Source organism: Chiloscyllium punctatum, chromosome 25 (genome assembly GCF_047496795.1).
Source record: "Chiloscyllium punctatum isolate Juve2018m chromosome 25, sChiPun1.3, whole genome shotgun sequence".
In the NCBI taxonomy this organism is placed as follows: Eukaryota; Metazoa; Chordata; class Chondrichthyes; order Orectolobiformes; family Hemiscylliidae; genus Chiloscyllium; species Chiloscyllium punctatum.
This window is the reverse complement of record NC_092763.1, coordinates 62779680-63356395: the sequence shown is the minus strand read 5'-3', so window position 1 is coordinate 63356395 and position 576716 is coordinate 62779680. Positions and strand designations below refer to the sequence as shown.

Here is a 576716-nt window from a genome sequence, read left to right as displayed (position 1 = left end):
TATAGAGGAGGCCACATCGGGTACATTGGGTGCAGCGGATGCAGTAAATTATGTATGTGGAGGTGCAGGTGAATTTGTGGTGGATATGGAAGGATCCCTTGGGGCCTTGGAGGGAAGTAAGGGGGGAGGTGTGGGCGCAAGTAAGAAATGCCCCTCCCCCAAGTCCCTCCTCCCTACCTTTTATCTTAGCCTGCTTGGCACACTCTCCTCATTCCTGAAGAAGGGCTTATGCCCGAAACGTCGATTCTCCTGTTCCTTGGATGCTGCCTGACCTGCTGCGCTTTTCCAGCAACACATTTTCAGCTCTGATCTCCAGCATCTGCAGTCCTCACTTTCTCCTATGATCCTACTCAACCAGCTACCTGACGACAGAGCAGCGCCCCAAACGATAGTGTTTCCAAATAAACTTGGACGATAACCTGGTGTCGTGTAATTTTTAACTTTGTCCATCCCAGTCCAACACCGGCACCTCCAACATCATAGTTTGAAAGAGTCAAACATTTAGATAGCAGGCTATTGTTAGTTTCTTTGTGTAGCAGGACCCAGTGTCTTCCTGTCAGAACTCTCCTTTGTTTAGTGGATAAGTTAATGGGGGTGTCTCTCCAGAAAAGCTGTTACCTTCTACATTATGCTAATATCGTTAGCACCTGGCTGCTATGTTTGCAGTGCGTCTGGTGTGTATGGGTTTTGTGATTTCAGAGTTTTACTTGACCAATGTACCCAGCATCCCTTGCTGCTTGACCAAGTTAACAATCTACCTGTGTTTTAGCAGCCAGGAGGCTGCTACATACTCCCTGTCATAAACCAGCATAGTAAAAACGATTTTGCAGACTGAATTATGTCACAGTTCCAGAAGGACTATCTGAGCTAATTTTTTTAAACCTTTTAGAAAAGTAATAAATTCCACATGCTATAATTTTAAAATCCAAACTCTAAAAATTATATGTATATTTATAAACCAAACATCCTCCTCCCTGCAATAATCAAGCCTAGATGGAACAAAGGTTTAGCAACAGAGGAGCTGAAGCAGGCACACAATAAGATAATGTTATGGAGGTGCAAATAGGTGGCCTTATGTGTACATGCATGATTGGAAGCCTCAGCACATGGTGAAATACAATGCCAATGTTGTGAACTCTCTTGTTCAGTCTTAGCCAGTTATCAGAGAAAGGAATAGAATCTGAAATAAAAACAAAGATTGCTGGAGGAACTCAGCATGTCTGGCAGAATCTGTTCAGAGAAAGCAGAGTTATCACTTCAGGTCCAGTGACTCTTTTTCAGAATCATTGATTTTGCTTTCACAGCACAGTTTCTGCCAGACCTGCTGAGTTTCTCCAGCAATTTTACCATTCAATGAGATTGTGGCTAATCTAATCATCCTTGACTCCAACTTCCTACCTTTTCCTTCTAATCTCTGACCCCTTACTGATTAAAAATCTGTCTATCTCAGCCTTGAATATATTTAATGTCTCAGCCTTGACAACCTTCTGTGTTGGAGAATCCCACAGGTTCATTACTTTCTGAGAGGAGAAATTTCTCCTCATCTATTTTAAATGGGCAACCCCTTAATCTGAGATTATGCTGTCTGGTGCTGGAATCTTCCACAAAGGGAAACAACATCTCTGCACTGACCTTCTAAAAATCTTATATGTTTAAATAATATTGCCTCTCATTCATCTAAACTCCACTGAATACAAGCCCAATTTACAAAACCTCTCATAAAAATAAATCCCTCAGCGCCGAATCAGCTGAGTGAACCTTCTCATTGTCAATGACCAGGTGAGATGGGTAAGGCATTTCAATCTCACGCCAGGTGCTCCTTCCTCTGAGGGAGGCCCAGAGAAGAGGAGTGACTCTCAAGGCCGGAAGAAGCGTCTTCTCAAGACGCTCCTCCTCAGCCCTGCACCTCTGATCCGAAAGTCTACAGCAGCTCGAGGCAAAGAGGGCGAGTTCGTGTCGGCTGGGCAGATTTCAGCAACTCCAGCCCTTTAGACCCAAAGGCAGCAAGGGATAACCATCGAATCATTGCAGGGCAACGGAACGCATTGTAGAGGGCATGAAGCTCACTCAACCACACTTACAAAGGTCAAGAATGTACCTAGACAAACTCGGAATGTGAAGAAGAAGGCATATTGAGGCACATATCTAACAGGGTTTTGATTTAATTTGAATTCTTTATTATCACATATTTGGTTACAAAATACAGTGAAAAGTGTTGCAAAGTGCCACCACTCTCCGGAGCCATCTTAAAACACAGAAAATAAGTCAAAACATAGGATATAAAGGTAGAAGAGTAAAGAAATAAAGAAACAGTGTGCAACTTTACAGCCCTTCTTGTAAAGTGCTTCATCATGGGCCGTGGGCCTGGTGTCCAGGCACAAGTTTCTTTCGCCACCCTGCTGCTGCTGGAACGAAAGTCACCACTTTTGCATGCCACCTCGTCTCCGCCGACACCCTCGCCTCGATGAGTTGTTGCTGGACTTCGCCAATGCAGATGCCACCGATGCTGCCAGGTACTGCTCCAGCCCAAGCTCAACACCGCCATTGCCATGAGTCCACTTTGGGCCCACTTCACCAATACAGCCACTGCCAGTGCCGCCAGGTCTTGTACTGGGCCTAAACTTACCTCCGCTGTTATTAGATTAGATCAGATTAGATTCCCTACAGTGTGTAAACAGACCCTTCGGCCAAACAATTCCACGCTGACCCTCCAAAGAGTAACCCACCCAGACCCATTTCCCTCTGACTAATGCACTTAACACTATGGCAATTTAGCTTGGCCAATTCACCTAACCTGCACATTTTCTCCATGAGTCATAGAATCCCTACAGTGTGGAAACAGGCCCCTCAGCCCAACAAGTCCACACCAACCTTCCAAAGAGTATCCTACCCACATCCAATCCCCTGCCCAATTACTCTACATTTACCCCTAAATAACACATCCCTGAACTCTATGGGCAATTTAGAATGGCCAATTCACCTCAGTTGCACATCTTTATGGGAGGAAACTAGAGCATCCAGAGGCAACCCACCCAGGGGAGAATGTGCAAACTCCACACAAACAGTCGCCTGAGCCTGGATTTGAACTTGGGTCCCTGGTGCTGTGGGGCAACAGTGCTAACCACTGAGCCACCATGCCACCCCAAATCTGTGCCAGAGGTAGAATCTGCTGGGAATACAAAATCACTTCTGCTGCAGAAGCTGTTGTATGACTATATTTTCACTTGCATTGTTACAAGGTCTGTTGCAGTATTATTTTTGTTATGGGAGCTGGTTAAAAAAATCCATGTTCAAAATGGGGAGACTCTCTGTAGACCCCAAGGACACAAAACATTGTCATGGCCACATTTTGCTCATAAGCAAGAGAGTTTTTAAATGCAGATAGCCTCACCCATCAGAAATCCTTCAAACATAACTGTGCAAACTGCAGCCAATGTGTGTGTTAATGTGATCATCACTGAGACCAAACACTGTCCAGGGAAAGTGTCCACATCATTCAACACCCAATGAGGAAGAATATGGAGTCAGTGGTGATTTCACACGTAGAACATTTGCCGACCAAGTTGATAGGGTTTTTAAGAAGGCGTATGGTGTGTTGGCTTTCATTAGCGGGGGGTTGAGTTTAAGAACCACGAGGTTATGCTGCAGCTCTATAAAGCCCTGGTTATACCACATTTGGATTATTGCATTCAGTTCTGGTCGCCTCATTATAGGAAGAACATGTGAAGCTTTAGAGACTGTGCTGACGTGATTTACCAGGATGCTGCCTGGACTGGAGGGGATGTCTTATGAAGAAAGGTTGAGGGAGCGAGGGCTTTTCTCATTGGAGCAAAAAAGGATGAGAGGTGACTTGATAGAGGTGTACAAGATGATGAGAAGCATAGATAGAGTGAATACCAGAGGTGGAAATGGCTATCACAAAGGGGCATAATTTTGCCCCCCGACACCACGAGCCAGCATCTCAGTCAAGGAATGTTGCTCCTATGTTTGTACCTTTCAAGGGAGTGCAGTGACATTCAAGGATGGGAGATGTTCAATGAGCAGCTCATGTGTCCACAATCTCTTATAGAGCAGCAGACTGCTGCAAAGATCTTCATAAAGCACCTCTCACAGTTTAAACACAACATCAGAGCATGTTCAAACAGATCAAGATAACTTAACAGTCTGTGAAGCATTGAAGGGACACAGGTGAAGAAAAGAGCTTCCCCACTCACCACCCCTTTGACTTTCACATGTTACCATAACTTCAAGTGCACGTGCTGTGTTTACTGTATACGCTGCTGGCACGTGCTGCAGCTCTGACCTTGGTGTAGTGTCAGGCTGTACTGAATCATGACCACTTCCTGTCTGACTGAGATGTTCACTTTTCAGTGCTTTCAACTATCACAAGCTGCCTGCCTCCCCTTGTTCACTAAAAAGCGAGTTCAATTACTTAAGATGTCTGCTTCGAAGTAAGTGCTAAAAACCTTGTACTAAAAAGCAGAGGTTGCCTGTCTCCATGTTAGCACTAAAAATCCTGTATGTGATGGATGTCCCTCAGCCATAAACCAACCCCACAGAGGCATGTAAACCATGGCTGCCTTCAGATTCAAAGTCAATGCATGAAGCCCTGAATTGGTGCTAACTTGGTCTGACAGCAGGCGTAATGATGTTTGTTGAGCTGGTACTTTGCCAATGCCAAGATGAATGGATGAAAGATCCAGGAAGGATGTGTCCATTGACTCTGGAGAGACCTTGTGCAGTAGAAACTGTTCCTTGTAAAGAGAAGCAAGGTAGCCAGAACAGGCATTACACAAGCTGAATGGATGCTGACGAGACAACTCACAAGATCCTTATTCTGTATTACCTGTCAATTTTTGTATTGTCTGGTTTGTCAAAGTGGAGGCAAATGTTAGAAGTGCATGTGCTAAAATGGTAGGAAGGGATATTAATGAGATGGAAATACGTGGAATTGGGTTTGCTGCCACTTGAGGTCAAAATTCTGAACTTGCTGTTAACATGCACTGATATGAGGATGTAATCGGTCAATATTTTCTTGGTGTCAAGTTTTTCATCTTACTCACTCAATTAAATCAAGTTGCTCATCATTAATCTCAATATAACAGGGAGAGGAATAGTCCATCCCTGGTCTTTGACACTGTGTCTATGAGTAAAGGACCACATTCCAGGTGCTGACTTCCTGACTTGCAGCCTGAGTGTTCACAAAAGTTGACCTTTTTCTCCTTTCCATATGGAGAACTTCAGTTTTCTGCAGGCTTTGCAACATGAAACATAATCTTCAGGGATACCTCAGAGAACCAGGAGGTGAGGGCAGCTGTCCCACATTGAGACTCCCATTACTTTTTCTGTCTGGACAATTGTCAAATGGAGGGCTTCCTGATGAAAGGCTCCTGCCTGAAGCATCGATTTTCCTGCTTCTCGGATGCTGTCTCTCCTGCTGTGCGTTGCCAGCACCACTCTAATCATTGTCAAATGGAGCCATTCTGTCCCTTACCTGGTCCCTTTCAATCCTGACACTTCAAAGGTCAGGTGTGGTTTGTCAACATACTTGCCTGTCCCCAGTTGGTCAGGAGGGTGAGAAATGCAATGCTGATGAAGTAACTAAGCCATGACCAAACATGTTCCACCACCTTTTGGGTTTCCCTCCCACTGCTCGCCTCCACAAAACTGCAAGCAAATCCAAAAATTAAACTTCAGCCCATTAAGTCAGGCAATAGAAGTATAGGAAAATGCTACTTAAAAGCCGCACTGCTATTTACATTCTGCACTAAGTCCATATTATTTAATTTGGATACTTCCACATGTGATTTCTCTCAGCATAGCCACTAAAATTCATTATTCATTTTTAGAGAACTCAGGGGAGTGAATTGAACACATTATCTTGCGGAAGAAAGCTAAAGTGCTAATTGTGGCCTGAGCAGTGATATTGAATTTTTAATATGTACTTTCTTAATATAAAGGATTCTACTGTTTGTCACTGTCACAGACATAATCAATGAATGAGCGGAGGTAGCTACATTTAATCAATAATTTAAATCACTAGATTTTGAGTGTGTTGCTAGATTTATAACTTAATCTCATTCAACTTCCCCATGACCATTTACAATCTTGCGCTGTCAGATTGTTTGTCAAACATCCACTTCTGGCTAAGAAGAAATTTGCACCTGTTAGTTATCGGGAATATCAAAACCACCGTCTTTGGCCTCCGTCGCATATTCTGTGCCAATGCCACAAACGTTATTTTTATCTTTGGCTGTTGTTTCAGTCTGAACAAAATGTTCACAACCTTGATGCCTAAATTGATTTGGAGCTGAGCTCATAAAACCACATACTGTCCATCACAAAGATTTCCCATAACCAGGACTACAATATTACCTGCCACTGCCCACGCTTAAGCCCATTTTTCACTAGAAACCACATCCATGCCTTTGTCACCTCTGGATTTGACTACCCCAGTATTCTCCTGGTTGGTAACTCTTGTTCCACCCTCCTCTAACCTCAGCTTATTTAATACTGAAGCCCATGAGCAATAATACACCAAGTGCACCCCTTGCTGAACTCTTGTGGTTCTCTAATATTGGCTTCTTCTTCCTGCCCAATTTTTATTGCTCCACCTTTGATGAGTTTTCTCACCTCATTAACTACCTATTCCACCCCTATGGCATCTCTCAAGTCCAATTCCAGCATAGTCCACATGTTAATTGCAGATTAACTCACCACTCACTGAATATCCATCGTAACATGGACAAGTCTAGTGCCTGTGCCATCTTTCAAAGGTTGCTGTGTACCCGAATGAGCTGACAATTTAAAGCTGCCCTGTTCAGACAAGGTTTTTCCAGAAGATGTCGGAGAAGACGAAGATGACACCATGATTCTCCAACATGGGACTTTGAGGTCCTGGTTGAGGGGATGATGCAAAGGAGAGGAGTCCTCTTTCCAAAGAGCTGGCAGAGGACATAATGACCCCTCACCTAAGGTTGATGTTCAAAACTGTGCTATCTTCACAGGAGTGGAGGAATTGCCAGATGCCCCTTCTCTGCTGCACTGGGATAAGTATCATATTTTTCTGTCTGTCACCCCACCCCTTCTCTAACTCTATTATTGTACCCATTTCCCATCAAGACTCATACTCTACCACTCTCATTATAGACTGCAACATCTTCCCTCAGTTTCTCTCACTCATGCCAGCTTCCCACACCACTAGCCCTGCATGCCCTCTGTTCAACCTACTAAATCACTGGGCACACCTCACTGACCTTTGCCCCCTTGCACCAAAACTAATAGGCTTGGCACCCCTAGAAAACATTGTCTTCATTACACTCTAAATCTCACATTAACCCTGCTGGCAGTGTCATCCATTGCACACCACTAGACATGATAGTTCTGCAGGTACTGTCAGTATGTCCTCCACCTCCACAGTGAAACAGCCAGCTGCCCCAGAAGCCACCTCCTAGACTCAGAGGAAGCATCAGCAAGACTGTCTCCTGCACCCACCCCAAACTCAGATTCTTATACCTCAGGGGTAATGTTAATTTTGGAAAGTATGGGAGAACAAACTGCTGAGTGTGACATCTTCACAGCTGGTTGAGGAAGAAACATTCCAGTGGAATGACAAGGGGTGGTGGTTGGATTGTCTCTTATTCGTGATAGGCATTGCCTGCCATTTGCGTGGTGCGAATGTTACTTGCCAATTGTCAGCCCAAGCCTGCATATTGTACAGATCATATTGCACTTGGATATGAACTGCTTCAGTATCTGAAGATACTCTAAGATGAGAGACTTCAACAATCAAGGTTTTTTTCAATGTATAATTTCAGCTACATCACACTGTAAACTTTTGCTATAAATTCTGTGTCTTGCAATTGTGTACTCCATAACCACTGGATGAAGGAGTAATGTTCCGAAAGCTAGTGCTTCCAATTAAACCTGTTGGACTATAACTTGGTGTTGTGTGATTTTTAACTTTGTACACCCCAGTCCAACGCCAGCATCTAATCATCCCATAAGTTAGTAATTCATATTTTTTGCTTCTCAGTTAAAGACAATTTGTTCATAATAAGTCATTTTCTTCTGGTTAAGTGTACAAACCTAGTGACACCTATTCTTTTGAGTTTGTTAATCTGGTAAATTGGATTGTTTTACAAAAATCTTTTCACATTCATGACAACCCCTGGAATAATGATTTCCAGCTCATCACTCCAGTGGGTGGTAACAATAAATGTAATCATAAAGAGTCGGGTCTGTTGTCTCATTAGAGTTGAAAAATGTGATGCTGGAAAAACACATCAGGCCAGGCAGCATCCGAGGAGCAGGAGAATCGACGTTTAGGGCATAAGCCCTTCTTCAGCTCGTTCCTGAAGAAGGGCTTATGCCCGAAACATCAATTCTCATGTTCCTCAGATGCTGCCTGGCCTGCTGTGTTTTTCCAGCATCACATTTTTCAACCCTGGTCTCCAGCATCTGCAGTCCTCACTTTCTCCTGTTGTCTCATCACCCATGTACCATGGTGTCAGAAAGCCATCTGCACTAGTTTCACCCTTCAGAGGCTCAGGAACCACAAGCTGCAGCTGTGACCTCAAGAGCTCAGGGGCCCGAGAGGTCATCATGAGCCAAGAGCATCTCAACAGTCTTGACATCATTCACAGCAGCCTGTTATCACCAGGAGCAGTTTATAGATCTGAAACATTGAGTAAACCTTTTACAGAAATCACTGTGTCTTGATTGATAGATTTATGATTTGTAGTTGAATGCATATTAAAAATTTTCAGCATTTTGGCGCTTTGGTCTACTGTGCGTTTGTGGAGTAGTTTAAGATTTTGCCTCATCACGAGTTCATCAATGTGAAAATTGGCAGAACGATTTCAATGTTGGGAAATGCAGAATTAACAGAGTGGTGACTGAAGTTTCCAGGGCTGTTTGTACAGAGCAGCATTCTTGTCCCTTGCTACATTCTCTCTGAAAGCCTGTTGCTGCCTTTCTTCTCCATGTTTTAGCCTCTCTCTCGGACAGCAGTTAGTCATCAGTTGAAGAGTCCTGTAGCTGCAATCCTCGCTGTTTAGCTACATGGGTATATTGCAGCTGTGCTGGGGACTCCTGGTTGCTGGGTGAGTGAGGGTTCAGCATGGGACCCAACATGGGCATTGTCGGCGTTGGCAGGATGGGTCTGGTGACAAAGAGATGGTCCCCTAAAGAGTGGCAACTCCTATATTAGTAGTATCAGCACAGGCAGCAGCGGAGGGGATAGAAGCGCAGATGTTGTTGGTGAGCTGGCTCAGGCCTCAGGATTCTTGGCAGAGATGGCAGAGCAAAGATAGATTCTCTTTCAGCAATATCTTTTTATTCTTAAACTATTCAAAATGATGTTGGATTATGGCAACAGTTGAAGCATTTTACTGTATTTTACTGAATTGTTCACTGTACAATGCAAGTGACAATCAATTATTCCATTCAATTCAATATTGCTGAGGGCCTCAACTAATTGTCAGCCTCTCAGCAGTGTATATTGCCGCAAGCTGTAAAACTCAAGAAGGAATCTAAAGTTTTGCTTTTGAAGCTTGGTAGCATAGCTCTGGACCTTGTTAGGTCTTGTGGGATTGTGATGGACCCCATTGGCCAAGTTAGCAAGAGATGCAGAAAGAGGAAGTCTGCATGGTAGCCTTTTTCATATAGAACATAGATCATAGAACATTACAGCGCAGTGCAGGCCCTTCGGCCCTCGATGTTGTGCCGCCCTGTCATACTAACCCCAAGTCCATCCCACCTACACAATTCCATGTACTTCCATTTGCCTGTCCAATGACGACTTAAATGCACTTAAACTTGGCGAATCTACTACCGATGCAGGCAAAGCATTCCATACCCTTACTACTCTCTGAGTAAAGAAACTACCTCTGACATCTGTCTTATACCTATCTCCCCTCACTTTAAAGTTGTGTCCCCTCGTGTTTGCCGTCCCCATACTTGGAAAAAGGGTCTCCCTGTCCACCCTATCTAACCCTCTGATTATCTTGTATGTCTCTATTAAGTCACCTCTCAACCTTCTTCTCTCTAACAAGAACAGCCTCAAGGCTTTCCTCGTAAGACATTCCTTCTGTGGATAGTGAGGAGGGCTGTTGTCGGCTGCAAAGGGACTTAGATATGATGCAGAGCTGGGCTGAAGAGTAGCAGATGGAGTTCAACCCTGTCAAGTGTGAGGTTGTCCACTTTGGAAGGACAAATAAGAATGCGGAATACAGGGTTAACGGTAGGGTTCTTAGTAAGGTGGAGGAGCAGAGGGATCTTGGGGTCTATGCTCATAGATCTTTGAAAGTTGCCACTCAGGTGGATAGAGCTTGTAAGAAGGCCTATGGTGTATTAGCATTCATTGGCAGAGGGATTGAATTCAAGAGTCATGAGGTGATGTTGCAGCTGTACAGGACCTTGGTTAGGCCACATTTGGAGTACTGTGTGCAATTCTGGTTGCCTCATTTTAGGAAAGATGTGGAAGCTTTGGAGAGGGTGCAGAGGAGATTTACCGGGATGTTGCCTGGAATGGAGAATAGGTCGTACGAGGATAGGTTGAGAGTGCTATGCCTTTTCTCATTGGAACGGAGAAGGATGAGGGGTGACTTAATAGAGGTTTATAAGATGATCAGGGGAATAGATAGAGTAGACAGTCAGATGCTTTTTCCCGGGTACAACAGAGTGTTACAAGGGGACATAAATTTAAGGTGAAGGGTGGAAGGGAGAGGGGAGATGTCAGGGGTAGGTTCTTTACCCAGAGTGGTGGGGGCATGGAATGCGCTGTCTGTGGGAGTGGCAGAGTCAGAATCATTGGTGACCTTTAAGTGGCAATTGGATAGGTACATGGATAGGTGCTTAAGCTCGGACAAATGTTCGGCACAACATCTTGGGCCGAAGGGCCTATTCTGTGCTGTATTGTTCTATGTTCTATGTTCTATGTTCTGTACCAGGCAACATCCTAGTAAATCTCCTCTGCACCCTTTCCAAAGCTTCCACATCCTTCTTATAATGCGGAGACCAGAACTGTACACAATACTCCAAGTGTGGCCATACCAGAGCTTTGTACAGCGCAGCATAACCTCCTGGTTCCGGAACTCAGTCCCTCTATTAATAAAGGCCAAAACACTGTATGCCCTCTTAACAACCCTGTCAATCTGGGTGGCAGCTTTCAGGGATCTGTGTACATGGACACTGAGATCTCTTTGCTCATCTACACTCCCAAGAATTCTATCATTAGCCCAGTACTTTGCATTCCGATTACTCCGGCCAAAGTGTATCACCTCACACTTGTCCACATTAACATCCATTTGCCACCTCTCAGCCCAGTTCTGCATCCTATTTATGTCTCTCTGCAACCTACTACATCCTTCGTCACTATCCACAACTCCACCAACCTTAGTGTCGTCCGCAAATCTACTAACCCACCCTTCTAAGCCCTCATCCAGATCATTTATAAAAATGACGAACAGCAGTGGACCCAACACCGACCCTTGCGGTACGCCACTAGTAAATGGACACCAAGATGAACATGTTCCATCAACTACAACCCTTTGTTTTCTTTCAGCAAGCCAATTACTGATCCAAACTGCTATGTCTCCCACAATCCCATTCCTCCGCATTTTGTATAATATCACCTAGTAACCATTTTCATCTCATAACCATCCCGTCAATAAGGTGTCATGGACCAGGCCAGAGCCCCTTAAAACATTTCAAGAAAGTAGCCCGGACCCTAACTTTGCTGGTCGTTTTAAACAGGTGTAGAGTGGATATTCTAGGAGTGATGCAGTTGGTCAAACTTTGTTTAAAACAAAACAGATTTTATTTGCAAGACTACTGAATGAAACACAAACAAAAGAGAACTGAATATAGAGTAACTTAACCTATCTGAAAACCCAACAGACTATCCCAACGTAATGATGCTGTTCCAAATACTTGCGACAATCCCCATTAATGCCCTTGGTTAAAATAAAAGGTAAAATCAAATCAGGAGAGGTGTCAGAGAGAGAGGATCAGCATGGACCTGCTCCTTTGTGTCCAGCAGCTTCACAACTGACTGCTTGCTAAAACCAAACCAAATTTCCTTTTGCCTGAGGCAATACCTGTTAGCTATAATCAAATTGGCCTTAAAACCCCTCAAACCTAGATGTCCCAGAGTCTCTGTGGTTTACGACTCCTCCGAACAAAAACCAAGGACATCACAGCCTTGTTAAAGGAGCAGCATCATCACAAAGGGAACTAAAACTGTTCGCAATATTCCAGCTATGGTCTGACTAGAGGCTTGTATCGTTTTAGCAAGACCTCCCTATTTATACAGAAACAAAGAACTGTGGATGCTGGAAATCTGAAACAAAAACTGAAAATGCTGGAGAAGCTCAGCAGGTCCAGCAGCATCTGTAGAGACAGAGTTAACATTTCAAAATCCAGTGACCCTTGATCAGACAAAGGGTGACGAAGGATCACAGGATTTGAGCATTAACATTGCTGTTCTACTTCTCCAGCACTTTCTACTTTTGCTCCCTATTTTTACACTAAGTTCTCTTTGAAATAAAAGCTATTTGCCTTCCCTAAACCCATGAACTTAGATGCTAGTTCTTTGTGATTCATGCACGATGACCTCCAAATCTTTCAGTACTGTTGTTTTCTGCTGTCTTTCCCCATTCAAGTAATAATCCACTCGTCTATTCTTCTTGCCAAAGTGCATAACCTCACATTTTCCCACATTATATCCTCATCTGCCAAGTTTTGGTTCATTAGTCAACTGTGTATTTCCCTCTGCAGACATTTTGTGTCATTGTCAAGACTTGCCTTTCTATCTATAAACTGTATGTGTCATCTTTAATTATTAATATATATTGTAAATAACTTTTACCCCAACACTGATCCCTGTGGCTCTCCACTAGTTACAAGCACCATCCTGACATTAAATCCTTCAGCCCAACACTCTTTCTTCTATTAGTTAGCCAATCATCTATCAATGCTAACATGTTATCCTCAAATTCATGGGCTCTTACCTTATTAAGTAGCCTAATGGGTGATACTTTATCGAATGCCTTATGGAAATCCAAATATATCACATCTACTGATTCCCATTTATTCATCCTCAAAGAATTAGAATTTTCCCTTCATGAATTAATGCCTGTTCTACTTGATTATATTATGTATTTCTGAATTAGAATCCAGAATTAAATCAATGAATTCCAGTTACTATGATAACTGACTTACCTATAAGGTTACCTGTGAAGGTTGCTGGAGCTTATGGTGGATATTGCTGTTGGTGCCCTATTCTTTGTGCAGGAAAGGAGAAAGGAGAACAATAGCAGCAGCCAAAGGTTGCATGGTAGCACGACAACCACTCCATCACGTTGGGGAGGCAGGAACACTGGCACAAGAGGGTGAGCAACCTCATGAAGGGGTAGAAGGGCTCTAAGGGCTAGAGTCTTAGGGAAGTGTGAGAGATGATGTTCCTTAGTCTTCCACTGTACATGCATTGATCTAAACACCAGCCTTCAGGCAAGATACAGGCAAGGTTTGGCAAAATCCCTGAAATTATACTCTATTGTGAGTCAGTGTCTTCAGAAAGGGATTCTGTCAACCTTCAATATGTTTCTCTTGTGTGAACACATACATTGTGTGCTAGCAGGAGATTCAGAGCTCTTGCAGTCAAATCTGATCCTGTGGTCACCCATGCACATATTTCGTCAGAAAGCTATGGTTAGGAAGAGAAACCCTGAAATGAATGACATCTCCCTTTACAGACACTCCAGCTGAAGAATACTAATTCCACAATGATGGAGGGAATCAAACAGGGGCCTCACAAATAGTGAGGCCTGTATCTAACATTACAAACCATGTGTAAATAAAGTCATTGAAGTGATTGCTATTGTGGATCGACAAGTATGCTGAGTGCCAACAACCACTGTTACCATGAAAGCAAAAGCAAACCTCATAAATCCTCATAAAACAACAAAGAAATGGCCGGAATAAAGTTGTCATCAAATAATTTCAAGGCAGAATTTTGATCATGAATCAAAACAATCAATAAAAGAAAAGAAGGTTTTTGAAACTTATCATATTTTCTGAGTCCTACAACTAATTTATAGCATTGTGATCACCCCTGGTATTATATCTTTCTATATCTCCATACCTCTTTTTAGCAAAACTGTTCTAACCCAAGTCCTTTTAAACTGTACTACTGTTTTCAAAATATACCAACCTTTTATTTCCCTATATTGCAGCATAATTTATGTACATTCACCTCCATGCTCTGAGTTTTCGCCATCTCTGCAATATCACATTACCTTCTGGTTTGACTGTTAATTTGTCTTTTTTCACTTGTCTTTGACTATCAGTGACAATAAGATTAATCCAGTCAAATGCATTCATGTTCTGACAGATCACATTTTCATTGTTGGCTCTAAATCGCTCTATGACCAGAGAACAATGAGTTTCATGTGTACTACATTTTATTTTATAGTAATAATTATATTTTATTGTCAGAAGCCAACTGGATAGAGCATGTGATGACCTTGTGGTATTATCCTGAGCCATTTATCCAGAGAAGCTGATAATGTTCTGGTGACCCGGGTTCGAATCCTACCATGTTGAATTTAAATTCAATAAATGTCTGAAATCATTCGTCTAATAATGACCATGCAACCATTGTCAATTGATGAGGGAAAAACCCAAGTGGTTCACTAATGTCCTTTCCTAGTCTGGCCTGTTTGTGACTCCAGACCCATAGCAATGTGGTTGATACTGAACTGCCCTCTGGGCAAATAGGGATGGGTAATAAATGCTGGCCCAGCCAGTGATGCCTACATCCTGTGAATGACTGAAAAAACAATGCCTTAACATTCAAGATGGCGGAGGCGACAATGTAGGACGTGTTCAGACTCCCGGGCCAATCCATTCCCTTTCCCATGCACAGCCAAGACCTTTTATTTAACTTTTATTTTCTTCATTAAACCTTTGAATGAAATTCATGTTTTCATCCTTCTGTAGCTGCGCTGGTGGAGGGAACTATTGAGCAGTGGAATCGGTCCATTCCTCTTTGCCATGGCAGTTGCAGCTTGAGCAGCGTCGATGAATTGGGGTCTTTATTTCCCTCTGAAGTTTTGGCAGTGTCTGCAATGGTGGTGGAGTGAATGATCTCTCCGTCCTCGGGAGTTAATTTGGATGGTCATTCGGCTCTCAGAAGTCGAGTTGGGCCCCGGTCCTCAAGAGTTGGGACAATCTCCTGGCCATAGCAGCAGCTGGAGTATTGGTGGTGATGAGGCGGCCTTGGCAGAGTGGCATACTGGGTCCAGTCAGGGGCAGTGAGGGCTGCTTCAGGGAGTTTCCTCATTGGTGTTGCAGCCTCAGGGTCAGCTTTGGCGTCTGCAGAGTGTGATAGCATCCTGTAGCCACTTAGGAAATCAAGAAGCCATGGATGGAACAAACAAAATGAAATTTGACCTGACTTTGTATGGTTTATTCCTTTTTATAATTTACATAATTAAAATGGTGCCAGATTATGGCGACTAGCACATATTTTACTTTATTTTAATAAATACATGTGACTCTAAATTACTATCCTATACTGTGCAGTAAGATAAGACTCTGATCAAGAATATTGGGTTCACTAAATCAGCCCAGTTGTACTTCTAAAGAATGATGATATTCTATCTATGTGCAAATACTGCATGTAGGCCTGGAGCAAGGTAATCATGAAGATCAGTCTGATACTGGGAAGTACTGATGAATTTTCCCTTTCTCAGGCCCCATCTAGAGCAAAGGAATTCCACTACCTATACTATTAATTGGACCTCAAGCATACTAGCAACATTCGTTTAATTGTATGTAGTGCCATGGTACCTAGACTCAGCAGTTAAAGTATTCATCACTTTTTAGTGAACAGCCCAATAATCTGTCCCAGCATGAAATTCAGGTTATTTCATTGTCAAACTGACCAGCATTTTGTGGAGCCTTTCAAACTTTCAGACTAAATTTCACGGGGTGGGGAGGGGGAGGTTGGTGCAAGGGACATCCAGAGCCCTGGCAGACGTATCACTGTCGCAATGAGATAGCAACGTTTTGTTGTAAGATTCTTCATAGATGACTTGAGACTGGACTGGATCCTCACAACAAAGAACATTTATTAAACAGTATGCAATATTGTTATAGAGTCATAGAGCATGGAAACAGATCCTTCAGTCCAACCCGTCCATGCCGATCAGATATCCCAACACAATCTAGTCCCACCTGCCAGCACCCGGCCCATATCCCTCCAAACCCTTCCTATTCATATACCCATCCAGATGCCTCTTAAATGTTGCAATTGTACCAGCCTCCACCACATCCTCTGGCAGCTCATTCCATACACGTACCACCCTCTGTGTGAAAAAGTTGTCCTTTAGGTCTCTTTTATATCTATCCCCTCTCACCCTAAATCTATGGCCTCTAGTTCTGGACTCCCCGACCCCAGGGAAAAGACTTTGCCTATTTATCCTATCCATGCCCCGCGTAAGTTTGTAAACCTCTATAAGGTCACCCCTTAGCCTCCGACGCTCCAGGGAAAACAGCCCCAGCCTGTTCAGCCTCTCCCTGTAGCATACATCCTCCAACCCTGGCAACATCCTTGTAAATCTTTTCTGAACCCTTTCAAGTTTCACAACATCTTTCTGATAGGAAAGAGACCAGCGTTGCACGCAATATTCCAACAGTGGCCCAACCAATGACCTGTACAGGCACAACATGACATCCCAACTCCTGTACTCAATACTCTGACCAATTAAGGAAAGCATACCAAACGCCTTCTTCACTATCCTATCTACCTGCGACTCCACTTTCAAGGAGCTATGAACCTGCACTCCAAGGTCTCTTTGTTCAGCAACACTCCCTAGGACCTTACCATTAAGTGTACAAGTCCTGCTAAGAATTGCTTTCCCAAAATGCAGCACCTCCCATTTACCTGAATTAAACTCCATCTGCCACTTCTCAGCCCATTGGCCCATCTGGTCCAGATTCTGTTGCAATCTAAGGTAACCCTCTTCGCTGTCCACTACACCTCCAATTTTGGTGTCATCTGCAAACTTACTAACTGTACCTCTATTGCTCGCATCCAAATCATTTATGTAAATGACAAAAAGTAAAGGACGCAGCACCGATCCTTGTGGCACTCCACTGGTCACAGGCCTCCAGTCTGAAAAACAACCCTCCATCACCACCCTCTGTCTTCTACCTTTGAGCCAGTTCTGTATCCAAATGGTTGTTGAGGTCGGAGAGAGCATTGTTACAAGCCTGCATGCTCAGTCCTAGTTGTCCGTGCCCTCTACATCAGTGGCCATCACACATTCAATTCATTAGCATAATGGGACTTAGCATTATCTGACACCTCTCCACTTGTCTTTTGTTCCACCAATTTAGTAATTACTATTTAACAATTAACATTTCCCTTAGTTCCACGCTTCCCTTCAAAGTCTCTTTCTGCCATTGTTGTTTGCCAGTGTTGAGGAAGGGTGGACATCACTGGTTCACCTTCTGCACCTTCGAAGGTAGAATCCCGAGCAAGCTGAACATGCAATCTAATCCATGTTCTCTGTACTGTGCCAGACCTAAATGCTGTAGTCCAAGCCCTCTCCTTATTTTTCACTGGAATCTAATGGGAAACATTAACCATGGCTTTGAGGTACAGAGAATTTGCAAGTCCTAAATTCTGACTCATCAGGGGCAGCACGGTGGCTCAGTGGTTAGCACTGTTGCCACACAGCGCCAGGAACCTGGGTTCAATTCCACCCTCGGGCGACTGTCTGTGTGGAGTTTGCACATTCTCCTCGTGTCTGCGTGGGTTTCCTCCGGGCGCTCAGATTTCCTCCCACAGTCCAAAGATGTGCAGGTTAGGTGAATTGGCAATGCTATATTGCCCATAGTGTTAGGTACATTAGTCAGAGGGAAAATGGGTGTCGGTGAGTTACTCTTCGGAGGGTCAGTGTGGACTTGTTGGGCTGAAGAGCCTGTTTCCATACTGTAGGGAATATAAAATTTTTTAAAAATTATGGGGAAAGAATTGATTCCCTCTGGGGTCAGAAAAGGGAACTCTATCATGGGAATCTTGAGATGGATGCGTCAGTTACTGAAGGTAACATTTTCTACATTCAGGAGATTGAGACTAGTCTAGAATAGAGGATGATCTCTCAGATAAAGCATAGGAATTTCTCTTTGCCTTGACAATCATAAGAGTGTGAAGCGTTCATCAACTAGATGGGACATGAACAATACTGGATCCTTAGGAAGTCAACAGTGTGAGGACTGCTAAATCCAAGATTGCACTTCAATGGATAATGGAGTTCCTGGAATGTCAGGAAAAAGTGAGGTCACACTCTTGAGACTGTGGACGATTGCCACAAAGTGGTTTGTCTGGGAGAATATCACCAGGATCTGACGAAAGTGAAATATCTATGAGCTCCTCAGTTGGAGCATGAGCTGGCTGTATGGAACACTTTTGCAGTTTCCCAAGATACAAACTGAGATAGCACTGAGCACAAAGCACCACTGCAATATCTTGAGGTCTTGGCACACTTGAAGTCAAAAGAAATCCAGGACATATAGAATAAAAAGCTTTGACAGGCTATTCAAAGGATTTCAACAAGACAATAGGATAATGGGCTTTTCCTCAGTACAAAGGGATGTTAGCAGACTTACTTGAAGATTGGATAATAACAGGGCACTTAAGTTGCTGCTCACTTCCCTGCTAGTTTTGCTTTATGTTTTAACCTCTGCATGTTTTTTGTCACATTTCCTTCTAATTCTTTCTTTAAAAGATCCTTTTCATTCTGTTAAAAATCACACAACACCAGTTTATAGTCCAACAGGTTAATTTGGAAGCGCTGCTCCTTCATCAAACACCTGATGAAGGAGCGGTGCTCTGAAAGCTAGTGCTTCCAAATAAACCTGTTGGACTATAACCTGGTGTTGTGTGATTTTTAATTTTGTACACCCCAGTCCAACACGGGCACCTCCAAGTCATGATTACCATTCTGTCGTCAATCTCTAACATTAGTAATGGCTTGTTTTTCCAGGATATCATTCCGCAAACTGAAAGAAAATCTCTCTTTTATGTAAATTTATAAGTTTTCATGCAGCACCATCAGTAACAATTCATACCAATCATCTACCTTCAAATTTTTCAGTAGAAGATAATTTTTCATTCTTACAGAATGTCCGTCTTCCGTCAATTTCTACAGAGCCATAGCTGTCCCCATACGAACCTGTAATTTTTTCTTCTGTCATCAGTTTTCAATTGTTATTTCCTGCTTTTCTCTAATCATTTTCCTGCAGCTTGTGGGTGACAACGTGGCTCATTGGTCAGCATTGCTGACTCACAGCACCAGGGATCTGGGTTCAAATCCACCCATGGTGGCTGTGTGGAGTTTGCACATTCTTCCCCATGTCTGTGTGGGTTTCCTCCAGACTGGCCCCCACAAACTGTCTGTAGTGACCAGGGATGTGCAGGCTCTGTGGGTTAGCTGGGGGAAATGCAAGGTAATGGGGATAGTCTGGGTGGGATGCTTTTCAGAGGTTCGGTGTAGACCCGATAGATTGAATGACCTCTTCCACACTGTAGGGATATTATGGTAATATCTCTTCCTGGCCTTAAAGCAGCTGCGTTTATTTGCATTTAGTCCCTAAGGTTCCATTTTTGGATCACATTCCAACTGCACATACTAAAAATCCTGCCATTTTGCCAAAAAGGTTGGTTTCTCCAATTGGACATTTGAGTTAGGAGCAAGAGTAAGCCATTTGGTCCCTTGTGCCTGCATCACCATTGAATAAGATCTGATAGTAACCTCAAATCCCCACCTATCCAGATAACCTTTCACTGTCCCCTGCCCACCCACCTCCGTTTGCTTACCAAGAATGTCTTATAAATATTTAAATCCTCCGTTGCCTTTAAGGAGGCGAGTTGCAAATATACCATCTGAGAGAAAAACATTCTCCTTCTTTCCGTTGTAAATGGGTGATCATTTATATTTAAATAGTGACCCCCTCATTCTAGATCCGTCCACAAGGAGAAACATTTTTTCATATCCATCCAATCAAGCTCCCTCAGGATCTACATATATCCATCAAGATTATGTAGATATATATCCCTTCTTACCTTTCCAAACTCAAATTGACAGCCATGTTTGTTTAGATTTTCGACCCATTAATTCTAGTTATTAGTCTAGTAATCCTTCTCTACTGTTTCCAATATATTTGTCTCCTTCTTTATATAAAGAAGGGTTCATCAGGTGGTTGTGGAGTATAAGATCGTAAGGCACAGAATTTATAGCAAGAGGGGTGGCACGGTGGCTCAGTGGTTAGCACTGCTGCCTCACAGAACCAGGGACCCGGGTTTGATTCCAGTCTTGGGCGACTGTCTGTGTGGAGTTTGGACATTCTCCCTGTGTCTGCGTGGGTTTCCTCCCACAGTCCAAAGATGTACAGGTCAGGTGGATTGGCCATGCTAAATTACCCATAGAGTTAGGTGCATTAGTCAGAGGGAAATGGGTCTGGGTGGGTTACAATTTGGCGGGCTGGTGTGGACTTGTTACATCGAAGGGCCTGTTTCGACACTGTAGGGAACCTAATCTAATCAAAAGTTTACAGTGTGATGTAACTGAAATTATATATTGAAAAAGACGTGGATTGTTTGTTAAATCTCTCATCTTTTAGGTAAAAACAATGACTGCAGATGCTGGAAACCAGATTTTGGATTAGTGGTACTGGAAGAGCACAGCAGTTCAGGCAGCATCCAAGTAGCTCATCTTTTAGAATGACCATGTTGGTTTCAGTTCTGTATCTAGGGATAAAGGAGTCTTTTTTCAGCATGGTAGCTGGTGGCTACTGGAGTTCCGCAGGGCTCCATACTGGGACCACAGCTATTCCCATTATACATTAATGATCTGGATGCAGGAACTGAGGACAATGTTGCTATGTCTTGATGACACAAAGGTAGATGGAGGGACAAAGAGTGTTGAGGAAGCCAGGAGGCTGAAGAGGACCTGGACAAGCCAGGAGAGTAAGCAAGATTGTGGCAGATGGAATGCAATGTGCAAAAGTGTGAGGTTCTGCACTTTGTACTTGGAAATGGGAAAGGCTTCAGAAATTTGAAGCACAAAGGGACTTGAGATTCCTAGTGAAGATTATCCTCATGTTAACATGCAGGTTCAGTTGGCAGTTAGGAAGGTGAATGAAATTGTCAAATTCATACAATACTGTACAAGAGTCGAGATGTACTGCTGGGGCAGTATAAGGCACTGGCCAGACCACATTTGGAATATTGTGAGCAGTTTTGAGCCACATACCTAAGGAAGGATGTGCTGGCATTGGAGAGGAGCCCCAAGGAGTTTCTCAAGAATGATTCTGGGGATGCAGGGCTTATCACAAGCGGAGCTGTTGAGGACTCTAGGTCTGGACTTGGGCTCCAGAAGGTTGAAAGAGAATCTGATTTAACCTTACAGAATACTGAGAGGTCAAGATAGAGTGGATGCGGATAAGAAATTTCCACTAGTAGGAAAGACTAGAACCCGAGGCCACGTGAAGGGATGACCCTTTAGAACTGCGACGAGGAGGAATTTCTTCAGTAGAGAGTGGTGAATCTGTGAAGCTCATTGCTACAGAGGCCTGTGGAGGCTATGTCACTGAGTGTATTTAAGACAGAGATAGATAGTTTCTTGATTAGTAAAGGGGTTAAGGGTTACAGGGAGAAGGCAGGAAAATGGGGTTGCGAAACATATCAACCATAATTGAATAACAGGGTGGACTTACTGGGCCAAATAGTCTAATTCTGCTCCAATGTCTTCTGGTCTAATGCTTGGTACTACAAAATGAGGTCCAAATTGATTGAGAGAAAAAGTGAGTCTAAGAATGAGAGGCTGTAATAGACAACTTTGGAACTTCACATTATGTGAGGGAAGTGTGTGCGGGGGTCGGTGGGGTGGGGGAGGTGGAGGTGGCTATGATTGTGTATGTCATATCTCGGTTTATCTTGGTTATATTAACAGTTTAATATTAAACTTATTTCTTTATTGAAAGCACTTTGGTCTGGCTTGTATTCAATAAAGGTTGCAAAAAGTGAAATCTTGTTGGTGTTTTCTTCATTTGAAAGACTATTGGTATGATTCAGTAAGTTTGATTGTTTGTGGCTTGCTGGAAATGGAACAGTGAAAAATATTTCCTAAAGCTAAAGCAAAGCTTTTATATCAAAATTTAATTTATCAGAATTAGTATCTGGCTTGCATCAAGGTTATAGCTTCTGGACAGAAAATTGGTAGCATGGACTACCAACATTTCCCATGGAGTTGCTGAAATAAAATTGACTGGTGACCTACTTTCTTTCACTCTCCCTTGTGCCAAATATTAAAAACCAAATATCTGATGGAAACTAATTGGACCCAATCTGCCTGGATAACAAATTTTGGAAAAACTTCTGGAAAAAAAAATGGCCATGTTGAACCAAGTTAATAATAGGGTTTGATCACTGACCAAGAGGGTATGACTTTCAAAGAAAATTATAAGAAAGACAATTGTTTAGTCTGAAAGAGTAGTGTAGTTTACATTGGCTATGATTTTCAGAACCTGAGTGATCCCACATTTTTCCTCGTTTTCTATGCAAAGTTTGTGTTCTGTAGTTCAAAATCTTGCTTTATTTGCCATTCATGTGACACTGTTTAACAAATGTTTTGACATACAGAAACCCTTAGCTGCATTGATAAATAAAAGATAGTGTTTAAGTTTTGTTGCTATTATAACAAGAATAGGTTTTAGAAATGTTTATTGTTTTACCAGCAGCAATAACATCAAGCATAATATGCACTGCACTTCAGTGATTAAGATAAAACAGTTTATTATCAAGAGGAGTATTTGCATGTTAGCTGTCCAGCTCCACCCATTGAGCAATTCCAGCTCTCGCCTGCTCACGCTTCACGTTCTGGACTTTAAAAATGGTCAAAAATAATACTTGAATACAGAGGTAAAAGAATATTTATACAAACAATGCAGAGAGCAGATCCAGTCAGGGAGAAAGGTTAAGAAAAGGATTGCCAAAAGGACAATTAGACATTGTGATGAAAGTGGTATCGATAGTCTGTGGGACTGGCTGAAGTACTTTGAGTAAAGATCTCAGTCTTATGAACCTTTAAATAAGTTCCCAAATGTAAAGTACTACAGATGTTGGAAATCTGAAAGAAAAACATATTTACAGCCTTCCCAGAGCAGCATTGAGTCCAACAATTACAGGTCGCACCGACTAGACACTTTTATGCAGAAGCTGGTGATGGTTCTGCTACTTCTATTTACTCTTTCAGTTTCTTCTTTTAGTTTCTTGACTTGCCACATTACAAACTCATTTTGCCTTGTATTATCACCCCTTTATATATTTCATCTCTCCTGCCTTCTACTTCACATTGACCTTTGTTTCTTTTCCACCCTCCCCACCATTCCATTTACTTGCCTCTCGATTTGTTGAATACATGTTGGCTATTCTTGTCTCTTGAACCTTTCATGTATCAACCCTCTGGTCCAGTTTGTACCTTTACCATCCCAATATTTATCTCTTTGCTTTCTTTTCCCTGATGAAAAACAGTAATTCCTTTAATTCTACACCTCCTGTAATTTCAATAAATATCATTACAGGAATTCTATTCCGCCTGGATTATTGTGTACCATTCAGGAATCCACATTATAGGAGGGATGTGATTGCACTAGATAGGCTGCAGAGGAGATTTACCAGGATGTGAACTGGGCTGGAGAGTTTTAGTTGTGTAGAGAGATTTGGTAGACTGGAGTTGTTTTCCTTGGAGCGGAGAGAACTGAGGGGGACCAAGATTGAGATGAATAATATTATGAGGGGCATAGATGGAGGAGATGGGAATAAATTTTGCCCTTGGTGAAAGGTTTTCATTTTTCACACAGAGGATGGTGGGGATCCAGAACTCAGTGTTTGTCGGTGTGGTAGAGGCAGAAATCCCCATAATACTTAAGTATCATTGAGATGTACACTTGCAATGCCAAGGGCACACGAAGCAATGAGCCAAGTGGAGGAAAATAGGATTAAAAAACTTAGGTTGTTGTTTTTGACCAGCACAGACTCAATGGGCTGAAGGGGCTTTTTCTGGTCTGTTGACCTCAATGGCTCTATTATGCCATGCCTTTTGCTGTTTTATGTTCATATGTGGGACTTCATGCAATGAGGCCTCTGGGAGGTTTTATTCTTGATGGATATATCTTACCCGCTAAATACTTATTAAATATTATGGGGTTGTTGACTCCATCTGGAAACATTTCCAGGTCGTGCAATCCCAGACCTCAGCCAAGCAGTACAAAATGAGGTGGAAGCACCATCCAGTGACTTGGCAAGTTCTTTATTAATCTTATATTCCTTTGTGATTGCAGTAGCTTAACAATTAGAATTGCATATTTTAACAATGTGCCTCTGACTTCAATTGACCTCCTGTCTGAGTGGCACATCCTCAAAGAGAGGAAAATAAAAATCAAGAAAGCAAATACATCCATGTCTTTCTCATATAAACCTTAGATGTTAGCTGTGAAGTGTATTTGATCGAGCCCTTGGAACAGATGGAAACAATGTTTAACTTAGTTAGAGAATAGCTGATGAAAATGTCTCATATCAATCGAAGAAGTAGTGGAACCTCAATTTACACCTTCCCCACCATCTTCCTGATTGGAAATATCTCTAGTGACTGGGGCGAGGGTATTAACAAATAGCAGGGAATGAACAAAACAAACATCTTAAAGAAGAGTGGTGACTCAAACATACTTAAGAAAATGAAAGTCCACGTAAAAGAATGAGGAAAATATATTCGGGAGTTAAGGTCAAGAAGCACTTAAGCTTGAAGTCTAAGGGCTTTATAAATCTCACATACAGGTGAGTTACGTCAACATATCCCATTATTTCTACCATTTTATTTATTTATACAAATTAACTCTGTGGTAGCAAAAATTTAGAAATGTAGATAGCAGTAAATTAATAATATAAAAAAAGGTCACGAAGTATGAATTCTGCTGACCTGCATCATCAGTGATATTCAGAGACAGGAGGTAATGCACTTATTATAATCATGACTTGGAGATGCTGGTGTTGGACTGGGGTGTACAAAGTTAAAAATCACACAACACCAGGTTATAGTCCAACAGGTTTGTTTGGAAGCATTAGCTTTCGGAGCGCTGCTCCTTCATCAGGTGGTTGTGGAGTATAAGATCATGAGACACAAGATTTATAGCAAAAATTTAAAGTGTGATGTAACTGAAATTATGTATTGAAAAAACACTTGGATTGTTTGTTAAGTCTCTCATCTTTTAGAATGAACATGTTGGTTTCAGCCTTTTCATATGTAAGTCACAGAACTTATTTTCAAAGTTACATTCTCAAGTGAACTTTAACAATTGAAGGTGTGAGGTGCCCTGTGTGAGACTATCTGTGTCACAATGTTCAGACTGATTCTAATCTAAACAACGGATTTACAGAATCTTACATGGATACGTGCAGATTTTGAGCAAAATAAAATGTAATTCTGCAAGTACAAATTTACCCCACAAATTTATATGTGTGTGTGTGTGTGTGTGTGTGTGTGAGGGGGAGTTATGAGTATCTGTGAGAGAGTGTGTGTATGTGTGTGTGTGCGTGTGAGTGTAAAAGGGTATAAGTCTATAAGAAGGTGCATGTGTGCGTGTGAGTGTGGAAGTGTATGTGTGTGCATATGAGAGACAGCTTATATATGAGAGAGGGTCTGCGTGAGTGTATGGGTCTGTAGGAGTGCGTGTGTGTCTGCCTGTCTGTCTATGTGTGTGTTTGCGTGTCTGTCTCTGTGTGTTTGTCTGTAAGTGTGCGTCAGTGTGTGCGTGTCTGTGTGTGTGTGTATAGTGCAGTCGTGTGATATGAACCCAAGGTCCCGACATCACACCAATTGTTAAAGTTCACTTCAGAATGTAACATTTTTTAAAAGTTTGACTTACATATGAAAGAGCTGAAACCAACATGTTCATTCTAAAAGATGAGAGACTTAACAAACAATCCAGGCCTTTTTCAATATATAATTTCAGTTACATCACACTGTAAATGGTTGCTATAAATTCTGTGCCTTATGTTCTTATACTCCACAGCCACCTGATGAAGGAGTAGCGCTTCGAAATCTAGTGCTTCCAATTAAACCTATTGGACTATAACCTGTTGTTGTCTAATTATAATTCATCAGCTAGATAGACCTTCCTGAACAGTGCCATATTCAACAAGAAACAATCCAGCATTTTAGATTTTATTAAACCATGCAAAGACTAGTTCAAAAATAATTTAGACCCAAGATGCATTACTTTTCATATAAGCCAGCTCCCCCAGTGAGAAGAATTTGCAGGCCACATTTATTTTATTACTTTATTGCTGTAACCATTCACAGGCTCACAAGTTTGCCAGTTTTATACTAGTGCTACAGGTTACGTCTCCCCTGAAGTTAAGTCTGGATAGAGCAGGCAGGAAAACAGATGTAACTAAGTGATACAGCTCAGCACACGTTCAATTAGGTAATAGTGCCTTATGAACATATATGTTTAATTTGGATATCAATTTCAAAGACTGAGTTAATTTATTTATTTTCTTCATGAGAAACTATGCTGAATAGTTCCATCTGCTTTGTAAAAATTAAGAGGTAATTTCTAAAATCCACAATTTTAAACTAAATTGCTTTCAGCTGGATCAAAATGAATACAGAAAAATGAGGACTTTTTTTTGTAACCTCACATTTCACACATCACTTGTTGAAGGTTGCACAATGTGGTTTCTAAGGGAAAAATATAAAGAGGCAATTGATACCTGCCACCATTCCCTATTTTACGAAGAAATTCGTAATATCTCCACCTGTTTCCTGAACTTAGTTCCTAAATTAAGAAAAAATCTGGCACAATACCATTAAAAGGATGACTTGAAGCAATCAAACTTGGAGTTTCCTGTGCAAAATTTTCAAATGTTGGCAATTATTGGGATAAATCTGAAAATGCGTCCCAATGGGAAAATGTATAAGAAAACCTTGGTACAAGTAAAATATCCTAATAATCCAAAAAGTAGGAATAACACTGACCACAGCAACTCATTTTTTATTCAACTGATCCAATCTCTGTTGGAAGACAATGACTGACCCCATTCATCTGAACAAGGGGGCAAACAGCAGGTGAAGACCATGAGGTGAAATGTCTCTTAATTTTGGTGAAGGGGTGATGAAGAAAACTTTTTTTAAAAGCATCAAATACAAAGGAATTGAATCATTTATGGGGCAACCTTTTCTTTGAGACAGTTTCATTTATGAGGTAATGAAAAATAATTGCAAACTATTAAAAAATTCTTGGAGTGAACCATTTCAACCAGATGCGCCGAAATGAAAGAAGACAACAGAAGAGGAATTGCAGGTTGATGTCAGATAGGTGGGAGTTTTCCCTCTGGAGAGCTATCTCATCAGTGTGGAATGTGATTTTCAAACTTTTGCTTAGCGATGGCAGTGTGAGAGTAATTCAGATATTTACATCTACGGAGAAAGAAATGATGATCCATTTACTATGAGGAAATAGTCCAATTTTATAATAGCTGGATTGACAAGAAGTTTCAAATTTTTCCCATGAATATGTACATTTATCCATTTGATTTACTGTTTTCTCTTTTTATGTATTGTAGTTTCCTTGTAGGTGCACCTGCACCTTTTAAAGCTGGAAGCAAGACACAGAGTCCTCCATCCAAGTTTTCTGCCAATTAGAAGATGCTAAGACGTTGCTTAGAACTGCCAGCGGTAATTGCTCTCCAGATGTTCTACTCATTCATAACTGATGTTGGCTGTGCCTCCAGCAGATTATTTTATCTGATGCAGCAGTACTATGTTAACCTTCACAACATAAGAAACACATTATCTAGCAATAGATAATGTGGTTTTTGAAGAATCCAATGGACATTTATTCTAACTCTCTAATTTTTACGCGTTACATTTACAGCTTCATCAGTGATGCATCTAGTGATACTAACAAGTTACTGCCTGAGACTTTTATCCCCTCAGATCGTGATACAGTGATGGCATAATAAGCGTGTGTCTTAAACATATACTGTCACACTGACCATGAGATCCAATGGACAATACCCCCTTCATAATAAGTGATACATCATTTAGAAAGTTCACCACAAAATGTAACACATCTGTTGGGCGTCCACAGGTACTTAGTGAATGCTATAATATGTATGGTGTGATACCACCAATTTGATTGAAAGAAATTGCTTTTCAGTAGCATGTAACTATTTGTCCAATCCTGTAGTTCAGTTGGTTGCCTCTGAGTCATAAAGTCTGTGTTCATGTCACATGCCAAAGCATGAGCACAAAAATGAATGCAGTAAAAATCAATTCCAATACAGTAATGAGGGGAACTGCCTTGTTGGAGTTGCTGCTTTTATGTGGGACTTCAGAGATAGTAATCTCAGGACGGCTACCAGTGCCACGTGCAAGTCAGAGCAGAAATGAAAGAAGAGGCAGGATGAACGTGTGGCTTGAGAGATGGTGCAGGAGGGAGGGCTTCACATTTTTGGGACATTGAGACCAGTTTTGGGGGAGGTGAGACTATTACAAATTGGATGCTCTACACCTGGGCCAGACTAGAAGCAAAGTCCTCAAGGGTGCTTTTGCTAACACTGTTGGGGAGGGTTTAAGCTAACGTGGCAGGGGATGGGAACCAAATGAGGAGGTTAGGTGACAGTAAGGAGGTAGTAACTAAAGCCTGTAAGGAACTAGATCATAAAGTCAGTATGACTAAGGGGAAGAGTGGGCAGGGAGCAAATGATGAAAGCAAAGGAAACAGGTGCATTTGTTTTAATGTAAGAAGTGTAGTAGGTAAGGCAGATTAATTTAGGGCTTGGATTAGTACTTGGAGTATGATGTTATTGCTATTACTGAGACTTGGTTGAGGGAAGGACTTGGCAACTAAATATTCCTGCATATAGATGCTTCAGGCGGGATAGAGAGGGAGGTCAAAGGGGTGGAGGAGTTGTATTAGTGGTCAGAGAGGATATCACTGCTGTGTTGAAGGAGGGCACTATGGAGGACTTGAGCAGGGAGACAATATAGGCAGAGCTCAGAAATAGGAAGGTGCAGTAACAATGTTGGGGCTGTATTACAGGCCTCCCAACAGCAAGCAAGAGATAGAACTACAAATATATAAATACATTATGGAAAGATGTAGGAACAACATTGGTGATTGGAAATTTTAATTTTTCCAACATTGACTGGGATCCACTTAGTGTTCGAGGTCAAGATGGAAAAGAATTTGCAGGGAGAATCCAGGAGGGCTTTATAGAACAGTATGTAAATAGTCCAACTTGGGAAGAGGCCATATTGGACCTGGTGTTGGGGAGTGAGCCTGGCCAGGTGGTTAAAGTTTCAGCCAAGGATTACTTTGGGAATAGTGATCATAATTCCGTAAGTTTTAGAATACTCATGGACAAAAACGAGAGGATCCTAAAGGAAGAATGCTAAATTGAGGGAAGGCCAACTACAGTGAAATTCAGCAGGAGCTGGAGAATGTGGATTGGGAGCAGCTGTTTGAAGGTAAATCTATATTTGAAACGTGGGGAGCTTTTAAAGAGAGGTTGATTAGAATGCAGGACAGACATGTTCCTGTGAAAGTGAGGGTTAGAAATGGCAAGATTAGGGAACCATGGATGACAGGTGAAATTGTGAGACTAGCTAAGAGGAAAAAGGAAGCATACATAAGGTCTTGGTGACTGAAGACAGACAAAGTTTTGGAAGAATATCGGAAAAGTAGGACCAATTTGAAACAAGGAATTAAGAGGGCTAACAGGGGTCATAAAATATCTTCAGCAAACAGGGTTAAGGAAATCCCAAAGTCTTTTATTTGCATATAAGGAGTAAGAGGGTAACTAGAGAAAGGGTTGGCCCACTCAAGGACAAAGGAGGAAAGTTATGCGTGGAGTCAGACAAAATGGGTGAGATTCTTAATGAGTACTTTGCATCTGTATTCACCAAGGAGAGGGTCATGATGGATGCTAAGGTTAGGGATAGATATTTGATTACTCTAGGTCAAGTCGGCATCAGGAGGAAGGAAGTGTTGGCTATTCTACAAGGCATTAAAGTGAACAAGTCACCAGGTTCAGATGGGATCTATCCCGGGTTACTGAGGGAAGCGAGAGAGGAAATAGCTGGGGCCTTAACAGATATCTTTGCAGCATCCTTGAACACAGGTGAGGTGCCGGAGGACTGGAGAATTGCTAATGTTGTCCCCTTGTTTACAAGGGATAGCAAGGATAATCCAGGTAATTATAGACTGGTGAGACTGATATCAGTGGTAGGGAAACTGCTAGAGAAGATACTATGGATAGAATCTATTTACATGTGGAAGAAAATGGGCATATCAGTGATAGACCACATGGTTTTGTACAGGGAAGGTCATGTCTTACCAACTTAATACAATTCTTTGAGGAAGTGACAAAGTTGATTGATGAACGAAGGACTGTAGATATCATATACATGGACTTCAGTAAGGCATTTGATAAATATCCCCGTGGTAGAATGATGGAGAAAATGAAGTTGCATGGGGTCCAGTGTGTTCTAGCTAGATGGATAGAGAACTGGCTGGGCAACAGGAAACGGAGAGTTGTAGTGGAAGGGAGTTTCTCAAAATGGAGAACTGTGACCAGTGGTGTTCCATAGAGATCCATATTGGGACCACTGTTGTTTATGATATACATAAATGATCTGTAGGAAGATATAGGTGATCTGATTAGCAAGTTTGCAGATAACACTAAGATTGGTGGAGTAGCAGATAGTGAAGGGGACTGTCAGAGAATGCAGCAGAATATAGTTAGATAAGAGATTTGGGCAGAGAAATGGCAGATGGAGTTCAACTGGGCAAATGCAAGGTGATGCATTTTGGAAGATCCAATTCAAGACCAAACTATACAGTAAATGGAAAAGCCCTGGGGAATATTGATGTACAAAGAAATCTACATGTTCAGGTCCATTGTTCCCTGAAGGTGGCAACGCAGGTCAATGGAATGGTCAATAAGGCATACGGCTTGATTTCCTTCATCGGACAGGGTATTGAGTACAAGAGTTGGCACTTTAATGCCTTTTAGAATGTTACAGTTGTAGAGGACTTTGGTTCTGCCACATTTGGAATACTGTGTACAGTTCTGGTCGCCACATTACCAAAAGGATGTGGATGCTTTGGAGAGGATGCAGAGGAGGTTCACCAGGATGTTACCTGGTATGGAGGGTGCTAGCTATGAAGTGAGGATGAGTAGATTAGGATTATTTTCATTAGAAAGACAAAGGTTGAAGGGGACCTGATTGATGTCTGCAAAATCATGAGAAGTATAGGCAGGGAGGATAGAAGATTTTTTTCCCCAGAGTGCAGAACTCAATTACTAGGGGTCATGAGTTCAAGGTGAGAGGGAAAATTTTAAGGGAGATATGCGTGGAAAGTTCTTTACACAGAGGGTGGCGGGTGCCTGGAATGCATGACCAGTGGTGGAGGGCATGATAGCATCATTTAAGATGCAAGTAGACAGATACATGAATGGGCAGGGAGCAGAGGGATACAGATCCTTAGAAAATAGACAACAGATTTAGATAGAGGATCTGGATCGGTGCAGGCTTGGAGGGCCAAAGGGCCTGTTCTGTGCTGTAGTTTTCTTTGTCCTTCCTTCTTTGCATGTGCTATTAAGCCTGGATTCCCCCCATCTTCCTGCTTGTGGCGATGTAAAAGATCCCAGAGTATTTCTTTGAAACTCCAACACCTTTAACCCTATATCCGCTCTGTGTCACCTACTTCTCACTCAGGACACCTCCCCACTTGCTCCAACAGTAATAGTGCATCATCCACTTTCATCTTGCAAAATACCTGCCACTTGCTCATTCAATGAGGAAAACAGCCCTCAATAGGGCAGAAAGAGTAAAGGTAAATGGTGGAATGCCCAACCAGCCCACCTCCCGACTCACCATTGACTCCGTATCCATTTGAGTAGAGAATCCTGACTCTGGCAACCCAAGCAGGCCCTGGACTGGTATTGGAGATTGGCTTTGACTTACTGCGCTGGCACCCCCTGAGCGAAGGCTATCACCATGACTTGACTGAGGCCTGCTGATAACCATAACAAGTATAACAACTACCACAAGGTTTCCTATCTGTGCTAAATGGCAGAGCAAGACAATGGTACAATGAGCCTGGTATTAGTGGCTGAAGGGTAAACTGTAAAAAGGCAAGGCAAGGCAATGCACAGCTGTCTGCATCCAGATCGGCTCCAAGTGAGTGAGCACTGTGAGAGGGAGTGAAGGACACAGAGATGCAGGCTGGTCCACCCCTGAGCTGGGTGTGTATCTCTAAGCACACAGTGTCCTTGCTGCAGTATAACTGTGAGTGTTGCCAGGGCAGCCCGAGGAAAAGTATTGGTCCGGGTGTCCCCGAGGTGTTCCCCTATCAGCGTTCCGAAAAACCACTCCCTCCGTGACTCCCTCATCAGGTCCACACCCCCCCACCAACCCCAACCGGCACCTTCCCCTGCAACCGCAAGAAATGCAAAACTTGCGCCCACACCTCCCTCCTTACTTCCCTCCAAGGCCCCAAGGGATCTTTCCATATCCGCCACAAATTCACCTGCACCTCCATACACATCATTTACTGCATCTGCTGCACCCGATGTGGCCTCCTCTATATTGGGGAGACAGGCCGCCTACTTGCGGAACGTTTCAGAGAACACCTCTCGGACACCCGGACCAACCAACCCAACCACCCCATGGCTCAACACTTCAACTCCCCCTCCCACTCCACCAAGGACATGCAGGTCCTTGGACTCCTCCATCACCAGAGCATAGCAACACAACGGCTGGAGGAAGAGCGCCTCATCTTCCGCCTAGGAACCCTCCAACCACAAGGGATGAACTCAGATTTCTCCAGTTTCCTCATTTCCCCTCCCCCCACTTTGTCTCAGTCCCAACCCTCGAACTCAGCACCACCTTCCTAACCTGCAATCTTCTTCCTGACCTCCCCGACCCCACCCCCACTCCAACTTATCACCCTCACCTTATCACCCTCACCTTTACCTCCTTCCACTTATCACATTTCCAACGCCCCTCCCCCAAGTCCCTCCTCCCTACCTTTTATCTTAGCCTGCTTGGCACACTTTCCTCATTCCTGAAGAAGGGCTCATGCCCGAAACGTCGATCCTCCTGCTCCTCGGATGCTGCCTGCCCTGCTGCGCTTTTCCAGCAACACATTTTCAGCTCATTCTTCGAGGATAGCACGTATCAGCTGGCAATGTCTGTGGAGGTGGGTTGTGTGTGGTTGGTGCCCATGGAGTGTTCCCTGTGATGTTGGTGCCCAGTTTCCAACATGGAGGTCATTCACAGCAAGTAGTGAGGTAAGAGCACCAAAGACGCACTCTGGTTTCCGTGTTGATTTTGCCCAATGTCAAACATGTTTGCGAGTTTTGAAAGTTGTGAGATTGAATGCTAATGAGGTGAGTTCAGCTGTTAACAAGGCATTCAACAAGCAGTAATCGCCAATGATTGACAGTTCCACTCTGCTAATGAGAATCACACCACACTACTTGTGAAAAGCATGAAGGGTTTGGCAAGTTGCTCCCGACATCAAGATAGACTTCATCACCGCTATTCAATCCTACCACATACCTCACCATAGCTGAGGTGCTCAGGCCCCTACAAGATTCTGCCCATTATTAAAATAAGCTTCCCAATTTAAATCCTAAGTATTTAGTGAATTTTGGTACTTGCAAAGGTGTGGACTGAGTGTGAAGGAATGGTGCACATTTTCACTTAATATATTTTGAAATGTCAACATCTATTAGTCCCAGATCAAGTGTATCAAGTGTTACTTGGCCTAATGTTATGCTTCCTCTGCACTGCACTCTCAGAAGAGTGCTCTCAAGGAAATATTGCTTCAGTGTGTATTTGCTGCTCCCACTGCACCCATTGTTATTCCATCTGAGTGTGAGATCGATCATTTGTTCCGAATTATGGGCGGCTTGTGCCATGGATCTGTGCTTCCCAGACATTGTATTTAAAGTGATCACACTAATTTCATGTAGAAGCTTACAGCCAGCAGTGAGGAGTGCTGTTTAATCCATTAGTCTGAATCGATTGAAATCCCAGTCCCAGAAGTGAAGTACAAGATGATAATCCATTCCCTTACAGATGGCTGAGATCAAAGTTTCGGAGCAGCGCTCCAACAGCTAGTGCTTCCAGTTAAACCTGTTGGACTATAGCCTGGTGTTGTGTGATTTTTAGCCTTATACTTTCTAGGTGAAAGGGCAGGCAGAAGAGGTGGTGTGGCATACTTCATTTGGGTGTGCCCTGTTCCTGCTTGGGCAATCAATGATGTTACTCCCCACTTTGTGATTAACTCCCATTCCACTTGCTAAATCCTGCCCACCTTTCCCTGGGGGTTTCTGTGCCTTCCCCAGCCAAGAATCCTCTAATTCCAGTTACCCTTTTCCTTCTTCTGAGGATTCCCTGTATTTGTGCTCAAGTATACCTGGAATGGAAATGGATTAAAGCCATAACCAACGTTCAAAAGCATGACATACCAACAAGTCCTCTAATAGATTCTCCCCAATTTCAATCTCAAATAAGCAGCAGATCAACATCACCGTGGAAATAATACTCACAATTTGGAATGTCATATTGGTCAATAATTTGGGATAACCATTCCAGCACCGTGTCCTTCCCTTTCCTAAGATGAAATGTTGTTCTAATAAACATAGTATCAGCCTCTGGCAATGCTGAGGTCATTAAAAGCCCAGCTGTTCACAGACTTATTATAATAGGGAAGTATAGTATAGTATTAGTCAACCCATCTGGTTTGTGCCAGCTCTCTGAATGGGCAATGCACCTTGAACCTGGAATCATAGAGGTAGACAGCATGAAAAGAGGTCCTTTGGCCCAACTTGTCCATGCCGACAAAGTTTCCAAGAATCCTTTCCAGATTTCATTCTGATTTGCACCAATCCCCTCTCAACCATCAGCCTCCTGTTTGCTCACTTACCTTGGTCCCCAGTGAAATAGTGCCTCAATTTGAAACTCTCATCATTATTTTCAGTTGACTTGGTGCCTGCCACCCCCAGCCTGCATCTTTATGGATGATAGACATGGAAAATGGAACGTGTGACAGGACCACCACCTTCCTGCCCACTCCTGAGCTGTCCTCATAATAACTTACCTTCTTTTACAGATGCTCTTAACTGACCAGTCAATGGCCAGTTAAAGTCCTGTTTCCCATTCTGCTAAAACAATATGTGCAGCCGGGCAAGATGTAATGGAAGATAACTGCCTTGTACTTTTGATTCGGAGATGCTGGTTTTGGACTGGGGTGTACAAAGTTAAAAGTCACGCAACACCAGGTTATAGTCCAACAGGTTTAATTGGAAGCACTAGCTTTCAGAGCGCTGCTCCTTCATCAGGTGGTTGTGAAGGACACAATTGTAAGACAATTCTGTGCCCTACAATTGTGTCCTCCACAACCACTTGATGAGGGAGCAGCGCTCCGAAAGCTAGTGCTTCCAATTAAACCTGTTGGACTATATTCTGGATTAGTGGTGCTGGAAGAGCAGTTGGACTATAACCTGGTATTGTGTGATTTTTAGTCTTATACTTTCTAGGTGAAAGGGCAGGCAGAAGAGGTGGTGTGGCATACTTCATTTGGGTGTGCCCTGTTCCTGCTTGGGCAATCAACGATGTTACTCCCCACTTTGTGATTAACTCCCATTCCACTTGCTAAATCCTGCCCACCTTTCTCTGGGGGTTTCTGTGCCTTCCCCAGCCAAGAATCCTCTAAGTCCAGTTACCCTTTTCTTTCTTCTGAGGATTCCCTGTATTTCCTGGTAACAGCTGATTTCTAGCAGCTCTCTCAGAGAGAACCTCTCTTGCCTGAGGGTAGAAGTCCATCATTACCCTACTAAGGCCATCGCAGAGTAAGATCGATGTGGGGTAGCCTTGTTTGCAGTCAATCGGCTTGGCACCAACTTTCCTATCGAAGAAGAAGCAATTCCTCTAGGGGAAAGTGAGGATTGCAGATGCTGGAGATCAGAGTCAAAAGGTGTGGTGCTGGAAAAGCACAGCTGGTCAGGCAGCATCCGAGGAGCAGGAGAGTTGATGCTTTGAGCATAAGCTCTTCATCATTCTTGATGAAAAGCTTACACTTGTAACGTCAACTCTCCTGCTCCTTGGATGCTGTCTGATCAGCTCTGCTTTTCCAGCACCACACTTGTTGACTCAATATGTCCTCTAGTAAAATCCAGCCCTCAATCAAAAGTTTACTGAGTTATGAGGAACATGGATAAGGTGGATTGTCAGAGTCTTTTTCCCAGGTTAGAAATGTCAATTACTAGGGGACATAGGTTTAAGGTGAGAGGGGGGAAGTTTAAAGGAGATGGGTGATGCAGGTTTTTTACACAGAGGGTGGTAAGACCTGGATTGCACTGCCAGAGGAAGTGGTCGAAGTAGATGTAACAGATGCATATATAGGCAGGTATTAGAGGGATGTGGACCATGTAGAGACAAAAAGGTTTTAATTTGGAAAAGCATCATGCATTGGCACACCTTGATGGGCCAATGGGCCTGTTCCTGTGCTGTACTGTTCTTTGTTTATTGTTCTTTAATCTCTGAAATTTTCACCAATCCCACACCCTCTGAGGTCTCTGTGTTCCTCTTATCCTGGCTCCTTGAGCATCCCTGATTGGAATGATTCTACTGCTGGTGGCTGTCCCCTCACCTGTCAATGCCCTAAACGCTGGAATTCCTGCCACAGCCCTCACTATGTCTCTTTCCTCCATTTAGATGCTCCTTAAAACCCCTGCTTTTACTAAGCTTTTCATCATCTGCTTAAATATCACTGTCTGAATAATGCTCAAGTATTTATGTGACATACGTCAGAGAAATTTACTGCATTTAAAGCTGTCCCATAAATACAACTTGATGTTGCTTAATTCAAGCCTTAATTGCAGAATGTCTAATGTTCCCTTGGTAACCTGGAAGGATCTGGAAGCTAAATTCTATCTCATTTTCTATCTCATAGGTATTGAATATGTTCACGAATTGTTTCTGAAAACAATGGATTTCAGGATATTCAGGGAATTAAAGGTGTGGGGTAATGTGGAAAAGTGATGTTGAGGTGATAGATCAGTCATACCCGATTACTGTGGTGAAACTGGTTTCAGAGACCATATCATCTCCTCCAGTTCCAACCAACCTGAAATGTAAACTAGCTTTCTCTCTCCATAGAATTGCTGTGCATTTCCCATGTTTTCCATTTTTGGTTTCAGATTTCCAGCATATGTAGTATTTTGCTTTCGCAGTGCTGTGAGTGGGCGGTTTCCAGGCATCATATATCTGATTTCTGTCACGTTTATGCAGAAAAAATAAAACAGATTCTAGATTGGACTAATCCTGTGTTCTTAAAACGTTTTATTTTTTTCTCTCATTTGTAATGACCATTTTGCTTTACTGTTTATTTAGTTTACCCTGATCAGAAATGACAGTAAATTACTTTTATAATGCAGTTTTAACAATTTAAAAAATCTCAAGCTTATTTTTAAGCAAAATGTAGCACCGAATTATTAAAAGAAGATATGAAGAGAAATGCCCAGAAGTTTGGTCAAACAAATAAGTTTAAAGAAATGTCGTAAAGGGGAAAAAAGAGAGATAGATAGATGTAGTGAAATAATTCAGAACTTAGGGCTGAGGCAACTGAAGGTATATCCACCAGTGGTGGAACAATGTAAATTTAGGATAATTAAGAACCAGAATTAGACAAACTGGGTGATCTCAAGAAGTTTATGTGCCTGAAGGACTTTACAGAGGTAGGGAGGGTGAAGACTGGGCTTTGAAAACATGAATGAGAATTTTTAGATCATGGTGATGCAAAAGCAGAGTGAATAGAGATTAATAAACATAGGTATATACGCATCTTGGGCTTATAATTGTTAGCACAGAGAAAGATTTTGAATGATCCTAAGTTTACAGACTCTAGAAAATAGTATGAAACACAAAACAAGTATTGCAGGTGCTGGAAATGCTGGAATAAGATGGAAAAGCCTGGAAATGCATAATTGGTCTACAGCACCTGTAGAGAGAGAACCGGAGTTAGCATTTTGGATATGTCGCCTTTCTGAACTGGGAAAAGTGAGAAATGTAATCCATTTTGAGCAAATGAAAGGAGTTTGAGTCAGGAATGAAGCCCTATGATAGGACAGAGGGCAAGGCGGAGAAAACAAGAAAACATTTACGATGAAAATGTCAAAGGAAATATTAATGGGACAAATAAGATAATAAAACATATGCATCTAGAGGAGGTGTGAATGGCAGGATCCAGAATAAACATCATTCAAAAATATAAAAATAAGAGAGAAAAATACAAATCAGCAAAGAAAGATTAATCAAAATGAGGGGTCGAAAAACTGAAAAACTGACGGATCCAGTGTTGAATCTATCATGTTATAAAGTGCCTGCAAGAAAGGTGAGATGCTATCTTTCAAGTCTATGTTGAAAATGAGAGGCTGGCCAGTTTAAAGACAATTCGACATGGAGGGAAGGAGATTGTGGAGGTGGTGTCCCTAACTCTGGAACAGAAGCTGTGACCCATTCTAGGACTAGTTGCACATGAAGGTGTGCTTTAATTATAGCCAAATTTGTTGATTTTCAACCTGCAAAATCTTCCAATACACTTGATGGGTGGTGAGGACATGAGTGTTTCCTGGCTGGACAATTCTGCAGAAGGTGTTAGCAAATCACTGCAGTACATTACCGATAGATGTATGCTGTTGGTTTCATTGGAAGTCCATGGCTGGCCTAACCCTCAGAAAGAAGTACAGGAGCAAAGTTAGACAGAAAATGGAGGGTAAATTCCTCAATCTGATGAGTTTACACACAGTTAAGATTACACACAATGTTGCATGTGGTGAGTAACTCACAATCTGAATGTACAATATTTTAATGTACTGTGGATAATTTGGAGGCAGATGCTTAATGCATTTGTATCACATAGCTCTGAAACGACGTCAACATCTTTTGTGAGTAAATGGATTAACATCTGCATGACAATGGTAAGTTAAAGTGTGTGATAAGAATTTGTTAACAAGCAATTTCTGATTTTTCATTTGTTAGTCAGAATTAGAATTAGGTTTTAGTGTTATGTGTACTCAAGTACAGAAGTATAGTACGGTGAAAAGTGTACAAAGGCGCCAAAGTGGGAGACATTGCAAAAACGTTAAAGAGATGGGAAAAGCAGAGTTGATAAATGATGCATCAATCTTTCCATCCTTATACATATTCCATTAATGCTGTAACAAAAACAGAAATAGCTAGAGAAACACAGCAGGTCCGGCAGTAACTGTGGAGAGAAAGCAGAGTTAATGTTTCGGGTCCAGTATCCCTTCTTCAGAATTCATTAATGCTGTACCTACTGAGGAACAAGGTCATGTATATTTAAGAAGTGCTTTTTGAATTCTTGGAGTTTGCTTCTTACAGGGTTGATTGGTATCGCACCTTTGTTTACAGTTTGAATTTTCACACAGCAAGTTTCCATAAACAGCTCTCTGCTTTAATGGCATTAGTTGAAGGGTAAATATTGACTGAGACCCCTTGGTCAGCTCGCTTGACTTTTCTTTGAAATATGATACACTGAAACCAAGCATTAACAGCCTCTTTTCATGACACTTCAGGTTTATGTGGAAATCTTGAGGGTAGTTCAGGCTATTTCACAATCCTATTGCAGAGTTTTTGAGGATGGAGTAACTTGCCCAAGTGACCATCAAAACAGACACCCGTGTACATGCAAACAGGCTTAGTTACATCGGTTAAAAGCAAATTACTACGGATGCTGGAATCTGAAACCAAAAGAGAAAATGCTGGAAAATCTCAGCAGGTCTGGCAGCATCTGTAAGGAGAGAAAAGAGCTGACGTTTCAAGTCTAACTGACCCTTTGTTAAAGCTTTGCCGTCTGGGGCAGAGCATTCCACACACCCACCACTCTCTGGGTGAAGAAGTTTCTCCTCATCTCTGTCCTAAATGGTCTACCCCGTATTTTTAAGCTGTGTCCTCTGGTTCGGCACTCACCCATCAGCGGAAACATGTTTCCTGCCTCCAGACTAACCAATCCTTTAATAATCTTATATGTCTCAATCATATCCCCTCTCAGTCTTCTAAACTCAAGGGCATACAAGCCCAGTCGCTCCAGTCTTTCAGTGTAAGGTAATCCCGCCATTCCAGGAATTGACCTCGTGAACCTACGCTGCACTCCCTCAATAGCCAGAATGTCTTTCCTCAAATTTGGATACCAGAACTGCACACAGTACTCCAGGTGTGGTCTCACCAGGGCCCTGTACAGCTGCAGAAGCACCTCTTTGCTTCTATACTCAATCCCTCTTATTATGAAGACCAGCATGCTATTAGCCTTCTTCACTACCTGCTGCACCTGCATGCTTGCCTTCATTGACTGGTGTACAAGAATACCCAGATCTCTCTGTATTGCCCCTTTACCTAAATTGATTCCATTTAGGTAGTAACCTGCCTTCCTGTTCTTGCCACCAAAGTAGGTAACCATACATTTATCCACATTAAACTGCATCTGCCATGCATCTGCCCACTCACCTAACTTGTCCAGGTCACCCTGTAATCTCCTAACATCCTCATCACATTTCACCCTGCCACCCAGCTTAGTATCATCAGCAAATTTGCTAATGTTATTACTAATACCATCTTCTATATCATTAACATATATTGTAAAAAGCTGTACTGATCCCTGCGGTGCCCCACTGGTCACTGCCTGCCATTCCGAAATGGAGCCGTTAATCACTACTCTTTGTTTCCCATCAGCCAACCAATTTTCAATGCAAGTTAGTACTTTGCCCCCAATACCATGTGCCCTAATTTTGCTCACTAACCTCCTATGTGGGACTTTATCAAAAGCTTTCTGAAAGTCCAGGTACACTACATCTACTGGATCTCCCTCGTCCATCTTCAGAGTTACATCCTCAAATAATTCCAGAAGATTAGTCAAGCATGATTTCCCCTTCATAAATCCATGCTGACTCTGACCTATCCTGTTACTACTATCCAGATGTGTCGTAATTTCATCTTTTATAATAGACTCCAGCATCTTTCCCACCACTGAGGTCAGACTAACTGGTCTATAATTTCCTGCTCTCTCTCCCACCTTTCTTAAAAAGTGGTACAACATTAGCCACCCTCCAATCCGCAGGAACTGATCCCGAATCTATACAGGGCTGCCTTAGGGGTTTTTGGAACCTTAGGCAATCTACGTCTTTGTTCTTCACATCCATATTCAATATAAAGAGAATTGAGAAGTCTAGAATAAAATTTTATCGTTATTTACTTGCCAAAGTAAAGTCTAATTTGGTGCCTCTGAAATGCTGGTGCCATAGGTGTCTAGTTAGCTTGCCTACATGGTTGAGTTGGCCCTAAATGTATCTGTTACAAGTTAAAGTTAGCAACCATGAACTTTTACAATTAAGGTTATGCCACACATGAACATTTAGGGAACAATTCTGCCTTGTATCCTTGAGTTAAATTGAAGGATAATTAGCTCTTAGTCTTCAGCCTCTGCATCTCTATGGTAGATTGGTGTGGGTTGAAACTCCACTGGAAAGGTTTTAGTACATCTATTGGTCTGATACCTCAGTGCTGTACTGACAGTCTCACTGCATTTTAGATGAGGTGTTAACTTTGGCCCTGACAAATATCTGTGATATGTATTACAAGATTATTGAAGATGTAGAGGTGCCGGTGTTGGATTGGGGTGGGCAAAGTCAAAAATCACACAACACCAGGTTATAGTCAAAAGGTGTGGCGCTGGAAAAGCACAGCAGGTCAGGCAGCGTCTGAAGAGCAGGAGAGCCGATGTTTTGAGCATAAGCCCTTTATCAGGAATGTTCTGCTGTGCTTTTCCAGTGCCACACATTTTGATTCTGATCTCCAGCATGTCCTCCAGCATGTCCTCCAGCATGGAGAAAGTCCTCACTTTCTCCAACACCAGGTTATGGTCCCACAGGTTTATTTGGAAGTACAAGCTTTTGGAGCGCTGCTCCTTCATCAGGTAACTAGTGGAGTAGGATAAGTGAACACAGAATTTATAGTAAAAGATCATTGTGTCATACACTGATGCAATATATTGAACAAACCTAGATTATTCAAATAAGAGCATTGGAGTTCCTTGAGTGTCCTATCCATCAGTTTATCCCTCAATGAATATCACAGAATAGATTAGCTCTTCATCTTTCACAACGTTGTCCGTCAGATTTACCTGTGTGACAACAATGGCCATAGCCAGGATGTTTTCAGACTCGCACGAGAATCTGGAGGAATGAAACCTGTGACCTATGACAAAGAGAAAGACAATCAGAAAGCAAATCTTAGCAGGATTTATACACTTAATGGTAAGGTCCTAGGGAGTGTTGCTGAACAAAGAGACCTTGGAGTGCAGGTTCATAGCTCCTTGAAAGTGGAGTCGCAGGTAGATAAGATAGTGAAGAAGGTGTTTGGTATGCTTTCCTTTATTGGTCAGAGTATTGAGTACAGGAGTTGGGAGGTCATATTGCGGCTGCACAGGACATTGGCTAGGCCACTGTTGGAATATTGCATGCAATTCTGGTCTCCTTTCTATCAGAAAGATGTTGTGAAACTTAAAAAAATTTAGAAAAGATTTCCAAGATTTACAATTCAACAAGGATGTTGCCAGGGTTGGAGGATCTGAGCTACAGGGAGAGGCTGAACACGCTGAGGCTGTTTTCCCTGGAGCGTCAGAGGCTGAGGGGTGACCTTATAGAGGTTTACAAAATTATGAGGGACATGGATAGGATAAATAGGCAAAGTCTTTTCCCTGGGGTCAGGGAGTCCAGAACTAGAGACCATAGGTTTAGGGTGAGAGGGGAAAGATATAAAAGAGACTTAAGGGCAACTTTTTCATGCAGCGGGTGGTACGTGTATGGAATGAGCTGCCAGAGGATGTGGTGGAGGCTGGTACAATTACAACATTTAAGAGGCATTTGGATGGGTATGTGAATAGGAAGGGTTTGGAGGGATATGGGCCGGGTGCTGGCAGATGGGACTAGATTGGGTTGGGATATCTGGTCGGAATGGACAGTTTGGACCAAAGGGTCTGTTTCCATGCTGTTCAGCTCTATGACTCTATGACAACCAGACATTCTGACATCCTTCCTACCCTCGGTCCAGTCCCTTGACTGTAAACAAATTAGCATGAACTGAGGAATCCTGTCCATACCCTCCTTACCAGTGGTTACCAATCAGATGGGCCTCCTCCTTCTCATACAACCTGGATCTGAAATAATGGAAAAGAGGCCCTTAAATGATCACTAAATGATTGCAAACTGGCCTCATTTGGTAGAGAGGTAGACGATGGAGCTAGGTCCTTTCTATCCACAATTTAGTCCAGACAAAGCTGGATATAATCAGGGATCCAGTTGTACCATCGTCCATCCTAAATAAGTTCACCACTTCCAGACCCTGAAGATTCCAGCCTATATTTCAGATGCACCTCGCTTAATCATCCGTAAGGCACACTGTATAGTTCAGAGGATCGGAATGCTGCTGTACAAATGTCTGTTTTTGTCTTTCTTTCCATTTCATTTTAATTAAACATCAAATGTAAGCACAGACTTATTTTGACAAGTTTTATATGTAAGTTAATTACATTTGATGACAAGTTTACTTTATATATGGCACCTCTTAACAACATTTGGTTAGATTTGAAAAATAAATTCTTCATGTCAATGACAACAGAATTTTCACTAAGTCACTCAAAAGAATCTTTAATGGCCACAGCCTGACTAGCACAACATATCAAGTTAGCCTGAGGCTCTAAATTTTACCTTATTAAAATTCTTCAAAGACATTTTTTCAAAGTTATTGTTTTATTCCTTTGGGCAAGGAAAATAATCCAGCTGTTTCTTTGCATTCATTCTAAACTTTTTTTTTTAAGTTACAATCCATAACTTCCCTTTTGTATCTGAGAGGAAACCTTTAGGCTTTGCTATTTAAGGTTTGCCATCCTTAACCAACTAACAATGTGAATGACGTAAATGGAAACAGTTCCCTGTTGACTCACTGGGTCACTATATTATGTGATGTGATACTGAGTCATTTGAATCAAGAGGGTTGTAAGTTTGATCACAGCATTTGCTGGAGGTTATTATGAGCAGAGGTGCTTTCAGAATCAGGGTAGGGCTGCGTAAATCAGCACACGAGAACATAAGAGACTGGAACAGGAATAGACCTTTTGGGCTCATCTGCCTGTTCCAATAGCAATATTTTTGATCTAAAGTCACATGACACCAAGTTACAGTCCAAACAAGTTTATTTGAAATCGCAAGCTTCCAGAGTGCTGCCCCTTTGTCAGGTTGGAAAGATTGTGATTTCAAATTAACCTGTTGGTCTATAGCCTGGTGTTGTGTGACTTTTGACCTTGTCCATCCCAGTCGAACACAGCACCTTCACATCATCATTTTTGATGTTCTAACCAAATTCCGTCCTCTCATATTTTCTCTATATCCCTCAAATCCCCCAAAAACGTTATCAAACTTGTGTGAAAATGCTCACCAACTCTGCACTCACAGGTCTCCGCAAAATAGAATTCAAACAGAGCACAATGTCTTCTTCATCTAAATTCTTAAGTTGCTGGTCCATTATTCTGAGACAGCAAGCTCATGTTTGAGATTTCCCAACTGGGGAAACAGCTTCCCTTTTGCCATTTTTATATGTTTCAATTTTCATTCTTTTAAATGTTGAGTATTCTAGACCTAGTTTACTCAATCTCTCCTCATAGGATAATTCAAATCAATCAAGTGAACTCTTAGTGCCCTTCCTCAAGTGCAAGTATTGCCTTCCTCAGTTAAGAAGGAGACCTGCAAACTGCAAAGAGTTGTGGCTTTACTAATATCCTATGTAACTGCAGTAAGATATTTTTATTCTTGTCCTGTAATTCCTTTGTAAGCAATGCTAATACATCATTTGCCTTCTTAATTACTCTCTGGATCTGCTTGTTAACTTCATAACCAAATTCCTCAACTCTTACTATTCAAGAATAATTTTTTAAATATTCCTGCCACAAGGCCTAACTTCACTACATTGTATTCCATTTTCTATTTCTTGGCGCCTCAGCCAACCTGTCTAAAACACATCATCCTCCGTCATTTCCACCAGCTACAAACAGACCCACCATCAGAGATATATTTCCCTCCTCACCCCTATCTCCGTTCTGCAGAGACCATTCCCTCTGCAACTCCCTTTTAGGTTCACAACCCTCCCCCACAAACCACTCCACCCTTCACTCCCGGCACCTTCCCATGGCACGGCAAGAGGTGTAAAACTGCGCCCCACACCTCCCCCCTCACCTCCATCCAAGGCCCCAAAGGATCCTTCCACATCCAGCAGAGATTTCCCTGCACCTCCATACACATCATCTACTGTGTCAGTTGCTCTCAATGTGGTCTCATCTACAGGATGCCAACTTGCGGAATATTTCAGAGAACATGTCTGGGAGACACACACTAAACAACCCCACCACCCTTAAGGCCGAACACTTCAACTCCCCTTCCCACTGCGCCAAGGACATGCAAGTCCTGGGCCTCCTCCGCCACTAAATCCTAGTCAACCCATGCCTGGAGGAAGAGCGCTTCATCTTCCGCCTTGGGACCATCCAACCACACGGGATCAATTTCAATTTCACCAGTTTCCTCATCTGCCGTCCCCCCACCTTAACCCCGATCCAACCCTCCAACTTGACACCGCCGTCTTGAACTGTCCTACCTGTCCATCTTCCTTCCCACCCATCTGCTTCACCCTCTGCTCCAAGCTATCACCATCACCCCCCACCTTCTTCTACCTACCACATTCCCAGCTACCTTCCCCCCAGCCCCATCTCCTCTCATTTATCTCACAGCCCCCTTGGGCCTCCCCACATTCCTGATGAAGAGCTTATGCTCGAAATTATCGACTTTCCTGCTCCTTGGATGCTGCCTGACTGGCTGTGCTTTTCCAGTGCCACAATTTTTGACTCTGTCTATTACCTTCCTCAACTTCTTTACATCCTCCTCACTATCAAGCAAGTCTGTCCTTCTAACTACTAGCTGATGTAGTTGTCTGGTTCACACATGAAGAATGACAAATGAATATGAGACCAGAGGTAGGCTGGCGCTTGATCCTGTGTGAGACTGTACTTTGAATCAACTGCATGAGAGGAGATAGTGATGATTGTGAATGAGATAAAAATGAAGAGAACATGAAAGATGGACAGTCCTTAAACTAGAAATGTCACTCACTCTGGATAGGATAATTATAATGAGGGAAATAAGACTAGAAATTACAAAGGCCGACTACACTTTTGCTAACCCTTTGGAATATGGGCCGATGCTGGAGAACTGCAAAGGGTAACAAAGAGGGGGGCAACTACATAAATGTAGCCTGTCATCAATGGTGTGAAGATCTTTAGAGATAATCAGAACAGAATCAATTGAGAGTTGGAAATGTAGCTCATAAATAAAAGTCAGAGCAGATTTAATAAAGAAAAATCCTGTTTCACTAATTTGATTTCATTCTTTCATGAAATATTGTTGAGGGTTGGTGAGGACAACAAAGTCTACAATGTAGATTTTCATGCTGTTCAATGCATGATAGCTCAATGTTTATAGTACACTCAAGTGATACACTTTGATAGGAAGAATGAGGTGTTACATTTTACAGGGTATAACATTAGAGATGCTTGTGGGTGTACATATATATATCTTTGAAAGTAGTAGGATAAGTTGAGATGGCTGTTAAAAAAGCAAGAAATTTAGGCTGACTGAAAACAGAAAATGTTAGAAATAGTCAACAGGTCAGGTCATATCTGTCGAAATGGAAACAGAGTTAATGGGCTGTAATATCCCATATTTTGCCAAAATAGTTTCTCGAGTAAGATTCATGATGCCCTGTCTGTCATGGGCCTGTGGAAACTTTGCTCACAAACTTTCTGCTGTTTGTCTCACTAATTATGCTTCTTGGCTCCAGAGTAGGGCTTTCACAGACTACATTTAAACCCCAGCTCCACAGCACCTCAGACACTGCACAGCAGGAACTGTCTATCACACTGTGGTCACATAGTGCTATCCCAAGGAAATGGCCTAGAAAGTTGTTAGCTACTCAGTGCAACGATAGGGACCTTGAGGTGTTGGTGGACAGGCTGGTGGACAGGAGGACAATGTTGTACCTTGCTCTCACCAAGTGTCATGATCCTCACTATTCTCACTATAGTGTGCAACATGTCCACTCAATGTTTTTCATCCACCTCATCCTCCCAAACTACCAGCCCTCCCTGCCTTGCGCACATCCTACTCACTCACTGGGGACACCTCGCCACATTTCCTGCTCCTGCACCGCCACACACTGCCCTTCCACCCACTGTAATACACAGGCCCTCACCTTGTCTCACTGCAGATAAAAATGGCCAATGGTGTTTGGTATGCTTGCCTTTATTGGTCAGTGCATTGAGTGCAGGAGTTGGGTGGTCATATTGCAGCTGTTTAGGACATTAGTTAGGCCACTTACGGAATACTGCATTCAGTTCTGGTCTCCCTGTTATAGGAAGGATGTTGTGAAACTTGAAAGGGTTCAGAAAAGATTCACAAGAATGTTTCCAGGTTTGGAGGGTTTGAAATTAGAATTAGAATTAGAATCCCTACAGTGTGGAAACAGTGTGGCTTCAGCCCAACAAGTCCACACCGACTCTCCGAAGAGTATCCCACCCAAATGTTTCCCCCGTTACTCTACATTTATCCCTGACTAATTCACCTAAACTATACATCCCTGAACACTTTGGCAATTTAGCATGGCCAATTCAACTAACCTGCACATCTTTGGATTGTGGGACAAACCTGAGCACCCAGAGGAAACCCACACAGACATGGGGAGAACATGCAAACTCCACACAGACAGTCACCAGAGGCTGGAATCAAACCCAGGTCCCTGGCACTCCAGAGCAGCAGTGCTAACCACTGAGTCACCATGCTGCTCATAGCATATAGGGAGAAGCTGAGTAGGCTGAAGTTGTTTTCCCTGGAGCTTCGGAGGTTGAGGTTTATGGAGGTTTATAAAATCTTGAGGAGTGTGGATAACATAAATAAACATGGTCTTTTCCCTGGAGTGGGGGAGTCCAAAACCAGAGGGCATAGGTTTAAGGTGAGAAAGGAAAGATTTAAAAGGCATCTAATGGGAACTTTTCACTCAGATGGTGGTGCATGCATGGAATGGAGGCTGGTGTAATTACAACATTTAAGAGACATCTGGATGGTTTTATGAATAGGAAAGGTTTGAAGGGATATGGGCCAAATGCTGGCAAATGGGACTAGATTTATGTAAGATATCTGGTTGGCATGGACGAATTGGACTGAAGGTCTGTTTCTGTGCTCTACAACTCTGCACAGGACAGATATTGCCATGATAACCCACCTGATGAATCTGTAATCCCAGACTAGTTGCACTTGATCTGCAGGACTGACCATGGTCCAGTCCCAGGATTGCCAGACTACTGTGCCTAAACTGGACTGAATCAGACAATCCCCCAGACTGAATGTGGAGCTATACCTTCACTGACCACAGACCTCCTTGATCCTACTAAGGACTAGAATCACAGAATCCATCCAGTATGGAAGGAGGCCATTCAGCCCAGCAAGTTCACACTGATCCTGTGAAGAGCATCCCACCTAGACCCACCACATCCCCGTAACCCTGCATTTCCCATGGCCTAGCTTGCACATCTTTGGTCTGTGGGAGGAAACCAGAACATCCAGAGGAAGCCCACAGAGGCCCGGGAAAAATGTTCAAACTCTACACAGGCATTCACCCGAGGGTGGAATTGAACCCAGGTCCCTGGCACTGTGAGGCAACAGTGCTAAACGCTGAACCACCATGCCACCAACACAAACCCTCTTTGACACTAACATATGGCTTGAAGCCCATGCAATGCATTTGCTGTGTAAGCTGCTGGTGCCTGGTATAAATGTGACATTACCATACAGTGACATATCCCCTCGGTGAATGTTCAGTGCTCCAAACTATGACAAGCTGCCACCTATTCCTATGCAGTGAAAAATCATGCAAGTCACAAGAAACATAAAGTGAGTTAGCGCCAATAAATAAAGGTGACAGCCATAAGGTGCATTCTGTGCAGATGCCTGTGATGTATGTGTGTGTGCACGCAGAACCATGAAAATCATAGGTGTCCCTGAGCTCCAAAGTGAAGTCTTAAATGGCTGAAGTGGTGTGCGAGTTTGTCCGATGCCAACTTCAGTGAACAAAAGATAGAGGAGGACAATGTCCATGGGGCATGCAGGGACATTCTGATGAAGACAGAGTTGGATGAAGGCCTGAACAACTGAGAGGCATTATGCTGTTGCCAGGTAACCATTTTGACTTGCATGACAGGAATTGTCACCATTTGGTTTCTGCTAGGTTCCAGTAAATATTCAAGTTTGAGGGAATACCTTACTCAGTAAGTGTTGACATTGCATGGATTAATATGGTACTTAATGATCACTGAGATTAGGAGCAGTCAAATTTCATAACTATTACATTCAGATGCAGAGGAGAAGGGTGGGAGCAGGTATCTGGTTGTTAATGATGAAAGGAAGATTATTTACACGCATCTACCCAGGAGTGGAGGCTGCATCGACCATTCTTCCAGTTAACTAGAGCACAGTACAGTAGGCCTATGTTAATAACAGTGCCACCTGGTGTAAAATCTTAGGCAGCCAAATTTAATTAATAATTCAAGACAAATTGATAATTTAAAACCGAAAGAACTGCAGATGCTGTAAATCAGAAACAAAAACAGATGTTGCTGCAAAAGCTCAGCAGGTCTAACGCATCTGTGAAAAGAAATCTGGGTTAATGTTTCAGGTCCAGTTCTTCACTGATGCTGCCAGACCTGCTGAGCTTTTGCAGCAACGTCTGTTTTTGTTACAATTGGTCATTCATCTGGGCTTGGTTAATTAATCCTTAATTCCATCTACCCTTCTAGATTTCATAATTTTTAAAACCTTTACCCAGCAAGGATTTTCAATTAATCCAGCCTTGACAGCTTTTTGATGAAACAGTTACAGATTTCCACCATTGAAATTTTCCTGACATCACCCTTGAACAATCTAACGGCAACTTTAACATTGTGCGTCCTGCTTTACCTATTTATCCCATCAAAGCTTTAACCATTTTGAACATCAGAATTTAATTATACTGAAGCGACTATATGCCTAGCGTGTGCAATCAGTCGTTTTTTTTGTGCTTTAATCACCTTTTATTGTCTATCATACCCTCGATGCCAACTTATGCTCCTCTACCTTTTGGTTTTGGAACTGATGGTTCAATGAGTTTTGAGAAGATTTGTAGCTCAGGTTGAGATTCTGGATGTAGGTTTGCTCGCTGAGCTGGAAGGTTCATGCTTAGATGTTTCGTCACCCTACTAGGTAACATCTTTAGTGAACCTCCAGACGAAGCATTGCTGATGGTTCCTGTTTTGTATTTATATGTTTGGTTTTCTTTGGGTTGGTGATGCCATTTCCGATGGTGGTGTCATTTCCTATTCTCTTTCTCAGGGGATGGCAAATCGGGTCCAAGTCAATGTGTTTACTGATAGAGTTCCAGTTGGAATGTCATGCTTCTAGGAATTGTCATGCGTGTATCTGTTTGGCTTGTCCTAGGATTGATGATGTGCTGTCTCAGTCGAAGTGGTGTCCTTCCACATCTGTATGTATGGAAATTAGGTTCAACGTTTATATTCAGAGACCTCAGAGTTCAGTTAAGTGGAAGCAAGCGTATGGTTCATTTCAGGGAAACCAGTCACCTCATGGGGGGAAAAATTTCTAGTCTGTGGAATTTCCAAGCCAGAGCTTGTATAGGAGTCTTCACATTGTCAAACTGAGCAAGTTTAGGCCTTCAGAATTGTGAAAGTTTCATGCCAGCTGTTATGGAAAGGAATTGTAAAAACATGGTCTCAATTGTCCAAGGGAAAGAAACCTAAGAGCATCAGTTAAGTAAAACTTCAAAAAGCAAAGGAGTGATATTTCTCTGGGATAGATTCTCTGTAATGGATGGTGTTGAACAGCAGGTTGAAACCTTTGATTTGATGTTTGGTAAAGATCTTTCTAACTGTTGTATATACATATGTTCGATTTTTTTCTTGCCTTGTGTAATAAACTTATGCGCTGTTTTTAAAGAATATCTGTAGCCTTGTGCGAACATTTTCCAGTGACTAACCATATTAACAAATTACAAAAATTAACTATATGATTTAGCAAGCCATAGTTCATTTTAGGGCCTGACTTGTCAAATATTACTGTTAGTTGAGGGTCAGAGAGATTTTACTGTTCCAAAAAACAACTTTATAAAACACTCAAACTGTGCACTTCTTGTATTAATTATTCAATGTTGGTTTGATCAATGTTTCAGGGACTGATTGAACCAGTTGGTCATGTGAATGAGTTTCCCTGCACAAAAATAATTTAAAAAATCACACAACACCAGGTTATTGTCCAACAGGTTTAATTGGAAGCACTCTAGCTTTTGGAGTGTCGCTCCTTCATCAGGTGGAGGAGTCACACTCCGAAAGCTAGTGCTTCCAATTAAACCTGTTGGACTATAACCTGGTGTTGTGTGATTTTTAACTTTGTACACCCCAGTCCGACACTGGCATCTTCAAATCAAAAATAATTTGTTTTGCAAAAAGCAGCTCTCAGTTACAGATTTCTTTTCTTTGTATTAGCGGACTACGGTAAATTTTAGTTTCACATCCTTGTCAATCTCCCTTTAAACCTCACCAAGTGGATAGCTTACTGGACTTTTTGTTGAAGTAATATTGTTACAAAAAGTGTTTGCTACTTTCACGATAGATGTAAATTTGACAACAACACCTATTTGAAATAAAGACAATTTTTTTTTGAATGGTCAAGTCTAAAATCAAACAGCATTATAGTGATATAATTTTTAAAAGTTTTCATCTTTTATTGGCTTCTTTAAAAAACTGATACACTTAAACACATTACACTGAATGATATTAACAGGAACAAAAAATAACAATTGTAAATGGTTTTACCATTCATATTCTGCCCTTACAATGGTGGTGGAAGTTAGGATTTTATAAAGAACAAAATCAGACAGACGCAAGACTTGGCTCAATCAAAAATAGTTTTATGAGAATAAATCTCCTAATTTTCTGATGCAGAGCTTTCATGTTTAGTCTAAATGATACCTTGATTGGTTTTTCTGATTTAAATCCATCCACAATTTATCCTCAGCTCTCGCTCAAACGTCTCCACAATGTATTAAGAAAATGCATTTTTTGGAAAGCCACTGGCAAAAACCTCACATTTCTGCCCAAACCCTACTTAATTCAGCCCCAAACTGCTTGGATTTGGTTGTTATCCTTAGTTTACCTGAAGCTCAAAGCTCCAATGTTCCTCAGATTGAGCTGATTTTTTTTTTATTTCAAAAATATACTTTATTCATAAAATGATTTTATGGTCTGTACATTTGATCATGCCATACATATGTCCATATTTACAAACACAGATTCGACTTTATCCTTGTCATTTACAATCCTGTGCATTTTTCAATCTTGTACATATACATATATTTGGCTGAGGCATCAGCAGAGCCCAAAAAAAAACGTCCGCATGGGCCCCCTGTTCTTCTTTAGGCAGGCCGATCTTACACGGTGGTCTTTCCCCACCGCGCCTTGGCGGCAGCTGCCCCAAGCTTCAGCGCGTCCCTCAGCACGTAGTCTTGGACCTTGGAATGTGCCAGTCTGCAACACTCGGTCGGGGTCAGCTCCTTCAGCTGGAAGATCAACAGGTTTCGGACCGCCCAGAGAGCGTCCTTCACCGAGTTGATGATCCTCCAGGCGCAGTTAATGTTCGTCTCGGTGTGAGTCCCGGGGAACAGGCCGTAGAGCACGGAGTCCCGCGTCACGGCGCTGCTCGGGACGAACCTCGACAAGGCACCACTGCATTCCTCTCCAGACTTCCTCTGCATAGGCACATTCCAGAAGGAGGTGTGTGACAGTCTCGTCCCCCCCGCAGCCACTTCGAGGGCAGCGTGCGGTGCGGCAGAGAGTCCGGGCGTGCATAAAGGATCTCACAGGCAGAGCCCTTCTCACCACCAGCCAAGCCACGTCTTGGTGCTTGTTGGAAAGTTCTGGCGATGAGGCATTCTGCCAAATGGCTTTGACAGTCTGCTCAGGGAACCGCTCGACGGGATCCGCCCTCTCCTTTTCCCGAAGGGTCTCAAGGACGCTACGTGCTGACCACTTCCTGATGGACTTGTGGTCAAAGGTGTTTTTCCTCATAAATTTCTCCACGAAGGACAGGTGATACGGAACGGTCCAACTACTCGGAGCGTTCCGCGGCAGCGAGGCCAGGCCCATCCTTCGCAACACCGGGGACAGGTAGAACCTCAGTACGTAGTGACACTTGGTGTTTGCGTACTGGGGATCCACGCACAGCTTGATGCAGCCACACACAAAGGTGGCCATCAGGGTGAGGGTGGCATTGGGCGTGTTTTTTCCCCCATTGCACCGGTCTTTGTACATAGAGTCTCTTCGGAGCCGGTCCATCTTTGATCTCCAAATGAATTGGAAGATGGCCCGGGTGACTGCAGCGGCACAGGTCCTGGGGATAGGCCAGACCTGTGCCACATATAGCAATACTGAGAGTACCTCACACCTGATGACCAGGTTTTTTCCCGCGATGGAGAGCGACCGTTGCCCCCATCTGCCTAGTTTCTGTCTCATCTTCCTGATCCGCTCCTCCCAGGTCTTGGCGCACGCCCCAGCCCCCCCGAACCAAATACCCAGCACCTTCAGGTGGTCAGTCCTGACGGTGAAGGGGATAGAGGATTGGTCGGCCCAGTTCCCGAAGAGCATGGCCTCGCTCTTGCCTCGGTTTACTTTGGCCCCCGAGGCCCGTTCGAACTGGTCACAGATGCACACGAGTCTGTGCACGGACAGCGGATCCGAGCAGAAAACAGCGACGTCATCCATGTACAGGGAGGCCTTAACCTGCAGGCCCCCGCTGCCAGGAATAGTCACCCCTCTCAGGCTCGCATCCTTCCTGATGGATTCGGCAAATGGCTCTATGCAACACACAAACAAGGCGGGTGAGAGGGGGCATCCCTGCCTGACTCCAGATCTTACAGGGAAGCTATCTGATTCCCACCCATTGATTGAGACTGCACTGACAATGTTGGTGTAGAGCAGTCTGATCCAATTTCCGATTCCCTCCCCAAAGCCCATTTTGGAGAGGACATCCTTCATATATGTATGCGATATCCTGTCAAAGGCTTTCTCCTGGTCCAGGCTGATGAGGCAGGTGTCCACCCCCCTGTCCTGCACGTAGGCGATCGTATCCCTGAGGAGTGCGAGACTCTCAGAGATCTTCCTGCCCGGTACAGCACAGGTTTGGTCCGGGTGGATCACCGATCCCAGAGCAGACCTGACCCGGTTGGCGATGACCTTTGACAAGATTTTGTAGTCTGCATTTAACAGTGAGATTGGTCTCCAATTTCTAATTTCCTCCCTCTCCCCCTTCCGCTTGTAGACGAGGGTGTTGATGCCTTTCCTCATGGATTCACTCATGGTACCTGCCCGAAGCATACTGACATACACCCCCAGCAGGTCCTGGCCGATCAAGTCCCAAAGAGCGGAATAAACCTCGACCGGTAAGCCGTCGCTTCCGGGAGTTTTATTCTTTTCGAAGGACTCGAGGGCCTTGGTCAGTTCATCCAGAGATAGCGGCTGGTCCAGCCTCTCTCGTGTTCCGTCATCTAGGACTTCCGTGATAGAGGACAGGAACGACTGGGAGGCCGCGCTGTCGGTTGGCTTCGAGTCATACAGGCTGGCGTAGAAGGATTTGCTGATCCTCATGACGTCAGCCTGAGATGACGTTACCGAGCCATCTTCTTTCTTCAGGCTGCTGAGCACGGAGCTCTCTTTGTGCACCTTCTGGAAGAAAAAATGTGAGCACGTCTCGTCCTGCTCCACCGAGCGGACCCTGGACCGGAAGATTATCCTGGAGGCCTCCGAGCTTACAATCTTCTACACAGTTGTTCCTTCCAGTGAGAACTATACATCCATGAGCCAAGTCAACGTCCTGACTCTGCTTCCTCAAGGTCAGGTTCACTCTGATTTGGATGGAACACTTCTAATCTTCAACATGGCTGCTCCATCCAGCATTGATTGTAGGTCTGAACTAACCTGACCCTTCTTCCAACTGCAGCAACGTTGTTTCAGTTTTGCCCCACAACCACATCAGATATGTTGACTAGGATGGCTGCAAGCTTATCCTCATTGAGTATATCACACATAGTCCAGTTGATTGGGATCACAGAAACAATTCAGCTTTTCTCCATGAAAAACCACATGCCAGCCAACATGATTAGTTCACAATCTCTCCTGCTGTTTGGAGATGATATGGCAACAACACCTAGCCCCTAGATGGACAACAGTTTGAATTTCCCTCCTCAAAAAGGGAACTCACCTTGGTGGCTATGGCCAGGTTTCATTACTGTTGTATTCGGTGATTGCTGGAAAAGCACAGCAGGTCAGGCAGCATCTGAGGAGCAGGAGAATCGACATTTTGGGCATCAGCCCTTCATCAGGAATTAAGCTTGTGGACGAGGTGGGGGGCTGAGCGATAAATGGGAGGAGGGGCGTGGGGCTGGGAGGAAGGTAGCTGGGAATGTGACAGGTAGATGAAGGTGCGGGTGGAGGTGATACGTCAGAGGGGAGCGTGGAGCTGATGGGTGGGAAGGAAGGAAGATGGACAGGTCAGACCAGTCAAGGAGGCGGTGCGGAGTTGGAGGCTTGGGACTGGGATAAAGTTGAAACATTGATTCTCCTGCTCTTGGATGCTGCCTGACCTGCTGTGCTTTTCCAGCACCACACTCTCGACTCTGACCTCCAGCATCTGCCATCCTCACTTTCTCCTATTAGGTGATTGCATCAAAAAGTGGCAGATATTGGCATTTCCTTGGAGCATTGTCCCATTTTGAGCAATCAGACAATGTTGAATCTTTTATGCTGAGCAACAGTTGGAGGGTTAGCTTTTATTTGCAGCACTGTGTCCATGGCTTTTGAAGTTCTTTTTCATATTTCATAAAGTCCAGTTACAGGGTATTACAATCCTGCACATTAATATTCCTACTGGAGAGACAAGAAAACATACACTTCATAAGGTGTGGAAGCAGGCCATTCAGCCCATCGAGATCACACCCACACTCCAGACCCAACTCCTAACCATCCCTGTAACCCTGTATTTCCCATGGCTAATCCACCGAGCTTACACACCTCTGGACAGCATGGGCAATTTAGCACGGACAATCCATCTAACCTGCACATTTTTAGACTGTGGGAGGAAACTCAAGCAATCACAGGAAGAATGTACATGCTCCACACAGTCACCTGCAGGAAGAACCAAACACAGTTCCCTGGCACTGTGAGGCAGCAGTGTTAACCACTGAGCCACCATGCCACCACGAATAATGTCAAAGTATAACTGATTCAGAATCATTGATTGGAGAGAAAATTATGTTGTAAGGATTTCAGTTCTTAAGATGCAGTGCATATATAATCTATAGTTATTTTTATATCTTAGATTAGAAATTGAGACAAAGACTTACAGTATAGGATGTCATCAAAGTTTAAATGAGATGGACAAGTGTGCTCCCAATTGTTCGGCAGGTGATACAGAATAAGAAGGTACTGGCTTCAATCACGCTCTACCTGAGTCAGCCTCAATGACAATAGACTCTGGGGCTTTAGCTTAGAGAAGGAGAAATCAACAGTACCTTCACCCATAGACGCTGCTTGAGCTCTTGACGCATTGGCATTTAGTGAGAACAGGAGCAGTCTTTGTTGAGCTGTCACAGCATGTGTGAATATCTGGGCCAGGAGCCTCCCCAGCAGAAGGAGTCTAGTCCAGTCTGGAAATCCACGCCACCAGCAGCACACCACAGCTCTCCCTCTCTTCAACTTGATCTTGGGATCGGGAAGGTGGGGTTGGAGGGGTGGAGTAGAGTCAGAGGTGCTGACCCATATGGAAACTGAGGGAGTTGAGTTGAGTCCAAGTATATCAGGTATAGGAGCTGAATTAGGCCATTCAGTAAATTTATTCTGCTCCACCATTCAATCCTGGCGAAAAGGTTTCTTAATTCTGGATTAGTGGTGCTGGAAGAGCACAGCAGTTCAGGCAGCATCCAACGAGCAGCGAAATCGACGTTTCAGGCAAAAGGCCTTCATCAGGAATAAAGGCAGTGAGCCTGAAGCGTGGAGAGATAAAGCCCATTCTTCTGCCTTGTCTTTGTAACCCTTGTTTCCCCTCACTAATCAAGAACATATCTATCTCTGTCTTAAATACACTCAATGCATTGGCCTCCACAGTCCTCTAAGGCAATGAGTTTCACAGATTTACCACTGTCTGTCACCAAGTTGGAACCAAGAGACCTTGTGATGGCAGCTGAGCTCTTGGTCAAATAGGATATGGAAGTTGTGAACAGTCAGTTTTGATCTGTGATGTGGAGATGCCGGTGTTGGACTGGGCTGGACAAAATTTAAAAATCACACAACACCAAGTTATGGGCCATCAGGTTTATTTGGAAGTACTAGCTTTTCGACCGCTACTTCTTCATCAAGTAACTACCTGACAAAGGAGCAGCATTCTGAAAGTTTGTATCTCCAAATAAACTTGTGGGACTATAACCTGGTGTTGTGTGAGTTATAATTTTGATCTGATTGCAGCTGTTAAAATTCTGCCAAAGTTCCGCAATGGCCATTGTTCACGACACCAACATTTCAACTTGCAAATCCATATGGGGTCCCAAGACCCTGTTTTTCTGTTTAGTTCTGCTTCCTAACTGAGGTGTTTGCTTTATGTTCTGCAGCTTGGTGTTTTTTAATGCTCATTTTTCTCAATTACTCATCTAATTATCAATTCAAACAAAATAAAAACAGAAATTGCTGGCAGCATCTGAAGAGAGAATGCAGAGTTAATGTTGTGAGTCCAGTGACCCTTCTTTGGAAGTTTTATCTTATTGCTTTCGAACATTTGGAAAAAAAAGGTTGTTTACGCTTGTGCCAAACCACATTTTTCTGGAATTTGCTTATCAACCAACCTCCCCCCGTCCCCAAGTAAGGAAAAAATTCAATTGCTCCCCACCCCCCACCCCACCAGAAAGATTGAACAGCCCCATTTTGATGGGAATACGAAGAGATAAATGCTTTTCTTCCTTTCTATTCACAAACTGCTCGGCTCATGAACAGAGTGGTGATAAACCTGAATCAATTTTCTGTTACAATGTTTGCTGCTGCGTTGTGCAAATTCTGAATACCTGAGAGTAACTTTGCAATGATCTATCAAGTGCTTCAAAAGTATATCACGGGACAAGGGAACAATGTGTAAGCCATTCACAGCTGCTGTCTGAAACTCAGCTACAGATTACAGCACTGAAATTATTTCTCTCCCTCTGAAATTTTGAACATATTTTGCAGTTTTATGTAAAGAGTGTTAAATTGACCTTAATTTGCCTTGGTGCCAACAGCAGCTGTCTGTCTGATTGAGAGCTGTCAACACCTTTGAGGTCCTTGCAATATAAGGAACCTCCCCCAATCCCAGCCAAAATGTGCAAAACCTGAGTTCCAAGCAAATTGCTGGTAAATTTGCAATTTTCAAATTGTATGCTTCTGAAATATATGGCATAACATTTTAGGTGGAACCTTATATCAGAATGTTCTAGATCCTTGATATTCACAAAAGAGAGCTTGATGCATTTTCTACATTCATCTACAGTGATATCCAGGTAAGTCTAATATTTATTATATGTATGGAATATATATATAATATACACACACATAGTGACTGAAGCAATCACTAGCAAACTATATTTTATGTTTATCAGCTTAATATGAGTTTCTTGATGCCAGCTGCTTCATCAATGACCTTCCCTCCATCATAAGGTCAGAAGGGGGATGTTTGCTGATGATTGCATCATGTTCAGCACCATTCACAATTCTTCAGAAACTGAATTAGTCTATGTTTGAATGGAGCAAGACCTGGACAATACCCAGGCTTGGGCTGAAAAATGACAAGTAACATTTGTGCCACACAAATGCCAGGCAATGATATTCATTAAGAGACAATCAACTCACTGTTCCTTGACATTCAATGGCATTACCATCACTGAATACCCTACTATCAACATCCTGGGAGTTACCATTGAGCAGAAACTCAATTAGATTTGCCACATAAACACAGTGGTTACAAGAGCAGATCGGGCTGGAGGGGAGTACTGTGATAAGTAACTCACCTACTGACTCCCCAAAACCCATCCACCATCGACAAGGCACAAGTCAGAGGTATGATAGAATACCCTTCAATTGCCTGGATGAGTGCAGCTCCAACAACACTGAAAAAACCTGACACTATCCAGGACAAAGCATTGCACTTGATTGGCACACCCTCCACCACCAATGCTCGGTAGCAGTAGTGTGCACTCTCTACAAAATGCACTGCAGAAATCTACCGTAGATTCTCAGACAGCACCTTCCAAACCCATGAACACTTCCATCGAGAAGGACAATATATGGGCACAACACCACCTGCAGGGTTCCTCTCCAAGACACTCACCATCCTGACTTGGAAATATATCCCAGTTCCTTCATTGTTACTGGGTCAAAATCTGGAATTCCCTCCCAAAGGGCATGGTGGATCACTGGACTTCAGCGATTCATAAAAGCAGCTTGTCAGCACCTTAAGGGCAACTAGGGACAGGGAATAAATGCTGGACAGCCAGCAAACAGGATATCCCATGACTGAATATAATAAAGGAATCTCAAGATAGAGAAACCCTGTGAAAAACTGCAAACAAAAGTAAACTTTGGCAAAGACTAAACAACTTCAGCAGAGACTCAGACCTGATACTATTAGTTGGGTGCCACCAGACTATCTCCGCCAGAGAAAAAGGGTGAGAGTCCAACAGGATTTATTCATGGGGAAATGACAGACTGAACTAGACAATGGAATGAGGACATGCCACAACCCAAAGGACTAGCCACGTTAACATACATCAAGAACATTTCTGAACTGACAGCCAGACTACTACAACCACTAGGACTCATAACAGCACACAAACCAACAGCCACTCTCAGACAACAACTCACCAGGACGAAGGACCCGATACCCAGCATGAGCAAAACCAACGTGGTGTACAAAATCCCTTGCAAGGACTGCACAAAACACTACATAGGACAAACAGGAAGACAGCTAACGATCCGTATCCATGAACACCAATAGCCACGAAACGACACGACCAGCTATCCTTAGTAGCCACACACGCAGATGACAAGCAACATGAGTTCAACTGGGACAACACTACTATAATAGGACAAGCCAAAAAGAGAACAGCCAGGGAATTCCTAGAGGCATGGCACTCATCCACAGATTCAATCAACAAACACAACCGGAAGCGGCAGATACAAATCACTACAAATGCCGGAGGAAACATCACAGAAGCGTTTCACAAGAGGCTCCCAAGCACTGAGGATGTCACCGAGACAGGGGACGAAACGTCTGCAACACAAATTCCCAGCTCGGTGAACAGAACCACAACAGACTGAACTAGAATTGTTAACAGATGTAAGTTGGTGTGACTTTATCTCATTTACATTTAGTAGACACTTTTAAACTCCTTTTAGAGGTAGGTGGTAAAAAATAAAGTCTGCTTCAAATACAAAGTCTAGAGCCAAGAAAAGCAATTAGTTGTACAAAATTGCAAGAGTTTCACTAATTAAAACACATAGTCTCACTAGACCATAGGACTGACCTCTCATTAGACTGCTGGTAGTTTAACCTGAGGGTCAACATGACTCAGTAAAGGGGAGAAGTTGAGAACACAACTACTCCATGATTACCTCAGCAGGTTACCACTCTGTTGTCATCACCCTGCATCACAAACCAGCTGTCCAGCCAAACCAGCTAACCAATCCCCTGAGATCTATTCAAAGATGCATGGTGGACTCATCCAGTCTATGTAAACCTAACTTGCAAAGCCAGTGGCCAAAACAACCATCTTGTTATGTCTTAAGCACGTTTGGAGAGTACTACCATCACATGTGAAATCTACTCCTGGGTGATTCAAATGGAGTTTCAAAAAGAAAGGAATGGGGTCTATGGAAGGAATGAGCTTGATGGGCCAACTAGCTTTTTGCTTTTTATTATCTTAATGTGGTTAGTAACACTGAACTAAAAATTGTTCCCAATAGCAAGCATCTGTCAGCACATCACGTTGCCAAGCATATGTAGGAAATTGCTGATTTCAATATGCAGAGACTGAGTGAAGGTTGAATTAGGACCTAGCTGTACAGTTATGATTCCCGCAGGCAGCAAGACATCAAAATCTGAAATTGCAAGAAGAAACTTACATTTAATTGATAATGTATGAAAAGCCTAAAGGATTCTGGCAAAACATTTATCATATGATAAATTCAAAATTTACTTGAATTCCCTTGAATTGTTTGAGATTGTGAAGTGTTGACTACAACCAGGAAAATAAATGGATGGTTTTGACATCTGAGTTTGCACATCTGAATCTGGTTTGAAGACCTTTCTACTTATTCTTTCGCGGAATATGGACATTGCTTGCAAGGCCAACGTTTGTTGCCCATGAACTGAATGGCTTGCTAGACCATTTCAGAGGACAGTTAGGAGTCAGCCACATTATTGTGGGTCTGGAATCACATGTGGGCCAGACCAGTTGAGGATGGCAGATTTCCTTCCCTAAAGAATATTAGTGAACTGGATGAGTTTTTATGATAAGTGAAGTTACATTGTTAACATGAGGCCAGTTTCTTTGTTAAGTGACATGATCTGCTAAATGTTGGAAGGTGGCCTAAAAGGATTTTCTCTAGACCACATCTTCAAGTTACTTTTTTGGAGTCATCACTCTCGAGTTATATTTCAGAAAAATATTAGGGTAGCTTAAAGAGTCATGCTTATATCAAGACTGCGTCTTAGCATGTTACCTCAGTGTATAAAAGACTCACAATTCATTTTATCTCAGGCCTCTTGAAGCATGACACATGTCATTGCTGCAACGTGAAAGAATCATAGTCTTACAGCACAGAAAAAGACCCTTCGGTCAAGCCAGTCCATGCCAGACATAATCCCAAACTAAACCAGCCCCACTTGCCTGCCCTTGGCCCATTTCCCTCCAAACCTTTCCTATTCATGTATCCATCCAAATGTCTTTTAAATGCTGTAATTGTATTCACGTCCACCACTTCCTCAGGAAGATCATTCCACACTCAATCCACCCCAAATCACAAGCAGAGCCTGAGGTGTAGTACAAAAGTGCTGCCGAAGTAGCCTGTAAGTGGTAGCATGCTTGTTTCTTATAAGATAATAGCTTGTCACTAGCCCAGACATTTATATGCCTCCTGCTTGTACATAGTAGTTTGTTATAATAAATGTCTGTTGGATTCTTCAATACACAATAGCCACGTCCGGTTTCTCTGTTATGGGAGATAACACCAACATTGCCATATCAGGCCGAACCTCTTTCTGGAGATAAATTCAGACCGTTTACAAAATTCTTTATTAAGGCTATTATTTATGAGTTGTTTGTGTTCAAAATGGTAGACTCATGGTTGCTAAGGAGATTGAAATATAATTGGGAGCATTCAAGAATAAATAGTTGAGGTTAAAATCAGATCAACCATGGTTTTCTTGAATGGCAGACCAGGCTGTAAAGGCTGCATGGCCTACTTTTGTCCCCTATTCCTATTATCTATTTGGAAATGGTCGTGCCACATGCAATTTCCCTTGATATCAAATGGCAATAAAGTGAAAAATAAAATCAGAAATTGACAGACAGTGTCTGACATCAAGCAATATGACAAGGAGTTTACTATATTGGTTAAATTATTGTTCTTGGTTACATAGACAAAAATGACTAAACACTTTGGGATAGACACGATGGTGCTGCTCCATTATGTCAGACCTACATTGGCATTCACACTTATTAAAAACTAGTTCTATGCAGAATTTTCAAACTCAGGATTTTTATTCTCTCACAATTAATTGATACAGCACTCCTCTCAGATTGCAATCTTGAAAACATTCTTGTCAATAGGTAGAGGAAAGTCTGGCGTTTCCAAATTCTTTTCCACTGTGACCTCATTTTGAGGCTTGAAGATTGTCATAATTGCACAGTGAGAGCTCAGAGACAGGTTGTGGGGTGTGGAGAGACCTACGAAAGCAGGGGGTGGGGTAGAGTAAACCTGGGAGAGTGAGGGACAGAGGCGTAGATCTACAGGGCAGCCATTGCTGTCTCTGAGCTCACAACTCCACTTGGAGACTCACCCCCACTTTGTGAAGCCCTGGCCATTCACACATTGAAGGAAACGTAGAGGAGAGTCACCTGGCTGAGTCAAAAGTCTGAGATATGAAGAAAATCTGTTAAGGTTTGGATTTTAGGCCTGTGCTCAGGCTTCATCCTAGAAAGAGGCCATCTGAGAAGTTATCTGGCAGACAGTTATAAGACAGGTAAAAGGATTAAAAATAGGTCACTTCTCCAATCCACCTACAGACTGCTTCTGCACTTCAAAGCTGCCCTGGCAACCATCATTGTAATATAGGAGCAAGGACGGTGTGTGCTCAGGAACACACCCAGCTCATAGACTGGACTGGCTATATCTCAGGACTGTGACTTGAAAGAAGTTCTGGGATTTACATATTAATTAATTGAAATTTGCATCCCCATTCTAAGTGATTAAAGACTTAACAGCAGTCTAGGTTTGTTCAATACATTGCATCAGTTCTATGACAGTTTGATCTTTTACTATACATTCTGTGTCCTATAATCCTGCCCCACTAGTTACCTGATGAAGGAGCAGTGCTCCGAAAGCTTGTATTTCCAAATAAACCTTTTGGACTATAACCTGGTGTCATGTGATTTTTAACTTCATTAACATTCATTCACTCTGAGCCTACCCAACATCCCTGTTTTGTATTGTATTGCCCTGTCTTGCCTTTTATGCTTTGCCCCTTCAGCCAGAGATACCAGATTCATATTCCTGATATCTTACATTAGCACACACAAAGGCAAGAAGTTTTCAATAGGCCACAGTCAAGTTAAAAGAGATAGCCTTTGCTCAGGGGTTCCCTGCTTCTGAGGACAGGCAGGTCCTAGGCCTCCTCCACCGTCCCTCCCTCATCACCCGACGCCTGGAGGAAGAACGCCTCATCTTCTGCCTTTGAACATTTCATCAGTTTCCTCATTTCCCCTCCCTCACCTTACCCCAGTTCCAACCTTACAGCTTAACACTGTCCTCACGACCTGTCCTACCTGCCAACCTCCCTTCCCACCGATCCACTCAACCCTCCCCTCTGACCTATCACCTCCATCCCCTACCCCCATTCACCTATTGTACTCTTTGCTACCTTCTCCCCAGCCCCACATCCCCCCCTCCCATTTATCTCTCCACCTTGGAGGCTTCCTGCCTCTATTCCTGATGAAGGGCTTTTGCCCAAAACGTCGATTTTCCTACTCCACGGATGCTGCCTGACCTGCTGTGTTTTTCCAGCACCACTCTAATCTAGACTCTTGCTTCTGATGCCAGTCCAGATCTTACTCAGGGCAGTTCGAGTCAGGATCCTCACTTCGTAAGGGGTGAGGAACAGAATGACAGGCATCATACCAGTCATCTTGATTCTTTCTGCCATATTGTGAGCTGTTTTCTACATGGAATGAGAAAGAGGCAGGTACTTCAGGAGATGTTACTGGGTGGCACAGCTGTTATTGTTGGTGCAGGTGGGAAGGTGTCTGGGATGAGTGGGTAGGCAGTGAAGGGGCATGCAGGGTTAGTGCACTGGGGATTGGTGTGGGTAACAGCAAATGAGGGAAGATGTTGCAGACAATAGTGAGAGTGGCAGAGCATGAGCCTTGGTAGAAGGAGGGTGCAGCAGCAGAGATAGGTAAGTGTGAGGTGTTGGAGAGAAGATGGTGGAATTCACCCTGGTGGACAAGTGAAGGATCATTACTTTCTTCCTTCTGATACCAGCCGGGAGGTATGATAGCTCAGTGTGGTGGATCCAGGTTTAATTCTTGCCTCAGGCAATTAGCCAAAGTATGCACATTCTCCCTGTGTCTACGTTCCCCCTGTGTTCCTCCGAGTGTTCCAGTTTCTTCCCACTGTCCAAAGACGTTCAGGCTAGGGGGATTAGCCATGGGAAATGCAGGATCGCAGGGATAGGGTGGGTGTGGGGGTCTGGATCGGATGCTGTTTTGAATGTCAGTGTGGACTCGATGGGCTGAATGGCCCGCTTCCGCACTGTAGGGATTCTAAGATTCTAGACAGCTGAGATTGCTTTAACCCAGGTGGCAACTTATTTCAGGCTGGCATGGACTGGGCTCAAGGCCTCCAATGCTGGTCCTGGGGCTGGGCTCAAGGCCTCCAATGCTGGTCCTGGGGCAAGAGGAAACTCCATGTCACACCTCCCCATCCATCAAGACTTCCAGAAGTTTGCCTGCAAAACAGGGCAATAATTCCCTCCTATCGTGCCTGGGGCAAATGTCAGCAATCATGCAGGGCAGCTCCAGACTTCCTGTTCTTGTCTGGGTCCCCAATGGCATTTTAAAGATGGTGAAGATAACTTTAATTATTACAACGGTGGGATATCCATTGAGTGTCAAGTTGTCTTGGGAATAATGCATGGTAAGATAGGATGGAAATTGGGCATGAGGGGGTGCCATGGGATGGGGTAGATAAGTAATGAGGCGGGTATGGTAAAGTACAGGGAGAAACTTTACATGTTCTTGTGGCAAGAAACCCCCCAAAAATCTCAAAGCAACTCAGACTCAGCCAAAAAATGTGAGATTCAGCCCTTGAATGTATAAAATTTAAATTTATGTCCACAATAAATAAAAGAATGCAACCAAAGTGGAGAACATATTGACTCCAAGCACTGTAACCCAAATTTAAATGTGTTATCACATACAAACTGAAAGATGAGGGAAATAACATTATCCCCCATAAAATCCTACACACACATTTACCTACTTCTTTTCATTAAACACAAGGAAAATGAATATTTTTTTTCATCAGCAGACCTCTGCGTCATGCTGTTTGATAGTTCACCAAACTCTCTGTAGTCCTGAGCTCATAGAAAAACTATACAGTCTTTTCCATCTCCCTGACATGCAGGCATCCTAAAGACAACAGTGTAATGAGTGTAAAAATGTGACAAATTTTAGGCTATGTTTAACATGTGGAGTTTAGGTTAAATATCCAATATCTCACAGAGAATCTGGAGATAGATATAATCAGTAGCTAATCAGGCCTGTGATGTTTCAAATTTCATAGCTGAACTCATAGTTTAATGTCTAGGGAATACCAGGCACTGGGAATTTTAACATAGGCAGTCTCATCTACCCCCATTTGCAATGGGAAGCTATGTTTCTAAGTTCCCTTTCTAATGTTGAAAAAAATTCTGTCCAGGCTAATGCTATCAAACTCGAAGTACATTTTTTGCACAAGTAATATTTTATTTTCATGTAGTGAAATACTTAATCTGCTTACAACTGCTTGTGCCAAAATGATATCAGAGTCTCTTTCTCAAATGACAGTCAAAGGTTGTCATATTCCCAGATGAGCAATCATTCTGCCGGGAAGTCTAAGATTAATGTTCTTATTCACCCTGATGCAACAATGCTTTATTATTGATGCCACATGATATTTATCTTTTTCCAAAGTCTTCTACATTTACAGTTTAGACACTTAAACCACAATGACAAGTGTTTAATGTAGGCAAAAGGTCTTATTGATTTAATGGTCTTTAAGAGGAACAAAAATCCTTACAACACCCTTGAAAAGTTCAATAGCTTTGGTTCCAGTTATTATAAAGAGACTTGTTATAGATTTGGTTCTCATCTATTACAAATAATCTCACACACCGAATTATCAGCGGATGTGAAATTGGGATGGAATCAGTGATTTTTGCGATGAATGGAGGAACGAATATGAGTTGCCATTTGAACAGTTGTCTTAGAGTCACAGAGGGTCATTGAGACCCATCAGTCCAACTCGTCCATGCCAATCAGATATCCTAAATTAATCTAGTCCCATTTGCCAGCACCCCGCCCATATCCCTCGAAGCCCTTCCTGTTCAGATACCCATCCAAATGCCTTTTGAATGTTGTAATAATTGTATCAACCTCCACCACTTCCTCTGACAGCTCATTCCATACATGTACCACCTTTTGCATGAAAAAGTTACGTCTTAGGTCCCTTTTATATCTTTCCCCTGTCACCTTAAACCTATGCCCTCTAGTTCTGGATCCCTAAACCAAGGGTAAAGATGTTATAAGCCTCTATAAGGTCACCCCTCAGCCTCCAATGCTCCAGGAAAAACAGCCTCAGCCTATTCAGCCTCTCGCTATAGCTCAAATCGTCCAACTCTGGCAACATTCTTGTAAATTTTTTCTGAACCCTTTCAAGTTTCACAACATCCTTCCAACAGGTGGGAGACTAGAATTGCATGCAATATTCCAAAAGTGGCCTAACCAATTCCTGTACAGCCACAACATGATCTCTCAACTCCTATATTCAATGCTCTGACCAATAAAGGAAAGCTTCCTAAATGCCTTCTTCACTATCCTACCTACCTGAGACTCCACTTTCAAGGAACTATGAACTTGCACTCCAAGATCTCGTTGTTTAGCAACTCACCCCAGGACCTGACTATTAAGTGTATAAGCCCTGCCCTGATTTGCCTTTCCAAAATTTAGCACCTCACATTTGTCTAACCTAAACTCTATCTACCACTCCTTAGCCCACTGGCCCATCTGATCAAGATCAAGATTCTGACATAACTTTCTTCATTGCCCACTACACCTCCAATTTTGGTGTAATCTGTAAACTTATTAACTATACCTCCTATGTTCACATCCAAATCATTTATATAAATGACAAAAAGTAGTGGACCCAGCACCGATCCTGTTGGCACACCACTGCACGGGCCTCCAGTCTGAAAAACAAACCCTCCACCACCACCCTCTGTCTTCTAGCTTTGAGCCAGTTCTGTATCCAAATGGCTAGTTCTCTCTATATTTCATGTGATCTAACCTTGCTAACCAGTCTACCAATGAGGAACCTTGTCGAATGCCTTACAGAAGCCCATCTAGATAAAGCCTACCATTTTGCCCTCATCAATCCTCTTCATTAATTCTACAAAAAATTCAGTCAAGTTAGTGAGACATGATTTCCCACACACAAAGCCATGTTGACTATCCCTAAACAGTCCTTGCCTACCCAAGTACATGTAAATCCTGTCCCTCAGGATTCCCTCCAAAAATTTGCCCACCACTAATGTCAGGCTTACCAGTTTATAGTTCCCTGGCCTGTCTTTACTACCTTTCTTAAATTGTGGTACCACGTTAGCCAAACTCCAGTCTTCTAACACCTCACTTGTGACAATCGATTATACAAATATCTCAGCAAGGGGCCCAGCAATCATTTCCCTAGCTTCCCACAGAGTTCTAGGGAACACCTGATCAGGCCCTGGGGATTTATTCACCTTTATCCATTTCAAGCTTTATCCCCCATAAATGAATATCGAGCACCTCCTCCTTTGTCATATGGACATTTTCAAGATGTCAGTCGAGAGTGTGGTGCTAGAAAAGCACAGCAGGTCAGGAAGCATCCAAGGAGCAGGAGAATCGATGTTTCGGGTACAAGCCCTCCATCAGGAATAAGGCTTGTGGGCCAGGATGCTGAGAGATAAATGGGAGGGGGGGTGGGGCTGGGAGGAAGGTAGCTGGGAATGTGATAAGTAGATGAAGGGAGAGGTGGAAGTGATAGGTCGGAGAGGAGGGTGAAGCAGATAGGTAAGAAGGAAGATGGACAGGTAGGACTCGTCAATATGGCGGTGTCAAGTTGGAAACTTGGGACTGGGATAAGGTTGGGGGAGGGAAATGAGGAAACTGGTGAAATCCACATTGATCCTATGTGGTTGCAGGGTCCCAAGGAAGAAGATGAGGCATTCTTTCTCCTGGCATCGGATGGTTAGGATTTGGCGATGGAGGAGGCCCAGGACCTGCGTGTCCTTCATGGAGTGAGAGGAGGAGTTAAAGTGTTCAGCCATGAGACAGTGGTGTTGGTTGGTGCAGATGTCCCAGAGATGTTCTCTAAAACAATCCACAAGATGTCACCATCTATTTCCCCACATTCTGAATCTCCCATTTACTTCTCCACAGTAAACACTGATGCAAAATATTCATTTAGTATCTCTCCCATCTCTTGTGGTTTCATACATAGTCTGCCTTGCTGATCATTGAGGAGTCCTATTCTTTCCCTAATTACCCTTTTGTCATTAATATATTTATAGAATCTCTTTTGATTCTCCTTAACTCTATTTGCCAAAGCTATCTCCTGTCCCCTTATTGCCCTCCTGATTTATCTCTTAAGTATACTTCTACTGTCTTCATACTCTTCTAAGGATTCATTCAATCTTTGCTGTCTATACCTGACATATGCTTCCTTCTTTTTCTTGACCAAAACCTCAATTTCTTCAGTCATCCAACATTCCTTGCACCAACCAGCCTTGCCTTCCACCCTTACAGTGATGTACTTTCTCTGGACTCTCATTATCTCATTTCTGAAGGCTTCCCATTTTCCAGCCATCCCTTTACCTGCGAACATCTGCACCCAATCAACTTTTGAAAGTCCATGCCGAATACCGTCAAAATTGGCCTTTAACTTTAACTTTTAGATCCAGTCTATCCTTTTCCATCACTAATTAAAACTAATCGAATTATGGTCACTGGCTCCAAAGTGCTCCTCCACTGACAACTCAGTCATTTTTCTCGAATACTCTGGTGGGTGCCCTGCCCCTGGTTTCTATTTTTATCGTCAGATCCTAACCAAAAGGGAAACTGCAACTTCAGGTTTCTGGGGAAACTAAAACACAACTGAAAACAAAAACAGCAGCTGGATCTGAAGTTGGTGGCAACTAGGTACAAAAACACAGGGCCACCTGAGCTCAGATGATCCTGGATAGCAGGCAGGCTGAGGAACACAACGGCTTGAATTGAAAACCCAGATAAAGGAAAATAAGATTACTGCTGCCGCTTCAGTCATTTTAAGGGACTGACCAGTACCGGTTGTACAATGCAGGTTTAGCTTAGTTAGCTGTTCTGTGATGCAGTGTCCACTGGCTGAGGTTACCATGAAGGTCCTATATTCTCTACTTCCTCTCTTGCCTGAGGGGTGCTGACCCTCAGATTAAATCATCACTAGGCATCCCTCTCTCCAATAGGAAAGCAGACTATGTTGATTTCTTACTATTTGGTATTGAGGTGTTTATGTGAATTCACACTATCAAGACTATAAGACCATAAGACCATAAGACATAGGAGTGGAAGTAAGGCCATTCGGCCCATCGAGTCCACTCCGCCATTCAATCATGGCTGATGCGCATTTCAGCTCCACTTGCCAGCGTTCTCCCCGTAGCCCTTAATTCCTCTAGACAACAAGAACCTATCAATCTCGGCCTTGAAGACATTTAGCGTCCTGGCTTCCACTGCACTCCGTGGCAATGAATTCCACAGGCCCACCACTCTCTGGCTGAAGAAATGTCTCCGCATTTCCGTTCTGAAATGACCCCCTCTAATTCTAAGGCTGTGTCCACGGGTCCTAGTCTCCTCGCCTAACGGAAACAGTTTTCTAGCATCCACCTTTTCAAAGCCATGTATTATTTTGTACGTCTCTATTAGATCTCCCCTTAATCTTCTAAACTCCAACGAATACAATCCCAGTATCCTCAGCCGTTCCTCATATGCTAGACCTGTCATTCCAGGGATCATCCGTGTGAATCTCCGCTGGACACGTTCCAGTGCCAGTATGTCCTTCCTGAGGTGTGGGGACCAAAACTGGACACAGTACTCCAAATGGGGCCTAACCAGAGCTTTATAAAGTCTTAGTAGTACATCTCTGCTTTTATATTCCAACCCTCTTGAGATAAGAGACAACATTGCATTCGCTTTCTTAATCACAGACTCAACCTGCATGTTTACCTTTAGAGAATCCTCGACTAGCACTCCCAGATCCCTTTGTGCTTTGGCTTTATTAAGTTTCTCACCATTTAGAAAGTAGTCCATTCCTATATTCTTTTTGCCAAAGTGCAAGACCTCGCACTTGCTCACGTTAAATTCCATCAGCCATTTCCTGGACCACTCTCCCAACCTGTCTAGATCCTTCTGTAGCCTCCCCACTTCCTCAGTACTACCTGCCTGTCTACCTAACTTTGTATCATCGGCAAACTTCGCTAGAATGCCCCCGGTTCCCTCATCCAAATCATTAATATATAATGCGAACAGCTGTGGCCCCAGCACCGAACCCTGCGGGACACCGCTCGTCACCGGCTGCCATTCTGAAAAAGAACCTTTTATCCCAACTCTCTGCCTTCTGTTAGATAGCCAATCCTCAATCCATCCCAGCAGCTCACCTCGAACACCATGGGCCCTCACCTTGCTCAGCAGTCTCCCGTGTGGCACCTTATCAAAGGCCTTTTGAAAGTCCAGATAGACCACATCCACTGGGTTCCCCTGGTCTAACCTACTTGTTACCTCTTCAAAAAATTCCAACAGGTTTGTCAGGCATGACCTCCCTTTACTAAATCCATGTTGACTTGTTCTAATCAGACTCTGCTCTTCCAAGAATTTAGAAACCTCATCCTTAATGATGGATTCTAGAATTTTACCAACAACCGAGGTTAAGCTGATTGGCCTATAATTTTCCATCTTTTGCCTTGATCCTTTCTTGAACAAGGGGGTTACTACAGCCATCTTCCAATCGTCCGGGACCTTTCCTGACTCCAGTGACTCTTGAAAGATCTCAACCAATGCCTCTGCTATTTCCTCAGCAACCTCTCTCAGAACTCTAGGGTGTATCCCATCGGGGCCAGGAGATTTATCAATTTTAAGACTTTTTAACTTTTCTAGCACTATCTCTTTCGTAATGGCAACCATACTCAATTCAGCCTCGTGACACCCTTTAATTTTTGGGATATTACTCCTGTCTTCCACTGTGAAAACTGACGCAAAGTACTTGTTAAGTTCTCCTGCTATTTCCTTATCTCCCATCACTAGGCTCCCTGCATCAGTTTGAAGTGGCCCAATGTCTACTTTTGCCTGTCGTTTGTTTCTTATGTACTGAAAGAAACTTTTACTATTATTTCTAATATTACTGGCTAGCCTACCTTCATATTTGATCCTCTCATTTCTTATTACACTCTTTGTTATCCTCTGTTTGCTTTTGTATCCTTCCCAATCTTCTGATTTCCCACTGTTCTTAGCCACTTTATAGGATCTCTCTTTTTCTTTAATACATTTCCTGACTTCCTTTGTCAGCCAAGGTTGTCTAATCCCTCCCCGGTTAATCTTTCTTTTCTTGGGAATGAACCTCTGTACAGTGTCCTCAATTATACCTACAAACTCCTGCCATTTTTGCTCTAGTGTCTTCCCGGTTAGCCTCTGCTTCCAGTCTATTTTAGTCAGTTCCTCTCTCATGCCCTCATAATTACCTTTATTCAACTGTAACACCATTACATCAGATTTCGCCTTCTCCCTTTCAAACTCCAGACTGAACTCTACCATATTATGGTCGCTACTTCCTAAGGGTTCCCTTACTTTAAGATCTTTTATAGAGTCTGGTTCATTGCAAAGCACTAGGTCCAGAATAGCCTGCTCTCTTGTGGGCTCCATGACTAGCTGTTCCAAAAAGCCATCCTGTAAGCATTCCATGAATTCCCTTTCTTTAGATCCACTAGCAATAAAGCTGAGAAGGTTTTGAAAAGTGCATCACTGTGGTAAAGAGATGGACCTCGGGTTGCTCTGAACTGAAGCCGAAGGAAAGGAATTGGAACATCACCAGTTCTGAGTTTTGAAGGACGGTGCACCATATGTTATTACTTCAACTATTTTCCTCATAAACCTGTTCAAAGATGTTATTAAACACCTCTGGAGCAGATGGAGCTTGAACCCAGGCCTCCTAGTCCAGGGGTAGAGACACAACCACTGAACCACAGGAGGGCTCCAATATTACGTCATATATGCTTAGTGGACTGTCGAGTTGCAGTTGTTATTTAATGGGTAATTTAACATTTATGTCGACCACAATCTGCGTGTTAATTTATATTCAATTTATGTTGATTTTGGTTTGATTTTTAAAGTAAAAATTATAAAAAGTGTAACCTTGTTAATTGCTTCATTCAGGCTCATTCAGTAAAATCAGTTCTTTATGTTTTCTGGTCTCCATGGGGTTCATTACAATATAGTCATAGAGGAACTGAGTTGTACAGCACGGAAACAGATCCTTTGGTCCAACTCGTCCATGCTGATCAGATATCCTAAGTTAATCTGGTCCCGTTTGCCGGCATTTGGCCTATATCCCTGTAAACCCTTCCTACTAAGTTATCCATCGAGCTGCCTTTTAAATGTTGTAATTGTACCAGGCTCCACCACTTCCATTGGCAGCTCATTCCATGCATGCACCACACTCTGTGTGAAAAAGTTGCACAAAATATTAGACTAAATACAGAGGCATGTGTAAGTTTCTTTGCACTTTCGCAGCTCCAATATGTGCAAAGCGACACAATACAGTGAAGTCATTGGACCAATAACAATAGTCAATCCCAGTTACCTCCTCAGTAACTTCTCATTAACAGGAGCACAGAGAAAAGTGGCTTGTACATATCCTCCAACAAAAAGACAAAAAGCATAGATCTCTCTGTTGCTTTTGGAATTTTTCAATACATCATATCAATTGTATGACACTTTGATCTCTTACTATAAATTCTGTGTCCAATGATCCTGCCCCATTAGCTACCTGACAAAGGAGCAGTGCTCTAAAAGCTTGTACTTCCAAATAAACCTGTTGGACGATGACCTGGTGGTGTGCGATTTTTAACTTTGCAATGCAAGTAACTCCACAAGGACCAAATGAACTGTTCACATCTGCAATTTACGTGGGCTATATAATCACCAAACAGACTGCTTTTTGATCACTAAAGGAATGAAGAGATATGGGAATAAAGAATGTCACTATAATGATAAATTATGGACTTTCGTTTTTAAAATTCCTTCAACTGATTTTAACAGCTGGGACTTTCATGGACTGAAGTTGTTTCGGAAAGGGGAAACACTGACTTAAATTAATCACAGCAATCAAGCTGACCGAACAGGTCAGCCAAGCTTTGTGAAAACAACATGGGATACATAAAGTCGTCTGAACTGAAATTAACACTTCCGTCAAAAGGCATTTAAACTAGTCAACCCAGTTAGGACCTCATCTCTTGTTTTGAATTGAAAATGTTTGATCAGTTTCACATATTTCAGGTGAAAGCTATCACCTGCAATTATCGAGTTTGTAAACAATGAACTCAGACACTGACATACACAAACCAGTTTGTATTTCAGGGAGCTGCTTTTGGCCAAGTGAGGTGAGGAATGTAAGTGGAAACAGCTAGAGATAGTGCACACTCTTGGGCTCCCAAAAATGACAGAAGTTATTAAAAAGAAACACAAGAATACTGAGAAACAAGCAACTAAATTATTTGCTCGTGCTAATGGTACAAACATCAATTAAATAGCTGTGGTCTCAAATTAAAACTGTACCACTCAGGAAAACTGTAAACTCTGAACTATATATTCCTTTCATCATCTTTTTGTACTTGGCATTACCCCTTTTTCATTGTGTGCCTGAGTATATATTTAACATTTCACATTTATTAGTTATCTCAGGCTTCTCAGATAATAAAATTGCACCTTCTTTCACTCAAAAAAAATCTTATATTTGGCTCCTTACTGGTACAATAGACATTGGGTAACAATGATTTTACCAGGAAGAGGTATAGTCTCATGCTAAAAAGAACATAAAGTCTTTGTGCCTACTAACAAATGGGGGTTGAAAAGAGAGGAACCAAACTACTCCTCTTCATCTAATCATAATGAGGCAAAAGTGGACTTTTAACTTGAAGATTAGGCATGATTTAATTGAATGGCAGAAGCAGAGTTTAGAACTGCATATTTTGGTCCTGCTTCAAGTTCATGCCCTAGACTAATACTGGTCAATGTAATACCAGGGTGTTGATTACAGGGGATTCAGTGATGCCAATTATTGTCAATGGGAGATGTTTAATTCACTCTTGTTGTTCGTGGTAATTGTCTAGTGCTTATGCAGCATATTATAGTAGTTAGTTACTGCTTAACAAAGTCTAGATGATATCTAGGTCTTGCTGCATACATAGAGAGAAAGTGAGGACTGCAGATGCCGGAGAGTCAGAATCGAAATCCGTGGTGCTGGAAAAGCACAGCAGGTCAGACAGCATCCAAGGAATAGGACAGTTGATGTTTCGGGCTCCTCAGATGCTGCCTGACCTGCTCTGCTTTACCAGCACTACAAATTTCGACACTTGTTGCATATAGACTACTTGACCGTCCAAGGAGCCTCAATGATGCCCTCCCGTAGGCATGCATAGAGTCCTGTGTTGTATCTTCACCAGGTTGACATCTCATTTTTAGACTTGGCTGGTGCTGCTGCTGACTTGCCCTAATGACTTTTCACTAAAACAGGGATTGGTGTTAATGGTGGAGAAAGGGATATGCCAGGCCATCAGATTACACATTGTGGTTGAATACATGTTTGCTACTACTGATGCCCGCAGAACCTCACAGCAGCCCGGTTATGAGTTTATAGAACCCCTTCAGCCCATCAAGTTCACACTAACCCTCCAAAAAGCATCCTACCCAGACCTACCCCCATCCCTGTAACCATGCATTTCCCATGGCTAATCCACCTAGCCTGCACATGCCTAGACACTATGGGCAACTTAGTACGGCCAATTCACCTAACCTGCACATTTTTGGACTGTGGAAGGTAACTAGAGCACCCAAAGGAAACCCACGAAGACATAGGCAGAATGTGCAAAGACACAGTCAGTCACTTTAGGATGGAATCAAACCTGGCTCCCAGGTGCTAACCATTGAGTTATTAGATCTGCCCCTTGAGTTATTAGATCTGTTTCTGACTATTACATTTAACACGCTGGATAGCATTCACACAACACAATGAAGTATATGAAAATTGAAAGAATTGCAGGTTCTGTAAATCAGAAATAAAAACAGAAATTGCTGGAAAAGCTCAGCGGGTCTGGTAGCAACTGTGAAAAAAAATCAGAGTTAATGTTTCGGGTTGAGTGACCCTTCCTCAGGATTGCTGGTGTGTTGACAATGAAGTATATGTTCAGTATGAAAGCAGGACTTCACCTTCACAAGGACAAGGTGAATTGAGTGAACCTGAGGTTTTTTTTGCCATGAACTAACATACATTAAAAATCCAATGGAGACTTTCCAAACGTCTTTCCCATAACTGCCTTACAGTTATGAGAAAAACAGGACTTTCTTCCCATTCATCAGGATTTGTTTGAACTCAAAGTGAAAAGACTGTACACTGTCTACATAGACCATAAAGACACATACTATGCAGTCCCTAAACACTGTTGAGATTTTATACATTATTAAATATTTGTTTCTCTTTGTACATTAGATTATAGTTCCTGCCCTTGCAATCAAATTCTGTAGTATTTGTTTCCCACCCATATTACAGGCCAATTCTGTTGAACTTATTTTCAGTATTCTATTATCTGGCTCCTGTCCATGCTGCTAGTTTGTACTGGCTTTCTTAACTTATTCCCGTAACAAACTAGCCTCTCTGTTTCCCAAAAGTCTGTTGTGAACAAGTCCAAGATTGTTCGTCAACAACTTGTTCATGGTTATTCCCGCCCTCTGCTCAATCACTCTTTTTATTATTTCAGCACTCTTACCACAATTAAACTTCTTCCTGGTGGCCAGCTTATGAACAAAAGATGGCACCAAAAATCCCAGTGATCATCAACCATACTGTCAAAGCTACTGCTGGTGGCTGGGTGAGGCTTCCTAATGATCTCCTTGGAGTGGGAATTCTGTTTTTGTTGAAACACAATGGCACAAACCTCAACAATTAGGAACAGGAATAAGTCATTTGGCCTCCTTCTGAGCCTGCTCTGTTTTTCAATAAGATCTTGCCTGAAGTGAAGTGGTCACTTCCCCACCAACCCCCCCCCCCCCCCCCCCAACCCTCCCAACACCCTGCCTAAAACCTTTGACACTATTGTCAAAACTCTTGAATGTATCTCACAACACCAGATTATAGTCCAACAGATTTATTTAGAAGCACTAGCTTTTGTAGCGCTGCTGATGAAAGAGCAAGATGTCAAGGGCTGTCACTCTCCCCTCATCTGTGTGATTTTTAACTTTGTCCAACCCAGTCCATCACCGGCTCCTCCACATCTTCAATATATCTAAACAACGCGGCCTCCATAACTCTCTGTGGAAGAGAATTCCAAAAGAATCAACCCACTGATGAAACTCCCCCACAAGGGGACACATGTTCACCGGATCCGTCCTGTCTAATCTTCTCATGTGCTTCAATCAGATCATTTCTGACCCTTCCAAACTCTTATGAATACATGCTCCAACTTTCCTCATAAGATAACTCACTTATTCTAGGAACCAGTTGAGTGGATCTTTTGCGTGCTGTTTCTGATGCAATTATGTCTTTCTTATATAAGTACACCAAAACTGTACTCTAGATATAGTCTTATTAATGTTCCATACAACAGCAAAGCATCCCTATTTTTATATTCCATTCCCTTAGCAATAAATGAGAGAGGCTGAACAGGCTGGGGCTGTTTTCCCTGGAGCATCGGAGGCTGAGGGTGACCTCATAGAGGTTTACAAAATTATGAGGAGCGTGGATAGGGTAAATAGACAAAGTCTTTTCCCTAGGGTCGGGGAGTCCAGAACTAGAGGGTATAGGTTTAGGGTGAGAGGGGAAAGATATAAAAGAGACCTAAGGGACAACTTTTTCACACAGAGGGTGGCACGTTTATGGAATGAACTGCCAGAGGAAGTGGTGGAGGCTGGTACAATTGCAACATTTAAGAGGCATTTGGATGGGTATATGAATTGGAAGGGTTTGGAGGGATATGGGCTGGGTGCTGGCAGGTGGGACTAGATTGGGTTGGGATATCTGGTTGGCATGGATGGGTTGGACCAAAGGGTCTGTTTCCATGCTGTACATCTCTATGACTCTATGACTCTAAATGCAAAAACTTCCAATTGTCACTTGCTATATCTGCATATCAACTTGCTGTGATTCATACATCAAGACACTCAGATCTCTCAGTTCTGCAGAGTTCTGCAGTCTCTCTTCATTTTAAGAATATGCTGGCTTTCTATTCTTCCTAACAAAGCAAAGTTCACATTCTCCACCTGCCCACGTACTAACCTTTATAAATCCCTTTATAGATACATTACATTCTCTTCTCAACTTACTTTTCTTCCTATTTTTGTGTCATCAGCAAATGTAGTTACCATGCATTCATTCCCTTCATCTAGTCATTGATTTAGATCATAAGGAGTTGAGCGTTTAGCATGGTTCCCTATGTTATCCCACTAATAATACCAAAAATGATTTTTTTTTGTTCCATTCTTAGCATGTTTGCAAACCAATGTTCTATTTATGTTAATATCCTATGCCTTACATTATGGGCTCTTATTTTGTGGTTGTTGAATGTATTTTGGAAATCCCTGTGCACCACCAGGTTTCCCCTTTAACCTTGCTTGCTACTTCCTCAAAGAGCCTTGATAAATGACTCAAACATGCAATAGAGGGGTCAAGGTACAAAGTTCACTTCCCAGTAATACTGTAGGAGGACCTGCACGTGATAGAATGCATCAGTTGAAGACAATGGCTCATCACCACCTTCTCCAACATGTGGGCAACCACATCCTTGTTAAAATGTATTTATTCATTTTGTAGGATGTGGGCATTGCTGACTGGTCCATAGTTGCCCTTGAGAAGGTGGTGGTGAGCTGCCTTCCTGAACCGCTGTAGTCCACCTACTGTGGGTTGACCCACAATGCCATTCGGGAGGGAATTCCAGGATTTTACCCCAATGACAGTGAAGGAATGGCAATATATTTCCAAGTTGGGTTGGTGAGTGGCTTGGAGGGGAACTCGAAGGTGGTAGTGTTCCCATTTATCTGCTGCCCTTGTCCTTCTAAATGGAAGTGTTTGTGGGTTTGGAAGGTGTTGCCTGAGGCTCTTTGGTGAATTTCTGCAGTGCAACTTGTAGTTAGTACACAATGCTGCTTCTGAGCATCAGTGGTGGAGCGAGTGGATGCTTGTGGACACACTGCCAATCAAGTGGGTTGCTTTATCCTGAATGATGTCAAGTTTCTTGAGTGTTGTTTGGGCTGGACTCATCCAGTCAAGTGGGGATTATTTCATCACACTCCTGACTTGTGCCTTATAGATGATGGACAGGTTTTAGGGAGTCAAAAAGTGAGTTACTTGCTGCAGTACTCCTAGCCAGGTTGGATTTGTCCTGCATTTTATGTACAAGACATTCTTTGGCAATTATCCACATTGTCGGGTAGATGCCACTGTTATAACTGTACTGGAACAGTTTGGCTAGGGGACTGGCAAGTTCTGGAGCACAAGTCTTCAATACTATTGCCAGAATGTTGTCAGGGCCTATAGCCTTTGCAGTATCCAGTGCCTCCAATTGTTTCTTGATATCACATGGAATGAATCGAATTGGTTGAAGACTGATATCTGTAAAGATAGAAACTACTAGAGGAGGCTGAGATGGATCATCCACTTGGCACTTCTGGCTGATGATCACTGTGAAAGCTTCAGCCGTATTTTTTGCACTGATGAGCTGGGCGCATCCATCATTAAGTATTGCAATAATTGTTGGAGTCTCCTCCCTCAATGAGTTGTTTAATTGTCCACTACTATTCATGGCTGAATGTGGCATGACAGCAGAGTTTAGATTTGATCTATTGATTGTGGGATCACTTAGCTCTATCACTTGCTGATTATGTTGTTTGGCTTGCACAGGCTTCACCAGGTTTCATTTTCCTATGAAATAATATTAAAAAAGAGATATTGAAAATGGAAATAACAATTGGTATTCATCTCAGTTTAAGAGTAAGGCACATTTCTCAAGTACAGCAAGGGAAGGTTTTTCTCTACCCTCTAGAGTACTGAAAGCAAGTTGCTTTCAGATGTCATTCTTTCAGATAAGCCATTAAACCAAGGTCCAATTTGTCCACTACTGTTGGTGGGAAAAAAGTCCATGGGACTCGTTCAGAGAAAAGCTGAGAGTTCTTCCAAACGTCTTAACCAGTTATATAATCTAAAATAGAATAACCTAAAAACCACGTGATGAAGGAACAGTGCTCCGAAAGCTACTGATTCCAAATGAACATGTTGTACTATAGCCTGCTGTTGTGTGATTTTAACTAAAAATAGATTGTCACTTTGTTGTTTGTGGGACCTTTTAGTGCACAAATTGAGTTTCCAATGGTAAAATTTATTCAATTTAAAAGCATAATTCATTGAAAGTGTTTTGGAACATGCTGGATACATAAAAAAGGTAACAAGTAGAGCAAATGAATAAATGGCTGGAAAGATGGTAGAAGGTGGAGGCCTTTAGGAGGAGTAGCGCTCCAAAAGCTTGTGATTTCAACCTGTTGGACTATAATCTGGTGTCATGTGACTTCTAATCTTACCCACCCCAGTCCAGTACCTGTACAGCATCTGCTTGGTCAGAGTTAAGAAAAAAAAGAAGCAAAGTGACCAACATCATGTTATAAAGTAAGGGACACTTTGACCAGAGTATGAAGTGTTAGGGTTTAGGTGTGAGTTGGTGGTGCTTGTACCTATGAGAGTGGGCAGGTTCAACATGAAAGGGGTTAGGGTGGGGATGATCTTGCAACCATATTAGCTGGGATGGGTCATGGGAGTGGATTGAGGTTAAAATCAACTAATACAGGCAACTTTTGTTTTAGAGTCATGACATCTCTCTGTTGACAGACTCACTTACTCACACTCCGACTTACTTTACAGACCGTCCTAGAAATATAGGACAATGGTATCCCTGAATGAAAATAGTTAAACAAAGGGTCAATCCCCTAAAATAACAAACAGTTGGTCATCTAGCAGGGTGCCAATCCCTAGTTTGGGAAGCCCTGAGAAAGGTCACCAAATTCTGGGAAAGAATCATCCATTCTGGTGTGCTCTGTCCAAAAGGCAGCTGATTGTCAGCTGGTAATTAATTCTGAGCAGTTCCCTGTGGTGGTTTATTTCCCTGTGGTGGTCTGCCATTGACTCTCAGGAACAGGGTGAGGTGAGCAAGTCCCAAGTCGACCTTGACTGGAAATGGATTCAAATTCAGAACAGTCTAAGGATATGGGATACTGGATTAGTGGTGCTGGAAGAGCACAGCAGTTCAGGCAGCATCCAACGAGCAGCGAAATCAACGTTTCGGGCAAAAGCCCTTCATCAGGATTCCTGATGAAGGGCTTTTGCCCGAAACGTTGATTTCACTGCTCGTTGGATGCTGCCTGAACTGCTGTGCTCTTCCAGCACCACTAATCCAGTATTTGATTTTCAGCATCTGCAGTCATTGATTTTACCTAAGGATATGGGATGGTCATTTTGGACTGAGATGAGGAGAAATCTTGTCACCCAGAGAATGGTGAACCAGTGGAATTTTCTACCACAGAAAATGGTTCAAACCAAAAGATTAAATGTTTTCAAGAAGTAATTATATATAGTATTTAGGGCTAAAGGAATCAAAGGCTGTGTGAAGAAAGTGGTAACAGGTTACTGAGTTGAATAATCAACCATGATCATGTTGAATGGCATAGCAGGCTTGAAGGGCTGAATGGTCCTGTTCTTATTTTTTACATTTCATGTTTCTAACTAGACAATTACGTTATCAAAAAATCTGGAATATGGATTTGCCTGATGATACAAATTTGGATGGGAAAGAAAGCACTAAGGAGGATGCACAGAGGTTAAGGAAGGTTATAGTCATGTTGGCTGAGATGCCAATGTTTGGAGAATAGAATACAATAGGTTAGTCTTTCTGGCATGACTCTTCTTCAGAACTTCAAAAAGAGGAAGAGAAGAAAGATATTTTGAAGAACAGACATACCAGACTCAAAACATTAAATCTGTTTGTCTCTCCACAGATTTTGCCAGAGTTTCTCTCCCATTAGAATCATATCTGCTTCAAAGAAAACCATCTCTCACTGTCAGCCCAATTCTGAATGTTCTCCAAGGCTTGCTGCTTTTCGACATGAACTGTTTCAACATCTGAAGGGTTGCAAATGGTACAGAACATAATGTGACTATCAGTTAGCATCCCCACTCTAAACATATGATGGAAAAAAAGTCATTGATGAAACAACTGAAGACCTGAGGAACTTCAGCAGAGATGTCCTGGATGTCTGACGTGTAATGAAGATAACTGCCTTCCTTTGTGCCAGATATGACTCTAACCAATGCAGAACGTCCCACCGATTCTAACGTCCCTCTGTAGTTCAACTCTTTTGTGGGTAATAAGGTCAGGTGCTAAGTGGGCCTGACATGGGGAATATCATCGCTGGGTCAAAATTCTGGAACCTGTTACTGAACGACATTTTAGTGTAGTTACTCCCACAAGGACTGCAATCATTCAAGAAGGTGATTCACTGCTACCTTCTCAGGGGCAGTTAGAAATGGGCAATAAAGCTTGCTGTCACCACTAAAGCTCACATTCCATGAACAAATTTTTATTTATCAAAGAAACATGTGACCTCAGAGTGCTTGATGTTTCAATAGTGAATATTTGCAGTATTAAAATGCTCTCTTAACAAGTGAAAGAAAATTAACTAAAATAAGAAAAATGTTTATAGCCATGACAATTTGGAATAATTTCTTTTAGCACACTGAAGACCTAGCAGAGACAATGGGAGACTTGTAAGTACTCATTCTTCCTAATGCCAAACCATAGATGCGAAAGGCTGAATTACGTGAAACAAAATTCCGTCATCAAACCCCAAAGCCATTATGACAAGATCATATGTCAAACCAAATTATGTGACAAATAAAGACTAAAAGAGCAAAGACACTGTATAATAAAAGAAGGGAAACCTTGAAAAGCAGGGTCTGATTATGGTACATGGGACTGGTGCCAGGGATAGATAGCATATCACCTTTAAGACAAGTACAAGATAGATTGGTGTAAAAATACATCACAAATCTCTTCAACAGCAATGCAGAAGATGATACAGAGGTAAGTTGAGACATACAGTAACACAATCACTGAATTCAAAGAATGACACACATTATCAATGTCTAAATGCCTTGATTGTGTCACTACTTGCGAACTTCCTCTAAGTCTTTCAACATAAATGTAATGTATATTTCTGGTTTTAAAATAACAAACTGATTTAGCCCTTACATTCATTACATTACCACATTATCTGGATAAGATTCCCATTTCAACAAAGCTGAACAAGTATTCACACACACACACTCACACACACAAACACAGAGGAAATAATATTTCTTTTCAGGTGGAAGATTACCTGCAAACGGCTAAAAAGTTACTTCCACCTTTCAGTCAAACTGAGTTTAGACGTGTGTATCTCATGTTTGGTGTGAAACAATCTTTAATTTAGTCAACTGGATGTCTGACACATATGTAAACCCATTGCTATGTTAACGAGTTTCAAAGTAAGTAACTTAGAAATCTAAATCCATCAAACGAGCTCTGTTTTCTCTGAAATAGAATGGAATACAAATTTAACAGTGGCCGTGGAACTGAACAATTAAGATCCTCTGCCTGGCTGGTCCTTGATGCAGGGAGCAAGATACCACTATATAACATACCTACTTTTTCATTGGAAATAGATTTCACTCTAGAAGACTTACACACAGATAAAGTTAAAAATCACACAATACCACGTTATAATCCAATAGGTTTATTTGAAATCGCTACCTTTCGAAGCGCTGCTTCTTCATCAGGTGGTTGTCAACCTGTTTCCAAATAAACCTGTTTCCAAATAAACCTGTTGGACTATAATCTGGTGTTGTGTGATTTTTAGCTTTGTCCACCCCAGTCCAACTCCAGCACCTCCAAATCATAGGCGCAGATAAGCAGAGCCAAACTTACAGACTTGCCTGTCCAGCAAGGGCCATGTTGCAATCTCTGAAGGCATTGGCTTTCAAGGTTATCTGGACTGAAATGGGAGAAATCCTGATCCCATGTCACAGGTCCACTTCTCCACATGTCATTTGTAAATGAAGCTGGCTCATATTGCTCTGAAGTACTGTGACCTGCCTGTTTCAGACATCAGATTACCATCAAAGACTTTCTTCTATAATAACAAGAGTAATTGCTGGAGAAACTTAGCAGGTCCGTCAGCATCTTAGAGACAGAAATAGATTTAACATTTCGATTGTGACATGACTCTCAAAGTATTAGACTTCAAACAGCAACTTTGTTTTGCTCTCCGCAGATGCTCCCAGACCCACTGAGAATCTGCAGCATGTTCTGATATTTTTATTTGAGGTTATAAGCACACCCAACTCACGACTGCGCACAGTATCCCTGCCTTGCAGTGCTTTGCCTTGCCTTTTTGTACTTTGCCCCCCTCAGCTAGAGATACCAGGCTCACATTTTTGTTATTGCTTTGTCTTGCCATTGAGCAAAGCCACAAAGTCGGGTTGTCAACAGATCTCAGTCATTAAGAAAGACAGCCTTCACTCTGGGGATCCCAACATATAAAACACCTCAAATACCAGTCCAGAAGCTGGGTTCTGATCAGTTAGCCACTTGGTGCTGTCAGAATCAGAATGCTCTCCACTGTTGGGTCTGGATGGTCTGCTCTTCAGAGGGTCGGTGTGGACTCAATGCTCTGAAGTGCCTCCTTCCACACAGTACGGATTCTATGATTCTATGACACAAGAGGTGAGCAGCCCAAGACCCATCTTGGCTTTTACTGTTGTATTGTGGGCCGATTTCCTCCTGAATTAAGAGAAAGCCAGGTATTAGGCATTGCAGGGAGTGTCGATGATAGCTGAAAATTATTAAGAAGTATTGATAGGCTACGACAATGGGCAAAACTGTGGCAGATAGAGTTCACTTTAAGCAATCCACTTTGAACTGTAAAAGGATCGATTAGGCTAAATTCTAGATGGTATAAAGCTAAATACAGAAACCCAAGTCTTCAGATGCATTGATCATTAAAATATCACTAATAATCAAAAAAAAATGGAATGTTGGCCCTTATATTTAGAGAAAGGAGTATAAGCATGCAGTAGTTATGCTACATCTATAATTTTAAAAACCCAGATTAGAACCCACTTGGAGTACTGTGAGTAGATCTGGGCACCACACCCTAGGAAGGATTTATTGGCCTTAAAGGGAGTACAATGCAAGTTTACCAGAGTGATACCTGGAGGATACCTTCATGGTAACCTCAGCCAGTGCAGGAATTAAACCCATACTGCATCACTCAGCTTCCCAAACCAGGCAGGCAGCCAGTCAGCAAGGCTAACCTAGACCTTAGGGTTTAGAAGATCTAAGATCATAAGAAATAAGGGCAGGACCAGGTAATTTAGTCTAACAACCTGATCTTGGCTAATCTGATTTTTGTCTTTACTTTTCTGCTTGTCTCCCTTTATCTTTAATGATCATGTTGATCAAAAAGCTGTCTAATTCAATATATATTACATATATTCAATGACTCAACTACTGTCTGAAGAAGAGAATTCGAGACACTAACAATGTTCTGAGAAAAGAAACTTCTACTCCATTTTGTCTAGAATGGGAGGATCACTATTTTATAACTGTGCCTCTCTCGTTCTAGATTCCCAACAAGAGAAATTATTCCCCAAATATACACCCTGTCCAACTCCCTCAAAATCCAATACGTTTTAATAAGGGCACTACCTCATTCTTCTAATCGCGAATGTGTATAGACCCAAATCTGCCGAAAATCTTTCATTGAACATCCACTTCACTCTCGGATTCATCGAGTGGACCTTCTCTGGACTGTTGCTATAGCAAGTAGATCACTCTTTAATTAAGGAGACAAAACCACACACTGTACTACACGTGTCATCCAGCAGTTGACTTCCCTATCTTTATACTCCATTCTGCCCCCGCCTTGCAAAAAAGCTGACATTCCATTTGTCTTCCCACTTACTTGCTGTTCCTGTAAGCTGACATTTGGTGATTCTTGCACTTTGCTCTAATATTTTATAGGCACATTGCCTTCTATTTTATTTGTTCCCAAGGCTATACGTCTCCTGCCTTGAACCGAAATCAACCACTCAAACTAGGTGGAATCAGATAAGGGGTGACTGTCCTTCAGTCCATGAGATTAGGTTTGTATTTGATTATGTACAAAACCAGAAAGCATTTTTAAAATGTAAGGAGAAATAATCCATGTCTGAAAAACAAATGGAGATGAAAGTGATACATTTCCCAAATTCATTTTGGATTCTAAAATGCTGGAAAATGAATCGACTAAATTGTTAATAATCAACATTTTCTATTAGAGAGTATATCCTCAGAGTCCTTTTAGGAAATAAATTTAGTGCTTTCAACAATTGTACTTTTTTTTTCAGAATTTCATGTTTTTAAAGTGAAGAGGAAAATCTTGTGGTGTAGTGATACTATCTACCAGTCAGAGGTTCCAGATTCAAGTCCCACTTCAGGACGTTTGGACATGGAAAGTGCACTTACAGATTGCAGAATGGAACAGCAAAACACTGTAATACTTTTCCAAGTATAATCATGGACCAACATAGGTCCAGTGGAGGTACATGGTCATCAATACCCTCCTCGGGCAAGGTACCTGAAAAGACAGGGAAAGTGAAGCAATATTGGTATGCCTATTTTTCAAGTTCCTGTGATGGTTTGTCAGGATACATGGTTGGAAGATGACTACTCTTCTTAACACCTACAGAAGTAGAGGGACAAATTTTAGATTAGATTAGATTAGATTACCGACATTGTGGAAACAGGCCCTTCGGCCTAACAAGTCCACACCGACCCTCCGAAGAGTAATCCACCCATTTTCCTCTGACTAAAGCATCTAACACTATGAGCAATTTAGAATTCACCTGACCAGCACACCTTTGGACTGTGGGAGGAAACCAGAGCACCCAGAGGAAGCCCACGCAGACACGGGGAGAATGAGGGGTTGCCAATTCAAGACACAGATGATAAGAAATTTATTTTCTCAGAGGTTTAATAGTCTTTGATATTCTGCTTCATAAAGAACTGTTGAAGCTGCATCATTGTATATCGTTAGATTTTTGATCAATAAAACAATTAAGGATTATGGGGAATAAGGCAGAAAAGTGGAGTCAAAACAACTTTTACATCAGCCAGGGTCTTATTTAAGGGCTTGATGGTCTAAATGAATGACTTGGGCTCTTATTTCTTATTATTTTAGATCTTTTGTTACCTTGGAAACTAAAGATGGAAACATTATTTTGCCAACAATACTTCATGGTGTATTTGTAGCAATGAAAGGTCACAAGCTGAATCATTGATTTTTTTATGCAGCACTGGTCACCTTGTTATAGGAAAGACGTTATTAAATTAGAGAGGGTTCAGCATGTTGCTTGAACTGGAGTGCTTGAGTTATAAAAATAGACTGAGAATTGTTTCACTGAAATGTAAGAGGCGAGGGGGGTGACCTTGCAGAGGATCATAAAATCATAAAATTCACTGAAGGTGAATAGCAAGGGTCTTTTCCCTCAGCTAGGGGAATTCAAAATTAGGGTGATAATTTTAAAGTGAGAGGGGGAAGATTTAACAAGGACTTGAGGGGAAACTTTTTAACAAAGTGAGTGGTTAGTTTGTGGAATGAACTGCCAGAGGAAGAAATGGATGTGGGTATAGTTATAACATTTAAAATGAATTTGAATACGTACATGAATAGGAAAGGTTTGGAAGGATATGGGCCAAACGCAGGCAGGTGGGACTAGTTTAGTCTGGGAACCTGGTTGGCCTGGGCTTGTTGGACCAAAGGGTCTGTTTCTATGCTGTGCGATTTTATGACTCTATAAAAGTAATCTATGATCTCTGCCTCCACGCCACTGTCTCACCCATGCTTGGTACATACAGGACCCATTTACCAATGTGACTGAGGTCAGGACCTCATTACAATGAAAGAATTTAGTTCATACCGTACCACAGCAAGCAAGCAGAATGCACTGTACCACACATATTGCCAATGTTTACATAACCCAGAGATTTGGAAGCAATTTTATGGTGTGGAAACCCACGAAAATATCAACAAACTACTGTCAGCCTGTACATGCTAACCAAGAAATTTGCAAAGGGTATTATTCAATTTCAACAGAGCTGACAACTCAAAACAGTGCTAATAAAGGCAGTGACATATGACAGAAATAATTCATTTGATAACTGAATTAAAGAAAAATGTAAAATGAACGGGAAATCTCATGGAACTTGCATAGATTCAATCATTTCAGCTGTGGGCATACTTAATAATGCTTCACTTAAACTTTGTGAAAATCTAAAAAGAAAGAAAATGTTGAAGACACAAGACTTACTTTTTAAAAGTGTTCTGCCTATATGTCCTCAGCTTGAAATTGTTGATTGTACTTACATTTTAATTAGTGCATTTTCTAGCATTTGAAATTTGCCATGAACATGGGAAATGTACTCTTTTAATGTCTATTTATCATTTTGACATGAGACATTTTTCCTTGCATTTAAAAAATTCTTTTGCTGTTTCCACATAATCAAAAGCAAATTTAGTCTTCCAGGCCATTCCAGTAAAGCCAAATACTGTGGATGCTAGAAGTCTAAAATCAAATCAGAAAACACGGCAAAAACTCATCAGGTCTGACTGTATTCGTGCTGGAAGAAACAGAGGTTTCAATTCCAGTTTCACACTTCTGTAGAAATGTTAACTCTGTTTTTTACTCCAGTCGTAGCTTTAGGCAATTTGCAATAATTTTGCAAAAAGCTTACTTCCTAGTACAAACTTTTTGTTGAGACAAAAATTAACATATACATTACAAATGGCACATTCTGGTTGGTAAATATTCTTTGTTTCTTTTTTATTCCTCTGTCGTATCTAAGATCTGTACCTAGGTACATTTTACTTGAGATAGTGCCATGAGAGGCGACATTGCAAACTTTTCACTGTACTCCTGTATCCTGTTAAAAATCACACAACACCAGGTTATATGATGCTGTGTGATTTTTAACTTTGTACACCTCAGTCTAACACTGGCATCTCCAAATCATGACTCCTGTATTCTGTACTTGAGTACATGTGACAATAAAGAATATTCTATTCTAAACCCACCTAACTGGTACCTGGTGGCTGAGAAAAGAATAAAAGGTTTAGGAGAGTAAATCTGCACACACAAATCACCTTCCAATAATGGTTTTCCTTTGATAAATTAGTAATTAGATTAATGAAATGTTCAAATGAATTGCAAAAGTTTAAATGCATTTATTTAAGTATTATTGCACCATGAATGTCCTTTTGGCAATCAACACATTAAACTGTTTTATTGTCTGGTGTGAAAAATGTCTAGCAAGCAATTCAATGATTTCCAAGCCCTTTTCACTTCATCAGGTGTTGGCAGTTCAAACACATTGTGCAATCTATATGACAATGCCTTTTGTTTCAGTGTTAAAACTGCATCATTAGGTGCTAATTGCTCAAGCTTTGAAGCTCATAACATGTCCATGCTACAGTGGTGTGCAAACCCTTTACAATGCAATGTGATGGTTTTCCATGAATAGTAGCAGCCTGGCTAAGAGAAGATAAATCAAAGTGCATTGCAATTCCAAATTGGCTTAAAGTTTCCCAAAGTGAAATTACTAAACACCAATGTATTTTGCTGTGTTGAAATACAGCAGGTGCCACTACTTTTGCTGCAGTGTAATTGCAATCCAATGTTCATTCCATTGTTAACTTCTTAACAAACTTGATCTAGCATTTAAGATTAGATTCCCTACAGTGTGGAAACAGGCCCTTCCACCCAACAAGTCCACACTGACCCTCCGAAGAGTAACCCACCCAGATCCATTTCCCTCTGACTAATGCACCTAACACTATGGGCAATTTAGCATAGCCAATCTACCTGACCTGCACATCTTTGGTCTGTAGAAGGAAACCAGAGCACCTGAAAGAAGCCCACGCAGACACGGGGAGAATGTGCAAACTCCACACGGACAGTTGCCCGAGGCTGGAATTGAACCTGGGACCCTGGTGCTGTGAGGCAGCAGTGCTAACCACTGAGCCACCGTGCCACCCTAAAATGAATTTTTAAAAATTCAGTAAATGCAATTAACTGGCAAAATCATTTCTATTTAACGGATTTTCTCGATATTTTTATGTTTGTTTTGTTTTATTTTTTTCTTTGGATACTGGCACCACTGTTAAAGCCAGTATTCATTGTCCTTGCTCTTGAACTGAATGGTCTGCCATGTCATTTCACTGAGAGTCAACTGTAGTCTAATGCAGATAAGGATAAAGTTAAAAATCACACAACACCAGGTTATAGTCCAACAGGTTTAATTAGAAGTATTAGCTTTCGGAGGACTGCTCCTTCATCAGGTGGTTGTGACAATGTCCATTTAAATGTCGACCGACTTGACACTGACATTTTTTTTCCAAACCCGCCGACTCCCATAGCTACCTGGATTACACCTCTTCCCACCCTATCTCTTGCAAAAATGCCATCCCGTATTCCCAATTCCTCCGCCTCCGCCGGATCTGTTCCCAGGAGGACCAGTTCCACCACAGAACACACCAGATGGCCTCCTTCTTTAGAGACCGCAAATTCCCTTCCCACTTGGTTAAAGATGCCCTCCAACGCATCTCGTCCACATCCCGAACCTCCGCCCTCAGACCCCACCCCTCCAACCGTAACAAGGACAGAACGCCCCTGGTGCTCACCTTCCACCCTACTAACCTTCTCATAAACCAAATCATCCGCCGACATTTCCGCCACCTCCAAACAGACCCCACTACCAGGGATATATTTCCCTCCCCACCCCTTTCCGCCTTCCGCAAAGACCGTTCCCTCCGCGACTACCTGGTCAGGTCCACGCCCCCAAACAACCCACCCTCCAATCCTGGCACTTTCCCCTGCCACCGCAGGAACTGTAAAACCTGCGCCCACACCTCCTCCCTCACCTCTATCCAAGGCCCTAAAGGAGCCTTCCACATCCATCAAAGTTTTACTTGCACATCCACTAATATCATTTATTGTATCCGTTTTTCCCGATGCAGTCTCCTCTACATTGGGGAGACTGGGCGCCTCCTAGCAGAGCGCTTTAGGGAACATCTCCGGGACACCCGCACCAATCAACCAAACCGCCCCGTGGCCCAACATTTCAACTCCCCCTCCCACTCTGCCGAGGACATGGAGGTCCTGGGCCTCCTTCACCACCGCTCCCTCACCACCAGACGCCTGGAGGAACAACGCCTCATCTTCCGCCTCGGAACACTTCAACCCCAGGACATCAATGTGGACTTCAACAGTTTCCTCATTTCCCCTTCCCCCACCTCACCCTAGTTCTAAACCTCCAGCTCAGTCACTGTCCCCTTGACTTGCCCGGACTTGTCCTACCTGCCTATCTTCTTTTCCACCTATCCACTCCACCCTCTCCTCCTTGACCTATCACCTTCATCCCCTCCCCCACTCACCCATTGTACTCTATGCTACTTTCTCCCCACCCACACCCTCCTCTAGCTTATCTCTCCATGCTTCAAGCTCACTGCCTTTATTCCTGATGAAGGGCTTTTGCCCGAAATGTCGATTTCGAAGCTACTTAGATGCTGCCTGAACTGCTGTGCTCTTCCAGCACCACTAATCCAGAATCTGGTTTCCAGCATCTGCAGTCATTGTTTTTACCTTAAAGTTAGAAAGTCTACTACTGTTGCAGGCAGGGCATTCCACGCCCTTACTGCTCTCTGAATAGGGAACCTACTTCTGATACCTGTCCTATATCTATCACCCCTCAATTTAAAGCTATGTCCCCTCGTGCTCGCCATCAACATCAAGGAAAAAGGCTCTCTCACTGTCCACCCTATCTAATCCTCTGTACATCTTGTATGTCTCAATTAAGTCACTTCTCAACCTTCCTCTCTCTAACAAAAACAGTTTCAAGTCCCTCAGCCTTTCCTCATAAGATCTTCCCTCCATACGAGTCAACATCCTGGTAAATCTCCTCTGCACTCTTTCCAATACTTCCACATCCTACTTACAATGTGGCGACCAGAACTGTACACAATACTCCAACTGTGGCTGCACCTGAATTTTGTATAGCTGCGACATGACCTCATAGCTCCAAAATTCAATCCCTCTACCAGTAAAAGCTAACACACTGTATGCCTTCTTAACAACCCTAGCAACCTGGATGGCAACTTTCAGAGATCTATGTACATGGACACCGAGATCTTCTCTGCTCATCCACACTACCAAGAATCTTACCATTAGCTCAGTACTCTGTATTCCTGTTGCTCCTTCCAAAGTGAATCACCTCACACTTTTCAACACTAAATTCCATTGCCACCTCTCAGCCTTGCTCTGCAGCGTATCTATGCCCCTCTGTAACCTGCAACATCCTTCTGCACTGTCCACTACTCCTCTGACTTTACTGTCATCTGCAAATTTACTAACCTCATCCAGGTCATTTCTCAAAATGACAATCAGTAGTGGCCCAAAAACAGATCCATGCATTACACCACTAGTAACTGAACTCCAGGATGGACATTTCCCATCACCCACCACCCTCTGTCTTTTGTCAGCAAACCCATTTCTGATCCAAACCACAAATCACCCTCAATTTCATGCCTCTGTATTTTTTGCCACACCCTACCATGGGGAACATTATTAAATGCTTCACTGAAATCTATATACACTACATCAACCACTTTACCCTCATCCACCTGTTTAGTCACCTTCTCATAGAAGTCAATAAGGTTTGTGAGGCACAACCACCCTTCACAAAACCATGTTGACTATCCCTAATCAAATTATTCCTTCCTAGATGATTATAAACCCAATCTCTTATAATCCTTTCCAACACTTTACCCACAATCGAAGTTCGGCTCATTGGTCTATCATTACCAGGGTTGTCTCTACGCCCCTCCTTGAACAAGGGCACATTTGCTATCCTCCAGTCTTCTGGCACTATTCCTGTCGACAATGACAACATAAAGATCAAATCCAACGGCTCTGCAATCTCCTCCCTAGCTTCCCAGAGAATCCTGGGATAAATCCCATCTGGCCCAGGGGATGTATCTATTTTCAGACTTTCCAGATTTGCTAACACCTCCTCCTTATGAACCTCAGTCCCATCTAGTCTAATAGCCTGCAGTTCAGTATTCTCCTTAACCACATTGTCTTTTTCCTGTGTGAAGACAAAAAAATATTCACTTAGCGCCTCTCCTATCTCTTCAGACTCCACACCAACTTCCCACTAATGTCCTTTACAGGCCATAATCTTAATCTAGTCATTCTTTTATTCCTGACATACCTATAGAAAGCTTGAGGGTTTTCCTTGATCCTACCTGCCAAAGACCTCTCATGTCCCCTCCTGGCTCTTCTTAGCTCTCTGTTTAGGTCTTTCCTGGTGAACTTGTAACTCCCAAGTGCCCTAAATGAACCTCCACATCTCATCTTTACATAGTTAAAAATCACACAACACCAGGTTATAGTCCAACAGGTTTACTTGGAAGCACACTAGCTTTCGGAGTGACGCTCCTTCATCAGGTGATTGTGGAGGGCTCGATCGTAACACAGAATTTATAGCAAAAATTTGCAGTGTGATGTAACTGAAATTATACATTGAAAAATTGATTGTCTGTTAAGCCTTTCATCTGTTATAATACAGTGATAGTTTCACTTCTTTCATGTGTAAATCACAAAACCCTTTTTTTAAAACTTGCATTCTCGGGTTAGCTGTTAACAATGGTGATAGCTAGACAATATGTTGAAGGTGTTAGCCCCCTGTGTTCTCTGTCTATGACCAGATGTTTAGATTGATTCCAATCTAAAAAGTGAGATAACAGAGTTTTACATGAATTCATGCAGTTTTTGAGCTCAGAGTTCTACATGAATGTATGTAGTTTTTGAGCAAAGTGCAATGTAACTCTGCAAGTACAAAAAAATTCACCACACAAAATATATGTGTGCATGTGGGTCTTTGTCTGTCTGTGTGTGTCTGTCTGGGGTGGGGGTTGTGAGTGTGAGAAAGTGTATGTGTGTGTGTAGTGAGTGCAGAGTGTCTGAAGTCTGTGAGGGGGTGCATGTGTGGGAGTGTGTGTGTCTATAAGGGTGTATGTGGGTGTCTGTGTATACCTGTGTCCGTGTGTATGTGAGAGTGTGTGTGTGTGTGTGTGTGTGTGTGTGTGTAGTGCAATGGTAGTTGCCTGTAATGTGACATGAACCCAAGGTCCCAGTTGAGGCCTTCCCTATGGGTACAGAACTTAGCTATCAGCCTCTGCTCGGCCAGTTTCCTCTGCTGCCTGTCCCGAAGTCCACCTTGGAGGATGGTCACCCGAAGGTCCGAGGCTGAATGTCCTGGACCACTGAAGTGTTCCCCAACTGGGAGGGAACCCTCCTGTCTGTTGATTGTTGTGCGGTGCCCATTCATCCGTTGTCGTAGCCTCTGCTCGGTTTCCCCAATGTACCATGCCTCCGGGCATCCTTGCCTGCAACGTATAAGATAGACAACGTTGGCTGAATCACATGAGTACCTGCCTTGTACAAGGTGGGAGATGTTCCCATGCGTAATGGTGGTACCTATGTCCACAATCTGACACGTCTTGCAGCGTCCACCGTGACAGGGTTGTATGGAGTTGTCCTGAGAGTCGGGCAGTTTGCTACGAACAATGATCTGTTTGAGGTTTGGCGGCTGTTTAAAGGCAAGTAGTGGAGGTGTGGGGAAGGTCTTGGTGAGGTGCTCATCCTCATTGATAATGTGTTGCAAATCACGAAGAACATGGCGTAATGTTTCAGCCCCTGGGAAGTACTGAACAATGAAGGGTACCCCATCAGTTGCAGCCGTGTCTGTCTCCTGAGGAGGTCATTACGGTTCCTTGCTGTGGCATGTTGGAACTGGCGGTCGATGAGTTGAGCATCCTTCCCCATCCTACGCATCCTAAATCTTGGCTAATCGCATCATAATTGCCTTTCCTCCAGCTATAACTCTTGCCCTGCAGTATATACCTATCCCCTTCTATTGCTAAAGTAAATTTAACCGAATTGTGGTCACTATGACCAAAGTGTTCATCTACATCTGAATCTAACACCTGGTCCGATTCTTTACTCAGTACCAAATCTAATGTGGCCTCACCTCCTGTTGGTCTGTCTACATACTGTGTCAGGAAACCCTCCTGCACACTTTGGATAAAAACTGATCCATCTAACGTACTCGAACTATAGCATTTCCAGTCAATATTTGGAAAGTTAAAGACCCCTATAACAACCACCCTGTTACTTTCGCTTCTATTCAGAATCATCTTTGCAATCCTATCTTTCCTTCTCTGGAACTTTTTGGAGGTCTGTCGAAAACTCCCAACAGGTGACCTCTCCTTTCCTGTTTCTAAACCCATCCCGCAGTACTTCAGTAGACGAGTCCTCATCAAACGTCCTTTCTGCCACTGTAATAGTGTCCTTGACTAACAATGCCCCCTCTTTTACCACCTTCCCTGTTCTTACTGAAACATCTAAACCCCGGAACCTGCAACAACCATTCCGTCCCTGCTCTACCCATGTCTCTGAAATGGCAACAACATCGAAGTCCCAGGTACCAACCCATGCTGCAAGTTCAGCCACCTTGTCCTGGCATTGAAGTAGATACACTTCAAACCACCTTTCTACCTGTCAGTACACTCCTGCGACCTTGAAACCTTATTCATGACCTCAATACTCTCAACCTCCTGTACACTGGAGCTACAATTCAGGTTCCCATCCTCCTGTTGAATTAGTTTAAATCCTCCTGAGGGACATTAGCAAATCCCCCCAGGATGTTGGTACCCCTCTGGTTCAGGTGTAGACTGCCCCATTTGTAGAGGTCCCACCTACCCCCAGAAGAAAACCGACTTTATTTACTGCTCTCTCCAGCTACCTTCAATGATCTGTGTAAATATACACCCCAGTCCCTCTGCTCCTTCATGCCCTTTAGAATTGTAACCCCTACTTCATATCATTTATCAATGCTCTCCCTACCAAAGTGTGTCACCTCATATGTCTGTGCGTTAAAACTCATCTGCCACTTATCATGCTCTCCACCAACTTGTTGATGTTGTTTTGGAGTTCTGTACTGCCCTCCTCACAGTTGACAATACTTCCAAGTTTCATGTCATTTCCTTGCCAACAGGACATTCATGAACAAAATGGGTTTTTACAATAATCAATGATAGTTTCATGCTAACCATTACTGAGATTAGCATTCAGTTCCAGATTTTATTAATTGAGTTTAAATTTTACTAGCTGCCATTGCCTGAGTTTTAGCCTGGGACTCTGGTTTTACTAGTCCATCTGTTTACCACCAATGATTCGTCTAGCCGCTCCAAAGTTCACGTTTATGATCAGCGATCTGACACAGTTTGTAGCATTGACTTATAGTTTTAGAAGCATACAGACCCTGGAGGTCCTCACAGAAGAAAAATATTAGAGAGAATGTTCCTTACCAGCACGCCAACATCTCCACAAAAGTTTAAAGTTCAAAATTTAAGACATGATTGTTTTCAACAGACCAACTGGAATCTCAAGCTGGGTGTAATGGTTTGGAAATGTCAACCCAAACTCCCGTCAAATCCTCTGCTGCCTTCTCTCCATCAGTTTCTTACATGTGCTGTTGCCTCTACTCCCACCACCAATCTCATGGCCCCCCCCCCCAAATGTTTGTGCAACCATATTCTCTCCTTCCCTCAGTGTTAAGCCCAATTTCAGGGTTCTGTCTAACGCCAACTCCCCACAATTACCAACACTTCATGAATCACTGCTCCACCATCACCCAATTCCAACCTCCCACACATATCTAAAAGTCATCTCTCCATAATTGGCTGCAGTGCCTTTAGTGGCTTAGGACCCAAGTACTACAGTTATCGCAGGCTGCTCTGCCTCTCCGTCTTTATTAACTCCCTTGAGCCATTCCTTATATTCTAGCTCAGTGGCCAAGCTTGCTCATCAGGTATAAATTTAAAGGACTTGTGCCAATTTTTTTTTGGTTACACTTCTGTGAAATGCCTTTAAATATTTATTACTGCAAGGTGCTGGGTAAGTCCAAATTGTTAGTGTTATTGCTGTATGCCATGAACAGCAAGAGATGTGAAACAGGTTGTCAATTCTTCTGATATATAGCAAAACCAAAATCTGAGTAGCACCAAAGCAATGATTCAATTTTTCAAAGCTAACATCCCTTGTATACATGACCACAAAAAGTAACCAACACTGCATAAATTTCAACCAATGAACAGAATATTTTTCAGCTGTTCTTGTGGAAAGTAAATTGCAGTTGGTGCTGTCTCCGTTGGTTGAGTAAGTGACGTCATTCAGGCATGCAAACATAATTTTCAGCACTCTTCATAACAAATCACTATTTCAAGATCAAATTTATATACAACTAGCAATCCACTTTCGTACTTTGCCATAATGCAAAATATGCTCCGCTCAACAGCATGCTATAGTGAGGGTGGCATGTATAACTTTCTCATTTCCCCTATGACCTTTGCAAATCTGTACAAGATGTTGAACTAATGATTGCACCATCTGTGTAAATCAGTATGTTGACAATTCTGTTGTTAATATAGTGGAGGGATTTGGAATACAGGACAATGGATAGGCTACAGTGAAATAGAGGTAAGGAATTCAACCAAGTGTCTCTGATGACATCATAAAGTACAAGGATAAAGCTCAAGAAATTTATAAACATTCGCACAACACCAGGATTGTATTACTATCTTAAACTCACTGGCAGATTTTTATTTTTCTTTATAATTTGGTGTATATTGGTTCATTTCTTCCAGATTTCCTGGTGTTATGAGCAGCAGTATGTTGAGCAACTTTGAGATGGTGTGATGTCGGTAAAAATGCAATTAAGGTGACTGCAATGAAAATCTTGAACCCATGCCAGTGGAACCTTTTGCAATGGTGTATTACTGGAGATAAACCATACTTTATTAACTCTTTGACATTTTGTTTTATGGATTAATGTCAGACTGAACATATAAAATAATGTGTAATAATGCACAAGTCAGACAACATTGTATTGTTTCAGTCAAGTATTTATGACAACTAATTATCAGGTACAGTATGGGACTCTGATTACCAATCCATCTCACTCCAATTATTATCCTGTCCTGTTCACTGCAAAGCACATTGGCCAGATTCCACTTTCTGTACTCATCCCTACATGAAGGTGTTGAAAAAACCCAGGTGTTATTCCACTGTGGAAACAAGTCATGATACCTTGCCCAAGTAGCCTTCTTAATACATGAGCTAAGACAACAGTAATTAATAACAAGCAATGTTACATGGGCAGCATCACAATTAGAATTATTTTTGCAGCACAAAAGAAATTGAATCTTCCCATCGCATCTGTACTGACTGTTTAATTAATTAACTATCCAATTAATCCTACACACCCTCTCCTTTCCCCATGGTCCAACAATTCTTTTCCTTTGTCCAGTATATCCAATCCCTTTTAAAACTGAAGGCCAGTCCTATGCTGTGCCAGATTCTGCACATTGTGAGTCATTTTGGGGGTGAAATTGGTCTGAATGCAGCAGTACAAAACAAGCTTGTAGTGAATCAGTAGCTGAATTTTTAGTGCACCTTTTTTTTAAAATTTGCCATTGACTTGCAAAATGGCACAGAAAAATCTTTACTGCAAACCAAGTAAAAGTGACAGTGTGATTGGAAAATGAGTTTCCGAAAAAAAGATTGAACTATTGTTTGGTGAACTTCAGTAGAAAGATCAGTCCAAATAGCCGCCAGTTCGCGATGAGTCTGTTTCATTATGCTGGCATAGATTTTGTAGAATGCTGTAAACTGAGTGATAGCAAATTGGTCGCCCATTTAAATTATTCCGGCATTCAATGGAAGTGGAGTGGTTCCAAAATTACTGTCATTCATTTTATCTGATTGCACAAACTCAAAAACACCTTATGGACTTTCCGGCAGGTGCCACTGAACATGGGTCAGCAGTTTGTATCGTTAATACCCTCCTTTTCCAAGCTAAAGGAGGTGTGGTCAACTGTCATATTTTTAAGATGCTGGAATACACTTAACTGTTTATAAAGTATCTTGTTTCTATGAACTAACAGCTAATCACATTTTTATGTGACACAGAATTCTGAGCTTAAGTTCTATGACAGGTAACATTACTGTAAAGATTCAATAATTCATTGCACAATTTATAGGTTAAATTTGCAGAGTTTTTTTTTAAGTAAAGCAAAGAAACAAGGAGACTAAACCCCTGAATTTGCTGATATAGCTTTAGATCACTGCGTAATATGAAACATGCATGCCGTGTGGATTTGCCTACCCTTGAGCCAGATCAGCTTTCTGTGAGAACTAGAATTTCTCAGAGCAGTTTTTGTTTGCAATACTTGTTGAAAATTATGAATAGTTCTGTAATTCCTCCATAATTACCAACTCCATCGGGATCTCCTCTTTTCAAATCTGAAGCATTTTTCTCTTTTCTGGAACGCAAAGATAACCCTTAGTTTATTTTTGTCTATTGTAAAATCTATTTGCAAACCCTCCTCTCCTGTTCCCCCCATCTTCATATCCAACAAAAAAATGCGAAGAGTTCATGGCCTTTTTTGTGACTAAGATGGAGCTCATGCAGTCAGCTGTCCCTGTCATTGCCCTACCCTCTGCTAGCCCAATATTCTCTAAAGATCCCCTGAACTTACACCTTTCTCTAGATTCAGTCCTATCCCCGCTCATGCCTTCTCCAATCAACTTGTTTACATGATCCACCCCATGGTCTGTCAACTATGTCACTAAACTGTTGACATCCCAACTTCAACTCCTGGCCAACATGTTTTTGGATATTTTGATTAGTTCTCTTTCTGCTGTTGTTGCCCCTTTTGCTAATAACCTGCTATCATCATCCCCTCCCCTAAAAAATAAACCCTTGAACCCATCATGCTTGAAAATCACTGATCCAACTATATCCCATCCTTACCCCAAAAAGATCTCGAACATATTATCCCCTCCAAGATTCATGCTTATCTTTCTCAAAAGTCTATTTTGAACTCCTCCATCAGGTTTCTCCCACTGCCAAAGTATCAAATTTTTTAATCAAATTTGCGAATGAGCTCTATTGATCCATCTGCCTTGTCTTTGACACAGCTGACTATTCCATCCTCTTCCATTGCCTTTGCAATATACTAAAACTGAGTGGAGATGCTCACATTGATTCCATTCTAATCTATCTGATTGTATTTAAACTGTCACTTAGAATAGTTTATCTTCCTGGTCCTGAGCCATTACCTCTGGTATTCTCCAAAAATCTATCCTTGCCATCATCCCCCACTCAATGCTTATTTCTCATCAAACCTAACAAGGCACATCAGTTGATAGTGCAGCCACAGTTTTTATGTATGGTCTGGTGACACCCAGTTCTACTGCATCACTATCTCTTTCTACTCCTCCACCGTTGCTAAATTCTCAGTTAATCCAAAATCCAGGACTGGATAGGTACAACTTTCCTCCAATTCATTGTAGGGAAGACTGAAGCCTGTTTTCTGTAACCTGTCTCAAATATTCTTCTCCAGATATTCCTCCATTCCTCTCCCTGGAATTAGCCAGAAAGTAAACCAATCTTTGCAATTTTGATGTGTATCTGAGATGAGCATCCAACCAGATACTTGTGTCATCACTCAGCGCACAGACTTCCACCTATCACCCAACAAACTTGCAGCATGTCCATTCAGACATCAACATTGTGTTTGTTGACCTACGTTGACTCTTGGTTCTAATCTTACAATGCTTATCCTTGTTGTCAAATCCTTACAGGGGCTCATCCCTCCCTGTCTAAATTCCTCCAGCCTCACAAACCTTTAGAACTTTGTTCCAATATCGACAAATGAGCTGAGTGTAAGAGGTGAGGTGATGACTCTTCACATCAAAGCAGCATTTGGTTGAATATGGCTTCAAGGAGCCCTAGAAAAAAACTGAAATCAATGGAAATCAAACAAATAATTGGAGGCATATTGAGCACAAAGGAATATGGTCGTGGTTGTTGGAGATCACTTATCACAGTCCCAGGGTATCATTGCAGGACTTCCTCAGGGTAGTGTCCTCAGATCAATCATCTTCAGTTGCTTCATAAATAATCTTCCCTCCTTCATAAGATCAGAAGTGGAGATGTTCACCAATGATTTACAATGTTTAGAGCCATTTGTTACTTCTCAAACACTGAAGTATGCAAAACCTGGTCAATATTCAGATTTAGGCTGTTAAGTGGAAAATGACATTGGAAGCATAGAAATACCAGGCAATGATCATCTCCAACAAGAGAAAAATCAACCATCACCACTTGACATTCAATGACATGGCCATTATTAAATCCTCCATGAACAACATCCTGGGGTTACCATTAACTACAAACCGAACTGGACTAACCACATGCATACTGTGGCTCCAAAGGCCAGTCAGAGGTGGTAATGCTACATCAAGGAGCATACGTCCTGACTCCCCAAAGCCTGTCAACCATCTACAAGGCACAATTCAGATGTGTGATAGAATATGCTCCACTTGCCTGGATCAGTGCTGCTCCAAAAACTCTCAAGAAACTTTGCGCCATTCAAGACAAAGTAGCCTGCATGAATGTCACCTCATCCACTACCTTTAATATTCACTCCCTTCACCACTAACATACAGTTAGTGTTCAGGATGCACTGCTGCAACTCACCAAGGCTCAGACAACAGCTCCTTCCTAATCCAAAACCTCTAACACCTGGAAGGAGAAGAGCGGCAAATACATAGGACCTCAGTACCCCTTCAATACACACAACATCCTGATGTGGAACTATGTTACTGTTCCTTCACTGTCACTGGGTCAAAATCCTGGAACTCTCGCCCTGTGAGTGTACCTACTACAGTGATTCAGGAAGGCAGCTCACCAAAGGCAATTAGGGATGGCCAATAAATGCTGGTCAATGATGCTCACATCCCATGAAACAATAAATAACTTGCACTCATCTAATTCTAACATCCCCAATTTTAATTGCACCACCAGCAGTGATCATGCCTTCAGTTGTCTAGGTGACAAACTCCAGAATTCTATCCCTATACATTTATATTTCTTTTTTTTCTACTTTAAGATTCTCCTTTAAATGTGCCTGCTTATCAGAGTTATTAAAAATGCACATCTATATTTCAATATTGAATGTGGTATTGTATTTTAACAATATGTTAGCATTGTACTGAGCCTGCAGTTCTACCAGTTGCGCGATATAATTATGTTCACTACTGGCCATTCTATCAGCCTTACCTGTTCTGACATCCATGTGATTTTCGACCCACAGCAATGTTCTCTGACATGGTCTAGAGAGCCAATTATTTCAAGGACAGTTCGGGATTTTCAACAAATGCCAACCTCACTAGTGGTGTCAACAATCCATGCAAGAATAAAAATAGTTGAGTGCCACCATTGGTTTGCATTAGGCACTAACTCAGTTACTTCAAGATCATAGAGATAGTTCCTTTCCTATATTTATTTGCATCATTATATATGTTTTATTCTTTCTCATCTATACAGCCATATCCGATCTTCTTTTAAACCACCCCCAAACCTAAAGCTGAGGGAATTTTATGAACCTGTGAAAACACTACTGCCCAGTGGCCTTAACTTCGGTGGTCATGAAGTGCTTTGAAAAGCTGGTATGGCATTAATCAACTCCAGCCTCCCCATTACTCTTGACCCACTCCAATTTGCCTATTGGACGAACCGATCCACGTCAGATGCCATTTCACTTGCCTTTCACTCCTGACACCAAGAACAGCTACATAAGAATCCTACTCACTGACTACAGTTCAGCCTCCAACACTATTATCCCCTCGAGACTGATTACTAAACTTAGTGATCTCACTAAGCCCCACTCTCTGCAACTGGATCCTCAGTTCCCTGACCCACAGGCCACAATCAGTGAAGACTGGGGACAATATTTCATCCTCACTAACACTCAACACTAGAGCCCCCCCAGGGTGCTTACTCAGCCCCCTACTGTACTCACTGTATACGCATGACTGCGTTGCCAAATACCAGACTAATGTCATTTACAAATTCGCTGATGACACCACCATAGTCGGTCGAATCTCAGATGGTGACAAAACAGACTACAGACGGGAGGTGGAAGACCTGGAAGAAAGGTACACTGAGAACAACCTAGTTCTTAATGCCGACAAAACCAAGGAACTCGTTATTGACTTTCAGCGGGATGTTAATCAATGCCCCCCTACACATTAACAGCACAGAGGTGGAACGAGTGGAGAATGTCAAGCTCCTGGGAGTGGTCATCAACATTAAGCTTTCTTGGACTCTTCATGTAGACCAGTCATGTAGACGCACTGGTTACAGAGTCTCTTCTTCCTCAGGCAGCTGAGAAAATTTGGCACGATGGCGAATACCCTTGCCAACTTTTATAGGTGCGCCATCGAGAGCATTATGTCTGGATGTATCATGTATCACTACCTGGTATGGCAACTGTACTATTCAAGTTCAGAGACGGTTACAGAGAGTGGGTGAACTCTGCCCGGACAATCACAAAGGCCAACCTCCCATTTATAGAATCCATCTACCAGGCCCACTGTCAAAGAAAGGCTGCCAGCATTCTCAAAGATCCATCCCACCCTGGCAATGTTTTTCTACAACCTCTACCATCGGGGAGAAGGTACAGAAGCCTGAACACATGCACCAGCCGGTTTTGAAACAGTTTCTATCCTACTGTTGTTAGGATACTGAATGGACTCACAAACTCTGAGCATTCACCTGTACCTGTGTTTTTGTTTCTGCCGCTGTTTACCTATTATTTACTATCTATGTTACTTAACTCTGTGATCCATCTGTATTGCTCGCAAGATAAAGCTTTTCACTATGCCTCGGTATACGTGACAATAAATTCAATTCAATACTGTTCATCCTTTGCAGCTGGTGTTCCTTTCCATTGGAATCATAGGGAAGGCGATACCCCTGATATATACAAAACTTGCTTGATACTTCCAGGGCTGCATTTTGGCTGGTTCAGTAACGTGAAGACATGAATCAGCCATGATCTCATTAAACAGTGGAATTGTCTCAAACAAATGAATGGCCTAATTAATTGTTGTAGTAATATCATAATGACAAATGTTCACTGGTTGTATCTTCCTGCCTTATTATGCCTGTTTAGAGGGCTTTGTAATGTTTATTATTTTAAAGGCACTATACAAATTGGAGAACTTCCTGCACATCACTTGTGTCTCAGTGGGTAGCACATTTGCATCTAAGTTCAAGTCCCACTTCAAGGTTTGACCACCATTGACATTCCAGTACAGCATTGCACTGCTTGAGGGGTACCATCTTTAGAGTGAGATGTTAAATCAAGTTCCCTTCTGCTTGCTCAATTAATTTGTAAGATCCCATGGAAAATTATGAAGAAGAGCAGTTAGCCCTAGTGTCAATCACCATTCTGATCATTTTTACATTATTGTCTATGGGAGCTTGTTGTGAGCAAATATAGCTGCTATGTTTCCAACATTACAGCAATCACAGCATTTTAAAAAGTACATCCTTGTCGTCAGAAGAAGAGCTACAAAAGAGTAAGCTTTCATTTTATTTTGAATAATAAAGTGAAGTAAAGTAAAGTGAAAAGGTGGCAGAAATACACAACAGGTCTGGCAGCATCTTCTAGGAGGAGAAGTAGAGTTAATATATTGAGTTGAATACTTCTTCAGGGCTGAGTGCCCAGAAATCCATTAGTCTCTTGAAAATCCAGAACCCCAGCTTGATTGATAGCTTTGGCTGTCTGGTATCTGTTATCAATTTTGCAATGTTTATTTATACATTGTGAGAGATTTCAAGGGTGTTGTGGTTTCAACTATTGAAACTTTAAAGGGTCCAGATGGTTGACATCTTTATTGGTCTGCAGAGAAAAGAGTGGTAAGTTATCAATACTGGCGTTTTCAAAGCTTTTTCCCACATTCATTTGTCACTTCAGGGTTGATGACTGATAAAGATTTTGCACTGAGTAAATAGACAAAGGAAATGTTATAGTCCAGCATGGGAAATACGAGGAGCCAAGAGGTGTGTAGAAGGGCAGAACCTGTCATCGAGGGGCATCGGGATCTGAGGGAGTGAGAATGAACATGTATTGAAATGAAAAATGTGTGCAGGCTGAGGACCTCTCTGTTTTCAGTCTAACTGGGACTATGTCCCAAAGCATCGAGGCTTTTAAACAGCTTCCCTTCTCACCCCACAGCCCCGGTGGTTGCATCTGAACTTTGTCCAAGTTCAGGCAAAAGTGAGGACTGCAGATGCTGGAGATCAAAGTCAAGATTAGAATGGTGCTGGAAAAGCACGTCAGGTCAGGCAGCATCCAAGGAGCAGGAAAATCAACTGAATGAATTCCTGATGGAGGGCTTTTGCCCGAAATGTCGGTTTTCCTGCTCCTTGGATGCCTGACCTGCTGTACTTTTCCAGCACCACTCTAATCTAGACAGTTTTTCCAAGTTCAGCCTGGCCTGTACATCCAGAATATGCAGACATAGATGCCCCTTGCTTCCCCCAACCAGTATGAAGGCCCTGTTCTTGCAGTACATTCTTCCAATGCATATGCATGATGCCAGCAACTTCCCTGAAACTCTTCATATGCCTTAGCCTCAACTTCTGAAGACTATCCTCATTGCACCACTTTGCACCCAATCACATCCCCAATCATTTCTTATTCTAGCTGTCCAAGCACTTTAGGAAGATGGGATAGAGGGTTATGATGATACAGTACATTTAGATGATGAAATCTAGGATGATGTTTGAGTGGAGCTCAAACATAGGCATTGAAAAAAAAGGATTCCTCTGGAAAATCTCATTTTAATCAACTCAGGATTTATGATGCAGGCAGAGTGTTGGACAAATATGAGTCACTTAATATTGGCAGCACACTTGGGCCTCAGAGTTAGCATCAGGTTCTCCTTCAGTGACTGCTGGATTGGAACTCCAACCTAATTGACATTGGAAAGAGAAGACTCTATCCCATTATGTGACGATTCAGTCAGATTTGAACTCAGATTCCAAAACTAAAATATCAGTGCCTAGACCATTGTTTTTTCCCAACTGTGCTCTTTTATTTTCATTTGAGTAACAAATTAATTTTTCATACCATCTGTGAGAAAAGCAGCAAGAACCTGACAGTCTACAGTCCAAATGGGTCATGATAATGTTTTCTGTAGGCTACAATGCTTTCACAGCTGCAACCACAATGCCACTTTGCTAAAAGCACCCAATTTTCCTTTAGCGAATAATCTGTATACGTTCTGACACATTTGTGTAACATATTGCTTTGTCTCTTGATAATGTTGATCTTTTGGAGTTGTTTTAATGCCTCTCTAATACAATAGAGAAATTCATGTTGGGTTGGACGGTAAATAAATGTAGAGCTATGCCACAAAGTGACACTACATTGGGTACAACATTAAACACTGGAGCAGCATCATTGGTAATACTTGTCATATCAGGGTCATCGAATTCAAGCCTGAAAATATGTTTCAAAACTGTTCATCCCAGGGCAGATTAATTTCCATAACCTGCTAGCAGTTTTAATGATGTATTTATACTCTGGTTACTGATCTCAGACCAGCAGGATTCAGAATGACAGAATCATTTCGACATTGTTGAACTCCAATCTGATGAATTCTTTAAGCAAAACCAAAAGACTGGGTGATAGAAATCTGGAGTCGAGCCTAAGTTTTGGAGGAGAGGATATAGGGCTGTAACTGTTAAATGTCTGTTTCTCTCTTCACAGATGCTGCCAGACTTGCTGAGTTTCTCCAGCACTTTCTGTTTTTATTTATGGCTCTTAACTGTCCTGAAAGAGAAGGATGACTTGGACGCATACATTCACAGAGCATTCTGTTAGAAATATAAATGTTTACAGAACAAAGTGGGGAGAATCCCTGCTCATGGAATCTTTGAGATAAAGCAGATTTTGCGAACAGTCGGCGAGAGCCAGTTAAATAAAACTCGGGAGCTTTTTGCAAACGAGCTCTTCTGACATTACACGGGGTTTAACCTGCCGCGTCAAATCGAAACATTGTGAGATCATTGCCTCTGGCGAATTTCACTTTAATCAGAGCCGAGGAGCCAACTCGGGATTGACGATGCAAGCAGAGTGTGGGACAAATGTGAGTCACTTCGTATTCACAACACACATGGGTTTCAGCGTTATGTCCTGCTTTAATAATCTCCTCTAATCAAAACCTAGCAGCAACTTTCAGGCAACCTGCTTGGATTTGTATATCCAATCAAAAGACCAGAACATTCAGTTGTCTGTAACGTTTAAATACAAAGGACGGTAAAGGGGGAGGGGAACAGCCTCTTCTGAGTGAAGGCGTTCCAGGGACAAATCTTTTTGGGAGAAGCAGAAGGCTATGTATGTTTGAAAAGGATTGACACGAGCTGTTGTGAAGTGAAAGTGCCCTAAAAGGTACGACCAGTAACCCGGGCACGAAATCCTTTGCAATTAGCCCCAACCCTCAGTCAGGTTGGAAATAAGTGTCCACGGCTCTCAGTTTGGAATACAGCAACTGGCATTTGCTTCTGGAACTGCAGTCATCCATCTTGCTCAGAAAGCAACACTGGCAAGTTGAAAAATAATGTGTTCAAACAGCATTCTTGCGCAGTGAATAAATGCATTGTACAGTCAGGCACTGGAGGAATCGTTTCATGAAATCGCCTGGATCAGGACTCCCCCAGTTGGGGAATGAATGTGTGCCGATGGTAGTTACCCGCTCGGCTTCAGTAGGCGGGGCCCCGCCTATTTCATTTCGAATTAAATGTCATTCCCCTTCCTGATGGCCTTCCTGCACTAATGTGATGGCCAGGACAAGACGCATTTCCCTCATCCCTACAGTCCCACAGAGAGCTCCACCAACCAGACAAAGCTGTCAACATTAACGTTATTCAGTCAACCTCTCTATGGGGATAGTGCTGGCAGCACAGTGGGAGTGCAGTATAAGAACCATGCCTGGAAGCTTACACAATACATTCCAAATGTGCAGGAATCGCTTCGTGCTTTTCTCACAACGCTCCAATGTCAAAAACATGACTCGGGTACTTCCGGCACCAACCACCATCCTAAACTGAACATGACCCTTCAGCCTGTACTTCTGTGCTAGAGTCAGTCTCACACAGGCAAAGAGTTCAGGTTGGGGGCTGAGTGCAGATGACAAGCCCCATCACGACAAGTAGCAATGGGTAAGGTCAGTTTTGTGTGGGTTACTCTGTTGTATGTGGCTCAGGTCTGACCCATTCCCAGAACTTGTGCCTTTGCAGTCACCCAATCCATCTCCCACTTCACCTGGAGGGCACCTTGTACAAAACTCTGGATAATGGGGGTGAAGAACGGACCCAAGGCTGCCCCCATCCTGATGGCCATCTTAGTGTGTGGCTGCATCAAGCTGTGTGTAGGCCCTGTGTATGCAAATACCAGTTGTAACCACAAACTGAGGTTCTACCTGTCCTCAGTGTTGTGAATGATGGCTCTTGCCCCATTGCCCTGGAATGCTGTAAGTAGTTGGATCCTTCTGTATCATCTGTCCTTCCTCATTAGACTACTAGTCCATCAGGAAGTGTGGGAAAAGGAGAGGGTGGATTCTGTCAGTTTGTTCTCTGAGCAGACTGTCACAGTCATTTGGCAGAATACCTCATCGCCAAAAGTTTCCAACAAGCACCAAGACATTGAGTGGCTGGTAATGAGAAAGGACTACCTGTGAAATCCTTCATGTACACCCTGACTCTCTGTGCCACTGCAGACTACCCATAGTAGCTGTGGGGGAGGGGGTAGAGATTGTAGCACATCTACTGCTGTAATGTGCCTTCCTAAAGGAAGTCTGGAGAAATACTCAATGCTTTTTGGGTTCAGATTAGTCAGGAGCAGTTCAGTGACATAGCTCTCTGTGCTATATGGTCTGTTCCCCCTATGGACAATGAGTCAACCATTAACTGCCCCAGGAGATCCATCATGAAAGATACTCTTTGGTTTGCCTGAAACTTGTTGGTCTCCCAGAGCAAACAGTTGACCTGGACAGAGTATTGCAGACTGGCACCTTCCAAGGTCCAGGACTCCACACTAAAGGGTGGGGCAGCTGCTGCCAGGGTGCAGTGAGGAAAGACCACAGTCTCAGGTCTTTCTCCTGAAGTAGTGGGGGTCCCTTCAGTTATCAGACCCCAGGCCTCAAAAATATGTAACTACAATCATACATAGGTAAGAAATGCATTTGATTTGTTTGTTGGATAGAGTCAAGCTCCAATGTTTGTTTCTTCAGATACTATTGTACAGAATCAAACCGCTTTAGTGAGGCTGTATGGACAAAAAGATATTTTATGAAGAAAATATATTTTTGAAATAAAAATAAATTTTGTTAAAGTGCAATCTTTAAACGGAAGTTTGTGCATAAAACACTTGATGTGTTTGAATTGAAATTTAATTGAAATTGTTATCTTCTTCGAGTGTAATTTTGAACTGATATAGACTGGCAATGGCAATGGCTGAGATGTAGAAGAGGCTGAACTGGTGGTTAACATGGTAAGACCAGGTCCTTGATGAAACAGAGAATGTATTTCAGTTTCTTTCAGTTTAAAAGTGCCTCACTTCGAAATCTTCCTGACTGGAAAATCCATGTCCTTTACTCAGGGGCAGGAACCATTTTAGTTTCGCTCCATCCCCACCCCCCTCCATCCAATCATGATCAAGGTTCATAAAATGACAATATAAATCTGGATTTAATATCAAACTTCCAGTTCGTGGGTAAGGAATGTGAAACACATGGCAACAGGTGGCTCTGTGGAGGCAGTGTCCCAGAACAGGTAGTTTAATTATACACTGGGGAACTGTCGTAAAACCAGGATAAATGTCCAAATGTGTTTTATGTAAAATCTGTAAATCTCTCTCCTCTTCTCTCACACACATTTATATTCGGCGGATTAGACTAAATAAGAAGGCCGTTGTTTTCAGGCAGTGTGGTAAAACGAGCTGAGAGAATTCTCCCAACGCTAACGATAAACCTGTCTTTCACAACAGTAGCACTGCAATATCCCCTTTCACATGTGACACACACACACACACAGCCCTTTTTTGTACAATGCCTCAGCATAATATCAGGCTCTGCACCAATTAGTCAACACGCCAGATAGGGCAATGAACTCTATTTGGATCGCCATAGCTCGTGGTCACTGCATTTCAGAAACAAAAAAAAATGTGATCGCATTGTCGAAAGAAGGACATTGTGTATTTTCAGAATACCTTAACGTGTTACAGAAGCACAACGTGGGACTTTTGTGTGTGATTTGTCGAGAGCTTCAGATTGCACCCCCCCCTCCCCGCCCCACATACATAACCGGCAGGAACCTGAATGTGAGATCATTCCATCGCTGCCTTTAATGGCTCGGGGCCTTTAATGCTCTGGCGAAAGCGCTCAACATCTGCAAAATAATTCTGCTGCAAAAAAACATCCACTGAAAACTAATGTTTTGACAATCAAGTGGCTCGACATTTCCTGGTTTTAGGATTCTGGGAGTAGAGAGCGAAACTCTCCCAGCGTTGGCTCCACACTCTGTCCAAACTGTGGCCAAGCGCCTCTCTGTTCTCTGCAGCCTGGAGATATTGTTTATACAATTGGTAATACAGACTTGAACTCTTATTATGGTCAGTGGTGGCTCTGCATCCGAAGTCAGTTTATATTATCACTTTAGCAACCAAAGCAGGAGTTTTTAGGCTCGGGATGCCTTCCTCCAATAGAGCGGCCGACATTGCAGACATTGTCACTGGGTCCAAAAGAGAAAATGCTGGAAAATCTCAGCAGGTCTAGCAGCATCTGTAGGGAGAGAAAACAGTTGACGTTTCACGTCTAACTGACCCTTTGTTAAAGCTGTGACAAAAAGTCAGTTAGACTCGAAACGTCAGCTCTTTTCTATCCTTACAGATAATAGACAATAGGTGCAGGGGTAGGCCATTCAGCCCTTCAAGCCTGCACCACCATTCGTTATGATCATGGCTGATCATTCGTAATCAGTATCCTCTTCCTGCCTTATCTCCATAACCCTTGATTCAACTATCTTTGAGAGCTCTATCCAACTCTTTCTTAAATGAATCCAGAGACTGGGCCTCCACTGCCCTCTGGGGCAGAGCATTCCACACAGCCACCACTCTCTGGGTGAAGAAGTTTCTCCTCATCTCTGTCCTAAATGGTCTACCCCTTATTTTTAAGCTGTGTCCTCTGGTTCAGCACTCACCCATCAGCGGAAACATGTTTCCTGCTGCCAGAGTGTCCAATCCTTTCATAATCTTATATGTCTCAATTAGATCCCCTCTCAGTCTTCTAAACTCAAGGTATACAAGCCCAGTCGCTTCAGTCTTTCAGTGTAAGGTAATCCCGCCAATCCAGGAATTGACCTCGTGAACCTACGCTGCACTCCCTCAATAGCCAGAATGTCTTTCCTCAAATTTGGAGACCAGAACTGCACACAGTACTCCAGGTGTGGTCTCACCAGGGCCCTGTACAGCTGCAGAAGCACCTCTTTGCTTCTATACTCAATCCCTCTTTTTATGAAGGCCAGCATGCTATTAACCTTCTTCACTACCTGCTGTACCTGCATGCTTGCCATCATTGACTGGTGTACAAGGACACCCAGATCTCTCTGTACTGTCCCTTTACCTAAATTGATTCCATTGAGGTAGTAATCTGCCTTCCTGTTCTTGCCACCAAAGTGGATAACCATACATTTATCCACATTAAACTGCATCTGCCATGCATCTGCCCACTCACCTAACTTGTCCAGGTCACCCTGTAATCTCCTAACATCCTCATCACATTTCACCCTGCCACCCAGATTTGTATCATCAGCAAATTTGCTAATGTTATTGCTGATACCATCTTCTATATCATTAACATATATTGTAAAAAGCTGCGGTCCCAGCACGGATCCCTGCGGTACCCCACTGGTCACTGCCTGCCATTCCGAAATGGAGCTGTTTATCACTACCCTTTGTTTCCTATCAGCCAACCAATTTTCAATCCAATCTAGTACTTTGCTCCCAATACCATGTGCCCTAATTTTACTCACTAACCTCCTGTGTGGGACTTTATCAAAAGCTTTCAGAAAGTCCAGGTACACTACATCTACTGGATCTCCCTCATCCATCTTCAGAGTTACATCCTTAAAAAATTCAAGAAGATTAGTCAAGCATGATTTCCCCTTCATAAATCCATGCTGACTCTGTCCTATCCTGTTACTACTATCCAGATGTGCCATAATTTCATCCTTTATAATAGACTCCAGCATCTTTCCCGCCACTGAGGTCAGACTAACTGGTCTATAATTTCCTGCTTTCTCTCTCCCACCTTTCTTAAAAACTGGTATAACATTAGCCACCCTCCAATCCTCAGGAACCGACCCCGAATCTATCGAACTCTGGAAAATAATCACCAACGCATCCACGATTTCCCGAGCCACCTCCTTCAGTACCCTGGGATGTAGACCACCGGGCCCCAGAGACTTATCAACCTTCAGACCTAACAGTCTCTCCAACACCAAATCCTGGCAAATATAAATTCCCTTAAGTTCAGGTCCTTCAGCCACTGTTACCTCAGTTACCTTGTGTCTTCCCCAGTGAACACAGATCTGAAGTACCCATTTAATTCTTCTGCCATTTCTTTGTTCCCTAATATATTCCCCTGTTTCTGTCTTCAAGGGCCCAATTTTAGTCCTAACCATTTTTTTGCCTTGCACATACCTAAAAAAGCTTTTATTATCCTCCTTTATATTATTGGCCAGCTTATCTTCGCCAATGTTGCCAGACTGACTGAGATTTTCCAGCATCCGCAGTAATTTGCTTTTATTTTGTCACTGGGTCCTGTCATTTCACGCAAATGGGACATCTCTCCCTCCTGCAGGACCCATTTCATAACAATTCCACCAGCCTTGCCGTTCCATCCATTCTGTGGGAAGTGATCTTCAGAAATGATTCTCCCCACTTCCAGCTTGTCAGAGGCTGGGAAGAACACAGCAAGCCAGGCAGCAGCAGGAGGTGGAGGTAACTGTAGATGCTGGAATCCAAGGTAGACAAGCAGGAGGCTGGAAGAAGATTGTGAAGGTTGGCTCAGCTTAACCCTTCCAGATGGCAGGGGAATGGCGAGCAGGTGAGAGAGGCCACTCAGTTCATCTCACTGTCCATCGATAAAAAAAAACAATCCTGGCATCACATTATCTAACTGTGAGTCCACTCAAGGCCCCACTCTTCACAGAGTTACCTGCATGGCCGGGTCTCACTGTTTTATTTTCACCTTACACGGGTTTGAGCTCATGCCGCTGTACGGATACCTGGCTCACTTCAGCTAGTAGGGGGAAGATATATTTAAACCTCATAGTCCCATATTTCAGTGGGCCGTCGGCACAGCATCAGCTCACCTGCGGGACAGGTATTTTACAGCCGCGGGAAAGACATTGAAGCAGCTCCAATTAGCCGAGGTCCTCCAACCCTTGTGTCCAAAAACAGGCTCCTATCTCATGGATTTTGAACTGATGCCAAACTGAAACCACTTCACAACAGTGAGTCCAAATCTGCACACGTTACATGAAGGGAACTTGACCTCACAACTGGGTTTACTCACAAAGCAAATGCGTCCAGCAACAGAAAAAAAAAGATACTCAGATTTTCCCGTTCTCGTCTCTAACCCCACATCAAATAAAACCATTGACTTGCCCCCCCCCCCAGACACACACAAGACAATTGCTGTGAATAATCGCTTTTAATGCATTTTCCTGTAACGCCTTCCACTTTGTAGTCACAAGTACTAATTTGTATGGAGTTTTAAGTACCTACAAGATGTGTGTGTGTGTGTGTGTGTGTGTGTGTGTAGGGGGAGGGGTTCTGATCTATATAAAAAGCAGTTGCCCAATTGCTCTGCTCCGTTTTAACTAAAGTAGAAATTCAATGTACAGCTCCCAGAGAGTACACTGGGGTGGGGAGCAAGGAATTAAAAAGGTGATCAACAGCGACTTCTATCGAGCTGCTGAACCCAGGGCTAGGAGCCCCGTTCAGTCAGGACACTTCCTGCCGGCCGGCCTGGCTCAGTGGGATCAGTCCTGCTGGTGGACAGGGTTTGGGGGGGGGGGGGTGAGATGGGGGAGGCTCAGTGCTGAGGAACCCGCTCGCCTCTGGCACAGACTAACCAGCTGCTGTCAAACAGGAGAAGAGAGGGGCACGAACTAGCGGAGAGAGGTGGGAGCCTTGTACCCTCAACCAGCCCCTGCTCAGACTCCCCAGGCTTGTACAGAGAGTCTGGTACACAATTACCCCATCCCGGGGGCGGGGTGTGTGTGTGTGTGTGGTGGGGGGGGGGGGGGGAATCCGTTAAATTTCCCCTCTCTCTCTCTCTGTCACTATCTGCCATGGTATAACTGGAAACGTTTCTTAAATAAAACTCTCCCGAGCCACGTTGGCAGCTGCACCTTCTTATAGGAACCGGGAGTGTTATTATTTCTGTGAGGGAGCCGGCTGTAGTTGGGTGATTTCATCAGGAGGGATTCGAGTTGCCAACTGCTGGTATGCATCAGTGGAGTTTGCTGGGTTTTTTTCCCCTGTAGTGTGTGTGTGTGTGTGTTTTTATACAGTTAACAATGGGTTGTAGCTCTCGCAGGTCGAACCCAATGAATCTGAGAGGCGATTAGCCGTAGGGATGCCAGGCGGGGCTTATTTAAGTATCGAATATGTCAATGTGCGAGTATGTATATAAACAGCTGCTTTCATCTGATTCCCCGGGACTTCAGTAATGAAATTTAAGCGGAGATTAATGCGCCGGGATCTCTATAAACGGAGCAGTCAAAACAGAGTCGTCTCGCCTGTTATTTGACACGAGGGGCTGCATCGGGCGCGGTTCCCCAGTCAGTGAAGCTGACTGTGAGCAGAGAGTGTCACTGATCCCCCATCACCCTGATGGCCGAGGTCGGCAGCTACCTGGGAGCCCTGGACACAGACATACACGCCGTCTCTCTTGGGAATATGCCGGTGCTTGCCCAGGCGGACTCCCCCGGCTTCCTGAACGAAAGACTCGGCCAGATCGAGGGCAGGCTCCAGAGGGGAACACCCACAGACTTCGCCCACCTCAAAGGCATCCTCCGGCGGAGGCAGCTCTACTGCAGGACCGGCTTCCACTTGGAAATCTTCCCGAACGGCACGGTGCACGGTACCCGGAGGGATCATAGCCGCTTCGGTAAGGGGGGTGAGGGGTGGGCTCCCAGTATTAATAAACAAAGGGAGGGCTGGGGAGGTGGGTGAAGCCAGTCATGGCTGAGTTTCCTGACTAATGGAAGGCACAGCTCAGGGAGCTTGCTTCAGTCTGTGTGTGGACAGCTCAGTCTTTTCACTCTCACGGTGCAGCAGAAAATGGTTCCTCAACTCTCTAAAATATCCCACTTCTGTAAAACTTTCTCTCTCTCTCTCTCTCTCTGTTTCCCACACGTACAACACCAGCCGGACTACCTCAGACAGTACACGGTGACTGGGTGGAGAGTGTGTGGGGCTGGAAGAGCACAGCCAAGTCAGGCAGCATCCGAGGAGCAGGAGAATCGACGTCCCTGATGAAAGGTACAGGGATAGAAACGAACAAGCGGAGGAAGAGCCTGATGAAGGGCTGTTCCATTCTCCTGCTCCTCGGATGCTGCCTGACTTGGCTGTGCTTTTCCAGCCCCACACTCTCGACCCTGATCTCCAGCATCTGCAGTTCGCACTGTTTCCTAGTGTACGGCACTATCCTACCCACCAACACGGATGCGTTGATAAACCCGGACAGGATGTGTGATGCGGTCGGGGTTTGGAGCACGATATGTGGACAGTGTCTGTCTGTGTGTGTGTGTGTGTGTGTGTGAGAGATAGTGCCTCTGAGCGCCCCCACCGTGAAGCACAGCGACTGGACACCGGGGTAGCGGAACCTCATCTCCCTCAATTGATGTGGAGTTAGAGAGGGGGAGAGTGTAGAAACCCCGAGGAACATGCACCCATCCCGCCTGGGAAAGACTTAGCCAAGGAGAGGCGAGACACGGGGAGGAGGCACCCAGACAGCGGGAGGCAAGAGGAGAGAAAAGAGTCAAGGGGGGAGGCTTTTACACCACAGGGAACTTTACACTAACAGATAGCCAACCCAGACTGAGACACATGGACTGGGAGATACCTCCATGTAGCTGCAGAGATAGGCCGATGGAAACCAAGTGCACCCCCCCCGCAGACTGAGCGGGATGTCGAATACACGGAGTAAAAAAGGCTCTCCCTCCGCTTGGGAAAGCACGTTCGTTTCTATCCCCGTGCCTTTCTCCTCCCTCCCCCTTTTTCCACCTTCCACCTCTCCTTTCTCTCTCCACTGGCTGAAACAGGTGTCTTTTATCCACTGGAAAGAAACAGCTCCGTCCTCCGCGGACTTGCAGGCGGCTGTCCCAGAGCAAGTGCCTCTCCCCCAAACCCACCCCCCCTCCCGTTCACAGAGAGCAGCCAGGCTGTCCCAGAGCAAGTGCCTCTCCCCCAAACCCACCCCCCCTCCCGTTCACAGAGAGCAGCTAGGTTGTCTTGACCCGGCCCAAAGCAAGTGCCCCCGCACCCCCCCCCCCCCCCCCCCCAACCCCCAACCAGACAATCTTTTTTAAAAATCCCATTTTCTCAGTATTTCCACCGTCTGTCATTCGGAAGCAATGCTGCTTTTCCGAGCAGACGTTGCACGAGCTATTTGAAGGTCGATCAAATCAAAGTAAGAAATGAAACTTGAAAGAATAGCGAATTTTATAACTAGAACCAGACCCTGGGATCTGACCCTACATTTCAGTCTTAAACACGTTCGTTTTTTTAAAAAAAATATCACCGACACACTTTTTCAACGAATTGGTGACAACTACATAACTTCTGTAACACAAAGAAAGCCCTAACAGTCTTCCCTCCTGAACCCTAGTCACGCTGCTTAGTGAATTGAAGGAAGACTTGTTGGCCACTAGTTTCTCCTCTGGTCTGTTTGGCATCAGCTGTTCTGTTTGACTATTACTGGTCTGGAAAGTTGTCTCGGGTTCAGGAATGTCCAATAAAATATGCATATTACTCATTTTTACAGTGCCTTCGGGCAGAACGTACTTACAAGTTGGGTGAGTATGATCACTGACCATATCCACTGTCTGGTGTGTTGTGCAGGGATCCTGGAGTTCATAAGCCTAGCGGTGGGACTGGTCAGCATTCGTGGGGTGGACTCGGGACTTTACCTGGGGATGAACGAGAGAGGCGAACTCTATGGGTCGGTAAGTTGGACATCGTTTTCCATATCCTTTTCACACCGAGAACCAAGCAATGTTTCAGCAAGCGTTAAAGACTACAATATAAGGGGAAAAAAACTGATTCCTACTGGTTTCTGTGTCAATCAATTGGTTTGTGTGATGTGTGTGTATTATCTAACTGAAGCGCCGTACAGGAAAGTTTGCTTTGCTTGTAAGGCAAAATAAGACGATTTGTGTCCCATTTTCAATTGCCATAATGTACCTGGACTTGTGTTTCCATATCATTCGTTATTTCCCACATACCTACATTCCCACAAGTGGTTTTTATTTCCATTCTCAAAGTAACATTCTAATGATGCAATTAAATACAACCCCAGCTGGAATGTAACTGAGGATTTCCTACAGGCAAACTTCAGGAGGTACTGCTCAGCTGCTGTTCCAAGTTACCTTAGTGGTATAGTGCACTCAAACAGCTGAGCCACCCATCCCTCTGTCTCCCTGAGCCTCTTGGTCTTGCCTCAAGCTGTCCTGCAGCCAGTAATGAAAATTACGTTTGTGATTTTGAAAGAACATACAGCAGAAAAGTGCAATTGTTTCGAGTTGATGTTGTTAACTGTGGAAGTCTACTGAAGCAAATCCCATTGCATTTGCCTCTCCAATCATTTTTACGTGAGGCAGTTTTCAATTGTAAGGTGCTAGGGTTACTTAAGATAACCTGCTTAAAATGTTCATTGAAAATATTTGTTCAGTGCAGATCTACCATCTGTTGCAATGTGATCTTGCCATGGCTCCCAATACTGTGGCACATCAAGCAGAATTCTGAAGCCTGCTGTTCTTGGCTGGTCCAGACCTGTGTCTAATAGTAAACCCACTATTAAAAGCAATAACGCCCTTTGACTCAACATATCAATCAGGAACAGCAGTATAGACTTGTCCCTTCCCTTAGAAGTTGCTCATTGTTGTCAAACACCAACTGTAATGGTATTTCAGGAGAACCAAAATATATATTTCTGGTATTTTTCAGTGTCTCACAGGGCAGAATATCCCTATATTACTCACTCTTCTTGACAGACAAGGTGATTATTGCTGAAGGTTTTGCTTAAAACATTTATTTCTCTCGGATGACATGAAATTATTGTATTATTTAAGTATGTTAGCAATGGAAATTGCACCCCATTCTTGCAATCTCCCGATATTTGGTAAATTAACTCTTATGTTGTTTGGGGCTTATATTGGGCCAGGAAGCACTTTATTGTGCAGGAGTTTTGCAATACACACAAATATATAAGTAGAAAGGGAACTTGCATTCATGTAGCAGCTCTCTGAAATGATCCACTGCCAATGAAATACTATTGGCTTATTGCCAATTGGGAAATACAGCAGCCAATTTGTTGACAGCAAGATCCCACAAACAACAACTATATGTCTCAGTGATGTTGAGTAATGAGTTGTGAGTAAAATATTAGCCAAGACACCTGAAGATACCTGACTCTTCTTCAAAAGGAGCCAAGGAATCTTTTATGCCCAGAGGCAAACTGGAACTTTGATTCATCATTTCATTTGGAAAACAACACTGTGCATAGTGCAACAACCTTCAGCACCTTCACCGAAATGTTAAACTAGATTATGTGCTCAAGTCATTGGAGAGAATTGCTTTGACTCAATTGACTCGTACCATTAAGTCAAGATAAGCACCATTCAATTTTGGCCTGCATCATAGTGGCACAAAATGACTCTCAGGCATTTTGGAGCACTAACCTTTGGTTTTACTGAGTGAAGGGCAAGACTATGGAATCACAATTGCGATTCTCTGCAGTGTTAAGATGCATACTGGTAAGTTTGCTTTGCCATGATGACCATTCCTGTGGCTTCTAGCAGTGAGATTCAGAGCAATATCCAACGGTAGCATCTGGGCGAAAGTGAGGACTGCAGATGCTGGAGATCAGAGTCAAGATTAGTGTGGTGCTGGAGAAGCACAGCAGATCAGGCAGCACCCAAGGAGCAGGAAAATCATCCTCATTCCTGATGAAGGGCTCCTGCCCGAAACGTCGGTTTTCCTGCTCCTCGGATGCTACCTGACCTGCTGTGCTTTTCCAGTACCACTCTAATCTCAACGGTAGCACCTGCTCAGTCTCACACTCTGATCAATGGGTTTCATTGCACCACAGCTAAAAAAAAGAGAAAACAATGTAGTGGAAACAAGAACAAATGAATTCCTCATCTTCACACTTTCTACATTGACGTCTGCTATTCATTTAGCTGTTGAAATCTTAACATGAAAATCTGTTGGGGTACCTGAGTTGAAAATGAATATCAGTTTGGATAGGAGGTAACTCACAGTCCAGGCTTGGCTTCATTAACTGCTGCTGTAAATAAATGAGATGGGACAAATCACATTTGATTTTGATCATAATTTTCTTACACAGCAGGATCCAAGAGCAGAAGACAGTCCAGAGACAGAAATTAAACAGCTAAGAAAATCAAAGAGTGAGATTTAGGAAAGGAAATCGTGTGAATCAGGATCTAATTAGTGGCAGGGAGGAATATATAAAGATGATAAGTATTTGTCTGACACAATTCTCAACATATTTCATATTGTCTGCAAGAGTTTTTTTTAAAGAATATACTTTGTATCCCAAAAGCTAGGGAAACATTTTAGAAATAAAAGCAAAGCTACAGGTTTTAGAATTAGAATTTGTTTTTTAAAATTGTAGTAGTCTTGATTTCAGACATCCTCTTGGGATAGGTCTGGCATCCCTTTCATAGCTTGATTTCAAATACAAAGGGAGTTACAGATTTCCAGTGATCTGATTACTTCTGTAAGACAAGAATTGTTCCTACAGTGAGTGCATAGTTTTTCACTTGCACAATAGATATTCATTGAAAGAAGGACCGACTTACTACAGAGGGTTCAACAGCCATCTATCCTTCCAACTAAAACTAATCAGATGTTAGCTGGGGTTCAGCAGTGGGTTAGCATTAAATTATAAAGAATGGTATATGAAGGTGATGAAAACTTGTAAATTAGATAATTGCAATATATGTGACATTTATTATATGCTTTTAGTAACAAGTATACAGTCTTAGGGATTCTATAAGTCACCAGTCCCTTGAAATCCAATGCTGAAATGCTTTAAACAGTCCACCTCTCTCTGCTGTGCCTTTGTGGCAGCTACTCCAAGTTTTAGTGCCTCCCTTGGCATAGAGCCCTGGATCTTGGAATGGGCTAATCTGCAGTTAAAAAAAAGAGCAACTCTTTTACACTGGAAGACCAGCAAGATTCAGGTAGTTTTTTTCAGGAATTGATGATTCTCTAGGTGCAGTGGATGTTTGTCTTGGCATGCATTCCTGGGAACAACTTAGAGAGCCCAGATAGTACAGCTGCTTGTAACATCTGATCCAAAGAGATAGAGGACACAACTGATATTTTTGTTATTAGGTTTCCAGTTTAAAGAGTCTCTAATCTAATGAAGTACTACCACTGTTATAAATTCAGTGAGACTGGCAGAGGGTTACTTTTAGTCAGTCTATGAACTCCCGAGCTTACTCAAGTGGATTTTGTGTCAGGACAAGTGCTTCCATAAACCTAGCTTTGTAACAGCAGGATTTTAATAATGACATTCCTGTGTAATTATAAACATTATACAAAAATATGAATTTACTTGTTTTCAACATTTTCTTTAATTACCATCTATCATTAAAAAATACAGATTATATGTATCATTCAATGCAATGAACATAAACTTTGCCCCAACAATCATATTCGCCTCATTGGCTCAGTCCACCATATAAAATGTTTATCTGATGTTGTGCAGTTCACAGAATGATAAGGTCATTGCTCACGTTGTGGATACCTCATCAATGTACTTGTCAATTACTACTCCTCATATCAAACAGGAGGCAGTCATTTTAGATGGACATACATTTAGGTTTAGAACAGGTTTTTTTAAAAAGCTGTTTTTGACTGTTTGAAAACAACTAATTAAAAGCTTCGGTGTCAGTCTGAGACTTGAGATGGCTGTGCTTCCCAAACCCCTCCGCCTTGTGCAGTTCTCCACCGTCTGGTGTCTGTACTGCTGCTTCCTGCTCCCATCACAACAGGACGGGTCTATTGTTAATACAAGCTCAATTGTTCAAAAGGCAACAAGTTTCCACGGAATAGGACTGGTCCGACCAGTTCTTCTTTCTCCTGCTCCCCCACCACAACGATCCATCCCAGGACGGTGTACGCAGTGCTCCCTCTAGCGTGCTGTTAGTGAACCAATTGAACTCATCCAAACTGGAGCAGGCAAGTACAAATATCAAAAAACGCAAAAAAATACTGGAAACTCTCAACTAATCTGGCAGCATCTGTGGAGAGGAAAGGCAACAACCTGCGTTTTTTCAAAAAAATAACATTCCGCAGCAATTTTCTTTGTGTATTCATATTGTGGGAGTGGAAAACAAAATCTTCTGCCTGAAAATGTTTTGCTCTAGTTCTCTTAGGACACCCATGAATGCCTAGATTAGAAATATATCAGTCGTATTGTTGGACACTCTTGTTAAAGGTAACACATGCAGTCCAAACACGATCTTTGTCACATGGTCTGCTAAAACGTAGTTATCCAAAAAAAAATTTACACTCTGTCCTTAATCATAAATGTCAAATTATAACAAATAAAGGAGTTTGGAATCACCCTGATGATCCTTGCCTCTACAATTTTCCTATTCATAAAGATGAAATTAATGTTTGTCACACTCAGATCTGAATTTTCACAATGATGGTGAGGGTATCCAGGTTAGCCAAAACACTATGGGAGCACTAATTCCGGCAGTCCCATCAGGCATTTTCACCAGCAGGGGTTGGATCTGGGATGGTTTGCATTTTGCACATCCATAGCTCACAGAGGTGGAAGAACATGTTATCAGTGCCGCTGTCCTCACTTGGGCCCAACAGTCTGTCCAGTTGTCCAAAACATGACCTGTGTACTTTAGACCTTTCAGGATGAGGACGAAAGCTGCCTGAGTTCTTTGAAGAGAAAAAGGTAGCCTTTTGGACAGACCCAGTGACAATTTGGGAGAGATCAAGTGCTCTTTGGGATTGTTAGAAGTAGACATGTACATAAAAATTGGACAAACACGTTGGAATGGTCAAGCTTTTGAGAAAACTCAAGCTGCTTAATTCTCCTGACCTTTAATCTTTTGAGAAGACTGCAACATCCAACAAAAAAAACAGTGCTTACTATTTGCTGTTTGTGCTGCACTGTTTTACCCTCATTAAAGGAGTTATGCTGCCGGACCGATTTCACAAGCTATGATTACAACAGTGGGGTTCCTGTGATCCATAGTTGGATTAACAGTTCTACGTGCTCTAGTGCCACTATGAACAGAAATGTTTGTCTTTATAATGTTTTAACTAGTTGAAAGGAGTTAAATGTCATGAATGGAATTTTTAATCAACGAGGGTATAATTTCAAATAATGAATTCATCAATGCATTTAAAAAATATTCTTATTTCCCCTCAACATGGATCCTGAGCCTGGGCATGTGCCCATGGTGGATACTGGCTGAGTTGACATGGGGGATTTATTATAAGGGCAAAGTGTGGTGGTGGATGGCATGAGGGAGCACCATTGCTGTACAGGTGCTATAAAAGGTGAAGCAATAAACAGGGGCATAGGTTGGCATGGTGGGTATGAAGGGTCAAGGAAATGGGGAAGGGGAAGAGAATATGAGGGGCATGGGGCAACATAGATTGGGCATGGGGAACCTATTGTCAGGAGGCAGGGGGATGGTAGAGAGCCCCTATAGCTGCCTCTGAACACTTTCAAGGAACTGCAGGCCCACTTCCTGCTAACACCCACCCCCAGAATTAAAATCCAGTCACACTCTCCCAAATTAAGTTAGCAGAGCTGGGAATTTACTCTACTCAGTGCTGATGGCAAAATTCAGCTTACAGCCATCTGGCCATTATGAAGTATATGAAAGTTGCCAACAAGTATTAGCAAATATTCTCAAGAAGTATCATAAATGCACTTGCTCTTATTCTTGTCTGCCTTTCACATCTGCTAAATAGATAATGCTGCTGACTTTTTCCCTTCAATAGGCCTTGGTACAGTGCTCAATTGTCCTTGCTGTCAGAGACTGGGTCACTCAGAACATGTGGAATTGTACCTGTGTGTTTTAGATGTACTTTTACCAAATTGAGCTAAATATAGTGAACGCAAATGATATGTTGGCCTTCAAAGGGAGAGAATTCGAATACATGAGCAGGAATGCCTTGCTGTAATTGTACAGGGTCTTGGTCAGACCATACCTGAAATACTGTGTGTAGTTTTGGTCTCCTTATCCGTGAAAGGATGTTCTGGCTATGGAGAGAGTGCAATGAAGATTTACCAGACTGATTCCTGGGATGCGATGACTTATGTATGAAGAGAGATTTGTTCAGCTAGAACTATGTTCCACGGAGTTTAGAAGAATGGTTGTTGGTGCCAGAGGGTGGGAGAACCTCATCAAAATCTATAAAATTCTAACAGGATTAGACAGGGTAAACACAGCAAGGATGTTCTCAATGACTAGGGAGTCCAGAACCAGGCGTTACAGTTGAAGATACAAGATGTGCCATTTAGGACTGAGATGAGGAGAAATTTCTTCATCCAGAGAGTGATGAGTTTGTGGAATTCTCTGCCACAGAAAGCAGTTGAGGCCGAAACATTGAACGTTTTCAAGAAGGATGTAGTTCTTAGAGTGAAAGGAAGTCGAGGGGTACAGGGAGAAAGCAGAAACCTGATTCTGAGTTGGATGAGATGATCATATTGAATGTTGGACCGTGTTTGAAGGGCCAAATGGCCTAATTCTGCTCCCGCATCCTATGTTTCCGTGTCTCTAAAGTCTTCCCCCTCACTTTTAACTATGTGTGGTAACATACCATCCTCAACAAAGTGTAACAAAGGCAGGAGGAGTGATGATGAGCATTTACTGTCAACAGTTTTTTCACTGTTTCAACTGCGTATTGGAAATTCCATTCCATTATTTTATCAAACAAGCAAAGTGATAATTTAACAGATAGCATATTTCTAAGCGTCATCAGCAAGCCAGCCAGTGCAAGAAAGATAAAGCTTGCATGTCGATGGTGTCGTTCAAGCTTTCAGTCCTAATGCTCTTTATAAGTAGTAATATACAATTCATCTGAAAGATAGAACTTGTGACAATGCTGCACTTCCTCAGTGATTCCACAACTGGTATGGAGGACCTGTTTAGTACTGAATTCCTGATGAAGGGCTTTTGCCCGAAACGTCGATTTTCCTGCTCCTTGGATGCTGCCTGACCTGCTGTGCTTTTCCAGCATCACTCTAATCTAGAGTCTGATCTCCAGCATCTGCAGTCCTCACTTTCGCCCTGTTTGGTACTGGAGTCCATTAACCTTGAAGGGCTGGTTTGGTGAGCTGGGGGCACTTCGGTCTGATGAGCTAGACATGTCAAGGGTCTTCTGGCCAGATGCAAGAACTTCCAAGGGCCAGAGGGGCTCAGGCATGATGGAGTTGGAGGGCCCAGCCGCCTTCGCAGTGTCCAGAGAGGAGGCTGCTGAGGGGTCTTCGAGTTGTCCCTCCTCTGGGCGAATTACTCCTGGCATCTGGAGCGCATGCCAGGTTCCTAGTCCCTCCATCACCATGCCTTCTGCCTGAGGACCAATAACTGGGGCGATGGAGTGAGTGCAAGTGTATCTCTCCAACAGATCATGAGAGAGCTGGGTCTCCATGGCAACTGTCAACCTGTCCATGGAAGCAGCCTGCCTACCTGGGGCTGAATAGGTGCCCAGTCTCTGCCATGACTCCTTTTTCCCATGGCCAGATGCTGACCTCTCACACTGAGGCACTCACCAGATTGTGCTCCCACATTTTTCAGGCCTAATGCTCCTGCTCCCCCCCCACCCCAACCTCTCCCCAACCCCCCAATATCTGGGGTGATTGTTATTGCTTCCTCTGAGGCCTTGGTACCCCTCATCCTCTAGAAGTTGAGGAGTCATCTTCTAGGGGAGCTGGCTGGAGCAGGCTGTTACACAGAGAGATGGTGAAAATGCTGGTGGTACATGCATATACAAAAGAGGTATGATTATTATGGTCAGTGGTTAGAGGAGGTGTGCAATGGATGTCAGTGACAGCAGAGTTACAGTGAGTGTTGCAGGGAAATGGTCCTTAGATGGTCGACAGGACATGGATGTTTCAGCATCATTGCAGGAACTGTCCTACTCTCCTCTGGAGAGGGTTATGATTCTCTTCACAAATGACACCCTCTCTGCCCTGTTTCAGACTGTTCCCTCCTGTAATGAGAGAAGGACAGGGAATGAGTGAGTTGAAAATGGGTGGCACAGTTGTTAGTGATGGTGCAACGGTGGAAGGTGGTAATTGTTCTGAGGGTGTGAATAGGTAACACAGAGGGCATGCAGGGCAAGTAGTGTAGGTACAAAAACAGAAATTGCTGAAATAGCTCAGAGCTCTGGCAGCATCTGTGAAGAGAAATCAGAGTTAACATTTTGGATCCAGTAACCCTTGCTCAGACCCAAAGCTTTAACTCTGATTTTTCTTCACAGATGCTGCCAGATCTTTTCCAGCAATTTCTGTTTTTGTTTTTGATTTACAGCATCTGCAGTCCTTTGGGTTTTGATTTAGTGGTGTAGGTGATTGGGGTGGGACAGGGGAAAATGGGTGATGGAAGATGTTACAGATAACAGTGACAATGACAATGACAGAGTATAGGCCTTACCCACCAAAATTCACTCTAAGTTTTCTTCTTCCTCTCCTTCCTACTGCATCTTAGTATACTCCCTGATTCCATAACTGGGCTGGAGGGTGCCTGCTCTGCATGAGAACCCATCAGTCCTGGAGATTTGGTCAGATGATCCATGGACACTTGGCATGTCTGGCCTGTCCAGACATAAAAGTCTTCTTGTTCCTCCTCAGCCTTGGTGAGAAGTGGGTTCAGCAGCAGGGATGGAGTGAGTGTGACATAGCTGAGAGAAGTGTGTGACACTTACCAGAGTGCAGGAGAGAAGGTAATTTACCTTCATGTGGCACTTTTGGCCATTCCTCGGCATTCTGGAGAGGGCACAGACCCAGGTGGAAACCTCCAGTCAGGCTACCAGAGTCTGGTGTGTGGCCTCCTCTGCCAGAAGGAAGTTGGTCTCTCTGTGGATAGCTGCTGGGCGGTGAGTTGTTCTGGGACTGGCATGTTGCTAGATTAGACATGACTGACACCGTACAATGGGGAAAGCACTTAATAAGTTTGGTATGATACAGTGAAAGGTTCACAATGATCCCTCTAAAAAACCCATGCAACTCAGACTTGGCCAAAAATAACATGATTCCCTATGCTATTGAAAAGCAATGATCTCTGTGTTAGATAAAGTATAGTTCTGCTGGCATGCTTAAAGTTATAGCAGAAAATATCACTGCTATGGAATATGTAAAACAGCATGTACTTTTGCAATTTACCTGACCCTCCATTGTTTGATTGCTCTCTATTGAAGGAACCCAGTTATCTGACATCTCACTCAAATGGTAAATGTTAAAACTGAATAGTGTAAAATTAAAATGATAGGCATCTTAGGATTTCTATGAAGTCTCACCTGCCTGGAATGACTTTGGGTCTAATTTTAATTGTACAGGTAGGTAAGTTTTGAATGGGTAAGATTTTAATTCATTTTTCTAATTGCTATCAGATGTGAAGCATTTTTTAATTGACTCACGGGGCACAGGCATTACTGGGCTGGGCCGGGCCAACACTTATTGCTTATCCCTATTAGAAAAATAAGTTCAACAATTTATTAAGTTGAATAATGACAATACTTAGCATCTAAATGCAGATAATGTACATTCCAATTAATATCTTTTCTCTATTTTCAGAAAAAATTAACATCTGAATGCGTATTTCGGGAACAATTTGAAGAGAACTGGTATAATACCTATGCATCAACTTTGTATAGACACACAGATACTGGGAGACATTATTACGTGGCTTTGAATAAAGATGGTTCCCCACGGGAAGGATACAGGACTAAACGGCATCAAAAATTTACTCACTTTTTACCTAGACCCGTGGAACCTGAAAAAGTTCCAACATTATACAGAGACCTCTTGAACTATAGTTGATAAAACTCTGCTGCCTTGCATGTGTTGTACATACGCGAGAGCTTTAGCTATTCTGGGGAGCAGTGCCAACAAGGAACTTGTGGCCATTTCAAAGACGACCACTTTGGTTGAATTCGTTACCACTATTAATACTATCAAGCCTTTGTGAAGTGCACAGTCCCAGGATTTTTTTTTAAATACTCACACATCTATATTCTCCACTGAATATTGCTTCTAGATATTTGTTAAGGAGGCAAGGAACAAAAAGACTCGGAGACAATGGACACTTTTATTGTTGGAAAGAAACAAAAGGCCACAAAGTGGTGATAAACGCTGCTGCAAATAAAGAAGCTTTGAGCTAAAAGTTATATATTTATCAAAAGTTGATATATTTCCGATCTGTGGATGACACACTGCTGAAAGCAGATATTTACAATGCGACATGGAAGAGAAGAGCCAACAAGATATAAGATTCCCAGTCTTTGGAATGGGCTAAAATTATAACATGGACACTGTACAAATGGACATATTATTTATAGAAATGTCAATATTATATTTATTTTATATATTTATTTATTACATAGACTATATTTTTAATGACAATGTATAGACCAGATTGCTGTCTGGAAGGATTAGATCCTACTGAAATGTAAATGACCACTTTTAAGTTATGAAGATCTATGAATGTTGAGTTCAAAAGATTATGGACCATAAATAAAACATTTTGTTCAAAGCAAAACTTATATTGTACAATTAACATGTTGCTTGTTCACTCTTAATAAAAAGAAATCATGATTTAAATTTAACATGTAACAAATATTCAAACATGTTTCTAAATCAGTTGTTGCAAAACTCTTATTTTCCACCAAGTTAGACAAGCGGGATGTTAATATTTGTTTAAAATAATTTGCAAGTTTTCTTTATACCAGTGGTTTAACATATTTGACCAGTTACCTTTAGTTATTGCTTGTTTGCTCCTCTTTGGGCCAGTTTCAGAAATAAACTCTCTTTCCAATGTAAATGAACTCATGATGCTAAGTAAAATATTAACAAACCTTTACTCATTTCCAAAAGTGAAGGACTTACCATGTTTCCAGTAATTTTTGATGTTTTAATTTTTTGGTGCATAGCCCTGTATAATCATTCACAGGATTCAGCTATTTTTCAGATGGAGTCAAACATTAAAGTACTTTGACCCACGAAACAAGTCTTAGTTGTATAAGATTAAACAAAGAATTGCAGATGCTAGAGATCTGAAACAAACAAAAACGAAAATTGCCGGAAAGATTCAGCAGCATCTGTGGAGAGAAAATAAAGTAAATGTTTCGAGTCCATTGAAGGGTCACTGGACTCAAAACAATAACTTAAGCTTTCTGTCCACAGGTGCTGCCAGACCTGCTGAGCTTCTCCAGCAATTTCTGTCTCGGTTGTATAACACAGGCTCAGTGGGACACAAGCTTGCAATTTAAGCTGGCAAGACCCTGACCAAATTACAAATACAAATACAAATAAGAGAGGAAGGCATTTCGACACAAGAAGAAAAATCGTCAAATAACTATTTTATAATAGGAAACAAATGCACTTTCCTTTTTAAGAGATAAAAATTCTGTCTACTTAAAAATAAAAATGCAAACTCTATGTTTGTGGTAGATTTGAAAATATATTGAAAATGCACCAAGTTAATTGTTAGACTTCAAAACTACTAAGTTACCATTCCCCCTAAACCGCCCCAGGAAATATTCTGCCTCCAACACTCATAACCCCATTCGGTGTTCATGTCATTAAAGAATGAAGGAACAACGTATTCAAAGGCTTTTTGCTGAAAGGCCTTTTGGAGCGGTCAGATGTTTGGAAGTGGTTTGGTCATCTTTTGCTAATTTTCCATAATGGCATGTATGAATGCTATGCTGGTGGTTGCAATTGAAATCCATTTAATGTGGTTACATAATAGCAGAAACAGCTGAGGATGTTTACAGTAACCGACATCACCTGCCACATAGCAGCAGACCCTAAGCTACGATATTTAATAGTGCCAGCGTGTTCTATTTTTTAAAAAATTGCGCTCTCAGGTCAAAATGCAAGTTCATGTATCACAGATATATTCCAATGTTTTGTGTTAATTAGCAAAGTTTGGTTAAACTTTCAGAATAGCAGCAAGGTTTTGGAGTGGTCTTTTAGGATAAGGGCAACAGTATTTTACCAGGGAATTGAGATTTCAGACAACCCAGAATGATTTCATGCTTGTGCTTATCGGAATGAAGGGAAATGAAACACTTTCCAATTTTGCACCTGGTGGTAGCATGAAACACTCCAGAGTTCCAGGGTTCTTTACCCAGTTTGCCACTCAGTTTGCTCAAATTGTCGCCTATTTAATGGAGGCGATGGTCTTGTGGTATTATCACTGGACTGTTAATCCAGAGACCTGAGGAACCAGGCTCCAATTTGAATTCAATAAACATATGGAATTAAGAAGCTAATGACAACTATAAATCCATTGCCAAATGTCAGACAACCCTATCTGGTTCACTAATGTCCTTTAGGGAAGGAATCTGCTGTCCTTACCTGGTCTGGCCAACATGTGACTTCATACCCACAGCAATGTGGTTGACTATCAACTGGCCTCTGGGCAATTAGGGATGGCAATAAATTCTGGCCTAGCCAACAACACCCTCATCCTGTTACAGAATAAAAAAAATTAGCCAATACCGTCACCTTCATCCAACACATGGTGTCACACTGACTGACGCGCTTCCCGGTCTCCTGCAGAACTTGGTGGCACATGTGCTCAGCTGGGTAGCTCAAGAGGGGGCGAAAGTGAGTACTGCAAATGCTGGAGATTAAAGTCAAGATTAGAATGGTGCTGGAAAAGCACAGCAGGTCAGACATCATCTGAGGAGCAGGAAAATCTACGATTCGGGCTGGAGCCCTTCATTATAGAGTCATAGAGATGTACAGCATAGAAAACAGACCCTTCGGTCCAACCTGTCCATGTCGACCAGATATCCCAACCCACTCTAGTTCCACCACCAGCACCTGGCCCATATCCCTCCAAACCCTTCCTATTCATATACTCATTCAGATACCTTTTAAATGTTACAGTTGTACCAGCCTCCACCACTTCCTCTGGCAGCTCATTTCATACAAGTACCACCCTCTGAGTCAAAAGGTTGCCCCTTAGGTCTCTCATATCTTTCACCTCTCACCTTAAACCTATGCTCTCTAGTTCTGGACTCCCCACCCCAGGGAAAAGACTTTGCCTATTTACCCTATCCATGCCCCTCATGACTTTATAAACCTCTATATAAGGTCACCCCTCAACCTCCGACACTCCAGGGAAAACTTTCCTAGCCTATTCAACCTCTCCCTATAGCTCAAATCCTCCAATCCTGGCCACATCCTTGTAAATCTTTTCTGAACCCTTTCAAGTTTCACAACATCTTTCTGATATAGGAAGGAGACCGGAATTGCAAGCAATATTCCAACAGTAGCCTAACCAATGTCCTGTACAGCCGCAACATGACATCCCAACTCCTGTACTCAATACTCTGACCAATAAAGGAAAGCATACCAAACGCCTTGTTCACTATCCTATCTACCTGCGACTCCACTTTCAAGGAGCTATGAACCTGCACTCCAAGGTCTCTTTGTTCAGCAACACTCTCTAGGACTTACCATTAAGTGTATAAGTACTGCTAAAATTTGCTTTCTCAAAATGCAGCATCTCGCATTTATCTGAATTAAATTCCATCTGCCACTCCTCAGCCCATTGGCCCATCTGGTCCAGATCCTGTTGTAATCTGAGGTAACCCTCTTCGCTGTCCACTACACCTCCAATTTTGCAGTCGTCGGCAAATGTACAAACTATATCTCTTATGCTCACATCCAAATCATTTATATAAATGATGAAAGGTAGTGGACCCAGCATTGATCCTTGTGGCACTCCACTGGTCATAGGCCTCCACTCTGAAAAACAACCCTCCACCACCACCCTCTGTCTTCTCCCTTTGAGCCAGTTCTGTATCCAAATTGTGAGTTCTCCCTGTATTCCAGGAGATCTAACCTTGCTCATGAGTCTCTCATGGGGAACCTTGTCAAAAGCCTTACTGAAGTCCATATAGATCACATCTATCCCTCTGCCCTCATCAATGCTCTTTGTTACTTCTTCAAAAAACTCAATCAAGTTTGTGAGACATGATTTCCCACGCACAAAGCCATGTTGACTATTCATAATCAGTCCTTGCCTTCCCAAATATATGTACATCCTGTCCCTCAGGATTCCCTCCAACAACTTGCTCGCCACCGACGTCAGGCTCACTAACTGGTCTATAGTTCCCTGGCTTGTCCTTACCACCTTTCTTAAACAGTGGCACCACATTAGCCAACCTCCAGTCTTCCGGCACCTCACCTGTGAGGATCGATGATACAAATATCTCAGCAAGAGGCCCAGCAAATCACTTCTCTAGCTTCCCACAGAGTTCTTGGGTACACCTGATCATGTCCTGAGGATTTATCCACTTTTATGCCTGTAATATGGACAATTTTCAAGTTGTCACCATCTATTTCTCTACATTCCATATCTTCCATGTCCTTTACCACAGTAAATACTGATGTGAAATACTTGTTTAGTATCTGCCCCATCTCCTGCAGCTCCACACAAAGGCTGCCTTGCTGATCCTTGAGGGGCCCTATTCTCTCCCTAGTTACTCTTTTGTCCTTAATGTATTTGTAAAAAACCCTTTGGTTTCTCCTTAACTCTATTTGCCAAAGCTATCTCATGCCCCCTTTTTACCCTCCTGATTTCCCTCTTAAGTATACTCCTACTGCTTTTATACTCTTCAAAAGGATTGATTCCTGATGAAGGGCTTTTGCCTGAAATGTTGATTTTCTTGCTCCTGGGATGTTGCCTGCCCTGCTGTGTGTTTCCATCATCACTCTAATCTTGAGATCAAGAAGGGTCATTAGCCTGAGTGGTGAAATTGAAAAAGGCAGCGCTGGTGTGAATCAGTGTTACAATCTGTCTACTCGGCATTTCTTTTTACACCCTTGTAATCTCTCACTACTTGACACTCAAACAGGTTAGTCTAGTAGGGTATGTACATGCCAGGGACACCAGTTTGCAACCAAGACAGCATCTGAAATGCCAGGTGCTACAGGGTTGAATTTTGCAGACCATGCATTTAGTTGCTAATCCAGTTCAGAGTGGTCACAGAGAGTGAAACTGCGATTTTGAGATGTGACCTCACTAACATCCGACTACCTAACTGTTCTATGTACATGTCTGTTTGGGGGTGGGTTACCCCAGAGAGTGACCAACCTACTGGAACTCTTCAGGATTGAGGCATCCCATTACTACGGCTGCTCCGCCCACCAGCAAAGCAACTAAATGGCCAGCTTACACTTTAGAGAGTTAGAGCCCACCAGTGACAGCAACGCAGGGTATTCTTTCCTCGATGAGGTGGGGGTGGGGTGTGTTGCTCAGCGAGCAGCATAACTGCCCAATATCGGTCACCCAAAGTATTAACATCTTCTATTGGCATTGAAGGAGCAGTAAATTAAATGTTTTTGCATTTCAATGGTTCTTCTGCCAATTAATTTCAATCTCTAACTGCTGGTTACTGACCTTCCTTCCACTGAAAATAGTTGTGCCCCACCTACGTTAAACTTTAAAGATTTTGACTGTCTCTATCAAATCTCATTCTAAACTTCTCTATCTAATGGAGATTAACCCAGTTATTCACCATTCATCATAGAACTGAAATCCTTCACCTGTTGTACCATTCTAATAAATCTCCTCTGCATCCTAAGGCTTGGACATTCTTATTAAAGCATGGCTTCTAAAATTGGCCACAATGCTGTAACTGGGCACGTCCAGTGCTTTCAAAGATTTCACTCCATTGCTTTGTACTGCATACCATAATTTCTAAAGCCAAGGAAACTATTGCCCTGCCTCCTTAAAAGATTTGATACTTACATTCCAAGTGCTTTTTTGTTTCCACACCCCCTTTAAGATCATACTATTCAATTTTTTTTGTTTCTCCTTACTGATGCAAACCATTTCATACATCTTTGAGTTAAATTTCATCTGTCCTGTATCTTCATATGTCACTAATTGTCCATGTCTATGGTGTCAATGATAATTACCTAATAATCACCCACTCATCAATGAGTTGATTTAAAACAGCGAATATGACAAGTTATGAAGCAGACATTTCAGCAAACCAAGAGAATTGTGTGTGCGCAGCTTGCAGACCTAAAGCAGACTAACTCCAAGATAATGTCACAACATTGTACACATAAGACATGGAGTCCTTAAAGAGGAACTATTTAAAGAGGAACTCTCTCAAAGTCAGAGTGTATCTGTAACAACCCTAGTTCTTTCAAAAATAATTGTTACTTATTTCCAATAACAAGTGAGCCTATCAATCTAAAAGTATTGGACACATGTCCAGATATCATGATGGTGACTTTGTTTGAATGCATTATTAATTGCCTTGGTTAACAGTGATAGTCAAATTTAATGTTCCTGTTGTTAGGCTTCTTTTTCACGGACTATGACTGTTGTTTATTGTGGTGCATTGCAGCCAGACCACTGACTGTGACCATTCCATAAGCTGTTTCAAATGGGCCAACTCTGTTTTGCTCTGTAACAGTTACCAGCTCAGTTTGAAGCTTCTGGTTTCACACCTTGGATCATCTAATGCTGTCTTCCTTTCCTCTTCAAATGATAATCCTTTCAATAATAAGCCACTGACCAGTAGCAGGCCTGTCAATGAGATCAAGACTGATTAATCATTCTCAACTCTGCTTTCTTGTCTTTCCCCCTTAAGCCTCCTTTTACTGATTAAAAATCTGTCTCTCTCAGCCTTGAATATACAAAATATCAAAACCTCAATAGCCCTCTGCGATAAAGAATTCTACAGATACACCAGTGTGTATGTAAACAAATTCCTCCTCATCTTGATCTTAAATGGGCAAACTTTTATTACGAGATTATACCTTTTGGTTCCAGATGATCCCACAATGAGAAACAACCTAACCAGTCAAACCCCCTAAGAATCTTCTATGTTACAATAAAGTCATCTCTGATTCTTCTAAACTGCATCAAGTACAGGCCTAAGCTAGTCAATGGCTTCTCATAAGATATTCCTATCATACCTGGATCAGAATAGTGAACTTTCTCTGGACAGTGACAGTACATCTGGGTAAAGGGACCAATGATGTCACAGCATTACAGTGGTGTGCTGACTTGTGCCTTGTAAGTTCAGCAAGACCTCCCTATTTTTATATGCTATTGCCTTTGAAATAAAGAATCGAGAGTGTGGTGCTGGAAAAGCACAGCCGGTCAGGCAGCATCCGAGGAGCAGGAGAATCGACATTTCGGGCATAAGCCCTTCATCAGGAATGAGGCTTGTGGACTGGGGGGCTGAGAGATAAATTGGAGGGGGGTTGGGGCGAGGGTAGTTGAGAATTCAATCGGTAAATGAAGGTTAGGCAGCATCCGAGGAGCAGGAAAATTAACGTTTTGGGCAAAAGCCCTTCATCAGGAATCATCATTATTCCTGATGAAGGGCTTTTGCCCGAAACTTCACTTTGCCTGCTCCTTGGATACTGCCTGACCTGCTGTGCTTTTCAAGCACCACTCTAATCTTGACTCTAATTTCCAGTATCTGCAGTATCCACTTCTGCCATGCTAATGCTAGTCAAGCACATTGAGCTTTCATGTTAAGTAGCCTAACGTGTGATAACTTATTCAGCACTTTATATAAATCCAAATGTATTACTGTCGCTGTTTCCTCCGATTTATCCTACTTGTTACCTTCTCAAAGAATTGTAATAAACTTATCAAGAACAATTTCCCCTTTGTTAAGCTTGGACCATTTCCACTTTGTTTTAGTGGTTATTTGGATTTCTCTATATCCTGATTGTTCAGATGAAAGAACACATTATTTAAGAAACAACTATCACAAGTAATTTGCAGCTCCTTAAAGTGTGCTGTGCATTTCCACCCGTTTTCACAGTCTACACAATCATTTTCTGGAGTGTTGGTTTAAGCTCAAGACGATGTTTCAATAGCTGTTTCTGCTGTGTCTAATCACTTTTACATATGAGCTTCTCCCCAGTTTTGTGTCAACTAGGAACCTTTTCAGAGTAGCTCACCCTGCATTCCTTTCAGCTTTTTATTGAACTTTGCCAACTAAGTAGAGGCATCCTCCAAATACTTATCCTACACAAAGGTAATGTTCAAATTTGGACTTGCCCTGAGCTGGTAGTCGTTTTTCCCCCTTGAGCTTTCATTTTCCTCTCTGGGGCAGAGGGCAGAGATTTTCGTGCCTTTTTTTCAAAAGAACAGAACGTGTTCCTTTCTTTCATATTTGATTCGGCCAGTGTTTGTGAATAGTCTGCTGCTTCTCTGAAGTTGCATTGATTCCATAAATTGAACTTGATAAGACAGAGGGGAATCATTCTGGTGTTTTACAGTGGTATAAACAGATGGTATTGGGAATAGAAAGGTTTGTTTTGTGTGATCTTTCAAATCATGATATACGTAAATAGTTTGCTTTTTGCTATTCTGCTCGATTGTTAAAACCAACAGCATTGTTTGCTTGTGTTTCAGTGAAAGACCACCTTGTTAGATCAAACACCACAAAATACAATCCATCAAATCAGGTTTCAGCCAGTAATAGCAACAGTTGGGATTTTAACAATTGGGAGCCTTCGTAGGATTAGAATTTGCAGGATTTAAAAGGGATCTGCGTCTTTTTTTTAAAAAAAGCAATGGGAATGAGTAGGTTCTGGACATAAAGTGGCGATAGACTAGTGAAGTTTATTGAATGGAATTTGAAGATAGCTTTGAATGTTTCCAAGTGTTTTCTGAAAGTGGGAGACACAACAGTGGATTCTTTCCGGTCTTTGACTAAAGCTATTCAGAGAATTAGCAGTTAAATTGAAGGTCAAAGTAAAAACAGAATCTTGTGAGGATAAGGCACTTGAAGTGATTATCCCAATATTTAGAACTGGATAAAAGGAAACCTGAATTGGGATGTCACAGATGGAATGAGCCAAGTTACAGTTAAAATTGAAAAGACTCAAGTTAGAAGAAATAGGAAAACAAAGTGAAAGTGAGGAGAACAAAAGCAGAGAGTCATGAAAAGGTATGCAGAGAATTATTTTGAGACTATGCCCTCCAGTCCCAGACCTCTCCCATCCTCTCAACATTTACCCTGTCAAGTCCCTTAAGAATCTTATATGTTTCAAAGAGATCACCTCTCATTCTTAATTTGAGGCAGTAGAGCTCCCAACCTGTTTAGCCTTTGCACATATGACAATCCCTCCATACCAGGAATCATCATAGCGAACCTCTTCTGAGCAGCCTGCAGTGAAATGATATCAGCCTTAAAAAAAAAGGACCAAGATTACTCTCAGTACTCTATACGGGATCTCACCAGCAACTTGTACAGTTGAAGTAAGATTTCCATTTCTCATATTCCAACTCCCTTGAAATAAGGGCCAATGTTCCATTAATGTTCCTGATTACCTGCTGCAGGTATGTGCTAGCTTTCTGTGTTTCATGTACAAGTACCCCCAGACTTTTTGTGTTGCAGCTCTCTGCAGTTTTTTCTCCATTTAAATAATCTGTTCTTTTATTCTTGCTTCCGAAATGAATCTCACTTGCCCACATTATACTCCATTTGTCAACTTCTTGCCCATTTATTAAATCTATTGATATCTCTCTCTAAACAGTTTGTATCTCTCTCACAACTTGCCTTTCTACCCATTTTAGTCTCTTCTGCAAATTTGACTACAGTACATTCACTGCCTTCCTTGAAGTCATTTATCTTGTAAAGAGTTATGGTTCCAGCACTGATCCATGAGGAATCCCACTGGTCACAGGTCACCAACCTGAAAAAGAACTGTTACCACTTGTTACTTCCTGTCCATTAAGCAATTATCTCTTCATGCCAATATACTACCTCAGCACCATGAGCGTTATTTTATAACTCAACCTCTTGAGAGGTACCTTGACAAACACCTTCTACATATCCACACAGGTCGACTCTTTCCCTTGGGTTGAGGGGGGAAATTCTAAGTTCTAAAATAATTAGTCAGATTTGATTTCCCTATCATGAAACCATGCTGATGCTGTTTGATTAGATTATGATTTTCCAAACATTCTGCTTTTACTTCCTAAATAATTGATTCCAATACTTTTCCAAAAATAGGCATTAGGTTAATCAGCCTATAGTTACTCATTTATGCCTCTATCGCTTAAAATTAACTGTTTTCCAATCCTCTAGTACTTCAGATTCCAAGGATAATTTGGAAAATTATAACCAGTGCATTCACTATCTCTGTAGATACCTCTTTTTCGATCCTAGGATGCAAGTCATCAGGGTCAAGGGACTTATCTGCCTTTAGCCCCATCAGCTTGTCTAATACTATTACTTCAGTGATGGTGATGGGACTTAATTCCTTCCCTTGAAGATTATTAACCAAATTTCAGACGACAATGAAGAAACCTGTTCAAACGTGTCAAATTTGCAAGGGAAAAAGAATTGTGAGATCAGTGGTTTAGATCACTAAAGCTAGAGAATAAATTTGAGAATGATCATGAAAGATTTCAGATGTAGCTTTTTCGCAAATGTAAAATTTTATGTAGATAAGCATTAAGAAATCAAGATCAAAAAGAAGTAGCAGTACTACCAGATATATCATGCGTAGACAGTCAGAGGTGGAGAAATGGTCATACGGAAATCTATAGGGAAATTTGAGGAATAGAAACTCTCCAGTTGGATGAGATACTTATTTTAGGGAATAGACAGAAAGATGCCAAGGTAAAAAAGGGGTCTGGAACCACTAAGTGCCAAAGAAGTTAACATGTTCCATTATAATTAGACTAGACATATCAAAGTCAATTGCTGCAAGTTAAATCAGAGACCTATTGCTGTATTAGGGACATCTAAGGAATTTTCAGAAAACGACATCAGAAAGGGAAATGGATATTAAAACTGTAATGGCAATATAAAGAGAACATATTTAAAATGTACGACGGAGGAAGAGATAGCTCAGGACAGTGTCTCAGTTTTTTGTGGAATATGGACAAGGGAAATCTGACCACTGGATGTTGTGTGTATTTTATCTGAAATGGGGAGGATTTTACTTATGCTTTAAATCAAGAGATAAACCATGAAAGGTATTGAGAGATACTGGAGCAAGCCAGTCATTGATCCTGGCCAATGATACTATGTCTTCTAGATGGGTTAAAGGAGGAGAAAATGTCAATTGCAGGTTACAAACCAACATGAAGTTGGGTTAAAGAGTGACTTGTAAATGAAGACGCTGTAATGGAGGAGTGAAACAAGTTAAAGAACTGCCTTTATTTTGGGAAATGATGGACAAGTTGAAGAATATCAGCCTTACCAAGAATGGTGATAAAAAGAAACTAAAATGTCGCAGGAGGAATATCCTGAATTTTTCCCCTGACTGCGTTGTGACTAGATCTCAGATACAGAATTAGACAGGAAGAGGGGCTGTCTATGAAACAGGAAATGATTTCAAATTCAGTTCTCATACAATTTTTGAAAATTTAACTTAAAAAGAGGAATATAAAGAGAATAAGGCTTATGTGATTACTATTACAGAAGATGGGCTAATGTAACAACTGGATTCATAATGGAAGAATTTTACCGTACTACTCAAAATTATTCAGAAGCAATACCTAAATTTTATTACTTGAAAGCCAAGTTACTAATGAGGAAATGGAAACTATTTCCAGCTAATGAGGAATCAGCATTGGTTCATCAGAGTGTCGTCCCATCTGAATATCATTTAATAATTGTCTCATAGCATTCCATTGAAAATCACTTGGATATTAGTAAAAACCCAAGGCTAAAATAAAAAACATTTTATAGTCTAGGATTATATAAAGATACAGTCTAATATTGCGAGACATGCCATATGTGGCAGGTAGAGGGGAAAGCCCAACCAGAAACTAAACCTGTGCCTTTAATTCTGACACCAAGTTTTGAAGAGCTATTTATCAGGGTCTTAATAGATTGTGTAGGATTCTTACATAAAACCAAAGAATGGGAATTAGTACTTTTTAATGATAATCATGTTTCCACAAGATCATGTTTCCACAAGATATCCTGAGGCACCACTTTTTGGAAAAAATTACTGTAAAGCAAACGGTGTTGGAAACCTTCATGCAATTGTTTTCCTACAATTTTATTCAAGAAAGGGAATAGGGATAATCCTGGGAATTATAGAACAGTCAGTCAGTCTTACATCTGTGGTGGGCAAATTATTTGAGAGAATGCTGAGACACAGGAATTATTGCAGTTTGCTTTGGGGATGGTCAGCATGGCTTTGAGAGGGGCAGGTCATGTCTCACAAGCCTTAGTGAAATCTTTGAGGATGTAGCAAAATACCAATGAAGGTAGGGCAGTGGATGTGGTGTACATGGATTTTAGCAAGATGTTTGATAAGGTTCCCCATGGTAGACTTATTCAGAAAGTAAGGAGGCATGGGATACAGGAAAATTTAGCAGTCTAGATACAGAATTGGCTGGCCCATAGAAGACAAAGGGTGGAGTAGGTGGAAAGTATTCAGCTTGGAGCTCGGTGACCAGTGGTGTTCCACAGAGATCTGTTCTGGGACCTCTGCTCTTTGTGATTTCTATAAAGGACTTCGATGAGGAAGTGGAAGGGTGGATTGGTACGTTTGCTGATGACACGAAGGTTGGAGGAGTGGTGGACAGTGCAGAGGGCTGTTGTAGGTTGCAAAAGGACATTGACTGGATGCAGAACTGGGCTGATAAGTAGCAGATGGCGTTCAACCTGGAAAAGCATGAAGTAATTCATTTTGGAAGGTTGAATTTGAATGCAGAATACAGGGATAAAGGCAGGATTCTTGGAAGTGTGGATCTAGGTCCATAGATTGGTCAAAATTGCTACCCAAGTTAACAGGTTTGTTAAGAAAGCACATGATGTGTTGGCTTTCACGAGCAGGGGATTGAGTTTAAGAGCCGTGAGGTTATGCTGCAGCTCTATAAAGCCCTGGTTAGACCATTCTTGGAATAGTGTGTTCAGTTCTGGTTGCCTCATTATAGGAAGGATGTGGAAGCTTTAGGGAGGGTGCAGAGAATATTTACTGGAATGAGGCTTGGACTGGAAGGCATATCTTGTGAAGAAAGGTTGAGGGAACCACGGCCTTTCTCATTGGAGCGAAGGAGGTTGAGAGGTGACCTGATAGAGGTGTGCAAGATGATGAAAAGCATAGACAGAGTGAATAATCACAGACTTTTACCGAGGGCAGAAATGGCTATCACCAGAGGGCATAATTTTGCTGTGATTGGAGAAAGGTTTAGTGGAGACTTTAGAGGTTGATTCTTTACAGAGAGTGGTGAGTATGTGGAATGCACTGCCAGCAATGCAGTAGAGTCAGATACATTAGGGACATTTAAGTGGATAGATGCATGGATGACATTAAAATAAAGAGTACATAGGTTAGTTTGATCTTAGAGTAGGATAAAAGGTCGACAGAACAATACAGGGCCTTCAGCCCTGTTAATATATGGATTAAAAGTGAATTTTGATTTGATTGTATGTCACAAATATTCAAAGAAATTATGACCACCTTGGGAATAAAATGATTTACATCTTAGAGTCCCAGAGTTAGACAGCATTGAAAGAGGCCCTTTGGTCTACTAAGTCAATGTTTACCACCATACTAATCCCACTTACCTGTACTTGGTCCATTACCTAGCATGCCTCTGCATTTAAGTGCTCATCCAGATGCTTCTTAAACATTGTACTAACACCTGCCACCAGTACCACCACTCGCACAGGCAGCACATTCTACCCTTGGGAGAAAAACCTTTTTCTCAGATCTCCTTAAAATCACTTATACCTAACCTTAAACTTTAATCTTCCAGCTGTAGACACACCTGCTATGGGGACGAGATTCTCACAGTCTATCCTATCTATGCCTCTCAATTCTGTTTACCTCCACCCCCTTGCACACCATGGTCCCATTGTTCTTAAGGACCTACCATTAATTACGCATATCCTTCCCTTATTAGACCTTTAAATGCAAATGGACATGAGGCAAGAGGATGATTTAAAGAAAATCTGATTAGTCACAACTCAGATCATGCTCCCAGCTTACTTTTTTCAAAATTTCAGAGAAAAATGACCAAAACATGCGAGCTAGCTAAAAAGCATTTGAAGGGCACTTCATGGATAATGAAGCTAGAATCACAGCAGTTTGAATATGCAGACTGTAAGCTAGTGTACCAACACTGCATACACAATACATGAAAGACTTAATGTCAAATTAGTTTTAAAGCATAGCCAAATATACAATGCCCTTGTGGAATCTGTTACCATACTCTTTGCCTTATCTACCTTCCCCAGTTCAGTTGCTTTCAAGTCTTGAAACTTATGTAATCAGCTTCATTAATTTAAAATCAAAAACAGTGGTGCTTCCAACATTGATCCCTAATGGCCTACAGCTGCATAATTTCCTCAACTTGCACCCCCCACCCCCATTTTTATCTGCTTTATATATCTCTTATGTATTCTTGCAAACACTGCCCCTTTTTGGGCTGTTAAAAATACTCCAGAAAATTGATTCAAATGAAAAAGATAATGCAGAGAGATTTCAAACACATCAATATATTGAAAGGTCAAGTCTGTGACTGAATGTCTGTAGTTTTTGAAGTCCAAATCTTTTTTTCTTTTTTGACAGACCTCAAACAGAACTTTTTCTTTAAAAAGATATTTTAAATGCATAAAAATGATCACATAGATTAATCTAATTATTTTTAGATTAGATTAGATTTCCTACAGTGTGGAAACAGGCCCATTGGCCCAACAAGCCCAGACCGACTCTCTGAAGAGGAGCCCACCCAGACCCATTCCTCTACATTTACCCATGACTAATGCACCTATCACTATGGGCAATTTAGCATGGCCAATTCACCTAACCTGTACATCTTTGGACTGTGGGAGGAAACTGGGGCACCCAGAGGAAACGCACGCAGACATGCGGAGAATGTGCAAACTCCATACAGGCAGATGCCAGGGGCAGGAGTTGAACCCAGGTCCTTGGTGCTATGAGGTAGCAATGCTAACCACTGAACCACCGTACCACCCATTTTCCTGCAAAGTCATCATTTTAGGCCACAATTTTTAGCTTTTCAGCTGGTAAAAGCAGCAATTCTCAGGACTTTTTTGAAAGTATGTGCGGGAATAAATTGCTGCCTTTTATATATCCTCTGTCAACTTGCAGTATTCACTTTGACCACTACTTTGACCAAAAGATGAATCACTGAAGACCATGAAATGTCAGGTGAACAAGGCCCATGGTGTAAAAACTGCATGACAGCTGACATTTGGGAAAGCTTTAGATGCATTCCAATATTTGTGTGCAGATAAGTGTTGAAAATACCAATAAATCTAACAACTAGTTAACAGGAAAGGAGTCTTTACTGAGAATTTTTCTAAGTATTTCCCCATTACATGTTGAAAAAATATACCATAAAAGTATTCCAGTTGATAAACATCACTTTTCTCACCTCTGTGGAGACTTGTTGGCAGCAAGGCAAAGCTCAGAAGCTATCATTCACCACTCTTCCCTTGTATGCTTGCCCAGTTTTTTTTACACTTGGCAACCAAGAGTGTAACCCTACTCCTCAAAATAGTGATAATTTCATGATAATAGCCCTTTCAAGATTTTAAACTATGTCATGCAAGAATGTCAACAAATATCACACAATGTTTTATGTATTCTATATTGGATAAAACCAAATTTCTAAGACTGCTCCCATTGCCCAAATCCACTTCACTAATAAATAAATGAGTTGATTGAAAATCATCCAACCATTCCAGCCAACATTGTCGACATGTGCGAAATACAGCACCAATATTTCACCACTTTGAATTTTGGTTATTATTGTTTGGATTTTAGTTGTCCACTGTTAAGGGGCTGCCCTGGCAGCCAATATGTAGGGAGCAAAGAATGAATGAAATGTAAATAAAGTGCAGGCTTTGACACGGGGATACTTTGCCTGGAAAGATAAAAGCTGCCAATAAAACCATTCTTCTTTATTTCTGCTTTCTAAGCACTTACTACACAGTGGAGTGCATTCAGAACATTGTATAATGCTCCATTTTGTGTGTAAAGGAAACACAGCAGAATTCGAAATGCTTGCCGAGACCTTTTCTGTGCAGAACAGAACAATGTGAGACATTCATGATTCCAGCTGGACATCCACTTTGCGTGTCAGATGTATCAAAGTTACAGCTAGCATTTCAAAGTGAAATAAAAATAAAATGTACAGTATCGCCAGTTTAAACCTGTCACAAAGCAGCACACATTCTGACTTAACTGGGACTGTGGTGCAGGGTGAACAGTTTCCAAGGGAATTGAAATCACATTATTTGAAATAATTATTTGACTGAATTCACCACAACTGATCAACTTTAAAGAATAATTTTCAGAATGTGGCACCGCTGCCAAGGTTAGCATTTATTGCCTATCTAATCAGTACTGTCCATTCTTAGATTAACTGTCTAAGAAAGTGGTGGTGGTGAGTTGCCTTCTTGAAACGCTGTAACTCACAAGGAATAAATACACCTACCATGCTATTCCAGAACCTGTGTTGAGTGATAATACATTTCAAATTAATATGAAATTTGGAGGAAGGCCCCCACATGATAGTACATCCATAAGGCTGCTGCCTGGAACTTCTCGGCTGAGAAGGCACAAGTTTGGGAGATGCTGTTACCACTTGAAGCTGGTACACACCTCTTTCATATTGCACATTTTAATAGTGATGGAAGGAATGAACACAAATCTAAGGTGGCGAATGCATTCCAGATCAATTGGGCTGCTTTATTACCCTGGATGATGTTAAACTTCTGGAGTATTGCTGGAGCTAGACTCATTCAGGCAAATGGAGAGCCTTAAATCATATTCCTAACTTGTGCTTTGTAGGCGGAGGAAACATCAGTCACATTATAATCAGTCATACAGCATGGGAACAGACCCTTCTGGCCAACTAGCCCATGCTACTGAACCAAAGTAGACTCACTTGCCTGCGTTTGGATGGAAATGGGCCAAATCTTTCTTATTCTTATCCAAATGTCTTTTAAAGTTTGTAATTGCACCTGCATCCACCAGGTCCTCTGGCACTTCATTCCACACATGAACCGTGCAAAAGCAAAGTTGCCCCTCCTGTCATTTTTAAAAACTTTCTCCACTTACCTTAAAAATATGCTCCCTAGTTTTGAACCCCCACCCTAGGGAAAAGACCCTTGCGATTCCCCTTATCCATGCCTCCATGCCCCCACCAACCCCCCCCCCCCCCCCCCATGATGTGATAAACCTTGATAAAGTCCCCCTCAACCTCCTTTGCTCCAGTGGAAAATGTCCCAGCCTATCCAGCCAATTTGTTTTCCTGCATTGTATCTGACCAAAACAACAAGTGCTCTGGATGAAAGTTTGCTCACTAAGGTGGAAGGTTTGTTTACAGACGTTTTGTCATCATACTAGGTATGATCATTAAGCCTCTGGTGAAGCACTGGTGGTATGGCCCACCTTTTATTTGTGTTTAGGTTTCCTTGGGTTGGTAATGTCATTTCATGTGTGGTAAATGGGATCCAAGTCAATGTGTTTATTGATAGAGTTCCAGTTGGAAAGCTATGCTTCTAGGAATTCTCATGTGTGTCTGTTTAGTTTGTCCTAGGATGGATGTGTTGTCCCAGTCAAAGTGGTGCCCTTCCTCATCTGTATGTAAAGATACTAGTGAGAGTGGGTCATATCTTTTTGTGGCTGGTTGATGTTCATGTATCCTGGTGGCTAGTTTTCTGCCCGTTTGTCCAACGTAGTGTTTGTTATAGTTCTTGCAAGGGACTTTGTAAGATTGACTTGGATCCCATTTACCACCCATGAGAAAAAGAACAGGAAATGACATCACCAACCCAAGGAAACCTAAACACAAATAAAAAGCAGGCCATACCACCAATGCTTCACCGGAGGCTCACTGATGATGTTACCTAGTATGACGACGAAACTTCTGAAAACTGAGCAAACTTGCATCCAGAACCTCAACCTGAGCTACAAGTCTTCTCAAAACTCACTAACAGCACATCTTTTCGTATTTATTCTTAGAAAATAAGCTCCAACTGAAGCATGAGGTGACATGCATTGATGTTGAATCAGAGAACTCGTTGTCTCAACTGAGATGGGGGAAGTGGGGGTGAAATTTATCTAGACTGGTGGTTCATAGAAACCAGAACTACGCTCAAGTTCAGTCAGGTCAAATACAGCACGTTTTATGTTTGTTCCATCTGACTTTCCAACTTGTATAGGGAAAATATCTGTTAACTGAAGCCAACAATTAATGACCATTAATTAATGACTAGTCAGTCAAGTGGAAAAGATGTGTCATACCTAACTAGCCTAATTCGACTTGGAGATAATTAAAAGGAAAAAAAAAGTGTTTGACACTAACTTTTAAATTCATTTACAGGATGAGAGCATTTATTGTTCATTTCTAATTGCCCAGTGGGCAGTTCAGAGTTAACTCCATTATTGTAGGTCCAACATCATGACTAGATAAGGATGGTAGTTTCCTTCTATAAAAGGCCATGAGTGGAGCAAGTGTTTTTTTTCTGACCACCAGAAACGATTTCATGGTCATCAATTCCAGGGCCATGGCAGGATTCAAAACTGGGTTAATAGTCCAGTGAAAGTACAACCAGGCCATTAGCTCTATTTAAAGATAAGCAGTTTTAGAATGTGCATAAAGGTACACACTGGAACATAAATGGGAATATGAAAAAAGGTTAGATATGGTCCAGAAAGCAAATAGTTGATGTGGTAAGTAGATGGTGAAACCATGGATAGTACAAAATTAGAGGAAATTTTATTGCGACCATTTCTGATTTCCACTACACTTGCTATATTTTTTCTTTCCATTAGTCTTGCTTTATTTTGAATAGCTTTATTAAGAAAGAATGAGAAACCGATTGAGGGAGCATGAGTTTGAGAGTTAGATTAGGGGAGTAAGATACAGAGAGGAAGGCAAATTAAACATAACAGTGCATAACAGTTCAGGCATTGCAAACTCCTTATGGATATAATTTAGGGATTGCCACCATATAGGAGCCAAATAAAATAAGGCGTGTCAACTACAAAGGAATGAATAAAAATAAACTATAAATGCTGGAAAATTTGAAACGGAAACAGAAAATTCTGGAAATATTTAGGTTGATTGTGAAGAAGGGTGCTACCTGAAACATGAACATGAGTCTTTTCTGCCTCCAGATGTTGACACGATCAATTTCACTGACATTTCTTCCTCTTGAACCATGCACAAGAATACGAGTTTGAAGTTAGGAACTTAAGCACCCACAAAGCCACAGATTCAGAATATCAACCATAAGCCTGTGGGGAAAAAAAAATCAGGTCCCAAGGCAGGTACAATAGAAGGAAAGCAAATCTGGTTAACCATCACATATTTGCCTGGTCTCATCACTAGGGAAAGGTGGCAAATTATAGCAACTTTTAGGAAGATGATTAATATAAAATCAGCAATTAAAGATACATCAATTACATGAGAAAAAAGAAAATTATGTAGAGTTACAAATTATAATACTGAATCAGGCTTTCTAGCCAGCCTCCATTAGCATTTACCTACGGGTCAGTCATAATTCTGACAAATAAATACAGTCCCAAGGCAGTCCATTTTTCTGATGTCTCTCTGAAAAGACTTGTCAAGTCGCTGCATTCACCAACTCCTTCCCCATACTCTCGAAATATAAATCATTAATCAAATTTCCTTTTGACGCTTACAATTAAATTCAGATGGTGTATTTAAGAGTATTAACACACTGTATTTCCTTATCCCCCAATTTTCTTTTAATTAATTGCCTTAAATCTTTTGTTACTAATTCTTCTGCTACTAGAAACAGTTCCTCACTATCCAAGACATACACAATTTTTGGACACCTCTTTCAAGTTTATCCTTCACCTTACGTAATGAAATGAGAACAACTTCAACTTCAATCCAAGTAGTTATGGAGTCACAAGATATGCAGCATGGAAACAGACCTGTCACCCAACCCCTTCATGCCAACCAAAATATCCTAAATAAATCTACTCCCATTTGCTAGCATTTGGCCCATATCCCTCTAAGTCCTTCCTATTCATAAACCCATCCAGATTCCTTTCAAAGGTTGTAATCATACCAGCTTCCACACATGCACCACACCTGGAGGCTGCACAGGCGTTTAGTGGTTAGCACTGCTGCCTCACAGTGCCAGGGACCCGGGTTCTATTCCAACCTCGGGCAATTGTCTGTTTGCACATTCTCCCCATAACTGCGTGTTTTTCCTTCGGGTGCTCCTGTTTCCCCCTACAAACCAAGCAGGGGTGAATTGGCCATGCTAAAATTACCCATTAGGTTCAGGTATGTGTAGGTTACGTGCATTAGTCAGGGGTAAATATAGGGTAGGGGAATGGGTCTGGGTGGGTTAATCTTCGGAGGGTCAATGTGAATTTTTTGGGCTGAGGGCTTGTTTCCACACTTTAGGGATTCTCTGCATGAAAAGGTTGTCCCTTGGATCCTTCTCACCTGAAACCTATGCTATCTAGTTTTGGACTCCCCATCCCAGGGAAAACACCTTGTCTATTTACTCTATTCATTCCCCTCATGATTTTACAAACCCCTATAAGATCACCTCTTAGCCTCTGACGCTCCAGGCAAAATAGCCCCAGTCTAATCAGCCTCTCCCTGTAGCTCAAACACTCCAACCCTAGCAACATCCTTATAAATCTTTTCTGTGACCTCTCAGGTTTCACAATATGGGCGGCACGGTGGCACAGTGGTTAGCACTGCTGCCTCGCAGCGCCGGAGACCCGGGTTCAATTCCCGCCTCAGGCGACTGACTGTGTGGAGTTTGCACGTTCTCCCCGTGTCTGCGTGGGTTTCCTCCGGGTACTCCGGTTTCCTCCCACAGTCCAAAGATGTGCAGGTCAGGTGAATTGGCCATGCTAAATTGCCCGTAGTGTTAGGTAAGGGGTAGATGTAGATGTAGGGGTATGGGTGGGTTACGCTTCGGCGGGGCGGTGTGGACTTGTTGGGCCGAAGGGCCTGTTTCCACATTGTAAGTAATCTAATCTAATATCATCTGTTAGGAAGGAGACCAGAATTGCATGCCGTATTCCAATAGTGGCCGAACCAATATCCTGTACAGTCATAATATGACCTCCCAAATCCTATACTCAATGCACTGACCAATAAAGGCAAGCATACCTAATGCCTTCTTCACTATCCTATCTAGGTGCCTTTCAACCCCGATTCCATTCTAATTCATCCAGCCTTGTACCCAAATTTATACACAGACTTGGCCATAACATTCCAGAGCAATTCCTCTCATCATTTCAGTCTTGATCACACATTTACGAAATGGGGCAAATAAACTGCTTGAAGCACAAGTTCATTTATGCATCAGTTGCACGATTTGTATTGATGCATGTTGAATCTATGCTCCTGAAGACAGAATCCCTAGCTGCACAAGGAAAACATCAGTTGCTATAATAAAAACTCTGTCATCTCTGGGTATCAAACTATAGGTGATGAGTTATCTTCTACCTGGAACACACAAGGTGCCAGCGATATAGGTATGTTAAATATGGAACATTTAAACAGCACATTGTGAAGTAATGCTCCAAGGCATCCACGATTATTTAGACCGGCTGTGAAAGCAAAACCAGATCTCCAAGTGGCCTCATATCTTCAATGAGGAAAAAGGAGTAAGGTCTCCAACTCCACTCTGAGCTATGCAACAAGGGTTGGTCTCCTGAGCGGTTACAACTCTTCAGTGTGGGAGCACAGAAATTAAATCAGCTGTTCACACATGCCCACCCAACTATCTTCCTATATTGAATACAAACCCATTTTAAAATTGGGATACAAACAGCTATGATCAAACTGAATGATTTCTCAGTCTAAAACCAAAGGGACATGCAGAACTAGAAAATTTATTGGCTTTTTGAACAGATTTCATCTAATTAGCATAATCAATAATTTGGATATTGTCTTCATATTTCTGAATTAATCCTTTGTAAACTAAATCTGACCACATCAATATACAACTTGTTTTATAAAGCCTCTTTAAATACCTCAATTTAAAGGTAATTGCTGACAGCTTTAAATGAGTCCGTGGGTGTCCCTAAACTTCTTAATTAAATGTGCTATCAAATATGATCTGAAGTGCAAACCAGATACTTCACATTCAAAAAAGCATTAACAGCAGATAGACAAAGTTATATCAGGTTTGCTTAATATTAGTACATAAGCAACTGAGCTTGTAAAAGGGGTGTGCGTGACTTAACACATTCATCTACACTGTCTACAATCGAATCTGTCACTTCTTTGCCCTTGCTTTCACCAAGTCCTGGATTTCCCAGACTCGACAGTCAGAGATTGTATCTACTTAGAAGCATCACAAATACAAGAGGAGGTTTATTCTTAATAGTCAGATGAATCTAAAAATTTAGAATATCTATTTATCTTAGATAAATCACGTACTGAGTACACAAGACAGAACACAGAACCAGTACAGACCCTTTGATCCTCGATGGTTTTATCCTATTCTAAGATCAAACTAACCTACATACCCTTCATTTTACTATCATCCATGTACCTATCCAACAGCTGCTTAAATGTCCCTAATGTATCTGACAGGTATAAGAATGCATCAAGCAAAGTGTCAACAAAAACAAACAGGTTCAAAACATGATGGGAGTGTCTGCAGTGAATTGTACTAGTCACTCATAATATGATCTTTCAACTCAGCTAAAAGGTCAGCATTCAAATGATTTGTTTGATATTGCTAAGAATTTATTTGGTAACTTGAGGTGCGATGAGTCAGAAAAGTTAAGATATTTCATTTATGACACACCAGTCAAGTCTATTATTTAAAAAAACAATATCTACAACTTTTAGGACTATCCCCATTTACTCCTATCCCAGGGTTTGCAAGTGTGCTGGGGGAGCACAGCAATACAAATGGAGAGACTTTAGTATCTGCAATCACCTTCAGAAAGGAATATTAAATAATGATTCTGCTTGCTCTTCCGAATTTTCCATTATCACAGCTTCCAGTCATCAGCCAAATCAACTGACTCCACAATTGACCCTCAAGAAATGGCTGAGGGCGTTGGATACTGCAAGGACTATGGACTGACCATATAAATATGGCAACTACAAAGGCAGGTCAGAGGCTTCAATTATGCAGCAAGTAACTCACCTCTGACACCCCAAATCCTGTCCACCAAGTACAAGACAGGAACGCAGTGAAATCCTTTCCAGTTGCCTTGAAGGATAGTTTCTAACAATATTCAAACGCTGAAGGTAAAACATGTGATGTGGTGTATATGGATTTCAGTAAGGCATTTGATAAGGTTCCACACGATAGGCTATTGCACAAAATACTAAATTTCGTGATTGAAGATGAGTTAGTGAATTGGATCAGAAATTGGCGAGCTGAAAGACAGAGGGTGGTGGTTGATGGGAAATGTTCATCCTGGAGCTCCGTTACCAGTCGTGTGCTGCAAGGATCAGTTTTGGGGCCACTGCTGTTTGTCATTTTTATAAATAATATGGATGTGGGCATAGAAGAATGGGTCAGTAAATTTGCAGATGACACTAAGGTAGGCAGATTTGAAGATAGTGCCAAAGGATGTTGTGGGTTAGAGGGATTAGATAAAATGCACAGCTGGGCTGAGAAGTGCCAAATTGAGTTTAATACAGAAAAGTGAGAGGTAGTTCACTTCAAAAGAAATAACAGGAATGCAGAATACTGGGCTAATGGTAAAATTATTGGCAGTGCAGATGAGCAGAGAGATCTGGGTGTCCAGGTGCATAAATCCCTGAAAGTTGCCACCCAGGTTGATAGGGTTGTTAAGAAGGTATATGGTGTGTTGGTGTTTCTTGGTAGGGCAATTCAGTTTCGGAGTCACAAGGTCATGCTTCAGCTGTACAAGATACTGGTAAGGCCACAGCTGGAGTGTTGCATACAGTTCTGGTCACCGCATTATAGGAAGGATGTGGAAGCTTTGGAAAGGGTTCAGCGGAGATTGACTAGGATATTGCCTGGTATGGAAGGAAGGCCTTACGAGGAAAGGCTGAGGAAACTGATGCTGTTTTCATTGGAGAGAAATTTGAGAGGTGACTTAATTGAGACGTATAAGATAATCAGAGGGTTTTCCTCAGATGGCGAAGGTTTAACAGGAGGGAACATAGCTTTACATTGAGGGGCGATAGATTTAGGACAGATATCAGGGGTAGTTTCTTTACTCAGTGGTAGGGGCGTGCAACGGCCTGCCTGCAAAAGTAGTAGACTCGCTGACGTTAAGGGCATTTAAATGGTCATTGGACATACATAAGGATAATAATGGAACAGTTTAGGTTAGATGGGCATCAGATTAATTTCGCAGGTTGACGCAACATTGAGGGCCGAAGGATCTGTACTGTGCTGGAACGTTCTATGTTCTTCACTTGACACCCTCCAGGACAAAGTTACCCATTTGATTAGCACCATATCCACCAGATTCAACATTCATTCTCTCCACCACTGACAGTAGAAGCAAGTGTGTACCATCTACACTACGTACTGCTGTACTCTTCCAACAGTTTCTTTGGCGATTACCTTCAGACTGTCAAATGCTACTAGCAAGTTCTCTCTCAGTCTGGAAAAAGCTGACCTCTGGAGACCCTAGTTGAAATAAGATCACACATATTGTAAGCAATATGTGCGATATTTCAATCTGACCACCAGCAAAGAGCTGACCAGAGGCCAAACAGCAGATCAATGAATGTTTTCACCTAAATACCATGACGTAAGTTTTTCCGGACATACATTGTCCACAACCAACATGTCAAGGCAGAACTACAACAACTTGGAACAGATTGTAAAAACAAACTTCAGATCTTGTTTACCGACTGGAGTGGGTCAAAAATAAAACCAACTTCAGTGATGGCAAAAACAAGTGCAATGCTTAAAAGGTGCTTTATACACTAGCAGGGGCCGAGGAAGATTGTACTGTGACGGCAGATATGAAAAGGCTATTTATATACAGAAGGGGAGAAATGACCTATACTATACATGGGACTAAATTAATGCAATTGCTAGGAAGTATTTGTATTAATAAATAATCTAGGCATAATTTCAATTTTGTCATTTTTATTGAATATTAAATATTAAAATTTAAATGATTTGATACCACTTGCAAAGGTAACAACACAACAGTGTGCGTACTTATTCATCCACTACAATTTCTATCAAAACACACTGCCAGTTTATTTTACACACGATGATCCCTATGGGATGAAATTGTATCAGTTCTACGGTATTTACGGTAGTGAATAAATACAGTTGAAACAATTTCTAAAATATATAGAAAGCAAGCAAGACTGTTACATCTTCAAAGCTGTTAGAATTCAACAGCAAATAATGGTTTTTGGGCTCTCCTTTTGCTAATCAACTAGGGTACGTTTGATACAAAAACATATTACTAAGCAAAGAATGCCTTACATCCAAAATTAAGGACAATACGAGTTAGAAAATATGGTATTTACCATTTTCAGTCTTAATACAAGCTGCAACATATTTATTGGTTAAGCAACAGCAACTATGTAAATCACATCTAACTTTATAAAAATGAACAATTCGAGTGATTTAAATTTTTTTTCAACCACAACCATTATAGTCTCAAAACTATTTCCTGGTCAAATTCAGTGCTAAGTACAGCACTGTAGAATATAAACAAAAAAACCCCCAAAATTTAAAGTGAAACATAGGAGAATTCCAATTGTTGAATATCTCGTCTCAAAATTTTGACTCTGTGCATTGGCCTTATACCACTATTGTGCTACCCATGGCTTCACCTTTTGTTTTAATGAGACCAGCAAACACCTTTGATTTATACTGTTAGAATACCTGCTAAAACAATTGCTGATAATTTTTACACTGCAAGAGGTCTTGAGCAGTACTGTTTGTCACAAAATAATAATTCTAAAAGATAAAACGAAGCAAAGTGAAGGACAGCAATGGCAAATAAAAGCTATAAACTGCTGCAGCCTTGGAGTTTAAAATTCCATCCGCAGCCCTCTGTTGCTACATGGCCCCACCATCATGCCTTTACCTGAAAGACATTCAGAAACTATTTCTCCTGGGTTCTTAAACACATGGAAATCACGTTGCTATCGATTTATATTTTTAATCTTAATGCCTCTACAAGTGCACAATATTATGTTATCTTTTAATTTTGTGACATCCAATTGTAAAATGAATTTAAAACATGTTGACAAGACGTTAAATTCTAATATGAAAATAAGGTGTTATGACACAAATCAACTAAAAACATCATCCCACTGAATGAACAGTGAAGTGTCTGGTACAACAGAACTTATGCACCTTTTAAAGATCTGGACAGAAATTTGGTTGTATTAGACCATTCTTAAAATTATGAGAATGTTTGACAACTCAGCAAATCACTGCTTTGGCACAATCTTAGAAAGGCAGTGGGGAAAAATGACTGACAAGATTTCACAATGGGAAAAATAGAGTCTGTCAACTGAAATTTACTAGAAAGCAAATAACTGTTGAGCAAATGGATTTGTTTTTTAAAAAATGAGCAGTTGACGAAAAGTCTTACCTTTCAATTAGACAAACTTAAATCAAATCAATGGAAATATTTGACAGAACATTACACAACAGCAAAAAGTTAGAAACAGTTAATTTCACTGCACGTTCCAAATAAGATCATCTGAATATAGTCTTACAAGGCCTGAAGACTAGAAAACATTTATATTTCATAAATCACCCCAATATCAAAATAGCCATGAATTGCAAAGATTTTAAAATAAATGTTGAAGCCTAGAGTGCAGAATAGCTTTATTTTTGGTTTACATCAGACTGACAGTATTGGTGAAAAATAAAATGTGGATTAGCACAAAATATGGTTAACACTGTAAATCTATAAATTAAATAAAGTATATAACTACATAATATGAACAGAAACAACCTGACAGGCTTCTAAAATTTATATCATTTGTCCTCTAAGGGTTCTTTAGTCTTTAATCAGAAGTATCCACCACAAACCACAGGAGGAAGCCAAGATTCCCAGGAGGAATTCAATCCATACAGTACTTTTAACAAAATTAAGTAACAATTAGGATTTCACTGCAAGCTGGCAATTTTTTTGGGGTCAAAACTAGAAAACAAAATACTAAATTCTATAAGCAGCAACTCTCAAAAGTAGAATTAATTCTGTGCGATTCTGTTACATGGAAATGCTTCCATTCAAAAGGAGCAGATTTTCAGATATATAATGCAATGACCCTCCATACAATGAAAACCATAACATTCAATAACTTGATCCAATCTTGCCCAAACTGGATGCCCTTGCAGTCTACACAACACCTTTCAGGATACCTATGAATTTCAGGACTTACTTGATTGAAAACCAATTTTTCATTACACTAGTTGCCAGACAGTGCAACTCTGCAGATATTCCATAAAGTGACCTCAAGAACAGAAGTAGATTTGGTTGGCTTCACAGAATCTATTTTCTATCCATATGGACAATAACATAGAACACATTAAACACCTATGTGTTTTAAATGCCTAAGCAGATGCATGTCGTCTAGGTTTATAGACATAAGCTAGGTTCTCTATACATTCGTCTATTAAAATCTACTTCCGACTTAATTGGTGATGACCAAATGGTAAATCTTTCCTTGCAATTAAACTGCACAAATTCTTTAAAAGAAAGTAATTCAAGAACAGCCTAGAAATTAGCTCAGATCATGTAAAGCTGATGAACCATCAGTTTCCAGAACAGATTATTTGAAATTATATTTAAAAAGCTATGAAGTTGAATTTCCAAGCAAGCTGCAAGAGTTGCATGCTGGGTTCCCAACCTATCAGGGCCCAACAGCAGTTACCAATAAATGGTTCAACAACTGAGGTGACGGAACAAATTATTGGTGCAATTGAAATTGCTGAGTAATTCCAGGGGACAACATACATAATTATGCAATCATGTCCATCTGGTAGAATAAAAATGTTGCTGCTCTTGGATTAACAGCCACAATAACTTTAGACCAATGATGAAAAAGCTAGCAATCTTTGCTTAAACTGAGGTTACCCACTGTCTATAAAGATCACAAGGACATTTTTGTGACAAATGCATGGCGAGTTCAAGGATCAATGATGTTTCTGGTGACATCTTTACATCATACCAAATGACAGGTTCTGTCCATTTGGAACATATCCTTGAAACAGTACCTCTATGAGCGCATTTAAACAAGGACTAGAGGAAATATAGAAATTCCTGTCTTGTTACTTGTGGAATTAGAACATCCACATTTTGGATAGAAACCAACTCCAGGAAAGTAAAGAAATTCACAGGACATGGATTAAATCAAATCAACATCTAGGGAAGGCAAATAGCACTCCCATAACAGATCATCACTGGATATATACCTAAAATTGATGAAATAGATAACAAAGAGCTTCTTTGCATCCAATTATTGTCTAGCACATACGAAAAGCAACATTCAGCTCACTTAGAATTGGGCTTATATTAAGAAAAACGATTTGAATGTAATATGGAGGTTGAGAGGAAGAAATACTGTCAGTACATCAATGCATTGCAGAGGGGTTGCAGAGGATGAACCTAACTACTTTTATCAAGACTGAAGGCATAAATCCACACATTTACGAGACTGACCCTCATCACCAGATGACACCAAATAAGTCTTCCAGTCAGCATTTAATGATATTATCCACTAAGTCTACCCTTTACATTTCAGCAGTTCTGAAAATCATTTTCTTTTGGTTCAATAGATGGAGGAACTCAACTACCAAAGATTGTGGAAAAGTACTCATTTGTTAGATTGAGACATAGGAGTTATCACCAAAACAGAAATACATGAAGGTGCAACATCATTTGTTCCTTTATCAACTGGTCTTATATTTGAAGCTCATTAAGTAATGTGGCAAAGATAACATTTGTTAAATTATATTTCAATGGTCGACGAGTCCTGGATTCTCAACTTCTCATCTCCTCAAAATCTTTTTAAAATTTTCACGTACATCAGGATTAAACAAAATAATTGGCAGAACAAAAATCTTGGAAGAAAACATGTTCTCTCCCTACCAGTCACATATTTATTAAGGCTATATACAATGTTTAAAGATTCCGTGGAATCTCCTATGACAATATTACCTCTGATGATCTCAGCACGATTCTATGCACTTAAGTAGTGTCCCAACTGCAAGCTACAGTTATACATTGGTCACTTGAAGCTTTTCTTTTTCAGTTCAGCAATGTGCTTGCTACCGTAGCAAAGGCACAAAACTACATTTCTATAATCTCTTCAGCAATGACTATTTCTTTGAATTTTTTATTCCTTGTTTGAGCTGTGGGGGTCCAGGAGACTGTCCCTTCATCTGCATGGCTGCAGGTGGTGCCCGTTGCAAAGGAGGAGGTCGCATACCAGGTGGAGTTTGTGGATACATTGGTAATCCTCTTAAACCAATGTGTGGATAAGTCATCATTGAACTAGGATTTCTTGAAGACATAAATTGGTTTAAAAGTGGGTTCATTGGAAACGGTTGTTGTGCTGTCATCTGGGTGAACTGCTGCTGCCTTCGGCTCATTAATATTTGTTGCACAGACCTTATCAGCTGTGAAAGAAAAGCAGAAGTGAGAACAGAATATGTATACAGGGTTCAAGCTGACTCTAAACGTGACTCTAAATTCTTTCAGTCACAGCATTTCTCAGATCCCTACGCTAAGAAGTTCTGATCTTACCATTGTCAGAGGAAGGTGTGGAGTAGAAGCTAGATATGCTCTCAGGGGAAGAATAGGTTTAATTGAGAGAGTAGTGTGAGCTACAGAACTCGGTAAGCGTAGATAAAAGTTTACTTCCTAACCTTGTGACCTAGAATACCTAAAAAGATGTCTTCAAAAGTTAGGTTAGTGCGATATAACATCAAAACCTGAATACACTGGCCTGTTCACTTTGACTTGTTCACACATTACAGTACAAAGTAGGTGCTATCCAATTATATTAAAATTAGAATGGCTATAATCCCTAAATATTAACAGCAATGTCCAATTGGCCACACCTATATCAGTTAACACAGTTGCAGAAATCAAAGTAGCTTGCTTATCTCTATCGGTAAAGAACCACTTTAATGGTACTGAACTGTCAAATCACCACTGAAGGAATGCTTGGGAACCATTACATAAAATGTTTGTCCACCCACAAGGATGTACCCAATTTCAACTCAGATCTTCGAAAATAAAGTTGCTTAGACACTGCTAAATGAAATTCTCAAAGATGTTCAGTTTATCCAGATGTTCAATACTCATTTGGATACAAACTGTTCTAGAAGAAGCTATTCAAACAGTGATTCCTATTCCTGTGGCAAGAGGTTGATTTTGCATGTGGTACAGAAATTAAATTTCTGGATGACAGTTCCTGAATTGGAAAGGTGGATATTTCCAAGAAAAGCTAATTTGAGAAGGAAACATCAATTTGTGTAATACGTAAGTAAATAAATTGAGTTAGTGAATTAAATTGTACAATTTTCAGTAAAATGAATTATAGTTATTAAAAAGATTTGACTATTTGATAATACTGATGAAGGGCTTTTGCCCGAAACGTCGATTTTACTGCTCCTCGGATGCTGCCTGAACTGCTGTGCTTTTCCAGCACCACTCTAATCTAGACTCTGGTTTCCAGCATCTGCAGTCATTGTTTTTACCTATTTGATAATGCTGTTTTATAAAAAAAGTAAACATTTGACAATTTCCAGAAGATAATTTATAATCTTAAACAGTAACTTCAGAATTTGTAACCAGTCTTAACACAGGTCTTCATAGGAAATTAATCCCTTGATACAAGTTGTACATTTTAATGACACCATAGTAACTTGTGCAAATGTGCTCTACTAAGAAATGTAATTAATTAAGTGGCCTTGTGGAGCTCCTGAAAATTGTATTTATACCTCAAATCTCTGCTGCATGTCAGCTACATGAAGTTTTACCTATATAGCAACTAAGTGGACCACGTTACCGAAAGTTAGTCATTAATTCAGTTAACATATTTTGCATAAACAACTAGCAACTAGAATAGAAACGTGAAAATTGTATGCATCCTTTCAATCAATATTCAATATAAAAATGTAAAGTCGGTGATAAAGAATAAATATATTCAACAGGATAAGCTTGTTTATCTAATTGTTTCCAATCTAAAGGGTTTCTGTTTTTGAAATTGTGAATTGATATTTTTAAAAAACATTTTCAAACCAACCTTAGTTGAACAATGAAGAATTTTCAATTTTAATGAAGAAATTGGCAAAGGCAGCTGTACTCCAAAAACCACTCTTCTTTACCCAGTTAACTGAATAAAGATAGCAAATGTTTTTGCGATATAGACTTTTGACATCAGTGTTTATTGAAAAAAAAGGGCTACCATGACAAGTCTTTAAAAAAAAAGAGCTGTTCAGCGATGCTGGAATGGGTGGGAATGGAACCCAGGCCTTCCAGGTCAGGGGTAGGGACACCACCACTGTGTCACAGGAGGAGTATAGTTCTTACCATCTGCTGCTTTGAAAGGACATCATTGTACATGGCTTCTCTGCGTTTTATTTCAAGTTCTTGACTGGCCTGTTTGGTCAGTGATACTGCTTGAACTTGTTCCTCAGTCAGGTTGGGATTCTCTTTCCACTAAAGAAAAGAAACAACTGTTAAAATGACTACCAACCTGGAAAACAAGCAAAAAAGACTTGTGGAATTAAAAGTTAATCTCAACCTGGTTGGTTTCTTTACAAGTGGCCAGAAAATTCTGGCTGAAAACAAGTTCCGAAGTAACTTGCAGCTTACATATTTGCAAAGCACATGAACAGAGAACAAATTTATCTGAAACTAGTTCACGTTTTGTCAATAAAATTAGCGAATGCACAGAATTAGTTTTAGTCCTTATTGTTTTCCCAATTTAACAGGTTTTTGGAAATAAAAGTTGCCCAAAATCAATCTGTTCAATCATTTTCTTGATTTCTTGTCAAGTGGAGTGACCACAACTATTCAAAATCATTGTTACAGTTCGCAGATAATTCTGTTAGAAAGTAAACCAATTGCTGCAATGGGAACAAGAATTTAAAATAGACATAATGGAGTTAAGGTTACAATCAGATCAGCCATAATACAAATGGTAGATCAGGCTCAATGAGCAGAATTAGCTGTCTTCGTGTTTGTCCAATGTAGTATTTTGTGCAGTCCTTGCATGGGACTGCAAGCACAGCAGTTCAGGCAGCATCCGAGGACTACATAGGACAAACAGGAAGACAGCTAACAATCTGCATCCATGAACACCAACTAGCCACAAAACGACACAACCAGCTATCCTTAGTAGCCACACACGCAGATGACAAGCAACAAGAGTTCGACTGGGACAACACTACTATTATAGGACAAGCCAAACAGAGAACAGCCAGGGAATTCCTAGAGACATGGCGCTCATCCACAGATTCAATCAATAAGCACATCGACCTGGACCCAATATACCGACCACTGCAACAGACAGCTGGTACTGACAACCGGAAGTGGCAGAGACAAACCGCTACAAATGCCGGAGGAAGCATCACAGAAGCGCTTCACAGGAGGCTCCCAAGCAATGAGGATGCAACTAGACAGGGGACGAAACGTCTGCAACATAAATTCCCAGCTTGGCGAACAGAACCACAACATAATGGAAATCTTCAGACTTGACAGGATGAATTTTTAAACTCTGTTCTTATGCCTACTGATGTGGCTTAAACAGGGTTAATTTGTCACAATTATATATAAAGACAATTCTTTGCATTTTATGCTTTAGTCAAGGTGTTGAGATCATAAGCTATTCTAATAACTTTCAAACCAACAACAACAGAATTGGGTCTAAAGCATAATTAACTAAATAACAAAGCCGTTCAATTTTGGTTTTGATAGCAATGAAAAGACTAAGACAAGCCAGCTTTGTCTCCTTTTCATACAAAGCACTAGGTTAGCATTCTCGGCCAAACCCACACAGTGCCTCCAAATTCCCATGAAGACTTCGAAACCTAGACTAAAAGCATGGCATGAGGAGAGGCAGTAGAGGTGTCCAGCATGACAGAAGTTTCCTACAGTAGGCAAAGAACTAAACCAGAAACAGATTTTTCTGAAGAATTCTTTTGAGGAAAAAGCTTAGTTTGTCTTACAGGTGTGACAAACATTCCATCAAAAAGAGGAACAACTAACTTGCATTCCAATTGAAAGGGTTCTTAAATCGTTACTCTGCAATTTCCTCAATTTACATTTAAAAAATCTAAAAAAAAGATTTTCCATCAGAGATTGAGTGTCTTTCTTACAAGTCCTTCAGTATTCAATGAGTAATAATGATTTTTTTAAAAAACCTACAGGAATTCAGCCAAATATCTTTTATTTTGACCAAAACCATGTGTGAACAATCAGCCTGCTCTAAAATAGCCAGCACAAAAGCCAAGATTAACAGTATTAAAATGGTGAATTATTTTGTTTTTAATTAAACATTTTTATAACCTTTTCTGTGTTTAATGTTCCGAAGCACTTTCAAAAAGCTCCAACATACAGCACTTTTGAGTCTCAGATCAATGCAAAGTTATAAACCACAAAATGATGTAATGTGTTTTATGAAAAAACGGCTTTGATGGTGAGAAACTACGTACTGCTACTAAAAGATCAACTTGATAGCAGCAACAAAATGCAGATATATTTGAACAGTCTACTGCTAATTAAAATAAATTACTCTTTTTTTCCTTCAAGGGTTGCATGCTTAAATGCCTTACCACTTGTGCAATTAGGTCTTCAAGAGCCTCTGCTCTCACTCCTGCTATACTAGTACTGGCTTCAACAACCTTTTCCCTGCCTTGATTGATAAGATCCTTAAGAAAAAAGAAAAATCTCAAATGAAAAGGAGTACAGCACAGATCACATATATACAATATACTTAAATTTTACTTGCAATAACTTAATCATTATACGATCAACAAAATAAGATTGGAGCAATCCTTACAATCATGTCTTGCTCTAAGCGTGAACCAGGAGGACAGACTAATTTGGGCATTTTTTAAATTATTCGCATCAGGAAAATTGAAGTGATTTGTGAATGCTGACCAAAATATATTGCATATAGGAATTCCCTTCCTAACAGGACTGTAGGAGTGCCAATCATCCATCTCACCTTTAAAATTAAATTGTCACAGCCATCATTCATGCAACTTATACTGACCATGTAATTACTATTGAAACACAGTAAACCGGCTGTGTGCAAAATGTCAGCATTACGACTGATCAACACTGTTGAGTTTTTGGAGCAGGGAAGGAAGGAAAATCAAGTCAACCAGGAATCACACACCAAATCACAATATCTATGAATAGATTCAAACATAACTGTGAAGTTACATCTTTTTATATAGAATACTAGTTACCAAAGCAAACTTCAAAAGCAATTTAAGAAACAGCAACATCTCTGGCTTAGTTCTGTAAATGCAGTTAAGTTTATGTACTTTACAACTTGAAACAAGTGCCCTTCCACTGAGAATTAACAAACAGAGGTGTAACGCTACAATATAGTATTATATTGTATTAGAACATATTAATCTCAGAGTGCTTTTAGCCTCAAATAGCCAACCTAATTACTATTAAGGTATTGAGATCACTGGTTAAGATGTAGATCAGATTACCCACCTCCAGCTGTTGATTACTCATCGTGGACAAAGTTGCTATGTTGAACGGAAAATGTGCAGCCTGCAAGCCGAAATTGACAGCAGGGAAATTAATCCCGCTTGCAACGTTAGTCCGCAAGGAGAGACCCTGGGAGGAGATTTTTAAAAAAGTCAGGTTTTTCATTCTAAAACCCTCCAACGGCATGAAAACTTAAAAGTTTCTCTTACAGCCTGACAATATCTTCTTATTCAGATTGTAATAAAGTGAAATTTAAAACCAACTATTCATGAACAACGAAACTTCCTTCACTGTTTTCCTGTTATCTCAGTTGTTGCATTTTAATTATTCAGCTTAAACAGGAATTTAAAGATGGTCATTTCGATCATTTCCCTCTAATTACCTGACCAACTTGATAGAGACTAATTTCTGTTGTGTGCTTAAATCAGAAAGCATGAGGTCATGGCCAGACTGAATAGTATTCCAATATTATTGGCATTCATTGAGCTCTATAGGTATATGTAAGGTTTAGAATATCCTGTGGAGCTGTGAAACAGCAAACAGTTGGAACCCACATTTGAAGTTGCCCAGATTGCTGACAATTTATATCCAAACTTTCTGTACATTTCCTATGACTGCAACGGTATGAAACAATCAAGAATCTGTAGTTTTAAAGAAAACCAAAAACCCTCCCCCCATCACTGCTGTCTGACAGCCTATTTGTGCTACAAAGGTCTTCAAATTCCATTTATTTTAACGAGCTTCATGGTATCTGGATTCCTCCTTTTCTACGTTACTACTCCTTTTAGGTGGGCCTATGAGATTTTATTGAAATGATTTATTGTAACATGATCTGCATAAGTAAGTGCATTCAAGTACAAGTTTACATTTGGTAACAAAATGGTTTCCTCCATACTTTTCAATAAAGTTCCCACAAAAGCCAAGTTCCAATCATTTCAAAATAGAAAGAAAATTAACTGTTCAAGTTTAAAACTTTTGCCAATAGTAACAGTTACATTTTGTTATATGATTTTAAACTTTTTCAAGATTAATTGTGCCAATAAGCTAAATGGTTCTATACATATTAATCCAATTTTTCTATCAATGTTAGGGTGATTTCCCTCTATTCTTAAATTTGCACAGAATTGTTATTTTAGGCCAGATATATTATTCTCTATCGGAATTTAAATGTTTGACATTACATTGCAGTTAATGTTCCTTACTTTCTTTTCTGCTTCATATTCAGCCCATGCTGCTTTTCTGTCCTCCTCACTTAGCTCTTCCTCCTCCTTGTGGTCCAGGAGAGAGTCATGCTCGTGGTAGCCCACAATGAAATCTTTCTGGTTTTGAAGTATCTCTGCTAAAATGTGATCCTATTTTTAAAAAAAATGCAAACATTATAGCCGCGAAAGCAATGCTAGCAATAATTAGAATATTTTGCTTAAAATAAAACTCAATCCTGCACTTTCGGTCAATCTCAAGATCGCTACTAAAACAATAAACTACTAACATCTCATTCATGTTTTAAATTGCTCTTTATGGAAAAAGAAGAGTTCAATTCAATAATTCTGTGATCCTAGCTGAAATCAGTAGATACAGTAAGTAGTTGGCAACATGTATCAGATTTCTGAACTTTTTTTTAAAACCAGTCAGTTGATTCTTGGAGAACTGGAGCATGCTATTATCTATAATTATATTCAACATCTTTCAAATTCAGAAGTTTTTCATGAATTATCCTGAAGATTTAAGACATTGATTAAAATAATTCTAAGAGTTAACACAATAACTTACAACAACACAGGCCAGTCAGCAAGATTCAACAGTCATTTGTTAAGATAATTGTAACCAGTGGATCAGTAACCATCACAAAGTCTGGAAAACAACTCACTGTTTTAAGTCTTTTTTCCAAAAATAAAATCCATGCAGTCAAGACTGGGAGTATCAACTTTGTTCACTCACCCTTTTATGTGGTTCTCTGCCAACACTATCATAAAAGCCAAGGGGACACCAATGTGTTAGCTACATCAACCTTTTCTGTTACATATTCCAAAAATGTCACTGGATTAGTCAAACAATCTGATTTTAACAAATCCGGGCTGACTCTCCTTAATTGACATAAGCCTTTCAATAATTCTTCAAAGATGCATCAAGAATTTAAAGACATAAGTATTAGATATATGTCCATAATCAGAATAACTACCAGTTTTATACTTCTAAAGTACCAGTCACTATTACCTGTCTGCAGTACACTAATTGTCATAAACCGATTTTTGGTGAATGATGTACAGTACCGATAAATCTAAATAAAGATGCATTCTTATAAATTACTTGCAAGATCAGTCTTAGAGAAATGGGGTGTCACAGTGATCAGCACTGCTGCCTCTCAGTGCCAGGGACTTTGCTTCAATTCCAGCCTTGGGCGACTGCCTGTGTGGAGCTTGCACACTCTTCCCGCGTCTGTGGGGCTTCGGATGCTCCAGATTCCTCTCAGTCCAAAGATGTGCAGACTGGTGAACTGGTCATGGTAAGTTGCTCAGTGTCCAAGGATATGTAGGTTAGGTGAGTTAGCCATGGGAAATGCAGAGCTACAGGGATAGGGGTGACAGTCTGTGTGGGATACTCTTTAGAGAGTTGGTGTGGACTTGTTGGGCTGAATGATCTGTTTCCACACTGGAGGGATTTTATTCAATGCAGAATTTAACTGATGGACGTGTCCTAGATGATGCAGAAAACAAAAGACAACCTTTTTAAAAAAGGGTATGGTGTCTTTAATGATGGTTGTTTTCCTACCTTGCAAATGAGAATCTATTTAGTTAGAAACCATTAGCTTGTATGAATAATTTATGTTCAATTCCTGGGACTGTTACTTTTTGTAAACACAAATAAATGTAAGAGTTAATACAATTTTACAAAAACCCAAATTGCGTTCCTTGGTATATACAAGCCATATTAGTAATTCCAAATTAGTAATTCAAACTGGTGCAAATGAAAATTGCACTGAACAACAATTCTGTCCTAAAGGTGGCTGTTTGTGAAACAGGTTCAATGTATGTTCCCCAAAATTTTAAAGTAACTAACTACATGAGTGAGAAGATCACTGAAGTCACACTGTGGAAACATGGATAAGGCATCCAGCTCAAGAAGTGACTTAAATGTTTCATATTTTCAAACAAAACCAACTTCTCACCCATTAGGTGATTCAAATACATTTTTGTTGGGAAAATAAAATCACTTGCTTGTAGGGTTTGTATATGTTATAGGTAAAGCTGTGCTTTTTTTTAAACAAATAAAATGTCAAAAGTACCTTTGCAAACAATGCAAGATTATTGAATACAATGTCTTAGAATGCAATAATTATTATTCAGGCAGTAAAGTGATTGAAATTTGGTGCATATTTCATTCAATGGTCTCTATTTCCTTTTCTTTGTCTAAGCTTTATTGCTCATTTAACAGATGCAAGTGATGAAAAGTGAAAGCCCCTTCAAACAAATATAATTCTTAATTCATTTTGGAACAATAAGACTCTGAAATGCAAATTCTTCACAGCAAGAAAAGGGCTCACTGCTTACAAATCCCTTTCCACAATGCAATAATCAAAGGATGAAAACAATTCAGGTTACTGTAAAAATTATTTTTTTGATTATTTTATTCTTGATTGTGGACTGAATTGGCTAAAAGGATTGTGCTACAATAAGGAACTTAAGGAGGAATTGATCTTCCTCTAAAAAGGAAACTGAAAGACTTGCGAAACAAAAGGAACCCTGTCCATCAAATCTTAAGGACTGGTACCATTGAATGATCTCTCCACCCTCTTTCTCTCCTCTCCTCCCCCCCCCCCCCCCAGTATTTGGGTACAAGTCAAGTGGAAGCAGGTGCAGTCATGTCAGCATGCAACTATGTAACTTATCACATGAAACTACTGACAGACAACAAAGCAACAGACATTTAGTATGGTTAATTTTAATTTCAATGTTCATACAAGTATCCCCCGCTATCCAAAAGTAGAGCGTTCCTTTGAGGCTTTTCATAAGCTGAAAAGCCGCAAAGCGAAGCTGCATTAATTCATATGGAAAAAATGTCACCTTTCTCCGCAAAAGCAAAAATCCTCCTCAGATTTCTTTCAATTAGATTACCTACAGTTTGGAAACAGGCCCTTCGGCCCAACAAGTCCACACCGACCCTCCGAAGAGTAACCCACCCAGTCCCATAATTCTTAATTTTTCTAGGGAAAACAGGTACCAATGTAGGTTTTTTTTGTAAAAGTGGTGTAAAGCGAACTTTCAAAAAGCGAGGGATACCTCTATAATTAAAATCATTAGTTTCTACCTCAAGTTCTTTCAGTTTGAAATTTTTTTTAAAAAATGGGTGTAATTCAACACTCTATAAAATAGTTTCACAAGGCCAGCGATGGATTTAGCAGCAATTATGAAGTTCATACACCACTAAATAAAAACCCCTCAGTTTCATTGCATTGAGAAAGGTGCAGCTTTTTCCAAAGAACCCCCAAATTGAAGTGGCGGGGGCATCTCCTGGAGAAACAGAATCACTGAAGTCAACTTTAACATTATTGTGGGCGGTACTATGGCACAGTGGATAGCACAGCGCCAATTCCCGTCTCGGGCAACTGTGTGTAGTTTACACGTTCTTCCTGTGTCTGTGTGGGTTTCCTCTGGGTGCTCCTGTTTCCTCCCACAGTCCAAAAATGTGCAGGTTAGGTGAATTGGCCATGCTAAATGACCTGTAATGTTAGGTGAAGGGGTAAATGTAGGGGAATTGGTTTGGATGGGTTGCTTTACGGAGGGTTGGTGTGGACTTGTTGGGCTGAAGGGCCTGTTTCCACACTAAGTAATCTAATCATTATTAATCAGAGCATTTGCAGAAACTGATTGTTTCACAGGAATAAGGTGAATGCCAACAATTTCAAGACCACCACAGCATCTGGGTTGATATGCTAATAACAAATTTTCTTGAATTCTGTAAGCCAACCTAGAACACAGGTTGCAAAACTGGAGATCCATACTTCATTCACACAGCGTTTCGATAAACAGTGGACAATTTTTTTTAATCAACAACATAGTCATAGAGTTCTCCAGCGTGGAGACAGGCACCTTGGCCCTCCATACCGACTGGTCCAGTATAAGTGGAGTGATAGCACATTTAGTTCCATTTTGCATAACTGCTCAAAATTTCTGCACGGATCAAGATTTAATTTTTATTTAACTTCCTTGGCTAACATTGCTGCCAAAAAAAAAGTAAACATTACTATGCAAATGAGCATGAAGAGTGCAAAGGAAGTTTTTTTGATAACTCTCCCTCATTTCATTGAGTAGGTTAAGACTGTCTTCTAGTCCAGCCATTCTCAATAGGGGCCATATGGCCCCCTTAGGGGGCCTGGCACATTTGAAGGGGGCCACAGATAGAAAACTGAGAAAAGGGGAGCACCAAGGGTTTATGGGAGCCCTGGTAATTGAAACAATGAAATAACCAAGCAACAAACTTCATTGAACTCAATAGTTTCCCTCCTATTTATAATATCGTTCCAACACGGTTTGAATTGGGCACACCTGGTAAATTAATTGTTTAAGCTCCCCCCACACAGCCTGACTTCAGAGTCAGTCGCAAATCAGACTACACCGGCTCAATGTATTGAATCAAGGATTCTCGCATCCATTATCACCATACATCATTATCCAAAGATCAGCACGTCTTGCTAGGATTTTGTATCCTAACTCATCTGTTCGTTATTTTCTTTGTACAAAAGTACCTCATGACTATTTTTAATATTTTCAGAAATAATCCTACCCATGAGTTCCTTGGCGAAAAAGTGTCAGCAGTATTCAGTGGAATACTTATTGTATGGTTTCATTGCATCTCTGCAAAACCCATCTTTGCCCATGTATTTGAACTGCAAGACTACATTGTCAAATGAAAGCATGAAGCCAAGCAAATTGAAAAAAAATTTGGACACCGCACATCCAGATAAGGAGGATAAACCCTTAGATTTCTTCAAAAACGTTTGAGATAATTTCAAGAGAAGGCCTACAGCAAAACAAATGCTTACTCAAGCATCACAGAAAGTAGAGAAGGGTCTTGTGTTGTATCACACAAAATTAGTAAACTGATGGCTAAAAATTGAAACACTCACAACATTGATGAGTCGCTTATCCTGCCTTCAGTGTCCATAATAATATCTCATGTCATGAATTTGAATGCCAAAGCAGCAAGAGAGAGAGAGAGAGAGAGAGAGAGAGATGGGGCCTTGCAACCCGAGAAGAGCTCCTAGGAGGGTCGTGGCCAAAAAAGGGTTGAGGATCACTGTTCTAGTCCACAGTTAATGGAAACTCACCATGACTACAAAATTTCACTTTTTTATATACAATCACAGAATGTGGCTGTCACCGGTTGAACTCTCTGCATTTTAGCTTGTTCTAGCTTTATTGTTAATCAGAGCAATTGAAGAGATTTTCAGACTTGAAACAATGTGGAAAAATATTTCAAAAGCTGTTTGGAACTCATGTTTTTAAAACAAGAACCAGGACTGATCAAATTGTATTATTGTAAAACTGACTTTCAAAACAGAGCCACTAGCACAAATAATCTCGGACTTCAAGCAATCTAGGCTTTACCACCAACACTTTAGAAAATGGACTGCATTCCCAGATGGAATCCATCTGCCCGAAGGTAATTTAAAAAAAAATCATGTAAAGCTGAGACAAATGCTCTAGGTCATTCTTTTAACTTCCAGAACTGCTACTTTGAAGGGTAATACAACAGAAGACGAAGTCAGAAATGTCAATCAATTGCATTGTAATACATAGCTAATCCACTGCAAGAACGGCTAATCACAGAATCATTATGGTGCACGCGGTGGCCAGTCAGTTAAATTGTTTTTGAGCCAATTCTACTGACTACTGTTTGCTTTCTACCCCATATCCCTGAACATAATTTCTACCCAGATAATCATCCAATGCTGTATTGTAGGCCTCAAACCAGCCTTTACCACATTTCCAGGCAGTGGATTTGATACACTAACTACGGTCTGCAAACAAGTTTATTCCTCATATCTTGCTTTGTTTGCATATCATTTTAGCATAGCTCTGTACTTTTGACAAGAGGAAAATGTGCTTTTTAGTTACAATTTTCAAAGAAAGGTTAAGTAGTTAACAATGTTGACCAACCAGCCAATTGTAAATTTTCTACATTTCTCTGATAAACCTTTCTTAATGCTGATTCTATAGCAAGGGTATTTGCCCTATACAGACGTACCTTTTAATATAATCTTGAGAATTTGTGTGTTGGTTACTTATTTTTTTGAAAGGTTTTTAACAAATAACAGGGTCATTCTGTTCTTCTAGAATATTGGTCAAATACAGTATATGTTAGAGAAAGCAGGGACCCCTGAAATATTCATCTAAGATTGTTATAAACCTATCAAATAGTACTAAAACAGCGTAAACATCAAGGGCTCTTTTTAGAATAATTATGGAGGATTGATTTTAGCTTAGGAAACCCAGAGATGAAGTTTTAGAACAGCTTAAAGTCCTGATTAGGGGTCAGAAGCACAATATCTGTTCTCTCCTGGAAAGGAGTTCTGAACAGCTCTGGAAATAATTTACCTTTGCAGAAATTTTGTTTGTGAAACTTCTGGACCAGAGTTTTTGTCTATAAATCTGCAGATTATTAAAAGACTGAGAAAGTCCAGGCTTTCAGTTTTGTAAGCATGCATGCAGGAAAACTTCACAGTTCACAATAAAGAGCTGGGAAGGATCAGAGAAGTCAAACAAATATTTGAAGTAAAAGGGTAATCTCTCAATATAATTTTCTGTAAAGTGGCGCTAGAAAGTTCCGTAAAAACTGTTTTGCTAGCATTTTAAGATCTTTCTACATTTTAATGTGTATTTAGATAGCTTGTTTTGTATAATTTTTGATCCTTAACAATAAAACAGTAATTTATTGATTAAGAAAATCTACAGCCTTGCACAAGGTGTCATGAATGCTTTTTATGTTTATGAATGACCACATTAAATTAAAAATTCATTTTGCCAAATTAAATTCTGCGATCACACTTGTCCAGTAGTAATATCAGCTGGAATCATAACACGCAGTTAAAATAAATTTCATTTTAATAAAGTCTTGCAGTTTCCTCTTTAACGACAAGATACTTAGTCTGATTTCATGCTAGTCAGAGAAAGCACCTGGGATCTTGTGCATTCCTGTTTCGAATTGACCATTTGGCCTCTCAAGCCTGTTCCATCATTCAATGAGATCATGGTTGATCTGTGGCCTAACTCCATATACCTGCTTTTGGCCAATATCTCTCAATACCTTTGATTAATAAAATGGAGTTCAAATTCACAACTGATTCAGCATCCAGTGCCATTTGTACAGAGTTCCAAATATATATCACCATTTGTACATTTCCCAAAATCTCTCCTGAACAGTCTGACCTAAACTGTCAGGCTCTGACCCTTCGCTCTAGAATCCCCAGCCAGTGGAAATAATTTGTTTGTTCATCTTTATCAACCCTCTTTTCCTGTTAACACCTAGAAGACTTTAATCAGATCACCCCTTAACCTTCTAAATTCTAGAAAAAACAAGCCTAATGTGTATAATCTCTCCTCATAGCTCCTGAAATCCACCGGGTATCAATCTTGTAAGCCGATGCTGCATTTCCTCCAGCGCCAATATATCCTTCCTCAGGTACGATTCCCAGATCTGCTCACTGTATTCCAAATGGGTTCGAACCAGGGTTTCGTATAACTGAAGCATAACTTCTATAGCCTTGTACTCTCGTACACTAGATATTAGTTAATTAGTTAATTCATTAGTTCATTAATTCATTAGTTAATTCAATTATTTTCTGCACCTGTTTGTGACATTTTAAAGATCATGCACCTAAACCACCAATCCCTCAAGTTTCTTTGGACATCCCCTGCATTTAACTTCATACCATTCAGAAAGTGTCCTTTTTTTGTGCAAAATGGATAATCTCACTTTCATACACTGAACTCATTCTGCCATAGTTTTGCCTATTCACAGAGCATAAAATTATAGAGCCACTGATAACGTGTTGTCTAGTGCCATCAGCAACACAGTGGAACTCAGTTTCAATTTCCCTTGTAACTGTAATTTTCTTGAAAAGGTGGGAAGTCAATTCCTGATTTGTGGCGATTTCTGGGATCTTACACCTATCCTTCCCAGTGAAAACTAACAAAATACTTGTTCAACCTGTCTGCCACCTCTTTCTACTCCATCACTAATTCCAAGACTTTTTTTTAAAAGGACCAACAATTATTTTGTTAACCTGTCTTTTTTTTAAAATATCTGAAGAAACTTCTATCTGTTTTGAAATTTTTGGCTAATTTTCTCTTGTACTAATTTTTTTATTTTATGTAACTCTTTGCTGTTTATGTACTCTAGCCTATTTTATGATCTGCCACCTATCTTTGCAATTATATTGATCTTTTTGACATCAATGTGTCTGATAATATCTTTGTCTTTTTAGTTAATTATAAGTGGCAGCATCAGCCTTTGGAATTTTTCTTATTTAGAGTCATAGAGATGTACAGCAGGAAACAGACCCGTCGGTCCAACTCGTCCATGTCGACCAGATATCCCAACACAATCTAGCCCCAACTGCCAGCACCCAGCCCATATCCCTCCAAACCCTTCCTATTCATATACCAATCCAAATGTTGCAATTGTACTAGCCTCCACCACTTCCTCTGGCAGCTCATTCCATACCCGTACCACCCTCTGCGTGAAAAGGTTGCCCCTTAGGTCTCTTTTATACATTTCTCCTCTCACCCTAAACCTATGCCCTCTAGTTCTGGACTCCCTGACCCCAGGGAAAAGACTTTGTCTATTTATCCTATCCATGCTCATGATTTTATAAACCCCTATAAGATCACCCCTCAGCCTCCGACGCTCCAGGGAAAACAGCCCCAGCCTATTCAACCTCTCCTTATAGCTCAAATCCTCCAATGGCAACAGCCTTGTAAATCTTTTCTGAACCCTTTCAAGTTTCACAACATCTTTCTGATAGGAAGGAGATCAGAACTACATGCAATATTCCAACAGCGGCCTAACCATTGTCCTGTACAGCCGCAACATGACCTCCCAACTCCTGTTCTCAATACTCTGACCAATAAAGGAAAGCATACCAAACAGCTTTTTCACTATCCTATCTACCTGCGACTCCACTTTCAAGGAGCTACAAATCTGCACTCCAAGGTCTCTTTGTTCAGCAACACTCCCTAGGATCTTACCATTAAATGTATAAGTCCTGCTAAGACTTGCTTTCCCAAAATGCCCTACCACGTGATTACTGTTAGGAGGTCTACACACAACATCCTCAACTGACCTCTTGCCTTCATTGTTCCTCAACTCTAACCAGACTGCTTCTATGTCCTAATTTTCTGATCTTTGTCTTTTTATTTGCTGGAATGCATCGATTCTGTGCTTTCTGGAATATCCTTTAAAATATTTGCCACAATACTCTACTAATAATAATAATATCCCTTAATACTCATTGTCAGTTCACATTTACCAACTCCACTTTCATACATTTGTACTTGCCAGTGTTTAAATTCAAAATAACACACTTGGATCTGCATTTCTCTCCCTTAAACTGTCCTCAAATTTAAAACATATTATGCTTACTGCTACCCAGGTCAAAACCAGATCTAGTTCAGTCTGCTCTCTGGCTGGTGCCACAAAATTTCTAAGAAATTGTCCCAAAAACATTTTACAAATTCCTCAATTAAACTACTTTTTCCAGTGTGATTTTTCCCATCTGATTACTGATGAGAAAGGCCATCGAGAGTTATGGGGAGAAGGCAGGAGAATGGGGTTGAGAAACAGCAGCCACGAATGAGTACAGTGAAGACCTGAAGGGCCAAATCGCTTCATTCTGTTTTTGTGTATATAGGTTAGAATCCCCCACAATAATACTTGCGTCCTTTCAACAAGCTCCTATTATTTCTTCCTTGATATCCTGCCCTACCACGTATTTACTGTTAGGAGATCTACACACAACATCCATAAGTGACCTCTTGCCTTCATTGTTCTGAAACTCTAACCAGACTGCCTCCATATCCTAATCTTCTGTTTTTAGGTTGTCTTTGTCTATTATGATAATATCATCTTTAATTGACAGTCACTTCTCCATCTTTTCATAACTTCCCATCCTTTCTGAAAGTCATACACCCTTCAATATTCAGGACCCAATCTAAGTTAGCCTGCAGCCACACCTCAGAAATGGACACTAGATCATACTTATTTTCTCAATTTGGATTACTAGTTCATTTGTTTTGTTTGAAATACAGTGCTTTCAGCTGCCCTTTATCTTTTATTTTTGCAACTTGCAATCTTCGGATTTGCTTTTAAATTTGCATTTTTTTTGTTCCTTCCTTTCATTTTGTCTGTTTATCATTTCGCACAGGACTTCCCTCCTTTGTTGAGTTTTCCCTAATCTGATTCACTAGTGTTACAAATTTGGCCCATGCCTCCAATTTTCATTTAAAACCTGCTCTAACTCCTCTAATTACGTGGTTTTCAAAAACACCAACCCCAGTATTGTTCAATGTAGTCCATTCCAATGGTACAGGTTAAGAGACTTTCCCCAGTACTGGTGCCAATGCTATTCTAACTCAGAACTGACTTCTCCCACATCAGACCACTCTTCACTGCAAGCTGATTGCTGTTCATTTTTCCCAGTTTGCCGTACTGTGATTTGATGATGACACACATGGATCCTACCCAACTTCCCGATAGCACAGGTTCAATCATAATTCATGAAGTCATCAAATAACCTGGCCAATGATCTCCCACGGAAGGCTGACAATTGCCAGTAAAAAAAATTTTCAAATACAAGACATCAATTTAAATTCACAGCATGTGGCACAACTCAAAGTGTTTTTTTCTAAAAATATTTGATACTTCGAAAGTGTTTGCTTATTCATTTCATTTGTATTAGCCAAATTTTCATTTATTTTCTTTGCTGCTACTCATTAAGAAACAATACTTGTCAGGAGCTTAAGAAATCATAAGGGCAGAGAAAAGTTACTCATTAGAGATTTTGGGTGCAGCCATCAAATGAGAGACTGAACAATTGTTAATTTATGTCCATTGATTGTTATCAGGAACCTCGTAGAAACTATTCAAATTCACAAAACACCAAGCTAAAACAGGCAGATGATTGAGGAAACACCTTGCAAACTAAAAAGTTAGATGAAACACCATAGGCTGACAGTGGGGGAGAAATTTAATACTGACAAGTATAAATAGCTGCAGAGAGGAGAAAAAAGAGGCAACATAAGGATTCGATAAATATTTTAAAATAGTTAAGGGTGAATCAGAAAAGAGATCTTGATTGACAAAGCAAATGCTGTACTAGATAGTCGAAACAGTCAGAACAAATCTCTTTCTCAAACTAAGTTTGCAAACTTACTTTTACAAACAAACCTTCTCCATTAACTGCAAGCCTCATTCCAGCAATTTTTAAACTGAACTAGACTTTGCAAGCTGTTTCCAGTCCAATTCCAAGGTAAGCTTCATACCCCATATTCTCTCCATCCCAGTAATGTCTTTGTTTTGCCTCCATCGATCCTACTTCAGTTCATCCCTCATTGGAACTCCCAACATAATAGTTTTAAGAAAATGAGACAAAATCCATTTTAAGTGCCACTATGATCAATCGTCTAGGTTTCTCATGGCAGCATGTGGATTAATCTTTTATTCTTGGATAATCCAGAACATTCCTAGAAGATTGACAATTGTGCTTTCAGCTGTGGAGACACCTGGAATTCCCTCATTCCTTCTCCTCTGTTAAAGCCAAATTAAAAATCGTGCTTGGAACAAGCTTTCAGCCCTAGTCTTTCCTCCTTTTGCTCGGCATTGATTTTCCATTTGTCACTGTAGCAACAAGGGACATTTTGTCTTCATTACAACAGTGGATATACTTTATAATAATTAAATTGGTGATACAGATTCTTGGGATGTTCAGGGGTAATGAAAGGTGTGATATTAGTGCTGTTTCTTCTTTCTCTCTGCACAAGATAATTCTAGCACTGTTGTAATAACTTATTCTAGTAACTGAGACACAGATAAGGAAGCCCCAGTACAATCACAGGAAGTTATGAGTTTGATGTCCAGCATCATGGGATTGATGTACAGAAAAAAGCCAAAAGAAACTTTTTTTTTTCAGCCATGAATGATATTGGAGTACAAAATAAGGAGTTACTTTGAAACATTAATTTTAGAATTTACTTCCAATGAAACATTTTTAGAAGGCAGTGGAGGCACAGGCTAAATAGAAAAACTTAGGAATCAAGTGAGAATGTTCATCATGGACTCTGGGTACAGGAGAGGAAGCAAAAGACAAATCATTTGAGGAAAAGTATGTGATGGAATAAAACTGTGTTTCAATCTGTGTTTCAACTCAAATACCATTTTCCCTTAAGGTCCATAAATGTTATTCTCCCACAGCTGGGATCTCTCCCCAGAACCACCCAATTTGAATCCATTAATTTTGCTTCAACCCAATTTAGTAGCAAAGCACCCCAAGTTAATGATAAGCCACATTCTACAACCTTGATGGACTATCCTTACTCATGAGGCAGAACTTGATAACACCATCTTTTTTCACTGCATTGTTACTGTCAGGATCTCATCTTGACCTGTTTATTCACCACCTCGCCGACACACAGCAACATGAACCACAGAGTTATGGTATAAGTTTTGAAACATGACGATACCAATCTCTACCTTTCAACCATTTCTTCAACTGCCTCAAATGCTGTCAAAACAGGGTATTACCAACCTACAAAACTCCCAACCCATTGCTACTGATTTCTTCCCTCTTCAGGAAAATGTCAAACAGCAAAAATATTGTAATTGTGGCAGTCTGTTCAACTACAAGACTGCATTTATTTCAATGCAACCAGCCTAACAGGGAAGGCAGATGAACTCACGGCATGGTTAGAAACATGGGACCGGGATATCATAGCAATTACAGAAATGTGGCTCAGGGATGGACAGGACTGGCAGCTTAATGTTTCAGGATACAAACACTACAGGAAGGACAGAAAGGGAGGCAAGAGATGGGGGGGGGGGGAAGAGGTGGCGTTTTTGATAATGGATAGTATTACAGCTGTACCAAGGGAAGATATTCCTGGAAATACATTCAGGGAAGTTATTTAGGTGAAACTGGGAAATAAGAAAGGGATGAACAGCTGAGTGGGATTGTATTATAGACCCCCCAACAGTCAGAGGGAAATTGAGAAACAAATTTGTTAGGAGATCTCAGTTATCTGTAAGAATAATAGGGTGGTTATGGTAGGAGATTTTAACTTTCCAAACATAAACTGGGACTACCATAGTGTTAAGGATTTAGATGAAGAGGAATTTGTTAAGTGTATAAGAAAATTTTCTGATTCAATATGTGGATGTACCTACTAGAGAATGTGCAAAACTTGACCTACTTTTGGGAAACAAGGGCAGGGCAGGTGATTAAGGTGTCAGTAGGGGAGCACGTTGGGGCCTGCGACCATCATTCTATTAGTTGTAAAACAGTGATGGAAAAGGATAGACCAGATCTAAAAGTTGTTGAAGTTCTAAACTGGAGAAAGACCAATTTTGACGGTATTAGGCAAGAACTTTCAAAAGCTGAGTGGGGGCAGATGTTCGCAGGTAATGGGACGGCTGGAAAATGCGAAGTCTTCAGAAATGAGATAACGAGTGTCCAGAGACAATATATTTCTGTTACGGTGAAAGGAAAGGCTGGTAGGTATAGGGATTGCTGGACCACGAAAGAAATTGAGGGTTTGGTTAAGAAAAAGCATATGTCAGGTATAGACAGGATAGACCGAGTGAATCCTTCGAAGAGTATAAAGGCAGTAGGAGTAAACTTAAGAGGGAAATCAGGAGGGCAAAAAGGGGACAGGAGATAGCATTGGCAAGTAGAATTAAGGAAAATCCAAAGGGTTTTTACAAATATATTAAGAACAAAAGGGTAACTAGGAAGAGAAAAGGGCCCCTCAAAGATCAGCAAGGCAGCCTTTGTGTGGAGCCGCAGAAAATGGGGGAGATACTAATTGAGTATTTTGCATCAGTATTTACTGTGGAAAAGGATATGGAAGATATAGACTGTAGGGAAATAGATGGTGACATCTTGAAAAATGCCAATATTACAGAGGAGGAAGTGCTGGATGTCTTGAAATGCATAAAAGTGGATAAATCCCCAGGACACGATCAGGTGTACCCTAGAACTCTGTGGGAAGCTAAGGAAGTGATTGCTGGGTCTCTTGCTGAGGTATTTGTATCATCGATAGTCACAGGTAAGGTGCTGAAAGACTGGAGGTTGGCTAACGTGGTGCCACTATTTAAGAAGGGTGGTAAGGACAAGCCACGGAACTATAGACCAGTGACGTCGGTTGTGGGCAAGTTGTTAGAGGGAAGGCAAGGACTGATTCGGGATAGTCAACATGGCTTTGTGCGTGGGAAATAATGTCTCACAAACTTGATTGAGTTTTTTGAAGAAGTAACAAAGAAGATTGATGAGGGCAGAGCTGTATATGTGATCTAAATGGACTTTAGTGAGACGTTCAACAAGGTTCCCCATGGGAGACACGTTAGCAAGGTTAGATCTCACTGAATACAGGGAGAACTAGCCATTTGGATACAGAACTGGCTCAAAGGTAGAAGACAAGAGGGTTGTTTTTCAGACTGGAGGCCTGTGACCAGTGGAGTGTCACAAGGATCAGTGCTGGGTCCACTACTTTTCATCTTTTATGTAAGTGATTTGGATGTGAGCATAAAAGTATAGATAGAAAGTTTACAGATGACACCAAAATTGGAGGTGTAGTGGACAGTTACAACGGGACCTTGATTAGATGGGCTAGTAGGCTGAGAAGTGGCAGATGGCATTTAATTCAGATAAATGCAAGGTGCTGCATTTTGGGAAAGCAAATCTTAGCAGCACTTATACGCTTAATAGTAAGGTCCTAGGGAGTGTTGCTGAACAAAGAGACCTTGGAGTGCAGGTTCACAGCTCTTTGAAAGTGGAGTCGCAGTAGATAGGATAGTGAAGGCAGCTTTTGGTATGCTTTCCTTTAGTGGTCAGAGGAAGGTGGTCACATTGCGGTTGTATGGGACATTGGTTAGGCTGCTGTTGGAATAATGTGTGCAATTCTGGTCTCCTTCCTATCAGAAAGATGTTTTAGATTAGATTAGATTCCCTACAGTGTGGAAACAGGCCCTTCAGCCCAATGACCCTCCAAAGAGTAACCCACCCAGACCCATTCCCCTAACTAACGCACCTAACTGTATGGACAATTTAGCATGACCAATTCACCTAACCTGCACAGCTTTGGACTGTGAGAAGAAACCGGAGCACCCGGAAGAAACCCACGCAGACAGGGAGAGAATGTGCAAACTCCACACAGACAATTGCCTGAGGCTGGAATTGAACCTGGGTCCCTGGTGCTGTGAGGTAGCAGTGCTAACCACTGAGCCACCATGCCACCCCCATGTTGTGGTACTTGAAAGGGTTCAGAAAAGATTCACAAGGATGTTGCCAGGGTTGGAGGATCTGTGTTACAGGGAGAGGTTGAATAAGCTGGGGCTCTTTTCCCTGGAGTGTTGGAGGCTGAGGGGTGACCTTGGAGGTTTATAAAATCATGAGGAGCATGGATAGGATAAATAGACAAAGTCCTTTCCCTGGTTGGGGAGTCCAGAATGAGAGGACATAGGTTTAGGGTGAGAGGGGAAAGATATAAAAGAGACCTAAGGGGCAACTTTTTCAAGCAGAGGGTGGTACATGTACGGAATGAGCTGCCAGAGGAAGTCGTGGAGGCTAGTACAATTGCAACATTTAAGAGGCACCTGGATGAGTATATGAATAGGAAGGGTTTGGAGGGATATGGGCCGGGTGTTGACTAGATTGGGTTGGGATATCTGGTCGGCATGGACAAGTTGGACTGAAGGGTCTGTTTCCGTGCTGTACATCTATATGACTGTATCTGTTCCATGATATAAAAATGAATAAATCTGGCTTCAATAACAATTAATTCAGGTGCTTATGATTCTGACATTTGCAAGCAAACCTTTTTGTTCAACATGAGCTACTTTAAAACCAAAAACTGAGTTCTGAAAGCAGTAAAGGCCTACAAATATACAACAATGGTTCAAACAAACTGAACACATAATAAAGATGACTGGCTGTACAGTTAAAAAGCTGCAGATTTCTTTTCCCTTTCAGAATGGGGAATAGCATGGAGACATTTTCTTTAAAAGTAAAACTTTAACATGCAATCAACAACCTCTTTTCAATACCTAATGATTTCAATTGCCAGATAGATGCTATCAAGAACATTGAAATTTTCTTTCTGCCATCTTTTAGTTTTGGATGTACCTGTCAATCATGAAAACATTTAGTTTGAAATATTATCTTTAAGCAATTTTGCCAAACCTACAGTTTTTTTTTGATCATGACTGGGTTTTACCTCACTGACCAATCCCTCTTAACTGTAAAACCAAACTTACACATTTTGGGGTAAATGAGGTTTTAAAAGAGTTTTGTCTGAAAACGACATTTCACTTACTACCGGAATCCACCACACCTTAATGAAACTAAACCTAATAATGAGTGCATTGTTTAAGTCATCTCAATTTTAACACCAGATATAGAGGCCCTGGTCTTCCACTCACTATTGAAGAAGCAATATCTGATGCTGACTGTGACTTAATCTGTCCATTTACACTGAAGCCTTTCCACCTTCTGATGTTTGCTGCAGTAGGGATGAACTTATGTACATAGTTGGAAGGTTAATTTTCAAGTATAATTCCAGGACAGCCACATCTCCTTCTCTCATCACGATCTGAAGATAGATCTCTCAGGATCTGTCTGAGAGGATGGACACAATGTCTGATGAGTGGAGTGCTTTGACACGAGTTGATTTACTCAAGTTGCATTTGTTTTACAACTGTTATAAAAAGCTCCAAATAAATTCTTCTAAGTAAAGCACAAACGAGTTTTGGACTCTAGCCAAGTGATCACATTGCTATAGGACTGATCAATCAATGCAGTAAGGTTAAAACTAGTAATAAACTTTCCACGTACATGTCACAACCTTGCGCATTTTGGGACTTTAAGGTCCCAATGGGCACCAGTGATTTAGTTGAGTTGGAGGCCTCTGTCCATTTGGGAAGATTTAAGATTAGATTTAAATGTTGTTGTAAAAAATTGCATCTTATTCTCACTATTCCCATTGAAAATTATATTATTTTCCATATTTATGGACAAGGGCATTTATTTTCTAGCCCTACCTGCCGTCCAGAAGGTGGCAGTTAATCTGTCTACTTGCCAGTTTGTAGCGAGGTGGGAAGTGGGGTGGGTGGAGGGAGGTGTTAGGAGAGGGGAAGAGAGTTTTAAACCATTGTGTTCTTTTTGCAAGGGAGCACAGGAACCTCAGAGAATAGATATCGAATAGCATTCACAAATTGCTTCAAAAATGCTTCAGCAGAAAGATTTTTCCATTAAGGTGCAGAGTTGGGAATTTTCCCAGTATTAGAATATTTGTCTACAAATCAATTACCCTCATGAATCAATTACTCAACAAACTAATTATTAGATAGATATTTAGTAGATATTTAATGCAAGATCTAGAGGTTCACCTCTACTACAATACAATATCGAAGTAAATCGTCTGGGTCAAGCCTTAAAAGGTACGTTTGCATTTCATAACCTAAGACTAAGACATCGCAAGTACCAAGAGGTAAGTGTAAAGGAAATAACTCTTTGTAATTAGGGAAGCAAAGTCCCTAGAGAATTTCCTCATGTTGTCTTGAGCGTAATATTGCTTCTGTGATGCAGATTACTTCTCAGGAAACAAATTGTTGGATTGAACTCTCAATTACTTGCATCATTTAAAGAGAACAGTGTCAAGGGCAGGAACTTCCGTGCCATTCACATTTTTACTTGACAGATGTCACTGGTATTTTCCTACTCTTCTAATCGAAACAGGAGAACTGTAATGGCTTAAATGGCCTTCCCTTAACCTTTGAAGTGCTCTTCATTGATCCGGTAACTTAAGAGATCAGCATAAATGCATCAACCAAATCGTATCACTGACCTAACAAGAAATTTTTGATGCATAGGAAGAAGCATTCCAGTTTTGACTAATACAGAACTCATTCATGAACTTTAAATACTATACCTGCCAATATCTAAGACTGGTAAAATAAAGATCAGTGAAACAAAAAGATTACATCAAAAAGTTTATTTATCCTTTCACCAAAATGTTCCCTACTCTTTCAACTGCCACACTTCTTGCTTCCAACAGAATATTAAACAAAGCACATATAAATGTGATTTTGCTATTTTTTGTACCATTCACCAACAGGATAAATCACTGTAGTTGCACCAGGGTGAGCAGCAAAGAGGGTGCTTGCTTACAGCTTTGCTATTTGGGTGTTAATTTTCCTGCTGAGAACTCTAATGGACATGAAGTTACCAGAGGTTTTCATATGCATACTGAGAAGACAACAATTATTTACCTATTCAAGACAAGGCCACCAATTTAATATTGGGAATTTTACCCAAAAGTCAAAAAGCTTTCACTTATACTGACAATGGTTTCAAATGAGAATTTGTCAGTAATTCCAGAGCTTTGAACGTCAAAAACAAATCTACTGCAAAATCCTCAAACCACTAAGGGAAAGGTTACTGACTGATCCTCTCAGCAATTCAGAGATAACTTACAACACTGTCAAAACAAATGTTAAATGAGGTTAAAAATGAGCCATAGGATTTTGTATCAAGTGTTGGCTAAAAGAACATGGAACATCTGTTTAAGTGTTATATTGCGAGTAAACCACATGTTTTGGAGTCAGGAAATTTGAAACTATATCCAAAATATAAATTACTTTTTGGTAAGTGCTGGAGCAAATACCACAAATTATGGTTAGACAATAATCTCTTTCAGAGGTCAACTAGATCATCTGTAATTCAGCATAGTAAAAGCAAGTTAAACTAAATCAATTCTTCACTGAATAAATTTTAAAACTCTTCCATTTTTCACTTGGTTTTATGATTAGATTAAAAGACAAGTGTAGAAACAAATTAATTGAACAAAATCTCATTATGCCCCTTTCATGCTTTAATTACTGCAACGCAACAATTAAAACAAATTCCTACATTTAAGTGACTGAAGGTAATTTCACAACTTTGCCATCAATTACATAATGGAAGAAACTCAAATGGATATTGCAAAGTGGTAGATGATTCAAAAATTCCAACTTTCCATCTTGTGCATACAGTAAAACAATATCAAAAGCACAAATTAAGAGACAGACAATATAACCAGAATTAATATTTTGATTGGTTTTTGATGTTAGCAGCTTGTTTTAGACTTTTGCTTGTAAAGACATAATAGGTAACAAGCCACACATAAAGGAGGTTCCATTGTAATTAGAGTCAAGATTAATGGGCTGCTGGAAAAGCACAGCAGGTTTTGCAGCATCTGAGTGGGAGAATCGACGTTTCGGGCAAAAGCCCTTTAAAAACGTCGATTCTCCTTCTCCTCAGCTGCCACCTGACCTGCTGTGCTTTTTCAGCACCACTCTAATCTTGACTCTGATCTCCAGCATCTGCAGTACCCACTTCTCCCTATAATTAGAGACAGTCTACCGAATAAAAGTTCTTTTAACTTTATTTTGTGCTAAAAATTTAAAACAATAATCCTTAGGTTTAAAATAAAACTTGTGCTATACAAAATAAATCCAAAAGTACCATTTACAGACAAGTACCCAGTTGCTTTTCATGTTGAAATTCACATACTACAGCAGAATGCATTTTTTCTACAGGATATCCTGTGCCATTTTTCATGCCACCACTTTTGAAAGTTCCCATACGTCTTTTTGTTTGAGCTTTAACATGCCCATACATTATTCAATGGTGTGAGAAAACTGTTTGTTTGCTCTTCACGTTCTACTCAACTTCCAAAAAGGCAACTTATATTCAATATTACAAGTGTCAGATTCTTAAGTGTCTCTCAAGGTGAAATATATACAAATGAAAGGACTCCCTGCACTGGCATCAAAATGTTCCAACTTGAATTTGTGCCACAGGGTTGATAAACTTCACAAAAAAAAATCCAGTAGAGTAGCTCTAGGAGGAGAATATTTCTGCCTGACAGCAGACATTAAATGTTAAACAGGCGAGAGAATCAAAGTCTCCATATAATCATAATTGATGCACTGCATTAGAAGTAGAACTAAAGTAATTTTACTGCAGAATGATCCAGCTTTTCAAGCTGCAAAATATCCCAAAAGTTGAAAATGCTTTAATAGCTCTTGTAAAGTGCTTGGTAAATGTGCTGTAAAACATGGGAACAAATTAAGTAATTTGGAAGATTGAGAGACAAGATCGAAGACTCGTTTGAGAAATCAAATCTCCTCCTTGGGAGTCGTCAAACTTAATTCCTCAATACTTTCATTTATTCTTTCTTTACAAAGGCGCTTACTTTAGATGCAGAATTTGTTAAGTATAATGGTTCTTGAAATGAGCGACACTTAGCTGGAAATAACTTTCCTTCTTCGCAAACATTGGTTTAAAATGTGTATTTTATTATATTAGAAAAAGGAATTATGTCAAAAATAGAATTAAAAACAAACTCTACGTTTTGATCCGTACTTCAGTAAAAAGTACCTATATGTTATTTATAAACTTATCACAAATCTTGAGCTTAGCAGGTCCAATTAATACTGCATTGCACGTATACAAAATACTGCAAATGGAATTGTCATAATACACAAAATCTATTTGGGACTAGAGTCATAGAGATGTACAGCATGGAAACAGACCATTTAGTCCAACTCGTCCATGCCACCCAGATATCCTAAATTAATCTTCACATTCACAGACCCATCCTGATGAGTTTTAAATTTGTAATTGTACCAGCCTCCACCATTTCCTGTGGCATCTCATTCCATACACGCATCACATTGTGAGAGAAAAAGTTGCCCGTTAGGTCCCTTTTAAATCCTTTCCCTCTCACCCTAAACCTGTGCCCTTTATCTCTGGGCTCCCCAATCTCAGGGAAATGACCTAGTCTATTTACCCTATCCACGCCCCTAATGATTTCATAAACCTCTATCAGGTCACTCCTCAGCCTCTGACACTACAGGGTAAATAGCCTCAGCCTATTCTGCCTCTCCTTATGGCTCAAGCCCTCCAACCCTGGCAACATCCTTGTAATTCAAAGTTTGGGAGAAGATTTGTAGCTCGGGTGCTCGTTGTTGTGGTTCTGTTCACCGAGCTGGGAATTTGCGTTGCAAACGTTTCGTCCCCTGTCTAGGTGACATCCTCAGTGCTTGGGAGCCTCCTGTGAAGCGCTTCTGTGAGGTTTCCTCCGGCATTTATAGCGGTTTGTCTCTGCCGCTTCCGGTTGTCAGTTCCAGCTGTCCGCTGTAGTGGCCGGTATATTGGGTCCAGGTTGATGTGTTTGTTGATAGAATCTGTGGATGAGTGCCATGCCTCTAGGAATTCCCTGGCTGTTCTCGGTTTGGCTTGCCCTATAATAGTAGTGTTATAAACACTATGAACACTACTATTATAGGGCAAGCCAAACCGAGAACAGCCAGGGAATTCCTAGAGGCATGGCACTCATCCACAGATTCTATCAACAAACACATCAACCTGGACCCAATATACCGGCCACTACAGCGGACAGCTGGAACTGACAACCGGAAGCGGCAGAGACAAACCGCTATAAATGCCGGAGGAAACCTCACAGAAGCGCTTCACAGGAGGCTCCCAAGCACTGAGGATGTCACCTAGACAGGGGACGAAACGTTTGCAACGCAAATTCCCAGCTCGGCGAACAGAACCACAACAACATCCTTGTAAATCTTTATGAGCCCTTTCAAGTTGCCCAACATCCAACTAATGTCATAATATTTTAATTACATGCCAATGAAATCATTAGTTGCGCATTTCACATTACACAGATTTTCAAAATAATTCAAATAGTTTCTTTCAGGGTTGCCAAGCAGAACCAAAGAATGACAGCATTTTGCCATCTTGATATCTGTTAAATATAATGTAGGTGGTCTAAACAAATCAAGACCGTGAAGGACAAAGTTAAATGAAGCACAACACCTAAGTCTTTGCAGTTTTCTTACAGTTTTGGTAAACCGAAGCACTCAAAACAATATTTGAAAATCTATTTTTAAAGCTCCAATTCAGGTAAACAAACTTTACCTGAAAGTGTATGCAAATCACTGTTGAATTGCTTTGCTAAGAATGCAATTTTTAAAAAAGCTCATTTTGTTCAAGGTCACATGACTGGGATACTCAAAATATTGCATACCCATTTATCAAAGCCATTTAAAAAAGTTCGTTTATGCTCATATGGAGAAATCCAGCCTTTAACCACCCCCTTCTATGCATGCTTGCCTGGTATCAATTACAACTGCTTAAACATTCCCTTCCTCCATCTCCTAACACAACCCAATTGGCACGCTTATTAAGTAGAGTTATTGTAAAACAATGTTCAGATTATGAGTGTGATCTTGCTTCATCTTCAAATTAATAGTTCATAGGTTCCAGCTGGAAAGGCACATTATAATTACAATTTCACTACCAATGACAAAGAAGCAAATATTCAAACTAACCAGTTTTCTAATCTCTAATCCTAAATTTAAATCATTGGTTGAGATAGCTGGTTAGTATGAGCACAATGATAATGTCCAATGGATCAATTTGAATTTGTTATAATTAAAAGGGGTCTACAGTTTTGAGGCCACCAGTTGCTCTATGTTGTCGAGAAATCATACAGAAACTATGTCTTGTCACTCAAACATTGCATTGTATCTTGTGTGTAACATTTTGTTTAGTGTAAAGACTGCCTTTATTGGCAGTCAATGGTAACATAACCAAAATATGAAAAGGATAGCAATTGAGCGGTATATTAATTTTTCCCCCCAACTTTTGTACCACCAAAAAAAACCAACCTTCAGCTATGAAATATTGCAAGTGGCACAGCTCCCAAAAGAAAGCATCTGCAAATAATAAACTCTCATCCATGTTCATCGTTCATCTATTTTTGCAGATTTAACCAACACTTCTATTATTTCCTGGTGCCTCACCTTCCCCCATCCATTATTTCCATCTCAGCATCTGTTCTCAATTCTCTCAGACTTTTACATTACTGACATTTCACTATTTTCAAATTTAATGCTTTTCACTTTTTATCTGCAATCATGTGTCCCCACACCCTTATCTAACACTGTAGTGCATCAATTTCGATCTTTCCATGACTTTTTTTCCTACATCCCTAAGCTTTATTCCAATTCTCTCCAATTCCAAGCCAAATCAATCTCTCTCTCTACCATTGCTTCCTCAATTTCCACCTTCTCCACTTAGTTTTACACTTATTTTTCCTCTTCTGTTTTGGCCACTTCACAATTTCTTCTCTCCTCCAATTCATCACTGGCCCCATTGTATCATTCATCCACTTTCCAACCTTCAACTGCCTGATCTCGCCTCATTTCTGTTCCTTTCCACCTTATCTTTCACCTCACCTTCCATCTTTACCATCAATTTCTCTTTCCTTTCTTGCTTTCAAATATAAAATGCTAAAATTTCCTGGAATTATACAGAAACTGGTCTTAAAAATGAACTGAACAGAGGGGTGGCGAGGGGGAGGGATCAAAATGAGACATCACTAATGCTATTTGGTCTAAATGGCATTGCAATTGCTAATTGAAATACATCCATTTGAGACTGCAACCAATCCAAAAAAAAAAATTATTGATAAGTATAAGTGGTAAACCTTAGGCAGCAGAGGAGTATCTCTCTTCTTCTTCTTTTCAGAATTTGGATCATCCAGTTGATCTGGCTCAAAAGTGTAGAGCTCAGTTAATTCATTCATTGTAAAGTGTCGCTCAATCTGTTGTTGGTCAACTACACGGAATGATAGTGACTGCTTTGTTACTTGACGATCATAAATCTTTTCCTCCATAGTTCCCTGTATTTGAAAACAATGTAATGTTAGAATTTGTGCTTTGCCAGATGTCACCTGCCAATCCTGTCCAATCACCCACCATAATGACCAATAATTAAATTTCACAGATCATCCTTAGTGAACAATAGACCAGTTTGTTCTCTCTGGATTTATATAAGATTTCCACTGGATAATTAACTTCTGAAGTGATGTGATTATATAACTTGAACAGCAGACCAAATTGTCAAATCAATTTAATCACTGGCACAGCAATTTATAGCAGTGAACATCAAGCCTAATTTGCTGAAATGATTCCAAATATCACCACTGAATAAGTTAAGTGTTAAGTAGAAAAATGCCAGTCAGCTGAATAACTTTGAATTTGTTTCTCTATACAAATATCAAAGGATAGACAAATGCTTTTTGGAGCAGTTGCTGTTACCCGATCTCTACTGGTTACAGTGGTATTCCTACCTATGGAGTCATGTCTTGCCTGTGAGCCAGTTGCAGCTAGTTCAAAAATCACAGCTGGCTGGCAGATCAGAACTGGGTAAATCTTATACCCTTAAAAGTCTTTGATAGAACAGTTATGCTTTCAGCAGTTAATCTGAGAGACAGCGATATTTAACTCAATAACATATTTCCTAATACATGGTACCAAAAGCTACAACAGCAAGATGTTTCAGATTAAGAATCAAACTTTTAAAATTACTGCATTCCCACAAAAGCTTTAGTAAATTGTTTTACCACAAAGTGTTGACAACCATAGGACATGATATAATCTTGTATTATCCCCTCAAGGAACAGAAACTATACAAGAACTGCACTAAAATTTATGAATTTTAATTTTACAAATCAAAGAATAACCAAACATTTTTCTGTTCCCATCAGCTTATTGAGTACTTAAACAACTAATACTGAAGGTATGAAACATTCAAAGGTTACTAAAACTCACTAAACAAGGAAAAGGTTTATATTTAGTTGACATTGAAGCAGTTTAGTTAAAAAAGTGATCCACATTTACATCAATTCAGTTCCTTTACTACATATGCTTCAGTACTCTGTTGGTTATTATTTGCTTATAATCTAAAGAGAATTACCCAAAAATCAACTGCAAAACTAGATTCCTAGCAACTATCTGAATTTAAAGGAACAAATTTAGAAAACTGAACTGACATATTTTGAATATTTTCTGCTTTTAAACTTTATTGATTTTTATTAACCATTACTAAATCTTGTTGCAAATATCAAAATATTTTAATCATATGAAGCTACACAAAATATTCCAGGGATGAAAAAAATGCATATTCCAAATATTACATTAACTTGAATTGCAAGGACAGGGGACTGTAGTCCTAAAGATTTGCATAATACTTTGAACTAAAGTCAGAAAGTTGGATTGCAGTTCACCCCCCACCTTTCACTGGGAGCTAAGAATGGACAACAAATTCTAGTCAATGCTCATATCCAATGAGAAAGCAAACCAAAATTATTACCCAAATCCATTAGTGAAATCACAATATTATATTCCCCTTTTTTAAAATTCATGTTTACTTGTACAGAATGAAAACTGCATTCTTTATTAGATCTTGGAAAAAAAGTGGAGGGAATGATTCAATGACACAATGTAAAATACATGAATTCGGAACATTCCACAAGACCATAAGACATAGAAGCAGAAGTATGTCATTCAGCTAGAGTCTGAATGAGATTATGGCAGATCTGATGATCTTTAGCTTTCTGACATTCATGGACGAAGACTCCAAAATCCTTGTTTCGTAGCTTCCTGCAGTCTCTCTCTCTCACTCAAATAATATTCAGATGCTCTATGCTTCATGCCAAAGTGAATAACCTCACACTTCCTGCATTACATTCCATCTGCCAAGTTTTTGCCCACTCACCTAACCTGCCTGCATCCCTTCTCAACACCTGGCCTTCCCATTTAAAATTGTATCATATGCAAACTTGCCAATTACACATTCACTTTTCTCATCCGTGCTATTAATATATATTGTAAATAATGTGGCCATGGCACTGATCCTTGTAGCACACCACTAGTTAGCAGGTTGCTGTTCTGAAAATGCCCCCTTTTCTATTAGTTAGCCAATTCTCTATCGATACTAATATATTATCTCTAATACCATTAGCTCTCAACATATTAAGTAACCTAACATGTGGTACCAAATGAAAAGCCTTCTGAAAATCCAGATACATTACATCCAATATTTTCCTTTTAACTATACTGCTTGTTACCTCCTCAAAGAATTCTCATAAATTTGTCAGGTATAATTTCCACTTCATGAAGCCATGCCCACTCTGTTTGTTTCCAATACACATTTTTAAATGCTTTGTTGACTATTATATTTTTTATAATAACATTTGTTATTGGAAAATGTTAAGTTCTTTGCCTCCTTCCCTTTTCAAAAAAGGTGCAATCTTCGACAACTTCCCAATCTTCTGGGACTTCTCCAGAATCTAAGAATTTCAGAACATTACTACCTGTGTACCCACTATCTCTGTAGCTACTTAGTTCAGTAGCCTAGGATGTATCCTATCAGCTCCAGGATACTTATTGGCCTTCAGACACCTTAAGTTTCCCCAAGTACTTTTTCTACAGTAACTATTGTATTTAGTTCCTCTTTTCCTTTTGCCTCTTAAATATTCAATAAGTTTGGATGACATTAGTGTCTTGCGTTGTGAAGACTGCTGCAAAATATTTATTCAACTCCTCTGTCATTTCCTGGTTCCCATAATGTGGAGGTGCCAGTGTTGGACTGGGATGGACCAAGTTAAAAATCACACAATACCAGGTTATCATCCAACAGGTTTATTTGGAAGCACTAGTTTTTGTCACGAAGCAGCAGTGCTCTGAAAGTTTGTACTTCCAAATAAACCTGTTGCAGTATAACTTTGCGTTTCCTAGTTCCCCATTATTTCCCCAGCCTCATTCTCTAAGAAGCCTATGCTCACTTTGGCTTCTCTCTTCATATATAATATATATATATATTTAATGTAGCTCTTGCTATCTTGATATTATTTGCAAGTGACCCTCAGTTTATATTCACCCTCTTTTTTTTTTCTGGTCATTTTTGGTGTCTTTGCCAATCCCTTTTCTTATGACCAATTTTGGCCCCAATGTATGATTTTATTCTTTCAATTTGATGCTATCCTTAATCCCAAGGCTCACCATAGTTGGTTTATCCCATCCTGGAGCCCTTCTTCCTCACTGGAATACATGTCTTTGCTGTGAGCCATGAACAATTTTCTGGAACGTGTGCCATTCTCTCTCAACAGTCTTTGTTTCTGAACTCCTTTCTGAATCCAATGCAGCTAGCTCTGCCTTCATTCCTTTGTAATTACTCTTCTTTAAAACTTAGTACAGTTGCTTCTTACCATAGTTCTTTCTTTTCAAACCAAATACTAAATTCAAACAGGTTACGAATATTATTTCCATTTTCAGAGGAAGTCATGGTATCAGAAATGGAGGAAAACTTTAAACATTCAATGAAAAATGTGAAAATATTTAGAACTGTTCATTTTAAACTTCAAAACTGTTAAATGTTTGTGCATATGTTAGACAGGGCAAACAAAATGAAGATATTTTGTTATCACCAAAAAGAAATCTGCATCCACAGCTTTTGTGAAAAGGTAAACCAGAAGGCAAGATAAAAAAAATTTACTTCCATTCATCCATGTTTGATACATTGCGTAAGCAAAAAGGAACAACAATCAAGTGTTTTCATAGAAATTCAAGTGGAGAACATTTGTACTTCAGATAGCTTCACATCAATCTTACATATTAAATTTTTAAAAAAGGCAGAAAAAGAGCACGTATTGCATTTCAACTTTTAGTTTTTACAAAATAAGGATTGGCGAAATTTTCAAAATGGCTAGATAACTTAGCCTCTTACTTTCCCTTGAGAATTTGTGTGCTAGCATTTAAAAAAAACGCAGACATATATCTTCCAGATACAAAAGGAAGTCATCATTTTACCTGAGCCAAGAACCTGTAGACAAAGACTGGCTTCATCTGTCCAAAGCGGTAAACACGAAAGATGCTCTGGATGTCATAGGAAGGATTCCAAGAGGCATCAAAAATAATAACACGGTTGGCAGCGACCAGATTAATCCCCAGCGATCCTGCTTTGGTGGAAATAATGAACAGACGGCCTCTGTAAAGAACAAATGTCAACAATCAATAAAATTCAAGACATTAAAATTTGTAATAAAGCCAAAAATAAGGCAAACTTTTTGCATTGCTTTCACCAGGACAGTGGTTCTATTTCTTCCCCATAGTACAGTTTTGGTTGTTGTAACTTTAGAAAATTGCACTACGAAGATGGTTGAATGGATTTTGCTCAAGTTATGTCCTTAGCAAACCATACAGACTTCAAAATCTGGGCCACTGGTTAAGTTTCCAAAACTTGTTATAAAATATACTGAAAAATAGAGTACCTGTACCTGCACACATGCAGCAAATGTGGAAATCAGCAAGCTGCTAAACTGAAATTTCAGTGAGAAATTAAGCTTTCTACTATGGGAAAGTAGAGTGAATTTTGAATATTTATCCATTAGAAAGCACTGAATATATTTTAAGTTTTTAGGGCTGTCCACTCAAGTGCAAGTAAAATTTTTGACGGCATACCAGGTCTTCAATACTGCCAACTAATCAATCAGGCACTGAAATTAATTTTACAAAAGTAGAATCTTATTCCAGAGTTTACTCATCATTGGGGATTTAAAAATGCAAGAAAATATAGTTTTTAAACATTTAATGTCCAGTTAATCCTTTACATCAAATTAAATATTCAAACTAAGATTTTTAAATAGGTTCTGCATTCAGAATTCAACCTACCATTTATTCACTGCTTACTGTAAAATGTGGGCAATTTGCTGCTGTGTGCAGAGTTGTTTGGAATTTTTTATATGGTACATCTTGGAAACGTAATACCCTGTAAATCCGTAGAACTGTCCAGGCTAAACATGTTGGCCCAGACCCCTCAGTTATGTGCCATTGATTGTGAAACTCAACCTCTCCTGTAAATGGCAATAGGGACTTACATTTCTAGCTGTAGCTGGCATCCAGAACCAAACTGGTTGGAGTGGCCCAGTGGCAAATAGTCAATGAAGCCAATCCCCCTTGGATGTCAAAAGCTAAAGTCACACTTCTTGTTGTCTGTCTCTATTTTTTTTTAAAAACTTGATGTGTTTGTAACTATAGCCCCCTGACATCATCTCCTCCAATTTATGAAGTGTTGATTCCAGTGTAACAGACATGGGTGAACAAAGCCAGAGGTGTTAAAGAGAACTGAGGAAAAGTCAAGAGAAGAGGAACTGGTGGTGCCAAATTAACACTTTATTGATATAAATACCTAAACACTTTAGCTGGCTCTATACCTGCTAGGAGTAGCACTTTAAAAAAAATCCACAAAAATTGATGAAAGAACTAGGCAACCAGCCCTAGTCATGCATGGCAGATCCCTGAGGAAACATCAGCACTGGTTCATTTACGTGCAACATAACTTCCAGATTGGATTGTAAGTGGGACTCCATAGAAGCCCTCAATAACGGTGAGCCTCTTAGTATTTGCTAGTTTGAGACCACAAGATCTCAGCCATTATAAACACAGCTATTTATCTAAAATATACCGACAAGCTCAATGTTGCAACAAATCTAAAATTCAATGCATGCTAACTTCATATCTGCATTGCACAGGTTGAGTTTTCTGCAGCACCTTTGAATTAGTATGAGAATTAGCTAAAAACTGGGCATTTTCCAACCAGTTCAAATCATGCTCAAATGTATCACTATCCTAATCATCAGTTATTATAACCTGCCCCATTACTTTAGAGAACTAAAGTTTTCCCCTTTTCTATGTCATAGCGAATTTAGGTCAGTTCTGGGATTTCAGATTTTTTAAAAATAGCAAACACTTCATAACTATTTTAGTGTAAATTACCTGATATTACTCTCGTCATTGAATTCTTCAGCCCATTTTTTTCTTGTCTGCGCACTTGTAGAGCCATCCATTCGATAGTAATCTAAATTTCTGTACCATTTCCCACTACCTGCAATTTGAAATACTCATTTGTAAATGAACAATCTTTCGATAAAGGAATACATTGATAAAATTAAAATGCACTGGTTCTTCAAGAATCAAATTATCCAGAAATCCAGGTGAAATGGCAATCCAGGTGAAGTAGTGATCCAGGGATAGAATAATAGCACAATTGTTGCATTGTTATTCATCCTTGTGGAGTGGTAAACATCAGCGCTCGAGTGTGCAAATGGGGGAAAAGGGGGGCGGAGTCTAAAAAAGCTTGTCAGCAGTCACAGGCACTTTCAATTACAGTTGCTGTATTCGAACAATCAGGCAAAAGGACCTGGGTGATATGTTAAAAAAAAATCTCAATTGGGTTTACACTACCATTCAAGCTATAGATTTACCAAAGAAAACAAATTCTGACACCTGTCAAATTATATTTTCATTTTAAAGCAAGGGAGACTAGCAATTAGTAGTGCTGCTGTAACTACAGAATGCATTCATAAATATTCTTTGGAACATGAAAATAAAAAAGGGCAAAAAATAGCCCTAAACATTTAGGAAGCAATAATTGGCCACAACAGAATATGGAAATCTACAGAAAAAACACATGAAAATTTTGGCATCTAGCATGTGCAGAAAAAGAGAGTAAATATGGAATGTGCGTTATTTGAACAGCCAAAAATACAACAGGTTGAACAAGTGAAAGGGAGTACGCTAGAAAGAAAAACTAAAGGTGGTTTGTGTTTTAGATGGAGAGCAGGAGGGATCAAAATATAGAAGGAAGTTTTTATAGTGCAAGGTCAAAGGGAATATATGGGATATAAAGGAAATTTTAAAAAACGTTTGCAGAGATGTTATAAATGACAGAAGCAAATCAAGTAAATGAGACACAAAAAAAAACAATCCAATGCAGTGAGAGAAGCACCATAAGATGGGGACAAAGGCTCCAATCTAAAATTGCTCAACTTGTGAGCAATTTTTGAAAGATTTCTAGCTCAGGTTGCAAGTTTGCTCACTGAGCTGGAAGGTTTGTTTTCAGATATTTAGTCACCGTACCAGGTAACATAATCAGTGAGCCTCCAGTGAAATGCTGGTGTTATGTTCTGCTTTCTACTTATGCGTTTTGGTTTCTCGATGCAGGTGATATAATTTCCAGTTCTTTTTCTCGGGATGATAGATGGGGTCCAATCGATGTGCTTATTGATGGAGTTCTGGTGAGAATGCCAGGCCTCTAGGAATTCCTGTGTGTGTCTTTGGTTAGCTTGTCCTATGATGGATGAGGTGTCCCTGTCAAAGTCACAGGTGAGGAAGGACACCACCTTGACTAGGATCTATCTTCGGACAAGCTAAACAGAGACACGCACAGAAATTCCTGGAGGCCTGGCATTCTAACCAGAACTCTATCTACCATTCTGAGAAAAAGAACCAGAAATGATATCACCCACCTTTAGAAACCAAGACACAAATAGAAAGTGAGAAAATACCAGCACTTCATTGGAGACTCACTGATGATGCTACCAGTATGATGACGAAACATCTGAAAACAAACCTTCCAGGTCAGCGAGCAAACTTACAACCTGCTGAAGCCCAGATGTCTGAAATGGGACCAGTTGAAAGATGAGGTGCTGCTCCTTTAGTTGACCTTCAGTGGAACATTACAGGAGCCAAGGACAGCAAAATGGAAAATTGAAGTGACATAGCAGGACCTTGGGGTTATGATAATGGGCTGAACATAAGTGTTCTGCAAAGTTGTCACTCAGCCTGTGTTTGGTCTCTCACTGTTGAAGAGGCTACACCCTCAGCAGAAAATACAATATTGTAACAATAAGTGCAAAGATGCACAAAATAAATCACAACTGCACTTGGAAGGTGCGTTACAGTGAGAAGGCAGAAGGTACAAGAGCAGGTTAAATCTCCTGCAATCCAAATGAAAAAGGTGCTCTCAGAAAAGGTTGGGTTGCTGAGGGTGAACATTAGGAGACCAGAGTACACCAAAGGGAACCCTGTTCAAATGTTGAAAATGGACCGAAGGGAAACATTGCTTGGTGGTGGAAGTGATGTAAGAACATCAGTTCACAGCATGTTTTGAGAAGGTTTGTAGCTCCGGGGGAGGGGGGTGGGGGGCTGAGATTCTGGTTGTAGGTTTGCTCGCTGAGCTGGAAGATTCAGTTCCAGACATTTCGTCACCCTACAAGGTAACATCTTCAGTGGGCCTCTGGCAAAGCACTGCCGGTAAGGCCTGCTTTCTATTTATATGTTTGGGTTTCTTTGGGCTGGTGATATCATTTCTTGTTCTTTTTCACAGGGGTGGTAGATGGGGTCTAACTCAATGTGTTTGTTGACTGATCTATCAGCAAAGAGTTAGACTCCATCTACCACCCCTGTGAAAAACAGGAAGTGACTTCACCACAGGAAATGACATCACCAACTCAAAGAAACCCAAAGATTTAAATAGAAAGCAGGACTTACCAGCAGTGCTTCACCTGAGGCCCACTGAAGATGTTATCTAGTAGGCTGACAAAATGTCTGGAAATGAATCTTCCAGCTCAGTGAGCAAACCTACATCCAGAACATCAGTTCAATATTGAGATGGGTGGGGTAGAGAAAAAAAAAAGAGGACAAGAGGAAGGGAGAAACAACAGAGATAGATATGTTCTTGATTAGTAAGGGGATCAAAGGTTACAAGAAGAAACAGGAGCATGGAATTGAAAAATATAATCAGCCATGACCGAATGGTGGAGCAGACTTGACAGGCTGAATAGCCTAAGTCTACTCCTATACCGTATGGTCATATAATCGCGATGGGTCCGTGAGGGAGGGGGAAATACTAGGAGCTCTACCAGCCAGTGGGGAAAATCCTTGCTTACGGAGTAAGGAAGATGTCATGACAAGACCATAAAACAGATTGCAGTCGCCCTTATAGTAGGGAAGGTGTGAAAAATATGGTCAAGGGAGACATGAAAATACGTGGTATATTGGCTTATTACTTCCATTTTTAGAGAGGTTAAATACTCAAAGAGGAAAATAATTTGGATTAAAATTGCATGAGGGCAAGAATGGCAGAAGATGGATGTAAAGTCAATTGAATTTTCCAGGTCTGGTCAAAAGCAGGTGAAGGGAAGCAAAGATGAATTATGTGACAAGCCTGCCAGCCAACCTCGTGGAAAACTTGAAATCTTAATAGGAGCATGGATGAAGTATTAAATGAGTTCTTCACATTTGTCTTCACCAAAGGTAGATGGAACCTATGTCTTGATGACAGAGGAGAAAACTGACACAGAAAATGGGCTTAAAATTGCTATGGAAGAAGCGTTTTTAGACAGCTAGTACTTAAAAGTTGATAAGATAGCAGGACTGGATGAGACGCATCCAAGCTTATCGGGGGAAGTGAGAATGGAATTTGCAGAGGCAGCAGCTGTCCTCTTTCAGTCTTCTCTAGTCAAAGAAGAGGTACCAGAAAGGTTACAGCTCAATAAAGACAAGTAATAGCAATGTGGATGCAAAATTGGTTGAAGAGTAGGAAACAATAACAGACATTTACACTTCCTCTGGACATACTTTTTAAAAATTTGTCTTTACATCCCATATATTCCCTTTGGCCTTGCACTATAAAACCTTCCTTCTGTATTTTGATCCCTCCTGCCCTCCATCCATACACACACCTTCCCTTTTGTTTTTCTTTCTGGCCGGCTCTCTTGCACTTGTTCAATTGGTTACATTTTTGCCTTTTCCAGTAACACATTCTATGTTAACTCTTTCTTCTCCCCACGTTAGACACCACCTGATTATTTCATGTCATGTTTTTCTGTCGGTTTCTATATTCTGTTGTGACCAATTACTGCTAACTACTCTGGGCTATTTTTGCCCTTTTTTATTTTCTAGGTTTATATATACATTTATCAATGTATTCTGTAGTAGCAGCAGCACTACTAATTACTGGTCTCTCTTGCTTTAAAGTGAAGTATAATTTGACAGGTGCCAGCATAAAGGAAGGTTTGCAGTGGAGTTCCCACAGCTAGTATTGGGATCCTTACTTTTCCTGATATATACTTTAATCATCCAGATTCTATGCTTCGGGAATACTTTCAAAGCTTGCAGTGATATGAAACTTGGAAACATTGTAAACTGTAAAGGGAGAGTAAAACTTCAAAAAGGTATTGACCAGGTGGATAGATAGTAGATAAATTTCAACATTGAGCGAAAGGTGACACATTTGAGTAGGAAGTACACAAAGGCAATATAACATGAGAGGATATCATCCTAAAAATAGAGTGCAAGAGCAGAATGACATGGGTCTACATGTGCACAAGCCATTGAAGGTGGCAATATAAGTTGTGACAATACAGTATCCAAGCTTTATTAATAGGGATATAGAGTACAAGAATAAAGAAGTTAGGCTGAATGTGCATAAAATTCTTGTTTTTTTTAAATAAATATTTTTACTGAAAATTTAACATGTTTTTACATGTTTACAAAAAACTAAAATAAAAACACCCCAAGTATAAACATTGATATACAATTAAATCTTAAATAAATAATAACCAAAATCTATCAAACAGAAAAAAAAATACCAAGAGAAAAAAAGCCAAAATTCAACTAACTACTCATCTAACCTACAACTAACCAAAGTGTATGATTAAATCTCTTACATTATTCAAAAGAAAAAAAGACAACGGATAACAAAGAAATTGAGTAGTGACATACATGCTCTGAATGTGTTAACATCAGATCATAACAATACCCATATTCGTGCGGGATTCCTCTCCTAAGGGGCCCTGGACCAGCCAGGTTCACCCTCTCAATTAAGTAAAAGCCCTTGTTAGGATGACTGAGATATCTGTATTTGTGTAATTCAAGAAGGGCTGCCATATTTTATGGAGTAATTCTTTTTTTTGGTGCACCACATTTGTAACGAAGTCAGGGGGAGCATATTCCATAATTATTCTGTGCCAATTCGAAAGTCCATGAAGACCCTCAGCCACCCAGTTTACCAAAATGTTTTTCCTTGCACAGAAAGAGAGAAGAGAAAATAATCTCTTCTCTGTTGTAAGTTCAGGTGTTCTTTATCCAATAAATGTGTCTCCTATAGGAAAGCTATATCAACGCTTTCTTTTTTGAGGTTTGATAATATTTTCTTCCTTTTGATTGGTGAATTATTGCCCTTGACATTCCAGGTGCAGGATTTAATCGACTGATTAACGACAATCATCCAGGCAAGTCAGAGAACCCTCGGGAGAAGAAACCCTATCCAAAACATCCCGAGCATAGAGCATATAAAATTTACAAAAATAAAGGCTCTTTAATACACTCAGTTTTTTATTATATTGATCTATTTCTGAATAAAAAAATATAAAACATATTTAAACAGAGATCTTCCCCCTTGTTCCCAGAGGCATCACTTCCTTTCCAAAAATCCATCATAACCTCTCCCAACCAGTGCCCCACCCTTGACCCAGGCACCCCACGATAGGATAAAGAAAATTCAAATATACTACTGAGCTAGAATTAACAAGCAGTAGGAGAAAGTGAGGACTGCAGATGCTGGAGATCAGAGCTGAAAAATGTGTTGCTGGAAAAGCACAACAGGTCAGGCAGCATCGAAGGAGCAGGAGAATCGACGTTTCGGGCATAACTCCTTCAGGAAATGAGTACCCTACCCCCCACACCAACACCTGGATATATTTGGTAATGTTAATACATGTATGAACATATATAACTATAAAATTACAGTCTCAGCAAATAATAATTAAATATAGTAATACAAAATAACAGGATAAGACAACCTCTTTCCTAAGGACGGATAAAATAGGATAAGGTAACCACCCTCCCACCATCTACTAGACTCCCTGGCCTATATATAATAAAAAGGGGGTGAAGAAAATCGCTAAGAATAAATAAATAAACCCCTCTTCCCATCCCCCAGAGATAATATTAAACAGTAAGCTAATGAAAGGAAAAACAAGGGGGTAAACCAGGGTGGGGGGGGCGGCGGGCAGAACAACATCAATTAACTCTTACAATTTATCTAAGAGAGTCCAAAAGTTCCTTGGCCTTCTCCGGTGATCCGAAGTTACACACGGACCCTTCATGGCTGAAGCGTAGCATAGCTGTGTAGCACAAGGAGTACTGAATGTTTAAGTCCCTGAAATGCTTCTTCGCTTCGTCAAACACCTTCCTCTTTCTGACCAAAGCTGGGGAAAAGTCCTGAAATAACAATCTTGGATCCTTTATAAATCATGGCTTGGAAATCTTTCCCAAGATTTCTGGAAGCTTCCAAGAGCATCTGCCTCTACTTGTAGCTCTGCAGCCGGAACAGGACTGGGTGGGGACGCTGGTTCGAGCTGGGCCCACGCATTGCAACCCGGTAGGCCCATTCCACCCTTACCTGACCCGATCCAGCCTCCAGATTTAACAGCTGTGAAAGCCACTGCTCAAGGAACACTGTAAGATGGCCTTCTTCTTCCCGTTCGGGAAGGCCCAGTAAACATTGACGTCATCAATGTGATTTTCTAAGGTTCGAGAGTCCGGACCTGATCCACGGCCGATTCTGCTATGGTCTGAGGTCGCGGCCTTTAACTCTGCCCCTCCAACTCAGCGCTCTATTTCCTCGATGTCTCGGCCGTGCTTTTGTAGCGCGGCCGAGAGTGAATTCCAACGGCTTCGGGACTCTTCAATGAAGGCATCGATCTTCGCATTGAGTTCAGAGATTACTTAACGAGGCTCGCCACCGTAGGTAAGTCCCCCGGGGCAGCTGCGGACACCTCTGCTGCAGCTGGGGAGGGTGGGGCTCCTGCCTGCTGAGAACTGCGGGCTCCTTTCCCCCTAGTCATTTTTACAGGAGACCAGATCGGTTAAATTTAGTACTGAACAACTAATTACATTAAGTAAAAACTATTTTAAATGATTTGGTGAATGTGGTGGAGGCGGGTGGCCCACTTTGCCCAAGTCTTGGAAGGAGCACTATAGACTCAGACTTGCTGAGTCGCCGCCATCTTGGATCTCCCCCATAAGATCCTTGTTAAAAGCCAATTAGTGTATTGCATACAATTCTTGGCACCTCACTGTAAGAAGGATATAATCACACTGGAGTGTGTACAGAGATTTAAGAAAATGGTTTCAGGAATGAGAAACTGCAGTTATGGGAACAGATTGGAAATGCTGGGAGCATCTATGGAGAGGAGGCTAAGTGGAGAACTAATTTTCAAACTTGTGAGAGGGCTCGATTGGGTGGATAGCAAGAAGTTCTTCCCCCTTGTAAAAATATCAAGAATTAAGCGGGGGGGGGGGGAATTTAAAATGATTAGCAAAAGCAGCAACTGTGTTGCGAGAAAAGTCTTTTTCACGCGTGGTTCAGGTGTGAAGGCATGGTGGAGACAGGCTCAAGTGAAGCATTTAAAAGAGCATTGGATGATTATCTAAAAAAGAAACAACATGCAAGGGTATGGGAAAAAGAGAGCAGAATGGCACCAAGTCATGATGCTCATTTGGAGAGCTGAAGCAGATACAATTAGCCAAATGGCCCTGTTCTGCACTGTAACAACATATGACAAGAGAATATCATTTGCTCTGTCCATGTGACTTCGGCACTTATAACTGAAGCGAAGTCTCTACACAGTTCCACCCAATTAGGAATCTTGCCTTTCATTATTTGCATCAAGCATATTTCCACAGTAATCACCCTCGGACTGTCTGAAATCTAAGTTTAGTTAACTTTATACCCTGGTTTTTATCCATTTCTTTCCCTGTCCATAAAGCTACATTCATCTTAATGTAACACCTCAATTTTTGAAAAAAACACTTGCCAAACACTGAATTCATGGGACATTGGCACCAGTACTGGGGAAGAAAGGACCTGTTCAGATGGGAGAGTCTTCAACTGAACCATGCTGGGACCACAGTCCTAGCAGAATCACACAACTAGGGCTATAGACAGGACTTTAAACAGGACTTTAAACTAAATGGGGCGGGAGGAGCTCAGTTACGGGGGAAATTAGAAAACCTGAATTAAAGGTGGTAGTAAGAGTGCAGAACTCAGGAAAAGTTTTAAAATCTCCAGCACAGACACAAATAGGACAGTGTATGGAAAGAGTTAACAATCAAACTTCAAGCACACTGGACAAATGAATGACAATGAGAAGAGCGACAATTAATATAGGACTGAAGGCGTTATATCTGAATGCATGTAGTATAACAAAAGTTAAATGAGCATGTGACGCAGATCAAAATTGGTAGATATGACGTGGTAGGCAACATGGAGACGTGATGCAAGGGGATCAGAATTGGGAGCTTAATATTCAAGGATATACATGCTTTCGAAAAGATAGGCAGGTTGGCAAAGGTGGCTGGGTTGCCTTATTAGTAAGAAATGAAATTAAATAGTAATAAACGAAGTAGGGTAACATGGTGCATAATCTGTGTGGGGAGAATTGAGGAACTGTAAAAGTAAAAGAACCAAAGCTGAAGTTATGTGCAGTTCTGCAAATAGTGGTCAGGAGCTGAGGCACAAGATACACCAGGAGATAGAAAAGATGTGTAGGAAAGGAAAAGTTACAGTGATCATGGGGGATTTCAAATACAGGTGGATTGGGAAAAATCAGGTTGGTAGTGGATTGCAAGAAAAGGAATTTGCGGAATGTCTGAGATGGCTTTCTGGTGCAGCTTGCGGTCAAGACCACTGGGGAACAGGCAACACTGGATTCACTGTTGTGCAATGAAGCAGATTTGATAAGGGAGCTTAAGGTGAAGGAACCCTTCAGGAGGCAGTGATCATAATATGATTGAATTTACTCTGCAATTTGATAGGGAGAAGATAGAATCAGAGGTAACGGTATTACAGCTGAATAAAGGCAACTACAGAGGCACGACGGAGCAGGTGGAATTGACTGGGAGAGGAGCCCAACAGTAAAGAGAGTGGAACAGCAATGGCAGGAGTTTCTGGGAGTAATTCAGGAAACAGAGTTGAGATTCATCCCTAGGAAAAAGAAGCATGGTACAGGGAGGATGAGGCAACCACGGCTAACTTGAAGTCAGGGATAGCATAAAAGCAGAAAAGAAGGTATACAATGTGGTTAAGGGTAGTGGGAAACCAGAGGATTGGGAAGCTTACAAAAACCAACAGAGGGCAAAAAACAATATAAGGAGACAGAAGATTAAATAGAAGGGTAAGCTAGCCAGTAATATAAATGAAGACTGTAAGAGTTTCTTTAGATACATAAAGGGCAAAAGAGAGGTAAAAGTGGACATTGGGCTGCTAGAAAATGATGCTGGAGAGACAGTAATGGGGAACAAGGAAATGGCTTTGGAACTGAATAATTACTTCACGTTAGTCTTCACTATGGAAGACATGCTTAATATCCCAGAAATTCGAGAGAGTGAGGGGGCAGAATTGAGTATAGTGGCCATTATCAAGGAGAAGGTGCTAGAAAAACTGAATGGCCTGAAGGTGGATAAATCACCTAGACTAGATGGACTACACCTCAGAGTTCGAAGGGAGATAGCTGAAGAGATAGTGGAGGCATCGGGGTGATCTTTCAGCAATCTCTAGAATCAGGGAGGGTCCCAGAGGACTGGGAAAATATTAACATGACACCCCTACTTAAAAAAGGAGTAAGGCAAAAGATGGAAAGTTACAGACCAATTAGCCTAAACTCGGTCATGGGTAAGATCCTGGAATCCATTGTGAAGGATGAGATTTCTGAATAATTGGAAGTGTATGGCAAAATACAGAAAGTCAATATGGTTTCATCAAGGGGAGGTCATGCCTGGCAAACCTACTAGAATTCTTTGAGGAAGTAACTAGCAGGTTTGACCAAGGAGAGCTGATGGGCATTATCCACCTGGACTTCAAGACGGCTTTTGGCAAGGTGCTGCACTGCAGGCTACTGAGTAAGATAAGGACCCATGGTGTCAGAGACAAAGTGTTAGCATAGACAGAAGCTTGGCATTCTGGTGGAAAGCAGAGGGTGGGGATGAAAGGATCCTTCTCAGGATGGCAGCCGGTGACGAGTAGTGTAGCGCAAACATCAGTTTTGAGACAATTTTTCACTTTATACATTAACGATCTAGATGTAGGAATGAGGATATCCTGACTAAGTTTGCAGATGATACAAAGATAGGTAACAGGACAGGTAGCATTGAGGAAGTGGGGATGCTGCAGAAGGTTAGGAGAGTGGGATAGAACTAGTAGATGGAGTACAATGTGAGAAAGTGCGAGGTCATGCACTTTGGTGGGAAGAATATAGGCATGGACTATTTTCTGAATGGGGAAAAGATTCAGTAGTAGAAATGCAAAGAAACTTGGGAGTTCTAGTCCAGGATTCTCTCAAGGTAAACTTGCAGGTTGAGCCAGTAGTTCGGAAGGCAAATGCAATGATTGCATTTATTTTGAGAGGACTCAAATATAAAAGCATGGATGTACTCCTGAAGCTCTAAAGCTCAGGTCAAACCACATTTGGAGTATTGTGTACAGTTTTGGGCCCCATATCGCCGAAGGATGTACTGGTCCTGTAGCGTGTTCAGAGGTGGTTCATGAGAATGGTCTCAGGAATGAAAAGCTTAGCACATGAAGAATGTTTGAGCCCTCTGGGGTTATACTCTATGGAGTTTAGAAGAATGAAGGGAGATCTAAATTGAAATATACAGAATGCTAAATGGCCTGGAAAGGGTAGATATTTCCATTGGTAGAAGAGACTAGGACACAAGGGCATAATCTTAGACTAAAGGCTAAGACTTAGACTAAAGACTAAGCCTTTTAGAGATAAGGAGAAACTTATTCAGCCAGAGAGCAGTCAATCTATAAAATTCATTGCCACAGATGGCTGTGGAGGCTAGGTCATTGAGTATATTTAAGGCTGAAATAGATAGGTTCTTGGGATCAAGGTGATCAAGAGCTATGGGGAGCAGGAGAATGGGGTTGAGAAACGTATCAGCCATGATTGAATGGCAGAGCAGACTCAATGGGCTGAATGACCTAATTTCTGCACCTATATCTTATAGTTGTACTTCAGAAAGAGAAGAGATAACCCTATCGAGATCAACAGAGCTGAGGTGGAAAGGGTCAACGGCATCAAGTTCCTAGGAGTGACAATAACCAAAAATGTGTCGTGGACCTCCCATGTAGATATGATGATCAAGAAATAACAATGCCTCTTTTTCCTCAGGCAGCTGATGAAATTCTGCACGTCCATAAGGACCCTCATCAACTTTTACAGATGCACCACAGAAAACATTCTATCCAAGTACATCTGTATGTCCTTGTTTCCTATGATCTGCCTGTAATGCTTGCAAAACAAAACTTTTCACTGTACTTTCACGATAAATCAAATCAAATACAGTCTGTATTGCTGTAATGCATGTTTCTTTAGCATGAATTTGTTTTAGCGCAATTGAAGAGTTTAGACTGTTATTTGTAGAACGCGAACCGGGTCTGTTTCCATACTGTACATCTCTATGACTATGACTCTATCATGGCTATAATGCGATTCCGGCCCCATTAGTTTGAATTGCACAGCTATTGCCAGATTTTCTTAGAATGCTGGATTGCGTGAGAATATTGCTATCGTTACATCAGAACCAACTGTACTTTAAAATGTTTTACATCAGCAGAGGCCAGCCTAACTAGCCTGCCTTGATTGCAGAGTCCAGGACAAGTTACAATAATTATGGGACTTCAATTTTAGACCATACTGACAGCTCTATGTTACATCTCGTCATTCCAAAGTCATGGCATCCTGCTGAAATTCAATTGACAGGCCAGAACCTTTAAATTCAGAGAACAAATAGACAGAAAATCCTTTTGTATTTCCAACTGTTTTCATTCAATCAAATCAGCAAAGTATTCTGCAAATAGAGTGTCTCCAGCTTCAGCTCTGTTGATTTTGAGAGGGAAAATGAGGACTAAGTACCACAGAATTACAGCTTCAAATACAAATCCCTTAAGTCATACTTCAAGAGTGAATGAAGAAGCATCCCTCCTATCTACTACAAGGCTTCTTGAATGATACTGTTAGCAACCATCGAAATATCTGTTCTGCCTTTTCTGTCTCTCTACTTTTGAACTGAATTCAAATGGAGAGGTTAAGCAGTCAAATAAAAACTATATGAAGAAAGAACCTCAGCAATAATTAGTCATGTCAAATCATCAGAGCTTTTCACTAAATTAAACTCTGTAAATAGCAAGCCACAATTTGAGAAAGTGCCTAGCACATCCTTTATATCTCACAACCAGACTTCCACTAAAAGCTTTATGACTACAGTTCAAGTCATCAAATCTTAAAGTTTCATGCCCAATATTGCAATCGAAAGGGACTTAAATGGGAAAACAGGACAGAATTTTTCAAATTAGTAACTATCCTTTTATATTTGTCTTTATATAACAGCTAATTTCAAAAGAAAAAACACATTTAACCTTCCAAATTACTGCATTAACCTTATTTTTTTTATTCCTTCTATGCAATTACTGGACAACAATCTCTCAGACAAATTGCATCCCCAAAGTAATACTTTCAGGAATCAAACTTCTAAGGTCTAATCACAAAAGAACTGAAATGCAGAACAGCTGTAGTTTAATTATGCTGCGAAACAACATTTACCCAATGCCAGATGTACAAAAGGCGTACAGCTGATTGCTGGAAGGCAATGGTTCACTAACCTTTAATTCATTGGGTTAAAGTTTATTTATTCAATATGAATGCAGAATGTATTAAGTTCCTTTTGGGTGGCAAATCACCAAATTGACTATGCTGAACACAGCAGTATTTTAAAACGAAACTGCCTCCTTGAAAAACAAGAAAGAAACCAAACATGCCATCTACTTTTGCACTTCATATTCTATTTACAATGACAGTGAAAGATCACTTTGTCTTTCAAATACTATTAGTAGATTCTCTCTTTTTAGGTAAAGACCATCTTCAGCAATACAAAACCTAACCACCTCCAACTGATATTCAAAAGCATTACTAACATTGAATCCCTCAATAGCAACATATTTGAGGGTAACCACTGACCAGGACCAGTTATTTAAATACTGTAGCCTGCAAGAGCTTGGTCAAATTTGGAATTATTGGGAAAATCTTACAGTCTATTACAAAGTATGTAATAGCAGAGCATTTAGAAACATGCAAGATAAATCAAGGAGAATCAGCATGATGTCACAAAAGAAAAATCATGCCCTCCAAATCTGTGATAAGGTAAAAGCTAAGCTAAATAAAAAGGAACCGGTAGATGTAATATATTTGTTTTTCAAGAACTGCTTGACAGATACCACATGATAGGGTATTTAATAAATTTCTCCCGACACTAAAGGCCTTCATTAACTTGGATAGAGGATTGGCTAACTAATATAAAAGGCATTTTCACCTGTTACTAGTGCACTATCATAGATATCAGTGCTGGTGCTACAATTATTTACAATATACATTAAAAATGAATACATTATCGCTAAGTTTGTAGATGACAAAATAGGTAGGAAGGCAGATAGGGAGGATGACAGAATTGATGGAGAGATATAGACAAGTTAAGCAAATGGACAAAACTTAGATGGGATACAATAAAGTTATGCACTTTGGCAAAAAGAACACGAGCTGAATATTATTTGATCAGTGAAGAATTTCACAAAGCTGCAGCACAGGGAAATTTGGGGATACTGGTGCATAAAAAGCGAGTATCGAAGTTCAGCAGGTAATAGGGAAAGCAAATAGATTGTCATCTTTACTTCAAAGTGAGTTGAATATAAAAATAGCGAAGTCTTACTAAAGCTATACAAGGCACTAGTCAGAAAGTTTTGGTTCCCATTCACTAGGTTGATCCCAGATATGGAAGGATTTTCTTTTGAGGAGAGCCTAGACCTGTACTCATTGAAAAGATTAGAAGAACGATAGGTGACTGCATCCGCTGCGGCCTCCTCTATATTGGGGAGACAGGCCGCCTACTTGCGGAACGTTTCAGAGAACACCTCGGGGACACCCGGACCAACCAACCCAACCACCCCATGGTTCAACACTTCAACTCCCCCTCCCACTCCATCAAGGACATGCAGGTCCTTGGACTCCTCCATCGCCAGTCCATAGCAACACGACGGCTGGAGAAAAAGTGCCTCATCTTCTGTCATGGAACCCTCCAACCACAAGGGATGAACTCCGATTTCTCCAGTTTCCTCATTTCCCCTCCCCCCACCTTGTCTCAGTCCCAACCCTCGAACTCAGCACCACCTTCCTAACCTGCAATCTTCTTCCTGACCTCTCCGCGCCCACCCCCACTCCAGCCTATCACCCTCACTTTAACCTCCTTCCATCTATCACATTTCCAACACCCCTCCCCCAAGTTCCTCCTCCCTACCTTTTATCTTAGCTTGCTTGGCATACTTTCCTCATTCCTGAAGAAGGGCTCATGCCCGAAACGTCGATTCTCCTGCTCCTTGGATGCTGCCTGACCTGCTGCGCTTTTCCAGCAACACATTTTCAGCTCTAATCTCCAGCATCTGCAGTCCTCACTTTCTCCTGTGGAACAGCTATTTAGGTTTTGGTGCATGCTCCCAGGGCTTTGTCAAGGCAGTGGTACAGTGGTATGTCATTGGACTAGCAATCCTAAGGCTGATGCTAACGATTTGGGGAAAGATTCAAATGCTATAACAGTAAGCCCTGGAATTTAAGTCCAATAAATAAATCTGCAATTAAGAGTTCTGATAAGTGACCATAAAACTATCAATTGTTATAAAAATCATCTGGTACACTAATGCCCTTTTGGGAAGAAAAGCTCATTCTTATCTAGTCTGGCGTAGATGTAACACTGACATCTCAAAAGTGCCCTCGCAAATGGCTTAGCTATCTACTTCGCTGTACCAAACCTCTATGGAAAGTCAAAAAGGAATGACCCAGCATGAACTGAGACAACAAATAATAATGGCAAACGGAGCCCTAGCAATCCTGCAAAGTCCCAGGGGCATGTGCCAAAATTAAAACAACTACCCCACAGACCAGTCAAGCACCAGCCTGACAAAATCTAAATCACCAAATCATTTCTTAAAGACAATATCCCAGACACCCCCTATGTCTTGCCCCACTGGCATGGTAACCCCAGAGGGTGCGTGTGTACTACTGTGCCACACAGTCAGGAGATAAGTTTATTATGCAGAGGGAAACGGTCTCTGGACCCCATGAAGCCTTGTAGCACCAGATTAAACATGGGCAAGGAAACCACCCTATCCCTGCCCTCACCTCAGTTGATGGTGAACATCTCCATGTTGAACACCAAATGGAAGACGAACTGAGGGTAGAAAACACAATGTACTCTGGATGAGGGCCTTCACTGTCCATCACCAAAAGTGGCTCAACAGTACCATTACTGACCAGGTCTTGAAAGATATGGGTGCTGGATTGGGTCTGCAAGAACCAATAAAAAGTAATAAACTATATGGCTACATTTTCACCAATCTACCTGTCCAAGATGAATCTGCACTGTTATTTACTGATCATCACACAGTCATTTTGGAGATGAAGGCCACCATTTGTGGAAAACCTTCATTGAGTTAAATGGCTTAGATTTGGAGCAGATCTATCAACTCAAAACAGAGGACCAATGAGGTGCTGTGGACCATTACAAGTAACAGAATTGCAGTGAACCACAATATGTAACCACTTGCCCTAATAAGTTCCCCTCATTCAACCATTACCACCAAGTCAGGAAATCGATCCTGGTATTGTCGAAGTGCAGGAAAGAATATCAGTAACAATATCAGGCACATTAAAATGAATTAATCTGGTGAAGTAACACCATATTTTAGTAAGCGTAGGAGTTAGGGGCATGTTTATTTTGTTTTTCTCTGCTGTTGTTTTCCTAACTACTTTCACAGATTAGTAGTGGAAGGAGTAAACCAAAACCGAACAGCGGGGAGATTATTACAGGATTAGCCTAGAAGCACCAAGGAAAAGAGGGTAAATAAAAGGTGATTAAAGTTGAACCAAATGTAGTATTTTTAAGATTAAGTACAGCAAAATGTGTTTATCTGGCATCTTTTGAACTTGGCACTCTGAAACTAGCAAAAAATATATACCTCAAACACCGAAAGTTTACTGTATTATCACGATCTCTGCGACGTGCAAGTAATCAGGTGAAGGTGCAAGGAGGGAGGGTTTCTGGCCGTATAAGTTTATTTAAGGCATAGCTGCATTATTATTTAAATCATTTATGCTGTAAATCAAGTAGAAGAGTCATGTATATTCTAGAGCACGTATTTACATAGATTATGTGGGCCTCTTGATCAACCGACACATTCTTGGTCCCACAGGTGCCGGTTAATAATAAGTTTGCTACAATTCAAAAAGTCAGCAAGGAAGACAAAGCAAGTTCAAGTCATTGCAGGTGAGGTCAGCCAAGTGGGATGCTTGACCTGATAACGAGGGAAGTCATGGATCCTACTGGCATCTGAGATGACCACGCGTGCAGAAAGCACTCCTAACAGCAGAAAGAAGAGCACCAGGTTTCAAAGCTCAAGCAGTGGGTGGACACAATATGGCACATCCTCGAGACAGAGTTAGTGGATGGCATGGTTGGGGAGGTGGTTACACTGCAGGTCAAGGGATTGAAGAAACAAATGAGTGATCACCAGGTAGTTCAAGAGAATTCAGCAGGGTAATGCTGGAGACACCAGGGGTCCTGCTTATAATGCAGCTTTCTATTTTGGAAGAGGAGCGTGTCAGTTCCTAACACGAGTGCAAACAAAGCCAAGCTTCTGGACATCAAAAGCAGCCTGTATAGGAAGGAAGCAAGTAGGAGTGATAGTGAGGGAATGCACTAGTTGTTAGGAGAACAGTCAGGTATTTCTGAGGCCACAGAGAAAAAAGATGGCTTGCGACAAGAGAAAAAAAAGAAAGATGGCTTGCAAAAGAAAAAAGCTGGCATGAATTTGGGGGGGGGGGGGGGGAGAAGGCAGATTTTATCAAAGTAATACAGAATCTGGCCACAATAGACTGGCATCAGCTACTTCAGGGTAAATGCACAACAGAACAGTGGGAGGATATAAAAAGAAATTGGGAAAGAGTACAGGTCCAACTGTTCCTTTTAGGGTGAAATGTAGCAGCAACAAGCCCAGCAAACCTGTATATCGAGGAATATTCAGAACTGTATAAAAAGGAAATGAGAGGCAGATAATAAGTACAGAGGGAAGAAATTCACGAAGGCCATAGTGGAGTACAGCAGGTGCACGAAGGGACTAAAGAAAGCAATGAGAGCCAAGAAAGGGCATTAAAAAAACACTGGCAGGCAAGACTGAGGACATCCCTAATTATATAAACATGCATATCACTGGAAAGAATAACCACGGAAAGAGTAGCACCCATTAAGGACTGAGGAAGAAATGGGGGCATGGAACCAGAGGATACTGTAGAGCATTAATCAAGTACTTCACATCTGTCTTCAGTAGGAGGTGGAGGAGTAGGTAGGTACAGAATTCAGGAAGGTAGACGGAGGTTCTTGAGCAGGTCGATACTGGAAGTGAGAAGATACCAGAGATTTTGCAGACTTAAAAGTTGTCAAATCCCCTGGTCGGGATGAGTCATATCTCAGACTGTTGTGAGAGATGAGAGAGAGTATCAGACATGTCCTGACCCAAATTTTTAATTCTTCCCTGGCCACAGCAGAGGTGCCAGTGGACTGGATGACCACAAATATGATCCACTTTCCAAGTCGGGTGGTAGAGATAAACCAGGGAATAAAAGGTCAGGGAGTCTCACATCAGTGATGGAGAAACTGTTGGGAGAAAATTTTAAAGGGAGTATTAATCTTCATTTAGAGAAGTAAGGTTTAATCGGGGTAGTTAGTATGACATTGTCAGAGGGAGACAATGTCTAATAAATCTGGCTGAATTCTTCTAGCACGTAGACAAGGGTTGTGCCATGATGGGAGTTTATATGGATTTCAACAGGTTCCCTTGTGAGACCTTGTCAAGAAGGTAAAATCACCCGGGATCAAAGGCTATTTGGTAAGGTGAATCAAAAATTACCTGAGCAGAAGGAGACAGAGGGTGGCAGCAGAGCAGTGTTTGAGATTGGAAGCCAGAGATCAGTGCTGGGTTCCTTATTGTTGGTGACATATATCAACAATCTAGAAGAAAATGCACGGATGGCATAAAGGTGACTCGGTGGTTGACAATGAGGAAGATGTTTAAGGTTATAGGAGACTATAGACAGATTGGTTAGATAGGCAGATTTATAGCAGATACAATTTAACTGTGGTAAATGTGAGGTATTGAATTTTGGAAGTAACAAGACAAGGGAACATTCCAATGGCAAGACACGAGGAAGCTCAGAGAAACAGAGAAGTCCCTTAAGGCAGCAAGACAGGTTAATAGGGCAGTTAAGACAGCATACAGAACACTTGGCACACCCTCCTCATTCCTGAAGAAGGGCTCATGCCCGAAACGTCGTTTCTCCGGCTCCTTCGATGCTGCCTGACCTGCTGCGCTTTTCCAGCAACACATTTTCAGCTCTGATCTCCAGCATCTGCAGTCCTCACTTTCTCCTGAGTATACCTGTACTGTACTAGCTGCAGCAGTTCAAGACAGCAGCTCACCATCATCTTCTCAAGGGCAATATCAGATAGGCAACAAATATTCACCTAGCCAGCGATACTCACATCCCATGAAGTAGTTTAAAAAGTCTCCCACCCAACAACTGTCCAGATTTATTCTGGGTGGGAGCCAAGAAATCTGAAATAATTCCATCTGGTGGGAATGGCAGGAATTTCCCTGCATCACAGTGAAATTGGGATCAGAATGGTAGAATCCTGAGACATAGAAATCTCTTGAACACCAGTAAGATACTATTATTTCACTGAAATTGACCTGAGGAACATGCAAGATCAGAGAATTCTATGAAAACAGAGATGGTGGTGACGGTACATTACTTCGGGGTAAAAATAATGACTGCAGATGCTGGAAACCAGATTCTGGATTAGTGGTGCTGGAAGAGCACAGCAGTTCAGGCAGCATCCAAGGAGCAGCGAAATCGACGTTTCGGGCAAAAGCCCTTCATCAGGAATCCCTTCGGGGTTATGAGTTCAAGGAGGGAAGTTTGAAACATTCCTTGGGCTCCACAATTATTGAGCTGTGCTTGAAAACAAAAAGCATTCTTGTCTGCTTTCCACAGGAGTCTCATCCATGACATGAATAGCCAATGTTAAATGTTACTTTTGCCAAGAACGTAGCAGATTAGAAGCGTGATATAAGAGAAGTTCTTAACTCAGCAATTGCAATGGCACAAGAGTAAGATTATAAGCTTATAACAATACAGTTTACCAAATAGTCTCATTTCTTGCATCAGTTTTCATTTGATGTTAGATAACCAAATGGCCGAATCAAATTAATAGCCAGTATGCACAAAGAACAGAACTATCCCTATTATAGCACTAACTGAAACTTCCCAGAATGGGCACAGACGATGGAATTACCCTTCATAATGCAGGCTGTGGTCAGGCCAGAGTAGGAATGGTTTCTCTGTGCCTAATTAGCTTGACATTGGATGCCCAAAATAGAAAACATTTCTTCACAGCCAAAAGTCAATCACTTAAATGCATGTAAAAATGAGAAAAATGCGAATTGTTAGGTAAACACGCTTTCACTTTCAAACCTTTCCTCAACCATAATCTTTGCATTTCATTAGCATTACTCTAAGTAGTTCTGAACCACAACCTCCTCTTTGTTGCTTTTAGATAATTCTACAACTCACTTCAAACTTATTTCACACTTAATTCAGCCAAGAATTTGATTTTTTGCATGCTCCTACACCTGCTGTTTTATCCTTCCATATAACAGAACAAAAAAGGAACAGGAGTGGGCCATTCAGCCCTGCAAGGTTGCTCCACCATTCAATATGATCATGGCTGATCCGACATTCCTGACATCCACTTTCCTGCATTTTCTCCATAACGCTTGATTTCCCTACTGATCAACAATCTAATCCAGCTTCAAATATACACAAGAACTCTGCCCTCAGAGCTCTCTGTGGTGAGGAGTTCCAAAGATTTACAACCCTCAAGAAGAAATTCCTCATCTCAGTCTTAAATTGCCCCTCTTAAGTCTGAGACAATGCCCTCTGGTCCTAGACTCTCCCATGAGAGAAAATGGAAGAATTTGCCACGTTTCAATGAGATCACCTCTCATTCTTCTAAATTCCAATGAATAGAGTCTCAACCTATTTAATCTATGCTCATTAGACACATTTTCCATACCCAGGATCATCCTTGTGAACCTTCTTAGAATTTTCTCAAATGAAATATCTTTGAATAACTAAAAGGGACAAAAACTGCTCACAGTATTATAATAAAACAAAACTGCAGATGTTGGAGAACTGAAACAAAACAGAAAATTCCTTGAGAAACTTAGCAGGTCTGCAGCACCTGTGGGAAGAAAGCAGAGTTAAGGTTTCGAGTTCAGGGGTGAAGGGGAAAGAAACAGGGAGAAGTGAGGGGAGACGGAGGGGCAAGTCAATACAGTTTCAAAAGCAAGTAACAAGTCAGAGAATAAAGGAAAAGTCAGGAATCCTACTTCATGTACATCAGGCAATGACAAATCTGTGTGTACTAATTAAACTGAAGGAAAGAAATAATGAACATGTGAAGAAAGCATTAGTACTGAAGGACAGGTTAGAGTGTTTGGCCCAAATAAAGGAACAGAACGGTAGAAATTAAATGAACTGCAAGGACAAAATCAAATTGGAGATAACGACATCATAGCCTTTACTAAGTCTTGACTGCAGGATGATCAGTACTGGGATTTAACTAAACCAGGTTATAAAGTTACAGGATAGATAAGGAAAGTGGCACAGGAGGTGAAGTAGTTTGACTGATTAGAAACAAAATTAATTCAATGGTAAGGGAGGATATAATGAGAGGAAAGAATTCAGTGCAGACCATTTGGGTGGAACTGAGGAACAGTAAAGGATATAAAACTGTAGAAAGTATTATGTACAAGACCCCTAGTAGCAGCTCTGAAGTGCTAGATTGAATAAATGAAAAACTTAGGCAAATGTGTAGCAAAGCCAGATAGTATCAGTGGGGAATTTTAACTTTAGCAGTTGAAAATGAAAAGGATGAACCGGTTGCTAGAGTTTTAGATTTAGGTAAGACAGACACCCAACTGAGTAAATTCGCTCATAGGTAAACCAACTGAAGAACAGTGAAGGATGTTTAAAGAAACATTTAACAATATAAAACCAGTTTATACTCCAAGAGGGAAAATCTCTGCTTCACAGAAAAGAATCATTGGACAAGAAAGATATAAGGGATAGTTTAAAACTACAAGGACTTAGAAAAATGGAAAGAAATGGCACAGATCCTGTTGAATGGAAAAGATAGAAAGACCAAAGGGCCATAAAGTAGCTGATAAGAAATACTGAAAGGAATTATGAAAAGAATGTGCCTAGGAAAACGGGTAGGCAGAAGCAATTTTGGCCCACTAAAGACAGAAAGTTCCCACTGGCTATGGGGAAATAGCTGATATGGTGAATAATTACTTTGCCTCAGTATTTAAAAGTAGAAAAGCTTGTTGAAAGCCCTGAGGAAATTAGTAGTGGATCAGGAACAGGGGCTGAATCAAATTAACACAAGCAAAATGTCAGTAATGAAGAAATTAATGGAGTTGAAGGGTGACAAACCAGTTTCTATCCAAGGGCATCAGACACCCTAACTATAATCTTTCAGAATTTTCTAGACACAGGAGTTGATCTCCTGGACTGGAAAACCGCATGTGTCAGTCTTCTATTGAAGATGGCCGGAAGAGAAACTCCAGGGAATTAAGGTCAGTTAGGCTAGCATCAGTGGTGGGGATAATTGAAGTCGATAATCAAGGATGGTTTAACTGAAGACTTTGAAATTTTCTGGCTAATCAGGGAGAGCCAACGTGGATTTGTAACAGCTAGGTCATTCCTGACAAACCACACTGAAGTTTTTGAAGAGGTAACTAAGGTAGTGGACTAGGGAATGCCTAGGGATATTGTTCATATGGACTTCCGCAAGGCATTTGATAGAAGTCCCACATAACAGACAGCTAACTAAGGTAGAAGTCCACGAAATTGATGGCAAATTACTGACATGACTGGGAAATTAGATGAGTGGCAGGTGACAAAGTAATGGGTAGGTACTTAAATTAGCAGGTGACCAGTGACGTCACAGAGGGATGAGAATTAGGGGTCTGAATTATTCAGATTATACAAAGTTATTTTTCCAAAATTTGCTGATGACACAAAATTAGGTAGAATTATACCAATGTAGATAAGAGCATAAAATTACAAATTGATATTGGTAGACTCAGTGCATGAGCAAAACTGCTACAGATGTAGAAAATGTCAGCAAATAAGAGGCTATCCATTCTGGATCGAAAAAGGATGGTAAAGTACAGTGGATGCCAGAAGAAACTAGGAGGTTCAAGTGCATGGATCTTTAAAATATCTCAAATGTGCAGAAAGTAATCATGACGACTAATGGAATGCTGAGCTTTATATTTAGAGGACTGCACTAGAAGGACGCAGATATTATTGCTGCAGTTATACAAAAGCCTGGTTAGACCTCACATGGAGTACTGTGAACAAATATGACCACCACACCTGAGGAAGGATACAGTGGCCTTCGATAGAGTACAACACAGACTCATAAGAATGATACTTGGACTTCAGGGATTAAGTTATAAAGAAAGACTAGATAAATTAGGAAGCTCACTCTAGAATTTGAAAGGTTAAGGGGTGATCTGATTAAAGTCTTCAAGATATTAGTAAGAAAAGTCAGGGTTTATAAAAGATAAACTATTTCCATGGTTGGGGATTCCACAACTAGGGAGGCATAGTCCAAGAATTAGAGCCAGGCCATTCAGGAGAGATACTAGGAGGCACTTCGACACACTAAGTGGTAGATGTTTGGAAGTCTCTTCCACAAACAGCAATGGATGCAGAATCAGTTGTTGGCTTTAAATCTGAGACAGATAAAGTTTTGTTAAGCAAAAATATTTAAGGGTTATAGATCAAAGGCAGATATCTGGATTTAGGCTATAGGTTAGCCATGATCTCAGTGAGCAGTGGAACTGGCTCAAGGGACTGAATGGTCTACTCTCGTTCCTATAACTTCTAAATGCTGCTAGTAAAATTCGAAGAACTCAACACAAATTATTATCTTAATTAGAAAATTGGGGGTCACAAGAAGTAGAGATAATGGGTAAGTACTAAGTGGAAGTATGTAACGAATGGTGCTTCACTGACATCTGTGTTTAGAACTCAACTAGTTACCATATTTATCGTGGCTCAGATGATGGAATAAAAAAGTCCAAATTTGATGACGATAAGGATAAGTGGTATTGTAAGCAGTCTTGACATAACCGTAAAGCTACACAGATGTAAAAAGACCGAAAATAGACAAAGGTGGCAAATAAATTCCAACTTCGGCAGTTAGAATTTTATGCATGTTGGATATTAAAAAAAAGGAGGGAAGACTTGATGAAAAGCTAGAAATTGTGGAAGGTCCAAAAACACTTGAAGGTCCGCATGCTAATGAGCCAAAGGCATGTGGAGTTACACCACAAATCAGCCATGATTTCATTGAATAGCAGAACAGGCTCCAGGGGCTGCATAACCTACTTCTATTCCTATGTTCTTAACAGCCACAAAACAAATCAAGTTAACTGAATGCTAGCTTTGTATCTTAACATTAGTCAAGGAAGAAAAAGTCATACTTCTATTATGCAAAGTTCTAGATAGACCATACTCAGTGACCCAATTTTGGGAGGAATATCTCAGGCTAGTTATGGTTGGCCTTGGTGGGAGTATAGTATACACTTACAGGATGATTAAGACTAAATAACAGAAGACATTATAAAAACTGAGTTCACATTCCTTGGAGTTCACAGATTTCAGGGAGAATTTGAAACTGTCAAAATATTACGAAAAATCGATGATGTAATCGGGAAGAAATTAATTCCCCAGTTTCATTATCTAGAATGGAGCACTTGTCTAAAACTTGGAACTAGAAAGGTTGCAGAAATTTGGAAATTTCTTCCACTGGTACTTCTTTTTGTAAAGCAATGTTTTATTTAAACCTAGTGGTTTTGTTCAAAACCTTAGAGATATGGGCTGAAGGTACGTGGAGTTCAATCAGAGTTTGCTGACTAGTAGTTGAGAGTCTGGTGCTGGAAAAGCACAACAGGAATTCCTGATGAAGGGCTTCTACCTGACCTGCTGTGCTATTCCAGTAACACACTCTGGACTCTCATCTTCAGCATCTGCAGTCCTCACTTTCTCTTCTTTGACTAATGAACAAACTCAAGGGATTTAATCACCAATCCTATTCTTACGGTGCTAGGAAAGGCAGATCATAGCTTATACAAACTGTGGGTGAGTCTAAGAAGCATTATCCAATCAAGTTTCACCAAAGCCCTTCAAAGTGTTTTACATTACTAACTTACCACATACAATTGATAATACACAGCAGCATTATGATCTCATCTAATGTCAGTAATGGACAAAGTCAGACGCCAGACTGAAATCTGGCTTGATAATCTTTTTTTAAATACAAAATTGTTTTTCACTGAAAACAAACATACAATGCTGCAGATTTGATTTTAACAACAAAATAAAAATTGAAAAATAAAATAGAACAAATCAATTTATAACAACTGAAATTTTGAAAGAGCAAAAATACAATCCTGATACCACTTTTCAGAATCAAATACTAGACAGACTTTGCTTCTCTATCATAAGTTTAGCTTAACAGTTTCTTTCAATTCCCAGTCAGGAGAGCTTGGTAGCCTTTTCTTGGATTCATACACAACTAAGTTTAAACTTCCTCAGTTTCAAATAACCCCTTCAGGGCTCTAACCAAACAGCTCTGGTCTGAAAATTTCAAACTAAAATCTTTACACTGAGGTTGCCTGTTTGGAAGTAACTTTTTTCCCCAAAAATCTATTTTGTACATTAACTTAAAATTAGAATTTTTATGAACGAAAATAAAAGCTTTCCAAATTGTTCTGACCTCAAGCAATAGCTAAATCCTGTTACTTCGAAACAGTAAGCATTGGTGCAGTAATTTGCTTAGTCTGTCCATTCATAAATCTCTCCCACAATGGAAACAAATTCCCAAAACTACCACAAGGAGACACACACACACACACACACACATTAATTTATTAAAAGGAAGTCATGGCTTCAAAACTACAGATAGTTATTCATTAAATCCCCCCCGAATACAAATGGAAGTCGATATGACACCCAGTCAAAATTTACACTCCAGAATAAATTTATATAAGGGAACATTACAGTGCAGTGCAGGCCCTTTGCCCCTCAATGTTGCGCCAACCTGTGAAACCAATCCAAAACCCATCTAAACTACACTATTCCGTTCTTCTCCACATGCCTATCCAATTACCATTTAAATGGCCTTAAAGTTGGCGAGTCTACTATTGTTGCAGGCACTGCATTCCACACCCGTACTACTACGAGCAAAGAACCTACCTCCGACTTCTGTCCTATATTTATCACCCCTCAATTTAAAACTATGTCCCCTTGCGCTAGCCATCACCATAAAGGAAAAAGGCTCTCATTGTCCACCCTATCTAACCCTGATTATCTTGTATGTCTCAATTAAGTCACTTCTCAACTTTCTTCTAACGAAGACAGCCTCAATTCCCTCAGCCTTTTCTCGTAATTAAACTGCACACCTCACATTACTGTAACTAATGCTTGAAATTTGCCCATTCCATCATACTTAAATGGAAGCTCTCAAGCAAAAGAAGAAAATATCATGATTTGGAGATGCTGCTGTTGGACTGAAGTGTACAAAGTTAAATCACAACACCAGGTTATAGTCCAACAACCACCTGATGAAGGAGCAGCACTCCGAAAGCTAATGCTTCCAATTAAACCTGTTGGACTATAACCTGGTGTTGTGTAAGAAAATATCAAATCTCTAGGTTAAAAGCTAGTGCTTAAGGTAAGGTAAAAGGTTGTCATCGTCTTATCAGGTCACAGGACTGCACTCTTAATACAGAGGGAAGGGCAAATGATGGTGGCTTAACTCAAGGATCACAACATCTTAGGCAAGGGGAGTGGGTGAGAAGGAAAATCTTTCATGTCATGAGCAGAAACACAACAAACGAGAAAGTATAAAACATGAATCAAAGTGGATGTCAAATAAAACATTGAAGCACTGACACATGAAAGTTTAACTCAACACAATTGCCCAGAAAGTACATCTTCAATATCAGTCCCAAATGTAATCCTATGTCTTACTCTAAAGAAATAAAATTTCTCGATTAATAGTCTAATTCCACAATTCTGAATACAAAATTCAAGCCAGCCCAAAGGATTATATGCATGGCATCTAAACTCTAATTCAAGAGAACAATGAATTTAAAATTTACCTTTATAAATCTCAGATTTATCTTCTGACTTCTCTTTGTTTGCCATCTCCAGAAAGTCTTCAATTAAATCCAATGATATAAGGGATTGGCTGAATACAAGTCTGAAATTGGATACACATATGTTATGAAATTCAATAAAAATGACAACACTACTCAGTTCAATAGGAAGTTGTGACTGTATGCCATTTTTTGAGGGTACAGGATAGATGGGAAGAGAAGAAAGGAAAGCTTTAGCACAGTCTGATTTGAGTGATGCTTATGGAAACCTGCCGGTAATAATGCTTTCCTGCTCTATTTTACTGAATAGGTTTGGTACCTTAGGCAAACAGAATGTTGTATCAAGCAACATACTGTAATCTTTACTGCCACCAATAACTCATTTGTCATGACTGCTTTTAAAATCATTTCAAATAAACATGACTTGAACTTCAATTTAGACAATTAGTCATAGAGGTATACAGCAAGGAAACAGACCCTTTGGTTCAACTCGTCCATGCTGACCAGATATCCTAAACTAATCTAGTCCCAATATTTGGCCAGCAACTCTAGCTTATTCAGTCTCTCAAATAGCTCAAATCTTCCATTTCCAGCAACATCTTTTCTGAACCCTCTCAAGTTTAATAATATCTTCCCTGTAACAGGGAGACCAGAATTGAATGCAGTATTCTATAAGTGGCCTAAACAATTCCTGTACAGCCGCAACACGACAAGCCCAGTTCCTATACTCAATGCACTGCACAATGCGGGCAAGCTTGCCAGACGCCTTCTTCACCATCCTGGCTCCCTACAACTCCACTTTCAAGGAATTATGTACCTGCAGCCTTAGGTTCCTTTGCTCAGCAACACTCCTCAGGGACCTACCATTAATTATATAAGCCATGCCCTGATTTGCCATAACAAAATAGTCAAAACATTAGACAAGGCAATATGTATAATAGCTGCAATTTTACAAAGAACTCAATCTATAAACATGCATTCAATTAACCCACAGGGAAAAGCAGCATGATTTTCAACCCTAAAAGCTGGACCTAATAAATTGCAACTAAATTGATTCAAAAGGTTGGAAACTGCACAACTTAATCTTATGGCTAGGGACCTGAGGTTCAGGACAGACTGTCACTTGAGCATTGTTGCTGCTGCCCGAGAACATGCTCTGACAAAGTCTTCACCAGCTCACGAGGTATAGTGTCCCATCATCCCAAAATAATCCATCTTGGGACGTAAGGTGCTAAAATTAATAGACATCTGGTTTCTCTTAGATCATATGGAACAGCCATCAATAACCTTCATTACTTCAAGGTAGTTAAGACATTTCGATCACCAGCTCAAAGAATGGAAACTGAGGGCCATCGTACTACATTTTTAATGAATTCAGTAGGTACAAAAATGTACAAAAAATCCAGATGCACTTGGAAGACAGTAAGTAAACTGTTGCACATCTTGAAACTTGCAAAGGACTCAAAAGGTTTAATTATTGAGCTCATATTAAACCAATATGCAAAAATATAAATGTCATCATTCTGTTGAAATAAAATGGCCAAGTAAGACACTGAACAGAACTAGTCCATACATGTTTCCATTCTTGAAATTTTCAGAAAAATAGTTGACCTAATGAAGCAGACTACAAATTTTAGGTCCTTATTCTAATTGACTCTAACCTGTTAAATACTGCTGCATGATATTAGACATATCCCTATACATTTACATTGAAATATATCCTCTTTTACGGTCCCCCAGTATCCCAACTGGATATTGGTAGCGCAGTTAGAAATGCAAATTTCAGTAGGTATACACTGGACATTTTCCATTAACCTTGATGTAAACACAGTATTAAAGCAATTTTCACTGTCTTTTTGATGTTGTTGCAATTGTAGTTAAATCCTTAGATATCCCCATCCCCACTGCATCAAGTTGTTTGTTTGGCAATTTAACTTTTTCGACACAGAAATTCCTAACAAATTAACATATACAAGGTAATGTTAGAAGTAACCCTGATTAATGTAGTCTGAATTGTTAAAGATTAACTTAACTCTTTCCCAACTAAATGCACAAAAAATTTAGGAAGTGTTCAAAGTTAACATGGGTTATAAGAAATTTCATAGCTAAGTGCAGTGGCATTAAAACTAATTGCAATTAATTGATGCTTTTCTCAAAAGCAACTCAAGGCAGGCAAGATGGCAGTGCCGACATGGTAGGTAGTGATCGGGCTTGTGAGCTCGTTCACTTCAACCAGCCGCATTTTTCTCTCTCTATCCCTTTTCATTCTCTTTCTTTCCCCTCATCTTCTGATGTCAAGGGGAAGGCTTGTGGGAGGCATCAGTTGAGGTGGTGGCAGTACCTGGAGTGGGGACTCATGGCAGCAAGATTGCTGCAGCAGAGGCCAGAGCAGGGAGGACTGCGGTATGCCTGAAATGTGGACTCTTGGCTGGGTTAACATTCCTGTACCCAGGGCAGGGAATGCTTGAGACACTGCAGAAGGCCCTGGACATGCGGGGGTTTGAAGACCCTTTGTAAGAAGATGAATTCTATTCATGTAATTTTTTTTGTAATTCAAAATGGCACCAGTTTGTAGAGCCAAAATACTTTTCACTATCTTTCTAGATATATGCGACAATTAGTAACTCAAAAACCTCTCCTTTAACCAAGAAAAAAAATGTCAACTCACACTTTTTCTGCAATTGCTTCACACATGTATAGAATTTCAAACAAAAGGGCCATTTTCCCAGAATGCTGCAATATTTCTGCATCAGCATCTGTGATGAACTCTTTGTACCAATCTGCGGCTGGGCTACCTGGATTGGAACCAGTAGAAGGTTTTGCTGTCAGGAATGAGACGGGGGGGGGGGGAAAGAAACATCAGACATCGCATAGAACGGCATTAATACAGTACAAGTCATTAAACAGTACATTTATAATTACATACATTTTATTCATAACTACAACATTAACCACACTACTGGTTAGGAAACAGATCATTACATTGCAACTGTGGGGAATACTCAAGTTCCAGCTCGTTTTAAGAATATCAGTTAAAAAAAAATACAGAATGACTATAATCAGCCAGTTCTGTGGCAGTTAAAAATAAACCACATCAAAGCAACTGTAATAACAGAAATGCACTAAAAGGTGTTATGCATTAAATGTGCAAAAATGTGCACAGTATGACATTCATGTGGATTATTCAAAAATGCAAATAGAAAAATATGAACTTAAACAAGCCCAATAAAGAATTAAATTTCTACCATCATCTGCTTTTGCAGCACTGGAGTCTGTAGGTTTCTCTTCTGTACGTTTCTCTTCTGTACTTCCTTCTCCTCCACCACGCGATCTTGAATTCCAAACTTTGATAACCTCCACATCATTGTCACTGCCACTCTCCTTTGAGCTGCTTTCATCTTTCTTTCCACGCTTTTTTCTCTTTTTACTAAAATTAACAGAAGTTTAGATGTAATTTTTCTCAATGTTACAATTACTTCCTGCAACTGTTCCACTCTGTTGACAATATCTCATGTAAGCAGCCTATTCTAAGCCACCAATGGCAATACAAAAACGTAAATTAATTAAGCTGACATTAGTTATTTTGTTGCCCAACAGTTTTAAAAAAAAAGGAAATGAATGATTTAATGTCAACTCTTACCAACAGTCTTATAATGTGAGACAATTAATAAATCAAATCAAATTTAAACTATTGCATTTATTTAAAAGGCCATTTGGAGTATGATTGTCCATTCATGCAGATGGTTGCGAAACTATAATAGTATTCTATTCCATAAGTGAATCACATTAGCTCCCAACACTAATGTCACAATATGGAATAAAAGAGTACAATTCGTAGGAAAAGCCCATTCACCACTTTGTGGTGGGGAGGAATGTGCTAGAATCAATTCCTGCAATGAAGATTCATCCATTCTGATGAAGTTTTTATCTTGCACTTAAGACAATTCACATGAATGCTAATTCAAAAGGGAAAGCTAACAGTTTTACCAATACATTCACAAAGATCTCAACAGAAACTCCAAGTGTGGTTAGAATATGTAACTTGCTCCCACAATATTGACTTGAAGTGTACAGTATACAGGATTCTGAAAGGGGGAAAACAAATAAGCAAAGGCTCTTCATAACTCAGTTGGCCTTTTGCCCACCCCCCTTCTCATCCTGGCCAGCTCTCTCTCATGCAAAGGGAAAATTATACACTAAACTTTTGACTAGTGAAGGTGATTTCACAAAATGCAAATTTTATATTCAATTATTCACTGTTCAGTATTTCAGGACTAGAATAACTCCAGGAATAATGTGGAAATTAAGGTCTAACAAAATTTAATTATGACTTACAGAAGCACAAAGAGCACCTAAACATTGCCCATTGCCCCAAGTGACTTTCAAAGAGGCTGGAAACAAACAAGTGGAGTAAAAACAAATTGCTGGAGAAACTCAGCAGGTCAGGCAACATCCGTGGGAAGAAAAGTGTTAATGTTTCAAGTCTAGTGACTCTTCACAGACACTGCTGAGTTTCTGTTTTTGTTTCAGATCTCCAGTTTCCACAGTTTTTGTTTCATTAATGCAAACAAGTGGATTTTTTTCCCCCAACATATTACTAGTTGCCTCACAATTGATTTTAACAAATCTCCCAACTCAAAACCACACTCTGTTCCAAGACTGTACATAAAAGTAATGAAAAAGGATTGAAATGCCAAATCTGCATTCAGCTGATGAATGAAAACACACCATTCTTGGTGTTTCAATTACATATATCCTCAGCCTCATTTGTTATATGAGGGGGTTGAATGTTAGAATTACAACAGTAGATGATGGAAGGAGACAGAGTTATGTTGCACTACAACATTATGATGTAGTAAATCGTTGGTAAACAATTTTCCATATATTTATGTACAAGAAACAACTTTCATGTCTTTACACAATACATTATAACCCATTCTTTAAGCCAATATAGTTAAAAAAAGACAAAAACCTTTTCTCATCTTCAGAGGAAAGACTCATTGAAGTTTCGTCTGAGTCTGATGCAATGAATTCATCCATACTATCCTCATCAAAGTATCCCTAAAATGGAGAGAGATTAATAATCTACTGTTTCACATGACATTCATTTTGCTTCAAGTTATCATCACTAAAGTGTAATGCAAATAAATATAGCCATTGCATGACTTTCTAATCAACTTCAACAGGGCATGGACAATACATCTTCCCAAGGACTGCAAAAGGCCAAAAAGTGACAGGTCACCACCACCACCTCCTCCAGGCAATTCGGATGGATGATAAATGCTGGTCTAGCCAATGACACATTTATCTCTTGAAGGAGTAAAACTTTTTTCGCATTGTATAATAAAGGCTGTAGGGAGAAACCTGGAAAATATAGACCTATGAGTTTGACATCAATGATGGGTAAGTTGTTGGAGGTGATTCTGAAAGACAGGATTTACATTTATTTGGAGGGCAAGGATTGGTTAGGGATAGCCAGCATGGCCTTGTGAAAGGAAAATCACGAGTCACAAACTTGATTGAATTTTGAATGTGGTAACCAAAAAGATTGAAAGCAAATTGGTAGACATTGTTTATTTGGACTTTAGGAAAGACTTTGACAAGGTTCTACATGGCAGACTAATTATTAAAGTTCAGTCACACTGCATTCAAAGTGAACTTTCCAACTGGATATATAATTGGTCTAATGGCAAGAGACAGAGTGGTGATAGAAGTTGCTTTTCAGAGTGGAGGTCTTTCATCAATAATGTTTCACAGGGATAGATTCTAGGTCCTCTTTTGTTTATCATTTACATAAATAATTTGAATGAGAATACAGTAGAACCTTGATTATCTGAACATGATGGGCGGGCACTATTTCATTTGGTTAATCGATTAAATGCCTTTACTTGGGGGCTCAGAGATTTTAAAGTCTGCTCCCAGTTCAGGAGACTGCAGCAGCACACAGCGTGTTAGACCCTGCCCCCAACCCCATCCAACACGCCCCCACCCCCTCTCCAGGGCAACCGGACTGTACACCAACAAGACTGCTGCTGCTGCAGTTGTCTTTGTGGGTAAGTCTCCGAATAGCGCGCACATGTGCGCATACACACACAAACATCTTTTTAACAGGTTCCACCTTTGCTCTGTACAGCACAATGTTGGAGAGATTATGTGGGGGAAGGGGGGGGGGGCGGTGGTTTAGGGTACACCCCCGTGTAGAACTCCAGGGAAAGTGTGCAGAGAGAGAGGGAGAAAGAGAGAGGGCGCGGGCAGTCAGTCATTTGAAGACGGTGCGTGTTTAATCACTGTAAACAAAAGACGTGCTCACTGTTGGAATCACATCTTTGATGTAAAATTTCCATCAGGACCTCGAGATCTCTTTCAGATAATCCGATTTTCAGATAATTGGTATTTGGATAATCGAGGTTCCTCTGTATGGGGGCATGGTTAGTAAGTTTGTGGATGTCACCAAAATTGGTGGCATAGTGAACAGTAAAGAAGATTATCTAAGATTACAAAGAGACCTTGATCAATTGGACAATAGACTGAGGACTAACACATGGAGTTTAATTTGGATAAATGCGAGGCATTGCATTTTGGTAAAACAAACCAGGGCAGACCTTACACAATTAATGGCAGGTACTGGGTAGTGTTGTAGAATGGAGACACTTCTGCATTGAGGCACATAATTCTAAATGTTTGCATCTTGCTAAGATGGCATTTGGGGCCTTCTTCACTCAGACCTTTAAGCATAGAGGTTGGGACATCATGTTGATTTTGTACAGGACACTGGTAAGGCCTCTTCTGCAGTACCGTGCGCAGTTTTTGTCACTCTGCTGTAGAAAGGATATTGTTAAACTGGGAAGCGTTCAGAGAAGATTTACCAGAATGGCATCAGGAATGGAGGTTTTGTGATGTAAAAATAGACCAGAAAGACTGGGACATTTTTCATTAGAGTGAAAAATACTGAGGAGTGGCCTCATTGCAATTTATAAAATCATGAGGGGCAGAGCAAAGGTGAATGACAAGGGACTTTTCTGTGGAGTGGGGAAGATCAAAATTAAGAGTTTTGTTTAAGGCGAGAGACGTAAGATTTAAAAAGGACAAGGGGGATCTTTAACTGTCAGAGAAAGTGGTGGATGTAAGCACAGTTATGACTTTTAAACGACATTTGAATAAATTCAAGAATAAAAAGTTTGGAGGGTTATGGGCCAAACACAGGCAGGTGGGCCTAGTTTAGCTCTGGAACATGGTCAGCATGGACTGCTTGGCTCAAACGGTCTGTTTCATTGCTGCATGACTCCATGACTATGACTTCTTTAAATCAGAACTAGCTAATAGACCGAAGATTTCATTATTTAAAAAAGTAGAAATCACTTGCATTAAAGGGTTTTTTAAAGAAACAAATATAGCCTATAAATTCCAGAGATGCAACATAATGCTGAAGTTAACAAAGCATCCAATTCCTATTTGGACAAGGCACAGTTTGTAGAAAATTGGTTATTTCAAAGATACAATGTCTGGAGAGCAAAACAACAATCAAATATATCAATCATATAACCTTGCTATTTTAAATTGGAGAGAATCCAGTCTACTGACCATTCAAGGCAAAGGCCAAGACCACGAACACTGTCATATATTTTATTCCACTTAACATCCAGATTCAATTTAATGAGGTTTGGTAAAGTGTGAAGTTACTTTACATTTACAAGCCTTTTTTTGAGCAGATTTGAATTAGATGGTGAAATTCATATCTCTCAAATGATCCTGAAAGCATGACAGCCACCAGTGAAGTGAGGAGGGGAAGAAATGCAAGAAGTGCCCTTAGAACAAAATTGTTACCTGTACTATTTATCTCTCTCAGGAAAACTACAGCTTTTGACAAATCTAATCAATGAACTGGTCTGCTCCAGAGTACAGCTAAATTTTAAAATTGCAGGTGCAATGAGTGTCAAGAGCTATTCGACCACAAAACCATACAATACCGGAGCAGAATTAGGCCATTCGCCGGAGTCTGCTCCATTGTTCAATCAATTATGGCTGATAGGTTTCTCAATCCCATTTTCCTCCTCCTCCTCCTCCTCCTCCCCATAACCTTTGGTTCCCCTTACCAATCAAGGACCTATCTATTTCAGTCTTAAAGACACACAATGACTTGGCCTTCACAGTCTCCTGCAGCACTGAGTTCCATAGATTGACTACACCTTCTGGCTGAAGAAATTCTTCCTCATCTCAGTTCTGAAGGGCTGTTCCTTCACTCCGAGGCTACTCCGTTGGGTCCTAGTCTCTCCTACTAGTGGAAACTACTTCTCCACGTTGACTATATCAGGCCTCTCAGTATTCAATGAGATTGCTCCTTCCTCCCCACCCACACCCCTTCTTCTCAACTCCATCAGATATTGACCCAGGTCCTCAACTGTTCCTTGTATGACAAGCCCTTCATTCTCAGGACAGTTCTTTTTAAGCTTTTCTGGACTCCTTGCAAAGCCAGCAAATTCATTCTTAGATATAGAGCCCAAAACTGCTCTCAAAGTTCCAAACACAGTCTAATCTACAGCCTGGACAGTCCATCCCTGTTCTTGTATTCTTGTATTCTAACTCTCTCAAAATGTGCTCTTGTATTCTAGCTCTCTCAAAATGAATACTTGCATTACATTTGCCTTAACTGCCAACCAAATCTGCATGCTGACCTTGAGGATTCTGAGAACTAGGACTCCAATTTCCCTTTGTTCTTCAGATTTTCACAGCTTTTCTCCTTGTAGAAAATAATCTATATCCATATTTTTCCTAACAAAGAGCATAACCTCATGCTTTCCCATGTTATATTCCATCTCACTTTTATGCTTACTTCGTAGCTTGTCCAAGTGCATCTGCAGCCTCCCTCATTCCACAATACTATCTGCCCCTACACCAATCTTTGCATCATCTGCAAACTTAGAAACAATGCTCTCAGTTCCTTCATCCAGATTGTTAACGTGTAATGTGAATAGATGTGGCCCCAACACTGACCCTGTGAAACTCCACTAGTCACCAGCTGCCATCCTGGAAAAGACTCCTTTATCCCTACTCTTTGCCTTCTGCCAGTCAGCCTATCTTCTTATCCATGCCAGTACCTTGCCCTCAACACTACAGATTCTTACTTACAGTATCATCACTGGATTGTTAATTCTGAGACTGAGGTAATTTTCTGGGGATCCAGGTTTGAGGTCAGGCTAATGGACCCATAATATCCCATCTCTGGTCTCTTCACTTCTCAAATGAGGTTGTTACATTCGACATTTTCAAATACACTGGGCTTCTGTACAACTCCAATGATTCCTGAAAGATCAGCACCCCATGCCTCTTAAATCTCGGTAGCTATCTTCTTCAGAACCCTGGGTGTAGTCCATCCCATTTGGGTGATTCACCTACCTTCAGCTTCCCCAGCACTTTCTCCATAATGATGTTCACGACTCTCACCTTTGCCCAGTCACTCTCAAAGGTCTGGTATGCTGCTGGTGTGTTCCATGAAGACTGATGCAAAGTATGTATTTAGTTCCTGTTATTTGTTCCTCATTACTACTTCTGTAGCCTCAATTCCTAGTGGTCCAATGTCCACTCCTGTCTCTCTTACCTTTTATATATCTAAAAAAAAAACACTCTTCCAATCTTCTTTCATATTACTAAATAGCTTGTCTTCATATTTTATCTCCTCCATCACATATTGCTTTTTTAAATAAAATTGTCCTCTGCTGGTTTTTAAAGGCTTTCCACTAATCTTCATCCCATTGTTTACATTATACTGTCCTTGACCTCCCTTGTCAGCCACGATTACCTAGTCTTCCCCTTAGTATGCCTTTTTTCCCCTTACGCTGAATGCCTCCTGTACTTCTCAAATTTCTCCCCAGAAATTCCTCCAATTGTTGTTCTGTCAACTTCCCTGCTAGGCTCTCCTTCCAATCAACTGTGGCCAGCTCCTCCCTCATATCTACAGTTACCTTTAATCAATTGTAGTACCATAACATTGGATTCCAGTTTCACACTCTCAAACTGCAGGGCGAATTCTATCATATTATGGTAACTGTCCCTTTGGGGTTCCTTAACCTTAAGCTCCCAAATCAAGTCTGCCTCATAACATCACTACATCGAGAGTGGCCTGTCCCTTAGTGGGCTCTACCAGAAGCTGCTCCAAAAAAAAAAAATCTCATGGACATACCACAAATTCCTTTCCTTGGAATCTGCTACCAACTTTATTTAGCAGTCCACTTGCATATTGAAGTCCCCCATGATTATTGTAAGAGTGCCTTGCCTATCACATGAATTATTTTCTGCCCCACATCCTGACTACTGCGAGGAGGCATGCACGTAACTGCCATTAGGGAGATTTTTTCCTTTCCTATTAAACTGACATTATCTCCCAGCAGGTAGGAGTTATACTTCATACTGAAAATAATCCCTCCAACAGACCAAAATTTAACTTTCCATACATGAAGTGTTTGCAGTCTTGACAGCAAGTTACATGTTTTTAAAATAGAAACAGAAAACACTGCAAACTGATTGAATCTGTGGGGAGAAGCGTTAACGCTTCAGATCAATGACCTTTCGTCAGAAAAGTTAATGGACTTGAACCTTCAACTTGGTTTCCCCTTCACATGAGAACTTCCAGATTGGTTTTTACTGTCAACTCAGTTTTGATTATGTTGTGTTCTTCATTTACATGCTTCATTTGATTGAATACTGCTGAATGATGCAAAATTTATTAATCACCAAATGAATTAGAGGTAAAATTAAATAGCTGCAAAGGAAAAGTATTTATTTGAGAGTTTAAATTTTTTTTCTGTAAATTTGTGAATAGTTTTATTAAAACAAATTAACTTTCAGCAATAAAGATATATATTTTTAAAAATCAGTCAAAGATTTGACTTCTGGCCACTATCTTCGAAGGACATAGCTATAGCCAGACAGGACAAGCGATTCACAAGCATAAGGATTTCTAGTATTAGTGATACACATTCAGTCCATCACAGCTAGAGTCATGGTCACTGTACACCCTTATGAGATCTACAAATGGGTATTGAGAGCAAATATTCAAATTAGTCCATTCTAAGAACATGGTCAACTTACTAAATGGAGTGGGCTTCCAGTGCAATAATTTTCAAAGTACTGTAAAAGACTGCAAACTCCCTTTGCATTTGAAATTCCATTTTGTTTTACTGGTTTGAGTGATTTCAGCCAAATTTAGCTAAAGATAGTCAAAAAATAATAGCATCTCTAGGCCATTCTAAACATCATTGATGGTTTTCTGATGTTACTGTTTAAGTTACTAAACCCAAATGCTAATGAAAGCAGATAACCAACACCGGCATTTTTTCCCCCCAACACCACTTTTAAATGTCTGCTGCGAGGTAGCAAGATTAATTCCATTCAAACCAGAAAGATTCATGGGTTAACTGAAACATATAGCCACCAACTGTCTTATGTAATTGATTTGTTCTTTTTAAAAAACTTCAGCCAAAATGGTTATCCATCAGAATATTTTACATAAAATTGAAATAGTTAATATTCACTTTTCCCCCATTCATTCAAAGGATTAAGGCTTCACTCATTCCTAATTGCCTAAAGAGTTAAAAGTCAACCATATTACTGTCTGTGTCACAGGTAGGCCAGACTTGGTAAAGATGATGACTTCCTTCGTCAAAAGGACATTATGTGTGAATCACTGGAACTTTCCCTGACAAGTGGAAACATATTCGTGGTTATCATTTGGTTCTTAATTCCAGATTTTTATTGAATTCAAATTCCACATTTGCCATGGCAGGATTTGAACCCGGTTCCCCAGAACATTATCTGGGTCTCTGGATTAACAGTCCAATAATACAACTAGGCCTTTGCCTCCCTATTAATTTACAGTACCTTGTTTTCTTTGCTAATATAGTCCAACTGCAGGCACCAAGGATGGGTCCATATCCTGCTCAGCATCTGGAAATCTTGGAAGAGTCTTGTTCCTGTCTTCCCCCTTCCACCTTCATTAGTCCCCACTCCTGAAAGTAAAAGCTGTAACCTTGAGATTGAGAAATCTTGTACACTCCTTTCAAGAGGTAAGAAAGCTAGTTTACCTCAAAATTATTTCAGCTCTAGCAAAAATAACATTCCACTAAGCAGTTAGACAAAGCCTTTTGTAACATGCACATGTTAACCAATAGTGGTATTCAAGTACAAAATATTTTAAAGTAAGACTATTTTCATAAGAAAACCAACAACTCATTCAATAAGAAAAATTTAAAAAGTCCTATACTGATCTTGTATCCTGCATTTCTGTATCGCAAACTTCAGAATGAGAAAGCTGAGAAGCTAGGTATTACTCCAGAGATTTCAGTACATGACACTTTACTGTAACACTGAGGGAATGATGCTTAATAAGAGCTGCCATCTTTCAGGGAAGACAAGTGGCTCTTCTAGGCTTCAAAAGGCTAGACTTCCCATTTGATTACATGCATGTGCACTTGCCTCCTTAAGCTATGACATTTAATAAGTGTGAATGTGGGAACTCCTGAGGTAGGCAATCTGCATCTCTACCACCTCTAGAGTGGCTGGTCTTAAAAGGACAGCTGAACATTTCACTGAAAAAGCCAAATCGACACATTTGAGTCCCAACTTGAAGGGGTTAGGGAGTGAGGGTGTGCACGTGCTCAAATTAGAGCTGTCTTTAATGACAAAGTTAAAAATCACACAACACCAGTCTACAGTCCAACAGGTTTATCTGGACATAAGCTTTCACAGCATTGCTCCTTCATCAGATAGCTAGTGAGGCAGGATCATAGGACACAGAATTTATAGTAAAAGATCAAAGTATCACAAGACTCATGCAATGTATTGAACAAACCTAGATTGCTGACAAGTGTGTGGCCTGCATTTGATTTGGGACAGCATGATGGCTCATTGGTTAGCACTGTTGCCTCACAGCACCAGGATCCCAGGTTCAATTCCAGCCTCGGGCGACTGTCTGTGTGGAGTTTGCACATTGTCCCCATATCTGCGTGGATTTCCTCTGGGTGCTCCAGTTTCCTCCCACAATCCAAAAATGTGCAGGTCAGGTGGATTAGCCATGCTAAATTGCCCATCATGTTAGGTGCATGAGCCAGAGGGAAATGGGACTGGGTGGGTTACTCTTCGGAGTGTCGGTGAGGACTTGTTGGGCCGAAGGGCCTGTTTCCACACTGTAGGTAATCTAATCTGATTAATATGTAAATCCCAGAACTTCAAGTCACATTCCCAAAACAACTAAAGGTGTTGTATTAAAAAAAGTGGCATCTCCGCTCAGACAATGCAGTAAAGGTGTGAGATTAGAGTCTTGTCTGTATTCCAACCTTGAGTCAGACTGGTTCTATTTCCAAAGAAGGAATTTATAAAATGTCACATGGACTGACTGCCTACAGATTGTGAACTTTTTGAACAAAATACAATGATCTGCAAATACAAATTCACCCATAGACTTGTGCATGCGTGTGTTGGGGATGGGGGACAACTTGTGTATGAGGCAGAGGTCACGTGAGTGTAACAGTGTGATCATGTGTAAGAGTGTTATGTGTGCATACACACACACACTTACACGTGATCATACTCTCACACATACTTTCCCTCACATGCACACACACAACTCTATGGAGTGAATTTGTAGTTCAAAAAGCACATGATCCGCAGGTGTGACATTTTATACATTCCTATTTTGGAAAGAGAACCGGTCTGACTCAAAGTTGCAATACTGACAGAATCTAACCTCACATCTCTAATGCATTGAGCTGAGATACCACTTTTTAAAATATAAAACCTCAAGTTATCTTGGAACTGTGACTTGAAAGTAGTTCTGGGATTTACATATTGATGATTCGAAACCTGTAACCCATTCTAAACGATTAAAGACTGAACAGCAATCTAGGTTAGTTCAATACATCCCATCAGTTCTATGACACGTTCATCTTTTACTATAATTTCTGTGCCCTATGATGCTGCCCCACAAGCTACTTGATGAAGGAGCAGCGCTCTGAAAGCTTATACTTCCAAATAAACCTGTTGGACTATAATCGAGTATTGTGAGATTTTTAACTTTGTCCACCCCAGTCCAATATCAGTACCTCCACATCATGTCTTTAAGGAGTCAATGTTTGAAATTCAGTTCTTATTCTCTAAATTAAATCATGTTTATTGACAGCAGGGTAGCGACACAAGCCCCACTCAATAAAAATAAACGTTCTCTGCTACATTTGCTTGAGCAATTAACGGAAAAAAGGGGATTTCACAGATATTCAGCCCGAAGTTGACCCTTATAAATTCATGTATGTACCAGTGCGAGCTTGTGGATTTGCAATCAATTTAAGATCAGCTATGCTCTTTCACACATTTTACTATTTAGTTTTATCTTCATTGAATACTGAACTTAAAAACAAGTTGGATTTAAATTATTTTATACCCACTAGTTCAAAAAAAAATCGCCAGTCCTAATGTGTACCATGTTTGTGTGGAGAGACTTCTTTATTCCTTGTTCTTCTAGTGTTAATCCTTAAACTTGTGTAATTTGTTACCATTTTGCCAATCACTGGAAGCTACCTTGGACTACTTACTTCCTCAAAATGTTTAATAATTTTCAAAATTAAATGCCATTACATTTCCATGCCATGACTTTTCTAATTTGTGCAATGTAATGATTCAGAAATAACAAAGGTGATAATGACCAACAATTTGTTTTATTCATGTTGGTTGAAGAATAAATGCTGGCCAGGGCACAGGTCACAAAGTGGGGGGGGGGGGGAGATGCTAATGAAATCAGCGAGGATAGAGATAGACAGAAGCTAAATCTGAAAAAATAATTGCTGGCAAAACTCTGGCAGCACCTCTGGGAAGAAAGCAGAGATAGAGTCACCAGACTCCAAACATTAACTCTTTCTTCCCACAGATGCTGCCAGACCTGCTGAGTTTCACCAGCAAGTTCTGTTTTTGTTTCAGATCTCCAGCATTTGCAGTTCTTTGTTTTATTTTAAGCCAAAACTGAAACCTAGAAGAGCCACTCAGAACAGATCCAGCCCAGAGAAAAACAGGCCAGTCTGTCTCTTTTAAACAGAGGCAGCCCGAGCGATTACCAGAAAACTTCTCTCAGCTGGTTTGCAGACACTAAATGAAAATGACAATTCAAGATCATTCATTGTACAGCAGCTGCAGTGCAACCATGCAAATGAAGTAACCTGAATCATTGCAAACTTCAGGAGAGCAGGAGCTGAAGGGTGCCAGCAGATGCAATTCCAACTGGAATCACAAGCACACAGATTTTTAGTTTCAATAATCTCCCAAAATTTAGAACAAAACAGTATTCGTTTCGAATCATTTAAAATTAAATAACGGGACTGTACAAAGAAAACAATTTCTAAATTCTGGCATTTCCTCTCTGAAATAGCCCTAAGCAGATCAGTTAGGCCTGTATTTCTTAATTTCATGCCAAAAATGTTTGGTTTACGTTCACCATAGTGTAACCCCAGTATGTCCACAGTTATATCATAATATACTTGAATGCAAAAAAAGTTCAATCATAATTATGAAACATCACTTAAGTAAAAGTCACAGGTTGAATGCTTCATTGTTCTTTAAGATTACAAAACAGATCTTAGTGGTTACTGTCAGTGTTTGGTGAAATATTGCACAAGTTATTCTGATTAGGCAATTGTGGCCAGTGGTAAAAGTATTCACTGATTATACAAGTATAAGCTGTTGGCTAATCATTGAAAGTTTAAAATGGATTTATCACAGACAACAAAACGGCTAGATATCTACCAACATGGCAGTATTTCAGTAAGAGTTTTTTTTGCAGGAATCCAAATTTAAGTTCAAAACTAGTGATTCAGTAACACTCTAACACTTTCATATCAACTTGCAGAGTTGTGCCATCTTAGTGCACACACTTGTTACCAATTCTCCGGGAACACTATTCGAGTACTAAATACATTTCACCCTCTCTCTTCATTTCTTCAATATTGAGGCACTGCTGTGAATGAAGATTCTCTTCAGCCAGTGTTTAGCTTATATTTTTGAAAATTACTTCTCTGTCCAGCCTCCTATATAATTGATCTCAAGCACCATGAGTCACATCAGATCACACTCGCTTATCACTCATGCTGGATGACCATCCCCAGCTCATCCTTGGTTCTCAAATCACTCTAAGGCCTTGTCCTTCCATATAGCTGCCAACTATGCCACAAACCTCACGAGACAGGTTTTGCTTCAATTCTGGCCTCCTCAGCATCCCCAATCTTAATTGCTTCATCACTGGTGGCAGTGCAATCAGTTACCCAAGCTCTGAATATCCTCCCCAACTTAACCACCTTTCTACCTCACCTTGCTCCTTAAGATACTTCTTTGAACTAAATCTTTGGAAGCATTTGGTCATCTGGTCAAGGTCTCATGCAGCTCCATGTCATTTTCGTAATACAATATTCCTAAGGAACACCTTGGGTGATTTCTTATATTAATGGCCCTGCATAAATACAAATACACAAACGGTGTTCTCAGTCTTTCAGATGACATCACTTTCTCCCTCCATGTTGCAGATTTGTCTCATTGTGTCTACATATTTTCCCACGTCTCTTCACTTTTCTATTTATTCTTTTGAACAGGCTATGGACAGATCTACACCCTCACAACCAGAACTCCCACCTAAATCTGTAGGTTCTGAACTCATACCTATTGTTGCTTCAGTGCCACTCCTTTCTGCTGCCAACATTAAATACACACCCAAGCAGCTGCACCAATCCATCTTCAAAATCGGCAAGTTGCTTATAGAATCATGTTCCACCCTGGCAGTTCACCAATAATAATTATAATGAAGGCCAATGAAAATCAACCAAGTATCGCTGACTCCTTTCGGCAGTGACCAGGCACAGTCTGCACACTGTATCACACACAAAGGTCACCTCCTTGAATTTGTTTAAATTGTTTTTTTTCAAAAAAGGCTGACATATCTAAAACATTTTCAATTTTAGTATGTTTCTGCGAAATTGAGAGATGCCTTAAGACATGGTTCAAAGATACAGCTTGCAGCAAACCAATAAATCAGGGAGAAAGAACTGATAGCCAGCAACAGAAACAGAATAACTCTTGGATCTACATCCACATTCCAGTACACACTCTGCAATGTCTAGACAGCAGGAAGACCCAACTCCAAATTACCACACATTACAATGCAATTCCTCTGTCACTCTGAAAACACAGATAGGGAACCATACTGTACTTCCCAGAGATTTTTTTTTCCCTCTAGTACAACCCACTCCTTTTATAAATAACATGTGGAGATGATCAGAGTCAGCTATTTCCTACAGTTCTTAGACAATAACTAGACGAAATTACAACAGCCCTAACTAATATTAATGAATTGCAATTATCGTGCATTAAAAAAAAACTTTGTTACATACCTGTAAAATGATCAAGGTAGTACTGATAAAGTTTGCACTGAATTGGCATCATTCTCACAGAAAGAACATACTCATATTTCGGAGGCAAGAATTTTGTAAGCGCAGTGTAATCCTTTCGCTATTTGATACAAAAAAGTGTAAAATTTTATAATCAGAATTGGAGGGTTGGACACACATGTACAGGTAGAGAAAATTACCCCAAAAACTCTGAAAATAAAACCAAAGATTTAAAATTAATATAAACAAGACACAGTTATCAGGAGAAGAATTAGGACGCAAATGGCAACCCTTCGTCCCCAACCTTAGATTATTACATCTAGTTAAGAGCATTAGTGGTGGTTGAAAACCCAAGGCAAAACAGCAACAAGCAATGCAGGTTTAACTGCACAAAATAAGACGAAACAGAAGAAGAACATTAGCAGCCAAAAGTAGGAAGGTAGAGGAGCTAAAACAGAAACTGTTTCAACGACGATGGTAAATACCTGTACACAGCCTGCTAGCATTTCATACAAGATGTGAGCACGTTTCTTCATTACTCGCACGTCCACTAAAGTGGAATCAGCGCACTGGCCATTTTGAATGGGATTCATGAACCTGTTTCTGAATTCTTTAATCGAACCAAGAAGGTTTTCTTTAATGAAATTCACCATACAGTGATCTGTAGGAGAAATATTTCAAGCATTTAATCTTTTCACAACAGGACTAATTAATCTAATCCATATATATGGAAACACAATAAGACAAATAGTCTGCTCTTCCCCATGCTGTAGTAAAGAATTGAAGTGTTACTTCTATCGTATAACCAAAATTCCCTCTATTTGCATTTGTACAGTGACCAACAGGAGTAAACATACAAAACAGCAAAAGAAAAAAATCACAAGGTGACTAAAATCTTTTACGAAACTGCACGTTTCAAGAGTTTAATGAAGGGAAAGGTGTAGCAGTGGTGAAATCTCAGAAGGGGCTTTAAGAACTTAAGCTCATGGCTGTCAATGCTTGGTTGTAGAAAGTGCACAAAAGGAGGATTTTAACAGATATGCTGAAATGAGACATAACAGGTAACATAACTGAGGTGTAAATAGATCATTTGTGTAATGGAAAGGTATGAGACCATGAGCTTAGCTCATGGATAAACTGAACACTTGGGTTGCTCAGTTAAAAGACTGAGAGAATGTAATTTACAGAAAAGGCTGAAGATAATAGCCTGAGTCTTGTCTGAAGTTTAACTGAAGACTTGACCTGGAGGTGCTGGCATTGGCTTGGGGTGGACAAGGTCAGAAGTTACACAACACTAGGTTATAGTCCAACAGGTTTATTTGAAATCACATGCTTCCGGAGCACTGCTCCTTTGTTAGGTGAACTGAAGAGAAGCACACAGGCACAGAACCTATAGACAGAGGGGTCAAAAGATAGTACACATGGTGTGAATGGAGTGTCGACAGGCTGAATAACAAGTCTCTGCAGGTGACCAAAAGTGTCAGAAGGTGTGAGTAAAGTGTCAACAGCTGAATAGCAAGTGAAGGGATGACCTATGATCCAATTAATTGAGGCAGAAAGATAATTACAACAAATTAAAAACAAATGGTGGTCTAGGCAAACCAAAGACTGGAATAACACAACATGTATAAAAGAGTCATATGCCAAGGGTCTAACCAAAGTAACAAGTAATCTAAAATTGTACAAACTAATTAAGGTAAAGAGAACATAAATTATCAAGGTAACTATGTCAAAACAGGACACTAAGATTTTACAGATACAGAACGGTATAGTAGGGTTATATGTAACACAACAGGAACCCAAGATCATACCTGAGGTCGTCTTCATAGGTAGAGAACTTGGCTATCAGTTTCTGCTCAGCGACTGACCTATTGTGTCTCGAAGGCCGTCTTGGAGGATGCTAGGCTGAAAATCGGAGGCCAAATGTCCTTAACTGAAGTCTTCCCAACAGGGAGGGAATACTCCTTCCTGGCAATTATTGTGCAGCGCCCATTCATTGGCTGTCATTGTGTCTGCATGTTCGCACCAATATACCATGCCTCAGGACATCCTTGACTACAGCGTATGCGGTCGGCAACACTGGCCAAGTCACATGTATATCTGTCATGTACATAGGGTGGGTGGCGTTCCCACGTGTGATGGCAATGATCTGGTATGTCTTGCAGAGGCTACTGTCGCGGTTGCTGTTGTCCCGAAGGCTGGGCAGTTTGCTGCAAATAATGGTCTGTTTAAGGTGTGGTGGTTGTTTGAGGGCGAGAAGTGGAGGCATAGGGATGTACTTGGTGAGATGTTAGTCATTATCGATAACACATTGAAGTTCGCCAAGAACATGGCGTAGTTCCTCCATTTCAGGCAAGTACTGGACAATGAAGGTTGTGTCCCGTGTTTGTCTTTTGAGGAAGTCATTGCAGTTTTCTGCTGTGGAACATTGGAACTTGCGACTGATGAGTTCAGCATCATATCACATTCTTGTGGCACTGTAGGCGTCTGCCACGTTCCTCCTGCCTGAGCAGATCCTGTGCATACGTAGGGCTTGTTCATAGGAGATGGCTTCTTTAACATATTTAGGGTGGAAGCTGCAGAATTCCTTGGAGTGGATAAACTATGTCATATTCTTCGCAGCCTTCAATATGTCATCAATGATGATGAACATCTCGCCAAGGTCATCACGACTCCATTTATTGCCTTCAAACAACCGCCAAACCTTAAACAGACCATCATTCACAGCAAACTACCCAGTCTTCAGGACAAGTGATCAGAACACCACACAACCTTGAAAAGGTAACCTCCGCAAGACATACCAGATCATCGAAATGGATACTACCATCATGTGGGAACACCACCATCATGTACGTGGCAGGTACTCATGTGACTCGACCAATGGTGTTTACCTCATGTTGCAGACAAGGATGCCCCGTAGCAAGGTCCATTAGTGAGACAATGAAGATGCCATGACAACAGATGAAAGGACAGCGTGCAACAATCACCAGACTGGAATGTTCCCTCCCAGTCAGGGGAACACTTTAGCGGTCAAGGACATTTAGCCTTCAATCTTCGGGTAAGCATTCTTCAAGGCGCCCATGGCGATACAACAATGCGGAATTGCTGAGCAGAAACTTATTGCCAAGTTCTGTATGTATGAAGGCGACCTCAACCATAATCTTGGGTTCATGTCACACTACATGCAACCCAACCCTACTATTCTGTATTCGTAAAATTTTCCATACTGTTCTGACATCCACCACCTTGATAACTTGTTATGACCGCTCTTCCTTAATAACAAATAATCCAAAACTGTATAAACTTCGGTTAGATCCTCGGCATGCAATCCTTATACCTATCATATTATTCCAGCCTTTTGGTCTGTTTTGAGCACTACTGTATTTTAAATTTTTTTGTAATTATCTCTCTACCTCACTTAATTGGATCATTGGCCATCCCTTCACTTACTAATCAGCTGTTGACACTTTACTCACACCATTTGACACTTGATCACCTGCAGTACTGCTGCACACCTGACATCACGGGTAGTTATCGTCATCATCTTTAGTAGCCTTTTGTGCAATACCTCACCAAATGCTTTTTGGAAATCCAAAAATGTTAATCTACTGGTCCTCTTATCTATCCTGCCTGTTACTTCCTCAGAATTGGAATAAATTTATCAGGCAGGATTTCCCCTTCATGAAGACATGCTTACTTATTTGATTTATACTATGAGTTTCTAAATGTTCTATGACATCTTTTATATTAGACTCCAACATGTTCCCACTTTGTGCTTCTCCTCCTCTTGGAATGTGTGTGCTACATTGGAAGAATACTACCAGCACATTTGTGGCTAGTCTTTAAAAGTCCTGGGATGCAAGGATTCTTACCCCCATTACTTTCATAGTCATATAGGAAAATATAGCAGGAGCTGTGTGTGTCATCCTTTGGGCCTGTGTCACCATTATGATGGTGGCTCATCAACTTGCTCCCACTTGTCTCTTCATGCTGGTTGACCTCTTTAGCCCTAAGCTTTATACCCAACTCCTTCTTGAAATCATGCAAGTTTGGTCCCAACTACTTTGAGTGGTATTAAAATTACACAGGCGCATCATTCTCTGGGTGAAACAATTTCTCCTCACCTGAATCCTAAATGGCTTACCCCCTATCCTTAGGCTGTGACCTGGGTTCTGGCTTCCCTACAGAATTCTGTGGTCATCTACATAATAGCCTATCATTCAGGTGAATGTCAATGAATACAATCTTATCGCATTAAAACTCTCCTGATAAGTCAATCTGATAAGCCTTAATTGTACTCCATCCAAAGCAAGAACATTCTTCCTCATTTAAGTTAAAAGATTAAAATTGCACATAATATTCCAAATGCAGACTCATTAAGGCACTTGCAATTGCAGCAAGGCATTCTTGCTCTGGACTCAAATCCTCTTGCTATGAAGGCCAACATACCATTTGCCTTCTTTACAGCTGATGCACCTACATGCTGACTTTCAACGCCTAATGTACGAGGACACCTAGGTCTCTTTGCACAACCCCTTAATTTGTACCAGATAATAAACTTCCTGTTTTTGCTACCTAAGTGGATAAGCTCACAATCATACTTGAGAAATATACTGGAATTCTTTAAAGATGTAACTTGTAGAATACACGAAAAGGAGCCAGTGGATGTGGCTTATTTAGACTTTCAGTAAACTTTCGACGAAGTCCCACATGACAGATGATCATTTTAAAATTAATGCATGTGGAATTGAGTTGTGCATTGAAATGCACATAAAACTGGTTGGCATTCAGGAAACTTGGAGTAAGAATAAATATGAGTCTTTTTTCCAAATGACTGTTATTTGTGCTAGGATCCTAGATATTCATATACTGGATTAGTGGTGCTGGAAGAGCACAGCAGTTCAGGCAGCATCCAACGAGCAGCGAAATCAACGTTTCGGGCAAAAGCCCTTCATCAGGAATAAAAGCTGAAGGGCTTTTGCCCGAAACGTTGATTTCGCTGCTCGTTGGATGCTGCCTGAACTGCTGTGCTCTTCCAGCACCACTAATCCAGTATTTGATTTTCAGCATCTGCAGTCATTGTTTTTACCTCCTAGATATTCATAGTACATACTAATGACTTAGATTAATATCTCCAAGTTTGCAGATAGCATAAAGCTGGGTGGGAGAATGAGCTGTCAGGGGATGCAGCAATTCTTCAGTATGATTTTGGAGAAGCTGACTGAGTGGGCAACACATCGCCAATGCAGTGTAATATGGACGAGTGGCGTAACGCTTTCATACAGTCCCAGCATAACCCCACTTCCCTTAAACTCCATGCCTCAGCTAATAAAAGCAAGTCCGGTGGCTCAGTGGTTAGCACTGCTGCCTCACAGCACCAGGTTCGATTCCAGCCTTGGATAACTATGTGGAGTTTGTACATTCTCCCAGTGTCTGCGTGGGTTTCCTCCAGGTGCTCCGGTTTCCTCCCACAGTCCAAAGATGTGCAGGTCAGGTGGATTGGCCATGCCAAATTGCCCATAGTATTAGGTGCATTAGTCAAAGGGAAATGGGTCTGGGTGGGTTACTCTTCGGAGGGTCGGTGTGGACTGGTGGGCCGAAGGGCCTGTTTCCACACTGTAGGGAATCTAATCCAATCAAAAAAAAAGTATCCCACATGCCTTCTTAAATCACTTTATCTACCGGACTCCATATCTTAAGGGACTAATGTGCATGCACACGAAAGGTCTTTCTGATCCTTCATTCTTCCTTACTGCTCATCATTAGCCTTAAAAACATTCCAAATCTTCTGGTTTACCATTAATGTTTGCTGCAGTGTATGATTTCCCTCTCAATTTGTTACTCTCCTTAACTTCCTGGGTTAATCGTGGTTAGTTTTATCTCCTTCCGAGATACTAGAATCCCTCTTTCTCATTGGGATATAGCTTTACTCAGAGTCAAACTGTTTTCTTAAATCCCACAGCAATCGATGCTGGGACCAGTTATTTACAAATTATATTAATGACTTGAATGATGGAAGTCAATGTACAATTGCAAAGTTTTCAGATGACAAAAACAGTTTCTCAAATTGCTTTCCCAGTCCATCCGAGCAAACTCATCCTTTGTCCCAATTAATTTCCCCTTATTTTTCTTGTTTATGTTCAGCATAGTTGTTTCCAACTCAAGTTTCTCATTCTCAAACTGAATGTTAAATTCTACCATGTCCTTAGGGAATCTCTTACTCAGATCATTTATTAAACCTGCATCCTTATGCAAAGGATCCAAAATAGCCTAACCTCTGGTTAGATCCACAACATATTGTTTTAGGAAATTTCTGAAGACAAAGATTTGCTCCTGGCTACTTCTGCCAATTTAACCTTCACGTAGATTGGGAAAATCAATGTCAACCATGATTAGTGTATTTCTTTTGTTTGCATGCTCCCAACATCTCACGATTTCTGACCTACAAAATAGCTGCTAGGCAGCTACCCCCTGATGTCTTCTTCCGCTTGTCACTTCTCACCTCTGGTCATAGAGTCTACACCAAGTTATCCAAGAACAATTCGCGCGATCACACTTATTCCAATTTGTACAAAGGCCTGCCTACCCTTTCAAAAATTCACATATCCCTGAATAGTTAGTTCCCAACTTTTCTGCCTTTGCAATCATGTCTCCATTATAGCTATAAAGAGGATTTCCATTTGCCTCTATTTGCGACTTTAATTAATTTTGTGCTAAGGTGGTGTGATGGAGAGACATCGCAGGAAACAGCTATAACTAGATAGCTAAAAACATAAACCGACAAAGACAGTTGGACTCAGCCGAACAACAGAAGAAAGGTTGGACAGTGATGCAGTCAATGATGTAGTCTACTAAACGTAAAGCACAAGACCGGTCAAAAAGGAAGATGACAGTACATCATCCATTTTATGTGAAAGTAAAGATGGAAACCAGATCAAAGATTTAACATGAACAATGATCATAAATCTGATCCAAAAGCTTGGACTCATGCTGTTGATATTGAAATTCAAATTTCATTACAACAGCTGGAGGAATTTAATCATCAAATCTGGATTGAAAAACTTGTCTTAGTATGCTAATAAAACTACCACATGGTCTTGGAAACATATCTGGTTCCCTCATATCCTTCAGGGAGGGAAATCTACTGTCCTGACCTGATCTGGCTTGATATGAGATCAGCTTAATGTGACAGACTTTGAATTGTCACCCAAGCAATCTCACATAATCACACTGTTGCAACAACCTGCCGAGCCTAGCTGCACCACAATTAGTTGAGAAACAGCCAGAAATTACACTCAAGTTATACAATAAATACAATGTTTGAGACTCTTCCATTACTAACTCTGGGCACATTCTATCCCAATAATCAGGAGATGGCAACACAATAGTACAGAGTTGGAAAGAAATGGGCCCAGAAATCTTCAATATTGACCCTGGACCCACGAAGCTTCGTGGCATTGGTCAAACATGGGCAAAAAAGCCCACCTCAACATGTGATTCCTCCTCAGCTAACAAAACACCATCCCTGCAAGCTGACCACCACTTAGGAGAGCAATAAAAGTAGCAAAGGCACACAAAATAACCTGGGTGGAAAATTTTAACGTCCATCCCATGACTGAGCTGGTCAAGTCCTGACAGACACATCTGCCAGACTGGGACGACAACAGATGGTGGAAATACAAAAGGGGCAATTCTCATTTGAACCATTCCTCACCAATCTACCTGTCAGAGACTATCTGTCCATGACATCACTGATACGAATGACCATGCATAGTCCTCATGACAATGAAATCCAAACATTCAGAGGGTAACCCCCAACTTGTTGACAAGATGCTACCAGAATACAAGATGGAATTGATTCAGAACAAATCAGCATTTGGTGATACTTTTTCAATTTACAAGCATCCTAACCAGCACTCAGAAATCTTTACAAGGACTAAATTATAGTGGATTGCAGCATTTTTATCGAACAATCTCACTATATTGTGCATTTGGCAGTCAGATGCAATTTTGATTTCATGGTACAACCTGGCTTGGTATTTATTGCAAGACTACTTTTACTGTATTTCATCTTCACACATCATATAATGAGCTATAAATAACTACAGAAAACATGTCAACTCAAAATAGATATATTTAAGATAGAGAAAGGCTTAGAAAGCTGTGCTAAGAGGTCTGGAAGGACAGGAGACAACACTGCATAGGTCAGCCACTTGCTTCTCTGCTCTACATTACTTAAAATCAAAACAGTTAGTAATATGCCTTCATAATTCAAAGTTGATGGCAGAATCATGTGGAAGTTATACTTACATTCTACCAAGTTATTTTGTAATGGTGTTCCAGTAAGAATAATCCTCCGTTTTGTTCTAATAGAATTCATTGCCTTTGATATAGCTGAAGCTTCATTTTTAAGTACATGGCCTTCATCACACACAACAAAGTCTGGACCTACATAAGAAACAAAGTCATTGTAAAATTACAAAAAAAGAACTCAAAAACCGTAGTAAAAATCACTTTGTCCGTAAGATGTTAAAATCATAGAGTTCCAGTTTTGATAAAGTGCAAAGGTGGAATGCAAAACAACTCTGGGTAGAAATTAATCCTAATTAATTAATTAAAAAAACTCCTGACATACTTTACATATAAAATTCATTTTTTATGCATAGAATTTCCTAGTATTAATAACATACTGGTAGACAAGGTGCCCTAAAGCTAGAACAGAAGGATTAAAAAAAAATGCGTTATAGATAAATGTACTTCAATTCCATCAAATTCTTCAGCTGCTTTGACAAATGAGTGTTCAGTTTAAATATGATCTACAAGTCTAGGGTGATGTCTCATGAAAGGTTTGGCCAATTCACAAATTGCATAACCATCTACAAGTACTGCATACAAAAAGGAATGAATGGAACCATTGCCTTGATGCCATGCTTGCTTGTCCTGAAGGCACCTGACTTTGTTCTCAAAATGCTGAAGTCATTTGATGACAGATGTTTCCATTTGAATCTATTCAAAGTTGTATTTTTCCCCCTCATGCATTGGGATCCAACTTGAAAATCATATTGCGCTTGTATCTCAGTTTGGGATGTCCCATGATGCAATCCAGTGCGATAAGTATACGTCAATATTCAGGAACTCTCCATGTGAACCACATAACCATCACAATGTGAACTTGAACCTGGGCGCTGGAGATTTTGTACTGCTACCTGATTTTGTAAATAGATCTCAGACTGAGAAGATGCAGTGTCTCCAGCTACTATGTGTGCTGCCAGTGGGTTGCCCGAGTCTTGCACGCATAGAAAAGTGATGCAAGGTCCATTGCCTTGGAGACTTTGAACTTTGTTTCCCAAATATATAAATGAGCTTGCTAAATACTGAGCTTGCTATTAACAAATGATGGCTGATTTTGTTAATCAGTTACACCCCAGTCCAACACCGGCATCTCCAAATATTGGAGAGGATACACCTAAGATTGTGCAACGATCCCAGCTGATGTTATTACTGGACAAGTGAAACTTGACTGAAACCTGGCACGATAGAGGATTTTCTTTTGTTTTAACATAGCCAGGGAGGCAATGGAAGTAATGACCTTGAAAATGTGCTTCGCTAGACAAGATCATGAAGGCTGCAGACACTAGAGAATTTCATGCTGCCTCATGAAAACACATTTAATTGTACTGCACATGCCTGAAAGCAGCAGTCTAAGCAGAGGAGGATTGCAGATACTTCAGAAAAAGCCTTTTACAAGATCAGGACATTGTAAATTTAAAAGAATTGAAGAGAAGATTTTTTCCACATTTATCGTTGTTTATCAGAATCTGAATTTGTAGATATATCAAGTTACATAGAGGTTCATGTGGGACCAAGGCTACCTCAGCTGTCACGAAGCTCAGTTTAATGAACTTGGAGGCGATTCCTAGAGATTTTACTTACATGGAATGAAGCAAAGATGCTCGCATGTAGTTGCACTTTTTGGCCACTAAGCATCACTGGTGAGCACAACAATTGCCTTAGCATTCATGTTGATACAATTTTGTGAACCAGCAAACCCTCAAAATAAACCTTTTAATTGCTTTTCTTTGTCCCCAAAAGGTCCTAGAACAGGCTGCCACATTTTGTCCCACCATATTTCTTTCTCAGCTCAACCTGATTTTCAACACTCTTAAGTTGGTGCAAAATTTGTGCTGGAAAAGGATAGATCAGATCTAAAAGGTGAAGTTTTGAATTGGAGGAAAGCTAATTTTGATATTAGGCAAGGACGTTCAAAATCTGATTGGGGGCAGATGTTTGCAGGTAAAGGAACGGCTAGAAAATGGGAAGTCTTCAGAAATGAGATAATGAGAATCCAGAGAAAGTATATTCCTGTTAAGGTGAAAGGAAAGGCTGGTAGGTACAGGGAATGCTGGATGACTAAAGAAATTGAAGGTTTGGTTAAGAAAAAAGAAGCATATGTCAGGTATAGACAAGATAGATCGAATGAATCCTGAGAAGAGTATAAATGCAACAGGAGTATACTTAACAGGCAAAACAGGAGGGCAAAAAGGGGAAAATTCAAAGGGTTTTTACAAATTTATTAAGGACAAAAGGGTAACTAGGGAGAGAATAGGGCCCCTCAAAGATCAGCAAGGCTGCTTTGTACAGAGTTGCAGGAGAGGGGGAAATATTAAATGAGTATTTTGCATCAGTGTTTATTGTGGAAAAGGACATGGAAGATATAGACAGTAGGGTAGGGAACTAGATGGTGACATCTTGAAAAACGTCCATATTATAGAGGAGGAAGTGCTGCATGTCTTGAAACACAAAAGTGGATAAATCCCCTAGAAGTCTGTGGGAAGCTAGGGAAGTGATTGCTGGGTCCCTTGCTGAGATATTTGTATCATCGACAGTCACAGGTGAGGTGCCGGAAAACCTGGAGGTTGGCTAACGTGGTGCCACTGTTTAAGAAAGGTGGTAAGGACAAGCCAGGGAACTATAGACCGGTGAGCCTGACATCTATGGTGTGCATGTTGTGGAGGGAATCCTGAAGGACAGGATGTATATGTATTTGGAAAGGCAAGAACTGATTAGGGATAGTCAACATGGCTTTGTGCATGGGAAATTATGTCTCAAACTTGATTGAGTTTTCTGAAGTAGTAACAAAGAGGATTGATGAGGGCAGAGCGGTAGATGCGATCTATATGGACTTCAGTAAGGTGTTCGACAAGGTTCCCCATGGGACACTCATTAGCAAGGTTAGATCTCACTGAATACAGGGAGAACTTGCCATCTGGATATGGAACTAATTCAAAGGGAGAAGACAGAGGGTGGCGATGGAGGGTTGTTTTTCAGACTGGCGGCCTGTGACCATTGGAGCGCCACAAGGATCAGCGCTGGGTCCACTACTTATCATCATTTATATAAATGATTTAGATGTGAGCATAACAGGTATAGTTAGTAATCTTGCAGATGACACCAAAATTGAAGGTTTATTGGACAACGAAGAAGGTTACCTCCGATAACAACAGGATCTTGATCAGATGGGCCAATGAGATGAGGAATGGCAGGGCAGATGGAGTTTAATTTAGATAAACGTGAGGTGCTGCATTTTGGGAAAGCAAATCTTAGCAGGACTCATACTTAAACGGTAAGGTCCTAGGGAGTGTTGCTGAACAAAGAGACCTTGGAGTGCAAGTTCATAAGCTCCATGAATGTAGAGTCGCAGGTAGATAGGATAGTGAAGGTGGTGTTTGGTATACTTTCCTTTATTGGTCAGAGTATTGAGTACAGGAGTTGGGAGGTCATGTTGCGGCTGTACAGGACATTGGTTAGGTCAACTTTGGAATACTGCGCACAATTCTGGTCTCCTTCCTATCAGAAAGATGCCATGGAACTTAAAATGGCACAGAAAAAATTTACAATGATGTTGCCAGGGTTGGAGGATATGATCTAAAGGGAGAGGGTGTTTGCCCTGGAGCGTCGGAGGCTGAGGGGTGACCTTATATAGTGTTATAAAAATCATGAGGAGCATGGACAGGATAAATAGACAAAGTATTTTCCCTGGGGTGAGGGTGTCCAGAACTGGAGGGCATAGATTTAGGGGGAAGAGGGGAAAGATATAAGAGAGACCTAAGGGGCAACGTTTTCACACAGAGGGTGGTACGTGTATGGAATGAGCTGCCAGAGGAAGTGGTGGAGGCTGGTATAATTGCAACATTTAAAAGACATCTGGATGGGTATATGAATAGGAAGGGCTTGGAGGGATATGGGCCGACTGCTGGCAGGTGGGACTGGATTGGGTTGGGATATCTGGTCGGCATGGACAGGTTGGACAGAAGGGTCTGTTTCGTGCTGTACATCTGTATGACTCTATGACTGTAAGTTGTGCTATAATTCCCAAGACTATTCTGGAAAACATTGCACACTTATATGTCTCAATTTTAACTGTTGCCATTTGATGTACCAAAGCTGAACTTTGACCAACAGGTATCTTTTGCACCACTAAAGACAGATCACTTTATTGTTCGAAGATTGCCAAATAATACCTGTGCCCAAAGCAGATGATAAAACTACCCTGATAAAACTCATGCTTTGAATTAGAGGCGGAGTTATTCAATAATTTGCATCAAGCAATAGGCAAATAGAAACTTGGTGTCGGCTCACAATTATATGAAGCAGCAACTTTTGAATTAAGAATCGAATGTGTTGCAGAATAAGCAAATTTTACCAGAATATCTAGAAGTGTATCAATTCATGCAACACAGCATCTCCCCTTTAATACAGTTTTAATTTAAACCATTTCAGTGTTAAAAAAATCAGTTAAGTTGCCAGGGCCCTTGTTTCATCTTGAGCACAAAATATGACACCTTGGGTTCACTAATTTTGCTCTGTATACTTGTAGCAACAAAATGAAAATTTATTGCACCATCTTACTAAGTTTTCTGCAACCGTATCTAATCACTACCACTTAACTTCTTGTATTTTTGTCTACTATATGACTTGCAAATAAGTTTTCTAATTAAAATGAGTAATTTTAATAAATACATAAGTGTTTTTAAAGCTTGCAAAATAGGCTGGCTGACCAGTTTCTATCATCTGTTTAGCCTGGAATAGTATTTTTCACTTATTCACGGTAACTTTCATTTCTTTCTACAAAACTTGCTTTCGTTTTGAAAGGAACCACTGTCTTATGAATACATGCTCACCTCTTATATCAAACAGTATGCAGCTTTTCATGAATATAGTTGTACTTTTAGGCACCATAACCAGGTAAAATAAACATGCATTTCTATGTTATGCGTATAAACAAAATCACAACAAAATAAACAAGTTATAAACCATTACTGGATTCATACCACTGCCTATACAGTATTAAAACTGATTTGAGATTAATAATGACATTTTTCATAGTGTGAAAGAAATCACAGCTTTCTGCAGACAACATGCAGAAAAAAATCGCCAGAATAATGCTTGGTTGAAGCAGAATATAAGGAGAATCTTTAAAAAGGACTGAGGGAGAAAAAAAGTGCAAATGTTTCAGGAATTATTTCAACATAAGGGGCTTTGTCAATATAAGCCCCTGCCATCTATGATGGGGCAAGGGAAGCAGAAAATGCACAAAACTGTAAGATTCAGAGGGACACAATAGAGGGGAAAATGGCAAAGTTATAGTGCTGAACAAGGCTAGTTTTTAAACACAGAATGAGAATGATAAATGCAGCACCAATACAAGTCAGCAGGCACTGGGGTGATAGGTGAGGACCACTTCTAGGTACTAGATCTTTGAATGAACTAAAGTTGACAGGAGAGGCCAGTCAGGTAAACATTGGAAGAGTATAGGGGGATATAGAAACAGGAGTAGGCCATCAACTTCTCGAGCCTGTTCAGTCATTCAAATTCAACGTACCTGCCTTTGACCAATATCCCTTAATACTTACACTTAAATTTTGTTAAGTATGTCAGACTTAAAATTAACAACTGCTTCTGCATCCATTGCCATTTGTAAAAGATGACAAAAGAGTGACGTGCTTCAATGGCAAATATATTGAGATACAGAGGCAGAGGATATGGAAATGCAATGTAGGACAATCTTTGAGGTATAGATATATGCTAACAAATTCAGATCAAAGCTAGGACAAAGAGGTTACAAACTGTCTGATTCAGCCAAACAAATATTGTTGGAGGGTGTTTGTACCAACAAAAAAAGTATGAAGTTTGTGGTGAGGATGTTAGCTTTGGCTTTTCAAAATGTATCTGATGACCTTGTAGAAGACACCTGTTAGACCTCAGCTAGTGTGGGGTATACAGTTCTGGATACCACACTGTATAAAGGATGTACTGCATTGGAGATGCACAACAAGCATCATTCCAAAACTGAGAAACTGCAGTTATGAGGGGGTGTGAACAGGTTTAGAGTGTTCTCCATAGAAAGAAAGCAACTAAGAAGATACTTTACATCATAAGGAGGCTGGAAAGAGTTAATGAGAAGAAATTTTTGAATTGGTCTCCTTTTAGTCTTAAAACTTTTAGAAACAGTTCTAAAAGGTTTAAGAACAAAAGGAAACCAATTCAAAAGTGATTTGCAAAAGAAATAAATATAATGGGAGAAAATTATTTTCTTCACAAGTGGCTTGTGTTTGGAATGCCTGGAAGTAGGGCTCAATTGAGACATTCAAAAGGACAATGGGTTATTATTTAAATAGAAGCAATGTGCAAGGCAATGGGGGGGGGGGGGGGGAGAGAAAAAGAATAGTATTAAGTTATCATGCTGATTTGAAGTGGCAATGCAGATAAGATAGGCCAAATGGGGTTCATCTGTGCCACAAAAATTATGCAATTCTGGGGACAAAATTGCAGGGTTAGAACTGGATTCTCATCAGCACTTGAAAATAGTTTACATTTTTGTATGTGCTGCTTTCAAGGGAAGAAAGCATGTGAGAGGAAAGGAGGGAGTGTAAGATAAATCCTTAGATAACGCAATTTTGATTTTCTTCACTAATAACAACTACTCCGTTCATTTTAATCTGAGTAACATTCTGTCTTAGATTAAATAATTCAGCAGAGGCTACACATTAGCTCCATGTTGAGTTATTCTCTGTTAAGCTTAGCTGCAGTACTCACTGAATAAACCTGCTGAATAATTGTAGTAATCACTAGACTAGGTGCAGTGGCTCCTTATCATTTACTGAAATATAATCATATGGCTTTTTTTCTTTTCCCTTACAAGGGCTGGTTAAAATAATATTTAACATCAAGAAGTGAAGTGGGATAAAGGGTCAGACATAATGATGCAGTGAGCAACTCATACAAACAGCTAGTTGTTTGCTTTGCTGGAAGAGACGTGAGGGGTGACAGGTATAGTGTGTGTTTGAAAGGATATGGATTGGGAACATTTTTTTTAAAAACAAGTAAAATCCAAAACTACTGCTCCATTTCAAAAAATATCAGACATCTTTTATCTAACAAATAGCAGTAAAATATAGCGGAAAACAATCAAAGCAACCACATTTAACAAGACCAATTTCCTTAAAGAGTTCAAAGTTTTGGGAAAAATTTGCCTTTGTGTACAGTCAAAACTTCAAGATAAGAACCTGATCTTTCAACTTGTTGGAATTGAAGATGAAGAGGTCATTAAATTAGCTGCTGCAAGCTGGTAACTATTTGCGATTGCGAATTAATTGCTGTAAACCATCACCCTACTACCACCACTGGCAGGCCAAATAATGTTTCTTGGTCAGTATCTTGGACAGCAACATGTTTTCCAGGCTCTCAAACAACTTTCAGCACCAACTTTTCTCTTTTCATTTCTTATGGACTGAAATGAGGTCAAATAGATAGCTCCCTGATGGGTATCTGAGAAAGGTAGCAACAGCAACAAGTAAACAGATAGAGCATTCTCTTTTAACCTGCTCTAGAGAGTTCTTAGAAAGAATAGAATCTTGCGCATCATCCAAGTACCTCATATTTTAATTTTTAACTCAAAAATGACAGAACATTAAATGCAAATTTAAAACACTCTACACAACGGAATTTAGATTAGATTAGATTCCCTACAGTGTGGAAACAGGCCTTTTGGCCCAACCAGTCCACATCAACCTTCCAAAGAGTAATCCACCCAGTCCCACTTCCCTCTGGATGATGAACCTCACACTATGGGCAATTTAGCATTCACCTAACCTGCACATTTTTGGACTGTGGGAGGAAACCCACACAAACACTGGGAGAATGTGCAAACTCCACACAGACAGTTGCCTGAGGCTGGAATCAAATCTGGGACCCTGCTGCTGAGAGGCAGCAGTGTTAACCACTGAGCCACCGTGTCGCCCTATTTGATGTATGGTACAAACTATCGTGTTACAGAATTAAATTTCGATTAAATCGTCATTTCAGTTCTATGTGGAACAAGGTGTAAGTAATCATCTCTGCAAACTATTAATGAATGAAACATTCACAAAAGTAGGACCGTCAAAACTTGCTGGAACAATCAAGTGGTTTTGGGCTCCTTTTTGGTTGAGGTCAGTATGCAAATGAGGGGTACTCAGTCATGGTAAAAATGATGTTTCTTCGAAAAAATGTTCACAGAATCGAGACCCTTTTTTGCTTCCAACTTTCATCTAAACATTGTGAAAGCACCTCTTGTCAGTTCTGATGTGGTACTCAAAATAAAAATACATGTACCAGGAGTTTCAGGTACTTGATGGAAGAATGGCAGACATTTAATTCAAGTATTTATTCAATTTATCAAAATAACTTGGTCCAACTAAAGATTCCCATCTATGAGTGGGCATCAATATAAAAGTAGAATTTACAATTCAAATTGCAGAACTTTAGAGTTTTTCTTTTGAATGCTTGACCTAAAAAAAAAAGTCCTACTCTGGAGATGGACCAGAGTTGCAGGGAGAGGAAACTACAAAACTAGAAAGGCTGCCCCAGCAAAATACCTATGCATCCCATAGCAGCAATCAACTTTTCCTCTTGAATTGAGGACTCAGATTTTTCAGGACTGCTTTGATTTTCAGGTACTATATATCAATTTTCAGGAGTTTCACCAGTCACATTATAACATTTACTCCTGGATGTGTGTTGAGTTGTTGGAAGTTTTCTTTTTAAGATAACACTAAATACCAAAAGACTATGGGAGTATATTTTCAGTATTTTAATTTGGAATTTAAAAATACTTGTGTTGATACATCACAAATCTCACATACTCAGTTACTGAAATGAAACTACTAATTCTTTACACAAGGGTGACTTATTGGGAATGAATCTCTTCCATAATTGATCATTTTAAAATGATTTAATGGCAAACTGTGTTTAATTTTGTGCCAAATTCTCTTAAATTTTCAAATAGATTTTTTTCCCAGTAATATTATGGACATCATCATTTTTGGTAATTACATTTGCAATTTTCCAAAGAGTACTAAAGCCATAGGGGGAAAAAAGGGAACAGCTCACCTGGATTTACTAAAGTCTTCTGGAATAGTTCTTTCAATTTCTTACTTTTCACATTCCTGCCTTGTGCAAGATTACGGTACATCTCATAACCTAAAATCATGACACCACCGTCTTCCATCCATCTTTCAAGCATGTAGGCCCGCTCCTGAGGACGTTTAACTGTTGCTAATTCATTTACCTTTAGAACAGAAAACAACACTAACAGAACTATATTTCTGAATATTAGTCAACAAATCAACGATTAAAAAGGAGTGTAAGGCAAATTTTAAAATAGCATTTTTGAACAACAATATCCGAAAGGACATCTTTACAAATGAGCTCTGAAATACATCTTCAATTACAGAAGACTTTTTTGGATGAATGATCATTTATGCTCTAAATATCCACAAACAGCACCTTCCAAACCCATGACACTTCCATCTCGAAGGACAAGGACAAGGCAGATACATGGGAACACCACCGTTTGTAAGTTCCCCTCCAAGTCACTCATCATCCTGACTTGTAAATATATTGCCAATCATTTCCTAAAGCTGGATCAAAACCCTGGAATTCTATACCAAATGGCATTGTGGGTCAACCCACACCAGGAGGCCTGCAACAGTTCAAGAAAGTAGCTCACCACCACCTTCTCAAGGGCAACAAGAGACAGACAATAAATTCCAGCCGGTAACATCCATATCCCATGAATGAATGAATTTAAAAAAATTAAATCTATTCAACAGGCTTCCATTTTTAGAACTGCAATGTTGATAGAACCATGGTAACTACAATAGTTATTCTGTGCAGACAGACAGACTACCTGATCCATAGCAAGTGGCTTTTTTAATACTCAATATGCTCTCAAACCAATGTATTAAGTATCTAATAATTGTTTTCCATTGTCAGTGTTGATTAAGGCTGAGGAAACTGGTAGCAATAATTGTCTTGTCATACATGCAGATGGAGAGAGAAAGAACTACTGGAGCAGTTATTGGAGAGTTTTGAGCTGAAGCTAGGGGTGTAATGCCAGACAAGTACTGGAGGAAAGAAAGCTGGTAATAGACAAAAGGCTGGTTATAATTCAACTTTTAAAAATACTGATTTTGTGCTGCATGTACTAATTAGAAGTTAACAACAGCATCTGTATTACAGAGGTCTCAAAATGCAAAGATGGGTTAGGTGAATTGGCCATGCTAAATTGACCATAGTGTTAGGTAAAGGAGTAAATGTAGGGGAATGGGTGGGTTGCGCTTCGGTGGGTAGGTGTGGACTTGTTGGGCTGAAGGACCTGTTTCCACACTAAGTAATCTAATCTAAATAAATATCCCTAAGACCTGATTAAGTGCACCCTAGAGCTCTGTGGGAAGTCAGGGAAGTGACTGCTGGGCTCCTTGCTGAGATATTTGTATCATCAATAGCCACAGGTGAGGTGCCATGACTGGAGGTTAGCTAACGTGATACCACTATTTTAAAAGGTGGCAAGGAAAAGCCGGGAAACTACAGACAAGTGAGCCTGATATCAGTAATAGACCAGTTGCTCGAGGGGATCCTGAGGGACAGGATTGATATGTATTTCGAAAGGCAAGGACTGATTAGGGATAGGCAACAGGGAGGCCATGCGTGGGGGAAATCATATCTCACTATCTTGATTAACTTCTTTTGAAGTAACAAGGAGGATTGATGAAGGCAGAGCAGTGGGCACGATCTATATGGACTTCAGTAAGGCATTCGACAAGACTCCTCATGGTGGACTAGTTAGCAAGGTTAGATCATACAAAATATAGTGAGAAATTGCCATTTGGATACAGAACTGGCTCAAAAGGTAGAAAGCAGAGGGTGGTGGTGGAGGGTTGCTTTTCGGAGGCCTGTGAACAACGGTGTGCCACAAGGATCAGTGCTGGGTTCACTGCTTTTCATCATTTATATAAATGGTTTGGATGAGAACATAGAACATATAGTTAGTAAGTTAGCAGATGACACCAAAATTGGAGTAGTGAACAGCGAAGAAGGTTACAACAGGACCTTGATCAGATAGGCCAAAGGGCCGAGGAGTGGCAGCAGATGAAAGTTAATTTAGATAAATGTGAAGTGCTGCATTTTGGAAAGGCAAATCAAGGCAGGACATATGCACTCAATGCTAAGGTCATGGGGAGTGCTGCTGAACAAAGAGATTGCAGGTTCATAGTTCCTTGACAGTGGAGTTGCAGGATAGCAAAGAAAGGGTTTGGTATGTTTGCCTTTATTGGTCAGTGCATGGAGTATAGAGTTGGAAAGTCATGTTGCAGCTATGCAGGAAATTGGTAAGACCACTTTTGGAATACTGCGTTCAGTTCTGAACTCCTTGCTATAGGACGGATGTTGGGAAATTGGAAAAGGTGCAGAAAAGATTTACAAGAATGTTGTCAGGGTTAGATGGTTTGAGCTATAGGGAGAGGTTGAATTGGCTGAGGCTATTTTCCCTGGAGCATCAGAGCCTGAGGGCTGACCTTAAAGAGGTTTATAAAATCATGAGGGACACTGATACGGTGAATACCCAAGGTCATTTCCCCAGGGTGTAGGTTTAAGATGAAGGGCAAAAGATTGAGAAGGGACCTAAGGGGGCAATGGTTTCATGGAGGGTGTTGTGTGTATGAGATGAGCTGCCAGAAGAAGGGGAGGACGCTGGGACATCATGTTAAAGGCATCTGGATGGGAACAAGATATGGATCAAATGCTGGCAAAGAGGACTAGATTAAATTAGGACATCTGGTTGGCATGGACGTGTTGGACCAAAGGGTCTGTTTCTACACTGTAGAGTTCTATTAATCTATAACATTTACTTAATATTAGATCCACATTTGCTTGCTTTGCATCATAGAGTCATAGTGATGTACAGCATGGAAACAGACCCTTCGATCCAATTCATCCATGCCGACCAGGTATCCCAACCCAATCTAGTCCCACCTGCCAGCACTTGGCCAATATCCCTCCAAACCCTTCCTATTCATATACCCATCCAGATGCCTTTTAAATGTTGCAATTGTACTTGCCTCCACCACATCCTCTGGCAGCTCATCCCGTACAAGTACCACCCTCTGTGTGAAAAAGTTGCCCCTTAGGTCTCTTTTATACCTTTCCCCTCTCTCCCTAAACCTATGCCCTCTAGTTCTGGATTTCCCCACTCTAGGGAAGAGACTTTGTCTATTTATCCAATCCATGCCCCTCATGATTTTATAAACCTCCATAAGGTCACCCCTCAGCCTCCAATAGTTTGATTTTAGAAGTTTTATCCTGGTTTTTAAAACACCATAAACTTGTTTTAACCTAATTTAGCAAACTCATACCACAGCAGCCTGTATCACTATATTTCTCACTCCAAACACCATAACTTAAGCTTCTAACAGACATTACATAGGGAGATGGTGGCTTAGTGAACTAGCAATCCAGAAGCCTAGGTTTAATTTCTGGAGACATGTGCTCAAATTCTACCATAGCACAAATTCAACAAATAAATCTGGAGTTGAAAGTCAGTCAGTAATGGTGACCATTATAATTAAACGATAGATTCCAAAATGTCATCTGGTTCAACTATGTCTTTTGGGGAAAGAAATGTGCCTTACCTCGATTGGCCTACATAACCCCAGATACAAATGAGAGCAACTTTATATGGCTTCTGAAAGAGCAGTAACCAAGCAGTTCAAGGCAATTAGGAATGGGTGTCAAATGACGCCCTTGCCATAGTTCAAATAGAGAGAGATAAAAGTCTCCACTCCATTCTCAAATTTTCGTTACCTACGTTTTGCTTTTAAAAAAATTTAGACTCTCCATTCCCTTTTTGTCTTCCAACCCTGCCACAAAATAGTCTTGAAGGACTGAATGACCTGCAGCTGTACCAATATTTGGTGACAAGAACAAGAGAGAAAAGATGCAGTAGGCTAGGTAGAACATGGCTACAGCTTAAGTGATGGAGGTCAGAAGAGAATAAAACTAAACCAGGTTATTGTAGGGCTCACTATACATTTTAATTTGATGTACAGATAGAGCCTATAAACTATAACTTCAAAAACCCAAGCTTGATAGAAAAATCCAAGTATACAGTACCTCTAAACATTCATCATCGTCCAGTCCTTCCTGCCATTTGGAAAATTCATTAATCCAATTAAGAACTGTATTAAGTGGACAAACGATTAAGGCAGTACTGAAGTTCAGCTTCTCAGCCAACAACATAGTATGCAAGAAGGTCACCACCTGCAACCAAAACATATAAGTTGTATTTCAAAAAAAGTTTACTGTAGCTTTGTAATTGTTTTCCATACCAACACATAGTTTAAGTGCACAAAAAGACAACAGAACAAATTACACCAAAAGGCTCAGATTTACTAACAGGCCATTTTCGTGGATGTGGAGCAATTAGCTTTAAGGTTATGGATACTAACTTCCTAAAACGGTTGAAAAGAACTTAAAAAAATGTTCAAAAGGTATGGGTTAAGAAACCCAAAACATTAAGTAGATCTTCAAAACTTAAATTGATATGTTGAAATGGCTGTGATTAATCACATTAAGTTTCTGGTAAAGTCACAGGATACAGAACACAATTATGGAGCCGAGGGCAATGTATATTAAAGTACAAATCTATACTTACACATTCAAGTATCAGTTAATAATCTGAAGAATCACTGAACACCTTACAGTAGTACCATGAGAAACAGACTATTCAGAAAGATCAAAACAGGCAATTTGACAAGCAGCATTTCTGGAATCCCAACCAAGTACAAAGTACTTCACTGAACAGTCTAATGAACAATTCAATTAAATGCATTCTTCTGAAGAATTTTAAGACCTTCGCCATTCACTCAATGATATATTCTGGTTGTGTGCGCCACTACAATGCACCAATTTTTCAGTTTTTGTCAAGAGTGGACAAATGTGCTTCAGCAGCTCAGATCCATACAGACGGAAAAAAAAAAATCTGTCTTTCACACTTGTAATGCAAACTGATTGCAGTTAATTACCTCATACATGCCTACCCATACTATCGAAAAGTCTGGATCATAACAGCATGGCCAGACCTATTTCAACATTACTGGACAACTGATTGAGAAGTGGGTGCTGACACTAACATTCTATTTTGAATGTAGACCTGATTACATTTCAGATTCGTAAGAGTCATCAAAAAAAATCTTCCCTGTAAATTGCAATTGATTGAACTGTTCAATTCTAACATTATATCTGAACTTAATTTTTTAACGTGCGTTTTATATTAAGGTCCATCCCCCACTTTTCACAGCAAAAAGCTAACCTTATTCACAACAGATGAGCGGTTCCACATAACTAAAGCTGTTCTTTCCCCCTTCATCTGTTGCTTCAGTACACCACTTCTGTCAGGAAGCAGAAAGAAAACCACCTTTTCAATAGTGAACGGAGGTTTATTTTGAATAAATTTGGCCGATTTGCCACAAACCAAATATTTGTCTGTTTTTCAGAGGAAGACATAGTGAATATGGTATTTCAACCCCATGTCTACTATTTTACTAAAGTGCGTTTCTTGCTGCCCTTTCACTGCTCCTCTTGTGACTGACCCACTTTATTAGTATATCTAGAAATATTAAAAAAAAATTCTGATGTTTTTTGACATAAACAAAAGGAATTTTGACTTCATTCCATTTGTAACCAATATCTACCATTCTGCACTTACATGCACTGTCTGAAGAAATAAATCACTTCGTTTTATACTCAATGTTATGATTATGAACACTTTTTCACTGAAACAGCGCATACTGATTTCAACATTAGATGCCTGAACTCAATTTGATTGAGTGCATACTTCCAATATGAAACATTGCTGTGTGTTAAAGCAGATTAACTCATGTTTCATTTTTTAGCTGCAAGATAATGTTTCCCTGTGGGAATGCTACAGCAGCAAACTTCCATGTTAAAAGACATATCGCAAAACACTTAGTACGCCATGGACCCACAGCAACCTTGATAATATCAAGAATGAGATTCTTAGGAATTTTACACTTTTTGTAGGAACCAAAGAGTTTGAAAAAGTTGCAAACATGCATGATGTTTTATCAGCTTCTGTGCTGAAGTTCTTTGCAGGCTAAGCCCTCACCTGTAGTGTCTTTCCAAGTCCCATACAGTGTGCCAAAATGCACCCAGACCCATTCTCCTTCAAGGCTTTGCTCACTGATTCACAGCAACAATCCCACATGAATTGCACACCTGCAAAATAAACATGAATTTTTAATATCTACATAACTTGAAATCAAAAGTGAAAAGTTATCAAAATGTCAATTTTGGAAAATGCGCATTTTATTGGAATATGAAGTAACTGAATCTGCAGCTATTGTTAAATGTGTCTCAAAACAGAGAGAGACCATTTGTGGAACACAACAGTTTCAAGCATCAACAGAAGATGACTCAAGCACTCAATTCCAAAATTAACTACCATTGGGTCAGCAAGATGAGATTCTTTGGAAAGATCTGTGACAGTAGATTTCAGCACGTGAAGCACACCTTAGACTGCTCTCATACAGTAGAGCAAACCCAGCTGCATGCCTAGACCCATTCATGTAGCTTTAGGTCAGTCCAATTAGGTGGTCAATTGTCAAGATGTCCACTACCCTCCTACGATCCTGATAAATGTCTCAGCAACTGTCTCAAGAGCAAGCTGACAGTCAACCTGTTGGTGTCTATGTACATGGATCTAAATGTTACAGTGTCAACTGAGTCCAGTTATCCAAGAAATCCCATAGCAAACGCAGGTTGAATGAGTAAGCACAAACTGTCATGAAGGAAACGGACAGGTGTACAGAGTGTCATAATTTCAACATGCAAATAAACTATGAAACTTGATTTCGCTCTTTAAAATGTTCTTCCAATGCTGCTTGCAGAGATAAATTGTCGAGAACCTCAGACAACCGGACAGAGTAAAGAGATAATATGTTGGTGCTGAAGCTCCCACAGCTCAGTATATCATAACTATATGTGAAAGTGCTAAGCAGAAGGCATTGGTTACTGGAATTAGCTTCAGGCTGAACTGGTTGTTAAATCATAACTTCCTTCTTTTACATCTTTGTCTTCATATGGATTTGCTGCCCATTGCCCTCACCCGGATTTTGGAAACAAAGTTGTGCTGTATACAGTAGACAATTTACCTAGACCCTTTTACCTAATTTACCAACCTAGCAAGGGGCATAAACAAATCATCTATTTGTACATTATTTATCTTAATGAATTACTTCATGACAATTTAGGTTGTATAATAGATTCTTTGCACCTATGATCATTACCCTATTTATTAATGAGTTCAGGAACAAAGAGGCCTGACCCACAAGAGTGGGTCAGCACCAAATTGTATAGACAAGAATGCAGAAGAGCAGAGTGACAATTCCCCACTGCAATAGGCAATGCATAACACACCATTTGTCAGAAACCCACATGCAGACTAACTGATGTCATCTCTGCTGATTCAAATGCAGACATGTGGTGATTCCACAGACCACAAGGAGTTCTATCCAATACTTTGCACCTCCCCTGTCTTGCAGAAAAAAAATTTGTCTTCCTTTAGCATTTGCTAAGCATTTTTTTCTACCCATCAGATAATGTTTCAGCCCCACTCATTTTGTGGAAAACATTACATTCATTGATTTTGTGCAATGAATTTTATATTGGCTGATGCCTATTGTAACATGGATGGATCCAGTACTATAGAAATGCAATTGTATAATGACCTAGACAGCGATAGGAAGAGCTAGTCTTTCAGTTTATAAAATTAGGTACATGTAAAAACTATCAATTGAGGTTTTACTGCTAGACAGGATATGAATACTTGACTTACCATCGACTTGATGAGGCTTCAGCTTCCTCACCAAATTTCTATGGACCTGGACAATAGATTCATTTGTCTCCTTGTCTTCATCAAGGACTAGTTTAGTGGTTATTGGACATTGCATTGGTGACATATCTTCAGACACAACCTGCTGTAAATTTTTAATGAAATTTGGACAATTCTTAATTTTGGAGAACATACACAAATTATCATTTTGCATGCTGCTCACAATGAAAGGTCTTTGGTGAACCTGTTTGAGAATTGTGTAGCTATAATCCCAGAAGTAATATTGGGGGGCTTATGGATCATGTTATTTAATAATACACATGTAAGCAAACTGGTTAACTTTCTCCCCACAAAAGGTAAAGGGTTATATCATAGACAAACCAACTGGCCCTTCAAAGCTTTCTACAGCAGTGGCAACATTTTCATATTCCTTCACTGGATTTGGCAGGATACAAGTCTTCAGCTAACAAACATACATTACAACCAAAAAAAAAGGAAATTTTGTTTGTCAGTTATTTCAAAATAACCTCCTGGAGCAGCATTTTCAAACTGATTAAACATGGGAATTCTTGGAATTAAGGTCATGAATCCAGTATTTTTGAATGCAAATTTAAAACAGACAGTTATTACTGCTGTTTGCAATCACCTCAAGTGAATTTACTTTGCCCACTAGTTATTCAAAGATAATGAGATCCCAAACATCCACATTAAATTCAAAAGGGGATGTACAGTAATATAAGTATACCATTAATTGCAGTCAGCATGCTCAGTTGTGAGCTGCTTTACTAGAGAAAATGTTTACTCTTCGTTTTGGCAAGCAATGCTGCACACTCTTAAATCGAGTGAGCTTAATTTATTGTCAGGAAACTATTTTCACAAGTATCTTGTATTTCTATAGATGGAACTGCTATATATTCCTCAGTATTTCAACTTCACACTCATGCAGTGATCATCAAGTGTACAGCATAGTCTCCTCCATGTGCCAGTTATGATCTTGAAAGTTGGTAACTCATACATGTTAAAATCTACCTACAGGCATTAAGAGGAGTATTTGGGCAAGTCGCAGCACCCATCAGTGATGATGTTTCACTGTTGTTTCTTGGCCAAAGGGATCTCAGTATCAATATTTGTAGGAAGTCTTTCACAAAGAAAAGTTGAAAATAACACTTGCCCCATATCACTGATGACAATCTACTCTTAGCTGTCTACATCTTGGAACTACAATTTATAATTTCATACAAATAATTTCAAGACAGGCAAGTTCAATTGTGCAGTTCTTCCGCCAAAGCCACTTAGTTAACACTTGCATAACATATTTAAAATTAACTTCATTATAATCTACCATATGTCTGAAAACAGACACTTCATCTTCTATATGATTCCTCCCTATAATTGAAAAAACCAAACCACAGTACCTAGAACTAGTTTGTTACTTCATGACAATATATAGGATTAATGCTTTCAAAAAAAAGTAGATAGAAGACTAATAAATTACAACTTATTTATACAAGAAACAGTTGATTAAACTTTATTCCTTCATTTTTTTTTCTCCCCCATTTCAACCAATCAATAACTGTGAATTTTGTTTAAGAACCCAGTAATTGTTAAGCTGAATACAGCTCAATGAAATATTCACAATTAAGCATCTAATTCAAAATAGAAAAGTTTCTTCTAGATCTTGACTAACTTGTATTCCTTAAGAAGAGCATGCAGTAGTACTCTGCAATAAGATGTCTTTAATGCCTAAATTATTATTTACTTGGACTAAGTGGAAAAAACTTTGAATGCACAGCAATTTATAGCCGAAGGCAGCACAAAAACAAGAAATTAATTACAAGCAATGCTTTTGAGTCCCTTCTATCTTACAATGATCCATAACTATGCCAAATACATGAATGTGCATATAGAAAATAATTCAATACCTCTCGCAACTTTTCTCTCTCTTTTTCTCGATCAGCGATGCGTTTTCTTCTATCTTCCTCTTCTTTCAAGGCATTTTGAGTTTCTGTACGTAAATTTCCATCTTTCAAAATCTTTCTAATCTTCTTCCGACCTTTTCCAGGGGATTTGGAATCAATATCATTGTCATCACTATCACTGTTACCCTCATCTTCTGAGTTACTTTGCTGAAGGATAAAAAAAGAACAGGATCTAATTTGATATGCATATATAAGAACAATTACAACATATGAAATACACTTGGGTAACAGACAGAATGGAAATGTTCTGAAAACTAATCACCCAATGAGTGTCTGGTGAACAGGAAACTACAACATTAGCAGCAAGCACAGTATATTAAAAAGTACAATTGATTGTTAGAAGTACAATCATTGTTTCAACTGGAAGGGTGTTTGGGCCCTTGATGGTAAGAAAGTAGGTAGTAAAGGGGCAACATTTCCTGTACTTTTACAGTGAGTTGGTGTGGGAAGAGGTAGGAATGGTGGGTAATTGAAGAGTGCTCAGGTTGTCAATGGGGAAGGTTCCTTCAGAAACAAAGGGAAGAGGAGGGATAAAATTATATATTTACAATCACAATGGAGATGCAGAACATTATATGTTACATTTAGGATATGTTATGTTGGGACAGTGAGCATTTAAGAGGTGAGTCACACTGATGAGACATTAGCCAGTTTAGAATCCTACAGAATGTTTGGTTTTGGAATAAAGCCTCCCCATTGGGTTTCAGCAAACAACGAACCTCTGTTCTTTAGTCCTGACAGGAGCCTAGTAATTGCCCAATACAAAACAAGGAGATGAAAGTGATTTTGTGTTGAATTCAGAAGTTGAAGTGCAAGGTCAGAACAAAATGGCAAATATCCTGGGCTTAACTTAAACATTGGCTTGGCTTCAACTGTACTGTGTACAGTTCTTGGTACCACAATTTAGGAGGGATCTGAAGGCTTCTTCAATGGTGCAGAAAAGATGCACAAGAACAATTCCAGGGGCTAAGGCCTTCAGTTAATTACAAGGTGGTGCGTGGACAGCGAAGGAGGTTACCTCAGAGTACAACAGATTCTTGAACAGATGGGCCAATGAATGGCAGATGGAGTTTAATTTAGATAAATGTGAGGTGTTGCATTTTGGAAAGGCAAATCAGGGCAGGATTTATACATTTAAGGGTAAGGTCCTGGGGGAGTATTGCTGAACAAAGACCTAGTAGTAGTGCAGGTTCATAGTTCCTCGAAAGTAAAGTCTCAGTTAGATAAGATAGTGAAGGCAGCATTTAGTATGCTTTCCTTTATTGGTCAGAGCATTGTGCAAAGGAGTTGGGAGGTCATGTTGCGGCTGTACAGGACATTGGTTAGGCCACTTCTGGAATTGTGCGTGCCATTGTGGTCTCCCTCATATCGGAAGGATGTTGTGAAACTTGAAAGGGTTCAGAAAAGATTTACAATGATGTTGCCAGGGCTGAAGGGTTTCAGCTGTAGGGAGAGGCTGTATAGGTTGGGGCTGTTGCCCTGGAGCATCAGAGGCTAAGGGATGACCTTATAAAGGCTTATAAAATCACAAGGGGCATGGATAGGGTAAAATAGACAAGATCTCTTTCCTTGGTTGCAAAGCCCAGAGCTAGAGGGCATAGGTTTAGGGTGAGAAGGGAAAGATTTAGAAAGGACCTAAGGGCAACTTTTTCACATAAAGGATGGCGCCTGTATAGAATGAGCTGCCAGAGGAAGTGGTGAAGGCTGGTACTATTACAACATTTAAAAGGCATCCGGATGGGTGAATGAATAGGAATGATATAGAGGGATATGCACCAAGTTACGCAAATGGGACTAGATTAATTTAGGATATCTGGTCAGCAAGGATAAGCTGGACCGAAGGGTCAGTTTCAGTGTTGCATGACTCAAATAAATTGCAATAGCTAGGATTATTCTCAAGAAAGAGAAGGTTGATTGGAGATTTGATATAGGTGTTAAAAATTATGAATTGCTAGAAAAAAGGTTCTGAAGAAGGGTCACTGGACGCAAAACTGACTTCTCTCCACAAATACTGCCAGACCTGCTAAGATTTTCCAGCAATTTCTGCTTTCATTTGATATCCAGCATCTGCAGTTCTTTTGGTTTTATATTAAAAATCACAACTGGTCAGAAGAGAGTAGATAGGAAGAAACTGTTCACCTTGGCACCAGAATCAAAAAAATCAAAAGTGTGGAACGGGAAAAACACAGCAGGTAAGGCACCATCTGAGGAGCAGGAGATATGACATTTCGGGCATAAGCCCTTCATCAGAGTGTCCTGAAGGGCTTATGCCTGAAACACTGACTCTCCTGCTCCTTGGATACTGCCTGACCAGCTGTGCTTTTCCAGCGCCACCCTTTTCGACTTTGCTCTCCAACATCTGCAGTTCTGCTTGCTCCTAGCAGAGGACACCAGTTTAAGCAGAATGAAGAACGAACCAAAAACAGCTGGGAGAAATATTAAAGGAGGTCTGGAATGCACTGCCTGAGAAGATGGAAAGCAATTGTGACTTTTGAGAGCACAATGTATAAATATCTGAAGTAGTGTAATTACAGTACTAAATTTTTTTGGGGTGTAAGAGTGTGGACTGGCTGACCTGATATGATTGGCTGAATGACATATTTTTGTGCTTTTACCAGTCTGTTGGGCTAAAAGAAACCACTTCATGTTTCTAGATGGGAGGAAAACAGTGACAGCAGTGCACAGGAAATGGAACAGACCATTTTCCAAAACATCCACTCCCTGCACCAGTGATGCTCAGTAGCAGCAGTATTTTCTAAGTACAAGATATACCGCAGATATTTGTCCAAGATCCTTTGATAACATTTTCAGGCTCAGTGGATTAGCCACAAGAAATGCAGGGTTACAGGGATAGGGTAGGGGGTGGGTCTGTGTGGGATGTTCTTCGGAGCGTCTGTGGGGCTGAATGGCATGCTTCCATACTGTCGGGATTCTATGAGTCTCAACATCAAGCGAGGAAAGGCCATAACTGTTGGCCAGCCAGTGATGCCCACATCCTGCAAATAAAGATGCTAAAAAAGGCTTTGCCAATTGTTGTAGGGGTAAGAGGAGAGACACTCAGGGAGGAAGGAAGCCATATGGGCAGTTTTGATATCAAGATTGTACCACCCAACAGCTGAAAGCTGACAGCAAATAAGACAGAAGATGAAGAAGAAAAGGAATGAATCAGAAAAGGACCGTGTGAAAACAATGACAACTGGAAATCGGAAGCATAGATTATTAAAATTTTTAGATTTGAGCAACATGACGAAATTACAATGTAATTCTAAGTGATAAGGCAGAGGGATGAGAGAAGGGACTGGAACAAAGATAACAGTCATGTCCCTATAAATTATTTTGCATTGCACTGCATTCACCAAATAATGGTTGTTTCCAGAACCCCTTACCTATTCAGTTTAAATGGGAATAGTGGCTGTCATGTCTACAAGTGAAGAAATGAGAAATGTTTCAAAATTTGAACTGATTCCTCTCCAAAGGATTGTACCAAGGAAACAACAATATTTGGCTATTACAATGGGGAACTTGCAGGATTTTGTTTTTAAACTCTAAATGCCAAAACCAAAATTGAGTAGCCATCAGTCCAAAACAAAATGGAACAGGGTTTAGTGTCACAATTAGGATCTCTTAAAATACCTTTTCACTTGATGAGTTTTCTTGAACTTTAATTCGCCTTCTTTTCTTTTTCTGAAGGTAGCTACGTTGATTTTCCTCGGCCTCTTTCTTAGATGCTCTGCATACAAAATGTAAAATTATATATTTAACTTTGCTCAAACCTCTACTTTAAGAGTTACAATGGTAAATATTTGCTCCCAAATGACAATTACTCTACTGATTCCTCCAGTGGAAAGTGTGCGCCAAAATTGGTTGAATCAATAGTAATTGGTAAAAACACAAGAATTTCATAAATTTGAAATGGGATCTTTTCCAGTATAAGGCAAGTAATATCCAGAATGCCTAAAGCATCCAAATTATCAAAGTTAAGAAAAAAGGTTTTGTAACCACGGGCTAATACCATCTATGGTTCAGTATCATTCACTGATCAACTATCGAAAGGACATACGTGGAGACGTTACATAAACTATAGGAACAGGAGTAGGCCACTCACTCAGTCTATCGAGCCTATTCCATATTCAATTAAATCATGGCTGATCATCCACAGCAATGCCACTTTCTCATACTATAGCCATTTCTCTTAATGTCATTAGTTTCCAGAAAACTTTTAATTTTTGTCTTGTATGCAATCAATGATTGAGCTTGCACTGAAATTCTCTATTCCAGAGGACAAAAATTCAACATCCTCTGCATGAAAAAAAATCACTGTAACTCAGTTTTAAATGGTTTACCCTTTATTCTGAGATAATACCTCAGTTTTAGAATCACCAGCCAGGGAAACCCCTCATCTACATCCATCTTGTCAGCCCCAGGAAGAACTAAGTTAGAATAAGGTCAGCCCTCATTCTTTGAAACTCTAGGGAATTCAGACCCAGTCTTCTCAAATCTTCCCAGTAGAACAACCCGACCATTTTAGGGATTAATCTGGTGAACCATTATTATGCTTCCTCAAAAGACAAGTTTAGCCCTCCTCATAAAAGAGAGGGCAAAATTATTTATAACACCTCAGGTGCTACAGTACCGTGGTTGCACAGAGCTCTAGAAAGACTAGTTACTTCTGGATGCAAATCCTGTGATGAATGCTAACGTACTATTTGCTCTCCTCATTGTTTGCTACACCTGCATGTTAGCTTTTAGTGATTCATTAACAAACACATCCAGGTTCTCTTGTGACACCAACACTTCCAAGATGGCTTGGAGAGGGTGGACGCTAGGAAATTGTTTCCGTTAGGCAAGGAGACTAGGACCCGTGGACACAACCTTAAGAATTAGAGGGTGAATTCAGAACAGAAATGCGGAGACATTTTTTCAGCCAGTGTGGTGGGCCTGTGAAATTCATTGCCGCAGAGTGCAGTGGAGGCCAGGACGCTAAATGTCTTCAAGGCAGAGATTGATAAATTCTTGATGTCACAAGGAATTAAGGGCTACAGGGAGAATGCGGGTAAGTGGAGTTGAAATGCCCATCAGCCATGATTGAATGGCGGAGTGGACTCGATGGGCGGAATGGCCTTACTTCTGCTCCTGTCTCTTATGGTCTTATACTTAGCATTTCTGATTTTTCTACCAAAGACGAAAGGTTACCCACATGGTATTCCATTGGCCATACTCTAACCCCACCACAGTTTGTTCAAAACCTCAAAGCCTCCTTGCATCTTCCTCAACTTGCATTCCCACCCAATTTGTGCCAACAGCAAATTTGAAAACATAACAATTAGTCTCTAGATTTGGATCACTAACACAGATCATTAACAGCTATGGACCTAGCACTGCAACTTGCAGTACCTCACCAGTAACAAGTCTGCCATCCTCAGCATAATCCATTTATTCCTACTCTAATTTCTAACTATTAACCAATTCTCAATCCATGCTTGGATTTCCCCAAGCCAGTGCACTCTAATTTTATTTGCTTATCTCTAGCGCAGGATGCTATCAAAGCCTTCTAAAAAATCCAAATACAGCATAGCCATTTGGTTCATTTATGAATACTACAAGCAAATCCTCAAAAGAACTCCAACAGGTTTGTCAAACATGAAAAACACACTGACCAAGCCTAATTTTATCATTTTTTACCCTGAATGCCCAGTTATTACATCCTTTATAAGTGATCATAAAATTTCTCTACTCAAAGTCAACCCAACAGGTCTGCAAATCTCTGTTCTCCCTCCTCTTCCTTTCATAAACTGTAGGGTTACATTTGCTATTTTCTAATCCTCAGCAATGTCTTTCTAACTTTTTTCATTAGCTACAGTTGGTTGTTATGCCTCAAAAGAATGCCTGTTTGAGGCTGTGAAACATGTCTTGAAAAAAAAAATGAACAACTGCCTATCTACAGCCACATCTTCTGGTGCATTATCGCAACATACCATAGCTATCTTATCCTTCATAACTTCCTCTGTGCCAAGATTCTAGCTTCAGAATGAACTAAATTGCATTCAAACTTAAATGGAAAATTCTGTATTACGATCACTATTTTCTAAAGGTTCCTTCATAGCAAGGTTTTTAATTAGACTTTGCTCATTATATACTAAATCAAAAATAATGTGATCCCCTGTTGGCTTCATAGATTAACCTTGTAAACACTCAAGGAAATTTACCTTCTAAATAATTAGTGCGGATTTGGTTAACCACTTGCTCTGCTGTATTACCCATGCTACATGCACAATTTAATATCTTTATTTGTCACAATATATCAACATTACCACTACACTTTGACGGTCAATAAATAACTTCTCTACGTAAACTGCCCCATTTTTAAAAAATATAGCTCCACCCAAACAAATTCTGTTTTTTGTTCCTTTGATCCAAGATCCTCTTTTACGGGAATACTGGTCTTGTTCCTTAAGAGTGCTCCTCTACCTCCTTTTCGCCTGTTCCTCCTAAATATGGAATATATTTGGATATTCCATTCCTTGTCTCGACTAATCTGTGGTCACATCTCAATTATGGCAATTAATAATATCCATTTACTTCAAACTGCTCATTGTAATCAGCAACAGTTGTTAAACAACAGGAGTTTTAATGAACAGATCCTATACCTTGTTCTTGGGCGCTTCCGTTTATCATCAGAATCACTTTCCTCTTCCTCACTCGATCCTGACTCCTGAAAATCAGAATCACTCTCGTGCTCAGTAGTATTTTCATTACTACTTGCTGAAAAGAAAATCAAAATGATTTAAAAAGTTTACAGAGGAAATACAAAGACAATCCTGAAAAAAGGAGATTTAAATGTTTGTATCAATAACATCACATTGAAACACAACTGGTTTCCAAGGACTCTCCTAAAACAAGGTAAATTCACCATAGCTCCATTGGACCGTAGGGCTGCTCCCTCAGAGATGACTTGCAGGGAGTTTAATCCAAGGGTCACTATACCTCAGGCAAGGGAGAAGGACGTTGTTGGTGTCACTCTGCACTGCCATCCAGTCAACTGAGCTAACCCTAATTCAACATCACAACTGGATCAGCAGCCATTGTCTAAACAAAACATATCAAAATATCTGCATTACCTTTTCTTCTGCTCTTTCGTGTGCCTTCTTTGGTCTGCTCTTTGACTTTAGATCCCTTCTTTTCATCCCCAGATTCACCATCACTCATTGTGAGCTTGTGTCTCAGAAGTCGATGTCTATAGCGTGGTTTCTTTGTCATTTCAAAGTCAGAATCTGAATCAGAATCTGGTTCAGCATCCTCTTCCTCATCTATTTAAATAATTCAGCACTGTTTTATTAAAGCCTTTACAAAAAAGAAGCATTCTTGGTCTAAAATATTAGATTGGACATATGAAACGAAGACACAAGCTCATTACTTGACTTCTATTCAGTTGTTAAGTATTATTTCAGACATACTTTGGTTGTAAATCAGAAAAGCAAAAAAAGTTTGAAACAGCAATAAAAGCTGTAGAGAAACTCAATTGGTATGGCAACATCTGTGGAGACAAAGTAGAGTCAACATGATCAAAAGAAGGATGATTACTCATGAAATGTCAGCTCTTGTTTCACTATCAACTAAAGAAATTTTGAGGGAACATAAATCATCATGGTGTTACAAGATTATCAGCTGCTTTCTCATTAAAGAGAGACAACTGGTAGAGGCTTAACCTGAGGATCACCAGGCCCTTAGACAAGAGGAGGAGGTTGAGAAGGACGACTCTTTATTGTAACCTCAGTCAGTGAGATAATATATTTCACGGAGAGGAGGAAATGTAAATCATGAGCATAGAGAAAGTGAACGAAGAAATGAATGCGCAAAATAGGGGGTAAAAAAGTATTGCTACCTCACACGAGGTTAGACTGGGCAGGGAATGGCAGGTGTGCTGCCTGACAATACAAAGTAATTTGTGTAGTGCATGATCATCAATGGCATCAAGTTTCTGTGGTGTATGTACATCTAAGTAGCTGAATCAGTTGGTTTATAAGCATATTTAACTGGTAGTTTGAACCAAGGTTTTATTTATTCATTTCGGATTCCAATTTTCTTCCCCCAAAAGTCAAAGCCCTTTTGTACCTTAGTCGAAGAAATCTTAATTTTAACCAAAGCATTTACCCACAATTTTAAATTCGTGATAAGAACATTGGCTTCCCTTGACATATTATCCAACTAGTACAACATTTGCAAAGTAAATAATTCATTCGAAAGTGCCTCATTTTGAATGCATTTTTAGTAAAGCTGCAAAAATGAGTCTTCATAGCCTGTAAGGACCATTGGCAGTTCTTTCAGAAACATCTGAAGATGAAGTTAACCTGAGAGCCACCATGCCTCCAGTGAATTGCGAGGTTGAGAAGGTGAGGCTCTTTAAAACGTACAAAAATTGAACCTGCGCTGTCAACGTTATTGTATTCCAAACCAGCAGTCTAACAAACTGATTTAACAGAGGAAGACGGCAGAAAGCTACAGAACTCAGGAATTTGGAGAATTCTCGTGCACAAAAAGCTAACATCCATGTTCAACAAGTAACATGGAAGACAACTAGGATGCCGACCTTTATTTCAGAGGGAAGAGAGTTTAATAGTAGAGAGGTTTTACTAAAACTGTACAAGATACTCATCAGACCAAAGCTGAAAAGTTTTGAGCTCCTTATATAAGGAAAAGAACTGGCTATAAAATCAACCCAGAGAAAGTTCACTAGTCTATTTGCCGCTATGGAGGGACTACCTTATGGGGAAAAGATGTTGAGGCTGTAATCAGAATTTAGAAAAATGAGAGGCAGCCTTATTGAAACAAGATTTTTTAGGGAACCTAAGGGTAGATATAGAAAGCCTGTTTCCCTTCGTGGGAGAATACAGGACCAGAGGACAGAGGACAATCTCAATAACGGGTTGTACACAAGAGGAATTTCTCCTGAGTGTTGTAAATATAGAAACAAAAAAACAGGCCCTTAATTCCATTCCAAGCAGATATCCCAAACTGATCTAGTCTCATTTGCCAGCACTTGGCCCATATCCCGCTAAACTCTTACTATGCATTTACCCATCCAGATGCCTTTTAAACTGTTGTAATTGTACCCATTTCAACCAGTTCCTCTGGCAACTTATTCCAGACATGCATCACTCTCAATGTTACTCCATAAGTCTCAAATCTTCCCCCTCTCACCCTAAATCTATGCCCTCTATTTCTGGACTCGCCATCCTGAGGGAAAAAAAAACCCTGGCTATTCATCCTATCTATTCTCATGGTTTTATAAACCACTATAATGTCACTCTGCAGCCTCCGACACTCTGGAGAAAATAGCCCCAGACTATCCCTGTAGCTCAAACACTTCAACCCTGGCAACATCCTTGTCAATCTTCTTAGACCTTTGAAGTTTAACATCTTTCCCCAGCAAAGCAACCAGAATTGAATGCAGTATTCCAAATGAGGCCTAATCAAATGAGGCCAAATGAGCCGTAACATGATATCCCAACTATATTCAATGCACTGACCAATAAAGGCAAGCGCACCAAACGCTTTCTTCACTATCCTGTCGACCTGTGACTCCACTTTCAAGGAACTGTGAACTTGCACCCAAAGATCTCTTCGGCTATACTTCCCAGACCCTACCATTAAGTGTATAAGTCCTGCCCTGATATACCTTACCAAAATTCAACACCTCACATTTACCTAAATTAAGGTCCACCTGTCACTCCTGAACCCTTCGGATCACTGTGCCATGGTACTGAGATAATCTTCTTCCCGTCCACTACACCACCTATTTTGGCATCATCTGCAAACATACTAACCATTCCTTTCATATTCACATCCAAATCATTTATCTAATGACAAAAAACAGTGGACCCAGCTACAATCCTTGCGGCACACTGCTGGTCACAGGAATCCATTCTGAAAAACAACCCTCCACTACCACCCTCTGCCTTCTACCCACGAAGCAATTTTGTACCAAATGGCCAACTCTCTCTGGATTCCATGTGATCTAACTTTGCTACCCAATCTACCATGCAGAACCTTGCCAAATGCCTTGCTGAAGTCCATACAGACAAATGTCCACCGTTCTGCTTTCAATTTTCTTTGACACGTCTTCAAAAAGCTCAATCAAGTTGTGAGACATTATTTCCCACGTACAAAGCTATGCTGACTATCCCCAAGTAGTTCTTGCCTTTCTAAATAAAAGTAAATCATGTCCTTTAGAATCCCCTCCAACAACTTTCATAGTGAATGGTGTGGCCTTAAGGAGTATAATGGAACAGAGGGACGTTGGAGTTCAGGTGCAGGGTTCCCTCAAAGTGGAGCCAAGGGTAGACAGGACAGTGAAAGAGGCTTTTGGCACACTAGCCTTCAATAAGGACATTGAGTATAGAAGTTGGGAAGTTAGGAAGTTATGTTGCAGTTGCACAGGACATTGGTGAGGCTGTACTTGGAGTATGGTGTTCAGTTCTGGTCACCTTGCCAGAGGAAGAATGTTATTAAACTGGAAAGAGTGCAGAAGAAATTTACAAGAATGTCATCAGGACTCAATTGTCTGAGATATAGAGAGAGGTTATACAAGCTAGGACATTTTTTCTTTAGTGTTGGAGACTGAGGGGGGTGGGGATCTTACAGAAGTGTTTACGATCATGAGAGGCATGGATAGGGTGAATGCACTCAGTCTTTTTCCCATGGTTGGGGAATCAAGGACAAGGACATCAGCTTAAGGTTAGAGGGGGCAAGAATAAAAGGGAACCTGAGGGACAACATTTTTACACAGAGGATGGAATGCATATGAAATGACTTGCCAGCAGTAGTAGTTGAGGTGGGTACATTAACAACATTTCAAAGACATTTGGACAAATGCAGGGAAATGGGATTAGCATTGATGGACATGGACCAGCTTGGGCCAAAGAGCCTGTCTTCCTGCTGTAGGACTCGAAAACCTACCCAACCACTGTTGTCAGAGTCACTGACTCACCAGTTCCCTGGCTTTTCCTTACCACATTTCTTAAATAATGGCACCACATTAGCCACGCTCAATATTCCAGCATCTCACCTAAAGAATTCTTTACTGCAGAACACTGTCAAGGCTGGATCGCTAAGTGTATTCAAGCCTGAGATAAATCTTTAATCAATAAGGTAGTTAATGGTTAAGAAAAAAGGCAGGCAAGTGGAGTTGTGGATTATCACAACAGCCATGTTCTCTCAATGCCTGAGCAACTTGATGGGCTGAATGGCCTATTTCTGTTGAGTCATTTCATCCCCCAGACATGCAATGGTTCAGTCATATCATTCTGATCTTTGATTCAGTAGGCTGTGGATTCCAAAACCCACTCCAAGGATAGGCACATGGTCTGGAAAGATTAATCACTGACTCTTGGGCTAATAAAAACAAGTGCTGAGAAACTCAGTAGGTTTGATAATACACGCGGAGAGAGAAACAAAGCTAACACTGAGTACAACATGGCTCTTCTTTAGAATTCCAGCACTCTTAGGGGTACTGCCTTTCATTAAGTAACTGAGGATTCAGCTGCTCCTAGATGAATAAAAGACAACTCATGGCACTACTCAATTCTATGTTGATTAACATGTAACTATTAATCAACATCACAAGCAAATTACCCTACTATTCATCCCAAAACTTTTTATAGGACCTTGCTGCATTCAAATTGGATGCTCAGCTTTCCAAATATAATAACAATTCTAAGGCCATGAAGATAGTTGGGACTCAAGGGAATGTTATATAAATTCAAATTTGTTCTTTAAAATATAACGATTAGCTAACTTTTGCTCTCAACTCAAATTATTTTGCCTTCTCACCTCAGTTGACATGCATATTTCACAAACCCCAAACCTTGAAAGCTATGACCTCCTGCAGATGAATTAACCAATAGGGTGCTTACAGAGGCAAGAGATTGGAGTGGGGGTGGGGGGGAGAGGGGCAAGAAACCTAGGGTGAGAGAAGAATTAAAATCAAAACTTCAAAATCTGATTTGACTAGAAATAAGGGCCATTAAGAAATAACTAAAATTTTGCAAACATCTACAATTCCTTTCCATTGAAAAAAAAGTCCAAAAGTTTTGATGTATATAATATTACAGGTAAAAAAAAACTTTACCCCGGATAATGGGTTAAATAAATTATCCTCTTGCACTAAACAAATCCTGCTCCTCCTTACCATTTTCATCATCTTCTGCCTCACTTTTTGGGTCCGATTTCTTCTTTTCTTCTTCAGATTCCTCTTCTGAAGACTTATCATCATTAGATGACAAATTTGCATTTATTTCAGCTAGCAACATCTTCTTAGCAATTCTGGCAAAAAAGAAAAACTGTTGAAAAAACTATTTATACTTGAAAACATCACATTTAATGTTCAGTACCAAAAAAAAGGATACTTTACATTGCTGTCTATGGAAAATAAAAATTTTCTTCACAAATTACATTTTGTTGTACATATTTTGCACAAAATTAAGTCTCAGAAAAAATAATTTGGGACATGAATTGTAACAATTTGCGCCAAATAATATAGATTTACTTAGTATTTATAGAATACAGAAATCCCTTACATTAGAAGCTCTACTATTCTTCTGCTTCGCAACCATTAGTAACAACTTTCTTGTATTACTTACACACAGTAGTTGGCAGGAATAAAAGGACAAAACATGCATAGGTCCCATGTAAGTTTCCTGGTTTATAAACTTTTCCAAATTTATATGCACCCATCATTTTGGTTGTTATGAAATTTTGTATTTTTTTTCCATACAATAACAGAACTTGCATACACAAGGACCTTCAAATATTATCTTGGACAAATTTTCTAAAACTTTATTTCAAGTTGTTTCAAATACGTGGCTATCAATACTGGTAAAGTACTATAAATTCACAACAGTGTAAACATATTACAAAATATATACATGCATATTTATCTAGTTTAGTAATAAGCTATTGCTTTCAAAGCTCATGTTGCTACTGATTGAAGTGTGCAATTTTCTGAACAGTGGCTATGAATGCATCATATACCCAAGAATTACATCATCAGCAATCTATTTATAGAGTCCACAGAGCACGAAAACAGACCCTTTGGTCCAACTAGCGCATGGGACCACATTCCCAAAATAAACTAGTCCCACCTCCCTCCAAATATTTTCTAATTATTTTTATTTTAAACATTGTAACTGTACCTGCATTCAATCACTTCCTCTGGCATTTCATTCCACACAGTAACCACTGTGTAAAAACGTTGACCCTCATGTCCTTTTCCAATCTCTCACCTCTCACCTTAAAAACATGCTTCCAATTATTGAAAGCTCCCACCTTAGGGCAAAGAGCTTTGCTATTCACCTTATCTATACCACAAATTATTTTATAAATCCTATTCCTTCACTAATTCTTCTGTAAAAAAGCTGAAATGAACAAATTTAACTTTGATTACCAAAGCATAGAATTAAAGCAAGGTCATTTGGTGGAGGGAAGGAAGAACCATGAGCAGGTAAAAGAGAAGACAAGTGACACATTTACATCTTTATCAGATCTTCAGGATACAAAATATTGCACAAACAATTAATTTTGCACATAGGAAAATATGGCAGCAAGGCAATATCACAAACAAATCAGATGACTGGACATAATTATTTTTTTTGATGCAGATGGAGGGTGAAATGTAGCCAGAAGAAGTGAGCAAACTATGCATTTAAAATATTACAGGATCTTTACATACATTTGGATAAAGAGGACGTTCTTATTATTTCTCACTTAAATAATAGTATCCTGAACAATGTAGCTAACTTCAATTCTGCACTGAAGTACCACCCATAGTGCATTCAAGTCTGAGTGAGGCCTGAACTCATCACCTTGACTCAAGGGAGAGGGCTCTATCTTACTTAGTTAATGATGGGTCAACAGAAAGGAGTGGGAAACTTCAGCATTAGAACTGCTTCACACTAAATAATTTTTTAAGTACCACCTAAATTTAAAAGTGTATATAAATTAACAAGATATCAAAACACAGTAACAGTAAAAAAATAAATGTAATAGCAAACTAATTAGAATTTGTTTTGCACTTGTTATCACCTGTGATTTTCAGACAGGATCAGAGACCCTCACTTCCAAACCAGTTGTTACATGACCACCCACAAACAATATTTAGCTACCAAGCTAGCATCTTCTCAATATGTTCCACAACAGCAATATTTTCAACTAATGCATTAAGTGTGCAATGTTACCCTCTACTTCTCTTAATTTACTCATCAACCCATTATCAGGAAATTTCTCCAGATTGCAATGCAAAAGCTTTAAATCTCCAGCATCCTCTTCCAATATTCTTGAATGTGTGAATCATTTTGGTCTCCCATAAATACAGGAAAAATTTGTTTTCAATTACTCCAATAGCTCCTTCATGTTTCTTGCAAGCCTGCTCAGCAGCTTTCATCTTGCCTTTGACTACACTTGTGTAGTTAATGCTAGTCATTTCCTTGAACTTCAACTGGTACTAAAAGCTGTGCATTTTCCCTGTAAGACAGCAGATTTTCTCCTTTGTGCAAAATACTGCTCTTGTTCCCTCTACCCCATCATTGTTTAAAAAACAGAATTGTTACTTACTTTTTGTGTCGATAAACTTGTATGGCCGCATAACACTGCGGATTTAAGTGCTAGATTAACACACTAAGTTTATTCACCAATGAAAAGCTAAGATTCATAACCCTCACGAACAATGGAGGAGTGCCAAAATCATCACTTTAAGCAGACAACTGCCTTTATTCCAAATTCTCAATTAGAGACCAATTTATTTAGACCATTACAAGCTGTAGCAAACAATTAAGGTAGCAATTCAAACTAAAAACACCACATAATTTCCTTATAAACCAAGCTTTGTTTCCAAATTATTCAATCTTACCTGCACCCGCTTTTATTAAAACACATTTCACACTACCTTTCCAGGCATTATAGGGATACTTCTCACAGAACTAGAAACAATGTTCAGTCAAGTTCAGGATTAAGGTTTGGAAGATCAAGTTCACTATAGTGCTGTGTTCTCATTAGAATTGACTGGTGGGGAGTTTATCCAGAGAGTCACCACACCTCAGGCAAAGGGTGAGGTTGAGAAGAAGAATCCTTCATGGAGGCCTCAACCAGTATGGGAATTCAACCAACGCTGTCAGCATCATAAAATAGCCTTCCATCTAATTAAACTGACCAACCTCCAGGATTACAGTAACAGTTATTATGCTGCTAGACTAATTATCCTGGAATCCAAATTAATAATCTGGAGTCACAAGTTAAGTCCCACGATGGTTGTGTAATTAAATTTAAATAATTAAACAAATCTGGAATAAAGCAATGGTCAAGAAACTACCAAAGATATATTTTTTTTAAAAACCTGGCTCACCCACATTGTTTAGGAAAAGGAGATCTGTCATCCTTACCTGGCCTGGTGATGTGTAGCTTCAGACACAGCAATGCAGTAGTCTTAAGAATCCTCTAAAATAGCAAGCCACTCAATTATAGGTAGCTCACCACCACCAAAGGCAAATGGAGCTAGGCAATAAACTCCAACTTTCCATCAATGTGCTCATAAATAAATAGAAATACTATGGTCATCCTTAATTACCATTTTCATGGTCATTGAAAATAATGTTAAGGCAGCCAATTGTGCGCTTCTGTTACTATTTGTTCTATAGCAAGAACATTTTCTCTCAAGTTATTTAATTTGTTCAACATCTGAATGCAATCTTAACTGGCTTAAATGACCACAACAATCTGACCATATATTATGGGAATCAAGAAACATTTCTCGCTCTATTTTTTGTGCAGTACACCATAAATATTAGATACAGTCCAGAAATCAATTTTTTTCCCCATACACAGGGCTGCTTCCAAAATTCAAGTAAACAGAATTTCACATGACCACTATTTTGCTCTACTGAAAGACAAGCAATTATGAGTGATGCCATTTTTGGTTCTATATTTCAATTCCTGTATCTCAAATATCATTTTGCCTTTAGACAAAATATTTTCTTCAAGAATGAGAAAGTAAATCATTCTGAAAACTTGGTAACCACTTAAAATGTTCTTCAAGTAAGAAAAATTACAGCAATGTGGAAACCTGCAATGCCAGCAGGAAACAATATTGAAAATGATCAGTTCAGACAACAGGTAAAGTAAATAGATAGTTAACTTTCAGACCTGGGCCTATTACAGTGTCCAAGAATAGACTTCTGAAACATTAACTGATCTTGCTTTCAAAGAATGTCATCTACTGAGCATTTTCAAAACGTCTTCTATTTTTGTTCCTAGCTGCTAATATGATTAAATGTGACACAGGAATTTGTCAGATACTTCAGCAAAATTAGGTAAAGAAATTAAAATTTAATATCAAACATTTAAGATTTGCAAATACTATCCATTGCAGAGAAATACAGAAATTGATTCTGATCACTGCGCCAAGAATAGTTAAACCAAGAAACAATTGCATGCAATATCTTTAATCATAGATAGGTCTGATTGTTTAGCACAAGTTTTCACCTGAAGATAAATAGTTGAGTTTCCTTTGTCTTACACTTTCTATATACTTACAGTGTATCAATAGTGTGATGTGCAGGTTCTTCTGGTCTTTTGGAGCACACCGAATCCGGAGATGGCCACCAGACTGAAGACTGAACTTTCACGTCAAGTCAACTAATCAGCAGTTCAGAACCCAATCCAAGGCATACACTGGGGCAACAAACGTTAGCTGTCACTGTTCAGTCAGTTGAGCCAAACATCTTCCACCAGTTGGTTGCAGGTTCATTCTGTGCATCAAGTGAGTGTTCAAAGGCCTCTGACTCTGTATAAATTCTTTTTTGTAGCTTTCCTTAAACAGTTTCCTTTCATCAAGTTCATTTCACAAAAGCCGAATGTGCAAGATGATGGAATTGTTGCTCCCTCCCCCTTTCAACTACATAACTTCAAAATGTACAGACTTTAACTCAGACGAAGTAGAGAACATTTCTTTCTACAAATTCTGAAGGGACATAGGAACAATTTCATTTGATGCCAATGTTTTGCATTCTCATTTACATCAAAGGCTGAAACTGAATCCATTTTATGCAGTTACCTCACATTGGCAGAAAATATTGATTCAGGTCAGGCTCAAATGTTCATTGCCCATCCATTCTCAAAACAATAATTTAGAAACAAAAAAAAGTTGTAATTCGAGTCTTAGAAATACAACATATACAAAATTATTTGAAGTATCACAAAAACAAAATAAATTCACCAGCATTACTTGACAATCATATTATAAATACAATTCAAATTTACAACTACCTCATGGAAAACTCGCATTCCATTAAATATTTGTAATGACAATTTTCAACTGATTTTTAATTTCACGCAGTATTAATAAAAAAACAAACAACTTCCAAATATTCCAAATCATAAAAAGTGCGCTGCAGCTCCCTGTGGTTACAATGGAACCACAATTTCACAAGACAATTAAAAAAAAAATTTTATAACAAAAACATAAGATTTGATATATTTTGTCTAACAAATACACACATTAATTTAATTTACAAATTAGCTCATCCAATTTTAAACAATGCCAGGAACACTCAAGCACAATAAAGTTGCCTGCTCAAGGCATGACAAAAGATTATGAACAATATCATTTTGATAAATAAATGAAAAAGGGAAACCAAATCACGGCTCACAATAAATTCTGCAAAAGTTGTAACAAAACATTTCCTCCTCTACTATGTGATAATTCAGAGAACCAGATCTTTGAGCTCTACACTAAAGGTAGGATAACTGAAATAACGTTTGCATTTTAAATTAGCTTGCTTCAAAACGTTAATTGAAAAGCATGACAAGTGGTACATTTTCAGCAATATATCTTTCCTAAAAGAGCAAGGAAGAGATGTTTTGATTGGTTCTTAAAGGTATCATGGGATGATAACTAGATTTTACATGTATCAATGTTGGCCTTTTTGTCAGCCCACCGACGATGCCATAGTTACTGTGAAACAATTCTGCTCTATTTCAATAGTTAACTTACAAACTTAACTTCTGAAAATCTGGTGCTGCATTAGAAATCAAACATCTCAACATCTAGTAGTTTAGCATTTAAATTCTACAGCTCTATCCAGAAACTTCCAATGATCTTCATAGGAAGACATCAAATCTTCATAGACAAAATCCTGGGATTACTTTTAGGCATTTCTCAAACATACATCTCTAAAAGTAACAGTAAAAGGTGAAGCGTAGGCTGAAAGGACAATATTAACAATTAACACGTCATCGTACTCTAGATGAGAAAAAGTTGCTCTAGGAAGAATTCTTCTTTTCTGCTGACAATTACTTTCCTTTATTGTTTTGAAATCATGAAATACAAAGTTCAAGCAGGAAGAGCAGAGCAAAATGTTTGTTTGCCGACTTTTCTACCTCTCCATAAACAAGATACAGCCCCTATTATGAAAGATCATCATCTGGAAAAATCTTCCTTTTAGAAGGTGCCCAAGTTCATGTGATGGCTTGGCAGATAGATACATCAACTGAAGTAGCATATAGTTATCAATAAAAGTGAATATGATCTATTTTCAAGCACGAGTCTTTGGCAATCACAGCTCATGCTGCCAATGAGTCATGAAATGTTAATAGGACAGCAGCAAGCCATTCAGCTCAAGTGCAAGATGGAATTTTTCTCCTCATAGGTTAAGTCTAACCTCTTGCTCAGTCCAAAACCCTTTAACAGATCAGCAACTAACACACTTAAAAGAATTTAAGAATACTATTTCAGCTCTAATTTGTATCAGGGAATTCAGCATTGCAACCACTAAAAATATTTGGTCTTAATACTCTTTTCAATTGTGATTCTCTTCAACTTACACCTACAATGAAAACAATTTTATCACTTTTAAATCCTGATCAACATATATGCCAGCTATTTATTTTTTTTCCAATCATACAAGAGACTCCATTTCTTAAATCTTATAACAGTAGTTCCTCAGCCATGGCAAGTGACACTCTAACTTGAGTGACCTGAGCAATTCATCATTCTCTGTCCTCAGGCATTTCATTCCATATCATGGACTCCAGTATTTTCTCAATATAAGATGATAAAAATTATTTAATTAAAGCTCCTTCAGGTCACTATAAGAAAGGTTTTCCAGAGTTAGGGAGTCAGAGCCTCTTTTGCATTCCTTAGCCACTGTCAGAATCCTTGGAAGAATCACTACAGTGTGATTTAGTGGCCTTAACTTTGAGTGTAAACTGGGGGTGGGGGTAAGGAGAGAGAAGATTCATGTGAAAAGTCCAAATGCTGATGCTTGAAGTAGTTTGGCGGGCTCATAATAAGGAATGCTGAAAGGTGCTGGTGCAGCAAACAATTAAGGCAGTACATGCAAGGAATTAGAGTAGAAAAATAAAAGTCTTATGCCAACTTGTTGTAATAGCTTGGTGACATCAGATCTGGAATACTTTGGGCAAGATTTGTAATTCACATTAAAAAAAGCACACTTGCACTAAAGGCAGTAGTGCAAAGGTTTACGATATTGGCCGCTGGGATGAGGTGCTTGTTCTATGAACACAAGGCTGAATAATTTGAACCAAAATTTGAGCATCATTTCAAAACCAGAGTAAAACATCCCAATCTGAAAGCAGAAGCAAACATTTTTTTTACACTCCTCTCTCATCACACTGCAAATTTACTTTATTAAATTAGGGACACTGCAACTGATCTTAGTATCTTTAGTTTAGAGGGGGATGGAAGATGCCAAAAACTAAAGAAAATTCAGAATTTAAGCTTCCATTTGCTAACAAATTAGTCTTGCTGGCATTAATATCTAAATAGATTTGTATATGGTTGTAGTGATCTAGCTCTGTTGCATGTGGCAATCAGTATAGTCTAATGCTTTGCCAACTTATTCCAACAAAAGCTGTAATAAATGCAGAGAAATCTTCCTTTTAGACACAGGCAGCCTGTGCCACTACACCATTTTAGAGTTCAGATAAGAACAGATTGAAATATTGCCACAGAGTTAACAACTAACTGAAATACATCCAAATCGATCATCAATAAAGCAGATCAATTTTACTCAGTGAAGCCATCAATTCCTGCATGCTGTTCATCCACAAAGTAGTGCATTAATTCTGTATATGATTTGACTGTAATATAAACATACTTGCACTGTTGAAGGGGAAGTGAAAGATGAATGAATGTTGCCCTATCTGCTAACACACAAAGCCAAAGTCATAATATTGCTCATCATTTTAGATTATACTTCCAGTCATAAAAAGGAGGGATTATTCACCAACAGACATTGGCTTTGGATTTCAACCACTTACTTAACAACTGTGCTTTTCAACAGTGCTTTGCAGCACTGTGGAGAAACGCTCAGTTGCAGGGACTCTTAACAATTTTACACGTGAAGAGATAAAAACATTGCCAACCATGAAGTCCAAATGCTGTGCTCATTTTACTACCAGCAACATCAGAAGATCATAACTTTCTCCAAAATCTGAGACTGCATTCATCAAAAACAAATTCTGCACCAATAATAAACCTATGTCACATGGTAGGGCCTGAAAAATAGGGATTCATCATTGACAGTACAAAAACTGTAAGAGTAGACATACAAGATCACAAAATAGAAACTCTTAAGAAACTTATCAATGTTTCACTTTAACTGCCTGCAAAAATTGCAACAGTCTGTTGTACAAAGGCTGAATAACGAGAAAAACCTGCAAATACTGTAAAACTGCCAAATACAACTATTCTGAACATTTCAGGAGCTACACTGGTACCAAATCAACTATCACTTCAAATAGCAAAGGAAGAAGTTTTTTTGGCCCAAATTTAAGACATTACCTACATATCAGTTAGAACAGTAAGTAAAGTATAGGGCTCCGAAAATCTGCACGATCAGTTGCAAACTGCATCTGATACAAACACCCTTTATTTTCACAGATGTTAAAATGAGAGCTTATTACAAGTTTTGATAAAAATGGTTCTCTTATTCAAAATTAAGTTGTTAACTTCACAAAGTTAAATAATTTCCAACTGGAGTGGTTAGGTTGGCCGAGGTTGGACACTCCTATACTGTTTGGAGACTCCTATACTGTTTGGAGTTTAACAGTAAAGCTCACATAAAAGATCCAGAGGATGACAGGATAAATGTAGAGATTATGTCTCTTAAATGGGAGAATCCAGAACCAGGGGTTACCTTGTTTAAACAACAGGGCTTACCATTTAAAACACATCAGGCAAAAACTTCTCTCTCAAAAAGATCCTGAGTCTTTATAACTCTCTTCTTCAAATGACGGCGGAAACAGAAACCTTGAATAATTTAAAGCAGAGGTAGATAGATTCTTGTTAGGCAAGGGGTTGGAAGGATATATGGGGTACTCAGGGAAGTGGATTTGAGGTTATGGGTGGAGCAGGCACAATAGGCTGATCAGCCTATACCTGGTCCTTTTCTTGGTATCATTTTAAGTTTATCCAAAGAAAGTGATAACATTCTTACAGATATTCATGATCTTGAAATCTGCAGAGTCTGTGACACAGTAAATTAAAGAGTACACAAGAGGAGGAGGAAATGACTTGTGTTTTATTTTCCAAATTCAACTTAGCAAGAAAGTGCTGCGACTGATCTACCAAGTCCACATAGAAACATTAATGAAAGTTCGGTTGGGAATGCTCTGGAAGATTTTTAATTTATTACAAACACTGTTGAAGGTTTAAACAAAAGCTTGAATTTACATAAAAACACAGAGTCAAATTCAAATAACCCTAAATCCCAGTTGTGGCAAAATTATTGCCATCCCTGCCAGAAGGAAACCCAATAAAAGAATACCCATAAAAAGTCAGTTCCAGAGCAGTAATTCCAGATTAGGTAAACTACTGCATTGTTGTACAACTGCACCAGAGTGCAAATTTTGGGGCAATCCTGCAGTAATATCTGCAAATGCTTTTGTCCAAACCCTGAAAAGAAATGTACGAACCAAGACATCTTTAATGCAAATGAAACTAGACTTCTTTACCACTTTATCAAAGTATTCGCTAATGTTTAAAGGTGAAATGCATAATGGTGGAAAACAAAGATAGACACATGTCATTGCTAATATCTGTAATAACAAGGATGGTATCAAAAAGCTACTATTTCTTGGGATTGAATAGTCCAAGTCATCACATTGCTTTGGCGAATGTCAAAGCACTAACCACAGAATGAGAAGAACAAAATAAACTGATGACTGTCAATCTGAGGGGCACTGATCAGGAAAATGTACAGAATGATTCAATGGACAAGGAAAATTATCACCCTAATATCCCGAACAGACCAAAAACTAACTACACACTCACTTGCCCATTTCCATAACTTAAGTCACCAATGCCAGAGATGCTCTGGCTTTGCTTTGTAGCATGAGCACACAGGTGACTGCATGGATAATATGATGTGCTCATCTAAAAACAGCTTGTTGATCAGAAAAAGATTGAATCTTCCTCGTGCTAACCCTCAAAAAGTTTTCAATGGCTTTAACTACACATGGTCAGGTCATTGTAAGGTGTGATTAAGGTATTTTTCACATTTTTACCACAGCACTTCTATTTGTTTTATTTTCGACACTGCATCTGTCGGGACTTGCTTAGCCATCTCAAACCTCCAACTGATAAACTTGTGGACAGGTGTCCTGTTTTTGGCTTACTGCTATTTTACTGTACATAGTTATTGGTTCATGTTATGACAGGTGCAATTCAACTGAACAATGGAAAATCTCTAGGGTGATATTCTAAAACGTGGATTTGTTCAACCATGCATAGCAGGATTCATGATCCCATAGAGATACATTAAGGTTACTGCTTTCATGTACTCCCAGTTCCCTTCTAAACAAAAACTTCCAGCAGATTCATTGCACCCTGTATAACACAATGACAGAGCTTTAATACAATCTGCAGTATCAAAAAAACCTGCCATTTTTAAAAACCATAACCATCCCTTTTATCCCCCACAGCAGTCGTAAATTTTAAAAATTCCATGATACTAAAATTGTCTCAACAAAAATTTAAAAATTTAATATCAACATTATGAACTCATGGAACATATGGTCTTATAATAGTGCTGTGTTAACATGCATTGGAAAAGTCCCAACTGCAAAACATTTAAATATTGATACGCTTGATATTCGAAAGTCACAAAAGATATTTTGTAAAGTTCAGCGATTAATTAGTTTAAGTTTTATTGAAGATTTGCTGTGCTTGACTCCATAAATTAATTAATTAATACCTGTTGATTGAATGTTATTCTTTATTAGAAATGTTAATCAGTCCATTTGGTCATAAAATTGTAGTTTACCACTCAAATCTAAAAGTATTTAAACTCTTTCTAGGTCCATCTGGGTAAACCCATCCTTTTGCCATAACAGTTTAAATTTACATCCACAAAAAGAAAATTAGTTTTAAACGAATGGCCCATAGTTTTTTCTCATTACTGTGACTTCCAATAACAAAAATACAAGATTTAATACTTAACCAAGGTGCTTAATACTTTAGCACACAAGGAAACAGATACTGGTTAAACTGGCATATTCTTTAAAGATTTAAAACCAGTTAAAATTATGACATGTTACACACCTCTGTTTGTGCGACAGACTTCAACAAACTATTTGAGATTATTCAAAAGCAAGTGGTTGCACACTTAGTAATCACGAGCTTCGCAATTTACATATGAGGCCTATCTTTCCAGATAGCAACATTCTACTGGTCTCTGGATAAACCAGCTCAAAAGCACAGGATTCCATTTCTAATCATAGAATCCTACAATGTGGAAACAGGCCATTTGGCCCAACAAGTCCACACCAACCCATTCCCCTACTTTATTACTCTACAATTACCCTTAACCAAAGCACCTAACTTACACATCCATGAACACTATGGGCAATTTAGTCTGGCAAATTCACCCAACCTGCACATCTTTGGATTGTGGGAGGAAACCGGAGCACCTGCAGAAAACCCATGCAGATATGGGGAAAATATCCAAACTCCACACAGACAATCACCCAAGGTTGGAGTCAAACCCAGATCCCTGGCACTGCAAGGCAGCAGTGCTAACCACTGAGCCATTCTGCCACCCTAACGTAGCTTTTAACATTTTAAAAATAAATAACTCTGATTTTTAACTTTTCTTTTTGGCCTTACTGAATTTAGGTAACGATGTTTTTAACCACAAGCAAGCGTTTAGAAGTATTCAATATATTAATGGTGGGCATGAATGCAATAGATACAAGCAATTTTTCAGCAGAATTGTATAAAAACTGCAAAAGGTTTAAGAGAATTAATGTCAAAGAATACCTTAAACATCACCCACTATGATGTCATTGCATGGACTTGGAGAACAGCTTTGGACTATGAATTCCTTTGGAACAGTAATAGAAGTAAGATCCACCATGCAAGTCTGAGTCTCAGTCTCTATAACAATGGCTATCACATCAGTGTAATTTGTACTTAGTGGTGATCATACAATAAACTACATCTTGTTTCAGACAAGAGACCTTTTCTCTTCAGATCGAATAATCATCCTCTATCACACTAACAAAACAAGGCCTGTAGATACCTACCAGGAAAATTATGGTGGCAGCTGTTCCACCAATGTCTCATACAACATTGTGGGTAGTGGTGAGGATACATCCTGAATATATTCTAATCCTACTCATGAACAAAATTAGCAGATTGGTAAAAATTTAATTTCACAATCTGCCACGGTAGGATCTGACACCTCCAACTGGGTAGTGCATCAATCACTAGGACAGAGTCACTTTGCATCTGAAACAATGGTGACAAATTTTCTGCCATGGTGTGCCAACACCAAATCCCTTAATGCTAACCATAGCTGTTACAATAAATTCCTGTCTGCACACAGTCCTACATCAGCCCCCCCCGCCAAAAAAAAGTGATAAATCATGAATATGATGGAAAGAGAGAATTTGTTGTCAAAGCGTTTTACCTTGCACTCAAGACAAACCTAAGAATGCCAAATTCACATTATCATAATTTTTACTACAGGCAAACACTACTAATTGGATAACAAGGTGACTCAAACTGGCCATGTGTCATGGAGAAAGAAACAGGAATTGCTGGTTTATCAAGGTCTGAGCTAATTCAAGAAAGACAAGACTTGACTATTTTCTCTTTTTCTTTGCAAAGAACTGCCAATGAAATTATGTTGCTTTCTAGACAGTAATACATTCTTTTACTGACTGCTTGACTGATTATTTAAATTGGGTTTTAATGTAATTATCAGAAACCAAGAGTTGATGAGCTTATAGCTCCTGTTGTTTTCCCCATGAAATGCCTCAGTCAGAATCCAAAATGCCAACCAATGCAGCACCCTTGTCATTGCCAGTATATGCTGTGATGGTTTGGCTTTTTGTCTGGATGGATGAAATGCAAAAAGCTCCAGAAGTAGGTTTCTTTTTGATATTCAAGTCAAAGAACCTGTAGAGCCTAGGCATACAGATCAATATAAAAGACATGAAGTTGTAATATATGAACTTGGAATTTTGAACACCAAGAGTTTTTAACATCAGGAACCATGATTGCAGTAAAACCTTAAATGAGCTATGACACTATTTTAAAATAGCTTCAGAAATCATGTGGTCTAGAAGAGATGCTAATTTTCAATAAAGCCTCCTAATTGGGTTATAATAGACATCTCTGACTGGATTTCCTGCAGAATTTCACATTTGCTATTGTTTGAGCTATCTGGAAAATACCCACGAACAATACGCAACAGCCACCGTGTGTGTAGAAACTGCCAAATATGAAGGAAACTTAAAGCCCATAATGAAAAAGATGCTGAAAATTCCATTTAATTGAATGGATTCTTAAAAGTTTGACACAGAGATCAAAAGCCCTTCATTAACATGGATTATAACACGACTGAAACTTAACCAAGTTTACAAAAAAAAAGTGCATTTTTTGTCATCTTAAAAGATCTGTCATTCTTATTTCTTCATATAGTTTTACACATGGACAAGTCAAGAGAAAACAGAAATGTCATCCTTTTAAAAATTCAAAATGTTCTGAGCAACTTCAGGGGTGAAAAAAAAAGTGATTTATTTACCCGCCTAACTTGGTCAAAGCATATAAGTGGAAAAGCACAAGAAAACAGACCCTCAACTAGCACTGAAACAACACATACAAACGTCAATAAGCTAACCACACAAATTTACTGAGGTTTATGGGAACAGGATAAGAGGATAGGCAAAGGACACAGCAATGCATGATGGCATGCTGGCCATTCATAAGAATTCTGATTTTCTGACTATCCCCTGTTCAGTAATTCTGTATAGCAACTTCAAAATCAATGACAAGACAAGCCTTAAAACTAAAGTGCTTTCTCCTCCTCCTCTGGCCAACGTACAAGACAGCACAACTGCAAAGTAATCACTTCCCACATCCCTTTAACAGACAAGTTCAATTCTACCCAAAAATCTGGATGACATATCAGAATACACTAGAGGTTACGAATTAACTCAAAACCAATATCAAAATCAGAAAATACAACAGACTCAACCCCTTTTTTGAAATAATATTAATAAGTTTCACAAGTTAAGATACCCCCTATCATACATTTTTATTTGTGGGTTTCTTATTCCATAAACTTTTCTAAAATTATGGTCCTAGGACAATATATATTTCACGTATTGGAAATGTAGTTTTAAAAAATTACAATGAGATCCAGGCATTTCCCTAAAATGGGCTACCACATTATGACACAATTTTCCATCAAGGCAATTCCAGAATATAGGAACATCGGAGCAGAAACAATTCATTCAGCCCCAAGCCCAGCATACCATCCTAGGCCATGGATAACCATCTATTTCAGTGACATTTCCCTAGTTTCCCCATATCTGTCAATGTCATTAATACAGAGAAATCTAACGTTAAAAATCACACAACACCAGGTTATAGTCCAATAGGTTTAATTGGAAGCACACTAGCTTTCGGTGCGACGCTCCTTCATCAGATTGATTGTCAATCACCTGATGAAGGAGCGTCGCACCGAAAGCTAGTGTGCTTCCAATTAAACCTGTTGGACTATAACCTGGTGTTGTGTGATTTTTAACTTTGTACACCCCAGTCCAACACCGGCATCTCAGAATCATAGTAATCTAACATTTGTCTAGAACATAATGACTGATCTTTCACAGCCCTTGAGCAGAGATTTCTAAAAACTTCTAACCCTGAGTGAAGACGTTCCTCATTTCAGTCTTAAGAGGTGTGCTCTTTATTCTGAGACTGAATCCATTGGTTTTACACATTTTCTGACTGAGGAAGCATAATTTCTGCACCCATTCTGTCTCACCCTTTTAAAAATGTTGTTAAGTTTCAATGAGAAGTTGCAATGATAATCGAACATTTTAAATATATATTCCAATGTTTAATTTTAAAATCAAGGTCACCTGACAAGGTGTTAATGTTCAATTTTCTTTCATCCTCTACATTATTCCACACAGTTTCCACAAGGGAAACTGATCAAGAATCTCTTTTCCAGTCGAAGGTGGATAATTCTACAAACAATTATCTTCTGCACTGGAAGAGCTTCTAATCATAAGCCGAAAAACATCATGTACAAACTAAACGCAAAACTAACTTGTCGTCTGCTTACATATTGAACTAAGCACTTCCAGAGAACGCAATGACATTATGAATAAACATGAAATAACTAAAATGAGACATTTTTAATTTGGTAGATTCAAAATCCACGTAACATTTTGAATCATTAATAGTTTTAAGAAAAAAAATGCTGAGGACTGGGTAATTTCATAAAATCATATTTACTGCATAAATTGTAAACATGAAAATGTTTCAAATTGTTTAAAAATCTTTTACAAACAGAAAAAGACTCATGATATATTTTAATAAAGCAGCAAATGTTAGCACCAACAGGTTGAGCTATTTAAAGAAATTTTTGTGACTACACAAAATGCTTTTCTGATAAATAAGTCTGTGTAAAGTCCGCACTGTGGAATTTATTACCTATTCTCAGGGTCATCGTCATAGTCATCACTGGTACATGGGGGAATATTTTTTGAATTTCCCTCCGCTTCATCACCTGTAATGATAAAGACTACATTTTAGTTGAGAGTTCCCATATTTTCAGAACATTCATGAATTTAAAAACAGAGCGATCTCTATTACACGGCGACAATCTATCAACTTTTTTGGAATTTTATTCTCTACCATTCATAGATTTTTTGTCCCTTTCCTTTTCCTACCTCCAACTGCATTTTTTGTTTTAGGTACAACAGGCTTAAGTTTTATTCCATGTACAGTACAAGAACGTTCAACTGAAATATTGCATTCTGCCCACCCCTCCACAATGATGGTCTGCTAACTGATGAGTTAGGTTTCCAAGTTCAGATTCCAGCATCTGCAGAATTTTATCTCCGTTGGTAAGTGAAGACAGGTTGAAAATTACTGTCCAATCTTAAAATTAACCTAAATGCCTCAACTTCTCACATTTCTATTTCCTAATTTTCTTTTTCTAGGATTAGAATATCAGAACGGAGAATTTAATCACTAATCCAAGCTATTTTGTGGCCCTTCATCTTGTTGCGAAGTTACCCAGAATATCAGGTGAGGCACAAGGCCTGTTCCACATATGAATTGGGCAACATAACTCAACAGCATTGTTGAGCAAGGACTGGAGCCTGCGCTGGCTATGCAAATCCAAAACAAAACCTAGTTGGGTGCCCATAAAACCTTTCAATTCAAATTTTAATGGAAGTTCAGTTATTTCCAAGATTACATGGAAGAACCTGCAGTTTTCAGCATTTTGTCGAATGGCAACTTCCCTACCAAGATCCACTTGCCAGCCAATCTACATCCTCTTCTCATTCAGTATACACTGCTGTTCCCTTTGAAACTTGTTCATGCTTTGTTTCAATGCATCAAGACAAAAAGTTTCAACAGTGCATTTCTTCCCTTCAGCAATAGGTAAATGAAATAAGTTTTATTAATTAGTTAGCCACTGAAATTAGAGTTTAATGTAACTTCAACAGTAAAATCAAAAAACTTCTCCAAAGCTGTTAAAATTTTATGTAATATAAAAACATTACACTGAACAGAAAATTTACTTGTGTAATAACTCAGTGTTAATGTCTCATCAAGAGACTATATTGACATTGTGCTGGGCACAAACTATACTGAAAAAAAAAATGACATTGGCACAACAGTTGGAGAAGTTCTAGACAAAGGGATTGCAACGCAAAAAGATGTTGAAACCAATAATTAATGGAACGAGTTTAACAAGTTAGTTGGCTAATGCTACTGAGTGATGAATAAAAATTCAAGCTTTCTTTTAAAATACATACTGATAAAAGTTATACTTTACATATGATGTTTTGCAATGGGCATTACTTTGCAAAAGTGTGGAATGAGGGAAGCCTTTTAAAAGGGTTTTGACAAGCTAATGTATGAAAGGCTTCTTTGTAAAACGGGAGTCAGTGATATTAGTGGCAATTATATTGAACTGAACTGAAAATTAGCCAGAAAGTACAAGGAAGCATTTGTTGCAGGTATCTCTAGTAAATGTTTGGAAACTAAACAGACAGACAATCTTGAGACATCCATCAGGAATTCAGGTTGAGACCATTACTCTTCATTACTGTTGTTGTTAATAGTGATCTAGATACAAATCTTGGAATCATTCCACAAGACTGTAGGAAACAGTAACAGGAGTAAGCTTTTCGGCTGTTTGAGCCTGTTCTGCCATTCAAATAGGATCATGACTGATCTGACATTCCTTACATCCACTTTCTGGCCCTTTCCATGTAACCCTTGATTCCCCAACTGATCCAAGAATCTACCTCAGCCTCAAAATATACTTAAGGACTCTCCCCTATCGCACTCTGTGGCAAGGAGTTCCAAAGAATCTAGATGATACTTGCTCGCTTCAAGTCGACTGTGATGTGCTGGGTGACTGCGCTTGATCAGCAAATTATGCTGAATATGTAGGGGGTACTACACTGTATGTGCGGGCGGAATAAATGCTCTAAAGCAATAAAGCATAGGGCCACCTTGTGGAGCAGTGGTGGTGTCCCTGCCCCTGGACCAGGGAGGCCTGGATTAAAGTCCTAGGTGCTTCACAGGTGTGTATAATATCTCTGAACAGGTCGATTAGAAAAACAGGTTAAATGATAAAAAGCAAAAATGGTTTTAGAAAGTGGGAGAGACTTGGTCATTCTAGTGTTATTTCTCTCAAGAGATTTACAAGCGTGCCTGTGGAGTAATGGCTAAAGCAACAAGATTAATAAGTCAATTGACTAAAAGGCAAAGCATGCTAATCGACCCTTTTACAATGCCTTGCTCGGATCTCAGTTAGCGTGGAGCATCCAATTTTGGTCCCCATTTTAGAAATGTGACATAATTTAATATATATTTACCAACCTGTGGCAACCATTAGAATAGGTTAATTCTGTTTTCTGCAAATTGCTAATTAAAAAAAAAATGAACCATTAAAATCATTAATCTAAGGTCACGATACTTGTTGGCATATAACAAAGCCACAATGAAAGCAAAATATTGGGTATGCTGGAAATCTGAAACAAACACAGAAAAATGCTACAGTATCTCAGCATATATTTTATATATATATATATATATTATATATATATATATATATATATATAAAAAAAAGGAGGTGCTAGTGTTAGACTGGAATGGACAAAGTTAAATATCTCACAATACCATGTTATTTTAACATAGAACAATACAGCGCAAAACAGGCCCTTCGGCCCTCGATGTTGCGCCGACCTGTGAACTCTCAGCTCGCCCCCCTACACTATGCCAAAATTATCCATGTGCTTATCTAAGGATTGTTTCAATCTCCCTAATGCGGCTGAGTTGACTACCTTAGCAGGTAGGGCATTCCACACCATTACCACACTCAGTGTAAAGTACTTGCCTCTGACATCTGTCTTAAATCTATCACCCCTCAATTTATAGTTGTGCTCTCTCGCACAAGCTGATGTCATCATCCTAGGAAAAAGTCTTTCTCTGTCTACCCTACCTAATCCTCTGATCATCTTGTACAGGTTGACCATCCAACAGGTTTTTGTGAACGTACTAGCTATCGGACAGCTACCTGAAGGAGCAGCGCTCTGAAAGCTAGCACTTCCAAAATAACCTGATACTTTACATATATTATACATACTCCTCACCCGCTCCCCTCCCCACCCCATCCCCACAGGTGCAGCAGAACAATTCAGTCTCCACCATACATGGTTTTAAAATTAGAGCTACTGTCAAGTCAGTACAATGATACTCCATGCAATGAAGTGAGATGATACCGTCGCAAATGAAGCCAATTAAAACTTCTACTTGTGAAAACATTTAGAACAAGTGCACACAAAGTTAAAAGTAACATGCAAATAAAGGAAGTTTTTCTTCATGTTGCACAGCAGCTGGTTAAGGTCTGGAATGAATTGCCTAAGAGGGTGCTGAAGGCAGGTACAATTAAAGCATTCAATAAGGAATCAGTTCTCAGAAGAACGTTTAAAGTTACATGCAGAAGCCAGGGAATAGAATTCTGAACTATTCATCCGGAGAGCTGTTGCAAACAAGGGCTGAATGGCCTCCTGCACCCTAATAATTCTGAGACTCTGTGATAAATGTTAATTCTAGAATATGCCAAAGTTCAGCAGTTTTGTTTATCCACAATGACAACACTGGTTTCATGTGACAGTAGTCCATAACCAGGGATTAAATATTTCCAAAATCAAGTTGGCCAAGAGGACGTTCAAAAGGCATTATTTTCATTTATATGTGCAATAAATCATCAAATGTTTCAGCTAATGTGAACAAATACATGCATTAATAAATGCCTGGTGTAGCATATTTCCATCTTCAGCTGACAACAACTGCAATAGCATCAAAAACATTAGGTCAATACTATAATGCAATTGAGGTTAACTGTTCTGATTGGGTTATCCTAGCAAGGCAACATCAATAAGAGCTCAGAAAAGACATGATTTGTTTATGGATAAGGTTATTTGAAAAAGTCCACAAAGTAGACACCAGAGTCATTTTGTGGTTAGCACTGCCATCTGAAGCATCAGGGATCACCCTTGGGCGACCGTGTGCAGTTTGCACATTCTCCAAATGTTTGCTCTAGTATCCTTCCACAATTCAATGTTGTTCAGATTAAGTGGATTAGCTTTAGGAAATGCAGGGTTACTGGGATAGGGTAGAGGGGTGGGTCTGGGTGGGACGCTCTTTGGAGGGTCAGTGGGTTGAACAGTCTGCTTCCACACTAGAAATTTACAAATCTATGAAACTGTGATGCGTTGAAAAATGACTAATGAAAAGAAAATCACATTAATAGAAGCACACCTACCTGATGACTGGCAAAAACCTGATCCTGTAGTGAGAACAATGTTTTCCATGATAGGCTGTATCTTTTGTTCATCACTGCTACGTTCTCCAGGCATGTCCTGCTTGTCCTCTTGTTCAGTTCCTTCATCGTCATCTGACGATGAAGAAGAGCTTTGCTTTTTCTCCACAGCTCGTTTCTTTCGTTTCAATTTTGCTTTTTCTGGAGCAGAATTTGTGGGAACTTTCTCATCTTTTGATGAGTCATCCCTATCATCCTTGGTTATCTGTCTTTTTGTTTTCTTTGAAGCTGATTTTTTAGCAGCACTAATTTTACTCAAGTTCTTTATTTCTTTTTCTAGGTCAGAATCATAGTTCGAAGAGTCTGAACGATGCTGTCTTTTTTTGTTAGCAACACTTATCCTTTTACTGGATCTTTTTCTCTCTTTTCCACCAAAATCTGAGCTTGAGGATGAGCACTTCCTTTTCCGTTTAAGACTACTAGACTGTGGCATTCGTTTTCTCAAGCCAAACAAACTAGTCCTTTTAATAATTCTTTGGGATGAATCACTATCTTTGTTATCCACATCTGAGGAACTCTCACACTTCACTGCAGCCTTTTTCAATACCTCAGGGATTTCATCTGAGTCAGAGGTAGTTTGCACACTAGCTTGATGTGGTGTATCTGACTTATTAGGATCAGATTCTTGCATCTCGCACTTGACACTTTTGCTGACCGTTTTTGATTGGCCAGATTTTACTTTCCCTGAAGAGTCAACTTTGTCTTTACCTTTAGCTTCCCTTTTTAATCTTCTACGCTTTTTATCACCACCAGTACTATCAGTGTCTTCTTCAGATCTTGAGTTCACAATTCCTGTTCCACCAGGACGCCTCAGGGGTGTAGTTTTTATGCGAGGTGATCGCCTGGTATCAGCATCTTCTGATAGAACTGAAGTATCATTTACAGGATCATTTTCAAGATCATCTTCAATTACTTCATCTGATTTTTTCTTCCTCTTTTTTGAAATTTTTAAATTACCGCTTTGAATTTTTTTCCTGACTTTTTTGTCTTTATTGGAATCTTCTGCAGCACTGATTCTTTCTCCACCTTCAACGTCATCATGACTATCCACTCCATATCCAGTGTCATCACCATCAGCTTCATTACCGTCGTTGTCGCCAGCACTGCCTGCATCACTCTCCACCACATGCCCTTTGTTTCCATCGTTATTATCCACTACCTCAGCAGCATCACTCCCATTAGCCACTGCCTCAGCAACTTCATTATCCTCTGCCTCAGTAGTGTCCCTCCCATTATCCTCAATCTCAGCAACACCTTCAGCATCATCTATTGTTGCATTACTTTGTCTATCCTTAAACATTTTTTTCTTGCCTGCATCTTTTGCACTTTTTTTAGCTCTCTTAAGTGAAGCTGGGGTCAACTTACTTAAAGATTCACACTTAGCTGAAGATTTAACACTGGAATCAGAGTCAAACTCTGAGGATTTTTCAGAATTCTGATTTTCAGCAGGTGCTTTAGCTGATGTAGTATCTAACAGTGTGCTATTACTAGCAGAATTATCCATTGCATCCAGATCTGGTAGCAACGAGACAGATGCCCCAAACAAACCTTCAGTTAATGAAGCAACAGAACCCATATCTAAAGCTTCATCTAAACTGTTAAGCAATGTTGCTTCACCCATCTCGGATTCTAATACAAGACCCGTATTTTCAGTATTAGCAACAACTTCGTTTTTGACCAACAGATCTTCATTTGATATACAATCAGTTTCAATTCTAGGCATTCTTGAATCCAGTACTAATGGACTGATTTGTTCGACTGGCATTTGTTGGTCTTCAGTAATCTTGTCTGGTTCACTTGGCACTACTGATACTTCCATCTGATCAGATTCATCTTCAGCTGAAACAGAGTTTTCTGCAATTGTCCGATCAGGTAATAAATCGTTCTCCTTGTTAGTGGAATCCAATACCTCAAATTTCTTAACACAATCTTGCAATGATCCAGCATGTTTCTTACTCTTTTCCTTTTCCAAGTCCTGAATCTCTTTATCTACAACTTCTTCCAATGCAAGATGAACTTTCTTTAGATCTCCAAGCACAGACTTAAAAGCTTTCAATTGTCTCATGCTTACATTAGGCTCAGATTCATTCAAATCTTTCTGTTTTAAGAAATTAACAAAACTCATATTCAAGTTAGCTGTTGTATCTATTAACTTGCGAGCCTTCTTCAGAATTTCTTTTGGCACTTTCAGTGCCTTATAAGAATATAAAATGCTTCCAGAACCTGGAGGAAGGGTTGCTAACGTGTCTTCATCCTTTTCTTGACCGTTACAACCTTTACTGGAAATTCTCTGAGTATTTTTATACTCATGATCCATAGACTTGTCACTGTCATGAGGACCTGGAGATTTGCATTTATCACTGTCCAATTTAAATTTATCAAAGTCTCTCCTTTTTCTGTTTTGTTGCCACAGCTGATCGAGACACTCAAATACACTGTCACATGCAGTCACCAAATCCAATAAAGGCTCTGGGTTACATACATAGCAGTACCACTTTTTGTTTTCATCCATAATATTGGATAGTTCCTTCCTGCCCAAGTTTCGCAAGATGCAACTTTTGCAAAATGCATTGTGACAAAAATCACAACAAATTAGATTTCCACCTTCAGCACACCATCTGCAATACAGAAGGAAAGAAGAATAAAAAGAAAGCATTACATCAAGTAATAACCAGAGTTTTGGATCTTCTTCAGCTATCAATTGCAACAGGTAGAACAATGCAGAAAGATCTATCCACATCATCTACACAGCACTTTAGTGAATAGCACCTAATTATTTTTTTCTTTTTGAACTTATTTAGATGTTGGAAATGAATTCTCATTAAAAACATCTTTGTCTGTCTCCTGACTGAAGCTGCTGGCTCCAAAGGGCAGGGTATCAGGATACTTTTGCCTCAAACTCAGCTCCCTGTTGGCCAACATTGCTATACTTTGGACCAAAGGGTCTGTTTCTATGCTGTATATCTATACACCTTTTGGAGATTACAGCCACTCAGATGGTTGTTATGGACCAGGAGAAAGTGAGGACTGCAGATGCTCGAGATCAGAATCAAGAGATTGGTGCTGGAATTTTTGGGACACCCGCACCCACCAACGCCACCGCCTAGTGGCTGAACACGTCAACTCCCCCTCCCACTCAGTCAAGGACACGCAGGTTCCTGGGCTGCCTCCACCGCCAAACTATTACCACCATACGCCTGGAGGAGAAACTTCTCATATTCCTCCTTGGAACCCTGCAACCACACGGGATAAATGTGAATGTCAACAACTTCCTCATTTCTCTTCCCGCCCCCCATACCTATCTTTCAATCTCACAAATGACTACTCTTTCTGGATTTAAGTTTGCCCACTCAGCTGGAATGTTCATTTTCAGACGCTTCGACACCGTACTAAGTATCATCACCAGTGAGCCTCCCATGAAGCATTGGTGGTATGGCCCACTTTTTATTTGTTTTTAGGTTCCCTTGAGTCAGTGATGTCATTTCCTGTCAGTTTTCTCTGGGGTGATAAATGGAATCCAAGTCAATGTGTTGACATCACCACAGGAAATGACATCAAAGGAAACCAAGAGACAAATAAAAAGCAGGCTATACCACCAGTGCTTCACCAGAGACTCACTAATGATGGTACCTAGCATGGTGACAAAACATCGGAAAACAAACCTTCCAGCTCAGTGAGCAAACCTACACCCAGAACCTCAATCTGAGCTATAAATCTTCTCAAAACTCTGACTATTCTTTGCTATACAGAGGTCAGGACCAGAGGACAACATAGCCATAACTGTTTCCAGTAGAGAAAACAAATTACAATTAAAACAGAAAACAAAGATTAATTTTCCATCGTTTACACAACCAGCCAGAAAACTCTACCAAGATACAGAGAAAGAAAACTGAAGTCTGTGCTGCTATCTCAGAAGATAACCATGAAAACTACTTTGAAATAGAGTCATAGAGATGTACAGCATGGAAACACACCCTTCAGTCCAACTTGTCCATGTCAACCAGATATCCCAACCCAATCTAGTCCCACCTGCCAGCACCCGGCCCATATCCCTCCAAACCGTTCCTATTCATATATCCATCCAGATGCCTTTTCAATTCTGCAATTGTACTAGCCTCCACCACTTCTCCTGGCAGCTCATTCAATACATGCACCTCTCTTTGCATGAAAACGTTACCTCTTGGGTCTCATTTATATCTTTCCCCTCTCACCCTAAACCTATGCCCTCTAGTTCTGGACTCCCCCATCCCAGGGAATAGACATTATCTATTTATCCTATTCTTGCCCCTCATGATTTTATAAACATCTACAAAGTCACCCCTCAGCTTCCAACGCTCCAGGGAAAACAGCCCCAGCCTATTCAGCCACTCCTGATAGTTCAAATCCTCCAATCCTGGCAACATACTTGTAAATCTTTTCTGAACCCTCTCAAGTTTCACAACATCTTTCCAATAGGAAGGAGATCAGAATTGCACACAATATTCCAACCAATGTCCTGTACAGCCGGAACATGACCTCCCAACTCCTGCACTCAATACTCTGACCAACGAAGGAAAGCATTCCAAATGCCTTCTTTACTATCAAGGAGCTGTGAACCTGCACTCCAAGGTCTCTTTGTTTAGCAACAGTCACTAGGACCTTACCATTAAGTGTATAAGTCCTGCTAAAGTGTGCGTTCCCAAAATGCAGCACCTCGCATTTATCTAAATTAAACTTCATCTGCCACTTCTCAGCCCATTGGCCCAACTGATCAAGATCCCGTTGTAATCTGAGGTAACCTTCTTCGCTGTCCACTACACCTCCAACTTTGGTGTCATCTGCAAACTTACTAACTGTACCTCTTATGCTCACATCCAAATCATTTATATAGATGATGAAAAGTAGTGGACCCAGCACCGATCCTTGTGGCACTCCACTGGTCACAGGCCTCCAGTCTGAAAAACAACCCTCCACCACCATCCTCCGTCTTCTCCTTTTGAGCCAGTTCTGTATCCAAATTGATCGTCCTCCCTGTAATCCATGAGATCTAACCTTGCTAACGAGTGTCCCATGGGGAACCTTGTCGAACACCTTACTGAAGACCATATAGATCACGTCCACCGCTCTGCCCTCAATCTTCTTTGTTACTTCTTCAAAAAACTCAAATCAAGTTTGTGAGACATGGTTTCCCATGCACAAAGCCATGTTGACTATCACTAATCAGTCCTTACCTTTATAAATACATGTAGATCCTGTCCCTCAGGATTTCCTCCAACAACTTGCCCACCACTGACGTCAGGCTCACTGGTCTACAATTCCCTGGCTTATCCTTAACACCTTTCTTAAACAGTGGCACCAAGTTAGATAACCTCCACTCTTCCGATACCTCACCTGTGACTTTTGATGATACAAATATCTCAGCAAGGGGCCCATCAATACTTCCCTAGCTTCCCAGAGTTCTAGGGTACACCTGACCAGGTCCTGGGGATTTATCCACTTTTATGCGTTTCAAGACATCTAGCACCACGTCCTCTATAATATGGACATTTTTCAAGATGTCACCACCTATTTCCCCATATTCTACATTTTCCATGTTCTTTGCCACAGTAAACACTGATGCAAAATACACATCTCCTGTGGCTCCACACAAAAGCTGTCTTGCTTGTCTTTGAGGGGTCCCTATTCTCTCCCTAGTTACTCTTTTGTCCTTAAATGTTTTTTTTTAAAAAACCCCTTTGAATTCTCCTTAACTATTTGCCAAAGCTACCTCATGTCCCCTTTTTGCTCTCTTGATTTCCCTCTTAAGTATACCTACTGCCTTTATACTTAAGGATTCACTCAATCTATCTTGTTCATATGCTTTTTTTCCCTCAACCAAACCCTCAATTTCTTTAGTCACCCAGCACTCTCTACACCTACTAGCCTTTCCTTTCACCCTAAGAGAATATACTGCCTATGGACTCTCGTTATCTCATTTCTGAAGGCTTCCCATTTTCCTTTACCTGCGAACATCTGCCGCCAATCAGTTTTTGCACGTTCTTGCCATCAAAATTAGTCTTCCTCCAATTTAGAATTTCAACTTTTAGATCTGGTGTACCCTTTTTCATCAGTACTTTAAAACTAATAGAATTATGGTTGTTGGCCTCAAAGTGCTCCCCCATTGACACCTCAGTCACCTGCCCTGCCTTATTTCCAAAGAGAACGTCAAGTTTTGCACCTTCTCTAGTAGGTACATCTACATACTGAATCAGAAAACTTTCTTGTACACACAAACTCTTCTCCATCTAAACCCTTAACACTATGGCAGTCCCAGTCTGTTTGTAAAGTTAAAATCCCTTACCATAATCACCCTATTATTCAAAATGAAAGGATATTATTCCGCAAGGCGTCGGAAATCCTTGCATTCAAATGGAAATCCCAACATTAAAGGTCATGTCGAGATGACCAAGCCACTAACTGGTCTATACATCCAATAAACTGGCGGCAACATTCTCTCTGACGCATCTGACAAATCAATAGATCACACAGACATCCAAGAATAGGTAAACTGCACAGACATCCATCTCACCCAGAATCAAAAACAAGTCTGTGCTCTTTCTGTTGATGTTTTCAGAAAATGAGTCACACTGAGTTAATTAAAAATAGTTAAACTATGATATATATTTGAAATCCAGTGCTGACGGAAGAGGTTGGGAAAACATTTGAAAGGTTGAAATTCCAGAATCAAAAAGCCACAATTGCATCAAGCGATGGAAATTTTACATTCCCAATAACGGAGGGGCATGGACAAACTACTTGCATCACAAAAACAAATTTCACCTTTGCTACTTAAGATCTGCAACATCAAGTTTCAGGATAAAATTCCAAACACCCAAGTTCATTCAAGGTGCTGCATATTAAAATATCCTCCTCAGAGCTCAGTTTCACCGAATGTGCCCTGTGATTCACAGAGGATTTCTGCACACCAATGGCAACTTTCTACCATCAATTAAACAAGGAAACCATTCCGCACAGAATGCTGCAAACTTAGAAACAATGATGCTGCGAAATCCAGCCACAGAAGAAAATCTCTGGACAGATCCAAATAAATACTGAGTAATGGTACCAACTGAGGAGAGATCAGGTCCCTACAGGACAAGCATTAACCCTGGGCATAGTTTTGGGCAGTTGGTAAGTCTTATTTTCTTTAACAATACTAAACTGATGTCAGTTTTATTTTCACCTTTTTATAAAAGACTGAATTGGCATGATACTGACCAGGAAGCTATTAAAATGAATCCTACCCTTTCAAATGAAGTGTAAATGAATGTTAGTGAAATGATAGTATGAGAAAAAAAGGATTAGAAAATAAAATACGCTACTCACCTGCATTGTTCATCCATACCATCTGCATCTCGGCTAATATCGTCACTCATATAGTACTTATGGCAACTCTAAAAAAAGGAGAAATTAAAAATCTTAGAAACCAGTTTAGATCATTGTTGGTAATAGACACAAAAATGACCATTGATAAAACATAGCAAAAATTTTGATTTTAGTGTGTTGACCATCCTCAATTGTATTAGATTACCATGGTGCCACATTAAGCAGAGGATTTTTTTTTTAAAAAGAGGGATATGCCAACAAGCACCTTCAAATACTTAACAGGGTAGGAGCAATGCATTAAAATATGTATATATCCAAGAATACAATGCATGCTGAAGACAGGTAACTATCACCTCTCTCAAGTACTGCTATTTTAAGGTTACAGCATTTCCCATCGTCGTTCTTGGAGTCCCTAAGTAGCAATGCCCATTGTTAAATATGCAACCACATTCCAGGTCAGGCAGCAAGTCTACTGTACACCCTACAGAAAGAGTTTTAGAAGCTCTAAACACCAACAGGATAACAAGGGCAGAGTATCAAAGGTCCCTTAGCCCAAGGATTCAATGAACACCACAACTCCCTCCTGGGTCCAGGTAGCTCTTTTCACTAAAAACTGTTCTTAAGAGTTAGACATGACCTGCAAATACAGGTTTTAAGTCACATTTTAAATAATTATTGGCAACTACTCAGTTTGCACACTTTAGGATTTCTTTTTGCATTCGCCTTTTAATTAAATTTGCTTTTCTTTCTTTCTAAACAAAAACATTGCCACCCCTCCAATTACCCTTCTGTCTCATCTTCATTAAAGTTATATGCAGCATAATGGTATCACAGTTTATAGAATAACAACTTTGTTTACATTTGTTGATGAGAAATGGTTATCATTGGTTTGGTCAGCAAGTATTGCTCATCTCAAACTGTCCTCAAGCTGATTACAATCTGCCTCTTAAATGCTGCAGTGTATACCATATCAGTACACTCACAGGTGTAAATGAGTTCCAGGATTTTGACCAGCAATAGTGAAAGAAAGATAACCCCAAGTCAGGATGGTGTGTGGTATGACGTGAAACTGGCCAAGTGGCAGTGTACCCATGCATATGTTGTCACTGACCTCCTAGATGTGTGCTTTGAAGGTACTGTTAAAATAGCCCTGGAGGGGTGTACAGTGCATCTTGTAAATTGCATACAATGTTACCATTGTGCATTGGTGGTGGAGGGAGTGAATGTTAAAGATGCGAGTGGGCTTTGTGGTGCTGATACGATACCAATAAAGCAGGCAGCTTTGTCCTGGATGGTGTTAAGCTTCCAGAATTTTACTGAAGTTGCAATCATCCTGTCAAATGGTCTGTGCTTCATTTCGAACCTTGCAGCTGGTAGATAGGATTTGAAGCAGGTTACTCACCATAGAATTCCCAGCTTCTGACTTACACTTGTAGCCACACTACTTACTTGACTGGTCCCATTCAGTTCCTGGTCAGAATGCGGATATTGATGGGTTCCGCTATGGTAAGGCCATTGAACATCAGGATTATTGGATTCTCTTTCATTGGAGATAGTCACTGTTGACAACCATGTAGGATGAGTCTTACTTGCCACTTACCGATCCAAGCCTGAATGTTGGCTAAGGCTTGCTCCACTTGAACAGGCTGCTTCAATATCAGAATTATCACGAATGGTGCTGAACACAGATGATTGCACATCCCAACTTACTGACCTAATATTGGAGGTCAGGTCATGAAACAGCAGCTGATGGCAGTCAGGCCAAGTCACCCCAAGAACTCCTGCAGAGATGTTCCATGGTTGAGATGATTGATCACCAATCACCACCACCTTCTTTTATGCTACTTGACTTTAATCAGGGTGAAAAGATATTCCTCGGATTCCATTAATTCCGCTTTTGCTCAGGCTCCCTGATGTCACACTGTCCAATGCAGCTCCAATGTCAAGGGTATCTTAATTCCAGCCTTGCAATCAACACTGGGAAACTTTCAAAGTAACAGCATCGTCTTTCCACCGTTTTTGGCAGCTGCATTTATGCCTCAATTTTAAAACTCTAATGCCCGTTTTTGTGTACCTATTGGCCTTGCACCTGCCTCACCTAGAACTGCTCCAGCTTAATACTCATCCAACATTGCACTCTGAAGCTTCAATACTTGTCACTATGCCTTCAGATGACTGGATCAAGTTCTGGAATTCAAACTATAACATTATCTTTTCCCATCTTTCTTCCAAAAATAAGATGGTTAAACCTTGAACAATCTGTCTTAATGTTGCCTTATGGGGTTCAATTTCAAATCTGCTCAAAGAACCTGTGAAACACCACTGATCCTTTCAGTACATTAAACTTGCTATGTAAGGAATATGTTGCTGTTAATGTTCAATAATACTGCTACAAATGGCAACATGCGCAACTTTTAATGGAAAATATAAACAACTCATACCCTACAAATGAGAACTTTCAATGCCGGATGCCGCTGGACTGAATCCTTGTGAAAATGGTTCACTTGCTGTCCACAAGCAGTACAGCTGACAATTCCATGCAAATTCTCATCTAACGAAACAAAAAAAAACAATTTTATTTTTACGGTGGTTCACAGTTTCACACAGTTAATAAAATTAGATTTCAAGTACACTATTAAAATTTCAATGCAATCTAAATGGACACAATGCACTCTCAATAAGGCAATTCATTCCTTGCCCCAATTAGAATTGGCATTGTACACCTTTGGAACAATCTCTAATCAAAACATAAAAATAAATATCATATATATTTTGATATATTTATATCAAAAATAAAGCTCCTTCGGATTCACACAAATTATGCTGTTTATAATCATAATGCGGTTTTAATTAAAGGGCGTAAATTAGTAAGTCATTTTTCACCTGAGATATTCTAGACTGCTTCCAAGGTGTTCAAATTTCTGTGTTGGACTGGGGTGGACAAAGTTAGAAGTCACATGACACCAGGTTATAGTCCAAAAGGTTTATGAAATCCCAAACTTTCAGAGCACAGGTTCTTTATTAGGTGAAGTTTGTAAGATGGAGATAGCCATGCATCACAATTACTGCTGTTACTTTATTTTGAATGCAGGGGAGTCGATATTTCAAGCATAAGCTCTTCATCAAGAATGAGGGGGTAACCCAAGGGGGCTGAGAGATAATTGGGAGATGAGTCAGGCTGGGGACAAGATAGTTGGGAATGCAATAGGTAGATGAAGGTAGGGGTGAAGGTGAAAGGTCAGAGAGAAGGGTGGAGCATACAGGTGGGAAGGAAGATCGACATGTAGGACGGAGGTGCGCGAAGTCGATGAGATGCGCTGGAGGGCATCGACAACCATGTGGGAGGGAAATTGTGATCTTTAAAAGGAGGCCATGTGCGATGTTCTATGGTGAAATTGGTCCTCCTGGGAGCAGAGGCGACGGAGGCGGAGGAATTGGGAATAAGGGATAGCATTTTTACAGGAGTTTTGTTTCCCTAGCCCCTAACGCCTCAACTTCACCATGGATATCCAGTCCCTGTACACATCCATCTGCCATAACAAAGGCCTCCAAGCCCTACATTCCTTCCTCTTCTGCCGACCCAACTAATACCCTTCTATTGACACACATGTAATTGGTTTAACTGGTTCTCACGCTCAACAATTTTTCCTTCAAATCCTCCCACTTCCCCCAGATCAAAGGGATAGCCATAGGCACCCGTATGGGCCCCATCTTTGTCTGCCTCTTCATCGGGTATGTGGAACAGTCCATCTTCCGCAGTTACACCGGCACCATTTCCCACCTTTTCCTCTGCTACTTTGATTACTGTATCACCACCACCTCATGCTGCCACAATGAGTTGAACAGTTCATCAACTTCTTGAACACCTTCCACCCCGATCTTAAGTTCGCCTCGGACATCTCCCTTCCTGGACCTCTTCATCTCCATTTCCGGTGACTGACTCAACATCGACATCTACTACCAACCCACAAACTCCCACAGCAACCTGGACTACACTTCCTCCCTGTAAAAAAAAACTATCCTTTACTCCCAATTTCTCCAACCCCCCCACAACTGCTCCCAGGACCATCAATTCTACCACAGAACACCCCAGATAGCCTCTTTCTTCAAAGACCGCAATTTAAGACCATAAGACATAGGAGTGGGAGTAAGGCCATTCGGCCCATCGAGTCCACTCTGCCATTTAATCGTGGCTGATGAGCATTCCACTTACCCGCATTCTCCCCGTAGCCCTTAATTCCTTGTGACATCAAGAATTTATCAATCTCTGCCTTGAAGACATTTAGTGTCCCGGCCTCCACTGCACTCTGCGGCAATAAGTTCCACAGGCCCACCACTCTCTGGCTGAAGAAATGTCTCCGCATTTCTGTTCTGAATTGACCCCCTCTAATTTTGAGGCTGTGCCCACGGGTCCTAGTCTGCTCACCAAATGGAAACAATTTCTTAGCGTCCACTCTTTCCAAGCCATGCATTATCTTGTAAGTTTCTATTCGATCTCCCCTTAATCTTCTAAACTCCAATGAATACAATCCCAGGGTCCTCAGCCGTCCCTCGTCTGTTAGACCTACCATTCCAGGGATTATCCGTGAGAATCTCCGCTGGACATGCTCCAGTGCCAGTTTGTCATTCCTGAGGTGTGGGGCCCGAAACTGGACACAGTACTCCAAATGGGGCCTAACCAGAGCTTTATAAAGTCTCAGTAGCACATTGCTGCTTTTATATCCCAACCCTCTTGAGATAAATGACAACATTCCATTCGTTTTCTTAATCACAGATTCAACCTGCATGTTTACCTTTAGAGAATCCTCGACTAGCACTCCCAGATCCCTTTGTACTTTGGCTTTATGAATTTTCTCACCATTTAGAAAGTAGTCCATGCTTGTATTTTTTTTTCCCTCCCATGTGGTTGATAATGCTCTCAAGCCCATTTCATCGACTTCACACATCTGTCCTTGAAAGCCACCCCTCCAATCACAGCAAGAACAGAACGGTCCTGGTCCTCACCTTTCACTCCACCAACCACTACATTCATTGCATCATCCACTGCCATTTCTGCCACCTAAAACAAACCCCATCACCAGGGACATATTTCACTGCCCACCCCTATCTGCGTTCCGGAAAGACCATTCCTTCCATGAATCCGCAAGTAGTACAAAATCTGCACTCAAACCTCCCCCCCTCACCTTTGCCCAAGGCCCCAAAGGATACTTCCACATACAACAGAGATTTGCCTATGCTTCCACACACTTCATCCACAGTGTCCGTTGTTCTCAATGTGGTCTCCTCTACATTGGGGAGACAGGATGCTAACTTGCAGAACATTTCAGAGAATATCGCTGGGAACACGCACTAAGCAACCCCACCAACCTGTGGCCACTGCTTAACTCCACCCCCCCACTCTGCCAAGCACGAGCAAGTCCTGGGCCGCCTCCACTGCCAAACTCTCGCCACCCAACACATGGAGAAAGAATGCCTTGGATCCCTCCAACCAATAAGGATCAATGTGGATTTCACCAGTTTCCTCATTTCCCCTACCCCCCATCTTATCCCACATCTAACCTTCCAACTCGTCACCACCCTCTTGAACTGTCCTGTCATCTTCCTTCCCACCTACCCGCTCCACCTTCCTCACTGACCTATCACCTTCCCCCATATCTTCATCTACCCATCACATTCCCAGCTACCTTGCCCCCAGCCTCCCTCATTCCTTCTGAAGAGTTTATACTCAAAGCGTCAACTCTACTGCTCCTCCGGTACTGCCTGACCTGCTGTACTTTTCCAGCACCACACTCTTCCACTCTGATCTCCAGCATCTGCAGTCCTCACTTTCTCCTAGAGAGAATCTGCAAACCTGTTTATCTTCATAAAGTTTTTAATCAGTGTGAGTCTACAGGAGCTATGAAGGGCATTTTTATTTTTGGCCAGATTGATCCAGGCAAAAGATGCATAATTCTTCTATCATTCTGGGGCAAGGGGCATCCTTCCTGGCCTCAGGACACTTTTAAACTCTTCAAAATTAAATCAATGTGCAGTAAACAACAACAGATTTGAACACAAGGTCCCACATATAATCTCACCTGGCCTTGTTTGCTGACTTTCAGATTAAAAAATTGGACAGAACATTGGGAGAATGATCCTGTTATTCTTACAAGGCTACAAGATATTTCAGTAACTTAAAAAAGCAGACACTGGTTCAATTGATCCAAAACACCACATTTTAAACAGGACAACAGTGAGTGCCATTTTAGAATGTGTTCAAACTGTAAATAGAGATTTATCCTGCAATCCTGTGATTCAGATGTAAGAAATCTACTCCTGAGTCAAACCCAAACAAAATCAAAGTGACTTAATACTGAATTTACAAACTACACAGAACTTCAATAGGTAAAACTATTCGTATCACAAGGCAAATTTTAAACCCAATTAAATTGCAAAATCTTTGATGCAAAGCTTTTTCAAGGGTTCCAAGTTATCAATGACGTATGAAGAATATTTAAAAATTAGGATGTGATAAGTCTTCCTTCTTTTATGTCCTCACAGTATTAGCTTCATCCTGAAGTTCAAACAAAATAGACAGGTATGAAACAAAATGAAGTAGATCTGAATTTCTTTAATGACTAAGGGAAACGAGAGAAGGGTGAAATCCGCATGCTTGGGCCTATCCTCACCTGATCTAAATAATATTTAAAATGGTGCAAATCTAGGGACACTGGTAGTTCAAAAACACTTAGAGATCCATGTACACAAATCACTAAAGTAAATCACTAAATCAGGAACAAAAATAAATCCAAGAAACTAATTAAATTTTAGCCTTTATAACTAGAGGACTGGAATATATTGGAGAGCAAAGTTCTCTGCATAAAGTAGAAATTAAAGCATGTCTGGATTCCATACATTCCATCTGAGAAAGGGTACACTTGGCCTCAGGAGACTGATGGATTATATACACCAGAGTTGCATGGCTCAGAATAAGGAAGATTAGGGGCGACTTGATTGAGGTGTTTGGATCTTGGATTTTAAAAAAATCAAGTCAGAGACCTTTTCCACTGATAGTAGAGCATAGAACAAGGAGATGAAATCTTAAAATCAGTATCAGCCTCTCAAAAGTTAGAACATACTTCTTCAACATAAGTTATTGAAATCTTTCCTACAAAGAAAAAAGACTAGCAGCTAGCTTAATTAATAAATTTTAGATCTGAGGTTGATAGATTTTTGCTGGTTATTACAATGGAGGGAGATAAAATATAGAATTGGCCTGAAAGGCTGACTTTACAGTTCTCACATTCTTGTTCACATCCAAACCTGTACGATCATCTTCCATTTATTTGTTACAGTACATTTTACAGGTGCACAATTAGGAAAAATAATCAATTAAAATCATGCCCTCTTCAGCACAGTACCTGTCGTTATGACTAACAAATGCAACTAGTTAACTGCGGAGAGCAATCTTACAATGTCGGAGGAGCTGGTCAGTTACAAATGCTCAGCAATATACTTACCTCCACGTTTTTTTGTCGTTTCCATTTTGTTTTTAGGATTTCTGCTTCTAAATTCAGGGCCTCTAAAGTTATCTTTGTCTTCATTCCATGCTGGTTCAGGCTGTACCACTATTGTGCCTAAAAGGTGAAAAGGGCTTTGAAATTATAGGATATACACTAAAAGGTTTATAACAAGTGCAAAATCTACTGAAAAAGGAGAAACAGAAAACTATAATGCAATCAAGCAGAGTCTGCATGACTTCATCAAGGGGATGCCATGCCTGACAAATGTATTACAATTCTTTAAAGGGGTAAAAAAACACACAAGGCAGATAAAGGGAAATCAGTCGATGTGATATATTTGGATTTCCAAAAAAGCCATGCAATAAAAGGTATCACATCCAAATTACTTAATGTAAGAGCCCATGGTGTTGAAAGTACATTAATATGGATATTAGATTAGCTAACTAATACAAAGTAGTTAAGACAGAGGGGACATTTTCAGGATGGTGACCTATATCTCAGAATCTCCCTAGGATTAATGTTGGGGCCACAATTATTGGCATACATTAATGAGTTAGGTAAGGAAAGTGAATGTACTACCACCTTTACAGATGACAAAAACAGGTGTAAAGGGAATTTACGAGAATGACTAAGTCTATAGGGGATATCGGTAGGTGAAGCAAGTAGTCAAAACCTTAGCTGACTGAATATGAGGTCATGTACTTTGGCAGAATGAAGAGTTTTTTTAAAATATTATATACCTATCAAGAAAATTACGCAGCATAGAGGGATTTGGGGGTCATTGGCATGAACCATTAAAAGTTAGCATCCAAGTTCAGTGGGTAATAGCGAAGGCAAATGTTGGCTTTTTATTTCAAAGGAAATGAACTATAAAAATTGGAGAGTATTGTAAAAATATACAAGGCATTGGTCAGACAACAATCAGAATACTGTAATCAGTTCTGGTCCACTTAATTAAGATATACTGGCATTGGTGGCATTTCAAAGAATGTTCACTAGCTTGGTACCAGTTATGGAAGAAAGCTCAATGGGATGTTCAGTAACTTGGACTTGTACTTATTAATGCTTAGGAGAATAAAAGGACACCTTATTGAAACATAAAAAGATTCTTCAGATACTTGACAGGTGGACATGGAGAGGCTATTTCCCTTTGTGGAAGTGCCTGGGATCAGGAGGCATAATCTGAGAGCGACAATTCGCCCATGTCAGATAAATAGGAGGTGGAACTTTTTCAGAGGGTTGCGAATCCACAGAATTCTTTACCACACAGAGCTATAGATAATGGGTCATTATGCATATTCTAAGTTGAGAAATAAATTTAGAATCATTAAGGGAACCAGGGGTTTTGGGGGTAAAGACAGTAAAGTGGAGTTCATGATTACCAGATCAACCATGATCTCACTGAATGGCAGAGTGGATTTGATGGGCCAAATGGCCATTTTTTTCCCCAAGTCTGAAGAAGAAGCCAATTACTTAGTGAAATATTTGTACTACATTGAACCAGCTCCGTACAGTCACATATTAGGTACAAACAACAGACTACCTGCTTCATGTTTGCTTTCTGCAAAAATAAAGCTTGGTTTATATATCCCCATTCTGTCTTGATTCATCAGAGTGAAATTGTATTCCACTACTCCAAAGCACATTTTAATTCACAGAAACCATGCGCACTAGAACAGAATAAGCAGTTCGTCAAAGAACATTTGTGCACAAAAAAATATATGAATTTGTCTTCAGAGTAATTTTAATTATTCTCATGTGATAGTTGCAACACAATTAGCATTACATTATTTCTTACAGTATCCTAAACAGCAGACAACAATACACTTGCAGTGTTTTAAGACTTTCAGAGCCAGCTATTCTTTACTTATTGCATTCACATTTTATGAAGGCCTTTCTAACTGAAGTTATTTTAAAAATCAGGTCACGTTTATAATCAATTACAAAAATGCAGATCTACATATGGCAGATTTTCCAAACATTTAAAAGAAACCTGCAGAATTACAACCCTTCACTTGACCTACCTTTAGGCAGACTATTCACATCCAAGTCATTTGTATCCTCAGTCTTTGAAGTCAATTTTTCACCGTCTGAGGTATTCTCATTTGACGTTTCATCATCTGATATAACATGTTTTGTCACAAAGGAGGGCTTCCTAATAAAACCCAATTAAATTACATTCAAGATTTGTAAACTTTTGATTGTAATCAGCAATATACCATCATGCATCATATTACATTTTGGCATTACATTATTTTGTTTCAAATAGGCAGAGTGTTCTACCTTTTATGAACAAGTTAAACTACCAGCAACCTTGAACACTTAGTTTAGTAATTCCTCTTGTCTCCATTCAACATTTTCTTCCCAACACTCTTGTTGATGCTAAATTGCTGGATCATGCCTTTACAGATGACAACAGCTCTTCAGGTTAAGTGGCTATTCTTGAATAAACTTAGTATATCATGGAGTGCATCACATTTAAGCTAAATCTCTTCACAACAGAGATGAAGGTATCAACAAACAATTTTCAAAGAGTTTGAGTAGTTGGACCTGAATTTGTTGCAATTAACAATGATAGGCAATCTTTTTTGGAACACAAGCTTCTTGGGGGGGGGGGGGGGCTTGACATGGTAAATGAGAAGAGACTGTTACCCCTTGTGGGAGATACCAGGGCCAAAAGGGATAATCTCAGAAGGGGTCGCCAATTTAAGGCAGAAATGAAGAGGAATTTCTTCTTTCAGAGGTTTTGATTTTGTTAAATTCTTTATCGCAGACGGCTATAGACGTTAGGCAATTAAGCATATTCAAGGTTGAGATAGATTTTTAATCAGTGAGGAAACTGAGTTATGGGGAAAAGGCATGAAACTAGAGTTAAGGATCACCAGATCAGCCATTGAATGGTGGAGAAGTGTTGATGGGCTGAATGGTCTTAGAAGTAAAAACCTTGGCTGATGTTTCCTGCCTTAACACAAGGGGTTTAGGAATAAAAGAACTCAAGAACGGTAATGTGCATTCAAGTCTGATGCCACTGAATAAAATCTAGGTATTCTGTGAACTACACATACCCAGCTTTGCTATTGATCTCCTGATGAGTCAGTTAAAAAAGTCAGTTTTAAATTTAACAAAGCATCGCATTTCAACTGGTACTTGCAGGAGAGTGTTCAAAGTTCTACCACCCTCAGCACGTGGACAGTTTGCCAATTTTGCACCAAAAATGTCAAGCCCTGATTATTAGACTACATCTCCCAGGTTCCAGAAATCCCAACAAGCAAGAAGATCTCTCTATGTATCAACCATATTGGTGCTCTTTCATAGCTTAGAAACCTCAATTAAGTTATACCATCTTAACTTTCTAAATTCCAGGTAATATCCACTGTATACGTGGAATAGGTCCTTTTAAATTAATTCAGGTGAAAACTGACTTATCATAATTCAAAGACCAGTTTGGGAGACACTGGTATCAGTACTGGGGGAGTACAATCTATACCAATGGGATGGTCTATACCAGAGCAGCAATGGATTGGTGTTTTTGCAAACTGCAAAACTAGGAAAATAAGAGGGCTTCAAACTTAAGGCAGGGGGTGGGGGTGGTGGTGGTGCTGAATGAGGAGGATTGGCGTCCAAATATTGGGATGTAAACATTGATTAAAAAAAAGCTAGGTAAAGGCAGAGGGGTGGGACTCCTAATCAAAGTATTGTTGCATTGTTAGAGCTGACCTTGATTCAGAAGATCAGAATGTTGAATAGGTTTGAGGGAGCTGAGTAATGGTTGATCAAAGAAATCACTATTGGGAGTGAGCTACAGCAACCATTCTCAACAGGGGCCACAGACTGAAAACTGAGAGAAGGGGAACCCCCAGGGTTTATGGGGGCCCTAGTAACTGAACCAATGAAATACCCAAGCAACAACCTTCAATAGTTTCCCTCGTACTTACAATATCTTTCCAACACACTTTGAAATAGACACACCTGGTAAATTAATGGCTTAAGCTCCTCCCACACAGCCTCACTTCAAGTCAGTCTCAAATCAGACTACACCGGGTCAACGCATTCAATCTCTCATCCATTATCGCCATACTTCACTATCCAAATAACAGTGTCTCTTGTTAGGCCTTTTTTATCCGAGTTCATTATTTTCCTCCTAAGAAGTGCTTCATGATTATTTTTATTATTTTCAGAAATAATTCTACCCATGAATTCGCTGGCGAAAAAAAACCATCAGTAGTATCCAGTGGAATACTTATCATATGGTTTCATCGCATCTCTGCAAAACCCATCTTTGGCCACATGTTTGGACAGCATGGCTACATTGTTAAATGAAAGCACGAGGCCAAGCAAATTGAAGAAAACATTTGGCTATCTCGCACCAAGATGAGGAGGATAAACCTTAACATTATCTCGAAGAGAAGGCCAATGCTGAAACAAACGCTTACTCAAACATCACAGAAATTGGAGGGTCTTGTTACATTACCCAAAATTAGTAAACTGATTGCTAAAACTGGAAGTTCTCTCAACACTGGTGAGTCGCTTATCCTGCTTTCAGTGTCCATAATAATATCTCATGTCATGAAGTTGAGTGCCAAAGACGCAACTCAGGCAATTCCATTCAGTAATTCTACTGTTGCCAGAAGAATCGATGAAATGGCATGGAACATTGAAGAGGGGTCTGTCAGTTCAATACAATCCAAGAAATTCTCTTTACAATTAGAAGATAACGGCACTCTTATCATGGCTTGAGAGATTCTAGAACAGAAACAAACTAATGGAAGAGATGTTGTTTCCCAGGAGGATTAGAACGGATACTGAGGAACTATTTTTGAAGAAGTCAGAAGTTACATAAGTGAGAACAATGGAGAATATGATTGCTTGTGCAATTGATGGTGCTGTTGCTGTGGTTGGTGAATACAGAGGATTCCTTGTTATACTTTTTGTCTTTACTATTCATGGTGTCATTTACAGGGAGCAATTAACAGCTAAAAAACTTGAGGATGTCTCCATCTTTTGCTTTCAGTTGTCATAAAGACTGTAAACTTCATCAAATCCCATGCTCTTCAGGATTGCCTTTCCTGCAGCAATGTGAAGAAAATGAAGACAACTTCCAGATGCCGCTGCTGCATAGAGGTGAGGTGGTTTTCCAAGGGAAACTATCTTCAACGTTTTGTTACACTCTGGGATGCCACAGTTTCCTTCACGTCTGATAAAGAGCATGGAGAAAGACTCATTGGATGCTAAGGCGGACATATTTTATCTGGCAGATATCTTTCTGAAATTTAATTAAGACCTTACAGGGCAAAAACAATAAACTCAGATTGTAAGGAAGCCATTGTTTCTTTCCTTAAGAAACTTGAAGTCTATTGGCACAATATGGGACGTCAAGAATTTTTACAATTTCCAAATCTGAAGACAAACACAGAGGAACTGAAGGACAATGACCTCACTGTTTATGTGAAATATTTAAAGCAGATACACAAGGATATGCAAGAAAGATTTAATGACTTCTTAAAACTCTATCCCAGATTGAATTTTGAATCCATTTGAAACACAACCCACATTGAGGCAGAAATTCAAGAGAAGATGATTGATTGCCAGAGCGACATAACCGCACATCATCGTTTCAGTCAGCTTCAAGATGATTTTTGGATCAGGAGTGATCTGCTGAATAAATTTACAGGAGGGAGAAAGCCAAAATAGTTTTATTACCTTTCCATCAACATAATTGGTTGAGAATGGATTCTGCAAGGTAGTTTCCTTGTCAAAATCCAAGAACAGAAATGATATCGCAACAAGAGGTGACCTTCGATTATCATTCTCTATTTTGGACACTATCATGAAACTTGCAGAAAAGCACCACACTCAAAGATCACATTAGGCCTGATAGGTGTTTAATTTCATAGCCTTTTTTAAAGTTTTGCCCAGTATGTCAGAATGTTCAAATTTGCTTGGTGTTTAATAATAGATGATTTTCCGTCTAACTGTTAGTGTTGTATTCCTGCTTGAAAAGGGGGCATTGGAACCAGAGAAGAGCTCCAGGGAGAGGGAGGGGTGCAATAAACAAGCAAAAATATTTGGCAGTTGCAATAAAAGGAATTTCATTAATGAATATTTGTAACCTACATCAAAACAGGCAACATCAGATTCATAATATTAACCTCGATGAATTGCTCATAGAATGCTTTTGAAATTGTTCACAGAGCAGCACACTCTGAAGCTGATCACAGACCAGACTTGCTACTGCCTAATACAACAGAATTAATTAAGGATCTCAAGAGTAAAGGCATCTCTAGGTAGCAGTAATCACAATATGATTATATCTTGCACCCAGTTCGAAAGTGGGGGTCTAAAATGGGCATCTTAATGGACAACTACATGACAGGAAAGCCAAGTTAGCTAAAGTGAACTTGATATTATTTTAGGAGATAGATCAAGAGAGGGGCAATAGCACATGCTTAAAGGGATGTAAGTTTGCTGGCTGAGCTGGAAGGTTTATTTCCAGACGTTTCATCACCCTACTCAGTAATTATCTTCAGTGGGCCTCAGGCGAAGCATTACTGGTAAGTCCTGCTTTCTAGTTATCTGCTTGGGTTTCTTTGGGTTGGTGATGTCATCCCCTATGCCAAAGTCACTTCCTGTTCTTTTTCTCAGAGTGGTAGATGGGCTCTAACTCGGTGTTTGTTGGTAGAGTTCTGGTTAGAATGCCATGCTTCTAAGAATTCTCACGCATGTCTTTGTTTGGCTTGTCCAGGATGGATGTGCTGTCCTTCCTCATCCATATGTAAGGATACTAGCGAGAGAGGGTCACCAAATAACCACAAAAAGACATGACCCTCTCACACTAGTATCCTTACAAACGGATGAGGAAGGGCACCACTTTGACTGGGACAACACATCCATCCTAGGACGAGCTAAAGACACGCATGATAATTCCAACTGGACCACGAAGTGACTTCGCCACAGGAAATGACATCACCAACCCAAAGAAACCCAAACATATTAACTAGAAAACAGGACTTATCAGCAGTGCTTCACCTGAGGCCCACTGAAGATATTACCTAGTAGGGTGATAAAGTGCCTGGAAATGAACCTTCCAGCTCAGCAAGCAAACCTACTTCCAGAATCTCAGCCTGAGCTACGTCCTCTCAAAATTCACTATTTAAAAGGGATATTTCAGAATATTTAGAACCAGTATTTCTCAATTTTTGAGAAAAATTTTAAGGGGAGCACCAACCCTAAGGCCAGTGACCAGCCATGTGCTGCCAGGATCAGTGCTGGATCCACTGCTTTTTGTCATTTAGAGCAATTTATTTGGAGGTGACCATAGGAAGTATGGCTCGTAAGTTTGCAGATAACACCAAAAGTGGCGAAGTGGACAGTGAAGAATGTTACCTCAGAGTGCAACAGGACTTTGATCAGATGGGCCAATGGGTTGAGGAGTGGCAGATGAGAGTTTAATTTAGATGTGAGGTTCTGTATTTTGGAAATGCAAATCAGCACAGGACTTATACACTTAATGGTAAGGTCATGGGCTGTGTTACCAAACAAGAGAGACCTTGGGGGGGCTACAAGTTTATAGTTCCTTCAAAGTGAAGTTGGAGGTAGATAGGGTAGCAGAGGAGGAGTTTGGTACATTTACCTTTATTGGTCAGTGCAATGACTATTGGAGTTGGCATGTCATGTTATGTTTGTAGAAGATATTAGTTAGGCCACTTTCGGAATACTGCATTCAATTCTGGTCTCCCTGCTTGAGGAAAGATATTGTGAAACTTGAAAGGGTTCAGAGAAGATTTACAAGGATGTTGCCACAGTTGGAGTATTTGAGCTATAGTGAGAGGCTGAATAGGCTGAGGCTGTTTTCCCTAGAGTGACAGAGGCTGAAGAGTGACCTTAGAGGCTTAAAAAATAATGAGGACCACAAATAGAGGGATTAGCCAAAGTCTTTTTCCCAGGATCAAGTAGTCCAAATCCCAAACACATAGGTGTTGAGAGGAGAAAGATTTAAATGAGACCCAAGGGGCAACATTTTCATGCAGAGGGTTGTGCTTGTATGGAATGAGCTGCCAGACAAAGTGGAGGAAGCTGATATAATTACAGCATCTAAAAAGGCACCTGGATGAGTACATGGTTAGGAAGGGCTTGGGGATTATGGGCCAAATGCAGGCAAATGGGACTAGCTTAATTTAGGATGTCTGGTCAGCATGGAAGACCTGGACTGAAGGGTTTGTTTCTGTGCTGTATAAATCTATTACTTTAAGTTAAGGAGAACATCAAATTAAATTTCCAGAAGACATCTAATTAGGTTTTACATAAAATACAATGTGCCAAATAAAAAGGTCACAGTATGGGGGATAACATCCTGGCAAGGTGGAAGACTGGTAGCCTAACAGAAAACAAAATTAGGCTTCTTCAGATTAGCAGGACATTATGCATCCACAGAAACCTGTGCTCGATCCTCGAACATCTTAAAATTTAACTCAATGAATTAAATGAGGGCATCATAGTCACTGTTAGCCACGTGTGAGGCCCCAGATGACTGGAGGGTAGCAAAAGCTGTGTCATTATTTAAGGAGGGCTGCAAGGAAAATGCTGGGAACTAAAGACCAGTAAGCCTGACATCTGCGGTAGGTAAGTTACTTAAGGAGAGCGCGCTCTTTGATGAAGTGATCAGGAAGGTTGACAAGGGCAGGGTGGTAGACTCAGTCTTATATAGATTTCAGTAAGTTCCTTGATAAGGTTCCACAAGGTGGCTCTGGAAGGTTAGATTGCAGTTATGCTGCAGTTGTCCAGGACATTGGTGAGGCTGCACTGGGAATATTGTTTTTGTCAGGAAGTTATTAAACTCGAAAGAGTACAGAAGACATTTACAAGGATGTTGCCAGGACTCAATGGTCTGAGTTACATGGAGAGGTTGGACAGGCTCAGACTTTTTCTTTAAAGCATAGAAGACTGAGGGGGGAATCTTAAAGAAGCAAGATCACGAGAGGCATGAATAGGATGATTGCACTCACTTTTTCCCCAGGATTGGGGAATCAAGGACAAGAGGGCATCAATTGAAGGTTAGAGGGGAAAGAATAAAAGGAAGCCTGACAGACAACTTTTTTAAAAACAGGATGATACGTACATGGAATGAGCTGCCAGCAGAAGTGGTCGAGGCAGGCACATTAACATTTAAACGGCATTTGGATAAATACATGGACAGGTATGGTTTAGAAGTATATGGGCCAAGTGGAGGGAAATGGGTTTACAGTGGTTTGGTCAGCATGGATCAGTTTGGGTCAAAGGACCTGTATGCGTGCTATAGGTCTCTATGACTCTCTATCTTATCAATTAAAAGTAATGCCAGACAGTGCTAAATTGTTTTTTTTAGATTAGATTAGTTACAGTGTGGAAACGGGTCCTTCGGCCCAAAAAGTCCACACCGACCCTCCGAAGAGCAACCCACCCAGACCCATTCCCCTACTTTTACCGCTGACTAATGTGCCTAACACTATGGGCTATTTAGCATGGCCAATCTCCCTATCATGCACATCTTTGGACTGTAGGAGGAAACCAGAGCACCTGGAGGAAACCCACGCAGACACAGGGAGAACGTGCAAACTCCACACAGTAGTCGCCTGAGGTGGGAACTGAACCTGGGTCCCTGGCGCTGTGAAGCAGCAGTGCTAACCACTGTGCCGCCCACCGAACAAAGTTTATTAAAACACTAATGTTGTGAGATAGACTCCTACCACAGTTTATTTCAATAAGGTTGCATGTAAGTTCCCTAATTATCAAGTCTTGCCTCATCTAATTTTGGAGGCTATGTATACTGTTAGAACTTCTGACATTAAGAATAGTTAACAGCTCTCCATTCTAAGGATCAGTTCAGCATTTGCATTCGTCTGTCACTCAAGTGCTCAAAAATATTGGGATGGAGTGTTTCTTGTCTATGCTACTTTGTTATAAAATTAAAAATGGCACAAGAAACTAGTTCTTTATTAGTATGACTGCCTCAATTGAGAACAAAGTGAAACTAAAGCACTTTAAGTGAAAGTTATGTTAGTTTAAGCATTATATTATACGACTCTCTGAGTTTCAGTACTTGCCAATTTAAAGTTATGCAAATGACAACATATCAAAGGAAGAAGGGAATTCAAAACAAATAGAGGAGGTGAACATTTGAAATGAAGTAGTACTCAGTTTTTTTTGTCTCTTTCAAATTTTGTATAATCAGAATACCCAGATAATACATAACTAAGGTTGTTAAAAGAAATGAAACAGCAGAGGCTCTGACCATATTGTAGAAGGACTGCTAATGTATTGTTTAAAGAGAGGATAAGACCATAGGCTAGTTAACTTCAGTTGTGAGCAAGAAATTTAATTTTGCAGAACATGATAAATCTTCACAAGAAAGGCATTGGCTAGATCAAGGAAAGTAGCCAGCATGAATTTTGAGGGAAAAACATGGGTCAACAGTTAGATTGGTACTTCCTTTGGAACCAGGAATTATACACATGATAGACCAATGGTAAATTTGTATAAGATGACTTTATTGACATTGCTTACACCTGTATTGACCGGTTCTGGACGGTCATCAAGCTCTTCCCCTCCAGCACCTGACCAGCTCTTTTAAAAGGACTGCACCTCCAACTACATAAACACCACCTTTCTTTCCCCTTTATTTTGAAAGCTTCCATTAATAAACATATAAAATTATAAATGATACAGGCATTGTAGCCAGCATATGTACATAATCAGGATTACTTACAAAAACATGGCAATCTTTGAAAAGTGATCCCCTCCCCCTGCTGCCCGCACCCAGACACACACAAGCTATTCTGTCCGTAGACTACGTTGATATGAGGAGTTTCGGATATAGCAATTCCTTGACGACCATCTCCTCGTATCAGGAATCTCATCTAGTTCAGTCTTCCAGCCTTCTGGAAGCCCCTGCTGCTCTGCAGATACGTCCCTCTCTGGTCCACTCTTGTTGCTGTGTAACACTGTTGTCTCCTCCCTGGTTATAAGCAACTCTGGCTCGGGGACACATGGCTCAGTTGACACCCCTTGTTTCAAATGGAACAATTCAGTATTCAGAGGGATATCCCCCTGTTGGTGAGGGATGGTGACAAGCTTGCCTGAATGCCTCCCCTCCAAACTAGCTCATCCCAAGTTTATACTATATGTGACAATGATCCTGTTTGAGCCACCACCACCACCGGGATCCATTTATCCCCAGATATATAATTCCAGGCTAGCACATTCTCCACTCTCTGGAATATCCTCAAACTTGCAGTTCTCACCTTTCTGACCATTTGTCATTCTTGATTTCACTATCACCTCTTTGGTCTCTTCCAGCTGCAATAAGTTAGACATGGTTCTCAGCTGGCAGTTGAGTATTAAGGATACATTCAGTCAGTCATTGAATGTGGTTTGGTCCTGTACATGCTGAGAAACTTAATTCAATGTCCTAGCAACCCTTCACCTTCTGAAGCCTTGAAAGTCTGCTTCAGGATTTGCACAAATCTTTCCAACTGGCCCTTTGCCTCAGGGTAAATGCACGTTTGACTCAGGTGATTTTCCAGGTAGTCCTCAAACTCTTGCACAACAAACTGAACCATTGTCACACAACTTGTTTGGGGCTCCAAAGCCTGGCAAATATTTCATCCACTCAGTCTATTATTGCTTCCGCCAAGATCAACTTAAAGACCATCAACTTGGGCCACTTGGAATGGGCATCCACGATCACTTGTAGCTTCTGTCTCTCTACCAGTCCTGTGAAATAGATATGAATCCGTTGCCACTGTGTTTAAGGTTATCCCCATGGGTAATGGAGCAATAATGGCAGCATCTTTCTTACCAAAGTGAGTGTTTCACATGATCCCACTTTCTCCTCAACCTGAAAGTTCACATTTGGCCACCGAAAATATCTCCTGGCTGTCTCCTTCATTCACACCATATTGGGGTGCCCTTGTTCCAGCAACTTTCCTGTAAATGGGGGGAGGAATAACAACACTCATTCCCCACAGTAAACAATGCTCCAACACAGAACTCCCACTTCCCAGACAGGTAAGGACGTAATTCCGGACTGTCCCATTACTGCTTCTCCCTCAGGATTAAGTTCACCATTCGACTCAAAGCTAGGTGGTTCAGAGTTACGTTCTGCACCCGATCTGCTGACATCAATACTTTATCTTCCTGGGCGAAATATGTAATTTTGAGGTTTGAGCTGGGGACAACTTTATTCCCTGGTAGTGGCAGCCTTGACAGGGCAGCTGTATTGCCATACTTCTCTAACAGTGGTATTTGACTGCATATGAATTGGTCAGTTCCCAACTCTGCAAGCATGCTGCTGCCATTGATAGTACCCCCATATACTGTCCAAAAATGGAAGTAAGAGTTCTGTGGTCTATGAGGAGCACAGTGCCTGCTGTAAAGGAAACAGTGAAATTCTCAATGCCAAACACTATGCTCAATCCTTGCTATGCATAATACTTAGTGTTCATTAGTATCCTTGATGCAAACGCAATTGGCCTTCCCCCCCCCCCCCATTAGAAAAATGGCACCTTCTTTGCACTTTATCAATTGACCACAAACCGTGAAATTAGCAAAATGTGGACAGCTGAAATTTGCTAAGTTTAACAAGATTCACCACGTGGAAAGGGAATGGACAAAGTCACTGACCATTCCATTTAAAATATCAAGTATCCAGTGTAACCATGTGACCTTAGGTGGCATCATCCAAATGTGACAATAAAATAAATTGCACATAGAATAAGACATTGTAAAGCCTAAAAAATTCCCAGAACATCAAAAATTTAATTTCATTATCTTTATAAACAGTAGCCCAAATGGTGAATGATCATATATTCCAAAATCTATTGTACTATACAGAATTTCAAAGTTGCTAAGCTGGAAACCAGCTTTATTTTTATGATATGAACAAGAATGTAGGAACATTAAATGTGTTTTTTATCCCCCAAATGTATTCAGGAAAGAATACATTTGGGGGATAAGACTTTTCTTCAAGATGCAATATGCAGCCATACCAATTACTCATCAAACACTTTTGCTTGTGTGCTGCATTCTATCATTTCTCCAATCAATTTTAATATTGATGATAAAATGGGAAATGGGATTAGGAAGGGTTCAGAAGACAGGGCACTAAAAGTAAAAGAAAGCAATGCTAAGTATCAAAGTAGCTGCTCATACTGTGATCTAGGTTCATAAGTGAAAAGTTCTGATGCAGTCTGCAATCACTAAAGGCAGCAAGTGAATTAAGAGGTAAAATTAACCCAAAAAGTCAAGAAACAACGATGTATGTTATATAAAAAAAGTTTTCAGAGTCTGAGAGGGAATAACTTAAAAACAATGTACAGGAAAACAAAAGAAAAATAAGATCATCCTTAGGATGAACTTCTCAACTAGCTTTTAAAAATTGAGACAGGGCTCAACTTTAAGCTCTAATGTTCAGTAGAAAATGCCCAATGAAGCAAGACAGACCAAAGGTCAAATGATTAAATTGTGGGGAAATTCTCTTGAAGACAACTTTCTTAATACTGACAGATAAGCTCCAATGCCATATATTGATGCTGGTAGGCTGTCCATGCAGATAACACATTTGAGCTGGATCCCCTTTCCAACAGCTCTTCTCTATGCTCCATTCCTGATCAGTTTTCAAAAACAGAAAAGTTATACGTTACAAAACCCAATATATGAGCCCTCAAGAACATACTTTACAATTAACCTTCTAAGGACCTTAATTAAAAGCATGTGAAGACTAACAGTCAGCCAAAAAGTTTTGAACAGAGGTAGAGTCAACAGCTACTCAGATACTCTTAAACAAGCAGAGGTCGATCTAGAAAGTTTTTTTGTCAAACATTAGCCCCTTCACATGAACACCCTGAAATGTCACACCAGATGCTAAATTATTTCTATATCAAAAGAAACTCTGCCAATGCTTCAGTGGTTTAGCTGGATAAACCAAACAGCAGCTAAATTGCCAAAATCAAGAAAATCCCAGATTCAACTCTGGATCAGAGATATTAGGTGGGGTAGTTCCAGCAGTGTTACTCAATGCCATTAACAGTATTCTTTAGCAGACTTTTCCCAAATAGATTTGCATATTGATACCTTCCACCCACTGAATACCAAATGTAGTTTTATTCTTTCCACACTGGTGAGACCCAACTAATTGTGACAGCAGAGGTTTACAAAATCCAGATTCGTTTGGATCTAAGTGGCAATGTTCATACATGAACCCAAATAGCAAGTGCTGGTAGGCGGAAAGCCAGAGGAACAATCAAAACTAAACTAGATCTTATCCCTAACATCCACTCAGACATAAGATTTTCTCTCTGTATTCAAGGAATTATTCAAATTATCCCATCACCACCATATCCATAATCAACGAACTCAGAAGGCAAAGGTGAGAATTCTACCTTACTGGTCAATATAGATCTCTCAATCAGTCTTCACCACTTGGCTCATATGGTGAATGGCCAATGCTACCAGGTATCAAAAGATACCAAAATTCAAAGAAAGAATCAATGCCCTCAGAATTAAAAGTAATATGGAAAAGACTAGTGTAAAAGATGCAAGGAAAAGGGAGAGAAAAATTCTGATCTATCAATTGCCAGAATTATTGAAATTATGAGCAAAAGTAGTTTCCTGGGTCAAGGAGTCTTCCACTATCCCCGTGACTAAGTGTCAGGGGCATACAAGTGCTATGCAACCAAGTTACTCATCAACATATAGTTGAATCAGTTTAGTAAAACAAGGCCAAGAATTAGCCAAGTCAAAAGGTGTGGCACTGGAAAAGCACAAGAGGTCAGGCAACATTTGAGGAGCAGGAGAGTTGATGTTTTGAGTATTAGCTCGTCATCAGGATTATCATAAGGGTAGGACTTATACAGTTAATGATAAGGCACTAAGTAAAACGGGTACCTAATGCTTTGAAATTTGCAAAGATATACAGGCAATTATGGCGGCGATTAACATGCTTGCCTTCATTGCTCGGACGTTTGAGTATAGGAGTTGGGATATCATGTTGTGGTTGTACGAGATGTTGGTGAGGCCATTTCTGGAGTACTGTGTACAATTTTGGTTGCGCTGCTATAGAAAGGACATTAGTAAATTGGAAAAGGTTCAGGAAAGGCTTACCAGGATTTTGCTAGGAATGCAAAGTTTATATTAGAAAGATTGAGTTAGAGTCATAGAGAGGTACAGCACAGAGACAGACCCTTTGGTCCAACTCAGCCATGTCAACCAGATCTCTGAAATTAATCTAGTCTCATACGCCAGCACTTGGTCCATATCCCTCAAAACCCTTCTTATTCATATAGCCATCCAGATGCCTTTTAAAATGTCGTAATTATACCAGACTTCATCACTTCCTCTAGCAACTCATTCCATACACACACCACCCTCTGTGTGAAAAAAATTGCCCCTTAGGTCTCTTTTATATCTTTCCCCTCTCACCCTAAACCTATGCCCTCTAGTTCTGGACTACCCCCACCCCAGGGAAGAGACTTTGTTTATTTATCCAATCCATGCCCCTCATGACTTTATAAACCTCTTTCAGGCCATCCCTCAGCTTCCTTTGCTCCAATGAAAACAGACCCAGCCTGATCAGCCTCTCCCTATAACTCAAATCCTCCAACCCTAGCAACATCCTTGTAAATCTTTTCTGAACCCTTTCAAGTTTCACAACATCTTTCCGATAGGAAGGAGACCAGATTTGCATGCAATATTCCAGAAGTGGCCTAACCAATGTCCTGTACAGCCTCAGCATGACCTTCCAACTCCTGTACTTAATACTCTGACCAATAAAGGAAAGCATACCAAATGCTTTCTTCACTACCCTACCTACCTGTGACTCTACTTTCAAGGAACAATGAACCTGCACTCCAAGGTCTTTGTTCAGCAACACTTCCCAGGACCTTACTGTTAAATGTCTAAGTCATGCCCAGAGTTGCTTTTCTAAAATGCAGTACCTCACACTTATCTGAATTAAACTCCATCTGCCACTCCTCAGCCCACTGGCCCATCTGATCAAGATCCCACTGTACTCTGGTGTAACCTTCTTCACTGTCCACTAATTCTGGAGTAATCTGTAAACTTACTAACTATACTACCTATGTTCACATCCAAATCATTTGCATAAATGAAGAAAAGCAGTGACCCCAGCACCAGTTCTTGTGGCACACCACTACACTCAGGCCTCCAGTCTGAAAAGCAATCCTCCACCACCATTCTCTGTCTTCTACCTTCGAGCCAGTTCTGTATCCAAATAGCCAGTATTCCATGAGATCTAACCTTGCTAACCAGTGTATCATGCAGAACCTTGTCAAACACCTTATTAAAGTCCACATGGATCACATCTACCGTTCTGTCTCATCAATCCTCTTTGTTACTACTTCAAAAAAACTCAATCAAGTTTGTGAGACATGATTTCCCATGCACAAAGCCATGCTGACTATCCCTAATCAGTCTTTGCCTTTCCAAATACATGTATATCCAGTCCCTCAGGATTTCCTCCAACAACTTGCCCACACCAATGTCAGGCTCACATGTCTACAGTTCCCTGGCTTGTCCTTACCACTTTTTTAAAAACAGTGGCACCACGTTAGCCAACCTCCAGTCTTCCAGCACTTCACCTGTGACTATCGAAGATACAAATATCTCAGCAAGGGGCCTAGCAATCACTTCCTTAGCTTCCTACAGAGTTCTGGGGTACACCTGATCAGGTCCTGGGGATTTATCCACTTTTATGCATTTCAAGACATCCAGCACCACCACCTTTGTATTATGGATATTTTTCCAGATGTCACCATCTATTTCCCCACATTCTGTATCTTTCATGTCCTTCGCAGTAAACACTGATGCAAAATCCTCGTTTAGCATCTCCATCTCCTGGCTTCACACAAAAGCTGCCCTGATCTTTGATAGGCCCTATTCTTTACCGTCCTGCCTTTATATTCTTCTAAGGATTCATTATCTCTCCTGTCTATACCTGACATATGCTTCCTTCTTTTTCTTAACCAAGATCTCAATTTCTCTAGTCACCCAGCATTTTCTACACCTACTAGCCATTTCTTTCACCCTAACAGGAATATACTATCCGGTTATCTCATTTCTGAAGACTTGCCATAAGAACATCTGCCCCCAATCAACTTTTGAAAGCTCTTGCCTAATACCATCAAAATTAAGCCTTGCTCCGATTTAGAACTTCAAGTCTTAAATCCAGTCTCTCCTTTTCCATCACTATTTTAAAACTAATAAAATTATAGTCGCTGGTGCCAAAGCGCTCCCCCACTGACACCTCAGTCACCTGCCCTGCCTTATTTCCCAAGAGTATCCTGGAACATTGGGCTGGGACATTTTTCACTAGAGCATAGGAGCTTGAGGGGTGACCTTATAAGAGGTTTACGAAACCACGAAGTGCATAGATAAGGCAAATAGCAATGGTCTTTTCCCTAGGATGGGGAACTCAAAACTCATGGGCGTATTTTTAAAGGTGAGAGGAGGAAGATTCAAAAATGACATGAGGGACAACTTATTTTTCTAAAAAAAAAGGTATTCATATGTGGAATGGACTGACACAGAAATTGGTGAATGTAGGTATAGTTACAACATTTAAACAGCATTTGGATAAGTACATGAATAGGAAAGGTTTGGAGGGATACGGACCAAACGCAGGCAAGTGGGACTAGTTTGGGAACATGGTTGGCATGGACTAGTTGGACCGAAGGGTCTGTTTCCAGGCTGTATGACTCAATGAATGCATCTGACAAAGTGACTTATCACCAAAAAATCTTCAAAAATATTGAAGTACCTGATCATTTCTGATTTAAACTACAGCAAAGTGCACCTTTGGTGCACATATCAATTACCAACCCTGTCATATATTGACCAATTCATCTTATATTCAGTTCAGAGTTGAACATCATGAAAATTACAATAACTCACGCTGGCAGAGTTTTGGACAGATCTAATATGTCCACAACCAGCACTACAAGAAACTAGGGATGTAGCTAAAAGATTCTTGACCTGCAAAGGGTGCCAATGCATTATTGTTACACAGACAGCATGTGGTAAAAACAAATGCCTCCAACATTTTACCTGTCAATGAACACCTCGGGTTTTAATTCCTTGTCCAATAAACATCATTGACTTGAAACAAGTATGGCTATGGAGGCAACATTAGCCACGTTGACTTGTAGGAAATTGCTTTCGTATACAATACAACCAAATGTCTCTTACATATATACATTTGCATAAATAACTATTACAATTCAGTAACCAAGATTGTCAAAAAAAAACAATTTGCACTCTGGCTTTAGCATTTGGCTAAAGGTAATGCAATTCGAAATAGCAAATATGACAAAATATTTTCTATTTTACAGTTCATGCAGGATCACACTCTGCAACAGACCCCTCAAAATGCTTGTGTCAGCCCAAGACTAAGAGACGTGTAGCAACAGCCTGGTGATAAAACTATTCCACGATTAAAGCATCACTTCACAGTAGTACAGCACTTAGGGATTTGAGCTTGTGGGTTTATTGGAATGCAAAGAGTTAATCCTGGTGCCCAACACTAACGGCACCACACTGCCTTATGCACTATACTCCGAAAATACTAACCTTCTTGAACGGGATGCTCCCGAAGACTTTGATTTTTGACTGGAGGCCTTTAAACAACAAAAAAAAAATCTAAATTTAGGCTTTCAAATGCTTAATTGCAAAGTAATTAATAAGAACAAATGCAGGATTTTAAAAAATTAAATTGAATTAAATTTGAAAAACAATGTAACATTCAGTATTTTAAAAAAAAAACAAGCCTGCTTCTCAGAAGTGAATATGGATTAATGATAGCTAAAGCATTGCTCTGCTGAAACAAGACTCCATCTGGAGAATGTAAAGTATAAGGCATCAATTCTAGATAACCTACAAAGGATGAGAAAGTTTCATGGAATTTATCACACTAACAACACATCAGAAATCTTCTAATCTGTCCATTAAAGAAAAAAAATCCAAAAATATTTATTTCTAACAATCACAAACAGGAGAAGTTCTCAATCGTGACAGAGTAGGAAAGTTCATTAGAGCTGGTGAGGATTGCTTAATACAATGTGTTAGGGCTCTCATGGGACAGAGATTCCAAAACTCTGGGAAGAAACTGAAGAATGTTTTTAGAATTCAATCAAGAGTCATTTCAAAGATTTTTATTACAAATGGTAGAAACAAACAAAACAGAGACCAATGCAATATTCATAGGAAATATTTAGTTACTTGGGCGGCACGGTGGCACAGTGGTTAGCACTGCTGCCTCACAGCACCAGAGACCCGGGTTCAACTCCCGCCTCAGGCGACTGACTGTGTGGAGTTTGCACATTCTCCCTGTGTCTGCGTGGGTTTCCTCCAGGTGCTCCGGTTTCCTCCCACAGTCCAAAGATGTGCAGGTCAGGTGAATTGGCCATGCTAAACCCCCCGCAGTGTTAGGTAAAGGGTAAATGTAGGGGCATGGGTGGGTTGCGCTTCGGTGGGTCGGTGTGAACTTATTGGGCCGAAGGGCCTGTTTCCACACTAAGTAATTTAATCTAATCTAATCTTAAATCCTCTAGATCACATTATGGCCATCCATCTTTTCTCAGAGATTATGATTCCCCATGTCTTTCTCTTCTAAGGCTATCTAAGCCAGCAGTTGCTATTAATAAATTTTCTCAAACATTGAGTCTTGCTGAAAAATTGCAGAAATACTGATATACAAAAAAATGTACTTATGAATTAAGATTTTTCAAGCTCATTCAATAATCAATTTAAATTTTTCTTGCAAATGAAATTATTACTGTTGGCCCCACACAATTCTCCTGACACTTAACCCTACCTAATGCAAAAATCAAGAATGCACACAAACCAACCATGAAGTCTCTCATAGTTACTATTTAGAAAAGGAAGTGAATGGATGAGTGTCCTTTGATATCTCTATTATTAATTAAGCAATATGACTCTATTCACCAAAATATCCACACAGTTAATTTTTGAATCCCAAATGAAAACAAAGCACAGATAGAAATTGTAAACGCTCACTGCATTGGAATTCCATCAATTGTGAATAACATTGCTTCCAAAAATTCCAATAAACTCAGATTGTATTGCAATGGTATAACTTGATATGGATTTTTAAAAACAGGACGTATATTAAACAGGAATAACTCTCCCAAAATAATACTTTGCCCCCAACTGCCATAGATGAGTGTAGCAGTGGTGGGAGGGTGGGATCACTGTTTCAAGCTTGGAACCATTTCAACTTTTAAACCTTAACCCTTACTACTCAGATAGAGCTCCTTTTTGCTAAAACGTATAGAGATAGCTTATTCAATTTTGCTTACTAACATGTCAGATTTTTATTTTGAAAACCCAGCCTTGCAGAGTGTTTTGCTTCGAGCAGATAGGGTGGAAAGTCTTTTGCAAAACATTCAAAATATTACATGTGTTTGTCTAACTTTGTAGGATGCATCTTAATCTTTGCCACAAAGGAGTACAATTCTACAAAACAGGGAAACCCTCTATTCTGTCCTAAACAGCAAGTCTAAGGAAAGAATAATTGATCTTGTCTTCCACAATTTATGCTTTTCCTATTTAAGATACAAAGTAGAAGGGTCAACTAAATGGGCAAGAACTTAAATGTGCCTTAAAACTTTAGTCTTATTACCACAGATGTGGAGAAGCTAATAGAATGCTAAAGAGCAAGAGAAAAGAAAATTAATTAATTGAAATAAAATGGCACCAAAAGTTCTAAACAAACAAAATCATTAAATTCACAGGACCTGTCTGAAAAGAGAATATCCACAAAGTAACTACACTATGTAAAAAGCACACAGAGACAGTACTAAAATTATCAGCAGGATGCCAACAGATGATCCGGAACTTTGCAGACGGTGTGGAAAAAAAGAAAAATTATTCAATTCATTCCTACACAAATAAAACAAAAACCCTGTGGAATAAAATTAAGTACCATTTTATATTGACATTCATTTTGATTCAGAAGTATAGGATGAAGTTTTGGATTAATTGGATGTACCTAAAGTTTGCTAGGTAAGTAATCTGAAAGTGATGAAACGACAACTTAAATCCAACTAGAAGCTGGGAGATTTGCCCAATAAAGTTTTTATGTGCATTTCTTTGGCAGAGCAAAACTGGAACAAACCTCTTTATCCTCCATATGTGATGAAGTGGAAATTACAGTTATGTTCCCTTTACCTGGGGGAAAAAAAAACCAAAACGCAATTAACAGTCAGAAGATTTGCTAAAATGCATAAATTTGCTAAAACTAAAGCAACCTTTGAGAAGGTACTTGATAAATAAAGTTCACTAACTCAAAGTTTAATTTTAAAAGAATTGCTTGGGGGAGATTATAAAGTCAGTAATAGTAACTAACTCAATGATTTAATCTGTACACCATGTTAACAACAATTGTATTTCACTTGCCTTAAAATGCCTTGTGTACAAACAATTTGTTGATAAAACTGTCACTTATGCAACAGATATGAGCAAGTTGATTGATTAAAAACAGTCCCTTAAAAAAAAGGAGGGAATACAATTTGCATGGAGCATGTGCATTCTGGCCTGAAAGCTAACTTGAAAACTTGCATGGAGTTATTAGAAAAGTCTGTTTTCTAGATGTACAGTGATGGCCTCAAGTATACACACCTGACATATTATGTTAGAATGGCTTTTTGCTTAAAAACAGTACAGAAACATTTATTCAATTCTTATGCAATTAGCAACATAGACCACTAAACTGATCAGAAATAAAGCCCAGATTTGATACAAGTGGAAAGGTGAAAACTGCTTGTGCCCTCAGTTCCACTATCACAATTGCTCCTCTCCTGAGCTCTCCAAAAAGAGACGAAAAAAAAAGGGCATGCACTTCTTTAGTATCAGATGATACTTCACTGAAACAGACCCTTTGGGTCCAACTTGCCCATGCCAACCAGATATCCCAACCCAATCTAGTTCCATCTGCCAGCACCCGGCCCATATCCCTCCAAACCCTTCCTATTCATATACCCATCCAGACACCTTTTAAAGGTTACAACTGTACTAGCCTCCACCACTTCCTCTTGGGACTCATTCCATACATGTACCACCCTCTGCGTGAAAAAGTTGCCCTTTAGGACTCTTATATCTTTCACCTCTCACCCTAAACCTATGCCCTCTAGTTCTGGACTCCCCCACCCCAGAAAAAAGACCTTGTCTATTTACGCTATTCACATCCCTCATGATTTTATAAACCTCTATAAGGTCACCCCTCTGCCTCAGACATTCCCACCCCAGCACATTCAATCTCTCTGTATAGCTCAAATCCTCTGAACCCGGCAACATCCTTGTAAATCTTTTTTGAACCCTTTCAAGTTTCACAACATCTTTCCGATAGGAAGAGACCAAAATTGCATGCAATATTCCAAAAGTGGTCTAACCAATGTCCTGTACAGCCGTAACATGACCTCCCAACTCCTGTACTCAATACTCTGACCAATTAAGGAAAGCATACCAAACACCACCTTCACTATCCTATCTACCTGCGACTGCACTTTCAAGGAGCTATGAACCTGCACTCCAAGGTCTCTTTGTTCAGTGACACTCCCTAGGACCTTACCATGAAATGCATAAGTCCTGCTAAGAATTGCTTTCCCAAAATGCAGCACCTCCCATTTATCTAAATTAAACTCCATCTGCCATTTCTCAGTCCAGTTGGCCCATCTGATCAAGATCCCATTGTAATCTGGGGTAACCTTCGTCACTGTCCCCTACACCTCCAATTTTGGTGTCATCAGCAAACTTACTAACTATATCTCTTATGCTCACATCCAAATCATTTATATAAATGACGAAAAGTAGTGGACCCAGCACCAATCCTTGTGGCACTCCACTGGTCTTAGGCCTCCAGTCTGGAAAACAACCCTCTACCACCACCCTCTGTCTTCTACCTTTGAGCCAGTTCTGTATCCAAATGGAGAGTTCTCCCTGTATTCCATGAGATCTAACCTGGCTATCAGTCTCCCATGGGGAACCTTGTCAATTGCCTTACTGAAGTCCATATAGATCACATCTACCCCTCTGCCCTCATCAATCCTCCATGTTACTTCTTCAAAAAAAAAACAATCAAGTTTGAGAGACACTTTCCCCACACACAAAGCCATGCTGACTATCCCTAATCAGTCCTTGCATTCCCAAATACATATGCATCCTGTCCCTCAGGATTCCCTCCAACAACCTGCCCACCACAGACATCAGGCCCACTGGTTTATAATTCCGTGGCTTTTCCGTACCACCTTTAACAGTGGCACGGTAGACAACCCCCAGTCCTCCGGCACCTCACCTGTCACTACCAATGATACAAATATCTCAGCAAGAGGCCCAGCAATCACTTCTCTAGTTTCCCACAGAGTTCTAGGGTACACCAGATCAGATCCTGGGGATTTATCCACTTCTATGAGTTTCAAGACTTCCTCCTGTGGAATATGGATGTTTTTCACCATGTCACCATCTATTTCGCTACATTCTACATCTTCCATGTCCTTTTCCACACTAAATACTGATGCAAAATACTTGTTTAGTATCGCCCTTATCTCCTGCGATTCCACAAAAAGGCCGCCTTGGTGATTTTGGAGGGGCCCTATTCTCTCCCTAGTTACCCTTTTGTCCTTAATGTATTTGTAAAATCCCTTGGGATTCTGCTTAACTATTCGAGAAAGCTGTCTCATCCCCTTTTTGCCCTCCTGATTTCTCTCAAGTATATTCTTACTGCCTTTATACTCTGCTAAGGATTCACATGATCTATCCTGTCTATATCTTACATATGCTTCCTTCTTTTTCTTAACCAAACCCTCAATTTCTTTAGTCATCCAGCATTCCCTATACCTACCGGCCTTTTCTTTCACCCTAACTAGAGGGTCTAGTTATCTGGACTCTAGTTATCTCATTTCTGAGGGCTTCCCATTTTCCAGCCGTCCCTTTACCTGCAAACATCTGCGCCCAATCAGCTTTTGAAAATTCTTGCCTCATACCATCAAAATCGGCCTTCCTCCAATTTAGGACTTAACATTTGGATCTGGTCTATCCTTTTCCATCACTATTTTAAAACTAATAGAATTATGGTCGATGGTCCCCCACTGAAACCTCAGTCTCCTGCCCTGCCTTATTTCCCAAGAGTAGGTCAAGTTTTGTACCATCTCTTGTAGGTACATCCACGTACTGAATCACAAAATTTTGTTGTACACACAAAAAAATTCCTCTCCATCTAAACCCTTAACACAAGGCAGTCCCAGTCTATGTTTGGAAAGTTAAAATCCCCTACCAGTACCATCATATTATTCTTACAGATAACCGAGATCTCCTTCTAAATTTGTTTCTCAATTTCTGACTATTACGGGGTCTATAATACAGTCCTAACAATGCAATCATCCCTTTCTTATTTCTCAGTTCCACCCAAATAACTTCCCTGGATATATTTCCGGGAATATCCTCCCTCAGTACAGCTGTAATGCTATCCCTCCTCTCTTGCCTCCCTTTCTATCATTCCTAGAGAATTCGTAGCCTGGAACATTAAGCTGCCAGTCCTGTCTATCCCTGAGCCATGTTTCTGTAATTGCTACAATATCCCAGTCCCATGTTCTTAACCATGCCCTGAGTTCATCTGCCTTCCATGTTAGGCCTCTTTCATTGAAATAAATGCAGTTTAATTTATCAGTCCGACTTTGTTCTCGGTTTGGCTCACCTTTGTTGTCAACTGTACCAGTCTCAGATTGAAATCTTCCCTCACTATCGCCTTGGGTCCCACCATGTTTGAAATGGGGATAGCCACATAAGATTCCTGCACTACCTGCTACCTCCCTGACTTTTCCTGGACTTAACCCATCTATATGACTGTATCTGAGATTTTACCCCCTTCCTATAACTGCCATCCATCACATCCCCTTGCCTTTATAAATTCCTCTGCCTCTACAACCAATCCATTCGATCTGATAGGATTCGCAATCAACGGCATTTATTGCAGATATACTCCTCAGTAACCTGTAAACTCTCTCTAAACTCCCACATCCAACAAGAGCAGATCACTCTAAAGGCCATTTTTGCTTCTTTCAACCAACAGACCCAGAAAATAGCACTGTCTTATTCCTCGACAAAACACTGCTCCAGGTTAAATTAATACTTATGGCTTATATTTTATGTTTAATCAAGAGAGAGAACTCAATACAACATATAATCAAGAAAGAACCCACTCTACTCACTGCTGCAGACTTATTTAAATGCCATGCTTATAATCCAATTATCCGATTCTGTGCTGCGACATCACCCACACAGATTCCTCCAAGATCAGTTGTGAATTTCACTTTTTAAAATTTTCCCAGATGCACTCTGATGTCCAGCAATACAAGAATTCAACAGCAGAGGCAGTAATTGCTAACCCTATCAGTTAGCAATGTGGGTTGCTTTCTCTCTCTCGCACTGACCTCACCATGTGCTTTCTTTGTCTGTTCTTCTCCCTTTTAAAAGTGCTGCTGTTTTGACTCTTTTTCCTCCTCCAAAGTTCCAAAACAACGCAAGAGTATATAAAACAGTAATTGTTGCTCCTGGAATTTGAGGAAATCACCTCAAACACCCAAAATTTTTTCCCAACCTCCATCTTGGATTACCCAGAATCCAAAAGATCAAGGATTAGTAAAATACTGGAAAAACCTCCATCATTCTATGAGGTAAAAACAATGACTGCAGATGCTGGAAACCAAATTCTGGATTCGTGGTGCTGGAAGAGCACAGCAGTTCAGGCAGCATCCAAGTAGCTTCGAAATCGACGTTTCGGGCAAAATCCCTTCATCAGGAATAATTCTATACCTTGCAATGGAGACTTATGGCACAATATTATTTGGCAATTTAAGTGTTAAAGTAGATGGAAGTGTGTTGCTTTGAATTTCAATCGTATATCCACACGTGAGTTATGAAGGGTAAGATATAGATTCACGAATTCTGAACATGATACAAGATTGTCTATATATTTGTTTATATGCAGTAAAATAAGATAACAGTATAGAAGAAAAAGTAGGTGGAGGGTAAAAAGTTTAATCTATTTCTTATAAGTGTAATAAGACTGTTTCCAATAGTTCTTATATACTGTAAAAACAAAACTGATTTTTCCTCAGTTACTATACCATCCTCCAAACTTCCTCTGGCAGCTTGTTCCATACATGCATGTTAGCAATGTGGAAGGTGTATCTTGATACATGTGAATGGGAGGTGAACAGATTAATAGAAACTGCACATGAGCAATAAAGTCTGAAGAAGGTTTAGAATTGCTCCAGGCTTGGTGGGCTGAAGGGCAGGTTCTTGTGTTGTGTTGTATTGCATAAATTCATTGAAATTCTTTGAGGTGATAGATAAAGGACAGCTAGTGGGTATGATAGATTTAGATTTCTAAATGGCCTTTGACAAAGTGCTATGGAGGAGGCTGTTAACGAAGATAAGAGCCCATATTGTCAGAGGCAAGTGTGGCATGGATAGAGGATGGGCTGTCTAGCAGATGACAGAGTTCGAATAAAAGGGGCCATTTCCAGGACTGCAACGGTGATTGTTCCTCAGGAGCACTGTTCAAACTGCAACTATTGAGTTATATGGTAACAAAATGGATGAAGCAACTGAGGGTTCATTGCAAGGTTTGCAGATGACACGAAGATAGATGGAGGAGCAGATAGTGTTGACGAAGTAATGAGGCTGCAGAAAAGCTTGGACAGGCTAGACGAGAGAATAAATAAATGGCAGATGGGATACAATGTAGGAAAATGTAAGGCTATGTACTTTGGTAGGGATAATAAGGTGCAGGTTATTTTCTAAATGGGAAACACTTTGCAAATCTGAAGGGACTGGAGAGTCTTAGTCCAGGATTCTTTTGAAATTTACAGAATAAGTAGAGGGCTACAAAGAATGGACGGGTCCAAGAAGTTTCCGCTAATAGAAGGGACTAGGAACAAAGGGTGCAGCCTCAGAGTGATGGGATGACTCTTCAGAACTGAGATGAGAAGTAATTTCTTCAGCCAGCAGGATAAATCTTGGGAACTTATTGCTATGGACATGATTCTGAGATGCCGGTGTTGGACTGGGGTGTACAAAGTTAAAAATCACACAACACCAGGTTATAATCCAACAGGTTTAATTGGAAGCACACTAGCTTTCAGAGCAATGTTCCTTCATCAGGTGATTGTCACCTGGGACAATCAGGAATTGTCATCAGGGACAATCACCTGATGAAGGAGCGTCGCTCCAAAAGCTAGTGTGCTTCCAATTAAACCTGTTGGACTATAACTTGGTGTTGTGAGATTTTTAATATTGCTGTGGAGGCCAAGTCACTGACTATATTTAAGATAGTGATAGGCTCTCAATTAGTAAGGAGTTCAAGGTTTATAGGGAGAAGGCAGGGAAATAGGGTAGAGAAACATATTTGCCATGATCAAATGGCATAGCAGACTTGTTGGACCAAATGGCCTCATTCTGCTCCTACATCTCATGGTATTATGGAGAAAATAGGCAGTGAGGATGAGTAGTGTATATACACTAGCTCAGCGAGTCAGCAAATGGAATATAACAATGAAAAATTTGAGGTTAACCATTTTGGCAGGAAGAGGAGCTGAATTTTTTTTCCCAATGGAGAATGCACAACTTAAATGAAGTTGAAGCACAGAAGGATTGAGTTTTCATGCATAAATCACAAAAAGCTAACATCCAAGTTCAGTAGGTAAAGGGAAGCAAACAGAACATTGGCCTTTATTTGACAGGAATTTGAACATAAAATAAGGAGGTGTAGCTACAACTATACAACACGCGAGTAGATAATAGGATCAATACTGTTCACAGTATTCTAGAGATGACCTGCAATTGGAGACAGTCAAGAGAAGATTCACGATGTTGATCATAGTTATGAAGGGATTTTTTTTAAAGTTAAGGAAAATTATCCTCCACTGTCCAACTGTCATTATGGAAATTATTCACTTTATGCAAGATATATGAAAGAAAGATTATTTCCTACTTTGGAAATTTGGCAATAAATAAGCCATTAGTTTAAAAATGTAACAAAGTTGGAAAGGCTAGGAGCAATCTTTCATTAGCACTTTTCAGATAAGTACTGAGTGTACATTAAACTGCCCAAAGCATTTGTGGAATAAGAAAGCAAGACCCTAGCACTTAAAGAAAATACAAGCAACATAGTAAAAAGGGAATACAGCAGTCTTACTAGCTTTCTTAAAAGCAACCTGCTCTTGTGAACAAGCGTTTAAAGAACTTGCATGCAGATGCAGCAAACTATTAGGAAGGTAAATTTTATGTTGGCCTTCAAAACAAGGGGGATTTGAGTGCAGAACATATCATCTTAAATTTTATAGAACTTGTTAAGGCTGCACATCAAGTGCTGTGCAGAGTTTTGGTCTAAGGAAGAACATACAGACCATGGATGCAGCACAAAGGAGGTTCACCAGACTAATCCCTGGGATGGATGACGGTCTCTTAAGGAGAGATTGAGAAAACTAAATCCGTATTCTCTAGTTTTGAAGAATGACAGCATGACAGACAGAATGCTTCCGCTTGCTAGTGAGTCTAGAACCAGGGACACAGTTATTTTCAACCAGGAGGAGGAAGAAATTCTTCATTCAAAGGTGATGAATCTTTGAAATTGCCTACCAGAGATGGCTGTGGAAGTTCAAATCATTGATAATGTTCAAGATAAAAATTAATAGAGGCTATGGAGGTAATGCAACATAAAGTGGCACAGAGGAAGATCAGCAATGATCCAACACAATGCTGCAGATCAATAGTTAGGCTAAAAGAAACAGGAGTAGGCAAATTGTTTCTGCACCTTGCTTTGGCAGAACCAAATTTCTAAAAAGAAAACAGCAACAGGATACGACAGGTTATCTGCCAGGCCCAGGGTAAGGCATGTTTGGTTCCCTTAAGATTCTTACACACTTTATGCAACTGCAATACGCCAACTTCTGTAAACAGCCCCAATTTATTTCAGCAATACCAGATTTTAGAGGATCACTGAACACTCTTCATGATGCTTGCGGAGTGTGTCAAGTGGGGCTCTCCAAACAAGGAAACCGTCCTCCCTTTAAACAGGGTTTTACATCACAGTCAGTCAAACAAACAAGACAACCCCTGCCACTTCTCCATAGTCACATGCCACCCAAAAATATTGTAAAGTGATTAGATTATTTCCAGAAACAAGGTGTGATTAGATTATTCATTAAAACTGTGCATGATTAGGTTATTTCTCAAACTGCAGCATTTACAGAGTATGATTAGATTGTCACATCCTGCCTGGAAGACAGAAAAACATTCCTCCCCCCTGCCACCCTTAATCCTCTTCGTCTTTTAAAAATAATCAAATTTATCATGTTCCCAATTTACAACGGAGTTCCTAAGAGACATTTATTCAGTTGCCTTTGTCATGAACACTTTGAAGTAATTCCTATTATCATTGCAGCTTTTTACCCTCAAAATGTCCATCTCGTTCTACACAAAAACACTTCTGCCCCTATAATCATATAATCAACTTCACTTACAATAGCTTCTCCACTACAACATTTATGGTCATATTCCATTATTCCCCTTTGAACTCAATTCCTTTGAGTCTGCCCCTTGAAAATGTTCTCACTCACCATACAATCAAACTTCCAAAAATGTTGTCCACCCATTTGGCATAGCTGCAGATTTACTCATCCATTAACTCAGCCCTTTCTTTGATGTACAGCCCCAATGTCTACCATTCAGATCATTGCCTATTAGCACAGTCGTCACTCTCACATCATGTCGCACATACCTAGCACACAACTAGCTTAGTCATCCATAGACAAAACTATCTTGATCAATTTAGGTGTTACACACAGATAAACTGAAATCCCCATTCCCTTTCTTTACCATCTATAATTACTGCAGCTTAGTTTTGGAGAGACTGACACAGATATTAAAGGGCTAATGTGCTCCGCTGACCTGCAGGAAATGTCAGAGGCTAGGGTGGGATATCTCAGTCTTACAGGTAGAATGTCAGGAATTTACATTCCCATTCCCTGCAATTCAGAGCCATTTGCATGGCCACTTCCTAGTTATTCAGAAAAAATAATTACATTATCACCCCTTATTCAGAAACAAAGAAGAACACTGCAGTTGAAATAATTCACAACAGACTTGACCATTAAGGGATGATTCACATTACATAGTAATCTGGTCATCTCCAGAAACAGCATTATGCCTTGAGTAGCATGGGACTGTTGGGGGGGCACAGGGGTTGTCTTGTGGGCATTACTGACTGTGATGTAAAGATTTTGTAGAAAGGAAGGACTGTTTCCTTTGTTCAGGAAGATATTGACACAGCTCCACAAACGAGAATGTGCATAAGCAGACAGGGAAAGAGAGTTAAGTTTGAGTTTTGTGAAACAAGTGGTTCAGCTAAGCAGGACTCCGATCAGATAAGCACCTGCAGTTAACAATGGGGTGCTGGAGGCAAGGGTACTGGGTTAACAAGGTGAATACTATCCATTATGTAGAGCCATTTAACGATACTGGAAGCTTTCAGTTTACAAGGTCAGCGAACAAGGGTAAAAGTATCCATTGTATGAATCTAGTTAACAAGGTTAAGAACATTCATTGTATAACAGTAAAAGGGCTTGGTCTCTGCTACTGACATTTGCTAATGGTAACGGTCACCCAATTAATATTGATGTTGCCTTATCTGGATGCTCCTCCCTGTAAAATGACAAAATAGTTCATTGAGAAACTACTATTCCAGAGAAGACAGCAAACGCATTTCTGTGCACATGGGCGATGGTTCTCTCTCCCTCCAGGGCCCAGAATAAAGATAAGGAGGTAAAATTACTGTGTCTGAGCTTTTTGCATCGACTGACAAAGGGGGGGGTGGGGAAGTGGGGGCAGCGGCGGAGGAGAGAGAGAGAGAGAGAGAGAGAGAGAGAGAGAGAGAGAGAGAGAGAGAGAGAGAGAGAGAGAGAGAGAGAGAGAGAGAGAGAGAGAGAGAGAGAGAGAGAGAGAGAGAGAGAGAGAGACGACACAAGCCTTTCTCCAGAAAGCTTGTACTGTACTGTGCTGTGCTTGATAAAATTTTGGTTGCTCAAAGAGGTTGGCAGGTTGCAATTGCATCAAGTTAAGAAACTCAATAAAAAGAACATTTGATTGCAGCAATGTTTCCTCTGGCATTTATAGTGATTTGTATCTGCCGCTTCCGGTTGTCAGTTCCCACTGTCCGCTGCAGTGGTCGGTATATTGTGTTCAGGTCGATGTGCTTATTGATTGAATCTGTGGATGAGTGCCATGCCTCTAGGAATTCCCTGGCTGTTCTGTTTGGCTTGTCTTATAATAGTAGCGTTGTCCCAGTCGAACTCATGTTACTTGTCATCTGTGTGTGTGGCTGCGAAGGATAGCTGGTCATGTGGTTGCGTGGCTTAGTTGGTGTTCATGGATGCGGATCATTAGCTGTCTTCCTGTTTGTCCTATGTAGTGTTTTGTGCAGTCCTTGCATGGGATTTTGTACACTACATTACATTTAGCATGAGCAAAACCAATGTAGTGTACAAAATCCCATGCAAGGACTGCACAAAACACTACATAGGACAAACAGGAAGACAGCTAATGATCCGCATCCATGAACACCAACTAGCCACGAAACGACATGACCAGCTATCCTTAGCAGCCACAGACGCAGATGACAAGTAACATGAGTTCGACTGGGACAACGCTACTATTATAGGACAAGCCAAACAGAGAACAGCCAGGGAATTCCTAGAGGCACGGCACTCATCCATAGATTCAATCAATAAGCATATCGACCTGGACCCAATATACCGGCCACTGCAGTGGACAGTGGGAACTGACAACCAGAAGCGCCAGAGACAAATCACTATAAATGCCGGAGGAAGCATCACAGAAGCGCTTCACAGGAGGCTCCCAAACACTGAGGATGTCACCTAGACAGGGGACGAAACGTCTGCAACACAAATTCCCAGCTCGGCGAACAGAACCACAACAAGATGGCTTAATCTTTACTATTGACAGTTGATGATTGTAACGGTCACCCAATCAATATGTGTGTTGCCTTATCTAGATGCTCCGCCCTGTAAAATGACTTATATAATTCATTAAGAAACTGCTGTCCCAGACAGAAGATAGAGAACTCATATCTCTATCCACATGGGCGATTGTTCTCTCTCCCTCCAGGGTCCGGAATAAAGATGAAGGAGGTAAAACCTGTGTCTGAACATTTTGCTTTCAACTGAGGGAGGGAAATGGGATGACAGGAGGAAGCTGGGACATAGAGAAATGTTTAAAGGCAGAGGAGGCAATATGGAAATGAGACACTGGGACTAAATGGAAAACTTTAATGTCCGCGTGGAGAAATACTGCAGAGGAAAATACAAACACATCTAAATAGGCAATCTGCAACAATAATGCACAAAGAGGAATCAGTGTGTGATAATGAGGGAAACCCTAAGTATGGGCAGGTGCTGAGGAGTATGACATGAGTGAAAAAAAAAGGAAAAATTGAGAAAGGAAAGACAAAATAAGGAATCAGAATTGAAATGTCAAGCTGAACTTTCAAGTGGGAATAAAATGGTCTGCCGATATTGTTCCAAAATAATGACATCAATGTCCAGGAGGATTGGCAAATTCGGTCTAGTGCCCTGCCATATCAACCCCGATATCCTAACACTCCTGCCAGTGCCCCACCACCCCAGCCAAAGAATCAGTAACTATTATCCCTACTATACCCTCCGCCACCGCCCACCTCTCCACAACCTGATCCTCAGCTCCGGCAAAACGTTGACCATCCCCATCCTGACTATAACCAGACTTCGGAACGTTTCACTGACCCAGTCGCTTTCAGAACCCAATCAAATATCCAGAGTGTGCAAGGGACTAGCCATTTGGAGAGGCACAGGGCTCAGAACAATTTATCCTAAAGCACTGACACAGACAGTAGTAATGAACATATCAGTCCTCACCACTATGACCATTACAAAGGCAAGGGATGGCCCAGAAAGTTGTAAAAGGACCAGTCAATCCTAACCCTCCCCACCAAAGAAGAAAGGGGAAATATTCCCATCGTGTCTAACCCAACACCTGGAGCGGCATGTGAGGCCACTATGCAAGTTTACACTGCTTGGAAACCAAGAGATGTGCTTAATTATGGCCCCAAACCAGGCTTCAAACCAAAAAAAAAACCCCAAATGATTTTATTGATTACATTACAGGCATGATCCAAATGTTTCAGGCCACGCCTCAGGATCTTTACAGTTTGTACTATATGGCATCAACCCCGAACTAGATGGAAAACCCAGGTGGGAGGATGTAATGACTGGGTCAGAGCAGTTCCATGGCCAGGGGACCAAATCCAGGCAACTAGGGAGACTTTTCAAAGGGCCTTGCAACAAACAGTGGATATAACTAAAGTATTCGTGTGCCACCCAAAGCAGGGGGAGGAGGATTCAGATTTCTGGGATCAGTTCTGTTTCACATATGCCACCTGTGCAGGTGACACCACTTACAATGCAGGGAATCCCTCATCCCAGTTTAATGACCTACTGTTGCAGAATAGTTCAGAAGGGATTGCCACTGCTATCAGGATCAATATGGATTGGCTGGACAACACCCGCCCACAAATGAGATGGGGCACTACTTATTACTGGAATAGTATTAAAGACTCTAAAAGGATTACGGTCAAATATGAAATGGTACATCGTCCTCCTTATCAGCCCCGTTAGAGGTACCAATGCTCCTGTTGTGAACCCGGTCAATGGATATAGCCATGCATATACGACTCACCCGGACGGCCCCAAAGTGTCTCTATCGGTTACCCTACGCCCCTTCGCCCCCTTTCTGCAACCACAAGTCGCTCCCCACCCCATGGTAGCCTGCCCCATCTGGAAACACAAACGTCAGCACAGGACTGTTTTAACGGTGGTGCCAGGCATCACTGGCAGTGAGAATATCCACTAATACAGCAGCAATACAGACCCCAGAACAGGAGACCACCTTTCTCAGCCTGACTATCCGCCCTTCCAATTTACCCCATATTGACTAATGGCTCTGGAGGATGAACAAATACTGAGCTGAAAAATGTGATGCTGGAAAAGCGCAGCAAGTCAGGCAGCATCCAAGGAGCAGGAGAATCGACGTTTCGGGCATAAGCCCTTCTTCAGGAATGAGGAGGGTGTGCCAAGCAGGCCAAGATAAAAGGGAGGGAGGAGGGACTCGGGGAGGGGCGTTGGGAATACGATAGGTGGAAGGAGGTCAAGGTGAGGGTGATAGGCCAGAGAGGGGGTGGGGGCGGAGAGGTCGGGAAGAAGATTGCAGGTCAAGAGGGTGGTGCTGAGTCTGAGGGTTGGGACTGAGATAAGGTTGGGGGGGAGAAACATGAGGAAACTGGAGAAATCTGCATTCATCCCTTGTGGTTGGAGGGTTCCTAGGCGGAAGATGAGGCGCTCTTCCTCTAGGCTTAGTGTTGCCATGGTCTGGTGATGGAGGCGGCCAAGGACCTGCATGTCCATGGTGAAATGGGAGGGGGAGTTAAAGTGTTCAGCCACAGGATGGTTGGGTTGGTTGGTGTGGGTGTCCCAGAGGTGTTCTCTGAAACGTTCCACAAGTAGGCGGCCTGTCTCCCCAATATAGAGGAGGCCACATCAGGTGCAGCGGATGCAGTAAATTATGTGTGTGGAGGTGCAGGTGAATTTGAGACGGATATGGGAGGATCCCTTGGGGCCTTGGAGGGAAGTGAGGGGGGAGGTGTGGGCGCAAGTTTTGCATTTCTTGCGGTTGCTGGGAGTGGAGGTTGAATTGGGGGGGGGGGGGGGGGGGGGGGGGGGGTGTGGACCTGACGGAGTCGCGGAGGAAGTGGTCTTTCTGGAACACTGATAGGGGAGGGGAGGGAAATATATCGTTGGTGGTGGGGTCTGTTTGGAGGTGGCAGAAATGACGAAGGATGATACGATGTATCTGGAGGTTGGTGGGGTGGTAGGTGAGGACCAGTGGGGTTCTGTCCTGGTGGCGATTGGAGGGGAGGGTTCAAGGGCGGAGGAGCGGGCGGTGGAGAGCATCGTCAACCACGTCAGAGGGGAAATTGTGGTCTTTGAAGGAGGTGGCCATCTGGGTTGTTCGGAATTGGAACTGGTCCTCCTGGGAGCAGATGCAGCGGAGGCGAAGGAATTGGGAATATGGGACCACCCTGCCCCCTGTTAATACGGAACCGGATGAACAGAGAGTCTGCTCGATTGTTGAGGGCTTCAAAATCCCCTTTATGATTGATCCCGGCGCCACAGCTTCAACACTTGAACTGTGAGCACCAACACAGGTTTAGGCTCTCACCCATCTTTATGAATCTTAGTGGCTTAACCAGGAAGAAGAGACCATATCCCCTGACGGAACCACTAACAGTTCAATTTGGCCTCCAGACTTGTACTGTCCAATTCAACCAAACCAGATTTAGGAATTAACCTAGCAGGAAGACATTTATTGTGTTCCCTCAGAATAGAGATTCTTTGCCTTAACAAAGGCATTATCATTAAAAACAACATCACGAAGAGACAATTTTGAATTTATTGCGTTTCCCCCACCCCCCCACCATGGCAAGCTGTCAATTTGAGGCTAAAGGAATTTACTCCTCCGTTGTAGGCCCCTGATCTCCATGCAACCCTTTGCTGTGATGCCACTGGAGCTTCCAATGAGCTGGCAACCACCTTTGCTCCCTTCCTAGGATAGACTGTCACGATAACCATTAGGGGACATTTTGAAGGCAAGGAGGGATCAACCCTCCTGGTGGAAGCTCCCATCCACCTATAGCATCAACCAGGATTGATTTAGAACATAGAACAGTACAGCACAGAACAGGCCCTTCAGCCCAAGATGTTGTGCTGACCACTGATCCTCATGTATGCACCCTCAAATTTCTGTGACCATATGCATGTCCAGGAGTCTCTTAAATGTCCCTAATGACCCTGCCTTCACAACTGCTGCTGGCAACGCATTCCATGCTCTCACAACTCTCTGTGTAAAGAACCCGCCTCTGACATCCCCTCTATACTTTCCTCCAACCAGCTTAAAACTATGACCCCCTCATGTTAGTCATATCTGCCCTGGGAAATAGTCTCTGGCTATCGACTCTATCTATGCCTCGCATTATCTTGTATACCTCAATTATGTCCCTTCTCCTCCTCCTTTTCTCCAATGAAAAAAGTCCAAGCTCAGTCCGAGCTCCCCATATCACTGTGAAGAATGGAATTAAAGAAAAAGGCCCTGGGATTCTTAGCACACTGTTTACAGCAGCAATCAGACTTGAGTGTCACTGACGTACCCCAACAGCTGACTGAGGGGGAATTTAACTTACTTTCAAGCCCCTTCACCATAGCGGGCATACTTTGCCACCATCAACCCCGACATGATCCCTCGAAAGAACCCTTTCTCGATCGCTGGTCACCCTTTAAGCATTAAGTCGGATACACCCCTGTGGAGCCTATAGATATTGAAATTATACCAGGGCAAAACCGCCTTCAATATCCCAGTAGCCCCTAAGACCAGAAGCAAAAGAAGAGATATCAATATTGACAGTCATTCCTCCAACAAGGCATTCTAGTTCCCTGCCAATCACCCTGCAACACCCCCATCCTACCTGTCCCAAAGCCAGGATGCTCAGAATGGAAATTAGTACAGGATCTCAGGCAGACCAATAGAATCGCCCAGCCTTTACACCTGGTCATGCCAAACCATGCAACGATTCTCAGCAGCACCCCCCACTAGCGCCTGCATTTTCACCCTGGTTGACCTACAGCATGCTTTCTTCACTCTCCCTCTAGCAGCAGATTCCCAATATTTGTTTGTCTTTACCATCAAAGGTCAGCAGTACACTTGGGAAACTCTTCCCTCAGGGATTTGTCCATTCGCCTACTTTATTCTGGCAGGTATTGCACCAGTAGCTTTCGGAGCTTCGGATTTTGGGTGACTCCACCATGTCCACTATGTTGATGACTTGCTCCTAACTGGCCCTTCAGAAACTGCTAGCATTACAGATACCAACTGTCTCCTGAACACCCTCCATTCTTGGGGGTACGTCATACCAGCCAAAGTGCAGCGCACCTAGCACCATGTCTTATGCCTTGCGCAGTGCTTCTGACTGACACAGTTAACCTCAAAATGTATCACACCCATCCTAGTGACTCCTCTGCCTACAAGCGCCATGCAAATGTGTGCTTTCTTAGGCCTAGTTAACTACCACTGACAGAGGCAATGGTATCAGCAATGGCAATGCCAGAGCTGACAAAGACACAGCAATAGGTCGCAATTCTCTTGAGTCCTCTGGGAACGGACAGGACTAAATCATTCACCAGCCTTGAAAACAACAGGCATACCAGACATTGTCAATGAGCAGCGTTTGCAGGGAGAACGCCGCTGACTCAAAAACAAATATTGAAGATGCAGGAGTGTTCACACTCTGCATCAAAAAGCCTCTGGATCACTCTGGTCAAGTTTGTATACCTGACATTTTATTACCAATGTTGATTGGCTGTCTTCATACTAATGCCCACCTTGACAAGAAGGGAATGAGTTGATATCATATTGCGTACCTGATGACACCCCCGATTGGCCAAGGCAGCCCAAAAGCATGTCAAATCATGTTTAACATGTCAGCAAAATAATGCCAATCAGGGGATGCAGTGTGTAACAGGGAGAACACCCTTCCCAGGTGGTCCATTCGAATGTATCCAGCTTGATTTCATTGAACTGCCATGAGTACATTGTTATAAGTATTGACTTGTTATTATTGACATATTTAGTAGATGGATCGAAGCCTTTCCGACCACCAATAAAGCCTCAACGGTGGTAACATTTACTCCTGACAGAGATCATACCAAAGTTTGGACTGCCTTGGTAGTTAGTTCAGACAATATCCCCCCACTTTGTCGGGAAAAAGAACAACAAACTATGTGAGGCTCTGCATACCCAACAGCAATTCCACTGGTATTACCACCCTCAAGCAGCAGGAATAGTGGAAAGGGCAAATGGGATTCTTATAACTAAACTAAGTCAATGAAACATTGCAACTGAATCAATGTACGCTCAGCCTTTTGGTTGTATCCTTTTTATGATGACCATCTGATCTGATCAGGAGAAAACTCCAGTCAGGAGAGAAACTGGAGATATAAACTGTTTGCAACTGCCAATAACCAGGTGGTGAAATTCTACCGGGCCAAAACAGAGTTTGTGTTCCTTCTCAACGGGATCTTTACTACAGCCAGCCTGACTCTTCCTGTCCAGAGAAGGCACCGACCTACTGCAAAATAGTAACCCAGCTATCAGGCTGGAGCTTTGTGCAGATTGGAAGGACCCAGTGACTGTGGGCTCTTCTCTAGGCTACGGGTTCTTGAGGGCACTATCCCTCAGAAGACTGGCGGGAACAATGACAGCAAAAAACCAAAATTCTTATTTGTGGTTAACCATCCTGAGAAACAGTACAATGAGGGCACTAGGCACAGTTAATTGAGAATTGGCGGAGTTGAGGCTCTAAGCAGAACAAACCAGACTATTTATTGGCCCAACAAGGTGGGGGTTTGCAACAGTGGGGGGCAAATGCATCACCCAGGTTACGGATGAATCATATAACATAACCCATGCCAATCAGTCTATTCAGAACCAACAGGATAATTTTAGACAAGGCGCTAATAACGGAGATGGTTGGCTACGATGGCTACAGGGAGGATCCTATCTACAGCATGGGCAAGTGATTTTTGTTGTTATAAATCATTGTATGTTGTGTGCCAATAACTTGCTTAAATACTGGCTGTAAGATTCTTAGGAATAAGATGGTTGTGCCTTTCTCATCCCCCATCGAGGTGGTTATCATAGCATGATAAAATGGCATTATGGGTTAATTTGCTCCGCTGATCTGCAGGAAATTGGATGTCCCGAGGCAAGGGTTGGATGTCTGTGTCTTACAGATAGAATGGCAGGAATTTACTTTGCCATTCAGAGGCATTTGCATGGCCATTTCGTAGTTATTCAGAATAAAAAAATTACATTATCATCCCCTATTCAGAAACCAATAAGAACACTGCAGTTCTAATTCTGACTACTCCCTGAAGTTAAAAAGACTATTCACAATAGACTTGGCCATTAAGGAATGATTCACATTATGTTGTTTCTGGAGATGATCAGGTCACTGCATTGCACCTTGAATGGCATGTGACGGAGAGTGGATGGCTGGGAGTTGTCATGTGCATTACTGACTGTGATGTAAAGATTTCATTATAAAAGGGCAGTTTTCTTTTGTTCAGGGAGATCTTCGATACGGCTCCACAATCCCTGCGAAGTGTGTTAAAGGGTTTCTCCAGAAAACTTGTACTGTACTGTGCTTAATAAAATTTAGATAGTTCACATTAGTTGGCATGTTGCAGTTGCATCAAGTGTGTAAGAATCTCAAGAAAAAGAACCTAACAACACGAGTTCCCAAAGCACATTTAAACACTACCTGCAGCAGAATTTTATGGATATAAACGAGGAGAAATGTTTATTCACATAATCACCCTAGCAAATTTAATGTTGCATCAAATTGAACACCACACACCCAAGGAAGATATAATTAAATAAAGTGGTGCCCTTCTCCAAAACATTCAAATCAAACAGAATAGTTAGCAATTCGTGTGTCTTTGAGAGTCCAGCAAGAGGAGATTTTCCTCACTCTGGAATGACAGTAGGCCAAATTAGGGTGGCTATGGTCAGATCTAGATTTATTACAGGATTCCTTCAAAGTGAAGGCCATTTAGCAGAACAGATTCAGAGACCCTGGTGGTTAACTTCCTTTCACTATAAACTTAAACTCCACCCAAATATCCAAGCCATTCCATTATTGAACCAATTTATTTTGTTTCTACTTCAATCCTTTCTAAACTAACCTTACCAGGAATCTAATTTGCTTCCTCAATCCCTTCCCAATGTAACTCTTAGGCAATTTATTTCCCTCTGTGAGCTTCCACTTCACCAGGATTATAAAATATTTTCTCATCTACCAAGCCCTTACTTTGGAAAGCAACCCTTTCCATCCTCACTAAATATTCAACCCTTCCATTCGCGTTTATGGATACTTAATCTCCCTTTCCGATCTTCCTTGCAATTCACTACTCTCACCCCCTCCTACCAGTTCCCGAAATACTAAAACCTTTGACAAGTTAGGCTACATCTGAAAGTGTGGCACCCAAGGAGCCAGAGTAAAATTAGAGTCAATGGGAATACAGGAATACTCTCAACTGGCACAAAAATTATGGTTGTTGCGAGGTGTTAAAGGGTTAATTTGGTCTGCTCACATGTAAGAAATTGGATGTCCTGGGTGGTGTGTTTTTCTGTTTTGCAGGCAGGATGCGATCACCTCAAATCTCACAATCGCTGCCTGAAGGGACTACCTCCCCCCTCACACGCTGCCTGAAGGGACCACCTCATCTCTCACATGGGTGGCATGCAACTATGGGGAAGTGGCAGGGGTTGTGTCTTGCATGCATGCATGACTGACTGACTGACTGACACAAAACCCTGTATAATAAGAGGATGGTTCCTTTGTTCGGAGAACCTCACTTGATATGCTCTGCAAGCATCGCAAAGAGTGTTAAGTGCTCCTCCAAAAGCTTGTACTTGCTGAAATAAATCGTGGCTGTTCACAAAAGTTGCAATTGCAGCAAGTGTGTAAGAATCTCAAGAAAGGAACCTAACAGTTGGAGGTCCGTCACCTGTACTTCAGGACATCTCTGTAAGAGCTCCACATGGGCACCATACGAGGCTGAACTATTTTCTGCGGCTTTAGTCAGGAATTTCTCTCTATCTTAACTGTGAATGTGGCAAATAACATTGATGCCACACAAACACTAAGCACATAATGGCATAATCATCATTCTGGGGGTTACTACTAGGCACAAATTGAAGTGAAATAGCTAAATACACTCCAAAGCTTCAAGGAATTCTGTAGTGTGTGATTCACCACTAGATTCACCAAAGCCAGCCCATCATCTATGAAGGCACAAATCAAGTGATGAAATACTCTACTTGCCTGTATGAGTGCAGCTCCAACAACACTCAAGCAGCTTGATGGCATGCAGGATGAAGCAGCCGATTTGACTGGCATCACAGCCATAAATTTTCACTCCCTTCAGCACTGCACTCAATGTACAGTCTGGAAGATGCACTGGAGAAGTTCAATAAAAGCTCCTCGAACAGCACCTTTCAAACCCACAGTCACTTCCATTTCGAAAGGCAAGAGCAACAGGTACATGGGACCACCACTATCTACAGGTTTCCTAAGTTATGCATTATCCTAAATATATTGTTGGTCATTCAGTGTCACTGGCTCAAAATCCTGGGAGTTCCTCCTAATGGGATTGTGGATGTACCGAAACCAAAAGATTGCAGATGCTTAAGAAAGCAGATTACCACTTTCTCAAGGGCAACTAGGGATAGACAGTAAATGCATGCCACCAACATTCCTGAGTGAAATTAAAGTTGCAAATGGCACTGCCATGTATCCTTGAGTCATTATCCTCCTTGAATTCTCTACAGCCTCCAACAATTATATAAATCTACTGCACCATCCAGCTCAGAGGTTATCTTAGTTGGTCTACTCTACCTATCCAACCATAGTCAGAATTACTGCACTGTCTCTCTTCTCAGCCATGCATCAATAGGCAGAAGCTGTTGATAGAATAAGGCTCAATGTGATGAACTGGTTAATGAAAAGCTTTCCACAGAATGTTATAGCCAAGTCAAACTTAGAATTCTGGTAATTAGAACTGGTGTGGTCACAACCACCTCTACTGACAACCATCCAGGTGACAGAATAAATGGGAATACTAACTCATGTTTAATTACTGCAGGTAATGTATAGGAAACACAGGCAACTGAGGTCAGCAATTTTCTCAATCAGCAAATTCATTTCACAGTGAAGAGAAAAAAAAACAGCAAAGGTGCATGACCTTATGCTAATCTGAAAAGTAAGGTCCATAAATCACAAAATATGAACCCAGAAGTTTCAATAGTTCATCAACTAGTGCCAAGCACACTCCGTAGTGCTTGAACATAGGAGAGCTCAAAAGGGCATACAAATAACTTGGGACAGAAGTTGACAACAAATCAGTAAGCAAAAGAGAAATCAAAATCAAATTACCAAGAAACACAAGTGTTATATCAACATGAATTCAACAAAAGAAAAACTAGTCCGGGGATTCAAACATGAGCAACAAAACTCAAAGGGATGACCTTCGAAAGATTTGAACTGGGGATAAAGGTTAAAACTAATGAAATTGCAAATCTAAAAGAATGAAGCCCAGCTAATGCTGGTATGTTTACCAAAAAAGTGTATATAGAACAAAGCCTGAGCAATGTAAATCTGCCAGTGTTAATTGGTACTAAAAATTGAAGGAGCAGCGTTCACGGAGATCCACCATCAACCAGCTCAAAACAGTAATACAAAAAAGCAAGAATGAATAAAATATATACACATCAGCCATCACAACAACCATGTGCTGCCATGAATGACAACTTTTAAATCAGACCTAAGGCAAGTCAGCAAGTGGAAATGCTCTCATAATTTGATACCACACTGTGAAACTCCTTAAAAAGGTTTTCACTACAAATCTGGGAGCAAAATCTGTCAGTGAAATGCAAGTTCAGTTATTTTTCTTTTAAGCACAGAAATTAGATGCAAATGATATTTGTTCCACAAGCATTCTCTTTTTGTTCTGTGCAGTCATAATCTCTTTAAAGGTACTGTATTTCATGATTAAAAATTACACCAGCCTCCTTATCTAAGCACGCAAAAGTGAATTTAAATTAATCACAGGTCAACTAAGTGAGAAAAGTCTTCACTAAACTATTGTGCAACTATGGTAAATTCATCAACATTCCGGATTGATTATATTATGATCCCATCTGATATGATGATTGATCAAGTCAAGATTCCAGATAGAAGCTCGGTTTGATAGGTGCTATTTCAATCTATTAAACAAGGTCATGATTCACTGAAACACAAGTACGCAAAGATCTGATTTTAAGAACAAAACAGAAGAAGTTTATTATACAAAAGAAATTTAAAAAAAACTATGAATATTTAAAAGATTTCCAAACAAGAGCACAATATTGCATCTAACCTAACGTCATATTATAATATGCAAAACACCAGAGAGAATTTTCCTCTTTACCACAGCTCTAGATCTGACTTAAACTGTTATTTTCAATTCCTGGTCTTGACAACTTGACAGTTCTTCCTTCTGCCATCCTGCCCTAGACTCTTCCAAAGAGGAAAAACTCTCTCCATATCTACCCTGTGAATCCCTTAAGAATCTTACTCGTTTCAGAAAGGTTTCCTCTCATTCTCCTAAACTCAAATGAGTAAGCCCAAATTATTCAACCACTACTTCTAAGAAAGCTCCAAATCCAAGATGAGCATCCTTGACTGCCCCAAATGCTAATTTATCTTTCCTTAGTTACATTGATTTGTTTGATGTTGGATCCTAAAATTCTCTCAATGTAAATGCCTAACACCATTTCAGCAACTCCCCGCAAACTTGTTCAAAACAAAAAGCTGCACAGATATTGATGAGTCCATCATTAAGCCCCCTCATACAAAAATCCATAAGCCACTAACTAAAAATTGAAACTTAAATAAATGACATTAAAATATATATAAAACACACATCATAGACCATAATTAGCAAAAAGGATCCACTGCATCTTATTGATTGATCATGAAAAAAAAAGTTACCTGAAAACTGATTTAGACAGAGCTTTGGAGAGGATACAGTTTCTTCGCCTTGTTCTGTTGATTGAGCCAAATATTCATGAAGCTTCTGCACTAATGTATTCAGCTTGCTTTCACTGTAAAAGGAAGTGTTATATATATTTTTATAAAGTACTATGTTGTCCAATGTATTTGCATTTCTTCAGAGTGCAGCTACAGATTCCCAATATAAGCAAATGAGGAGAGAAAGGCATTTAAAAAAAAACTATTCTGGCAGCCAACAACAAAATGGACCATCACAGATTTTCAGAAAGACAATATGCCTTCCCAGGTGATCAGAAAATAGTGTATAATGTACGTCAGCAGTTTTCAACCATGATGCCATGAAAACTGTCAAAATCTGCAATGAAATTCTGCACAAAGGTCATGAAAACCAAACTTAATTTTTCCATCAAACAACAAAAAAAAGATTCTGTACCTTTCTCCACAGTAAATACTGATGCAAAATATTTGTTTAGGATTTCACCCATCTCCTGTGGTTCCATACAGACAGCTATGTTGATCTTTAAGGGGTTCTACTGTCTCCCTAGTTATTCTTTGCCTTTAATATACTTGTGGAATCACTTTGGATTCTCTTTAACCTAATCTGCTAAAGTGATTCTCATGACATCCTGACTTCCCTCAAGTTTATTCCGACTGCCCTTATACTCAAGGGATTCACTTGATCCTAGCTATCTATACTTGGCATATGCCTCCTCCTTTTTCTTGACTACAGCCTCAACATAAAGTTATCCTGCCTGCCTTCCCCTTCATGCTAGCCCTGAACTTCTCACTTTTGAAAGACTCCCACTGTGAACAGCAGCCCCCGCCCCAATCAACTTTTGGAACTTCCTGTTTAATCCCATCAAAATTTGTCTACTCCCAATTTAGAACATTAACTTGTGGACCAGGCCTATCCTTTTCCAGAACTATTTTAAAACTAATAAAATTAAGGTAACTGGTCCCAATGTGCTCTCTCACCAACACCGCAGTTACTTGCCTTGCTTCCAAGAGGTGGTTGAGATTTGCCCTTCTCTAGTTGCAGTAAGGCTTCTACTCTCATATTTCAACACCCTTGAAATAAGAGGCAAACATTCCATTCGCCTTTCTGATTACCTACTGCACCTGTGTGTTGGCTTTGTGTTTCTGTACAAGCACCAAGTCCTTTGCAACTTCCTGCAATTTTTCTCCATTTAAATACAAGCTTTTCCTAGGTTACAAACGCCTTGTGATGTCGACCCGACCTCCGTAAAGCCTTTTTTTTTAAAAAAATAAAGTTATATACAATGGTTCATACCAATGGACAGGCCAGTTTGGTATTTTATACTTATACACATATATTCTCAATTATAAATACTGTACTGAAATTACATTACGTATTATATTTAAGGTGTTTTAGGCAAAATATATACTCTGACAAACGTTTGACGAAATGACTCTAGATGTGAACTGTATGCAACTGTTCCGACTTCCATACAAATTCGACTTATGAACAGAGGTAAAAACAGAACTCATTCATAACCCAAGGACTTTTTGTTCTGCCTTCTTTCTTGCTCTCCCAATCAATCATTCCTTTGTTCTCCCTTCTGAAATGCACAACTTCACATTCTCCCCTACTGTCCTCCATTTGACAACTTTTTGCCCACTTACTTATCAATATTGCTCTGGAAACTTTGTATTTCTTCCAACTGCTTTTCCACCTATTTTTCCATCACCTGCAAATTTGGCAACATGACATTCACTTCTTTCTGCAACTAATTCATAATGTAAATAACTGGTCTTAACACTTATCCCTGCGGAACCCCACTTGTCAACGGCCATCAATCCGGGAAAGAGAACTCCTTCTCCCCACTTACTGTTTCTTGTCCACAAGCCAATTCTCTATCCATGCCAACATACTATCCATGGGCTCTTCTGCCTTAATCTCTCGTGAAGTACCTCGTCAAACACCTTCTCAAAGTCAGAATAAGTTTATTGGTTCCTGTATGTCCACTTTGGCTGAGACTTCAAAACGTTCTGATAAAATAGTCGGATACGATTTTCCTTTCATGAAGCCAGACTGCTTGATTAGATGATTTTCCAAATGTGCTCTTACTTCCCTTGTATTTTGTTCAAAGCTTTTCCAATAGATGTTAGGCTAATCAGCATTTACTTAGCCACCTTCTACCTCACGGCCAAATAGGGTGTCACTTATCCAGCATCCAAAGATTTTTGGAAAATTACATTAATGCACATTATTCCTGTAGCTACCTCTTTTCAGATCCTAGGATGCAAGCCATCCAGATGAGGGGACATATCTGCCTTTAGTTTATGTAATACTCTTTCTTTAGAAGTGGAAATGGTATTTACTTTCTTCCCCATATTCAATAGTAATAATAGGATGTTTGGAGTATATTCCACTGTGAGGACCGACACAAAATCCCTGTTTAACTCCTCTGCCATTCCTTGTTCCCCAGAACTACCTCTCCAGATTCATTTAAGGTACCGTGTTCACTTTGATCCCATCTTGCTTTTTATGTATTAGATTAGATTTGATTAGATTCCCTACACAATGTGGCCTTCGGCTCAAGAAGTCCACACCGATCCTCCGTAGAGTAACTCACCCAGACCCATTCCCTATATTTATCCTGACTAATGCACCTAACTATGGGCAATTTAGCATGGCCAATTCACGTTACCTGCACATCTTTGGACTGAGGGGGGAAGCCAGACCACCCAGAAGAAACCCACACAAACACGGGGAGAACGTGAAAACTCCACACAGACAGTCGCCCGAGGCAGGAATTGAACCTGGGTCCCTGGTGCTGTGAGGCAGCAGTGTTGACCACTGAGCTACCGTGCTGCATTGTTAGTTTGTGTATCCCTCACTAATTTGCCCTAAGTTTATTTTCTATCTTAATTATCTTTTTAATCTTCCTTTGCTGGATTCTGAAATTATGCCAATCTTCAGGGTTACCACTGAATTTGGCCTCCTTAATATTTTTTCTTACAAGTTTATACTCTCTACTTCCTTGGTTCGCTACAGTTAGTTAGAATCTTTCCTCCTATGTCAGATATACATGTTTTGCTCAGTCATGAATTAACTCCTTAAATGTCAACCAATGCTTCTTACTGTTATTTCTGCTAATCTATCAATAACTCTGTTCCCACTTCAGTCAAAGCAAAACGCTCAAGTGTAATTTTACCTCCATCTTTATTCCGGGCCCTGGAGGGAGAGAGAATGATCGCCCATGTGCACAGAGACATGAGTGCATGGTCTTCTCCAGAACAGCTGTTTCCCAATGAACTATATAGTCATTTTACAGGGAGGAGCAGCCAGCTAAGGCAACATATATTAATTAGGTGATCGTTACAATCAACGAGTATCAATAGCAGAGACCAAGCCCCTTACTGTTATACAAGGGATGTTCTTAACCTTGTTAACTGGATTCACAGTGGATACTTTTCCCTTTGTTAAGTGACATTACATACGGAATGCTACCTCATCTTGTTAAATGGCTCTACATAATGAATGCTTTTCTACCTTGTTAACCCATTACCCTTGCCTGCAGCACCCCATTGTTAAGCGCAAGTTATCTGATGAGTCATGCTCAGCTGAACCTCTTTTTAAAAAAACTCAAAACGTAACTCTTCCCCTTCCTGCTTATACCCTATACACATTCTCATATCCTCATTTCATTTATATTTACCTTAAGTTAAACGCAGTTATTTCTGAGCCACGTTTCTCATTCTCAAACTAAGTATTAAATTCTATCATGTTATGAGTGAAAGATCTCCTGGAAGTAGTACAAGTAATTTATCAAACCTGCCTCATTACCAGATCCAAAAATAGCCTGCTCCCTGATGCACTCTTTGAATTCATTATCGCAGCTACCTTTTCTAATTTGATTAACCCAATCAACAAGCAGCTTAAAGTCAACCATAATTATGCTACTCTTTTAATATACTCGTTATTTGTTAATTCATAACCTTTACCACAAAGTGGCTGTTTGGGGGTCTGTACATTACTCCTTCCAATGTCTACATTCCTTTGCTGATTTTTACCTCTACCCCAATGGACTCTATCATCCGAGCTTATAATGTCTCTCTCAACACTCATTTCATTTCTTATTAACTGTGCTACCCCACCACCATTTACAGACCTCCTGTCCCTCCAAAAAAAATAAGAAATACCCCTCAATGTTCAGCTCCCAGTTCTTGATCTCCTTGTAACCACGTTTCTGTAATGGCTGAAATCATATTCATTTGCCTCAATTTGTGCCATCCATTTGTCGACCTTATTCCAAATGCTCTGTGCATTGAAATACTAAGACTTTTAAGTTTATTCTATTATTGAACTTCCTTACAATTTTATGGCTACTTGGTATAAATATGGCACTTGCATTCTGTCCCATCCTTTTAATTTTTGCTAATAATCAGCCCCATCATCTACTTTCTCCTTTGATTTTAAAAGTTTCCCATGCAACTGAAGCCCCATCTATTTAGTTTAAAGCCCAATCTGCAGTCCTAACCATTTGATGTGTCAGGACTCTGGTCCCAGCATGATTGAGGTGGAGACCATTCCATTAGAATAAACTCTTCACCCCTCCCCCAAGTACTGGTGCCAATCTTATGAATCTGAACCCATTTCTCTATACCAATCTTTCAGTCACACAGTTACCCCATAAATCTTGTTGGCCCTGGGCCAATTAGCTGGTTGCTCAGATAATAATCTGAAATTACCACCTTTTTGTACACTATCTAATTTAGCCACAAGCTTCTCATATTCCATCTTTTTTCCTAAATTTTTGGTTTCTATATGGGCTTAAAAGAATCTTTCCTTTCCCAATCCAAGTTCCTCTGCAGCCCAGATGAGGCAAGGTATCAGGCACCAGGCTGGCAACACAACTTTCGGGATTCTTGATCCTTGCCGCAGAGATGAGAATCTTTTCTCCTGACGGTACTATTCTCAATTACAATTACATTTCTATTTTCTTCCCCCCCCTTGAATGGTTCCCTGTGCCATGGTGCTGTGCTCAGTTTATTCATCCTTCCTATAGCACCAGTTCCTGACTAATTCACAGTCAGCAAGAATCTCAAACCTGTTAAGACAAACGCAATGACTAAGGCTCTTGCAACATTATCTCCTAAGTCTGCTCAGTGACACTTTCCTGTCCTAACTGAATGGCCAAATTTGAGACAGTTAATCCAAGAGGTGTGAGTGTCGCCTGGAGACGAGTCCAGGTAACTCTCCCATTCCCTGATGTATTGCAATGTTCTAAGCTCAGAATCCAGCATATCAACTCTGAGCACTGAATAACCCTTCTTTAGAAATCTGCATTATAATTCTTCCTCAGTGGAATCCATACAAAAAAAAATCCCAAATGTAAATCTGTCAAGCCTAAAGTTTCAATTTTTCCCCCAATAATGATAAATTTGTGAGCAAACACTTGTGACTAGTTCAAAATATTACTTCAGAATATTCACCAAAGTCATGCTAACTCTTAAATTATTACTTTAATCAGCACAGCACTTGGACATAATTCAATTTCCCACAACTTCAGTTAAACTGGTGAATTTGTCACCACCTGGTATCTCCCACCTTTCCTTTAGAAGGAAAGTGAATTCTGCAATTTTCCAAATTAACTGCACAATTCCAATATCTAGAATGTACAAGAAAATTATAACCAGTGCTTATACAATTTACTCAATGACATGAAAATTTAGATCTTGAAGACCTGTACCCTGAAAGCACTATTATGTTTCCATTACTATTTTCTTACACATTAACCAATTCTCCCTTGGATACAATATTGGAGTATTACTCTCAAGATTTTGTCCCCTGACAAGAACTGCATACAAAGTATAATTTATAAAGTTATAAAGTTATAAATTTAACAGGCAATACAACTCTTTAATAGGCCCACATTCTCCACTACAAATGTTTTACAAGCCTCCCTTCTACTGAAGCTACTTCAAGCTAAACCCATTTTGAAGACACTGCTCACATTTTAAAACTGCAATTTGCACCAGTGAGATATTAATGGAAGTTGGATGTCCTGAGGCGAAGGTGGGATGTATCTGCCTTACAGGTAGTGTGTAAGGAATTTACATTCCCATCCCTTGCCACTCAACCATTTACATGGTCATTTCCTAGTTATTCAGAGTAAAAGGACTGCATCATCATCCTATTTAAAATCAATAAGAACAGTGCAGTTGGAATATTGACTACTCTAAGTAGTTAAAAAAAAATTGATTTACAACAAATTTGACCACTTTGGGGATGATTTACATTATACTGTTTCTGTAAGTGATGTGGCCACTGCATTGTGTCTTGAGTGGCATGTGACTATGGGGGTTTGACTGGGGATTGTTTTGCAGGCATTACTGACTGTGATGTAAAGATTTTGAATACAGATAGGACTGTTTCCTTTGTTCAGGGAGATCCCTTGACATGGCTTTGCAAGCATTGCGAAGTGGGTTAAAGGGTTTCTCCAGAAAGCTTGTACTGTACTATGCTTAATAAAATTTTGGTCGTCACAGAAATTGGCGTCTACAGTTGCATCAAGTGTGTAAGAATCTCAAGAACCTAACCCCAGAACAGCTGACTCAAGCCATATTCTGAAAGAAAGGCAATTCACCACATCCCATGTTAACAGATTTTTTTTAAAGATATACGGAATCTAAATTTACATCTCCAAAAACTAATCAGTTCTTCGAAGTCATATCCAACGTACCAAGCTACATTGAGATCTGTTAAATACTTTTGACTTGTTAGAAAACAGCAAAAACATTATCTGCACTCACATTTAGAATTAGCAAAGCATATTTTGATGTTTGGTCTAACTTCTCTGTAGCAAAGGTCAAGAGCAAAAGCAAAAAATATTTTGACAGGACTTTGAGGCCACATCCTGGAATACTAACCATACCTTTATGTCACCTTTCCCAAAAGAATGTACCAAAGTAAAAAGGAATATAAAAGGTTCACAAAACTGATTCCTGGGATGAGGGCATTGGTTATTTTTAGATACAAGAAATTGAGTAGATGCTAAAAGAAATGTTTCTACTAGCTGATGAGTCTCGAACTGGGGCTCATAAATCTTCAAATATGATGTCAGATATTTAGGACTGTGAACCAGAAGTTTCTTTGCTCACATAATTAGGAATCTTTGGACAGTTGTACTAATAAGCTATGGATGCCCAAAAGCATACATAAGACTTTTAGATCTTTAGGCAACTCAGGGATTTGGACACTGCACATGAAAGTGGAGGTTGTTCAACCATGACCTTGCTGAAAGTGGTACTAGCACAAAGTGGTCTATAACCTACTCTTACACCTCATGCTACTTCGCCTAAATGGAGTCACTGAATTACAGAGATAATCTACAAGATATTTGATGCCACAGATATTATGACAAAAAAAAAGCTCATAGGCAACAATGACCTGAAAAGATGATGAGAAACACAGGAGACGTGTTATTTTCTGACTGGCAAGACATAACAAGTGGTGTGCTATAGTTATCAGTGCTGGAGCCCAAAGTCTTTTTTTTGACAATTTACAATGTACAATGACATGAACAGACAGAAAGCTGTGGTTGCTATATTTGTGGATAAGACAAAGGTGATTGGGTTAAGATGGGAACAGGACAAAAAAAGGTTGCTACAGAGGGCCATAGGTTAAATGAATGGGGAAAGATCTGCAAAATGGTATAATGAGGCAAACTATGAAGTTGATGTTTTGGCAGGAATAAAATACATTAACACCAAAAGACGTAAAAGCAGAAGCAAGCTAGTTAGCCAGCCAACCAAGTCAGCTTCGCCATTCAACACCATTTTCCTGTCTTTTCCCCATAATCCTCAATTCCCGTACTGATTAACCTCCTGTATCTCAGCTGTGAATATATTCAACAGCCCTTCTAATATGGTAAATAATTTCATTTATTTGCTCATCAGAAGAAATTCCTTCTTGTCTCTACCTTAAAAAGGATTTTAAGATTATGCCCTCTGGGCTTAGGGACTTGACAGCTAGATGTGGAGTCTAAGGATAGATATAGAATCCCTACGGTGTGGAAGCAGGCCCTTCGGCCCAACAAGTCCACACCGACCATCCAAAGAGTAACCCACCCAGACCCATTCCCCTACTATTCTACATTTACCCCAGGCTAACATACCTAAACCACATATCCCAATGACAATTTAACATGGCTAATTCACCTAACCTGCAATTCAGGTTGGGAGGAAACCCACACAGACACTGGGAGGATGTGCAACTCCATGCAGACAGTCACCCGAGGCAGGAATCGAACCTTGGTCCCTGGAGCCGTGAGACACCAGTGCTACCACTGAGCCACCGTGCCACCCCTTCTTTTGCATTTTTGTATCTTTTGTACTTTAAAAAGGTCACCTCTCATTCTAAATTCCAATGAATACAGATCCAACCTGCTCAATCTCACCTCAAGACTGTTCTTCCATACTCAGTATCAGCCTTGTGAACCTTCTCTGGACTGCCTCAAATGCCAGTACTTCTTAACTTAGATAAGGGAACCAAAACTGCTCCAAGTATTCCACCTATAGTCTAGCTTTAATAAAGACTCCCAAAGCCAACGTGACCCTGGTCTTCCCTATTGTTTGAAGATTCATACACAATGACTCCCAAATATCTGTGCTGCAGTCTTCTACAATTATCTTTCCCCATTTAAATAACATTCAGTCCCTTTATTCTTGTTAATGTGCATAATCTCACATTTCCCACATCGTGTTTCACCAGCCAAGTTCCTCACCACTTGCTTAATTTGTCCACGAGCCTCTACAGACTTTATACTCATCCTACGTACCTTTCCATCCACTTTTGTGTCATCCACAAACTTTGCTACTGAATTCACGTTCCTCATCCAAGACATTAATGTGGACCTCACTGCAAAGGTAATGGTGTCCTACAGCATGAATCTCAAAGATTTAGATATGACAAGCGATTAAGCTAATAGAATGTATTGTTCTGAAGCCATACTGGACTCAGCTTTAAAAGTTTCTCTCTCCTCAGATGCTGCCAGACCTGCTCAGTTTCTCCCTAGTGTTTGTTTCAGATTTCCAGCATCCACAGTATTTTGCTTTTCTCTAACAGAACGTTATTTATTAAGGGGAATTAAACACAGAGGTAGGTAATACAAACGACTTGTGAAACCAAACCTGGAATACTAGGTCCGTTATTAGTCTACTCAAAAAGAAGAATGGTTTTAAAGAAACCCTAAGAAGATTTATCAGACTATTACCTAGAACAAGTGGATTGCCTAATAACATTGGACAGACATGGTTTGTATCCACTCAAACTGAGAAGAAGCAATCTGATTGAAATATACAAGATTGCGAGGGGTCTTTATAGGGTAGATGTGAAAAGGTAGCTTCTTTTGCAGAGAGAATCTTAAACACAGGGTTACTGTTTAAAAAGGGTGGCCAATTAAGACAGGAGAAATTTGAGAGGAGTTAGTGTATATGGCATCCTGATAGATCACAATTACGGTCATTCCTTCTGTCATCCCATTTCCCTATCCCAGTGTCAATCGAAGCAAAACACTCAGAGACAAAGTATAGTTTGACCTCCATCTTTATTCCAGGCCCTGGAGGGAGAGAGAACGATCGCCCATGTGCACAAAGACAAGTTCTAAATCTTCTCTTGAACAACAGATTCTTAAGGAATTATATAGTCACTTACAGGGAGCAGGATCCAAATAATACATCTATACTGATTGGGTGACCGTTACAATCAGCAAGCAACAATAAAGATTAAGCCATCTGGCATTATACAATGAATAGAACCGGCTTCACATAATAAATGCTTTTCACCTTGTTAATGACTTTACATAACAAATGCTTCTTCACTTTGTTCAATGGCTTTACATAATGTTTTTTTTTACACCTTGTCTACCCCCCACTACCCTTGCCTCCAGCACCTCACTGTATATTGCAAGTTCTTATCTGATCCAAGTCATGTTAGCTGAGCCTTTGTCAAGCAATCCTAAACTTAACTCTTTCCCTCCCTGCTCATACCTTATACACTTTCTCACTTAGACTGGACAGAACAAGCTTGTGGTTACCTCTTTCCTACTAACTGTCAAAGTTTCTCATCCTTCTTCCTACACTTGTATTTGTGTGGTGTGGCTGTATTCTGGCTTATCTGCTGGGACACTCTACACTCTACACTCTCACTTCTGTATTACATTCAGGTGAGGTGCTGTATCTATATCCACATAAAACAAAGTGGTCAAAATCCGCACAAGAATCTGTAAAGCAGTACATACTTTCCAGTGGCTCCACATGATCTGGGCATCTTATATCATCAACAGTTTCACCATTTGGTTACATAAGATCACAGAGGCGCAGCATCACCAAACTTATGAACTGGCTGCAGCACCTGTGGGACATCACGAGTGAAAGAGAAAAGACCAAGACTGGAAGGACACATTTCTTCTTTCAGATGCACCCCACATCAGAGGCGCAGAATGACAATCTGGCAATAGCCAAAGAAGGGACCTGCCAAGAAAAGACTTAATAAAGTGCATTTAAGGGCAGACTTCAAGAACAGGACACCACCTGGGATTGAGCCAAATAAAATGACAAAGGACTAGGATCAGAGATTTGCTATCCATTACCCCACAAAAGAGGACACGAGAAATTAAGTCCAAGTCTTTTCCATTGCAATGTTTTTAAACTTGCACCCCACCACAGCAATCCCGAATCAACACTGGTCTTTTGGAAGTCTTCATAATACAACAATGGAAAAAGTACTGAAGAGACACTTAAGGGATAAGAGCTCAGTTTGGTTTCAAGCTGTCCTTGACATTAAATGGAGAAATACTTCCTAAAAAAACACGTTTTCATCTTGGTTACAATGAAAAGGTGTGAAGCAGAAAGCGGTTAGAAGACAGTAAAACAACTGGCAATGATTGAAATATAAACACAACACAATTAACACCAAGACCTGAACATGCAAAAGTGCGCTCTCTGACAGGAACTTGTTGATTCTAACAAAACTGCAACATCAGATAACCAGCAACAACAGTGACTAGGAAATGAAATCCTTCTACACTGAATGGCAAAAACCTCTCAAAATAGTTACAAGACCAAGAATGTTGAACAAAATTTTATGTAAAAAGATTTCAAGAGTTCATAACACCACATTAAGCAGAGAGGGAAAAAAAAAAGAGATTTTGCTTTTAGAGGATTTATATTTCCAAAACTACAAATCTTGTATCATGTAATTGGATTTCACAAAAAGTGCTTTTTAATCCAAGTTAACTGTACATAGAAATTCCTGAAAACAAAAGCTTGCTTTCTGCTCAGCAATGTATTTTGCTTAATGCAAATATGAAATGCTACACATCCTTAGGACAATTAAAAAATAAAAAAGGAATGTCCAAATAACTATCAGGAATGCCTGATTTAACACCAAACATAGGCAATGTATGCAGTATCCAGAAATCCAATAGCAGCTAATTTAATGATGAACTGGCACATCTGTTAGAAGCACAGACATGTTAGAGCTAAAAGTATAACACACAACAACCGAAGTCCATAAAGTAAAATGTAATGATGGTGATCTTCAGTAAAAGATAATTGACACTTGAAAAATTTAATTCATGTACTACAAACAGTTAATTCCCCACAAGAGTTTGTTCATATGCTGGGTCAATGTTTATCACTCATCTCACTGCCTGTTTCCCACATGTTTTGGGATTCTGTGCAGGACTCTAGTATTTTGAGGTCATTTTCAAAAGACTGCCCTCTATAGAAGATCTGTGGGATTTACAGCCACAAAAGCAAACACTGCAGTTCAATCACATGACAAAAACCCTCACAAACTGCAGACCAAACCAGAAATTATGCGCAAGATTTTAGTCCATGTCAAATTAAACATACACAAAGCAAAAGAGAAAGGGACTCAAGTTTAAAAGAAATTGAATCTTGAAGACAGTTAAGATTATGAAGAAATCAGACTCCATACTGAAATAAAATTCAGTTATCTGAATTTTAATGTAAGACCTTTATGCCATGAATACAGCAGCCATATGCTCGTGTCTTTAGTGGGCAAACAGCAAATGTGGTTTTAATCAGCAATTCAAGAACTAACACTGAATAAACTGACAAAAATTATACATGTACATTTCTGTGACTCGATGACCTGAGGTACCAGAAGTCTATTGTATTATTGCGATCTGCAAGGCAGAGTTGTCAGTTGAGGAGACAAGCGAGAAGACTCTCTGCTGGTAATTTTATTTCAGGCAAAGTTGCATTAGTATTTCAGTGATTTATGCTATAAGGTCAAGTATAACAGTGACGTGCAGACCTCCTATATTATGTCTCTATTATTAAATGCTCATTTTTACACTGATTATGTGGACCTCTTGATCAACTGGTACACTCTAAGTCCCATAGGTACCAGTTAATAAAGGTTAGCCATACAACAATATCTGCTCATTTGGATTTCACTTGAATCCATTGGCAAAAGTACTATTACCACCTGTAAAAGCGGTAATTAATTTACAGCCTGTGAAGGCGCAAGTTAATTTGGACAAAATTTCACGTCTAAAATTTTCAGTTCACACATTTAGACTCAAAACAATGAAGCATGATAGTTTTACAATTGCTCTCAATGCAAAATCCAGATTGGTGCTATTATCTGAAGTACGAAAGACAACGTTCAATTACAATGATTGCCTTTACTCCAATGCCACTGCTGAAGTCATGTTGGTGGAGAGGAAAGATCTAAGAATTGGACATAGCAAGGTACATGAGGGAACAGTTTGATATAAAGAGATGTGACGTAGTGGAGATCAAATAATGTTTTGTTTGGCATTTGTCAGGGTAAGTCACAGAGTACAACCTGCATCTTAAATACGTGCACTCAGTATGCATGATGATGTATACATATACAATTTCCTTGGTCATTTTGCCCTTTATTGCTCTTTTCTGGACACCAGCTATCTGTTGGTTCCAAAGTCATAGGAGGTTTACAGACGACAGCTTTGTAATGAGCTCTGGGAACTCAAGGCGATACATGAGGCACAGTGAAAAACAGATAGTGCTCCAAATCACCTGTGCCATAGCCTTGGTCTTATTTCATACACCCCCCCCCCCCCTCCCCACTCCACCCTTCTTCTCTTCAATGCAAGTATTAATTACCACTGTTTTGCATCACTTCATATCCATGGTGCCCTCTCTTTGCATTTTATCACTACTGTCTTCTCTCATTTCCCCACATATTTTCCTTTCAATCAGATGGAACACTTTTGACCCAATGTTAATCCAGGTTTCCAGCACCCTGCCACATCTTTGACATGCTTATTCACTCAAATTCATTATTCAGCAAAACGTCTACTTTAGCAGTGTCTCTCAATTCAGGCCCTTAGCAACACCTGCAGGCTAACTTAACATTTATCCTTCCTTCAACCAATTTTAATATGACTGCTTCACATCTGTAACAATCTTTTCCCTCCGTCAATCTTCAATCCGCATCTGCTTCCCTTGGAGTCTTCCATTTCAGACTACCCCAACTGCATTCTATTCAAAGTCCCAAATGCTTAAGTGTTCACTCACTCACCACCAAATTTACCCACCTGTTACTTCAGTCCTTTCTCCTCTTTTGCTCAAATTAACAACTCTTTGGTCACCGAACCACAAGCGAGCACGCAGTGGAGCACTAGATTGCAGCACATTACAAAAGGCAGGCACTAAACCAGTTAGTAGTAGACAGGACTGTCCAACATAGTGGAACAGAGGGAGTTCAGATGCACAGTTCTCTGAAAGTGGAGTCACAGATAGACATGACAGTGAAAGTGGATTTTGGCATACTTGCCTTCAGACAGGGCATTGAGCATAGAAGCTGGAAAGCTATGCTGCAGTTGTACAGGATGTTGGTGAGGCCACACAGAGTATTGCATTCAGTTTTGGTCACTTTGCTATAGGAAAGATGTTATTGAACTGGAAAGAGTAAGGAGAAATTTACAAGGATGCTGCCAGGACTCAATGGTCTGAATTGTAGGGATAACGTGGGCAAGCTGGGACTTCTTTCTTTAGAGTCCAGAAGTCTGAGGGGATGTATAAGATCACGAGGCACAAGGATAGGGTGAATGCACTCAATCTTTTTCCCAGGGTTGGGAAATCAAGGACTAGAGGACATCAGCATAAGGTTAGAGGGGAAAGTATTAAGGGGAACCTGAGTCGCGACAGTTTTACACAGAGGGTGGCACACACATGGAATGAGCTGCCAACAGAAATGGTTGTGGCAGGTACATTAGCAACATTTCAAAGGCATTTGCACAAATATATGGATAGGAATAGTTCAGAAGGATATGGACAGAGTCCAGGGAAATAGGGTTAGGGTGGACAGACATTTTGGTCAGCACGGACCAGCTTGGGCCAAAGGTTCTGTCTCTGTGCTGTAGGACTATTTCCAAACTATTATGACACACTGGGATGGTTTGGTACAATAGAAAGAGGAAGTCAATAGGCAGTCTGTGCTGAAACAAGACTGTAGACCTTATGCCATCTACCAAGAAACACCAGCATCAGGCATTACGAGTGAGGAAAATCAAAAAAAAAGTAGACAGCTTTGCAATTTGCCTTGCTCCATTATAATGCAACATGAAGTAGCAGGATTGCAACATATTCAAGAGTCAAATCAATCTGCAAACTTTGATGTTAATTTTGACAGGAGGTCCATGACCAAAACTTTGCACACAAAAGCAGTTTTCTGATTTTCCTCTCCAATAAAGTATCAGTACCTTTTCACTAAATCACCACAAGTAACTTGCTCTCATACAGCACAAAACAATTTTGTACGATAACAAGATTGACTACAAATTTCATGCACTAAAGGCAAAATGGAACTGAACGGAGAGAACTGGCATTTTCTGGTCTCTGGAAATATCACAAAATGCCAAAGACAACTAGTTATTTAACAAGCTCCCACAAATAAGTGAGGTGAATGGTAGTAACAACGGAAAACTCCATCTTTCCTGAAAAGTGCCAAGTGATCTGCATTCATCTGAAGCAGGCCATCCTGGTATAAAAAAAGCTTCAAAAGTGGACCACTTTCTCAGTATTGCACCAGAGTGCATTGATTGCATCCTCAAATCCAAGAGCAAACCCTGAACTTTCAAACTCAATGAGAGAAGGTGGACAGACCAGAACTGTTGAGGGAGGATCATCGGACCTAAAACGTTAACTCTTGATTCCCCTTCACAGATAGTACCAGACTTCCAGTCTTGATTCTGATTTACATCATCCACAGTTTTTTTGATTTTTACTCACTGTGCTAAATTAGTGGACTCTGTTACAACATGCCGAATGGAACCAAATCAGTCTATTTCTGTGCTTACAGCAACTAAATTAAAACCTTTAAAGTGCCTCAAAATTGATGCAATGGTTCCTAACCAGACTTCTGAAAAGCCAACTACAGAATAATCAATTTCAAATACTAGTTTGTACCTTAAAGCTTTTCAATTTATTAAAAAAGATAGTAACTGTAGCAGAGTTAAAATTAAGCAAAATAATCTAATTGGTCTATACTTTAAATGCAAAATATCCACTCATGTGAACAGTTTAAAAAAAAACAAACCTGTCCACTTTACTTAAGTAATTTTGACAATCTGTTGTGCCAGAGGCAGAGATGAGTTTTTTTGGATGATTTTCTTGAAATGTCAATCTGGGTCACTTTTTCAGTTCATTTAGATAAAGTCAATAATACTGTATTTAAAACGACTGAGCATACAAGAGCTACTCATGGGAGGTTAAACATTCATGCTTTAACATCAACTGATAGAATCTCAAAAAACCCACAAGCCCAAACCCAATTTAAATTCTGACCACTACCTGAAGACTTCCTATCTCCTCCACGATGTCACAGTTACAATTCAACATTTGTCATCTGCTGGAGCACAAGGTCTTTACCAGACTCACTGGAAGCAATTCCCAGGTACTGACCTCGTTAAAAGCCAACTTTTAAGATGTGTTTAAATAATGGTCTTCCCCAGCGATGAAGCATCTGCAGTTAACATCGAGGCCTGCTCTCATGAATAAACAGAAGCTTGTTTGGTTGGTTTCCCCTGTCAACACAGGCTATCACCCACAGTCCAAAAGCCATCTTTAGCTGTCAGATCCTGGTTTACAGTTGCAAATCAAAGTCAATTAAATAACATGAAAACAATGAAAAGCCAACAAGATTACTAACTCTCAGCAAATTCAATGATTGGGAGGGGGAATTTCAAGCACAGTATTGAGCATACGGCTTGAGTGCAAGAATTCTCAGTGTAAAAGGGTACATGTACAAGTTCAGTATAATGGTGCTTTTTTAATATTCAGGTGGTTGAAGAGTAGCATAAATTCACTTCCCAGGCTCAGGAAAATGGGCACCTACATGATCATATGAAAAGGCAACAGGCATTCACAGAAATGTAGCCTTGCAACAAAATAACTCTTTATTCGGCAGTCCTTTTGTGAAGCTATCTTTTCAAACTTTGCTCCTGCAATCCAAGTACTGGAATTGTCTCCTTGAAATCTAATGATGATGAATGCAATTAAGCTACTTGCCCGAGTAATCTTAATACACTGGGTGGTGCTATGTAGCAGTTTTTGCACAATGCACCACCCTGTGGGTGAAGTGTGTATTGCAGAAGATATTCCAGTTAAACAAAGGATGACCTTGCTGTAACTCAAATCAAGTTACTATTAGAGCCATAGAGATGTACAGCATGGAAACCGACCCTTCGATCCAAACCGTCCATGCTGACCAGACATCCCAACCCAATCTAGTCTCACCTGCCAACACACATCCCAGCCTACGGCCCTCAATTTAAAACTCTCACCCTTGATTTAATTCCTAGCTGTGATCATCCCTAGAGACCTCGACAACCCATTCTGATCGAAACTCCCAATGATCTGTTAATTCATTACTTCACCTGTGTGACTGTTTCTACAGTTGCCAAAGCAACAAGGTCTGAAATTCGCAGCCAAAACCTCATAGGTCTGCTTTCCTCCTTCAAGGTAAAAACAATGACTGCAGATGCTGAAAACCAAATACTGGATTAGTGGTGCTGGAAGAGCACAGCAGTTCAGGCAGCATCCAACGAGCAGTTCGGGCAAAATTTGCCCGAACTGCTCATTGGATGCTGCCTGAACTGCTGTGCTCTTCCAGCACCACTAATCCAGTATTTCCTCCTTCAAGACATTCCTCAAAACCTGATCATTTGGCAATGCTTTTGGTCACCTAACCTAATATCTCCTTCTCTGGCCTTATGTCTAAAGTTCCCAATAATAAAACTACAAACTGTTCTTGATTTGGACATCATCTTCAAATTATCACTGTTGCTGAATGAATAATCTGTAATGTCTCTTTCCCAACCACATTGTGAGAGCAGCTTCACCACACAAACTGCAGCTGTACAAGAAAGTCAAACATCACCGTCTCCACAGGCAACAGGGCTTTGGCATTAATCACTGGTATCGTATGCTTTCGCTCTTGGAACTTATAGTTTCCAATATATAAAATAATATAACAAGGGACCATTTTAACCATTATATCCATGCTTATAAGTATTTGAATTATAAGTATTCTTCAAACTAGACTTTTATTTCAAAATAAAGTAAATCCTGCTTGTATGTGTTAATATACCTTTGTGGCCATGACTTGCTGGGACTTGAAGCCTGACTTTCTCAGCCAGAGGTATGGACAATACCATACTGCCATAATATCACTTCAGGCTTAGAGATTTTGATTCTGGTCATATCTAATTGGTTATTAATTGGAATTTTCAGTCCCAGAAAACCAGGTTGCATGGTCCAGTGTCTGCCCAAAAAAACTCACCTAGTTCAGTGACTGACCTTTTCTCAACTTTATTTAATGGAATGGAGGTCACAGAAACCAACACATGTTTAACCGGATAAAGATGTTTTTTGCCACCAGTAGTTTTAACCACACCCAAAGAACAGGTGTAATAATGTTTTACTTTTCCAAATTTGGGGGGGGGGGGGGGGGAGGTCTAGTCAGTCAGCAAACTCACTTGACTGGATGGCTAGCATGCAGAATGATGCCAATTTCTGGAGGTTACCATGAAAGGCTTCCCTTCTCAACATTTCCCCTTGAAGGTCACCACGCCTCAAGCAAGTTAAACCATCACCAGTCATCTCCCTCATCTCTAATGAGACAACAGTCCTGTAAGTCCAGTTGGACTATATTTACCTTACCTTCATAACCATATTTGCTATAGATTAGTCCAGCAAAAGACAACAGTACAAACAGAATACAGAACGGGAAGTGAACTTGCTTGCATTCATTAACTGTAAAAATAAACTTCTGTAATTCAGTACGAGGTTACAATTCTAACTTGGATTTTCATCAAGAAAATTACAGAACCACTGGCTTAACGTCAGTGGTAATGTCATCCCACTTCTATCCTCAGTCGAAGCAAAATATTCAGAGACACAGTACAGTTTTACCTCCATATTTATTCTGGGCCCTGGAGGGAGAGAGAACAAATGCCCATGTGCACAGGGATAAGAGTTCATGGTCTTCTCTGGAACAGCAGTTTCTCAATGAACTACATAGTAATTTTTCAGGGAGGAACATCCAGATAAGGCAACATACATATTAACTCTGAGACTATTACTATTGATACTCGTTGATTGTAAAGATTGAGCCACCTGCTGCTACACAATGAATAACTATCTTCACATTATGAATACTTTTCACCTTGTTAACCTATGTTACATACTGAATGCTGCCTCATCATGTTAAGTGGCTCTACATAATGAATGCTTGTTAACCCATTACTCTTTCCTCCAGCACCCCATTGTTACCTGCAAGGTCTTATCTGATCTGAGTCATGCGCAGCTGAACCTCTTGTTTCACAAAACACAGAACTTAACTGTCTTTCCCTGCCTGCTTATACCGTCTACACGTTCTCAGTAAAACAAGACACTAATATTTTTGGAAAATGTTCAGATAGCAAAACATCTGAAAACAATGATTTTCTGAAATATGATTAAACAACCTCGCGGAATTATTTAAAGCAGCAGAGAGTAACTAGATGCAATGGAATAAATGCAGCAAACTGATTTCAGAAAATATTTGATAAGTCTGACAATGTTCCTTATTTAACAAGGTTATGATGTCAAAAGACAATAGGTGCAGGAGTAGGCCATTTCAGCCCTTCGAGCCTGCACCACCATTCAATAGGATCATGGCTGATCATTCCTAATTTGTATCCTCTTCCTGCCTTATCTCCATAACCCTTGATTCCACTATCTTTGAGAGCTCTATCCAACTCTTTCTTAAATGAATCCAGAGACTGGGCCTCCACTGCCCTCTGGGGCAGAGCATTCCACACAGCCACCACTCTCTGGGTGAAGAAGTTTCTCCTCATCTCTGTCCTAAATGGTCTACCCTGTATTTTTAAGCTGTGTCCTCTGGTTCTGCACTCACCCATCAGCGGAAATATGTTTCCTGCTGCCAGAGTGTCCAATCCTTTCATAATCTTATATGTCTCAATCAGATCCCCTCTCAGTCTTCTAAACTCAAGGGGAGACAAGCGCAGTAGCTTCAGTCTTCCCGCCATTCCAGGAATTCACCTCGCACTCTCTCAATAGCCAGAATATCTTTCCTCAAATTTGGAGACCAGAACTGTACTCCAGGTGTGGTCTCACCTGGGACCTGTACAGCTGCAGAAGCACCTCTTTGCTTCTATACTCAATCCCTCTGGTTATGAAGGCCAGCATGCTATTAGCCTTCTTCAATACCTGCTGTACCTGCATGCTTGCCTTCATTGACTGGTGTACATGTACACCCAGATCTCTGTACTGCCCCTTTACCTAAATTGATTCCATTGAGGTAGTAATCTGCCTTCCTGTTCTTGCCACCAAAGTGGATAACCATACATTTATCCACATTAAACTGCATCTGCCATGCATCTGCCCACTCACCTAACTTGTCCAGGTTGCCCTGTAATCTCCTAACATCCTCATCACATTTCACCCTGCCACCCAGCTTAGTATCATCAGCAAATTTGCTAATACCATTTCTATATTATTAACATATATTGTAAAAAGCGGCGGTCCCACTGGTCACTGCCTGCCATTCCGAAATTGAGCCGTTTATCACTACCCTTTGTTTCCTATCAGCCAACCAATTTTCAATCCAATCTAGTACTTTGCCCCCAATACCATGTGCCTTAGTTTTACTCACTAACCTCCTGTGTGGGACATCAAAAGCTTTCTGCAAGTCCAGGTAAACTACATCTACTGGATCTCTCTCATCCATCTTCAGAGTTACATCCTTAAAAAAATTCAAGAAGATTAGTCAAGCATGATTTCCCCTTCATAAATCTATGCTGACTGTCCTATCCTGTTACTACTATCCAGATGTGCCGTAATTTCATCCTTTATAATAGACTCCAGCATCTTTCCCACCACTGAGGTCAGACTAACTGGTCTATAGTTTCTTGCTTTCTCTCCCACCTTTCTTAAAAAGTGGTATAACATTAGCCACGCTCCAATCCTCAGGAACTGATCCCGAATCTATTGAGCTCTGGAAAATAGTCACCAACGCATCCACGATTTCCCCGAGCCACCTCCTTCAGTGCCCTGGGATGTAGACCATCATGCCCCGGAGACTTATCAACCTTCAGACCTAACAGTCTCTCCAACACCAATTCCTGGCAAATATAAATTCCCTTAAGTTCAGGTCCTTCAGCCACTGTTACCTCAGGGAGATTGCTCGTGTCTTCCCCAGTGAACACAGATCTGAAGTACCCATTTAATTCTTCTGCCATTTCCTTGTTCCGCGCAATATATTCCCCTGTTTCTGTCTTCAAGGGCCCAATTTTAGTCCTAACCATTCTTTTGCCTTGCACATACCTGAAAAAACTTTTACTATCCTCCTTTATATTATTGGCCAGTTTACCTTCGTACCTCATTTTCCCTCTGCGTATTTCCTTCTTAGTAATCCTCTATTGCTCTTGAAAAGCTTCCCAGTCCTCAGTTTCCCACTTATCTTTGTTATGTTATACTTTTTCTCTTTTAACTTTATATGTTTTTTAACTTCCCTAGTCAGCCACGGCCGCCCATATCTCCTCCTAAGATCTTTCTTCCTTTTAGGAATGAACTGATCCTGCAACTTCTGCATTATACACAGAAATATCCGCCATTGTTCCTCCAGTCATCCCTGCTAAGGTATTGCACCATTGAACTTTGGCCAGCTCCTCCCACATAACTCCATAGTTCCCTTTATTCAACAGAAGTACTGTCACTTCCGACTGTACCCTCTCCCTCTCAAATTGCAGATTGAAGCTTAATGTATTCTGGTCACTACTTCCCAATGGCTCCTTCACTTCGAGGTCTCTGACCAATTCTGGTTCGTTACACAATACCAGATCCAGAATTGCCTTCTCCCTGGTTGGCTCCAGCATCAGCTGCTCTAAGAATCTATCTCGGAGGCACTCCACAAAGTCTCTTTCTTGAGGTCCAACACCATCCTGATTCTCCCAGTCTACCTGCATGTTAAAATCCCCTATAACAACTGTAGTAATATCTTTGCGACAGGCCAATTTCAGCTCCTGATTCAACTTACATCTGACATCCAGACTACTGTTTGGGGGCCTGTAGATGACTCCCAAGAGGGTCTTTTTACCCTTAGTATTTCGCAGCTCTATCCACACCAACTCTCCATCCCCTGACTCTAGGTCCCCCCGCACAAGGGACTGAATATCCTCCCTTACCAACAAGGCCATCCCACCCCCTCTGCCCGTCAGTCTGTCCTTACGATAGCACGTGTATCCTTGAATATTCATTTCCCAGGCCCTGTCCACTTGAAGCCACGTCTCAGTTATCCCCACAATATCATATCTGCCAATTTCCAAAAGAGCCTCAAGCTCATCCATCTTATGTCTAACGCTTCGTGCATTCATGTATAGTATTTTTAATTTGTTACTGCTCTCACCCTTCCCATCAACCCTTATTTCACACAACCTTACAGCATGACCCCTTTCCAAATTTTCTGCCTCATTGATACAGTTATCTTTCTTGACTTCTCTTGTTCCAACTTTCCCTTCAATTTCCTTTTTAAACATCCAGTTTGTCCCGTCCTCCCCCCACAACTTAGTTTAAATGTAGCAGTGTTGCAGTCGAAAACCTGCCTGCCAGAATGCTGGTCCCTAACCTATTAAGCTGCAAACCGTCTCTCTTGTAGAATTTATGCTTACCACAAAATATACCCCAGTGATCCAAGAACTTAAATCCTTGCTTCCTGCACCAGTTCCCTAGCCACACGTTCAAGTCCGTTATCTCCCTGTTTCTGGCCACACCAGCCCGAGGAACTGGAAGCAAACCAGAGATAACCACCTTGGACGTCCTGCTTTTCCGCCTTCTTCCTAGTTCTCCGAAGTCCCACTGTAGTATGTTCCTCCTCTTCTTCCCGACATCATCTGTGCCGACATGTACCACCACCTCTGGCTCTTCACCCTCGTACTTGAGGATTTCCTGCACTCTGCCCGCGATGTCTTTCACCCTGGCACCAGGAAGGCAACACACCATCCTTAAATCCCGTCTGCTGCCACAAAAACCCCGGTCAGTTCCTCTCACTATGGAGTCCCCTATTACCACAGCTCTGTGCGATGTCAGACTCTTCCGCTCTGTTTCTGCGCCAACTTTTGATTGACAGACCTGGCTGCCTTGCGAACTGGCAGTGTCATCAGTCTACGGTTTCCAAAAGCTTCAACTTGTTCCTGACAGGTACTTCTCCCGGGGTCTCTTGCACCTGTCTCCTCTCTGCCTTCCTCGCCGTCTGCTCTCTTCTGGCAAGATTGGTGTAATAACCTTGCTGAAGGTCTTGTCCAGAAAGATCTCGTTCTCTCAGATGAGCCTAAGGTCCTCGAGTTCTTTCATCAGCGCTGCAATATGCTCGGTCAATAGCTGTACGTGCTTGGTTATTTTTTCCAGAGAAATGCAAAAGTTGGGATTCTGAAAAGTCTGGCTTGGATGGGTTTTAGAGCCAACTTTATTATAGCTAGCAGATACTGCCTCAGGAAAAAGGCTTTCAGGTTTTTAAAAGAAACTTGAGTGACCAGTTCTCCCAGCTCAGCTTTTCTCTGGTTTGGTTTGGTTTTAAATCGTCTAGCTGTTCACTAAAACCAATACGTTTTGAGGCTACTAATCCAAGAAATAGCTACATGGAAGAGGGTGTTCCATGCTGTCACCTCTCTCTCTCCAATATGACCCGGTGTTTGATTTTACCTTTTGTGCCAAGGGGTGCTTATGGGGACTGTTGCAAGTATTTGGAACAGCATTATTAAACTGGAATAATCTATTGGGTTTTCGGTCAAGTTGTTAGTTTGTATTCTGTTCTCTTTTGTTTATGTTTCATTCAGTAATCTTGTAAATAAATTGTTTAAAACTAAGCAGTTTGACCAACTGTATCTCTCCTGAAATATGCACTATACACCTGCTTAAAACTAGAAATGTTTGGTCTGGGCCACTTTCTTGAAATGTTTTGAGGGTGTCTGGCCTGCTCCATAATAATAAGCTATCACAAAAACATTTTAGCAACAGACAGGGGCTACAGAGTCTGGAACCATGAAATACCATGATTTGAAAGATGGTTACAACACAAATTTAGTAGACGCTTTTTGGACTGGCAGAAAGTGATAAGTGATGCCCTAAATATATCTGGACTGGCACCTTATACATAAATAAGGAATGCAAATTAGGAGGACCATGCAACAGGTCTGTCTCAATAGAACAGCAACAGAGAGTCAATTCAACCTGTTTCCATCTGTCTGAGCTAGAGTGTGACATCACAGGGAATCAGATGATTGACAAAGGGTATCTCTTCTGTCCCTTTTGATTGGCCAAGTGGTTTAAATCAGCTGACTTTATTGTTGAAGAGTACTTCCTGAAAAAGGGCTTATGCCCGAAACGTCGATTCTCCTGTTCCTTGGATGCTGCCTGATCTGCTGCGCTTTTCCAGCAACACATTTTCAGCTGTTGAAGAGTACTGTTAGGATACTCAATTAAAATATTTAACACCCTAATTAAAGAGAGATGGCTGGGCAGTTGCAGCTGAAGTATACTGAAACCAAACACTGATGTGATTCCTTGGTGACATATTCAAACGCTGGCTGCTTAAGAAACTTTTGACTCAGTTAATTAATTGGGCTCAGAGCTGCAGAGATGACAATATCTCAGAGAGGGGGACAGTTATCTGGACACCACTACAGCAGAGTCACACTCCTCAGATTGATTGCATCAAATTTGATTATCAGGGTCAGAAGGATGAAAATGAGTGAAGCAGATAATGGGACCCAGAACTTAGACTTACAGGAATCTCAACCAATGCCATTGCCCTAAAGATGCAAGACCCATGCCTCTTATGTGGACAAAAGGCACAAAACACAGGAATTATAGGCAATGTGACCAAAGTAGGGGGTGGAAAAGAGAAATATAGTAATCAGGGATAGCACAGATAAGGGAATGGATACTACTCTAAGTTGGGTGGAAATATGGAATAACAAGAAAATTAAGTCATGGTTGGGAGTTATCTATACTGTTGTAGAGATCTACAGCAGAGAAAAAAAGCCCCTTTGAGCTATTGTATCCTGTCAAAAATAACCACCTAATTATGCTAATCCCATTTACTAGCTTTGCATACCTTGGCATTATAACTGCACATCTAAATATTTAAATGATAGGGTTTCTGCTCATCATCCTTACTGGTAAGGGGTTCCAGATTTCCACCACAGGGTGAAACGGTTTTCCTCACATCTGAATCTTCTGCCCTTACGTTATTACATTGTAAATTAAAGTATAAATCATGAAATAATGGAGGTATGCAACGGGCCACTACAACTGCTGAGAGATTTGAATTGGCATTCTTACTGGTGAAAATCAAATCTCTCAGCAGTTGTAGTGGGCAAGGGCAACAAGGAAGACAAATTTGCAGACTGCATCAGGGATTGGTTTCTTACAGCTGTACATTGTGTAATCTCCCCAAAATAGGCTATTTAAGAACCTTGGAATTATCAGTGTGGAAACAGGCCCTTCAGCCCAACATGTCCCCACCAACCCTCCAAAGAGTAACCCACCCAGACCCATTCCCCTTCCCTGTTACTCTACATTTAACCCTGACTAATGCACCTAACGTACACATCCCTGAACACTATGGGCAATTCAGCATGGCCAATTCACCTAATCTGCAAGTCTTTGGATTGTGGGAAGAAAGTGAAGCACTCGGAGGAAACCCATGCAGACATGGGGAGAACGTGCAAACTCCACGCAGGCAGTCACCCAAGGCTGGAATCAAATCCGGGTCCCTGGTACTGTGAAGCAACAGTGCTAACCACGGAGCTACAGTGCCGCCCACTTATCTAGGAATGTGTAATGAGCAAGGATGAAGATGAGACTTCACAATTAAGGATCCTCTCAAGACAGTGGTCATAACATAGCAGAATGTCAAGTTCAGTATGAGGGAGAGCAACTTATGTCTCAAGCCAGTGTTCTCAAATAAGGGCAATTTCAGAGGTATGAAGGAAGTTTAAAATGGAAGTTTAAGACAGTAGGGGAAGGTCAGTAGATGATCAGAGGCAGACCTTTTATCAGATATTTTGTAACACTGCCAAAATTTATTCTGGTCAAAAAGGTCACTGTAGGACGAACTTGGTTAACAAAGGCAGGCAAGAAATTGAGGCCTGGGACAGATCTATCACAACCTTACTGGATTTTACACTAGATTTGAAGGACCAAATGGGCTCTATTTACCTGCATTGTTATTTCTGACCATCATTTCCTATAATACACTGTTCTCCAACCTGGATTGTACCATGTATGATTTGGTATATATACCAAAGCTTGGTCACTTCCCATTGTTAGTTTAAGCCAGTCTCTACTTCCTTAGGTACAGAGTTATCAAGAACACTAACCCCAGCATGGTTCAAGGGTAGGCTGCCCGGACAGCATCATGACCAACATTCCCCAGTACTCAAAAATACCCAAATCTACTTTGCCTACAGTGTTTGAAAAGTGCTAATCTTGTGACCTGTCAATGAGCACATTGTTCAAGTAATAATCCAGAGATTATGACTGAGGATCTCCTCTTCATGATGATGCCTAGCTCCTTATACTAAGCAGAACCACTTTTTGTCGTATCTATGTCACTGATACAGACATTAAACCATGACAGCTGGATCTGCTTCTACCCAAGTTTCTGTTCAGTCCTCAGCAATGTCTTGGCACTCTCACAGCTGTACAGAAGCATCCATTCCCCTCAACTATCCCTAACTACCAATATATTCATTTATACTCTCCCTATATTTCCCCCCTCAACTCAAAATTTGAACGACCTCACAATCCAAGAGGTCTAACCAACTAGCTCTTTCAATCTACAGACCTTTCTTTCATCAACACGGTGCAAAATCTCAATCTTAGACATTTCCAAATGTTGAGGTTCCCACACTACAGCATTCCCAAATATATTACCTCCCTTACTAATGCACATATCCGTTTGTATCTTACTAACCACATAAATAAGAAGCCATAGGAAGTGCACAGCACAGAAAGAGTTCAGTCACCATATCTGCACCATAAATAAACCAGCTGCCCCTTCTAATTGCATTCAATATCTAGTCCATAGCTTTGCAGCTTACACAGCTTCATGTACACTTCCAGGTTCTTTCTGAATGAACTGCAGTTTCTAGGTCAACTAATATTAAGTAGTGAATTCCAGACAATCACTACACCTGGCTAGAAAGGTTTTTCCTCATCTGCCCATTAATCGTTCCACAAATCACCTTAAATTTGTGGTCCCGGATAACTGACCACACCATTAAGAGAAAGAGATGTTCCTTGTCACCCAATCCAAGTCCCCCATTATCTTGTACAGCTCATTTACAATCATCCCTCAGCCCCCTCTGTTCTAAAAGAGGGCAAGAAAATCGTAGCTGTTCCAATCCTGCCACATATTTATAATTTACAAGCCCTAGCAACATTTTTGTAAATCTCCTCTGTACCCTCTCTAGAGGAATTATATCTATCCTGCTACCCAATGACCAGAATTCTATTAAAAAATTCCAGCCATGGCCTAACCAGTTTTTTACATATTTCCAGCATTACATCCTTTTGTATGCAATACCTCATCCAATGAAAGAAAGCATTCCATATGCCTTCTCTACTATCTTATCTGTCCTGCCACCTTTAGGGACTGGTGTGTCATCCCGTTCTCCCCCCCCACCCCCCCGACCTCAGTCAAAGCAAAACGCTCACAGACACAGTGTAGTTTTACCTGCACCTTTATTCCAGGCCCTGCAGGGAGAGAGAATGATTGCCCATGTGCAGAGACATAAGTTCTCAGTCTTCTCTGGAAGAGAAGTTTCTTAATGAATTAAATAGTCATTTTACAGGGAGGAGCATCCAGATAAGGCAACATATTGATTAGGTGACCATTACAATCAGCAAGTGTCAATGATAAAGATTAAGCCATCTGTTGTTACAAAAAATGTTCTTAACCTTAACTGACTTCACAATGAATACTTTTCACCTTTTTAAACTAACCTTAGATACTGAATGCTTCAAAATTGTTCAATGGCTCTACATAATGGAATTTTTTCCAACTTGTTAACCCATTACCTTTGCATCCAGCACCCCATTGTTAACTGCAAGTTCTTACCTGATCTGAATCATGCTCAGCTGAATCTCGTTTCAAAGCTCAAAACTTGACTCCTTCCCTACACACATTCTTATTCCCTCTTTTTATCATTTCATGATAACCAATGGCATTACCAGATTTTCCAAGATTCTGACAGCCAGTATTTGAGTTATGATACACAGCATACAATGATTATAACAAATATTTCTAGTCTGTTACAGTAATTAATGCTTGAAGAATCCTCCCACGTGGAAAAATAATTCATCAGAAAGTTCTTCAATCCACAGTCCTTAGTGACCACTCCATCCCCTCCAAATTGAGTAGAAACGAGCCAGTTCTCAAAAATCTCCTTCAGTAAAGTCTAACCTGAAAAAAAAATTCAGTCTGTCCTTGTGCATCACTCCATGGAGAAATCTGATTTCTTCGATATGGGCAGTTAAATACTTAAAGCTGAGGAGACTTCCATCTTTCCGAGATGCTTCAGATGGAGGATACCAGTGCATCTGATATCTGATCGTGCAGCAGTTGTAGCAGCAGGCTAGGTGAACACAGCATTCTTTGCTCCTTCTGTTAAATGTAACAAAGCCAACTGGCTATTGTGATGTTAGCTTGATCAGTGAACCTTCATAACCCTTAAATTAGAAGGTACAGTTAATGTGGTTTAATGTTCTTAGGGAGGTCACCGTTGTTAGCGTCTTCACTTTTCGTGCTCATGACCAGGGAGCTGACTGAATCCATTGGATTGGGTTGTGGAGGGGTGGGCAGTGGTCCAAAGGCGTGCTTTACCTGTGAATGGAGAAACTCTCGAGACCATGTTAGCTACTGAAAATATTATTGCATTTCCTCTCTCATTCCTTCCTTGCCAAGGTGGTTATCAGTATGAAGACAGTTACAACTAACTACACTGAGTTGCGTCTGCTTATGCATCACTCCATGGAGAAATCTGATTTCTTCGATATTCTTTGAATTCTTGAAATCTATTACTCTGTTCACTATTCATGAAATTATCAAGTTTTATACAATCCATAAACTTCCAAAATTGTACTGCTTAAACAATTCAGTCAATTATAAACTGGGGGACCCCATTCAGGTTATTCAAGAATTAATTTTCCTTTAACAAATTAATACTTGGCTAATGTGAAAGCTGTCACGAAAAGTATTTCAGAAGTCTGGAACAGCAAGAAAACATCAAAATGTGCTTTAGCAGTTGAAGAGGCAGTTTCGGTTCAGATTTAAATCTCAAGTATTTGTGGGAAACAAATGCTGAATATTTTAAAATATGTTCTCCAAATAGAACAGTCAGAATGACAGTGGAACTTTGGTAGAGATCAACATTCTTTGAATTTGCAATATGAAGGGGGCCAATGAAGCCTTAACAATAATTAACAGAACTGAAACCGCTCAGCCTCAAGCTTTAACAATCTCTAAAATCTTAAAACATCAAACTCAATATGCATTCTTCTTTTTGTGAACATTCTCCATTAAAAGCAAAGATATTATTATACATACTCTCATCTGGTTAAAACATGACCACAGACCCAACTGTTTTTTTTAAACAGGCATTGTAGAATTTCAAACAAATCAGGGGCTCAAGGCATTCAATTTGTTTTAAGGTTACAAGTTTGATCATTTTAAAAAGGACATAATGTTGTACAATTTCAATGTAAAAACAAAATCTGCCCATTACATAGCCCACAAATCTCTCAGAATTAAGATCCTGATTCAAATAAGGCAGAACAGTTACTTAACAGCTTTCTGAACCAGTGTTTTAATAAACTAAAATTTTTAAACATCAGAACCTCTCAGCATGGCACAATTTGCACTGAAATTTTCCTTCTCCAACCCAAGTATTAGTACAACCTTAATTTCAGTATTTCTCATTTTATTTTCCATCCTCTCATTGAAATTACCCTTATAAAGAGAGAAAGCCCTCGCAGCGGACCACATGGCACCGCAATCCAAGACACACTCTTCCCCAGAACAAAGACTCGCAGAGTCTCAAATTTCACCATCAGGGAATTTAACCCCTTTCTCACATTACTCCTCATGGGTGCTCAAACCTCACTGAAACCCACTGCGCAGAGCACTCTAACCTCAAATCACACCCTCTTTCTCTCTCCCCCTTCCCAGTGCAGCACAGACGTCTGGAACTTCTGCTTGCCAGCACACCTGCGAAACTGTATCTTGCGACTGAACTAATTACCATTTGAGGAATCCGCAGAATAGAGTGTGATCGAACGAGGAGACAGTCTGGTGTGCCGGAGACAATCAAGAGAGACCAAGGTTTAAAATCTTTCCTTGTGGGCCCCGCCATCTCAAAATACCTAATGTTTTCGGCGATCGCTGACACCATCCAATCGTAACTATTCATTTGGATCCTGCCGACTACGCCAATATTGTTGCCTCGATCCCCCCTCAGTCAAAGCTCATACCCGATAAACATTCTCAGGTTTCAGCTACCTCTCTCAACACTCTGATTAATGTATATTCTATTGCTTTGTGACCTCATATATAAGCTTTATGCTCAATCTTTAGAGGTATATTTGCCACTTTCCATCCACTCAACCAGTAATATCACCCTAGAGTCATTCTCTTCACAAGCAAGCACTTAGCCTGCGAATTTCCCTATCATACCTCCCACATTTAAGTCTAAATTATATACATGTACCACAAATGGCAAAAGACCCTATACTGAGCCCTGCTGAACACCACTGGAAACCACTATACATTCTCAAAAACATCCAGCAACCATTATCCTTTATTGCCTGTTGCCACATTTCTCTGTATCTGTCTTTCATTTTACTGACAGATTGGTCATGTGACCTAGTCTATACTCCAGTAATACTGACCACCTAATTAAAAAGTAACAAATATCACTTAAAAACACACTGAATACGGAAATACTAGAGGGACTGACTGACCACCTCAACTGCATATCAGGTATTTTTAAATCAACCTTTTCAGGTGTGTTATTACACACTTGTGGAGCAGATGGTACTTGAACCCAGGCCTCCTAGCTTACAAGTAACCAGATGAATTTATCCTAGGCTGTTAAATGAAGCCAGGTCTATAAGATAATGAGCAGGATGCTCAGGGTGAATATAAAGCAGCTGTTCCCTGAGCTTAAGGGTCAATAATAAAACAGCATAACTTTAACCTGAAGAGCAGAAGGTGTGGGTGGAGGATGTTGCTAAATATCTTTTCACCCAGAGGATGGTGAGCATCTAGAATGCACTGCTTGGGAGATTTGTTGAGCAAGAAACGACTTGGGTGAGCACTTGAAATGTCATACTATTCATGGCTATGGGACATGTGCTGGAACATAGGATTACTGTTGATCTATAGGTTTTATTGTCACTGCAGATTCAATGGGCTTCTTCTGTACTACATGATTCTAATTATTTGGCCTCTGTTCACAGGCCTCAAGAGTCCTGCCATACCTCACATGTATCAAGTAAGAATTAAAAAACATGCTATTTCCCTCCTGGCTTCCTTTAATAGCTTAGGATACAATACATCTGGCCCTGGTGATTTATGCACCTTAGAGGTAGTCAACTCCTTCAGTACTTTCCTTTTCATTATCTAATATTTCTTAATAACTAGAATGTGTGCATCATCCCCTTTCTTTGTGAACAAAGGGAAAGCATTCGAGGAACCAAGTCCCCATTTTACACATCAATGCGCAAGTTACCCTGCATTCCTCAGTCATCCCTCACACTTAATGTACTGGTAAAACATATGGATGTTCCTCAATTTTTCTTCCCTAATCTCCCTCTCTATACTCCTCTAGACTTAATAACGCATTACTTTTTGAGACTGCTATAAGGTTTACTTTGCTGTTTTAACCTCTAGGGTTCTGAATAACCAGAACAGTACCACCTTTAGTTTGTAGGGACATGTCTACACTATACCTGTAGAATCTCTTTCAAACACCGTCAAGTGATTGTTAACCACTCCCCTTCAATTAGTTCCAACCAGTCCACTTTTACCTAATCGTCATAATGCAATTAGATTTAATATCATAATCTCCTAAAACACAGTCACCCACTATTACTTTATCCACTTAGCCAACATCACTTTGTAAGACTAAATCTAGAATTAAGCCTAGTCTTATTGGACACAGGTTGTCAAAAATAAAGAAACCTCTTCAACACAGTTAAAGAATGTTATATCCTAACATTTAATAGCTATTATTTACTGCAGCTTTACTGTATGCATTAAATGCTGATATCACTAAGAACTGAAAAGTTTTTTGCAAGCACTTGCTGGTCAATCAGCTTACCAAACCATGATGTCACTTTTTTATCAAACTGCCTGTGTACTAGCTCCAAGCAGACGAAGTGGTGCACTCCAAGAATATAGAGGGGAACCTCAATTATCAGAATACCAATTATCCGAAATCAGATTATCTGGAGGAGATCTTGAGGCCCCGACAGAAACATTACAAAGACCTGTGTCCAACATTGATCGAGTCTTTTGTTTACAGTGATTACAAGTGCTGCCAAGAACAGTCCTGAACTGATGGAAGCGCAGAAACCATCTCTAAATCACTGGCCTCCCGTCCCCTCTCTCCAACCACCCCCCAACTTTCCCTGGAGTTCTACACAGGCGTGTACCGTAAACCCCCTTCCCCAGAATCTCCCTAACACTGTCCTGTCCAGGGCAAAGGTGGAATCTGTCAAAAGTTGCAGTAAAACGTTGGTGGGCGTGCACGCAATTGGAAACTTACCCCCCCAAAAGGCAGTAGCAGCAGTCTTGTTGTTGGCGTCCAGTCCAGCTGCCCCGGAGAGGGGACAGGGGGCAGGCAGGGAGCAGTTTTGGGGGTAGGCAGGGGCTTGCGCATGCTGTGCTGCTGCTAGTCTTCTGAACTGGGAGCAGACTTAATAGAAAACTCCGATCCCCAGAAGAAAGGCATTTATTCGGTTAATCGATTCATCAATTATCCAAACGAAATAGGGCCCGCCCATCTCGTTTGGATAACTGCGGTTGCTCTGTATTAGGAAAGGAAAAGCAAATAGTTCACCACCTTCAGCCATGAAACCAAACTCACGAGCCTTCCACTATGTGCTAGTCGTACTCAATGCAGGCCGTATTCACATTACCCATGATAAGTCCTTTGACTACATAACAAGCTATCTTCAGTATAGCGCTTACTTGTTTAACCCTGAAACAAACTTCAGATTTCAAAATTAACTAAAACAGTAAATCTTAAATGCAAAAGGCTTAACAGATTTTTTTTAAAAAGGGAGATTAACCCTCAAAAGTTTCCAAGACTGCTGCTGAAACTATGCCTAATCATTAAAGAGAAAGTGAGGACTACAGATGCTGGAGATCAGAGCCAAAGAGCACAGATTTATGCTCGTAAATGTCGATTTCTCCAGCACCTTGGATGCTACCTGAACGGCTGTGTTTTTCCAGCACCACACTCTTTGACTCTAATCATTAAAGAGGCTAGCACACTGCCAAGACTGCAAACTGAAAGAAACAGTTAAGTTAAATCAACAAACATGGTTTAAGAACTAGTGTAGGGCAAGAGTTGAATTTAGTGAAACAAGTGGTTCAGCTGAGCATGACTCAGATCAGATAAGCATTTGCACTTAACAATAGGGTACTGGAGGCTAGGGTACTGGGTTAACAAGGTGGAAAAGCATTCATTACGTAAGACATTTAACAATGTTGGAAGCATTCGGTTCGTAAGGTCAGTTTAATGAGGTGAAAAATATTCATTATGTGAAGCCAATGAAGGTTAAGTACATTCATTGTGTAACAGCAGATGGATTCATCTTTACTAATGACACTCGCTGATTGGAACGGTTACCCAATCATTATGTATGTCGCCTTATCTGGATGTTCCTCCCTGCAAAATGACTACATAATTCATTGAGAAACTGCTGTTCGAGAGAGAAGACCATGAACTCATGTTGTGCACAAAGGCAATTGTTCTCTCCTTGCAGGGCCTGGAATAAAGATGAAGGTGGTAAAGCCATACTACGTCTGAGCATTTTACTTTGACTGGGGGGGGACTGTAAAGGGAAACCATCAAGAAAGAGGAGAATGTGTTTACTGTGTTTAGAAATCTTCTAAAAGTTGATGATCTGGAATCTGAGCTTCAAACACTGTGGCACATCCGGGAGGGGGATGAGTCCCCTAGACACTTTGTTTCAGGAGGCAGTCACACCTGGGAGATTAAGTAATTCACATTCAGTTAGTGATCAGGGACAGAGTGTGACTATAAGTGAGGCAGGTAGGGGGAACCTGAGTTCAGAAGTGCAGGAGCCTCAGCCCTTGACCTTGTCCAACAGGTATGAGATTCTTGCTCCTTGTACAGATGAGGAAAAGGGCTCTGAACAGGATGAGCCAGCTGACCACAGCACCATGGTGCAGAAGGCCATTCAAGAGGAGTGAGCAAAAAGACAAGTAGTTGTTATAGGGGATTCTATAATTAGGGGGACAGATAGTATCCTTTGCAAGCCGGATCGGGAGACTCGCATGGTGTATTGCCTGGCTGGTGCCAGGGTGCGGGACATCTCCGACCAACTTGAAAGGATATTGGAGCAGGAGGGGGAGGATCCAGTTGTTGTGGTCCACATTGGGACTAACAACATAGGCAAAGCCAGGGTGGAGGACCTGTTTGGGGATTATCAAGCACTAGGAAGGAAATTGAAGGACGGATCCTCCAGGGTCATAATCTCTGGATTACTGCCCGAGCCACGTGCCAATTGACATAGGGATAAGAAAATTAGGGAAGTAAACACGTGGCTAAGGGATTGTTGTGGGAAAGAGGGATTCCACTTCATGGGGCATTGGCATCAGTTTTGGAACGGGGGGGGGGGGTATCTGTACCATTGGGACGGTCTCTACCTGTACCAATGTTCTAGCAAAGAGGATAAATAGGGTAGTTAGTCGGACTTTAAACTTCTGAGTGGGGGGGGGGGGGGGGGGGGGGGGAGTGAAAGCAACAGGGAGTATGGAGTTAAATGGAAAGATAAGCAGCAGGATAGCATGTGTGCAGGCGGATTTAAACTTGAGGCAGACTGAGAATGCAGCAGAAAGGATAACTTAGGACATCTTATGACTCCCAATATCTCTAATGATAAGAAAGTTAGCATTAAGGCACTTTACCTGAATACTCATAGCATTCGTAACAAAGCAGATGAACTAATGGCACAGATCATAGTGAATGATTATGATGTGGTTGCAGGGGGATCAGGACTGTCAGTTAAATATCCAAGGATTTTCAACTTATCGAAAAGACAGGGAGGCAGGCAGAGGGGGCTGGGTTGTCTTGTTAGTTAAGAACAAAATTAAATCTATGGCACTAAATGACATAGCGTCGGATGATGTGGAGTCTGTGTGGATGGAATTGAGGAACCACAAAGGCAAAAAAACCATAATGGGAGTTATGTACAGACATTCTAACAGTGGTCAGGACCAGGGGCGCAACATGTACCGGGAAATAGAGAAGGCATGTCAGAAAGGCAAGGTCAAGGTGATCATGGGAGACTTCAATATGCAGGTGGACTGGGTAAATAATGTTGCCAGTGGATCCAAAGAAAGGGAATTCATGGAATGCTTACAGAATGGCTTTTACTAAGGGGAGGTCATGCCTGACAAACCTGTTGGAATTCTTTGAAGAGGTGACAAGTAGGTCAGACCAGGGAAACCCAGTGGATGTGGTTTATCTAGACTTCTAAAAGGCCTTTGATAAGTTGCCACACGGGAGGCTGCTGAGTAAGGTGAGGGCCCATGATGTTTGAGGTGAGCTACTGGTATGAATTGAGGATTGGCTGTCTGACAGAAGGGAGAGAGTTGGGATAAAAGGTTCTTTTTCGGAATGGCAGCCGGTGACAAGTGGTGTCCCACAGGGTTCAGTGTTGGGGCCACAACTGTTCACGTTATATATTAATGATGTGGATGAAGGGACTGGGGCATTCTAGCGAAGTTTGCCGATGATACAAAGTTAGGTGGACAGGCAAGTAGTACTGAGGAAGTGGGGAGGCGGCAGAAGGATCTAGACAGTTTGGGAGAGTGGTCCAGGAAATGGCTGATGGAATTCAATGTGAGCAAATGCGAGGTCTTGCACTTTGGAAAAAAGAATACAAGCATGGACTACTTTCTAAGTGGTGAGAAATTCATAAAGCAAAAGTACAAATGGATCCGGGAGTGCTAGTCGAGGATTCTCTAAGGTCAACATGCAGGTTGAGTCCGCGATTAAGAAAGCGAATGCAATGTTGTCATTTATCTCAAGAGGGTTGGAATACAAAAGCACCGTTGAGCTACTGAGACTTTATAAAGTTCTGGTTAGGCCCCATTTGGAGTACTGTGTCCAGTTTTGGTCCCCACACCTCAGGAAGGACATACTGGCACTGGAGCGTGTCCAGCAGAGATTCACACTGATGATCCCTGGAATGGTAGGTCTAACATATGAGGAACGGCTGAGTATCCTGGGATTGTATTCATTGGAGTTTAGAAGATTAAGGGGAGATCTAATAGAAACTTACAAGATAATACATGGCTTGGAAAGGGTGGACGCTAGGAAATTTATTCCGTTAAGCGAGGAAACTAGGATCCGTGGACACAGCCTTAGAATTAGAGGGAGTCAATTCAGAACAGAAATGCGGAGACATTCTTTTCAGCCAGAGAGTGATGGGCCTGTGGAATTCATTGCCACGGAGTGCAGCGGAGGCCGGGATGCTAAATGTCTTCAAGGCAGAGATTGATAAATTCTTGATGTCACAAGGAATTAAGGGCTATGGGGAGAATGCGGGTAAGTGGAGTTGAAATGCCCATCAGCCATGATTGAATGGCGGAGTGGACTTGATGGGCCGAATGGCCTTACTTCCACTCCTACGTTGCGATAAATGAAAAAAAACTTGGTTTATTCTACTATCATCTCTTCTACACAGAAGACTTCTGTACTGTTAAAACTGGACCTGCAGCACCCAGTATTTGTATTTCAGTAAAAGAACACCTCATTAAATTAGGAAAAAAACCATAGAATAAGATCCATCAAGCCAGATTTTAGTCCAGAATCTGATTTACCAGCTATAAACAATAGCTAGGATCATAATACTGTCCACAACACACTGAAGACTGTTTACCTCCTACTGATAATTTACTTTGCCTACCTTGGTTTCATCTTAAATCTAGCTACAATACATTTCACTCCCTCATCTCCAAATTGTCAATACTGATTTAAAAAGAGTGAAGACTCAGCACTATCTCTATGGTACTCCAATAATTACAACTCGCCATCCAAAAAAGTCCCATTTACAACTTCCTTCCAGTTAGTATATCAATTCTTGATTCACATTAATACGTTAATTGCTGAACCATGGGCTCTTATCTTGTGCATTAACTTTTGATGCGGTGATGTAGAGTTACAGTTGTATAAGACAGAAACAGACCCTTCTGTCCAACTTGTCCACACCATCCAGATATCCTAAATTAATCTAGTCCCATTTACGAACATGTGGCCCATATCCTCCCCAACCTTATTCACATACCCATCCAGATGCTTTTCAAATGTTGTAATTGTACCTGCCTCCATCATTTCCTCTGACAGCTAATCCCATACACTCACCACTCTGCATGAGCAAGTTACACCTTGGATCCCTTTTAATCTTTCCCCTCTCACCTTAACGATATACCCTGTAGATTTGACTCCCCTATCGTGGGGAAAAGACCATGATCTTACGAACCTCTATAAAGTCACTCCCTCAACCGCTGACACTCCGGGGAAAATAACCCCAGTCTATCCTTCCTTTTAGGTTCAAAGTAAATTCCCTTCAAAGTATAAATTCCCTTCCACCAACTGTGAATGTTAATGCATGCAAAAAAGCTTAAATCGATTAGTTAAAAACTATTTCCCTTAAGTTCCAGTTCTACCTGACCATATTTTCTAAGCATTCTGCTATAACCTCCTTAATAATGAATTCTAGAATGTTGCAGAGTCTATGGAATTTTGAAAGACTATTATCAATACATCTACAATCTGTACCACTACTAGTGATCCTAAAATGCATGCAAACCTGATCAGGGGACTTATCAGCATTTAGGTCCAACAGCTTTCCTTGTACCTTTCCAAAGTGATGGTAATTAATTTAAAGTTCATCCTATCACAATTTTCAATTATCCATGGGAGGTTTTCCAGATCTGCAACCGTGAAGAAATACTAAATGCAACAATCTCAGCTGATGTTGTTATTGAACAACTGAAATCCCAATCAGGAATCTGGCTTGAAATATCATAGTTGTTTCTTTTCTGTTTGAATGAGGTGGTATCTCATTGACACACAAGCACACAATGTTATGATTTTGTTTAATCAAATCTAAGTTTAGTATTGAAACACGTAGTAAACTACAATTCTATTAATTCAAGCAGCACTTTGCTTACTTAAACGTCAGACAGAATTCCCTTGCACAGTACCTGACAAATGACAGCAATTTCCAATCATCTTTTCTCGAGCGCTCAAACAACAGTGTAGACTTTCTGGGCTCCAAATAACCTTTCAGGGTTTTTCCAAATGCTGATCTGGAATGTTAAAATCCTTACACTGAGCTAATCCATTTCTTAACTTTAAACAATCTCCCTTCTTTAGGAGCAACTTTCTTATACATCCAGCTCCAGCCAAGCCTTCTGCAAAGACAAAGCTTTTCCAAGCTACAGGTGTTTCTGAAACAAAAAGCAAAGAAAAATCAATCTGACCTTCTAAACTGAAAACCTAATGCTTGCTGTTAAATACTAATGTAGACAAATTCCCATTAACCTCCACGAACTACACTCACTTTCTGAAATAATTCATAGCTATAAAAATGGCAAGTTAATCATTAAACCCCTTCAGATAACAAAACTCATGACAGTTCAAATCCAAATTCTACAATTATATTATATACATTAAAATCATACCTCATAACATAACACTGTTCAAAGCCACAGCACTTTCCTCATTTTTTATCAACATACACAAAGAGTCATTTGTAATTTAGAGAAAGAAACAAAGCTAACTGATGCAAATGAAACAACAGGAACACTACATTGAGACAAATGGCACATTTGTGATAGGTTCAGGAGAGTTCTGAGTAGTAACAAGCCTCTGACTGGTCAGGATGCATTAAAATGCCATGGGGAATGAAACAGAGAGAAGCAAAGAGACCTCCAGAAGCTAGCTATATCAATCTTTCTATCTTCCCTTTCGGCTATAAAGTTTGTGTAGTTTTCTGTAGAAAGAGCAGATAAACACTGAAAAATAGTCATTTTAAACCGCAAGACAACCAGAAAGATCTCGGAACCACTAAGCAAACAGCAAGTCCACTCACTGTGCAGATAACGTCAGGCATCAAAGAATCATAAACGTAGATAGGTTGGTTTTGCGATTTGGACTGGGGAATCAGAACTTAGTTCTATTTATGACTTTTTCTCCCCTTTCATTCATATTGTGTTTGCTTATCTGCGTATGTATATGAACACAAGAGAAGTTGAGAGTGATTTTAAAAACAGGCAAAGTTTAAAGGTACATAAATTTCAAAGCCTGTTTTTTGATGATAACCCTCAAAAAATAATGAGCTGTTTTTACCATTACAAAGTATGATTCGCTTTTATTCCAGGTAACAGTCAGAGACAACTTGGGTATTTTGGTAGTTTCATTAAATCTTTACATTTGTGCTGACTGGGTATAGCGAGCTTTCATATCCAGCATGCTGTTTCAGTGAGTTGGGGTACCCTTATAACTCTACAACTCTGGAGAGAGACGAGCAATGGAGATTAAACCTCACTACTTAATGAGTTATACCAAAGTATAAATGTCCAATTGTATATCCAAAATACTCAATTTATCATTGCTACTTAGAATAAGCAGCTTTCATCAGGTTGCTTCAATAAACTTAAAAATATATAATTCATTAAAACCAGGAGCCTAAGCTTTAAACACTTGGCCAAACTGGTTATCAACCAAACTATCATGCAGGACAAAAATACTAACTCTTTCATACCCCTCTCTCCCACCCACAGGACAAGACAACAGTTCTGCGCAGAAATTATGAATGGAAATACAGGCATAAATGCAGCTGAATAGGAGTCCAAACTAAGAGTAATAGAGATTGAAAGATCTGTGAGAAAGCAGTTTATTATCAACAGGATCATATTCCTTCATCAGGAATGAAGGGCTTATGCCCAAAACGTTGATTCTCCTGCTCCTCGGATGCTGCCTGACCTGCTGTGTTTTTCCAGCACCATACCCTCAACTCTGATCTCCAGCATCTGCAATCCACACTTTCTCCAAGGATCATATTTCAGTCAGCCAGGTGGCAGGCCAAATGGACACAGATCCTTTAGTGAGTTAACAGTTCACCTTTCAGAGTGTATGAGGAGATCAGACATAGTGATCCACAGAGCTCTGATTATCAGCAAACACAGTACTTTAAAAAATGCCTCCAACTAGTTCCCTTTAAAAGACTATATTGTCATCTAGGGAGTAAAGGGGTAGACATTTTACCCCTGTTGTTGTGGTTCTGTTCGCTGAGCTGGGAATTTGTCTTGCAAACGTTTCGTCCCCTGTCTAGGTGACATCCTCAGTGCTTGGGAGCCTCCTGTGAAGCGCTTCTGTGCTGTTTCCTCCGGCATTTATAGTGGCCTGTCTCTGCCGCTTCCGGTTGTCAGTTCCAGCTGTCCGCTGTAGTGGCCGGATGAAACGTTTGCAAGACAAATTCCCAGCTCGGCGAACAGAACCACAACAATGAGCACCCGAGCTACAAATCTTCCCCCAAACTTTGAACATTTTACCCCTTTCCAGCTTATTCCAACTATTCATAATTACTTCATGTATTGCATTTCATTTGTACTACAAAAACACACTGTCTAATAACAGCCTATGGTCTGAGTCAATGTTCAGAGTTTTGGAAGGGGCTCAATCTGTTTAGATCAGAGAGGTGCTGGAAAAGCACAGGCAGCAGAGGAGCAGGAATATCGACGTTTCAGGCAAAAGCCCTTCATCTGGCTCAATCTGTTTGCCTACCAATTTTTCTCCATTAAACATCCTCTTGTTGCTTGTGTAAAAGATTTTCTCCCAAAGTTGCTCAGATCTTTTTACATTTTTATATTCTTTTAGCTTTTGCATTCTAGTAAATCACACAGCAAATCTTTTGCAACTAAGGAATGGTCTAAAGCTTCAATTTTCCAGTTCTCTCAATCCGACAATGTGTCATCAACATCATTCTCAAACAGCATTATGCCAACATAACCTTCAATACAAGTACACCCCTCACTTCACCTAAAGTATATTATTTTCACTCTCATAGGTAGCTATATTTGGTGATGAACTAGATTACACAAACAAATAATATTCAAATATGCAAGAACATAAAAGGAATACACATCAGTAACAACATTCCCAAAAGACTAAAAGAAAGATAAAAGCAAGCACTTAATTGACCCTTCTGAAACAGCTTGTAAACAATTCCTCAGAATCTGGTGTTCTGCTATCAATAAACAAACTCCACAACTCAGAAGCAGGATATGTTAACAAGTGAACTTTCATGGACTCCAACTGAAATGAAACGATGTACGCTTCTATTCCGTAGGGTGAAGGCCTTCAAGACCTTTAACACTGCGCCTGAAAATACATTCAGTTGAAATGTTACTAATAATTTAAAAATATTCTACCCAAGGTGAAGGTTACTCTTTTTGTTCTTACAGTTTACTGCAATTAAGTTTCGTTCGCTAACCTAACGGCAACATTACACGGGTCCAACAACCCACTTGGCAGAAGCCAGTGCTAAATTCAAAATGGAGAATCCGAGAAAAAGCTGTCCAGCGAAAGTGACGTTTGGCCTTTGCATCACTATCTCTCTCCACTCTTCATCGAGTGAGGAAGCAACAGCGTCTGACGAACACCAGACCCGCTACATACGAATGTATATGTATGTGTGTTTATGACACGAAACTTCAATGATCAGCGCGCGGCCTTGAAAGGGAGCCTAACGCGTAATTGGGGATTTCCTTTGGGGAGAATAATCGGCTTCCTAAATGTGAACCCCCTCGATGCAGTTTAGCAGAGAGCGCGCTAACGGATGAGGCGGGGGGGGGGGTTTCCTACGTGCACCGGAGGCAACAAGGCCGCCATTTTTTTTAAGGAAAGGGCCTTCTTCTGGAGTCTCACTGAATGTGATCGGAGGGAAACGGGGGGGGGGGGGGGGGATCTGACAGGGGTAGGGGGGGGGGGGGGGGGGGGAAGGGGTGTGAGGTTGAGCGGCCGGGGCGGTCATCAATTGTGGGAGGAAACGAGGGGGGGGACGGACGGATGGAGGCACTTCGCCCGTCTCAGCCCCGGGGCCGACACCGCTGGGTTTTCCCTCCTTCCCGCCCGGAGGAGTACCTGCGCGGCTCTGCTGTCATCTCTCCCGCGGCTCCCGTAGAAGGTGCGGCTTTGCTCCTCTCATCGGCGGCGATGGCTCTCCCTCCTTTCTCCCTCTCCCGCCGCGTCACTCTTCAAAGCCTCCGGCCTGCGACTTTCTCTCCTCTTCCTCCCCTCCTCCCACTCCCCGGCTGTTTGTCCGCCTACACCCCGAACAGACAATACCGCGCCATGGCGCGCTCTCGCTCCCTTTCTCCGTTCGCTTCACCGACGCACAACCCTCCACCCACCTCCTTCCTTCCCCACTTTCTAATTGGACCCGATGCTTCCAGTATCCTCTGCGCCCATTGGTCGCTCCGGAGGTACCCGGAGCCCCGGGCCTACCATTTCACATGAGGACGGGCCGAGAAGGAGAAAACACAACCAAATTCAAAAGATACCTCGAGACAACCTCCACCTTCCTCCCGTCCCTGACCCTCGTCTCCTTCTCCAAACAGGGAATGCCCACCTGTCATCCGCTCACCGGCCCGACTACATCGTGAGTCGGCCTGTCCTCCCACCTCGAGTCATCGCCATTGCCATCGAGAAAAGGAGGTAGTTCCTATGGTGACCGAGGCTGTCAGCCGCAAAGGTCATGTGCCGCGCCCCCTCATCCAATTGGCTCGCGGGTTGACACACGACGTCATGGAAAGATCACCCCGGGCAGTAAACGTTGATGCTATTGGCTACTTTCGCAGATTCTACATAATGATTGGATGATAGTGCCGTTGCTATGGTAACTGTTGCTATGGCTATTGGGATGTTCAGGGAGATAGCCAACTAGAAAATAATATTTAGGGGAAATCAGATCTTGAAAATTTAATTGACTTTATGGAGAACAGACGCTGTGGTTGGAATGTTCATCATTTTCTTCACGGTTATGATCCAATTAATGGTTCTGTGTAGGACAGGCAAAAGAGCAATTAAATAGTTGTAAATAAATGTTGCTAATGATCTATGTTAGGTGTATATCCTATTCCTTCTCCACACATCCACTTATAATGCTAATGATAGCTATATTTTTTTATAAGTGCAAAATGTCATAAGATTACAGTGTAACATTTGACATCCATACATTTGCCCCTATTTTCACGAGCATCTGCCTCCACAGCACCATAGAATTGTAGAAATAGAGTTTAATAAATATGTTGGTTGGTCTCTGAGATAACCTTTGTAACTTTGATACCAGTTGTCAGGCTAGGAAGTTGGAACTCGTACAGGTCAGAGCATGCTGTTCTTTAGCCTAACAATCATATACAGACAAATATATATATCTTACTTGGCCTGAGCTTGTATAAATATCCAAAGACCCATGTTAAAACTTGGTAGCAACAATTCTGGGTGAATGATGTTTTTTTCTCAAAGAAATCAGAAGAACCAATATGCAAAATAGAGGATAAGCAAGGCAAAAAGTCCTGAAAATTCTGACTTCCCAAAGAGAATAGTGACTGAGTGACATAAAATGAGGCAAACTCTAAAGTTGCAGTTTGTTCTTGCCAGTCAAGCATTTAACAGGACCTGTTCTTTCCAAAGTGTTGTGGGTGGTCTGATGCAGCACCTGGATGTCTGTTGTGCAAGACGCAGTACCACAAGTATAGAACAGCCTCAGGTGTCCATTGGAAATAACAGTTCAAAGTGAGTACTTTCGGGTTGCACCTGAACTGGAGGGGTACAAATTTCCTGGGTGGGATGTTTGCTACAGCTCTTTGAGAGAGGTTAAACTAGTTTGGCAGGGGGTTGAGAACTGGAGCCTCAGACCAGAGGATGGAGTAGCTGGTGAACAGGAGATAAAGCATACAGAGGGTCTGTGAGGAAGGATAGTTGATAGGGCAAAGTTGCAGTCAATGTGATAGGTTGAAGTGTGCCAATTTTAACACAAGATGTACCAGGAATAAGGGTGATTAACTTAGAGCATGGATCAGTACTTGGAGCTACGATGTTCTTGCCACTATAGACATTTGAATATCACACGGGCAGGAAGGGTTGTTGGATGTTCGAGGATTTAGATGTTTCGAAAGGAATAGAGATGGAGGTAAAACAGGTGGAAGATTGGTATTGCTAATCAGGGATAGAATCACAGTTACAGAAAGGGAGGTCATTAAGGAGAGTTTGTCAACTGAGTCAGTAGGGGTGGAAGTCAGAAACAAGAAAGGAGCAGTCACATTATTGGGAGTTTTCTATAGATCCCCAATAGCAACAGAGACACAGAGGAGCAGATTGGGAAGCAGATTTTGGAAAGGTGCAGAAGTAACAGGGCCATGGGTGACTTCAACTTCCCGAATATTGATTGGAACCTCCTAAGTGCAAATAGTTTGGATGGAGCACATTTTCTCAGGTGTATCCAGGAAGGATTCCTGACTCAATATGTAGACAGGCCAACTAGAAGGGAGGCTATAATGGGTTTAGAGATTGTCAACGAACCAAGTCAGGTGTCAGCTCTCTCGGTGGGTGAGCATTTCGGTGATAGTGATCACAACTCCCTGTACTTTATTATACTCATGGTGAGGGATAGGAGCAGACAGTATGGTAAAGTATTTAATTGGCAGACAGGGAAATACAATGCTATTAGGCAGGAACTGTGGAGCATAAATTGGGAACCGATATTTTCAGGGAAATGCACAACAGAAATATGGAGGTTGTTTAGGGAGCACTTGCTGTGAGTGATGGAAAGGTTTGTCTCACTGAAGCAAAGGAGGGATGGTAGGGTGAAGGAACCTTGGATGACAAGTGATGTGGAACATCTGGTCAAGAGGAAGAAAGAAGCTTACTTAAGGTTGAAAAGCAGGGTTCAGACAGGGCTCTAGAGGGTTACAAAGTAGCCAGGAAGGAAGTGAAGAATGGACTTAGGAGAGCTAGAAAGGGACACCAAAAAGCCTTGGTGGGTAGGATTAATGAACACCCCAAGATGTCCTACACTTACGTGAGGAACAAGAGGATGGCCAGAGTGAGGATAACCCATTCAGGGGTAGTGGAGGGAACTTGTGCCTGGAGTCGAAGGAGGTAGGGGAAGTCATTGATGAATACTTTGCTTCTATATTCATTAGTGAAAGGGACCTTGTCATTTGTGAGGACAGTGTGAACAGGCTATATGCTCGAACAAGTTGATGTTATCAAAATACACCTGTTGGACTATAACTTGATGTTGTGTGATTTTTAACTTTGTCCACCCCAGTGCAACACAGGCACTCCGTAAAGATGTGAAGAAGGAGGAGGTGCTAGAAATTTTGAAAAACATGAGGACAGATAAGTCTCCTAGGCCAGACTGGATAAACTCAAGGTCACCACGGGAAGCGGAGGTAACAGATTGCTGCAACTTTGGCAATGATCTTTGCATCCTCACTGTGGAATAGTACCAGAGGATACCCTCGGAATTACAGACCAGTCAGTCTTACAGTGATGGGCAAATTATTGGAGAGGATTCTGATAGACAGGAGTTATGATTATTTGGAAAATCATAGTTTGATTAGCGATAGTTAGCATGGCTTTGTGAGGCGCAGGTCTCACAAGCCTTATTGAATTCTTTGAGAATGTGATAAAACACATTGACGAAGGTAGAGCAGTGGATATGGTGTATACAGATTTTAGCAAGGCATTTGATAAGGTTCTCCATAGTAGGCTCATTCAGAAAGTAAGGAGGCATGGAATACAGGGAAATTTGGCTGTCTGGATACCGAATTGTCTGGCCCATCGAAGACAGAGGGTGGTAGCAGGTGGAAAGTATTTGGGTTTACTAAAGACTCCCCAATAGCAGCAGGGAGATGGAAGAAAGCATAGGTCGGTAGATTTTGGAAAAGTATGGACGTAGTAGAGTTGTTGTAATGGGTAACTTTAACCTTCCCAATATTGATTGGAACCTCCTTCGAGCAAAAGATTTGAATGGAGCTGTTTTTGTAAGGTGTGTTCAGGAGGGTTTCCTAACTCAGTACGTTGACAGGCTAATGACCACAACTGCCTCACATTCTACATAGCTATGGAGAAGGAGAGGATTAGGCAAAATCGGAGGATATTTTATTGGGGAAGAGGAAACTATGATGCGATTAGACATGAGTTAGGAAGCATGGATTGGGAGCAATTGTTCCATGGTAAAGGCACTATAGACATGTGGAGACTATTTAAGGAACAGTTGTTGCAAGTGATGAATAAATATGTCCCTCTGAGACAGGCAAGAAGTGGTAAGATAAAGGAAACTTGGTTGACGAGAGCGATGGAGCTTCTCGTCAAAAGGAAGAGGGTAGCTTACATAAGGTGGAGGTGAAGCTAGGGTCAAGCTCAGCTCTAGAGATTACAGGCAGGCAAGGAAGGAGCTTAAAAATGGTCTGAGGAGAGCCAGGAGGGGGCACGAGAAAGGCTTGGCAGAACGGATTAGGGAGAACACAAAGGCATTTTACACTTATGTGAGGAATAAGAGAATGGTCAAAGAAAGAGTAGGGCTGATCAGGGATAGCATAGGGAATTTGTGTGTGGATTCTGAGGAGGTAGGGGAAGCCCTAAAAGAGTTTTTTGCTTCTGTCTTTATGAAAGAAACAAACTTTGTAGTGAATGAAACCTTTGAAGAGCAGGTGTGCATGCTGAAATGGATAGCGATAGAGGAAGCTGATGTGCTGAAAATTTTGTCAAACATTAAGATTGACAAGTCGCCAGGCCCGGACCAGATTTGTCCTCGAATGCTTTGGGAAACGAGAAATGCAATTCCTTCATCACTTGCGAAGAGCTTTGCATCCTCACTCTCTATTGGAGTCGTACCTAAGGACTGGAGAGAGGCAAATGTAATTCCTCTCTTCAAGAAAGGAAATAGGGAAATCCCCGGCAATTACAGACCAGTAAGTCTCACGTCGTCTGCAAGGTGTTAGAAAGGATTCTGAGGGATAGGATTTATGACTAACTGGAAGAGCATGGCTTGATTAAATGCAGTCAACACGGCTTTGTGAGGGGCAGGTCATGCCTCACAAACCTTATCAAGTTCTTTAAGGATGTGACTAGAAAAGTTGATGAGGGTCGAGCTGTGGATGTGGTGTATATGGACTTCAGCAATGCATTTGATAAGGTTCCCCATGGTAGGCTTATTCAGAAGGTCAGGAGGAATGGGATTCAGGGGAACATAGCTGTCTGGATACAGAATTGGCTGGCCAACAGAAGACAGCGAGTGGTAGTAGAAGGAAAATATTCTGCCTGGAAGTCTGTGGTGAGTGGTGTTCCACAGGGCTCTGTCCTTGGGCTTCTATTGTTTGTAATTTTTACTAATGACTTGGATGAGGGGATTGAAGGATGGGTCAGCAAGTTTGCAGACAACACAAAGGTTGGAGGTGTCGTTGACAGTATAGAGGGCTGTTGTAGGCTGCAGCGGGACATTGACAGGATGCAGAGATGGGCTGAGAGGTGGCAGATGGAGTTTAACCTAGATAAATGCGAGGTGATGCATTTTTGAAGGTCGAATTTGAAAGCTGAGTACAGGATTAAGGATAGAATTCTTGGCAGTGTGGAGGAGCAGAGGCATCTTGGTGTGCAGGTACATAGATCCCTTAAAATGGCCATCCAAGTGGACAGGGTTGTTAAGAAAGCATATGGTGTATTGGCTTTCATTAACAGGGGGATTGAGTTTAAGAGTCGTGAGATCTTGTTACAGCTCTATAAAACTTTGGTTAGACTGCACTTGGAATACTGCGTCCAGTTCTGGTCGCCCTATTATAAGAAAGATGTGGATGCTTTGGAGAGGGTTCAGAGGAGGTTTACCAGGATACTGCCTGGACTGGAGGACTTATCTTACGAGGAGAGGTTGACTGAGTTCGGACTTTTTTCATTAGAGAAAAGGAGGAGAAGAGGGGACCTAATTGAGGTATACAAGATAATGCGAGGCATAGATAGAGTCGATAGCCAGAGACTATTTCCCCGGGCAGAAATGGCTAACATGCGGGGTCATAGTTTTAAGCTGGTTGGAGGAAAGTATAGAGGGGATGTCAGAGGCGGGTTCTTTACACAGAGAGTTGTGAGAGCATGGAATACATTGCCAGCAGCAGTTGTGAAGGCAGGATCATTGGGGACATTTAACAGACTCCTGGACATGCATATGGTCACAGAAATTTGAGGATGCATACATGAGGATCAGTGGTCAGCACAACATCGTGGGCTGAAGGGCCTGTTCTGTGCTGTACTGTACTGTTCTATGTTCTATGTTCTATTCAGCCTAGAGCTCGATGACCAGTGGTGGTCCGCAGGGATCTGGTTGGGATCTATGCTCTTTGTAATTTTTATAAATGACTTGGATGAGGAAGTGGAAGGGTGGGTTAGTAAGTTTGCTGATAACACGTAAGTTGGTGGAATTGTGGCAGCTTGTTGTAGGTTGCAATGGGACATTGACAGGGTGCAGCGTTGGGCTGAGAAGTGGCAGATGAAGTTCAGTCTGGAAAAATGTGAGGTGATTCATTTTGGAAGGTTGAATTTGAAGACAGATTACAGAGTTCAAGGCAAGATTCTTGAAAGTGTGGAGGAATAGAGGAATCTTGGGGTCCACGTCCATAGATCCCTCAAAGTTGCCACCCAAGTTGATAGGGTTGTTTAGAAAGTGTATAGTGTTTTGGCTTTCATTAGCAGGAGGACTGAGGTTAAGAGCCGTGAGGTTATGCTGCAGCTCATTGAAACCCTGGTTAGACCACACTTGGAATATTGTGTTCAGCTCTGGTCGCCTCATTCTAGGAAAGATATGGAAGCCTTAGAGAGGATGCAGAGGATATTTTAGCAGGATGATGTCTGGATTGGAGGGCATGTCTTACGTTGAGGGAGCGGGGGCTTTTCTCATCGGAGTCAAGAAGGATGAGAGGTGGCTTGATAGAGCTGTACAAAATGTTGAAAGGCATAGAATGATTAGCCAAACACTTTTTCCCAGGGCAGATATGGCTTTCATGAGAGGGCATAATTTTAATGTGATTGGAGGAAGGTTTAGGGGAGATGTCAGAGGTAGGTTCTTTACACAGAGAGTGGTGGGTGCTTGGAATGCACTGCCAGCAGTGGTAGCAGAGTCAGATACATTAGGGACATTTAAGTGACTCTTAGCTACGCACATGGATGATAGTAAAATGAAGGGTATGTAGATTAGTTTGATCTTTGAGCAGGATAAAAGGTCAGCACAACATCGACGGCCGAAGAGCCTGTACGGTACTGTTCTATGTTCTAATATGCAGTCGACTTCACTACGAAGTGATCTCTTTCAGACAAGTTGTGATGAAATCTAAACAGACTTTCAGACAGTCTTGAAATCGTTCAATGTTTATTGTAGTCTTGACAACCTTGCTATTGGATGCACCTGGTCTAACATAAGTACCAGCAGGCAGCTGTCTCAGAAAGGTCAATTCATGTGATGATGCCACATTGGGGAATGAGCTTGTTCAAATTCTCTCTGGTTTATTGCAGTCAGTATAAGATTTGATTTCAAACAGGCAGTCCAGTGTATGAGACAGGCTGGTTACAAAGCACAATGCCAGAGACATGATTCGGCTTTGGCCATCAAAGTTAATATTGAGTTTATTGGAGGCCACACTTATTCAGTTAAAGCTTGTTTTAAAGAAACAGTTACCTACAATGCCAAATTTCCTATTTATGTCTTACAGAATCAGGGCAAATCTTTATTGATTTGGAAAGTTTGTGTCCAACTAGGTCTTATATCGTGGTTTGCAGGCATTCCAGCTCAGGTCAAAGACATTCTATGATGATTACAGTGCACTTTAGAATTACCTTACCTCCCTAGGAATATAAACTTTTATCTGAAAGAAATTGGATGACATCTTGTGAAGATTCTTCACAGCTTTTCCAGGAGTTCAATCAACTTTATGATAGAGTGAAGACCTTCCTTCACATGTTACCAAAGAGACACACCCAGAGGTAAAGCTTAATAACATTACTATCAGGCCACACTTTGTCATTTCAGGAAGAAAATCCTGTTTACCTGATTCTTCAATATTGCAGTGCATCAAGATCCCTCTGACGCTCTTCCAAATGATAGTCAGTAGAACGCTTTACATACTCCTATTATTTTGGGTGTGGGCATCGGTGACTAGGAGAAAGTAAGGACTGCAGATGCTGGAGATCAGACATGAAAATGTGATGCTGGAAAAGTGCAGGTCAGGCAGCATCCAAGGAGCAGGAGAATCGACGTTTCGCGCATGAGCCCTTCTTCAGGAATGAGGAAAGTGTGCCCAGTAGACGAAGATAAAAAGTAGGGAGGAGGGACTTGGGGGAGGGGCATTGGAAATGCGATAGGTGGAAGGAGGTTAAGGTGAGGGTGATAGGCCAGAGTGGGGGTGGGCGCGGAGAGGTCAGGAAGAAGATTGCAGGTTAGGAAGGTGGTGCTGAGTTCAAGGGTTGGGATTGAGACAAGGTGGGGGGAGGGGAAATGAGGAAACTGGAGAAATCTGAGTTCATCCCTTGTGGTTGGAGGGTTCCTAGGCGGAAGATGAGGCGCTCTTCCTCCAGCCGTTGTGTTGCTATGGTCTGGCGATGGAGGAGTCCAAGGACCTGCATGTCCTTGGTGGAGTGGGAGGGGAAGTTGAAGTGTTGAGCCACGGGGTGGTTGGACATAGCTTTAAGGTGAGAGGGGCAAGATTTAAAAGGGACCGGAGGGGTAACTTTTCCACGCAGAGTGATGCATGTATGAAACAAGTGCCAAAGGAAGTGGTGGAGGCAGATATAATCACATTTAAAAGGCATCTGAATAAGTATATGAATAGTAAGGGTTTAGAGGAATATACCTAAATGCTGGCCAATGGGACTAGGTCAGATTGAGATCCCTGGTTGGTGTGGATGATTTGGACTGAAAGATCTGTTTCTGTACTTTATGACTCTACTCTTCAGAATTTGATGCAAGGAGCTGAAAATGTCATTGTTCTGCTCATGCAGTTACATTGTGGTACTCTTCAGTTTTTCTTCCATGATGTACCTTCACCATTCAGCAGTATTTCATTGTCAAATCTTCTTTTCATTGGAGGATGTCATGAATGAGTTAAGACTAATTGGCAACTGGTCAGGTGTGAGCCACATCTACCTTTGTCCTGATGCAAAGATAACTGGAAACCATCCCTTTCATTCTGGAAGATTTGGGATGATATTACTGATCCTATTCTGTTTTTTCCAACAGCTGAAATTTTGGTTTCAGATGAGCCCTCTGGCCATTGCACTCCTATAGTATTTTGAATGACCAGACCAAAGTGAACTGAGAGATTTGTACCTGTAAACAATTACTTTTTTGGAGTTTGGTGTTGTGGAAATGCATTAAATTAAATGGCAATCATTTACTTAATGTGTTGTTGACAATATAAATAAAAAATATTTTCTTAACAACATTGAAAATTGAGAAAGTATTGGTGGGGGGAATGTAAAGGTAGGGTTTAATGAATATGTAGATGTCTCTGAGTTTAATGTGATGTTACTGTGACCTTTAGTAGTGTGATGATCCCCACTATTGGTAATCTTGGACAATTCAAATCTCAGAGTAAAACCTGACTGGATAGATCTTAAGTTTTATTTTTGCAGTTTACTCATCGTAGTCAATCACCAATAATACACAGAAGACTCCCAATGTTGTTCGAATAAAAAGCGCACATTAATACACAAATGAAGAAAAGCAAAGCTACAGATATGACAACTTAGAAAGATCTTAACATATACAGCTAAAAGCAAACAATTAAGCCTCCCCCAGCAATATTCTTTAGACAGGAAGAAAGTGAGGACTGCAAATGCTGGAGAGCAGAAGAGTGTGGTGCTGGAAAAGCACAGTCGGTCAGGCAGCACCTGAGGAGCGGGAGAATCGACATTTCAAGCATGAAGAGCTTATGCTCAAAACATTGATTCTCCTGCTCCTCAGATGCTGCCCGACGGGTTGTGCATTTCCAGCATCACACTCTCAACCCATGTTCTTTAGACATTCAACTTCAGTGAAGTACCACTCCAACCTTTGATTTGATACTTAACTGCTTCCTATACATACATACAGACACACAATGCAACTCTGTAAAGATAAAGTCAGTTTAAAATAAATGACAGATGGGTAAAGCACCTTGGTGTGCCCAGTCTTTAAACTCAAAGCATCAAAACTTCTCCCAGTCCAGTTGATTTCCTGTTAATGAGACCACAATGCTGATAGCGACAGACTCAAATGAGTTAATAAGAAACACCGATTTTTGGAACTTTCTCAGGTTACCAGAAGATATATCACTGACAGCAATCTGTGCAGCTTGTCCTGCTGTAATGTTTCTGCTTTCTCAGGAAAAAGACCAACCTTACTTTTTCTGGGAAGCTTCTTGGAGATTTGTTTCTTCAGACCACACACCCAAGTCTCTACTGAAAACTTCAGTTGAGGCTTTTGCAAGGCAACCTGCAGCCGAAGGCTTTCGAAACTAGTCTGTCCACAATTAAAGCCACAGAACACATTTCTTATCTCTCTTAAAAGGATTATTTATCTGCTTTCCACAAAATCAGTAGGTGGCGTACAGCGCTTTTTAAGCTGTTGGCTTGAATAAGTCACATTGTAAAAACCCCTTTTAATCCAGAATGTCCAAAAGGTGTCATCTTTCACCATTTCCAATTGGGTTTCATTATGATACAGACTTGAAAACATATTTTAGAAGCACAAAAACCCAGAGTTCTATTAATTCATCTTCATTCATACATTATCCAAAATTCATACAATTTCTTGTCACCTTCTTAACTTCCATCCTATTCCAGTATCATATTCTTGATTGTGGATGCACTATGATATTTTCCAGCACTATGAAAAGTTTTTATAAGGTATTCTGTATTATTGATTGTCCATAACAAGCAAAAAATAATAATTTTTTGCACTAATTTTATTCTAATTGTCCTCAAAGGAATGTGTTCTTGAAATCAAGTTATCATAACCATATTATAAGGATTTATTGATTTACCATTCTCTCTCAATTAAGGGTCCCATACAGTTATTAAAAGGTATCAAGAGGTTCTTTAAAAACTAGTACTGGGGGTATTAACAGCGCTAGTTGATTAAGTATTAATTATTTATTCTTAATAAGAAGATAGAGCAATTCTGTAAGTTAATAAGTCCTAGCCAGTAAATATAACAGTTTATCAATTTCATGTGCCAAATTGTATTTCGTTATGGTATCTAGGCAGTACCATTATCTGATATGCAACTGTCCACTCTTCGTCAGCTGGCCTGGAAGGATGAATCAATTTCTTTATCAGAATTCCATTTTAAACATAATAACACTTAAGAATTCCTTCAGCCTTAGCTTCTATGGATGGTTGATTGTGCTAAGTTCATTGCAGCTCAACAAGCAGATCTTTATTCTGGATTAGTGGTGCTGGAAGAGCACAGCAGTTCAGGCAGCATCCAAGTAGCTTCGAAATTGACGTTTCAGGCAAAAGCCCTCCAGCTTCTGCAGTTATTGTTTTTACCAAGCAGATCTTAAGTCAAAGACAACATACCAGTTTTTTTAAAAAAAAAACTCAATTTCTAAAGAAAACCTTGGGATATGTTAATAACAGCTTCTGGTATCACTCTGACCTCTGGTGATGAAATGGACAAAAGACAGGAGATTGGCAGTAATTATCAGAGCTGGTGCAGACATGATGTGCTAAATAGTCTCCTGCACCATAATAATTCTGATATTAGGAATGAAGTCACCTACTTGATGATAATGGAAACATTTAGGCTTTTGATTCTGATTTCAGCACCTTCCTTTCTGGCCTGAAGAATTCCCAGAATGTTTCCTGCTGTTTATAAGATCTTAAGGCCATAAGACAAAGGAGCAGAATTAGGCCAGTTGACCCATCAAGCTTTCTCTGCTATTTGAGCATGACTGATGTGCTTCTCAACTCCATTCTCCTGTCTTCTCCCTATGACCCTTGATTCCTTTACCAATCAAGAACCTGTCTGTCTTAAATACACTCAATGACAGCCTCCACTGCCTTCTGTGCAATGAGTTTCACAGATTAACTACTCTCTGGAATGAGGAGGAATTTCTTCAGCCATTCTAAATGTTTGTCCCTTTGCTCTGAAGCTGTGCCCTCACATCCTAGTCTCTCCTACTAGTGGAAATATCTTCTCCACAATCACACTATCCAGGCATCTCAGTATTCTGTAAGTTTCAATCATATCTTCCCTCATCCTTTAAACTCCATTGAGAACAGACCCAGAGTCCTCAACTGCTCCACGTATAACAATGATTTGGAGATGCCGGTGTTGGACTGGGATGTACAAAGTTAAAAATCACATCTCCAGCTTCTGTTGCAACACTACAGATTTCTTACAGAAACTCAGCACCCACGGGACCAGTCGAACCGGGAACATTCCTCATTACAATGGACCTTTCCGCACTCTACACCAGCATCTCCCACAATGATGGCATCGCAGCAACAGCCTCAGTACTCAACACCAACAACTGCCAGTCTCCAAACTTACAACTCATCCGCTTTATCCTCGATCATAACATCTTCACCTTTGACAACCAATTCTTCATCCAGACACACAGAACAGCCATGGGGACCAAATTTGCACCCCAATATGCCAACATTTTTATGCACAGGTTCGAACAAGACTTCTTCTCCAACCAACATTGTACACCAGGTACATTGACGACATTTTCTTCCGCTGGACCCATGGCGAGGAGTCACTGATAAAACTACACAGTGACATCAACAAGTTTCATCCCACCATCAAACTCACCATGGATTACTCTCAACTATCTGTCTCATTCTTGGACACGTGCATCTCCATCAAGGACGGACACCTCAGCACCACACTCTACCGCAAACAAACAGACAACCTCACAATGCTACACTTCTCCAGCTTCCACCCAAAACATATTAAAACAGCCATTCCCTATGGACAAGCCCTACGCATATACCGGATCTGCTCAGATGAGGAGGAACGTGACGGACACTTGGAAGTACTCAAGGATGCCCTCACAAGAACGGGGTACGATGCTCAACTCATCGACCGCCAGTTCCGACATGCCACAGCAAAGAACCGTAATGACCTCCTCAGGAGACAAACACGGGCTGCAACTGACAGGGTACCCTTTGTTGTTCAGTACTTCCCAGGGACTGAAAAATTACACCATGTTCTTCGTGACCTGCAACGTATTATCAATGAGGATGAGCACCTCACCAAGACCTTCCCCACACCTCCACTACTTGTCTTTAAGCAACCGCCAAACCTCAAACAGATCATTGTTCGTAGCAAACTGCCCGACTCTCAGGACAACTCCATATAACCCTGTCACAGTGGACGCTGCAAGACATGTCTGATTGTGGACATAGATACCACCATTACACGTGGGAACATCTCCCACCTTGTACAAGGCAGGTACTCATGTGACTCAGCCAACGTTGTCTATCTTATACATTGCAGGCAAGGATGCCCGGAGGCATGGTACATTGGGGAAACCGAGCAAAGGCTACAACAACGGAAGAATGGGCACCGCACAACAATCAACAGGCAGGAGGGTTCCCTCCCTGTTGGGGAACACTTCAGGGGTCCAGGACATTCAGCCTCAGACCTTCGGGTGACCATCCTCCAAGGTGGACTTTGGGACAGGCAGCAGAGAAAAGTGGCCGAGCAGAGGCTGATAGCTAAGTTCGGTCCTAATAGGGAGGGCCTCAACCGGGACCTTGGGTTCATGTCACATTACAGGCGATCACCATTGCACTACACACACACACACACACACACACACACACACATACACACACACACATATATTTTGTGGGGTGAATTTGTATTTGCAGAGTTACATTGTACTTTGCTCAAAAACTGCATGCATCCATGTAGAACTCTGAGCTCAAAAACTGCATGAATTTATGTAAAACTCCGTTATCTCACTTTTTAGATTAGAATCAATCTAAACATCATGGCATAGACAGAGAACACAGGGGGCTAACACCTTCAACATATTGTCTAGCTATCACCATTGTTAACCCGTGAATGCAACTTTTAAAAAAAAGGGTTTTGTGATTTACACATGAAAGCAGTGAAACTATCACTGTATTCTAACAGATGAAAGGCTTAACAGACAATCAATTTTTCAATGTATAATTTCAGTTACATCACACTGCAAATTTTTGCTATAAATTCTGTGTTATGATCGAGCCCTCCACTATCATCTGATGAAGGAGCGTCACTCCGAAAGCTAGTGTGCTTCCAATTAAACCTGTTGGACTATAACCTGGTGCTGTGCGATTTTTAACTTTGTACACATATTACAAGCCTTTGATCCCCAGGATCATTTTTGTAAACCTACTCTGGACCCTCTCCAATGCCAGCACATCCTTACTGAGATACAGCTCACAAAACAGCTCACAATATTCTAAATGTGGTCTGACCAAAGCCTCATACAGCCCGAGCAGTACACATTTGTTCCTGTATTCTAACCCTCTTGAAATGAATGCTTACATTGCATTTGTCTTCCTAATTGCCAACTGAACCTGCATGTTAACCAGACCAGAATCCTGAATTAGGATTCCCAAGTCCCTTTGTGCTTCAGATTTCCAAAGCCTTTCCTGATTTAGAAAATAGTCCATGCCTCTATTCTTCTACCAAATGAATTACCTCACTTTCCCACATCGTATTCCATCTGTCAGTTCACCAATTCTCCTAGCCTGTCCAAGTCCTTCTGCAGCCTCCTTGTATCCTCAATACTACCTGTCCTTCCACACATCTGTGTCATCTACAAGCCTAGCAACAACCCCTTTGTTCCTTTGTCCAAATCATTAACGTATAACGTGAATGGTTGTGGTTCCAATACTAACCCCTGCAGTACTCTGCTAGTCACAGGCTGCCATCCTGGAAAAGACCCTTTATTCCCATCCTCAGTCCTTATTCAGACAATCCTTTATCCATGCCAGTACTTTTCCCCTAACACCTTGGGCTCTTAACTTATTTAGCACTTGGTCAAAGGCCTTCTAGAATTTCAAATAAATCACGTCCACTAGCTCTCCTTTGCCTAACTTTCTCATTACCTCAGAGACATAGAGATGTACAGCGCAGAAACAAACCCTTCAGACCACCTCATCCATGCCAAAAGGATATCCCAACCCAATCTAGTCCCACCTTCCAGCACGTGGCCCATATCCCTCCAAACCCTTCCCATTCATATACCCATCCAGATGCTTTTTAAATGTTGCAATTGTACTAGCCTCCACCACTTCCTCTGGCAGCTCATTTGACACATGCATTACCCTCTGAGTAAAAAAGTTGCCTCTTTAGGTCCCTTTTATATCTATCCCCTCTCACCCAAAAACTATGCCCTCTAGTTCAGAACTCCCCACCCCAGAGAAAAGACTTTGTCTATTTCTCCTATCCATGCCCTCATGATTTTATAAACCTCTATATGACCACCCCTCAGCCTCCAACGCCACAAGGAAAACAGCCCCAGTCTGTTCAGCCTCTCCCTATAGCTCAAATCCTTCAACCCTGGCAACATCCTTGTAAATCTTTTCTGAACCCTTTCAAGTTTCACAACATCTCTCCAATAGGAAGGAGACCAGAACTGCACGCAATATTCCAACAGCGGCCTAACCAATGTACTGTACAGCCGCAACATGACCTCCCTACTCCTGTACTCAATACTCTGACCAATAAAGGAAAGCATACTAAACACCGCCTGTATCCTATCTACCTGAGACTCCACTTTCAAGGAACTATGAACCTGCACTCCAAGGTCTCTTTGTTCAGCAACACTCCCAAGGATCTTACCATTAAATGTATAAGTCCTACTAAGATTTGCTTTCCCAAAATGCAGCACCTCACATTTATCTAAATTAAACTCCATCTGCCACTTCTCAGCCCATTAGCCCATCTGATTAAGATCCTGTTTTAATCTGAAGTAACCTTCTTCGCTGTCCACTACACCTCCAATTTTGGTGTCATCAGCAAACTTACTAACTATATCTCTTATGCTCACATCCAAATCGCTTATATAAATGATGAAAAGTAGTTGAACCAGCACCGATCCTTGTGGCACTCCACTGGTCACAGGCCTCCAGTCTGAAAAGCAACCCTCCACAACCACCCTCTGTCTTCTACCTTTGAAACAGTTCTGTATCCAAAATGGCTAGTTCTCCCTGTATTCCAAGCGATCTATAAATGTGTTGCTGGAAAAGCGCAGCAGGTCAGGCAGCATCCAAGGAACAGGAGAATCAACGTTTCGGGCATAAGCCCTTCTTCAGGAATCTGAGCGGAGGATCCAGAGGGAGGTCTGTTGCTGGAGGCTTTGGATTTGTTGTAGGTACTGGTTGTCCTGGTTGGGTCCAAATTTTGTTGGTCGGAACGTAGTCCGGAGTCCGTGCGGGATCAGTCGGTTCCGTAAGCAGGCGCTGAGGAAGGAGATGTGGCTGTGGTAGCGAGTCTGTTTGAGAACGTGGCTGAAGAGCTTCTGTGCAGAGGAGATGACCTGGGGTGTGCAGTGAGAGGGGGACTCACTGACATCCTTGTAGAGGGAGGAAGAGAGCTTCTTCAAGGAAGGCATCCTTGCAAGAGGATTCGCAGTAGGTTAAAATCTTCGAGGAGAAAGCATCTGCAGTCCTCACTTTCTCCTTCCATGAGATCTAACCTTGCTCACCAGTCTCCCATGGGGAACCTTGTTGAACACCTTATTGAAGACCATTTACTGCTCTGCCCTCACCAATTCTCTTTGTTACTTTTTCAAAAAAACTCAATCAAGTTTGTGGGTTACCTTTTCAAAGAATTCTAACAGATTTGTCAGGCATAACCTCCCCTGTCAAATCTGTAATAACTCAGTCCTATTTTACCAAGTACTCCACAATCTCACTCTTAATAATTGACTCTAAAATCTTACCAATGACAAAGATCAGGCTAACTGGCCCGTAGGTTTGTCATCTGCCTCTCTCCCTTCTTAAACAGGGATGTTACATTTGCCATTTTCCATTCCTCGAGGTCCCTCCTTGATTCCAATATCTCTATAATCTCAGCTATCTCCTTCAGAACTCCGGAGTGTAGTCCTTCTGGCCCAGATGCTTTATTCATCTTCAGATCTTTCAGCTTCCCAGAACCTTATTCTCAGTAATGGGCAACACATTCACCTCTGACCCTAACTCTCGAAGTTTTGGTATGCTTCTTTAACTTGGTGGTCTGCCTTCCTTCTACTCTCTCACCTTCTATCCTCAGGTTAGTGGGAGTAAAGGATAAAAGGCTTAGTTTTATGGATCAACTCATCCTAATAAGCAATTACTATTGCCTCTTAGCTGTTGCAATCAGCTTTAGTACGGGTACTAACTACTGGAAGAAGTGAACTTTTAGGTTCTTCTAAAATAATTTCCTTAAAAGCAACGTGATGCATGTACTCTTAACCGCCATCTTTATTTTCAAAATTACTTTTCTTTACCCCAAACTATTTCTAAACTTAAGACATTTGCCTGTGTGCCTCAGAAACCAATCATGCAACTTTTTAATTCATCATAATCCATCAAAAAAAATCTTCCCATGTAGTGATGAATAGATCTCAAATGCTCTACCTTTCAACCTGCTCTGCAGTCATAATCAGAATTCCTTCAATCACTTAATTTCTTTTGCTTAATTTTCAAATACTGTAACAAATGCTTCCTTTTGTTTAATTTTCAAGCAACATAACAAATGCCTCCTTTTTTTACTCAAATATAAATATTTCCTCACTGAAGTTTAGGTTGGAAGTACAATTTTCCTCTTCAGAACTTTGCTCTGCATCAGAGGTGTCTCTATTTACTACCAATCCTCCCAAGCTGGTATCCCCTTGTTTTTCTTTCCTCCTCCCTTTGTAATTCAAGTTGCAGATTCTTGAGCACTCTCACTTTTTCTTCCTCCACTAGTTCAAGTCATTAATTTTGCATTTCCACTTTTATCTATTTTGATTCCAATGTTCTCTGCTCCTTGAAATTCTAGCTTTTAAAAAAAAACATTCAAGTTGTTTTAGCTGTAACTCTATCATAACCAGACCAATTGTGGCGCTAATCTGTTTCTGTTTATCACAAAAGTTCAACTTAGTAAATATTTCATTGATTAACCTTCCAGGTAACTTTCTAGTCATTTACCTTCATGCACATACTGTAATGAAAACAATGTTTGAATTTGTTGTTCACACCTTTGGTAAAAGAAACTAGCCGCCTTCACAGAACTGAAAAACAAACTAACAGCAATTTTACTTTTATGTTAAAATCCTAATTCCCAAATTATAATTACAAACCTGTATCACAGTAGTCACGTACTCTGCTAGAAGATGGGAACATTTACACCTCAGAGCATGTTGCGCTTTAGGCTCAGCATGTACAGATTGTTAATACCCAAGAGGCTAGAGTTAAAACACAGAGTACACTTGGAAAGAGGAGCTTATAGGGTTGAAGGCAGTCACAAAAAAAAACTTTCATCTCTTTTGACGAAAGATTGGCAATAAATCCTGATCTAGAGATCAATTTTTGACATTTCATGAATAAATTTTAAAAATTCTCTGCATAAATGTAATTAAAATAAAGATTACCCAAAACAATTCGTGACCATTTGTGATTAAGTAAATGAGAGCCAACATTGATTTGCAATAACAAGAGTAATAGCTAAACATGATTCACTGGGTGTAGGAAATGGACAACAGAATTAGGAACTGAAACTTTAAATGTTGATCAGAAATTTTGGAGATCATTTAAACACTTAAAAGCATGGAAGAGAGTTCCAACAGCATACATGTTGACAAAGAAGCTAGTAATATTAACACAGAATGTTTTCAGCTTTAACCAAGATAAAATAGGACCAGAGAATATTTGCTGCAGTTTTGTAATTTTCTACAAGCTATTTGACAAAGATATCCAATTGTCTTCAGAGACCAAGGCCAACAAAGGTCTATTAAATTGCACAGTCCCCATACCATTTTTTAAAATGTTGCCATATCAGCAATGATCTAATTAGTAATTTAACAAAGGGAACTTAACCAATCCAAACTATTTTGATCATCTTTTTATACTAATGCATGCTGTGAAATAAATATGACACATGTAATCCAAAATTACTTTCATGACAATTTGAAATGAAGCAAATGAGAGCCAACATTGATCTGAAGGACAAGAGTAAGAACTAAACATGATTTGTTTTGTATAGGAAATGGACAACAGAATTAGGAACTGAAGCTTGAAATCTAGATGAGAAATTTTAGAGAATATCTAAATATTTAGAAGGCATGGAAGAGTTGGGAGGTCATATTGCAGCTGTACAGAATATTGGTTAGGCCACTTTTGGAGTATTGCGTGCAATTCTGGTCTCCCTCCTATTGGAAGGATACTTGGAAACTTGAAAAGGTGCAGAAAAGATTTACAAGGAATTTGCCAGGGTTTGAGGGCAATCCGATTGATGTGTACAAGATTGTGAGAGGCATAGACAGATTAGATGGTGAGAATCTTTTCCCCACGGCAGATATGCCCAAGACCAGAAGATACAATTTAAGGTCAGAAATAAGTGTTTCAGAGGAGATCTGAGAGAAAAAAAAATTCACCCAGATGGTAGTAGAAATATGGAACGCATTGCTTGAGAGGGTAGTACAACTAGGTACTCTCACAACATTTAAGAAGCATCTGGATGAACATTTAAAATGGCAAGGCATAGTAGGCTCTTGACCAAGTGCAGGTAAATAGGATTAGTGTGGTTTAGTTTTGGTTGGCATAGACATGTTAGGCAGAAGGGCCTGTTTCTATAACACTACATATACAACACATTCATTTCATAGCAGATTTATTGGACTAAAGCAGATTGGCCTTATGACTGACAACATAGTGCTTGTCAAATATCACTTTTGTGATGAGTCATAAATGTACAGAATGGAAACATGATTTTTAGTCCAACTTGTCGACAACAACCAGATATCCTTATTTAATCTAGTCCCATATGCCAGCACTTGGCCTATATATCCATCCAGGTGCCTTTTAAATGTTGTAGTTGTCCCAGCCTCCACCACTCCACCACTTCCTCAGGCAGCTCATCCCATACACACAACCTTCTGAGTGAAAAGATTGCCCCTTAGGTCTCTTTTATATCTTTCCCCTCTCACCCTAAACCTATGCCCTCTAGTTCTGGACACCCTCACCCCAGGGAAACGACCTATTTAGCCTTTGCGTAGCTGTATAGGGCATTGGTTAGGCAGCTTTTGGAATATTGTTTGCAATTCTGGTCTCCCTCCTATAGGATGGCTGTTATGAAACTTGAAAGGGTGCAGAAAAGATTCAAAAGGATGTGCCAGGGTTGGAGGGTTTGAGCTACAGGGAGAGGCGGAATAGTCTGGGGCTGTTTTCCCTGGTGCATCAGAGGCTGAGGGGTGACCATGTAGAGATTTATAAAATCATGAGGGGCATGAATAGGGTAGACAAGGTCTTTTCCCTGGGGTAGGGGAGCCCAGGACTAGAAGGCATAGATTTAAGTTGAGTGGAAAGATTTAAAAGGAACCCAAGGGGAAACTTTTTCAAGCAGAGGGTGGTGAGTGTATGAAATGAGCTGCCAGAGGAAGTGATGGAGGAGAGTACAATTACAACATTTAAAAAGATAACTGGATGGGTATATGAATAGAAAGGGTTTAGAGGGATATAGGTCAAGTGCTTACAAATGGGACAAAATTAATTTAGGATACTTGGTTGGCATGGACAAGTTGGACCAAAGGGGCTGTTTCTATGTACATCTCTATGACGTTTGGTCACATCTATTTCTACATTTGGGTGATTATACTCAAAATATATATTCCAGTGATCAGTTAAGTAATAAGCAAGATATCTTTCAGTGACATACTAAGTGATACAAAATGGGATCAGAGCTAATCTTTAGTGACAGGAATCTTGAAGCAAGCAGATCTGCAATACTCCTTGCCACTGTGTTTGAGCAATCAATCATCTTGGCTGAGATTTTCAGAGTCTGGATTAGTGGTGCTGGAAGAGCACAGCAGATAAGGCAACATCCGAGCAGCATTAAATTTGACATTTCAGGCAAAAGCCCTTCATCAGGAATAAAGGCAGAGAGCGTGAAGTGTGGAGAGATAAGCTAGAGGAGAGTGGGGGTGGGGAGAAAGTAGCATAAGAGTACAATGGGTGAGTGGGGGAGGGGATGAAGGTGATAGGTCAGGGAGGAGGGTGGAGTGGATAGGTAGAAAAGAAGATAGGCAGGTAGGACAAGTCATGGGGACAGTGCTGAGCTGGAAGTTTGGAACTGGGGGGAGGTGGGGGAAGGGGAAATGAGGAAACTGTTGAAGTCCACATTGATGCCCTGGGGTTCAAGTGTTCCGAGGCGGAAGATGAGGCGTTCTTCCTCCAGGCGTCTGGTGGTGAGGGAGTGGCGGTGAAGGAGGCCCAGGACCTCCATGTCCTCGGCAGAGTGGGAGGGGGAGTTGAAATGTTGGGCCACAGGGCAGTGTGGTTGATTGGTGCGGGTGTCCCGGAGAATAATCTGTTATTTGGCGTCATATAATCCTGTAGACCAATATATTCAAACATGGTTTTAGTTAGATCAGGCCCTTCAGCCCAACAAGTCTACACCAACCCTCCAAAGAATAACCCACCCAGACCTATTCCCCTCTGACTAATGCACTTAACAGTATGGGCAATTTAGCATGGCCAATTCACCTGGCCCACACATCTTTGGACTGGGAGGAAACCCACGCGCACACATGGTGAATATGCAGACAGTCGCCAGAGGCTGGAATCGAACCTGGGTCCCTGGCGCTGCGAGGCAGCAGTACTAACCACCGTGCCACCCATTCTGCTAGAGATGCTGCAGATGGTTAGTAAATTGTGTGCTTGCAACCTGCACGATCTTAAATGGTGAACCTCATGGACAATAGTTTGCAAACCCTTTAACTCCGGGTCATGGGTTCATGTCCCATGCTGGGTACCTTCATGGGGCAGCACGATGGTTCACTGGTCAGCACTGCTGCGTCACAGCATCAGGGACCCAGGTTCAATTCCAACCTCGGGTGACTGTCTGCATGCAGTTTGCTCATTTTCCCCGTGTCTGCGTGGGTTTCCACTGGGTGTTCTGATTTCCTCCCACAATCCAAAGCTATGCAGGTTAGGTGAACTGGTGATGCTGTTTGTATGTTTGAGAGCATTCATTTGGAAACCCAAACTGCATACAGATTAAGCTATTAACAAATATAAATCATTGATTTAGGATTTAACCATCAAATGGTACACCTATGCCAAATATAGCTGTTTCTGAATCTTCAGGCTGACAAACTTTGATGAGAATAAACTACTGAACAATAAATACAAAGCTCAAAAAGGTAGACCTATGAGCCCTTTGAGGACTGCATTGTCTGATTTTCTTTTGAGGGGAGATGACATTGGGAACAATGTTAGATAAACATGAATTTGGATTTTTAATAGTCCTTTATTGCCAATTTTTTTAAAAATTGTCACTTTTGGAAGGAATGCATTCATTCTATGCAGGACAAAGAAACTGCGCATTTCTCAATAGCTTGCTGCGAAGATCCTTGACCACAGTGATTGATTAGATTAGATTACTTCCAGTGTGGAAACAGGCCCTTCGGCCCAACAAGTCCACACCGCCCCGCCGAAGCGCAACCCACCCATACCCCTACATCTACCCCTTACCTAACACTACGGGCAATTTAGCATGGCCAATTCACCTGACCTGCACATCTTTGGACTGTGGGAGGAAACCGGAGCACCCGGAGGAAACCCACGCAGACACGGGGAGAATGTGCAAACTCCACACAGTCAGTCGCCCGAGGCGGGAATTGAACCCGGGTCTCTGGCGCTGTGAGGCAGCAGTGCTAACCACTGTGCCACCGTGCTTTTTTAAGATGTTTACTCAACAAAACAAATACAATACTGATGAGAGGCATTTTATTCAGAGTAGTAGCTCAGTGTACAGTTTTTCAAAAAAAAATCAGAATCAAAGTCAAACTTGCTTCAGGCTACAACTTTCATCATTCAAAAACGTCACCTTTCACAAGCCAATTCAGAGACCAGTACCTTTGTAAATAGGACTGAATATTCTGATGAAATTAGAATATTCAAACTGCAATAAGCTGAATAGATTCTACTGAAATATTCATTCTAAAAACAAACAGAACCTTATGCACCTCACAGGGCACATGGAAGGGATATTGCAACATAGATGGAGAAATATTGACAATATGCTAGGAGTACTTCTCAGGTTGGTCTGAGGTAATGAATGAAATCCTGGAGAACAATTTAAATCCATTACTGTTCCTCATTTTCAATTATCCTAATATAGGATAGAAAGTTAACTCTGCAGATGGTCTCTGAATTGTATAAAAAGTGACCTGCCAAATTAGTAATTAAGTTGTTACTTGGGTAAACAAATGGAAAACACATTCTTTAATGTGAAGTGAGGTATTACAATATAGTACCATATGAAGCAACCACTTCTTCAGTGAAGGTATTGTTGTAGCATAATTACAAAGCTAATAAAATGACAGCATGTTTTGTGTATAAGTTGAGAAAATATGGGTTTTTGACAATGTATTGGTAAATTAAATATTGCTTCAGTCTAGGTTTGCCTTGAAAGATTAAGATATTGAGTTAAAATAATTCATGTGCTGAAGCCAAGGCTACATAGGTAAGCCAAAAAAACAATGCTGCTGACAAGAAAAAAAAAGGAAGAAATACTACACAATATTAGAAGAATATTCCATGATCTGATTCACAGCACAAAAAAAGTCTTCTGGAATGCAGAACACATTTTACCAAAGCTGGAATCAATCTTAATCCAGTATGCATTCTATTTGTGCTCATGAACCTGGACAGTATTCTAAAAGCAAAAAATCTGAATTTGATCTGATTACTTGTTTTATGAATATTTTATAGTAGTGGGTACACTGGGTTAACTTCCAGCATTATTTTAGTGCATTGCAAGAAAGCTTCATATTTATTTGCCAGCAAGATAGTATCACCATGACAACAGATAGAGCCATGTGCCCCTCATCTTCTATCCCATACAAATCCAGACAGCATAAGCTAATTCAAAATAAAATTCATGTAAAAACAGATCTAAATATACAAGAAATTGATGACAGGATACTGTGGATATTTAAGAAAATTGAAAAGTAGGCTTGCACTATCCAGTTTTCAATTATAATTAGTAACTGGTAATTTCTCAGACAAACTGACCTATTCAAAAATATCTCCATGACTGCATTGGTCCAACATTTAATATTTAGTTATAAAGTAACTATATACACTGTTGGCTCTTGCAATATTATAGTTATCAGAATGTGTCATTTAATAGAATTAAGGATATTTTGCCAAGTGATACACAGTACATGATTTACACAATCTGTGATCATTACTACATTGAATATTGAATTCAATGACTGTCAATTTTGGCTTCCAAGCCAAAAGAATGATAATTGACTGTTCATTTTAGTTTTAGGTTCTTTTTAAAGAGGCAACTGTGATTTGGTTATGGGTTTTAGCATTGATGGGGAAAATGTGCATGTCTCTGTGTGTATGTTGATGTTTGTATATTTCTGTCCATTGCAGAGACATGTCAGGTGTGAGCGCATGATATGGTAATAGTGGAAAGGAATGTTACAACTGGAGGGAGAGCACTTAATGTACTTTCTATAAGCATCACACTTAAATTCTGTGACACTTGCTGGTTTCAAAAACTTTATTTAGTTGGGGCATTACAAATCAAGTGCATCTTCCAACATTGCATAATGCCATAGGTATCTATTCACAATCTTGTCAACAGTGTACACTTCCTGCAAGTCTAACATTTACCTTTTTATAATTTCATCAATTGTTTAACAGACTAGAAATAATGGGCAGATTGTACAAAACAAAACTGTCCATAAACTACCACTGAAGCCAGAAAGCATACATAAACCAAATCATAATAATAAAAGTTGATATATTAGGACATTTTTAAAACCAGGCACCAAAAGCTACAAAAGGAATTACATAGGGATAAAAGCCCTTTATTGTCATCACTCTCCATTTCTAAACAAAGTGTTGTAACATAATGATGATCATCTCCCAAATGCTCCTTTTGAACAAACCCATGCCAAAAAAATCTTTCAACTTCTGAAAAAGTGTTCACTCATCCTTAAATATCATGCCCTCTGACCAAAGTCATTCTTTGTGAGAATGGGCTATTTTAAACACAAGATGCAGTAAATATCAGCTTAATTATAGCAAATGCCGTTGGGTATCAAACAGTAGGAATCCTAACTACTCTCACTTCTTAAGGTCAGGGGAGCCAACAGCATTGGTAATTTAATCATTGCCAATCCAACTGAGATCTGCAACAAGACAGAATCTCATGTTCATTTTGACACTGGAATTACAAATAATTTGCAGCCATTACTTATATTAGACATCTGCACTTCAAGAGACATGGATACAAATGCAAGGATGAAGATTGTCAGACATAGATCAGAATGACCCATGTAATCCTCTGATTCAGGAAAATTCACTAGTGTTTTCATTCCTGATCAGAATATGGTAAGCAATGCTCCAAATGAATATATCAATTATAACTGACTTAGTTATGTTAGTTTCTGCAATGGAATAGCCTACTAAATGTGCGTATGGAACTGTGTAACTGTAGATTAGCAGTCACATTCTTACATTATCGGCTTTAGATAGCATAGTATTATAATTTTCTGAAGGTAACAGATTGTAAATGATGCTATTTAAAGAAATGCAAAAAAACCTTTGAAGAGGAAGGAAAAATAAAAAATTCTATTCAAGTTCTACATTCACCACATAGCTGCAATGTGCACATCCTTTCCCACGAGAAAGGACTTGCAGTCAATTTGCTCAAATCACTGCAATGATATAGAATTTGTTTTCAAAGAACCTAGGAACAGAAGTAAACCATTCAGTTCCTTGAGCCTGCCGCACCATTCAATGGGATAATGGTTGATCTATGGCCTAACCTCAATTTCTGACTTTGGCTCTATCCATTAAAATCTTCGCTGAACAAAATATCCTCAAATTTCAATTAACAACTAATCTAGCAAAGGTTGATGCAAATATCTACCAACCTTCATGTACACTAATATTTATTAACATCTGTCCTGAATGATCTAGCCCTAATTTAGACTAATTAACCCTAAATCTAGTTCTAGAATCTCCAACCAATGAAATAGTTTATCTTTACCTACCCCGTCTTTTGTTAATATCTTGAAGACTTAGATCAAATGACCCTTTAGCCCTCTAAATTCTAGAGAGGAAAAAAAAAAGTCCTAATTTGTGTAGTCTCTCCTCAGAACGTAACCCCGAAGGCCAGATATTCTTATAAATCTATGATGTATTCCACTGAAGGCCATATATCCTTTCTAAGATGTGGTACCAGATCTGCTCTCCGTACTCCAGGCAGAATCTAACCAGGATTTGTATAGTTGCAGCATAACATCTGCACCCTGATACTCCTGTCCTCTAGATATAAAGGCTAGCATTCCATTAGCTTTGATTACTTCCTGACCTGTTTGTGACATTTTAAAGATGCACCTGAACTTCCAAGTCTCTCTGGACACCCATTGTAATTAATTTCTACAAAGTACCCTGGTCTATCCTCTTGTGGTCCCAAACAGATAACCTCTCACAATTACATTTTCATTGTGTCTCAAAAAAGAGATAATTAAAAAAACTTAAAGGAAAAGACATCTGGTTATGTATTCGTCATGATAAATTGAATGAATATAAACAAGAAAATATTTGCCAAAATATGTGATCAACACACTAGTTTTTCAAACATAATATAAATTGTCTTCGAACTTTGAGGGAACTGAAAAGTTTGGTTCTAAAAGGGAAAGCAATTACAACTACATATTGAACAAATAGCTTAAGTAGAATAGATTTCCTCCTTTACTACTTGTTCAAAAGTTTGGTTACCCAATTTTGCCTCACTTGATTGTTCCTCTTTACTTCTCTAACTGCATCAACATCTTACTTGGGTATACTTCCAAACATCTATTTGGAGGTTATTCCACACAAGGCCTACATAGCTTGGTCAGTCAGACTCCATTCATAAACCCACTTGTAGCTGTGCTCAATGAATTGTGATAAAAATTGGTTACTCCTCTGGCAAAGTTTCCTCATCCAGGGGCTCTGACTAAGGATTTGTTGATCTACAACTGGAGCAGCATAACCTCTGCAATTATACTAGGCTATTATCTGAAACAGAAATATTGGAAATCAATGTTATTTAATGTGATTAATATTAGTTTCCTTAATGGTGCACAAAATTACATTCAGAATATTTTAAAAACAGACATCAACGCTAACTGTGCAATTAGATGCAATATTTAATTCAGTTTTCATCCAATTTACATTTAATATAAAAATAAGGCATTGAGCTAGCATTCTACACTGCATTTCAATCAACTTACAGCTTTCTGATTTTGAACCTAGGACCCAAGGCACCATGCACTCCAATTATTTAATTAAACTTAGTTGCATTCATATTTTGCACCAAACTTTCTTCATGAACAGTTTGAATCAATAATCACATCTTAAAATATTTCCAGATGATCAAACAAGCATCAATGCACTTCTTTTGAAGTTACTGCAGACTAATGTTTACGCCCAGTTATTGATACCACAATCATCAAGCTCTCTATTGTAAATGCAAAATGCAACAGCCAGTTTCACAGTATCTGTTGAAGAAAATGACCCAATGTACACAATAGAATGTAGCATTTTAGGTCAAACTATTGAAAATGATACTTCAATATCACATTACACCAGCTAGTATAAATTTACAAGTATGCAGATCAGCCCTTCGGTTTTGATGTATGATTCAGGTTAAGGCACGTTCATCAATCAACAGAATTGGCATACTTCTTTGAAAATTGCAAACAATTTTAATTATTGTCTACTTTTCCCAGGATACCTTGAAATCTCTTCCATTTTAAAAATATTTTTCAGGTCCGACAGTAAACTTAAAAATCTGCTAAGGCACTGTAGGCTCTCTTTGGTTCAAGTCTTCCTTTGAGAGACCTTGATTGCAATAACTTTGGAAGGTAGTCTGAAACACAACAAAACTCTTAACTTCATGTATTCTTTTGTGTATATTTCTCAAGCCATGGTGCCGTCCTTCTAGTTTCTGTCTATGTCTCCAGGATCAACTAATAAGAAAGCTAAAAGGCAAAAAAGATAAAGTGACAGAATTTAAAATAGATTCAGTTAGCAAACATTCTGGACAAGTTAACTACATGATAACTTTTAAAAACATTTTAGAAAAAGGTTAAAGCAAGCAAAAATATTCAAAGCAGCTCTTCAGTTCCACTCGTACACAAAACTAAAATCATTTAATTGTTCCTTTGCTTTGCAGAGATGTTAGAAGACTCACCATTATTTTATAAAAGTTATAATGTGGACTTGTAGAATTCCACAGCTCCAGTCTGTGTCTTGGCCTCTGCCATTTCCTAAACAACAGCATCAAATTGCTACAGCAGCAAGGAAATCTCAACCCAAGAGTCTCCAAATTGGATATATCAAGGGATAAACTAAGTTATTCCAAGAAAAATGTATTTCCTTATGCAACATTAAGGAACATTTCAAACTGTAAATATCTACTCTGGAGTAGTCTTGCCATTTAATCAGAAGTGGGTTTTAATAAGTACATACTCAAATATGTTTTCATTTGAAATTCAGGCTCTTTCACTGAACCAGCTGCATTTTTGTTCAGCTAAATGTACGACAAGCATTTTAATTATCTTTTAAAATGCTCAGGAAATCTGCACTGCTATAAACCACGCGTGACTGAAGAATATCTATATAAATATTCACTCATCTTAGATTAGATTACTTACAGTGTGGAAACATGCTCTGCAGCCCAACAAGTCCCCACTGACCCTCCGAAGATCAACCCACCCAGACCCATTCCCTTACATTTACCACTTCACCTAACACTACAGGCAATTTAGCATGGCCAATTCACCTAACCTACACATCTTTGGATTGTGGGAGGAAACCGGAGCAAACCCACGCAGACACAGGGAGAATGTGCAAACTCCACACAGACAGTTGCCAGAGGTGGGAATTGAACCCAGGTCTCTGGTGCTGTGAGGCAGCAGTGCTAACCACTGTGCCACCCCTCCCAAAAGCAGAGCTTCAGACTGACAAAAGTTATGTAATGGAGTGCTGTTGGAGGTTAAAGAGCTAAAATCGAAATGCAGAAGTGTAGGCTTCACAGTTCTCATTCAGATAAGATCAACTGACCTTTTAGGGTATTTATTTTCAAGAATGGAAAGAATTCTCAGAGATTCAACCTTCCAAATCACTAACAAGCCAAAGAGTCTGCCCAATGAGCAATACTTAGCAGTCAGATTGAAATGAGATTGTAGCATAACACCTTCAAGGTACAGTACCTTAACATCTACTAGTTACCATTGGAGTTAAGAGATGAGAAGCAGCGATAAACCTAAATAATAGGATTCTCATTGTTATCAGTTTGCCATCAGACTATAGTGATGCAGCAGCATCAGAGGAGGGGTTAGAAAGGTAGTAACTTCTGGCTTACCTTGTTGACAACAGGGTAACATCAAAATTTATGAAGTAAAAAAACAGTAAAAGGAGGAGGAGGAACAAAATCTACTTGAGACAAACCTCAAAAAAACTTCCCTATCACAACTGCCAATATTTGTGTGTAATGCAATAACCACGTCGCTAATCACAGCTGTGCATAAATTCCACCAAACTACTAAAATGGATTAAACAGATACTGAAAGAGGAAACCCTGCTAACTGAAATAAAGAGCTATAATGTTTGAAATGGAAAATGTCTGAATACACATCTGACAAATATATAGTTACATTTGACAAAGTATTCAGTCATCATAACATAACTGCATATGCTATCAATAACCTACCGGTATGGATATCCATGGTACTTTGCTCTGAAAATGGACAACATCAGGCTGAAGAAAAACCCAACCAGTCCTAGTCCTGCCACGCACAAAACTGCAAAGAGAAAACACAAAGGTAATCACCATACCACTGCAGCATATTAGTCTACCACAATCACATGAATTCAACAGGTCTTTACTATCCTTTCCGCAAAGTCCATTTTAGCATAAATTTCTCCTGGAGTTATATTGACTATTTCTTCTTCACCACAGTTCCCTTAATAGGCCATTAGTTAAAAAGAGTTTAGGTAGAAATAATTCAGACCAAATTTTTCCCCCAAGAATACTATGCTAATATGTGCATACGTGGTACTGAACTGTAAGATCTTAGACTGGAAAGAGGACCAGCTGAAAATACCAAAATATATATAGCATTGAAAATGCTCGCAGTTTTCGAACTTGTGGGTATATTCACCAAGGCGGGAAGTTGATTTGCAGATGTTCCATCCCCTGTCTAGATGACATCTTCAGTGCTTTGAAACCTCCATGAAATGCTGCTATGCTGTCTCTTCTGGAATTTATTTGGATCCGTTCTGCTACTTCCAGTTGGTTGTTTGTTGTATTGGGCAGTCTAGGTCTATGTTCTTGTTGATTGAATCCGTGGATGACTGCCATGCTTCTAGGAATTCTCTGGTTGTCCTGTTTGGCTTATCCTACGATCATAGTGTTGTCCCAGTCGAATGTGATCCCTGTTATTAGGAATATGGCTACTAGGTACAGCTGGTCATGGCATTTAGTGGCTAGTTGGTTTTCATGGATGCAGATTGTTAGTTGTCTGCCAGTTTGTCTTATATAGTGTTTCGTGCAGTCTTTGCATGGAATTTTGTAAATTAAGTTTGTCTTGAATATGATGGGTGTAGGGCTTTTGTCCTGAGTCATTGTCTGAGTGTGGGCTGTCGATTTATGGGCCATCATGAATCCCAGTAGTCAGAGAACTCTGACTGTCAGTTCTGAGACTTTTTTTAAAAATGTAAGGTGGTGTTGCTAGTGAGTTAGGTCGTGGCACGTCCTCATCGCATCATATGTCTGTTAAGCATCTACGGATGAAGTCATGGGGATTTCCGTTCTTGGCAAAGACTCTGTAGAGGTGCTCTTCTTTTTCTTCCCTTTGTAGGTCGGGAATGCTGCAATGTGTTGCAGCCGTTTTGAACAGGATCCGAATGCAGTTTCTCATGTGTTTGGGTTGTTGCTGCTGTAATGTAGGACCTCAGTCAGTGTGTGTGACTTTTCTGTACTTTAGTGGTGCATTCATCATTCTCTGTTCATTGTACCATCACATCCAGGAATGGGAGTTGATTGTTGGTTTACTCCTCATTCGTAAATCGGATCCCTGTGTTGATAATCCAGTGTATGTTCTCTATTTCTGTTCTCTTAATTACAGCAAAAGTATTGTCCATGTATGTGCTGATATCTATTCCTTAACTGTAAGCATGCAATACTGTACTACATTTAAATCACAATGTCACACACACCTTTACTGACAGCTAATCACTACAAATTCAGAACAGCTTTCTCACTATTATCAAGTAAAGAAAGATTAATTTACAGAAATGCTCATCTTTACACCCTTCCATTTAACATAAGAATGTAACAAGTCTATTTGGTGGATAAACTTACTATACTTTGTTACCATGGATTACTGACAAAATGGATGACAGTTGGATTTATAAAAATGGAATGATTATTCTTAACGCATCATGGCCACTGTCCACATGCAAGGCATGACAGGACAGGACAGGACAGGCCAGGCCAAAGGGAGCATCAGTGCACGCACTACTGATGTTAGCGCTCTGTGCAAGGAATCAGTTAGGAGCAGAAGTGGGGGTTGGATTGAGGGTGGGGACATCTGATTGAAGAGTATGATTAAGTAAATGAACCACTCCTGTTGCTGCAATGCAAGCCAAATTTGTCAACGTGAGGAATAAACAAACTAGTTAAATAATTACTTTCTGCTTTTGCAGAAAAGCCTTCAAGGTAATTGGCTGAAATGGTTGCAAATGTGGGAGTTTTATTGAAGTTCTTAAAACAGCTATTATTAGCTTTTTTAAAATAAAGTACTGGCAAAATGAATGTTCAGATAAATAAAATCATACCAATACTTCTCAACTAATCCACTTCAAGTAACTAGCCACAGATGTATTGAGTACTTACTTCTCCTTTTGCCTATTTCCATTTTAGATGTTGCTGCTTCATGAAGAAGTACCATACCTAATGTTATAGCAGCATCTGCAATTGGTAGTTAAGATAAATCATGGATCAAATAAGTTACGCAGCACAAAAACAGACCCTTCAGTTTGATTTGTCTGTGCCGATCAAACATCCCAACCTGACCTAGTCCCATTTGCAAGCATTTGGCCCAAGTCCCTCCAGATGCCTTTTTAAATGCTGTAATTGTACCAGCCTCCACCACGTCCTCCGGCAGCTCATTCCATACACACACCTGAAAAAGTTGCCCCTTCAGTCCCTTTTAAATCTGTTCCCCCCTCACCCTAAACCTATGCTCTCTAGCTTTGGACTTCCCCTACCCAGGAAAAAGACCTTGCTTATTCATCCTATCCATGCTCATGATTTCATAAACCTCGAGAAGGTCATCTCACAGCCTCCAACGCTCTAGGGGAAGAAGCACCAACCTTTTCAGCCTCTCCCCACAACTCAAACCAGAACCCTAGAATTGTTCTGGAAAACACCTAATCAGGTCCCAGAGATTTATCTACCTTTATACATTTTAGGACTTCCACCTCAGAGGATCTTTAAAGTGTATACTTAATGTGCATGCATTTACTAAAAACTTACTGTTGTGTCAAGGGAATATGTGGTCACTCAAAATATTTTCTCATGATATAAAGTACCACCAATTATATTACATCTTGGAATGATCACTTCAAGGGAATCCTGGTCTAATTGCTTAGTAATATTTCAAGTGTATCACTTTGGAGTTATCAAAATGAGAAAGTCAACTTTTGATACGAGAAACCAATGTTAATAATTTCCTCAAATTGAGGAATGTTTGTTGTCTTTAAAACAGATCTTCACAAGTACCCCTAAAACAGTATAAATGTCTGACCTCTATTTCACTCAATTCTCAAGTTTGTTATGAGCCAGTGGAAGAAAAAGCTCGGCAACAGTTTCCATGATCAAATCTGCAGCAACCTAGAAGTTTAGAAAGTTAAATTCCAGTGGATCATTTAGAATGCTGCCAGACTGATTTTCAAGAAGGGCCACTCTTTATGAACTCTTTGTTAAAGAGGCAGCAGCATTTGTTTTGCAAATAGATGGCTCTCTGTACATGTATGTAAATTTAACATGGCAGGGATGAGCACTGGGATAAAGGGAAGAGATACATGACAGGGAGAGGTAAACTAGCTCTATAGTAAAATAGTTTAGAAATAGGAAAGATCAGTTGAGGAAAATGTGAGGCAAACTTGGGTTTGGAGAATGCATAGAAAGTGGTAACAATTAAAAACAAGGTTGGTGATGAGGCATAAAGTGTCATATCGGACAGTAATAATAAACAATATCTGGATCAACCAAGATGACCAGGAATGTAGCATTTTGGTTGCAAGGTCTTCTGGAAATACAGGGCAAGAAAATGAATGAACAGAGTGAATGACAAATTGTAAAAGCATTGGAGAAGGGTTCTGCAAACATTTAAAAACAACAGTTATACCATTGAGTACATACACCAAGGCCCCCAATTAATTCAAAGGCATGAAATTTGGAGACATTTTATCAACACATTATAAATAAATATAGCACTTAGTGAAAATACGAAATGTTATTTTAATAAAGATTGAGAATAACAGGTGGCAATTTGTTTAAGAACTTGAGAAATAATCGCCAGAATTAGATCCAACACTACTGCTTTCCACATTTGGTTGGAGGCAGATTGATTTCAGGAATGAGGTAAGGAGCAAGTGCAACATGTTTTAGAGGGATCATGTAGGTGAAGTCATCCTATCAAGTTTACAAAAGATTTGGAACAGGGCAAGAAATAATCAAGCATAAAAAATTTAACTGGATGATACCTATCTTCAGTTAAGAAGCTACAAATCGGTTTAGACAAGGTGGATCAAAATCAAAACATTGATCGGTGTTGCGAAGTTGGATAGAGTACTTGTAGATTGAGGCAAGAATTTAGAATTTGGTGATTCTAAAGTGCTGGGAGAAAGCATTGTGTGGTCCCTTTAAAAGATTGTGCTTTTTCTGTGCTTAGAGATTTAAAATGGATGTCTCTGAGCAGCAGCTTAAAAGTTTGCAAGTACACAGAGCAACCAATTGAAACATTTATATCAAAATGCAGTACAGTTAGCAGGCCAAGCAGTAGTTTATTTTAAACCCAGACAACAGTATTTCAAACGTAGCCAATTTGAGCCAGGTACTCAATTACCAAATCCTGAAATATTGATATTTCACCACAGGGAGAAAAAGATAGGGGGAGCTGGGCAAAGACCCCAGATCTAGCTGCCATCTGCCAGAGCTAGTGATCTTCCACTCTCACGAGAGAATCACTAGCTCTCATAGCCTCCTTTGTGTCTTAGGGAAAGCAGCATCTAAGTAACAATGGTATCAACGGCACAGCTCGTTAATATTCTGGACAGAAGAACTAAGGGAGGAGGCACAGAACATTCCGGAAGACATAATCTGGTTGTAATTTTGAGTGTGTAAATTCTTTTTATATGAGTAGGACTTATACTTATTGGAACAGCATAACACTGGAATCTTGCTTTATTCAGACACAGTAAGAAGGGATTTATTCGGTTCATTAAGAGTTTAGTTAATTTGTTCATTGTTAGAGTTCGATAAGTAGATTGTTACTTGTTGACTTTAAAGTGAGTGTAGGGTTTTTTATTTTATTTAACCACTAGAAGTTGCCAAAAAGCAGATTATACCACTTTTTGCACTGAGGGTTTTGGATTTAGTTCTTGGGTGGGGGTTGGGGGTTAACCTCCCCTTTATAATAATAGACTAAATAGTAACTCAACAACAGAAGGTTAGAATAGGTACATGCCTGAAAGAGAAAGAAGGAAAAGGATACCCAAAACTAGATTTCTCTGAATAACAGAAGATAGAATGAGGTGGTTAATGACAAATGTAAAAGGTTCATAAAACTATAAAGACTAAAGATAAAAAGATGCAATGTTTCAGTGGTTGACGTTAGGAACAGTGTCCTGGACACAGCTGCATAATTTGAAAATTTAAAAGGTATAAGGCACTTGAATGGTTAGACAGGCAAAACTGCAGAATAAGTTTAAGAAGTGTGGAGTGATATGTTTAGATAGGAAGAATGGGTAGGAGTAATACAGACTAAATGATAAATTTTAAAGACTGTCAAGAACAGAAAGTTATGGGTGTATTTTAAAAAATTAATTTCTGGGATGTAAGCATCGCTAAGTCAGCATTTATTACCCATCCCTAATTGCTCAGAAGGCAGTCAAGCATATTATTATGGGGCTAGAGTCACAAGTAGGCCAGACTAGATAAAGGATGGCAGATTTCCTTCCCTACAGGACATACTGAACCAGATGGATTTTTACAACAATTGACAGTGACTACATGGTCACATTTTGGCTAGCTTTTTATTCCAGAGTTTTAGTGAACTCAATTGGGCAGAGAGAAGGGGGTCAGAAACAGAATAAACCAAGGTCCAGAATCAAGGGCACAACACTTCATCTTCAAATGGGCAGAGAGTCAGCAACAAGATAAAACGAGCTCAAGATCAGAGTGGTGGCTGTGGGGAGGGTAACATGGAGACACCAAATAGAAGGGAGTTTAGTTAACAGCTGCAGCTTCAGTGGATTGTTGCTTGGAAATACAAATACAAAGTGGTGGGTTAATGGGCTTGAAATTTTTTTTGAAAGAAGCAATTAACTGAGAAACAACAGGAATAAATGACAAATCGGGGCCAATATACTTCTGTAATATAAGAAAGCAAAATTGGGACAAGGGAAATAACTTTATTTTTCAGAAAGCGAGTAACTGGGGGGGTTTAAGGGAAGTTGTAGCAGCAGAGCTCACAGATGTGATATACTCATCTTGTGCTACGTGGCAAATCATGAAAGCTTTAATTGACCTTGGTGCCGACATGTGCCGGAAGGGCGTCCAGCTGCAACCACTGGCTAACTGCATTTTGGAGCTGGAGCTGTGGGTGAATTCACTGTGGATCATCTGTAATATTGAGCACGTCCTGGATAGCATGTTCAACAAGATGGCCACACTACAGGTTAAGACTGACAGGCAGAAATAGCGTGAGTGGCCACCAGCCAAAGTCGAGGAAGGCAGGTCGTGCAGGAGTCCCAGTCATCCCCTTATCTAATATATATACCATTCAGAGTACCTAAAACCTGTCTTCTAGTTTTGGACTCCCCCACCAGAGTAAAAAGACCTTGGCTTTTCACCCGATCCATGCCCCTCATGCTTTTTTAAAAAAAATTTAAATACCCTAGTCTCCAACACTTCACAGAAAATAGCCCCAAACTATTCAGCCTCTGCTTATAGCTCAAATCCTCCCGGCCAGCCCCTACTTATTAAGTTCTTACAAATACACAACACTTCATTTAGCTAAATTAAACTCCATCTGCCACTCCGCAGCCCACTGGCCCTTCTAATTAAGATCCCATTGAACTGAGAATTTTCTTAACTGTCCACTACACCACCTATTTTGGTGCCATCTGCAAACTTATTAAACAAACCTCTTGGATCCACATCCAAATAATTTATATTAGTGACAAAAAAAAAGTAGTGGATCCAGCACCCTGCCTCTCCTAACCTTTGATGAATGGTAGGACCCTTGAAGCACAGAATCAGAGGGACCATACTGTGCATATTCCCTGGTCACTTAAAGCAACAGGATAGGGAGGTAGAGTGGTTCAGGCAGCATATGGGATACTTCCCTTATTTAGCTGAAGCACACAGAGTTCATGGACAGGGAGGTTATGTTGGAACAGTATAGAGAGCTAACTAGGCCACAGCTACAGTATTATGTGCGATTCTGTAATTCACATTATGGGGAGGGATGAAGATTTATCAGGATATTGCCTGGGCTGGAGAGTTTTTGTAATGAGAACAGATTGGCTAGATTAGGGTAGTTTTCTTTGCAGAGGAAACTGAAGGGGGGAATATGATTGAAATATGTAAAATTATGAGGGGCACAGACAGGAAGGAAAATTTCTCCTTAAATGGAGGGATCAAAGGCTGGGGGCAGAGATTTAAAGTAAGAAGCAGGAAGTTTAAAGGGAAAAAAAATCATCCAGAAGGGAGTGGGAAGTTGGAATGGACTGCCTGCAGGGGTGGTAGAGGCAGAAATGCCCATTACATTTTAGCAGTATTTAAATGTACACTTGCAATGTCAAGGTATACAAAACTATGGGCCAAAGTGCTAGAAATTGGGATTAGAATAGTTAAGTGCTGGTTTTTGCGAAAACAGGCTGAATGGGCCAATGGGGCTTTTTCCAAACTGTAGACCTCGACGACTCCACAAATTAAAATTTCACCATCGCCATAACATTTGCCTCAGGTTCTGGATTGCTAGTCCAGTAACATTACTGCTGTGTACACAAATTTTTAAAACTATCAGAACAAGTTAAGAAAATTATTTAAATAAAAGCACATGGGCTGCTTCGCTCTATTAAAAGGGGTAAAGCATGGAATTTATGCCAAGCCTTTCTAAAACACTTCAGATGAAGTTCTGGGCACTACACGTTAAATGACTCAAGGTCTTAGAGGATGCAGGAGAAAATTCCTAGAACACTACTAGGAATGAAGGACTTAAGTTGAAAGACTGTAGACGTTGTTCTGCTTAGAGATGGTATGAGGAGTTTTGATAAAAGCATTTTATGCACAGTTTGAGTTGAGCAAATAAGCAGGAACCATGCCCCATTGTAGAACATTTAGCAAATGAACGCCATAGATTTAGAGTGTTTGGCAAAGCACCTGAAGGAACAGGAAATTGGGTAAATACTTAAAAAGAAAGAAAACAACAGGTAAAGAATGTGTAAATTAACTAGATAGGTCTACAAACACAGAAGGAGAAAGTGAGGACTGCAGATTCTCGAGATCAGGGTCGAGAGTGTGGTGCTGGAAAAGCACAGGAGGTCAGGCAGCATCCGAGAATTGGGAGAATCTACATTTTGGGCATAAGCTCTTCATCAGGAATGAGGCTTGTGGGCTGGGTGGGGGGGGAGGGGGGGGGGGGGAGAGAAACAGAGATAAATGGGACAGGCAGGTAGCTGAGAATGCAATAGGTACATGAAGGTGGGGGAAGAAGGTGATAGGTCAGAGAGGAGGGTGGAGCAGACAGATGGGAATGATGATGGACAGGTCAAGATGGCAGTGCTGAGTTGGAGGATTGGGACTAGGATAAGGTGGGGGGATAAATGAGGAAACTGGTGACAGCTACATTAATCCTGGTGTGGTTGCAGGGTACTAAGGTGAAAGATAAGGCATTCTTCCTCCAGGCGTTGGGTGGTGTTTGGCGATGGAGGCAGCCCAGGGCCTGCATGTCCTTGCTGGAGTGGGAGGGGAGTTGAAGTGTTCAGCCATGGGGCAGTGGGGTTGTTTGGTGCAGGTGTCCCAAAGATGCTGTCTAAAATGATCCCTAAGTTGGCATCCTATCTCTTTGATGTAGAGGAGACCACTTCGGATGCAATGGATACAGTAGGTGACATTTGTGGAGGTACAGGTAAATTTCTGTCAGATGTGAAAGGATCTTTTGGGGCCTTTAATGGAGGTTGGTGGGGAGAGAGAGAGCGCGAAAGAGAGCAAGCGCGAGAGACAGACAGACTAAGGGGGACAGGATCCTCAAATGCTGTCTGACCTGTTGTGCTTTTCCAGCACCCCACACTCTACTACAAACACACAAGTCACAGAAATCCAGATTATACTCCCACAGGGTGATTTGAAACCATAAGCTTTCACAGTGCTGCTCCTTCATTGGATGAAATCTTCACCTAACAAAGGAGCAGCACTCTGAAAGCTTATGATTTCAAATCAATCTATAACTTGATGTCGTGAGACTTCGGACTTTGTCCACCACTGGCACCTCCACATCAGATCTACAAACAGACAGCACAGACCTAATGAGCTGAATAGCTTCCTTTGGTACTGAATCAGGATTGATTTCCCCAAAATTGTAAATGAAGCCAATTTTAGTTTTATTTTGCTCTCATTGACCTACATGTCCCATTCTAATTACTTTTCCTTCAGCATTTTGTACCATTTCTTCCAGCCAAGTAATATTCAAGATAAGTCATAGTGTAGAAATCTTTGATTCATGAACCCACCCCAAACCCTCTCCTTGTGGTACCTTGCCTCAGCTCTCCTATTCTTGGATTTATCACCAGATTTCATGTTCAATCACTAGCAGCTGAGTCCACATCAGTCATCGAGCAAACCAAACTGCATTTCAGACTGGCAACCTTGCAGGTGACTACATTTTCATAAACAAGTAAACCAGAAGTAGAAATGTACATAAATAGGGGCCTCACCAAAAATGATAAACTGTAAATAATAATGGTCATTAATAATTGTTTTCAGTTCAGTTTTTCAATATATAAAACAAAGTGTTACAATGAAGGCCAAAGGATACTCAGCAAAATAACAATGTGTGTTTCAGCTACAAATTGTGCTTGACTGTTTCCGTGAATGTAACTCTGTAAATGAGAAAGTAACAAATGATTAAAGCCTTATTAATTCAAGGTTACAATTAAAGCAACTCACAGCTTTAGTAGTTTACAAAATAGTGCAATGTACTAAGGAATTCCTTTAGGTTTCAAATTCATGAGCAGAAAATCAAAATCATGAAAATACAACAGCACAGAAGAAAACAATTTAGACAGCCAGATATGTCAGCTGTCAACAATAACAAATGTGCAAGTTCCATTCCCCATCTAATCCTTGTAGCGCTGTAAATTTCCTCAAGTGCTTATCCAAATTACGTGCAAAAGCTTAGTTGAATCTGAATCTATCCCACACACAGGCTGTGCACATGAAATCCTAACCACTCTCTGAAAAATATTTTCATGTCATTGTATATACATACATATATATAAATAAATAAAATAAAAACACAACCCATACAAAGAGTAGACAACAGATGAAGCTCAGAGAAAGAAACACCAACTGGAAATTCTCCTCCTGACTTTGACATGTATCACTGTTCCTTCATGTCTCTGGGTCAAAATCCTGTAATTTCTTCCCTTTGGGCATTGTGGTTTACCTATAGCACATGGACTGCAACAGTTCAAGAAAGCAGCTTACCACATCTGGAGGACAGCTAGATATGAGCAATAAATGCTACACCCACATCCTACAAGATAATTATAAAAAAGGCCACTCAGCCCTTCAATTCTGCTCCACTCTCCAATATGATCAATGCTAAATTGAATACAACCTCAAATCTTAATTTCCACATACCCCTAATGATCTTTTAACAGCCTGCTAAACAAAAATCTACCTTGGCCTTAAATAAAAAAATCAAGAACATTCTTGCTGAAAACACAGACCTCAAAGAGAAGGGGTCTTAAATAATTCTGCTGGTTAAATATGCAGCCACCAATTTTTAAGTAGAGATCCCCAGTTCTTCGCACTTTGATAAGATGCATTTTCCTCTTGTAATTTGTTGAACTACTCAAGTCAAGTTCTACTTCTCAATTTCCTTGCTAGCAGGGTCAGTTTCTCTCATTCATCTGTCTTGATGCTGCACAATTTTGAACATCTCCATCAAAACCCCTTCTAACCTTGTCCTCACTATCCAAATAACTGAAGTCTCTCATTCACTGAACAACTGGTGAAAATCTTTTCTATCTCCATAGCCTTTCTGAAGTGTTGTGCCAAGAATTAAATACAACACTCTAGTTGAGGCTGAACTAATGTGTTATAAACAAACATTATTTTACTTTACTCTTTTTCAGGATGTGGGCGTCACTGGCTGGACAAGCATTTATTGTGCATCCCCAATTTCTCAAGAAGCTGATGAGCACCCTTCTTGAACCAGTGCAGTCCATTAGGGCAAATATACCAACAGCGCTATCAGAAAAAAACTTCCAGGATTTTAATCTAGCAAGTGAAGAAACAACAATCAAGTTCTAAATCATAAGTGTACAATTTGGAGGGGATGTTCTAAGTGTTGTTCTCAGGCATCAACTGCTCTTGTCCTTCTACTACAAGTCATAGTTCAGGGAGAAAGTGAGGATCTCTGATCTCCAACATCTGCGTCAAGTGTGGGTTGCTGGAAAAGCTGGAAGGGCTTCCTGAATGAAAGGCTTATGCCCAAAACGTCAACTCTCCTACTTCTCGGATACTGCCAGATCAGTTGCGCTTTTCCAGCGCCATACTCTCTACTCAGCTCACAGCATGCTATTCAAAGAAGCGTAAAGAATTGCTGTAGTACAACTGCTAAATGGTACACACTGCTGTCATTGTCCTTCAGTGCTGAAGTGAATATTCAAGGTTGTGGATGGAGCACCAATCAAACTGTATTGTACTGGAAGACGTCAAGGTCTTATTGTGTTTTAGTGTGTTGTTGGAATTTTATTAAGAATGGACAGAAATAGAGTTTACTGTTGTGATCATCAGAACTGATTTGATGAAATGGCATTGTCCAAAAACTAATTTTTTCTCTTTCCACAGGTGCTGTCAGACCCACCATGAATTCCCGGCACAATAGTTTTAATTTTAGGTTTTGTTTTTTAAAAATCAGTCCTGAAATTTTTCAATGACCTAAGCTGAATTGATTTATCAGGGGTTTATACAGGAAGGAACGATGGCTGAACATGGAAGGGAGAGTATTCCATATTTTACACAAGCCTGTGTGAAGAAGTGCATTTTAATATCACCTTTGACCTATCTAGTTCTTGCCTGAAGATTGCAATGGATTCCTTCACCAAAGTTTCTGTCTACCATACCACAGTGTTATGGACCAGACCAAACCCCCTCTAAATATCTTAATATGATAGCCTGGATCCTAACTTTTACTTATTTAAAAATTAAGTGCAAGGTGTTGCCTTTCAAATGCAATTTGATCGGTCAAACTACTCTACTTCCGGAACACACTTTTTACAATACAGTTAAAATACAAACAAATTACTACTAATTAACTGTTCCAATATAATAACATCCCAAAAACACACCCTTGGCAAAGGCAAATTCATTAGAATATATTGTCTCACATACAATTCTAGCAACAGGAAGAGAACCCCAGATTTCGCTGTGAGAGACAGAGGAATAAGAGCTGCCATATCCAGCTTCAAGACCTCAGCTGAAAACTAAAACTACAAATTCTAGTTCTGTGGGAGCTTGACCCCATCCATTCAGGCTTCTTCTATTGTTCCAACTTCAATAAACCCCAAGGTGTCACAAGCTGTTTACTTTGTTGGCTTTCAGCAGACCATCCATCACCTCTATCTCAGCTTCATTTAAAAAAAAAACAAAATACACCTCTTAAAGCCATAGTATTGTCAATAGTCATGGAGTCATCAGCACAAAAACAGACCCTTCACCAATTCGTCCATGCCAACCAGACATCTCAATCTGACATAGTCCCATTTGCCAGCATTTGGCCCAGATCCTTCTAAATCCTTCCCATTCATATACCCATCCAGATGCCTTTTAAATGTTACAATTGTACTAACCTCCACCACTTCCTCTGGCAGCTCATTCCATACACACACCACCCTCTACGCGATAAACTACCCCTTAGTCAGTTTTAAATCTCACCTTGAACCTGTGCCCTCTAATGTTCGACTCCCTTACCCTAGGAAAACAACACTGCCTATTCATCCTATCCATGCCTCTTATGGTTTTAGTGATCTCCAAGGTCACCCCCTCAGTCACCGATGCTCTAGGGAAAAAGGCCCCAGCCTATTCAGCCTCTCCCTATAACTCAAACCCTCTAATCCTGGCAACATCCTTATAAATCTTTCTGCAACCCCAAGTTTAACAACACCCTTTCTACAGAAGAGCAGCCAAAACTATACGGTATTCTAAGCGGCTTCTGCAATGTTCTATACAGCCACAACAACGGTCCAGCTCCTGTACTCAATGTTCTAATATCTTTCCAGCTCCTCTAATTGTTGTAAACACCTCAGGAAGATTATCTCTGTTAGAGGAAGAGGAGGTCATTCAGCCTGCATCCAAATTATCAAGTCCCTTAAGAATTTCAATTAAAAATTGCCTCTCATTCTTTAAATACCAATAATTACAGAACTAATCCATTCAACCCCTCCTCAAAAGATGGTCCCTCCATACCTGGTATCAGTCTAATGAACCTGCTATGGACTGCCTCCAACGTCAATTTAATCTCTCTTTAGGCAAGGTGCTGAAAACTGTTCATTGCATACCAGCTGGAGTCTGACCAGTGCCTTATATAATTTTAGCAAGGCAACCTTTTTAGATATACACACACACACACACACACACACACTAGTCCCTTTAAAATAAAAGGATAATATTCCATTTTCTTTCCCTACTACCCAGTGCACTTGTTTGCTAGCTGGAGAGATTTAGGAAATGGGGATTTCTAAATCCCCAGATTTCTGAAATCTTTCTCCATTTAAATAACATGCCAAAGTGCATAAACTCACATTTTCCCTACACTATATTCTATCAGCTTTCACCACTTGCTTAAGCCGCTTATATCCTCTATAGATACTGTGTCATCATCACTTGTGTTCCCGCCTGTGTCATCTACAGTACATTCACTTTCCTCATCTAAGCAATTAGTAAAGTGTAAATAATTGAGCCCACTGATCCATGTCGCACACCACTAGTAAGAGGTGTCATCCTGAAAAATGCCATCCTTATCTCAAAATGTATTTTGCTATAGTCAATCTTCTATCCATGCCAAGATAGCAGTCAACACTACATAAGTCTTGTCTTATTAAGCAATCCAAAGTGTCGTACCTCATTAATATACAGATCCACCGTTTCTCCTTCATCCACATACTTGCTACCTGCTCAAATAATTCTAATACATTTATCAGGCATGATTTCCACTTCATGATGCCAGTCGGATTCTGTTTGATCATATTATGTATTTCTAAATGCTCTGCTAATATGTCCTTTACCTCAGACTAAGATTTTCCCAGTAACGTACATTCAGCTAATTGGCCTACAGTTGCCTGTTTTTGTCTCCTTCCCGTTTCAAATTAAGGTGTTACATCAACAGTTTTCCAATCCTCTGGGACGTGAAGATTATTACAAATGTATCCAGTATCTCTTGTGACAATAAGAGGTGTTTTTGTCCTTTTATTTTAAAATGAAGCAATGTTGAGACAGAGGGACCAAACAGTCTGCTCAAAGCCAATAAACAGCTCAAGACTTTGGGTGATTTTCTTTTAAAAAGGCATTGGAGCAATAGAAGCAACCTACATGTGCAGGGTCAAGCTATCACAGAACTAGAATTTTAATCTAGCTTTCAGTAGCTATTGGGGTTGTGAAGGACGCTACATCTCTCTCTACTACAGCTAAAAGCTTGGATGCTCTTCCTGCTGCTAGAATTGCATGCGAGACAATGTTACTGAATTTGCCTTTCCCAAGGGTGTGCTTACAGGAACAGTTAATTAGTAGTTTATTTTTTTGTTAAATATTTCAATTGACTTATACTTAAGCCAATTATTTTTATTTAGTCTGTATTTCAACTATAGTGTATGAATAAAGTACATTTTGTTTCAAGCCTGACAGTTTGATCAATCAAATTGCATCTGAACTGCAACACTTTAAAATAAGAAAACGTTAGAATCTAGGCTATCTCCTTGGCATGTTTTGAGGGGCTTTGGTCTGGGTCCATAACACTACATAATAATTTCTTTTAACATCCTAGGATACACTTTTTAGGGATAGTCAGCAAGGCTTTATGCAGTGACATTCTGGTCTCAAACTTCATTGAGTTCTCTCAGGAAATGACAAAGATGATTGAGAAGAGTAAAGTGGGTGTAGTCTACATGGACTTTAAAGTATTTAACAAGGTTCCTGGTGATAAATTGGTGACTCTGCAAGTTGCATACTAAATTGGCTCAGCCAAGACAACAGAGGGTAACTGTGGAGAGGTGTTTTTCTAACTGAAGGTCTGTGATCTGTAGTAATTCACAAGCATCAATCCTGTGGAGTTTGCAGATGATACAAGGATTGCTGGCTTTGTTGATAGTGAGGAAGGATCCCCAAGGTTGAAACAGAATATAGATCAGCTGGAATGCTGAGCAGAGAAATGGTAGGTGGCATTTAATCTGGACATGAAGAGGTCCATGTGACCTCCCAAAATGGGAAAGGAAAGTATGCTGTGAATGGCTGGACCATTAGGAGCATTAATATACAGAGGGATCTTGGAGTCCTAGCCCACAACTCTTTGAAACTGACAACACAAATGGATAAGGTGGTAAAGGTAGCATATAACACACTTGCCTTCATTGGTAGGGGCATGGAGTAAAAATGTTAGCATATGTTTTCGAGTCAGAGATGAACAGCACGAAAACAGACCCTTTGGTCCAACTTGTCCATCCTGATCAGATACCCTAATATTAATCTAGATCAACATGCTAGCATTTAGCCCGTGCCCCCTCTAAACTGTTCCTATTTATATAAGGTGCCTTTCAAATGTTGTACCAGCATCCACCACCTCTAGCAGCTAATTTCATACACACACCACCCTTCGAGAGAAAAAGTTGCTACAACGGTTAAGATTTTGATCAGGTCACATTTGAAGTATTGTGCGCAATTCTGGTCAGTGCACTATAGGATGGATGTGGAAGCTTTGGAGAAGGTGCAGAGGAGATTTACTAGGATGCTGCCTGGATTGGATTGTGTTAGCTGCAAAGAGAGGTTGGACAAACTTGGATGTTTTCCCCTCAAACATCAGAGACTGAGGGGCAAACTGATAGAAGTATATAAAATTATGAGAAGCATAGATAGGGTGGATAGTGACAGTCTCTTTCCCAGGGTGAAAATATCAAATACTAGGGGACATAGGTTTAAGGTGATGCGGGAAAAATTTAAAGGAGATACGCGAGGGAAGTTATTTTACATGGAGTTTAGGAGGCCCAAAAATGCACTACAGGGTAGATGAGAGAAGCAGATAGGATCAAAGTTTAAGAGGGTTAGGGTTAAACATTTAGACGACATGAACAGGCAGAAAATAGAGGAATACAGACTATGTGTCAGCAGATGGGATTACTTGAGAATCGCATCATGTTTAACACAGATATGCTGGGCCAAAGGGCCTGCTCCTGTAGTACACTGTTCTGCAGAGAGAAATAGAGTTGACATTCCAGGCCCATGCCTTTCTTCAGAACTGAACAGAAAACAGAAATGTAAGAGATTTTAAACCAGTTAACTGAGAAGACAGGAAGAACAAAGGAGAAGTCTGTGACAGGGTAGAGGCTAAGGGAAATAAAATTTTAAAATATTTCATGATTCAACAACCAAAAATTGGCAACAGTTATAAATATAGTTAATAAACAAAGGTGATGCCCAAATGAGGCACAATTACTATAAAAATCTTCATGTGTTAGGAAGGTATAAAGAAAGTAAAGGCCATCAGCCTATTGAAAAAAAAGGGAATAACTGGGTGTAAGTTATGATCAAAATTGTTGAACCAAACACGGACTCCTATAGGCAGCCATGTGCAGTTCGAAAGAAAAGTCTTGCTTTTTAAGCTTGCACTTGAGTTTAACTGGAACACTGTTGCAGGTCATGGATAGCAAGGTCAAGATGGGAATAAGTTGAAGAATTAAAATAACAAAGAATCAGAACCTCAGGGTCTGATGGAAGTGTTATGCAAAGCGGTCATCCACAGCGCCAGAGACCCGGGTTCAATTCCTGCCTCAGGCGACTGACTGTGTGGAGTTTGCACGTTCTCCCAGTGTCTGCGTGGGTTTCCTCCGGGTGCTCCGGTTTCCTCCCACAGTCCAAAGATGTGCAGGTCAGGTGAATTGGCCATGCTAAATTGCCCGGAGTGTTAGGAAAGGGGTAGATGTAGGGGTATGGGTGGGTTGCGCTTCGGCGGGGCGGTGCGGACTTGTTGGGCCGAAGGGCCTGTTTCCACACTGTAAGTAATCTACTCTCACTGTGCATTTAGTCATGAGGAGCAAATACAATGTATTAACTTGAAATTAGTACAGGTAAATTGCTGTTGCCCTTAAAAAGTACTTTTGAAGCCTTGGACGTGAGATGAAAGGGGACGACAGGGCACTTGTTATACATCTATGCTTGTACAATGAGGAGAAAATAGGGAGGGGGGAATGTTAGGGATGACAAAGGCAAGGACTAGGATTTGCAGGGAGAATGCTGATAGGGGAGGGCAGGAAAAAATGTGTGCTCACTGCAGACATTTTTCTTCTTATTCCTCACCCCCCACTCTTAAGCTTTAAAATGCTTACATTTCTACTACTCTTCAGTTTTAGTAAAAGAGCAACCACCGTTATGTTAACACTTTTCTCTCCACAAATGTTACCCAACCTTTATAGTTTAAGCTATTTTAACACTACAAATTCTGGTTGGATGCCTCTGATCAGTTCATATTTGTCAAAACGCTCAATTACTGTCTCTAATAAGATTTTAATCATTTTTCCCCATAGTTGACATTACATGTAAAGATGTGTAACTTTCATGGTTCGCTAACCTCTTAGCTAGCAGGAGACTGACAATTTTTCAATCAAAAGGTGACAATTTGTGAAAGTATTTCACAAGATCACAATTGGGACATCAACAATTTTTTCAGCAGTTTTACTACCCTTAGTTAGAATCCACGAGTTTGCGGAGATTTTCTTTTTTAAAAAAAAAATCTAATGGTAAAATTCTGGGGACTGTCGCTGAACAAAGAGACCTTAGAGTGCAGGTTCATAGTTCCTTAAAAGTAGAGTCACAAGAAGAGAGAATAGTGAAGAGGGTGTTTGGTATGCTTTCCTTTATTAGTCAAAGCATTGAGTACAGGAGTTGGGAGGTCATTTTGCGGCTGTACAAGACATTACTTAGACCACTGTTGGAATACTGCAAGCAATTCTGGTCTCCTTCCTATCGGAAGGATGTTGTGAAACTTGAAAAGGTTCAGAAAAGATTTATAAGGATGCTGCCAGAGTCGGAGGATTTGAGCTATAGAGAGAGGTTAAATAGGCTAGAGCTATTTCCCCGGGAGCATCGAAGGCTGAGGGGTGACCTCACAGAGGTTTATAAAATCATAAGGGGCATGGATAGGGTAAATAGACAAGGTCTTTTCCATGGGGTGGGGGAGTTCAGAACTAGAGGGCATAAGTTTAGGGTGAGAGGGGAAAGATGTAAGAGAGACCTAAGGACAACTTTTTCACACAGAAGGCGTTGCATGTGTGGAATGGGCTGCCAGAGGAAGTGGTGGAGGCTTACACAATTGCAACAGTTAAAAAGACAGTTGGATGTATATATGAATAGGAAGGGTTTGGAGGGATGTGTGCTGGATGCTGGCAGGTGGGACTAGACTTGGTTGGGATATCTGGTTGGCATGGATGAGTTGGACCAAAGGGCCTGTCTCAGTGCTGTATATCCCTATGACTAACTCTATAACTCACACCAACCTGGATTCTCGCCACTTTCACCCTTTTATTTAGAAAATATTTTTCATACATCTCGAACATTATTCACATCCTTTACCATGAAGACGGACTTAAGTGAAACTCAGTTCAGCAATACAGTTCTTTCCTGTTGCAGTAATACTGCCAGTGTTCCATAAAATTAGAACCTCTCATTCCTAAATAAGAGCTCCTAGTAAGCAGGTAATCTTCAATCTCACTTACAATACAAAGTGGGTTCACTAGATTGACCTCAGTTTTGAATATCAGGGAGCTTTATGATAAAAGTACCAAATTTTTAAATATAAAAATGTATGTCACAAGGGAACAGAATGCATTGGAAATGTTGCTTGAATACAGCAATAGTATTTTCAGGCTGAAAACATAACACTACATAGGAGCATTAATCCAGGGAATTTCAATCATTGCCAAATAGTTTACCTCAATCATAACTGAACAATGGAATAGCATTTTAGCTTACAAGTTAAAACAAAATCCAGAGTGGAAACTACACAAAATACCACTCAATTAAACTACATTCAATAAAAAAAGTTAGCACATGAATTAAGTTGATATTATATCTCATGTGGAGAGTAAGCTGGTGGCTCCATTAAAAAATGATTTGCTTTTACGTAGTGCTTTATGAGCAATGACCTTTTTCTGAGGTCTACACAGTCATACTGCAACAAACATGACAGTCAATTTTAACATAACAAACTCCCACTGTGATGATCAGATCAGATCATTGATTTTAATTACATGAATTGTGGAATCAATATTGGCCAGAACCCCCAAGGCTAACAACTCACATGCTCAAAATGATACCAGGCAAACTTTGCAACTACCGGAACAGATGACAAGATCTTAGTTTAACATCTCACCACAAAGACAGAACACATCCAACTGTGCAGCACATCCTTGACACTACACTAGAATGTCAACCTTTCTGGACTCAAATCCTTGAGAAGGACTTGAAACTAGAAACTTGCCATACAGGAGTTAGAAAGCTTATTAACGGAGTCACAGCTGACACTCCATGACAGAAGTGCACACTTTAGTTAGTTTCCAAAGACAGTCTATTTTACAGCAGTATCAACTAGCATGTTCTCAATCACAGCATATTCTGAGTCCCGCAAACAGAAATAACTTATGATTCTACCTTAAATTTGACAATATGTAAATTGAAAAAATGAGATTACTATTATGGGAAACTAAATGCATCTAATCTTGGACCATACTCAGTAGGATTGAACAAAATAGCTTCAAAGATTTTAATTTTGACTGCGTTATTGTTACTTATCTCTTTGTCCCTCAATACTGCTCCAGAGGGGACAGTCCAACCCTCTTATGAGCAGCATTTGGCAGCACTCAATCAATCTAGTTTTTATAAATCCAGGATACTGAATTTAGCATTTACAGATTAACAGAAAACAGGATAGCAATTTGACCAAATCTCAACATTTACTGTAGTGATGCTTAAATGTTTATTTTAATCTAATTTGTCAAAGTTACTATTATTGATGGAAATACAATCACCAGATTTCTAAAATGGCATGCTAGAAACTTAAATCGAATGCTAAAATTAGGTCACGATCTTTAGTAATATTACTTCATGAAGATAACTTTAAGAAAAACTGATCTTTAGTTCTCAAAATAATCATAGTCTATATATTCATGTAGGTGTTCAGTACTGCTCTTTGAAATTCCTACTCAAAAGGGGCTTAGTCTATTCTTTGGCTATTCTGCCTAGAGTCATTTTAGATACAAAGACAGGATGATGGAAAGCTAGACTCCTCCACTTTCCTTTAAAATGACACTATATTCCTCCCCAGCCTAATTATGATTTACAATATATGGTGGAATAAAGCCACCAGCACATCCTTAGAGTTCTACAGTTACAACATTTATGACAACATTTGGATAAGTATATGATAGGAAAGGTTTGGAGGGGTATGGGCTAAACGCCTGCAAGTAAGATTAGTTTAGTTTGGAAGCATGGTTGGCATGGACTGGTTGCACTGAAGGGTCTGTTTCCATGCGGTCAGACTCTCTGGCTCTCTCAGTTAAGGGTTAGCTGTATGTAATAGATTTTGTATATACAGTTCCAGATCAAAAAAAGCAATAAGACCATGCATAGAAATCAATATTTAAAATCCATTCTAAGTCATTTCCTGAAGAATTGTTCTTAATGAATCTTGATAGTTACATGAAATTCCACTGGACAGCTTTATTTCTAATGGCAGTTGCTAAACTCTGAAAAGGAAGTGGAGGTGGGAGTTATCTCCAATTACCATCTGGATGTGAATTATTGGTTTCTTAAAAAAAACCCTCTGTGCTTTTTGCTGGACAAGGAGATAGCTCTGAACATTATGGTACCATTCTCTCCTCACACTAAAATGAGGGGATGAGTGGAAGACAGGTGCTCATACGCAAATTCTGTTGAAGAATATGGCATTAAAAAAAACTGGTTATTAGAAGTTCATATTCTACAACACCAAAAGTTAAATCATTTAAAGTATACCTAAATTTATTCAAAACAGCAAAATTCGCTAAAGCAAGGATACAATACCTAGAAAATCAAAGGTGATTGAATTACTCACCACTTGACCAGTATGAGGGTTCTTGTGTGCGTATGGGGGACCCCGGATATGGTTCCACATCTGGCCAGAGGTCATAGCAAGTACAAAACACTGAGCGAACATGTAACAGAAAATTAATAGACCATGCTTTGACAAATCGCAACATCAGTTAGACAGACTTGCTCCTGCATGGTTGAAACATATATTACCCAGAAAATACTAAATTTGTCTCCTTTACTGTTGGCTTCAACACATGAATTCATAGCCTCCTTTAGCAAAGAAACTACAGCCATCGTCTAAGGTGCCTCAGTCTTCCTCCCTACTTGTTCATCAGGTCAAAATTTCAAGGTTTCCATTCTTCCTAGACCAGATCTAATTTCTTTGCTAGTTTCTCTCTCTCTCTTCTCATTCCATCTCCAAGTTGACATAGTGTCAATGGTTCACTTCCACAAGTCCCATCATTATCTTCCTTTCAAATCTGGAATCACCACCCCAATATCAAATCTACCCAAGACATGTTTAACAGCAGACATCCTTGGTAATTAATGACATTTTTAATGACTGCCAAATTTTATATTAAACTGCAGGTTTCTTCTCCAAGTGTGACCCTTAAAGTACAACTCAAAAACAAAATCTCAACACTCCAAATCTCACTACTTCGAATACTATTGATTTACAATGAATTATTTTTAATAAATAATTTTCAGAGATATGATAATTCTAAAGGGAGTGCACAAAAAAAGGAAAAAACTTTGGAATAATTAATTGCATTTTCACTTACCAAAGCAACAAACGCCCAGCCATTTTTGTTATATAGGAAGTCAAGGTTATTCCGCCTAAGATACACAAGTCCACCAATTATAGCAAGTAAAAATCCCAGCATCAAGGGACCAGCGTAGTTTGGAGGCCTAATCACCCTGATCTGGTTTTTCAAAACAAAAAGAAAAGCAAGTCACTAAAACTTTGGCATGACAACTTGATATTTTAGTTATATGCAGATAATATTGCTTTGTACGACACTTATGTAAAATTATACCTTTATTTTTAACTGAATAAAAACAAAGTCCAATGAGCTATTCAGTGCAACATTATTCACTTTATCTGCCATACATAATGTCAAATTAAATCTGTCATGCTGACATGGTTAAAACATCTATTTTGACAGCAGAGAAGTCCTAGTATCCTAGCCAATTTCTTCCTCAAACAACATCACAAAAACAGATCTATGGAACCTTCCTCAGCATGCATTTGCTACAGTGTTTGCCCACATATGTGGCTGCTCTTTTTAAAAAAATATTCACTGGCTGCAAAATGCTGAGATATTATTCAAATATAAAAGTCACATATGAATGTACACAGTCTAGTGCTCAAAGAAATAAAGAGAATACTCACTGGAGTTTCTTTCCCTTTATCTCCTTAGTATAACAATGCTGCTAGTTGCTTCTCCAATCTCTTTTCTTAAAGTCTCTGCATTAGGCTAGACCAGCTCCTCCAATCATGGGCTCCCTCTCTCCCACCCTTGACTGCCCATCCCATCAGAATTGTTCCTTGAAGGAGCAGCAAAATCAGGAGAGAGGCAGCCTGTTGAATTAGACAGAAGCTACGATTGGAGGAGTAGTTATGTCTCACCCATGCTGATTTTTCATCCAAACACAGCTTTTCAATAAAGTTACCAAATCACTGACTGCACAGTTATAATTTTTTAAACCTTGGTCAGAACAGGTGAAACGACAGATTCAAGACAAAGAAAAGTCAGATACTTGTAAAAGGATGGAAATGTCTCATTCTTGCAATTGCTTCGTGTTTTAGATGGCTGGGATCTAGAAGCAGTCTTAGAATTCGGAGTCAACCATTGAGTTTGGAGTTGGGAAGGAATATCTTCACTCAAAAGGGTGAATTTTTGGAATTCTTACTGACAAAGTTGTGGAGGCTCAATCATTGAGTTTATTAAAAAAAAAGAGTGAGCTGAAATAATTTTAAAAGTTCCAAGTGCATTTAAAATAAACCATTTTTTGATTTATGATAGTTCTAAAGTTACTGTCTCAGTTTCAGTTTTAAACATTAGAATTCAAAGCTTGTACTATTTATAATTTCTATTATATTCTATTTCAACAAATAAAGAAAAATTCTCAGTGGAAGTTCTTAAAAGAACAAAGGGTTTATTTCGGTCATCAGACTCAATATTAACTCTGTTTCTCTCTCTTTAGCACTGTTTGCTTCAGATTTTCAACATCCACAGAATTTTGTCTTTATTCGAAGGTTGTTTTCTCTATTTGTCCCTTTGCCAAACCCATTTGAGACTTTTCTGGTTTTTGTCTGATTTTTCTGCATATAATGAAATTTTAAATTTTAATGTAATCCTACAACATATTTATCAAATATGATAACACCACTTCTTAAGAAATCAATATTCACCATAAAAGGTGCCTGTATATTTTCCTTCCCAATAAAGCAATGCAGGAGCTTCCTTTAGTTGAAGATGACCTATTTTCTGAAAAAGACTTCACCAAAAACAACCATACTTTTGAAACATCATTCAGGCCACAGATATAATTGTTTAATTTCTGTTGTTTACCTTCTACATCCGCTACCCCTTTGACCAAAAACAATTCTCTCAAAAAGTAGAAGCCTACTTTTTGCACTACTGAAGGCTCCACCTCCAAGGGTAGATGCTGTCTGACGAGAGTCAGCTTTGGACCCCTCTCAGTATTTGCTATCTGCTTTCTTATTTTCCACTCCGCTGGCCTTCTTAGCCACCATCCTAATTACACAACCAATACTTAACACTCGTCACTAGCAGTTCTTAAACACTCACATTTATCACATTCATCATTTACTAGATGACACTTCCCAATATGGACAATTAAGCTGTAGATCCATCATGTGGGTTTATTCGTTCCTAGCCTTTGACTCACCATACTGGTCCTCAGGACCTTCATCACAAACACAGATGCACTTGAGGTCTCAGATGTCTCATTTACTTTTATCAGCTGATGCCCAGGGATTTTGCAATTAATTTGGATTCATTGTTAAGAAGAAGCCTTAAACATTTTATTGCCAATTTGCCAAGTACCACCTTCTGATAGAAACAATAAAGAGGAGCAGGAGCAAGCCATTTTGTCTTTCAAGCCTGCCCTGCTATTTGGTATGATCATGGCTTATCATCTAACTTAGTACCTTGTTCTGCTTCTGCCAATATCTTTTGATCCCTTTAGCTCCAAGGATTATAACTTCTTGAAAATCAATGTTTTTAATCTTTAAATTTTATGGCAGAAAGACCAAAATCACCAGATCTACAAAATATAGAATTAAAATATTTCTATCTTGGTCACATACCATGAGATCCAAAGCAACTACTTTGTTAAAGTCACAGGCCAATGTGAAGCTTATAAATAGAATGTGGTGAATTTCTGCAATGCCACTTCTTAAACAAAACCCAGATTTAATTTGCCTTTCTGATCTCTACAAATATTAAAATATACTCCAACCACCAAACCTTCATCTTTCATCATGATTTTTATCATTCACTTATCATTTGATGAAAAGGGTAACTCTTTATGCAGCTTCAGATCCTTTTTCTGCTCCAATTCTTAACACCTGATACCACTAATGCTGTCCAATGCCAATGGGATTTTTAAGAATGGTACAGCTTCCCACCCTACCATCCAAAGTCAGCAGGAAGTGTGCTCCCACCAAAGCCGCACAGCCACTTAAGGCTAAAAGGAGCTGTAATTGCTTCAAAATGGAATTTTATCCCTTCCCTTGGGAGGAAGTCCACTCTTCAAGAGCTGCTGACCAGTCAGACTGACCACAGATCTTTAGTCCCAGGACATAGAATATGGGGGTGCTCACAAGATCTTTAAAGGGAGTAGAAACCTCAGAGGGGGCAGAATTTGATTGAGGGTGTGGGGTAGGGGTGTTGAAATGAGATCATTGATGGAGTGCACTTCCCCACAAAATGGTAGTGAACAATGTAACTTCTGCTGAACTCCACTATCCAGCCTGAAAACAGATGCCAGACAGAAACCGCCATTCATTCAGGAGGTCACGACCAGGCCATTCACCCTTCACACTACCTGCAAACCAGTTGGTAGGGACCATAATATTTTGTCACCAGCTTTTATTGGGGATATATAATCATGTCCCGACTAGATGAACTCCAGATCCATTGGCTTTCCAAAATTAATTGCCTTATCATTTGCCATCAAGTACTGTAACTGGTGCCCTTTTCATAGAAGTATGCTCAATTGTAAGAAGTATCATCCTAGAGACTTCCTACAGCTATTTTATATGACTCAAAAATATTACTATCGTGACTTCCAATATATCGTCAACCAAGATTAAAACAAGCAGCCCTTTTATATTCTTAAACATGTGCTATCTAATGTAGCATCATGTTAATCTAACTCCTCCATATGCTGAAATATGAGCAATGCCCAGTACCACACAATTAAAAAGGAATCTACAATTAACATACATCATAAGACTAATATGTGAGCAAGCTTGAGTTATTATTTCATCCTTTTCAACATTTGTTGTTTCAAGCACCTCGCCTTTCTACTTTGCAGTTTACTGAATAATAATACGATTAACAGTTGAAGCAACTATTAACTGATCTTTGGGCATTCTTGGAATTCATTTGCCAATTTTAACTGTTCCAAATCTCTCTCATTTTAAACGAACAGCAGAACTTGCTAACAATATTTTCATCCTTATTTATCTGTCTTTAGTCCTTCCACTTTAGTGACATCAGAACTCTAGATTTCAAAAAGCTGATCCAAAATGTTAATCCTTTCAGAGAAACCAACACAAGTTAAGAACGCACACTTTGCAGCAAGGCATACAGTGTGGCGTCAAGGAGCCCTAGCATAATAAAAGCTAAATAAAACTCTGTTTGGTGTCATGCATGGCAATACAAAAGATGGTTGTGGGGGCAATCATTCTAGTTCCAGGACTATACTGCAAGAATTGCTCAGAGTAATGCCCTTGGACTATCTTCAGCTGCTTTATTAATGACCTTTCCTCCAACACAAGGTCTCAAAGTGTAAATTTTGCTGATGATTGCACTGTTCAATATCATTCACAAAAACTTCAAATACTTACGATACCAGAATCCAACGCAGCAAGTCCTGGACAACATTCTGGTGGTGATAGGTATCATTCCTCTGATAAATGTCAACCAATGATTAAATTCAACAAGCCACAATCAAATAAGCCCCACTAGATATTCCACAGTATTATCATTGCTGAATCTCAAACCAACAAGCTTGACTGATTAGTCATCCAAATATTGTGTGGCTACAAAGAGAGTGTGTTTAGGAATTCTGCAGTGACTGGCTCACCTCCTGACTTCCCAAAGCAGGTCTACCCTGTATTACATACAAGTCAAGAAATGTTTACTAACGTTGGTGAGGTGCAGCTCCAATAACACTCAAAAATCCCACCACCACTCTGGATAAAGTAGTTTGGCCAGCACCCCATCCACCATTTAAACACTCAGTTTCTCTACCACTGCCATTAAGGGAGGATTGCATACCATGTCTAACTTAGTTTGCACAACTCAAATGTTCCTTCAACAGCTACTTTCAAGCACAAACTCTACTACCTAGAAAAGTATGAGCAGCAAATGCATAGGAACAATAATATTAGCAAATTACCCATCAAGCCACACAGCATCCTGACTTGGAATTCATTCCTTCACCATCATGGGAAAGGATCCTGGTGGTGGATCCACACCTTGTGAAGTGCAGTTTTACTACCACTTTCCCAAGGGCAATAAATGCTGTTCTTGCCAATGATACATGTGTCTACGAATGAGCAACAATAAAAAGACACGAGAAATACTGGGTGCCATTTATATACTCCACTGATGCAAATGTGACTAATGAAGCAGGGACTTAAATTAAACTTAAATTCACTGTACTTCAACAGATTGTGCAATCTGTGGAAAGACCAAACATTTCAGATATGCATCAATGCTTTACCATACCTCAGAAGAATCTAACATATTTTGCTTCTCGCAAGTTTCATGGAAGAACAGAAAGTCCTGCATTACTATCCAAGTGATCGGAATCTCTCAAAATATTTCACTTTTGAATTTACAACTTCGAGGCACAAAACCATTGGCTTTGCGTACACTTAGTGCCACCACTGATCTCATAGTTCAGATTCTAAAAACAGAATAGCCATATCCTGGCAGCTGCTGCCCACCATTTCTCTTGCATAACCATCACAAAGATTTCAAACAGAATTTCTTTGTTAGTTTCCAACTTCTAGGCAGCCGTACTATATATATTGATACTGCAATATTCTGCAAAAAAAGTTGTTGGTGAACAACAGAACAGCAGTTAAGTGCTTATGAAAGTGTAGAAAAATTATCTGCAGAATTACAGAATACAAGTATGCAAACCCTAGTCTAAGAACCACCATTTACAAATTAGTTAGCGGGGTTAACAGATCTCAAGAGTGGTCACGTCCTTTTGTTAAGCATCCCAGGGCCAAGGAGGAGTCCTATACTCAACAGGGTCAATGGCAGAACCAATGAAATGCCCATCATGGTTACGAAAAACGTAGAACCTTGAGGGACAACGCCTTATCATTGGAGGATATTTTGAGAAGAGGACTTTACATTTCTTTTAAACACACAAGGAAAGAAAGGAAACCAGCTCATGCACTTTTTCTCTTGTAAATTGCTGTGCTCATTGAAATTAAAAACAAGGCTGTTCAAACCGACTGGAGAGGGAAGCTCATGAAAGTAGAATAGAGTGAGCCAAGTACCTGAGCTTAGGCAAATCACTTATTTATAGGGACATAACTGAATTCACAGTTTACATAATTGCCTGTCTACAATTGATAGAGAATTTAACATGCTAAATTCACATACACAGCAACTTACATTGATCTCCGTCCTATCAGCAATCCATCGTGCAATCTGCTCAGCTGCAAATCCCCGAACTTGAAGCTCATAAGTGTCTGCTCGCTTCGGTTTTCCTTTAGCGGGAAAATGCATGAATGTTGGAGCGGAATTCATATTGAGCTGTTAAAAGGATCAAATGTTTAAAAAAGTATTATATTTCTTTAATTTCCCTCTTCGCTAGGTTTCTCCCTATTGTATTGATTTAATATTAACTTCTGTAGGTGCCAGCAGTCCTCCAGATTTTTAAAATCCATGTAGCTATTATCAACAAATGCCAGAATGTTATTTGCATAGAATGGGACAGCACAGACAAAGGCCATTCAGCCCAAATGGTCTATGCTGCTACCGATGACCCACGAGTATTCCATTCACTTACGATAGCAATCTCAATCATAGTTTAGTAAGTAATTTGATTATAAATCAGGAATGTGATTAGTCAGTTTTCCTGTCACCAGTCTGTGAACTCCTCAGATGCTGCCTGACCTGCTGTGCTTTTCCAGCACCACACTGATCTAAATACCAGGCTGTGAACACCCACACTCTTGGACTTTAGTTCACTGACTTAGATAGAGAGGAAATGTGTTCACAGCTCACCGTGTTATGATCCCAGATGAAGTTATTAATAAACAAATCAGACCCCAGAATGAAACTCATTTTGACAGTTCATGTCTTTCACTGAAACATACGCTGTCAGCTGACACTAAAGACACCACAGTAGAAGAGACAAGTGTCAAACAAACCTTTTTAAAAGCAATTAAATGCTAGCAAACAAAAATTAGAAGACTTGACTGGAAGTTTTTTTTTTACATGGAAAAAAAAGTGTCAAGCAAAATAGTATTTTGCTATTTTAAATGGGCATTTTTAAAAATTGTACATATATATTTTTTCCATTTATCCATGGGACCTGGGTGTTATTGGCTGGTCAGCATTTCTTGCTCATCCAGAGTTGCCCATGAGAAAGTGGTGGCGAACTTCCTTCTTGAACCTCAAGTCCATGTGCAGTAGGTTAGTCCTCTGCCATTAGGGAAGAAATCCCAGCATTTCGACCTAGTGACAAAGTCAGGCGTGGAGGGGTACTTGCAGGTGGTGGCATTCCCATGTATCTGCAGCCTTTGTCCTTCTTGGTGTAAGTGGTCATAGGTATGGAAGGCCATGATAAATTTCTGCAGCGCAATTTGTAGATAATACACACTGCTAAGCATCTTTGGAGGAAGTGGATGTGGTGCAATTTAAGCAGGCTATTTTATCCTGGAATATCAAACTTGAGTGGTTTTGGAGCTGCACCCATCCAGTCTCCAGTATTCCATCACACTTCCGACCTGTGCCTTGCAGACGAAAAAGCTTTGGGGAGTCAGATGGTGAGTCATTCACCAGTGTTCCTAGCCTCTTACCTGCTCTTGTAGCGAGTCCAGTTGACTTTCTGGTCAATGATAATCCCAACAGTGTTGATAGTGGGAAATGCAGTGACGGTAACACCACTGAATATCAAGAGGTGGTGATTAGATTGTCTTATTGGAGATGGTCATCGCCTGGCATGTGTGATTCAAATGTTACTTGCCACTTGCCTGGTGCGAATGTTACAAGCCCCATTCCTAATGATGGGCTTATGCCTGAAACTTCGCCTCTCCTGCTCATCAGATGCTGCCTGACCGGCTGTGCTTTTCAAGCACCACACTTTTCCACTCTGATCTCCAGCATCTGCAGTCCTCACTATCTCCTCCTTGGGCTGGTCAGTCCAAGGCTGGATATTGTTCAGATCTTCTTGTATTTGAAGATGGACTGCTTCAGTACCTGGAAGTTGTGAATGGGGCTGAAAATTATGGAATCATACACACATCTGATCTTATGATGAAAGAAAGGTCATTGATGATGCAGCTGAAGACATTTGGGCCTAGGACACTACCTTGAGGAACTCCTGTAAAGGTGTCCTAGAGCTGAGGTGATGGACAATCAATCACAATAACTTTGCTGTCTGCCAGGTTTGACTCCTACTAGTGGAGAGTTTGTGCCATTACCCAAAGATTCCAATTTTGCTAGGGCTCGTTGATGACACACTTATCAAATGTGGGCTTAATGTCATGAGATGTAGTGTTCACTTCACTTTTGGAATTCAGTTCTATTGTCCATGTATGAACCAAGGCTGCAATGAGGACAGGAGTTGAGTGGCCCTGGCAGACCTCAAATTGGATGTCACTAAGCAGGGTATTACTGTGACTTGATAGCAATATTGATGACACCTTTCATCACTTTACTGATAAAAAAAGAAAAAAAAGAGTAGACTGATGGGGTGGTAATTGGCTGCATTCAAATCGTCCATACGTCTATGTTCAAGATACACCTGGATCATTTCTCCCATTGTCGGGTGGATGCCAGTGTTATAACTGTACTGGAAAAGCTTGGCTAGGGTGTAGTTAAGTTCTGGAGCATAAGCCTTCAGTACATCTGTTGGAAAGTTATCAGGGCTCATAGCCTCTGCAATATCCAGTGTCTCCAACTGTTTCTTGATATCATGCAAATCAAAACAGGCTGAAGACTGGTATCTATAATGTTGGGGACCACTGGAGGCGGTGGAGATGGATCATCCACTCAGCACTTTAGGCTGAAGGTTGTTGCAAATACTTTGCACTGGGCTCTTTCATCATGGAGGATGGGGATATTTGTGGAGCCTCCCCCTCCCGTGAGTTGTTCAATTGTCCACATCATTCTCAGCTGGATTGGACAGGACTGCAGAGCTTAGATCTGATAATTTGGTCATTGAAGTGCTTAGCCATGTCGATGACTTACAGCTAATGCTGTTTGGCATGCATGTAGTCTTGTTTAAGAACTTCATTGCATCGACATCTCATCTTCAGCTCTACCTGATGCTGCTCATGGCATGCATCCTGCACTCTCCATTGAGCCAGGGTTCATCCCCTGACCTGATGGCAATGGTTAAGTGAGGATATGCTGAACCATGAGGTTGAAGATTGTGCTGGAGTACAACTCTATCAACGGCCCACAACACCTCATGGATGCCCAGTCTTGAGTCACCAGATCTGTTTGCTGTCTGTCCATTTAGTACATGATAGTGCCACACAACATGATCAAAGCTATTTGCAATTTGAAGGTGGAACTGTGTCTCCACAAGGACTATGCGGTGGTCACTCTTACCAATGCTATCAGGGACAGATATATCTGTAGCCAGCAGATTGGTGAGGATAATATCAAGTACGTTTCTCCCTCTTGTTGGTTCCATCTCCACCTGCACAGCTTAGCAAATATGCCTTTTAGGACCCAATCAACATAGTCAGTCGTGCTGCTGCTGAGCCCCTCTTAGCAGTCGACGTTGAAATCCCCCAACCAGAATACATTTGCAACCCTCAGTGCTTCCTCCAAGTACTGTACTCCAAGTACAGAGGAGTACTAATTCATCAGCTGAGGGAGGATGGTACATGGTAATCAGCAGGAGGTTTCCCTGCCCAAGTTTAATGTGAAGCCGTGAGACTTCACGAAGTCGAGAATCAATGTTGAAGACTCCCAGGGGAACTCTCTTCTGACTGTATACTACTATGCCACCACCTCTGCTGGGTCGATCTTGCCGGTGGGACAGGATTTAACCAAGGATGGTGGTGGTGGTGGTGCCTGGGACATATGATTCTGTGATTATGACTAACTGACAAACTGTCTGTTGCTTGACTACTCTGACACCACTCTCCCAGTTTTGGCACTGGGCCCCAGCTGTTAGCAAGGATGACTTTGCGAGGTCAACAGGTCCGATTCTGCTGTTGTTTCCAGTATCAAAATTGATGCAAGGTGGCTTGACTGCTTTCATTTCTTTACTGTCTAGAAAGCCACTCAATTGATTCAATCTCTGAAGTCACAGTAAAGAAATGAAAGCAGACAATTTCTAGTTTCCCCAAAATCAACCCTTGAATATTCCAAATCAAAAAAAAACAAGCTAATGGCCCTCAAATGTTTACACTTCAAGTCATAAGCTCAGAATCATACTAACAAGCTTCTATTAACATTTGAGAGGTCTCTGCTCGTGACATGTACTGGATTTGATCATGGATCCATAAAGACTGATGGACTTCATTTTCTAAACCGCTCATGAAAAGTAACCGTCAGCCATTTGCAAGAGTTTGAATTCTAAACTCTAGAAAATTTATAAATCATACACCTTTCATCACAACCATAATACCATGCAGAGGATCAACCTACTGAGGTATTTCGCACTGCCCTGAAGTAAAACAGAGTGGATAGATGGTTGGTAGAAGCTGTCAAAAAAAATATAGTGATTAACAAAGACAGTGGAAACCAAATCAACAGCCTTCATGGGTTTCATCCTAGGAATTGAGAAAGAAGGAAAAACAATGACTTCCAACAACCTATTAGGATATTCACTTGATTAGTAAGACACATTCACAACAATAGCTTGGCTTGTGAAACATACTGGCACCAGGTGAAATAGTTCCACAAAACCTTATCCTATATATCAGGCAATGTTTTCTAGACGATCAACAAGAATACAAGGCTCTCAAGTTAGAGAAAGAATTGGATAAAGCAAAGAATATCTTGAAGATGAAGAAGACAGACATAGACAAAATCAATGCCTAAACAATCATTTAGTAGATACCATTTACCCTTGTATGTACCAATTCTATTAATAATAGTGCAAAATGTTACAAATATCTAAATCATAAGTTAACTGCCTCACCTGGTGAAACACATCCGATCCTTCATCAAAGTCCACCAAAGCAAAGAAAAGTTTATTTATGAAGGAGCTTGAATAACGCCAGGAGTTAGCCAGAATTTGGTATTCTTCATCCACTTGCCTATCCAGAGTTAAAGTAAGATTTTTAGGAAAATTTGCAATTCAACACTTAACATAAATCACATTTTATGTTAAGCACAATATAAAAAAAGCTAGTTTATATACTTGCAAACAGTGCACTGGCGCTGTGGCTGCAAGGCAGTGAACATCACAATAACAGAGTAGTTCCTTGGAGGAGCTTTCACAAATCGACGAAACTTTTCGCCATTCATCCGAATTACAGCTCGCCTGTTTGCCCATTCCATCATCTGCCCAACTTTTTCAGACAGCAGAGTCTGAGGCAAAGAAACAATAATCAATGTAACCCTTGTGACAAAGAATCTTGAAATGACTTTTTCTAGCTGCAGTTACATGCCAACTTTAGTCAATTGTAAAGCAAATAAATTAAGGTATTTCAACCATATAGTGGCATTTCTTTCCTCAAATTTTAAGAGGATAATTATCAGTTTAATTCAAGAGAAGTACGAAGTACGAAGTAGCAGATCATCAAGTATTTTTAAATGGGTGATTCAGAACATCCTCAAGAAAACTAAAGTGCAAATATAGTCAATGATTGTCCTTCAGCATGTATAAACTGACATCATACCCTTCAATTGATTGTTAGAATAATTAATCCAATCAGGACATCCGAGGACATAATTCGTCTTTAAAAAAATCTATGAAAGGTGAGTGGAATTTATCACTGCATCTTGGTTCTTAGTTTCTACCTTGACTTATAAAAGACCCAAAACAGTGCACAATTTTGAATATTGCTAAAAACAAGGACATTACTGAAGCTTTATATCTTGCCATTATCATTACAAATGCAAAGGTGCAAAAATTTCAAAATAAAACACAATAATTCACAATAGAAAAGAAAACAAAGGTGCTGGATGGTTGATAAATTGTTGCTCATTGGTCAAATTACAGCAATGAAGAAAGAAACAGAAATATAGGCTCCCCAATTTCCAAAATAGGTCTGAACATCTTTCAAATAGTTGATATTTCAAATCTAACATGACTTCTTTAGAACCGAAAAGCACTCGAAAACAGCGATTTTTATGCTGTTAACAGAGAGGGAGGAGGAGCAAATCAAACAGATGGTGATGGTGTCAGAGCTGAAGAAACAGGGAGTGTTAATGGTGGTGAAAGAGAAACATTTAAAATGCATCCAACATACATGAGAAAATGTGTCAGCTTTGCTAACAGCCAAACCAACGTGAAACAAAACATGATTGGTGAAATAGTTGTAGTCAATAAAGGGGAAGTAGGACTGTGACAATGATATGGCTTTAAGAGATGCGTTTTGTCCTTTTTTCTTAAAAGAGAAGTTTTAAGCAATGGGTGCCAAGCTGTCCCGGCCAAGCCAATAAAATAAACAGCTTGAGGCACCTTGTTTTTTTTTCAAAAATGTTGGAACAGCAGAAGCAGCATACATGGATGGAGTCAGGCTGCCACAGAACCAGGGGCTTCTTTTAACTTTCAACAGTAGTTGGAGTTTTGATGTTGGATAAGGAAGCTGTCTCTCCTCTCAACCAGACTTTTCTCTCTGCTGCCAGAATCACATTCTGGATTAGTGGTGCTGGAAGAGCACAGCAGTTCAGGCAGCAGTCGCCCACCTCCAACACACTGCAAGCCTGAACTGCTGTGCTCTTTCAGCACCACTAATCCAGAATCTGATTTCCAGCATCTGCAGTCATTGTTTTTACCTGCCAGAATCACATGTCAAAATCTATTTTACTGACTTACCAGTTATACCAGTTCTTCTTCCTTTTGTTTGGATGCAAGAATAAAGTGTGTTTTGCTTAAAGCCAAATAGTGTAACTAAGCAAATTATATCTGGAACATAGCACTTCATACATGACTTTAAATAAGGAAAGCTAGGATCAGGTTAGGATCCTTGACATATTTGAATGGGTTTGGTTTTGACCGCAACAGGACATTACCTCTGAATATCAACATGTTCCTTCCAGGACTGTCACTGACTCCTGGAAATCACCCCTTTCAACTTTACACAGTAACACAACTACACACAGTCTACATTCTTTCCAAAATCCACAGACTATTATGGCAGACCCTTCAGTTCAGCCTGTTTCAGTCCCACTGTATTTATTCCTAAAACAACTATCTTTACCCAATATGCAGTCTCCTTCATTTACTTTTGGGATTCTTTTGATATTTTATGGAGGGGTTCCACAATTTCCTGGCCGTAGATGATTCCTCTTCACCATGGACTGGATGTAAAATACACATCTATGTCTCACTCCAATAGTTGGAAGGTTCTTTATTTCTACATGAAAGGAGATGTAAGCAATTGCTCGTCTTCACCATCCTCTTTCGTCTGGATGACTATAAGACCATAAGAAATAGGAGTGGAAGTAAGGCCATTCAGCCCATCTAGTCCAGTCCACCATTCAATCATGGCTGATGGCATTTAAAAGCCACTTACCTGCACTCTCCCCGTATCCATTAATTCCTTGCAAGATTAAGAATTTATCAATCTCTGCCTTGAAGACATTCAATGTCTTGGTCTCCACTGCGCTCTGTGGCAGTGAATTCCACAGGCCCACCACTCTCTGGCTGAAGAAACATCTCCTCATTTCCATTCTAAATTGACCTCCTCTAATTCTAAGGCTGTGCCCACGAGTCCTAGTATCCCCACCTGATGGAAACAATTTCCCAACGTCCACCCTTTCCAAGCCATGCATTATCTTGTAAGTTTCTATTAGATCTCCCCTCAACCTTCTGGACTCTAATGAGTACAATCCCAGGATCCTCAGCTGTTCATCGCATGTTAGGCCTACCATTCCAGCGATCATCCGTGTGAATCTCCGCTGGACATGCTCCAGTGCCAGTATGTCCTTCCTGAGGTGTGGGGGCCAAAACTGCAGACAGTATTCTAAAATGGGGTAAAAACAATAACTGCAGATGCTGAAAACCAAATACTGGATTAGTGGTGCTGGAAGAGCACAGCAGTTCAGGCAGCATCCAAGGAGCAGCGAAATCGACGTTTCGGGCAAAAGGGCTTGATGAAGCTGCTCCTTGGATGCTGCCTGAACTGCTGTGCTCTTCCAGCACCACTAATCCAGTATTCTAAATGGGGCCTAACTAGAGCCTTATAAAGTCTTAGGAGCACCTCACTGCTTTTACATTCCAACCCTCTTGAAATAAATGACAACATTACATTTGCTTTCTTAACCATGGACTCAACCTGCAAGTCAACCTTTAGAGAATCCTGTACTAGCACTCCCAGATCCCTTTTTACTTTGGCTTTATGAATTTTCTCACTACTTATAAAATAGGCCTTGCCTGTGTTCTTTGTTCCAAAGTGCAAGACCTTGCATTTGCTCACATTGGTCCAAGAAACGGCTGATGAAATTCATTCACCTAAACGGTCTAAATCTTTCGGTAGCCTCCCCAACTCCTCAGAACTACCTGTCTGGACATGGAGGTCCTGGGCCTCCTTCACCGCCGCTCCCTCACCACCAGACGCCTGGAGGAAGAACGCCTCATCTTCCGCCTCGGAACACTTCAACCCCAGGGCATCAATGTGGACTTCAACAGCTTCCTCATTTCCCCTTCCCCCACCTCATCCTAGTTTCAAACTTCCAGCTCAGTTACTGCCTCCTTGACTTGTCCGACCTGCCTATCTTCTTTTCCACCTATCCACTCCATCCTCTCCTCCTTGACCTATCACCTTCATCTCCTCCCCCACTCACCCATTGTACTCTATGCTACTCTCTCCCCACCCCCACCCTCCTCTAGCTTATCTCTCCATGCTTCAGGCTCACTGCCTTTATTCCTGATGAAGGGCTTTTGCCCGAAACGTTGATTTCGCTGCTCGTTGGATGCTGCCTGAACTGCTGTGCTCTTCCAGCACCACTAATCCAGAACTACCTGTCTGTCCACCTAACTTTGTATCATTGGCAAACTTCGCCAGAATGCCCCCAGTCCCTTCATCCAGGTCATTTATTTATAAAGTGAACAGCTGGGGTCCCACTTGTCACCAGCTGCCATTTCAAAAAAGAACCTTTTATCCCAACTCTCTGCCTTCTGTCAGACAGCCAATCCTCAATCCATGCCAGTAGCTCACCTCGAACACCATGAGCCCTCACCTTACTCAGCAGCCTCCCGTGTGACACCTTATTAAAAGGCTTTTTGGAAGTCTTGTTAGATATCATGCTCCGGGTTTCCCTGGTCTAACCTATTTGTTACCTCTTCAAAGAATTCTAACAGGTTCGTCAGGCACGACCTCCCCTTACTAAATCCGTGCTGACCTGTTCTAATCCGACCCTGCACTTTCAAGAATTTAGAAATCTTATCCTTAACGATGGAATCTAGAATTTTGCCTAGAACGGAGGTTAGGCTAATTGATCTATAATTTTCCATCTTTTGTTTTGGATGAGCTTTTCTCACGATGAACAATTTCTCCTTTAGCTTATCTCTCATTTTCTCCAAATCAAATCCTTGTTTCCAATTGTTCCCTGTCTTGTTGAAGAGTATGTGAAACATTTCTTCTCTTTCTACTTGGATCCCAGACCCACAACTTTCACTGATAAATCAATAATGCAATGGGTCCAGGCCTTGGTCTCATTTCAAACTCTGAAAAATCCATTAGTAGTGCTTCTAATTTCCATCCTTGTCTTACTACCAGCAGGTCCATCTCTGACTATTTGATTAATTCCATTTTGGGGGATAGACTGCCCATCAATAGCCATCCCTGATAATCTTTTGTCCCCTTGGTAATCACGATTCTATTTACTTCTGCCTTGAAAATATTCAAAGATTCTGCATCTCTTGCCTTTTCACGAAGGAAATTCCAAAGATCTTCAACAAACAAAAAAAATTCCTCATCTCTGTTTTAGATAAGCTGTTTCTTATTTTTAAGCTAGACCATATTTCTGGATTTGGCATTCACTGGCTTTTCAAGTGGAGACACCCATTGTCAATACTAAGATTACCAGTAATCAGAAATTGAAATAAGTTAGCCACATAAATAATGTAGACATAAGAACAGATCACAGGATAGACACTCTGCAGAGCATAACTAGTCTCCCCTCTCCTAAAAACTTATCAACCAACTACAAAACATAATTCAGGAATGTGATGGAACATTCTCAACTTGCCTGGGCAAATCAACTTCAACCACATTTATGCTTAACACAATCTAGGGCGAAATAATGCACTTGACTGACAGCCCATTTAACATCTTCCACATTCACCCCTTCACCACAATACAGTTTGAGCAGCGTGTACCATTTAGCGGATGCACTACACCAAAGCCTCAGAAAAAACCTACAACTTCCACCATCTGGTAGATACATAAGGGATCCACCACCACTGACAAGACCCCCTCAACAGGATTTTGGAAAGATATCACAATTTCTTCACTGTTGCCTGATCAAAATCCTTGAACTCCCATTCTAACAGCACTATGAATGCACCTACACCAAACGGACAGTTCACCAGCTCCTTCTCCGGCTGCAAGTAAATTAGAAAAAAAAGGTAGATTAGAGATTTAGATCTCTGTAACAAGTAACTCACCACTTGTCTGCCCATGTCGTGCCTTGTATGTAGAAGGCAGAAATCAGGAAGGTGGTGAAACTCTCCCCTTGCCTGAATAAATACAGCTCCAACATTCAAGAAGCTCAACAACATTCAGCACAAAGCAGGTCACTTGAGTTATACCCCATTCAAAAAAAAAATTCAAACACTCATTTCAAGATGCACTCACCAAACTTCCTTTGACAGCATCTTCCATATTTATAACATGCCCATTTAGAAAAACAGGACAGCAAACACATGGGACTACCACTACTTGGAAGTTCCCTTCCAAGTCACACACCAGCCTGAATTGAAACTATGTCACCAGTCCTTCATTATCACGGGTTGAAAATTCTCTAACTTTCTATCCAATAGCACTGTGCGCACACCTACACCAGATGGAATGCTGTGCTTCGAGGCAGGAGCCCCTCAGTTGTACTTGACCACATCTGCTCTCTCATTAGACAGAGGCAAGAGGTGGTGGTTTAACCGGAGTGTTATCGTACCTCAGGCGAGGGGAAAGGTTGAGAAGGACGGACCTTCATGGTAACCTCAGCTGGTGGGGATACTTAACATATTACTGGCATCACGCTGCACCACAAATCAGTAGTCTAGCCAACTGAGCTAATGAACTCCCATGGCAGGACTTCACCATATCATTTCAAGGGCAATGCTGAACTAGTCAGCAATTCTCACACCCTTTAATGAATTTTTAAAGTGATTGAGTTCAGTGTAGTGTGGGAAAGAAAGAAATGCAAAACAGGTAATATTCAGTTAATTAGTTAAGGCTGATAGCAATATGATGGGGACAAATCTCAATGGGTAAAAGAACAAGAACAGAGAAGGGTATAAAACAAAAGTATGTGATGATTTTCAACCAATTAAAATGTCCAAGGGAGAAGGACTATCTTCTAAAAAATGCAGCCATGGAAAACTGTACAAATAATCAGTGACAGTCAATTCAAAAACTTCAAAATAAAATGTAAAGAAAATCACAAAACAAAGTTCCAAAAGATGAATTGTTACTTTATCATATCAGGAAGAAAAATGGTTAGGGACAATAAACCAACAACTGGGATATTGTCAATTAAATAAGGGAATGGCAGACAACATTTGAACTATTACTTTCTACCAGTATTTACTGTCAAGGATGACGTCAGCATGATCTGAGACGGGAGATGATGGCCTAGTGGTATGATGATAGGATGGCTAGTCCAGAAACCCAGGTAATGTTCCAGGGACCTGAATTTGAATCCTGACAAAGCAGATATGAAATATTGAATCCATTAAAAATTTGGAATCCTGAATCTAATGGTGACCATGAATCCATTGCCCATTGTTGGAAAAACCCATCCAGTTCACTAATATCCTTTAGTGATGCCCCTTTGGGGAAAGGAATGGCCATTTATATCTGGTCTGGTCTACATGTGACTAGGCGGAAGGAGAATTGCAGATGTTGGAGATTAGAGTCAAGAGTGTGGTGCTGGAAAAGCACAGCAGCTCAGGCAGCACCCGATTAGATTAGATTCCCTACAGTGCGGAAACAGGCCCTTCGGCCCAACTAGTCCACACCAACCCTCTGAACAGTAACCCATCCAGATCCATTTGCCTCTAACTAATGCACCTAACACTATGGGCAATTTAGCATGGTCAATTCACCTAATCTGCACATTTTTGGACTGTGGGAGGAAACCAGAGGACCCGGAGGAAACCCACGTAGACATGGGGAGAACGTGCAAACTCCACACAGACAGTCGCCCGAGGCTGAAATTGAAGCTAGGACCCTGGTGCCGAGAGACAGCAGTGCTAACATGGAGCCACCGTGCCCAGGGAAAAAAAAATCGACATTTTGGGCAAAAGCCCTGCTCCAGACCCACAACAATGTGATTGATTCTTAACTGCCCTCTGGGCAATAAGGAAAGAGCAATAAATGCTGGCCCAGCCAGTGATGGCCTCATCCCAAGAATGAATTTAATAAAAACAAAACCAAATTTCACAAGGAAGCTAACAGTTTCACCAAAAAAGTAGTAAAAGTAACAAAGATAAAGAAACTAAAGGCACTCGAGAATGACAAAATTGTCTCCTTTAGAATCCTGGTGGAATCTATCTATTTTGGACCCATCAAGGATAGCCCAGGGTCTTTTCTTAAATAAATGGTGAAAAGTTATAGACGGCGTCATCAACAGTGCAATGTGCAGTACCTACATGGTGATGCCCGGTTTAGGTTCCACCAGGACTATTCAGCTCCTGACCTTATTAAAGGCTTTGTTCAAACAACAAAAGAAGGATTCCAAGTGAGAGTGACATGAAGACTGCATTTGACCTCGTATGGCATCAAAGAGCCACAGCAAAACTTGAATCAATGGGTTTCACTGGGTAAGCTCTCTGCTGGTTGGAGTCAAACCTGGCAACAGCAAGATGATCGTGGTTGATAGAGGTCAGTCATCTCAGTTCAAGGGCATCTCTACAGGAGTTCCTCAGGATAGTGTCTAGGCCCAGCTGCTTCAAATTACTTTCCCTGCATCACAAAGTCAGAGGTGGGGACGATCATGGATGATTTCACAGTGTCTAGCAGCATTCAGGACTCCTCAGATACTGAAACAGTCCATGATCAAATACAAGACCTGGTCAATATCTAGGCTTGGGCTGACAAGTGACAAGTAACATTCACATCACACAGATACCAATGATTATCTTCAATGTGACAATCTAGCCACTACCCCCGGAATTCAAAGATGTTACCATCACTGAATCCCAGGGAGAAAGTGAGGACTGCAGATGCTGGAGATCAGAGCTTAAAAATGTGTTGCTGGAAAAGCGCAACAGGTCAGGCAGCATCAAAGGAGAAGGAGAAGGAGAATCGACGTTTTGGGCATAAGCCCTTTCTCAGGAAGGCTTCCTAAAGAAGGGCTTATGCCCTAAATGTCAATTCTCCTTCTCCTTCTCCTTCTCCTTTGATGCTGCCTGACCTGCTGCGCTTTTCCAGCAACACATTTTTAATCACTGAATCCCACACAATCAACACTATTGGAATTATTATTGATCAGAATCTCAATTGGACTCACCACATAAAATGCAGAGGCTACAAATGCAGGTCAAAGGCTATAGTGAGTAACTCCTTATGCCCCAAAGCCTATCCATCATCTACATAGAGTCATAGAGATATACAGCACAGAAGCAGACCCTTCAGTCCACGCACCCATGCCGCCCAGATATCCTAACCTAATCTAGTCACATTTACCAGCATTTCCCCTAAACCCTTCCTATGTATTTCCCCATCCAGATACCTTTTAAATGCTGTAATAGTAACAGCCTCCACGACTTCCACTGGCAGCTCATTCCATACATGCACCACCCTCTGTGTGAAAAAGTTGCCCCTTAAGTCCCTTCTATATCTTTCACCTCTCAACCCAAGCCTATGCCCTCTAGTTCTGGACTGCCCTACCCCAGGGAAAAGACCCCTGTCTGCTTATCCTATCCAAGCCCTTCATGATATTTTCAACCTCTGTAAGGTCACCCCTCAGCTTCCAACGTTCCAGGGAAAACAACCCCAGGCTCTCCTGAATATGACATGATAGAAGTCAGGAATATGATGGAATGCTCTCCACTTGCCTGAACCGCAACAATACTGAAGCTTGTAATCATCCAGGACAAAGCAGCCCACTTACTTACCATCTCATCCACAAACATCCACCCCCTTCACGACCAATGTCCATTACTACGCACCGCTGCTATCTACAAGATAGCCTGCAAAAATTCACAAGAGATGCTTAGTCAGCATGGAAAACCCATGACTACTTCCACCTAACAGGACAATGCCATGTGCAAGTTCCCCTCCAATCCTCTCGCCATCCTGACTTAGAAAAACATCACCATTTCTTCACTGTCACTGGGCCAAAATCCTGGATTACTCTCCATAACAGCATTATGGGTCTACCTACGACATACAAACTGCAGTTGTTCAAGACAGCAGCTCAGCACCTTCTCAACACCAACTAAGTGTGGCAATGAATGCTTGCCAGCCAGCATCACCCATGGCCTATAAATAATTTCTTTTAAAAACTAACAGACTGCAACATAGATTAGCCAGAATGCTATCTGGATCATGATCATCATACCATGAGTAGCAATTATAGAAACTAGATTTGAAATTCTTGGATTTCAGAAAGGTAAAGGGGAAATCTGATCAAAGTTTAAGAGACTAATGGGTACATATGGGGTAAATAGAAATACTTCAGTTTCACCGATTGGAGTCAGGGAGCTGAGCATCTATGACTTAGAGACACAACTTAGAAATCAGAAACAGGCATTAAGATTGAAGTTAAGAAACATTTCTATAAACAAATTGGAATGGAAGCTTGGAACTCTACAGTAATCAAGAATTGATACTTCAATAGATTTCAAAATCAACAGATCTAAAACAAAAAGATAGACAGCAAAGGTATTGGAGTCAAGTAGAATTTTAGCCACCTTATTTCAAAATCAGCTATTTCTGGTTCTACACAACTTTAAGTTGTTCTTCACATATATGATCTGTGAAATAACCATCACTTCTCATCTGTCTATTCTCAACCAGACTGTTCACCTACATCACTACATTAGCAAAACTAATTATGTGAAAGTCAAAATTGGTGAGAACCCAGTTACTAAAAAGCCATGTTAAAAAGATTAATAACCATCACTACGATCATAGTCATAGAGATGTACAGCATGGAATCAGATCCTTCGGTCCAACTTGTCCATGCCAACCAGATATCCCAACGCAATCTAGTCCCACCTACCAGCACCTGGCCCATCTCCCTCCAAACCCTTCCTATTCATTTACCCATCCAAATGCCTCTTAAATGTTGCAATTGTACCAGCCTCCACTACTTCCTCTGGCTCTACATTCCAAGAGGACGCTAATGCATTACAGTTCTTCAAGCGGAAATACTTCAGTATAGCACGTGAATGCCATTATGTCAGTTCAGACATTACACAATTTTAATGTGACATTATTACTGTGAACCCAATATAGCAATACTACACACACCCAAAATAAAACTGAGCCAAGTTCAAACCGCAACTGCCTTTTTAATTTCAACTCATTGGTGCGTAAGAAACAGCAAGCTTCAATCGTTAAAATGGGTTACTGCTTTGTTAGTCAATTTGAAACGATACAAGTTCCTTTCCTGGTCAAGAGGAAAAATGGATTCCCCAGCTTGTGAGGGTGGCCGCTTTAAAAACACAATTCAATAAACAAACAAACCAAAAAAAACCTGTTCGGGGAAAATGCTGCGGTTGTGTAAACTGTAGGTGGTCAGGTTTTTGTCATTAAGGTGTACAAAGGGTCACTGTGTCAGTGTTATTAGTGAGAAGCGCTCACTTCTCCAGTGATCAGACCGTGCTGAGACGACTCGTCCTGAGATTATCTGCCCCCACACGCTTTACGACGCACTCCCTGGCACTTTACCCATTTATTTTAAATTAATAAATTTGATTTAACCCGCCCCACTGTTTCAAACCTCTTTCTTCTTCTGCCCATCAGATGGGATTCCGCAGCACACAAACAGGACAACTAAAACCGCCAACATCCGCCCAGGTGCCATCTTGGCGTCCCCCCAACTTCAGAGTACCGGCAACGCCATGACGCAGACGCGCACGGCGCGTCACCATCAGCCCACAATGGCATCTTGTGATTGGCTACTGCGGCCAGCGTCAGTCTTCCCCGCCCACCCGACAACTTGTCGAACTCGGTTTCGCGCCTTGTGATTGGCCCTTTCTTCCCTCTTTGGTTCAGAGGGTTAAGCATGCGCCATGGTTTGATCCGTTCAAGGCCGAACGTCGGCAGCAATGACCTGATTCAGTATGATTTGGAGATGGCGGTGTTGGATTGGGCTGTACAAAGTTAAAAATCACACAACACCAGGTCATAGTCTTTGGAAGCACTAGCTTTCTGAGCGCTGCTCCTTCAGGCTTCAGGTCCACAACCACCTGATGAAGGAGCAGCGCTCCGAAAGCTAGTGCTTCCAATTGAACCTGTTGGACTATAACCTGGTGTCGTGTGGTTTTTAACTCTGATTTAGTATAGAACCATTTCAATTAGCTGAATAGGTCACTCAAAGAAAGCATGATGAAACATAATTTGACACCAAACCACACAAGGATCTGAAGAAGCGTTGCTGGACGCGAAACTTTACCTCTGTTTTTTCTCCATAGATGCTGCTGGGTACCTGCAGCAATGTCTGTTTTTGTTTGTTTCAGTTCTCCGGCATCCACACCATGGGTGGCGCAGTGGTTAGCACTGCTACCTCACAGTGCCAGAGACGTGGGTTCAATTCCTGCCACAGGAAACTGTCTGTGTGGAGTTTGCACATTCTCCCTGTGTCTGTGTGGGTTTCCTTCAGGTGCTTTGGTTTCTTCCCACAGTCCAAAAATGTGCAAGTTAGGAGAATTGACCATGCTAAATTGACTGTAGGGTTAGGTGTAATGGAATGGGTCTGGGAGGGGTTACTCTTCAGAGGGTCAGTGTGGACTTGTTGGGCTGAAGGGCCTGCTTCAACACTGTAAGTAATCTAATCACTCTCTGTCCTTCTTTAACAGAAGGACAGATTAAGGCGGGGAACAAGATGTTTGGTTAAAGCAGTAGCTTTTAAGGAGTGTTGTCAAGGAGGAAGGAGAAGTGTGAGACCAGTTTGGGGGAAGTACTGCCAAAGTTTGGGGCCTTGGCAGCTGAAGATAGAGATGCCAATGCATGACATAATTAAAATTGGATTTGCTCACGAGGTCATTGTTTGAACGTACGCAAATACCACAGAGCTGTCGAACTGGACAAGGCCACAGAGATGGCAAGGGATCAGACCATTGAAGGATTTGAAAACAAGGATGAGAATTTTAAAATTCAGACATTGCTGGAGTGGGAGCCAAATATGGGAGCAAGTTAGGACACTGCAGAATCTTGAATGAGCTGAGGTTTGTCAAGCCCAGAAGATTAGACACCAACTAACCAAACCATCAAATAGGATCAGTAGGTTTGCAGATGACACAAAGATTGGTGGAGTGGCAGAAAGCATAGTGGACTGTCAATACAGGAGAGTATAGATAGACTGGAGAGTTGGGCGGAGAAGTGGCAGATGGAGTTCAATCTGGGCAAATGTGAGGTGATGCATTTTGGAAGGTCTGATTCTAGAGTGAACTATACTATAAACAGAAGAGCCTTGGGAAAAGTTGATCAGCAGAGAGATCTGGGAGTTCAGGTCCATTGTACCCTGAAGGTGGCTGCACAGGTGGATAGAGTGGTCAAGAAGGCATATGGTATGCTTGCCTTCATCAGACGGGGTATTGAGTATAAGAGCTGGCAGATCATGTTAAAATTGTACAAGACTGATTTGGCCGCCTTTAAAATACTATGTGCAGTTCTGGTTGCCACATTACGAAAGGATGTGGATGCTTTGGAGAGGGTGCAGAGAAGGTTTACGAGGATGTTGCCTGGTATGGAACGAGCTAACTGTGAAGAGAGATTGAGTAGGTTAGGATTGTTGTCATGAGAAAAAAGGAGATCGAGGGGGGATCTGATTGAGGTCTACAAAATCATGAAGGGTATAGACAGGGTGGATAGACAGAAGCTTTTTCCCAGGATGAGGGATTCAACAATGAGAGATCACGCATTCAAGGTGAGAGGAGAAAAGTTTAAGCGGGTACACGCGGAAAGTACTTTACACAGAGGATGGTAGGTGCCTGGAACACATTGCCAGCTGAGGTAATAGAAGCAGGCATGGTAGATTCTTTTAAGGTGAGTCTGGACAAATGTGTGAGTAGGTGGGGAGCAGAGGAATACAGATGCTTGGAAACTGGGCGATTGGTTTAGACAGTGCACTTGGATCGGCAGAAGCTTGGAGGGCCGAAGGGCCTGTTCCTGAGCTGTAAATTTTCTTTATTCTTTAACTATAAGGAGATACCAACAGAAAACCCAACAAAATTATCCCCCTTTTCAAAGGCACAATGATCAACTCACTCACAAAATGAAGCAACACTTACAAATGATTATGTTAATGCTACAGCCCAATCGCTGCAGGACTATCAATTTCAGAAGTCTTTGAGTGCACTAATAAGCCATACTACATCTCCAGTGTTGTCAAGGTATAGATTAGACAGAATATCAGCCAAAATAACAACTACTATAGGCCGCAACCAATCCAAACCAGTAGTTGACCACCTCAACCAGGTTCAGGAAGAAACACATGAGGAGATACTCCAACCTTTACCCATTCCTACCTGCATTGGGTGACAAGTATCAGGAATATATGGCTGAAGTATAGCCAGACATTGAGGACCACCACTTTCAAATAGTGTAAGAGGACTACAAGCTCTCATATTTAAACATAAAATTAAACATAAACTTGTCTAGATGTCTGAATATTTTCTCTTCATTTCCCAGAAAAAGGAAGAGACTAGCAATTTCTGAAACTCTGGGCAATTAATGCTGACCACCTCAAAGCATGCTAATAAACTGAAAAGAAAATCACTTGGCACATAATGTAAAGTGAGCAAATCTCAATTTTAGGTTCTAAGAATTATGAACTTGTGAGGACTACAGTCAAAATAATTAGACACTCTACTTAGGCGCTATAAAACCTCAAAATTTAGGTAGCACAAAAATTATGAATTAAATACAACATGCTTATACTCCACACAAGCCTCTTTTCACTCTAATTAGCTTTCCCACCATATTACTATTCTATTCTTCCTCATGTAGGTCAACCATATCCTTATTTACTCAATGTCACTTTGTTCAACTATTCTATGTGACAGTGTTTTCCACATTTATATCACCTGTTCTTTGTTTGATCTTAAACTTGCTTTATCTGTACTTACCAACTTGTAGGAGAAAGTGAGGATTGCAGATGCTGGAGATCAGAGTAGAGAGTGTGGTGCTGGAAAGGCAGAGCAGGTCAGGCAGCATCCAAGGAACAGGAGAATCAACGTCTCAGCCATAAGCCCTTCGTCAGGATGCATGCCTGATGAAGGGCTTATGCCCGAAATGTTGATTCTCTTGCTCTTCGGATGCTGTCTGACCTGCTCTGCTTTTCCAGCACCACACTTACCAACTTGTAAACAGTTTTAAAGATCTCCATTTTTCCTTTCCCCTTATGTACTAACATTGAGACTATTGCTTTATGGCTTTGAATTATCTCTGAAAATACCATTTGATATATTTACTGAAGGATAGTAAAATATTTATATCTTAGTTTTTGTTTTTCTTATTATTTTGCATAATTCTATCAACTTCTTTCTGAATCTTTGCAATTTAAGAAAATACAGTTCTGTTTACTTGAAATAATATACAAAGTGCTGGAAATAAACAATATATCTGGTAGCAGCAATGGAGAAAGAAACAGAGTTAAGGTTTTGAGTTCTATGTGATTCTTCTTCAGAACTATAGCTGCCCTTTCTTCATAAATCTGACCTTCATCTCTATGGTCTATGTGGTTCACTAAAACACTTGGAGACACTATTACTCATTGATCCTTTAGTAATGCTCAGTACTATTTTAGGAGATATGAGCCTAGAGTTTCACTGTAATGATCAGATTGTCCATATTGGTGAAAATACTAAAAATCCCAAACATTGGAAATCCCTTATGACATGCATGATTTCTGATTTTTGTGAGGACAGCTTTGTTGACAATTTCGATTCCGGGCATGCTTGGTTCTCAGAGACAGCTTGAAAATGTAACCAGCATTCATTTCGATTGGATTTGGTATCCCTGCCATCTGGAATCTGGAGTACACAGAGCAGAATATATTTTGAGTAGCTAGTGTATTCCTTTGGGCAGGTGAGTTACTACTCCACATGAGGCACCAGGAAGCCTTCAGAGGGGGAGTTGTCAAGCACTCTTGGGAGTGGGTTGGGTGCCCCTGGATATCAAGTAACATTTGGAATTGTGATAAAAACATTCAAGTATGTGTCTAAAAATACACACACTGTCAATTGCAATATATACACCATAACAGCCATTGTCATTGTTATCACATTTAACTGTCGATGGGCTGTCAAAGTATGTAAGAACATGAAATGTTTGTTTTCATAAGAGATTAAGGATTTCTCACTGTATTGAAATTTTTCATTAAACAGTTTTGTGTTCAAATAATGATATCACCAATACAACCATAATTGCCATCATGGCTCCTAATGTTTGCTGATGGTGAATACTAGGTGAGTTAGCATGGAAGTGGAGAACAAATGGTGGTGATGGTATGTGTTGGTTTTGTTTGCACTAATTTGGCATAGGACTATTAAAGGAGACAGTGATGAGTATTTGATGTAAATTATCATGGGGTTATAAAGGCCAGGATGGTGGGTACACCGCAATAAGTTGGTGTAGGAGTGATGAAGGATCATGGAGGTGAGTAGAGGTCATAGACTGATATTGATGGTATGATTGATCATGGAAGGTAGAAGGATACAGAAGCAAGGAAGGTATGAGATGGCATGGCATGCAGCATGTATGGGGTATAAGGAATGTGAGGTGTAAGTACTGAATGGATGTTATTAGTTTCCTTTTCTTAATTAAATAGCAGTACATTGCTGGTGCCTTGTGCCCAAAACATGTCTACAACCAGCAAACTCTGTTCTAGTTCTGATGTCCCAAGAAACCCCATTACTCCAAATCTGATTATCTTTGGCCCATTTTCTGGGTTGAGCTTGAGGAGCCAGAAATATCCCATCTCTGTGATCATGACTTGAGAGTGAAAATCTGGGCCTTGGTTTTTGTTACCAGGCTAATCTAAGAACATTGTCAAAAGCAAAATTGGAGCTCTTCACTGAATTCATTGACCTGACTAAAGCATTGTTACTTTACAGTCTATAACTTTATATGTGGCTTTGTGAAATGTGCTCCAGATTTGAATGTCCAAGAAACTTCATTACAATCCCTCAAATGCTTTGTGGTGATATAATCACAACTTTCTTTGAGTTGACCTAAAACTGGCTTCTTCACAATCCAGAGCAGTCTCAACAAGGCTCTGCGGTAGCCCCCATATATTTTCAATCAACTTTAGAGTGGCTATTCAACTCATCAAAGGTTAACCACTTCTGAGTGTGAGTATTACATGCTGACTTTATGGAAAATTGTTGCTTCCATGTCAAAACTAAACCGAACAACGTCAGCATACAGTATCTACAGTTTGCAGAAAACGTTAGTATCATCACCAACTGCAACAGATTTGCAAGCCACGCTCAATGTTTCAATTCTGCATATTCTTATCCTTGTATAAACAATGCCAAAGCAAAACTCATCTATCAACCAAACCTGGTCGGTCAAATATCTGCCTCCCATAATGAGAGTCTCTGGAACATATTGAGCACTCCATACCTTGGCAGGCTCTCAGAAGGCCATGATAATGGAAGATCTAACACTGGATCAACTGCACCAACTTAACTTTTTTGCGAACTAAGGTGTTGAATGTTTGACGCAAAGATTTCCACAAGTCCACAAAGTCCTGCTATACAAAACAGCTGTTGCCAGCACACACCTGTAATGCAGTGAGTCATAGATTGTGTATCAAAAATACATAACAGCGCTACTGAAATTTACCGGCAATGCCTCCATTTCATCCTTCAGAGTCAAGAGGAGCACTGTTGAATAAACACTAATGTCATTTTCAAAGCCAGTTCCACAAGCGTTCACGCAGATCTCCAGCAAAATCAATTTTGATAGATGGGACCCTACACCCAAATGGTTGAAAAATATCTCCCCAACTAGATACTGTTTTCTCAACTCTTAAATGACCAGCATTCCAGCAAAGGACAATATTACAAATATATTCTGAAGCTCTCCTTGGAAGCTGACAGCATTTACACAAACAACTGAAAGGAGCTTGTGACCAATTGTTCAAAATGGCAAAAACCTGTCCATCAGATTGCACCTGCTTTGACCAAACACCTCAATGAGGCAAATTGGCAGAATAAACTGATTGAACAGAAAGCAAATCTGACACTATGGATCCCAGTAACCCAAGTGATGTCCTTTCCCATGCGACGAAGATGCAGGTGGAGAATTGGTATGTGATTCACATGAAGACCCATGACAACTATTAAATATCATCCTTCAGTTGAGGGACAAATGACAAAATTCTTAAATACAAGAAAGTTAATTAATTTGCATTTTTCAACCAGATTTCTTACATTAAAACAGTGGCTACACTTCAAGAATCGTTACTGGCTGTAAAGGATTTTGGGATCATAATAAAGTGATATAAATTCAAGTAGAATCATAGACTCATACAGCACCTAAACAAACCCTCCAGTCCAACTAATCCTTGCTGACCATGTTCCCAAAACAAACTAGTCCCACTTGCCTGCATTTGGCCCATATCCCTCCAAACATTTCTATTCAAGTACTTATCCAAGTGTCTTTTAAATGTTGTAACTGTACCTGCATCCACTGACAGTTCATTCCACACACAAACCACTCTCTGTGTAACAAAGTCTCCCCTCGTGTCCTTTTTAAAATGTTCTCCTCTCACCTTAAAAGTATGTCCCCTAATTTTGAACTCCTCTGCACTAGGGAAAAGGCTGGTGCTATTCACCTGATCTATGCACCTCATATTTTATAAATCTTTACAAGGTCACCCCTCAGCCGCTTCTGCTCCAGTGAAAAAAGTCCCAGCCTATCGAGCCTATTTTTATGACTCAAACCCTCCATTTCTAGCAACAATATTTAATGTTATCCTTCCGAATAGGGTGATCACAACTGCACACAACACTCCAGAAGAGACCTCACCAACATCCTGCACAACTTCAACATGATGTCTGAACTTTCATATTCAAAAGTCAGAGCAATGAAGGCAATTGTGCTAAATGCCTTATCCACCTTTAATGCAAATTTCAAAGAATTATGTAACTGGACCCCAAGGTCTACAACACTACTCAGGACACTGTCATTAGTTGAATAAGTCCTGCCCTTGCTTACTTTACCAAACTACAATAATTCACATTTATCCAAATTAAACTCCATCTGTTGCTCATTAGTCCATTGACCCAACTGATCAAGGTTTCTTTGTATTCTTAGAAAACCTTCTTCACTGTCCACTATATCACCAATTTTGGTGTCATCCATAAACTTACTAGCCATGCTTCCTAGATTCTCATCCAAATCGTTTCTATACATAAGAAACATAAGTGGACCCAGTACCACTTGTGAAATATCACTGATCACAGGCCTTCTAACTGAAAAGCAACTCTCCATCACCACTCTCTGTCTCCTATCATAAAGTCAGTTTTGTACCCAATTGGTATGCTTACCCTGAATCCCATGTAATCTAACTTTACTAATTAGTCTACCATGTAGGCTCTTGTGAAAAACTTTACTAAAGCCCATGTAAAAAATGTCTACTGCTATACCTCATCAAACTTTTGTTTACTTCCTCAAAAAACTCAATCAAGTTAGTGAAACATAATTTCCCTCACACAAAATCATGCTGACTATCCCTAATTATTCCTTGCCTCTCCAAATGCATGAAAGCCTTATCTTTCAGGATCACCTCCAATAACTTACCCACCACCGAAGGCAAGCTCACAGGCCTATAATTCTCGGCTTCTCCTGACATCTTTTCTTAAATAAAGGCACAACATTGGCCAGCCTCCAGTCCTCTGAAACCTCACCCATGGTTATAGATTATATTAATATTTCTGTTAGGCACCCTGAAATACACTTGATCAGGTCTTGGAGACTTATCTACCTTTATGTTTTCTATGATCTCTAGTACTTCCCCTTCTGTAATGGGAACTATTTCAAAAACTTCAGGATCTATTTCTCTGAGTTCTCTTTAGTTCAGAATTTTTAAGGTAGATGAAACATTGGTTAATGTTCTGTGCAGTTCTGGTCGCTACACTATTGGAAGAGCATAATTGCATTGGAGAGAGCGCAGAGGAGATTCACCAGGATGTTGCCTGGGATGAAAAGTCTCAATTATGAGGAGAGACTGGATAGGCTGGGTTTGATTTCCTTGGAGCAGGGGAAGCTGAGAGTGATGTATGCAAGATCGTGAGAGGCATGGACAGATTTAGATGGTGAGAATCATTTCCCCATGGCAGATATGCCTAAGATCAGAGGGTACAGTTTAAGGTGAGGAATAAGTGTTTTAGAGGAGATCTGAGAAAAAAAATCACCTAAATGGTTGTAGAAATATGGAATGTACTGCCAAAGAGGGTAGTACAGCTAAGTATTCTCACAACATTTAAGAAACATCTGGATGAACACTTAAAATGCTTGGGCATAGTAGGCTCTTGACCAAGTGCAGGTAAATGCGATTAGTGTGGTTTAGTGTCGCTTAGTGTTGGTTGGTATACATGTGGTGGGCCGAAGGACCTGTTTCTATGACACTACATAGACAGCACATTAATTTTACAGCACATTAAAGCAGATGACCTTAGACTGCAGATTCATAGTTGCTTGAAAGTGGAGTCACAGGTAGATAGGATAGTGAAGAAGGTGTTTGATATACTTTCCTTTATTGGTCAGATTATTGAGTACAGGAGTTGGAAGGTCATTTTGCAGCTGTATAGGACATTGGTCAGGCCACTTTTGGAATATTGTGTGCAATTCTGGTCTCCTATTGGAAGGATGTTGTGAAACTTGAAAGGGTTCAGAAAAGATTTACAAGGATGTTGTCAGGGTTGGAGGATTTGAGCTATAGGGAGAGGCTGAACAGGCTGGGGCTGTTTTCCCTGGAGCATCGGAGGCTGAGGGGTGACTTTATAGAGGTTTATAAAATCATGAGGGGCATCGATAGGTAAATAGACAAAGTCTCTTCCCTGGGGTGGGGTGTCCAGGACTAGAGGGCCTAGGTTTAGGGTGAGAGGGGATAGATATAAAAGAGACCTAAGGGGTAACATTTTCACACAGAGGGTGGCACATGTATAGAATGCCCTGTCAGAGGAAGTGGTGGAGTCTAGTACAATTGCAGCATTTGAAAGGCATCTGGCTGTGTATACAAATAGGAAGGGTTTGGAGGGATATGGGCCGGGTGCCGGCAGGTGAGACTAGATTGGGTTGGGATATCTGGTCGGTATGGATAAGTTGGACTGAAGAGTCTGTATCCCGTGCTGTACATATCTATGACTATGACTGACAACATAGTGCATTTGGCTTGTCCAAAGTCACTTTTGTGATCGAGTCATAGAGATGTACAGCATGGAAACAGACCCTTCGATCCAACTCATCCATGTCAACCAGATATCCTAAATTAATCTAATCCCATTTGCCAGCACTTTGCCCATATCACCCTAAACTCTTCCTATTTATATACCCATCCAGGTGCCTTTTAAATTTTGTAATTGTCCCAGACTCCACCACTTCTTCTGGCAGCTCATCTCATATACGTTCCACCCTCTGCGTAAAAAGGTTGTCCATTGAGTCCCATTTAAATCTTACCCCTCTCACCTTAAAGCTATTCCGTCTAGTTCGGAACTTCCTCACCCCAGGGAAATGACCTTATCTATTACCATTTGTGCAGCTGTACAGAACATTGGTTAGTCCACTTTTGGAATATTGTTTGCAATTCTGATCTCCCTCCTATAGGAAGGTTATTGTAAAACTTGAAAGGGTTCAGGAAAGATTTATAAAGATATTGCCAGGGTTTGCGGGTTTGAGCTACAGGGAGAGGCAGAATAGACTGGGGCTGTTTTTCCTAGAGTGTTGGAGGCTGAGGGGTGACCTTATAGAGGTTTATAAAATCATGAGGTTAATATATTTGAATTGCAGGTTATTCAAACATATTGCAGTTCATGACAACCTCTAGATAAACTTCATAAGAGCTTGTGAAAATCCATTCCACAACTGTCTCTTGATTAAATTTTAGAAATATAAATGATAAGTACTAAGTTAGCCTGGACCAATGTTTTTTAGAGCAAAAAGATGGAGCTATTTTCTAGGTCTGTAGATTGTGAGGGAGCAAAGATGGCCTTTAGTCAACTGATATGCTTTTCCTGTTGGACGTGGGAGTTTAGGGAGAGTTTCCATGTTACAGATGAGTTTGTCTGCATGAAGTGTCTTTGGTTGCGATTCCTATCATATCGCATGGATCAGTTGGAGCAGCAGTTAGAGGCAATAAGGAATTTACAAGAGCTAAAGGGTTGATGGATGGCAGTTACAGGAAGGGAGATACGGTCAGGTAGATGGGTTAACTCCAGAAAAGGTAGGAGGGGTAAGCAATTAGTACAGGAGTCTTCTGTGGCTATCCCGAATTTAAACAAGTATGCTGTTCTGGAAAATATAGGAGGTGATGGACTCTCAGGGGAATGTAGCACGAACAGCCAAGTTTCTGGTATCAAGAGTGGCTCTAATGAAATGAGTGGTACATCAGGTTCCAAGCAGTGTGTTAAGAAACTCTCTAGTCAGAGGCACCGACATGTTTCTTCGGCCAGCAGGAAAAAATCAGAATGGTGTGTTGCCTCCCTAGTGTCAGGATCAAGAGGGATATCTCAGAGAGGGTGCATAATGTTCTCAAAGGGGAGAGGGACCAGCAGGAGGTCATTGTACACGTTGGAACTAACAACATAAGAAGGGAAAAAGATGAGATTCTGAAAGGAGAATATAGAAAGTTAGGTAGGCATTTAAAAAGGAGGTCCTTGAGGGAAGTAATATCTGGATTACTCCCAGTGCGATGACTAGTGAGGGTAAAGTTAAAAATTCACACAACATCTGGTTATAGTCCAGCAGATTTATTTGGAAGCACTAGCAATTTATAACAAAAGATTACAGTGTCATGCAACTGAAATTATATATTGAACAAACCTGGACTGTTGTTAAGTCTTTCATCTTTTAGAATGGCTTGAAGGTTTTGGTTTATTAACATGTAAATCCAATAACTTTTTAAAGTCAATTTTTTGAGATAACTTAAGATTTTATAAAAAAAGGTGACATCTCAGCTCAGACAATGCATTAAAGGTGTCAGGTTAGAGTCTGGCTGTATCCCAATCTTGAGTCAGACTGGTTCTATTTCTAAAGTGGAGTTTAAAAAATATTACATGGATTGAATGCCTGCAGATTGTGCATTTTTTGAGCAAAATAGAATGTATCTGCAAACATAATTCTGCAAAGACAAATTCACCCCATGTGTGCATGTGTGCGTGCAAGAGAGAGAGAGATAAAGAGTGAGTGTGTGCATGTGAGTGTGAGTGCATGTGAGATAGTGTGTGTTTGAGTGTGTGAAAACATGGTAAAATGTGTGCGTGGATGTGATGGAGTATAAGAGGATGTGTTGGGGGTATGAGTGTGTGGGGTGTATGTGCATCTGTGTATGAGAGAGAGCATGTGTATGAGGGAATATCTGCATGAGTGTCTGAGTATGTAAGAGTGTGTGTGCGCGCGTATGAGTCAGAGAGAGTGTATAGTGTATAGTGTAGTGGAGTCACCTCTAGTGTGACATGAATCCAAGGTCCTGGTTGAGGCCATCCGGGTACTGAACTTGGCTATCAGCCTCTGCTTGGTCATTTTGCATTGTTGCCTGTCCTGAAGTCCACCTTGGAGGATGGTTCCCAAAGATCCGAGGCCGAATGCCCTTGAACGCTGAGGTCTTCCTCTACTGGGACAGAACATCCCTGCCTGGTGATTGTTGCGTTTCCTTTCCTGGTGATCCTTTCATCCATTGTTGTAGTATCTGTTTGGTCTCGCCAACGTACCATGCCTCGGGGCATCTTTGCCTACAGAGTATGAAAAATACAACATTGGCCGAGTCTCATTAGTACCTGCTACATACACAGTGGATGGTGTCCCCACAGGTAATGGTGGTATCCGTGCCTGTAACTTGATGACATGTCTTGAAGTGGTTGATATGACAGCGTTGCATGTTGTTGTGGTCAATGTTGTCCTGAAGGCTGGCAGTTTACTGTAAACAATGGTATGTCTAATGTTTGGCAGTTGTTTAAAGGCAAGAAGTGGAGGCGTAGGGAAGGTCTTGGCAAGATGCTCATCCTCATCAATAATGCGTTGCAGGCTGTGAAGAACATGGCATTGTTTTTCTGCTCCTGGGAAGTGCTGGACAATGAAGGGTACTCTATCGTTTGCAACCTGCGTATGTCTCCTGAGGAGATCATTATGGCTTCTTGCTGCGGCACGTCGGAACTGACAATCGATGACTTGAGCATTGTGCCCTGTTCTTATGAGGGCATCCTTGAGCACCTTCAGGTGCCTGTCATGATTGTCCTCATCTGAACAGATCCTGTATATGCGTAGGGCTTGTCCATAGGGGATGGCTGTTTTAGCATGTTTAGGGTGGAAGCTAAAGAAGTGCAGCGTTGTGAGGTTAACCGTGGGTTTGCGGTAGAGTGAGGTACTGAGGTGGCCATTCTTGATGGAGGAGCATGTGTCCAAGAATGAGACAGATACTAAAGAGTAGTCCATGGTAAGTTTGATGGTGGGATGAAACTTGATATCACTGCGTAGTTGTTTCAGTGACTCCTCACCATGGGTCCAGAGGAAGAAAATGTCATCGATGTATCTGGTGTATAGTGTTGGTTGGAGATCCTGTGCAGCAAAGAAATCTTGTTCGAACCTGTGCATGAAAATATTGGCAAATTTGGTCCCCATGGCTGTTCTGTGTGTCTGGATGAAGAACTGGTTGTCAAAGGTGAAATCATTGGGGTCGAGGATGAAGCGGATGAGTTTTAGGATGGTGCTTGGGAATTGGCGTTGAGTACTGAGGTTGTTACTGCAATGCCATCATTGTGGGAATGATGGTATAGAGTGCTGAAACAGCCATTGTGACAAGGAATGTTCCTGGTTCGACTAGTCCTTGGGTGCAGAGTTTCTGTAAGAAATCTGCAGTGTCATGACAGAAGATGAGAGTTCCCAGTACAATTGGTTTCAAGATATCTTTGACATAGCCAGAGAGGTTCTCATACAGGCTCCCATTGCCTGATACGATGGGACATCCAAGTGTGTTGGCTTTGTGTATCTTCGGAAAGAAGTAGAAATTGCCTATGCAAGATGTACGTGGGATGAGAGTGCATAGGGAACCCTGAAGGACTGGATCAAAAGTCTTGATCTATGGTTTAGTTCACGGGTGTGTTCCTTGGTCAGATCGGTCGGTAGTTGCCTGTAGTGTTCGTGGTTGTTCAGTTCTCAGTACACTTCCTTGCAGTAGTCCATTCTATTCTGAATGACAATGGCTCCTCCTTTATCTGCTGTTTGATGACAATGTTGCGATTGGTTTTGAGAGCATGATGGAGTTGTGCTGTGATCGGGTGGTGTTTTGCTCTACCTTGTGGGTGTGGCTGATGAATCTGCCATTTACACATTTCCTGGTGGTTTGAACATACACGTCAAGGCCAGCACAGCAGCCCTCCGGAGGAGTCCAAATCGACTCCTTCTTTGGCTGCTACTCTACGGATCTCTCTGATTACTCTTCTGGTTCGTCGGTTGGCTCATTGGAATCACTACTGACATCTTAGAAGAATTCCTGGAGTTCTCGTTCATCTGATGAAGTCCTCTGTGTCTGCCACAAGACCAATGGGGTCCAATTTGGTGGTGGAGCAGAAACTGAGCCCTTGGCTGAGAACGTCAATCTCCTCAGGTTGGAGGGTGTGATCCGATAAGTCAATGATCGATCTCCCTGTGGGGATAACATTTTCAACTGTGGTGCCAGGGGAAGCTTGGCTACTGCTGATGGTGATGCCAGGTTTCTCCAGATTCTTGTTCTTGGTGTGCAGGTACGTGGTGTAGTTCTGTCGCCTTGTCTACTTGGCAATGTCCCGTAACTGGATTGCCGCATCTTGTGCGCAAGCTGAGAGTGTGGACTCTATCTCGATTTCAAGCTTATGGCGCCTGCTGTAGAGTTGATGCATGAGATGATTGAGGAGTTTGCAAGAGGTGTTGTGGCAAAATCTCTCAGTGTAGTCTGTGTTATAGGTTGACTTAAATGGGATTGTGATCCATAAGTCTTTTGGGATCTTTCCAGCTTTCTTGCATTTCTACTGAAACTTGATGTTTGTGTCGATATGTACGATCTTCTTGGAGTTCCTCTTCACTTTGAGACAGCAGTTAGTGATGTCAACGGTAGTCGTGATGTGGAGGAGCCGGTGTTGGACTGGGGTAGACAAAGGTAAAAATCACACAACACCAGGTTATAGTCCAACAGGTTTATTTAGAAGACACTAGCTTTTGGAGCCCCTTCATCAGATGGTTGTGGAGAATAAGACCATAAGACACAAAATTTATAACAAAAGATTACAGTGTCATGCAATTGAGGGTAGAAATAGGAGGGTAGAGCAGATGAATGTATGGCTGAGGAGCTGGTGCAGGGAAGAAGGATTCACATTTTTCAATCATTAGAATCTCTTGTGGGTAGAAATGACCTGCACAAGATGGACGGATTGCAACTGAATTGGAAGGGGACGAATATACTGGCAGGGAGATTTGCAAGAGCTCTCAGATGGATTTAAACTAGTAAAATGGAGCGTGGGGGCAAGGGGGAAGGTCTTGGGGAAGGAGAGGTAGGACCCAGGGAAATAGTGAGAAAAGAGATCAATCTGAGTGGCACAGTTGGGAAAGGGAGTGAGTCAAACAGTCAGAGTAGGCAGGACCTAAGTAGAGAACAAGGTAGGACTGATCAATTAAATTGCATTTACTACAATACAAGAGGCCTAATAGGGAAGGCAGATGAACTCTGGGCATGGTTAGGAACATGGGATGGGATACCTTAGCATTTACAGGAACACGACTCAGGGTTGGACAGGACTGGCAGCTTAATGTTCCAGGATACAAATGAAGGACAGAAAGGGAGACAAGAAAGGATTCAAGAGGAGAGGGGGAGAGGTGTTTTTGGTAAGGGATGGCATTATTGATGTACTTAGGGACGATATTCCTGGGAATATATCCAGGGATGTTATTTGGGTGGAACTGAGAAATAAGATGATCACCTTTAGGGATTGTATTATAGACCCCCTAATAGTCAGCGGGAATTGAGAAACAACTTTGTAAGCAGATCTCAGTTATCTGTGAGATTAATTGGGTGGTTATGCTAGGGGATTTTAGGTTTCCAAACATATACTGGGACTGCCATAGTGTTAAAGATTTAGATGGAGAAGAATTTGGTAAGTGTGTACAAAACAATTTTCTGATTCAGTATGTGGATGTACCTACAAGAGAAAGTGCAAAACTTGACCTACTCTTGGGAAATAAGGCAGGGCAGGTGACTGAGGTGTCAGAGAAGGAGCACCTTGGGGCCAGCGACCATAATTCTATTTGTTTTAAAATAGTGATGGAAAAAGATAGGCCAGATCTAAAAGTTGGCATTCTAAATTGGAGAAAGGCCAATTTTGGTGGTATTAGGCAAGAACTTTTGAAAGCTGATTGAGGGCAGATGGTCCCAGTTAAGGGGACGGCTGGAAAATGGGAAGTCTTCAAAAATGAAATGACAAGAGTTCGGAGCCAGTATATTCCTGCATGTGGCTGGTAGGTGCAGGGAATGCTGGATAACTAAAAAAATTGAGTGTTTGGTTGAGAAAAAGAAGGAAGCATATGTCAGGTACAGGCAGGAGAGATCGAGTGAATCCTTAGAAGAGTCTAAAGGCAGTAGGAGTATACTTAAGAGGGAAATCAGGTGGACAAAAAGGGGACACGAGATAGCTTTGGCAAATAGGGTTAAGGAGAATCCAAAGGGTTTTTTACAAATACATTAAGGACAAAAGGGTAACTAGGGAAATAATAGGGCCCCTCAAAGATCAGCAAGGCAGCTTCTGTATGGAGCTGCAGGAGATGGCAGAGATACTAAACAAGTGTTTTGCATCAGTGTTTACTGTGGAGAAGGACATGGAAGATATAGAATGTGGAGAAATAGGTGGTGATGTCTTGAAAAATGTCCATTTTACAGAGAAGAAGGTGCTGGATGTCTTGAAACATATAAAAGTGGATAAATCCCCAGGACCAACAAATAGTGAAATTCACAACTAATCTTGGAGGAACCTGTTTGGGCAAAGTTCACAGCACAGAATCAAATAAGTTAATCACTGTTTTAAGTGTGTCCAACAGAAAGGCTGCAGTAGTGACTAGAGTGGGTTCTTTCTTGATTATATGTTTTTGGAGATATGTTTCTTGATTAAACTTAAAATATAAGCCATAACTATTAATTTAACCTGGGCCTGTGTTTTGTAGAAGAATAAGACGGTGTTATTTTCTGGGTCTGTAGCTTGTGTAGGAACAAACATGGCCTTTAGTACAGTGACATGTATTTCTTGTCAGATGTGGGAGTTTAAAGAGAGTTTAAGGGTTACTGCAGATTATATCTGCCATAAATGCTGTTGGATGCAAATCTTATCCAATCGAGTAGATTGGTTGGAGAGACAGTTAGAAGCAATGAGGAATTTGCAACAGCAACAGTATGGATGGATAGCATTTATAGGAAGGGGGGAAAGTCTCAGATACAGTCACATAGATGGGTTAACTTCAGGAAGGGTAAGAGAGGTAGGCAGCCAGTGCAGAAGTCATTTGTGGATATACCCATTTCAAACAGGTATGCTGATTTGGAAAATGTAGGGGGTGATGGATTCTCAGGGGAAGGTAGCACGAACAGCCAAATTTCTGGTATTGAGACTGGCTCTAATGCAACGAGGGGTATGTCGGCTTCCAAGAGATCAATTGTGTTAGGGGATTCTGTAGTCCGAGGTACAGACAGACGTTTCTGCGGCCAGCGGCGATAAAGCAGAATGGTGTGTTGTTTCCCTGGTGCCAAGATCAAGGATGTCTCAGAGTGGGTGCAGAATGTTCTCATGGGGGAGAGGGGCCAGTAAGAGGTCATTGTCCACATTGGAAACAACGACATATGAAGGGAAAAGGTTGAGATTCTGAAGGGAGATTACAGAGAGTTAGGCAGAAATTTAAAAAGGAGGTCCTCAAGGGTAGTAATATCTGGATTACTCCCAGTGCTACGAGCTAGTAAGGGCAGGAATAGAACAATAGAGCAGATGAGTGCATGGCTGAGGAGCTGGTGTATGGGTGAAGGATTCACATTTTTGGATCATTGGAATCTCTTTTGGGGTTGAAGTGACCTGTACAAAAAGGACGGATTGCACCTAAATTGGAAGAGGTTCTGCATTAGTGGTGCTGGAAGAGCACAGCAGTTCAGGCAGCATCCAAGGAGCAGCGAAATTGACGTTTCAGGCAAAAGCCTAAATTGGAAGGGCCTAATATACGCAGGGAAATTTGCTAGAGCTGCTTGGGAGGATTTAAACTAGTAAGGTGGAGGCGGTGGGACCCAGAGAGATAGTGAGGAAAGAGATCAATCTGAGACTGGTCCAGTTGAGAACAAAAGCGAGTCAAACAGTCAGGGCAGGCAGGGACAAGGTAGGACTAATAAATTAAACTGCATTTATTTCAATGCAAGTGGCCTAACAGGGAAGGCAGATGAAGTCAGGGCATGGTTAGGAACATGGGACTGGGATATCATAGCAATTACAGAAACATGGCTCAGGGATGGGCAGGACTGGCAGCTTAATGTTCCAGGATACAAATGCTATAGGAAAGATAGAAAGGGAGGCAAGAGAGGAGGGGGAGTGGCATTTTTGATAAGAGATAGCATTACAGCTGTACTGAGGGAGGATATTGCTGGAAATACATCCAGGGAGGTTATTTGGGTGGAACTGAGAAATAAGAAAGGGATGATCACCTTATTGGGATTGTATTATAGACCCCCTAATAGAGCGAAATTGAGAAACAAACTTGTAAGGAGATCTCAGCTATTTGTAAGAATAATATGGTGGTTATGGTAGGGGATTTTAACTTTCTAAACATAGACTGGGACTGCCGTAGTGTTAAAGGTTTAGATGGAGAGGAATTTGTTAAGTGCATACAAGACAATTTCTCGATTCAGTATGTGGATGTACCTACTAGAGAAGGTGCAAAACTTGACCTACTCTTGGGAAATAAGGCAGGGCAGGTGACTGAGGTGTCAGTAGGGGAGCACTTTGGGGCCAGTGACCATAATTCTATTAGATTTTAAATAGTGATGGAAAAGGACAGACCAGATCTAAAAGTTGAAGTTCTAAATTGGAGAAAGGCCAATTTTGATGGTATTAGGCAAGAATTTTCGAAAGCTGATTGGGGGCAGATGTTCACAGGTAAAGGGACGGCTGGAAAATGGGAAGCCTTCAGAAAAGAGATAACAAGAATCCAGAGAAATTATATTCCTGTCAGGGTGAAAGGAAAGGCTGGTAGGTATAGGGAATGCTGAATGACTAAAGAAATTGAGTGGTTAAGAAAAAGAAGGAAGCATATGTAAGGTCAAGTGAATAGATCGAGTGAATCCTTAGAAGAGTATAAAGGCAGTAGGAGTATACTTAAGAGGGAAATCAGAAGGGCAAAAAGGGGACATGTGATAGCTTTGGCAAATAGGGTGAAGGAGAATCCAAAGGGTTTTTTACAAATGCATTAAGGTCAAAAGGATAACTAGGGAGAGAATAGGGCCCCTCAAAGATCAGCAAGGCGGCCTTTGTGTGGAGCCGCTGAAAATGGGGGAAGTACTAAATGAGTATTTTGCATCTGTATTTACTGTGGAAAATGATATGGAAGATATAGACTGAAGGGAAATAGATAGTGACACCTTGCAAAATGCCCAGATTACAGAGGAGGAAATACTGGATGTCTTGAAACAGGTAAATGTGGATAAATCCCCAGGACCTGATCAGGTGTACCCGAGAACTCTGTGGAAAGCTTGAGAAGTGATTGCTCGGCCTCTTGCTGAGATATTTGTATCATTGATAGTCACAGGTGAGGTGCCGGAAGACTGGAGGTTGGCAAACATGGTGCCACTGTTTAAAAAGGTGGAAAGGACATGCCAGGGAACTATAGACTGGTGAGCCTGATGTCAGTGGTGGGCGAGTTGTTGGAGGGAATCCTAAGGGACAGGATGTACATTAATTTGGAAAGGCAAGGACTGATTATGGATAGTCAACATGGCTTTGTGCATGGGAGATCATGTCTCACAAACTTGATTGAGTTTTTTGCAGAAGTAACAAAGAGGATTGATGAGGGCAGAGCAGTAGATGTGATCCATATGGACTTCAGTAAGGCATTCAACAAGGTTCCCCATGGGAGACTGGTTAGCAAGGTTAGATCTCATGGAATACAGGGAGAACTAGCCATTTGGATACAGAACTGGCTCAAAGGTAGAATACAGAGGGTGGTGGTGGAGGGTTGTTTTTCAGACTGGAGACCTGTGACCAGTGGAGTGCCACAAGGATCGGTGCTGGGTCCTCTACTTTTTATCATTTACATAAATGATTTGGATGTGAGCATAAGAGGCACAGTTAGTAAGTTTGCAGAAGACACCAAGATTGGAGGTGTTGTGGACAGAGAAGAGGGTTACCTCAGATTACAACAGAATCTGGACCAGATGGGCCAATGGGCTGAGAAGTGGCAGATGGAGTTTAATTCAGATAAATGTGAGGTGCTGCATTTTGGGAAAGCAAAACTTAGCAGGACCTATACACTTAATGTGTTGCTGAACAAAGAGACCTTGGAGTGCAGGTTCATAGCTCCTTGAAAGTGGAGTTGCAGGTAGATAGGATAATGAAAAAGACATTTGGAATGCTTTCTTTTATTGGTCAGAGTATTGAGTACAGGAATTGGGAGGTCATGTTGCGGCTGTACAGGACATTGGTTAGACCACTGTTGGAATATTGCATGTAATTCTGGTCTTCTTCCTATTGGAAAGATGTTGTGAAACTTGAAATGGTTCAGAAAAGATTTACAAGGATGTTGCCAGAGTTGGAGGATTTGAACTATAGGGAGAGGCTAAACAGGCTGGGGCTGTTTTCTCTGGAGCGTCGGAGGCTGGGGGGTGACCTTATAGAGGCTTACAAAATTATGAGGGGCATAGATAGGGTAAATAGGCAAAGTCTTTTTCCTGGTGTGGGGGAGTACAGAACTAGAGGGCATAGGTTTAGGGTGAGAGGGGAAAGATATAAAAGAGACCTAAGGGGTAACTTTTTCACACAGAGGGTGGTATAGGTATAGAATGAGCTGCCAGAGGAAGTGGTGGTGGCTGGTACAATTGTACCGTTTAAAAGGCATTTGGATGGCTATATGAATAGGAAGGGTTTGGAGGGATATGGGCCGGGTGCTGGCAGGTGGGACTAGATTGGGTTGGGATATCTGGTTGGTATGGATGAGTTGGACCGAAGGATCTGTTTCCATGCTGTACATCTCTATGACCCTATGACTCTAAGTGTACCCGAGAACTCTGTGGGAAGCTAGAGAAGTGATTGCTCGACCTCTTGCCGAGATAGTTGTATCATCAATAGTCACAGGTGAGGTGCCGGAAGACTGGAGGTTTGCTAATGTGGTGCCACTGTTTAAGAAAGGCAGTAAGAAAAAGCCACAGAACTATAGACCAGTGAACCTGACATCGGTGGTGGGCAAGTTGTTGGAGGGAATCCTGAAGGACAGGATGTACATGTATTTGGAAAGGCAAGAACTGATTAGGGATAGTCAACATGGCTTTGTGCATGGGAAATCAAGTCTCACAAACTTGATTGAGTTTTTTGAAGAAGTAACAAAGAGGATTGATGAGGGCAGAGTGGTAGACATGATCTATATGGACTTCAGTAAGGCATTCAACAAGGTTGCCCATGGGAGACTGATTAGCAAGGTTAGATCTCATGGAATACAGGGAGAACTAGCCATTTGGATACAGAACTGACTCAAAGGTAGAAGACAGAGGGTGGTGGTGGACGGTTGTTTTTCAGACTAGAGGCCTGTGACTAGTGGAGTGCCACAAGGATCAGTGCTGGGTCCACTACTTTTCGTCATTTATATAAATGATTTGGATGTGAGCATAAGAGGTACAGTTAGTAAGTTTGCTGATGACACCAAAATTGGAGGTGTAGTGGACAGCGAAGAGGGTTACCTCAGATTTCAACAGGATCTTGATCAGATGGGCCAATGGGTTGAGGAGTGGCAGATGGAGTTTAATTTAGATAAATGAGGGGTGCTGCATTTTGGGAAAGCTAATCTTAGCAGGACTTACACACTTAATCTTAAGGCCCTGGGGTGTGTTGCTGAACAAAGAGACCTTGGAGTGCAGGTTCATAGCTCCTTGAAAGTGGAGTCACAAGTCGATAGGATAGTGAAGAAGGCTCTGGTATGTTTTCCTTTATTGGTCAAAGTATTGAATATAGGAGTTGGGAGGTCATGTTGTGACTCATACAGGACCTTGGTTAGGCCACTGTTGAAATATTGCGTGCAATTCTGGTCTCCTTCCTATTGGAAGGATGGTGTAAAACTTGTATGGGTTCTGAAAAGACTTTCAAGGATGTTGCCGGGGTTGGAGGATTTGAGCTATAGGGAGAGGCTGAACAGGCTGGGGCTGTTTTCCCTGAAGCGCCAGAGGCTGAGGGGTGATCTTATAGAGGTTTACAAAATTATGAGGGGCATGGATAGGATAAATAAACAAGGTCTTTTCCCTGAGGTGGGTTGTCTAGAATTAGAGGGCATAGGTTTAGGGTGAGAGGGGAGGTATATAAAACGGCTCTGAGGAGTAACCTTTTCACACAGAGGTTGTATGGAATGAGCTGTCAGAGGAAGTGGTGGAGGCTGGTACAATTACAGCATTTAAAAGGCATCTGGATGGGTATATGAATAGGAAGGGTTTAGAGGGATCTGGGCCAAGTGCTGGCAAATGGGACTAGATTAGGTTAGGATACCTGGTCAGCATGGACGAGTTGGACAGAAGAGTTTGTTTCCATGCTGTACATCTTTATGACTCTAACTGTTAATCATTAAAATTGCTGTGCATTTTTTATTTGATGTATGTATTCAAAAATGTACTAAACAAATAGAAATGGCTATCATAGCTTCAGAATTTGCTGACAACCTTGTCACAGAAAAATGCTGCTTTGGATGTCTTTTTCATTTAGCTTGAAAAATCTTCCACTGAAATCAGCTGTATTAGCTTAAATGAATCATTGTTAATTACTAATTTAATGCATTCCTCCCTGCTCTTTCTCAGCACATATACAGTAGACAGGAGACTTCGATGTGTGAGATCATTATTTGGGAAAAGCCCATGGTAATGATGTTTGCCAGTAAACTGTCTCAAATTAAACATATGCCAACATGCCCAGATGGTCATCAAAAAGAACATTTCCCTGGTTGCTTTGTAGTTTTTGCCAATAATTCTTTGATCATTATCCTTAGAACCTTGTGTGCATGTTTATATTCAAATATTTACTCAGGGTAGCAGTAAGGTTCAGATGCAATTTCAATCAGATTAAAGATTGTTCATTAATATTTCAGTTATGGAATTCCAACAATGTATTCCTAAACTAAAGACTAGCATATTATTCAACCAACACCACTGGATCAATTAGTTTATAATGTAAAACTCACACCTTGTTACAATCTGCATACATTTTAATCATAATAAGAATAAACTGCCTCAGGGCCTTACATTTATTTGCAGTTACTTTCATCTTTCATTTTCCTTTCAATTTCAGCTATGTATCATCTTTGTAATCTCTTCCAACAACAATCGTCAAATTAAAGTTTTCAATATAATAGAAATAATTTTGTAGCATGGACAAGAATTTGATTACTTTGGGAAAGATTCAATATTGATCTTCAATGCAAATTCAAGAACAGGTTCTTCCCCGTTGTTATCAGACATTTGAATAAACGTCTCAAGTGTTAATTCTAATCCCTCTGTTTGCATCTTCTCTGCAGTTATAACACTGTATTCTGCATTCTGTTCTGCTACCCTGATGCAATTTGTATGATACAATCTGTCTGTATAGCATGCAAAACAATACTCTGTACATGTGACAACAATCAATTAACGATGGAAAGGGATTCACGTTACATGGTTATGATTGAGAGAAGACTGCATTACATCTGTGTCAGTCCCTTCTGGAATGAGTTACCAGTTAAACCCTATGACGGGACTGTGTATCTTAATTGAAGAAGTGATTGGATTAAGTTTTAAAGTGATCAGGCAAATGGGTGGAGATTTTGTATCAAAACGACATTGGTCAAGATTTTCAGAATTTTTTTCCCCAGTTTGTAAGGTTTATGCTCTGAAGAAGTTTTTGAAATAAGAAGATTTTGAGTTAGAAAGTAAAAACAAACATTGCGGACACCAGTTAACTTTACCAACTTGAAGTAAATGTAAGTGGAGTACTTTGTATCAGCAGAACTGATTTGAATCTTTCTTCCTTACCTTCCAGCTAAAGGGATACAAGTGATGGGCATATATTTATGATGTGCTTGGTTCTTGGAGCATTCCTGCGTCCACACCATCCTGATTTAGCTTGCCGGGGTTCAGGAGTGGGATGACCATTCATCTCAAAGTAACACAGGCCTAATTTAAATGGTAACTTCCTGTATTAATGATATCAGAGAAACAGGCATGTCATTGTAACTGCAAACCTCACTGGGTTCTGAAGAGTTTGGGACTCACTGGGGAAGGAAATGTAGTGTCCTGGCTGTAGGATGCACTGGCAAGTTGCTTGTTTAGCAGAGTTAGTGTATTTGGCTTGTAAAATGCACCCTTCTCCCACCCCATGGTCAATCCTTACTTACTTCAGTTCTGAGCATCACTTATATAAGGCCCCAGTACCATCATTCTTACAATCTGAGATGGGAGTCAGTATTGGAATACTCAAATAAACCAGAGAATTAAAATTTCCTCTTCAGATCATACACCACCAATCCCAGTCTTTTTTGTCCTAAATCAGAGGTTAAATTGTTCTTTGTTTTGTCTCAGTCATGAAACAAATGAGACATAATAATTTGCTTTAATGAAGTGGGTGGCATGGTGGCACAGTGGGTGGCACGGTGGCACAGTGGTTAGCACTGCTGCCTCACAGCGCCAGAGACCCAGGTTCAATTCCCGCCTCAGGTGACTCTCTGTGTGGAGGTTAGGTGAATTGTAAGGCACATTGTAAAATGTGCAGGTTAGGTGAATTAGCCATGCTAAATTGCCCGTAGTATTAGGTGAAGGGGTAAATGTAGGGGAATGGGTTGCGCTTCAGCGGGTCGGTGTGGACTTGTTGGGCCGAACAGCCTGTTTCTACACTGTAAGTAATCTAATCTAATCTACTTCATGTTGGAAATGCAGTTCTTTTGGGAATCAATTCTTTGTACCACAGAAGAGTGATTGTATTTTTATTCCTCTTCCTTTTTTTGATGTCTCTACAGTTACAAGGTGCTACTCAACAGAGACCAGTCAAGGGTCAAAACTCCAAGTGTCGTGTTGTAGTTGTGTCAGTCCTCGTTGCATTTTAGTGTTCAGCTAAGAGGCTTGGGAACAAGTTGACAGTCTGTCCTTTGGCCACCTACCACCAAGCAAAATTTATGCAGAGGAATGACCAAATGGCATTTCATGCACTCAATAAAAGCACATCATTTTATAATACTTCCTTGCTTAACTTATCTGTGTTGAGTTGCTTCCCCCATTCATGCTTTCATCTTTCAACTGTGAGAGTTGTTGATCTGTGCAAACAGAGTGTAGTGGATTATACTCAGTCTGAATGGGTGCCAACAGTTAAAACATAAAAGGCATTTTCTTCTTATGCTTGTTTCAAAATTCCAGAACATTATACGTTATTTTAAAAAATGTCAGCTTTTCCAGATACTGACATTCACAGAAGGGCATAGGCAGAAGAAAAGATAAGATAAAACAAGACATATAAGTGGCTGGAACTCAGTCCCTCTGGTACATTTATTCACTTAACTACATTAATTCAGCGGTTTCATAATAAAATGCGGGTGACGTGTGCCAACCTTCCTGTCATTTACAATTCTCAGCCCTAGTGTCTCTCTAACCACAAACTACCAGTTTCTGAAATGTTGGTGAAGGCAGAATTTAAGTACATGCTAAGTTTTTGTACCCTAGTCTTTGATGGAATGTCAGGAACTGACCTTGGCCTATGTAAAATGCTATCCATTCAAATTTGTAATAAAGGTGATCAAACTGAATTTCCAAGAATCTAAAACAGTGAGACAATATTTCAATTGGCATATGATTAGTTCCATCTCAAATTAGTCTAAGAGTTTCAGATGCTGTTCTTGAACCCAGAATAGGAATCCCCAATCTGAGTGTCAAATGATTCACACATTGGTTCAATAAATCACCCTTATTCTACTGCAAGCATTGTCACAGGATGAGTAATGCTAGGGCTATCATCCATATTGATCTTGACCTCCTGAGCTAGTCTGCCTTCCCCCATCATTTATATCTCAGTTTAGCTGAACCAGTCATTCTCTCAATCTTTCTGTGCTAATTTGAAAGAAAGCACTCACAATTTTTATAGCACCTCCCATGAGCCAGGGACATCACAAAGGATTTTGCAGCTTGTTAACTACTTTAAAAATACATTCACTGTTGTGAATGCAGCAAGTTCCCTTTTAGTTATGCTACTTGATGGATGGATTTAGCCACCATGCCAGAAATAACGTACCTGCTCTTGTTTGAATTGCGCCATGGATCATTTGCACGCACCCAAGAGAACACATTTAACATTGCATCTTAAAGATGCACCCTTGACAGTGTAAGACTTTGTCAGCGTAGCACTCATGAGTGTCAGCCTGGATTGTGTGCTCAAGTTTCTGGGTAAGATTCAATTCTACACTTTACTCACTCAAAGATGACTGTACCAGTGCAGTGGACATTAAGCTAAAAGTCAAATGAAGGTGAAGCATTTGTATGTAATGAATGAAAATAAAACATATTTAAAAATGAAGAATAGGAATGTAATAACTGTTGTCCCCATGGATAGTAAAAGTAAACCGAAAATGGGAAAGCAATCTGATTGGGTGGGCAAGCAGTGGAGTTAGCCAAGGGGTTCGCAGTGATCATTTTGTTGAGGTGCCGCCAATAATCCAAGAACAAAGACCACCTGTCTGTTTATATGGGTCTGATCTCTCTCATATCCCTTCAAACTATCCTGGGATTGAAGCCATTTTTCTGGCGGTCTTCATTGATCTGAATGTGGTTCAGAAGGTGTTAATTCAGGACATTTATAGGAGCAAACAACAGATGATTTTTTTGGTAGATTTAACTCACACATGTTACTATAAACAGGGCATCACTGAAAGAGGCAACAGGACAGCTGCTGTGGGAAGTAGAAATGTCATACAAGTGCAATTGTGGGGCTTTTCAGACCTAGGGATTAAAAGACATTGCTGGGTTAGTACAAAGGCAATTTTAATCTACACCTAACCACTGATGTAACTGTCCAGAGTGCTCAGACTGTTCTCTAACAAGGGCAGAAATGTTCCATCAAATAATGAATGTAAAGTTAATCATAAACTTATTTTAGGTAATAAGTTAGTAAAGCTTTGGAAGGCAAACTATGAGCACCTGCGTCAGCTGGACAGCATAATCCTCATAATCTAATTTCCTTGAAAGGATGTAAAACTGAGTGGGTTAAACCACTTGTTGGCCAGGTGAGGGTGCTGTAACATGTAGAAATGTTCAATACATGTCAAACACATCATATCTTGCTTCTAGTAACAAAAGGGATGACAGATACTACCAGATTCAAGTCTTGTTTGCAATTCGTACTTAGAATAAGAACAAAGTTTGAAAAAAAGATCGAATCCTTGTTGAGTCCTTGCTGCTGAATAATAAATTTTGCTGTCTTAGCACTGGGATATTTCTAATGCGTGTTCATAATGAGCATGGTACCAAAGAGCGCCAAACATTTCAGCAGCTCAATGGTAAATGTACTGCCATAAATTTAGTTAGGTTGGGACACTGTATTAAAACTTCTGAGCCTTTGCATTAAGTAGGAAGAAGAAATATGAAGCAAATTACCCACTGTTATCAATCATAGTCAGCACTCCGGGCTGTCCACGGTAGTCAGGATTTCACATTTCCTGCCAACCGTAACAAAAAACAATGCCAGGTGATGTGATAGTGAAAGAATTAAAGTAAAATGTGTAGAGATCTGTCCTGGCGTACTACTGTACTGAACCAAGATCACAGCCGAAGTAACCCTTTGTTAATTGATACATACAGATTCAGATACTGATTCCTGAGTTAGCAGAAGTGATGAACTGGATGCAATACAAACTCATGCTGTCCTATGAATACTAAGTTTCTCTTCTATATCTTCATGAATGGAGCTGCTAAAGTAGGGGATTCTGGATTAGTGGTGCTGGAAAAGCACAGCAGTTCAGGCAGCATCCAAGGAGCAATAAAATCGATGTCAGAATCTGGATTCCAGTATCTGCAGTCATTGTTTTTACATTGCTAAAGTAGGGGTACCAGTCCCAATTTATGAAGTTACTAAAGGACCTGTATGTTGCTGAGTGTTATACATAAAACATTTGCTCCTCTATGTATAGTCCATAACTAAAGGGATATTGAAAGTCCTCCTTACCCAAGGAGACCCTGGTTATATCGTGCGTTACAAATCTTTGCAGAAGTGATCGTTATACAAATATGTAATTCTGAGTCTTTTTTTTGACAGCTTGGAAGGGAGAGTCTGCTTTCCCAAGTGTGTCAAGTTTAGAAAATGATCAAGAGACCCAATGGTCTTGAAAAGCCAACCACCCTGCACTGATGTTAAATTACACATGATAATATATGCAACATCAAATAACCTTGCCAAGGAAATTCACAACGTGGTTTTAGTGCTTATGTGCTGGATCAGCACCTGGCTCTGGTGCATTGCAGCAAAGGTCCTACCCATTGCAGTGACAGATTATGATCCAGATTTTACAGCCAAATTGAGTGTGGTCTTAATTGTTGCATGGCCATGCCAGTTTACTGTGCTCATGATGAAGGCCATGCCACTGTCCTCTTTAGGCAGATGAAATTACAGGGCCTGCTTGGCTGACTGTGCTATGGGAAAGCTAATTTCTGATCTAATGAGAAGGGTCTCTTGAAGTTAACAAGCTACAGTTTGTTACATATTAGCAACTAGCTATGGATTACATTGATATGATAGAAATTGTTATCGAGACTTTGAGGAGGACCAGACTTTAGGTCTGACTGCTTTGGGATCCTGAGCTGCTCTGCCCACAAGTCCATCTGAAATCAACATAATGGATTATCGAAGCACTCCTGAGCACTAACCCTTTCAGATTCATATAAAACATCTCTTCCCCAAGATTATTTCTCATTATTGTTATTAGACATTTGTGTACATAATTGCATTTACCACGATCCTTCTCCCAATCAATCTCTTAATTTTACAAATTCAGCTGACTTGGAGGTTTCATTATTCTCCTGACCTATACAGTCCTAGGGTCACAGAGGTGTAAACAGACCCTTCGGTCCAACTTGCCCATGCCGACCAGATATCCCAACCCAATCTACTCCAATTTGCCAGCACCCAGTCCATGTCCCTCCAAACCTTTCCCATTCATATACACATCAAGATGGCTTTTAAATGCTGCAATTATACCAGCTTCCACCACTTCCTCTGGCAGCCCATTCCACACATGTACCACCCTCTGCATCAAAACGTTGCCCTGTAGGTCTCTTTTATATCTTTCCCCTCTCACCCTAAGCCTAAACCCTCTAGTTCTGGACTCACCTGCCCCTGGGAAGAGACTTTGTCTATTTATCCTATCCATGCCCCTCATGATTATATAAACTTCTATAAGGTTAACTCTCAGCCTCCAATTGCTCCAGGGAAAACAGCCCCAGCCTGTTCAACCTCTCCCTATAGCTCAAATCCTCCAACTCTGGCATCCTTGGAAGTCTTTTCTGAACCGTTTCAAGTTTCACAACATCTTTCCGATAGGAAGGAGACCAGAATTGTATGCAATAATCCAACAGTGGCCTAACCAATGTCCTGTACAGCCGCAACATGACCTCCCAACTCCTGTACTCAATACTCTGACCAATAAAGGAAAGCATACCAAATGCCTTCTTCACTATCCTATCTACCTGCGACTCTACTTTCAAGGAGCTATGAACTTGCACTCCAAGGTCTCTTTGTTCAACAACACTCCCTAGGACCTTTCCATAAAGTGTATAAGTCCTGCTCTGATTTGTTTTTCCAAAAAAGGAGCACCATGCATTTATCTAAATTAAACTCTATCTGCCACCCCTTAGCCCATTGGCCCATCTGATCAATGTTACCTCCGTTGAACTTTCTTCGCTGTCCACTACACCGCCAATTTTGGTGTCATCTGCAAACTTCCTAACTGTGCCTCTCATGCTCACATCCAAATCATTTATATAAATGACAAAAAGTAGTGGACCCAGCACTGATCCTTGTAGCACTCCATTGGTCACAAGGCTCCAGGCTGAAAAGCAACCCTCCGCTACCGCCCTTGAGTCAATGCTGTATCCAAATGACTAGTTCTCCTTGTATTCTGTGAGATCTAACCTTGCTAACCAGTCTCCCATGAGGAACCTTGTCGAACACCTTACTAAGTCCATATAGGTCATGTCCACTCTGCTCTCATCAATCCTTTTTGTTACTTCTTCAAAAACTCAACCAAGTTCATGAGACATGATTTCCCATGCACAAACCATGTTTACTATCCCTAATCAGTCCTGTTATCTTTGGATTGGTAAGATTGGGGGTCATTGGTTATAGAGTCTTATAGAATGGAAACAGAACCTTTGGTACAATTCATCCATGCCGACCAAGTTTGCCAAAGTAAACTAGTCCCACTCGCCTGTGTTTGGCCCAAATCCCTCTGAACATTTCCTATTTATGTACCTATCCAAATGTCTTTTAAATATTGTAACTGTACCTGCATCACTTCCTCTGACAGTTCATTCCATATACAAACCACCCGCTGTGTGAAAAGGTTACCCCTAGGGTACCTTTTAAATCATTCTTCTCTCACCTTAAAAAATGTCCTCTAGCTTTGAACTCCACCACCCTAGAGAAAAGCCCTGTGGTTGGAATGGAAAATTGTTGCTTTTCATTCTCTACCTGACTGTCTGATATCTATAGGTCTCTTGGGTATCTTGTTCACTTCCTTTATCCCATTAATCTAGTAATGGGCAATTATCCAGTAATCAGACAAGTTTCCTGCAGTTTCCTTGACCCCTTTGTTATTAAAAAAATCCAATTTCTACTAGTTTTCAGCTTTTTGGATGATCATACCTCTTCTGTTCAATCACTGATCCACACATGTTTCTCTGTATTAAATATGACAACTGTCTTGCAATGCTATAACCAATTGTAGTGTGTGCCTCAAAGTGCATGATAGGACTGCTCCTTATTATGTAAGTATGTGATAGTTCCACGGATGCAAATGTGGAGTCAACTTCTTTGGTAGAATGGGGAACCGAATTGTTAGCTGTTGTCCATTAACAGCTCTGATGGTTCTGGATCATATTGGAGTGAGGTGCACCTATCATTTTGCAGTACCATGTTGAAGTTGGTACTCTCCTTCAATGGTGTCTGAGCTGTCCTGACTCCATATTCGGCTTTCCTATATGCTTGTGGATATCTCATTAAGTTTTTGGCGTGGTCATATCTGGAACTAACTGCAAATTAGCTAAGCACTCACTTTGGAACTGCAACCCATTGTCTGAAATGACTACAAAGGGATATTATGGATCTCTTTTAGTTAACAAGAAATGATTTATGACAAGATTAGAGTGTTGCTGGAAAAGCACAGCAGGTCAGGCAGCAACCAAGGAGCAGGAAAATTGATGTATCGGGCAGGAGCCCTTCATCAGGAATGTGGAATAGTCCTCACTTTTGCCTAAGAAATGATTTATTGGATGTTAGCATCTCATTACAGGTTACATTAATATAGCACATTTTATTATTGAGATTTTGAGGAGGACCAGATGTAACATCTCACACTTTCAAGATCCTATACTATTCTGGCCACATGTGCATATTACATCTTCATGGTGGGTGGGAGCTATTGCTCTCCTCAGTACCAACCCTTTCAGACCCATATACAACACTGATGTCTACAAGTCATTAATGTATAAATCACCTGGTGACCTACACAAGGAACAGATGCCACAAGTTATTGGACCATTTGCCCATAACCTCGCTTATCTAGCCCCCATGATTTCATGAAATTGCTGTATTTGTGCTTTAATTATCAATTAAACTCACTATAAAATTTTAGGCTCGAAACTTAGTGCAATATTCTAAAGCGGTGAAAGTTATTTTCCTGCCATGGCAGTCAATCTCCTTGGACCTGTCATTCTATTTCCATAAACCATTTACCAGTATTATGTTGTTGTAAATTATTTACATTTTACGATTTTTTTGTCTTTCATCATATTTCATTTGTCTTAATTCATCTTTCTGTTTCTCTCTTCATTTTTTTTCTGTATTTGATTTGACTCTAATGCACTAAACTTCAAACTCTATTACCACCCTGTTCTTTTCTCTGTCCTTAAAATCGAAGTGGCTAAGGTAACTGTGGTGTTCTCCACCTAAGTCCCAGGTCCTCTATTGCCATTGCTAAGCATGCAGTTTCAGCAATGTGCAAATGCTGCAAAGTATTTCTAGCATTTTCTACTTTGACTTCAACCTAGAATTATTTGCTTAAATTTCCAGAGTGGGACTTGAACCCACAACTTTCAACTGAAGCACAGCTAATCCTCGGATGCTGCCTGACCTGCTGTGCTTTTCCAGCACCACTCTAATCTAGACTCTGATTTCCAGCATCTGCAGTCTTCACTTTTGCCACGGCTAATAATGTCTACCAGCTGAATGCTACATCCACTGAATGACGTAAGGAAAATCAAAATTCTTTGTAAATTGAATTCTGATAAAAGATCAATGATTGGAAGTGTGAGTACTAATTTTCTATGAATACACCCTGCCTGGCCTGTTGTGTATTCCAGCATTTCCTGGTTTCCTTTTAGTTGTTCAGCATTTGCGGATTTATGATTTTGTCTCTTTGTAACAACTCTTGGTACAACTTCCACACTGGTTTATTTCATGCAACTGTTTTTGGTACTGTTTCAAATCTATTGCTCCCTTCTAAGGAACAATCACTGCAAATACAGAAATATAATTGAAATAGTACTAAAAAGAAAAAGAATGGCCATGACAATGCAGTAATCCCAGAAAATATATGCAGGGGTGGTTTTACACTTTCTCCACATATGCATATGGATAGATAAAATAGAATGAGTGTCTAGCCTACTGTTGTCCCACTTACTCCAAGCTGTCCACTGTAACACCTTCCCAAACTTAGACTTATTGAGCCCTTTAGCTGTCCAATGTTAACTGGCTAGTTCAAGGCCTCATTCTGTCTTTCATCATAATAGTGTTGTGTAAGAGTTGCCATTATCAGGCTTTGTTTGTTAATGCTTCACTAGCTACGTGGGTGTTTTCCTGATGGAGGAAATTATAAAATAAAGTCTTTGCACAAGGGGGTCTTTTTTACATACGCTCACAGCCAAGAGTAATTTGGGGAAAATATAAGCACCACTGCCAGGTCCCTTTGGATGCAGTGGTAGCGTGGGCAACTTTAAAAACAGAAAAATAAACAGATGTCTCAGGGATTCTCCTCATTTGAGGAACTGATTCTGAGTTACTTGGTGAGAGTCCATGTACTGTGCATGTCTAAAAAAAGGGTGACTTGGTGTGTGATACTGGCCATTGCAGAGTTATTTCAGATATGGTCACACAATATTGAGCTGTTGATGATAAAGCATTAATACTGGGCACTAACAATGAGTGAGAAAAAAATAAACAGGAGTCTCAGGGATTGTCCTCATTGTAGCGACTGGCCCTAAGCTAGCTGGTCAGTCTTGTATTTCATGGAGCTATTGCTACTTAGGCTCAAAAAGAGTGCTGGTATGGGACCCCTCTTGTATCCTTGGATCATGAAGCCTTGGTTCAAGTCCCACCTACTCCAAAATGTGTAATAACATCTCTGAACAGGTTAATTAGAAAAATAGGTTAAATGAAAAATAATAGTGTAGTGTAGGAAATGGGAGGGAAAGGGAGCGATATTGTGGCACAGTAATACTGTCCCTTCCTCTGATCCAGGAGGCCCAGGATCAATTCCCACCTGCTCCAGAGGTATATAAAACATCTTTGAACAGATTGATTTAAACATGTCTGAGATGGGCTGCTGGTAAATATCTGAAAGAATTAACGCTGAAGAAAATGCATTAAGCCTATTCAACACAATGATGGGCTGAGGCAGGAGACCAACCTTGGATTCTCAAAGGAGTCAGACCCAACATCAAACTTTCCGTCCCAGTCTCTAACAATACTATTAAACAAATATAGCTTGTACCCAATTGCTGTCATGCAATAACCCATCTCTTGTTTAAGACAGGAGTTTTCTTGTTAGACTACCAAGTGGTTTTCCACTCCCACACTAGACCAGTCAAATCCTTTAGGTCCTAACTTAAAAGGAGGATGGTGACAGCAAATCTACCTGATGTATCTGTCACCAAGGTAACTCTGATGAGTATGTCTCATGCAACAAATATGGTGGGTGAGAGGACCTGGAGCCAAAGAAACAAACCATTCTTCATGGCCATGAGAAATTACATGGGAAGGATAGGGTGTCCTATTGCCATTAGGTACTCTCCTCCATCACTCCCCTCACCGCAGCCTGCATATTTCAACTCCACCACCTTAACCACATGGTGAGGCTTAACTAATGATGTAAATCACTTTCACCATAATTCCTGCTTTCCTTTTATGTCTTTTAAGAAAGCCTACAATGAAAATCATCATGAAAATGTTGACCTCAGGTTTGAATTTTCTATGTTTTATTGTGCAATTTATTTTCATGCAAAAATGTTTTACCCCTTTGTGAGAATTTTCAATTGTATAAAGCTGAACAACAATTCATTTGGCCTACAGCTTCATTATTCAGACCTTTAATACTGGTCTTTACAACAAACATGTCACTCATGATTGCACTAATTGTCTGTTAAAATGTTAGGATATTATTGCCATCATTTGCTGATGTATTACTTAATCCAGCAATGTTCTCAATAGTTATCGGATTTCACTGTGAAAGTAAACTGGAATTGATGATGAATTGCAGTTAGAAATTTAGACATTATATACCACACACATTTTCGAATGATTTATTTGTCTCATACCTGTAAGTTATATAAACAAACCCACTGGCAATTTTCAGCAAATAATTATTTTATCGCAGTTCCAGTGCGGCTATTTGTAAAAGCTCGAACATGTGTTTGGTATTAGAAAAGGTATGTGATGATCTTGACTGATCATATCATTCTCCATGAAGGCAGCTGTCCCAGTGGAAAGTTTACAGATGTTTCCAATTTTAAAAGGTTAAAGCCTTTGAGAAACTTCCTCACGCTTCATACAAATCTGAAGTATTGTATTACTCCAAACACAGTCCCAACTCTAGATCTCTGAAGAAAGGAGACAGAAGCTGTGGAAATTCAATGAAAACTATTAGGGTGAATTGCAACATATAAATGTTAGTTTTAAATGCTCAAAGTAACTGTTGTTCAGGTTGCTAAATATGCCTTTAATTCTAATTGCACTAGGAGTGAAGTGCAAGTCCTGTATTAAGTATATAAACTTCCAATGTAAAAGGAAAAGGTTCTGCTAATCACATTGTGTTGAAAAGTCATAAAGAAAGCAGCGAGATTTCCTGTGTTCATTATTTCTAGTGAAACCACTAATGTATTCATGGCAACAATCAGAGTAAATATCCCCCATGTCGATTATGATGTCACTGACACATGGCCACCAGAAGAATTTTCTTTCCCCCAGAGACTTTTTAATTTCCACACTATCATAGCCAAAGTTTAATAATCAAATTAAATTGCATTCTCACTTATCTAAATGCATAAAGAGATTACAATATACTAGTTGATTTCCCACCACATTCATTGGTGCTTGAGAATTGCTGAGGTCCTAGATGTGTGTGTGTGTGTGTGTGTGTCTAGTCTGTAGGAGCAGAGAGGTGGAATGGCAAGTAATCTGTAACAGGGACTGAAACCCATGGAAAAGGGAAGGGGTGGGAATAGAAACTGAAAATAGGAGCGGGGTAGGCCATTCTGTCCTTTAATCCTGCTCCACCATTCAATATGACCACAGTTGACCAGCCTGTTCTCACTTTCTCCCCATACCCTTTGATCCCATGAACCCTAAGAATTATATTTAAGTCCTTCTTGAAAACATTTAATGTTTCAACTGCTTTCGGTGGCTTATATAGAATTATGCAGAGAATTCCACAGACTTACCACTCTCAGGGTGAAGATATATCTCATCTCAGTCCTAAATGGCCTACCCCATATCCTTATACTGTGACCCTAGTTCTGATTCAGTGATCATCGGGAATATCCTTCTTGAGTTTGTTCTGTCTAGTCTCAGTTTTATAGGTTTCTACATGGTATCCTTCATTCTTCTAATTTCCATTGAATATAGTGCTAACTGATCCAGCCTCTCTTTATATGTCAATCCTGCCATCCCAGGAATCAGTCTGTAAACTTTTGTTGCACTCCCTCCACGGCCTTTAACAGATAAGGAGATCAAAACTATTCACAGTACTCAGGTGTGGTCTCAGCACAATTTGTTCGAATTTAGCATTCAATCTGAGAGGGAGAAACATGGGATGGAAACAACTATGTTAAACTTTTATACGGATAATTACAAAGGAATGAGAATAGAGTTAGCTGGAGGAACAATGGTACCACAGTTAAGAAAATGGTTCATGACACACAGAAAAGATACGTCCCAGTGAGAAAGAAGGATTCAAGGTAGGGATTAAGGCAGCCATAATTAACCAGGATTTGGAGATGCCAGTGTCGGACTGGGGTGTACAAAGTTAAAAATCACACAACACCAGGTTATAGTCCAACAGGTTTAATTGGAAACACACTAGCTTTCGGAGCAACGCTCCTTCATCATCACCTGATGAAGGAGCGTCACTCCGAAAGCTAGTGTGCTTCCAATTAAACCTGTTGGACTATAACCTGGTGTTGTGTGATTTTTAACTACGATTAACCAGGGAAGTTAAAACCATCAAATTAAAAGAAACAAAAACAGACAATACAGCAAAGATTAGTGATGGGCCAAAGGCTTGGGAATGTTTTAAAAAGCTACAAAAGGCAACCAAAGAAAAAAGGAGATAAACTTTAAGGACAAACTTGCTGTCATATCAATGTAATAGCTTCTTTAATTATACTAAAAGGAAGAGAGAGGCCAAAGTTAGGTCAAGGCCCTTAAGGAATGAGGCTAAGGAAATAATAATGTGGAACCAGGAATAGGGAGAGGAGTTGAATAAATACTTTGCATCAGTCTTAACAGTAGAAGACAGTAATAGCATTCCAAAATCTTTAGATTAATAAGGAGCAAAAGTAAGGGAAGGAATAAACACAATAATTAGCATGAGAGAAAAATCACTTTGGAAACTAATGGGTCTGAAGCCTATTAAATTCATCGGACCTCATCAAATATTAAAAGAAATAACTACAGTGATAGTGGATGCACTGATAGCAATCTTCTAAGAATCCTTAGATTTCCTACAATATGGAAACAGGTCCTTTGGCACAACAAGTCTACATCAACACTCTGAAGAGTTAACCACCCAGACCCATTCCCTACATTTACCCCTAAATAATGCACCTAACACAATGAGTAAGTTTAGCATGGCCAGTTCACCTGACCTGCACATCTTTGGATAGCGGGAGGAAACCGGAGCATCTGGAGGAAACCCAATCAGACACAGGGAGAATGTGCAAACTCCACGCAGACAGTCATCCGAGGCTGGAATCAAACCCGGGTCCCTTGCGCTGTGAGGCAGCAGTGCTCAGGACTGAGCCAACATGCCATCCCAAGGGTTCCAGATGAACAGAAAATTGCCAGTGCAACACCTTTATTTAAATCAGGAAGAAGACAAATAAATAGGCAAGTGAGCTTAACACTGTTATTGGTGTCCACTATTAAAGATGTAATGGCAGAGCATTTAGAAATACATGATATGATCAAGAAGAGCCAGCATGGCTTCGCGAAGAGGAAATCATGCCTGAAAACTTGCTAAATTCTTTGAGAAAGTAACAAACAGGATAGATAATGGGAAAGCAGTGGTTGTAATATATTTGAATTTTCAGAATGCATTTGTTAAGGAATTTCATGTTCGGCTACCTTTTAAGATACAAGCCCATGACATTGGAGGTAGTGTATTGGCATAGTCGGAGGATTGTCTAATGAATAGAAAACAAAGAGTTGATATAAGGACAGCATTTTCAGAGTGACAACTTATAAAAAGTGGAGTCCTACAGGGAGCATGCTGCGGCAATTAAACATTAGAGGAGCTGAATATTATTTAAATGGAGAAAGACAGCAGTAAGCATTGGTGGGAATGGATTTGGGATCCCTTGCACATAAATCACAAAAAGCTAGCATATATGTTCAGCAGGCAAATGGAATGTTGGATTATATCTCAGAGGGAATGGGGTAGAAAAAAGAGTTTTTTTCGTCAAACCATACAGGGAATAAGGTGGACTGGAATACTGTGAACAGTTTTGGTCCCCTTATCTAAGAACAGATATACTGGCATTAGAAGCAATCCCGGGATGATTCACTGGGTGGTCTGGGTAGTTCCCCAATAATGTGGCAGTTGCATTCCTGTGCAACATCGTGTTTTTGAAAATTGCGCAATATAAATAATGAGGCCTATGAGAAAACTCGGGTTAGGGGCTAACCACCAAAAATATCAGTAAAAATCAAAACAAAAATAATAGTTAGCCTAACACAAACAATAGCACAATATAAGTGAATCTTTAAATCATATATTTTAATAAAATAATACAGTAAATGTAACACATTAACACTAAATCATTGACTACAGCACTATACCTTTCACAAAGCTCTCCACCAGAAAGCACCCAAAGCTGACTGACCACGTGATGCTGAGGCAGAAGTCCAATCCTCCTCAAGATTCTCCCTTTGGTTTGAAATAAAGTTCCTGCTCAATGTAGACTACAATTCCCAGCTTCAAGCTGTTTCCAGTTTCCAGTTTCAAGGCTTGCAGAGCTGATTGCATTGCTGTTTCAGCTGAACACACTGAATTCGCATTTTGCAGACGGGAGATCATGAGGCTGCATTTTGCTGTTTAGTTAAATGCCAAGAGTGGAATTGCATAACAGCGAACAGGAGTTTGCTTCATCGATAAAAGGGTCAGCAATTCACTAAGCACATTACAGCCAAATTGCATTTAATCAAGGCGCGTTATAGGACAACTACCTGTATAGAGGAAGTGTCTTTATGAGGAGAGGTTGAGTAGATTCAGCCTGTACTCACTGGCGTTCAGAAGAAAAAGAGGTGGCTGTTATGAAACAAACAAGATTCTTAGGGGGCTGGACAAGGTAGATGCGGTTGTTGGTAATTTGTTTCCTCTTGTGGGAGGGTCCAGAACTGCAGGGCATAATCTCAGATGAAATAGTTGTTCATTTAAGATGGCAACAAAGAAATTCTTCCTCCAATACCCAGAAATGAGGAATATTATCCATGAGTAACATTGACTGTGGACACCATAGCTTCAGGGCAAGGAACCTCCTGCTGATTACCACATACTGTCACTCCACACCTCCACCCCCCCCAACTTCAGCTGATGAATTAGTACTCATCCATGTTGAACAATACTTAGAGGAAGCACTGAGCATGAACAGGACACAGGTTGTATTTTGAGTGAAGGATTTGAAAGTCCATCTCTAGAGTTGGCATGGCAGCAGCCCTACTGATCAAGCTGGTTGAGTCCTAAAAGACACTGCTGCGACACTGAGTCTGTGGCAGGTAGTGAAGGAACCAACAAGAGGGAAACAAAACTTGACCTCATCATCATTAATCTGCTAGCTGCTGTTGTATCTGACCATGATAGTATTGACATGAATGACACCACATAGTCTTCATGGAGATGTGGACTCTTCTTTATACAGAGGATATCTTCATCATGTTATGAAGTCATAGACTAATGGACTCGAACAGCATGACAATAGATCCTTAGGTCCAATCAGTCCATGCCAACCATGTCCCCAAACCAAACTAGTCCCACTTGTTTGTGTTTGACCCATATCCTTCCAAACCTTTCCTATTCACCAACCTGTCCACATGTTTTTAAATACTGTCACTGTACCTGCATCCACCACTTCCTCTAGCAGTTCATTCCACTTATGAACCACTCTCTGTGTTAAAAAGTTGCCCCATGTCCTTTTTACATCTTTCTCCTCTCACCTTAAAAATATAGCCTCTAGATTTGAATGCATCCATCCTGGGGAAAAGACCCTTGTTATTCACCTTACCTATGCCCCCCTATGATTTTATAGACATCTATAATGTCAACCCTCAACCTCCTACACTTCAGTGAAAAAAGTTCCAACCTATCTTTATAAGTCACACTTTCAAATCCTGGCAACATCCTGGCTAATATTTTCTGAACCCTGTCCAATTTAATAATGTTCTATGGCAATACCACCATACTAAAGGTGATAGATTTTGCACAGGTGTAGCAACCTCATGGTATCCATGAGGCACTGTGGGTTATTGGCAGCAGTAGAATTGCATACAAACAATTTGCAACATCATGACCTGGCAAATGGCTTTCTCTGCCATTACCATCAGGCTGGGAGATTAATCCTGATACAATGAAGAGTGCAGGAGGGCACCAGGAGGAATAACACTAGGTATACCTAAAAATGAGGTATCAATATGTTGAAGCTGCAACAAGTTGGACCGAAGGGTCTGTTTCCATGCTGTACATCTTAATAACTGTATGACAAGCCCATTTGTCCCAGAATTGTCACAGCATAGAAGGAGGTCATTTGGAAACATCATGCCATCAATGGCTCATTAAATGAGCATTATTATCTCATGCCAATCTCCTGCTTTTTCCCCGTACTCTTGCACATTTTTATCCAAGTAATCATCCAATCTCCTTTTGAATACCTCAGTTGTACATGCCTCCACCACACTTCAGGCATTGCATTCCAAACTCTAACCACATGCTGAGTGAAATGCTTTTCTTCACTTCACATTGGCTTCTTTTGGAGAACATATTAAACAAAGAATAAAGAACAAAGAATTGAAGCCCTGGAACAGGCTCTTCAGCCCACGAAGCCTGAGCCAACACATGCTTCTTTCCAAACTGAAAACCTTTTGTCTATATGTGGGTCATATCCCTCTAGTCCCTGCCTTTTCATATATCTGTCAAGATGCCTCTTAAATGTTGCTATTGTATCCACCTCCACTGCCTCCTCTGGTAACACATTTTCAGGCACTTACCATGCTCCCTGTAAAAAACCTATCTCTCACATCTCCTTCAACTTATCCTCCTTTTACTTTGAATCTATGTGCCTGAGTAATTGACATTTCTACCTGGCATAAAGACCTGACTATCTATTCTATCTATGTCTCTCATAATTTTGTAAATTTCTACCAGATGGTCCCTTAGCCTCCAACATTTAAGTCTAAATAAATAGAGTTTGTCCAATCTCTCCATGTAGCTAATACCCTCCGAACCCAACAACATTCTAGTAAAGCTTTTCTGTACCCTCGCCAAAGCCTGCACATCCTTCTGGTAGTGTTGAGATTGGAACTGTACGCAATATTCCAAATGTGGCCTAAGTAAAGTTCTATACAGCTGCAATGTGCCCTACCAATGTTTATACTCTATGACCGACCGATGAAGTCAAGCATGCCATATGCCTTCTTGACCACCTTATCCATTTATGTTGTCACTCTCAAGAAAATGTGGACCTGATGCCTAGATCCCTGGTCTTTTTTTTGATACTACTAAGGGTTCTGCCATTTACTTTATACTTCCCTCCTGCATTAGACCTTTCAAAGTGCATCACCTCGCATTTGTCCACATTAAATTCCATCTTCCATTTCTCCGCCCAAGTTTCCATCCTATCTATATCCTGCTGTATCCTCTGGAATTGTCCTCATTATCCACAGCTTCCCCAACCTTTGCATTGTCCGCAACTTTACAAATCAGACCACCTACATCCTGTTCTAAATCATTTATACATATCCCCAATGATAGGGACCTCAACACTGATGCTATCAAACAATACTAACCACAGATCTCCAGTCAGAAAACACTCTTCCCTGCTACTCTTGTCTTCTATGACTAAGCAAGTTCTATATCCATCTTATTACCTCAGTGCAAATCACATGTAACTTTATCTTTCGAATCAGTTTGTCATGAGGGACCTTGTCAAGGCTTTGCTAAAGTCTGTGCAGAGAGCATCAACAGTTCTGTCTACATCAATCACAGAATCCTTAAAGTGTGCATGCAGGCCATTTGGTCCATCAAGTACAAGCCAACGTTCTGAAGAGCTCTACCCTATTTCTGTAATCCATTTCCCATGGCCAGTACATCTTTGGACCACAGCACCCAGAGGAAACCCACACAGCCACAAGGAGAATGTGCAAACTTCACACAGATTGTCATCCAAGTGTGGAATTGAACCTGGGTCCCTGGCACAGTGAGACAGCAGTGCTAACTACTGAGCCACCCTTCTGCCCAATCATGTTTGTCACTTCCTCAAAGATTTGTGACACATGACCTTCCCCATGCCGAGCCAATGCTGCCTGACACCAATAAGTCCATATATTTCCAAATGTGAATACATCCAGCCCCTAAGAATCTTCTTGAATAATTTCCTTACAATTGACCTTGGGATCACAAGCTTGTAATTTCCTGGATTATCCCTGTTGCGCTTACTAAACAAACTAACAAACAACATTAGCTATTCTCCAGTCCTCTGGGACCTAGCCTGTGACTAAAGAGGAAACAAAGATTTCATACAAGGCCCCAACAATTTCCTCCCTCGCCTCACTTCATATTTTGGGATAGATCCCATCAGGTCCTCGGGGCTTGTCTACTTTCATGCTTTTCAAAACACTCAACACCTCCACCTTTTTTAGATTGACATGCCCTAGAATATCAACATACTCCTTTCTAGATTCACCATGTAATATATCCTTCTCCTTTGTGAATACCAATGCAAAGTATTCATTATGTATCTCACTCACATGCTCCAGCTCCATGCACAAGTTCCCTTCTTTGTCCTTGAGTGGACCTATCCTTTCCCCAGCTACCCTCTTGCTCCTTATATACATATAAAAAAACCTTGGGATTTTCCTTAATCTGTTTGTCGAAGTTATTTCATGGCTCCTTTCAGCCCTCCTAACTCTTTGTTTAAGTTCTTTCCTGTTTTCTCAATATTCCTTGAGGGCTCTGTCTGTCTTCCTTTCTGTGCTTCATTTCCCTTTCTGACTAAGCTCACACTTTCTCTTTCATCCAACTCTTGCCATCCCTATCCTTCACTTTTATGTGAATATCCTGGACCTGAATTCTAATTAAAAGACCTTTGACAGATTCCCACATGACTGATGTGGATTTACCCTCAAACAGCCACCTCCAATCTACATTCCCCCGTTCCCCTATATTGTCATAGTTAGCCTTCCCTCAGTTTAGTACTTTCACACAAGGACTACTCTTATTTTTATTGATAAGTTACTTAAACCTTATGGTATTAACGGCACTGTTCCTGAAATTCTCCCCCACCAAACCTATGCCCTCTTATTCTTGTTTCTTTTATGACTGGGAACAGTTTCTCCCTATTCACTCTATGTAGTCTTCTCATAATTTTGAAAACCTCTATCTGATCTCCTCTTGGCCTTTTCTCTTCCAGGAGAACAGTTCCAATCTCTTCAGTATGTCTTCAGAAGTGAAGCACCTCATCCCTGAAACCATTTTTGTTAATCGCTTATGCACTCACTTCAATGCGTTCACATCCGCCTATAATATGGCACCCAAAAGTGTACACAATACTCCAGTTGAGGTCTAACAAGTGTCTAACACAAGGTCAACATCATCTCCTTCCCTTTCTACTCTATTAATGTGCCAAACAGCAACAGCAGCAACTTATAGACAGAACTAAGTGATTTCGCAACCAAACAGATCAGATCTAAGTTCTACAGTCCTGCCACATCCAGTCATGAATGATGGTAGGCAAGGAATCTATGCACTGGAGAAGGAGACTCCATAAAAAGTTGGATCCTCGATGAGGCAACCCAAAACATTAGTGCAAAGGACACTCTGAAGCATTGCAATAAACTTCAGCCAGAATGGATGATCCATCTCAGCCTCTTGTGGAGGTCCCAAGCATCACTGCTGCCAGTTTTCAGTCTATTTGATTCACTCTTCCTGATGTCATGAAACAGCTGAAGGCACTGCAAAGGCTATAAGCCCTTCATCAGGAAAGATAATGCCCGAAACGTTGATTCTCCTGCTCCTGACCTGCTGTGTTTTTCCAGTGCCACACTTGACTCTAATCTCCAGCATCTGCAGTCCTCACTTTTTCCTGCTCAATGACACCCAGTATGTGTTCAGCCAGGGCCGCTCAGCCCCTGACCTCAATGCACCCTTGGTTCAAACATGGACAAAGGAGCTGAATTCCAGAGGTGAGGTGAGAGTAGCATTCCTTAATGTCAAGACCACATTGGACTGGGTTTGTCACCAAGACCCCAAGTACAACTAGAGTAAATGAGAATAAATTCTCTCTTGGCTGAAATCATATTGGAACATAGTTGTGGTTGGAGGTCAATCATCTCAGCATCACTGCAGAAACTCCTCAGAGGAAATATTTCTAATCAACCTATTCAGCTGTATTTGACACAACTCTGGAGTAGATGGGATTTGAATCCAAGTCTCCAAGCGTAGAGGTTGGGACACTTTTGCAATCAACCATCTTCAGCTGCTTCATCAATGACTTTCCCTTCACCCTAAACTCACAAGTGGGGATGTTCACTGATGATTACAAAATGTTCAGCAACATTGGCATCTCCTCAGATACTAAAACAGTCCATGTCCAAAGGCATAAAAACCTGGGTGATATTCAAGCTTGGCCTGACAAGTGGTAAGTAAAATTAATGCCACACTAATGCCAGGCAATGACCATCTCCAATAAAAGAGGAGCTAACAATTACCTTGTGACATGCAATGGAACTCATCATCACTGAGTACCATTAATGAGAAACTGAACTGGACTACACACATAAATACTACGGCTTCCAGAGCAGGTCAGAAGCTAAGAATCCTGCAGTGTGTAACTCACCTCCTCACTCTATACTCCTCAAAGCCTGCTCATCATCTACAAATGTCAGGAATGTGATGGAATAATCCCTACTTGTCTAGATGCGTGCAGCTTCACTAACAGTCAAGAAACATTACACCATCTGCTTTATTGGTATTATTTTCATGTGCATTCACTCTCCCCACCACTGCAGCAGTGTGCATGATCTACAAGATATACTTCAGAAATTCACCAAACCTCTGTCATCTCTCCCAAACCCTAGAGCTCTTATTTCTTGGGCATTCACAACTTACTTTGCTCCACCGTTCATGGCCCTGCCTTGAGCTTTCTTGGTCTTAAACTTCCTGAACCTTTCCACTTCCCTACTTCTCTCTCTTCTCTGAGGAAACTACAGGAAACCTAACTTTACAGAAATTACGCAGTGATTGAGTCGGTCTACCAAAGTGTAAATCAACACACTGACTAGGAAGTCTTCAGACTCAATCCACAGCCTGATATGAATGCAAAAATCTCAGTTATATCAAAGGTTTGACACTCCTTGGATTAGGTATATGCAAAACTAGCAGGGTTCCTGCACCTAATCACAGCCCATAAATGTTGTATTGAAGAATAGATATTGATGTTTGGTTTAACTCATTTCATGTCTCATGCCTATGGTTAAGTAGCATGTAAAGGGTCACTTGCATTCAGAGAAGCATGTTCACTTAGACAAGGCATTAGAGGATGCCTACCACCTGCAACACTGTGCTTCAACAAAGAATCAATGCCTCCAAATTGTAGGGTCATCAATCTTGAATTTAGATTAGATTCCCTACAGTGTGGATCAGGCCCTTTGCCCCAACAAGTCAACACCGACCCTCTGAAAAGTAACCCACCCACCTCTGACTAATGCACCTACCACGACAGACAATTTAGCATGGCAAATTCACCTGACTGACACATCTTTGGACGGTGGGAGGAAACCCACACAGACACTGGGAGAATGTGCAAACTCCACACAGACAGTTCTCTGAGGCTGGAATCGAACCTGGGACGCTGGTGCTGTGAGGCAGCAGTGCTAACCACTGAGCCACTGAGCCACCATGCCACCCCTAATTTTAGGTGAGGGAAATCAAGTATCTTCCAACTATGAAACAAGTATCACCAGATATTGCATTTGTTTGTTTGTTTGCATGTTACACTACTTTCCTTTGGCAGCTGATACTTGATCAGAAATTTTTCAGAGGACCTTGGAAGTACTTTACAATTTGATGTGTTCTTGGAAGTGTGCAGAGGGCTTACCCTGATACGAAGGTTCAATATCAGTGACATAATGGAAGAAGGGAGTGAGGAATGGGATAAAAGAGAAATGTGAAGATAAGAACAGGATTGGGTTCAGCTGAACTGTTCTGTAATCTCCATAATCAAATAACAATTGAACAATCTGTCTTGGCTCGCATATGAGACATGGCCACCTTCATGAGGTAGCAGATGCTCCTAGTCTCCATGGAAATGTGTATACTCATTACTCTGTGCCTTCAGAAGGGGAAATAAATGTGGAAATAAATGCTTTGTGTGCAGGTTTAGCATTTATTGACAATTGTAATGACAGATTGGGATTTAGTAACGTTAGAGTTAAAGTATTTTGCCTGCTTATTTTCATCCAGTACTTGCATGTTACAGAATAAATCAACACTATACTCTTATTGTTTTCATCATTGGGTTTGTTGTCATCAAAGTTTGAAGACACATCATCTTTCTATTACTTTAAGTGCTGAATCATTTGTTTCACAACTTGCTACTGAAATATAACAGAACCCTTCTGTTTAGTAGGAAAATTAAGAATACTTCCACATGCAGATTAGTTCAATTTGGTTCCAAGGATTGTTACCCATAAAAACCAAGTTTGTTAATCTGAAACAGCTCCTTTTGGGTCATTTCAGATTTGTACATTTATATCACCCGTAATAAACATTCTCTAGTGACATTCCTATGAGATTACGCTATTGTCTGTTTGAAAGGGGACAAACAGTTTGTGAACTAAGTTTGTAGTATACACAGATGGACTACAAATGTATAAGGTACACCTACACTTTTGGTACTGTTGATGACCCATTTTATCATCTGGGTGAATGAAAGGAGGTTTTTGTTGAACTTTTCTGTACTGGCCAGCAAAGTACATTGCCCTTAAATCTTTGAGAGTCTGAAAGTCCCTTTTGTGTACAACAGCTGCAAAAATGATTTGCTATAAAATTTGTTAAGATGGACATGATAGAACTAAACAATTTCTCTGAATAACTTTCATGCATGCATTCTCAAAATAAGACAATACACATAAACATATACCTTTGTCAGTTTTACATTTACTTTTTGTATTAGGGGATTAACTATCTCCTGTATTTTTATTTGTAAATATATGGATATAGGAAATGATTTTATAAAGGCACGGTGGCACAGTGGTTAGCACTGCTGCCTCACAGCGCCAGAGACCCGGGTTCATTTCCCGCCTCAGGTGACTCTCTGTGTGGAGTTGGCACATTCTCCCCGTGTCTGCGTGGGTTTCCTCCGGGTGCTCCGGTTTCCTCCCACACTCCAAAGATGTGCAGGTCAGGTGAATTGGCCATGCTAAATTGCCCGTAGTGTTAGGTAAGGGGTAGATGTAGGGGTATGGGTGGGTTGCGCTTCTGCGGGGCGGTGTGGACTTGTTGGGCCAAAGGGCCTGTTTCCACACTGTAAGTAATCTAATCTAATCTAATCTAATCTAAAAAAAAGGCAAGTTTTCTTTCTCTCAGGACCACAACAGAGAATGAGGTTTCATTGTGTGCAAAAAAGCAGACCAGATTAGATTCCCTACAGTGTGGAAACAGGCCCTTCCACCCAACAAGCCCACACCGATCCTCTGAAAAGTAACCCACCCAGACCCATTTCCCTCTGACTAATGCACCTAACACTATGAGTAATTTAGCATGACCAATTCACCTGACCTGCACATCTTTGGACTGTGGGAGGAAACCCACGCAGACACGGGGAGAATGTGCAAACTCCACACAGTCAGTTGCCCAAGGCTGGAATCGAACTGGTCCCTGGTGCTGTGAGGCAGTAGTGCCAACCACTGTGCCACCCAGATTGTATAACTTGGTCACTGATCCGATAATTGATATCCTGCTATTTTTAGAATTTCCTGTATGTCCGTGGATAATACCGTTCATTAATACTCCATGCAACCATTGTGAACCTCTGTTCGATTTACATGAATGGTTCTATGCAGTCGGTCTTCCAATTCAGATGCCAAATTTCATTTAAATCAAATCCACTCCCACGTGATGAATTAGAATTTAATTAGTGTAAAGCAAAGGCAATTGCTTACCCATAATACCAACCAATTGGCTGTTGTTATTTTGGAATTAGTAAACAATTAAGTGCACGAGTGAAGTGTTTTAGTTGTGTTGTTATCTATCCTGCTGAATGACTCTCACTTTTAAATAACTTCCTTGTAACTTAATTTTAGAACCATTTCAAGCTTAGGGCTGATTTTGTCATTGAGTATTCAGAAGAGACTATCTTGCACTATTGCTATTTTTGGATTATATGAAGCAAGACCAATGGGGAGATGTCAAACCTACTAACTTGTAATGCCCAGCTACATCAAACAGGTCAGAAATAAGTTGAATGCCTGTGCCAATATTTTCATTTATTACTTTTCCCAAAGATAGATTCATGAGGCCTAAAGTAAACTGACAGAGCATTGACCTATAACCCATTGATATATAATGAGGCTTAACCTGAAGTCAGTTACAAAGTGGAAACACAGTGGAATAGATTATTGGTACATTGAAACTGTTAGATGTCTCAACATAATCAAGAATTAGCATGCTGTACAAGCTAGTAAACTACTGAAGATTATCGAACTTGGGAGACTACCCTGTGGAACTCCTGCAGTGATGTCCTAAGGCTGAGATCTTCCTTTGTACCACATATATCTCCGGCTCATGGAGAGTTTTCTCCCAACGACATTCATTGTGCGAAGGCACCTGATGCCATATTTAATCAAATCTGAGATGGATTTATCCCTCTTTTTTTGGATAAGATAAACCTAGGGAATATCCTACATTCACAGAGGTTGCGAGAGAAACTCAGCAGATCTGGCAGCATCTGTGGAGAGAGAAACAGAGTTAACATTTTGAATCTGGTGTGATGTCTTCAGAACATATACTGCAATACTTATGTTGGATTCTGTCATGTAAAAATGAAATGTGTTAATGTAGTGATGGAATATTCAATAACCATTTATGACAGCTCTTGGTATATACATGTATTACAGTTAGAAGCACCTTAGTGTCGAGGCCAGTACTAAATTATTTATTTGCGATCAGTATCATACTCCAGTTGAGATGGAGTCGAAGATCTTTATGCCATCATTTGACACGCTATGATGTAGTGATATCAGAAGCATGTTTCTGAAAGGCAAACTGAAACCTAGATGTGAGACATCACAACAAATGCCAGGGTTGTATCTACACTTTTGCTGAAGGATCACAACTTCTCATGGAGGCCCAGTTTAGATCTAAATCCACTCCCACATAATGAGTTAGAATTGAATTAGTGCAAGGAAAAGGCAATTGTTTTGAGCTGCTCGGTCTATTCAGTATCAATGCCATTTTCAGGCTGGTTGTGCCACACCATTTGGTGGAGAATGTTCTCAGCTTGAATTTCGGATTTTGTCATCAAGGTTTGTGCAGTGGTCCCATCTGTTGTTATGGACAGATGCACTGGTATCAGGTGATTGAGTGAGGACAAGTAGATTTATCCATCTAAAACAGAAATTGCTGGTGAAACTCAGCAGGTCTGGCAGTATCAGTGGAGAGTAAACAGAGTTAGTGTATCAAAACTGGTGACTCTTCATTAGAGCTGCTCGCAGTGAGGAGTAGGTGATATTTATGGTGAATGCAAGGTTGGGTGAGAAGTGAATGTATATGTGGACACAGAGCCCAGAGAGAGGTATGTAAGGAGTAGGCAGAAAAGGGATTCTTGATATCCAGGAGCTGAATAAGTGATAAGAAGAGCTAAGAATAGGAGAGAATGGGAAGGATGGGCTGAAAAGCAATCTATCTTACTCTGACAGATTGGAGCGACTGGGCTTGTATACCCTTGAGTTTAGAAGACTGAGAGGGGATCTGATTGAGATGTATAAGATTATTAAAGGATTGGACACTCTGGAGGCAGGAAGCATGTTTCTACTGATGGGTGAGTCCTGAACCAGAGGACACAGTTTAAAAATAAGGGGTAGGCCATTTAGGACAGAGATGAGGAAAACTTCTTCACCCAGAGAGTGGTGGGTGTGTGGAATGCTCTGCCCCAGAGGGCAGTGGAAGCCAAGTCTCTGGATAGTTTCAAGAAAGAGTTGGATAGAGCTCTTAAGGATAGTGGAATCAAGGGTTATGGGGATAAGGCAGAAACAGGATACTGATTGAGGATAATCAGCCATGATCATAATGATGGTGGTGCTGGCTCGAAGGACAGAATGGCCTACTCCTGCACCTATTGTCTATTGTCTATGTTCCAGGTGTAGGCTGGCTAAAGAGCATGCAAGGATGGAATCAGGCTTCAAAGTTATTGAATTCAATATTGAGCCCGAGAGACAGCAGAGTCTCCAAACAGAAAATGAGATGATGTTCTTGAAGCTTGTGCTGAGGCTAATTGGACCACTGCAGCAGGAGTGTGACAGAAATGTTACCATCGGAACACAGTGCTGAGTTCAACTGGAAGCACAGGTTATTTTTATGGACAGAACATAGGTCTTTTGCAAAATGGTCATTCAGTCTGAGTTTCATTACCCCTATGTAGAGGAGATCACATTAGAAGCGAACACAGTCGATTAGATTGAATGAAATGCAGGTAAACCCTTGCTATACCTGGAACTCTCAGTCTAAGCACGTACCCATTTCCAGCCTTAGCATGTACTCAACTCCCAGCCTCAGCATGTACTCGACTCCCGGCCTCAGCATGTACCCGACTCCCGGCCTCAGCATATACTCGACTCCCAGCCTCAGCATTTACTCAACTCCCAGCCTCAGCGTGTACTCGACTCGCAGCCTCAGCATGTACTCGACTGTCGGACTCAGCATATACTTAGCTCCCAGACTCAGTGTGTGGTCGATTCCCGGCTTCAGCACGTACTCGACTCCCAGCCTCAGCCTGTATTTGACTCCGGGCCTCGCATGTACTCAACTCCCAGCCACAGCGTGTACTCGACTCCCAGACTCAGCGTGTACATGACTCCCGGACTCAGCATGTACTTGATTCCCAGCATCAGCGTGTACTTGATTCTGGGCCTCAGCATGTACTCGACTCCAGCCTCAGCGTGTACTCGACTCCCAGCCTCAGCGTGTACTCGACTCCGGGCCTCAGCCTGTGCTTGACTCCGGGCCTCAGTGTGTACTTGACACCCGGCCTCAGCATGTTCTCAACTCCCAGCCTCAGCACATACTTGACTCCAGGCCTCAGCCTGTACTTGACTCCGGGCCTCAGCGTGTACTTGACACCCGGCCTCAGCATGTTCTCAACTCCCAGCCACAGTGTGTACTCGACTTCCAGCCTCAGTGTGTACACGACTGCCAGCCTCAGCACGTACTCGACTCCAACCTCAGCGTGTTCTCGACTCCCGGCCACAGCATGTACTCGACTCCCAGTCTCAGCGTTTATTCCACTCCCGGCTACAGTGTGTACTCGACTCCAGCTTCAGCGTGTACTCAACTCTCAGCCTCAGCAATGTACTCGACTCCCAACCTCAGCATGTACTCGACTCCCGACCTCAGCATGTACTCGACTCCAGCCTCAGCGTATACTCGACTCCAGTGTGTACTCGACTCCCAGCCACAGTGTGTACTCGACTTCTGGCATCAGCATGTACTTGAGTACCAGCCTCAGCGTGTACTCCACTCCGGGCCTCAGCGTGTACACAACTTCCGGCCTCAGCGGGTACTCGAGTCCGGGCCTCAGCATGTACTTGATTCCCAGCATCAGCGTGTACTTGATTCTGGGCCTCAGCATGTACTCGACTCCCAGCTTCAGCATGTACTCCACTTCCAGACTCAGCGTGTACCTGACTCCCAGCCTCAGCATGTACTCGACTCTCGGCCATGGTGTGTACTTGACTCCTGGTCTCAGCGTGTACTCGACTCCCAGCCTCACCGTGTGTAATCGACTCCAGCCTCAGCGTGTACTCAACTCCCAGCCTCAGCATGTACTCAACTCCCAGCCTCAGCGTGTACTCGACTCCGGGCCTTAGCGTGTACTCGACTCCCGGCCACAGTGTGTACTCGACTTCTGGCATCAGCATGTACTTGAGTACCAGCCTCAGCGTGTACTCCACTCCGGGCCTCAGCGTGTACACGATTTCTGGCCTCAGCGTGTACTCGACTCCCAGCCTCAGCATGTACTCGACTCCCGGCCTCAGCATGTACTCGACTCCGGGCCTCAGCATGTACTCAACTCCCAGCCTCAGCACGTACTTGACTCCAGGCCTCAGCCTGTACTTGACTCTGGGCCTCAGCGTGTACTCGACTCCCGGCCTCAGCGTGTACTCGACTCCCAGCCGCAGTGTGGAATCGACTCCAGCCTCAGTGTGTACTTGACTCCTGTCCTCAGCGTGTGCTCGTCTCTGGGCCTCAGCATGTACTCGACTCCGGGCCTCAGCGTGTACTCAACTCCCAGGCCTCAGTGTGTAATCGACTCCAGCCTCAGAGTGTACTCAACTCCAGCCTCAGCCTGTACATGACTCCCATCCTCAGCGTGTACTCGACTCATGGCCACAGCGTGTACTCGACTTCCAGACTCAGTGTCTACTCGACTCCTGGCCTCAGCGTGTACTCGATTCCCCGGCCACAGTGTGTAATCGACTCCAGCCTCAGCGTGTACCCAACTCCCAACCTCAGCGTGTACATGACTCCAGCCTCAGTGTGTACTTGACTCTCGGCCTCAGCGTTGTTCTCAACTCCCAGCCACAGTGTGTACACGACTCCAGCCTCAGCGTGTACTTGACTCCAGCCTCAGTGTGTACTCAACTCCCAGCCTCAGCATGTACTTGACTCCCAGCCTCAGCGTGTACCCAACTCCCAGCCTCAGCATTACTCGTCTCCCGGCCTCAGCGTGTACTCGACTCCAGACCTCAGCGTGTGCTCGACTCCCACGACAGCATGTACTCAACTCCCAGCCTCAGCATGTACTCAACTCCCAGCCTCAGCATGTACTCGACTCCGGGCCTCAGCGTGTACTGGACTCCAGGCCTCAGCGTGTACTGGACTCCAGGCCTCAGCGTGTACTCGACTCCTGGCCTCAGCATGTACTCGACTCCCCAGCCACAGTGTGTAATCGACTCCAGCCTCAGTGTGTACTCAACTCCAGCCTCAGCGTGTACATGACTCCCATCCTCAGCATGTACTCGACTCCAGCCTCAGCGTATACTCAACTCCTGGCCTCAGGGTGTAATCGACTCCCAGCCTCAGCGTTACTCGACTCCCGGCTTCAGCGTGTACTAGAGTCCTTGCTTCAGCAGGTACTTGACCCTCGGCCTCAGCGTATACCCGACCCTCGGCCTCAGTGTGTACTCGTCTCCGGGTCTCAGCATGTACTTGAATCCCACCACAACATGTACTCAACTCCAACCCTCCAGTATGTAGTTGTCTCCAGCCTCAGCATGTACCCGACTCTAGTCTCAGCGTGTACTTGACTCCAGCCTCAATGTGTACCTGAATCCAGCCTCAGCGTGTACGAAACTCCTGGCCTCAGCGTGTACTCAACTCCAGCCTCAGCATGTACCTGACTCCAGCCTCAGCATGTACCCGACTCCAGCTTCAGGGTGTACCTGACTCCAGCCTCAGCGTGTACTCGACTCCAGCCTCAGCGTGTACTCGACTCCAGCCTCAGCATGTACCCGACTCCAGCCTCAGCGTGTACACGACTCCAGCCTCAGCGTGTACCTGACTCCAGCCTCAGCGTATACTCAACTCCTGGCCTCAGTGTGTACTAGAGTCCTGGCTTCATTGTGTATTTGACCCTCGGCCTCAGCGTATATCCGACCCTCGGCCTCAGTGTGTACTCGACACCAGCCTCAGCGTGTACTCAACTCCAGCCTCAGCATGTACTTGACTCCCGGCCTCAGCGAGTACTTGACTCCCAGCCTCAGCGTGTACTCGACTCCTGGCCTCAGTGTGTACTAGAGTCCTGGCTTCATCGTGTATTTGACCCTCGGCCTCAGCGTATACCCGACCCTCGGCCTCAGCCTGTACTCGACACCAGCCTCAGCGTGTACTTGACTCCCGGCCTCAGCGTGTACTTGACTCCCAGCCTCAGCGTGTACTCATTGTGTACTTGTCTCCTGGCACTCTCGACCTCAAGGTGAAGACAGGCGTAGTCTGTGTTGGAAGGACTGTTATTCTGAACTCTTATTTCTCTATTCTTCTAATTTATTTCTGTATTTTACTATTTTTTTTCCCTAAGGATTTGTACTGAAGAATCTGGACCTTTATTCCTTGGTACTTAAGAAGGTGCCATAAGTGTCGTCAAGTGAGTACATGAGACAATAAAGCTAATTCAAATTCTAGTTCAAAGGTGGGTTTGGGGCCTTCTATACTTAGGAGGATGGAAATAAACAAGCAGGTGTTACACCTTCTGCGATTGGAGGGAAGGTGGCATGGGACTGTGGAGAGGTGTTGGGAGTGGAGGCGGAGTGGACCAGCATGTCCCAGAGGGAATGGTCTTTGTGAAATATGAACAAAGGGGATGAGGGGATGTTGTGTCTGGTTGTGGCATTCTGCTGGAGATGGCAGAAATGGCAGCTGAATATCCTTTGGTTATGGTGACTGGTGAAGTGGGAAGTGAGGACTGGGGGACCCTCTTATTATGGTAGAGGCTGAGGGCAGAAGTGGGGGAGATAGGTCAGGCATGGCTCAGTGTCCTGTCAACCATGGTAGCGGGAAATTGTTGGGTGAGGGAAAAGATGGCTATGTCTGAGGCCACCTGCAGAAGGTGGTATCATCAGAGCAGATGCAATGGAGTTGGCAAAACTGTGAGAATGAGATGGACATTTTACAGGAAACAGGATATGAGGAATGTATAGTTGAGGTAACTGTGGGAGTTGGTGGGTTCGTAATAGATATTAGTGACCAGCCCATCTCCAGAAATGGAAGCAGAGATGTTGAGAAAGAGAAGGGAGAAGTCAGAAATGGAGAAACGTCAATTTTCCTGCTCTTCAGATGCTGCCTGACCTGCTGTGCTTTTCCAGCACCACTCTAATCTAGACTCTGATCTCCAGCATCTGCAGTCCTCACTTTCGCCTAGTTGATTTTAACCTTACTGCAAATCCTCTTGCAAGGAGGCCTACCTTGAAGAAGCTCTCCTCCTCTCTCTACAAGGATTTCAGTGAGTCTCTCTCTCACTGCAATCCCCAGGTCCTCATTTCCCCTCCCCCCACCTTACCCCCAGTTCCAACCTTCCAGCTCAACACTGTCCTCATGACCTGTCCTACCTGCCAATCTTCCTTCCCACTGATCCACTCCACCCTCCTCTCTGCCCTATCACCTTCATCCTCACCCCCATTCACCTATTGTACTCTTGGCTACCTTCTCCCCAGCCCCACCCCCTCCCATTGATCTCTCCACACTAGTGGCTCCCTGCCTCATTCCTGATGAAAGGCTTTTGCCCGAAACGTCGATCTTCCTGCTCCTTGGATATTGCCTGACCTGCTGTGCTTTTCCAGCTCCACTCTAATCTAGACTCTAATCTCCAGCATCTGCAGTCCTCAATTTGGCCTAGGCAAAGATGAGAACATGGTGGAAATTGGAAGCAATATTTTTCCAATTGCAAATGGGACAGGGAACTGATGCACCAATGATATCATCAATTTATCCAGCTTGTTGGTTTCACTCACCATCTACTGAAGCCCAGACTGGCAGATATATTCTTTAATACTTGTCCAACTTCATCAATATAATGCTAATGAGCCACACGACCATGTATTTAGAGTATCTGGTTGGCATGGACAAGTTGGGCCAAAGAGTCTGTTTCCCTACTGTGCACCTCTCTGATTCAATGATTCTTTGACTCTGTTAAAGTCCTTTGCCCTGAATGTATTCAGAGGCCTTGTTCCTCTCAGTTCCTTGGTAGAGGGAGAATGGAAGCTGATATTCAGCAAGAGGCTTAAATGCCCAAGTTTGACCTGATGTCTTGAGACTTCAAGGGGTACGGATTTATTTTTGAGGATATTTAGGGCCACTCTGTGTTGAATATATATGGCTCTGTGATCACCACTGGTGGATCTGTCCTACCACTGCGACAGGGCCACCTACAGGAATGGTGATGAATTAGCTTGAAGTATGATTCCGTAAGTATGCCTACTCAGGCTATTGCTTGACTAGTCTCTGAGACTTCTCTCTCAATTCTGGCCAACGTCCCCAGACATTATTGAGGAGGACTTTGCAGAGTCCACTGGTAAGGATGTTTCTTTTCCATTTTCAATGCCTGTATGTGGTCCCTTATTCTCAATCGACTTTTCTGTGTCGGTTTTATACAACCGAGTGGCTTGCTCAGGCATTTAGGGCAGTTAAGGGTCAATCTCATTGCTCCAGGCCTGGGACCACATGTCAGCCAGACGAGGGAAGGATGACAGATTTGCTTCCATAAAGGAGACAAGTGAACCACATGTTGCAACAATGTTTTTATGATCATCCCTGACTGAAGGCCTCCTGGCACTGCTTCTTTTCTTGTGGAGAAAGCCCCCCCTCTATCTCCATCCATTGCCATGTCTTTTGTCCTCAGTACAAACTGATAGGCTGCTGGTGGTTGAATCATGCTGTTAGCTTGTGGAGATTCTAATCATCTGACCAGGATTACTTTCTGTGGCTGGACCGTCCCCATTTGTGGTATTTGAGGAGGACAATATGATAAATACACTTCACGTGACGGGCTTGTAAAAGCTACTTCAGCAACCACGATAACACTTTAATGTTTGTGTTATTGTTTGCTGTTCAAATCTCAGCTGGAAACAAAAAGAAAACAAATGCAATAATATCCTGTAATATGGCACTGTTCAGTTACTCGATACCAGGCCGTTCTGAGGACAAGCCAGTGAGATCAATCTCTGGTTGGAGGACTTGCTTTCCACCTCCTCCACGTTCCCATGGTCTCCAGAGCATTTGTATACATCACACTTTTTATAACAAAGAACAGACCTATCTGTGAATAAACACTGACTCAAAACTACTTACAGTGCATAACTTAAACCAGATTCCCAACTGCAAGTAAATGACAAACATCACCTTTTTACCATTCACATAGCTACAGATCAAACACCATCAAGCTGTTCGTCAGTTGGCACAGTGGTTAGCTCTGCTGCCTCCCAGTGCCAGAGACCTGGGTTCAATTCCCACCTTGGGTGACTGTCTGTGTGGAGTTTGCACATTCTCCCTGTGTCTGTGTGGGTTTCCTCCAAAAATGTGCAGGTTCGGTGAATTGGCCATACTAAATTGCCTGTAGTGTTAGGTGTAGGGGGGGTGGGTTGTGGGTTGGTGTGGACTTGTTGGGCCGAAGGGCCTGTTTCCACACTGTATGTAATCTAATCTATTAGCTCCAGGGACAGGTATAAGTTGTGCAGCTCACCAAACTTATTTTTCTTATTGTCATATCATATTGCATTTGAAGATTCAACATTAAAAGAGAGTTGAAGCATTTTGACTCCCCTTGTTTGCTGATTTGTTGTGAAAGCATCAATTTGTGGGCTACAGTTCTATGAGCATTGGTTATCCTGAACACTTCACCCAAATGGTTAGTCTTCACAAATGAGTGCAGACAGTGAGTACTGAGAGGCTGTATCATGCCAGAGTGCACACAAACCAAGCTCATCTCCTGAACCTATAACCACAAATTTGCATTTCGCAATAAGGATCTTTATAGCAATTGAAAGTGAAGAACCTGCCTCATTTTCCCCACTCTTCAACTATGCAATATTGAAATCAGATTTTGAATAGGGGTTTCCTGAAGAAAAAAGTGAAAATAATATTTGTATGAACTGTAGCATCTCTAGTCTGGATTTTTATGAAGTATGGTATTCTACATGATTGAAAAGTCAATGCTGAGTCTGCCAATGCAGAAGCCAGCTACCTCACACCCATTTTATGCTGGAAGCAGTGTTATTTGTCTCTGGGTAAATTTCTATCAACAGAGCCAGCCAGCAAGTAGCTGTACTGCAGAAGTGCCAGGTTCGAGTATTGGCCAGTCCCTGAAGAAGAGAACTTTGCGGGGTCTTGATTGATAACTAGGTCCAGAGTAATGGTGGTTTCTGTCTGGCAGGCCCCAGCTAGGTCAGGCATAGTTTGAGAAGCCGGGGGTGTAGTTGTGTAATGGGGTGGTCCATAGATAGTCCCTTCTAATTATTGCCCAATCAGTACCTGAACAGCAAAAGCTACTTTGTACCAGCTTGAAATGGGTCTTCCTCTGCCATGGATGAAATAGTTGCACAAACAGAATAAGACCCTAGGTGGACATCAATAAGGCCATTAGAAGGTGGGCTTCCTGAAACTTCTTACACCCACTGTAAAATTCTAGGTCATTCAGAAGCGAGCAAATAGGCTGTGTATTATACACTTGGATAATACAAGCCCCCTTCCCTTCAAATACTCCACAAAATTCAGCCCTATAACTCTAAATTACTAGAGCAGCATGGAGCATCAACACATGTCCTGGTTTATTTTATAATGGGCTTGAAAAAGAAGTGTCTGGTTAAGAATTGTTGGGAAGTGAAATGCTGCTTCAAAGACTAAGAATCTGTCTGCAATTGCTCACCATAGTGTGGATATTACTGATTAAGCTCTTTGTTTCAGATTACAGGAACTGTAAAGCCTGAACTGTACATGGATCATTAATCAAATATGTGTTACATTTGCCTTTGTTTTCTTTAAAACAAATAATATAGAGTTACATCTAAAAATTAGATCTATGATTTTTTACAGATGATTATCAACTTTTTGACAAATGTACTTTTAATAAAAGTTTTTGCATTATTCAGTTCAAGTGGAGATTTGTTCTGGTATTCACAAATTTTGAAAGAGCTGTATTCATTTTATCTCAATCTTCTAAAAATTGTGGTAGCCCAGTTCTGAAACATTTTCCTCTTGATCAATTGTTTTTCTCTCTTGACAAGGTTGACCTATATGGGGATTCATTTTATTGGCTTCAGTTTCCAATCAAGTGACTATTGTACAAGCTGAGACAGTGAGCACTACGAGGTTACCTTTAGAATCATAAAATCCCCACAGTGTGGAAATAGGCCATTTGACCCAACAAGTCCATGCTGGCCCTCTGAAGAACATCCCATGCACATTCCTACCCTATCATCCTGCATTTCCCATGGTTAATGCACCTAACCTACACATTCCTGAACACTATGAGCAATTTCACATGGCCAATCCACTTAACCTGCTCACTTTAGACAGTGAGAGGCAGCTGGAGCACCCAGCAGAAATGGGCAGCTTGTGCAAACACCACACAGGCAGTCACCTGAGGTTGGAATTGAAACCAGGTCCCTGGCACTGTAAGGCAGCACCGCTAACCACTGAGCCACCATGCCACCTTCGAGGGACTTCTAATCAAACTGAACACTGTCTATTACTCAATGTCCAAGTGCACACATCCAGCAACGTCGGTGGAAAGAGGTCAGGGTTGGCAATGCTGACATGATTTTCCTCTATTCTACAGCACAGGCACATTGAAACCTTTATGCTGACCTTGGTGCTACATGGCTAATGAGATGCAATTGACCACAGACTGAAGGTAGGTTGTTATATCTTAACAAGGTCATCAATATAATTGTTGATCAACTTGTGTTTCATTTATTTCCTAATTGGCATGTTATTGTTATTATTCACAAAAATATATCAGTCCAGTCAGATTCTGAATTTCCAACTGAAGATTTCTTCTGGTGTGTGAGAACTAAGAGAACAAAACTTTGTGTTGCCCACCTAATCATAGCTATAATCACAAAACCCATGTAATGGCTTAAAATATGATCCAGTTTGACTCTCTTACCATTCATAATATGAGGTTCTTTGATCCTTCTATAGGTCTCCTTTCTTGTTACATAGTGTTCTCTGATAGAAAAGATAGTAATTGATTATGCCAAGACTCCATAATATGTTGGATAAAATTCATAACAAGTGTATTACCCATTGTCTGTGAAATATGTCCTTCTGGTAAAAGAATAGTTTCCCAATCTGTGCCTTCTTCCAGTTTTAAACAATGCTTCTCTCTTAACATCCCTCTTCTGATGAGTTCCTCTGTCACTTCATACCTCCCTTGATCACTTCTTCAGCTTCTTACTGGCATATGATCACTCATGAAACAACGAGATGAACTTGGCTAAAAATCGGCTAAGTGTTAATTTTCTTGAGTTTCCTGAGGGTTTCTGTTAGTGTGCTCGAGTAAATTTTCTCACCAGTTGAACACTCGAAGTGGCAGCCTGACTGTGTCCAAGACTCCGGACTGAGATTTGATGCTGCTCTTGACTGACGGTGGGGATGGCTGACTGACAAATCCTGTTGATTTGGCCATGGGACTACTCCCCTAAGACTTTGAGGTGTAGTCACTTGGTTGAAGCACATGCAGTGTGCTTGCTGTTTAAGCCACTGACACATGATCTAGATGTGACTTTGATTTAGCACAATTAACAGCATATCTGTTCCCATGGTCAGGCTGTCTGGATTTGTGTCTATGCTAAACACCAACACAAGACAGAAAGACTTTAGCCTGTACATTTTGAAATAGGTGACATAGACCAAAAAAGGCAAAGCAAACCAGAAATCTTGCGAGCATCCAAGTTGGTGCGAAGAGTGTGATCACCAAGAGAGCCAGCAAAATGCCCTGAGATAAACCCTGTGCCAATACATGTTCTGAGTTTGACACTGCTTACAAAGCAACCTGGCAGCAGCATTATATTGAAAGCTGCAGGTGCACTCTTAAACAGCAGCATTGAATTGGCTAACTATATTCTAAGTGTGTGAGAGATGTGCCATGACGAGGTGAGGCTTTTGTGTAGAATACCAACTATGCAAGTGCAAAGTTCCTTTAAAGAAGAGTCGCAGGTAGACAAGGTGATGAAGAAGGCATTTGGTTCGCTTGCCTTCATTGGTCACTCCCTTGAGTATAGAAACTGGGATGTCATGTTGCGACTGTACAGGGCATTGGTGAGGCCACTTTTGGAATACCGTATTCAATTCTGTCTCTTGCTACAGTAAAAATGTTGTTAAACTTGAAAGGGTTCAGAAAAGGTTTACGAGGATGATGACGGGAATGGAGGATTTGAGCGAGAGCTAGAGGCTGAATAGGCTGGGTTTTTTTCCCTGGAGGCTCAGAGGCTGAGAGGTGACCTTATAGAGGTTTATAAACTCATGAGGGGCATGGATAGGGTGAATAGCCAAGGTTTTTTTCCCAGGGTAGGGGAGTCCAAAGGGGAGCTCATAGGTTTAAGGTGAGGAGAAAGATTTCAAAAAGACCTGAGGGGCAACTTTGTCACGCAGATGATGGTGCGTGTATAGAATGAGCTGCCAGAAGAGGTGCTGGAGGCTGGTACAATTACAACATGTCAACGGTGTCTGGATGGGTTCATGAAAGGAAAGGATTTAGAGGGTTATGGGTCAAATGCTTGTAAATAGGACTCGGTTAGATTGGGATGTCAGATCGGTGTGGATTGGTTTGACTGAAGGGCCTGTTTCCATGCTTTATGACTCCATGTATGAATTTGGTGCTGTCACATAGACACAATAGGCCAAGTGGCTTCCTTCTGTGCTGTAAATGTGAATGAATTTATGTTCCTAAAGAAATAAAGGAGAGAGGGATACTGTGAAATGTAGGCAATTGATCTATAAAAATGATGGAATTAGTTGCTTTTTCCTCCATGTCCTGAAAGTTCTCAAGGTGCATCCAATATGACCAGATTATTGAACATGGGAAAGGCACTCTTAAAGGAACCAATAGTAGTAGAATAATGAAGACACTGATGATAGAATTTAACAAGGCTTTTGTAATCATTCTGGAAGTTTCCAAAAATTAACACAGCATTATCATTTTTAACAGTAATTTACTGAGTGTTTTAGCTTCTTGTGATTTGTCACCTAATAGTATTTAATGACATGAAGATTGGTGGAGTGGCAGAAAGCATAAGGGAAAGCATAAGTCAAAGAATACAGGAGGTATAGATAGACTGGAGAATTGGGTGGAAAAATGGCAGGTGGATTTCAATCCAGAAAAATATGAGGTGATGCATTTAGGCAAGACTAATTCTAGAGTGAGTTATACAATGAACAGATGAGCCTTGGGAAAAGTTGATGGGCAGAGAGATCTGGGAGTGCAGGCCCATTGTACCCTGAAGGTTGCTGCACAGGTGGATAGAGTGGTCAAGAAGGCATATAGTATGCTTGCCTTCATGGGACATGGTATTGAGTATAGGAGCTGGCAAGTCATGTTAAAATTGTACAAGACATTGGTTCGGCCACATTTAGAATACTGTGTACAATTCTGGTCGCCACATTACCAAAAGGATGTGAACGCTTTGGAGAGGGTGCAGAGAAGATTTACAAGGATGTTGCCTGGTATGGAAGGTACTAACTATGAAGAGAGATTGAGTTAGTTAGGTTTGTTTTCATTAGATAAAAGGAGATTGAGGGGGAACTTGATTGAGGCTTACAAAATCATGAAGGGTATAGACAGGGTGGATAGAGACAAGCTTTTTCCCAGGGTGAAGGATTCAATAACAAGAGGTCACACTTTCAAAGTGAGAAGTAGAAAGTTTAAGGGGGATACACGCGGCAAGTACTTCACACAGAGGGTGGTGGATGTCTGGAACGCATTACCAGCAGCAGTGGTAGAGGCAGGCCATGGTAGATACATTTAAGATGCATGAGTCAGTTGGGAGCAGAGGGATACAGATGCTTAGGAATTTACCAACAGGTTTAGACAATGGATTTGGATCAGCGCAGGCTTGGAGGGCCGAAAGGCCTGTTTCTGGGCTGTAAATTTTCTTTGATCTTTGTTCTTCTTTGTCTATGTCCACTGTGTCAAATCTAATGTGAGCACAAAGGGTCACAGCATGTTGTCATGTATTGTTACGACGACGCAAATTATTATGAATGTTGGGCTTTATTTACTGTTTCCTTTAACCTAAGGTGAAATGTAACAATTTGGAAAGGGGTATTGTGAGGTCATGCTGAACACTTTTGCTCCAGATTGACTTAATCTGGAAAAAGACTCAAACAGATACATGCTGAAAAATCAGCTTTCATACATAGGTCAGCTGCTTTTTGAGACACAGGAACTACAGATCTTTCTGCTATAACCTGGATTTTGTTAATGCAAATTTGCTATAACATGATTGACAAATTGGGGACACTGTTCCTATAGCTTCCTTTTTGGTAAAAGTCAGATCTACAAAACAGAGAAATGAACCTTTGTAGAGTGGGATTAACTTTTTGACTTGTTCCTGCAGTGCTACACTGCTAGAAATGTAATATGTGGTGAGAGTTGTTCTAATACACGTCGTGACTACATTAATGCAAAAGTACCTATTATTTACTTTGGCGTGTCAATTTGACTTCAATTGATTTTGGTTTGTTCGTTACAGTATAAGTCTTAAAATGTGATAGCTTGTTCCTCAGTTATTTACATTGATTGCTGGGAAAATTCCTGGTATCTATAGGGATAATAACTATACTTTCACCAGAATATTAAACTAAAGATGTTCACACACACAGACACACATATATAAAAATAATATATATTTCCAATTGCCAGTTCTTTACATTACAGTCCATTATTGTGGAAAGTCTAATGCATATTGTTAATATTTGGCCTAATTTGTAGCTTCTTAAGTGTTTGAAAACATAGAGGTGACAATGACTTTGATGGAGTGAGGGGATTAGCACTATTTGTGGTGTAAAGGGTTAATTATATTTTTACTCTAGGAATAGTTACTAAGCATGTGTAAAATAAGCTATCTCAATGTGACATCAGATCACATCAAACTGGAATCTGAGTTGATATTGCTTCAGCAGCATGACTTTTCTCACTGTGCCTTGTAAATAGTTATATACAGTGAAGCCGTTTACTCTTCATTCTCCAGAATACAGACATCACATTATTACATTATCTCGGCACCACTTTCAAAAACATAAATAGTGATACATTTCACAGAGAAAACAACTGGGCAGGACTTTGTTATTGATTGAGTCATGGCCATGGTTGCTGTAATTGCATGCTGGAAAGAGTTAGTGTCACAGACTTTGAGGATGACAGTATCATGACATTTTAGTTTCTCATAAGTACCCCACAACAATTCATAGCAGCATATGCTAAGCTTAAATCTCTAAAATAATATATCTTAACAGCAATGAATAAGAGTTATTTACTGTCCTAAGTCCTGAGGGATAGTTTATTTCAGAAGAATACCTGTGAAGTTTCCATCATGGATAATTATCATTTTAAAATATACACCCCTACTGAATAAGCAGTCTTTTCAGAAAGTATAATTCAGTTTCTTCTTCAGTGGTAACTTGACTGTTTCATCCAAGAGTTCCCATCCTTGATCACCATTGAATGAACCCAATTGAAAAGTGCATTGTGGCAGGATTGACGATCACCATTTGGGCTGCTTTCACCATTGGATGAGTCATCAGGTTCTTTGTGACAGAAACATTTTAAAAAAGACTGGTGGGACAAAAAAAAAATCTTCTGCTCAAAGGCATAGTTATACTCAACCATTTGGTAATGTTGGGATTCATTCCAATTAAATTGTCAGTATAGCTCAGGAACATAAGAAAGCAAGAAAGGTCAGAAAAGAGAAGGTTATTTGATCCATGAGATCTGATTTACCTTGACAGAATACCTCCATAACACATAACTCGAGCACATTCATGTTCTGCAAATTAGATATGGGCTTATGTCTTATTGGAGATGGAGTGGGTGTGAGAGGAATGGTGAAGAGTCTGTTGATGACAGAGAGTCATCGTCATTAGCCCTCTGAAACTGACAGCAATTTCAGGGTGGGGCTCATACACAAATTAGCAGAAATCTTGAAATTGTGGCCAAATGCTGCACTGTTTCCCCTCCCTTACCCACTCTCCAGTTCTGGAAATCATTGAAGTCAGTGAGAATTTTCAGTTTTTTTCCTCCACCCCCCCCCCCATAATACAGTATAGAAAGTCACACCATAAAGCATGTTTGAGTTCTTAACAATGATGTGTTTCATACAGTTTCATGAGAATGAGGCTGACAAACTTAGTTTTATCTTCGTGAAACGCTCTAAGGGGTAGAGTTTTTAAATCGCAGAATGTTAAAACAATCTTTACAAACAGAAAAAAATTTTCAATACAATTTAATTGTTACTTGCATGCCATCTGCGCGTCTCAGTCTTTAACTGCTCTGCACAATTTTTAAAAGTTATTTTGTTTTAATGCTTGTTGTTTCCCTTCTGGGAGTCTGTGAAAATTCTTTAATGTCATTGGTTGCTTTGACAGTGTATTGCATCCTTCCAGTTCCACTCTGTGAATGCCCAATAAAGAAATCTGCAAACAGTTGCACAACTACGGAGGTGTGATTTTCACCAGATTAGATTACTTACAGTATGGAAACAGGCCCTTCAGCCCAACAAGTCCACACCGACCCATCGAAGCGCAACCCACCCAGACCCATTCCCCTACACCTAACACTAGGGGTAACTTAGCATGGCCAATTCACCTAACCTGCACATTTTTGGATTGTGGGAGGAAACCGGAGCAAACCCACGCAGACACGGGGACAACATACAAACTTCACACAGACAGTTGCCTGAGACGGGAATTGAACCCAGGTCTCTGGTGCTGTGAGGTAACAGTGCTAACCACTGTGCCACCGTGCTGCCCATAAAGGAAACATGGAAGCTAGTAATCTCTGCTTCAGTTTTCTAATCTGCTACCCAATCAGAAACTGCCTGCTTCATGTGAGAACTAAGATGAACAATTCACTGTTCTTGTTGCATCTCTATACCAGTGATGGCCCAACCTACAAGCACCCTTTTCTCACGCTGTGAGAAAAGATTGCAAAATGTACTTAGAGGTCAAAAGCGAATTTCTTTGCTTTACCACCAACTGCCAACTCTAGGCCATTATCTAATTGCTTCTGAACAGTGTAAATTTAGTACAGAATGAATGTGTTTGGTTAAACGTATTACATGTATGCATTAGTTATGGAAGAGAGAGAGGAATCCTAATTAGCATAATGCAGCAAATATCAGAAATCTGAAAGAAAATGTAAATACTCAGCAAAAGGCATTTAGATGGGTATATGAATAGGAAGGGTTCGGAGGGATATGAGCTGGGTGCTGGCAGGTGGGGATTGGGTTGGGATATTTGGTCGGCATGGATGGGTTGGACCGAAGGGTCTGTTTCCATGCTGTACATCTCTATGACTCTATGACTCTAAATCAGGTCATGTCCCTGAAGAGAGAAACAGAGTTACCGGCTAGAAATCTGGTCTCCAGATCTTCAGAGACTGGACATACCCCACCAGCAATGTGTTGGCCTCCTCAGATGACCTAATGCAATGACTATGGAGGAAACATTTCCAATGGACAATTATCATATCTCCAGAACCCTTTGAAAAAGATTCCAACTCTGAGTATCTGGATAGTTATCCAGGAATTGATGGTTGGATTAAAAAAAAACAGATCTAACTCCTTTATAATTATACAACTGTGCCCAACTTCCAGTTTGACCCCACTGCAATTATCCTTCTCAATCCTTGACTAACCCTGACCGTATCCAACTAGCCTGCTGATGCCCCCTAACTACACCCCTGACTACACTCTGACCTAACTTTCACCTCTGACCTGATTTCCGTCTAACATGATTACTTCCTGGCTTGACTACATCCATCCCCAACCCAAGTTCCTCGCCCACCCAACTGGCACTTTGACCCTGCTACGCACTCTTCTGACCTGACTATCTCATCCCTGAACATATGGCACCCTACCCGCACGCCCACTTGCCATCCTACCCCTCATACACTTATTTAACTTCTCTCTGGACATTTAAACTCTGTTGCTTGGAATACAATAGATAATGCTGTAAAAAAGATGGATGGCTTCCATGGAGATTCCCTGCACTGGTCTCCTCTGCTCAAAGAGTTGGGAAGGATCTTCTGTCAGAAAATGGACCCAAAACATCAGAGGGAGGTTTGTAGATAATTTCTTCGCGCAGAAATAGGGATTCCAAATGCGAGCAGAAGATTTGGGCCTATATTTGTGGGCGGCACGGTGGCACAGTGATTAGCACTGCTGCCTCACAGTGCCAGAGACCTGGGTTCAATTCCTGCCTCAGGTGACTGACTGTGTGGAGTTTGCACATTCTCCCCATGTCTGCGTGGATTTCCTCCGGGTGCTCTGGTTTCCTCCCACAGTCCAAAAATGTGCAGGTTAGGTGAATTGGCCATGCTAAATTGCCCATAGTGATAGGTGAAGGGGTAAGCGTAGGGGAATGGGTCTGGGTGGGTTGCGCTTCGGCGGGTTGGTGTGGACTTGTTGGGCCGAAGGGCCTGTTTCCACACTGTAAGTAATCTAATCTAATCATTTCAAATCACCGGAATGGAATAAGTTTTGAGCAGGTTGTGAATGGATGGAAGGAAGGAAAATCTATGTTAGGCACAAGGCTGGAAAGATTAAATGGCAGAAGATTTATTCTCCATGGCCAAACAAATGTACCAAACAAATTGTGCCTACAGCAGTTGTGCTGCTGACAGAGACAGAAATATGGGGAAAATTGAAACAAATCACAAAAAGGAAACAAAATGAGACTGAGATTATAGCCTGAAGTTGCTGAAATCAATGTTGACTCCAGAAGGTTGTAAAGTGCCTGTACAGATTTGGTCTGAAATTGTTTAAAACTATTGAAATCTGGACTTTTTCCTATTGTTTTGGATAAGGACCTTAAGAGCTGGGCATTTTTCTTTTCTTGGCTCTGTTTATTTCATTTCTTCTCTTGTTTTTTTTAAGTCTAGTTTTGTATTTCATATTTTAAGAGAATGGTGCCTTTATACACATTTCATTGTACTGCTATATTCCTGTACTTCAGTACACATGACAATAAAATCTAAATCTAACTATAGAGCTTGTTGCAAAAAACATATCTGATATTTTGTGTAGACTCTGGGAGAAGATGGTAATGCATAATCTTCTAAAGTTTCAATATTAACTGATGTCGCTGATTGAAAAAAAAGACTGGTCAAAGATGTTTTAATGAATACTGTAACACTTTAAGTCTTTGTTCACTAGCATTACAACCATTTCATAGAATCACAGAATCTGTAAATTATTAAATTGGCCGATGGTCAATGAGAGAAGTTAGGCAAAAGTGAGGACTGCAGATGCTGGAGATCAGAATCTAGATTAGAGTGGTGCTGGAAAAGCACAGCAGGTCAGGCAGCATCTGAGGAGAAGTTAGCACTTGCAAGTGTAATTTTGCATTTGAAATGTTAAATTTCTTGTTTATTTTAAAAGGCATTCTGAAATGATGGGGACAGTTTCGTTCATCTCCTCATCATGACAGGGACAATGAGCAGAGACAACACAGAGGAGAAAGAGATGCTTTGAGAAAGAGTGGAGGGATATGGTTGGTGGTGTTCTCAGCCGAAGGACACATTTACCTTGGATCCTCACAGGGCAACACCAGCAAAGAGCGATGCATTTCACTAAAGAGGTACTTTAGTGAAATCCACCACATATTAAAAGCTGATCTGCAGCTACAGAGCAGGGTAAGGATAACGCTGCCTGTGTCTGTGAAAATGATGAAATCTTCTATGCTTCCTTCCATCCAGTCGGGAACAAAAAGTGTTTCTAACACCTTGCAGTTTATCACACAAGGTTGTATGAGGGAAGAGACTGCTGCACTGTATACAGAGGGGGGATTGCAGGAGGAGTGTGCATGTGGCTTCAGAAGGATAGTAGGCTTCATCATGGTGCAGCCTGCCATTGCTTGCATACACGTTGTTTTCCAGGAGATACATTTAAGTTTAAAGAAAAAAAGCTAGAGTGGCCGTTGGACAACACTACTCAGAAGCAAATACCAAGGAGACTGTAATTGACGTTTCCATTGAGGCGCTGAAGCAATGCTGTTTGCTGGCTGGACCACTCTGTGGGGATGCCTACAGTACTTGGTAAAGGCTGTGTCAAGATTTGTAATAGTCTGTTGTAGCCTGCAAAATCTCTACCATCACAAAGGCACAGACTCTGGCATCAGGTATACTGTAAGCAGTTGAGGAGGAGATGGAAGAAGAGCAGGGGCAGTCAGACAAACCATCTCTTTTCTGATCAGAGAGTCTGTGATCAGCTTATCCAAATGTACTACCAGTCAACCTAATCCCAATTTCCTATTCAACCACAGTCTCATACTTTACCTCCCTCTGTTAGTGGCCATCACAGTGTCATCTCAGACTTGTAATGATTTTTAGCTCCCATAGACAGCCAATCAGTAATGCTCCATCTATTTTCCACCTCAATTATTATTTGTTTTCGTTATTTCTGTCAACATGACACATTGAGGAACTAGTACAGTCACCATTTTGTGCAGTTTCCCAAAACGTAAGACCTCCAAGTAACTTGGAGGGATTGGGGCCTATGGCTTGGACTTCAAGTGCATTAAATAAATCAAGTTGAATTTCATTGACTAAGACTCAGTGGATCAGAAAAGCAGATGCACAGCGGCATCCATAGAGATTTTGATGTCTTCAAAGGATAAAAATGTGTTATGTACCTTGGAATGAATTTAATGCAATTCCCATATTTCCATGCATTTGACTGGCTTTAAATCTGACACCTGTATGTGAGTTCCAGTGGTCTGCTGTGTTGAGACCCTTAACAAGGTTAGTATTAAATTGCTCTATTATTTTGTAACTACAATTCAAAAGGAATTGATGTGACATTAACATCTGCTTTCTATTAAGCGTAAAGGTATGATTATGTTGGCTTTTCAGTGAACTACTTTCACATACCAATTGACGTTAGCTTTACCATAGCCAGCTACACTTATATGCATCATTAAACATCGATAATTCAGACATTCTCATGACATACATCACCCCAAAAATCTGAATCGAGATTTTATGGCTGTGGAACTCAAATAGAGCTTCAAAAAACAAACTTTAAAATAAATTTTCGACAATTCGGTCATCATTTGTCAAGTTGTCTGTTTTGTCTGTGCAGAGGTAATTATAAGTGAAATATTTACCTTATACTTTAAGCGAATGTTCTGAAACATTATGGTCAACGTGGAAACTAAATGGCTGCAGCTATAAGTGCAATTAATCTTGAACCGTATTTTGTTAACCATGCGTATTTAGCAAGGCAAAGAGCACTTTAGAATATTGGTTCAGTATATGTTCCTTGCATAATAGAACCTAACTCTGAAATGAATGATTTGTTTAACAAAGGGGTGTTTAAAGGAGTCTGCAAACGGTTGTCGTATTTGCAACCACTTCACCATTTCAATGATCCTATTCATTTCCACATTCATTGTTTTTGGGGTTGGGTTAGAAATGGGATGCAATTTATTGACTGGCACATTATCCTGCAAACCCACATGTTGAAGAAGGTACATATGTAAATCTTTTATTTTGAAATATTATATATGTATATGGCCTGACAGAAAATTGTAATGGTAGAAATAATTTAATATCCAAAAATAAAGAAATGGTGTGAGTATGTAGCCTTGCATACTGCTGCCATGATGGTGAAGGAGTCCATGGTACTCATTCTAGTCTTATAGCAGCAATTTGAGTCCTAGTTTGAAGATTTTGGGGATATTAGTATACTGTACTTAGATGCCGTACTGATTTACAATGCACCAGAATGACTGCTGATGGGTGTTATTGAAAACATCTTGAAATGTATTTAATTTATGACGATGGCTTCTGATACTCTAGGCTCAGCTCGAAAATATACCCGAACAGAAAGTTTGCTTGCAAATGAGCTGTCATCTTGGGAACCTGCTAGGTTCTTTAGGAAGTGTACTGTCTACTTCTTTCTATCTGTTGGGCTGCACTGAACTGAAGACCTTGCCAGGTGCTGACAGTAGTGTTATGCTCTCCAGTTGTTGCAGTCACTGAATGTTTAGAAGCTGGACATATACTCCTCCTGTCTAGTCATCCAGGATGCCCTGTGCAGAGCAGAATCATTGAATGGTTACAATGCGGAAGGAGGCCGTTTGACCCATCTGGTCTGAATGACTATTATGTTGTGGTGTCATCCTCCAGGTTAATGTCCACGGCCCTGAATCTTAGACAGAATCTTGTAGGGGTCTGAGTGACTTGGGCAGTGGCAGATTTGTGTCAGGATCAGAGAGAAGTTCAACGAAGCCTATTTTGACATCAGGAGCATTTCACATCATCTTTCGTTCTTTTGCCAAGTGTCATGGTGAGTTTCTTACGAGACAGCAGCAAGTCGCCAATTCACAAGGATTATAGCTTGTTAAGCACCTATTTAATGGCCTGACCCACACCAGTAATATTTAGTTTCTGATCTTAACAAAGAGCCAAACAAGCTGATGTCCGTAAATATATTTTCTGATAGCCTTTTTATGGTTAGCAGTTCAGTATCTGACCAATGGTTACCCCAGGGTTTTGATAGAAATCAGCACGTTATTGAAAATCAAGGAGTGATGATTAGATTCTCTCTTATAAGTGATGGCCATTGCCTGGCATTTGTGTGTCTTGAATATTATTTGATACTTGCCAACCCAAACCTGGATGTTGTTCAGTTTTGCTGCACTTGCACATGGAGAAAGTGAGGACTGCAGATGCCAGAGATCAGAGTCAAAAAGTGTGGCACTGGAAAAGCACAGCCGGTCAGGCAGCATCTAAGAAGCAGGACAATCGATATTTTGGACATAAACCGTTCATCACAATGTGCTGATGAAGGGCCACATTCCTGGTGAAGGGGTTATGCCTGAAACCTCGATTCTCCTTCCCCTCAGATGTTGCCTGACCTGCTGTGCTATTCCATTGCCCCACTTCTCGACTCTACATTTGCACATAGTCTGATTCAACATCTGAGGAATTACAAATGGTGCCAAGCACTGAACGATCATCAGTAAATATCCCTACTTCCGACATTTAGTTAGAGGAAAGGTCACAATGCTGCAATGAGAGATGTTTGAAACTAGAGCCTGAGGAACTCCTGCAGAGATGCCTTCAAACTGGGATACCTGACATTCAACAATCACAGCCATCTTTCTTCAAAGTAGGAATGACTCCAATAAGTTTTCCTCTGCTTCTCAATGAATAGTTTCCTAAGGCTCCTTGATGTCACACTCAGTCAAATATGAACTTGCTGTCAAGGGCAGTCATTCTTACCTCCCTCTCGCATTCAGCTCTTTTATCCATATTTGAACCAAGTCTGTTATGAGGTCAGGAACTCAACATCCCTCATTGAACCAAACTAAGCAGGTTATAGAACTGTTGATAACCTTTGCATGACTTTACTGATAATTGAGAGAGGAGTTGGTGATGCAGTAATTGACTGGGTTGGATCTGTCCTGGTTTTTGTGGACAGGACGTACGTGGGACAAGTTTCCCACATTGTTGGGTAAATGTGAATGTTGGAGCTGTACTCGAACTACTTAACTAGAGGGATGGCAAGTCTGGAACATCATTCTTCACTATTATCGCCAGAATGTTGTCAAGACCCATATCCTTTCCAGCATCGAGACCATTTCTTGATAACATGTTGAGTGATTCAAAGTGGCTGAAAACTGGCGCCTGTCATGCTGAAGACCTCAGGAGAAGGCTGAGCTGAATCATCCACACAATATATCTGGCTGAAGATCATTTCAAATGCTTACGTATTATCTTTTGCACTGATGTGCTGGGTTCCTCAGTCATTTTTTTTCTTGTGAGTGTTTAATTGCCCACCATCATCCATGACTGGATGTGACAGGTTTAGGTTTGATCCATTGGTTGTAGAATCATTTAGACCTATCTATCACTTGCTGCATGTGCTGCTTTGCACCCAAATAGTCCTATTTTGTAGCTTTGCCATGTTGCCAGCTCTCTTTTAAGTATCCCCAGTGTCACTATTGACATGTCCTCCTGCAATGTTCCTTAAATCACTGATGATACAATGAATACTATTCCCTAAATGCTCACTCATTCCCACTTGATCTAGTTGACCTTATTCCCAAGAGGCAAGACTAGTTGTGCCACAATTCTTGTTGAATGGCAGTAGGTTGGATAAATCAAATGGGGAAATAAGAGGATCAACCAAAGATCAGGAAAAATAAATTTAAGGACCATCTTCAAGAGCAGAGCACTGCCTGTGCTCGACAGAAAGAGATAGTGATGGACAAGGACAGAGTTCTCGCTGCCCATTGTGACCAGACGAACATAGTTGTTTGAAGTGATCTCTGTGCCCAACAGGTTTCCTCAGAAATTTTAGTTCATTGTAATGCTGAAATTCAGCAACATGGTGACATTTATCTAAACTTCTTAAGAATAATTCTACTTTGTACAATATGTTTAACAACTAAGTCAATTCCCTGGCCTTGCTGCTGAAATATGAGATTTTCTGGTCCCTCCTTTTACATATCTTGGAAGGTCTTTTAACCTTGTAAATAGTGAACACACCTGGAGTAATAGAGTCATAGAGTAATAGAGATGTACAGCACGGAAACAGACCCTTCGGTCCAACCCGTCCATGCTGACCTGATATTCCAACCCAATCTAGTCCCACCTGCCAGCACCTGGCCCATATTCCTCCAAACCCTTCCTATTCATATACCCATCTAAATGCCTCTTAAATGTTGCAATTGTACCAGCCTCCACCACATCCTCTGGCAGCTCATTCCATACACGTGCCACCATCTACGTGAAAAAGTTGCCCCTTAGGTCTCTTTTATATCTTTCCCCTCTCACCCTAAACCTATGCCCTCTAGTTCTGGACACCCCGACCCCAGGGAAAAGACCTTATCTATTTATCCTATCCATTCCCCTCATAAAATTGTAAACCTCCCCAACACACACAAAAGAAGTTGCATCAAGACACTGTTCAAAAGGGCCACAACACCAGAACTGCAAAAAGAGGAAGAAGAACACCTTTCCAATGTATTCGCCAAAAATGGATACCCCCCGCAATTTTATCAACAGATGCCTACGGGAAAGAAAACGGAATGAGGACATGCTACAACCCAAAGGACTAGCCACACTACCATACATCAAAAACATTTCTGAACTGACAGCCAGACTACTACAACCACTAGGATCATAACAGCACACAAACCAACAGCCACTCTCAGACAACAACTCACCAGGATGAAGGACCCGATACCCAGCATGAGCAAAACTAATGTAGTGTACAAAATCCCATGCAAGGACTGCAGAAAACACTACATAGGACAAACAGGAAGACAGCTAACGATCCGCATCCATGAACACCAACTAGCCACGAAATGACATGACCAGCTATCCTTAGTAGTCACACACTCAGATGACAAGCAACATGAGTTCGACTGGGACAACACTACTATTATAGGACAAGCCAAACAGAGAACAGCCAGGGAATTCCTAGAGGCATGGCACTCATCCACAGATTCAATCAATAAGCACACCGACCTGGACCCAATATACCGGCCACTACAGCGGACAGCTGGAACTGACAACCAGAAGTGGCAGATACAAATCACTATAAATGCCGGAGGAAACATCACAGAAGCACTTCACAGGAGGCTCCCAAGCACTGAGGATGTCACCTAGACAGGGGACAAAACGTCTGCAACACAAATTCCCAGCTCAGCGAACAGAACCACAACAATGAGCACCCGAGCTACAAATCTTCTCCCAAACATTGTAAACCTCTATAAGGTCACCCCTCAGCCTCTGATGCTCCAGGGAAAACAGCCCCAGCCTGTTCAGCCTCTCCCTGTAGCTCAGATCCTCCAACCCTGGCAACATTCTTGTAAATCTTTTCCGAACCCTTTCAAGTTTCACAACATATTTCCAAAGTAGAGGGCCCAGCACCAATCCTTGTGGCACTCCACTGGTCACAGGCCTCCAGTCTGAAAAACAACCCTCCACCACCACCCTCTGTCTTCTACCTTTGAGCCAGTTCTGTATCCAAATGGCTAGTTCTCCCTGTATTCCATGAGATCTAACTTTGCTAATCAATCTCCCATGGGGAACCTTGTCTAACGCCTTACTGAAGTCCATATAGATCACATCTACTGCTCTGCCTCATCAATCTTCTTTATTACTTCTTCAAAAAACTCAATCAAGTTTGTGAGACATGAATTCCCATGCAGAAAGCCATGTTGACTATCCCGATTCAGTCATTCTTTTCCAAATACATCTACATAGGAATGCTTTTCAGGTTGTCCTATTAAAATTAGTTGATTTTTAGAAAAAATTCTGATATCCATCATCTGCTGTATTTTGCTTTGGAAATTTGGGAAGCATTTACACTTACAATGAGTTTTGGGTGCAGGGAATGAACACACATCTTGGTGCTAATGTGGATCTTTTATCAGAAAATTCGCAATTTCATACAAATTTAGTTAGTCCTGAGGAGCTTTCATGTTGTTGCTCTGGGATATATCATAGATGATTGCATAATATAATAGTTATTGTTGGTAATAAGTAGAAAAAGTCCGCAGAGCGTCAAACATGTGGTTTCTATTCATCAGCCATTTTAGTATATAGCATGCATCTGTTAGTCATCCAAACATTTCCAGGTCTGAGAGAAACGGTCAGAAAATTTCCTGCACTAAACGATGCGAATGAAGTCACACCAATATTGATACAATGCCGACAGGAGATCCATTTATTGAAGGACACAATTTTTTCTTGGAATACAAAGGAAATATTATTGATGTTTTATTATGCTGTTCACATTGGGAAGAAAAACTTCATTCAGATCTCTTACTTTATGCTGGATATTGAGGTATATTAGATGAGGAGATGATTGTGTTTGTTCTAAGGTCATTTGGATCAAGTGTTTATGACCTGTTTGCTACTCTGAAATCACATTATTGTGAGTCTATGCCTCCTGACAGATGGAAGAAAACAATAAATAAGGAAAAATATTAAATATGACTCATTTTAAATATGATTTTAAAATCAAAAACATTGGCCTGGGAAGAGGTTAGGGATTAAGACAGAAAATGTTTAGCACTTGAGATGATATATTTTCAAAAATCACAACGAATTAGCATTTTACATTCACTTCTTTCATTCCTATGATTAGATTAGATTAGAGTACATACAGTATTAGAAATGTCAGATCAACCATGATCCTATTGAATGGTGGATCAGGCTTGAGGGGCTGAATGGCCTCCTCCTGTTCCTTTTTTTATGGTCTTCCAGCTTTAATGCATTCCCAACGATAAAAAGCAAAATGTCAATGAGACCATTTTTGAGGAAAGAAAAGGAAACCTTCCCAGTATGCGGACCTTGGTTTCAATTAAATAGTGCATACAATTCTGCTTAGTCACACAAGTCATTGTAAATGAAAGAGATTTTGTTCAATAATTTTATTTACTGTTTATGAATTGCTCTTGAACTCTTAAGTGCATGACCATAAATAAAATAACTTTAATAACATATTCACAATTTATAATGATCAGAATCAGGGCGCAGGGTCAAGAGTTGAACACCAAGCCTAATTCTAATTTTTCTGTCAGCTTGTATCCTATAGTTCTGGTGCTGGAGTTTTGGTTGCCAGAGGTATGCTCTGCAGTACACTTTAATTTCCTCTTCTGGGTACTAAAAAGGTGAGGGTTGGTTTCTCAGAAGCTGGATAACAGATGTTGTTTTGTAGAATACTATTTATCTTGGGAGGTACGTAACCAAGGATATGGTTCAATGGATGATCCTTTGGGATCCACCTTTTCCTTTTTTTGTTTGTAATGATTTATCACTTTGCTAAATGCACAAAGGAATGCATTGTACAAAAGGCTTCTAACCTTCTTGGTGCACTGGGTGAACAAGGAATAAAAGTTATTACGTAAGTAATTGATCACCACTCATGTCTACTAGTAACTACTTTTTAAAAAAAAACTTTAATGTAGAGGATACACATAACCTGCCCAAGGACATTCAATAAGATGCCACAAAAAAGTTTACTGTGCAAGTTACTGCTTATGGTATTGGGGATTATATTAGTGGGGATAGTGGATTGGTTAAATAACAGAAAGCAAAATGTCAGGATAAATATGTCATTTTAACTTGGCAAATTGTAATGAGTGAGTGCTACAGGATTCATTATTAGGGCACGCAGTTTATGATTTATATTAACTACTCAGATAAAGGGACCAACTGTGTTGTAACCAAATATAATGGGGCATTCGGAAAAGCACAATCAGTCCATGCAATGGTTAACCTCGACTCAAATCTCCTCTAAGTTTCCTCATCTGAATTGAACATTGTAATGATCATTTATCTTTGCTTTCTTCTCCCTTCTATGCTTGTTTAGTTTTCCCTTGCCTGTTCTGAGTGAGTATTGCAATCCATTCTATCTTTGGAAGCATTGAAGTGGAAGGCAGGACCTGTTGAAATAATTGAATAGCACTCACTGGGAAATTTCACTGCTGTTATTCTACTTTCAAGGCAAGGACACAGGCCAATTGCAGGGCCGCAATTGCCTCATTGCATGATTTGAGCTAACTCAAACAAAAACTCATAATTTCAATGTCCACCTGTTCAATGGTAGAACCCCCACGTAAGTTAGAAGCCTACAGATCGATGCACACAACATTTGCTGATGCTTCCATGCAGTATTAAGGGAGATCCACATTGCTTTCTATGCTTTTCCTCAGATGAGACACCAATCTAGGACTTGCAGATAAACGCAAAGCATTTCATAATAATCTGAAAATCAGAGAAATGGAGCTCTCCCGAATTCTCCAAATTTGCTGACAATATAAAAAAAATGCTAAGGAAGCAAGTTGTGAAGAGGTTATAAAAAGTCTGCAAAGTAATGGAGATAGTTTAAACGAGTGGGCTAAAATTTGTCAATTGAACTGTCATGTGATCTTGTCCAGTTGATGCATGTCTTGCCTAGAGTAGGATATACTTACCTGATGTGGCAATGCTTTTGTTCACCTTAATAACATAAAACAACTCAGACATGGGTAATGTGTTTTGAAAGATCTAATAGACATTTATTATTGCAAACTAGCATGTGTAAATATATTTATTGGCATATCCAAGTTTAGGCCATTCAGTAAGCCATTCAGCTACAAAGAGTAGAACGTATAATATTTCAAGTGCCCCAGGTTAAGATAGAGTGTGAAACCTTTATACTTTCTGGTTGTGAGCAATAATATTATTGATATCATAAGTATACTGACACATTAACCATGAAACATAACACAACAGTCCACTTTGTTCAGAAGAATAGAAAAGCAGCAGATTATTTAAATGGAGAAAGACTACAGGCTTCTGAGGTTGAGAGGGATCTGGGTTTTTGAATCACAAATGATTGTGATGTATGTATATAAAGTACTTATGATGGCAAGTTGAATGTTAGCTTCTTATTGCAAGGTGAGTGGACTCTACATGTAGGGCAGTCTTGCTAAAAATGTACAGGCAATAATGAGATCACACCTAGACTGTTGCGAGTAGTTCTTGTAGTTGTACTGGTAGTAATTTTCCAAGAAGCTTAACTCCTGGAATATTCTCAGAGGTTGGAAAACTGTCACTTTTACTTATATTGAAAAAGGGAAGGAGATAAAGAACCCATCACTATAGGGCAGTTAGCTTAAAATCTGTTATTGGGAAAACATATCATAATATGTTATTAAGGATATAATAGCTTGGTATTATATAATATAATTGAGCACAGCCAGCATAACACATGAAGGGAAAATGATGCCTGACAAATTGATTAGAAGAGATAACAAGCAGGAAAGACAAAGGAGAATCTGTGGATCTAATATATTTGGATTTCTAGCACACGATTGATAAGGTGCCATGCATTAGATTACTTGGCAAAATAAGATTGTTGTGGTTAGTAAATCAGCATGGATAGAGGATTGACTAACTAATAGAAGACAGAGGGTTGGGATTGGGATGAGGAGGCATTTTCAGCATGGCAACTTATAACAAGTTGAGGTGCTACAGGAGTCAGAACTGGGTCCACTGTTATTTACAATAGTTATTAATGATTTGACCAAGGAAAATGAAAATAAAAACAGCATTCAAGTTCACCAGGTAATAGGAAAAGAAATGGAACGTTGACATTTATTTCAAAGGGACTGGGGTTAAAAATATACAAGGCACGAGTTAGAACATACCTAGAATATTGTGAACAGTTTTGGTCCTCTTACCTAAGGAAAGATATACCTTCATTGGAGGTGGTCTAGAGAGGTTTCACTAGGTTGATTCCAGGTACGGAGAGATTTTCTTACGAGGAGAGGTTGAGTAGATTGGGCCTGTACTCATTCAAGTTTAAGAGAATCAGAGGAGATTTTACTGAAACATACAAGATTCTTAGGGGACTTGGCAAAGGAATTTCTGGTCTAGGTCAAGAGGGCACGATGGGTCATTTATTTAAGTCAGAGCTGAGATAGAACTTCCTCTCTCAGAGGATTGTGAATCTCTGGAATTCTTTACCACAGGAGGTAGTCAATGTCAGGTCTTTAAGTATTGAAGTCTGAGACAGAAAGATTTTTTAAAATCTCTAAGGGGATCAAGTGTAATGGAAAAAAGGTGAAAAATAGGGCTGGGGATTGTCCAGAGCTTAAAAATGTGTTGCTGGAAAAGCGCAGCAGGTCAGGCAGCATCAAAGGAACAGGAGAAACAATGTTTCAGGCATAAGCCCTTCTTCAGGAATGAGGAGGGTGTGCCAAGCAGGCGAAGATAAAAGGTAGGGAGGAGGGAGTTGGGGGAGGGGCATTGCGATTACGATAGGTGGAAGGAGGTTAAGGTGAGGGTGATAGGCTGGAGAGGGGGTGGGGGCGGAGAGGTCGGGAAGAAGATTGCAGGTCAAGAAGGCGGTGCTGAGTCTGAGGGTTGGGACTGAGAAAAGGTGGGGGCGAGGGGAAATGAGAAAGCTGGAGAAATCTGCATTCATCCCTTGTGGTTGGAGGGTTCCTAGGCAGAAGAGGAGGCGCCGTGTTGCCATGGTCTGGCGATGGAGGAGGCCAAAGACCTGCATATCCTTGGCGGAGTGGGAGGGGGAGTTAAAGTGTTCAACCACGGGGCGGTTGGGTTGGTTGGTGCGGGTGTCCCAGAGGTGTTCCCTGAAACGTTCCGCAAGTAGGTGGCCTGTCTCCCCAATGTATAGGAGGCCACCTCGGGTGCAGTAAATGATGTGTGTGGAGGTGCAGGTGAATTTCTGATGGATATTGAAGGATCCCTTGGGGCCTTGGAGGGAAGTAAGGGGAGAGGTGTGGGTGTAAATTTTGCATTTCTTGCGGTTGCAGGGGAAGGTGCCTGCAGTGGAGGTTGGGTTGGTGGGGAGTGTGGATCTGACGAGAGAGTCACGGAGGGAGTGGTCTTTCCGGAACGCTGATAGGGGTGGGGAGGGAAATATATCCTTGGTGGTGGGGTCTGTTTGGAGGTGGTGGAAATGACGAAGGATGATCCAATGTATCTGGAGGCTGGTGGGGTGGTAGGTGAGGACCAGTGGGGTTCTGTCCTGGTGGCAATTGGAGGAGTGGGGTTCAAGAGTGGAGGAGTGGGAAGTGGAGGAGATGTGGTGGAGAGCATCGTCAACCATGTCTGAGGGGAAATTGTGGTCTTTGAAGAAGGAGGCCATCTGGGTTGTTCGGTATTGGAATTGGTCCTCCTGAGAGCAGATGCAGCGAAGGCGAAGCAATTGGGAATATAGGATGGCGTTTTTACAGGGGGCAGGGTGGGAGGAGGTGTAATCTAGGTAGCTGTGGGAGTCAGTCAGTTTATAGTAAACGTCCGTGTTGAGTCGGTCGTCCAAAATAGAAATGGAGAGGTCTAGGAAGGGGAGGGAGGAGTCTGAGATGGTCCAGGTAAATTTGAGGTCGGGGTGGAAGGTGTTAGTAAAGTGGATGAACTGTTCAACCTCCTCATGGGAGCACGAGGTAGCGCTGATACAGTCATCGATGTAGCGGAGGAAAAGGTGGGGGGTGGTGCCAGTGTAGCTGCGGAAGATGGACTGTTCCACATATCCAACGAAGAGGCAAGCATAGTTGGGGCCATGCAGGCAGCTACACTGGCACCACCCCCCCACCTTTTCTTCCGCTACATCGATGATTGTATTGGCGCTACCTCGTGCTCCCACGAGGAGGTTGAACAGTTCATCCACTTTACTAACACCTTCCACCCCGACCTGAAATTTACCTGGACCGACTCAGACTCCTCCCTCCCCTTCCTAGACCTCTCCATTTCTATCTTGGATGACCGACTCAACACAGACATTTACTATAAACCCACTGACTCCCACAGCTACCTAGATTACACCTCCTCCCACCCTGCCCCCTGTAAAAATGTCATCCCATATTCCCAATTCCTTCGCCTTCGCCGCATCTGCTCCCAGGAGGACCAATTCCAATACCGAACAACCCAGATGGCCTCCTTCTTCAAAGACCGCAATTTCCCCTCAGACGTAGTCAACAATGCGCTCCACCGCATCTTCACCACTTCGCGCTCCTCTGCCCTTGAACCCCGCCCCTCCAATTGCCACCAGGACAGAACCCCACTGGTCCTCACATACCACCCCACCAACCTCCAGATACATCATATCATCCTTCGTCATTTCCGCCACCTCCAAACAGACCCCACCACCAGGGATATATTTCCCTCCCCACCCCTATCGGCTTTCCAGAAAGACCACTCCCTCCACGACTCCCTCGTCAGATCCACACCCCCCCACCAACCCAACCTCCACTCCCGGCACCTTCCCCTGCAACCGCAAGAAATGCAAAACTTGCGCCCACACCTCCCTCCTCACTTCCCTCCAAGGCCCCAAGGGATCCTTCTATGTCCATCAGAAATTCACCTGCACCTCCACACACATGATTTACTGCATCTGCTGCACCCGATGTGACCTACTATACATTGGGGAGACAGGCCGCCTGTTTGCGGAACGTTTCAGAGAACACCTCTGGGACACCCGCACCAACCAACCCAACCGCCCCGTGGCTGAACACTTTAACTCCCCCTCCCACTCTACCAAGGACATGCAGGTCCTTGGCCTCCTCCATCACCACACCATGGCAACACGACGCCTAGAAGAAGAGCACCTCATCTTCCACCTAGGAACCCTCCAACCACAAGGGATGTACTCAGATTTCTCCAGCTTTCTCATTTCCCCTCCCCCCACCTTTTCTCAGTCCCAACCCTCAGAATCAGCACCGCCTTCTTGACCTGCAATCTTCTTCCCGACCTCTCCGCCCCCACCCCCTCTCTGGCCTATCACCCTCATCTTAACCTCCTTCCACCTATTGTATTCCAAACGGCCCTCCCCCAATTCCCTCCTCCCTACCTTTTATCTTCACCTGCTTGGCCCACCCTCCTCATTCCTGAAGATGGGCTTCTGCCCGAAACATCGATTCTCCTGTTCCTTTGATGCTGCCTGACCTGCTGCGCTTTTCCAGCAACACATTTTTAAGCTCTGATTTCCAGCATCTGCAGTCCTCACTTTCTCCTGGGGATTATCCAATCAGACATGATCTCATTCAATGTGGAGCAGACTCGATGGTCCAAACAACCAACTGCTACACCCATGTCTTATGATCTTAACTATCAATGGACCTCATGGGAAAACATGTGAAGAAACAAACAACATTAAAAAAAAGTGTAAGATGCAGTCCCGTGCTGCTAATGACATAGTTCAGTATTCTATTCAGTCATGGCAAAGAAACTGATGAAAGAGATTTTTAAAAATTAATTCTTGTTGCTTTTCCAACTTTAAGTGAGATGGCCATAATTAGTTAATGATTAAAAGTTCTTATAGTCCTTTCCTTGCAATTTTTAATGTCCTTGGTAGGGTTTTTAAACTTCTTAATTGACTCTATTCCCCAAATTTAGAACCTGTAATTGCAACTAAGGCTGCATGCAAATAAAATTATTCCCAAATCTATGAGGCAATTTATATTATAAAAGACATTTCTCCCTTAGTTTGACTTTGGAAGCTTTTCTGTTCTGAACTAAATGTGTGTTAAATCTGACACGGATAGTCCCAGGAAAGATTTCCATCTCAGATCTTAACAGAACCATCCCAAATTTTTGTGGAGTGGCAAATGGCCAAGGATTAGATTTAAGAGACTCATGTTGCCCTGAAAAGGCAGAAGGTTAAGCCTCCCTCACTGCAAATCTGTATTATTGCTGGGCCTCACAAATTAACTGGTAAGCATGGAGCATGATCAGGTCTGAAAGCTATAGGGTCCATATAGAATTCACTGGCTGTGATCCCAGTCCCCACTGAGCAGTTATCTCTTCATTGTAGTTATTAATTTACTCTGAGAAAGACAATTTTCGTGCACAGTACTGCTCTTTAGGGACACGTGGTGAGCAATATGCTGATAGTTGTACATTCCAAAGAACATCTCAACCATGTTCTCCATGGAGCAAATAATGTATGGGAATGTTAGTGGGGTTAAGATTGTTGTTCCACAGAAGGATACAAAATAGTTATTTCAAGATTTGGGTCTTTTTCCAGTTACAAAGGAACATCTGCTTGTTATCTAAGGAATCACTAGAGTCTGGTATTTTGAAAAGTTATTGAGGAAGACATTTATTTATTTTGTTTGGGATGTGGATAGTATTTATTCCCCATTTCTATCTATCGTGAGGCATTATGAATTAACCATATGTAATATGAATGTATTTTAACATGGTGACAGGTTCCTTTCCCTAAAAGACTCGATGAGACAGTTGGATTATTCAGCAATTCATTTTTATTTTTTTCCTTTCTCACAGATGTGCAAAGTTGTATTGAATTCAGTTGTACATCTTGCCATGATGGTAGTTGATCTCACAACCTGTGGGTTCCAGTGTAGTGCCATAGCAATGAGGAACTGCATCTTACTTTTCTTGGTGAATTCCAAGTTGCGTCATGTTTGGCCTAGTGAGCTTTCTCAGCCTATCTTTCCAAACTCGAGGCATTCATTTCCTGCCCTGACCCATTATATCTCTCATGTGTGATTTCTGTTCCATCTTACTGTGCTCCATTCCTGGAACATCTCGCCACTTGCAGATATCCATCAAAAAAAAAGCATCCCTTTTTTCCTATAAAAGCTCATTGTGTATCTAGCTGAGCAGTGGCATTCCAAATCTCATTGGCAGCCAGAATCTGGACATGTCCAAGAGGAGGAAAATGGCACTGCTTTTCTCTGAGGGATCCGGACGTCCTGGTGGACAGGGTGGTCCAGAAAAGAGGCATCCTCTTCCTGGAGGACCGATGGTGGAGGCTGTGCCCACAGATGTTGCCAGCCTCTCGTGAGGTCACCCCTCGAGTCAATGCCACCTCCACACATTGTGGGCAAACGACAACGATGCAGAAAGAAGGTGAATGGCTTTTCTCACTTCACCAACATTAATGCCACACTCTTTTCTCTGCTACTTCACAGTTTATCTCTGCCTTTCTCACTGTTATTTGCAGCATCTTCCCTCTCTTGATCTCATCGCTCCTTCAATTTCCCATGCCACTGACCCTGCATGCCCTGTATGCTGCCTCCTCAGCATACAGGACACCTCACCAGCCTTCCCCCACATTCTCCAGCGCTAATAGCAGTGTCACCTACTTTAATATCATTCATTGGTCCCTTTTCTCTCCTTACAAGAGACGAGAACCCACAACAGGGCAGAGAGAGCCCTTCAAATAGAGAGATACTTAACACCCATGTCCTCACCCCCTGCTCACATGCCCCATCCTCAGAAACACCCAGCTGGAGAATGAACGACTCGAAACCCCCTCAGAAGTCTACACTCAGGAAACTCCAGAGGTGCACAGGTGCTGCACCTCCATGCTGCCTGTCTCCATCTGACCATCGAGGATTCAAGTCAAGATTAGAGTGGTGCTGGAAAAGCAGGTCAGGCACATCCGAAGAGCAGGAAGATTGACATTTTGGGCAACAGCCATTCATCAGGAATGAAGATTCAAGCCAAGTTAAGCCAAATTGCTTCTGCTGCTCCCTAGCAAGAATCTTGCCACATTGCTTGTTAAAGGCATAAAATGTGGAGTGAGATGAATTCGATTTTGAGATAAAGCTTACTAAGCATCTCGTCCAATTCTCCCATAGCCCCCGTCACTCAAACTCCGATAAGATTCCACCTTGGCTTACTGTACCTATGTTACATCATTAGCTAGCATTTTAAAGAGATACCACTCAGCAATATGCTGCTTATTGATACTCAGTTTATGTTCCACCAGGACCATTTAGCTTCTAACATCAGTACAGCCTGGGTTCAAACATAGACAAAGAGCTGAAATCAAAAAGGGAAGTAAGTGTGACTGCCATTAACATCAAGGTCCAATTTGGCCAACTGTGGTTTCAAGAAACCCTATCAAAGCTGGAGTCAATGGCAAAAACAAGGGAAAACTCTCCACTGTTTGCAGTCATACCTAGCACAAAGAAAGATAGTTGTAATTGTTAGAGGACATCTCTTTATGATTCCATAGGGTAATGTCTCTAACTATCTTCAGCTGTTTCATCAATGACCTACCCTACTTCATGTCAGTGGTGTGGATATTCACTAATGATTGCACATTAATCAGCATTAATTGTTAATCCTCAGACAAATGCGTCAAGGCCTGGGCAACATTCAGGTTTGGGCTGATGACTTGTAAATATCATTCACACATGAAAATCTGAGACAGTGACTATCTCCAACAAGAGAGAACTCACCCACTCCCCATAACATTCATTGGCATCGTCTTCACTAAAGCCTTCACTCTTAACATTTTAGGTTAACCATTGTCAAGGAGTTGATCTGGACCAGCCATATAAATATTGTGAGTACAAGAGCAAGTCAGAGGTTTGCAATTAGGCAATGACTAATTCGCTTGATTTCCCAAAGCCTGTCATAGAGTCATAGAGATTTACAGCATGGAAACAGACCCTTCGGGCCAACCCGTCCATGTCAACCAGATGTCCTAAATTAATCTAGTCCCATTTTTCCACCACTTGGCCCATATTCCTCCAAACCCTTCCTATTCATATACCCATCCAGATGCTTTTTAAATGTTGTAATTGTCCCAGCCTACACCACCTCCCCTGGAAGCTCATTCCATATTCACACAATCCTCTGCCTGAAAATGTTACCTCTTAGGTCCCTTTTAAATCTTTCCCTTCTCACACTTTCCCTTCTATGCCCTCGAGTTCTGAACTCCCCCACCCCAGGGAAAAGACCCTATTTATTTACCCTATCCTTGCCCCTCATGATTTCATAAACCTCAAGACACAAGTAGACAGCATGGTAAGATATTCGCTGCTTCCTGAATGGATGTAGTGGTCAATAGCACTCAAAAAACTTGACAGCATCCACAGCAAAGCATCTCACATGATTAGCATACTATCCAATATCTCCAATCCTTTTACCACTGGTGTACAGTGGCAGCAGTGCGTACCAGCTGTAAGATGCACTGTAGTCACTTACCTGATCTGATAGCCCCTTCCAAAGTCGTGACATCCACCAACTTAAAGACCAACGGCAACAGATACTCGCAATACATGTACCCATCTGCAAGTTTCTCTTCAGGGTACAGACTATCCTGACTTGGAACTATATTGTCATTGCTTCACTGTTGCTGGGTCAATATTCTTGTTATCTCTTCCTAACAGCACTGTGGGTGTATATGTACCACAGAGACTGCAGCAGGTTCAAAAATGAAGCTCACCACCATCTTCTCTAGGGAATTTCAGGATGGAAAATAAATGCTGCCCTAACCAGTACAGCCTCCACCTCATGAATCAATTAGGAAAATGATTATTTTAGCCGTGCCTAATTAAACACTCTGTTAAAACAAATACATATTGAGGTAACATCTAACATCAGGATATAACCATGTGAAACCCAAATGCACTTGTGGGTGCTTTTGTCAATTGTCTGCTCTTCCTCCAAACAATATACATTTTCCTGTATTGGTTCCTCATCTCTACAGTTGTAAATAAAATTTCTATTTCAGTTTAATCGGTAATTATTTAGATGTTACAACCTTCCTTCAGCACATTTATATTTTTTAAAAAATCATTGAATACTGATCTCAACAAATAGTCATTTGGGATTTCTCTCATCACACTACTCCATTCAGAATATGTTTGCTTTTATACAGATGTTCTGGCCTTTTACTGTCTAACCCTCCTTCAAGGTTTCCCATTCATGCCACAGAACTCAATCAGAAACCTGCGATGTGCAAAGAGGCAAAGAACTGAAGTCAAATCCCTAGGTTCTGTGGCAAGAGTTTTCTCACACAGCAAGTAGCTGGAGTATGGAAAGCACCGCCTGAAAATGTGGTGGAGGCAGGTCAATAAGCCATTCCAGAGGGCATTAAATGATTATTTGGTTAGAAATGGTATGTAGGGATATAGGGATAAGGTGAGAGAATAACTGAAGGTATTATAGCTAATGTAGGCATGATGGGCTGAGTGGCCTTTTTCTATACTGCAACAATTATACGATTCTGTGACAAAGCTAAATACTAATGTATTTACTATGTTAAACATCTTGCTGAATGCTCTCTTCAAAGACCAAGCACCAATATTGTTTTAAAGCCACCTGGTTGTCTGTTAGAAGTGTGCTAAATGAATTGTCACCTCTTGATTCCTGCTTTGGGTGACTGTCTGTGTGAAGTTTGCACATTCTCCCCATGTCTGTGTGAGTTTCCTCTGGGTGCTCTGGTTTCCTCCCACAATCCAAAGATGTGCAGGTCAGGTGAATTGGCCATAGTGTTAGGTGCATTACTCAGGGGTAAACGATTCTACGATTCTGTAAACTGCTCATGTCAGTAATAAAGGGCACAATTTCATCAATATATCGCTTTGAAGAAGAGACCTTGGGATTGGCATCAATAGCAGCTATATGCAAATATTTTAAGCTTCATTAACATTGTGTATGTACAGCTAGACATACTCCAAGGCCAAAATAGGTTGCAATAAACAATGCCTCAGTCAGACATCTATGCCTGGAATTTCCTTCAGTGTTCTCTTGCTGAACTGTCACAACTTTGGCAAATGATCAGTGAAAACACACAGAACCATGGTTTTAGTCACAGTGGTAGTCATTGATTTGGGGACTGCTGCAGGAATCCTCTTCCCCATTCAACTATAGTTGCCCACCACTGGCTTATGGTAGATTGCTGCCACCAATGGTTAGATATCCTGCTGCATGGTAACAGGCAATTTAGCCCAACAAGTCCATGCCAACCCTCTGAAGAGTAACTCACCCCCTACGTTTACCCCTGAGTAATGCACCTAACACTATGGCCAATTCACCTGACCTGCACATCTTTGGATTGTGGGAGGAAACCAGAGCACCCGGAGGAAACCCACACAGACATGGGGAGAATGTGCAAACTTCACACAGACAGTCACCCAAAGCAGGAATCAAACCCTGGTGCTGTGAGGCAGCAGTGCTAACCACTGAGCCACCCTCTTTCTTTGCTGAATCTAAGGGCCTGTCTAGTTATCAGTGGCAGGAGACAGATCACTAGAGAGTCTTCACATGAAGTCTTAACTGACCTTATAGATATGTTTAACAAACCTTTCCAGACATGTTACTTCACACCTCTGGAGCAGGTGAAATTTGAGCTGTGCGTTTTGGATAAAAGGTAAGGATATTACTACTATGCTACAAAACTCTGCACTATCTTATATACGAAGTATAGTTTATTGTATGACAGCATTAGGTACAATTAACGTGAACTAGCTAGACATAATTACAACTACCAGGAGCCCGATCTGTCACATCTGTCTCCATAGGGAACTTGTGCAAGATGAATTGTTTATCCAACTAAAGACTTAGTTTGGATGAAGCTCAATACAGCTCTCAACATTAACTCTTTCAGAAGCACTACCTTATATCACAGAGGTCATATTCTACTCATCAAGATATGGTGGAATATTGCAAATATCGCAAAAAAAGAGAAAGCCTCTCCAAATAAAAAGAGACCCAGGTTGCATTTGCAGGTGAACTGTTCTCTGCTAACTCAGGAGGTTCTCCATTACTTCATCTGGGGACCTTACTTCTCATGAAGCTTTTAGTACCATTGAAGATAAAATATGATAAGTTCATGCTACAAGTTAATTACACAACATGACTTTGGCAATAGTGTGTTTGAAATAACGTGTTGTTGCATGTCTTCAGGAACTGATCCTTCACATAATTTGCTCGCTTCTCTTCAAATATAAAGTTTGATTTGCTTCTCAGCAGTATTTAGTTGGAAGTACAAGCATTATAATAGAATTTAACGAGCTAAGGCTGATTATTGTGTCCAAATATAAGCACGGGGCCATGATCTTTGTAGATAGACAGGAAACTCAAATTTATTGGGGCCGTTTGAACTAAGTTCAATTTGACCTAATTTTAGCTGTTTCAAATGCCTTAAGCAGTACTGCAGAGTTATAAATCAATGGTGTAAATTCTCTTTAATGGTCAATAAGGCCTTTTTTAGTTGGTATAATCTGAAGTGTTTGTTTTTACATCCCTCACATTTGAGGATTGCAGATGACAATGAATAGTATAAAAAATTCTTCTAAACTGTTTTGATTGGCAGGCCAGCTATTAAATCTGTTAAAGCAATTTCAATGGAGTTATTTGTTGACATTTCCCTAATAGCTATACATTATGAATGCTTGGCTGAGCTTCAAAATAACATGATAGTAGCAAGGAATTATGAGTTCACAGTTTAAAACCTAGAACTACCTCAGAGATCACCATTTAACTAATACCTTTAAGAGTCTGTTGAAATTCTGAAGGTATTAACCAAGTTTATTTTTAATGGAAGGTTTGGCATTTGATGAGTTTCAAAATCCTTGTTGCTTTCATGAATGGGAGTTGCTTTCATGAATGGGAGTGTTTTTCACAATCTGTACAACAAAGATATCGTATTTGATTCTGGAAGTTTACCTTTTCCTTTCCACGTGGCTCATGAGGACACAGCTACCACTGTGTCGATGGCACTGAATAGGACTGGGTCAAGGAGGGGCCATTGGACAGTGGATGAAGACTTGGAAATATCTTAATTTTAGTTGTTCTGGAAGATTTTAGACCTTCTAACCCTCATCATTCACTTCCCTTGGCCCCTTCCATCCATCCTCAATTGTTCCTCATCCATCCATTCAATGCAAAACATACAGCATATTCTGGCAGGTGGACATACGTAGTTAACTGTAGAAATCCAGAAGTTACTGCAATCCTTCCAACAGCTGTACTGTTGAAAACCTCACTGATACGCATCTCCAGACATCATAGAGTCACAGTCATAGAGATGTACAGTATGGAAACAGGGCCTTGGGTCCAACTCATCCATGATGACCAGATATCCCAACCCAATCTAGTTCCACCTGTCAGCACCCAACCCATATCCCTCAAAACTCTTCCTATTCATATACCCATCCAGATGCCTTTTAAATGTTGCAATAGTACCAGCCTCCACCACTTCCTCTGGCAGCTCATTCCATGCATGTTACACCCTCTGAGTGAAAAAGTTGCTCCTTAGGTCTCTTTTATATCTTTCCCCTCTCACCCTAAACCTATGCCCTCTAATTCTGGTCTCCCCAAACCCAGGGAGATATACTTTGTCTATGTATCCTATCCATGCCCCTCATGATTTTATAAACCTCTATAAGGTCACCCTCAGCCTCCAGCTCTGCAGGGAAAACAGCCCCAGCCTATTCAGCTCTCCTGATAGCTCAAATTCTCCAACCCTGGCAACATTCTTGCAAATCTTTTCTGAATCCTTTAAAGTTTCACAACATCTTTCCGATAGGAAGGTGACCACAATTTTCCAAAAGTGGCCTAACCAATGTCCTTTACAGCCGCAACATGACCTCCCAACTCCTGTACTCAACACTCTGACCAATAAAGGAGAGCATACCAAACGCCTTCTTCACTATCCTATCTACCTGTGAATCCACTTTCAAGGAGCTATGAACCTGTACTCCAAGGTCTCTTTATTCAGCAACACTCTCTAGGACCTTCCATTAAGTGTATAACTCCTGCTGAGATTTGCTTTCCCAAAATACAGCAGCTCGCATTTATCTGAATTAAACTCCATCTGCCACTTCTCAGTCCATTGGCCCATCTGATCAAGATCCTGTTGTAATCTGAGGTAACCCTCGTCACTGTCTACTACACCTCCAATTTTGGTGTCATTTGCAAACTTACTAACTGTACCTCTTATGCTCACATCCAAATCATTTATGTAAATGACAAAAAGTAGAGGACCCAGCACCGATCCTTGTGGCACTCCACTGGTCACAGGTCTCCAGTATGAAAAACAACCCTCCATCACCACCCTCTGTCTTCTACCTTTGAGCCAGTTCTGTATCCAAATGGCTAGTTCTCCTTGTATTCCATGAGCTCTAACCTTGCTAACCCATCTCCCATGGGGAACCTTGTCGAACGCCTTACTGAAATCCATATAGATCACGTCCACTGCTCTGCCCTCATCAATCCTCTTTTTTATTTCTTCAAAAGACTCAATCAAATCTGTGAGACATGATTTCCCACGCATAAAGCCATGTTGACCATCCCTAATTAATCCTTGCCTTTCCAAATATGTGTAAATTCTGACCCTCAGGTTTCCATCCAACAACCTGCCCACCACCGATGTCAGGCTCACCGGTCTATAGTTCCCTGGCTTGTCCTTACCACCCTTCTTAAACAGTGGCACCACATTAGCCAACCTCCAGTCTTCTGGCGCCTCACTGTGACTACCGATGATACAAATATCTCAGTAAGAGGCCCAGCAATCACTTCTCTAGCTTCCCACAGAGGTCTAGGGTACGCCTGATCAGGTCCTGGGGATTTATCCACTTTTGTGTGTTTCAAGACATCCAGCATTTCCTCCTCTGTAATATAGACAATTTTCAAGATGTCACCATCTATTTGCCTACACTCTATATCTTTCATGTCCTTTTCCACAGTAAACACTGATGCAAAATACTTGTTTAGTATCTCCCCATCTCCTGCACCTCCACACAAAGGCCACCTTGCTGATATTTGAGGGGCCCTATTCTCTCCCTAGTTATCCATTTGTCCTTAATGTATTTGTAAAAACCCTTTGGATTCTCCTTAACTCTATTTGCCAAAGCTATCTCATGTCCCCTTTTTGCCCTCCTGATTTCCCTCTTAAGTAAAGTCCTACTTCCTTTATACTCTTCTCAGGATTTACTTGGTCTATCCTGTCTACACCTGACATATGCTTCCTTCTTTTTCTTAACCAAACACTCAAGTTCTTTAGTCATCCAGCATTCCCTATACCTACCAGCCTTTCCTTTCACCCTAACAGGAATGTTCTTTCTCTGGATTCTCGTTATTTCATTTCTGAAGGCTTCTCATTTTCCAGCCGTCCCTTTATCTGCGAACATCTGCCCCAAAAGAGCTTTTGAAAGTTCTTGCCTAATACCATCAAAATTAGTCATCCTCCAATTTAGAATTTCAACTTTTAGATCTGGTTTATCCTTTTTCATCATTATTTTAAAACTAATAGAATTATGGTCGCTGGTCCCAAAGTGCTCTCCTACTGACACCTCAGTCACCTGCCCTGCCTTATTTCCCAAGAGTAAGTCAAGTTTTGCACCGTCTCTAGTAGGTACATTCACATACTGAATCAGAAAATTTTCTTGTACACACTTAAATTCCTCTCCATCTAAACCCTTAACACTATGGCAGTCCCAGTCTATGTTTGGAAAGTTAAAACCCCCTACCATAACCACCCAATTATTCTTACAGATAATTGAGATCTCCTTACAAATCTGTTTCTCAATTTCCCTCTGAGTATTAGAGGGTCTACAATATAATCCCAATAAGGTGATCATCTCCTCTCTTGCCTCCCTTTCTGTCCTTCCTGTAGCATTTGTATCCTGGAACCTTAAACTACCAGAACTGTCCATTCCTGAGCCACATTTCTGTAATTGCAATTATATCCCAGTCCCATGTTTCTAATCATGCCCTGAGTTCATCTGCCTTCCCTGTTAGGCCTGTTGTATTGAAATAAATGCAGTTTAAGTTATCAGTCTTACCTTGTTCTCTGCTTTGTCCCTGCCTGTCCTGACTGTTTGAGTCGCTTCTTTTCTCAACTATACCATTCTCAGATTTACCTCTTTCCTCACTATCTCCCTGGGCCCCACCCCCACCACCACCCCACCCCCAACCTTACAAGTTTAAATCTTCCTGAGGAGTTCGAACAAATCTCCCTGCAAGTATATTAATCCCCCTGCAATTCAGATGCAATCCATCCTTCTTGTACAGGTCACTTCTACCCCAGAAGAGATTCCAATGATCCAAAATGTGAATCCTTCGCCCATACACCAGCTCCTCAGCCATGCATTCATCTGTTCTATCCTCCTCGTCCTGCACTCACTGGCTCGTAGCACCGGGAGTACTCCAGATATTAGTACTCTCAAGGAGCACCTTTTTAAATTTCTGCCTAACTTTCTGTATTCTTCCTTCAGAATCTCATCTTTTTCCCTTCCTATATCATTGGTTCCAATGTGTTCAATGACCTCCTGCTGGTCCCTCTCTCCCTTGAGAACATTTTGCACCCTCTCTGAGACATCCTTGATCCTGGCACTAGGGAGGCAACACACCATTCTGCTTTTTGCTGCGGGCCACAGAAACATGTCTTTGCCTCGCACTAGAGAGTCCCCGAACACAATTCACCTCTTGGAACTCGATGTACCCCTTATTACATTAGAGCCAGTCTCAATACCAGAAACCTGGCTGTTCATGGTACATTCCCCTGAGAATCCATCACCCCCTACATTTTTCAAAACAGCATACTTGTTTGAAATGGGGATAGCCACAAAAGACTCCTGCACTAGCTGCCTACCTCCTCTTACCTTTCCTGGAGTTAACCCATCTATGTGACTGTATCTGCAATTATTCTCCCTTCCTGTAACTGCCATCCATCACACCCCCCTGTTCTTGTTAATGCCTCATTGCCTCTAACTGCCTCTCCAACCGATCCATTCAATCTGGCAAGATTCGCTACCAATGGCATTTATTGCAGTTCTAATCCTCAGTAACACGTAAACTCTCCCTAAACACCCACATCCAACAAGAAGAGCATGTCACTCTACTAAGGGCCATTTCTGCTTCTTCCAATCTACACACCCAGACAATAGCACTGTCTTATTCCTCTACAAAACATTGGTCTAGGTTAACTTAATACTTATGGCTGACATTTTTAAGTTTAATCAAGAGACATAAAATATAATCAAGAAAGAGCCCACTCCACTCACTACTTCAGTCTTACTATAAGGCCACACTTAAAACTATTCGCTTATCTGTTTCGGTGCTGTGACCTCTCTCAAACAGGTTCCTCCAAGATTAGTTGTGAATTTCACTGTTTGGTTATTTTCCCAGATACACTCCAATGTCCAGCGATACACAAATTCAAACAGCAAAGGCAGTAACTGTGCAGGTTCACTGCTGTGTCAGAGAGAATTTTGTTTTTTTTCTCTCTCTCTCTCTCTCTCCTGCACGACCTGACCATATGCTACCTTTGTCTGTTCCTCTCCCTTTCAAAAGTGCTGTTGTTTTGACTTTTCTAGAACCACTATAAGAATGCTAGAAATTGTTCAAAGGATTGATGCAGTATCATAACTATTGTTGTATAACCTTTCTGGCTCTGAAAAATTAGTTTTATATTTATGGAATATCAAAATTGATTTTGCTAGATATGCTTCTACTTTGGTCCCATGTATTCATCTAAACTTTATTTTGTAGGCTTTAAAATTATTAAATTGAAGGATAGTCAGTGATTTTAATTTTCTGGTTTGTTGACAATGAAAATTCATCAATGTGATTGGCTGGTTAGCTTGATTAATGAGTTCAACTATTGTTGAATGCCAGAGATTTGCTTGAAATGATTCCAGAATAAAATTATATCGATAAAGCTGAAATCTATGCTGTAGAGATTGCTGGATCATTGTCGGCAACTTCCCTTGTTGTGAGCAATGAACAGTGTCATTTCAATGCTGATTGTAAAATCTGAGTCATAGAGAAAAGTGATGTGGATCAGATAAAACAAGAATTGGGGGACCTGATCACTGTTTGGAACATGGTCGAATCGCGCCGCGCCTACCCTCCGGCAGGAGTAGCGGCTGTCATCAGAGAGCCGTTGCTCAGGAATCCACGCCTCCGTACTCACAGGTTCGAGTGGCTGTTGGAGGGGAGGGCCGTGGTGGCGAGGGTGACCAGGGTCGGGGACGTGCTGGGTGCCGGGGCCTGGGCTGGACGCTGCCGCAGGACATAGTGAGCAGATCAGCGGTAGACATCCAGTATGTGGCCACCACCATCCGATGCCTTAAAACGGCGGTGCTCGGACCCGACGTAGTGCACCAGTTGGAGGATGCTCAGGTGTGCGGTGGGATCCCGTCCGCGCTCACCCCAACCCGGACGGAATTTCACATTGCCCCCAAGGTCCCGTACTTCCCGCGGGAGCCTGTGCCCCACAACCTGAGCCGCCTCCGGAATTTTAATTGTGTTCCCTTCCAGGGGGTAAAAAGGAGGGCCCTATATAGACTGCTGCTGCACACCGTCCACCTCTTCTCCCTCATCCACCGTCCAGACACGCCTTGGCGTGCCCATTTGCCACCGGGAGATGGGGATCCCCAGTGGAGGGCTCTCTATGGGGGAGTCCTCCCCCTTTCCCTCGGGGTTCTGGGGTGGAGGGTGCTGCACGCAGCAGTCCCCTGCAACCGCAGAATGCGGTGGTTCACGGACTCCCAGCCCAACTGCTTGTTCTGTGGCGCTGTGGAGTCCGTGGACCATGTATATATTGGGTGTGGGCGTTTGCACTCCCTTTTTGATTTTCTGAAAAACCTCCTCCTCTGCTTTTGGCTGCACTTCAGTCCCACACTCCTGATCTTCGGACACCCGGTACGGAGGAGGGAGGGCAGGTCTGAAGACCTCCTCCTGGGTCTGCTCCTGGGCCTGGCCAAACTGGCCATCAACAGGTCCAGGCAGCGGGCCGTGGAGGGGGTCGTTAAGGCCAACTGCCTGCCCCTCTTCCGCAGTTACATTAGAGCCCGAGTGTCCTTGGAGAAGGAACACGCGGTGTCCACCAACACCCTGGAGTTGTTCAGGGAGAGGTGGGCATCGCAGGGAGTGGAGTGCATTATTTCTCCCTCCAACTCTATTTTGATTTAATCCCTGCCCTCCCCTTCACTGTTTGATCACACAGCATTGATGTGAAGGGCAGTGCTTGTCACTGGCCACTCGGGTGTTTTCCTATCTTCCTGGTGAGAAGAAAAAGAAAAAAAAAACAAGGATTGGGCTTGAATATTTTCATCTTCCACAGACTACTGAAATGTTCCTTCATCTGATCACTTGGGTGAGACATGGCTGAACAAACTGTCGCCATTTGCTGTCAAAAATTCATAGTTGAGTAATAGTAATGGGAGATACCAGGACAATGGTGTTGCCAGAACTTTACAAACATAAGTCTCATCTAGAGGAGAAATTTTGTTACCCAATAATTTTAGATGTCACAGAATTTTGCTATACCTGAATCTTTTTTTTATTTTGCAGTGAATTCATTCATTGATCAGGAAATGAAATGCATTCTTGTTTCTGGCTGACGGCTAAGTGAATAACTGGAAGAAGATTAAACAGCTTGGATTATAGTGAAATGGATATGAGTCCAGTTTATCTCTGACTTACCATAGACTATTTATAAAATAGAACATTCCTAATCTACACATTTATAACAGGCATTCCTTGTTGGTACAGTTTTCTCATGTAAACTATGCCAGAGCTAAGCTTCCACACTACAAATAGCACAAAGAAGGTTCGGTAACAATAGTACTATTAATGGTCACACAGTTAATAAGGGATAATAGAAAAGGATTGTAGCTCTGTGTAGGCAATATATCTATTCTTTTGTTTGATCCTACACTGCACTTGAACTACAAATTTATAAGCACAGGGTCTATAAACCTCCATGCTCCACTTCTGACATTTCTCGAAAGGTGATGATCCTTGCTAGGTCATTGTGCGATCGGAATGATTCCCCTTGCTTTTGTACCAAGTTCAATGCTCAAAATGCAGTCAAACACAGACTGGGTGACCACTTTGTGAAACACTTCCAATCAGTCTGCAAGCATGACCCTGAGCTTCCATTGCTCGCCAGCTGAATCCATCACCTTATTCTTGTGCTCACATTTAGGCTACTGCAACGTTCCCATGCGAGCTGGAGGAACAAGTTTGCATCTTCTCACTTAACATTGTACAGCTCAACATCATGCCATTCTTAATCTTGCTTTTCATCTTTTTTTGCCATTGGATTATTCTGCCATTAGCATCACATTGCACAAATACTTTAATCCTTGATTACAACTATTATCATTTCTTTGCCTTTATTCCCATGGCACCTTTTTGGGTACCAGCACAGTAAGTCATGGACTGTCTAAGAAATGAGTCCAGGAGCTTTGCTATATTAAGTCAACCATTCTGAACAGTCAGGATCCTCTCTATGTAAGGGATGAATGTTGGGCAGCCCAGCACCTGTCTTGACACTTTCTGACATATCGTGGGTTATTTTCTTCCTGGAATGCAGGATAGGCAGGTATTACCAGAGGTGAAAGTGGGTGGCACAGCTGTCATTGTTGATGTAAATGAGGAGGTACCGAAAGCTGTGTAGGCAATGCAGAGGGCACACAGGATTGGTGGTGCCAGACTCATGGTGGGTGACTGCGAATGAGAAAAGATGTTGCAGACACTAGAGTGGTAGACCATGAGCCCTAGTGAGTATAGTTACAGTGATAGAGTGAGCATGAGGTATCAAAGAGAAACTTTTGGTATTTACGTTAGCAGAGAGGAGAGCTTAACCTTCTTCTTACATTGCTGCATAATTGTCTAAACTGCTAAGATTACAAGGACTCAGGTGGCAACCTTGGACCAGATTGGTATGGTCTGCTGCTGTGGTTCCACTGGGGAAAGAGAACATTCTGCATCTATACCACCTCACTGTCCATGCCTGCAGAACAGGGTGGCATTGGAAAAGCACAATGGTTCAGGCAGCATCCAAGGAGCAGGAGAATTGATATTTTGGGCATAAGCCCTTTGTCAGGAATGTGGGGGGATGGGTGGTGGCATGGGGGTTGAGAAATAAATAGGATGGTGGGGATAGGGCTGGGGAGCAAGGTAGCTGGCAAGGCGATAGGTAGATTCAGGTGGAGGGGTGATGGTGATAGGTCGGAGGGGAGGGTGGAGCAGATAGATAGGAAGGAAGATGGACAGGGAGCACAGTTCAAGAGGGCGGTGCTGAGTTGGAGCGTTGGATCTGGGATGAGGTGGGGAAAGGGGAGATGAGGAAACTGGTGACATTGGCATTGATGCCGTGTGGTCGGACCTATCTGCTCCACCCTCCCCTCCAACTTATCACCATCATCCCCCACCTGTATCTACCTATCCCCTTCCTAGCAAACTTCCCCTTGGCTATCCCCACCCTTCTATTTATTCCTTCAGCCCCCATCCCACCCCACCATTCCCCTGCATTCCTGACGAAGAACTTATGCCCAAAATGTCGATTCTCCTGCTCTTCAGATATTGCCTGACCTGCTGCGCTTTTCCAGCACCACACTCTCAACATTGATCTCCAGCATCTGCAGTCCTCACTTTCTCCTAGCCACGGAACAGGGTGCCAGTTACCCCATTGTCTGTCAGGTCCAGGGTAAGTATCAGGAACTGTGAAGGGCAGCTCTGGACTGTCAGGGCTTACCTAATGAGCTTTTAAAGATGGGATGCCTGGATATTTTGGGATATCCTGGCAATGACGAGTTGTTCTGGGTGCAGTAATTGGTAGAATAAGGCAAGAATCAGGTGAGGAGGTGCTTTAGGAGAGGGATGGGTAATTAATGAGATGAGTTTGTTCAGGTACAGCTACAGAACTTTCGAGGCTTCATGGTGAGAGACCCTCCATGAAAACTGACAGAACTGACACTTAGCAAAAAAAAGCCATTAAGATTCAGCCGATTAAAAAAAAACAGAAGCAGGAGGACAGAGTGCTGGCTCCTCCAGCCAATATGGTCAGGGTTGATCTTGTATCTAAATGTCATACTCCTTATATTCCAAAGAAAGAGAAGGGCAGCTTGGAGCTTCTTCATCATGACAATGCAGTAAAAATGTGGGCACAAGATCATAAGACCTGTGAGCCGAAGTAGGCCCTTCAGCCCATCAAGTCTGCTATTCAATGTGATTGTAGCTGATCTGATAAACCTCAACTCCACCTTCTTGCCTTTTTGGTAAAACTCTTGATTCTCTTACTGATTAAAAGTTCCTCTATATCAGCCTTGAATATAAATCCTCTGTGGTAAAGAATTCCACAGATTCACTGCCCACTGGGAGACACAATTTCTCATCTCTGTCTTAAATGTGCAACCCCTTATTTTGACATTAAGCCCTCTTGACTCTCCCGCAAGACGAAATATCCTTTCTACATCTACCCTGCCAAGTCCCCTAAGATTCATATATGTTTTAATAAGATTGCCTTTCATTACTCCATATCGGCCCAATCTACTCAACTTCTCCTCAGATGAGAGTCCCTCCATACGTGTTTTGGTCCAGTGAAGCTTCTCCAGGTTGCCTGCAATGCCAGTATATTCTACCTTAGATAAGAGCCCAAAACTATTCATAATATTCCAGCTGTGGTCTGTCTAGTGTCTTGATTTGTTTTAACAAAACCTGCCCATTTCTTGTGAAATAAATTCCAACATTCCGTTTCCTTTCCCTACTACCTGCTGAATATGGATGCTAGCTTTATGAGATTTTGCATGAGAACCCTTAAATTCCTCTGTTCTATAGCTTTCTGCAGGCTTTCTGCAGTTAAATAATATATTGGCTGGTGCTTATGTGGAGTAAATTGATCATATTGACACGCTGACATAATGTAAAATGTTATGCACCCCCAGCCTTCTTGCAGAACAAACTGCCTTGAAGTTATTGAATGTTTGCTGAATGCAGCAATGATCTGAGCTGCAAGCTCCCTACTGCTGTGCTAGAAATGCCAGGGCTTCAATGCTCCATGGTCCCCCACACACTCTTCAAAAAATTGGAATGGGCCCTTGAAATCCTGATCAATTGTTACTTTAATCATCTTAAGAACTTTTACTTCAGAACTGCGCCTTGTGACCACTTGACTTGCCAGCTGACCGGCATAAAATCTCACAACGGTATGAAGGTTTTGAAACTCAGCTTATTTCACAACCATTCTATTTCATGATTTGGAGATGCCAGTGTTGGACTGGGGTGTACAAAGTTAAAAATCACACAATACCAGGTCATAGTCTAACAGGTGCAATCGAAAGTACACTAGTGGTGCTCTGAAAGCTAGTGTGCTTCCAATTAAACGTGCTGGACTATAACCTGGTGTTGTGTGATTTTTAACATTCTATTTCATAACCTCCTTCACCTCTGTGGCCTTAGACAAAAGGGCTGGAAAATCTTGTTTCTCCTGGTACAGATTTATCCCTGCATTAATTCTGCTCTTGCTACTCTTGCTACACTCTGCTGTAAAAAAATACATTCTGTGCTCCTGCCAGAGTAAGTAAATTTGATCATCTCTTGCAAATTCTGTCTGTTTCCTACAGAGGTTTTTATCGTCCACATTTGACCATAGGACCGTAGTGGATCACTTTGACTTTTGCTTTAATTCATCAGCAGGAATAAGAAATGGAAAGCTACATTTACTCTCCTAGTCTTGTTTTTTTGCTGTTGAAGAGTGTGGTGCTGGAGGAAGCTGGAGAAATCCGAGTTCATCCCTTGTGGTTGGAGGGTTCCTAGGCGGAAGATGAGGCGCTCTTCCTCCAGGCGTCGCGTGGTCAGGGTCTGGCGATGGAGGAGGCCAAGGACCTGCATGTCATTGGTGGAGTGGGAGGGGGAGTTAAAGTTAAAGTGTTCAGCCACGGGGCGGTTGGGTTGGTTGGTGCGGGTGTCCCAGAGGTATTCCCTGAAACGTTCTGCAAGTAGGCGGCCTGTCTCCCCAGTGTAGAGGACTCCACATCGGGTGCAGCGGATACAGTAAATGATGTGTGTGGAGGTGCAGGTGAATTTGCGACGGATATAGAAGGATCCATTGGGGCCTTGGAGGGAGGTGAGAGGGGGAGGTGTGGGCGCAGGTTTTGCACTTCTTGTGGTTGCAGGGGAAGGTGCTGGGAGTGGAGGTTGGGTTGGTGGGGGGTGTGGACCTGACAAGGGAGTCGCGGAGGGAGTGGTCTATCCAGAACGCTGATAGGGGTGGGGAGGGACATATACCCCTGGTGGTGGGGTCTGTTTGGAGGTGGCAGAAATGACGGAGGATGACACGATATATCTGAGGTTGGTGGGGTGGAAGTTGAAGACCAGTGGGGTTCTGTCCTGGTGGCGATTGGAGGGGCGGGGTTCAGGGGCAGAGGTGCGGGAAGTGGAGGAGATGTGGTGGAGAGCATCGTCGACCATGTCGGAGGGGAAATTGCAATCTTTGAAGAAGGAGGCCATTTGAGTTGTTCGGTAGTGGAATTGGTCCTCCTGGGAGGAGATGTGGCGGAGGCGAAGGTACTGGGAATATGGGATAGCGTTTTTATAGGGGACAGGGTGGGAGGAGGTGTAATCTAGGTAGCTGTGGGAGTCGGTCGGTTTGTAGTAAACGTCTGTGTTGAGTTGGTCACCCAAGGTAGAAATGGAGAGGTCTAGGAAGGGGAGGGAGGAGTCTGAGTCGGCCCAGGTAAATTTGAGGTCGGGTGGAAGGTGTTAGTAAAGTGGATGAACTGTTCAACCTCCTCATGGGACACGAGGTAGCGCCAATATAATCATCGATGTAGCGGAGGAAAAGGTGGGGATGGTGCCAGTGTAGCTGCGGAAGATGAACTGTTCCATATATCCGACGAAGAGGCAGGCATAGCTGGGGCCCATGCGGGTGTCCATGGCTACTCCTTTGGTTTGGAGGAAGTGGGAGGATTGGAAGGAGGAGTTGTTAAGAGTGAGGACCAGTTCACTCAGTCGAAGGAGGGTGTCAGTGGAAGGGTACTGGTTGGGTCGGCGGGAGAGGAAGAAGCGGGGGGCTTGGAGGCCTTTGTGATAGGGGATGGCGGTGTATAGGGACTGGATGTCCATCGTGAAGATAAGGTGTTGGGGGCCGGGGAAGCGAAAATCATAGAGGAGGTGGAGGGCATGGGTGGTGTCCCAAACTCATCTCTGCATGCCTCGACACTTAGTCCAAGAACTCCCCACCTACATTCGAAATACACTTCCATCCACCATCACGAAGGCCTCCAAGCCCTCCACTTCTTCCTCTCCCGCTGACCCAACCAGTACCCTTCCACTGACACCCTCCTTCGACTGACTGAACTGGTCCTCACTCTTAACAACTTCTCCTTCCAATCCTCCCACTTCCTCCAAACCAAAGGAGTAGCCATGGGCACCACACGGGCCCCAGCTATGCCTGCCTCTTTGTCGGATATATGGAACAGTCCATCTTCCGCAGCTACACTGGCACCATCCCCACCTTTTCCTCCGCTACATCGATGATTGTATTGGCGCTACCTCGTGCTCCCATGAGGAGGTTGAACAGTTCATCCACTTTACTAACACCTTCCACCCCGACCTCAAATTTACCTGGGCCGACTCAGACTCCTCCCTCCCCTTCCTAGACCTCTCCATTTCTATCTTGGGTGACCAACTCAACACAGACATTTACTACAAACCGACTGATTCCCACAGCTACCTAGATTACACCACCTCCTACCCTGCCTCCTGTAAAAATGGCATCCCATATTCCCAATTCCTTCACCTCCACCGCGTCTGCTCCCAGGAGGACCAATTCCACTACCGAACAGCTCAAATGGCCTCCTTCTTCAAAGACCACAATTTCCCCTCAGACGTGGTCAACGATGCGCTCCACCACATCTCCTCCACTTCCCGCACCTCCGCCCTTGAACCCCGCCCCTCCAATCACCACCAGGACAGAATCCCACTGGTCCTCACCTTCCACCCCACCAACCTCTGGATACACCATATCATCCTTCGTCATTTCCCCCACCTCCAAACAGACCCCACCACCAGGGATATATTTCCCTCCCCACTCCTATCAGCGTTCCGGAGAGACCACTCCCTCCACGACTCCCTCATCGGGTCCACACCCCCCACCAACCCAACTTCCACTCCCGGCAACTTCCCCTGCAACCGCAAGAAGCGCAAAACTTGCGCTCACACTTCTCCCCCCCTCACCTCCCTCCAAGGCCCCAAGGGATCCTTCCATATCCGTCACAAATTCACCTGCACCTCCACACGCATCATTTACTGTATCCGCTGCACCCGATGTGGAGTCCTCTACACTGGGGAGACAGGCCGCCTACTTGCAGAACGTTTCAGGGACACCCGCACCAACCAACCCAACCCCCCGTGGCTGAACACTTTAACTTTAACTCCCCCTCCCACTCCGCCAAGGACATGCAGGGCCTTGGCCTCCTCCATCACCAGACCCTGGCCACATGACGCCTTGAGGAAGAGCGCCTCATCTTCTGCCTAGGAGCCCTCCAACGACACGGGATGAACTTGGATTTCTCCAGCTTCCTCATTTCCCCTCCCCCCACCTTATCTCAGTCCCAACCACCGGATTCAGCACAGCCCTCTTGACCTGCAATCTTCTTTCTGACCTCTCCGCGCCCACCCCCTCTCCGGCCTATCACCCTCACCGTCACCTCCTTCCACCTATCGTATTCCCAGCGCCCCTCCCCCAAATTTCCACCTGCCCTACCTTTTATCTCAGCCTGCTTGGTACACCAGCCTCATTCCTGAAAAAGGGCTTATGCCCGAAACGTCGATTCTCCTGCTCCTCGAATGCTGCCTGACCTGCTGTGCTTTTCCAGCATCACATTTTTCAACTCTGGTCTCCAGCATCTGCAGTCCTCACTTTCTCCTTTTTTTTGTTGTGTTAATTTGTATTTGTTTCTTGTGTTCGAGTCCTTGGAATATTACTTCTAATATGATGTTTCCCTTCAATGACTAGATGGTGGTGGAGTAGGGTTCCTGAGACAGATCTCATCCACTCCATCTGTTTCATTTCTATATTTTCTCTCTTTTCCTGCTTCCTTTTTCCTTTCTACTTACATCTTGGCATCGGTGGCGATGAGCTGAGCCAGTGCAGACTCGAGGTGAAGTGCAGCATGGACCTGAGTTGAAGACTAGCATAGGTTCAAGGTGAGCCTATTGTGGACTCATCTGCTCTGTCTGCTTTTACTTTTTTTTTCCTTTCTCATCTTCTTTTTACTTTAACTGTACTTATCATCAGTGGAGAGCACTCGGCAGCTCCAGCAGCAGCTGCATTGCCGAGATTAGCCCAGCATGGTCTTATATCAGTGACATCATTGGCAGAGACAAGATGGCGCCAAAGAATGACGACGCGGTTCTGAGGTGGCGGCCCGGCGAGGGGACTTGTGTTGGTCTCAGCATCAGGGTGGAAGAGCCTGGATCCAGATCCATGGCTAAACACTTAAAAAGGACTGCAATGCTAAACTTTCAACTTTATTTCTTTATTTTCTACTTTATATCTAAGATTTTGTACCTTGGTATCTTTGAAACTGAGATGGTGCTGGACATTGGCAACTTTATACATGTTTCACTGTATCCTTGTATTTGAGCACAAGTGACAATAAAACCTAATTCTAGTTCTAGATTATTTTCCAAAGAAGACCCTGTGGGTGGCATGATGGCACAGTGGTTAGCACTGCTGCCTCACAGTGCCAGAGACCTGGGTTCAGTTCCCACCTCAGGCAACTGACTGTGTGGAGTTTGCATGTTCTCCCCGTGTCTGCGTGGGTTTGCTCCGGTTTCCTCCCACAGTCCAAAGATGTGCAGATCAGGTGAATTGACCATGCTAAATTGCCTGTAGTGTTAGGTAAGGGTTAAATGTATGGGTGGGTCATGGGTCAGTGTGGACTTGTTGGGCCAAAGGGCCTGTTTCCACACTGTAATGTAATCTAATCTAAATCTTGGTGATTTCTCTTTTAAATTTATATTTTATCTTCATTATGTGTCCATGGGATATTGTTCTTGAGGAATGGAAACCAGATTGAACAGCAACGTCCACTACAGAGTTATTCTCTGATATTAACATGGAATGACTGCAAATCCCCAGGAAGAAACAGCTTGAAATTGCAAAGCTTGATCTAATACGCTTGAAGGAAAATAAATAAGTGCACGAAACCTGAAACTGTAAATGGGCACTGAAGGTGCAAATTTATTTTCAAGGAGAACCTCAGGACTGGTGATTTTTGGCACTTGGTCCAGTATTTTTGAATTTGTGGTGAATGAGGGTATTGTATTCTTTTCAGCTAAAGAGAAGGAAATATTTATTTTGAAAGCTATGAGCTAATTGCTGTTTATGAATGAAATATTTCTATTTGTATTTGAACACTTGATCCTCCCAAAAGCAGCAATTAATCTGTTACCAGGAGAAAAGTAAGGTTTTGATCAATGTCTGTCTTGACAAATTTGCTTGGTTATGAATTAGGGACATGAGCCCAACTTTTTAGACCATGTGATCATTGCAGTCAGTACTCTTCAGTTTAGAATTGCAAACTTA

At 40.9% G+C, this 576716-nt stretch overlaps 3 protein-coding genes across 10 annotated transcripts; 1 reads left to right on the top strand and 2 right to left on the bottom strand.

Moving 5' to 3' along the window:
* The first annotated feature begins 114767 nt into the window (after positions 1-114767).
* On the top strand, positions 114768-128528 carry fgf16 (fibroblast growth factor 16). Of its 2 annotated transcripts, none has more exons than XM_072595419.1 (3): positions 114768-115581; positions 117537-117640; positions 127578-128528. In XM_072595419.1, the coding sequence occupies exons 1-3, from the start codon at positions 115305-115307 to the stop codon at positions 127617-127619; spliced, it is 423 nt and encodes a 140-aa protein (XP_072451520.1). In that variant the 5' UTR covers positions 114768-115304; the 3' UTR covers positions 127620-128528. The 2 variants fall into 2 exon arrangements, with proteins under 2 accessions (XP_072451520.1, XP_072451519.1); XM_072595418.1 differs by having other exon boundaries at positions 114769-115581; positions 127498-128528.
* A 24433-nt stretch (positions 128529-152961) lies between these two features.
* Positions 152962-398341, bottom strand: atrx (ATRX chromatin remodeler). Of its 7 annotated transcripts, XM_072595410.1 has the most exons (36): positions 398223-398296; positions 375923-376008; positions 355692-355804; positions 333057-333109; positions 330491-330537; positions 313897-314027; positions 311870-311986; positions 306812-306921; positions 304371-304438; positions 296970-299644; positions 292610-292685; positions 276779-276912; positions 271710-271898; positions 271239-271353; positions 268225-268321; positions 264535-264738; positions 262616-262757; positions 260888-260997; positions 258874-259020; positions 254815-254992; positions 245695-245832; positions 237870-238045; positions 237388-237505; positions 231848-231975; positions 224946-225034; positions 223219-223400; positions 222642-222795; positions 219977-220077; positions 193501-193609; positions 191536-191713; positions 187371-187565; positions 163758-163907; positions 162559-162684; positions 161658-161753; positions 159412-159540; positions 152962-157490 (listed from the first exon to the last, which is right to left on the bottom strand). In XM_072595410.1, the coding sequence occupies exons 2-36, from the start codon at positions 375991-375993 to the stop codon at positions 157191-157193; spliced, it is 7146 nt and encodes a 2381-aa protein (XP_072451511.1). In that variant the 5' UTR covers positions 375994-376008; positions 398223-398296; the 3' UTR covers positions 152962-157190. The 7 variants fall into 7 exon arrangements, with proteins under 7 accessions (XP_072451511.1, XP_072451514.1, XP_072451512.1 ...); XM_072595413.1 differs by lacking the exon at positions 375923-376008 and having other exon boundaries at positions 398223-398341; XM_072595411.1 differs by lacking the exons at positions 375923-376008; positions 398223-398296 and adding an exon at positions 397736-398004.
* Positions 398342-422376: 24035 nt separating this feature from the next.
* LOC140495999 (dolichyl-diphosphooligosaccharide--protein glycosyltransferase subunit MAGT1-like) lies at positions 422377-471647 on the bottom strand. The gene is made up of 10 exons (XM_072595409.1): positions 471500-471647; positions 460578-460747; positions 460356-460473; positions 455639-455779; positions 449525-449665; positions 448765-448854; positions 437221-437284; positions 429789-429863; positions 427602-427692; positions 422377-425868 (listed from the first exon to the last, which is right to left on the bottom strand). Exons 1-10 carry the CDS (start codon positions 471581-471583, stop codon positions 425853-425855), a joined length of 990 nt encoding a protein of 329 aa, XP_072451510.1. The 5' UTR covers positions 471584-471647; the 3' UTR covers positions 422377-425852.
* Between the last annotated feature and the right edge of the window lie 105069 nt (positions 471648-576716).

Bases quoted from the DNA above. Each gene is read 5' to 3' on its own strand.
- fgf16 (XM_072595418.1), top strand. From the start codon at position 115,305: ATGGCCGAGGTCGGCAGCTACCTGGGAGCCCTGGACACAGACATACAC. The intron at 115,582-117,536 runs GTAAGGGGGGTG...TGTGTTGTGCAG, and splicing joins GAGGGATCATAGCCGCTTCG to GGATCCTGGAGTTCATAAGC. The intron at 117,641-127,497 runs GTAAGTTGGACA...CTCTATTTTCAG, and splicing joins GAGGCGAACTCTATGGGTCG to AAAAAATTAACATCTGAATG.
- atrx (XM_072595410.1), bottom strand. From the start codon at position 375,993: ATGGATGAGAGAGATCCAGTAGATGTAGTTTACCTGGACTTGCAGAAA. The intron at 292,686-296,969 runs GTAGGTGTGCTT...TTATCATTACAG, and splicing joins AGGTTTTTGCCAGTCATCAG to GTGATGAAGCGGAGGGAAAT. The intron at 162,685-163,757 runs GTAAGGAACATT...ATCTCCTCCCAG, and splicing joins AATATGAAGCAGAAAAGAAA to GGTCTCTCCTTGCGGACTAA.
- LOC140495999 (XM_072595409.1), bottom strand. From the start codon at position 471,583: ATGGCACCTGGGCGGATGTTGGCGGTTTTAGTTGTCCTGTTTGTGTGC. The intron at 455,780-460,355 runs GTGAGGCAGTTA...TCCTTTTAACAG, and splicing joins GATCGGATGTGTTTCACCAG to CTCAATATGAATTCCGCTCC. The intron at 429,864-437,220 runs GTATCCTTTGGC...TACCAATTGCAG, and splicing joins ACACATTGTTATTTTGCTGA to ATGCTGCTATAACATTAGGT.